General features: G+C 33.7%; 27 protein-coding genes across 39 annotated transcripts; 16 read left to right on the top strand and 11 right to left on the bottom strand.

Annotated features, from left to right (window-relative positions):
• Positions 1 to 34,421: 34,421 nt before the first annotated feature.
• Positions 34,422 to 37,020, bottom strand: LOC144840707 (uncharacterized). The gene is made up of 5 exons (XM_078696674.1): positions 36,726 to 37,020; positions 36,187 to 36,218; positions 35,941 to 36,003; positions 35,277 to 35,437; positions 34,422 to 34,873 (listed from the first exon to the last, which is right to left on the bottom strand). Exons 1-5 carry the CDS (start codon positions 36,789 to 36,791, stop codon positions 34,650 to 34,652), a joined length of 546 nt encoding a protein of 181 aa, XP_078552800.1. The 5' UTR covers positions 36,792 to 37,020; the 3' UTR covers positions 34,422 to 34,649.
• A 1,729-nt stretch (positions 37,021 to 38,749) lies between these two features.
• Positions 38,750 to 41,753, top strand: LOC144840708 (uncharacterized). Its single transcript, XM_078696675.1, has 5 exons — positions 38,750 to 38,976; positions 39,399 to 39,457; positions 39,903 to 39,974; positions 40,440 to 40,570; positions 40,746 to 41,753. The coding sequence occupies exons 1-5, from the start codon at positions 38,917 to 38,919 to the stop codon at positions 40,937 to 40,939; spliced, it is 516 nt and encodes a 171-aa protein (XP_078552801.1). The 5' UTR covers positions 38,750 to 38,916; the 3' UTR covers positions 40,940 to 41,753.
• An 8,886-nt stretch (positions 41,754 to 50,639) lies between these two features.
• Positions 50,640 to 135,724, top strand: LOC144840695 (vasoactive intestinal polypeptide receptor 1-like). Of its 2 annotated transcripts, none has more exons than XM_078696657.1 (13): positions 50,640 to 50,732; positions 72,738 to 73,120; positions 117,373 to 117,442; positions 122,991 to 123,101; positions 126,263 to 126,387; positions 126,904 to 127,001; positions 127,292 to 127,412; positions 130,126 to 130,282; positions 131,218 to 131,296; positions 132,098 to 132,167; positions 132,631 to 132,716; positions 133,129 to 133,270; positions 133,547 to 135,724. In XM_078696657.1, exons 2-13 carry the CDS (start codon positions 73,061 to 73,063, stop codon positions 134,087 to 134,089), a joined length of 1,662 nt encoding a protein of 553 aa, XP_078552783.1. In that variant the 5' UTR covers positions 50,640 to 50,732; positions 72,738 to 73,060; the 3' UTR covers positions 134,090 to 135,724. The 2 variants fall into 2 exon arrangements, with proteins under 2 accessions (XP_078552783.1, XP_078552784.1); XM_078696658.1 differs by having other exon boundaries at positions 50,711 to 50,732; positions 72,741 to 73,120.
• Positions 135,725 to 136,022: 298 nt separating this feature from the next.
• Positions 136,023 to 143,156, top strand: LOC144840687 (ATP-dependent RNA helicase DHX58-like). The gene is made up of 8 exons (XM_078696641.1): positions 136,023 to 136,403; positions 137,869 to 138,181; positions 138,681 to 140,018; positions 140,281 to 140,451; positions 140,751 to 140,916; positions 141,023 to 141,146; positions 141,461 to 141,692; positions 142,133 to 143,156. The coding sequence occupies exons 2-8, from the start codon at positions 137,908 to 137,910 to the stop codon at positions 142,330 to 142,332; spliced, it is 2,505 nt and encodes an 834-aa protein (XP_078552767.1). The 5' UTR covers positions 136,023 to 136,403; positions 137,869 to 137,907; the 3' UTR covers positions 142,333 to 143,156.
• Positions 143,157 to 144,725: 1,569 nt separating this feature from the next.
• On the top strand, positions 144,726 to 150,149 carry LOC144840688 (ATP-dependent RNA helicase DHX58-like). Its single transcript, XM_078696642.1, has 7 exons — positions 144,726 to 145,041; positions 145,265 to 146,545; positions 146,892 to 147,062; positions 147,420 to 147,585; positions 147,882 to 148,005; positions 148,566 to 148,797; positions 149,164 to 150,149. The coding sequence occupies exons 1-7, from the start codon at positions 144,759 to 144,761 to the stop codon at positions 149,361 to 149,363; spliced, it is 2,457 nt and encodes an 818-aa protein (XP_078552768.1). The 5' UTR covers positions 144,726 to 144,758; the 3' UTR covers positions 149,364 to 150,149.
• A 2,491-nt stretch (positions 150,150 to 152,640) lies between these two features.
• LOC144839290 (uncharacterized) lies at positions 152,641 to 182,435 on the top strand. The gene is made up of 46 exons (XM_078694606.1): positions 152,641 to 152,750; positions 155,713 to 155,940; positions 156,257 to 156,391; positions 157,014 to 157,133; positions 157,627 to 157,749; positions 158,489 to 158,614; positions 159,089 to 159,211; positions 159,732 to 159,854; positions 160,056 to 160,178; positions 160,437 to 160,559; positions 161,202 to 161,321; positions 161,640 to 161,768; positions 162,212 to 162,334; positions 162,838 to 162,957; positions 163,473 to 163,598; positions 163,951 to 164,073; positions 164,359 to 164,481; positions 165,144 to 165,266; positions 165,834 to 165,956; positions 166,192 to 166,314; positions 166,705 to 166,821; positions 167,109 to 167,228; positions 167,524 to 167,643; positions 168,071 to 168,193; positions 168,814 to 169,059; positions 169,721 to 169,843; positions 170,249 to 170,371; positions 170,883 to 170,999; positions 171,487 to 171,609; positions 171,985 to 172,107; positions 172,216 to 172,338; positions 172,810 to 172,932; positions 173,250 to 173,372; positions 173,821 to 173,943; positions 174,457 to 174,579; positions 175,127 to 175,249; positions 175,593 to 175,715; positions 176,141 to 176,257; positions 176,775 to 176,897; positions 177,347 to 177,469; positions 177,870 to 177,998; positions 178,113 to 178,271; positions 179,065 to 179,214; positions 180,188 to 180,238; positions 180,715 to 180,816; positions 181,722 to 182,435. The coding sequence occupies exons 1-46, from the start codon at positions 152,681 to 152,683 to the stop codon at positions 181,847 to 181,849; spliced, it is 5,805 nt and encodes a 1,934-aa protein (XP_078550732.1). The 5' UTR covers positions 152,641 to 152,680; the 3' UTR covers positions 181,850 to 182,435.
• A 2,569-nt stretch (positions 182,436 to 185,004) lies between these two features.
• Positions 185,005 to 194,755, top strand: LOC144840690 (uncharacterized). Its single transcript, XM_078696646.1, has 14 exons — positions 185,005 to 185,108; positions 186,867 to 186,905; positions 187,297 to 187,419; positions 187,560 to 187,682; positions 188,013 to 188,126; positions 188,478 to 188,591; positions 189,408 to 189,536; positions 190,078 to 190,191; positions 190,707 to 190,832; positions 191,026 to 191,145; positions 191,437 to 191,760; positions 192,029 to 192,292; positions 192,913 to 193,089; positions 193,479 to 194,755. Exons 1-14 carry the CDS (start codon positions 185,021 to 185,023, stop codon positions 193,598 to 193,600), a joined length of 1,977 nt encoding a protein of 658 aa, XP_078552772.1. The 5' UTR covers positions 185,005 to 185,020; the 3' UTR covers positions 193,601 to 194,755.
• Positions 194,756 to 197,730: 2,975 nt separating this feature from the next.
• On the top strand, positions 197,731 to 200,807 carry LOC144840709 (uncharacterized). Of its 2 annotated transcripts, none has more exons than XM_078696677.1 (5): positions 197,731 to 197,860; positions 198,264 to 198,496; positions 198,820 to 198,874; positions 199,666 to 199,796; positions 200,499 to 200,807. In XM_078696677.1, the coding sequence occupies exons 2-5, from the start codon at positions 198,479 to 198,481 to the stop codon at positions 200,757 to 200,759; spliced, it is 465 nt and encodes a 154-aa protein (XP_078552803.1). In that variant the 5' UTR covers positions 197,731 to 197,860; positions 198,264 to 198,478; the 3' UTR covers positions 200,760 to 200,807. The 2 variants fall into 2 exon arrangements, with proteins under 2 accessions (XP_078552803.1, XP_078552802.1); XM_078696676.1 differs by having other exon boundaries at positions 199,663 to 199,796.
• Positions 200,808 to 201,539: 732 nt separating this feature from the next.
• On the bottom strand, positions 201,540 to 221,634 carry LOC144840682 (scavenger receptor cysteine-rich domain-containing protein DMBT1-like). The gene is made up of 34 exons (XM_078696634.1): positions 221,494 to 221,634; positions 220,110 to 220,270; positions 219,284 to 219,437; positions 217,711 to 218,022; positions 217,113 to 217,424; positions 216,918 to 217,025; positions 216,466 to 216,579; positions 215,818 to 215,931; positions 215,108 to 215,218; positions 214,853 to 214,966; positions 214,627 to 214,740; positions 214,148 to 214,372; positions 213,564 to 213,674; positions 213,167 to 213,280; positions 212,907 to 213,020; positions 212,289 to 212,402; positions 211,403 to 211,516; positions 211,168 to 211,281; positions 210,532 to 210,849; positions 209,797 to 210,108; positions 209,214 to 209,528; positions 208,787 to 209,095; positions 208,562 to 208,698; positions 208,095 to 208,266; positions 207,470 to 207,784; positions 206,949 to 207,260; positions 206,429 to 206,737; positions 205,938 to 206,246; positions 205,260 to 205,574; positions 204,727 to 205,041; positions 203,762 to 204,073; positions 203,256 to 203,443; positions 202,825 to 202,954; positions 201,540 to 202,512 (listed from the first exon to the last, which is right to left on the bottom strand). The coding sequence occupies exons 1-34, from the start codon at positions 221,588 to 221,590 to the stop codon at positions 202,205 to 202,207; spliced, it is 6,993 nt and encodes a 2,330-aa protein (XP_078552760.1). The 5' UTR covers positions 221,591 to 221,634; the 3' UTR covers positions 201,540 to 202,204.
• A 21,701-nt stretch (positions 221,635 to 243,335) lies between these two features.
• Positions 243,336 to 253,422, bottom strand: LOC144840713 (elongator complex protein 6-like). Its single transcript, XM_078696685.1, has 8 exons — positions 253,407 to 253,422; positions 246,812 to 246,857; positions 246,204 to 246,282; positions 245,471 to 245,541; positions 245,036 to 245,160; positions 244,541 to 244,724; positions 243,960 to 244,109; positions 243,336 to 243,581 (listed from the first exon to the last, which is right to left on the bottom strand). The coding sequence occupies exons 5-8, from the start codon at positions 245,146 to 245,148 to the stop codon at positions 243,453 to 243,455; spliced, it is 576 nt and encodes a 191-aa protein (XP_078552811.1). The 5' UTR covers positions 245,149 to 245,160; positions 245,471 to 245,541; positions 246,204 to 246,282; positions 246,812 to 246,857; positions 253,407 to 253,422; the 3' UTR covers positions 243,336 to 243,452.
• On the top strand, positions 246,999 to 252,338 carry LOC144840702 (FAS-associated factor 2-like). Its single transcript, XM_078696667.1, has 10 exons — positions 246,999 to 247,061; positions 247,471 to 247,539; positions 247,703 to 247,821; positions 248,147 to 248,396; positions 248,606 to 248,691; positions 248,802 to 248,893; positions 249,038 to 249,297; positions 249,469 to 249,558; positions 249,802 to 249,945; positions 250,414 to 252,338. The coding sequence occupies exons 1-10, from the start codon at positions 247,005 to 247,007 to the stop codon at positions 250,591 to 250,593; spliced, it is 1,347 nt and encodes a 448-aa protein (XP_078552793.1). The 5' UTR covers positions 246,999 to 247,004; the 3' UTR covers positions 250,594 to 252,338.
• Positions 253,423 to 254,831: 1,409 nt separating the features above from the next.
• On the bottom strand, positions 254,832 to 261,581 carry LOC144840685 (short transient receptor potential channel 7-like). The gene is made up of 11 exons (XM_078696639.1): positions 260,777 to 261,581; positions 260,055 to 260,225; positions 259,471 to 259,638; positions 258,659 to 258,971; positions 258,058 to 258,294; positions 257,033 to 257,324; positions 256,720 to 256,921; positions 256,192 to 256,443; positions 255,877 to 255,948; positions 255,588 to 255,663; positions 254,832 to 255,270 (listed from the first exon to the last, which is right to left on the bottom strand). The coding sequence occupies exons 1-11, from the start codon at positions 261,530 to 261,532 to the stop codon at positions 255,032 to 255,034; spliced, it is 2,778 nt and encodes a 925-aa protein (XP_078552765.1). The 5' UTR covers positions 261,533 to 261,581; the 3' UTR covers positions 254,832 to 255,031.
• Positions 261,582 to 269,578: 7,997 nt separating this feature from the next.
• Positions 269,579 to 315,274, bottom strand: LOC144840458 (short transient receptor potential channel 7-like). Of its 2 annotated transcripts, none has more exons than XM_078696277.1 (12): positions 315,034 to 315,274; positions 280,063 to 280,828; positions 277,708 to 277,914; positions 276,217 to 276,381; positions 275,361 to 275,640; positions 274,606 to 274,857; positions 273,759 to 274,038; positions 273,264 to 273,474; positions 272,494 to 272,706; positions 271,980 to 272,042; positions 271,198 to 271,273; positions 269,579 to 271,086 (listed from the first exon to the last, which is right to left on the bottom strand). In XM_078696277.1, exons 1-12 carry the CDS (start codon positions 315,066 to 315,068, stop codon positions 270,749 to 270,751), a joined length of 2,886 nt encoding a protein of 961 aa, XP_078552403.1. In that variant the 5' UTR covers positions 315,069 to 315,274; the 3' UTR covers positions 269,579 to 270,748. The 2 variants fall into 2 exon arrangements, with proteins under 2 accessions (XP_078552403.1, XP_078552402.1); XM_078696276.1 differs by lacking the exon at positions 315,034 to 315,274 and adding an exon at positions 296,870 to 297,040.
• A 1,986-nt stretch (positions 315,275 to 317,260) lies between these two features.
• LOC144839808 (mRNA turnover protein 4 homolog) lies at positions 317,261 to 328,075 on the bottom strand. Its single transcript, XM_078695307.1, has 7 exons — positions 327,988 to 328,075; positions 327,478 to 327,536; positions 327,042 to 327,145; positions 325,997 to 326,146; positions 324,140 to 324,291; positions 319,555 to 319,631; positions 317,261 to 319,031 (listed from the first exon to the last, which is right to left on the bottom strand). Exons 1-7 carry the CDS (start codon positions 328,013 to 328,015, stop codon positions 318,894 to 318,896), a joined length of 708 nt encoding a protein of 235 aa, XP_078551433.1. The 5' UTR covers positions 328,016 to 328,075; the 3' UTR covers positions 317,261 to 318,893.
• Positions 328,076 to 328,088: 13 nt separating this feature from the next.
• LOC144839807 (epidermal retinol dehydrogenase 2-like) lies at positions 328,089 to 331,301 on the top strand. The gene is made up of 4 exons (XM_078695306.1): positions 328,089 to 328,694; positions 328,955 to 329,199; positions 329,588 to 329,704; positions 330,087 to 331,301. Exons 1-4 carry the CDS (start codon positions 328,149 to 328,151, stop codon positions 330,172 to 330,174), a joined length of 996 nt encoding a protein of 331 aa, XP_078551432.1. The 5' UTR covers positions 328,089 to 328,148; the 3' UTR covers positions 330,175 to 331,301.
• Positions 331,302 to 331,527: 226 nt separating this feature from the next.
• On the top strand, positions 331,528 to 343,646 carry LOC144840694 (myotubularin-related protein 9-like). 2 transcript variants are annotated; one of them, XM_078696656.1, is made up of 15 exons: positions 331,528 to 331,604; positions 336,353 to 336,516; positions 336,627 to 336,786; positions 337,183 to 337,331; positions 337,863 to 337,991; positions 338,202 to 338,358; positions 338,537 to 338,641; positions 339,250 to 339,375; positions 339,860 to 339,962; positions 340,584 to 340,722; positions 340,995 to 341,079; positions 341,238 to 341,307; positions 342,013 to 342,112; positions 342,395 to 342,522; positions 342,767 to 343,646. In XM_078696656.1, the coding sequence occupies exons 2-15, from the start codon at positions 336,370 to 336,372 to the stop codon at positions 342,819 to 342,821; spliced, it is 1,653 nt and encodes a 550-aa protein (XP_078552782.1). In that variant the 5' UTR covers positions 331,528 to 331,604; positions 336,353 to 336,369; the 3' UTR covers positions 342,822 to 343,646. The 2 variants fall into 2 exon arrangements, with proteins under 2 accessions (XP_078552782.1, XP_078552780.1); XM_078696654.1 differs by lacking the exon at positions 331,528 to 331,604 and adding an exon at positions 333,564 to 333,685.
• A 709-nt stretch (positions 343,647 to 344,355) lies between these two features.
• On the bottom strand, positions 344,356 to 350,332 carry LOC144840693 (uncharacterized). Of its 4 annotated transcripts, none has more exons than XM_078696650.1 (5): positions 350,259 to 350,332; positions 349,520 to 349,679; positions 345,296 to 346,577; positions 344,847 to 345,143; positions 344,356 to 344,604 (listed from the first exon to the last, which is right to left on the bottom strand). In XM_078696650.1, the coding sequence occupies exons 2-5, from the start codon at positions 349,600 to 349,602 to the stop codon at positions 344,569 to 344,571; spliced, it is 1,698 nt and encodes a 565-aa protein (XP_078552776.1). In that variant the 5' UTR covers positions 349,603 to 349,679; positions 350,259 to 350,332; the 3' UTR covers positions 344,356 to 344,568. The 4 variants fall into 4 exon arrangements, with proteins under 4 accessions (XP_078552776.1, XP_078552777.1, XP_078552778.1 ...); XM_078696651.1 differs by having other exon boundaries at positions 349,538 to 349,679; XM_078696652.1 differs by lacking the exons at positions 349,520 to 349,679; positions 350,259 to 350,332 and adding an exon at positions 346,669 to 347,532.
• Positions 350,333 to 351,067: 735 nt separating this feature from the next.
• On the top strand, positions 351,068 to 378,321 carry LOC144840696 (uncharacterized). 2 transcript variants are annotated; one of them, XR_013611946.1, is made up of 15 exons: positions 351,068 to 351,110; positions 359,686 to 359,850; positions 367,343 to 367,465; positions 368,010 to 368,129; positions 370,031 to 370,153; positions 371,759 to 371,881; positions 372,568 to 372,776; positions 373,047 to 373,092; positions 373,541 to 373,674; positions 373,806 to 373,931; positions 374,137 to 374,251; positions 374,660 to 374,794; positions 374,930 to 375,055; positions 375,415 to 377,031; positions 377,065 to 378,321. XR_013611946.1 is itself a non-coding variant. In XM_078696659.1 (14 exons), the coding sequence occupies exons 2-14, from the start codon at positions 359,703 to 359,705 to the stop codon at positions 375,540 to 375,542; spliced, it is 1,656 nt and encodes a 551-aa protein (XP_078552785.1). In that variant the 5' UTR covers positions 351,068 to 351,110; positions 359,686 to 359,702; the 3' UTR covers positions 375,543 to 378,321. The 2 variants fall into 2 exon arrangements, 1 of the variants encoding a protein (XP_078552785.1); XM_078696659.1 differs by having other exon boundaries at positions 375,415 to 378,321.
• Positions 378,322 to 381,527: 3,206 nt separating this feature from the next.
• LOC144840686 (uncharacterized) lies at positions 381,528 to 387,270 on the bottom strand. Its single transcript, XM_078696640.1, has 2 exons — positions 387,158 to 387,270; positions 381,528 to 385,620 (listed from the first exon to the last, which is right to left on the bottom strand). Exon 2 carries the CDS (start codon positions 385,610 to 385,612, stop codon positions 382,982 to 382,984), a length of 2,631 nt encoding a protein of 876 aa, XP_078552766.1. The 5' UTR covers positions 385,613 to 385,620; positions 387,158 to 387,270; the 3' UTR covers positions 381,528 to 382,981.
• A 2,125-nt stretch (positions 387,271 to 389,395) lies between these two features.
• Positions 389,396 to 399,618, top strand: LOC144840697 (uncharacterized). The gene is made up of 6 exons (XM_078696660.1): positions 389,396 to 389,497; positions 394,424 to 395,879; positions 396,072 to 396,095; positions 397,302 to 397,346; positions 397,639 to 397,750; positions 398,165 to 399,618. Exons 1-5 carry the CDS (start codon positions 389,483 to 389,485, stop codon positions 397,740 to 397,742), a joined length of 1,644 nt encoding a protein of 547 aa, XP_078552786.1. The 5' UTR covers positions 389,396 to 389,482; the 3' UTR covers positions 397,743 to 397,750; positions 398,165 to 399,618.
• Positions 399,619 to 400,015: 397 nt separating this feature from the next.
• On the top strand, positions 400,016 to 409,792 carry LOC144841471 (glutaminase kidney isoform, mitochondrial-like). Of its 2 annotated transcripts, XM_078697805.1 has the most exons (15): positions 400,016 to 400,377; positions 400,617 to 400,695; positions 401,152 to 401,282; positions 401,900 to 402,029; positions 402,696 to 402,939; positions 403,672 to 403,730; positions 404,320 to 404,411; positions 404,728 to 404,845; positions 405,005 to 405,181; positions 405,588 to 405,719; positions 405,980 to 406,072; positions 406,458 to 406,493; positions 407,972 to 408,110; positions 408,831 to 408,894; positions 409,559 to 409,792. In XM_078697805.1, the coding sequence occupies exons 1-15, from the start codon at positions 400,178 to 400,180 to the stop codon at positions 409,641 to 409,643; spliced, it is 1,779 nt and encodes a 592-aa protein (XP_078553931.1). In that variant the 5' UTR covers positions 400,016 to 400,177; the 3' UTR covers positions 409,644 to 409,792. The 2 variants fall into 2 exon arrangements, with proteins under 2 accessions (XP_078553931.1, XP_078553932.1); XM_078697806.1 differs by lacking the exon at positions 406,458 to 406,493.
• Positions 409,793 to 415,293: 5,501 nt separating this feature from the next.
• Positions 415,294 to 420,098, bottom strand: LOC144839784 (collagen alpha-1(X) chain-like). The gene is made up of 4 exons (XM_078695275.1): positions 419,994 to 420,098; positions 419,325 to 419,547; positions 417,031 to 417,129; positions 415,294 to 416,461 (listed from the first exon to the last, which is right to left on the bottom strand). The coding sequence occupies exons 2-4, from the start codon at positions 419,536 to 419,538 to the stop codon at positions 415,920 to 415,922; spliced, it is 855 nt and encodes a 284-aa protein (XP_078551401.1). The 5' UTR covers positions 419,539 to 419,547; positions 419,994 to 420,098; the 3' UTR covers positions 415,294 to 415,919.
• An 8,371-nt stretch (positions 420,099 to 428,469) lies between these two features.
• Positions 428,470 to 435,207, bottom strand: LOC144840123 (patched domain-containing protein 3-like). Of its 2 annotated transcripts, none has more exons than XM_078695793.1 (3): positions 435,032 to 435,207; positions 431,519 to 432,512; positions 428,470 to 431,238 (listed from the first exon to the last, which is right to left on the bottom strand). In XM_078695793.1, exons 2-3 carry the CDS (start codon positions 432,489 to 432,491, stop codon positions 429,512 to 429,514), a joined length of 2,700 nt encoding a protein of 899 aa, XP_078551919.1. In that variant the 5' UTR covers positions 432,492 to 432,512; positions 435,032 to 435,207; the 3' UTR covers positions 428,470 to 429,511. The 2 variants fall into 2 exon arrangements, with proteins under 2 accessions (XP_078551919.1, XP_078551920.1); XM_078695794.1 differs by having other exon boundaries at positions 435,036 to 435,207.
• A 3,333-nt stretch (positions 435,208 to 438,540) lies between these two features.
• Positions 438,541 to 444,835, bottom strand: LOC144839726 (bystin-like). The gene is made up of 10 exons (XM_078695197.1): positions 444,637 to 444,835; positions 444,237 to 444,328; positions 443,885 to 443,975; positions 443,395 to 443,527; positions 443,113 to 443,252; positions 442,729 to 442,826; positions 442,126 to 442,204; positions 440,704 to 440,769; positions 439,284 to 439,492; positions 438,541 to 438,950 (listed from the first exon to the last, which is right to left on the bottom strand). Exons 1-10 carry the CDS (start codon positions 444,784 to 444,786, stop codon positions 438,737 to 438,739), a joined length of 1,272 nt encoding a protein of 423 aa, XP_078551323.1. The 5' UTR covers positions 444,787 to 444,835; the 3' UTR covers positions 438,541 to 438,736.
• A 963-nt stretch (positions 444,836 to 445,798) lies between these two features.
• LOC144839763 (sphingomyelin phosphodiesterase-like) lies at positions 445,799 to 459,521 on the top strand. 2 transcript variants are annotated; one of them, XM_078695239.1, is made up of 14 exons: positions 445,799 to 445,929; positions 449,841 to 450,154; positions 450,518 to 450,682; positions 451,140 to 451,263; positions 451,477 to 451,580; positions 451,906 to 452,075; positions 452,518 to 452,637; positions 453,248 to 453,328; positions 453,619 to 453,789; positions 454,195 to 454,387; positions 454,752 to 454,841; positions 457,159 to 457,253; positions 457,472 to 457,729; positions 458,091 to 459,521. In XM_078695239.1, the coding sequence occupies exons 2-13, from the start codon at positions 449,873 to 449,875 to the stop codon at positions 457,617 to 457,619; spliced, it is 1,743 nt and encodes a 580-aa protein (XP_078551365.1). In that variant the 5' UTR covers positions 445,799 to 445,929; positions 449,841 to 449,872; the 3' UTR covers positions 457,620 to 457,729; positions 458,091 to 459,521. The 2 variants fall into 2 exon arrangements, with proteins under 2 accessions (XP_078551365.1, XP_078551364.1); XM_078695238.1 differs by lacking the exon at positions 458,091 to 459,521 and adding an exon at positions 457,768 to 457,802.
• Positions 459,522 to 460,192: 671 nt separating this feature from the next.
• Positions 460,193 to 477,680, top strand: LOC144841401 (DNA mismatch repair protein Msh6-like). 2 transcript variants are annotated; one of them, XR_013612025.1, is made up of 30 exons: positions 460,193 to 460,461; positions 460,865 to 461,033; positions 461,149 to 461,351; positions 461,556 to 461,717; positions 462,010 to 462,122; positions 462,342 to 462,575; positions 462,848 to 462,936; positions 463,292 to 463,379; positions 463,668 to 463,727; positions 463,997 to 464,071; positions 464,210 to 464,345; positions 464,600 to 464,665; positions 465,042 to 465,193; positions 465,728 to 465,799; positions 465,901 to 466,132; positions 466,739 to 466,808; positions 466,959 to 467,094; positions 467,219 to 467,391; positions 467,768 to 467,866; positions 468,488 to 468,658; positions 471,636 to 471,726; positions 472,023 to 472,178; positions 472,761 to 472,993; positions 473,220 to 473,346; positions 473,723 to 473,821; positions 474,103 to 474,307; positions 474,439 to 474,683; positions 474,964 to 475,098; positions 476,431 to 477,013; positions 477,074 to 477,680. XR_013612025.1 is itself a non-coding variant. In XM_078697726.1 (29 exons), exons 1-29 carry the CDS (start codon positions 460,293 to 460,295, stop codon positions 476,575 to 476,577), a joined length of 4,107 nt encoding a protein of 1,368 aa, XP_078553852.1. In that variant the 5' UTR covers positions 460,193 to 460,292; the 3' UTR covers positions 476,578 to 477,679. The 2 variants fall into 2 exon arrangements, 1 of the variants encoding a protein (XP_078553852.1); XM_078697726.1 differs by having other exon boundaries at positions 476,431 to 477,679.
• Positions 477,681 to 478,918: 1,238 nt separating this feature from the next.
• LOC144839759 (cytochrome P450 2U1-like) lies at positions 478,919 to 485,856 on the top strand. The gene is made up of 4 exons (XM_078695235.1): positions 478,919 to 479,281; positions 481,912 to 482,537; positions 483,170 to 483,494; positions 484,121 to 485,856. Exons 1-4 carry the CDS (start codon positions 478,936 to 478,938, stop codon positions 484,300 to 484,302), a joined length of 1,479 nt encoding a protein of 492 aa, XP_078551361.1. The 5' UTR covers positions 478,919 to 478,935; the 3' UTR covers positions 484,303 to 485,856.
• Positions 485,857 to 486,115: the final 259 nt, after the last annotated feature.

Raw genomic sequence — 486,115 nt, 5'->3', positions numbered from 1 at the left:
CTAATCTTTTTCATTAGGCGAATATAATAATTTGATAATAATTCCGAAGCTTGTTTAATATTTGCGCGAATAACAATCATACTTGGATATATCACTACCATATTTGGGCACCTCGCACATCTTTGTCAAACTAGTTTGATAGTGTAGACAGAGCTTTACACACAGGGTGACGTAACGTCAACGAACTCCTAAAAAATACGTAGCATTTATATCTGAATTATGGATCGTACACAATTATTATTACGCATGGATGTATACATTAATACACATGCTATTAAGCTATGTGCTGCTTGACCTTGTTAATGTTATTAAAATGCTATCGATCAGATAGTGTGAAACGGAATTAAGATCTGTCATCATAATTGTTATTTTGCTTCAAGAACTTTCCAGCTCTGTCTACGATCTAACGTAATATTTGAAAAATTAGATGTGCCAATATGGACACGATGACGTCATACCACTACCATATTTGGTTGGGCACATCACACTTTTTTTTGTCAAACTAGTTTGACAATGTAGACAGAACTTAACACAATATTATATTATATATGTTTTAATGATCATTGTGTGCAATTCATTTTATTCTAATAATAGCATGCTGTATGGAAATTCGTTTTATTAATGGTAATGTAAAGTTGTATCAGATAATAAAAGTTTTCCTAAATCAATAAATCTTTACTCTATGCTGTAACTGACAGTTAACACTGTTTTATAGTCGCATGTAGAGCGTGTCGATATTTTGTTCGCGTGTAAACTTCTCTATCTAACAAACAAATAATGCTCCTCAAATGAGAATATACCTTCTGGGAAGAATGTATCCATCAAATTTATTCGACGATAGAATCCGATTCTATAGGTATCTATATGACTCTTAGGCATTTATTAAGTATACCGTATTCTGAGATAGACGGACATAATACAAATAGATTTGTGGGAATAATCTTATTGGATAGGCCTACCGACCATCAGTTGTATCATAAAATTAAATTTGATAATATTATAACCATTACACATGGCAGTGTTTTAGCTAAGTTTACAAGGAAATGGAAATTGTCTAATGTTCTAGACTGTATTTAAACCTAACATTGGTAAATATTACAAGTAGGCCTATTTGGCACAATTGTGGCTTCTACGTATATTGATCTCGAAATTCCAGACAAAAATCGAAACGTCGCTGGTGGACTAACAAAAAAAAGATAGACTTGGGGAAAGTATACCGCGTGTATTCACATTTCTTGTTAAAAAAGTTTTAAAATAACATCATGCTTTAATTGCTTAGGCCGAATATTAAATCGATCAAACGCATGCGTCGATTGGCATGTATAAATTACCGTCTCCTTTTATATACCCTATCGATACGAACGTTCACAATTGTGGGGCTAGAACGGGCTTAAACACAAATGTTCACTTCCGGATTTGCAGTTGTCACTTTCGGATGCATGAGCGTCTTCTCACGATTTGCGCCCTCTAGGAAAGTTAAAAGTAAATTTATAATAACCCTGAATTAACTATATCATTTTATTCGTTCACAGGCCATACTCATTCAAAATGCAATTCCTTTTTTGACAAGCTGTATTATTTTGGAAGTTATCATAGCTTTTTTGAACACAATATAGTTTAAATCATTTAACATTCATATTCAATTATTCCACCTATGGATTACTGCTGCAGGCATGGTGTGGGAGAATTGAACATGCAAACTGCAACCTAGATTACTGTATTCGGTCAACTACATCCTTGAGACACTATTATGTTGGAAACAATACAGTATGCTAATGTTGAATTATTATATTGTAAGATCATCATGCCTCTTCAAATGGCGTGATTTTGTGTATTATAAGTTGTATATTTTGGCACTTTCACAAAAATGTTAAAACTTAAAACTAGAGGTTCCCTTTAAAGGCAAACTCAGACAGCATCGTATGACGAAGCCCGACGGGTCTTCTCGTCGGGAGAAAGTTAAACATGTTTAAGTTTTCTCGACGATCTAAACACTTGTGCGCCCGACTCTATGTCAAAACGACACGTCTCGTCGGGATTCAACACAGACAGCAACGACGAGTCAAGAAGTTTTTTTTCGTCGGGCTTCGTCGTACGTTGTTTTTTTAAAAGAAATTATTATTATGTTTTCATTTGTACCAACCCTACTATGGTTTTAAAACACTTAAAGACATTAGTTGGTTAATGATATTTTAATTCATTATAATAATTGTAATTTGAATGTTACGCTTAATGTTAGGTCAAGCATACTTGAATTAAATTTATTATCTATACGTAAATCGTATCTTCCTTAGTGAATACGGTAGGAAAATCATTATTCTAGATTCAATTTATCGGCCAGCTTAAATTTCCCATTCATTTTGATTACACATTACAATATCAAACTAGTTCACAGAAATTGTATCCTAGCCTAAATTGCTGACTGCAAAACATAAATGTATTTTTAGGAAATCATAACGTAATTTATTATGTCTATTATTTGACAAGATTCTGATTATATTTGTCATATTTGAATAATTGGAGTAGTTTTCGGTAGATTACTCGTGGTTGCTTTAAACGCCGTGCACACTGAGGCGTTAAAACGAAGCGTTCCTTCGCGCGTCCCGAATTCACCGCATTAAAAGTTGAGAATCGACTTCTCGATCGTGTCGCGTTACGTTCACACTGACATTGTTCGCAGTATCATAAAATGCAGTTGGTTTTTACGCTTGACGTGTGTCGTCTCACGTATAGATCCTCAATGTGAACTGGACTCTAATGTGCTTATCTGGTTAGCTGCTAGCTTAATGCTAAGCCTGGTGGGATTTGTGTTAATGGTAACAATGATATGGACAATTTCAGTGGAATCATTCTTGTATGGCTGTGTCCCCACTGACGAGCAATTTCAGTAAGGCATTCTGCATGCATGATTTATAGTTAACTGGAAATATTATAATAATAATAATTATTAATTGAATGGTGAACTACTAATTGAATTGACAATTGATAGTACAGAAACATATAATATGATCGCGAGCCAAACTAATCACACGCCTATACCTTGCTGAGATTATATATAATGTACGGTACATTTCCTAACATGTTTCTAAAATGTTTTGACGCATAGTACAGTAGAATTTCTATCAAAGGGACATCTTTGGGACCCAACAGACACCTCAATGCGGCATGTATTGATATGAACATAATTCAGTAGAACCCCTTATTTATGACACGCCTCGGGGGCATGGGACACTTTCGCAGTACATTGACAATGGGAAATATGTTTAACATTACATGTAACAACCCCTAGTTCTATATCAAGGAACATTTGGGTATCATAGAAGTCCACTTATTAGTTGTGATACTTAAAAAAATAGATATTCACCTGCTCATGATAATGATTCATCGTACACAATTAAGTATATTCCGCGAGATAAACAATTTAAGAAATAGTCAACCTAATCAATTACTGTAATCAACATTCCTTACCTGTATTTGTAAACAACCGTATTTAAAGAATTGCCTCAGAAATCGTTTATACTATACATTTCTCCTAAAGTTTGTTTCCATTGAAAATGCACAATTCTATTCGTCCGGGCCGTTTTTATGACTAATTGAAGTAAAATATGTCCTTATAGTATCATCGCATTGTGATACACACACATCTAGTTGATTCTTTTAAGCCATCAACAAGATTCAAATGTAATTCATTTCGGTAAATAGCATTTTAAACTTTGATTATCCTGTTAGTTAATTAGATAACGGGAGTAAATTAGCATTAAATGCAGCCAACTGGGCCGAAGCCAGGCCCTCGAGTCACAGTAATAGAATCGCCAGCTGTTGTAATTGATCGATTTATGCATCTTAACTACAATTATTCATCCCGATTTAATTAGTATGGATAAATATTAAAAAAGAATCATATATGATTACAATATGATAATTAGGAAATCACATCTAATTTATTTAAATGAATCTATATAAATGAAAAGTATCGGCTTACGTAGTCTTAAGACAAGGTGGATTTAAATTGTATTTTGACCACACAGCAAAAAAGGAATATTTATATGATTCGAACCATTCCCCAACCTCTTCAGAACAAATTTTTGCGGCACAAGTTAGATATGTCAGTTATTATCAAGCTGAGCTTTGACCCGGTTTGATAACCCGCAGGACGAATTTTTCTCAGTTCTCACTAGTAGAGACGTAACGAAGCGCAACATAAGTGAATTAACCAATCACGTCACGATGAATTATTCGAACTTTCGCTTATCATTGGTCAACTCGCTTGCGTTACGTCTACGTGTTTGCATTCAAGTAAGAACAAAGTTAGGCGATGTATTTTCAAATGTACAATGAGACAGGCTTATGTATAACTTATCTTTAAAGTTAAGTTCACGCTCGACAAATCTAATCATTTCTATTTTCACCTCATGCAATTATTTGTACCATCGCACTCATAAAAACATTCATTCTTTTGCGTAATATTGCAAAGACGTAATATCATAAAGCCCGCAACAATAAATAATATGTATAATTGAACGCTTCCATTTCGATATCTTTCAATTTATTTGGGTTATTGAGAAGGTAGGTATACTTATTCACTTATAACGAAAGGCTGTACCTTTTAGTGACAAATGAACCGCATTCTATTTATTATCTTTAAGTGCGAATTATGAAGAAACATATTATTTTTTACGTAATTTAACTCGCCGAATGTTTTTATAGACCTTATATAAATGTGTTATTGTCGGAACAGTAGCAATTTACAGTTCTACTAAAAACATAACATTTGAACTGTATTAATAAAACAAAAATATAAATGTTTTCTTTAAAAATATACAGAATGTATGTAATGATTATAATAATTTGTAAAATGTAATTTAAGGTAAAGGAGGTAGACGGTGTAAATTTATGTTCATTGTGGTAGATTTTATGATAAATTAAGGTAGGCTATAGCTTCACATTACTACCGGATATTTATATATATTTAGGCCTATCCGATCCCGGGCTTGACTCTACTCGTTTCGTTTAATGTTAGAATAGTTAACCCTTAATATGCCCACCCAAGGGTATTAGTCTACGCCGTTCAATTCCATAGCCCAGATGATAGTCCACGACTACTGTAGGCTCGTCTTTATGGATAAACCTATTCGGGTGAAAATTCGTCTCTGCCTATATTGTAAGTGAAAACATGAGGTAGTTCCTCAGTCACACTTATAACTTATTCATGAGTAAAAACTCGTGCATTTAATTATATAAAAAAACATCGCTAGCTCTTTTGAATTTTGTATTAACACGCTTGCCTGGGAATTCGTGCATCGATAACTCCAGCACAGCGAGCCATGACGACGTGCACCAGGCCCAAAATATTGCGTGTATCGCGTTTGATAAAACGATACCGTGTTAATTTCCGGACTTTTTTTAACCATTCATTTATCTGCTGTAAATTAAAGAGTCGAATAGCTTGAACATTATGTAGTCATAACCGTAGGTGATAATTTAACAGTCTCCAGATATGATCAAAATACTTAATTGGCACATTGTTGACAGAATTACAATTGTGTTTGGTAAGAATACGCCACGTATTTTGACGGATGTATGTTGTGTAATAATGAACACCTTTGCACCATCGGCGTCTATAATTAACCCAATTCGATTTAAGAACAGGTAGTGGCAAATCGAAAACATCATTATATTGAACGTATCATTTATAAATAATAAGCACATACTTATGATGTTGGAAATGCACTTAAGCTGTGATGTGCTGTTTAACATTTAAAACAATACTATATGCTTATGTTCAAGTACAAGCAATGGCAAAATGTACTCTTTATAAGGGGAAACTGAATAGGCATGTCCCCTAAACATGGCGCATAGATAGTCATATAATCATATAACACACATATTTCCCTTATTAATTTCACGAGAAATTTACCAACAAAGGGGGAATCACACGGTTGTGTGACAGTAGTGGTAATGTTATACCGTCACAAAATATAATAGAAATACAATAGTTAATATATCTCTCTACAATATATATAAAAGTGCGGAATATACACGATAACGTAACATCATAACTATTTTATTTAGGTAATTGTTCTATTACTTATTTTATTTCGGAAGCCTGTTTTTTATTCTTATTTTCAATTATAATTGGTTCCACGATAATATATATTTTTTAAATCGCTCTAAGGGAGACACATAGAGTACACAATTCCTTTAATAAGATACACGGTAGATTAATGAATACAGTATATTAATAATATTGGAAATTTGATATGATCGATTGTTTAATAGTTAAACACACTAATCAAAACCACGTACACATCTCCCGTAACGTTAGAAAAAAAGTCTCCCTTTTTTATATTTTTATATCGTAAAAATGTTTTTTTTTTGTTATAAATAATATTGTTTTTGTATAAACATCTTGTTACATAACACTCAGTAATGAACGGTTTTTAAAAATAAAATGACACAAAGGATTACGGTTTATACCATGACTAATTTGAATTACACGAATGGTTTGTGTGACCGGCTGTTTATTTTTAAATCCGTAAAATTATATTTATTTTTCTGTTTGGTTTGCTTGGATGTCATGGACAGGACATTGTGTAAGACTGTTGTACTGGGACACAAACAGGGAATTCCCTACACGAGTATGGGGATGGGGCGAGGGTCAATAACATTAACTTTTAGGAGGTATTTCCGGCATCAAGTTTATTATAAACTTAATATAAATCGTTCGCGAATTTAGTAGAACAGAGGACAATCTCACCCGATTCTTTACACGATATTATCTGCCTGTATCAAGGTAACTTTTGTAGTTATAGTGTCACATGTATTCTTGTGTATTATAATAATATAGTTACTGTTAGGTTAAGCTGGCCTATGATACAAAAATCACATGTGATACAGTGCGGTGCTGTATCACGTGATTTGCTGATAATGCATATGTTGAGAATCGGCTACCCCTTCTATCCAAACGCATAATTTGAATCCTAGACGGATCGGTATGCGCGAGTTATAATCGTCATTTTTTACAAATATCAAAGTGCATTTTAATGAGTTTAATATAATCTCACCGCGATGGGATTATGCGACGCACATTAATATCACATAATGTGTACGTGATTCAATCAATATCGGTGAGGTTATTGTATTGGAACAATTACCACATCATGTGGCACAACAACATTTAATTTTTTTTTTTCGATGCTGGGGTGTGAAATTTAAGGAAGCACATTTAGACCTATACAACCATGAGGTAATAAATATACATTTGAAAAATATTAATCACTGACATTAGGCCTATAGACAGTAAAACACAAATGGTAAGGTTACTTCAAAGTGTCACTCTATTAAATGTCACATGTGTCATGTGTTAATGTGTGTTAAATTCTAAAATGTGTGCATGGTGGAGTAGGGCCTACAGTCGATTGTCAACCAATAAGTCGAACAGATAGCTCGTTGAACGTTTTGAAAATAAATGGGGCGAATGTGTATTATCAGTAGTAGTCAGGTGGCTTAGCGACTAAAACGTTACACGGTGGACAAAAGCACCAAATTTGGCATGAGGCTTCTTTTAGGCGTACTAATTGATTTTTGCCTAGGAGCCACCCGATCAGCTTCCGATTTTCCAAGATGGCGGCCAAAATCCAAAATGGCTGCCAGTAAATTGGTATATCATATATCTCTGGCTGTAAAAGTTACAAATAGACAAATAATGTACTGAATCGAGAATTTCTGAGGTCAGTAAAACCGATTCAGGAAATATTATATAAAGTGAGTTCCAAGATGGCGCCCAAAAATAAAAATGGTAGCCATTGAAATTGAAATACATATAATCGTATACAAAGTCACAAATAGCCCATTCCTAATGTATTTTAGTCTGCAAATCAGAAGGAAAGTGCAAGCATTGCATTTTATGAATTTTTTAACCATGCTAGTTATAAAAACCCATGTTATCAAATTTCTAAAGTTTTTCCTTGACCTTTGACCTCAATTTGAATATTTTAATCCAATTTAAAACAAAATAACCATATCTCCGCAACGCTTTCATTAAATTAAATAATTTTAGTGTCAAATTATTTGGAAGATGCATATTAATATTCGTCCTAATGGAAACATTTGTCAAAAAATGGCCGGAAGTATGATTTTTGGTATTTTTGACCTTTGACCTACATGTCATATAACTTGGTAACTAACAGTTGGACAAACTTTAAATAGGTCTCAAATTAATCAGAAGATGGATGTTTCTATTCAGTCTAATACAAACTTTTCCAAGAAAATGACCCAGATTCTTGTTATTGACCTTTGACCTGTACTGGTAGTACACATTTCTATATCTCGAAAACTAGTGGTCGTAAAAGTTTTTTTATAAGAAATTGTTAGAAAAATATATGTTTATATGTTTTATAATAAAACAGTTTCTATGAAAATGTAAAAGAATCCTATTTATGATAACTAAATTTGTAATTTGTTAACATCCAATAGTATTTGTTATGTATTAAAATGTGTTATATTTGCTGATTTTAGGCACTTAACGTAAATTTATCTGAACTATGGATATTTAATGTAAAATTTGTTTTCTTTAATATAAAGAAAATGTAATTATCTATCAAATAAGACCATTTAAAAAATATTCCGACAAAAACTTAATTAGTTACAGGTAAAAAAGTGTACTTTTACTTATGTGAACAGCGCCCTCAATCTTTATTTTCCCAAAAATACCACATTTTCAGAAACTGAACTGGTTATAACTTTTTTTTTTTACAGTTACTTGTAATTTACATACCACCTCTACCATTTACTACAGCTACTTCATTTACATATTACGTCTGCCGTCCACAGATACTGTATGTAATTTACTAGTTTACTGGCAGCCATTTTGGATTTTTCCACCATCTTTGCAACGAGTGACCTATAGGCCTATTATGTACCATGTCTAAAATATGTTTTAATGACCATGATTAGGCCTACTCCATGTTTTCCAACTTCGTTTGATACCTATATGCGATTTCTGCAACCAGAATGATATTCCAGTTTAGGCTACTGGCAGCCATGTTTGATTTTGGCCACCATCTTAACAACGAATGACCCATGTCATGCAACATGTCTAAAATATGTTTCAATGACCATGAATACTTATGTTTTGATAGTTCATTTGCCTATATGTGACTTCTGCAACAAATGAAATGTGATTTTCCAATTTATTGGCGGCCATTTTGGATTTTGGCCGCCATCTTGAAAAATAAATTACGACCAGAGTGGCTCCTAGGCAAAAATCAATTGGTAGGTCCCAACGAAGCTCCATGCCAAATTTGGCGCTTTTGTCCACCGTGTAACGATTTCCTCATTTTTTGTTGTTAAGCCACCTGACTATAGCCGACAGGGTAGCCCGTGGCATGAAGGACCCGGCAGCGATATGACATGCTTGGTGTCAACGTGATCCCTTACGTGTTTCGGGTGCAGTGCCGAGTGGAGAAGAACACCATGAGTGACTATGATACCACTAAAATTGATAGCAATTACATATTATTCTATTACCAACATTTTTTCAGAATTTAATAAATTGTGTGAACAGATTGTTGTGGAACGTTCGGAGGAACGGCTATGTAAACCTGATCATCTCGTGTCTAATAAAATATAATATAATATATAATAAAAATGTTGCTCCTAAAAGACCTACAAAGGCAGTACTTTGAGTGGACGTTGATGGAAAAATAAATCGGCCTACATTAAAGTACATATTATTGTAGCCTTTACCCCTACGTACGAAACTTAATATAGGACCTTACATATGTGAGTACCCTTATGGACACCCTCTTGATGTACAGACTAGGGTAATGTCAAACAAGAATCATGGACAAATTAAATGTTTTCACTTGTCAAGTTTATCTAAATACTTACTTTGTACTGAGATACGCAAAGTGATCAGTATTGTATTTAATAAAAACTGGCATTCATTCGTATCAAAACTTCTGTTATCCACAGTCAGTCAGTCTGTTTGATTACCAGAACACGAATATACACAAACCTCTATAAATACGATAACTGCTCGAATACACGGAATATAAACATTGCTTGAATTTTACGTAATTAATCTTGATTAGCCCAGCATTACACAGTTAAACAACATGTACGCTAGAATCGACGGATCAATCTCCTACATCAGTGTTCTTTTAATAAGCCGGCATTTGTATCGCTAGCGATTTGGCCTCAATTCGATTTGATTATTTTCGTTGATAGTTACTGACGTTCTGTTTATGACAAAAATTTTCTGGATTGAGGATAGGTAGTTCGTTCTTTATAAACACGAATATTAACGACGCGAGGTTGTTTTTCACCTATATGAAATAATTCAGCATCCGCCTACCTTGGTGTTACATCTGAACCCAGATAGGAAAGTATTGTGTTTCCGTGTTTTTGGAGGCGTGCGTACAAATGCACACTGGTTTTTTACACACGCGCATCAGTCTCGAGATATTAAGTGACGTATTATTGAATCGTAAGAAATGTTCGTATTCAAATACAACATTCTTTTAGAATAACATTCGTTAATGTTATCATCACATAATAAACGGATGTTCATGTAAACACAAGTAGCTACAACTTACTTAATCTTGACTGTTTGATTTATATTTCTGTTTACGTTAGGTGCATAAAATCGTTTGTATCAATTTATCTATACTCACATACCTACTTCTGTACACATTGGCATAAGGAGAACATTCCCAATACAAGTCTCTCCTCTGATTATTTTGTCTGTGACCCGGATGCTGCAATTTATTTCAATTGAGACTTTTAAGCCACCCATGGCACCCATTGATACTTGGCTGGTTCCAACTAGTGACGCGGCACAAGGATGTAATGCAACGTGAGTGATTTCACCAATCATAAGCGATGTATTATTTTAACTGACGCTCGTCATTGGTTACCTTTCATACGAGTTGCGTTTCTATTGGAAACCAATCTTTAAAATGTAGCCTACCGGACGCAGTGGCGTAACGGATATGGGCGCTCACTAGCTAAACCCAAGGACGCCCCGCCCCGGAGCTTACGGGGACTACTGAGCAGTGTCAAGAGGTGAAAACAGGTATTAACAAAAATATGTCGAAAAGGGTAAAAACGCCCGAAGCCTCTAGCGTTGGAGGGCCACTTGTGTTGATGCATTATTTATTTTAGGCCTCCCGGTTGTGTTAATTTTCTTCTTAGTTAAATAGGGTTGCTATCTAGTCTACACCATGGTAAATGGGCGTGGTATCAGCACCTTGTATGTATCGTCTGACGGGTGTAGGTCCCATAAGTTACTATTATAAACTCAATATCAGCACCCAGATTCTGCAATTGTCCTTATGCAGATGTTAAATGACGATTGACAGTCATTAAGACATGCGTCTAGGTAACTGTCAATGTAGTCGGTCACCATCTACATAGAGACAGTGGCAGAATATGATGGATTTCAGCAAGCCTGATGTGCTTGATCGTCTGATGATCATATTGGCATAAGATTATGCCAACCTAGACTGATAAGCTTAACATTTAAGTCACACACTTTATATTCTAAACCTTCGCTATGGATTAGATCTCACCTCTCCTGTGTACATCTTGTGGCGACTTGATTTGTGGAATGTTTTAATAAAATAAGTTATAGGCCAACATCGGTTATAATGTATATGCACAAACAACCCGAATTTAAATCAATATTACAAGCCGTTAACATTCAACACACACTTATACATCCTTATAGCCTCAGCCGCACACTACGCGAATAACATTCGTGTAAAACTTAACTCACGTGAGATTTGGTCTTCCGAAAGCCATACACAACTATTTTACAACTTTTACATACCACCCACACTCGCTCACATTAGTTATTAATAACAATTATTGGAAACTGTCTTGTCAAGAAGTCTCTCGCCTGAAACAGGCACAATTGCGTGATACCTCAATAGGTGGTTGATTTTATCAGACGATTAAAACGTGCCTTTAGAATAAAACGCTACATTAAAGATGGGTTATGTCCACGACTGCTTCAGATAACAAAACTATCGAAGTGGGAACGTTGTAATTAACAACCTCCCAAACATTCCGTGGTAGTCGTAATTCTTTCAAATGTTTTACACGTACAAGCGGCTTCGAAACCTTTAAAGGGAGATGACACATTGGTATTTTTAAGTGAGGATTAGAGCTGGAATAAGTTGGAAACATGTAATTTTTTTAAAGTAGGCCTATAAGATAAGATAAGATAAGATAACTTTTATTGATCCTCAAAAAGGAAATTCAGTCATTTAGTTAGGTAAATACAGTTTCAAGATTCATTTAACATTTTTTTGTTAAAAGAAAGTTAGGCCTATTGAAATTCATTCGCTCGAGCAGTACCGTAGCAGTCCTGGTCATCCCAGCCACCGGTGCCACAGGTAGGCCTTTGTCCATTCGCCTGTAACCCGTATGTCTACATCCTTGTTTAATTATCTATATTGATTTTTTCAATCAATAATTATAACTACATCAAGGGTATACTATTGTGAACATGTACACTACACATGTCAATAATAAATATATTTGTAAGTATATAGGCCTAGATAAACTAATGTTTGCATAATTTCCCGCACAAAATTCAAAGAATATTACCAAAAGTGACATATGCCTTTTCTAGTGATGTTTCATTAACATGGCTTTTCCTCCTAAGCTTGGGCTAAGATTATTAATATTAATATAATGCGTTATTATTAAAGTAGTACTTTATTTTACATCGTAGAAATAATAATATATATGTACATTGAAATTATAAACGAAATCAGTATAGCAATGTAATAGTAGGCCTAATTAGGCCTATAGTGACATAATGTGTAAAAACTAATTACAATCATTACTACTTAGAAAATAATGACACGGCTGGTTGGATTTTAAATCCGAACATTCTTGGAAGAATTTGTTTAAAAATCAAAAGCTATAAAAAATAGTGATATTTTTATAATGGAACATTGATCCGTCGTTATTTTTAAATAAAAAAGGTACAGTTAATCTTTCCATTGAGCTAATTTTTAGCTCCATGATCTACTATCCAAATATGTCAATATTTGATATGAATCGAAAAGTGCAACTTGTGAACGACCTTGTTAAACCGCATGAAAATAACATTACAACAGACATTGTAAAGTACGTTCATTTTGTAAATAGCGTTTAAGCGTCTATTAATTTTGGCTTACGGAATGATTATAAAACGGCTTACGTGACGTATGTTGTGTTTGCATAGGTATAGACAATTCATTCCGACGCATTTCTACACCATTAAGATAAAGCCAAGATAATTATCACTCAAGACGTTTATTTAAACGAAATAAGTTTTGATAGATCAGTTAATTACACAATTAACTTCCGAAATGTCGAAAAATACATTGTATGAGGAAATATTCAGTTTACCTTGATGACTGTGTGTGGTGGTGGAGAAGAGGGTTATAGCCTAAAGGGCGTATTAGTGTACAGTTAAACAACAAAATGTGTATATCACGTCGTATAGGCCCTATGACAAAATATAATGTCTAGCTGATTTGTAAAATGATTATTATCAAATGAAAATATATATATATATATATTATATAAAACTTTCCAAATGTAGAATTCTCTCTTTGACGGAAATATATCTCCACTAATTTGTTCCAAATTAGATTTCGCGTATAATTAGTAGGCTACATATTTAGACATATAACATTTAGATTCGTTACTGTTTGAGAAATGTGCCCTTGGATTCATGTGTGGGGTGAATCTACCCAAAGTAAACGTACTGTAAACTAAATTGCAAATTGTTTTCGGTCTTCACAAGCTCATTAATTTATAAACTACTAAACATGCGCACAATTGTATTACTAATTCTTTGCTACTGCTTACATCTAATTGGTTAACACAAACCGTTAGCCTAAATGTGTTCTCTTCAGTTCTACATTCAATTCTCGCGGCGGGAATCTGCTCGTCTGTTTTTTCTCATCATCGACGATCCACACAACATCGACGATCGCGATGATGATGGCAGCGACAATAAACAGGTTCGACGTGTCTCTTCTTAATGAAGTCAGAGAATTTCGTTGTCTCTACGACAAAGGTTTGAAGGAATTTAAAGATATGCGAAAAAAACAAAAAGGTTGCGGCAAAACTAGGATATACTGTTGAAAAATGCATCCAACGGTACCAAAGTGTCCGGACAAAATTTACCAGGTAGGGGACTAGGCCTGGCCCTAGGCACATCTAGCCTAGGCCCTACTAACTAGCTAGGCCAAGTTCGCTAGCGTTCTCACCTCCTAGGTAGGCTAGATTATATTCTCATCGGCCAGGCTGATGTCGACAGAAGTGAGGAACTTTTGGAGTAGAAAGATTCACTCAATCTTGCATTAATATCTCCGTTTATGTTCAATGAATAGGCCTAGGCTAGCCAAGGACAGGCCTAAGATAGGCCTAATATTAAAATGTACGTACATCAACATGCATGAGTTGGTCATCATATGACATTGATATGTCATTATCACCATCACCACACCATCAAAGAAATTACATTAGGTAGATTTCATAATCATGATGTAGCCTAGCCTAGGCCTACTGATATTTATTTTTTTGTGTTCAGAATTACATGATTACAATTATTATCGTACAGTATGTAAACTTAAGATTGTCAAAGTATATTCAGAAGAGGGCGGTGTACTGAACAGCACATACTATTTTAATATCATGGAGATTGTGCTAATGAATATCGTACTAATGAATATCGTCCGTTCGTGCTTTGGATATCGTACTACCTTTAAACAAGGCCAACAGCCATAAGTCGCGTGCTAAAACGCATAGTGATACCGGACCGACAGACAGACCGACAGACCGACAGACAGACATAGTGAACTATAGAGTAAAAAATGGACACGTTTAACAAGGTTAAAACGCGAATTCAGGTGGCCCCATCGTTGTCCGCTTCTAAAGCTAAAATTAAGACAAGGGCGTATTACTACTGCCATTGATTAGTTAGAGATACGTCTTCTCTAAAAAGAAATGCTTAAGAACTTGTCTACTGTTTTATTAACTCTAAATGACATGAAAGAGGATCATCATGCACATTACCAATAATTCGTCATATGATGAATATACCATATTAATCATATTCGTTATATGTCCTGCAGCTGTGTTTGTTTCTGTTCATCATTTTTACTTTACTTTATACTGGTATTACATTCATTTGTTGATTTCATTATTTTTAAATTAAAATTTTTTAAACTTTATTTGTATTTATTTTTGTCAATATTTTCTTTTTTTTAATTGATTTGTAAAGGCAATCCCGTCAAAAGATTTACATCTTTCTGTGATCTGCCTTCGTCCATTTTCTTGCCATTGTTGTTTTTTGTTACTTTTTGTCTTTTAGACGTTAATAAATGTTCTTTAAATTGAATTGAAATGAATTATCCTGATGATTTCCACTAGGTATATGCCTAACTATCAGGTGAATCTCATTCCACTACGCGGAACATCTGGTGGCATCCACCTTCGCATAAGTATGATGTTCTTTATATAATAACAAACAGGAACACTAGACATTTCAAGAAAGAGCTTGCTGACCAAAGGACACTAAATCAGGATCTTTGCTCTGCTCTTCCACACTAACCTAGACCGTCTTCCACAGGACTCTTGCACAGTTACTGTCTTCTACTCATTCCCCAAAAAGAGTTTCACACCTCATACTGGAAGACTCGGAACGACACTGACAAAAAACAAAATCTCCGCTAAAAATATCCGTTTCAATCCGAATTACATGAAGTGGGACTTCCTTATAATCCCCTTCAACACCTTGAATGAGCACATTTGCTCCAGCAGAAGACTCATTTTAAAATGTCAATGCCGATTCTAATATCAGGGATTGTGACGCCCTGTGTCTAACTTTACTACTCAGATTCACATTGGTTTTCAATGCTATACAGAACCAGTCGAGAGGAAAGGCTTAAATAGCTTTCGCACTGAAGGCTGGATCAACTTTGCACTTTCATCAACGTCATGACTCTCTGTCTATTTCAATTATCAACTGTACAAACGTCGGTAGGGGAACAAGATTTAAACTCCTCAACTAACATACATCTCGCGCGAAGCTTTCCAAACCATCCACCAACTACACCATCTATCAAAGCAAATCTGCTTCTTACGTGCACATTCAGTAAAAGGTTGATCATAATGTTTACCTAGGTTCCTAAATTCCTGGCGATCCTCTGGAAATAACTCATAAGCATGTTTTATTTTTTGCATTTCCTTTTTGAATTTCAAAAATTAGTTGTTCACGTTTCAACTTGATTCTAGCCAACTCGACCACATTCCCTGCAGTTTTTACAGATTTATGAATAATTAAACCAAAATGATTTTCGATCACATTTATCAAATCATATTTACTTTTATTCGAAACAAACAAACGAATATAAACAATAACAATTGTAACAAAACACGTTGTAGTTGTCGTCCATCTTTCTTCCGTCTTTCTTTCTCTCTTTACCTACAGAGGGATCACTGCTGTGTGACAAACCCATCACACTTAAAAACTCATAAAGCTGAAATTTACATTAGGCCTAATCTATAACCTCCACATGCCTTTGTCATGCGCAATGGTGTGCAATGCAACACACTTGGATTTAATAATGATACGGTTTTAGTCTGCATTGTAATGAATCTCTGGCCTAAATTTATAGATTTTTTTAATATGACTAGTTTTCATGTCATCTAATCTGACCCTAAACAGTTTATTTTGAAACATTTTGGGAGAAGAGTGATAGTGGCCTGAAACATAGTACATGATCATTGACCATAAATTAATAAATTATACAAGTACCATAAAAAAATGTTGTTTCCAAGTTATAGGCTAGGTCCATTAAGTTTTGTGTCTTTTATTTCATCGTGCATAAAAAGACTAAATATAACTTATAGATCTGTTTAATCAGCGCGGAATCAATATTGATTTGTTATAAACAAACAATATAAATATATTTATTTCAAATATATAAATTTTCAAGGGCCTTTTCAAGGAACGAACCCTGTAAAGTTAATACTATTACTACTAACAATTTTAGGACTGCATTTGCTGACCACTCCTGAAACATTCCCCTCGTATAATTTGAACTCGCGTTTTGTAGCCATGTTCTCGTATACGATATATGTTGTGTTGGCAATTGCTGGAATTATCGGTTATGTCGAAGTAAGTCAATTTCATATTATTATCATTTTTTTCACTGATCATTATTGTTACGGTGCTGGAAAAAATACCCAGGCACACCATACACGACGCTAGTATGTTGCTAGGCTGTGTGAGAGGGCACATATAAAGTTATGCAATTGTGTTTGTTATAACAGAAGCAAGGGAGTTTTTCTTGATTAGGCCTATACTATACAATGTTCAACATTTATATATTTTAAAAGAAATCACAGTAGAGGAATTATTATGTCCACCACCATTGGTGGCAGTAACGCTAACAGTACAAATTCTTTAATATCGTAAGTTATACTGATCTGTTGTATGAATATCAGATAAGTAAAATGTTCATTTTTTTTCAAATATAATGAGAACATGCACGCAAATGTTGATAATATGCAGACTTTGATTTCCGAAACCTTATTATTTGTAATAATTACATTGTTAAAATGAATAATTATATTGTTTGTAAAATAGGGAGCGCCGTCATCGAACGTGACTTGTTATTCTAACTCACGCTATGAGTATTATACGTAAGTTAAAGATAAAACTGTTCAGAACGCCAGATACGTACATTCAATATAATATCTATCAATTAAACATTTTCTGCGGTGAGCTTATTGCAGTGATCAAAATAGAATGACATTTAGTAATTAAGGTAAACAAAATAAAACTAAAATCAATTATAATTATCATTACTATTTCCTTGGACCTATAATCCAATTTAGATCCATACTATTTATTATCACGTTATTAGCGTACTACGTTTTTTATTTTTTTTTACAAACAGCTGTTTGTACGATCAGTATTGTTGTTCTAATTCGTGTTGTAATAATGGTAATGATAACAGTAGTTTTATTTGGTAAGTCAATTTTTTATTTATAAAAACAGCAACAGAACAGTTTTAAACCGCCCGGGGATATACTGAAAAGTAATTACTTAATTTGAAACGATAAGGATGAGAACATATATGAGAATGTAAAAAAAATGGCCTAAACTGAGATTCGAACCCGGAACCTTCAACTTGATATAAATATTTCCTAATCATTATTGTCTATCAAGTGTTGTACACACCCGAACCAGAGATTAATTTGATAAATATACAAACAAAATATGTAGTTGTATCGATTCAAATGTCAATAATAATTAATACAAAAATAATAATATAATTGTGCCGTAGGTGGCCAATACTTGTATTCATTATCTTCTGTTGTTTTTGTGGCGGCTGCTTCCATAAGCACAAGAGGGTTACACGAATTACGCAGATTGAAATCATTGATTAGTTGATGTTTTACCAATAGTATCAAGATAAGTAAGTATTATTATATTTGAAATGTCGACAAGTATGACGAAGTCAATAAAAATAATGAATATAAAGACGACATTAGTTACAAGATGATGAACACACTTATGGTGATGATGATAATGATAAACGGTGACTACGACAATTATGATACGAACGACAAGGTTATTATTTCGAATATAGATGTTGGCGGCAACACAAGCATGTGTTCCACGTCCCATCATATACCATGGTCGTTCTATAAAGAATTTAAACGGACTGACGACGTTAATGCTGAAGACAAAGTTACCTAGACTTACAAACAAGTTGCTAAGACCGATGGAGAAGTTGAGAAGACTGACTAAGACGTTACTAAGAATAATTAAGAAGTTACTAAGACTTAATTTACTGAAACTAAGGAACAGTAAAATTACGGAACTTTTCCCTTCTAAAACTGACAAAGACTGACGAAGAAGTTACAAAGAATAACGAAAAAGTTATTAGAAAAATAACAAAATAATACCACAGGCACAAGACATAGGCCCGAAAAACTCCATCGTTCTACCAAGAAATATATTATAGACACATACCAGTGAATACCAATAGGACTTCCCCTAAACACGCCATTGATATGTTTTTCTGCATAATACATGTGTGTATTTTCTTTTTGTCTAGATTGCAAATAACAAACAAGTATGGCGGAACAAGTATTTGTTTTGCCGCCCTCATAGGACATACACAGGCTATAAAAGTACAATTGGCTTTATATATTTGTTTTATTCAAATACTTCAAATATTTGTTTTGTTTATAGGCCATAATCAGTAGCTCAGAAAAGGTCTGTAAAATGGATTTAGTATTGTAACTGAACATTGCTTTTTTTGTTTAGTAATTTGGTGTACATTTAAAAACATAATAATTGGATATACTGTTATCATAATGTTTACCGTCATTATAAACATTGTATTTAAATTAAAGATGTATTGTCCCTTGAAACACAAAAAAATGAAGGTCAAAATATTTTAAATTTAAGTTGGCCATATCAAAGTAATATTAAAGTTATTCACTTTAAGTCGAAAATTCAAGCCAAAAAACAACAAGTTTACGTAATTAACAGGTAAATTAATTTGATTACATTTCGTCTGGAAAATCGTCGCTAGCGAAAGTAAACATAGATTTCAAACCACGAGTATGCATTATGCATGATGCTAATTAGGATTGTTTACAACTCGTCACGGTTGAGATGTTTTCACACATATCGCGAGGAAGTTTTATGATATCCATACAGAGTAGCCAAACAAGCGCGTTGCATTATGAGATATGTTTTGATCGAAAACTTTGACTGGAAGTTAGTCAAAGTTATTTTTTGAACAAAAAAACGTCTGTATTTCAGTTAAATGATTTTTTTTCGACTTATTTTTTGTGAAAGTTAATAACTATTATGATACTTCAAAATGACCCACTTTTTTTCGAAATCTTTTACTTTATATTTTTTTGGAATTATCCAAAGGGACAATACATCTTTAAGAATGGTAGTGAGCAACAGGATGGACGCTTGTCAAATATACACAGTAATATATAAATAATTATATATCAAATAATAGAATACAACTTTATAGTTATACCAGGGAAGAATTAAACTGTAATGTAACTCTTCCTTGGTTGTACAATAAATGTACACACATATAAATAACAGCATGGAAATTATAAACTTACTTTATTATACTACTTAACATGTTGAATTGATTTTAATTCTTTTTAAACTTTCTATATATTTTTATAAAATGAGTGAAATAGTCGTAACGCGAAAATGCCTGCCTCTAGGAGACGTGGGCATAGGCATACTACTATCTCTATACTGATGGTTCTTCGTTATCAGTAGGACTAGGCTGAAGACTTAGACCTACCTAATATCCCCACGCCTACTTTCTGGAACATCATTTTATAGTCACTTTGGCAAGGCTATAGGCCAAGCTTTGGCCGCATAATTTTCCATCAATTATTTAACGTTTTAGCGTTGCGATATCGCTAAAGTTGAACTGGATTCAACTCTTGCGATTGTCAACGATCGCGACTTGTAGCATCGATTAACGTCAATTATTACACCTTTCCTTGTAACCTTGTAAATCGCCGAAGTTTTGTGTTACCGTCGTTAATTAAAAAAGTACGTTTTCCTGTAAATCGTTTTCTTAATTAATTCTATGTCGCCTGTGTCAAAAGCGGAATTCAGTTTATTAATTAATTGACTGTACAATTAAACCATGTGGTTTTATTTGGGTACACCCTAACCTTCCAGTGGTTATACACAGATCCTCACAAAATATTATATATGACACTACAGTCTCTGTACAAACCTTAATGTCCCGCATTAACATGGATCACCAGTCTGTAGATTCCAAGCACCCTTGTAATCTTTCCGTGATTATAGAACAGATTACGTGACGTATGCTGTGTTTGCATAGGTTAGGTGTAGACTTTTATATTTTAATTATAGTCCTACTGAACAATTCATTCCGACACATTTCTACACCATTAAGATAAAGCGAAGATAATTAATCACTTAAGACGTTTAATTTAAACGAAATAATTTTTGATAGATCAGTTAATTACACAATTAACTTCCGAACTGACGAAAAATTAAATAACGTTACATCGTAATAAGTATATGTTCCTAGAAATGCGTGTGAAGACTTTAAAATAACCTGTATGTTGTGTTGAAGTAACACATACACGTTATTGCCAAGTGGAAGGGGGAGGGTGATGCTGGAGTTATAATAGGTGGCATACGTTGTATATCGTCATCTTATCCCCATTCACACATAAATTGACAAACGTAATCAAAAACGAAAGGACTAACTGCTTGTTTGGCCAAATGATTTACGTTGCGTATACGACGTAGTTGCGTCTCGTCCTAGTGGGAAACTTCCACTTACGATGTTAAAACATAGTGCATAATGCCTATTTCTTGTTTTGACTGACACAACTAATAACAAATAACACAAGTAGGCATAGTTTGCCTATAGTCACGACGAAAATGTAGTTTTGTGAATGTTGCCTACATTGTGTGAAAAGGGAAAATAATGGCCACCAATTTAAAATAATTTTAAACTCTTAACTATGACTCTTTACTTTACCATTTCCTAATGAAATAAATGTGTATTCTATAACTGATTAGTTCTGATTTAGACTTTTGCTTACTAGTTACCTGTACAAATATGCCTATGGCAAAACACTCAATATACAGAGCTACTGTCCTGTTTGAAAAATTTTCCGTTGGTCTTCATCGTTAGATCATTTCTAGACTACTGAGCATGCGCACAATGTTAACAACATTATTTAACAACATCTTTAAGGGTCTTTCTCACCTGTTTCCGGCACGGTTTCGGTCCGGCGCCGGCGGAAAATCCAATCGAACGTCAATGTTTCTTTTTCACGCGGTTACGCGCATATCGACTGGCGCATACCCGTACCGTCGTGAAAACGAAACACTGATTTTTCGATTCGCCGGACCGGAACCGTGCCGGAACAGGTGTGGAAGACAGGATAACAGAATCAGGTAAGAAAACCTGTTTTGCATTGTGGCCCTGTCTTAAATACAAAACAAATCTGGGAAAAAATTAGATTTGATATCATTCTTTTCTACTGTGTTTAGTTCTGCTATCACTGAAATGAAAATTATCGAAGTAAAAATTAAGAAACGTATTGTCCAAGAGGGCGCTTTTCTAGACTTCTAAGCATGCGCACAATTGTTACCGACATTCTGTGCTCTAATGTCTAAATTAATTGTTTATTGCAGCCACAGCTCTTAAAATGCTTTACATTCATTATTATCATTTTTAATAATAATAATAATAATAATATTTATTTTCTTTGTTTACATGTCACCATATTTTTACCACATACAAACTCCTTATAACAATAATTGTCGTACAGAAAGTAAACCTAAGATCGTCGACGTGTTTCAGAAGAGGGCGGTATACTGCAAGTAATAGCAGGGGCGGATTGCTATAAGCGGTCTATAACCGGTCTTAGCGCTTAGCCGGCTATAATTCGTGACGTAGCAAGTAGTCTTATATTATAGACCATTGCTATACCGCGGTCTAACCTGTAAACGGTCTTTAAAATTAAAGCCTACTCGAAGGAGTCTTAAAACAGTCTTAAACCTCTCTTTTTGTTGCTTTTACGTATTATTTATCGTCAAAGAAAACCAATTGAACGAGTTTTAAGTGTTAAATCAAATAATAACGGTGATTTTATTGTTATATAGGCCTAGAATGGATTTTCTCGCGTAGAAATGTACGTACTGTTATGATTGTGAATTGAACAAGCGTGACGAACATTACCTTATTTGGTATTTTACGCGCAAAGTACGCCCTCAATTTGTTACTTTACGCGGTCTTATCTAAGACTGGTTTATAGCAATGGTCTATCAGGAGTGGCTTTAATAAGACCGTCTATCTGATAAAGCCGGCTTTAATCGGGGAGTTAAGACCATCAGTTAAGACTGTTTTATAGCAATCCACCCCAGAGCCATATATATAAAGAGTTACGACATTGGATTATAGTCACGTGATATGCAGATCAATTTGTGTCAAACTTGTCTCCGTTAATGCATGTAAAGTATAGGAGCAAGAAAATACTTTAAACTTTTTCTTATATTTAAAAAAATGTAATTGCACATTTTACGGTGAAATATCGATGTGCACAGCGTACAGAAGTACTTGCGGCAAAGAATATTGCGCGCGCGTGCGCTAGTACATGATAAAGTTCGATTGATTGATTTTGGAACGAAACATCCCATAACTACGTCCTATTAATAACAATTATGTAATATTTTCAATTCATAATGCATGCTTTGATGACTAAATAAAATAATAAAGTGTCGTGGATATATTTGTTAATATTTGAATAAGGTATGAACAATATTAAAATAATAAAGGCAAATTATTACAAATGAAATGATGAACGAGTCTCTGAAAGTTTGTGTCAAAAACACACAGAGAGCCATATACTGTATAAAAAGAGGGGTGAATTTGTGTGTTTTTTGTATTGGTTCATGCTTTGATGTATCCTGACTTGCATGTAGGCCCTAGCATTTATTCTTTTGTTATTATAGACACAATATATATATGTTACCAAATTAATACCATTAATAAAATTAATTACTAAAATAAAAACGGAATATAAGCGTTATTTCATAGACAAAAAAATCTAAAAATAATGCATGAACTATAGGAAAACGCTATACAAAAGAGACGCGCGCGCCCTCAGCGCGCGAATTCTTTGACACAAAAATGGCTTCTAATTTTCAATGTCGTAACTCTTTATATATATGGCTCTGAGTAATAGAACATCATAATCATTCTTTGTACTGTGCTGTATACCATGAGTATCGTACGGTAAGTTATTCTTCCTCGGTCACATTTGCCTCATTTGAATACACGGTCACACTAGACTGAACAACCATGCCATCATAGTCAATTGCCGTGGTAAAGGGTTTACTCTATGACACTGGAACCCTGGGTTCGAGGTCTATCAATAGTTTTTTTTTAATAGTTGAGAGAGATTATTTAGAGGGTTAGGTTAAGTACATTTAGGAAGGTAATCTCTTCTTCTGTCTAGGCAAATGTGACCGAGGAAGAAGAGATTACCGTATCGTACTTGTCGTAACAAATAGGCACTTTTAGCAAATAACAATCAAACAATGTCGTAAAGATTACATTATTATTATTCTAATTTATTGAATCAGAAAACTGATAGTTTGCATTTCATTTCTCTAAAAAAACATAACTTCAAATCTTACCTTGCAATTCGATGACTTTGTATATTTTATACTATCTATATGACATCTAAACAGTTTTATCGTCTCATAAAATCAGGTTGAATGTTAACACAATATAAGATGTGTATTTCTTGTAGCGCGAAATAGTTTGAAAGCATTGCCGATGGCCGCGTCGTAAACAATTAGCTTTACAGGCCTACACGTTGATTCATAAAATAACAAATCGGTAAATAAAATAAATAATCACTGGTGGTAAAATAGTAAATAGAAACTGAGAGAAGCAAATTGATTTAATTTTCTTTGCAGTTCACATTGCTTTCATCATTACTCTTTACAGTCATGCGATTTCCTGGTCAGGGGAAGAAAACTCGAGTCTTAGCCTACCAGTTGTCGACCAAACCTGGAAACATGCCACTGTATTCAAATGAGCTCGCATTCTTGCCTCTGCTGAAATAGAGGGCGCGTTGTTTAAAGTTGGAATTTTTACGTTATCATTCTGAATGTTTCAGTGTAGTATAGTTATAGTACTTACAGACCCATGCCTTATTGAAATTCAAGCTTCAACCTGGTTTTTATTAATGTAATTCAATTGATACTATTGATAACGTTAATAGGCCTATTATTAGTAATACAAATTGATATTAAAAATTAATATGTAGTTATCTACATTGCTTTCTAGATAAAAATGGAATGCTTTCTGTCAGTAAGAACTTTAACACATAACACGATTAGCATCAACAAAAGTTGGTTCATGTTTTTGTACTTTGTACTACTTACATTTATTTTAATCACACAATGATTACATAAATCAGTAATTCAATAACAAATATGACCCATGTGTTTTCAATGTTATAGATACAATGTTGTAATCTATTCAATAGTCATGTTACCATGGTATAACCAATAACATGTTACCAGGGTATAATTTAGTAGACCGATATTTAATCAAATCTTAACACTGTATTTTCATTCGCCTGACAACTTCTGACCAATCCCCTCGTAAAATGGAATGATCATTCATATACTGCTAGAATTTATCCTCCGGTACCCTAGATTTATCATCAACGATTTTGAAAATTGTGCAAACTTCCGTCATGTCATCATTTTCGATTTGTTGTGTTTTTGGAATAATCTGTTTCTTAACAGTAAGTATTATCGTTTCATGATTTAATAACTATCCATATCGGTTTCTTCAGAAGTAACACATCTTTGCTGAAAAGGAAAAACCCAAAAAAGTTATAAATTAGTAATACTTTACTGATTTAATTAGAATAATGGGTGGATCATAATAATATGATAGAATAAAAATGGATGCATTTTTAGGTAAGTTCTCTATTATTGAACACTACCAGAAATAATATGATGCAAGTTTTCAGCTTATATTTTATTTATTATGGACTGGAAAGCCTATCATCATCTATGCCTTCATAGAATTAAATTAAAATGTGATTATGTCTATATCAATATTGTCAGTAGCAACATCGCATAATTTGGATCACTAAATAGAAGATTCACAACATAGTGGACATTTTTTAATAAAAGGGGTTGCTCAAAAACTACATTTATGTTAAGTTCCAGTTTGTCAGTGAATGAATTTAAGAAAGTGAAACATTCACATGTTTGTCACAGTTATATTTCCATTTTACTATGTTTTGTTTATCACCCTAACATATAAGTTTAATCACGACATTAAAACATGATACGGCATCTTCAATTTATTGTTGAACATTTTCTAGATTAAATAGGACCTATTATTAATTAAACATGAATGTTGATTTGTCGGCGACGGTATGCCTTTGCTGGAGTTTTACTGTATAGATAGGCCTATAATAAAATACCAACAATGTTGGTATTGTAAGTAACAAATACAATAGGTCAGTAACAAGGTTTCCTTTGACAGTACGCCTACATAACATAGCCCACAAAGATGAAATATCCGGGATGCATGTAGAAAAGGACTTACGATAACAACAGGCAGAACATTGTTAGGGTTAGGGTCATTTGTGTTTTTTTTTTCAAATTACATTCTTTGACATGACAACAATTTTTCACAGGGTGCAAATTCATATACGGGGTGTACTGACTCAAGAAATCGGTACTATACGTAAGTTATGTTTATAATAGATACGTACCCATGAAATATATTTATTTGAATACAACATATATGAACGCACAAGCACTGTACAGCATCCGACAGGCAGTAACATATATTATCAATTCTTCTCAATACCATGTTTTTCAGATGTGCAGATGATCAATATTGTTGCTATGATTCATGTTGCAACAATAGCATAGACAATGGTCCGAAACTCGAGTGGTACATATGGTATGTCAATACTTCCATTAAAGTGGAGCTACACTCAGACTTTCTCAGCTTATATTATGTTTAAGTATGTTTAATTGAAAGTGATTACATACAAAAAACAGGGAAGATATGGCAATATTTTCCAAAAACTAATTTCTAAAAAATCGGTCAGAAAATAGTGTTTTTTACTACATTACACTTTTTCAGTAACTTAGGGGTTATTAGTTTACAATACGTCGCAAAACGCGTTACACTTAGCGCCGGTGAACGCGTTGGTGAAATGTCTCCCCTTTGGTAAATTATGTGTTGGAAAATGGCGAATCAATTTTATACCAGGGAGTTGTAAAATAATTTTTACAACCCTGTTTATACACACAATTAATACGATTTGTTTAGGCCCAAGTAATATTTCCGATAAAAATGTCAGCATAATTTACATGTAACATCATGATTTGCACTGTACAACAGCAGCATTATCTTAATCAAATTGCTTATTAATTTTAAGCTAGGCCTAGCTAAATCGTCTGCTCAGCCTAGCTAGCTAGGCTTGAATTCATGTCTAGGTAGGACTGTAGTCATGGGTTCAAAAATGCTTGGTCGTTTCGTCCCATTTATCGTTCCTGGGTTTTCTCGTACATTAAGAATTGTGAAACACAAAATTCTCTACAAAACAAGACTGGTATTGCTCAGAATCGTAAAGAATAGTAACGGATGTGGAAGCTTATGTCTGACTGAAAAGCAACTATTCAGGCACCCTATCATGGCCCATGGGTAGGCCGAGATTGGGTGCCAGAACAAACTTCACTGCTGTAAGGATCAGCCAGCCAGCTAGAGGCCAAGCAGCATCGTTATACCTAGACTCTAGTAGGCTATATGCCTAGCTTTATTGAATATATAGCCACGTCTTTCTCAAATCTCGTTAAATTTGACATTTTAGTAATAATCTCATAATCACTTATTACACTGTGAAACATGATAGGGTCACATCCAGAATGTTTTAATATACTTTTCGCCCGTCAAAAATAACATCGCGACAATAACAGATCGCCAGCTGCAGTGTGAAAAATGTCGTGAGAAATGTCACGTGATCATACTCCCTAGCAAAGTAAAAAACCAAATTGGACCCAACGGGGGAAAGTGTCTATTTACGCGAAATTGCGAAATGTATACGCAATAACAATACCAGAAATAAAAAGATCTGGAAAAATTACATATAAAAACATTTTACATTTTTTTTTTAGTGAAGAAATTAATTTTTTTAGGAATATTCAAATATACCCCCTTTTGCATGTAAAAGAATAGGAAATTACAAGGTATCCCCCCAAAACGCAAAAAGGCGTGATTTTCAAGAAAATCATACTCATTGAAAAAATTTTCAAAAAAATATGAAGTATGAGGGATGATATTTTTAAAGAATAGTTGAAATGTATGAAAAATAGCAATTTTCTGGGTGGAGCTCCACTTTAAAAAATGAATGAAATTAAGGAACAAATATGCTTCAATGCGAACGGTTTTATAGAAGTTAACATTTTTTAAAAATAATAAATGTTAATAGATGTATTGTCTGTTCAATTTTAACTTTTACTTTCGTTTTAGGCTTATTATTGCAATCGGTTTTTTTGTAAGCGGAGGCATCGTCGTCACCTGTTACTGTTGTAATCAAAACAGTGTCGAACCCGTAAGTATTGCCGTTGATAATGACGACAATATTTCAAACGGTGTCAATTGTGATAACGCTAATGATTATGAACAAACCCATTAAACGATATATGATGATAACGATAAAAAAAACGACGAATAATTATGATGATGACGATTGTAAACTAAATACATTTTCAAGTAGTAGGCCTAGGCCTACAGCTTTCCACAAAGACATGTTCTTCTTCCTCAATACAACAATTTGCTCTATTTCCTTCTCACATACCAATGTCATTATACAGATAAATTAACTAATTATTAACTGATGTAAATAAGACTGAACGAATATACACTTTTCAGATAGCGGTACCGCACTAAAACGGGAAAGTCCCGGAAAACTCCATAGATAGTCAAGAAGGTATTGAAACACCGAAATAGATTATAAAATGGTTACATACAGCATACATGGACAAACTAGCAGAAAGACTTGCATCAGTGGTGTGATCAGACTGTCAAGTTAACAAACAAGCTCTTTTTGAGCACCAAGCATGCAGCCCTCTCTAGAGCCCCTTTCTCACAGAGCTGTGTGCCAGGAATATTGCGGGAATATACCATTACCATGCCGGTATGGTTTTCTGTGAGAACGGGTCGTCTTGGCATCATGCCGGCATCATGCCGGCATCGACATGACCTGCTTTAGACCATGATTAATCGTATACCTACTGTAGTCCTAGTATTATTCATGATTGTTTGCCATGTGAATGCATTGTAACCCAGCATTATGAGTATTATATGAATGAATATTGTTTAAATAACACGTTATAGATATTTCAAAATAGAATGTAGACCCATTTAAACACATGTTATGCTACTGTTTACAGGAAAATACTGTGTATCATTGTATGTTTGTTTTGTATTGCCGAACAAAGTACCTTATGTATTTCCATTGATAAAGCTCACTTATTGTATGGCTATTATGAAAATTATGTTGATCTTTCAAAGTTTGAACAATTATTCCACTGTTTGATTCATCTTTAATAAAGTTTTTTACACTTTCTAAACTGAATAACAATAATTAAATTTGATTTCTATCTCCATTGAGATTCAGTCACTAATACCCACGACATTGTCATGTTTCAGTAATTTGCCGTTTGAGTAATATAAAATTATCTACGCAAAGCATACATTTTGTTGTTGTTTTTCTTTAGACAGTGTCAAGTGCAATAGTATCTTCTTGCTTATCATTGTCATGTAGGCGCGTCGTGAATAGGTGCACCGGGAAATTTAAACACAGTTGGTCTCGCTGGACACGTATTTCGTTGTCTGACCCCCTCGTTCCTGCACTCACGTCTATCGATTCTCTGACTATTGACAACCGCCATACAGTAATAGTAATAGTAGGAGAATAATCATATCAGTTATGACATTATGAATGATTAAATAATAATCGCACTTAATAATAACAACGGTTATCAAATAACAGCAAAATTGATGTTATTTATTTCATATTATGTTTTATACCCATGGCGTTTAATAGCCTTAATTTGTCGAGTAAAAAGTTACAACCTGGCTTGTATCAGTGTCATTCAATCTTTACTATCGATAAAGTTAATATGCTTATTATTAGTAATACAAATTGATATTAGATATTAATATATAGTTATCTACATTGCTTTCTAGATAAAAAAAGGAATTATTTCCGTCAATTTGTCAATTTTCAACTTAGATTAATCATAGCAGTTGGTTCATGTTTTGTACTTTGTAGTGCTTGCATTCATTTTAATTACACAATGATTAAATAAATAAGTAGTATAATAATAATAACCCATGTGTTCTCAATGTTATAGATACACTATTGTAATCTCTTCAATGTTCATGTTACCATGGTATAATTCAAAACAGATTAATATATTTAATCACATTAAACACAGTATCTTCACGTACGTGACCACTTCATAAATGGAATGATCAAACCCTAGATTTACCTCCGGTACCCTTTAGATTTCTCACCAACGATTGATGAGCGCATTGTTGTTTCATCATTTTGAAAATCGCGCGCACTGTCGGCATGTCATCATTTACGATTTGCTTTGTATTTGGAATAATCAGTTTCTTAACAGTAAGTATAATATTCCATGGTTTAGTAACTTTCTATATCGGTTTTATGTATAGGAATAATTAAATTATTTTATTTAGAATAATCATTGTAACGATATAAATTAATACTTGTTTTATATGGAAGGGAAAGTAGGCCTATATTATTTTTATTCGTTGCTATATGTTCTCATGATATAATTAAACTGATGTGTGAGTCTATCTAATTATAGGCCTATGATTTGGATCAAATAATAATAATAATCAAATTATCAGAAACAAATATTTCTTTTTTATTATTTAACTTTTACTTTTACAATTTGGTTGTAGACTTCTAATTGCTTTCTTCTTCATTGTTGTTGCAATCATAGGTACCATTGCCTGTGCTAAAAAAGGGATTTGTTGTTATAATTGCAAAATTTTCTGTAATGTTGAAGTAGTAGTAGCACCGGCGAACATTAGTGATGCGGTATGAGTAAGTAACGTTTGGTAATTTGGCAATTTTACGTTACTATGTACAATGTAATGTCTTTTGGAAACTCAGCCTTAAATCCCTTTTTGGCTTAGGTCTATTTGAGATTCCACGCATAAACAAAGACGTTTTTTTTTGTCTTGATCTTTTATTTATTTTATGTGGAACAATAAAAATGACAAATGAATGAAAATGTTAATGACGACAGTTACAATGTATTGTATGAAGCTGACATTGGAATGGTGACAATGCATAAACAAAAGTATTGAACAAATGATACTGACAAATGACAAATTGTAAAACTAAAAACATGTTCAATTTTAGGTTTCCACAAATACACTTGTTGTCAATATACAAATATTTTGTTTTATTTCCTTCTCACATACTACATCAGTCGTTCTGCAGATAAGTTACTAGGGGCATATATATATATATAGAAAGGCCCCACAGCATTCGATGTGACTATGGGTAGTTATGATGGCGCAGAGACATGTGAACTTGTTGGAAGCTTCCTGTTACACCAATTACAACATAAACTAGGAATCAACATAGGACTTTACAGAGATGACGGCCTTGCCGTTACAGACACCACACCTAAAAGCACAGAAAATATTAAAAAAGGCATATGCCAAATATTCAAAGATAACGGCCTACGCATTACCATAGAAGCAAACAAACAAGTCATCAACTTCTTAGACGTCACACTCAACCTAGCGAAGAACACATACCAGCCCTACACCAAACCAAACGCCACGTTACAGTATATCCATCAACAAAGTAACCACCCACCGATCATCCTAAAGAATATACCCGCCGGAATAAACAAACGACTCTCGTCCTTGTCATCCGACAAGAATTCATTCAACCAAGCCGCCCCTGTATACCAGAAAACTCTCAACGACAGTGGATACCAGTACACACTAAAATACGAGCCAGTAACCCAGACAAGACGAAAAAACAGACAACGAAACGACATTCTGTGGTACAACCCACCGTTCAGCAAAAACGTCAGCACAAACATTGGACAGAAATTCCTATCCATAGTAGACAAACATTTTCCAAAAGATAACAAACTAAGAAAAATCTTCAACCGAAACACTATCAAGATTAGCTACAGTTGTATGAACAATATGAAACAGATAATAGCCAGCCATAACAAGAGAATACTCAACCAGCCCGAAACAACATCCGTGGAAAACACGCAAGAAAACAAAACATGCAACTGCCGACAGAAAAACACATGCCCGCTAAACGGAAATTGCCTACAATCATCTGTAATATACCAAGCCACAGTTACACGCAAAGACAAATCCACCTCGGAAACTTATATCGGACTCACTGAAAATGATTTTAAAACACGATACAGAAACCACACCTCATCATTCCGTAATACACGTTCTAGAAACTCAACCGAACTCAGTAAACATATTTGGACACTCAAGGACAACAACACAGACTATTCAATCTCATGGCGCATCTTGACATCTACTAAAGCATATAGTAGCGCAAACAAAAAATGCAACCTCTGCCTCAAAGAGAAATTATTTATCATCCGCCACCCTGAATTATCGACATTAAACAAACGTAACGAACTTGTGTCCGCCTGCCGGCACAGAAAGAAAGCATTGTTACATAATAGCTGACATTCCAAAACATATATTACCTGTAAATGCTAATTCTACAAGTAAATGTACTTATAAGTAACGTTGTAATTGATTCTTCTCATTATAGTCTCCTGATGAGTGAGTTGCACGACTCACGAAACAAGCCTGTAGAGACCAAACTGTAGTTTTTACTTCTTTTCCAGACTTAACGTATATATATATATATATATATATAACATTAACTTATTAAGATAAGACTGAAAAGTATTGTAGATACAACACTAAAACGAGGAAGGGAAGGCCTGGGAAAATCCATCGTTCTTTAGTTAAGAAGTTGAAATGGAGTACACATACAGTGAATTACTGGTACTATACCAATGGGATAGCCACCCCAAATATTCTATTAATGTTTTCGGCATACTACTCTGTATATTTTTTTTTTTTCGCGCCGCTTCTTTAGCCAGCAATGTCCCAAGAGGACATACTCATTAAGAAGCTTTATCATCGCGGTAGCTATAGTTCTAAGGCCGACAGTTTTGGAAATTTGTAAACTTGACTATAATTTATAGGTCCCAGCTGCTGGACCCAAAAAACATCTGGGAAAAGAGAGTCTATGAGGGCTCACGGTTGAACGATTTTGGATTCTCGCCCTTTAATTGGTTGAGATCGAATCAACAGACTGCGGAGGAATTTTCTCACTTGTACTCACTTGAGGGTATTCAGTTGCATGCCTACAGAGGTCACACACACATACAGCACATTAACCTTCAAAATTGACCATTTTGAAATGCGATTTTTTAATTAGTAGATTAATATTTGTTGGTGAATAATACATTGTTGGAAAGGCACACATGTCTTCCTTCAAATGCTGTTGAAAATTAGCAGAAATATCAATTATTCAATGAAATACAACCAGATTACTAACACCCACCAAAATGGGCATGATGTGATTTATAATTAAATAGCTATGTTAGATTTTGTGTATTTTTGCGATTAACCAACATATTTTTATTTTGTTACACGTTTCCATGGTAACAAAACATATTTTCTATAAATTATTAATATATCTGAAGAAAGAACAATGATTAATTTTAAAATGTCGAGCGGCGTTTTGTAAGAAATATTTCTTGTTTAAGCTTGCAACCGAAAAACAAGCATGACAGCACAAGTATCTGTTCTGCCGCCCTCACATGGTATTATCGTCTTACCAAATAAGGCTGAGTGACATTTAACATAATAATGAAACAGCGATATCTTTTCTAAAACAAAATTATAGACACTTTGTAAATTTAGTAAATTAGATTGTTTGTTGCGTGACGTTTGCGGTTATAAATGCCCTGAATAAAATAATTTTCTGAAGTAGGGCTATAAGTAAAGTAAAGCATTTTTCTGGTTAGGATCATATTGGCTGACAGTGTGTGAAAACAATTATACAGGTCTTGTTGGACGTTTCGAAATAAACACATTAGAAATAGTTATGATTGTTTGCCGTGTAAATGCATTGTAACCCAGAATTTTTAGTGTCATTATGAATGACCATTGTCTAAATAACAGGTTAGGCCTATAGATATTTTAAAATAAAATGTGGATAATTATGCTACTGTTTTACAGGAAAATATGCCTACTGTGTATTGATATGTGTGTTTGGTTGATAATTAGAGAAGAAAGTACCTTATGTATTAAATCAAAAAAGCTTTTTTCATTGAAAAAGCTCACACATTGTACGAATTATTATACAATGTTTCTGAGTTGGTATTTCAAAGTTAATCTTTCAAAGACTGACTACTTATTATAAAGTAGGCCTAAATAAGTAAATAAAGTAAATGGCTCCGCAGTGTGATCCATCTTTAACCGAATGTCGAAAGCAAGGACATTCAAAAACTGCGGGCTAGTTCTCGTTTGCCACTGAGTAGTAGAAAGTGAGAATGAAGAATCGACAATATAGGATTGAGTTTCGATCGCGCACTATAATTGTGTTTAAAGATGTGACCATTGAAATCGAAGAAAATAACAACCATTATTATATTTAGTTAGAAATAGAAATAAACAGAAATATTAAATATTTTATTTGAATATTGACGACAATCTATGAAAATATATTATTTATAATAAAATGTATTACACTTAAAATAACTAAATGTTACCATAATTAAATTTGATTTGTATTGATTCAGTCATTTTCCCTTTGATTGATAAGTATTGATATAATAATTATATATATATAAAGAATTAGCATTTTTCTGGTTAGACATGGTCAAGTAATATAGGATCTTCATGGTTATACCATTGTCATGTTTCGGCGTCCTGGATAGGTGCACCAGGTAATGTGAACACAATTGGCCTCGCTGGACACGTATTTTGTCGTCTGATCCTTCTCCCACTCAAGTCTTCTGTATCGAATCTCTGTGAATTTGTTGTTTCGCTTGGAGACATTGATATAATTATATCCCTTCTAACCTCTTGTAAAACGTCCCAGTAAGAGGGCGGGGGTGAGTTTGGCGGACGAAATGCATCTTTGAATATAAAGGAAAAATACAATATAATAATAGGCCTATCAATAATTAAGTATATTAATATCAATAATTAAGTATATTAATATCAATAAACATGATGAATACAAAATCATGTTTGAATATTAGATATATAATAATCGAATTAAGTGACTATGTCTATAACGCCTTAAAAGAAGTCAATTATACAAATGATAATAATAATAATAAACTCAATACAGCTGGAATACCGTCGACGCAAATTTAAAAATCCTTCGACACATATTGGTTTGATACATAAAGTTACAGCGCGTTCAAAACATGTTGGTCAAGAAATGATTAAAAACTGATCACGTTCGATCACGTTTCCGTTTAATAGAAACGATAATTAAACTATAATGAAAAGAAGAAGCTGATCTAGGCCTACCCGAACCACCTGGGTTAAGCGGTGGTGGAAATCGTCGATTCTCGTGCATTCTGTTTGGTATGTTGACAGACAGCACACGTCCTGAACGTTTTTCGGCATGAAACCGGTAGGCTGATACGCATACAATGATCAACATTAGGCCGAGAAACGTAAACACAACCCTATTATAAGTGTGTAAGTAAATTTGTTTATTATTGTATATGAATGAATGTTTCTGAAATTTCTTCTTTCCTACCTTCCTATAACCTGGTTATACTAGAATGACTTTCACTCTTTAAGAGTGGTCCTTAAGCACATTGCTCAATGGAGTAACCATTCACTCCAAAAGAATGTACATTTTCAATATTTTACAGCAGGAGAGTACCATATTATACTGGCATAAGTAATGTGTAATAATCTGAGGGCCTCCTATAATTGGCTCCAAAAGCGGGTTCGGAAAAACGGAAAGCGGTAACAGTCTGTTCAATGTATATCAAAACGTAGTTCATAATTTAATTTTAGTAAGGGAGGGGTGGGAGTGCGTTACGTGGATCCGCCCCTGGGCCCGACAACAAACACATATAGATTCACTATTAGCGCCAATCACCTACGCGGCAGTCTTAAGTATTGTGTTTAGTTTGTTCAATGGGCGTGTTACTAAATAGGCATTCAAAATAAAACTTACCAGAAATACCACTGATTTGATGCATTATTATTTGAGCAACAGGAATCATCACCTTCTTCACATCTTAAATAATAGAAATAATAATATCATTGTTTTATATCGGCCTGTGTACTTGTAATGAAATAATATGAACACCATTGTCCACACAATTTATAATCGTATGTGTATGAAAAAAAGGTGTAGATAAAAAATCGATTACTGCGCAGATTGTAAAAGTAAAAATTCAAAAGAAGAGCAAAAACTTACCCCTCGCATTTTGCTTTCACTTCAACTATTATCTAAAAAGATAGCAAAATACTGTATTCGATAATTTCAGATGTATTGTTTTCATTGCTATTATTCATCATAGCTCTTTTAAAGAATAAAATTGATAATAATGGTTCTTCTCTTTAGTATGTAAGAATGTACACACCACTGGTAACATACATCAGATACAGGATCCCGAAATGCCGCAGTTTATCAAAGAAAGGCTCAATTAAAATCAAATCATTTCACAATTTGGTATTTCATCAATGTACCCGAAACTGTGAATAATAATCTACCCTTTAAATTCACATAGGCCTATATTCACTGTAATTCAGGCCCTTACTCAACTTTCCACTCGATTCTCACCCTTATATAAAAACGTTTTAGGCCTACAAACCATCCCAAATAATAGGCCTAGATACCAGTCCTTGCGTCAGTGTATTTTAATTTAAAGCATTTTGATCGACCGATTTAATGTCTAGACGAATTAATTCAAGTATAAAATGAAAACATTATGTTTAACATTTTACAAAACTTACCTCAATAAACGATGCTACGAAGTAAAACGCTATAAACTGCAAGAAAGTGGTCCTAAATAGGACCATACCTGTCAGCCAAATCACACGTCGAAAATAAGGCTTGATACAAGTAATTTGTTGAATTTAATATCCAAGTTAACCAACCAACAAGTCAATAAAGACTTCATCCGATAGCCGATCCATAGTGAGTGAGTGTCAGCAATTATCGGTATTGTAATATTGGAAATAGATCGTGCAGGGCATGTTAGGATATTATGCATTGACTATTCATAACACACGGCACCTGATCAATGTAAACTAAACGTCAACAGAGTCGTATATGCTTATAATGAAATACAAACAGTTGATCCGTTGCCTTTGAGAACAATATTGAGCGTTCTGTTATTATATGTAAATCGAGACACATGATTATCAAAATAAATTATAATGTAATAAGAATTATATGAATACATAAGAAAAATGACATGTCTTTCGAATACTCTGGAGTAAGTGACGGGTATTAAACGTACATTAATATATCCTATATATCAATGGTAGGCCTAAATAATTTATACCAATCAACCTACTTTTGGTAAAGCTCTGTCTACACTATCAAACTTTATGTGATGTGCCCATATATGGACATGATGATGTCACATTACTACCACATTTGGACATATTACTACCATATTTGGGCACGACATCACACTTTTTTGTCAAACTAGTTTGATAGTGTAGACATAGCTTAAAACAAGTAAGATTACTTTGCGACGTGCGATGCACATTAATATGTGCGGCCGAAAATCAATCAATGTGCCGATTTTAACTGTATCTGCTCCACCGGCAAACCGCCGACTTGTTGCAAAGCCTCTAACGTTCGATTTAAGATATTAAATAATAGGCGGCGTATACATATCAACTCATATCAAACATACTTGGTAGGCCTATTTGTATAACATTCGCACTGTCATTTTCAGATGTATTTTGTAATGTATTTCGCTATGTTTCATACAGCTGAAGCTATCACGCGGCGATTCACATAGACGAGTATCCGAGCAGTTTACCGAAAATTAATTCGGAAAACAGGCTTCCGAAATCTGGCCTTAATAATATTAAATAAATATAAATGATATGTAGTTCTACAATAACGGGACTCATAGCACTGATAGACAGTACACAGTTAATTTTAGCAGAATGTAATATACAATTAGTAGCCTGGTTAATAGCCATATAAAACAACAGTATTGCAGTAACCAAAGCTACTACCTAATTGATACTATCTAGCCTATAAATAACATTCAAATGATTAAATTAATTGTGTTTAAAGTGTAATTCAAGAGGCTTGCTATTTATAAAGATATTAATATTGATAATACATTCATATAATTATTTCATTTAATAATAATTAATAATTTAATTTATTCATCATTCATTCATCAGTGAAACATGACTTTCATTTATTGTCATTTGGATATAAAATATACATGAAGTTATGATAAATCGTATTGTTTTTGGGATAATAAAGGAATTAAACGTATACAGTGACGTAATTAATAATCTAAATAACATTTTTATGATTAAATTAATTGTGTTTAAGGTGTAATTCAAGAGGCTTGCTATTTATAAAGATATTAATACTGATAATACATTCATATAATTATTTCATTTAATAATTAACAATTTAATTCATTCATCATTCATTAGTGAAAATGACCATTTATTGCAATTTGCATATAAAATATACATAGAAGTTATGTTAAATCGTATTGCTTTGTGATAATAAAGGAATTAAACATATGCAGTGACGTCACGAAAGGAAGGTAATAAAACATGCAAATGTATTACTGCTATAATTATGTGTAATATAATACATTCGTTATAATTACACAATAATGTGATGATTAAATAAATAAGTAGTTCAATAGTGCGACCCTTGCGCTAGTTTTCAATGCTACACGTTCTATTGTAATCTCTTCAAATGTTTACGACTGTTACCATGGTATAATTCAATAGGCTATTGTTTGATCAAATCTTAACACTGTATTTACACTTGCAAGACTAAACTATCGCCATTTTTGTTGATATAAATTCGTACATTAATCAAACGTCGTTAGAGGTACATACCCGGTACCTTTTCTGGTATTATCAATATTTGATGATTATCAATGATTAGTGGGCTTATTATTCAGTCATTAGAAATCGCGTTTTAGCCATGTCACCGTGTATGTCGAGTTGTTTGTTGGGACTTGTTGGAATTGTCAGTTTAGTCAAAGTAAGTAACGTATTTATTAGCTATTCAGCCATTATACATCTTCAATGAAGATATTATGTTAGCAAATTGTTCCTTTTTTATTGTTATTATAATATTGTTTATATATTTAAATAATAACCATTGTCTGGTGATTAATTAGCAAAAAATGAAACCAAATATTTACATTATCTAGGCTCATGATAATTCTTCGTCTTCATGGACGTAACGCCGACATTTCACGTGACGTACGTAGGACCTATGTACTGCCACAGGGCCGAAATGGTATAAACATTCCTCTGTGATGTTTCTGACCAAGGTTTTAGTGGGGTAGGATCATATATTGACCCATCGTCCACTGGACATGTTCTGTGCTCTGAAAGGAACACTATTCTAGTATTATTGTATTGATTATAATCACGTAGTATGTATTTCTTTTTCTTCAGGGAGCCACTGCATTGAGGTCCTGTAAATATTCCTCTTATTCGCAATATTATTATTATACGTAAGTTAATTTCTTTGTATCTAATTTGAAAAGTAGCCCCGGGTTTAAAATCCTATTCCTATAATAAAATAATATATACCTTTGAATTGTAAATTTTACATTTTAAATAACCTATTGTGACGCAGAACGAGTGACGTGAACCAAACGTCCCTTTAACAAAAGGTTTGATGACTATTTTTGTTAAAATAGGATTTCATATGTAAATTAAAAAGGTATAGAACGAACAAACGATGTATGATACATAGAAAATACTGTTTTCATTACAAATCTTAACGATTACAACGATCAGTAACCATTCTATCTTAATTACGAAACGGTTTCATCCGGAGCTACCCTTTAAATGTTAAATTTGATACGAGTAGTGGGATTACATTTTTATCGCATTCATTCTATTTTCTGCCGACTGAGTGCTTTTATGAACCATTATGTATCTTATTATCAATAGGTGTTTTGATAATCAATACTGTTGCCATTATGATTCATGTTGCACCCATGGTTACAGCCTTTGGTATGTTTGGTAAGTTTGTTTTAATTTATTATGAAGAAGCTTTCATTTTTTTTTTGGAAACTATATGACTTCATAAGTCTTATGCCGTCATATAGTGTAGGCTTATTACACGGAATGAAACGGCCTCCAATATATTTTTTTTATGGGACGCCAATACCGCCGAAGCTATAATATACAAAATGTATTTACCATTGTTTTTTAAGTTTCACACTACTGTATTCGCAAATTTAATGTAGCTATAGCAATTTCTGTCATGTCGCAGGTCGAACCCATTTGGTCGATTCGTGGATTTTTTTGTTTTAGTTTGGACAAATGACGTAATGTATAATACATAACAGCTAGGAATCGTCGCAAATCAAAAGTTCCCTGTTATCACCCGGTATATTCATAATTGTTTTTTTTTATTATTTCACATGCACAAACACGTTTAAGGTTATTAATTAAATAAACTATATAATTTTATTTTTGTTGCAGGTTTCTAGTGTCAATATTTATTGTAATAATCGTCAGCATTGCATTAGCCTATAAAAAGAAGAAACTTGCTCAAAGGAGGCGGGTAAACGTTGTGACGCAACAAGTTCAAAGGTCACATACCATGGCTTTGAGTAAGTATCGTTAGTAAATAATATTATTAGCAGTGGATATGATTACGATACATAATCCCGACGATGATGATGAATGCTGATGTTAATGAACAGACTTTTTAGATCATTTTTCATACATAGATATATTTTTAGATGTTTTCTAGCTTCATTCTCATTTGTATGTTTTCCTTTATAGGTCTTAACAAGCAAACAACCGTGACAACACAGGGATGTGTTCTACCGCCCCCATATACTCCACCGTCTTACCAAGAAGTCATGAATGACAGAAACTATACACAGACAACTACAGTGAATACAGTATCGTCTGGAATGCCTCTCCAAGTGCATCATCCGATGCCTATCCACAATTCAAACGAGTACAGAATGTGATCTTCTTTACCATATCGCATTCTGTTTAAAAATGTAAATTTTGATTTTGATTTTGAACTACCTGGAAACTGAAGAAATTAGGATTAGGCCCTCTATTGTCTGACGTCATATGTCATTCCCAGATCAGCACGCCAGAAGATTGTTTCGAATAGTTTACATTACTATTGCTTATATTTAAATACAAATATCTTTCATTAGTACGTCACTAACAATAAACTGGTGACGAACATTGAACGTCTGCTGCGGAAGTTTTGAAAGAGATGAAGAATGTTTGAAACGACAAATTAAAATATGTCAAATAGCAAATACAGCAATAACAGGCCTACCATGCTTTATCAAATTTTAATGATTAATAAGCGTGATTATCATTGAACATGCAATGTTATTATTACGAAAGTTAAATGGTTAGTTAAATTTGAACTGTGATTTATAAATTATATATATATTTTCTATTAGTATAATATACGTATAAACTGTACAGAAAATACATAATTGCATGATAATGTAATATTTAAAGATATGATCAGGACATCACAGTTTGTACCTCTTCAAAAACAACGAACAAAAGCATTAATTAATGTACATTAATTCCTAAAAGAAAACATTGTGAATCGGATAGTTTAGTGTCATTGAAAGTAAATTAATATGTAAACAATTCTTCATTTATTAAAGTTATTAAAAATACATACATTAATATATTCAAGCGGAAGATTTCACTATTATTATTTTATATTAATTTATTATCTGATTGAGGTGTTGATGGTTGCCGTGGCAATGTCATTGTGGATTTTATTTTAATAAATAAATATTTTAATATAAACATTGAATTTTGTTAAATTAAGTGTGATTTTGATTCCAACAGAACCTATACAACACACAACAAAGTAATTCTTTCACAAGGAAAAAAATGGAGTAAACGAAATGATTGTATATATAGCCTACAGATGACCCGATTCTGCTACTGTCAATAGGTATGTATCTGTATAACTATATAAAGTGTATGCTTACTGCATAAATGCTGTACATGTACTTTTAACATATATATAGAGGGCGCTATATAGAGTAAATACAACGACTTTTAAAACGAGTACAGTATACGGGAATGTCAGTAATACAATACAGGAAATAACAATAGGTGGGCAAGCAGTATCTTGATAATAATAGTAAAATATATTTGTACCGGAATTAGTTTGTTATTTATGATTTTTTAAAACGAATGAAAATGTGTTTTTTTGTATAAATTAGTATACCACAGTAGACAGTTCCGACCCACCATTTGTAATAGTCTACGGATGTTTATACGTCCCACATTACCATCACCCACCCCTTCTAGAATTGTTAGTTGGGTCCTAAAGAAGGTTTCTGCGAAGTTTGGTGCTTTGGTCACAAAGTGCACACAAAAGTGCTAAGCGACCTGACTACAAGTCGAAGTGTGCACAAGAACAGGTCATCTCAGCTCTGAAACAATTAGTGAATGTGCAGTTAGTTTACATTACTGTAGAGACGCAACGCAAATGAGTTGACCATTCATAATCGATAGTTTGGATGAACCATAACTTGTGATTGGTCAAAGCACTTTGGCGCTTACGTTGTTGCGTTGAGTTTCTACTGGGAATCAAGCATTAATCTTGGTTCCCACCAGGTCGTGGAGAAAGGACGTAAGCGCAACGCAAGTGATTTGACAAATCACAAGCGATGAATTATTCAAACTGTTGTAATTGGACAACTCGCTTGCGTTGCGTCTACATCTTTCAGTGAGTATGGCGTCGTGAAAACGAAATGTCATTAATATAAATTCTCTGTTTAACTTGAGCGTCAAAACGATATCGTGTTCTTCTTTTTTTGCTTCGAATGGCGATTAGAATAAACGCAATAATAGTCAAAACCAGACATGATTTATATAGAACGTGGGTTTACTTAAGTATTTTCTAAGTAAATAAATCAAATTACAGTAGTATATAATTATCTAATTTTGTTCTACCTACGTCTTCTGAAATATAGAAGTTTATTTACGTTTTAATCTATTTAAGAACGTCTGTGACGTCATATTCGTCTATACATAACAATGGCGTACCCTTTTTATAGAATAAATATTATGCATACCTTTCAAAATGTTACCCTACAGCGTTATTTGTATTCTGTAATTTTGCTACGGAAAACGGCGATAAATAATAAGCTTTAGATGATTATTCAAAATTAATAAAATATAATACCATGTTATTAATTCCAAATAAGGGTTCGGTGTAAATATTGGTGACGTCATTACAGACACAAACGGCGATGGTCAAGATGAAGCTGCAACAAACAAGTCTATACGTATTGTATTGTGGGACTACAAGTTGGCTTTCTAGGGAACCAATTTTATATTAAAGCTCAGGTACAGGCATGCATTTTAAATATAATATCTGGTTAATTGTAGATAAATCAAATATTTGTAACAGAAATCAAGACGAAAAAACATGAACTTCCCTTAATATGGTCAAATACAAAATTTGGCAAATTTCTTCTATAAAAACCAGGAAGACTTTTTTCAGTAGTTAGGTAGTTTAACCTAATGTAATAACATGTCTGGTGACTCCCTAGAAGGTGAAAAAAGATATTTATTCATTGTAGTAATTTCGATCCTTTCTAAACACTAGTCCGTATATGGGCGGTACAATTTTGGAATAAGATGCGCTCAAACGGTTATTTGAACGGTCGTTTTTTTTTTTGCATATTGTGATGAAAATAGATTTACCTTTTGGCTAACATTCTACAGGTAAAGACATAAAACAATCGTCAAACAATAAGAGTCCTTCATAATAATTAATGCTAAAAGTCAAGCAGATAGATGGGTCTAATAAAACACAAAACGACAGATAACCTTTCTGATTTATAACAGGTCTTATTGAATTATATGCCAACTTTTAAGGCACGATGGAGATGTTTTAATCAATCTCTTATAGTAGTCTACTGTGTAATTGATTTTTTTCCCTACGTCATATTGGACGTCATGGATATTGCTACTTCGTATTCGGAATGCTATGTGTGTTGCATTGCAGCCAATCATGTTCTATGACAACTCGCAGACATATCAGCCACTTGTGAGAGCGTTGTCCCTACCTCATATTGAGATTAACTCATTGATGTATCCTCACTTAATGTATTAACTTCTAGTATGAACGCAAGAGTACTTCGTTATACTGTGCAGTGTGGTACTTTAAAATGACCTCTCACCTGCAATCTAAAGACAAACATTTCATTTTTTTCATAAACATTTCTTTACTTAATAATGACATATTTTATATGGGGTGCAAGGCCTCTTCAATAATCTCTATATGAATTAACTATTTTTATTAAAGGTCTGGTTTATTTAATATGTCAACATTTCAAATATAAAATACACAAAATGTATAAGACATGACTAAACAATTACTTTAATAAATGGTGGTTTACTTATTACAGCCAACTTAGCAACATTTAATTCTACGACTTTTCCAGTTACGCCTTTCTGCCTTACTTGAATAGGCCGTGTTTCCACAGCCAAAAAAAACAATCATGTAATTATTAGAAAAATTAGAAAGTACGAACAACCAGGTGCCCAATCACAACGCAATAATTTGCTCTTTAGGTCAAGGTTAAACATAATCGCATTTATCCGATAATTATCCGATTTAATAAGATAATTATCGGCTAATTTTTCTCGAATAGAATTGGTTAAACCCCGTTTCCACAGGCAGTTTATTGTTTCTTATCGGTTAATTTTATCGATTAATTATACTGTTTTTGGCTGCGGAAACACGGCGTAATAGAAAAAATCGAATGTTTTTCGCGCGCCACATCATGAATATTTCACGCATGTCATGCGAAAATGACAATTTGTATTTGTATATACGGGGCGCTGTTTGGGACAAAGATAAGTAAAGTCCACCAGTCGACGTTTCGATTTTTGTCTGGAATATTTCGAGCTTAAGTAATGAAACGAAATATGTGCCAAGACTATATCAGTCTAGAACCTAAACTAAAGATTTGATTTGAATGGCGTTGGATAAATTAACTATGCATGAAATAAAATAATCTGCTATCAAATTGATAGATAATGTTGTATTCAATTTCAGTTCATTTAAAATCAGAATGGATTAAAGACATTTTTTTAACTATGCAACTATAAAAAAGGTTCATTGGAATTCAAAAGATTGCTTGATTTAGAATATAATATTACCTGTATTTAGATGGCTAGATGTAATTAGAGACGACAAAGCATTACAGAGATTATACATTTTTCATAATAGGTGTGCTGGCAGCTCGAACGAAAATCGTTTTAATCTTTTCGAAAAACATTTATTTTAATTCTAAAAGCTGGCATCTAAGCGGTGGGTGATGTGTCATTTGGTGACATTAAACGTGTCATTGACACCCTGAAATCGTATCAATACTTACTTTCTCTCCGTGAATGTCCTGTTAATGTTTTACACTTAAACTATCATTCCTAATTGGCTTACAAAACTCGTTTCAGTGGACGCTTGATACATAATACAAACATAACATCACATTAATATTCGCACGTGACCAATATTTTATTATTTCGTCGGTGTTATAGATGTAAACGTATTTAGGTTCCGTGATTTGTTTTGATGGATGGTTTTGTTGAAATAAAACACAGAGATTGCTTTATATTATTGAATCTTTTCTAAACTGCCTGGATGCAATTATCGAGTTTTAAAGAGCCGTTGTGTGTGATTTGTGTTGCTAATGTAGCTATAAATGTCAATCGTATACCCACAGCCATTAAACAAGTAAAGTTGTATTATATATTATACATTCAACTTCAAAAACAAACTTATTTGGCCTGCTTATCATTGTACCAGTTGAAAACAGTTATAAAGTTATGTGAAGGTAAATCTGGCAGAATTTGAATAGTGTATTCATAAACCACCGAAAAAGAATAACGATCATTCCCATAAAAAAAGGAAAAAAAAAGAAACAGGGACATTTTGTAAAACTTTATGACAATCGTTAACCGGTTAAAAATATTTGATTAATATACTTATTATATATAGGCCTATTATGTAAATTTAAATGATATTTCATTCTTTTTTACCGGAGTTAAATACGATCATGTTTAATTGTTCTACGCTCAAGCGCAGAGCGTGGTCTAACGTGATCTGATAACGCTGGTACGTCGGTATACACCTCATATTAGATTTATTTCGGATTTAACGCTACAGAATATTTTGAGTTAAGTTAACTGACCCTCGGTCGCTTCGGTCAGTTGTATACGAACGATTTGGAACAGATGATTCTATTCACGCTTAAAACTACATTGTGTAAGTGTAAATGTAGTTTAACTTTAGTTGCATGTGAATACGGCTTATTTAATGCGATACAAATTAGGCGTCATAATTCCATTACACCTAGATTATTTTACCATTAAATGTAATAAAATTGTAAAGTTTATTGGAAAACGAAGCAACTGAAGTCGCGAAAGAGTTGTTACCAATAACTTTCCAAATTCATAGAAAAGTCTCAGATTTCACAACGTAGATGTGATTCATGTAATATTAATCAGGAGCTAACGAAGAATAATAAGCAGCATGCGTTAAAATAGAAGAATGTCAGTGATTCGTAAAAAAAATGAAAGATATCAATATTGTCAGATTTAGAGACCTTTCCAATTATTATTGTGTATACTGCTTTGAATTATCTGCTCCCGATATGTATTTTTAATGTCTATTATAAAAAAAAGATCTAAAAATAGAGTTCAAGTAAAGGTAACACGATAAAAACTGTTGCGTGCGTCACTGTTATGTATTATTTTTAATAATAGTTCGTGAAAACTCTTTTTTTTATGACTTTGATGAACTATTTCTTTATTGATCTTACTTTGTATAATTCGACGCATTCAATTTCTAACAGATGTCGCTATTGGTTAAGCTTCGCGTACTTTCGCGTGAGGTGGGTGGGGTGGTGGTCTGATGTTTACACGAGAAAGGCGTTTTCTTACTTTCTTTCAACTTTATTCACATCATACAAACCGTACAGTATGTGAAAAGGAGTAACAAAATAGCTTTCGCTAATCGAGGTTTGGCTCCTGTCCAGGGAGTCCCTTATTTTTTTGGGTATAATTAATATGGTAACATATATAATCAAATACCCCCTTAATACAACACAATTTATTATTAAGAAGTGATGACATAAAAAAAATTGTACCAACATGCTTGGTAAATTGTAAATCATTTCAATCAATGAATTCTACTACAAAAGAAGTGCGTTGTAATATAATACTTATTATTGTGTGTATATGCGTATGGAGGAGCGTTTATTCCTGGAAATAAATTAACGCCCGCGGCGTTTATTCCATGTTTATTCCAAATGATGTTCTATGGGGAAAGAGGAGGGTTTATTCGAGGGGGAGAGAGGGGGAGAGAGAGAGAGAGAGACGGGTCGTTTATTCGGATAAATAGGGTAATTAAAATGTTTCCCCATCTTAAATATTTTAAAGCAAACGAAGAAAGATTTTGCTTGAAACTAGATGTTGTTTTCCTAAAACGATGTTTGATGTGTACTGTTTAAATGTGTTTATATATGCATCAACTTCATGTTTAGACAATATTAATTAGATTCCCACACTAACTGATTAATTTGAAGAAATAAGGCTTATTATTTTATAGAATACATTTTTTAAAAACAAATCTAAGCTAAGAAGATTTATTCGATAAACATCTGCTGTGTTTAAGTTTCATAGCCGGGCAGTTCTAAGGTCAGTGAGAAGGCGATTTATAAGAGGTACATTTTGCATATTGATTACGCATGTGTATATTTTTCAAGCCGTGTATAGAATAACAAATTGTTAAGTATATTGACCAGTTGTACGAATACTTACATGTAAATTATACGTATAACGCCGATGGATGGCCACAATCGATTATTGCGGAAAAGTAAACATAGCAATGAGAGTTGACAAATACTGTTGAGTCCACCTACAAGCAATACCGACGTGCTGTGTTAATCATTACGTTAGGTTAGCTTTGGAGCTGTGATGTTAAGACGCTCTTCTCGGTAACTTGGTAAGTACCTTGGACATTGTTCTTTGATATTTATTTATTCTTTATTTACGTGATTAGGCATGCCGGCGGTATTTATTTAAAACGGACTTTTTTTGGCGCATATTTGATAATTGTTGATACAATTTGTTAATTGCATGAAGTATGCCGGAAGTCTAGGATATAATATTTCTTATAATATTCTGGGACTATCCCTTCACAGTACCATAAAATAAGAAGGTGAGTAGGCTACATTATACCATGGGATCAATATGTTTGATTGTATCTTTATTGTAGGCTACCTGTTGGACCAGCAGTACTATGCCACATTATTTTGATTCACTTATATCGTGGTGGTAGAGAGAGGTTTTCTAAACTCTAAATTGGCTGTGCATATGCTAACAAATATGAGCTTGAAATACTTTGTTTTAAGTCAATTCTTAATCTGATTAAGTCGGTTTTCAATATAGGCCTATAAGCAAAATTGTGTATGACGAATTCCATTCCAATATACTTGATTGATTAATACATCTAGCTCAGTATTATTTTTATAAAAATGTATTTATCAAGCAGAAGGTTCCTAGTTCGAGTCTCAATTGAGGCGGCTTTTTCTCCTTCTCACAGATTTCCTCATCTCTATCTAAATTAAGTGTCGAGTCGAGTTGCCGAGTGGTTAAGGCAGGGGCGCCTCAAGCATAGCTATACACTCGACACATGTCCAAGGCACTTGTGGTGGTAGAATAAGTCTTCTCGGTTAAAGATTATACTGGAGGTTCAGTGTACACATCTAGCTCATGTGCACTTTAAAGGACCCAGTACTTCTTTTGGAATAGTGGGGGTTACCATGCGGTACTGGTACATACAGCCCATGTCGTTGTGGACAGACCGATGTGCCGTTTGGTAGTGTAATTGTCTATGTTTTATATTGTTGTTACAGCAATGACTATAACATGTAATTTGTTGCCTTTAAATACATTTCTCAGTATCTAATGTTAACCAATATATAGGCTATATATAAACAAATCAGGCAAAGAACAGTAATTCTAAACCGCCCGGTGATATACTGAAATGTAATTAATTTTAAACGATAAAGATGAGGAAATCCGTGAGAATGAGAAAAAGTCGCCCCAACCGAGACTCGAACTCGGACCGCCTGCTTGATATGCAGATGTCCTAACCATTATATATATATAAATCCAAGGGCAAATTACTGAAAAAAATGACAATGCTGTGGGTATCAGTGGCTGGATCTCAATGGAGATACAAAAAAAAAGCGAGAAGCTAAATAAAAACGATAAGTAAAACAGCCAGAAAAGTATATATATATATATCGTTTGCCTTTGAACTACTCACTTATTCGTTTGAACTGCATGTCTTTTGAAAGTCATTCTTGTCATTTGTGGCAATATATTCTCAAATGAACATTTTATAGTTTAATGTTCAACAGAATAAAACGATCAGTGTACATTTACCTTTAAATATATTGCAGTTACCATTATGCATACGTCAGTCAAAGTCAACACGAATGATATAAGTGTTTCAATACAAGTACATAGTGTAATGTAATATTTTCACTACAATTTTTTGGGCATGCATGACCTAATGCATAATAACGGTAATAAAAAAAAACCTATATATTAATAAGGAAAAACCTTTGGTGAACTATGTTCTATTATTCACAGATGGGGATGCGTTGAATTGAACCGTCTTCAAGGGTTGTCGGGGTCACTTCACATGAACTATTTTAAGGCCTCCTACCGATAGTATTTTGGAATTTTGAGTAACAAAAATAAAAGAGACATCCTCTCATGAACCTGATTTGTGTAGGCCTACTCAGTCAGTATGATACTGCATACGCATCTATATTGCTAGGCATTACTGAACCATCCAATGCAATCATCTTAATTGAACCTCTTTCGCATCACATGCAAAACTCCGCTCTGCACACCGGTGCGACAACCCCGGAGTTTAAAAACACCGAATTTAAACTACCCTCGGTCGAAAATGTATATACATACTTGTTGTTATCATCCAGCGACATATTATAAGGGAAGTATTTCAATTGTTGTGTTGTCGGATTTAGGTGAATGGGGTTATAGTCTATTCGAGGTTTCTATTCATGAGTGGTATACTCAAAGGCGTCTCGCCAGACCTCTCTCTGGAACCGCTACTTTCATAACTGGTGATCCAGACACTTAATTTATTCCTCCAGGAGTTTAATTAATTTTTTAATGTGATACAATATTCTAAAGCTATTCCTAACATTTCTCCTCAATCCAAATTAGTATAAGACTACGTTTGATCGAACAATTTACACCGTCTGTTCATAATCCAAAAATGTCGCGATCAAAATTAATTTACTATACACGCCAGAACATCTACTTGCAAACAAATAGTTATATTTCAATTATTTATACTTTTATGTTGCCATTTGCTGACGTGACCTGGCATATCGTTTGTATTTTATGTTTCTATTTTTACCTTTTCAATTACTTACTGTATACGTTTCAAAATATGTTTCTATGTTTAATACTCTCTTACATTTGAACTACAACCTGAATATGTACGGTATATCACTTCATTATAACACATGGTGACAGTAGTTTCAGCTGAACATCCTTTTTCCCAGGGTCAACTTCCGTTTCTGTGACTGTATTTGTCCATTGGTTTAGATCATCCATTGTTGATTCAACAACCAGTTAAGCAACTTACACGTATACCTCTAAAACCGGTTTATTATGAGATGATTTTTATACTCTAAAATTATACATGTAAGTATACTTGTTTTTCATATTTTGTTATTTTCTCCTTTGGCAGCACCATCAATTTAAAAATAGGCATCGTCAATACTGATGGTACCAATCTCATCCTCTTATCAATTCGATCCAAATCGTCATCACTATCATTATCAGCAATGTCATCACCAGCAGTGATTGCGTACCGTATCACTCTATTGAGATAGTTTTACCATAATTACCGTTGCATTTGATGCTCACTTTCGAAAATTCCAGGGCACTTTAGAAATAAATGGAAATCAAACAATTCGGTAATTTGACCCTTGATATTATAACACAATGCTAATTTTAGAATGAATTCTTTGTCGACATCTGTCAGATAGTACAACTAGAGTAAATCTGTGTATACGTCCTTGCGAAGTGTTTTGGAGTCCATTAAATTGGTAAAGAGTAATGAAACAAAACGGAATAGGCTAGATTCCTGCAAAGCAAAGGCATCATTGACATAGCTACAAAAAATCAAAATGTTGACAAAGATTGTGTTCGTTTAAAACAATAAAAACAGAGATGGTTGGCCATTTTCGCGAGATAATTTAACGCTACTGCAGCTGTCAAGCCGATTTTCTACTAGGCAAATTTGTTCGCGCAAATCGAAAGCCTCGGCTATACGCACGCATAGAGATTTTTCGCGGGCCGCTTAATACATAATATTTTAACGATTAAAATATTAAGTGGACGTGTTAATTTGTTGATGTATTGTTGCCGATTTACCATACACTTTACTTAGTTGCAGGTCAATTTTTGTCACAAGTTTAAGAACTTACGCTGAATTTAAAATAAATGTAGAACCTGATAAGAACACTAACTTAGACTTTACTAAAGTCTTAGAATTAACTATTCTAGATTTACCGAAATTACCCACGCGTTCTGAAACATACTTGTGTAGTATAATACAATAATTGTCTTGCTATAGCTGTGTTAGAAGTTATCACTCATCACCCATTTTACTTACGCTTGTTTTCATTGAAACTCGAAACTACACTATAATTTTATTAATATTTGATATTCTATTATCAGCTATAAAATCTGATGGAACGAAAGTAATTAATATGAGCAAGAAAACAGTTTAACTTTGCTGGAGCCGAGTTAATTTGATTACCGCTCGTTAGCGTTGAAATTATCGTCGAAACTTTCCTCCATTAGGCTATAAGACATATGGCAATCATTGTAACAAGTTTGTTTAATACTATTTTTAGATATTTTGTCAAACATTAAAACTATAAACAGCCTTGAAATGCATAGATCAAGTACAGAACGACTTCCTTAATTGTGGGAAGTCTCTCATTTGCTAACTTTGGCATGGTTCCTACTGCATGCCTACGTCTTTAGGTTCAATAGTTAGAGTTTGTGGCTGTATTCATCATTCACCCTTAAGCTAAGGGAACACCCTACGATTTAGATAAAACTTCTATCAAAGTGAATAAAATTCCTAAATATTTATTGAGTTAAGTGAATTACTATATTTAAGGAAAATATCTCACTTAATTGTGATTGGTGAATACGGCCATTGGTTACCACTAGACACAGCGCACGGACGTAAGCGCAACGCGAGTAATTTTACCAATCACGACGCGATGATGCGTAATTGTTGTTTGTGATTGGTTAACTCACTTTCGTTAGACTCAGTCGTTGGGATCCAACGTACAATGGGTTAAGCTTGATTCTCACTATATAATATGATGCAACACAAAATTATCCTAACTATACCAACACAAACATCACAAATAATCTAAGCCTATGCTACCATCATGTGTCTTTTATCATATTCTTTTCAAGACATTTGTATTGGTATTGATGCCCACTTGACAATAACATACTAGTCTTGCATTTTTTGTTTACTTAAAATTGTGCCAGAATGAAAATATGTGCCGAAAATCCTGGTATCTTTCATAGAGAAATATTCTGACGTTTCATGTTACGAAACGTGTTCTGAAATGCTCTTTGGAGCTGGAATACGACTTTGTGGTACACTTTCTTCTGATCCTTAAAAAAAGGAAGAGTACGGAATGACACTAAAGGCTATGAAAATGTCCCAAGATACTCGAGCACGGATGTGAAGTTGTTAAAAACCGTCCTGAGATGTATTCATATCGCAATTATAACGAATATAGAGCTTAACGCTTAAAACATTTGCTGACATGTTTGTGGAAGTTTCTTCATAGAGCAAGAGCAAAAACAGCTTCAACGGCAGCTTATGAAACCTCTTCTGATTTGTATGCATAAATATAACGTTGTGCATAATGCCCTCGGACTAAGAGGTTGATCTTCACATCTTAGTAATTATATGATGAATACACCTAACAAGTTAAAGTTGTTTAACATAACATACTGAATTATGCAGCAAAAACGCGTCGAATGAAATGTAATCTCTCATTCCTAACTTGCAACATATTGGACAGTGTTGTCGAGAGGTTTCAGGCAATGGGATGTTACAAACCTTAAAAGAGAGATTTTGATGAAGCAGACAAGAATTGTATTCAGCCGGTAGGAATTGCATGCATGTGTGGTACATGGTTTATACAAATAAGTTATGTTTTAGTTGTTTGTTAAGTATAATGTTGTCTCATTAAAAGGTTATTATACTATCTTGTTATATGTTGACAGGTTCTGCACTTACCACAGCAGTGAGCTGTAGTTTGTAAATGTTTGCAAATATACTATCGTAAATCTTCACAAGTTCACGAGCCGCAAAAATAACCAATCCCCGACGCTACTTTATGAGAATTCATCACGTTTACACTCCAATAATGTAAATTATAAATACATCTAATTGTAAATTACACATGTACATATTACGTCTACTTGAATGTAATGAAATCGAACATATTATATTGTTAAGAGTTGTTGTTTCCTTCTATGTTGAATGTACCAACTAGAGGATATTAATTGAAATTGTTGTAACATTTTATATTGCAATGATTTATGGTTCTATATGTTTATACAATGCTACACGACAACCTCCTTATATAATTCATTTACTGAGAAATTTGCACTTTCACTTGGAAGTGTTCGAAATAATTAGAATAAATGGCACATTTGTAATATATCGCCTCATCTATATACGGTCGTTTAAACTGAGACAGTAATCTCTTAATTGTTTAAATTCTACTAATTGTTGTGGCTTTCGCCCTTTCCGTTTGATTACACGATCATGCTGTAAATTGATTACAGTAAATTATATCCCAGTTTAACGTCTCTGTAAGACAAATTGGTCTTGTCTTTCTTCAATTCAAAGGACGAGCCAATACAGTGCACACTATACAAAACTCCGATTTTTTCGTAAGCGATAGGATGAAAGGGTATGCATGGTCACGTTTTAAATTGGTGTTGGACTGTTCAGTTCGTCATGGAATTGTTATAACATTTATAAAAATGACCAACGGCTCAAAGTTCCATTCAAAGAACGAGCCAATACAGGTAATGTAGCTTTTCTAAACGGAAGTAGAAAATAAGATACACATAGAAAAAAAAGATGAGATTGTATTGACTCGGATGATATTGAGTCCATTCACCATGAAAATTAATATGAAGTGTCAACTTCAGACGCTAATATTAGATTTAATCTATATGAAAATGTTCTACGTATATTTATAAAGATTTAGTTCGTTGTATAGTATTTCATGATTGATTGAGTATTTGACCAAAATACAACAAATGGATAAAGTTGTAATTCAATTAAGATAACTATAGATAAAAATAAAATATTATACATGTATATCAGAAATATCGAGAAATTGTTTTCAGGACGCACAACGTGATAACGAAGCTCTCTTGTCGGAAAGTCATTCTGCGAACATTGTTTTTTTTTAATGAGGCAGTTTCGTTGCTTAATTTAAGATTTCCAAGCACCAACTAAGCCTGACGTCACGCTAGTGAGATAAATATTCTAAATAAACGTGTGTATACATTAATGTGCTGTCATAAATATGGGAATGAAAATGTATACATTACATTTGATCTCTTTGGCTGCCTACGGGATAATACAGATAGACATAATACCACCCTTACAATAAGTCAGTGCATTATCACTACCATTATGTATTAATGTATTCAAAAGAAAACATTAAATGAGAAAGGGCTAGACATTTAGTTTCAATGGCGACCTATATAAGCCTTTTAAAATATCAATGGCGGATGAAAACACATTACGTGAATCTAAAGATTTAAATTGTGTAAAATTCCATTAAATAACATAATTATTATCAAAATGTAACATGATTTAAAATATATTCTGAACTGGAAAAAGTAAGCGTATTGTTAAGAGATTAAGCGTAAACTAGTCAGTGAAAACAACAACAAAATATATAAAAACAACAGTGACGCACGTACTGTACATTTAATAATTAATGTTGATGAAACTGACGCATCTTTCATACGCAGGCGTTCAAACTGATACGGGTTTTGAGTATGCGCGTTGTTTTAAACGTCGACCTACCGTACGTTGATTGAACTAGCATGGCCTTCGTAGCCGCGTGATTAAGTGTTGATAAAACTGATACGGAGTTTGTTTATGCGCGTTCAGACGTTGATAAACGGCTTTCAGACAGTGCGTATTATATTATTATGTATGTGCGCCAACTTTGTATCGATATTAGTGTTTCTTTTTTTTTTATTTCGTTAAATAAAACCATTTTGCACATTCTTTTTTTAGTAACCTTTCAAGTAAACGAGACATGCGCCTGCGACAATGTAGTTATTGTACATGTTCACTTATTTATGCGCGTACGCAAAAATATTTTCTTGTTGATTATTCATGTGAATTATGGATGACAGCCAATTAACAGAAGAAGTTGAAAGAAATAAGTATGGAGGGCAGAAGTATTGAAGGCATAAGTATGGAAGACGGAAACATTGAAAATAAGTACGGAAGACAGAAATATGGAGTACCGGTATAGACGTATAAAGATAGAAGTATTGGAAAACAGAATTGTATAGAAGTATGGAAGGCAGAAGTATGGAGAACAGAATTAGATGTAGTAGTGTATGGAGATAGAAGTATGGACGACAGAAGATGGCGAACATAAGTAGATATAGAAGTATATGGAAGGCAGAATTATGGATGACAGAAGTATGGAGAACAGAAGTAGATGTAGAAGTATGAAAGGCAGAAGTATAGAAGACAGAAGTATGGAGAACAGAAGTAGATATAGAAGTATGGAAGGCAGAATTATGGATGACAGAAGTATGGAGAACAGAAGTAGATATAGAAGTATGGAAAGCAGAAGTAGATATAGAAGTATGGAAAGCAGAAGTATAGAAGACAGAAGTATGGAGAACAGAAGTAGATATAGAAGTATGGAAGGCAGTAGAATAGATGACAGAAGTATGGAGAACAGAAGTAGATATAGAAGTATGGAAGGCAGAATTATGGATGACAGAAGTATGGAAAACAGAAATAGATATAGAAGTATGGAAGGCAGAAGTATAGATGACAGAAGTATGGAGAACAGAAGTAGATATAGAAGTATGGAAGGCAGAAGTATATATGACAGACGTATGGAGAACAGAAGTAGATATATAAGTATGTGAAGTATGGAAGGAAGAAGTATGGATGAAAGACGCATGGAGAACAGAAGTATTAGTCAGAAGTATGTATGACAGACATAATTATGGAGAACAGATGTATAGAGATAGAAGTATGGATGACATGGAGAACAGAAGTATATAGAAGTATGGATGACATGGAGAACAGAAGTATAGATAAAAGTATTGATTCAGACGTATGGAGAACTGAAGTATAAGGATAGAAGTATTGATGACAGAGGTGGACCTATGGAGAATGTTAAGGAAGGCATACCAACAGTATGAAAGTCATTAAGTATGAGACCAGAAGTAAAGAAAAACAAATGTACGGACGGGAACAAAAGTATGTATTCCAAATGTATGGAAAACACAATTATTGCAGCCACGAAGGAATGCATGTCCTTATATCCTTGAAAATGGATCAATCTATTTCCATATTGACTATAACAAGTTAACTATATTCATTTGATAGATATTATCGAAATAGAAATAACCATTAAACCACAACATGATGTAACGTTGTCTTACGTGTTTGAATAATTACAAAAAAAAACCGTTTGTTCAAGTTTTACTGTGCAATCATGGGTTAACAACTTGTGGCAGTGTTACATTGATAATTTGATTTTCTTTGATCTTTCGCTTGTTTTTATCATTGTTATTACCTAGGGATATATTAGTTAAACATTCAATTACATAACAACGTGTATTCAATCACGTTTCAAGTTATGGCAAAATAATCGCTATCGAAACTCATACGTTAATTTGATTTTATATATAAGGCAAATATAATTTTGTTAGTAGTAATGTTGTTTTGTGTTTTGTAAGCGCGTCGTCAACCTCCTCTTCAACATTACATGCATGATGAAAGCAACATTACGTGTAAAAAAATAAACATAGATATGAAGGTTTAAGATAAAAGTGAAATAAGGTTTTTGGCAAAATAAAGAATATAACCGTTGCTGAAATTTCCTTAAAAAGCTAAAAATTCAGAATGATAATTTACGGTTTTTGAAGATATTTGTCATGAAATTAAGACGTTCTGTTTAACATTCTTAACTTTCAAGATACGATCGATGCGTGAAAGGTGACATCGATGAATTGTGTTATTCTTTTTACTAAGATCTAATTCCGTGAGTGATCTTTGAAATTAAAAGAAAACAATTAACCTTACTGATGATATTACATTTTACAAACACGTCACTTTAAGAACGCAATTATTCAATCACTTCTGACTTTCTAATAGACCAAAAGCATACACACACCAGTTGTTGTTAGACTGTACATTAACTATGAAATGAAAACATTATATACCGTAAAGTAAAGCTTGGATATATCGGACAATTTTAGTAAATGTTACTAATTCAATTCAAGTATACCTACAGTAGTATAAATACTTTAAACACTTTATTCTGCAACTGTCTCTAGGTAGATTCTAACTGTCTGTTGACAGTCATCCAGTGACGAGTCCAGGTTAAAATACACTGTTCAACTAGCTTTAAAGATGGTCTACTTCTCTTCCTTCATTCAATCATTTAGATGTTAAGGTCCACACATTCATTTCTTTTTCATCAATTTCCTATAAATAGTTTTTAATCAACAATAGCTTGTACAGCCGCGTTAATGATTATGACGACATAATCCTAATAATTACTTTGCTTCTTCCATGTGTTCTACTTATTTTTCTTCATATTTGTATTCATTTTCTTTTTGTTTTCTTATCTTTCTGTTCTGTTTTTGTTTTCTTTTTCTACTCTTCTTCTATCTGCCTCCTTGTTTTTCTTTGTCTTCCCTTCTTTTCTTTTGCCATTTTTTTTCTCAGTTTTTATTTTCTTTTTTTTTACCTTTTTATTTTTTTAATCTTCTTACTTTTTTCCTTCTTCTGTTCTTCTTTGACTTTTTTTTTATATTTATTCCTGTTTCTTATTATTTTTAAACAAGCACAATCTAACAACTGGCGAATTGTTATTTTTTTTTAAAATTCTGCTCGGCTGCTATCTTTTTAAAAATTGACTGACTGTAAAAATTGAATTAAAATTGTGTAAGTAAAAGTTAATTTATAATATGAATGCATCGTTTATGTCTAGTTTGAAATGTGGTTTACTTTTGTGTTTTTACTGCGTAATTAATTTATCTGCTCTTAAAAATACACTCAAGACAAACGGGAAAGAATGCATTCAATTACTGATTGGTCTCAGGCTAAATCATTCTGGTTTGCTTTGTCCTAAGCTTTTTTATAAGTAAATACATGATTGCCACACTCGTTCAAGAACATGCGGAATACACTCTTAAAACAGGTCAAAATTAACTCAAAACTTCTTGTATACTGTATAATGTATTTACTCGAGGGGCGTTTATTGGTCAAGAGGGTTTTTAGGGGAAATTTATGCGCGGGAGGCGTTTATTGAGGGGAGGCGTTTACTTATATTATTATTATAGCGACTCATGTTTCATTAAGAAAATTATACTTACGACATTAAAAACAGAAATTGAACAAATGTAGCTTTAATTATTACACTGCGAGTGAAAATAGTCGTATAGACTGCGCATGGGCAGTAGATTTATTTCAAATGCTCTATCAATAGACTAAATTGATTTATGTTTTCTTTTACCTTCACCTCCATTAGTTTTTATAATTTGATACATTTAATTTACAAAAAATAATCAGACTGTACAAATAATTATTATTGTTAAATATCATTTTGCACAGGCGCATCTAAGCGTAACGTGAGAAAACGGCTTTCACACACACTTGATTATGTATTTCGTCGACCCTATCGTTTAAGTTATGTTTTGTGAACATTTTTAATGGCATGATAATAACTACAGTAGTATATGATTATGACAGATAATGATAATAATTTTTTTTTGCGCAGCTGTTACATCTACCGGCATGCGATTGCTACTTTGATGTAATAGTTGCTAACATTAACAGTGGCGTTGCTATATTGGCTAGTCTAAGTGTTATTGAGGTAATTATCTGAAGAAACCGACAGAAAATGAACTCATCACAAGTCGCGGTACTCAGAATACAGTTCCAACGTCCACTTTGCGTTGTTATACAATTCAAATCAACAATCATGTTTACCCCAGATGTGTATATATGAAATATATAAACAAAATGCATCCACGATATAGCGTTACAAGTACGTCATATTTTATGTGAATTCTTCATTGTGAAATTTGTTATATTATACTACATCATTGTTCCTTGCCTGTGATAGTTCACTATTAAATGTAACAATTAGCACAGATAACCATGATTTAATGTAGGTCTATTCTGGTGCACAACAAATAGGCGTATTCGGAATGATGTTGGAAGGAATGAAAAAGAAAGTGTGTGATTTTCACATAAGCGCGTATATAGCGATAAAGGCCGCCGGGGGTGCACATTGATAATGTACACGCGAAGCGACACGCGGCAAGCTTCACATCGAAGAAGCGAGTCGCGCGAAGCTTGAAACAGTTGCCTAATGAGCAACTCAAGCGAATTCACACGCGCTAATTCCTTCGAATTCACCGCATTGAAGTTAAACATAATATATTAAGACACCTACACGTCTCATCCGACGTTATGTCCCCACTGAAATGGTTCGTCGCCGAAAAAATAGGTTCAGTTTGACGCTTGACGCGTAGCGCTTCGCGTGTAAATTGTTCACTGGCCTTTATCTAAGATAAACATGTAATCTGGAACAACATTTCAGGTAGGACTATACCTTGACATACCGGAAACACTGTTTTCCCTGGATTAGGATATGATCAACCACCATATCGATGCTTCATCGGTTGATCTTTGTATAATATCCCTTATTTACATGACTTGTGTATACCACCTACTTATTCGAATATTGGTTGCTTAAGCGGGACATATATTGACGTAGACCAACCAAACCATAACAACACCGGTTTATGAATGTAGAGAGAAACAGCAGCATGATTGAAGTACAGTATTGCGAATATTATTGAGATTCAACGTTGATGCCGTCAACAAATTAGTAAAACTTCGTGTAATCGGAAGGAATTTAACTTCATTTAATACATGTATCGGTACTTACATCGCTTTCAGTTTTGTAATTAACAAGATTTGTCGATAATTGGCAATTAATGTACAACTTCATAAAAAGCCAGCTAAATTAAATTCTTACCGGTACAGTATTCGCGGCTTACCGTTTACCGATGCCTACTGTTATTTAAAAATAGTCAATGAACCACAGAGAACTTGATGCCTGCGATTGCAAATTAATCAGAAGTTGGTGGGAGATATGTTCGCACTTTAGCCTTTCATAACCAAAATAAAAAGTATGACTAATTATCACTTCATTGTTGATAATAGAAAATAATGTAAGCGCATCTTAAAAATGGTAAAATCAACGCTGCGCGCACTTTTTTCTATAAAGATTGGTAACTAGCGACGCAACGTAACGCAACCTACGCAACGTAAGAACATGCCCTTACAATAATTGTGTTTGCCTCCGCCTGCGTGAAATCAAACCTGCGATTTTGCAGCACTGTTGCGTCGTCGGTTCCCACTTGTGATTACGCAATACATCACTTTGCGTCAATATGTCACTGCGTTGCGTTCTAGTGGGAACCACGCTTTACATTAAGGCGACCCGATCCCTCTCATCATTAGCGCACCTCCGGTTCTCAGAAGTCCTGGATTGGTCTAATCCATGCAATATGTTTTGCGTTTTGACACGAACAAAACATAGTTAAGTGTTTATTGGATTATTATTATTATTATTAGACTTGTGTCTTCCTTCGTGGTGCCATCCCTCAAGATGTCATAAAAACATATTCTGTAGTTAAAGCATAGTGGACTGTAATGTCTCTAAAACAAACACAGTTAGAAACATAAGCCTGTTTTCGTTAGTTATTTTTGTAATGGTGAGTTTGTGAGACACTTTGACCAATGTACCACTTGCAAATAAATCAAATATAACATCGGATATACAAAGCAGGCCAATGTTTATTCAAAGCCACCGAGCACCTCCGAGTATTCGTCATCTATCGTAATCCACCGCAGTAATTGCAGTTGCGATCCTCATTTATACGTGTTTATAAGCCTCTACTTTAGTCAATCTACATTAATAAGGCTCCAGATTTTCTAGTCTCATCTTTAAATATTTGCTTTTGAAAATCTTAATTGCTAATTGTAACCAATGATTGTGAACATTTAATTTCTATATTGTGTCCTAGTATTATAATGCTGTATATTCTGGTACGTTTATCTAATCTAAAACACTATAGCCGCTTGCATAATTATAGCCGCTTATAAACTAAACAGTACCCGATTATTAAAAAATAAAACGCACAACAAACATACATTATTTTGAAAATAACTTTATGTAGAGAGAATTTGGTGTAAGTTGGCAGTACAGAAGTATATTACATCCACTTACATAAAGATGTATAGCAATACCGTTTATACAATGAGTAAACAACAACAACAGGTTAACTTCAGAATTTAATTACAAGAACATACACATATCCCCCGGTAGTATGCAATAACATTAGATACCGTGAACGTGTAAAGTTTTTTTTATCTGTGTATGACGTAACCTTGTTATTAATTAATCACATGCAACTAAGACTAACACTTTGCTCAGCGTCATCATAACTAATTTTATTTATGCAATGTTCACACTTTTACTATAGAAAAATAGATAAAATTAAGAGTAAGGCCAACTTTCACTCTTTATTTCATGTATTAGTTCGTCTTATCATTATCAGTTGTTGCATGTTCGTGTTTAAAATGTATCATTATGGATTAGAACGCATTAAGAGCACGCTTCCTTTCAAATCCTAATTTTCAAATGTAGGCCGTTTCATTTCACAGATTTGCCATCGTGTAAGGCTGCAAACCATAAGGCATACCAATATTTTAGTAACGAATGGAAATGATTATTTTTCTCGATCTGTCATGCCTTGCGTTTAATGGATGAATACTTATAATGTTCATACTAACTCACACGTAGTACTGTAATTAAATACAAATACGTATACGGTACCTAAATAATCAAGGTTACACGTAATGCAGTTACATTGTGTCCAATAAAAATGGAGAATACAATATGTAGGCCTACGTTACATAGTACTGATTATTAAATTTGAATTGGAAAACCAACTTCATCCTAGTTATTTATATTACGGTACGTTCTAATATTGTACAAATAATAAATGTTTGAGTGAAATTGTATACAAATAATTTAATGATGGGATTATTAATTTTCTACCATTTTAAAAACATATATATTGTTATAACACACATACTTTTAACCAGAGGCTATAGACCAAGTCCCATTGAACGCGGAATAGAACAATAGCAGACGGCCCACGCTGCAGGTTGATCGAACGTGATCAGCCGCGCCTATGTTTTCCTCTCTCACGGCTGGGTGTAAAACAAAAGAACGCGTAGAACGAAATTTATTGCAGTGCTGCAGTACTCGATTTGCATAACGACAACGCACGCTCGAGTGTGCTACATCACGTTTATTTTTATACCATGTGACCCAATATCGTCCAATAAAATCACAAGAATTTACTTATTCGTGTATAATACGTCATAAGCAGCATGCATCTTTGCGTCTTGCTGCCCTCTATAGTGAAATTCTGCTGAACTTTGCAATGTTTATGTAAAGCATCAAGTGTCCATTCATCTACCTGAACATTGTGTTTTTTCTTAACTGGTTTAATTTATAATGTCATGTACATTATTTAGCTTATGAAAGTCAATAAATGATGCATTCATAAATCTCAAGTATTATTATAATAGTTCACGTCTGGGTAGTGAGCTATTGTTAGAATTCTCCATCCACAAGTAGCATATAATTAATGTAATGTGTTATAGGGTTCGCAATACATTATACATTGATATAGTGTTTGTACTACCTTTATCTTATCAAAGAGAACATAATGTTGACATATACTTTTGTTATATTCCCATAATGGTGTTATATAAACACAATTAACATAACTGTTGTCAATATTATGTATTGTAAGTGTTATCACAGCACTTACTATCGACTCAGATTGTTGGATTTGTTACTTTATTGTATTTCAATTGTGTTGACAATGATAAATCGATAATATTATATTTTAGATAAATGTACATTAATGTTTCATTGTATTCCGGGTTAAGGGAGATAAGAAAGACTGTGACTAACACCTTATTGCAAAATATAAACATTAAAATAAGCCTATGGAACTTTTAAACAGCAGTGAAACAGAAGGGCGTCCTTTAAACTTTAAAAACAAAATAATGCTGCTAATGGAATTTGTTTTAAAGGCTGCTTTCACATCCACCCGGAGGTGAATATTGTGAGCGTTGAGCGCGCTTTCGAGCACGAATTCGGTCATTCATTCTCACTGTTGATTGATCAAAAGAAACAAAATCGTACAATTTCAGCAACAACCAAAATGGCACCGAATTCGGAGTCCGAATCAGGTACGAATTCTTGGAATCAAATTTGGTGTGAACGATCTTATGTTACCACTGATCTCATTCATTTAAATATTAAAGCGTGGTTCCCACTAGAACGCAACGCAGCGACGTATTGACGCAAATTGATGTATTGCGTAATCACAAGTGGGAACCGACGACGCAGGTTTGATTTCACGCAGGCGGGAGCAAACACAATTATTTGAAGGGCATTTTCTTACGTTGCGTAGGTTGCGTCGCTAGTGGGAACCAAACTTCAGTGAACTGCTGACCAATAACATACGGCAGCTCGATGATCCACACGTCGTGACTGGTAAATAATGCTAACGGTGCGCTTACGACTTTAGGTCTCCAATGGGAACCATATAGATACTCAGTGGTTCGGTATTGCGCTTAGACAGCAGCAGTAACGTACCAAATGTTAAAACTCGGTTGCCCACTGGGACGCCGCAACGCAAGGGCATAGATGCAACGCACGCGAGCTGTAACCAATGGTTAACGACAGTTCGAATAATCCATCGCTTCGTGATTGGTCAAATCACACTTGGGTTGCTCTTACGTCTTTGCATTGCGTTCTAGTGAGAACCAAGCTTAATATGTTATCAATATTCTGTCAGATAATAATAATGTTCTTTTAAGCTATACACAATATTGTTCAAAAGTTCATGTTTTCATGAAGTATAACGATTTATAGATTGTCTTCGTCAAGATGAATGAGAAATTTACGAGTTCATTCTGCTGTTTATGTTGTGAGAGAGGACATAACACGTAGTTACAAATCAACTTTAAGGGTGGACATCTAAGTAACCTTAACATAATACAGGCACCACATGTGATACATGTGAAACTGTATTACGTAGTTGCCTTAATGATACAGGCAAGTTACGTAATTATTAGTGTACAGCGTTTCTAGGACACGAATTTGCAAACAATATTATAGGACATCTAAATACAAATTTGGGAACAACCCGTTTGGGACATTGATTTATTGACCATGAGTGACAGGTGTAATGTTTGATGTATTTTACTATTAAACCAGGGAAGAGTGACACGCTGATAAAACAAACATGTCACTTAACGTTAAGCCCCGACTACTTATGAAATATAATAACAAAACAATATTGACCCCACTTGTTGAGCAAGGAGTTTTTCAATATTCTTTTCAGGTTATGTGTTGTCATGCTATGGCGCATCAAGTAGTCATTTCCTCCGAAATAATATATCAATTTTGATGTAATATGTATTGCTATTTTAAAGATTACATTTTTAAAAATACAATTTTTCACATTTTTTGCAATTTTGCGCACCATAGATAACAGCTGGTAGCATTGATTGGTATTTATAATTATATAATGCACGTCACGTGCGTTATAGAACATGTGACACAGTTATGAATAGGCCTAATGCTTCAGATTTTGTCAGTAAAAACATCTTACTCCCGTAAGTTGGAGTACATCGATCGATGAGACAGTCGCCATCCTTTGGTAAATGTATGCATGCGGGTTAAAGGCGTAAAGTCATAAATGCAAACTAAACACAAAGTTCAGCTTTTATTTTAATACATATTCTATCATTTCAGATGTCTCAAAGTGTGAAGAGGCATTTATTATTATCCAAATGATAATATGATAAATTACGTCGCAGGTTAGGGCCTGTGCCGGACCGGTACAGAAAGTAGAGCACGTAATATACACTCTTATACTATTTATCGATACATTTTATGTAGAACACAGATTAGATGGTAGCTTATGTGTTGATACGATCCATGCGTGTGATTGCTACCTATTTCAGAACATTATTTCCAAATTACGGACATTACCAACGAATACATAAGAGGTGTTAACCTGATTTGTATGACCAAAACATCATTAGATGAAGTTGTAAGTATGTCAAGACATGTGAAACATCACGGTTACGACATTTCAATATCAATATCACGATAATTAAGCAATACTATCGTATTAAAAACAGCTGATAACTTATTTCCTAACAACTCACAATGATGCTGCAGTGCTAGGCGTTAACTAAAATCTAGCCTGGCTAACACAGAAACTAAAATACGCTCACAAAGCCCGTGTGAAAGATCACTGTTTACCCGGGTTATTTCCTGCCCCTCAAAGGTAGCGATAACTTGTACACGGAACCAACTTGCCATTGTAATAACCATACTATTAGAAATCTTGTAACGTAACGGATATACAGTAGTATGTTTCACTGATCCATACATCGTGCGAACAGTAACGCGGTAGGCTTTGAGGCCTACATAAGTTATAATTCATTTACACCCGATCCTGTGGCTGTCAGCAGACTCTATGTGGAAGACTGTTGCCAGTCTACCAAATACCTATCTAACTAATAGGAACCTAATGGCAGAGATATCGTGTATTAAAAGTACGTAATACAGTTAGATAGGTATCTGGTAGACTGGCAACAGTCTTCCACTTTTCAGGTGGCCATTCATTAGAGGGAGTATTCTTAAATCAGTGTGTTGACCTTTAATTCTTTGCAGTTCGACCAACTTTTATATGATTAATGTAGTATACTTAAACGAATAAATGAGAAATAAATGTAAGTTAGTGAATTGAAGATAGAAAATCCATATACTTTATCACTCGTTAACATGTCTTATATTTGTTAAAAAAGAACGTAAATTAAGCCTGTATTTCCATTATGCAGAACAAACATTTTTCATTAAGGGGTTCAAGTAAAGCCTTAATTGAAAACATATGCCATCTTTATTCACAGATTTCATATTCGGTCCGATGGCCGTAGAAAACTCCGGACTACAGTACGTTTTTCGATCACACGTCACGTACGTTTGGTACGTTCTATCCATAAACACGATTTGTTTGTATACGGCAACTGGACCTGAATCCAAAACGAAATAAATGCGTAGGCCTACATGAACAAATATGATTTCATAATAACTTGGTTCATTGACGCAAAAGGTACTTAAGGTACTCGAATATAACTCAGCCATCAGAGCAAGCTCGATAGAGGTTTGAATACCAGGCTAGTTGAGGCCCCTGTAGGTTCGAGTCATATCTCCCCACCCCCACACTCATCTCAAGAATTATGTACAATTATATCGAGTAGGGATAACATCTGACCAATGCATAGTTATCTTTATTGTAGATTATAATATAGTACCCAGAATAACTGAATCCAATAGTGTAATATAGGATATTTTTCCGCCGATGTTTACTGGGGCTGATATACTTATGCGCGTGGGATTGAGATGACGTATCGACAGATTAATATAACACAACGATGCATCAAGTTAAAAATACAAAATGATAAATCAACACTTTAAAAGAGATTACAAAAAGCGTACGATAAAAACCCTATTCTTTCTACATTAAGGTTTTATAGATATTATAATAAATCATACAAGGGTCAATATCACCATCATGTTGATTAATTATGTAGATGATAATAGCTTTCAATTCAATTCAATTCAATTCAACTTTATTTCAGACAAACTGTCCATATGAAACATATAAATACAATAAAAAATAATACAAAGCATTATGTGACAACCGTCATGGAGAGAGGACTAATACTTATTTGTTGACATATAGTGCCTCTTAAAATATGTGGATTATGTTTTGAGTCTAGAGACTTTAATAATTAATCAATTTATGTATAGTTAATAGACATTGTCTAGATATATGTCTATTAAACTAAATCTTGGTTCCCACTTGGACGCAACACAGCGACAGTTGAAATGGTCCATCGCTTCGTGATATTGTAAAATTACTCTGCGGTGCGGTTACGTCCTTGCGTTGCAAAAAACTGTAGAAGAACCGAACCGGTCCAACTCAAACAAAACAACCAGTAATTTAATCACAAGCTACAATTCGTCCATATTATAACTTAAGCTTGGTTCCCACTAGCGACGCAACGTAACGCAATCTACGCAACGTAAGCAAATGCCCTTCTAATAATTGTGTTTGCCCCCGCCTGTGTGAAATCAAACCTGCGATGTTTTCAGCACTATTGCTTCGTCGGTTCCCACTTGTGATTATGCAATACAACACTTTGCATCGATACGTCGCTGCGTTGCGTTCTAGTGGGAACCACGCTTTAATTTAGCCGTGCGTACGTCGCGATGCGTCCCAGCGGGAAAACAAGCCTTCATCATCTAAAACGTGATGTTTATTATAATGTTCTATCATTATTAAAGTATCCACGGTAGAATGATTGTCTTTCCAGTTAAATTTCTAATTGAAACGTTTGTATTTTCTGACTTGACCTATATTTAGTATTCTTTATGAAAGTATTTATATCTCTAATCACCAACCTCAATGATGTACTAAGTTTGGATTTTTTGTTGCATTAAAGTCCAGATTTACGATCTATAAAAATACCCAAAATGGTTTTTGTATAAGCATAAGTATAAGTATACTTTTCATTACAATGATGAAATCCATGATTGTAATTCTTTGATAGAATGTAGGTCTGGAGTCACGCTAACGCTGTAATTACAAAAAACGTTTCCTTGTAGGCTTATGATCCAATAATAAATTATCTAAACTTTCTAATTAATTCCATGCAAATGAGATTTATTTACCCACCCTTTATTGATCATTTATATGTTTTGGTTAAAAATGCTGTTTATGTATTTTCGTAAAAATATTAGAAATTAAAAATAGTATGTCATTCATTATCAGTAGTAACAAAACACTGTAGATAATATAGTACCAATCTCTTAAAACTGGTTCCAAGACTCGCCTTTGCTCTTTAAGTATAGGAACTTAAAAACATACTTTAGTTCACTGATGATTTAGTTTAATGTATTTGGCAGTTCTAGTACGTATGCCTTGTTTTAAAATTGTCCAACTCAAAGCAAAGGTGTATACAGGGTAATCAATGATTTGTGGCTTGCGATTGGTCAAATTACTTGCGTGTTGCGTATATATATGTAATTGCGTTCCGAACAATGTTTACAAACGGCAGGCGATGGCCCGTATATGTCATTTTTCACGTTTATATATATTATTTATTCTGTAATTTTATATATCATACATAATAAAATGAACTAAATTATGAATGAACAAAGGCATGTATAGTTCAGACTTGCCACACGTCACTGGTTAGGGTTTCATTTACGTAGCGCGATTAGATGGTGATTCCCAGCTTATATTTTAGTTATGACACGCCATGTGTGCCAAAGTTTTTCTGTTTATGAATAGTAAACCCGTCTAGAACAAACTGATTTCATTGTATAATATAATTGGGAGAATACCATTTCCGATGACCAGTCTAATTTTATAACCCCCTGTTTAAAACGTCCCTCGATTCAATGTTGTTGACATAGTGAATATCTATCATTTGTTACTAATGATAATACTGAGAAAATAATCTGCTGGTTGTATTATTATTATTATATATTATAATTAATTTATATTGATATAATCTATACTAATACTGTGGACTGAGATTATAGAAAGGAAATGTAATGTGCATTCATTGTTAAGTAGTATGTGTTAATTCACTACCAAACCTAAAATATCATAGGCTAATGCTAATGTATTCATTTCATAAATTATCATACATTAATATTTACAACGTTTTTAATATCTAAGTTCAAGGATATATTAAAATGTATGGGTGTAACAGTGTTGCGGAAATATTGTTTATTATAAAATATAAACCTTTTAACAGCATTGGTAATGACCCTCTTATAAGGAGCGTCCTGAAATAAAGTTCAATAATAAAAGGTGGTGCTATGAGATACAGTACTCATTTACTTATTATACGTAACCATAGGCCTACTACGTTATGTAAAACGTCATTGGCCAAAACATTCTTTATCTTACGCTTACCAGCCCAAAGAGTTTGTCTAGAACCTTGTCAATATCCACCTGGCATGATAACAGTGGGAAAGCCAGTCGACAAATCGTGTCAAATTTCGACTCGGAGAGGGCGCCCTACTTTTCTAATTTAGTTCAAAATTGCTAAATTTTAGGGTGTTGGAAAAACACAATATTTGTAAATTTAGCTGATTATCGGAAAAATATTGTTAGTGAAATAAATTCATAAATGGTTTTAATATATTGTCATGTAAAATTAAATGTATTTGAAGAAAACGATAATCTGTAATTTAACGGCAAAATCAACCAATGTCTATTTTCCGAAATTGTACCCTAGAAAATCGTTAAAATAAAATATTTAGAAAAATTGAACAGTCCTGAATTTAAAATCCCTGTTAGAAAAATTAATAATCTACAGAATACGATATTAAGATACAAAATTCGGTGGTTGGGATGCAGCTCCGACTATTCAAACTAAAGGTACCTCTATTTGTTCCATCGAAAACTAGCGAAACCGCCATTTTGTAAACACATCGTCATCGTATTTATGAATTTATTTATAGCGAACGATATACGCGATGTTTATAATTGTCCGCGTATAAGAATTCATATAAATAAATACATTCCAATACAACGTATATTATTACTTGTTTATTTATCACAATATACATTTTATTTGAGGAATATTTATCATAACTATTATAATAGCTTTTATACGAGTCCGAGGCCTAGCCCTATTTAGCGAGCGATTGTTCCAGGGGCGGAAAGTCACTTAGTGACGTTGTGATCGGGCGCGTCGAGCCTAGCTAATATTAATAATATGACCTGAAATAAGCGGCTAACAAGAACTGTTATATACTTGCTTACAATTGTTTTGTTATTGATGAACAAACAAGCAATTAGATTGAATAACAAATTATTTATTCATTTTTTTTGGTAAAAACATGTACAAACTAGCCTAGTACTAGACTGTATAATACAAACTAATAGTAATACAGTATTAATAAAATATAATATAGGCCTAACATACAATAAATATTTAATTTTTAAGGTCTACCACATGACAATAATAACATAATTTACAGAGTATAGTGTAGTAGGTTTGCATTCAACATAAAACATTTGTATTGTAATTCATCTAAATCCTCTGCAACATACATATATTTGTAATTCAACATTTTGTTTTAAATTATTAAATTATAGTTTGGGTAACTATGAGTGACAATGTCGGTAGGTACCGGTGTCATCTTTTTATCCACTTCACTCTCAATTTGAAGTCACAAAGACGAAGAACTCTGCATCATCAACGATTCCTGAAAGTGTCAGAAAAAATAATAAATATTATTAAATAAAAATGTTAATGTCTGGTTGTATATATAATTATTATATGATGGCCTAAAAAGTAAAATGGGGGCTGTATTTTATTATATTATTTAAATTACAGTATTTACTATTATTATTTATATAAATCTAGGCCTAGGCCTACTAGTAGCCTAGCTAGGCATCTATTGAGCCTAATAAATCAAATAATAAATGAAAAATAAAATAATAATATTAATACTGATTGAAAAAAAGTATTTTTGGTGGGGATCAGATCACCAGGCTAGGCCGGCCAGGACCAATGATACTCGTAATCAGTACAACTTAACGACTATAGAATCAGTATCAACACAGTACAACACACATCTCGCTATCGCCTATACTGACACACGTGTCTCGCGTTGCCGGAACCACGCTCACAGCTAGAAAATGTACCTACCTTTCGAGGCCTGAGAATACACCAACAAATTTTGAACAGGATAGAAATATATCATACTCGATTAAACTAATATTATTCTTGATAAAACAATTGATTATAATTTTTTTAATTTGTTGGGACGCACCTCCGACTATTCAGAAAATGAACAACAAAACAGTAGTCAAATCGTACCACATTTATAAATTTCACGAGTCCCGACTTCAGTCGCCGAATGTATTGTATTAGCTTCGGTTTTTTTAAAGGAAACCGATTGGTTATCCAATTATACTTATTAGGAAATGCTTTTACCATAATAGGTAATGTTGGGCGGTTCTTAAATATTCATGAGAGCTTAAAATAAAACAGCACTTATTTGCTAGGCGACGAAAAATCGTGGTTTCAGTTTTCAACGATAGGTGGCGCTTCAAAATCGTCAATGCGGAAGTAAGTCGATTTTACACGATTTAACGGTCAAAACGCGAAGTGGCTTTCCCACTGATAATAGGCATATTCATTTACGCATTCTGTAAAATGTCATTGGTGAACACATTCTTTATCTAATCCGCTAACCAGTCTACAGAGTTTAACACTAGAACCTGGTCAATATTCACCTGACATGATAATAGAATAGGCACATTTATTTACGTATTTTGTAAAACGTCATTTATTGGTGAACACATTCTTTATCTAATCCGCTAACCAGTCTACAGAGTTTAACCCTATAACCTGGTCAATATCCACCTGACATGATAATATGCATATTCATTTACGCATTCTGTGAAACGTCATTGGTGGACGAATTGATCATACGCTAACTAACCTGGGTTGGTGCAATTACATAATTGTCACAGGCATGTTCTACATTCATTTTACGTATTTCGTAAATCGTTTTTGGTGAATATCTTGATTATCTTACGCTTACTATCTTAACGGGTTACGTGTTTGTACTAACCCTGATTACATGATATGTAATACAATACTATAAAGCCGTGTCGTATTTCTTATAGCAAATACGACTAGCGCATGCGTGGTATTGTTTTTATTCTATCTTGTCATTGGAACGAAACTAAGTCAATATTATTGTACATTTTACGTACTACAGTCCTATTAAAAAAATCAATTTCAAATCACACGTCGATGATGTGACTGTAATCACACAAAAATGATGCATTCGTATTCTGTCAGGTAGTATTGAACAACATTGTATATCTGTAAGAAATAATGACAAGTTCACACTCTGAATGGTATTTGTACCGTATCCTGCCTATGCGTTGAATCAGTTAAATCAATAATAATAATAATACTGCAATATTGAATAAAACGTGTGTGAAATCTATACTTATAAGAATTAATGTTAGGCCTATATTGATTTGTTTGCCCGTGTTGGGCTATTCTTGATGATTGAGCCCCCTGTAGGCCTTTACAAGAAACAAGAAAACACACTAATATGATTTTTTTTCTTATAGCAGCCGACCGCAAAAATGCTTGATTATCCAGGCTGTAAATGTGGATTGGACAGAATAGATTCTATTCAGTGTTAATTCCAAGCAGACGATTACTATTACTGTGATAGAATGTTCACCGGACTTGGAAATCATCTCAGCGTTTGACACACGTCAAATGATCAGCCGACGAACTAAAATACTAGGTCATTACGAAAATAACAGAAACGTGGGAGAAGTGAGGTATAACATAAGGAAGTGTGTTAAGCGCGTATCAGTCAGCAGATATTATACTATTACGTAAGTATTACGTAAGTGGATCTTCAGACATTTTTAATTTGGGAAACATGGAGAATTTGAAAATTATTGTAACTGTTATCCTGATGGCATACCTGACCAACATACGGGTAAGTTGTTTTTGTTTTATTTCACCAATAATTGCGTATTTAGTAAAACTTCGATGATTGGATTTGTATAATGGAAAATGTACCGAAAAACAATGGAAACAAAGGAACTTATTTTTTGCACCGTATTATAATTTCTCATTGAATTTCAAAATCGCTTTTTTCCGTGGAAAGATTTGTCTACACTATCAAACTTTAGACATGATGATGTCATATCACTACCATATTTTGGCATTACACTACCATATTTTGGGCACATCCACAGTCCAATGGCCGAGTCAAATGGCCGAGCGGTTAAGGCAGGGGCGCCGTTTACCGTACCTAAAGAGCCAACAACATCGGCAAGAGTTCTAGGCCGACTCGCTCCTAGTTCTGGTGGTGGAACAAGTCTTCTCGGACAAGGACTATAAACCGTACGTCCAGTGTACACAGTTATAACCTGTGTGCACTTTAAAGAACCCAGTTCATTATTCGAAAAGAGTAGGGGGTTACCCCGGTGAACTGGTTCACAAAATAGCCCTTGTATAAGGGGGATTACCACCTATCTGATAGGACAGTGATTCATTCACTATTGGTAATCCTTGGCCACATTGCCTAAAGACATAAAATAGAGCTTAAGGCATATTTTGTTGTATTCAGTAAAATACAAAGTTGATCGTTGACGAATCATATAATAATAAATACAATAATTATAGAATAAAAGTAAATATTACTCTATTAGTAGTAGTGTAATGTTGTAATGGTGCCTATATCTCATCCCGGAGAGGAGATAGGCTTATGCCTGTGTATCGTATCATACTTGTTCGTACCGATCTTAATTTGTTCATGTAGGCCTACTATTTCGAAAATATAGAAAAACATAGACGTGTGCAAACGATTATTCTTTAATAATGAAGTCACTCTTCTCCATGCTATATCTTAATTAATTATTGTTCAGATCATGAATAGGAAAACATTCGGTAGTACATCATTAGTATAACATCAGTAGGCCTAATTTATTATAACAATTACCAATTAAAAAGCCGCACCAGATCTGATTATTATAACATTTAATTATTATTATTATTATAATTATATATGACGGTAATTTGTTGGAAAGTTGGTCAGTTCATATAGTTGTACGTGTTCTGTTTCATCGCTCAACGCTGTGCTATATCTGGGTTCGTTTTATTTCAGTAAGGAAGTTGCGTGTATAAACAGCGCCACGCCCAACTCTAGGATATAGATTGATCGCCTATTTAAAAACAATATCATTGTACGTAATGACAATGGTTCTTTATTAATGTGTTTGTATCGATTTCGGTTCGATCATGAATTGTTAAAAACACTCTTTAATGTATCGTCCCCAAAGACAAATTATGATGAATAAAATCAAACTTTGAATAGGCTAAATTGAAGTTTTAATAAAAACATTCACGTTTGCTTTCCCATTCTCTTTAATACATGTGGAATTTATAAATCGACCCGCGCGTTAACTCTCGACTGTAGCTGTCTGAGATCACTCGCATTTTACTCGAGCGTGTTATGTGATTTCTTAAAAGATTTTGTTTTAAACAATGCGCAATGACCAAAGCACCGGAGACCAAAGAATCGGCGGACGAGAGAATTGTGAATTGTTTAAAAAGAAACACTGGTACAAAATACGATTGACATTTTAAGCCAGTCCCTTGTGCATGCTTCAACAAATGTGATAAAACTCGGCTTTCTTACAAGACTATCACTAGTACATGATTTATTGCCGTACAGGTTCACATTCAGAAATATAAGAATAATTCATGATTTTTAAAGAAAATTAGTTTGTTTTATTTGGAAATTGATGTTATTTTTTCATCGGTTTTAATTAAATAGTAGGGTATTCGTTCATGGTCGAGCATCAATCTCTGACAATCATGTGATCTACTGTTGATTGGATACGCTTGCTCGACCATACCTATTTTATCAATAATTATATTGTTTTTTCCCCAACAAGTGGAACTAGTAGACCGAAGCTTAAAGACAAATAATATTAGCAATATCAGTCTGTTGTCTTCTGGCGAATTTATTGAATACATCTTTAGTCGTAGCAAAATTATTATTTCTTCCTTATTCAGAATTTACTTTTATTGTGAAATTATGTAATAATGCTACAGAATGATGGGCCATGCTTGTTGGTTGAATGCTCAGTATGTCTGTTGCCGTACTAGTAAACGTTATGATAGGTAAGGAATTAATGAATATGTATTAATCTGTGTAAGAATCACAAATGATTAAGTAGAGCTATGTATTTATCATCTCTTGGTCTCATTAGAGTCATAATATATTATGGATGGATTCCACTGTGTAACCAATAATCCGCATTACATAGTTCTTAGATCATCTAGCGTAATTACTTTGCTTACATAATTATTAATACCAGTAGTACCCATTTTATCTTATTGATGATGTATCATGTTTGTAGTTATATTAGCTAAAGATAAATAGATTATTTCTCAATCAATGTTGTTCTCGTTTGAACATGTTATTATAGATAACGAAGTATTAATCAGATTAACGCGCCTCATTCTGTACGCTTTTTAGTAAACACCTCATAAGCTCTGTCTACACTATCAAACTTTATGTGACAACAAAATGCGATGTGCCCATATTATGGACATGATGATGTCACTACCATGTTTTTGCATAGCACTACCATGTTGGACACGTTGGTTCACACTAGCTGAAGACGCAACGCAAGAAGGTAGACGCAACGCAAGCTAGTTCACCAATGACAAGCGGCAGTTTGAATATTTCATCGCTTGTGATTGGTCAAATCACTTACGTTGCGTTACGTCCTTGTGTTGCGTTTCGAGTGAGAACCAAGCTTTCGATTATAAATTAAATAAGGTTGTAAAAGCACAATCGTGCCTGATGATGGAATGTGTCCTTTTCGCAAGTTTCTTCTTCAACTTAATTTGAATAAGCATCCGTTCACACGTCATTTGTTTATCTCTAACTCTTTCCTCATCACACTGTATCAGTTTTGAGGATTATGAAAGAATTATAAAACGATCGCCCTGCTTCCAATATCCCGTTATTGTAATCTTTATACATTAAAGAAAACTATATATAAATAAAGGAAAGTAGGTAAGTATCTTATTTATTTCTGAATTTGTATTACGTCACAGTTCGTGATGTGCGACCTTGATATTGAATATTTTATAAACCATCCCATTAAACATTTGCGTGAAGAATAATACATATATATAACTGAGCAAAACTTGTTTTGGTTAAAATACATTATTGTGGAAATTGAATAAATAAGGATGTATTCTGATTAAAAATCCGTTCTTTTTTTTCTTCGATAAGTATTCTAGATTGTGATCGTATCTGCAAGTTCCTTTCGCAGTCTAATCGAATGATTAATCACCTTTCGATATTTAACAAAAATGATGATATATTTGCTTTATAAGATTTCCCGGGTTGGAGACCAAGATGAGTCTCGTAGTCAACGGAATGAATCACATATTATGATACACAGCCGATTCTCTAACTGTCACTAGACACATCTTAACTGGCTATCGCAAGTCATTGAGATACAAATCTATGTGCATTTCCATGGCTATATATTTGTTGTATACATAATCAGTATAATGTATTTTTATTGATTTTAGTATCGGCCTATAATGTAAACTATCAATATTAAACAGTAATAGTTCAATCATAAAACCTAAATTATAGATTGATAAAAATAATCTTAAGGAGTTCGTTCGATGATTTGTTCGTCAATGAACTGTTTGCACTTTTTCATTTAACAAGTCAATACACATAAAGTACAAATTATTATACAGTGACATATGATATAAATATATATATAATGTTTTCTTGCTGTTTAAATGTATTTGTTTAAGTATACAATGAAAACGTGAATTGCTATATTAATACTAGTTTAAGTCAAACACACTGAATAAACAATTACATTTAATTGACCCAGCAGTTCAATTTATGGAATAATTAAATATGTATGTATTGTAATACACGCACCGCGGCGTTTAATGCTCGGGTGTATTAAAAAAATACTCCCTGAGGCGGTTAATCGATGGTGTGGGGAGGGGGGTGGGCGTATTGGGCGTGGCGTTTATTTCGAATTAAAACTTTTTTCTAATTTATTGAAGTTTGCATCAGTGTGCACATAATTGAACATTTGTCACGAATACAAAACACGTGTCTAGCTATGTTTTTTGAGTGCCTACCGTAATATCAATAGTAAATGCGCCGAAGAAACACAATTTGTGTTAGAAACAAATGTTTTAATAACTATCACAATTATTACATTCGTATGTGTATGCACACTAACATACATGCTATCCATTGGGATGTATCTGTTCATAATCATTTGACGTGCAATTTGTTATAATAAAGGATTTTTCACAATACATTCATTATGCAAACAATGTTTACCCATGAGAACATGTAGTTTATATTATACTACTAAAGCAAGTCACGTAGGCCTATGATTGTTAATTCAAACACATGTATATAGGCACATATGTACTAATATAGAATAAAACATTATAGGTAGTGGATTGAGATTTTTAAAAATTTGGGCATTCCATTTTTAAAATTTTTTTCCGGATTTTTCAAAAAATATTAGTCGATGTTTGGTCTGACAACACGATGAAAAGCTTGTGACGTCATTTTGAAACTTCTCCAAATCAAATGTATTATCATTTTGTTACAATTTGATAAATGATGATGAAAGAGAAACATAGCGAGTCATGACTTCTCTATACATAATTAACGTTTAAAGGGTCTGGAATTCCAGGTACAGAAATAATAAATGTGAAAATACACGCGAGTATCCCGCATGTTATGTCATCATTTTCCACATTGTTGCACTTATTTTGATATATTATTACGGTAGGGAATATATAGATATGCCAATATTTTTTTTACGAGTGAAGTTTTGATTTAGGCGTTACTAATTGTCATACGTCAGAATAATGGAGGTCAACACATTCAAGTAATTTCTTTTCACACTGTACTACTATATTTTAGAGGGCGCTTCAAATTGCAGCGCTTAAAGAATTTTTATAGCCACATGGACAATCAAGCCGTTTAATCCATTTGAAAAACAATTCAACTTAAAAATCAGAGCAAGGAATTCATAAATATCTAAGAGATTTATGGCTCAAATGGAAGTGTGCAAACTGTATATAAAGTATGTTAAACGCACACTAGATAACGATGTACGATTTACATTCATTAACGTTGAAGCATAATGTGCTATATAGATTTAATTTTGCTAGAAGCAACCGACGCACATGACGTAGGCTACGTACCGTCGGCGGAGTGACGTGACGTGCGTATTGATGCACAGGTCGACGTCACGTATCGTGCAAGGGATGTACGAACATTTTCTCCAGAGCATAGGCCTAACTCTAACGACTACTCCGGTAGTCTACGATATATTAAATTTGCTGTCGACTTTCTCATTAACTTTAGAATGTCATTCTACCTCAGAATTAATGTGTATTTTATTTTTAGTTTTGGTTGTTGACTGTTGTTATTAATTGTGTTTAAACATCTGCCTTCATATAATATAATATATTACATATCCATTAAGGTGGTTGTGTTTAATCAATTGTCCGTATAGCACAAAATGATACAAATCATTAATATCAATCACCCGTCTCTATTTTCTTTTAAAGTGCCTTTTCAAAGTTAGGTTGTTTTTTTTTCAACGTACGTCAAAACAGATCGATTCACTGTCAATTTACCAATTAGTTTCAAATTACCATGAGACCCGTGGCAATATTGAATCCGTAATATAAATGATCTTTTGATATTTTATTTATATTTTTCAATTATTTTCTGCAGAAGGATAATAATTACGATGGTACTTTCATTATCATCATGAAAGATATTTATTACGGTTGCTAACTTCCTTGTTACAGCTGCTGATGATGTCAATTGTTGCAGATTTTCTTCTTTACTATGCTGATGTTGTTACTGCTGCAAATTTTCATGTTACTGTTGCTAGTGTGATATTGTTTGTTGATGTTTTTCTGTTAGTAGTTGAAGATATTGTGTTTGTTGCTGATTTTTCTGTTACTTTTGCTGATTATGCTATTCTGTTGTTGTGGATTTTCCACGCACGTCGTAATTGTTGTTGATGATGTTATTATCGTTACAAATTGTCCACGTTAACTGTTGACGATGTTGTTTTTGTTGATGTTTGTCCATGTTCATTTTGCTTATGATGTTATTACTGTTGCTAATTTTTCTGCTAAATTTGCTGATAGTATTGATTTTATTGCTGATTCTTATGTTACTATTGCTGATTCTCTGTTCCTGATAATGATGTCCTCAATAATAGCTTTTAATTGTTACTGCTGCTTATTCCCGGGTTACTGTTGCTGATTCTCCTGTCACTGTTGCTGGTTTTCCTGTTACTGTTGCTGATTTTCTTGTTACTGTTGCCGATTTTCCTGTTATTGTTGCTGATTTTCTTGTTACTGTTGCTGATTTTCTTGTTACTTTGGCTGATTTCCTTGTTACTGTTGCTGATTTTCCTCTTACTGTTGCTGATTTTCTTGTTCTGTTGCTGATTTTCCTCTTACTGTTGCTGATTTTTAAGATTATTGTTGCTGATTATCATGTTACTGGTGATTCTGTTTCTGCTTCATATCAAAATAAGGATAAAGAAAATGTTGATGTTACTACATCATGCTCATGTTATTTTCGTTATTTATAGCAAATTGTGTATGGCGTTTCGCTGTTCATTTCGATGTTTTATTTAAGTTATAATGTTTTGTGCTGTTATTGTTTTATTAGATCAATGAATCATGCTGATAATTATACTATTTATTTTAATTTAGCAATCATTACATCTGTATTGGTAATAATAGCATTGACAATACTTGTGTGCAAATAATAAACACGGGAAGCCAATTATCCACTAGTATGTTAATAAAGTTGCGAATCTTTTTAGATACAAACGAACAAAGTTCAATCTCCAATATGTAAAAATACATTTTAGAAAAATATTTGTTAGAAGCAGTAAAATTATTCTATAAAAATAATCCCTTGCTTTGTTTATTATCCAAGACGTGCCTACTGCTAAAGGCCATTAGCCCTAATGGCATGACTCGCAATCATACCGTATTTTTACTTTAAGCTAAGTTTCATATCAATTTTAATTCGATTTTATTGTAACCCACGGCAAAAGTAATTCTTAATATATATGAGTCTGTGTAAACACCTTTTATAGTGCCAAAACAACAGTGTTTGTTGACAAAGGTAATTTTGTTATTTGTTGACTTTGATTCGTGACATCGCCTAACTACTCCGCGGTGTTTTAAGCACACCGTCAATAACAATGTTTTGACTAGGTGTAGGCGTGCTAAAAAAAAGATCAACTTTTAATCGATTAAATGCTTTTAATCAATCAAATACAAGTTTGTGGTGATATGTTAAAAGCAACATTATCGATTTTTATTAAATTAATTGAAATTTCTTTTTAATTGGAAGTTTTTTAATTGAGATCTTAAACGTCAAACGTTTCTATAACATTTTACCTGATTTAAATATGTGTTCCTTCGTGAACTGTGATTGAATTTCTTATATCAATTAACTGTTTATTGATCAATTGACTCAGATGTGCATTCATTGCGTTGATTGCCTGCGATACATTGCCACTTATACACAAGTTAAAAAACAAGAAACACTTAGCGTTGATCCATTAACCTACTTGTTATGAAATTATATTATATTACCTGCTGTACTTAAGTTTCGTAAGTTTGATAAACTTATTGTAGGATGTAATAATACTGTCAATTCTTAATAATTCTGTCAATTCTTAATAATACTGTCAATTCTTAATAATACTGTCAATTCTTAATAATTCTGTCAATTCTTAATAATACTGTCAATTCTTAATAATACTGTCAATTCTTAATAATTCTGTCAATTCTTAATAATTATGCATTATGAATAATCTGGACATTGTATTGGTAATGCAAACAAGGCCATATACATGGCTGCAGTCGCGTGCTCAAGTTAGTGTTTACCGACCGACAGACCGACCGACAGACCGACCGACCGACATAGTGAGCTATAGAGTCGCGTTGCACGCACGCGACTAAAAACGTCCTGTAGCAGCATTTAACCTAGTTAATATGATCGTTCTGTTTCGCTGAACATTGATGATTGTTCTTATTGTTTTTATTGTTCTGTAAAATGGAATATAATTCTATTTTTATTCTATCATTCGGCTCAATTTTGGACGTAGGCGTACAGTAGAACTCCTCCTGTGGGACAACCTTATTAGATGACAGTTTTATTAGATGTCCACTTAATATGGTTCTACACAGTAATTAACTATGTTTTACTTTAAACATGTATTTTACCTCTTGAATATTTACTGAGAAGTAGATATACCGTCTTAAATAGAATAAACACTATAATTCAATTTGAACATAAAAAACATGTTAAGAACATTTGCTAAACATACGAGTAATGTCGTCACGCCATTTAAAGTTAAACTAACATTTATCGTCTATAATATCTGTGAATTAAACATTTTATATCTGATGTTAGAATCAATAATATCTCATCAAAAATTGCTATTAATTCGTCAGAAGTCTAATTAGGGAAATTATACCGCCTGTGAATGTATTTATTTAGCCTAACAACATCAACATTACGACTGCTTACCCAAAGATGCCGCGGTTGCGAAAGCTTCTGGAAATAAAATATGTGATTAGTCTAAAAGTGCTCTTTCTAAATAATCTGTTATTGCTACTTATCTCAGTATGTATTGGATTTATTGAAAGCAAATAAGAGATCCATCTATCAGATTATCATCAGACGTGTTGTGCACACATTTTCTACTTCTAACATTACTCATGTGTCGGAATGTTTATTACATACATACATAGTTTGCTTAATCGTGTTTGTAATTTAAAAACTTGTGATGGTTAATTGTATTACTTTATGTTCTTTCCTGTGATCTTTTCTTAGTAATTGATACCTAAACAGTTGATATATCGTTGGTTCTAATGTAATGTTTTTGTTGATTTTAGTGAGTGTAAATATAAAATTGAGAAAGTGCGATGATAACGCATGACACGTTGGGTAAGTTTCAACGTAACCTTTTCCTTCACCATAAAAGAAAATTATTATAAAAAAATAAATAAAAAGGGTAAATATAGTTGTTAGACCTATACCTCGAAAATGTCTTTGTATTCAATATTTCATACTCTCATTAGCTAGGAGGAGGGGATAGAGATAGTTTACGGTTTTAATATAATACAACTTATAATGAATTGAATTCATACATATCATTGTATGCCAAAATGTATGTTTCGAAACGTAACTTCCGCTATTGTGAATAAACCGAAGTCTGATCACTTCATTATAATATTATTAATTAACATGTTTTTTTTATTTTATAAAAAAACATATGTCGAATGATTAATTATTTATATTTATAGCCACCGATGAGAATTAAGGACAGCACATTTCCTACCTTCATGTATTTAAACAATAATAATATGCCTAATGCATGTAATATGCACCCTGGACAGTGACGGATCTAATAAATTTCACAAAACAACCGTTAGTAGAGACATTGGAACTCGTTAACCCACTTTGTCAAGACGGGTAATGTAATATTATATATTTGTTACGACGTTATTGTTTTACTCGAACAGAACAGCTCGCAGAAGCGTGTTCATACAGCAAAATAATGGTTAATTATATCATTGTACTACAATGGCCGATTTGTCGACGTCTCTACGTTCCCCCTACAGCAAATAATGGTCATAACTGTATCATAAAATGTGTTGTTGTTAAAGTATTTTGGTTAAAAGTGCATTCATTTCCATATGTAATTGAGTTTAAACGATTTTCTTCTCAAACTAGCCGCAGTGTACAACATGTATGAAATAAGCTTTGAATGTTTGTTCAACTCACGTATACATTAATGCCATCATTTAGTTGATTGATTTTTACACGTTTTAAACTATTTATAATTTGAACTTTCAGCAAATAAAAAGCAGTTGCCAATCCGTTGGATTGAAATAGATTACTTAGATTTTTTAATGAAAGCATCTGCCCTGGTACCTAATAATCCTCACGTACAATGTATTGTATTTAATTCCAAAATATTGGCTAACCCGTCTTAGGTATGTATGATATAAAATATAAAGAAAACGGAGTGGGTTTCGCAGCCCCACTGGGTGTAACTAACAGGTAAGTAACCGTACTTTACTGTACGGTTTCTGTAGTCATTTATGGCTTAAAATACATAAACTCATCCTTTCTAACAAATCAAGCTACATTAAGCTACTTTTGGTGTAATAGAGTCGATCATCGTGAAGCAAAAATGAAACTTTTCGGTTAGAATATCGGGTCTTCCTTGATTTGTATTAACATATTCTACCAAAAATAACAATAAATTCAGCAACAAAACAACGCGAAGTAAGGCCAATTAGAGGGATAATGCCTAATAGCCTAGGCCTAGGCGAGCGTAATTAGAAAATGTTGTACGCCGCAAACAATGTTAGGGTACATTGTTTTCTCTTTTAACCATAATTAACCATTACTACAAAACAAAGTAAGATCCAAGGAAAGTTTCTTACCATTATACAGTAGATATCAGATTAAACAAGAAATATTTCTTTTAAAAAAACGCCGCTCATCTGACGATAACTACCCGGTCTACATGCATGTTAATATTTGTCAGAAAATATTTTCATAAACTCTTTTTTTCCAGACGTGCTTTGTGGTGTGCGCATGCCCAGTTGTTGTTTCCAAATACCCAATTTTTTTAGCAGTGGTAAACTATAAGTTACGCATGGTAACTGTTTCATAATGCTTCTGTTCTCTTGAATATAACTGCTTAAAGGAACGGCGCGAAAAAAAAATGAATATTAGTACCATTAATGACGGACAGGTATCTCATAACAGACGAAAGTAACTTAATATGCATACACTTTCCATCGGAAGTAATTGCCCAAGGACTGTCAGCACAAGATTTGTCGTTTTCTGTTTAATGCGTACATTACACTGAAACGTAGATTACTATACAAATTTTGAAGTAAGATTTGTACAGTGTGTGATTTACAAAACCAATTTCGTATAATTTAAACTGTCGATGACCCTTTTCAAGCAATGTTAAATTACATGGAACTCTTGATCTCTTATTAACAGCAGGGAGTGTCGGATTGCATTACGCGATATCAAATACCGTGACGCACTAGAGACCGTATCATTACGCGCCTGAGTGTATCTTTGTCATTTGATTGGTTAATTTCGCATTACGTGCCGTTCAGATAGCAAAATCCAAGCGCTGCCTATTTTAAATCGCCCTTCGTCTGCTTTTAATAGATAGAACAGTTTATTAGTTCCATGTAGGCCTACAAAAAGAGCACGACTAATACCATATTAAACTAAAATATATATAAATTAAGCCTCTAATTAAACTTTATTAAAAGATGGTTTCGTATTCATAATTTTAGCCAATACCAAGCTACGTTATCCAATTCAGATTATGCCTCTATAGATATATAGGTTAATTAGACGTACCCCATCTATTTATTACTGAGTAAGTATTTAATTTCGGTTTCAGTTGATGTACAGTATACATAGTATTATATATCCTTTCCTTGGTTTTCTCAAATTAATTGCACTTTCACACACGGTTGATACTTTAATACGTATACAGTTGTATTCATTTGTAAAGTACACGCACTGATTAAAACCTATACCCATTATAATTCTGATATTTCTTTACGGTGATTTTACGTAATTTAGAAGAGGTACCGTACTCAACATGCGTAATTAAATTATACTGATACATAATAACTTAATACAATACGTAACTCGAATTCAAGTCGGATATTTATCTATTATGTAAAGAACAGCAGTATAGCTTCATTAAAAAGGCCCTCATACCGTTTATTTATTTTTTTTAAAGAAATCAGTTTCTGCTAATTAAACCTACTTTAAATAAGAAGCTCATAATTCCGAACAAAACTCATTGTGTAATGCATGTTTGTTTTTGAAAAACGGACAGTACATTAACCCAACAATTCTAGGATCTTTTATCTATGATTATGAAAATTAAAGCAAATTATATATTTATAGAATAAACAAGGACTTGTATATTATTGCCAATCATTTATATTGATCTTTTATTATCTCTCAAATATTAACCTTAATGTACATTATTGCTGTAGGCCTAATTATCAAACGGTATGCTACTCAAGCAAATTGGGTTAAGAAAATAATTTGTATTATTACCACACAATTAAAAAAACCTTGCAACCCCATGTGTTTTTTCAATTAATAATTTTAATTCTAATGATAGATTTTTTTGTAGAAAATTATATAAATAATGCAGATTGTAGAAATCCGTTATGGAACAAAATCGTGGTCTCTACAAATAACTTAAACATATACAATGCCTCAAAAGATCGAAATATATACTTAAGCCTTTTACTGACACACCCACACAACTCGTTCCTCTACCGTACTTTTCCAAAGTGTTTTCGTTAGGTCTTCACATATTTCTCTTGCCTTTATGTGCCCATGTTGGTATTAATCCGATTCCGAATCCTGTCCGATCCATTTCAGTCACTACACAAAAAAAAAACAGTTTACCCTTACACAGAAAATAAACCTTTGACTAATGGCTTTATGATGTTTTCCTTGTATGTTTTTTTGAGTAATTCAAATCTTTACAGCTTAGTGTATTAGCAAATGCAACCGGTGATGATGGCGTTGATATAGGCCTACTGGATTCACCCAATTCATGGAAATCATTTCTTAAATAGCGTAAGTGAAAATAATACTTAAAGGGAAATATCTAACTTAAGTGTGTTTGGTGAATCAACCAATAGAGTACCCGAGACTCGATCTCCTCGGTCACTGGAGTGGAAAGCCTTCAATTTCATTTGTCACGATCAGGTATTTTGCTCTTGAACGAACAAACGAACGTTAGCTGGTGGGATGAAGATGATATTATACCAGTTTAAACGATAGACATTATTAATCAATGCAGATATTGAAGGTAATGTTGTTTTAATTGGATATAGTTCTATTTACTTATAAACGTCTTGCTTTTGTAATAATGTATGTCCTTTGTGGTTCCGTCTAGAGTGTAAAAACATGTGGTCACGATTGCTTACTCTAATACTTAGGACAGTGTATTTTGTTCTTATAAACATTCTATTTTTAGCCGTCATTTTTGCATAGATTGGTTTTATTGCTTTCCTGATTGCGTCTGCATTTTCATCTAAGCGTTCATATTAAGTCTCCATAAATTAGGAGTAGACATTATAAAGCTTGTCTTGTGGTTTATTACGGGGCAGAATTTTGGAACGACCCGTGACATACCACCCGAGACATGCCAACAGTACTAGCAGAATATCATACATTGCACACAAGTCCTTTAATAAATGTGTACATTTACGTAATATCGCCCTCTGTGATTTGTTTCTTTGATAAAAAAAAACACCCTTACATTATTTGTTTTTTTAGTCAAATGTATACTGAAACTGTATTCTCGTATAAATTGACCCGGGTCTATCTCTCTATTAAGTAAATGTATCAATAATTGAGATTGAATAGAAAATGTAAACATATCCTGGTTCTCAATTTCTGATTTTACAGCCTGGGGTCCTCATACTGTGTGGTTCTTTCAAACTTCTAGAAATTTTCAGCAATGTAAAAATAACCATTATTGTTCTTCTAGTTGAGCAACATAGCAATTAATCGCCCCCGAAACCGCATGCCCAGTGGGCAATGCTGTAGGCATATGTGTATATTTCTGCATATTAGTAATTGTCCATAGGGAATTCTTACACGTATTCGATGTCAAAAATATGTCTGATCATGCTATACATTTCAAATACTTAATAATCTTGATTAAGACATAATGTAAAAAAACAAAAAAGAAGTCTTTGTTATTAGAGTCTTGCATGCTGAACAACTAAACTTACTTCACCTATGATCAGTTACAGCCAGGTTGTATTGCCTAAGTACACCGACAGACATACCCTGAGGAAACCACGAGAGGTGGTTAACTTTATTTTAGCTAGGCTATTCTACATTCAGTAAGGGCATAATTGAACGTTAATACAGGCAACCAGTGCGTAAGCCTGTGTTGGACATTGCTGTAGGCCCTACCAACATAACAAACATATCGTGTGACTATAACATTAACATGTTATTGCCTTCCGAATGTTACCTACGTGTCACTATAGCAAGTTCTCAATTAAACAATTACAAAGCAATGTTGTGAATCGTTAGTTTGCAGTGATGATAACAATAACACTCCTCTGTCAAGTTATATTTTAGAAAATAATACTAAAAGAGTATACACTAATTGAGTAATAATCTTCGTTTTTAATTATTTAAATTATTATCTTTAGTCTGCGAGTCTGTCTCGTGACAGGTATCCGACATAAGTCAACCTCCTTGTTGATCTTGTATGAATGTATGATTGTGTATTATTGCTGTTCTTCGGGATTGGTTATTGCACACAAAACATAATGTATTGGGTGTTCTACTCGGTATTGTTTATTTCAGCAGAATTTTATTAGGACTTGTGTATTACTTGGCAAAATAGAATGTACTACTTGCTTTGTTTGTTCGCACGAATAGCGTGTACAATAATTATGTCATCGTCGTGAATAGGTAAATACCTATACAGAACATGCCTATTGATTGAACCTGATTGAGAAAAATCGATTTATTGGTGACTTCAAAAAAGCTTATTACATTTGAATCTCGAGTTATCTTTATCTCCTACATTGGCATAAATGATCAATAGCACGCCCTCTGTTGCTTTCTATATTTTCTCAAGTACTTCACGCAGTTTCTGAGTGATTTTATTGTGTTCGTTTATTGTTTATTTTCTATTTGAATTGTTTATTTCAGTAGTAGGCTACGCTGTGATCTTCGTAGTATTGTTTATTTTTAATTTTTACTCTTTATTTCAGCAGAAAGTTACTTTAAATTATTATTGTTTATTATTGTTTAAGTAGTTTATTAGCTGCTGTTTTACGGATTTTTCATTTCGCTAAAGAAAGTTATTATAGGATCTAAACTTAATTAGGATTGTTTATTGTTTAGTGTTGCTTGTTGTTCATGTAACTTGACATAAAAGCTTGTTTATTAGGCCTGGTTTGTTTCATTGAGAGAAAATCTTCAGGAATTGTTAGATAACTAATCTCATTTCAACTGAAACATGACTATATTCACTTTCTGAACATCAACATTTCTTCTTATATTAAACATACTTATAGATAACAAAGAACATGGAGTAATATTGAAATACATGGACAAGAAATATTTAGCTTGAAACAATTTTTTCTTTTCTCTAAATGAGAATCGGAATTTTGCTGTGTATAGATACTGTCATTAAGAACATTGAATAATCGAAACTGGACGATCTAATAACTTTGCTTAGTTTCAGTGAGAGTTTTTTTAACCGTGAGACTTGTGTGTAACTATTTTATGCGTTTTTTTCTCTTATTTATTTGATAGAATCATTTTCTTTTGTAAGATAATCAGTGGTTTTTTTAAATAAACTTTTCTTTGAATTACCTTTTACGCACTTTATTTATTGGTACGGTAACACCGTGTCGAGTCGTTAACCCAATTCAAGGACGTTAACATAACTATCAACATTAAACATTATGTGTTTATTTATAGCAGGTGTGTTATGGTATGTCCAATGTTTCCGATATCTTGTTGTCTCTATGTTTTATGATCTGAAGAAATGAAATTTATAATACCTTCGTCTCGACAATAAACCACTTTTTTACGTTTGTCCAAAGAAAACGAATTTTTACGATATAATTAATCACATTCTCACCTAAATTTGGTAATGCGAATGTTCGTGGTTGACTTGTTAGACTACAGGTTATTCACATCCAGATTCATCTGTGTAACTCCGTGGCAATTCACGGTATGATAAACATAACAGAAACGTCATCTTTCATAGTATTATTGAGTTTCCTAAGTGATATACTGTAAACATCACTGCCTAGAAATTGAGGGGCGAGAGTTTAAAGAATAAACACATTTATTGAATTTAACTGTGAGTTTAATGTAACAAAATATCTATCACCGTGATTTTTAAAAATCTGTACAGTACAAATCTTCTTAACAAACATTTTTCAATCTACTATCAACTCAAAGTCGTGGTTAATCATGTCTAGGGTCACATTCTATGGTCGTTGTACAGATAGGATGCTACATCAGTACTTCTATGAATACATGGCTAGTTGGTGACAAGAACGCTAGTTGGTCCTACCCAGTACCGTTTTGATTCATTCATCATTCGAGAAACCACCACACGACAATATATATCGCCTTGTGTTGCAAAATGTGTTCCATTTGATGTGTTTATAAACCAAAGAAAATTTTTTTAAATCTGTAACAGGAATTGTTGTGGTAAACATGCACAGTTGTCATGTTCTATTAGTAGTGTTTGGTTCAACAAAAGGTACATTTCCTGTCGTCTGCAGTGCCGATTTTAAGCTACTGGCGTTATTGGTCGAGCACGCCTTACGTCACTGATGTCCTTGGTATTTCATATCGGCTCATTTTAACGCCAAATACGCTGATATTGTCTTACAATCTATCATAATTACTCCGTTTCTAGTATCTACAATGAGAATATAACACTACTAGATCAAATAAAGTACAATTAATGATTACTTTCGTGATCGCAATAAAAAAAATAGACGGTAAACAGTCGAAAAAAAATAACATCTTTGTTTCAAGATTTTGAAAAAAATGCAAAACAGCATATGCACAATGAAATTGTTTTTTTAATAACATAAATAGTAACCAGGTATAATTATTATAGTAATAACTTAACTATACTTTAGTCTACATACACTAATTTATTTTTATCAAAACGATTTGAGTAAAATATTATTCGTATTGATTTGAAACGTTGAAAAAAGTGAAAATAACCTTAGTGTTATACCAGATAGTGTTAACATTGGTTTAATCTTTGCTCTACAGTAAGCGAGAGGTCCAACTTTGCTCAATCTATGAGAGTAACACATTGCATCGGAAAATCGTGAAATTGAATAGTAGGCCTAATGTACATGCATATTTCAGGTTGTCAGCTGACTGGTCCATTGGGTCATCGAGAGCGACGACCAACGCAATTACGTGCTCAATCATGTTGATGTAAATTATCTAAATTGATTTTAATTAAATAAGTCCATCTAAATTTCTTCGGCCGTATTTTCTTTATCAATTTTCATTTCATTTGCATTAGTTTTACTACCGTTTATTCGTGTAGTAACTAAAGTAAATAAAGATTTGGAAGCGAGATCAAATGTAAAATTGATTTTTACTAACAACAATATTGGCCTGCCTTAAACAAGGATGGTACGCAATAAGCTGCCATAGTTTAATGGAATGAACATCCATATTGGGGTTGGGATAAAGTTCACATTGAACGTTTGTAAGTGGGTTTACCGCGGTGACAAGTCGACAATATGTCGGCATTACAAGTAGTTTGATAAGGTAATTATAAACACATTGTGTGACATTTTGAATAGAAAGGTATCTTGCACAAACGAACATGTTTAAAAGCATTGTCTACACTATCAACCTTTATGTGACAACAAATGTGATGTGCCCATATAATGGACATGATGATGTCATATTACTACCATATTTTGGTGGTATATCGTCACAAACTAGTTTGATAGTGTAGACATAAGTAGAGGGGTATACGGTATAGTCAGTCGTGATTATAACAATGGTTAACAATGGGGATGGTATAAGACAATAGAGTATATCATTTGATGAATTAGTTGCTTGTGAACAATTGGTTTACAATGGTTGAAGTCAATAGGTGTTATGTTTGGGATATAATAATACAATGGTTAACATTGGGTAAGGATGTAAAGGATTGTTGGCGGTATTTTTAAAAAGGGTACAATAAAGATGCACCTGGTTAATTAAAACTAATTAATTGAGGTATTTGCTTGATGTATGCCGACATAATCCAAAGACATAAGTTATTTGATCCGGATATTATAACAATGACTAAAACAAAAAGAATGAATGAAGTTATTTAATAAGTATGTCTTGATTGAACTATACCGACAGGTAATTAACCATCTTCCGGATTTGATAACAAAGGGGAGAAATGACACGGGGTGTTTGACATAGTAAAATTTACAATGGTTGAAGTCAATAGGTGTTATGTTTCGAATATAATAATACAATGGTTAACATTGGGTAAGGATGTAAAGGATTGTTGGCGGTAATTAATTGAGGTATTTGCTTGATGTATGCCGACATAATCCAAAGACATAAGTTATTTGATCCGGATATTATAACAATGACTAAAACAAAAAGATAACAATGAATGAAGTTAAATAATAAGTATGTCTTGATTGAACTAAACCGACAGGTAATTAACCATCTTCCGGAGCTTCGCAATGAATGATTGGTGTAACGTGAAGCAAGATGTTAAGTTTCACTATTTTTCAAAAAATACAACAATAATAGTAATAATAATAATAATAATAATAATAAGCTCAATGGAGCTTCGCAATGAATGATTGGTGTAACGTGAAGCAAGATGTTAAGTTTCACTATTTTTCAAAAAATACAACAATAATAATAATAATAATAATAATAATATGCTTTATTTAATCACGGATACTTAACTCAACTAAAAGTTGTTTTTCAGTAAGACCGTGCTCAAAGGAAAACACCAATAATAATAAATGTAAAAAGCAGATATCAAATCAAATAATAAAACAATTACAGAAGCAAAAAACAAGCATATTCAACCAAAAACCAACAACTAGTTACTATGGGTTCCGTGATTGAACTTACTACGGACTGTGTGGGAAGCTACTTAATGAAACAAAAGATACACGGCGCTTCGACACAATGTTCCGACAGGAAATACAACAATGACAATTGGCTGAAACAAATTCAGTAAATGCCGAATGTAATCCTTTGAATGTATATAACTCTAGAATATTTTGTCATCTTTACCTCATTCTACAACGCTACAGCCTGACAGACTTAGCATATTCAACCAAAAACCAACAACTAGTTACTATGGGTTCCGTGATTGAAATAATTGATCTTACTATGGACTCTGATGTCGAAGAAGATGTTATATAATATAAGCAGTGATTCAGAATTTGAAGACAAAGACATACTAGCTATGACTGGTGCCTATTTTACAGCAAAGGAGGAGGAAGAGATGAGGGAAGAGATGGGGGATATGACGTGTTTAATGGCGATTCAACCCCCACCTCCAATGAACGTTGATTTCATTAATAATGTATCTAATACTGAAGAAGACGAACTTTATAGATCGAGAATAATTTCTGAAGAGGAGAGGATTGTATACGACGACACGTCATCGGTAGTTGACTACCACCTATTTCTGGCAAGAAAAGCCGATGTAGAAGATGAGGTAGAAGATGGGGTGTTTGCGGAAGAGTACCTGAACCCTGTGCTGGAGGCGGAGATTAAGAAAGAAACTACCGAACTTGAGTACAAAGAGATAATGAGAACAATTGAGAAGGTTTTCATAGAAGAATTTATATTCATTCTGAAGGACATGGTTGAACGTTATAACTTTCACGGCTCAAGATATGAACAACTCCTAACATTTTTCGACCAATTCTGGCATTGAAACTTGTGGACAATAGCGCTACCCATTTTGAATGGGCGCTAAACTACTTTCATTTACGTTGTATAAATGTTGATGCGTTTGCTAAAGCCATAAAGTTGATTACAAATGATTCAGAACTTTTTAATAAGATTCTTTACCAATTGTAATTTGTACAAATTTAAAATAATATCTTAACACTTTTTTTAATTAATGTTACATTATATTTTTATATTTCTTATTTCTTTTCGGTAAATTTATTATTATTATGGTTGTAAATTATATTGAAATAGAATATGTGTTAAAATAAAGGTCGTGTTTTTTCTTTTAAAAGCAACAACAACGAAAATGAATTTGATCTTTGCGTGTTATTTAAGTATTTTATTTATTTTTTTAATTTTCATTTGGGTGAATGAGGGTAATGAGTATGGATGAGTACTTAAGAAAAGTATATTATTACGATCCTAAGCATCCTGATAGTTTTGGTGGTGTGGACCGACTTTATCAAAATGTAAAATACGATTTAAATATTACCAAGAGACAAGTTCAAGACTGACTGAGCAAGCAAGATACATATACATTACACAAATCCATTCAACGTAAATTCAAACGAAACTGGGTACTTGTAAGTGTTATTGATGAACAATGGGGAATGGATTTGGAAAAATAACGTGTATAAAATTTGATTCAGACAAACTGTTTGACTTTAAATTTCCAAAAATCAAAGGAAGTCAATTTTGAAATAGTTGGTAGCATGGTACAAGGAATCGGACTGGAAAAAATAACAACAACTAATCCTAACAAAATAACCCGTAAACCAAAATCTCACTCTCTACCATTCAAAAACAACATTTTTGATGTAGCGATTTTTTCAAGCGGTATTGTCATGAACGTATTGAAAAGAAAATAGTTTTATTGTCAATGATTTGTCAAGTGTTTTATTTTAATTTCAATTACTGTTGTATTGTATTTAGTTTTACCCGTTCATGTTGGCATGATCAATATTTGCTCAAACTCCATTTTATCGTTATGTTTGTAGTATTTTAGAGCTTCCCGATCATCGTAATAATGATATAACTAGAATTCGTAACCGTGTGTTAGATTCCACGCGTATTATATACATATTGTCTTACTTTAATTCCTTCTCTCGTTATTCACCCGATGTAGTTTGATCAAACAATTGTACCTGAGCCTGAAAGGTTAGTTGTTATGGTACAAGGAATCGGCCCGGAAAATAATTTGTTTTCTTTTCTGTTAAATTATTATTATGTTTGTGAATTGTGTATTGCAATAGATTTGTTTAATGAAATTAAATTAATTAGGCCTATGTTTTGACTTAATTTACTGTCAGTGTAAATTTGTAAAAGTAGTTTTCCTACTTTAATTCACGGTAAATTTATTTATCGACTTAATTTAATTTGTTTTCTTTTCTGTTGTTGTTAAATGTAATTGCAAACACACATAATAAATGATTGTGATTATAAATATTCTGTTTACTTCTTTTAATTTTAAACAGTACAATAGATCTGTAATGTAAAGTTATATTTTATATATAATAAGTAATATTACAAAAATAAACATACAAAATGTATAAAGCATAGATTAATTAAATTTAAATACAATTTCTTTATTTCAAAATGAATTTCATTTTCTACGTGTTTTCAATTTTAAATCTTTTAAGAAAGACACAATAGGTACTGCTAAAAAAATAAAACGCACACAAAAGAAAACAAATTTGAGACGCACGATATGTAACGACGGTTTCAATAAAAAGGCATATTATAAATGTATTTTTACCAAATTTATAAAGTAAAGTGTTATTATTGAGAAATATACATTTTAGATAAATGATAACACATCTAAAATTAAGTAGAGAGATCAATACAATATGGTGTTCATAATAATGTTTTGATGACTAGAGGAAACATCTGAAGACATTCAACAAAAAACAAGCGTTAACACCATACCAGTCACTAAGAATGCTACTACTCTGAAAAAACATCTCCCTTCAAGCACAGAAACAAATTCTGAACGAAAATAAAAAATAAAAATAATTAGTAAACGAAACACGCGCATTATAAATAAAATGAATAATTTAAGAATATTTGTTAAAATACCCACGAACAAAACAAAAAAAAAAGAAACATACTAACCGATTTATCGTCATTACGAAGTTCAAATAACGAAAACTTTTCCTTGAAAAATCCACAAGAGACACGTTTTACATTTTCTAACTGCATTTCAGTGTCACATTGTTTCGCAACACATGTACATAAAACGAGTCCTGTCACAAATCTGCCGACATTTATTTTTTTATCGCTCATCATTTGTTCTAATACATAATACAGCGCTTCCGAAGAAATATCTTTACACAATTCTAACACATTAAAATTGTTTTCCAACTCTTTACAAGTACGAATAGTACTCTGGAGGATGGGTGAATCCAAAACAATTAACCCCGTCAATTTATATTCAATGTATACTAAAACTACTTCCTCTAAATCAACCATAACGCTCGACAAAACAAATGATAATGGATGTAATTACCAAGAAAGTTACAACTTAAAACATTTATTTTGGTTTTTAAAAAGAAGTTGTAACATAGAAACTAATTTTGTCAGGAAATGTGTTTTTATTATTTATGTGATTTATTTGTGTTTAGAAAGTTACAACATTAACATTTAATTTTGTCAAAAAAAAATGTGAATATACGGAGCCGAATGTAATTTTTAATCCTTAGTATAGTGAGAGATTTTATATAAGAAAAAAAAAAAAAAGAGCGAACGGAAACTAATGATTGCAGATTAGCCATATAGAAATGGATTGAAATTGGAAATCCACATGATCAAAGAAAAGAAACCATCGTTCCGACAGAAGCTAATGACAATTACAAAGGATGACACAGTTTGAATATAGTAATTACCATAAAACATAATTAAATGTTGTCAAGATAGTTGTCAAAAATAAATAAAATATATTATACTGAATTTACTTTGTACATTTATTTAATTTAGGCCGTAATTAGGGTTGTTGTTCATTTATGATTGTGAAAAATATACATACGAATAAAACAGCTATATATATATATATATATAAAAAAAAAAAATGATTCAGTGTTATAATTTTATTTACCTGTCATTATGTTAAATAAAACATATTCTAAATTAAATTTATATCATGTTAGATATATTTTCAAGAACATTTGTTACATAAAAATAAATTTGTAAAGAAATTTGTTACATAAGATAAATTTGTTAAGAAGTTTGTTTCATAAAAATATTTGTGTAGATAAATTTGTTACATGAAAATAAATTTTTCAAAATATTTGTTACATAAAAATAAATTTGTAAAGAAATTCGTTACATAAATTTATTTTTTACAAGAAGTTTGTAACAGAAAATTATTTTGCTAAGAATTAGTTGCATCAATTGATTTTATCAACCGTATGTAACATAAAGAATTATTTTGTTGAAAAAAATATTTAGTTATTCAGTCCATTTGTTCAATAGGCCTAGTTCGTTTAAGTTTTTAAGAATTATTTGTGTAATATTCTTGTATATAAGAGAATTTATTTTTAACCTTTGTAATTATTTTGTAAATATCATTTATGCAATATTTTTGTGTGTAAATATTTGAATTTATTTATACTTTTTGTATGGAAATAATTATACTAATATTAAATATCATTATTTGTTTATAAATTTATTTGTGATTATAGATTTATTCTTTATAAGTATGTCGATTAATTTCAGAATCAAAAACTTGTTACATAAGAAAAAAAAAATGGTCATGAAATTCGTTAAATAAAAAATAATTTATCAAGAATCTTTTTACATAAATTTTATTTTATCATTAAATTTGTTACATAAAAATAATTTGTCAAGAATCTTTTTGCATAAAATTTATTTTGTCATTAAGTTTGTTACATAAAAAAAAAAATTGTTTCATGAATCTTGTTACATTTTTTAAATTTTTGTTTTCAACTACTTATATGAAAATTCAAGTTAAGAACGCAGTATAATGACAATGACTGGGCGTTTAGTAACACCTTTCACCGCGGTGATTAGCGGACAGACTTCCTCCGGTAACTCGGTATTTGTTAACAATCTTTTAGAAAATAATTACTTTAAAAAAATAAAACAAGTCGTTTGATGATATGACAAAGTGTTATGGCGAATATCAAACTTAGTTTGAGAAGTAAATACTGTTTGTGTTTACATGCGTGTCATAGTAGAGTCCGCAGAGACCTACAGATTTAAATTTAGAAATTCAATCAGAGTTAAAGATATGTCCATCAGGGAATGGCTGAATGAGCTCTCCCATTATTTAAAATGTTGGATGAAATGGGCTAATGTAAAAGAAGATGATGCTGCAGGCATTTTATCAAGTTATAAATAATGAATTTTAAACTACTGAACTAATTTACTTGAATTTAAAATCCTAAGAATAAGTAACAAAAAAAAAAAAATTAACATCTAACGACAGAATTCATTTTTTAAAAACATGCACAGGTGTTTTCAGTTGTAAATTTGTTTAATTATGAACAGAGAAAAATAAATTTATTTATATCACCGCGATAACCACTTCTGTATTTATTTTATTTTATTGTCGCGGTGATATAAATAAATTTATTTTTCTCTGTTCATAATTAAACAAATTTACAACTGAAAACACCTGTGCATGTTTTTAAAAAATGAATTCTGTCGTTAGATGTTAATTTTTTTTTTTTTGTTACTTATTCTTAGGATTTTAAATTCAAGTAAATTAGTTCAGTAGTTTAAAATTCATTATTTATAACTTGATAAAATGCCTGCAGCATCATCTTCTTTTACATTAGCCCATTTCATCCAACATTTTAAATAATGGGAGAGCTCATTCAGCCATTCCCTGATGGACATATCTTTAACTCTGATTGAATTTCTAAATTTAAATCTGTAGGTCTCTGCGGACTCTACTATGACACGCATGTAAACACAAACAGTATTTACTTCTCAAACTAAGTTTGATATTCGCCATAACACTTTGTCATATCATCAAACGACTTGTTTTATTTTTTTAAAGTAATTATTTTCTAAAAGATTGTTAACAAATACCGAGTTACCGGAGGAAGTCTGTCCGCTAATCACCGCGGTGAAAGGTGTTACTAAACGCCCAGTCATTGTCATTATACTGCGTTCTTAACTTGAATTTTCATATAAGTAGTTGAAAACAAAAATTTAAAAAATGTAACAAGATTCATGAAACAATTTTTTTTTTTATGTAACAAACTTAATGACAAAATAAATTTTATGCAAAAAGATTCTTGACAAATTATTTTTATGTAACAAATTTAATGATAAAATAAAATTTATGTAAAAAGATTCTTGATAAATTATTTTTTATTTAACGAATTTCATGACCATTTTTTTTTTCTTATGTAACAAGTTTTTGATTCTGAAATTAATCGACATACTTATAAAGAATAAATCTATAATCACAAATAAATTTATAAACAAATAATGATATTTAATATTAGTATAATTATTTCCATACAAAAAGTATAAATAAATTCAAATATTTACACACAAAAATATTGCATAAATGATATTTACAAAATAATTACAAAGGTTAAAAATAAATTCTCTTATATACAAGAATATTACACAAATAATTCTTAAAAACTTAAACGAACTAGGCCTATTGAACAAATGGACTGAATAACTAAATATTTTTTTCAACAAAATAATTCTTTATGTTACATACGGTTGATAAAATCAATTGATGCAACTAATTCTTAGCAAAATAATTTTCTGTTACAAACTTCTTGTAAAAAATAAATTTATGTAACGAATTTCTTTACAAATTTATTTTTATGTAACAAATATTTTGAAAAATTTATTTTCATGTAACAAATTTATCTACACAAATATTTTTATGAAACAAACTTCTTAACAAATTTATCTTATGTAACAAATTTCTTTACAAATTTATTTTTATGTAACAAATGTTCTTGAAAATATATCTAACATGATATAAATTTAATTTAGAATATGTTTTATTTAACATAATGACAGGTAAATAAAATTATAACACTGAATCATTTTTTTTTTTTATATATATATATATATATAGCTGTTTTATTCGTATGTATATTTTTCACAATCATAAATGAACAACAACCCTAATTACGGCCTAAATTAAATAAATGTACAAAGTAAATTCAGTATAATATATTTTATTTATTTTTGACAACTATCTTGACAACATTTAATTATGTTTTATGGTAATTACTATATTCAAACTGTGTCATCCTTTGTAATTGTCATTAGCTTCTGTCGGAACGATGGTTTCTTTTCTTTGATCATGTGGATTTCCAATTTCAATCCATTTCTATGTGGCTAATCTGCAATCATTAGTTTCCGTTCGCTCTTTTTTTTTTTTTTCTTATATAAAATCTCTCACTATACTAAGGATTAAAAATTACATTCGGCTCCGTATATTCACATTTTTTTTTGACAAAATTAAATGTTAATGTTGTAACTTTCTAAACACAAATAAATCACATAAATAATAAAAACACATTTCCTGACAAAATTAGTTTCTATGTTACAACTTCTTTTTAAAAACCAAAATAAATGTTTTAAGTTGTAACTTTCTTGGTAATTACATCCATTATCATTTGTTTTGTCGAGCGTTATGGTTGATTTAGAGGAAGTAGTTTTAGTATACATTGAATATAAATTGACGGGGTTAATTGTTTTGGATTCACCCATCCTCCAGAGTACTATTCGTACTTGTAAAGAGTTGGAAAACAATTTTAATGTGTTAGAATTGTGTAAAGATATTTCTTCGGAAGCGCTGTATTATGTATTAGAACAAATGATGAGCGATAAAAAAATAAATGTCGGCAGATTTGTGACAGGACTCGTTTTATGTACATGTGTTGCGAAACAATGTGACACTGAAATGCAGTTAGAAAATGTAAAACGTGTCTCTTGTGGATTTTTCAAGGAAAAGTTTTCGTTATTTGAACTTCGTAATGACGATAAATCGGTTAGTATGTTTCTTTTTTTTTTGTTTTGTTCGTGGGTATTTTAACAAATATTCTTAAATTATTCATTTTATTTATAATGCGCGTGTTTCGTTTACTAATTATTTTTATTTTTTATTTTCGTTCAGAATTTGTTTCTGTGCTTGAAGGGAGATGTTTTTTCAGAGTAGTAGCATTCTTAGTGACTGGTATGGTGTTAACGCTTGTTTTTTGTTGAATGTCTTCAGATGTTTCCTCTAGTCATCAAAACATTATTATGAACACCATATTGTATTGATCTCTCTACTTAATTTTAGATGTGTTATCATTTATCTAAAATGTATATTTCTCAATAATAACACTTTACTTTATAAATTTGGTAAAAATACATTTATAATATGCCTTTTTATTGAAACCGTCGTTACATATCGTGCGTCTCAAATTTGTTTTCTTTTGTGTGCGTTTTATTTTTTTAGCAGTACCTATTGTGTCTTTCTTAAAAGATTTAAAATTGAAAACACGTAGAAAATGAAATTCATTTTGAAATAAAGAAATTGTATTTAAATTTAATTAATCTATGCTTTATACATTTTGTATGTTTATTTTTGTAATATTACTTATTATATATAAAATATAACTTTACATTACAGATCTATTGTACTGTTTAAAATTAAAAGAAGTAAACAGAATATTTATAATCACAATCATTTATTATGTGTGTTTGCAATTACATTTAACAACAACAGAAAAGAAAACAAATTAAATTAAGTCGATAAATAAATTTACCGTGAATTAAAGTAGGAAAACTACTTTTACAAATTTACACTGACAGTAAATTAAGTCAAAACATAGGCCTAATTAATTTAATTTCATTAAACAAATCTATTGCAATACACAATTCACAAACATAATAATAATTTAACAGAAAAGAAAACAAATTATTTTCCGGGCCGATTCCTTGTACCATAACAACTAACCTTTCAGGCTCAGGTACAATTGTTTGATCAAACTACATCGGGTGAATAACGAGAGAAGGAATTAAAGTAAGACAATATGTATATAATACGCGTGGAATCTAACACACGGTTACGAATTCTAGTTATATCATTATTACGATGATCGGGAAGCTCTAAAATACTACAAACATAACGATAAAATGGAGTTTGAGCAAATATTGATCATGCCAACATGAACGGGTAAAACTAAATACAATACAACAGTAATTGAAATTAAAATAAAACACTTGACAAATCATTGACAATAAAACTATTTTCTTTTCAATACGTTCATGACAATACCGCTTGAAAAAATCGCTACATCAAAAATGTTGTTTTTGAATGGTAGAGAGTGAGATTTTGGTTTACGGGTTATTTTGTTAGGATTAGTTGTTGTTATTTTTTCCAGTCCGATTCCTTGTACCATGCTACCAACTATTTCAAAATTGACTTCCTTTGATTTTTGGAAATTTAAAGTCAAACAGTTTGTCTGAATCAAATTTTATACACGTTATTTTTCCAAATCCATTCCCCATTGTTCATCAATAACACTTACAAGTACCCAGTTTCGTTTGAATTTACGTTGAATGGATTTGTGTAATGTATATGTATCTTGCTTGCTCAGTCAGTCTTGAACTTGTCTCTTGGTAATATTTAAATCGTATTTTACATTTTGATAAAGTCGGTCCACACCACCAAAACTATCAGGATGCTTAGGATCGTAATAATATACTTTTCTTAAGTACTCATCCATACTCATTACCCTCATTCACCCAAATGAAAATTAAAAAAATAAATAAAATACTTAAATAACACGCAAAGATCAAATTCATTTTCGTTGTTGTTGCTTTTAAAAGAAAAAACACGACCTTTATTTTAACACATATTCTATTTCAATATAATTTACAACCATAATAATAATAAATTTACCGAAAAGAAATAAGAAATATAAAAATATAATGTAACATTAATTAAAAAAAGTGTTAAGATATTATTTTAAATTTGTACAAATTACAATTGGTAAAGAATCTTATTAAAAAGTTCTGAATCATTTGTAATCAACTTTATGGCTTTAGCAAACGCATCAACATTTATACAACGTAAATGAAAGTAGTTTAGCGCCCATTCAAAATGGGTAGCGCTATTGTCCACAAGTTTCAATGCCAGAATTGGTCGAAAAATGTTAGGAGTTGTTCATATCTTGAGCCGTGAAAGTTATAACGTTCAACCATGTCCTTCAGAATGAATATAAATTCTTCTATGAAAACCTTCTCAATTGTTCTCATTATCTCTTTGTACTCAAGTTCGGTAGTTTCTTTCTTAATCTCCGCCTCCAGCACAGGGTTCAGGTACTCTTCCGCAAACACCCCATCTTCTACCTCATCTTCTACATCGGCTTTTCTTGCCAGAAATAGGTGGTAGTCAACTACCGATGACGTGTCGTCGTATACAATCCTCTCCTCTTCAGAAATTATTCTCGATCTATAAAGTTCGTCTTCTTCAGTATTAGATACATTATTAATGAAATCAACGTTCATTGGAGGTGGGGGTTGAATCGCCATTAAACACGTCATATCCCCCATCTCTTCCCTCATCTCTTCCTCCTCCTTTGCTGTAAAATAGGCACCAGTCATAGCTAGTATGTCTTTGTCTTCAAATTCTGAATCACTGCTTATATTATATAACATCTTCTTCGACATCAGAGTCCATAGTAAGATCAATTATTTCAATCACGGAACCCATAGTAACTAGTTGTTGGTTTTTGGTTGAATATGCTAAGTCTGTCAGGCTGTAGCGTTGTAGAATGAGGTAAAGATGACAAAATATTCTAGAGTTATATACATTCAAAGGATTACATTCGGCATTTACTGAATTTGTTTCAGCCAATTGTCATTGTTGTATTTCCTGTCGGAACATTGTGTCGAAGCGCCGTGTATCTTTTGTTTCATTAAGTAGCTTCCCACACAGTCCGTAGTAAGTTCAATCACGGAACCCATAGTAACTAGTTGTTGGTTTTTGGTTGAATATGCTTGTTTTTTGCTTCTGTAATTGTTTTATTATTTGATTTGATATCTGCTTTTTACATTTATTATTATTGGTGTTTTCCTTTGAGCACGGTCTTACTGAAAAACAACTTTTAGTTGAGTTAAGTATCCGTGATTAAATAAAGCATATTATTATTTATTATTATTATTATTATTATTATTGTTGTATTTTTTGAAAAATAGTGAAACTTAACATCTTGCTTCACGTTACACCAATCATTCATTGCGAAGCTCCATTGAGCTTATTATTATTATTATTATTATTATTATTATTATTATTGTTGTATTTTTTGAAAAATAGTGAAACTTAACATCTTGCTTCACGTTACACCAATCATTCATTGCGAAGCTCCGGAAGATGGTTAATTACCTGTCGGTTTAGTTCAATCAAGACATACTTATTATTTAACTTCATTCATTGTTATCTTTTTGTTTTAGTCATTGTTATAATATCCGGATCAAATAACTTATGTCTTTGGATTATGTCGGCATACATCAAGCAAATACCTCAATTAATTACCGCCAACAATCCTTTACATCCTTACCCAATGTTAACCATTGTATTATTATATTCGAAACATAACACCTATTGACTTCAACCATTGTAAATTTTACTATGTCAAACACCCCGTGTCATTTCTCCCCTTTGTTATCAAATCCGGAAGATGGTTAATTACCTGTCGGTATAGTTCAATCAAGACATACTTATTAAATAACTTCATTCATTCTTTTTGTTTTAGTCATTGTTATAATATCCGGATCAAATAACTTATGTCTTTGGATTATGTCGGCATACATCAAGCAAATACCTCAATTAATTAGTTTTAATTAACCAGGTGCATCTTTATTGTACCCTTTTTAAAAATACCGCCAACAATCCTTTACATCCTTACCCAATGTTAACCATTGTATTATTATATCCCAAACATAACACCTATTGACTTCAACCATTGTAAACCAATTGTTCACAAGCAACTAATTCATCAAATGATATACTCTATTGTCTTATACCATCCCCATTGTTAACCATTGTTATAATCACGACTGACTATACCGTATACCCCTCTACTGACATAGCTTAATGATTGTTGCATTATAGTCGAAATCGTTAACAAAATATATAAATACATAGTTAATCTAATGGAATGGAATCAAAGAACTGCTGGTATATACGAATAACGTGTATTTATCATTTAGCATAAAAAGGATTAAAATGTTCACATAGACTAAGACAAAAACGTTTTCGATTTATTTTGTTTTATGTAAAAAAAAGCATAATCGATGCTACGGTAATCGTCATAGTATAAATGGGCCCTAATGCGTAAAATGCGTAAAAAGCGTAAAAATAAAAAAGGTAGGGCCAGGACCCTGTGGTCAAATCTCAATAATTTCATTCGATGCCAATAACTACTCATTGTGAAAATAAATAAAATAAATAGTTTATGTTCAACCTCAAGATACGATAAAGTTGATATTGCCAAACAGGTGGCATACATTCATGATTTACTCACCAATTAACATTGCCAGAATTTATAATTAAACAACTGAAAAAGAGAAATATTGTGCGGTGGTACGGTGTTTTTGATATCTACCTAACTTGATAGAAAAATATCAGAAACAAATATTCTAGATAGTTTCACGCATAAACAGATGTTGTTTATCCACCAGCCAACGGCTGTTTTACATGCAGACGCTATTGACAACAAAACTTGCTTAGAACAAGTTTCCTTTGCCAGTACTAAATTTGACATGTATTCGGACCAAAAAAAATGAAGACAGGGGTACGCTTAAGGAAATAACTAAAGCTCTGTCTACACTATCAAACTAGTTTGACAAAAAACTGTGATGTACCCTAATATGGTAGTGGTATTTCCAAATATGGTAGTGATATGACATCATCATGTCCAATGGGGACATCACATTTTTTTTGTCACATAAAGTTTGATAGTGTAAAATCCTAACACTAATCCTAAAATTATTGCTAAATATAAATCTTAATAAGTACTTCTCTATTAATTCTGACGGTCCAATTAAATATATTTTTTTATTTTGATTAAGCTTTCACATGTTAATAGTATAAGTAATATTTATTTCATTTTTAATATAGGGCCTAATGCAAAACCGTATTCTATCCGTTAGGACCATGTCTAAAAGTTCAAGTGACTCGGGCACAGATACAATATGAATAATTGATGTTACCCTAATGGAATTAAAGAACTGCTGCTGGTATACGATAATATGTATTAGAGACTATTACTCAGCCAATAAATGCATAACATTTTCACAGAGACTAAGACATAAAAACATATTATACACATAGCTAATAAGAACACCGATGGTCATGGTAGAAACATGACAGCTGGCCCTGGTGTGTTTTACAATTCCCAAAATGCTTTTCAAATTCGTTCTTTATGGAACAAATACTGTTCATTTTTATCTAAATTCATTTGTCAAATTTGATTGCGTGTTGAAGAACCTGTTCAATATGCACTACTATGAACTTACAGCTCGAGGCACCGCAGTCTTGACGCATGTTCGACAATGCTGACTACGTACTAAACCGCAATTTCGACAAGGAAGACAACGAGTGCACGTCATTTTTTAGTGCTATTACTATACTATACATTTTCATTTATATACCGTCTGTTTTTGTGTGGACATGTAACGAAGGTTACATATAAAAAAAAAGAAGACGGAGACATAGGCATTCGACACTTTGACATTCTTTATAAAAATGAAAGCAGAAATCGATCAAACTGAATGAATGTTTATAAGATGTTAAATCGACACTCGCTAAACATAGTATCGGTTAGATTTCAATAAAATGAGCAACATTGACATTATTTTGAAAGGAAAACAAGAACACCTGTTTTTCAAAAGCTATAAAGAACGCTTCATTCTTCTTTTCTACATTAACGAATGTAAACAAAACATGATCGATTAAGGACGAAATATATCTCAGCATTTCATTTTTAGAATCCCACGTAGACAGGTGATTTGACTTCTTTACTCTTTGAGATGAGTTGACATTACACCTGCAACGTGCATCCCTGTTGACACGTCTTTCTTTATCGATGCTAATTTAATCAATACATAGATACTAATCAGATCAATGGCATGTGTCAATGTGTTCACCCTACTCCATAAAATATATAGTAGTGTATCTAGGCATATAGCATGGAAGTAATGTGTAACGTAAGTTCGATATTTTTGATATAGGCCTACCCGATGCATACTACCTCAGCGTACCTTCCTTTGGTTCACTTGCAATCTAAGCTTATTTCAGGAAACGCCTATAAACTGTATATCCCCATGTGCTCTTACATAATTGACTAATTCGAATCCTCGATATATTGAAGAAAATGTGAATAGGGGTTGTCTTTTACAGTGTTGTTTTTGGGTTACGATAAACGTCAAAACTCAGAATTAAAAGTGCAATACAGCGCGACCCATCATTTTGGACTTTTCTATTAAGAGGACACCTCCCTTTCTAGCGAGGCACTTTATCAACACACACTTTAGGGTATACTTTGTTTGGATCAGAAGGTGACGGTCCCCTTAATAGGGGTTGTACTGTAGCTTAATGTTATTCTTGCTTTGTTTTGCCTTATACCTGATGTGGAAGCGTGCTCTTTATAGACAAAATCACATGACACAATTCATGCATGTCGTTATTGCCATTGGAAATGGCATGTTCTAAAATTCTAATGAATAATATAAGAGAATATTCTTCAGAAAGCATTGTCTATCAATAGAATATCGTGATTTCCACAATATTAATAGTCATATTGTCATTATAATTACTCAATAATTATTATCATTATTATAATTTTACATAATGTATACTATTCAGTATACCAGTAAACATCACAATGCGTCGTAATTTTATTATTAAACGAGTTTAAAATTAACAACATAATACGTTGTAAGAGATTGATTTAATATTTGAAAATAATCTGGCAACGATTAAACCTAACACGGTAAGATGTGATGTTTGATATTAACAGCACTCTGATCGATATTATGATAGGTTCATACGTCCAGCTTCCGCCTGATGATGAATTTTGATGGTAAATTAAATGCGCACGCGCGTAGTTTGTCTGTTTTAGTACGGTTTGGTTTAATATAAATTCAGTATTGACAGATAGTCAGAAAAAATGTATTGAAATTACTTATTTTAAGGATATTCTAAATATACCATCATGACTTTTGACCTTTGATTACGACTGGACTCAAACGTCATTACCATGTCATCATGTACATGAGTATTACGGAATGTGTCATATATTGTGAACATTTGTATGATCAGTATTGATATGAATTCGTATCCATAATATTCTACGCCATTATCTGATTTTTCAATTTTACTGGTTTTTTTTTAAATATATTTTTAGACCCCTATTTATTTATTATTATATTTTTTTTTGTAGCCTAACCACCAGATATTATTCCAAACAACGGTTCGCTCATCAATATTATCTGAACTTTACAAACATATCCAAAATATAACAAATAGTTGTGTTAACATTATAATATAAATAGATAAATCCGTGTTATTATTTAGCCGATAATCTAGAATACACACTTTTGCGCCATATTGACGTCACACCGTAACGTTTATCAGAACAACAATGGAACCATTGGTAATTTCGTTGTACTGTTTTACGCAGTGTGCATCACACACGGATAAAATGTTTACACCACGAAGATAACATCTTTATTAAAAAAAAAAAACACAAAACATAAACATAATAATTCTCAATACCCTTGAGAACGTACAGACTGGAAAAAAAATACGAAATCAATCAAAAATCATGTTGGAAATGCTTTTTGTGAAATGCCAACTTCGATGACAACAGCAATTGCGAAGATGATTGTAATGTTTGTGTTTTAGGATCAATTAGTCTGTGATGTCATGCGGAAGACCACAGTCACAGCTATATATTTCACACATTTTTATTAAGTTTTAATTGTTCTATTTTGACGTTATTACTTATTTTTATATATTTGTATTTTACTTAAGGGAAGAGTGATATTTAAGTACAATATATAAATTTAGAAATATATCATACACTTGTTCTTTATTTCTACATGATTCGGCGGACGTTACGGTATTAGTTCAATTAAAATCCAAATTAAACAATTTATTTATAATTTGATATTTGTCCAGCCTCAAGATGAGACAACTCCAGTATTAAAAAAAAATTATGATTATAATGATCGTGTTTTATATATATATTTTTTAGTTGCTTTTCGGTCTATAATTAAATCAACTAAATACAATGCAGAGTTCCACGATAACATCCCATAATAGTTCAGTAAGAAAAATGGAAGAAAAAACCTGAAGACAATGTTCTGTTTGCATAGTCTTGATGGCTTAATTCGTGTGGTAATGTTTTTAGCTATTCGAAAATATTACGCCCACGAATTTACCATTGGGACTGTTTTAATAGGAACATCGTCAATTAGCTTTGAAAGGCAAAACAGTTTTTTTTTGATAAATAGAAAGGAAATACATTTCAGTTGAACCTGTAGTTAATTCATGATATTAATTTTTTGGAAATTTTGGAAAAAAGTGTGTGTACAATAATTAGATTTTTCGTCTGTAATCATGGAGTTTTAGAAGAAACTTTCTAGGCCAAAACATCTCTGGGACTTAAGTTTACATGTGAGACTTAAGTTTACATGAGGCATTCAGTTTCCATGAATCACCGTGTACTCAGGTAAGAGTTAAATTACAATTATGTAACTCTTCCCTGGTGTACTCAAGCCCTAAAGAGGGTGCGCCAGCTGAGTAGAAGCATTATAAGGGAATAATAGCCGCGCACGTAGTGTAATAAATACCGTTTTTCCTATCTCTGACCGACACTTGAACCACCACTTTTAAAACACTTGCAGAAACGTTTTATTTTATTGCTTTAAAATGCACTAAAATAGTTGAAACACCTTACATGTTTTACGCCCTCTATGTATTTTTTTTTTTCATTTCATTTATTTCACTATCATCATCGCAGCCTTAGCTGAATTACAAAGATATTTACATTTTCTCAATATTAAAATTTGTATAAAAGTATAAAACCAATGATAATTATATATAAAAAAGGAGGCAATTTACACAAGAAATACAATACAGGAACATTCAACAAGTTTAGCATTAAAATATTAAAATAGAAAAAAAAAAAAAAAAACACCAAAGAGGACCAATAAGAATTGCATAGCTGTACTGGGTGATATATAATGATTATTCATTTAGAAGCGAGATAAGGTATGGTATTGCACTTTTTCTATATCTTTCAACTCTGCATTTGGGTTGTTGATACTTTACACGTCTTAGTTTCTATCTATCTCTATATCTATCTATCTATAATGATTATCATCGTCACCTGCATCATCATGGTATTTTTTGACATCCATTATACAGTTATGTATACCACGATTGGAAAACCATTTAAACCTAAATTTCTTTTTAATTATCAATAACTAGAATTATCTAACTCAACTTAATTAGGTTGTTAAAATCAGTACCGATAAGTATGAAGCAACTTCATATACCAAAGTAAACAATCTAGGAAGAAACACACGATTTATCGAATTTTGCCCTGACGTAAAATGTTTATAGAGATTTATTTTAACTTAACACTGGAGTAAATTTAGTAGGTTCCATGTAAAAATATCATATATATTCGAAAGGTATAGATGAGAGTTAATTACCGTAATAGTATTTGAGTTACCTTGCCGGCGGACGTCCGTTGAAATAAATGTCGTATTTAATATACAGTACAAAGTGTAAATAATAAATGTATAAATAAATCACTTATATTTGATACATTACCAAAGAACAGGTCAGTGACTTACTAAAACACAGCAGTGTAACATAGAGATGATTTTCCCGCTGTTAAACTCACACATCTCTATGGGTAAGTATTGCATTTTTCAGAACGATTTTAAATCATGTGTAGGGTATTATAGTTCGGTAGAACGTTATGCTACGTTATTAGGGAGCTTTCGCACGATCACGTGAATGTTGCCTTTAACGGATGACGTCAACATTCTCTACATTTGCATAATAAAAGCATAGTTCAGAGAACAGCATGCGATAAAGCTATTTTTCAGAAATAAGGTTCTCGATTTGTGGGCTTTACGTGTACGTGCACATGCTCGAGCTCCCTAATGTTTGATTACGGAATGGGCATTATGTAAACGTACTGAAACAGGTATTCCGTAAACCTACTTGGGTATGTATTCCGTAAACGTATTGGGCTGGTATTCTGTAAACTTACTGAGTTAGGTATTCTGTAAACTTAGGTGGGAGGTAGTCCAAAAACGGTATCCGTAAAGGTATTTCATAAACTTACTGGGGTAGGTAACGTACACGGGTAGGTATTCCGTAAACTTACTTGGGTATAGTACTCCGTAAACGTACTGGGGTAGGCATTCCGCAAACGTACTGGGGTTAGGCATTCCGCAAACGTACTGGGGTAAAGGCATTCCGTAAATGTACAGGAGGCACTCCGTAAACGTAATGGAATAAGTATTCTGTAACGTACTGGTGTAGGTAGGCCTACTCTTAAAACGTACTGGAGTAGGTAAACTTACTGACGGTATTCCGCAAAAAGGGTAGGTATTCCGTAAACGGTATTTCGTAAACTGTATTCCATAAACGTACTGGGGTAGGTATTCTGTAACGTACTGGGGTGGTATTCTGTAACGTACTGGGGTGGTATTCTGTAACGTACTGGGGTGGGCACTCCGTAAAATGCTGTGGTTTATTTCGTAAAAATAACAGGAATGTATAGAAAACATTCCACATGCACTTAATTATATTCCTTAGTAAGTGCATGGAGAAATAAGGTAAGTGGAAATAAGGTGGAAAATTGTGTCAAAAAAAGCAGGGAGATTTAAAATAAGTTACCCTATACTGGTCCTCGTGGTATAGTTTACAATCAATGGATAGCTATAAAGCTTGACTATAATTTTGTATCACTTTTAGTGTGATTTCGTTTAGAAACATTTGTTATTAATATAGAACGTGCAGACATACAGCAAACCAGTTTCTATTGCAAACTGAAATGCACGTTGTTTAATTTGCACTGGTTAGGCATATATTGATTTGTTTTATAAATTAAAATGTAAAGCATTCTCCAGACAGTTAGTCTGTTGTAAAATCAAAACTTGTAACTTTTAATTTACGTACATGTAAAACGGTTCGGTCTATAGATTTATCGATTTAAAAATGGATATATTATTATTAATGAATGTGAGAGAACGAGACCCGTGTTTGACAATAGACATTGAAATGACAAGATTGAATGAAATAAAGTGACGCCTTTGTCTATTATTATTCTCTATTGACAACCAGAGATATCACACTAGTCGGCCTAGACAAATGAATATTATAATAAAATCATAATTCTGTAAATAATTTTCTCATTGAAGGCATCCAACACAGTCATGAGAAAACTTAACTTCCACGGATTCATGATTGGAACACTAAATACTACTTGGTCAATTCTTGAGTATTTTGTAACTTATACGAATTAATTAAACACAAATGAGCAGGATTTAATTTCGAATTGGCATTTCAGAAGATGTCAAAGAAAGAGCATACCTTTAATAAATGAATATCAAATATCAATGCATATTGTATTTCTTCAGCTGTAACCCTTTTTGCAGTTATTTATGCAATTATAAAATGTCATGTTTTTACCCCATTTACTAATGTTTGCCTCTAGTTATCCAATGGTATGTTTTAAATGCGAGTTGTATAATGTTAAACATAAACAAAAATTTAAAAAATGTCTCCGTTGAAAAGGTTGATGCATTACGCCTTTCGTTATTCTCATGTACGACGTAAGTATAAACGACATTAAATCCAGTCGTACTTCATTTACTGCAACAATGATGGCCTTAAAATTCACTGATTGAAATCAGTAGGCCTATCAGCAATGAGTAATGGGTACCCAAAGACGTATTATACGTAATTCTATAATGTAAACAATAAATAAAAATTTATATTTTTAGAGTGATTTTCATTACATAGTTGTTTTTATTTACAATTACGTGAATTCAATTTTTTTTATATGTGGGGTATTTGTCGCTATTTTCAGACCTTACCGCGTTCTACGACAATTTCAAATCGTTTACAATGTTAGATGCAAATGACAGTGGTCAAACACCACGAAATCGAACAAGGATATCAATACACTAAAGACATTATTATGTCATTATTATTCCTTTGTAAAGCTTCTCACTAGGACGCATGCACGATGAACGTTGTATTGTATTGTTGACAGCTCCGCGTATAATTCAGCGTCGGTTTTTCCAACTGATATAACGCTTTATATTCCAGGTTTGTTTGTTGCAACACTTAAAATTCTTCCCACCATTCCTCCATGGCTCAATATTTTCATAAACTGTCATTTTTTATTAAATGCATTTTATTTTGTCATGATTTTGAAAAACTAAAGAAGAATATCAATGTGACTATGATTGAATGTAATTTCTAGCAATGTGTACGTGTAGATGAACTCTGCTCATCGTGTTATAAGAATTTGATTACTTTTTAATTCGTTCTAATATTGTAAAACCTGTTTTGTCCGCTGGGTATCAGCTAATCTATTCCTCTTGTGGCTAATGAATTACGCCTATGTGATGGGATGCTGTACCATGATAACAGTACAGTATTATGTTCGAATGCTTTAATATTTTCCAATTTAATACATTAATTTAGTCAATGCCTAATATTTTCAGAGGATGTAAAGCTCGGGTACAGGCATGAATTTCAGATTACATCAATCGAAAAATCTGTAAACAGAAATCACTTCTCACAGTGATTGGTACGTACAGTAGGACATTTTTCCTCCCCGCAGTTGAATATATGTCTGCGCATGCGCAAATATACTAAGGCTTTATATTATTCGTAGTAGAAAATAGGTAAAGATCAAGCCCAATACTGTCACAGTTAATTCATTCTGCATAACATAATAGCTACCTTTTGATTTCACGGCGCATCACCACTGACCGTGTGACTATCATTCTGCACATGGTTACTGAGCGTGCGCAGAATGATTTTGTTACCTATCAATGTGCCTTGTCTGGTGGCGCGTAGAGAAAACGAAATGACACTACGCAGTGTAATAGCAAACTGGAGCTTCGCACTCACCAAATTTATAGTCTAATAGCAAAATCTTTGTATCAATTACAATGTCATTTATTTACGTTCATTCCATTGATGAAATTTGAACCATATTCTCATTAAAGTACGATGAATTGATCTCTGCAACTAATTCCTCATGTTAATTATTAGATTTTCTTGAAGAAATATTACATTATAGGCCTACTAATTAAGCATTTTCTGAGAAACCAATCGTCGAACTGTAGTCAAATAACTGCAGACTATTTTCCATTGTAGCTTTTGAAAAAAACAACATAGTATTTAACTCAATTGCAATGTCCAGTGTAATGCAATATAGCATACAGTGTCAGATCGCCAATAACTAGTATGATATAAGGTTGTGTTCAGCCTGTCGGGATACAGGCGTCACATGTTATGCAATCATGTAATATGTTTTATTGAATGTACCTACTATATACAGAAAACATATATGATATAACTAATAAAAACAGATCATGGTACAATGTATGATTAATATGTATCCATTATATACAGATCTCGTGAGATAGCCGACTTACAAAGCTTGTCTATTAGTATGCAACAATGTTACATAGTTTAATTCGTTTCAAGGCCTATATAAAAGTGCGTACGTGTTTCCACAATAGAACAATCCCATTCTATTAATATACATTTTTCAATATATTTGTATTCATATTCCTTATACGGTACACCTTTAGGGTATAATTACATCAATATTTCGATTAATCGATGGTGGCCACCTCCGGAATAAAAGTATTTATAACGGTATAATTGGATACTATAACAATGTTGTTGAAATCCAGGTCTAAATATTGATTATAATAGTATAGCTGTTGTTAAACTAACGTTATGTATTTATAATACATGCATCGATTAAAACAATCAATACATACTTATTAATGCTATATTTTAACCACTATGTTCCTACCGCATTGCCACGTATGAAAACAAAAAAATCAATTTATGACGAGACACTTATTCAATAAAATTAATTGGCATAAATGTCATTCAGAGTACCAAATGACAGCTGTATAGAGTTATTATTTACACATTTTGCAGGAATATATACAATCCCGTTCCATCGCTAGATATATGCCTAACCATAATCTCACCAGCATCATCATCATAATCATCATCATCATCATCATCACCAGCATCATTATCATCATCATCAGCATCATCATCATAATCATCATAATCATCATCATCATCATCATCAGCATCACCAGCATCATTATCATCATCATCACCATCATTATCATCATCATCACCTTCATTATCATCATCATCACCCTCATCAGCATAATCATCATCATTATCATCACCATCATCAGCATTATCATTATCATCACATCATAATCATCATCATCACCAGCATTATTATAAGTATTATTATAAGTATTATTAATATTTCATTATCATAGTAATAATAACTTATAAATAAAATTGATGAGTCTGCCTTTGCAAAATCTTACTAAATCTTAGTTCACTTCTGGACGCAGTGCGATGACGTAAGCGCACAACGAGCTTGACCTATTACGACGCGACGGATCATCCAAACGGTAGATTGTGTGATTGATCAAATCACTAGCGTTGCTTTTACGTCAAGTGGAAATCGTTCATACTACGTCTAATAATGTATCACTGCGTTCCACCAGGACGCAACGTAAAGCAATTATATTGCAACGCAAGTAATTCAACCAATCATCAAGCAATGAATTATTCGAACTGTCGCTTGTTATTGGTCAACTCGCTTTCGTTGCCCTTAGGTCCTTCTAGCCTTCCGTCATTGGTAAAAATGATTATGAAACAGTTTAAATAGCATTTTGATAACTGTACGTAGTTATTATTAATGCTAGTCCTCAATATGATGACAAAGGCAATGTATCAATACAGTGTCTTAGCAAGGCCTTGCTCTTATAACCTGAACCATTGTATCTATTTTGAAACATTTGAACACATTACTTCTAATAACTGTATGCAACATATATCTTCATTTGTTATTATATATCATTAATTTTTGCCCATGAGATTAAACTGTGTTTATTGCGTGTCACTATCGTCCCGCATCACAAGAAACGGAACGTAGTTCGTCAACAGTTGTAATTTCGTCACAAAAGCCCGCAGATTATTTCTATTCCGAGAACAGGTTTTCTATCAATAATTAATTTATAGCGTAATCTTTTCTTGTATGCTGTTAATTAAATTGATTTTGATCAAATATGAATTAATAATTTCATTCTGTAACCTTTTTATTATTATGATCATATAAACCCGGTGACCTAATCGGTCTATTTTGTTATTTTCTGTCAAAATCAGATTCGTTACGTTTCATTTATTTATTTATTCGACCAGCATAATGACAATAACATAGGCCTATACAATGCATGAAAAAATGCGAGAATGGGGAAACTTACTTAAAGTAAATTGCTGTAACTTAAATATATCAGCTGACCATCATGTTACTTTTCAAATATACCATTCGATATCAACATTTATAATCTTACTGCAATTACTGCATCAATAACTACCTATTTTTAATGCATTAACGTTTGATTTTAGGCATTCATTATATAACAAAATAATAGTAATACACACAGTTTTCTAAACAATTTATAAACAGGTCAACTAGTAAAATGTTGTAGTTACTGCGTTAACTGTGCAATGGAATATTTGCATTCCTTGCGATAGAGATTTCCACCCTGATGAACGCGAGCGTGTTATTCGTGTTTAAAGCAGAGCCATATATATATGGCTCTGGTTTAAAGGTGTGTATAATGCGTCTCTTTAGGCTCGCTGATGCATTATATAATGTAATTATTTAGATAATAAAAATACATAAATATATAGGCCTAACCTACAACATTGCACCGTAACCTTGATCTGTGTAATTCAGAAATAGTATCACTTCTACATTATTAGTAGTACTTAGTTACATTAAAACGACCAAAATGTTATTTTTAAATTGTTTTGCAATTTCTCTAACGAAGGGTATAGTTTAAGCACCGATTTAGCCTACTTAATGTGACCCCGACGCATTAATTTCAATCTAAACCTAGAATAAAAATGTGACCAATATTAATCACGTCACGTTTAATACATCCAGTCACGGCTTCCGAACAACATAATTAAGTTTGCGGCATAATGGTTATAATTATTATTTAAACATTATATGTTCTTGTTCGTAAACAATCCATTTACTTACGTACCGTTTAAATTACTAATGGCAACGATAAATAAAGTAATCAAACTGTTATGATAATTATAACTAAATGATTTAAAATAATTTCGTAAAAATAGGATAAGTCATCCAATATCATGTTCGATTATGTGATAGTGCCAGATCGCATTTGACGCCATATACCGTAAACCCGAAAAGAAGGTTTGCAAAAGTATACCATATTCTCTGGGAAAAAAGCCTATTTCGAAATATAGCAATAGGGCTTATTTTCGAAATAGTATGGGTTTTTTTCGAGATAATATGGGCTTATTTTCGAGAAAGTGAACGTGAAAGAAATAGAAATGTGTATGACACTGACTTTCAGAAATGTATAACTTGACAAATTATGCTATAATGATAAATGACAGTTGGCCATCTATCCGTTAATAAGTATCTTGGACAGTTCCATGATACAGCGTGTAGTAATGTTTGCCACATCGTATCAGGTATTACATTTAAGTCTGTGTTATGGTTAGGGTAAAAATGATGTAGGAATTTGGCATGATGGCGTATATACACATGAAGAGAGTCGCCTATGTCAGCAATATTACTGGTTTACCTTTAAAACATAAACTTACCCTATTGAGTTGACTTGAATAACATATTTTCAATATAAAGGAAAAATAAACTAAATATACTAAGTAGACATTTTAATTTAATAATGCGCACCAGGAATTGAAACCAACCATCTTAGTTCTTGAGGTAAAATATTGTTATTATCTAAGAGGAAAAAACCCAATAAATCTTTATAAATGTGTGTTGAATAACTACGTTATCATATCCATCTACTTTGTATGACATAATCCTAGTACTATTTTTAAGAGGAATAGAAGTGTGGGGGAGAGGCTGAAGATGAATTAAAAAAGCTCCCACATATCATTGTTGACACTATTGATTATTGTCTATTTTGGTTGCCGTCATTGGCTAGATGTTGAATTCTCGATCGTGATTGGCTACAGTGGATAGTCGTCTGCAAATCGACTAACGGAATATGATGAGATTGCTATTATTAGTTACAGCATTCTGGAAATCTACAGCACGTCGCGTGGACGTACATGAGATCAACTCTAGTTACTCTAATATTTTAGTGAATGATATATCCTGCACTGCGATGTTTTTCATTATGTTTAAGCCCGTGTTTGGTCAAATGTATTATTCGTAATAAGGATATGTTATATTATATTATTTCTGCAGGCTTTGGAAAACAATATTACAGTGTCTCTGGATAATGAAACGAACATTATGCCGGTCAACACATCTGTCGGTGAGTTTTATATTTTGTATTTTTTACTATTCTTTCGCTGAGGCAAGTATAAACAGTATGTCTGAGATTTTATTTTTGAAACTGGGATTTGAATCTTGTCCGTGTTTTGTTTATAGCAATTTGTGAATCAAACATTTTCTGCAACAATAGCCGATGATTGCTAAACCCGTAAATCTCGTATACCAGACGACTACATGATTTATACTATTGACATATTTTGTAATGGCGTATAGAACTTTTAAGTTGGTCTCGACCGTATTTTGAGTATCACGTGACTTTGTTTATTGTAACAGCGGACACATTCTGCTAAATTGTTTCACGAATCACAATGGATTCACTTTCATTACATTGAATTGTAATTGAATTTTTATTTTTAGTTTGTAATTATATTTGTTATCTGTTGTTTGGTATGCCTACTTCTCTGTGGAGAATCCTTGCCATTATTGATGTACAATGTGTAGGTCTACTGTACATTTACTATATGCATTATGATAGGAAAAGAAATTTTAATTTAATAAACAAAGGCTGTTATCTATGTAAAAGCAATATATAATTACATTGTAAAGTTGGCGCCGAAGTATTTATTGATATTACGCGCATGTCTAGAGAACATGACAAACCTTGATTAAATTATCTTTCCTATTCGGTGATTTCATTATCATGTGGATACGTCAAATATTAAAAATGTGTAATGCGTTATTATATTTTATTTCGAATGTTGACAATATCCTTTTGTTGGTAAACAACCTCTTCTAATGATTTCTGAAAATCAATACATATTATTAATATAATATTATTAATTATACGTATCGATTGTCAGAAATTATTTGTAGAGGCTGTGAACAGACTAATCAATATTATCAAGATTTGTCATCAATCAATATTATGTAAACTGCATATCTATATACGATTATATCGACAAGTCACTTGTTTAGCCACTGGAAGTTTCAATGATATAATGTATTTCAACAATTGATGTTTAAAGAGCGATTAATGTTTACACACACCTTAAAATGACTGTAGTTCAATACGATTCAATATGTTTAAAGGACAGGCTATTGTAGCAAGATTTTCAACACCTTATTGAATGAGCTTTAATTAAGTTAGTATGTCGACACGGAACTGAAATAAACCGTGTCGACATAATCATGGTACCGGTAAGCGTTCCGAGTAACTGAACGCAACTCAACGGAAAATACGATAAACGCGCAGTTGAGTTGAGTCGTGTTATGTTCGTTGTCGACATGCTGTTAGCTTACCTTACACATACTCATTTTCTATTAAAATGTGTAAAACTTCAGTATAATAATAGTGAAAAGATTATTTTCACCTTATATTATAGGCCTATTACATGAGCTGAATTAAAAACACACAAATCGATTAATTTATTTTTAAACCAGGTAATATTATTCTCAGCAGCTGAAAGGCATTTTGAAATCACGTGCTTATATATTTAATAGAGAAGAACATTCATTCACAATTCAATTCTACGAATTCAATTCAAGGAACGTGTGTTTTGCCATAAACACCTACAAATAGTTTGTCTCAACCGTCGCTTTAGCATGAACAGTTCAAACATAGTTTACAACTAAATATGAGACTAGGAAATGGAATGTAACATGACGGAAATAGTTTGTTTCACGATGTCATACAAACAAACCCATCGATAGACATGACTTGTGTACATTACGTTCTTCTTCGGTATGAACCAAAGTACATGAAAACGCGTAAGTAATGTGTAGGCCCAACGCCAGAATGTTTACAAGGAGTTCTTTTTTTTTCATAAAAAGGGGAAATGCGATAAAAGCAAGCTATGTTAAATAACGATTGTTTTAGGATTTTTTTCAGAAGAAATCTGCTGGTTGGCTTTGGTAAGCTCGGCCATCAAATAATGCAGATTTGTAGAGCTCACTTCGCCACCAAAGGTGCTCAAGGCGCTTTTGAATGATTATAGTATGCAATCACCTCAGATTAAATTGCGAATTTAAAATGGAAAGAGTAGGCCCTTGCCTATGGTTAAGCCTGGGCAAAAAGATGAGTTTTTGATAATTTTTTAAACAAGACTACTTACCGTACTAGCGCTATTTTTGGTGCTGATTTGAAATGACGAAAGCAATAAAGGTGGTTCTGTAAAATCTACGTTAACATGTTGGTAAACCAACTAGAATTAATAATGTCAACCAAATCGTTATCGTCATCCCCACCACCACCGTCATAATGTATATCATCCTTTGTTCAATGTACTATAAGAAAATTATTTTCCAATTCCTCTTCTTTGAAGCTATCGACCAGTTCAAAGTTCAATATATGTCATCTCTCTAGCTTTTGTCTTCCGATCGTCTTAATTGTTGTTATATTTAGTTACATCGGCTAGTGCCAAATATTTATTGGTATGTGCCCTGCCTATCTCTCATTTGTTTTTCTGACATGGGTTATTTTCATTATTGTTTCTCAATTGATTAATGAATTCAAATATATGTTTGATATTAACATGACTCCCAATTAATAAATCATAGCTAATCGGGATAAGAATTACACTTTAATATACGAATGTTCGACAACTATTTTTTTTTTTATGGAAACAGTTTTAAATAGAAAGTTCCAATAAAATAACATACAGTACAGTATATTCAAAATAAATGCCATTACATATTACGTTACACATCTTTGCGATCATTTGATTGAATGTGAAGTGCAAAGGAAGCTTCAGAATAATAAGTTTGTAGAAAATAATCAGCTCATGGTTAAATTAAAAGACGCCTCAGCCTGCAATAGCTCCGATTATAGCTGATTAAATGCAGTAAGATTAATTTTCAAGAGCAGAACACTCCTGTGTGTGGATGGGGGTGGGGCGGGGGGTAACTTATGTATCATGATGACGTTGGTAACAGGGTAATAATGACGGTTACAAATGAAATTTCATGATGAAACCTGTTGATTATGGAGGTGACATAATAATGTTAGCATTAATATCAAGACTCTTCTGCAATGTTTGTTAATGGTAACAACGTCAGCAACATCTGGAGATATATCTACCTTCAAACTTACATGGAGAATGTTAAATGATGAATAATCCTAATGAATATGCAAATGAGACGATGATGACAAATCCCTGCATCCCTATGCATACTAATGATTCAATTTTGTTCATTGTCTCCAAAGGTATTTGATCAAGACATTAAGCAACTGTGCCTATGGAAAGCATAATCATGTAAATAATACATGTCACTTTTATAACATTATTCGTCAGTTTTGTCATTATTCTGTAAGTTTATGCTATATTATTGATGACAATGTTAAATACTGTACATATAAGGATGCGAAATTACAGTGATGTTCGGCCGATGGTAATAATGTATAATTATCATTTTGTACGGGTCTGTAACTCTTCTTGTTGGCTTTACAACCATATCCAATATTAATCAATATCTCGGCGTCGGTATACAAACAACATATCATAACAGATCAATTAATAGAATCAACCTTTCGTTATGTGGAAATATGACCTATGTGTCACAATTACTAACAGATATATGATAGCGGATACAAAAGAACGAAACGAACAATATTGTCAAAGTGCATCATACACTTGACAAGACACATAATACCTTTTTCACTAAACTCTTCCTTTGATGTTGCTCAACATGTTCTATTGATTCATTTTCATTTAAGTTGACACACATTGTATTGTGCGAGTATTGATTGGAAATATTGTACTATCTTGTTTGTATCCTGCCGTATACCCAGTTAAGTGCAAAACTTTAAATGCACAATTACGTTCAGTTTAATTTCAGTTATTCGAGAATATGTAAATATATGCAAATGTATATATATATTATTATGGGGTTTTTTTTAAGCTTTTTCATTTTTTAAGGATGTATGCACTTATAAAATACAAAACATAAATGTTCAATTGCCAATTGAGCTATAATGTATAATTGACGCAGAATCTTTCTGCACCAAACCCAGTAGCATTGTCAATTTAACTATAATTCGCCTTATTCATTATTAATATTAATATTATATTATTTTTTATTTAAAACTTGAGTAATAATATATTATATTTATGCTTAAGACTGAACTCCTCGAATTAATAGAATAATAACCTGTATGATAAACAAAGCAAATAAAATAGTACAAAACAGACAACAACAGATTTACACTACATTTTTTCAAATTAAAAAAACAAACAAATTATTGATGAATAATATTATCTGTGACTACACTTTACGAACCAGTAATTCTGAGACTTAATTTGAGGCATATCCTCTTCGCTATTTCAAATTAAGAAAGACTAACCTTCAAACGAAATAACCATCGTTACCCCATACCGTACCATGTCACGTCAAACATTCGCTCTAAGACACGCTGTTCATGTTTTATTATTATGCACATAAATACATAATTCAATACATTTTCAGCTACTTAAGTGATAAATCAGGACTGTTGTATTGAATTGGTATTGGTGACTTTCATTCATGTGAATACTGTGATAATGATTGTAATGGTGAATAATAATAGTTTGGAAAATCATCTTATAATTGCTTCATGTCTATTAAATGCTTTCTTCTCTATTGAAAAAAAAATGCGGATGATTGATAAAAAGGGAACCATGACAACCTCAAATTAAAGTAAATTGAATTGAATTGAATTCTTTTCAATTAGCCACCACTTTAATCATCTTGCGAATGCTTTGTCCTCGCGTGCCTATTTTTTGTTTAAAATGTTCAATGTCAATAAAATAAATAAATACATGGACATTAGGAGTGATAATTTTAGTATGTTTTATGATTAATTATGTGAACAAAAATATTTATAACTCGTATTTCTTATGGAAATGGCTATTTACTGGGGTAATTTACACGAGAAAGGTGACATTACATGGACATAATAACCGTAAAGAAAGTGCTAAGGTTTTTCTCTTCAATCTTTTAAATTAACATCGTCGTGAAAGGTTGTTCATATCCTGCGGTATATTGATTTTGTTTACTCATGTTAATACAAAATCGTAAATAAAATAATGCTTGATAATTAACATAATTAAGTATAGGCCTACAGACGCTAGGTGTTGTGTAACTTCTATTATCAGTTATAGTTTAATCATTTTGCTTGGTTTATCACTACGTATACATACAATGCTTTTTATTTCAGAATATGTTACAGCACAGAACTTAATGACGACCTCAGTTTTGATTCCCGCGTGAAATTTATTCTTCGAAAGATTTTCTCTTAAAATCCGATAGAGGGCGCCCAGTTTATGAATTATGCTTTATAAAGACAATTCTTTTGCTGAATAGTTTATTTTGAGAGAGGTTATTTAGATTGTTTTCTAGGGTATGTTATTTAGGAAATACAAATGTATATAGCAATCTATCAGCTTTTTTCTAAAAAGAGGAAACATTAAAGATTATTGCACACAATAACCGTGTCCTGTTAGAAACACACCTAGCGTATAACGGTTTTTTTTTGTCATAATAATAATAATATGTAGGCTTGCCTTATGAAGAATAATCTGAAGTACAATGAATATATCGTTTAATTTCCATAGAAATCTTGTGTTCCGCTTATGATGATGGGAACTTATTTTGGGAGTCTGGACCACCAGGAACTTACTCAAAACCATGTCCAGAAAATTTATTCAAAGACTTTCCGGATACAGGTTAGTTTATTAGATTATACTAATGGGGTATTGCTATGTCATAGTACAATACAATCATTAACATATGAGCAAATTATATATTTAGCATTACAATTAACAACATTTAACATAACATAACTAAGATGCTTGTTTGAGAAGGGGTTCTCCTAGTCAAGGTTCCAGACGGAGTTTTGTCTTAATATTAGTAAAAAGATAAATATTTTGGTACATATGGCGTTTCATACGTATACTACTTGAGCTTGGATACTCCGGACAAAAATCGAAATAAAAACAAATAAATAAAAAAAAGACAATGAATACAGACTTGCGGCAAATCTAGGGTCCTCCATGCCAAACGTCTTCCTACAATTGTGAGGAGAAAAATATACATGTCTCAGTCTACCTGATTAAAATTGTACACATGTTTTGTCAATGTAAATGACAATAATAATGTAATGTGGTAATATATTATATCTGATAACGATAGTGACAATATATGCATTACAATGACAGTACTGTATTGATAACAAAGTATTGTTTGTGGCAACTGACAAAGATAAAATATTATTTTTTTTAATGATTGCGATTCCTGCAGTCATTTATAATATTGACAATGGTAATAATTGATACTGCTGATAAATGGTTAATAATATGAACGTGATCAAAATTGTAAACATTATTGATAAAAAAAAGTATAATGTACTCACTGACACTATTTTGACAATGATGATAATTGATAATGATGACAGTATAGTATAGTAATATTATATAATTTACATAGATATAGACTTGCCCCAAGTCTGTAGTTATTGTTTTTCATTATGTTTGTCTACCATTTTGGCGTTTTAACTTTTGTCTGAAAAAAAATCAAGTATTAGGCCTACGATAGGAAATACAACGCCATGCGCCAAAATTATTGATCTTTTTAAATACTATTGGAAACACAGTCTAGAACCTAGACTAAGAGAGAGCCTACAGCATGATTCGTATTTAAATGTATGAATAGATGAAGGAAAATTAAATCATGATTTGTATGTAGATACTGCAGTAATTGTTCCTTAATCCTTCTGTATTAAATCAGAAACCATTTCGTGAATTCACAATGTGGATCACGTTTAAAACCTATAACGTTCAATGGTTTTTATTTATTTTTCTGGTTGAATCATTTGATGTATTTTTAGTTTAAAACATCGATTATTTTCTGGTGAGTTACATGTCCCCGGGGTAGAGAAAGCAATTGCAGTATTAAACGAACTGTAATTCAATTGTAGCTTACTAGAAAACGAGGTCCTGTGGCTATGTTTGTGGACTAATCTTATAACCAATGAAATTCCGTAGGTAATTGAACAATCTCAATGCAGTAATGATGCCTTCATTATCTAAAACCAATAAGAAAATGTGTGGCAATTTAATTTATTTAATTGTTAATTTTCAAATCAAGGTAATTTAGTGGGTGATTGAACTGTATAATTAGTTCATTCCGTTAGTAATTTATCATACTTTCCGAGCGCGTTCAAACGCTAAAATTTCATATACGCGCGTGTCTCCATTTTAAATGCGTCATTTGTGTTTTCTTTGAGAATTAATTTACAACGCTTCTTTGGTTATTTGAACCGATAATTAAAGTATTTTTATGAATGTTTTTGCACGTATCATTGTTTTGCTTCTCACTAAAAGCATACTAAGTACCACCTAGATCCTCTAATTCATTATCATGGTATCAGAGATAAACAATAATAGTGATGCTGCTGTAGTCGGTGAATGCAAAACCTGTCCTACTTTATTTTTTTTTTAAATCCTCAGCAAATATGAAAAATTAAAAGTAATAAATCAAACTTTGAATAGGTCATTTTGTAGTTTTAATTAAATTAATCATTTCCGTAAAAAACAATCAATAATGTGTCCACTTGTAAAAAGACAAAATAAACGGTTACATTCAACCAAAAAATCATTTGATGGCAGCCAATTTGACTATTGTTTTGCTTTGGATTAAAGTTTTTAGTCGCGTGTGCAAACAAGACTCTACAGCTCACTATGTCGGTCGGTCCGGGTCGGTCGGTCGGTTGGTCTGTCGGTCAGTAAACACTAACTAACTAACTCAAATTTGCGCACGCGACTGCAGCCATGTATATGTCCTTGTTTCAGGTAATTTTTTTTTTCGATCCAATTGTTAATAAAAGTAAACAACTATACTATGTGATTGTGACATAAAAATGGCATTTACAAAATAAATAAAACATAAAAAATAAACCATCGTGATAGCTTCACCAAACGCATAGAGCGCGTATAGTTGCAATACATTTACTAGGCGTAGTATAGTTTCATTGGTGGTTATTTGATTGTTCAACGAATTTCAATGTTTCTTATAAAGAGCGACTGTTCAAACCAAGTTGACTGTTCGAACTCGGCGACTCTCAGTTGACTGTTCGGAGACGATTGACTGTTCGAACCCAGTTGCAATTTCAACAGTTTCTTTGCTGGAATCCTTGCTGTTAAAACAGAGATTAATTTATTGAGGAGGAAAAAAAGAAACATTAACACTCGTGTAATGCCTTTATTATATCAAAAATAATGTTGTTAATCTACATGTGCCTTGAAAGTAGGAATCCTAAAACATGTCGACCGAATAACCTTAACTTATATACAGTATTCAATTAACAATATCATCCTAACGCATGCGCGGTTACATAAGAAATTCAATAATAGTAATGACATACAGAAAGAACATACATAATTCATCGTAGCTTACGGTCACATAATTTTGTATTCCGTTGAAAACATTATTTGTTATTTGTAAGTAATGTAAACTATTTTTTTACGTGTGTGTTTTATTTTATTGTTCAAATGAGTACCGATATTGAGTCAATGAGTTGATTATTCGATTTACTTTATTTTAATTGTCAGATATCTAGGAAAGTTCTTTTCCGTTCTTTGACTTTTTCTATAAACTGTAGGAGTTTTTAAAGAAAAAAACTATAGCAATCTGTTTAATGGCCTCAGTTGGCCAAATAGACGTGCCTATAAGCATCGCCTGTAATTGTTTTTTCACAGGCAGATGACAGGCAGTGTCATGACTTATCTATGATAGAATTCAGCTAGGTAAAAAGGGTATCTACAGGTTTACTGTAAAACGGTATCAGACGTACTGATATGTATTATGCTTTTCTTTTTGTTTTGTTTAGTGAGGGCTACTCGAACGTGCCTGGATACTGGTGATTGGTACCCATATGGTGAAAATGGTACCGAGAATGGGAAAACCAATTACGATGACTGCATCGACTTGTATTTTGAACGACAAGACTTACTGGTAAGAGTGTACAGTAGTGTTACCATGGAATAATCTCTACGATTAGCGAAGATATTCGGCGATAGTTTTGTTTTTGTAGATGGCGTGTTATCTATTCGGTATTTAAAGATGACCTGGGCAAACCATTTAGTGCCAACGAATATAATAGCTCTGACCTCAATGAATGGTGTATGGAATCATGTTATGTGTTATGTGTCTTTTTTATTGAGTACGTTATTCAATTTAATATGAAAAAACACAGGATATAAAAACATGATTCGTTTGGTACCATTCAGCAAAATAGAACAGTACGTCAATATCAAAATGGAAATTGTGTATGTATTATTCCTCACCAGATAAGACATAGGTTAAGACGAAGTGGATATGGAAAGACAGTGAGGGATAAAAGTAGTAAATAATGCTAGAGTTATAAATATTAAGACCTTGACGAGAATTTAATTTATAGATAACATAATGAAATTTGATTTCCTGATGCTTAAAAACACAAATAAGTACAATCTTGTTTCTTTTTTAAAGGTTAAACACTTCCAAATAATAAAAACACTGCAGAAGATCGGATGGTCGCTGTCGTTAACAGCTTTAATATTAGGAATCATCATATTTGTTTATTTTAAGTAAGTAACACGACTTTGCAAATTAGTCATGTTTTACCAGGTTAGAAATTATCATGTTGTTGATGTTTAAGTAAGGGGGAAAGCATACTTACGTCACAATCCCAGGTACAACATAAAGCATTCAAAAGTATATTGAAAAAAGTCAACACATGCTCTCCAGAGATATCATTTAATTATTATTCAATCCGGTTGAATATGAATAGTATAGCTCTTTTCGATTGTACTTTTTTCTTTGTTTCGTTGTTGTTAATGTTGGGGCTAATTGTTGTTTATATTTTGTTTCTTTTCAGAAAATTACGTGTAGCAAGAAATTATATACATATTAACTTATTTTTATCGTTTATATTACATCATGTAAGCATTTTGATAACCAACAAGTTAGTTGTTCCGACAGACACTCAGGCAGAAGTGGTGAGTATTAGCTGCAGTAAACAAACGTTGCCTGCAATAAATAAAGTGTACTTATATTATGTAAACTTTATTAAGTCACGAGACTGATGTATACAGCACAACTCGTTCAATCAACATTGATTATTATTTATATTACTATTCTGTTTTTGTTTTGTTTTATTTGTTTTATTGATTTTATTGATCAAATTTTGATTTGTTTAGTCTGTAAATCAACAATGTAAATATTCTTTACTCTAAAAGGGTCTTACGTGACAAGATTTTTTATCTTCTAGTAATGATCTTATTATGGTTTCTTTATTTCAAATCTATTTTATATCTTTTTACTATTTTTGTTAGTTATACTGAACCATTGATGAAATAAATGTTGTTGAATTGAATTGAATTGTTTTTACACAAGTTCGTGATATTAAAAAAAATCGTGATAATTAATAAAACATTATAAAATACAACCAAATGTACAAACGGAGCATGAAACATGCATTGTTTACGGTATGCGTAAGCCAGTATGCGGAAGCATGTATGCGTAAGTCGGTATGCGTAAGCACGTATGCGTAAACCGGTATGCGTAATCCGGTATGCGCAAGCCTGTATGCGGAAACTGGATATGTGAATCGGTATGCGTAAGCCGGTACGAGTAATCCGCCGATATTCGGTATGCGCGCCTGTATGCGTAAACAAATACTACTGTACTATACCAAAAAAAAATGTCGGTATGTGAACACATGACATGATGATGTGATGGTTACTTTTACAGTTCGGTTGGTTTTCAAGATTCCTTCATCATAATTCCATTATGAATGCATTGTTATTTTTAGAATTTAACTTGATTTATTATCTAATTTTCTCGTTTAATTTCTCATTCGATGACTTCTCTTAAGTTACAAATTACCATTGGAAATTGCCACGCATTAAAAAAAATGGAAGCTAGAAGACAGTAAAAAAAACACCAAAATACAGCGCTATAATTATTTAAAATGTACACAGTTTACCCAAGAGTGTCCGAGAAAGACACGAGCTTCTTCCTTAGATGACATTGTCACAATAAATCAATTTATTACAACAAACACTGTTAAAATTGATGCATCGTGGGGGTATAAAGGTAATTCAATTGTAAATACATTCTCATGGGGTATAGACAGGAAATTTAGTAACATTGGTTGTATTAAATGATTGAAGCAACTTATTTTGAGATTGCTTTCTATTCGATTGGGTTGATGATATATACCCTTCGTGTTTGATTATTGCTTCACACAAAACACAATGAACTTAAATAACAATGTGAACAAAATTAAAATATAAGAGTGTTGACAACGACCAAAATGAGTTTGGACAACAAGCATGGTCACCGGTTAAAATAAGTATATGAACAGTTTTACACATGATGAAGTCATCAAAATAAAAATAACGATGGAAACACTTCTAAAAGATAATTTCCTCAGCAAGAACATTATTAATAGGAAGAAAACTCGTGAAAACTAGATGTGCTCATTAGTAAAGTTAAATATTCCGGATTACTGCTCGGTATCAAAATAGCAATTTATTGTCTTTCAAAACCAAGGAAACATTATTGAGATCGGTTCGTCATCTATCTAAGTATTAAGCTTGTTAATTTAAGTAAAATATTAATTAATTTAATATCAATAATCTTCCTATTTAACAATAGTTAATTCTATATTAGTATGAATGCTATGAAATAATTAAATTAGATTAAACCGGTTCTAATCGATTCGTTTTGTTCAGTTGATTTCACTTCAAGAAGCCTGGCCATGAACTTTTAGCATGCAGTCCGTATTGTCAGGAGTTTGTAGTAATTGATTCCAAATTAAGACCCATCCCTTCTGATATTCGCCCAGGAACTGAAGTACCTGGTACTATTGTATATTGAAACTATTTTCACACAATTGGCGTCTAATACATTACAATATAAATTTATCGTCTGCGTTCCTTTGAGCACTGGAGTCAAATAGAAGCACCCGGAGTCTCATGAAACAATGTTTGTTATTCCAAACAGTTCGATCGTTGATACGAACATCTTTGAGAGTATATATTAATATTTTAAATAACAAATCATGAACCGACGCAGACAAACAGAATAAAAAACAACAGATTCTGTAATGAGCACAATATTCTCATACAATGCGGAACAATGAAAACGTTAGTTGACTTTATGGTAAACAACATTTTGAGCGGCTTACGTAACTATCATGAATGTAAACACTATCAAATTTTATGTGACAAAATAATGTGATTTGTCCATATATGGACATGATGATGTCATAGTTAGTAGTGCCATATGTGTGCATATCTCTACCATATTTGTGCACATCACATTGTTGTTGTCAAACTAGTTTGATAGTGTAGACAGAGCTTAATACATCTAATTCAATGAACTGATAAATCGCCATGTTTTATTTAAATACGAAGGAACTATTAATACTAGTTATTATGGATATAATATGTTTGTATTTTTACCCATAAACGTACCATTTACGCATTCAAATATTGTTGCACTTACTGTAATACTATTAATATCATCATCATCACGAACGCTGAACATAGCGCACTTAACCGGATTTCTCCAATCAGAGCGATTATTGGTCAAAGTGTACACCATAGACTTTTAATATACTTATATATATATATATATATATACTTTTTTTATATAATTCCATTCAATAATAAGTATAACTAATTGCACACGTTGTCATTGCAGACTGCATTGTGCAAGACGCTTGCTGTCATTAGCCACTTTGCAATTTTGGCCAACTACCATTGGCTTCTCATGGAAGGTGTGTATCTTTACTCACTTCTCTCTGTGGCTGTTTTATCAGAACGATCAAGACTTGGATGCTATATAGGAGTTGGCTGGGGTGAGTAAGATAATGTTGAAATTGTATAGTTATGATACTGATAAGAATGAGAAATTAAAATAGTTAGAATTATTATGACTTGATGACAATGATGACGATGGTGGTATGAGATAGTTGTGATGCGTATGACAATAAATGGTGTTCGATGCTAGGATGGAGAGAAAGACGATGGTGCTTATTGTACTGATAATGAGGATTCCAACTGTATTGATCGATGATGATGACGTAAATGGATAAGATAAGATAATGAAACGATAAAATACGACGATATTGATCATGGTGCTGGAAATGCTACCATATTATAAATGAATTGTTATAAAAGGCGATGCACGAGGATAATGTTATATTGATGCTGATGACGGCGACGAAGCCACTGACGACGTAGATGATGAACAAGTACTTCCTACTTTCTTATTTTTGGGTGTACTTTTTATGCGGAATCTTGTAGAATACACAAACCTCGCTACGAAAATACATTAATTCAATTGATTAATATTTGTTTCCAAAACAAACAATTGTAACCATTTAGAGAAACAGAGCATGTTTGCTAAACTCGTTTAAAGTTCATGAAATTTGATTGCTTTTTACATTTTTTATGAATTCTGTGTAGGTTGTGTAAAATAAATCATTAATTTACCCTCAGGAATGACATAAATCTACGCAATTAGGCTACTACTTAAATTACAATTTTAGTTAAATCACAATTTGGTTTGTTAAATCTGTACTGTACTGTATTGAACTCAAAATTATACATGTTGACATTTAAAAGTCAGTTGGTTATTTTAACTTAATATGGTTTACGAAAGAAATTACATTATAGATTATTAGTAACATAGTCGAAATCAAATATCAAACTGTACTTACTTACGAGTCGTTATTCACCATGCAAACCTTCAAATAATGTTTAGATAATTATTACTTTTTTACGACTGTAGGAGGACCGCTTATTGTTACTGTGATATGGATTTTGGCTCATCAAAAAATCGACTTAAGTGATTTTAATCCAATGCAAAGGTAAGAACATATTCAATTGTTGTTGTTGTTGCTGTTGCAAAGACAGGCATTGTTCAAAGGTGTGAACGGGTATATGTAGAATTGTGGAATATTGTTGTTGCAAAGATAAAACAAGTATTAGCTAATTGCCTTTGACTGTGTTGTTGCAAACAAGATCCACTGTTTTAGCTTGTTGTTGCAAAGAAATAAAAACAAGTTGTTGTGGCAAAGATAGGAATACTTATTTAAGCATCATGGTGATGTTGACAAGATAGGGAACATGTGTTTGTTGCTGAAAAGATAGTAGCATGTATTGTATCTTGTTGTTGCAAGGATAAGCGCATGTATTGTAGCTTTGTTGTATTGTTTTTGAAAAGATAGGAAAATTGTGTTGGTGTTGTCGTTGCGAGGATAACAACATGTAGTGTAGCTTGTTGCATGGTGTTGTTGTTATTGTTACAAAGGAAATGTATTGTAGCTTTGTTGTTGTATGTTAGCTTGTTGGTGTGGTTGAAAAAATAGGAACAATTGTTATTTGTTGCTGTTGAAAAGAAGGAAAGCGTATTGTAGTTTGTTGGAATTTTGGTATTGCAAGATAGGAAAATGTATTGTAGCATGTTGATCTTACTGTTGAAAATATAAGAACATTGTAGCTTGTTGTTGGTGGTGTTGCTGTTTCGATGATAGGAACATGTATTATAGCTTATTATTGTTGCAAAAGTACGAATACGTAGGTATTGTAGGTTGATGCTGTTGTTGCTGTTGTTGCTGCAATGATAGGAACAGGTCATTGCTTATTTTGTTTTCTATTCATATTATTAGGTGTTGGATGAGCATAACTGAGTTCAAAACTTACTGGATACTGGATGTCCCAATCATGATCACAATCGTAGTAAGAAATTCAAATTGTATTACTACATGATGCTGTGCCAATTCTATCACAAGGGCGAATCTCCAAATAGCGAAATCTCCAATGGATGCGCACTCTCTTAATTTTCCATTTTATCATTGTTAAAACTTGTGATTTGTCAAATACTTCATAAAGGGGTTCAGCTAAAGCTTTGTACTTACGTGCAGCGCAAGTGATTTGAATCACTAGTGACAGACAGTTCGGATGATTTTGATTAGCTTGTGTTGCGCGTACATCCTTGTAATTAGACTTCACGTTTAGGATCCGCGTGATTGAACGCTTTTTGATGTAAACAATTATAAACGTGGTTAAATTAATTTATCTGTATGCGTTTCTTGATGTCTAAACTGTATATCGACATCTGACTGGTTAACTCAAATGCCGGCTAACAACTGAATTTATGTAATGAACTTTTGAGTGTCGACCGTCTCTCTCTTCTTTTCAGGTAAATCTAATATTGTTTCTCTTGATTCTTTGTGTTATACGGGACAAATTGAAAACTTCAACAACTTCTGAATCAAAAAAGGCCATGTAAGTATAAACATAATGTAACGTCTTGTGAAAGGTTATAGTTCAATATCTTAATCTTAATCAATTGTTTTGTTTAAATCAGGATGCTCTCATATATTCAACTATCTACACACGCTTTTGAACACTGTTTTATGTAAACTTTCATTTTCAATGTCTTTTTCACACTTGGCTCAGCTCCAGCTGAGCCACCAAGTTAAACAAAAACTCATAACAGTCAGGGAAAATGGCAAAGGTTTTCTACTTTCTAGGATTTTTATCAGGTAATCTATATTGTTTTGAGAAGTCTTGTAACATGACCACAGTGCCATTTGTCCTTTAACTGATAACTGTTTCATTTTTTTATAATATCGTTGACTGTTAAGAAGCTAAATTACTATTTATTATTGGTACTGTTTGTGTTTCTGATTTGTAGAAAACTGGCAAGATCGACGATGGTACTCATCCCGTTGTTTGGTCTGTACTACGTGGTCTTCTTGGTCATCCGTGACAACATGGGTAGTCATACTCTTGATATGGTCAAGATTTACTTTGAATTGGTGATTGGATCCGTTCAGGTAATGTGCATTGACATCTGTCAACCAAAGAGAAAAATAAAGCGATTTGAACAAAGTCATCAGCCAAATCTGGCTCTTGAAACTCCCGATCTTCGCTGATTATATGCAAACAGTGAGAATAAATTATTGAGAGTCACCTAGAAATCTCCTGTCAGATTACCTAAAATAAAGTTTTATCAATCATATTCTTGATTTTGTAATTACCTTACGTTAGTTAAAATATGTTTATACTGTACGATAATTAAAATTAACAATATTTCACCTTCATTTTGTTAGGGTTTACTAATAGCTGTACTATATTGCTTTATGAACGGAGAGGTGAGACAAGAAATCGGTAGAAAATGGCATCTCCACAAGTTGAATCGAGCACTTTCATCTCATCGAAGTTTAAGAGATGCCAACTCAAGAGTGTCCTACTCAAATCAGGGAGGCACAACAAAAAACGAATCCGTGTGCGAATCGGCTACACAGAATAGCTCAAAGAACGGAACACTACGATCAAAGATTTTGAACTTTAGAATAAGTGCTCTTACATCACGTGATTCGCCGGGAAAAGTTGCATTTGAGATCAACGGTAATCTTCGTAACAAGGATTCGTCCAATGAGAACGAAACACGTATCGTTAACTTAACAGACGATTTTGAGGACAATAATGAAGATGTGCAAATGCTAAAAACCGTAAGCGACCCAGAGGACGTCGAAAAGACAACTAATTCTGACAAAAATGACGAAAATGACGAAAATGAGGAAAATGAGGAAGAGGAGGATGAAACATCAAAATTAAAACCGGACGAGGCTAATGGTGAAACTATTGTATAAACGTAATTAACACAAGTTTTGTATATATTGGTATCAAAATGTAAATAATGTTCCAAACAAAATATAACTTGTAAATTTGTAGTAATTAAATAGATTTAGTTAAAATGTACAGTATATTATTGTTGAATATCGTCAGTGAACACCATAAATAGACACAACAGTGTTTCTGATAATCTAATAGTAAGTACACGAGCTTATAGTCACTGTGGTGTAGGCGATGAGGGTGGGTTTCAAAAAGTGAAATGTTATTGTTTGTATGAAAACGCGGCTGTTGTGCGTCGATTGTTATCTATCATTCCATACATATTCATGAATTCATGGGTCTATAACTATTATTATAATAGGAAGCTTTCGATTTCGGACGATTTTTGGTATCTAGGCTACACACTGTGTATTCAAAATAGGACCGGCCACAGTTCTGTTTATGTATTTATTATACTGTATAATATTCTTCTGTAAAAATTAGGATTTGATCCATTTTTCAGATTTATTTATGTTCTTAATTTCTTTAATTTTGCTTTTATTTATTATGTAGGCCTATATGTTTTTTTTTTGTACTGGTTGATCAGACTGTGCTTAATGACAGTTAAAAAATGCATACACAGTGGTTTTACATTTCTTCGTTAATGTATTTTTACATTCAAAATAATAACACGTTTACCAAATGATATACCTTTTATATAAAAGGAGTTGCCGTTAAATAAAAAATACAACATTCTTATATTCTTATAAAATTCAAATGTATTTACAATTTAATATTTGTTTTTCACAAACATTATTATTGTTTATTGCTGAGAGTGTTTACACAGACTACCAAGGAGATATCTACATTATAATATGTAAGAATACTTTAATTGTTTTATTTTTATTATTTATTTAGGAATATAAAACACATTTACAAATAAGTATAAAAAGTGTGTTAAAAAAGGTCAGTAGTATAAGCCACCAAACTGAAGGTGTGTGTACTTTTCTATTCGAATGGTCTGTTTCCTTTTAAACGGTTTTAAAAAATCGGTTTTTTTTCTGGAACTAACACAGTTTATACCATGTTTATGTTTTAGTGAACGAAAACTATATTTTTGATACACACCTAAGCTGATTTAACACACGGTGTTACTAATAAAACATAAGGCAAAATGTAAGGATTTTTTTATCGAGCGACTCCAATTTTCATTTCGAATTTGATAGCATCACGGCATTAACAAAGAGAAACTTACAGTATTAATATTTAAATATTAAAGATAACGCACACTAAAGATTTTTAAACTTTTAATATTTTTGTTATGAGTTTCGTGAGTTTGAATTTAAAATAATTCCATTTTTGGGTGTGAATTTAAACGTTTTTAGATACAGTAGTTTCGAAGAGGCATTGAATTGAATTAATCATTAATATTTTTAACTGTAACTAATATTTATATTATTTGTAGACGTGTATTATGGTTATTATTTTATATTATGAAAGCATAATGGGCATTATTGAGGAACAAACCACGGTCATATATTTTTAATGGTAACCCACACTAAGATAAAAAAAATTTCTCTAACATTTTTGTTATCAAGTTTGTTATATTTTTCGATTTATAGTCATTTCAAAGGCGTTTAGTTGTATCGTAATAAACAGATATTTTAAACAGTTAAAACAGTTACCGTGTATGACATTTTTATTTTGAGTCTATATGCCCTCTATATGCCTCGACAGATTTCCACAGAGTGGATCAGTTCACTATTTTTACTAAAATATGTACAGTGTTCCAGAACAACCCACTAGACAACCGTGCTTACCGTATTATGTGCGTAAGCCTAAACAAAAAACAGCAATTTATGGGGATTATTTTACATACCGTATACATTTTTTCTTCAAATAAATAATCCTCTCCCCATGATATGCAAATGTTCTATTAAGAGGGCGCTCTGCATTGTCAATGAACTCTGGTCTGGTCTACAAGACAACCTTCACCATCGACAAGCAACCATGTTTGTATTTTGAAAACAGTAGGCCTAAAATGCTGTGTTTGTGAATCTGACGATAATTCACTTATTTATCAGGGTATTTAGTTCTTCATTTTTGTTTTATATTGTGGAGATAATTATTGAATTGTTGGGTCACGGAAACGGGACGAATGCCATACACTATGTTCAAGATAGGAATTTTTATGCATGATGTACCGCCGTAGCATGGCTAACATTCCTAAAATCGACAAGAATACCTGAACGTTATTATAAAATATACAATCATGAGGTCGGATTTAACGAGATTTAAAGTTTACAGCCCGAAGTTTAGGAAATTTGCAATGGACCAACATAACTAACAATGGTAAGTTGAAATAAATTTACATTTATTTTAGTATGAAGGGATTTTATTTTTCAATCTACGTAACTACTTAAATTTGGCGCGTAATCTGTTAGTGGTGTTAAGTCAAGAAAATCGTATTGTCTGTATAAAACATACAGTATACAGAAATGCATGATACTCGTGGTTAAAATGCATGGCACCAAATTACACTATTAAAAATACTACATTAAAGCATCAGAATAATATAGAATAATACATTTCATTTAAAACAATGTAAAAACAAACATATGGACGCTTTTTTGGCATTAAGTTATTGTAAAATAGAACAAAATGTTACCAAAGATGGTGGTTAAATTACAAGTTAGGCCCATCAACACCACCGGGACATCTGTTTCAGAATGACCATCCTATTTTATAACGTTCAACTAATGGTGTTCGTAAAGCATGAAAGTGTAAGATAAAGTATAATACTTTGCACGTAATGTGAGCGAGGAGAGATGTGTTTGTATCGAATTGAATCCGCCACAGTGGAGCTTGACATTACAGGAAGTTTGCTTTTGAATAAATTTGTTTAGCCTTAGAAAACCCACACACCGTACTATACGGTAGTTATTAATCATAACTACTAAAACGTAACATATGTAATCCATGTCACAACATTCATTTACTGTGACCCGATTCTGAAACCGTTACTAAATTTATAGGGATAGACATATATTTCACCGTTGCGCAGTTATGATGTATGTATGTCTATGTGGATACTGTTTATCATTGGTCAACTCAGGGGCACAGTCCCCCTGGTCAACATGAGTGACGAGAGTGATGAATGAGGATGTCACATGTCACACACGGGTCACACACAGTGCAATTCCAAAATGTATATTAACCTTTTACAAGTTTTGTGTTGAAAATGAATATAACTACTAAAATACATATCCGGCCTTCTACATTTACATGATCACAATCTGAAAGCAATGAGATTATATGGCATGATTCATATAATTCGATGTAAAAGTATATTGTAAGTCAAAGCATATTTACAGTACACCTGCATATGTCAGTACAGTACTTTAAATGTATGAACTCTTGATAAGGTTCACTGGATAACATAACAAAGTCGTTCGCTATTTCAATAGGCTATTACGTCATAGTATTATGATGTACACGTTGTAATCTGGAATTTCCCATGTTGGGCGATACCACTATCATTGAATATACGGGGATTAAATTCATATCGTAATGTTCATACATTATAACTGTGTATAAGCCATGGCTGAGCAGTATATAGATTGGTTTATGTTATGTATTTAACATTTGTAAATGAGTTATATACATGATACATTTGTCTTTGTAACGCAACATATGCAAACATAGCTTATATTTACCTGCTGTTAAAATGCATTGTTCCAAAGATATGAATAGATAGTTGGAAATTACAACATAGATTCATATATTGTAGTAACGCGATATCTTTTGACTGTTATAGGCCTATCCAGGTTTGGTATGCTAAAATCTATGTATAATTATGGCAAAATCAACAACAGGAAAGATTTCGGGGTTCACTAAGGCTCTTATTGGAATAAATAAAGAATTAACAGAAGAAGAGGTGCGTTTATTGAAAGATATATGCATTATGAGCGAGCTTCTAGGTGAAGACGAGTTGCAGTCTGTAACTACTGCCATGTCCCTGTTTAGGGCGTTACATGTCTCGCAGGAAAATACAGTAATTCTAGAAGAATTGCTTTTAAATATCGAGCGGGCAGATCTGATTTCCAAGTACCTGATTGCAACTACTACAGGTGGCTATTTTTACATTTATTTTGTCGTCGCATTGCTTTTTAAAATTTGTTTACAATAGATATTCCTAACCCGGCCTAAATTAACAACTAATATAGGCCCTATAATTATTGGTTATTTTCAATTTCTAGATAATTATATTATATAAATATAATAATTATTATCAAGTAGGCATCATATTGCTTTTATATATATATATAGCTTTGCTATATATAGCATATTATAATTAGATTAGATGAAATCAACATTTTATTCATATCATCACAGTCATCGTCGGCACAATTCTAGTTAGGATATCAGTCTCAATTGAAATGAATGAAGGAATATTTATGTGGAATTAAATGCTAATAAACAGTATAAAAGCAAGTGTTGACATAGAAGATTCGAAACTCAGAATCAACATTAAAAGATGTTAATGTATTGCTGTACTTCCATTTTCACTAATATTAGCATATACCGTACCATACTCTATCATATCATCGTTATACATTATTTTTTTAGACAAACTACCGCCAGTGGCTACTAAACAGTTGGAGAGCAGATCAACTGACATTTCTTGTATTGATATGAAAGATGAAGTTTCATCTGGTCTAGGCCTAAGAGAACCTGGCGGTACCGAATCAAGTCGATATCCTGCCGATATAACAGTCGTCGGTAAATCCACGCCTTTCCGAGCTTCACCTACAAGGGAAGATAGGCCTACAGCATCGGATGCTTCACCCGATTTTACTCCAGACGAAGAGAAGCATGAGTTGCGTGATTATCAGAAAGAACTGGCACAACCTGCATTAGAAGGAAATAATACAATAATATGTGCTCCGACTGGATGTGGAAAGACAATAACTGCAGCTGAGATATGCAAACATCATCATGACAATCATCATGATTCAAAGAAATTTAAGGCTCTGTTCATTGTCAATATCCGTCATCTCACAAGTCAGCAGAGAAAAGCCTTTGAAACCCATTTTGACATGAGAGATCTTGGAGCTCTAAAAGAAATGGAGACACTAGATGCTGTTTTACAAATTAAAAAAGTTGTCATGATAACCGCCCAGATATTAGTAAACGCTTTGGAGAGAAATGATGTAGAATTATCATTCTTTGACATGCTTATTTTCGATGAATGCCATCACACAACTCTTAACCATCCATACAATACGATCATGCGCAATTACCTTCTTAAAAAGAAGGAAGGATCAAGCCGTCTGCCGTTTATTCTTGGTCTAAGCGCTTCACTCGGAGTTGGAGAAGACGGTGATGCAGCAAAGCATATCGTCACACTGTGTGCCAACATGAACGTCAATTGTGTTTCCCACGTTCGTGAAAATCTCCAAGACCTTGAAGACCATGTTCGCACACCAGAAGACGACAAAATATGCATAGTTAATCCTCGACCATCTAACGATAAGTTCAGAAACATAATTGTAGATATTATGAATGATCTAGAAGCTATGCATGTTGGAGATTCTCGACATGAAAAGGGAACACAAGAGTACGAAAACTGGATCATCCAGAGAAGAATGGATGCTGAGAAGTTACATGATCGTCAGGAAACCGTTATTGCTGGTTATTTGCTGTCTTTCAATAACGCACTTGTGCTATACGACAACACCAGAGCCATCGATGCCATTGGACTCTTAGACGGATACTTTAATGAGAAACGTTCTATTGCCAAAGAACACATTGCTCCTGAGGCTGATCTAAGAGAAGACTACGAAGTGAACCATGAAAGCAAGTTAAGAGATATTGCTAAAAAAGAAACAACGAATGATTGTCCAATGCTTAAAAAATTAACAGAACTTTTGCAGATGATTTTCAAAAGAAAACATGAATCAAAAGGTATATATTTTTACATTGTATAATATATTGTAAGTTCTATTTATGGTATAACCCGGTGTGATTCTTTTGATAACTGTTGTAAATTACAATTAATTATGCTTTTTTATCCAAAAAAAATGTGTTCTACGCTTTATCCCCATTCATAAAATGAGTGAATACTGGTCAAGAGCGTGTATTGTTTCTAATCAATTCTTATAATTATACTGTAATTATTAAGTTACTGTAGAGTACGGATTAATTAATTGTGTTGTTTATACTTTAGGAATAATTCTATGTCGTACACGACAAATAGTACAGAGTATAACCGATTTCCTGAAGCAAGAAGAAGCACTAAAAAGGTACAACATCAGACCTGATTATCTAGTTGGGCAAGGCAAGGCTGAGAATACGATGAATGAAACCGATCAGGCCAAGGTTTTAAAGCGTTTCAAAGGTAAACGTATAGCAGATTATGTCTGTAAACACGCATTAAACCTTAAACCAGTTACCGTACATATTTACGTGTATCTTACGTCGGCATGGACTTTCCACCATTAGAGGTTTTAACATGTCCACTCAAATCAAAAAGTTCCTACTGTGTCGATAAATTGAAAAGTTCCAATTGTATCGACGTAGTACTGTATTGTGCTTCCTCTAATTATTGTTTTATAAATACTATAAGATATACGGTACCTGCACACACCTTTAAATCTTGCTCGTTTGTATTACTCTGTCTGTGATTTAATATTTCAGATGAAAAAATCAATATCCTTGTTGCCACTGACATCGCACAAGAGGGCCTGGATATGCCAGCGTGCAATGTTGTCATTCGGTACAATTTTGTCAGCAACGAAATTGGAACAGTACAGTCCAGGGGGCGGGCTAGGGCATCTGGCAAGTGCTATCTTATTGTTGAGAGGTCTGTATTGACTTTTTTCGATTTCTCCAATATATTGTTTAATAGTCAATTGCGTTTGTGTTTGTTTGTTTTTTAATTATACTATAAAAATATAATATTGTTACAGAGGATCACGTAATGAAAAACATGAATACGGAAATCGCGAAAAGGTAATAAGAATGAACGAAGCCTTAGTTCAAGTTGATCACAAATCAAACGAGGAGTTTAAAGAGGAAGTCCGTATTAGACAGGTAAATTAAATGTTTAACATCAAGAGAAAACCAAATTTTTAAATTGTTATAAGATTTAATGCCCGACTGTAAAGTGCGCCGTCTATACTCGTTCTGCTCATCGTGGCCACTATAATTGAACGCTTCTTTTTTGCATGACACGCCTTTCCATATTTTGGGAATCGCGGCTTTATTTGATTGACTGTTTTGTTTTTAGGCAGGCTTTTAGACTAAGAACATGAACAGATTTTTCTAACTCAAAAACATTCTTAAACAGTAATTAAATATTCAATGTTTCTGTTCTATTATTATTGTTAATGTCTTGTAAATTTTAGAATGAACTAATAAAGGAATATGAGGATGAATTGTCGAAAAAGAAAGAAACCCAGATGTTAGATCGAGCAAGTGATGTCGAGGTTCTTTGTAAGGAATGTTCGCAATTTTTTTGTTACGCATCAGATCTTCGTGAAAATGGGAGTAATATCACGTGTGTTCTACCAGTATTTAAAGAAAAGATTAGAGAGATTAAACAGGGGAAACAAGTATACAGAACTACGGATACTATAGGTAATTATATTCTTTAAATTATAATTCTTAAAATTGGAGTTATAAAGTCAATTTCGCATTCTCCAGTAGTCTTTGATTATAAGTGGGCCTACAGCATAATTGAATTGTGACGTGAGGGATGAACAACCATGATGCAAAATACCTTTACGCGACTTGATGAGTCTTTCCAAGCTGAATATTCAAATCGTTAATTATGTTTTAGTTCATAGGATCGGGATTGCCATACCTCCATACCAATTTCACAACACAAGCCACAACATTATAGAATGTGCGCTGAAGAATTAGTGGCACAAAGCATTATTGTCATTTTGATTTACCGTACGACTATTTACATAGTACTTTCAACTCCATAACATACTTCTTGTTCTGTTTTAATCAGCACCGTGACGTTAACTAAATAATGTGGTTTACCCCTCTTTTTTTGTTCATAATTATTGCAGGTTACATAAAATGCGCCAAATACAACTGCGGACAGCAGCTTGGCATTCTCATCACTTACAAAGGTATAACTGATGTCAAAGGATACGGTTTGAAAGCCCAAAGTCTTAAATTTCATAATCCTAAGAAGGTTTTGAACTCAACGTGGACTCTAAAAAAATGGAAAAAGAGAACATTTAAAATCGAATTATGGGAACCTTAAGTAAGTAAGATATTTGGTTCCCTCTAATAAGGCGTGCAGCAAGTAATTTTATTAATTACAAACACGTTCGAATGATTCGACTTAAACGTACGTGAATATATAGATATAAACCGATTAATGTGAGGAATAATTTGACGCATTGATTGTGCCTTATTTTACTCGGATGGATTACCGATTTGGTAATGAATATAGTATAGAGAATGTAGTTAAATTTTGTGTGTAAATAATTATAGCTCTATACCACATGTCACACGTGCAAATATAATGTATGCTTGTTATGTTTAGTTAGAATCGAATAATACCATTTGGCCTACTTTAAAACATTAAACTATATAGCTATGTTTTACGATTGGAATTAATTGCTTAAATAATTACAATTGAATATTGAATGTATAAATATAAATATTGTTCCAACATAAACAAAAATGTTAAAATATATTATTATTTATATTATTTATATTTATTATTTATGTGGTCACTTACGATAAATGGTCCTTTAAAAAAAGGTAAATTGTGTGTAACTAATACCACATGTCGCACGTGCAATTATAATTTATGCTTGTTTATGTTGAGGTAGAATCAAATAATACCATTTGGCCTACTTTTTTAAACATTCAACTATAACTATGTTTTACGATTGGAATTAATTGCTTAAATAATTACATTATATTGAATGATTGTATATTTTTTTAAATGAATTAAATTTTTGGAAAAAAAATGTGTTGTATTTGTGTACTCGTCATTGAGTCGACGGGGTGCATCACAAACCGATGATAGAGCTAAAGCAGTACGGCAAAACGGAGAATTCTGAAACATTTAAAATTGAACCAAGTACACCTATGGCGAAACTTTATAGTGTAAATATTGTTCCAACATAAAAAAAAACATGTTAAAATGTATTGTTATTATTTATATTGTTTATATGTATTATGTATGTGGTCACTCATGATGGTTTTAAAAGAGGTAGTCGCTTATTAGTGATGGTCGATTATGAGAGATGATTTTAGGAGACAAAATGTATTATTTATTTATTTATTTTCATTCGTTTTATTTATTTCGGTTAAGCCGACAACCATTAATGCTCAGAATTGATACGGAATGATATTCCGAAGAAACGATTGATTTACTATTCTCCAGATAAAGTAATGTAAATGTGTGATTTGACAATACAAATATTAGATGTTAGTGTCTGTACTCTATTGAATTATTCAACAAGACCCGTGCCCTACTTGCCCTAAATTGATCGGCCCTACTTTTGATATAATACTGTGCTGGGTTGGGATAAGTTTTAAATAAAACTGTGTTAGCCCTAGGACAGACCTCGTCCACTTGTCGCATTCCAAACGTCTATAGAGGGTACGTTTATAGCCACATTAATTAAGTGTAATACACGCTCGACATGTGTTTTGTAGGGTACTTTTATTCAATTGGAGGACATATTGTATTACAGCCTAAGAAATATTTTAGAATGTTTGGGTTATAATAATAATAATAATTTATTTGGATCGACACTTTTTAACAGTGACACACGTCATGCGTAGACGGTGCGTCGCGTCCATATAATTAGTTAACAACAATAGAAACAAAAAATACTTAAAAACTATGCAAAAAAACAATGGAAAATACAATAGACTTCGATCGATCGGTAAGCTGTATAATTATGAATATTTATGACCTACATTACATAATATAGTAGAGTGTACTTAAGATTTGTGTCAACCCCTCAGAAGACGTCGACGACGACGATTTTGCATGGGCCTAAACTATTACCGAACGATTTACTAAACGAATTTCATTATTGTGCATAAATGTTATATTTTATTTTTTGTATTGTTATTTATTTATTTCATGGTATAAAAAACAAACCAAAAACAGGACCGACGCAGCGGTAAGACACATATATATATTTGTTTTCCATAATTTAAGTTCGAAAACTGTATTGTTCTGATGATTTTGTATTATTAAAACATATTCAAACAACGAGTAGGAGGGTTGAACACATTGAACATTGACCTTTATTGTACCATTATTATTCTACTGACTTTTTTTCACTCAATTGCTATTGTTTATAGGATACGTCACCATACACGTAGTCGATCTGGAATTTCCCAAGATGGGTGATACCAATATATTGATGATGGTGGCTAAAATACATGTTGTTTTATACAATATAATACGCTGTTATTTGATAATATACTGTTTCATATCTGTATAATTTGACACTAAATACATAATGATATGTAAATTGATTATTAAACAAACTGCATTATACTATAGTTAGCTCGCAGTTTTACCTGTAGTTTAAATGCATTGTTCCAAAGCTATGAATAGATTGTGGAAAAATACGACGTTTTGTAGGCCTAAATGCAGTGATATTATTGCGTATATATAGGTGTATAGTGTATGACGCTAAAATCAAAATAATTATGGAAAAATCAACAAATAAGAGTGTTCCAGAATTCGTAATGATTCTCGCTAGGATGAGTCGCGATTTGTCAGAAGACGAAGTAAATAATATAAAGGAAATGTGCATTTTAAGTGGGTTTCTATCAGAAAATGAGCAGCGGTCTGTAAATACCGCTCTTTCACTCTTCGGGGCGTTATCGAAAAAGGGTCATATTTCTGAGTCCAACACACGCATTCTAAAAGATTTATTTTCAGGTATTGGGCGGGAAGATCTGTACTCTAAGTATCTGGACTTCACCACAGGTAGGCTCGTTTTGTTATACTCTTCTAAAGCCTAATTACACATAATCCTCGTACGAATTATAAATTAGTTAGGCATAGAGACAATAAACAGCAACCACAGTTTTTTGTCTGCTACGCTGTCTCCTCACCGTAGGCCTACATTACATTGACATATCATTATTACAATGACATATAGTATTTTTATTTATTAACTTCATTCGATTTACGACGTTGTTTTTATCAGACAATCTAGCTAAACAGTTACAGCACCTTCCAACTGAAAGTGACGGCGGTATACAAATCAACCAAGAATTATCTAGGCCTACTAGTATACAAAAGCATGATGATGAATCCATGCCTGATGGAGCCTCTCCGAAAAAGGAGAAAGAATCGGATGCTCCAATCTTAGCTTCCGCCGTCAAACTCACTCCACCGAAATTACGTGATTATCAGAGAGAACTGGCACGACCTGCGTTAGAAGGAAAGAAAACAATAATATGTGCTCCGACAGGATGTGGAAAGACAATAACTGCAGCTGAAATATGCAAACATCACCATGACAACCATCATGATCCAACGAAATTTAAGGCGCTGTTCATTGTCAATATCCGTCATCTCACAAGACAGCAGAGTAAAGCCTTTGAAACCCATTTTGACATGGGAGATCTTGGAGCTCTAAAAGAAACTGAAACATTACCAGCAGTTTTAAAAAATAAAAATGTTGTCATGGTAACTGCCCAGATAGTAGTCAACGCATTAGCAGAAAAGGAGGTTGAACTATCGTCCTTTGACATGCTTATTTTCGACGAATGCCATCACACAACCCTAAATCACCCATATAACACTATCATGCGAAACTATCTCCTAAACAAGAAGGACGGATCAAGCCGTTTGCCGTTTATTCTTGGTCTAAGCGCTTCTCTCGGAGTTGGAAAAGACGGTGATGCAGCGAATCACATAATCACATTGTGTGCCAACATGGACGTCAACTGTGTTTCCCATGTTCGTGAAAATCTCCAGAACCTTGAAGATCATGTCCGCACACCAGAAGACGACAGAATATGCATAGTTAATCCTCGACCTTCTAACGATAAGTTCAGACAGATAATTGTAGATATTATGAATGATCAAGAAGCTATGCATGTTGGAGATTCTCGACATGAAAAAGGAACACAAGAATACGAAAATTGGATCGTTCAGTGTAAAAAAGATGCTGAGAATTCACTTAATCGTCATGAAACCGTTATTGCTGGTTATTTGCTGGCATTTAATAATGCACTTCTGCTATACGACAACACAAGAGCCATCGATGCCATTGGACTCTTAGACGGCTATTTTAATGAAACACGTGCTATTGCCAACGAACACATTGGTCCGGAGGCTAGTATAAGAGAAGACTTCGAAGATAACCATGAAAGCAAGTTAAGAGATATTGCTAAAAAAGAAACAACCAATGATTGTCCACAGCTTAAGAAATTAACAGAACTTTTGCAGGAAATATTCACCGAAAATAATAAATCAAAAGGTATTGTAACATATTTTAAATCCTTTCCTAGTTTGTACCTTTGGCGATTGATTTAATGTATTTGAAACTTAACTTTCTTCTCATAAAAACAAATAGAGTACAACAGAATAAAAAACAGAACTGTTTAGAAGGAAAGGAAATTGTCCGTCTTCTTTATAAGTCAAAACATTATTTTGTCTTCATATTTTCCTGCAGAAATGATTAACTTATTTAAAACTACAAAATGCCTATTCAAAATCTGATTTTCTTATCCTTCATTTTCATCATTTTGGAGGACAAAACATCGTTAATGTCCATAATTATTCATTGCTTGCATCATATTAATTTTATCAATTGCTTTATATAGGAATAATTCTTTGCCGTACACGACGTATAGTAAAAAGTGTAAAGAATTTTCTGAAGCAAGAAGTGGCACTAAAGGAATACAACATTAAACCTGGCTTGCTAGTTGGTCAGGGCACACATGAAGACACAATGACTGAAGCCGAGCAGTTTCTTGTTTTGACGCGTTTCAGGGGTAAACTACATTGTATTTATACATGCAGAATCGTTTGATTTACATACTTTTTACGGGTTCAAAATTAAAAATATCATTGTATCTTTTTAAAAGTTTCTGTACATCATAGTATAAAGATGGGTATATACATATAAATTTGTTCGTTGTAATGAAAGAAATGCATTATCAGCATTATTTAGTAGGTATAAATTTTCAACAAAACGTAAAGTATCCTTTACTTTTTCATAATTTTTTTTTCTGGTTTGGTTTATTGTCCATACTTTATTGTTGAGATAATTCAAACATGTAAGTCTGACAATATAGAGTTCTTCTTTGTCTTTATTGTTTACTTATTCTAGTCAATAAATATATTTACAGACAACAAAATCAATATCCTTGTTGCCACTGACATAGCACAAGAGGGCCTGGATATGCCAGCGTGTAATGTTGTCATTCGGTACAATTTTGTCAGCAACGAAATTGGAACAGTACAGTCCAGAGGGCGGGCTAGGGCATCTGGCAAGTGCTATCTTATTGTTGACAGGTATGTATTGATTTTACCTTTTTAAAATATTAATTTTAGACACAATAATCCCTTAATAGTAATTACGGATTTTGTTAATTATTATTATTATTATATTCCATCTTTATTTAAAATTATACAATTCTTGTGTTTAAGGTTACATCTTAGACTGTTCTATTTAATTCCAATGCCAGAAATTTAAGGAAAATATAAGTTAAAGTTTTAAAAGTTTAGTGAGCTGAATTATCAAGTAAAGTTGCCTGGCGGATAGTAACTTTGTTTTGGTGCTTACCAATAATTATACCTATTTGTTATAGTGGATCACGAAACCAAAAACATGAACACGAAAATCGTGAGAAGGTAACACGAATGAAAGAAGCCTTGATAGATGTTGATGGCAAATCTGAAGAAGAGTTTAAAAAGGAAGTCATTGAAAGACAGGTATGTGGTAGGAACAATATCAATAATCAATGGTGTGAGGAAAAGTTGTTGACGTGATTCCGAGTTCACCGAAGGCCGAGTTTTACTGAGTTTACTGAATTAACTGAAGACCGAGTTGACTGAACAACCACGTTGACTGAAAAACAAAGTTGATTGGAGACCGAGTTGACTGAAAAAGCAAATTGATTGTAGATCGAGTTGACTGAAAAACAAATTGATTGGAGACCGAGTTGACTGAAAAACCAAATTGATTGTAGACCGAGTTGTCTCTGAAACGTGTTGACTGAAGACCAAGTTGACTATGGACCGAGTTGATGTGGGACCGATTTTGTTTAATGGAATGTACATAATTTTATCATAATAAAGATCTTCAATAACTTGTAGTTATAGTTCATTTCAAGTAACTTTTAATAAATTATAACGTGGTTAAAACATACCGTATTAATACAATAATATTTGTATATTTCCTTGCAGTCACTACCGACGCAACGTTATACACTGTGTGTAATTCTATATTAAACGTAGGGCCTAATTGACTTGAAATATCTTTAATATTTCAGAATGAACTGATAAAGAAGTACGAAGATGAGTTATTGAAAAAGAAAGAACATCAGATGTTTGATCGGGCAAGTGATGTCGAGGTGCTTTGTAAGGAATGTTCACAATTCTTATGTCACGCATCAGATCTTCGTGAAAGCGGAAGTAATATCACATGTGTTCTGCCAGAATTTAGGAAGAAAATCAAAGAATTTAGGCAGAGGAAACTAGAATTCAGAACTACGGACACTATAGGTAATGGTTACGAATTTTAAAAAAATAAAAAATATTACATTGTATTGGTAATCTACACTAGAAAGTGTATTCTTGTCTCTTATGGCGGTCGGCAATCGGCAGGAGACATGGTCAAATCACGGTTTGCCAGTCGGTGAACAAGCGTCATGATTCACAATCTCCTTGCACAAAGGGGTCATGTTGGTTTTTCGATCAGTGTAATAAGTTACAAAGTCACATGCGCCGTCTAGAACATGTAGACAACTGTAACATTGACCGTTTTTTAAATATGATTTACACCATTATTTCCAACTTCCGTTCCATGAAACTTGTTAATTCCAACTATTATGTTAAATATAAATGTGTTTATGTTTAATTTTATTGCAGGTTTGATCAAATGCGCTGAAGAGGATTGTGGACAGCAACTCGGCATACTCATAAATTACAAAGGTTCTACTGTCGTCAAGGGATACGGTCTGAAAGCTCAGAGCCTTAAATTTAAGAATCCTAAGAAGGTTTTGAACTCAACATGGCCTTTAAAACAGTGGAAAAAGAGAACATTTGAAATCGACCTGTGGACACCTTAGTACTGTATATTCTTTGTCACTCACTGGCTGCCACCATTGTGCAACGAAATACACCGTCACATCAATATGGAAAAACCAAGACCGTCGTCGAGACATGAAAGGAAAGTTGATAAAAACAAATATTGTATAGAATATACCGTAGGCCTTACAGCAGAAAAAAAATCATAACAAATGTGAATCGAGTTAAGTATTTGATGTTTATGACCCGATTATATTGAATTATAGGCCTATGACGTTTATGTATTAATCCATATTTACGATACGAACGTACACACCTGATTATTGTATATAAGATAGATTTTAAAATACTATAATTTGTAAAAAAAATTGATAAAATAAATAAATTACTGCACTGTAGTGGTACTTTACAATTTAAAGGAATCAATTGTTACGGTTTGATTAAATTTAAATAAATTGTGTAATAAACTAGCAATAAATTAAAATACATATAATTATTCTAATTTTTTTAAGGCATAATGGCCTACATAACGTTGTCAGTGAATCAACGAAGCATAGACATGCAGTACGTCTCTATTAAACACGTAGTACGTCATTTTGTTTAAATGATAGGATTCGGCATAGTGTGTGCACTGTAATATAATACTTTATTTTTAGGCAATATATATATAAAAATGTGCATTTCTTATTGTTATCATCTTGGAAAAGAAACAGTCCACTTCTGTTCTTTTCTATTTTGATGAAATATAAAGTTTATTTAACTTATTTTGGTAACACATTATATTAATATATATTATTTCGACTAATTTTGCATTAAATGAATTACTTAAATTTATATAGGATGGATGTAATCTTTAACATGTCATATAATAATTGTTTGTACATTAGCATCATATTAAATAAAATACTGTAATTTAATTGTAACCGTAAATTAATTTATTATTCAGCAAAAATAACTTGCACATCATACAACAAATAGTTATCTGAACAACTTTACCCTGTGCTAAAAACTGTACTACCGGACAACTACCCTGTACTCCATTTAGGCCAAATGTTTAGTGAGGTACTGTAAATGTTTTGTGTATTGTCGTCGTATTCTTGTCTTGTTAAGGATAGAGCTTTAAACAACATGTCATCAACTATACCTTAATAACAAACTATCGAACGCCATTGGAATATATGCTCAATGCATAAGAAAATTATTATTTTGGATATGCAACATCGCGGAGAAACACGATTCCTTTATTATGTTGGCTAATTCAACAATTTTTTTTTTGCACGCGGTGACGCTCACGATGCAAACTATGGACATTTGTACAAACTTATGACTCGTGTGGCATAAGTCGTAGAATGTCATAGTTGTATACAATTGTGTGTCTATTAGAGGAGTGCCATTCTTTTTTTATGTAACAAGAAAGGTAAAGCTAATTTTTCTATTATAATGGATTAGTGTATTTACAAAAAACCCACCAAGCGAATAGCTTCTCTATTGAACACGACGATTCAAAAATATAAGTAGGGCATACTGTATTTCCTGGAATTGAATAAAGGTTTTTAAACACTGACATTAATTCGATAGCATAAAGAGGAATTTGGAACGTTTTAACCAAACATTAGCCTATTCGTATGTTACACAAAACAATTCACCAAACTGTACTCCAGGTACGCATATGTTTAGTTAGGTACCGTAAATATTTTGTGTATTATCGTCTTATCTTTTTTAAAAAATAGGGCTCTAACAAAAATGTCATCAATACCTCGATGTATACATTTTTAATTGTGTGGAATATCATCATTGTAGACATATACAATTGTCTATTTAAGGAGTGCCATTCTGTTGATGTACCAACCAACAGTAAAGCTACTTTTCTATTATAATGGATTAGTATTTACAAACCCACTAAGCGCGTAGCTTCTCTATTGACGATTCAAAAATATAAGTACCGTGTTTTATCGCCGGAATTGAATGAAAGCTTAACACTGACATTATTTCGATAGCCTAAAGGCAAGATAAAGTAAAATGAACTTGAACTTTAAAATGAACCAAACATTAGCCTATATTCGTATGTTACACACATCATGTTCGTTGTATAATGTAATTATTTGAATTTGATAAATAACAGTGTAAGCCTTAAGTCCAATTTACACAGACGAGCGGAAAACCGAGTAGCTTGTCCCACGTAGATCTAGCCTATATCTATCCTGAGTGGAAACCGACCGCTTTGTGTAAAATGGTCATGCGGAATAGCATAGATTCTATATTTGTATTACCGTTACCGCTCGTCTGTGTAAATTGGCTTTTACTCTTCGGTTATCCTTGCATCTAATCTGTTTTTCTTTAACTTTCTTTACAAATGAGTACTGTACCTAGTTATAGGTCAAAGCACTGATTACTGACTGAAGCATGGCGGAAGTATGTTTCCATGTTTCCATTTCCATTTCCAAATAACTGAGGTGAAAGCATCATTTGAATATATTATATAATATATGGAATTTGAGCTTTATAAATAAATACACTGATGGTAATGGAAACAAACTAAAACTATTTGTTGAATCATCGTAATTATTTTGTCAAATTATTCTGATCCTTGCGCATTCTGTCACTCAACCCGAAGCATTTAATTACCGCTCTCAACCTACACTAGACAATAATAGATAGTTATTTACTGTCTCAAAATAATGTTACAGTACACCGCGTAACCGCTTAATACAGGCTATTGTCGCGATAATTATTGTTACGATCCGGTGATTTATTATTAATCTTTATTTCGATCCGTACAAAAAATACATCTCTTGAATCGTCACCGCGTTGAAACATCATCAGTTGAAACATCGACTTATAGTTGAGTTATTCCATTTACATTAAGGTTCCTGTACTCTTTGATGGCAGACGAGCTGCAGCGAATAACACTCACTCGCGTCAAAATATTAATAATTAATCAATATTCTGCCTAATTTTGTAATATTGTACATTATTTTCAATTCAGTCTTTCGTAATAAATATTACCAACCCTTGTACAAGGTAAATAACGACTCACTGAAAGGTAAAATTAATGATAACAGTAACTTTAGCCGTAGGTTATTAATTACCCGCATTTTACGCGTGAGTTACTCTACGCACTTTCTACATGAAGAACCCTGGATAATTTAGGACATACCTCGCTTATAATACCTATTTAGATTATTCAACCGAACGCAAAAGGGCTTGGCAAATGGCAGATAAAGATACCTTTATGATGCTAATACGCGTTCTATGAATTACTACACAAGTTATAATAAACTCCTTTGAAATATTATGTTATTCCACCTGAAAGCTGCAGTCTTTCGGATGTGGTGCGGAGTTTGTAAAAACTGTTAAAATGGACTCTTTAGTACTTCATGTTGTATTGTTTTGTCTGCTTGCGGGAGTTACATACTCGCAGAATAATAGTAAGATGCATTACGTTGTTTGATTTTAAATAATTAATAATTCTTTCTTAGAGAGTGATTATACATTTTATTCATATTATATACATTTGTAATATTATGTATTTATATTTGTTATATCACGTTACATCGGTGAATGGTAACATTACATTATATATGTAGAAGTTTACGCAACCGGCAAAAACAATGGTTTGCTTATGATTAAAATCCTATTATTTAAGCATATTGAACATGCCATTTGAGCACAAAACAACCTATGTATAGATTGTAATCATCGGGTTAAGATTCCAGATATATAAATTTTTTTTAGATCAATGAAGGAATAACCTCCACATGATAAAATAAAATGACAATTACAAATTCGTTAGATAATTTCCAAGAAACACTTGTCAAGCAATGACCTACTTACCTACTCAGCGAATTGCTAATTAGGTGGTAAGAATCCACATATTAATTTACTGTATTTTCCTTTATAAATAGTATTAAGCCAGTAAAATATCTTGATTATTATTGCTCAACTTTGAAATCACTAATGTAATTATATTCAATTCAATTTCAATTTAATTTTCATAAGATACATCATAACAAATTGAGAGTTAAGTATAAGAATGCACTTTCTCACTGGAGAAACCTAAATAAGCCCAAAGGGATTTAGGGCTAGTTCCACCAAAAGTAAATAAATAAATAAGAGTAGTCAACAAATAAATAAAGTAAACTAGAGGGTACTCCGAGAGTACACACCTCCGCCTACTGTAAAATTCCCCTACATAAAATGTCCCCGGATTATAATATATATATTTTCAATATTAGTTCTTAGTGTAAATAAGCTAACTGCACACTACAAAGTTGTGGATGAGAGTTTGGTGTAATGGTTATGTATCCAGCCTCTCACAGTTGAGATCGCTGGTTCAAGTCCCGCTGATGTTTTTTTTTAGTGGACCTTGATCTTTGACCCTGACCCTTTAAAATTTAACCACAATTATATGATGAGTCATTGATCATTGTGGCCTCCAGGCTGTTCACAGACAGACAGACACACACACACATACACAAACATACAGGGGTGAAAATATAGCCTTGGCGGAGGTTAAAAAACAAGGGAAAAGTATATAGAACCACGTCTCTTTCAATAACCCATCCACAAACAAAGCCAAAACTGGTGAATAATCCAAGTAGGCCTAAATTAACCAGTATTGTAAATTGGATTAGTTCATAGCAATTTCTGCTGCATTATTACTTCCTAAGGTAAGGAGTAAGTCCCCTCCCTCACCCAGCACTCTTCTCTTTACCTGCCCGTCTCCCCCCCCCCCCCCCCGCCTCTAATACAATCTGAAATTTCCACCAATGAATTGTCCAGAATTGACAAAATTGTCAGCAAAAGAATACAAAACCATTCGCGCGTCATTAACCACATTATATAGTTCCTACCCCATTCCGTTCTAATTGATTGACCAGACTGAATCAACTAATCAACCAAAAGTGGGCTTGGAAAAATGTCAGACAATATTATATTGTGTTGACAATTTAATAGAGGCTGACCTTAGTATGTACCTATTCATGAATATGATCTAGGGTAAATTATCCAGGGATGCTGAAAACTGAATTTTGCGATATATACATCCCACTTTACGATGTCGATAAGAAAAATGGCATATGAAATAAACAATTTCACTCGATGCTATGTGAATATGTTAAGTGACTGTACGATGAAGTTGGCGCACGCGTAGAAATCCCACACAATTGCCAAATATGTGTTATTTTTGTTTCATTGTTACATTGCTGCATTAACGTATAAAATCGTGTTCATGGTTAGTCCTGTAAAACATCAACGGCATTGCAATTGAAATCATCGTCGTGGTCGTCGTCGTCGTCGTCAAAGCAAACTATGATCAATATTCTGAAACCATCTCCTGTCTTCTGCCACCCTACTTGCTTGCTTCATAGAGCCAAACACATCTGTTATAGTCTTTTTCCATTTGCATCTTGGTCTTCCTCTTCTTCTCTTCCCTGGAATATAAGCCTAAAATAATTTTGACTTCAAGACCTATCGTGGGATATATTATTAAACAAAATAAATGGAAATTGCTAGATGAACGCAGAGACTATACGCTCTTGCTTGTATTATGTACAAATGTATGGTATTGCACCTCCCCGTCTGTGCAACGATATTGAAATGGTTTACGACCAACATGGATACTCTACGAGATATTCCCAATCTCTGAATGTCATACCACCTATGCCAAATTGCTTATTAATGAACGGATCGCTAAAGATTGCAGGAGCAAAAGCTTGGAATAAGATCCCTGTAAAAATTCGTTTTATTATTAACGTTCTATATTCACTGATTGTTAAAAAAACACTCTCTTCTCCATTCCATCTTGCCGCTTTATGTGTCCATATCAACAACGTTAAAACAAAGTCCTAGTTTGATGGGTTTGTAAGTTGTTTGTTTGTTGATTCGGAAATTCGTAAATTCTCCGTGTATTTGTAACTAACATCTGTCATAATTTATGTTAATATTTCGATGATAGGTATGAGAAGAAACCAAACGAAAAAGTGTACAGGAGAATACATGTGCAGTAAACTGTTTCAAATAGATACAAACAACACGTGGTTCGCAATATTTTGACCAATACCGTGCTAGGACAGACTATTTTAAACTATTTTTAGCGGTAATGGAGTGCGTGCGCGCGTATAAACTATAGTTTGTCTCGTATTAGAGACAAGGGATTGGAATCATTGGTCTATCACTTGTCTATATCCTATAAGTACAATCGGTAACACAAAAGTGAACACAACGTGTTTTCTAAAACCCATGGAGGAAGGAAAATACTAATTTGAAAACAAACAAATTAGTTGGTTGAAGTTTCAAATAATTGGGTGCATAACAGTTGCTGCTGATGATAGATTGTCTGGTGTAACTGTTTTATTATTATTATTATATTTATTTATTACTAAATTTTAGTTTTCTGTGACACCAACCCCTGTCAAAATGGTGGACAGTGTAGGCACTCTGGTACATACTACGAGTGCGATTGTTCGCAAGGCTTTGTTGGATACAACTGTGAAAGTCTATCCGCATCGGGATGCTCTACTAATTTATGTCAAAACGGCGGAATGTGTGTCGACCTGCAATCTGGAAGCTACAGTTGCACATGCACAACTTGCTTTACTGGTACTAATTGTGAAACAGGTAGGCTTATATATATATATATTAAGCATTCCATGGGTTGTTTACTAAATTGCCAAAGTTAAGAAAGATACTAGGCCCGCCTATAACTTAAAATCTAGAAGATTAACAAAACTTTCATTTACAACTTTTGGTTTTTATTAAACTTGAACCATAAAAATGGAAGTTGTTACCTGGTCAAATATTTCTGACCTGAACATTTGACCCAATATATATTTTTCGTTAAAATAATTAAGTAGTTGAATAAAGTAGGCCTTATTTACTAAATAATATACAGCTTACAAAATGTTTTTTTTTCAATTTGTTATGTACCGAATAGCCATACCGAACTGCAACCTTAGCCCGTGCTCTAGTAGTCCATGCCAAAACGGCGGGGCCTGCAGTGTCGACCAGCAATCTGGAAGCTACAGTTGCGTATGCACATCTTGTTATACTGGCACTAATTGTGAAACAGGTAGGCCTATGCTTCCTATATATCGTTTTGCATAAAATTAGTTAAGTAAACTAAATATAATCTGCTAAGCTATGAATTGTAAAAAATGAGAATATGTGATAGTGACCAAAGTCGCCATATTGTGAAGATTCGAACTGTGGTCTTTTGTCTGTTGCACGATATTCTCTAGGATGATTGAGCTGTCATTGAATATATTTTACTAACAATTAATATGTGCTATTCGTTTTTATTTTTGGTTCACCTCAGATTACTAGTATGTGCCGGGATTAGATCAGGATTGTTACTACTTTAAAATGATTAAAACACAATAATCAATGTAAACTTTTATTGATATCCTTTCGTTTTATTAAACTTTAACCTTGTGTTGTGTAACACATAAAAATGGAACATTGTTACCGAAAAGTACCTTGGTCAAATGTTTCGATCTTTAAACTTAACACAAGATATTTTCCCGCCTCTATAAAAACACGTATGCTAGATTATTAACCGAATTAGTACGGAAAAATATAATTGCTGCCCATCGGAAAAACTGTGATAAGAGACAGACTAAATAGTACTGTATAATAATATAGCCTACAAATACAATGTGTTCTAAATACCTATTTTGTTTTGTACTGAATAGACATACAGATATGTAACCCTAACCCGTGCCTAAATGGAGGTGTTTGCCTTAATAGCCAGACATGTACTTCGTTTTTCTGCAGCTGCCTAACTGGTTACAGTGGTTCGTTTTGTGAAGTAGGTAAGTGTCAAAAGGAGTAGTCCTTTTAATGTGCATTGTCCACTCGTTCTGCTATCATTGCGAAATGTTGAGTGGCTGCCCATAGAACGGAACCGAAACAGTATATAATAATTAATAATATTTATATAAATATTAAATTCATCTTTGAGGTTACATATTATACAAAAATGTCAAAAAATATGTAAAACGTCTTCACAATGTTATACTGTTATAGGACCTATATTTAAAGAGTGAGAGACTTAACAATCATTGTAGCCATTATTATTAAAAGAAAAATTGAAACTCGCGAATGTTTTTACCAAAAATATTGCACATGTTACATTTTGTTTGAACTATAAGCATATAATGGTTTAAATAAATTAATGAAACACATCATTTAGTTACTGCACTATGTTGTTACAGCTCTATTTTCCGGATAATTACATTGTATTCATGTCATATATATTTGATGTTCTTCACACGTGTCTGGAAAATAACGTAAACATATTTTTAGGTGGTAACGACGCATGTAGAAATTCACCATGTCAAAATAGCGGAACCTGTATTCCTATGACCGACACAACTTACATGTGTTTGTGTGCGAACGGCTTCATTGGAGAGGATTGTTCATTAAGACGTAAGTTAACCAACAATGTATTATTTATTTATTTTTTTTTTTTGCTTTTTTTTTATTTGTTAAATTTGAAAAATCTAACATTATCCAAAAGCACTTGGTTCAATTACAATATCAAAATATATAATATGCACTGTACATGATACAAGTACAAGATACAAATTTTACAATTTTGAGATGTTTTGTATCAAATTAGATCATTAAATAATACATAAGTGATAAATATTTAAATGAATGCCGGTACAAGTTACTATCTTTTCAAGTTTTGATTAAATAAATTGCATGTCAGATGTAGTGTTGAAAATCTGAAACGGTTTGTGCAAATCGTTTTCTGTGTCAGTCTAGCCCTTCCTGAGCGAGGGGGAACCAGCAATGTAATGTTAAACTACAATACAAAATGTTGCTCAGATTGAAATCCAACTGTGACAAAATGGCACTATTAAAGTATGTAACAAAAAAATATTCCTCGAAAGAAATATCGTGTCTTCACCTTTCTTAGTGCAAGAGAAGTATAATACGGTCCCTATCACTTTCCTTCCTCTATAAATAAAAGAAATAAACAGGGCATTACTGGGCATTCTTAACAAATTTCGCTTACAATTTACCTTCTTTTACTAGAAGTGAGCTTGGTTATTTTGATTCACGTTTTTGTTTTTTTTTAATTGCATTGAATTGTAAAAGTAAACCCTGCTCATTTGTTGATAAAGATGTCGAATAACTAGACCTCCATTTAAATCTCCAGTCATAGACCCTTGCGAGAATCACCTTTGTCAAAATGGAGCTGACTGTGCACCGGTTCCGGGTTCGTGTACTGCATACACGTGTACAGACTGCCCAGCTTGCTTCTCTGGAGAATTCTGCCATGAAGGTAAGTAGGCCTACAGAAACCTTGGGAAAGAGTGAAATGGTTGTAGACCATTGTGGGCAGTTGAGATCGGTTTGCATAGTAGGCCTAATAGTATCTATCCTGCTGGATTTAAAGATCAACGTGTTTTCTAAACACAGAAGATTCTCGTCCGGTGTCGCAAAGATAAAAAATGGAAGACGCTGTTTATTTTTTCTATAAACATAAATTAACACACGATCGTGTTCATACGCAACTTTTGTTTAAAACTAATCCATGTTATTGTACATTTACCGTAACAAAGAATATTATGCGTTGCTATTATTTGCTGAGGTATATTTAACTAATTAAATTACAGAATGTCATCACCCGTCCTATACAACTAATACAATAACTATTTATTTTTACTGCCTACTTGGTGATGACCTGTCACCAGTGTCCTTTTTTCATTTGTAGATTTTATATTATTAAAGTATGCATGTTCTTTTCTTTATTAAGCTGTAGACGCATGTAACAACCATCTTTGTCAGAATGGAGCCCAGTGCATGGCTGTTCCAGGCTCATGTACGCAATATTCTTGCGAATGTAGTGATTGCTTCACTGGTTTTTTATGTGAAACAGGTAAGAAAGAAAGAACTGTAAAGAAAAAAGAATGAACTGTAAAGAAAGAAAGAAATGTAAAGAAAGAAAGAACTGTAAAGAAAGAAAGAATTGTAAAGAAAGAAAGAAAGAAGAAAGAACTGTAAAGAAAAAAATAATTGTAAAGAAAGAAAGAAATGTACAGAAATAAAGAATTGTAAGGAACGAAAGAAATGTACAGAAAGAAAGAACTATAAAGAAAGAAAGAATTGTAAATAAAAAAAAGAATTACTGTAATGAAACAGACTGATTAAGAACTAGAGACTTGTGGCAAGTCTAAATTTTGACATTTGTTAAACCGATTCATTGGTTTTAAAGTTATCGGATTTTAATATTTGATGCTTAGTTGTTCGGTATTTGTATAATACTTATTTCTACAAGTTTTCAATCAAATGAATATAGGACTACATTTGCTATTATTATGGCCTATAATTTAGTCCAAACAAAATGCGTGATGAAATAAAATATAAGCAAATTAAGATTTAATGATATTATATTTCAGAATTTAATGGTTGTGACAACAATATGTGTTCGAATGGTGGTATTTGTAATCTGGTCCCAGGCTCATGTACGTCATACACCTGTATTTGTCCATCATGCTACACTGGAAATGTCTGCCAAACAAGTAAGTTAACGACAAGTTACCAAACGTTTGTTTGCAAATTCTGTAGAAAATAAAAAAGGAAACTTTAAAACTACAGTTCCATGAGCTATTGAAGAGTGCTAACACCGAGAATTGGCTGTAGAGGCGACTGAATTATAACCACTATAATAATTATTATATAATATTATTTAGAAACTTATACATGGTTATTAATGTTTTAAGGTATAAATGCTTGCGACAATAACTTATGTCAGAATGGTGGCATTTGTCTACCCGACGTAGGATCATGTACGTCTTACACGTGTGTTTGTCCATCTTGTTACAACGGTGACTTTTGTACTGATGGTAGGTTTTTTTTTACATATTATTATTTAGGCAAATTTTCAACGATAACCATAACGAATTCATTCACTATCCTTCTTAAAAGTAGCAATCCCGTCCCGACGATTTAAGACGACTCGCCGGGTCTGAGTTGGCCTTTACGCGCCTGACAGTATTCCTATCCAGTTACAATCATACCGTAAACATTTTAATTACCCTTTATTGTTGTATTATTAATGTAGTTTACCAATCACTAAATTTTAATTTTTTCTATGGTTTTAGTTGTTGACGCTTGTTCAAACAATAATTGTCAGAACGGGGCAGCTTGTGTTGCTGCAGCGGGATCGTGTACGTCATACACGTGTCAGTGTACTGGCTGCTTTACAGGCATTTTCTGCGAAACTAGTAAGTGTCAGATAGTGGTAGATCCATGACTTTTGTGTAACAAAAACATGTGATAAACATAATAATGTTCTATCTTTAAAATTGTAATTTCAAAATGTCAAATATTGGGGCGGGACGTATCGGATCAATTAGTTTAATTGGTACATGTTCTTGACGAGAACATTATCAGCAGATTTGAAATGTTGGTTAACAATCATTTTAAAATTAAAATTAAAAATTACAATAACACACTTTCTGAGAGAGAATCATTAACAAAGTACTCCAGAATTTAAAAATACTAAGTTGGTGGGGTGGTTTTTTCAGGTGTAAATTCCTGTGTAGTAAGTCGGTGCTGGCAATATAGCGGTTTCAGGCTGAGTGTGTACTTGTGACGCCAATGAATGTAATATTTAAGTAATAGAGGATTTTAAATCATTGGTTGAATATAAACGACACAAGAGGTGATATGGTCTAAGCACAGTGGTCCCGTTAAACATTCAGCCAGTTCTATACTTTGTGGACAGAATATTCCTACGGACACATCCCAACAGGAGTAATAACAGGAGTAATAATAGCAGTTTGTAATGCTCGTTAAGTTATCTGCATTGGCTTTAACATGACCCCAAACTGAGTTGCAACTCTGTTTTATTTTAACTTTTTTAGGCATAAATGCATGTTCAATGCACCAATGTCAGAATGGAGCTGATTGCGTTACTACTACATCGTGTACTTCTTACGTTTGCTCATGTCCGATTTGTGTTACTGGTCAACTATGTCAAACAGGTAAGTGTATACACATCGAATAAATGGAAAACTATACGAGACGCCAATCCCTCGGTTGGTTGGTTACTATCAGGACGCAACATTCGGACACGAACGCAACAAAAATAAATCGGCCAATAATTACGACCGCTGGATTATCGAGATGGGCGTATGTGTATTTGTCAAATTGCGTTCAATTAAATTAAACATTTAGGATATTTCGACCAAAATCAGGAAACATCAACTATTTATGCAAACAACAAAGTATAATTTGTGTTGCAAACGTTTACTTCGGTTCTTACGGCTTCTGAAAATGTTATATATATTTTGTTATTCCAGTACAAAATGCATGTGATTCTAATTCATGTCAGAATGGAGGCCTATGTATGGCCATGGCAAACGATGCAACGTGTTCGATATACATCTGCGTATGTTCATCTTGCTATACTGGGACATTTTGCGAGATAGGTAAGTGTAAAATAATATTATGTACATAAAGTATGTGAATTTCTTCATGTTATGTGTTGATTTGAAAGATGATTTGTTTCATAGAATCACAACTGATCAAACTACTGTAGTAAGATTGTTTACAAAAATGATTAGAAATATTCACAAGAAAACGATACTTCCTGAGCTGAGTTACCTCAGCTCTTCATTATAACTATCAAATACTGAGCTGTATTCATGTAGAAAATCTATAATTTCTGCCATTATACTTTCTAATATTAAAGCTTTGTAAAAGTTTTTTTTTTTAAACATTCAATTATGTTTTAACTATTTAATGTTGTTTGTATTACGTATTTGAGTCTGCCACGATCCAAAAAAAATGTTATTGGATATTAAAATTGTTTGGATCTTTGAATATTTTATATAAAACATTTTAAAATCCGAAGCTAATTATTATCTTGCAGCTGTCGATGCATGCGCTAACAATAATTGTTTGAATGGTGGAACTTGCGTACCTGTGGTCAACTCTTGCTCTGCGTACACTTGTACATGTCCGTCGTGTTATGCAGGAGATAGATGCGAAACTCGTAAGTACCTTCTCAGATCATATAAATTCTGCCTGACCACCGACGTTGCGAACATTGAATTTTGTTTTCAGATGTTTAACATTAACTCGTTTAAAATTATATGGAGCAGAATATCGTCAATATGTTTATAGTAAATCTTTGTTATATTTATGATCATTTATGTCGAATATCTTAGTTTGTCAAAAGAAGGACTCTCTGCACAAATCAGTTTTAAAAGCAATTGTATGCGTTCTTATTATTCAACATCTTCACGTGACCGTGATGTCATCTCACCGTTTGACAATTACAAAATAAACGAACAAAATTAGATCAATACGTACCTTATTAACAACGACGATTACCTCCTGCAAATGTCATGCCGATCCGCAACCAGCAATGAACGACATCGTATGTTATAATGTATACACTACATACGTAACCATTCTTATAATTAATCATGCATAACGGAGAGTAACTAGCGCCATCGTATGATTTAGATACGGCTAATCACATTATATTTTCAGCTACTGATGTGTGCTTTGGAAACCAATGTCAGAACAACGCACAATGCGTATCATTAACCACCACTTGTAGCTACGTCTGCAGTTGTGCTGGATGTTATACAGGAACGCTTTGTGAAACATGTACGTACAGTTTGATTTTGATTATAAATTAGTGGCCGTACTCACTATTAAAACGTTAAATATTCTTCTATCTAGACAAGTGACATAATTTCATATTTATTGACGTACGTGAAATACGTATTATGTGTTATTGGCAAATACAACGGTAGGCCAGCAAACGAAAGGTGTTTTATTAAAGGGTTTAAATGAGAGAAATTATGTACGAGATGCTAGAACTTCAGAAAACAGTACAAATGCCTATCTACTGTACAGTTTAGATTAAGCCTAGTTTGCACTAACTTTAAAAACTCTATCAAACTCCTAGTTTATCAAGACAAGTTTTTCCAAGTTTCCTAGTCTATCCAAATTTAAAAATTTCGGCAAACTGTAGAAAACTAATCTATACACTAGCAAATATAGTTTGAAAACTCCGAGAGCATTGTTTGTGCAGGCTATGCATTAAAGCCACTCTTGTCCCATACTAAAAAATGGAGAAAACCCTTATTTTCTAAACAGTATCTTGTGTTTTCTTTTAGCAACTGATATTTGCGTAAGCAGTAATCCTTGTAATAATGGTGGAATATGCGTAACAACAACAGGTGCATGCAGTTCTTTCACATGTGTATGTCCAAGTTGCTATACAGGAAGCTTTTGCCAAACACGTAAGTGACAAGTGTTGGAATGTATTGTTTCATGTCTTTGTAATCTTTGTATACATCAGCAACCATCCAAAACATGCATATCCTACAAAAATGAGAAATAAAACAAATAGTGAGTCAAGCAGTCAACTCAAAAATAATTTGATCACTGTTGTCGTTGTCGTTATAAACTATTTATTCTGGTGATTTGGATATAGAGAGTTTAAATCAGTTTGACTACCAATCTGCCGACGTACTTTAGTTTACTCAAACTCTTTTCGCCAGTGAAAAATTTCAGTCTAGTGAGTACCAAAAGTCTACTCATGATTTCATTTTGTATAATGTATAATGCCCGATGATTATTTTATATTTTCAGTGGTAGAAGCTTGTGCTGTTAACCCGTGTATTAACGGTGGACAGTGTCTGCCTGTTGCTAATTCATGTACGGACTATGTCTGCTCATGCCCATCATGTTTTACTGGATCAATGTGTGAACAAGGTAATTTGGTTAATACCCGATTCTCGCACCTAACAAATTAACATCTTGGTACGACCTTTTGAAATCGTTTCCGTGTTGTATTGATGTACAATCTAACATTTAGCTTGTACTGTACGTCTGCAGAAGGAATTTTGGAGAAACATCTTCCCTTAATAGCACAATTCACACATACATATAATTGTTATAACAATGCATTGTTTTATGATATTTGTTTTATATTTTCACAATAATTTTATTTTCATTACATTTTTTATAAATCATAATATACTGGTTTTTTTTCGCAAGCTATCAATGCGTGTGACACTGACTCTTGTTCTACTGGCTCCGTATGTATTCCGACAACTGGAAGTTGTACTGCTTACACGTGTTTCTGTGATACATGTCAAAGTGGTACACTATGTGAAATATGTAAGTTGAATCGTTTCTTCTTGCACCCGAGTATCAGTACTGATTTCCCCAATATCATAGGAATATTGGCAAATACAACATGTATCTCCTAGCATCATATACCATAACTTAACCCTTACCCTAACCTTACATGACACAGGCACCACATGTGATAAAAATGAGATGCTGATACTAAGCAAACAGTGTATAAAACACTGATAATCGGGTACTTCTTGACTACGAAACAATTGTATTGAGAATATCCGCATAACTATCAGAACAAAAATTATCATAAATATAATTAATATATTAATCCAAAGGCAAATTACTGAAAAAATGACAATGCTGTGGGTATCAGTGACTGGATCTCAATGGAGATACAAAAAAAGCGAAAGCTAAATCAAAACGATAAGTAAAACAGCCAGAAAAGTTAGCAGAGCTTTCGGGCAACACTAGCCCTTCATAAAACTAGTGCTACAGTACGGACATTTACATTATATCACCAACAACAAAAGTTCCAATTGTTTGGGTCTTATTGATAAATGTGGCAAAAATCGAGAGCGAGAATCCTGTATTTATTGTTATCGTGCTGTATGTAATAACATACATCATCATAATAACAATACATGGTTAAACATTAAAGATTCGATTAAACATTTGCATTGTTTCTAATTATTGTATAGCTTCAAACCCATGTGATGCTAATGTGTGTCAAAACGGAGCGTTGTGCACAGTTAATCCAGGACAATGCGTAACATACTCTTGCCAATGCCCATCTTGTTTTACTGGCAGTTTCTGTGAAACAGGTAATACACAAACTGTTATTAAGTAACTTTATTGTCAAAATGTGGATTGGAATGATGTAAAGCCATCGTACTTCTGGGCCGTTATACATTATCGTGTATGTTCTCTAACATAACTGTATTCATAATGCTTTCGATAGGTTAGGAATAACTACTCTCACTCGATAATTAGGCCTACACCCTGGCATGTTTGTGATTTCAAAAGTGTAGTTGTCCGGAGTGTAGTTGACCGAAGGGTAGTTACTGAGTGGTTTTTAAGGGTAGTATATTAGTACAGAGGGATTAGTTATCAGATGGGACGATAGTTCTGCGAGGGGTAGGGGTACTAGAAGTATAGTTGTCCTGTTATTATAAGGAATGTCGTTGTATTAATACAGTAGTCGTAAAGTGATGTGCACAGTAATAGATCCAGGGGGATCCGTTGTCCATTGAAGTTATACGGGTGGTAGTTGTCCAGTGTAGTTGTGTGCAATTTTTATTTCAAAAAGCGAATAGTAGGCCTATAGATTTGGCTAAAGTCGTCAAAAAAATTGATTGTTTTAAAAACAATTTCTTTTTACTCTGTTTCAGAGATTGACCCTTGCAACAATAACGTCTGTCAGAATGGAGGTTTTTGTGTGGCATCGGCAAATCAGTGCACGACGTATAGCTGCCTTTGCCAACAATGTTTTACTGGACAATTCTGCGAAATAGGTAACCAAGTTCACCAAATATTTTCAGTTGTATGACAAGTGCCATTATGGGAGGATAAAGTTAGTATGTGTAGTCCACACCTGTGGTTGGTTCTAACGACATACCTGCATTTTGATCAAAACCGTAATAGGTCTACATGTTAAAAATACTATTACAGTAAAACATAAATGTACTGTATTCAACAGCTTAATATTACCTTTCCAATGTATGTTTTTTTTTTATTTACTTCTTCAAGCCGTGACGGCATGTTCGAACAGTCAATGTCAAAACGGTGGAGTGTGTACACCAGTAGCCAACTCTTGTACAGATTACACTTGCACGTGTCCTTCGTGCTATACTGGAGCGTTTTGTGAAACACGTACGTAAACATTTTAATCATGTAATAAGTAATAGGATTGTACTTACTCTAGGCGATTAACCGACTGGGTTCTGTTTTCAGTCCTTTTCTTCTTGCTTTCTTCTTTCTGGTGCCATTTTAAAATGGTACTAATTGCAGACAACTCTGATTTCCTCCAAACTTTTTTTCAGTATGTGAGTGGTACACTCTCCTATTTATGTTGTGTTTATAATTTGTTTGTGTCCATGTAGGCCTACTACGTTCCATCGTAGTTTTTATATCATAGTTGCGATACTGTACTTTGGCCAGGAAAACAAACTTTTTTAGGCCTACGTATTAATGATTTACGCAACGGTGCTAGAATTGTTGGGAATGTTAGCCATTCATGATAATTGTATTTATTCGTTTCAGTGATTGATGGATGTGACAATCACCTTTGTCAAAACGGTGCCATTTGCACTGCATCTTCCTGTTTATCGTATGTATGTGTGTGTAGTTCTTGCTACCAGGGAACATTCTGTACGACAGGTAAGTGTGTTTTAATTTCTTGCGTGTGACACGCGTACAATGCTTGCCAACACGAGAGGTGTAAGGAGGATCAACCCAATTATTCAATTGTTTCAAAACCCCAACGTTTTTTAAAATGTGTGAACGTCATCACGTTCCACGCCAATTTGTGACGTACGGTAAAACGAACATTTTACGCATAGTAACCGGATTCGGAAATTGCCCAAAATCATGCTTTGAATATGTATATGCCTTTGTAAAAAAATATGAGTAGGTTCTATGGGATATATAATTGTTTGTTTTTACAGCGGTTGACGCGTGCAGTAATAATGTATGTCAGAATGGCGGGCTGTGCCTACCGGGTTCAACTTGTACTTCTTACACGTGTGTATGCCCATCTTGTTACACTGGACAGTTTTGTCAAACAGGTAAGCCTCATGAAACATTCTTGTTCTACAGGTTATTCTATCGTATTGAGTGCTTTGTTTGCTACGACCACGACCTATGACAGACGAGGTTATCAGTATTAAACCATAGTGATGTCTTAAGTTATCTATGTCACGCTAGGACGGAAAGCCACGGTGCCCCATACACAATTTGTTTTATTTATGGTTTTTCGACAATCTTTCGTGTTGTTCTTAACATGTACACAAAATAAGAATATGAATCTAAGAATCACTATTTGTTTTATTGACTTTAAGTTACGTATTTCCTTTCTAATAGCTGTTAACCCATGCGAAAACCACATGTGTCAAAATGGCGCGTGTACTGCAGTAGCTGGCCAATGTACTGCTTACATCTGTTCGTGTATTGGCTGTTTTACAGGAGCATTCTGTGAGACCGGTAAGACAATTATCTAATATTCATAGAGTCATTATTTCACTTTAAATTGTGACAGGAGAAACCGATTTCGTTGGTTTGTTGGTTGTCCCATGACCTAGGTGGTCGTAGGGGCGTAGCAGACGAGATACAGTAGTACTCATCATGATACGCCACTCAGGCATACGCAGATTTACAATAGTGTATACGTTTAATGTTCAAATTTGACTTAGGATGCGTAAGGATGCGTAAATGGTAAAGGGTAAAGATAACAAACAAAGAAAAGAAAACTGAACGACCAAGATTCGATCTCTTTGTCCTGATGTGCAATGCGCCCAAGTGCTATTACATCAGGTAATGGTAGGCCTATTCTGTGATTCCACAATGTAGTTCATTTAGTAAAAATATTATTTCACTATTATAATAAACTAATAATTTTTATTGTTGACAGAAATATCTGCATGTGCAGCCAATTCGTGTTTAAACGGAGGAACATGTGTGCAGAATCCCGGATCGTGTACGGCGTTCACGTGCGCATGTCCACTCTGCTACACTGGATCTCTTTGCCAGACAAGTAATGATGGGTTTATATGATTATAATATTTTATTAAGTTACTAGGCTGATATTTTACTATAGTATCCCTTCAAAAGATGTCACAAAATGCTTAATAAAATCATGGATGATAATACAGGTATATGACAATTTGCCGGTTGATTTGAGAAATGAAAATTGTTGTATTTATTAATAATTAAGTCTCTGTTGAGTTTTTAACATTCATTAATTCATTCACAATAACATTTAATTCTTTCTCTTTCAAAGTAAACAAAATAGCAATTTAAATATAAATAATTAAGAGGCAAAAAACTTGTGACGGGTAGCCAGTTAAGAAGTTGTAATCATATATTGAAGTTTTAACAAACAGAAACAATGTATAATAGTGCATGCAGGGCCGCAATGAAAACCAGTTTAAACTGTTTGAGCTACCCTCTGGTTAAAGAAATGTAATAATAAAAATAATATCTCGAATTATATGAATCTAAACATACAGTAGGCCTAATTACTAAACCACGCGTCCTCTGTTGCTCTGTATTTTACAAAGTTTCATTCAGTTTAGTTTATTTTAAAATCGTATTTATTTGTTTTATTTCTATAGGCCATAGGCCTAATTCTTTGGTTTTATATTATTATTTTAGTTAATGATGGTTGCCTAAATAACCCCTGTCAAAATGGAGGAATATGTATGTTGAATCCAGGCCAGTGTTCCCTTTACACATGTACATGCCCTAGTTGCTTCATAGGCTCTATGTGCGAGGCTGCCATTGATCCATGTGCAAATGTGGTGTGTCTTAACGGCGGACTCTGCCTAGCTACTTCAGGAGGATGTTCCGAATATGTGTGTGCTTGCCCATCCTGCTACACAGGAACGTTTTGCGAAAATAGTAAGTTATACTAATATTATTATCTGTGTTCTTGTTTAAACTGTTTATTTGTTGGAATATTATCAACTCGTGAGTAAAGAAGCCCCTTTTTAATTTTGTTAGAGTGCCCCTATTTGATTTCACCCGAATAAGTACTGTATCTAGAGTATCATAGGAATATTTTGGTAATACATCACAATCTTGTGTATCTTCTAGTATCATATGCCATAACTTAGGTTATAGGTAATCCTTAACATAACCTTACATGATACTGGAATCATGTGATACAAATGAGATGCTGTATTAACGAATTTTCCTATGATAGGCCTATTGCAGTATGTTGAGATAGAGTACTGATAGTGATATATTTAATTCATACAATTTTAGATTATGCAATTACGATGGAAATCAATCATACGTATTGTGCTATTGTTGACCCACACTCTCGTATTGAAAGATATCATTCATTTAGTTGGCTTATATGCATGAGGACAAAACATGGATTGGATTATTTCCGACATCTGCTCATTGTGATTTTCACGTTACTACTATAGTAACCGTTTTTAAACAGTTTAAAGTTAACCAGTTTAAAGTTAACCAGTTTAAAGCTAACCATTTTAAAGCGTGATATTTTTTTCCAATGCAGATAATAATCATAAATAAAAATAATTGATTTTCGTAGTTGTAAATGCTTGTAATAACCATGCTTGTCAAAACGGAGGCTTGTGTTCAGCAACGTCTGGTTCATGTACGTCTTACAGCTGTTTGTGTGTGGGATGCTACATTGGTAACTTCTGTGAAACTAGTAAGCTCCACTATTGAGCTCTGTCTACACTATCAAACTTACCATACCATAATATGGACACGATGATGTCATATCACTACCATATCTGGACATATCACTACCATATTTTGGCACATCACACTTTTTTTGTTAATAAAGTAGTTTGATAGTGTAGACAGAACTTTAGTAAAAATATTGAAGCAAATAGTATGATTAATCATCGTTGATCAGATAATTTATTTTCAAACTGTAATCACCAACAGGCTCTTCAACAATATTACGCCAATCGTTCACAACTATCTTACTATGAGATCGGAGGTATCGTACTCCACTGCAGCCATGGCCTAAATTGAGCACAAGAGTGGACGACAATCATCTTAACTTAGTACATATGTGTATACTAATTTCGTGTTTTATGTTTTTAAGGAACCGATTCATGTGTAGCCTCTCCATGTCAGAATGGTGGCATATGCCAACTAGATGCGAACTCATGTACCTCCTATTCGTGTGTGTGTCCTAACTGCTACACAGGAACCTTCTGCCAAACAGGTGGGTCCATATTTTTGGTTCTAGTAATACTAGGCTTAATACAAAGAAATATAATATAGACCAAGCGTAGTAGGAGATTGTTTTCTAGATCTGTAACTGAACTGAACTAAATGTTATAATTCAAAGACCGAATCCACGAGATGTATATTCATTTTCTAGCTGGCAATAGCTGAATTCTTGTTTTGATTAACTCCGAAAGTTGTCTTTATTGAGTGAAATAATATACTATATCTAGAAATAGTATTAGGGATTTTTAACCTGAATTACTATTACTTTTTGCCTATGCTTTATTGTTATCTTAGTTAATGTTTCAACGTAATGAAAAAAGGGTTTACAAATACAGAACAGCACTGTTGTGGTCTGTGTCGTTTTCGTATCTATCCAAGGATATCAATAGAATTTACTTAATTTTCAGTAGTTCTCAGTTTTTAATTTTCACTTTTTATGACAAATAATAGTACTCATTTCAATAATAAAATAGTAAAATTCAATCTGTTTTTTGTGTTTTCAGAGATTGATTATTGTACCGTGAATAACCCATGTGTAAATGGAGCATGTTTCACAACAACGTGTCCAGACGTTGTGTGTGTTTGTGAACAGTGTTTTACTGGCGAATTCTGCACTATTCGTAAGTGTTTTACGCTCACAAATTATTTGACCAATCACAACTGAAGGACCATACGAACCTTCGCTTGTGATTGGTCAAATCGGTTGTTTTGCACGTAGGCCTATGTCGTCGTTTCATTTCTTCCTGATGGAAATCAAGCGTTAGGAAGTCAAAATTTAAGTAACCCTTAACAATTCGATTGTAAGGAAGATTGAAATAATATTCCTCTTCGGGAAAGAAAAATCAGACACAGACTCAGTAAAAAAAATGTCTAATATTATTGTAATTATTCGTATTATCGTTTCTTTTTTCTTCCTTTCTTCTGAGATTTTTTTTTGTACGGCTTTTATTTTCTAAGTTGTTGCTGTTATATTTCTGATTTTTTTTTCTGATTAAATTTTGTTAAAAGTTCTTTGTGTTGTTTTTTGTGAGATTAAAATAAAATAGCAATCACATTCGAATCATTACTAAAATAACTCTTACAAAAACAATTCTTGGTTATTTACAGCGGTAAGTGGGTGTGAAAATAACCTTTGCCAGAATGGCGGTGCATGCATACCTGATGCGAACTCATGCACAAGTTACACTTGCCAATGTCTTTCATGCTATGAAGGTTCCTTATGTGAAACAGGTAAGATAATTCTTCCCAATTTAAATTATTAGAGTTAAGTTATTTAAATTAATTCTTTTTAGCTAAAATTATGAAAATCGGCTTTAAAAATAATTAAACTGACTCGTTTTAGTGTAAACGTGTTGGAATCTGGATATGTTGTGAGGAGTTTGCTTTCATTCTTCCATTCCTTTATTTTACTCAAAATGTATTTCAATAACAATAAAATAAGAAAAAGTACAAGAAAATTACAAGCAATATACTGTAGGAATGGGACTTAAAATGGTATCAAACTTGATTAAATCAACTATTACCAGGTATAGTTAGGCCTAAAATGGTACGTATTTTACTGATAGATTTTAATAATAAGTATGAAAATGTATTGTACTTCTTTAGAGGTGAGTGGATGTACAATCAATGACCCATGCGTCAATGGAGAGTGCCTTGGTGTATTTGGTTCTTGTCCAGCAGTTTTCTGTGCCTGCGACTCCTGTTTTACAGGGGAATTCTGTACCACACGTAAGTTTCAACGATTATTATAGTATTTAAGCTTGTGTCCTCATTAAGATACCGATAAGGCACTTCATCCACGTACGATTTAACTTGTCAGTCTGTCTTATTGTCTAGCTATCAATGTCTGTGACATGAATATGTGTCAGAATGGAGGAATGTGCGCCACAGTTCCAAATGCGTGTTTGTCATTTACATGCCAATGCTCAGCCTGCTTCAGTGGACCATTTTGTGAAGTTGGTAGGTATCACTTTATTTTCTGCATGGCAATAATTGACCGTTTAGATAATAATTATCATCTTTGTTAACATAATTGTTCACACTACGGAAAACGTACACTAATTTCTTCTTTAAAAATTATAATTAATTATAGTTGATATCATTGCTACCGTCTCTTAAGTCGAGTATTGTCTGTCACATCAAAGATAGAGTATAGCATAATAACACCATTTGTCAAAACGGAAATCTAACTTGTTAATGTTATGTGCATTTTACAAAATCTCACATAGATGTAACTGCCCATTGCATATGTAAGGCAAATGCAGTTCTATACAATATATTTCATTTATGTTGCGATGAAAGGAGTTCCTAATTAAAGGTAAAACTGTAGCATTTACTGCGTTCGGATCAATGATATGTAAATTTGCAAAATAATGATTGTGATAACAGTTATTCCCAATAATAATAGTATAAATGGTATCTAATTCTCAGCTCTTGAAGCATGTGACAATGACCTCTGTCTGAACGGAGGTACGTGCGTGGCCATGCCAGGTTCCTGTACATCGTATACATGTACTTGTCCTCTGTGCTTTACTGGTGCACTTTGTCAAACAGGTAAGGAAGAAATACTGGTACTTTACATCTTAGACAGTCATGATGTATTTTATGGATAAAATGTGTTTGTTTATGGATAAATTGTGTATGTTGTCCACCAGTCAGCATTCAGATTTTGTCTGCAAGGTGATTCAACTAAAAGTATTATACAACCTAGGCTGTCGACATCTAGAAAAGCCAAATTGTTCATTAAATAACAGTTACGATTGTATTTAAATGATAGCAAAAGAAGACTGATTATATAATAGGCAATCTTGTAGTATTACGAAAAATTCTGAACTTTGCTGATAATTTCGTTTTTTTGTTTTTATGTACAGCTGTAAATCCATGTACCAGCCATCTTTGTCAGAATGGTGGTATATGTTCAGTGGATCCTAATTCATGTACAAACTATATCTGCACATGCCCACTATGTTATTCTGGAACTTTCTGCACTACAAGTAAGTAAATAGCTCTTCTAACAAGTTTGTCCTCGTTGTCATACGCACAAGCAAGTTCAATACTAAAACAATACTAAAATCAGGTTTTGGTCTTTGGGCAAGAATTGAACTTTTACTCTATTAAACAATTTCCATAAATTAACGAATACATACATATGAATTGAATTGAATCGGAACTACAACTACATTTAATAAACAAACAAAATACAGTTTTAATTAGAACATCTTTAATTTACAATAAACCGTTTTGGAATAAAATCATCATCATCGTCCTTCTGTGCAGAACCTTGTGTATTCACATGACATACCGCTAGACTTGAAAGTCCAGTTCATTTAAAATACTTAAATATATAGTTGTTCTGTTAATGTAAATCCTAATAATGCTCTTTACGGCAATGAGCCTGATTCAAAAAATCAAAAAATACTGATTGTCTAATTTTTGTTGTAGTAATGAGTGCATGCGACAGTAATTCGTGTGCTAATGGAGCGGTTTGTGAACCTGTTCCAGGCTCGTGCACTCTGTACACGTGCGCTTGCACTGGATGTTTCATGGGAACACTCTGTGACACTCGTAAGTAATAATTACACTTAATAAATAGAAAAGAATAAGAACATTTGATTGAACTGTGCCAACTATTATGGTCGTGAAAATGACTTGACTTGCAATATAGTAGTTCCTATTCTGAATTTATACAGCATTTTGACATCTCGTCACACTTCATTGCTTATCAGATCCGAAAGTTCATTGTTTGTCTACAAAACATAGGTCTAAGACGGCCTAGGCGACATTTACGGATTTCGCTCCCTGCGAGTGAAACCATTTATTGTAGGCGACGATTGTACACTGCGTAGTCCATGGGAGGTTGTTATCCAATGAAAGAAGCGTTTTAATATAATGCATCTTTATTAGGGGCCTACTTCATAAAAATTACGTTGCTATAATAGATCTGCTCGCAGTCTTAAACTTTTCAATTTCTAATATATATATAATATTTTTTTCAACATCATCCAGTAGCAATCAATGTTGCCCATAAAACATTATAAAACTACTTCATGTTAACATGTTAGATGTCTTCTTTTTCAGCATTTACCGCATGCACAAACCACCAATGCCAGAATAACGGGTTATGTGTCGAAGTATCAGGTTCATGCACGAATTACAACTGCGCATGCACAGGCTGTTTTACCGGGACATTCTGTCAAACGCGTATGTATTTTAGAGAAGAATTAAATATCACAAATATAAGATAATAATGTGTGGCCTATCACAGGCTGTGTACTCTGTATGCGTGGCATATGCATTTGCTTAGTTCCACGTAAAATATTTTAATTCTTTGTTTAATAAGTTATTGTTTCAAACGTGTCATAACACATTTTAAATTATAACAATTACAGGAGAAAACCGTTTTTATAATTCGAAGTGTTTTGGTATTTTTAATTTCTATGAATTATATATAAAATAATAATAAGATTTTTATAGCGCACATACCACTCAAGAGTGCTCAAGGCGCATTTAAAAAATAAAAAACAAATCATACAAATTCCTGACAAATAAAGTGCAATTTCTTTGGAGAGTCCCCATCCGTTCTCGTTCTGTCGCGGTCCCGGACCCCTACCTAGGTGACCAAACAAAGGAGCAGGATACACATTTGCCTTGCCACAGAGGACCGGGTGCTCAGAGACAACAACCAAGACATATATATAATATATTTATTTGAGTATCATAAAACAATAATGATTTATATTTTGTTCAGAGATGAATCCATGTGCTGATAACCCTTGTGTAAACGGAGGTGTATGTACAGTTGTCACAGGCTCTTGTACTCAGTTCACGTGCGCATGTCCAACCTGTTATACTGGAGATCGTTGTCAAAACTGTAAGTTGATTTATTTTGTCCCCAAAAGAGAAATAATCAATGCGAATTTTTTGGAACTTTGTAGGTAAACATGTTACCTTAGTAGCAGGCTCTTTCAATATGTTATTCCATGTGTATGTTGTTGTTCCAACTCGGACGGAACTTAAAGACGTAAGAGCGCCACAATTTATTTAACCAATCACAAACAATGGATCATTTGAACTGTCGCTTGATATTGGTCAACTCACTTGCGGTGTATTTATTTCGCTACGTTATCGAAATTATGTATTCTTTAAAAGGTGCATATTAAGTGGACTAGATTGTACTGAAAATTGAATTAGTGTTTTACGGATTTTGTTTATAGTGTATGATCCATGCGAATTTTCTTTATGCTCAAATGGAGGAGTGTGCAGACCATCTGCTGGTAATTGTTTGTCGTTTCAATGTGAATGTACCGCATGTTTTACGGGAGCGTTATGTACTACAGGTAAGTTTGACAACAAAACAATGCCATTAGTAGGCTATAGTCTATAGGTCTAACATTGTAATTTATCTTAAAATTTAGCATTCTTTACCATGTAACAGTTATGTTCTAATAATAGGCCAAGTGCAGTCGTATGTTTTAGGTGCGGTGTAGCTACACTTCTTGCTTCCAGTCTTTAATAGTTGTCTTGTTTATGCTGTTAGTATTCCTCGAACGCCACCAGTCGGCGTTGTTATTGTTGTCGATAACTATCTGCAAGTATACATATGACACGCTACGTCTGCCAAATGTTTATATTTTTACCAATACTAAGCCAAATCGCCGCCTATTACCAACTAAGGCCTAAATACCATGTGTGCTTTACTTTTGTATGTATGGCCTACCTTATTATAAATTATATCGCATAACAAATATTGTTGTTTTTAAAGAGAGTAATATTTGTGAGGGGAACGTATGTATGAATGGAGCAACCTGCCTCTCTACGTCATGTACTTCTTATGTGTGCGTATGTCCTGCTTGCTATACTGGAACCCTCTGTCAAACAGGTTAGTTTATTATGTTATAAGCCAAGTAATGCCGAACGCATAATCACACCATTCGTTTTATTGCACCTTCATATTGCCTTACAATGTTTAGACTATGTTAATATTAGAAGGCGATTTGAATTTTTTTTCAGTAATTCTTGACCATTTTGTCGCTCCACATTGACAGCTTGAAATAATTGATGGACTATTTTTAATATTTATGTTTAAAAGACTATTGATATAATGTTAGGTTTCCTTTTTTTTATAAATAAACGTTACAGAGATACTGTAGATAATATTATTCAATCCAGTCTTTTATTCTCTGGTCCACAGAAAATAACTGTACTGAATAAATACATTAAGCCGCGATTTTATCTCGGGGTTATTAGGCCTACTTGAATTGTGTTATTCTGTCGGTTTTTTATGATCTTAATTTTCTTGTTATCTTTGCGTTGTTTTGAAAACTTGATTGAAGCAACCATTACCATATCAAAACTGTTTCGAATAAGACATCATCTGTTGTTTTATTTATTTTTAGGTATGGATCCATGTGCCAGCCACGAATGTAGCAACGGTGGAATATGCTCCCCAGTACCAGACTCTTGTACCGATTACACGTGCATATGCCCTTCGTGTTTCATTGGGAGTCTGTGTCAGACTGGTGAGTGCTCTATAATATAGTTAACCGTAAATCTTATAATTGTAACCCTGGGTTATTATTCTTCGATTTCTTTTTAGGGTGGGTTACTATTAGAAGGGGGGGGGGTTACTATTAGAGTGTGGGTTACTATTCGTGTCGTATACTCCAATAAAATTACAATGTTCCAGGTATGTATCCGATGTAACGTTAGACCACACGTTTGAACGCATACAAGTTAAACCTCTATATTTAAGGTGTTTTAACTCCGATAGGGAATATAGAGCGTCTAAACAGATTCAAACTAAAGACCGCCGATGACGTAAACAATTATTATTATTTGCTTCTTGATTTATAATTAGCTCCTTCAAATGTATTAATCTTGTTTGATTTGTTTTTATGGTTAATGTTTTATTATGAAAGGTTTGCAAAATTCAAACAAGCATTAATTTAAAACTATGTTTTATTCATAGCAATCGATGGATGTTTCCAACGAACCTGTTTCAATGGAGGTACATGTGTACCGGACCAGGCAGTGTGTTCCTTATCCACATGCTCGTGCACCTCCTGCTTCACTGGTACAGACTGTGAACTTGGTAGGTATACGAATTTCATAACGTTTATTTTTCTAATTCAAACCGGGCAATCCCTTCTTATTATGAAAAGGAAATCTGACAATAATAATTAATAGCGACCTTCCGTTTCACGACGCACCACTAGACTACGCACCTATTGAGTACAAAAGTCATTCTTCACGTCTTCATATGACAGCTGCGTAAAATAGAAGCTTTCTATTGTAAAAGACGATAACAGACCCAATGAAACCCCATTGGTGTGTTCAGGTTTAGATTTTATGCGAACGGCTTACGCGCAAAAATATAACCAATCACAAATGATAGTTCAGAAGATCCGTTGGTTTGGTGATTGATCAAACTGCAGTGTGTGAATACCCTGTTATTTGTGTGATAGTAATCGCTCAATTTTCTCTCATTCCAGCTGTAAACCCGTGTGAAAACCACAATTGTATGAACGGCGGAGCTTGTGTTCAGACCCCAGGTGTCTGTGATAGCTACACATGCATGTGCCCTGAATGTTACACTGGTGAATTTTGTCAATACCATTCTTGTAAGTAATTGATCGGCGTATATAATGAAACTTTTAAAATAATAACTTAATAGGACATAGCGTGTTGAAGAAAGTGGCTTCATTTAAATTATATTTTTAAATATCTATTTTTAGCCAATATTCTCCAGTTCAACGTGTGTGGAGCTTCTCCCTGTTTGAATGGGGCTGAATGTTACGCAAGCTACTTCAGTACAAGCACAAATGAAATAAGTTCCGACTATAGCTGCCGCTGCCAGGTTGGATACACAGGACAGAATTGCTTGTTCACAACCGGTAAGATAATCGAATACATTCAGTATAATCATGTGCCTATTTATTGTAATATTAAAAAATATGGGATAATTCTGAATACATTGATTGTTGTGGTGATGTGAGTTTACATTATGTATGTGAATTTTGTATTATGTATAGATGTTATAAGGAATCATGGAAAAATGTGTAATCCAGAGTGAATTAGGCAATCTTGATGCGACCTATAACATACTGTAGGATGTTTTCATTGTGCACAATTGGGGACATTCGGGACGTTTTTTTCTCAGTCGATTTCTTGAGACATTTTTATAGGATGATCACGTCCAAAGTCGTCGCAAATCGCTCTGTTATTCAGCATAATTTACATTTATTGAGATGTCCCTTTATAGTGTAGTTTTGCTCAATCAATCTAATGCATGTTCACACTAATGTTCTTTTTAATCTCCTAATCACTTTTTTCGCACGATGTCCACTTGAGTACTGTCATCACTGTGGGCTATCACATATCATCACTCTTCTTCATAAGGCTCTGTCTACACACTATCAAACTAGTTTGACATAAAAGTATGATGTGCCTAAATATGATATGACATCATCGTGTCTATTATGGGCACATCACATTTTTTTGTTCATATAAAGTTTGATAGTGTAGATCAGACAGAGCTTAAGAGTGTATTTAATTAATCTGCTGCTTTCCTTTCTATTTTTATACATTTCCTTAGCTCAAGTATTAATAAATATTTAAAAAAACTGGAGGTCAATCTGTAAGAATTGTACTGTTCTGTTCAGTAAAAAAGGAAGTTTGTTCTTACAGGTCAACTGCCTACGAGTGATGTATGTGCCACTGCCAATCCATGTTTGAACGGTGGAACTTGTAGGAATCTCTACAATAGCTACGATAGCTCTATCAAATACGTATGCGCATGTCCATTCGGATACAGTGGACAGGATTGTGAGCAACAAGGCAAGTATATATATAGGCTCCATTTTGTTGCATCCTATTTATTTATTTATTTATTTTATTTTATTTCCAAACCCAACCAACAGCAAAATAAATTCGCCAATAACAGGAGAGTAAACACAAAACGGATACAAATACATGAACAATGCCAAAAATAATAAGGAAGCAATTGAAAATTATAAAATACTTAACACTTTGTTCTTAAACTGATTCAATGAATCAGAACAAATATCAAGGCTATCATCTATAACTAAAAGAGAATTATATAATTTACCAAGTCTACAAAACAATCCATTTGACAGACATTCACCCTCCTAAAGGGAACATGAAATGTGAGTTTGGATCTTAATCTACGAGAAGGTACATGGATAAAGAAACAAGAAATAAAATTACAATCAAAATTACTATGAATGGAATTATATAGAAACTTAAGATCGAGGTAAGCTCGACGTAATTTAGGTGATAAATATTTAACCGAATTAATTTGCTCAGTTTCCTATATTAAGAGTACCGAGATAATTACATTTTCAATTGTTTTATTAGTATTAAAGTTTAAACAGTTTAAAATGAATAAGAAAATGCAAAATAAAAACAATACAAGTTTGTTAAATTTAGTTTAACATTGACTTCGAGTTAGGGTTAGATAAAACGAGAAAATACAAGCATTATAAAGTTTCTATGCTGCATCAAAACTACCTTAACTGAGAAGAAAGAAAATCAGATCTTACAACATCTACGAAAAGGGGACTAAACGAAGTGACCATGGATAGCTCAGATGGGTAACAGAAAAAAACATTAGCAACAAAATATCAATATAGTTTAAACAACAGTTAGAATAACTGTTGTTTAAACTATAGTAATGCATATTTTTCTCGGGTTTAATTGCCACAATAATCAAATAATGCTTTTAAAACGTTTTATTCACTTTTTTCCTCACCAATTGACACTTTTTTATTCGATTGATTATATTTTAAAGTAAATACCGTGGGCCGCCGTAGAAGAGATGTCAATCAAGAGAACGCAAAAGGTAAAATAATGTATTTTTCTTCCTCAAGATGTTCCTCAAATGTTTAGTACATAATCAGAAGATTGGAAAAAATTCCTCCAACAATTCGTGTAAAGCTCTGTCTACACTATAACTAGTTTCACAAAAAAAGTGTGATGCGTCTAAATATGGTAGTGATATACCCAAATGTGGTAGTGATAACGCGGACTTTTTCTTATTACTGTCTTACCGATTCAATAGCCTTAATGATACTTGATATTGATAGAAGATAAGGATTGAAGGATACAACATCACTTCCGTCTTTTTTTCAGTTAACATTTATTAATCTAATCTTCAAAAAAAAGTTATCAGCTTATTCAATTCACAGTAATGACTGTATGGATGCAACACGATTATAGTGTGAATTCAGATTACTCTTTATTTTCTCCTGTTTATCCGCCATAGTCGCATTCGGAACACTGTTTGAGTGGTGTTCTTTGCATATTAATTTATTTCAGATGAATGTCATTGTGTACATGGAGCCTGTATTCTCGGTGACATTGGAAATAAGTCGTATTGTTCTTGCAACGAAGGGTATACTGGGAAACACTGTGATACACGTAAGTAACATATCAAAATGTAGGCCTATGTCCCATAATGTCTAGAATGTTTTATGTAAAGAAATGGACAGTCCATTCGAACCACATGATCTACCGTCTCCGATCACGATCGCCTCTCGAAAGGTATAGCTTAAACATAGACTTAGAATCCAAATAATCTTTCCAGAATCAATTTTGATTCAGATTGACTACTACTTATTCTAAACCATTTTAAACACCGTGGCACTGTTGACAATCTCACCATGCAATGAATAACAGCTGCAATCGCAATAACCACTCACACTAATGCTTGGTTCCCACTAGAGACGCAACACAAGGACCAATTGAATTGACCAGTCACAAGCGATGAGTTATTTGAACTGTCGCTTGTCATTGGTTAACACGTTTGCGTCTTTGTGTTGCGTCCTAGTGGGAACCAAGCTTTAAGCTCGGTTCCCATTTGGACGCAAATTGGTCAAAGTTCAGGTTATCCATCGCCACATGATTGGTCATTTTTCTTTAATTGCGTTGCGTCCAAGTGGGAACCCAGTTTACCACCCCATCCATTATTAATACCACACCCACTCTACCAATACCACACCCACTCTAACAATACCACACCCACTCTATCCTAACAATCTAATACTAACAAAGCAGTGTTATAATTTGAATTTTTCCTCCCACAAATTCAAACCACATAAAGTAATTCTGTTTTGTAATAAATTAAGAAGTGTTAATACGTAAAAGAAAAGCAATAAAATAATCTGTAGGCATATTGACAAATAAGTTGAAATATATTACAGTTGCTATACTTTTTCACTTATTATTTGAATTGAATAAAACAGTACTACATTATATTAGTATATTGTTGGCAATAATAAAATTATTACTATCAATAATACGAATAATAATGTTTTGCATTTTAGATATGGTTGTTGACAACATAATAACAGATATGTGGATCGTTGCTCTAGCCATCATGATGTTTGTTATCGGTATTCTTCTCATTGCCCTCTATAGTTTAATTTCGAAGATTGTTGGTCCTACAAAATAAACTAGCTATCTTCCGGTTGCAAACACATGTTAATCAATACATGAAATGTTAATTCTTCTCATTTCAAATTCTGAATTTTAGCCTACTGTGTATTTAATCTGAATCGGACATTTTCAAAAGCCCCTTGAGCACCGTTGGTGAGAATACTAGGCGTAAAAATAAATACATAATGGTAACTATATATTACATACCAAACTTCACATTTGCTTTATAATTAGAAGATTACCATTTTATTGGTCAGAATAAAAGGGAAAATGGTATTTTAGATATACTAATAGTAATTGGTATAATTGTATTATCAATAAGTATATAACATTTAGCTTTTTCCATGCTTATATTTCCTATGCAACTGCAATAGATGGAGATGTAATAACAACTAACTCAAACTCAACTCAAATGTGAACAAAGTATCCATTTTAAAATTTTCATTTTAAATGGTTCTTGTTTTCAGGAAAAGCTGTATATAAATGAAATTTTCTTTTTAGTAGAATGTTTTTTTTAAACAAATAATAAATGATAATGTTCATTTGCACTACCATTTACAACCACCGATTTTAAGATACACAGTGAAATGTACTTTGTTTTTGTACCAATATGAACACTTATTAATAATAGTATGTAGTTTGTAATGACAATAAAGTATATACACAACAAAGAATATTAATGATGATATAGACTTAATACTGAATACCGTATAAATATATTCTATCCAAATAAGTTACGGTTCGGGTGATCTGTCGTTTGTGATTGGTAAAATGGCTTGCGTTGCGTATCTTCCTTGCGTTGCGTATCTTCCTTGCGTTGCGTATCTTCCTTGCGTTGATTCTCAATACAGACGCATTGCAGAGACGTAAGCGCAACGCAAACGTTCAGCAATGACAAGCAACAGTTCAATTCTTCGCTTGGTCAAATCACTTACTTATGTTTTTGCGTTGCGTCTCTAGTGGAAACGCAACGCAACAAATGCACAACGCAAGACGTAATCACAACACATGCCTACTTTTACAAACATCAAAATCAGTCCTGTGTAAATGCAATGACATAATAGTAGTACACCATCATCTTTTAAACAGTCATAATGTTCTTAAGCTATGTCTACAGTATCAAACTAGTTTGACAAAAATAGTATGATGTGCCCAAATATGGCAGTGATATGCCCAAATATGGTAGTGATATGACATCATGTCTATATAATGTTTGTCTGTCACATGTTTTTGTCACATAAAGTTTGATAATGTAAACAGAGCTTCACGAGGATTATCGGTACTTCAATTATTTTCTTTCTTTATGAATTTATTATCCAAAAATATTTAATCATAACGTGATGTCTCTCCCGCACACGAACCAACGAAGCGGAAATTGTTTATCGATTCTAATGAGTATAAGTCTGGGAATACTATACTCATAACCATATTTATACCACGTGGTACTGCTGAAATACACGCGAGGGTTTAGACGACGTCACTGGGGACGACACGTCATTAATAAATAGACGCGTTTCCACGTTTTGCAGTGACAGAACATTCGTCTGTATTAGTTATTTCTGGAAGTTGTGCTGTCTTGTGTTTATGATTTAGTTATTTTTCCTTTTTATATTCTGATTAACTGTTGACCTTAGCTATATCAAATTCATTTTTATAATATTAAGTGATGAGGTGGGGACGGGGGGGGGGGGGGGGGGAGTCATTTTGGAATTTAGTATCGGAACTTGGTTTTGTTCTGCTTCGACATATACTTCAATTTTAAATTTCAACCAGCATAGAAAGAACCACCTAGGATCCAATATTAGCAAAACGATACTGGTGCATTTTTAATGTGTACACTAACAGAGAAGATTCACTAAAGCGCCGAGTTGACCAATGACAAGCGACAGTTCGAATAAGCCATCGCTTGTGATTGGTTAAATTACTTGCGTTGCGCTTACGTCCTTTCGTTGCGTCCTATTGGAAACCAAACAACCCAAGCATCACGTGTATTTTATTTTAATGTTTAAACTATACATAAAAAATCATCACAATAAAAATCTGTGGGTTCAGTGGTTGGATCTCAATGGAGATACAAAATAAGAATAAGCAAAAAGCTAAACAAAAACGATAAAGTAAAACAGTCAGAAAGAATGCGCAGAGATTTCGGGCAATACTAGCCTTTCATCAGTGCTCTTCACCAGTGCCCTTCATCATAATAATATATAAATATAACTCTAAAAAAGCACAATTGCCAAAACATGAATCACTAATAATCCGCTAATACGTTTTATTGTGCCAAGTTTAAATAAAATCACAGATGTACACTGATTCATACTTGTGATTCATCTTTCTAATTCAATACTGTTCTTATTGTTGTCCACAATTTTATACTAACGTTTTTCTTTTCTCATTTTATATTCATTTATGATTTTAATATTCCTACTGAAAATAGATTTTTTTTTTTTTTCAAATATCAATTTGAAAGTCTTATGTTATTGTGGATTGAAACAAAATATTTACCTGAAAAATATGTAATTTAAAGAAAAATTGCAAACCTGTGATGAATTGTTTATTTTTTCTTGTATTACTGTAATATGCATTTATTATAATTTATTTATTATTTAATAGTGTAACTGAATAACGTAATAGACGGATTCAGCCTCCATTATTGCTAAAATTACAATGCAAAAGAGAAAGAAAATCCGTTCGTTTCAGCACTTCATTTTTCAATTTATGTGGGTTGTTTTAGTCCGTCTCTCAACCATCCCTAAATCCTGAATCGGCGACTGAACTTGATTAAAACTAAAAATGGCCTACTAACAAATTGATGATTCATCGTTATATTTGTATGTTTTACCATACGCATAAACGTATCAACGTACAAAAATAGGAAAAATAATGTATGTGGTTTGTTAACCGACGATGCATTGCAATTTAAAAGGCTAAAAAATGACATTGCATTAACTGTGTAATTTTTTACATTAAATTCAATCGCATTAATGGCAATCTTTAGTACACACTTGATAGCACTTGAATGACATCCCCCTTTAAATATAAGTTTTTGGATGCAATGTATAACTGTGACGGAAGTCAGATTATTAGCAGGAAATTTCGTCGAATTGCATACGTTGCTGCTACAATGTTTACCTCTTAACCATTACAGCACTATTCCTCCCCGCGACGATACAAGCTAAAACCTCGCAAAATGCGCCTAATACTAGTTTCCTTAGTTTCTGTTTTAACATGGTCTGCACAAGTTTTGGGATCTACTATAGATAACGGCTACAAACATGGTAAGTAAATTATTTTTAGTTTTTGTCCGTTTTTGTGTGTGTTGCATTAATTCTTGTGCACAAAATAAATCCACGCGCATACATACTGCTGGGAAAACCAATGCAAATGATTGCAATTTGCTATGGATTCTGCAATACGTCTTAAAGTATTCATTTTTTTTTAAATGGCAATTTTTGCCAGGCCATATGCGAAGAACAGTTTAACTAGAGAGACGGATAAAAATAAAGGATCGGCTGTAAAGCTTGGTTCCCACTAGCGACGTAACGTAACGCAAACGACGCAACGTAAGCAAATGCCCTTCTAATAATTGTGTTTGCCTCCGCCTACGCAATACAGCACTTTGCGTCGATACGTTGCTGCGTTGCGTTCTAGTGGGAATCACGCTTAAAGGTTGGTTCCCACTAGAACGCAACGCAAATACGTAACGCAACGCAAAGTGATTTGACCAATCTCCAGCGATGGATTATTCGCGTCGCGTGTGATTGGTAAACTCGCTTGCGTTGCGTCTACATCCTTGAGTTGCGTTCTAGTGGGAACCGGACCAAGTTTAAAGCGAATTTAAACCGTAAGAAAAATGCAACCAATGGATTTTCGCCTTTAGTGCGTAGGCCTATAATTATATAATAGTTTTTATATTTTTAATGTAAATCATATAATTCGCTATGTCATTTTCCCATTGCCTCCCTATTGTGTTACTGAATTATTTGAACTGATTCAATTATTTGGACTGAAGTAATTTCGTATACAATTTGAACCCGGGTGCAAAATATACGTTCGAATCTCCCATTTTCTCTAATAACTTCAATTTCAATAATTACTACGGTACTCAGTATAATTATTATTGAGTATTATTCAGTAATATTAAAGTCTGGATACGTACAAATAAATCCAATTGTTTGTCATCAATTACACAATCTTTCCCAGGGGGTGGTTATTTAAATAGATTTATAAATCATATTCAAACAGATCAAATAACTGTATCCTGATGATGAAAACGGAACAGTTATATTAGGAGTCATCGGCTTATCATCTCACATGTACAGTCTCTCATTCACTAATTTATCCCGTTATTCTGGATATACATATCATCCTATGTCTACAGCAGGACCACTAAGACTAACGGACTAGAGCTATATCGCGGTACAGATTTCGTACGGTTATACGCATGATACAGGTTATACACGCATGATATGGGTTATGAAAGCATTGTACGCGTTATCTACGTTACCGGATTAAGCGCGTTCGGTACGCATAGTGTATACGTTGTACGGATTGTGTACGCGCGGTACCGTAGATGTGAGTGTGGTAGGCCACGGGTTGTGTATGCTAGTGCGCAACAGTGTACAGTATCGGTATGTGGCATTGGTTATGTACGCGTACGTGGTACTGTAGGTTTACGAGTGGTGCTGATTGTTCACTCGTTTCTGGTAGTTCACGCAATGGGGTACTGATTGTGTACGCGTAAAAATGGTTGCGTGCACGCGATATACTCACGGAACGGGAGTATCTATGTACGTAGGTGTGTCAACATTAAGCCTTTATATCATTGGCTTAAACGAAACACTTGAATAAACAAGTTGAAATGAATTATGTTAAGGAAGAATTTAATCTACATTAGCACAGACGAATAGAAGTAAAAATAAAATTATTTTTTTCCGTTTTTCTCACGTATTTTCTCAATTATTACAAGTTATCATTTTGCATTTTAATTTCCTGTGATAGAAAATAATTGAATGATTTTCTCTTACTATCTTCAGACTATTTTAGGCGGCGACAAGCTAGACAGATGGCCACGTGTAAGTATTTTAAATGTTGCTCTTTATTCGACATTAGGTGGCGTGTTTTATTATCAGTCAATGAAGAAAAATAACTTTAGGAAAAAAATAATTTTTTATAAATAATAGTATTACAATATTACTTTATATTGTTAAAATATGTAACACACACCTTCTTTACGCAGAATCATAATCTGCTTCATCGTTTACCATTATGGACGCATTCTTGTCAATTCCAAAAAAATGCCAACATCATATAATCAAGAAAATTCAACATAATAATATTTTCAAGATTATCACGATTGTCAATAATCATCTCACTATTTGTTATATCATCATTATCAAGCAAAGTACCAAACCATATTTATCATATTTTGTATATTAATCATTAAAACCATTGTTGTCGCCTTAGCTCAACCTAGCCCTTCTGCATGTGACAGTTCACCGTGTCTCAATGGTGCTACTTGTGAGTGGATGGATGTACCAATTACTTGCGACTGCGCAGTGGGGTTCATGGGACCGGTTTGCGAAATAGGTAAGTGCACTGATATCTTGAAAATCCTGTCCCGGTTTCAATCCGGTAACCCAGTCCTACACTTTGAAGATCAAGGTACAAAATTAACAAATACTTCTTTTTTATTTATCTTTGTCTTTCTTTTATTTAATTTTATTTAGATATCGATGAATGTGCATCGTCACCGTGCACAAATAATGGCTATATGTCCCGATGTGTTGACTATATCAACGGCTACGAATGCGAGTGCCCGGTTGGTTTTGGTGGAAGCGAATGCTCAGTGGGTAAGATACAGAAATGAAAAATCACTTAGAGACCAACAACATCTGAACAATGTTGTTTATACCAATGATGTCATAGAAACTTCATTGGCATGTACAAGATAGATGCCTAACCATTATAAAATAACTATACGAGGTACCAGTTGCTGCGCATGACCAGAGCATTCCTTTTTTTTTTAAAGAAGAGTTATTTATAACTGTAGTACATTCAATTGTTCTATTGGATGGCACTGACAGGCACGTGTTTTTTAAATATGTGTTTGGCATTAAATGATATTGAATGTACTAGAATATAAACAATGGTTCAGTCTTTGTATTTTTATTTTTTTCTAGAGTTAAATGAGTGTGATTCGGATCCCTGTCAGAATAATGGTCACTGTAGAGATCGATTCAACGGTTTTACATGTTCATGTTATCGTGGCTTTACAGGAACATTATGTGAAATAAGTAATCATTTTTGAAACAATTACCAAGTTTTTTAATGTTTTTCAATAATTTTTTTTATTTCATTTTACCTAATTAAAAAAATGTCATTACTGTTATTTTTTTTTACAATGTAAACATTTTACTAGGCCTAATGTTTATGTAACTGCTTTGTTTAAAGAATCTATAGGCACATATCTCGTCTTTTCTGATTTTAATGTTTAAATTTGTTGAAGTTTTATACCATTAACTTAAGTTTTGTCCGTGCATATGATAAGTATAATGTACTGTAAATCAAAATCAAAACGAAAAAAAATATATTAATGTTGGAGATTGTTAACGTTTGATTAAATGTTAACACATTGCTGTATATAGATATCAATGAGTGTCGATCGTTCCCTTGTCAAAACCAAGGAAGATGCATTGATGGTGCCAACACATTTACGTGTGAATGCGGATTCGCGTTTAACGGACCATTGTGTGAATACGGTAAATCAAATACAACAGCTATATAAAATTATCTGTGCATGGCGGTTGCGCTCGCTATTTTTAAAATGTAGGTCTTTAATGTTAGATGGCTTGATTTTCCTCTGGCAGCAACCGTATCATAGGTAGACAATGTAGTATGCGTGTAGGATGTTAATCACCAATAACACTTAGGCTAGGAAGCACACCATTTAAAAATGTACCTATCTAAGTGAATACCGGTCTACTTAAATAATGAATTAAGTGAAATATTGAGTATTTAAGTGGCGATTGGCGGATAAGGCCATTATCATGATGTAGGCCTATGTACAGTAGACCTATGTATCCATTCTATTCATATAATTATGAATCTGTCCAAATGGCCTTACGTTAGTTCGATCAGAGGAAAGTGTTTCGTATTGTTTCTAATAAACGCCCCGCCCCTAATAAACGCCCCCTCTGAGATATTTCCATATTGTAATGAGTGCTCAAATAGAATTGCATGTATATCCAGTCCATATGAGGAGCCTTTGATTGGTATTAAAGGGAAATATATTTATTTCACCCACTAGCGATGGACTAATTGCTGTTAAAATAACTAGCAAACGGGATATGGCCTAGATATAGCTTGCACATTAACTTATTTTTCAACAAATAACTTTTTAACTGTTTTAAGGCAGCCTGTTTAGGTAATTTTGGGTGTTAACATTTACCTCCAATAAACGCCCCCCCCCCCTTTTTTTTTTAAAATTCAACGCCCCCGGGGCGTTTATTAGAAACAATAGGTAGATGGTTCATCATGGATTCATAAATATTGACCGATTCTTTTCATTTTGACAGCGGTACTGCAGGCCAGCGGGTGTATGTCTATGCCGTGCAGAAACGGAGGTCGATGCATAGATGTACAAGGCGGATTCCGGTGCGCATGTGCAAGGGGTTTTCACGGACGTACCTGTTCCCAGTATTCAGGTACGTGTGATTACGATTGACGTACTTTTAAAACACATTAATATTAAGTGAATATCTAAACATATATAATTTTTTTTAATAATTTAATAATTTTACTCAATAATTATATTAATGTACTTTGATTGTGTGCGCGTAAAAACATGTATTTAGGCGAATCGAAAGTGGTATTTCGAACAGTTTTTGCTATGCGAAAAAAGTGTACCAATTCAGAGCTTATAGGAAATGATTTCTCATGCATTCATGAGCATTCGTCATTCAAATCAAACAATTCAGCTGACACGTGATCAAATTGGAATTAAAGATAATATTAGCTCCTTGTAGTAAAAATAAAGGTCGATTCGCACGAAAATATTCACTTAGGGAAAGCGGTTTTATGTATAATTTAATAGCATGATAACTAACGAATAGAATACAGTTGTTGTTACCACATTGCATATCGATTAGAGATATACGGGAGCTTAAAGTGACCATCCGTACTGAATAAGCTAACTAATACAACAATATATGATATTTATATCAATGCATTTTTTATACATCATAGTGAGATCACAATGTCACAGGTTTCCGTGTATGAACGGCGGAAGGTGCATTGAACAAAGACAAGGATATACGTGTCATTGCCATCATGGGTATACTGGATTTAACTGTGAAACGGGTAAATATAGCCATGGACACGCCTCAACTAATAGGTCTAACATAGCTTACTAATAAACCTAAATTAGCTTACCGATAGGCATTACTTACGTAAAAATGAATATGTTACTGAAGTGAAGTGAGGAGCGACTGTGAGTTTGTAACGAAGAGAATTTAAAAACATAGGGTGATTCTCGTATTCTCTACATACAAACATTTAGAAAGTTAATAAATTCATCTGAATGTGAACTTAAAGCCTGTTTTCCTGTCGACGTTATTCGATGCTATCGTTAACAATAATCGGCAATCTTCTACGTAAACATTGAAATGTTAACGATTTACAGGAAAGGGTACTCGCTATCGTTATCATTTCAACTTGATCGTTTTCAAACGATCGTCGTTGAACTGTTAACGATCAACGACGATAGCGTCGAATAACGTCGACAGGAAAACAGGCTTAAGGTAGAGCAATGATGGAAATTGAGAATAAGTGCCGTGTAAACAGTCACTCTAATAGTGCATTATTTATTTTTACAGCTTCAGGTCTGGTAACAAATGGATGTGCACAGCGTCCATGTAGAAACGGAGGAAGATGTAATAATTTGGTGAACGGTTTCATCTGCACGTGTCCGTCTGGATTTACTGGCAAAAGATGTGAACGAGGTATGGCCTAGCTTAACAAAGATAGGTGGATGTAGGTTGACGCCTCTCCTAATCCACTGTGTGGAAAGAAAGAATCTTGTTTTCCCATCAAATTAAATATACACTTGTTGGCTACCTAGATATGATCGCCTTCTTTAGATTACATTACTGACTAGGGAGGTTTTACTGTTTTTGACTTTTATTTATTTTTCAGAGATAAAGTGCAGCCACTCAAATTGTTTGAACGGTGGAGTATGTGAGAGTGACAGAGAATTTACCTACTGCATATGCCCAGGAGGCTACTCCGGTCGGATTTGTCAGTTTCACGAACAAGGTTTGAATTAAAAGATAGCTTTTACGCTTTAAGCTTACGAACTGTGACGTATAACTCCCTTGCTTGGGAAAGAAACCAAATGTATGTGACTTTACGTTCTGTAAATAGGCCTTTATCACACTATTTACAAAACACCAATATTTTGATCGAGAACTGAACATTGTCCGACTATTAGCGTGATAAGTTTACTGTTACATTTTCTAGAATAACGTTTCTAGCCATGCAGTTTCCTAACTGAAGACATAATAATTGTAATTACAATTAATTTACAAATAATTGTTTTTAATTCAGATTTTTTAGTTAGATTAGTTGGTGGTGAATTGGAAAATGAAGGCCGGGTCGAGGTGTATTACAAAAATAAATGGGGACCTGTTGCAGACGGCGAATGGACATTAGAAGACGCTAGTGCAGTCTGCCATCAGCTAGGCTATCATTCAGCAACTGATGCTTTCTCACATTCAGAATACGGCAACAGCAATGATCCCGCTCAGATCTGTGAAATGATGTGCACAGGAAACGAACACGTCATTAATGATTGTGCACTTGACCAACCTACTGCTGGCGTAGGTTGTAAACACAAGGGACACGTTGGAGTGATTTGTACTGATCTTCAGTGTAAGTTTTAAGTCATTTTATTTCTACAGACTATTTGCACAGTGGTTGTACATACATGCTTTCTGAAAAATATTGACGGCCACTGCGCGCCATAGTTATAATGCATGTATAGAAGGTTTTAACTAACAAAAACGTATTTTAAAATTTAATTTAGAATCACCGTAACACAAAAAAAAGAAATACTTATGAAGAATCAACGAGTGAGTTTTTTACTAGACCTAAAACATTTTGCCAGTATGCTTATATCGAAGCAATATTTTTTTTCCAGCTCCGTGTCCAGTATCATGGCGATTGTTGGGCTCGTCGTGTTATTACGTAGACCCTAAGCCTCGCACATGGGAAGAAGCAAGGAAAACTTGTCAGAAAAAGGGCGCAAGTTTGGCTCAAATCGCATCAGAACATGAAAATGAGTTTCTTAGAGATTATTTGGAAACCAACCATGGTGGATATTCTGCTGCTTGGATTGGACTGAGTGACGTCACAAAAGAAGGCACTTGGTCGTGGTTAGGTTTAAATAACAGCACATTTTACAGCAAGTTTCTTTATTTTATTTTGATATAGAATTAACATAACATCATCATTGTTCAATAACTGCTATCATCGTTAATGATGTGAAAATCTAGCTGATCTATTTCGTATTTCGTCAAGAGTGATATACAGCTTTTCTATTTATTGTGTACTACAATTGTTATTAATATTGCTAGTATAAGAAATAAATATAAATAAATATATTAAGATGATGTTGATGCGTTTTTTGTTGATGATGAAGATGATGTTGATTAAGATGATGTTTTTAAAGATTATACTGATGTAGATGATGCTGATGAAAGGTATGCTGATGTTAGTTACTGTATGTTGGTGAAGATGATGTTGATGAAGATGATGGTGATGAAAATGATGTTTATGAAAATGATGGTGATGAAAAAGATGTTGATGAAGATGATGTTGATGAAGATGATGTTGATGAAGATGGTGGTAATGGAGTTGATGAAGAAGATGTTGATATTATGAAGATGATGTTGATGAAAATTATGTTGATAAAGGTGATGATGTTATTGAAGATGACACCAATATATCGTCAGTCATCTTCATTCACCTTTACCATTTCCAACATTTCATTCACATTTTCCTATTTTATTTATAATCCTAAAGACTGGAACATTGGTGAACCAAACAATGGAGGAATAACGTCAATGATACGAACATCTAACTCAGTGATGATGTCAACTTCAACGAATTATGGTCAAAATTGTGTTGAAATGTTATCAATCAATGGAAAATGGAACGATATTGAATGTTCTCTGAAACGATCGTCTGTTTGTAAAACAGGTCAGTTTTGCTTTGACGTTAAATACATATTTTGCAGTTAAACGCTGATATTGTGTATTATTTATGTACGCCCTCTTGGTCACATTACGGTTGGTACGATCTACATTAACCCTAGACAGTAATGCAATATTTACATAGATGTGTGACTTTTATCATGGATAAAAAGGTAGTTTGATTCGAGTCTTTCAGTCGATGTTTGCGTCTTGCGGCGTCTGCTTTTGTTACGCAAATGAGTTAATCCCAATCTGCCCATGATCAGAAATGATATATGAAAATGACTTTCTGCTTATATAACTGTACTAGAATAGTTATAGTAAATATTACTGCATCATCAAATATTTGAAAGCCTTGGTAATATATTAATGTATTCATAATATTTTTATTTTCAGTTAAAGAAACAAAAATGTCGTCTGTCAAAAAATTGTCTGCCGGTCTTATAGCCGTCATAACAGTGATTGTAATCGTATTCATCGTTGGTGGCGTTGTAACAGCTTGCCTTGTTTTAACATAACACGGAGAAAAAAACAACCTCATACTCATAAAATTAAAAACTCAAATTAATTAAATTAATAGACCATTAGCGTGGCCTTTAAATAGATGGATAGTGCTCTTTAGTGATATGATGACAGGGTGTGCAACAGTTTTTTTGTTTTCTTTTTTTTTTTACTGAGATTGTAAGATGGTATCCGATTGTGTACTTTTTCTATAGTATTATCAGAAGCATGAATCATCCTACACAAATAGTTCGAAATCATAAAATGTATATTTCTTCTTGTGTAAAACACTTTCGAAATTCAATACTAAAAAAACAAAGTATTCCGTTTGAATCCTTACGATATTTAAACATTTTGCAACAACATTGCCAGATAAATGTAATGGCTCTGAAGTTTTCTACATTCTAATTCTTTGGTCTGTTCCACAGAAAGCCCTGGTTTTCTGATGTCATCTATGAGTCCGAGCTTAAATAAGTCGGTGATACCACTATTTTCACTCTTGCATATATGACTACATTTTGTTTGTGTTATTATAATTTCACACTGATTCTATACCAATCTTTGCGGGTCATGTTTGGTCTCACATGTATATATCATGTATAATAAGTTAATTTACAATACCAGTTTGAAATTTATATAATATTATTCTTAAAGTATACAGATTGATTGTTACCATAGTGTTCTTTAGTTAATATTTCTTAAATACTATTCTATTTCCAGGCGCCATTCAACGAATACAAATCTTTCATTATTTTGGTATTATAACACACTTACATTTATTAAATTAATCCTTCTCTTCCATTTTGAATCAAATTTCGAAATCTAGGTCATAGAATGGCGGCGCTCTGATTTTGGCTGCAGAGTAGCAGTTATAGACAGCGCAGAGATCGACTACAGGTTTGTTTTCGATCGTGCAGATCGTTACTTTAAGTTGAAATAAAATATACACAATATTTGTGTTAATAATTTGTATTAAACATTCATTAGTTACCGATAATTGTTACCGTTATTATGTCTCGATAGTTCTCTTCATGGAATTATAATTTCAATTTCACTCTGTGTGTAGGCATGTTATATTTACGCTAACAGTTTCCAATAACAATACATTATTAATTTTTAAATTCATTAAAACTAAATTGCATACATTTTTCAATAAATTGACTTCATTTACAGCAGTCGTGTTATTGTTAATCAATCCATGTCTCCCAAGAGAGAGTCGAAATTACCTCAGTTTAAATAGCAGTACGTTTCTCTGTAGGACCGGCAACCGGACCATGTTCTGTTGATTGTACCTGTTAAGTAGGATTTTAAAATCCCAAATTGAATACAATGAACGATGGTGATCTACGCAAATTAATTAACATAATAGTTTAATTCCCAAATAAGCAGCGCACTATCAGCAAATACAAGATCGCCTAACTAAAATAACAATATTGATGAGGAACCCGCAAGAAGGCTAATGAATAATTAATGAATTGAAATACGATGAAGGTGACAACTTAATGAATATTAAATAAGAATTCACTCTCATTAATGTCTTGTTTGTCTCGCTGCTGTTTTAAAGAAAACTTGGAAAAGTTCAATTTAAATGTAATGTTAGATTGCGTATAAAGTTGACAAAAGTAATATACGTCTATAAGATCATTATAATGCAATATATGCGTATATATAGCAATATTATTGCACAATAACAGCATTTTAAAAAAGTACGTATTTTGGCCGTTTTTGGAAAAAATTCATGGGATTTTTTCGAAATATGGCCAAATTTCGACCTTTTTATTTTTGACATAAATGGTTACTATAATTATGTCTATAAGATGATTATTACGCAATATATGCGCATATATAGCAATATCATTGCATAATAATAGTAAGTTTAAAAAGTGCGTATTTTGGCCTTTTTTTGGGAAAAATCCCTGTACTATAGTACAGGGATTTTTTCAAAAAATGGCCAAATTTCTACCTTTTTATTTTTTGACATACATTAAATGGTTACTATACTGTACGTCTATAAGATGATTATAATACAATATATGCGCATATATGGCAATATTATCGCATAATAACAGTATTTTAAAAAGTGCGTATTTTGGCCCTTTTTTGGAAAAATGGCCAAATTTCTACCTTTTTATTTTTTGACATAAATGGTTACTATACGTCTATAAGATGATTATTATACAAATAATGAATGTTTATGAGTGTAATGGTACAAATAATGGCATGAGGTGAATGATGAAAGGTTATATCAACGAGGCAACGCCGAGTTGATGTAACCTTTCATCATTCACCAAATGCCATTATTTGTACCATTACACGAATATTAAACATTCATTATTTGTTTTATATAACATCTAAATAGATTCCTGTCATTTGAATCAAATATAAGGTAGCCCTAGCCAAGAGGCCTACATTTCATTCAGATTGATTAAAACAGTAATATTATAATATTAAATGTTAATGTTATATTTATATGGATTTTATAAACACACCTACTTTAGTGTTAATTATGTCAACAAACAACCAAATAATCCTATGCTTAGCAAGGCTAAAACGCCTAGGCTAGGCCTAGCCTAATACTAACAGGCCTAGCTAGGCTAGACCTAGTGTAGTAGTACTAGGCTAGATTGGCTGAAAGGCAAAACTTCGACAGACAATTGGAACTTATCTTGACTAATTATGGTTTTTACAACGATTCCACGTCTTGTAGGGATGTCCCCATTAAGTAATCAAAATCCTAAAAACGATCTAAAGCTAATTTAAATGCCTTTTTGAATGAAATTAGTACATATATCTCCAAATCGTACACAAAAATCTGCTGCTTTTGCATATCTCGCGGTGGTGTTTACAAACAGAGGCAGGACGACAGGTGGCGCTGTTGTATTTCAATGTAATTTTTGTATTCTAAATTTTTTTTCATCCGCGAAACGTTTTTTTTTTTCGTACACAAAATGTTTAAAAAAGTACTATTAAACGATCGTTTAATAGTGCGTACTATTGCACGCCATGTGACCCACAATCGTCCAATCAAATGACAGGAATTTATTTAGGTGTTATATAATACGCAATATATACGCATATATAGCAATACTATTGCATAATAATAGTATTTTAAAAAGTGCGTATTTTGGCCCTTTTTTGGAAAAATCCCTGTACTATAGTACAGGGATTTTTTTCGAAAAATGACCAAATTTCTACCTTTTTATTTTTGACATAAATGGTTACTATACGTCTATAAGATGATTATAATGCAATATATGAGCATATATGGCAATATTATCGCATAATAACAGTATGTTAATGGCCAAATTTCGACCTTTTTATTTTTTGACATAAATGGTCTATAGTACAGGGATTTTTTTTCTAAAAAGGGCCAATTATCGACAGTTTAAAATATGTATGGAGGTAACATGCGCAGACCACAACATGTGATTCTGCGCATAATAATAATATCATTTCAAAAATGATTTGGTTGAGGCTTTTCTTCGCAAATTTTACTGTACTTTAGTACAGGGATTTTTCGAAAAATTGCCATATATCGACTGTTTAAAATGTGTATTGAGATATGTGATCCTGCGCATGTCTTTATTTTTTTTTAATAAATGGGTCGATTTTTACTATCATAATTGACATGCTGGGCATGTTACCTCAATACATAATGAGTTTTTAAAAATATGTGCGATAACCACATAATAATAATCACACAACTATGATAATAGTAACCACTTATGCCAAGGGAGAAATGTTGTACCATAAGTACCATAAGTACACCAAAATGCCCAAAATATCAACAAAATGCCCATAATATATACAAAATGCCCAAAATATCAACAAAATGCACAAAATATGTTATATTTAGATATATTATAATATAAATACATTGAAACTTAAAAGAAAAATACATACAGAAATAAATAAAACGTTTATGGGAAGGTAAATTAAGTGTATCTATCAATTTGAAAGTATAGGCAATTACACGTATTATTTATGTATATCAATGGTGTTGAAGATCAATATCAAATGAAGCATGTCACTCAAGATTAAATTTAAATGCGACAGCGTTTTAACCAATTAATTTTTTGAGAGAATTTACGATACAATTCTCGTTAGACATTACCATCTGGCTTTTATAAGAGGCACGTCAAGTCAGAAGAAACCCTGGTCAAACGGATTTGGTACAACACATCCATACAATAATATCATCTCATAGCCGATAACCAATATAGTAGGTTTACATTACCGAGGCTTCAGAAAAAGCTAGATTGTACACAAATTGTGTGGTACGTATACGCATTATACTTATTCTTCTTATTCTTTATATTGCCAATCAACAACAACAAACAAACTACTACAGAGTAAGTGGCAGGAAACACAAAAGGGAACTAAATCCCTACTAAAGCTTGTTTCACACTTTGACGCAACGCCACGACGATGACGCAATGCAAGTGAGTTGACCAATCACGAGCGACAGTTTAGGTGATCCATTGTGTCGTGATTGGTCATAATACTCGCGTTGCGCTCACGTCACGTGCGACACGCGCACCACATCTCTTGCCTTATAAGCTGAAGTTTACGAATTTACAAAACCCAGTCAAGATAAAGTTTGGAGCTTACACGCATTTTGTGCCTGTACGTAGATACATATTTGTGATATAAAGAAAGACCTCGTACATCTCTCGGCAGATAATGGGCGTTGATGATCAAACAAGGGACTTAAAGCAGTTTAAGAAAACCCTGTAGCTGGTGTTCGAACAGATGTGTTGCGCTGCATGATAAAGAAAGTGCGGTACCTTATATACCTATCTTGGATTTTATACTGATTTCGTAGTACGTACGACAAATTCGTGATTAAGACAGAAGAAATGCATTTGACTATTTCCGAACTTACAAAATAGTGTATGCAATTGATTTATAAGGTAGGTCCTGAATCATTCTAATATTGTTTTATAATCTAATCTATACAGTAGCCCATAACATCGTGCAGACATTATGCCTATCTATTTCGAGTAGGTTAATTGTCACTGGAAATCAAATTTAAACTTAAAGGACGGGTTTTCATAATCTGTTTCCCCGCCGAGAAAAAATATACTAATAAATAATGTGCGAATTTATATAGTGTACATTTCCATAATAAAATAAAAATCATCAATGTTTTCAAGTAGTCTTTTAAACTCACTTGTTCTCCAAGTTATGTATATTAATAATATTATATAATATTATAAATTATTATTCATTTCAGTACGTTAATGTTATAAGAGAGAAAAACACGATGGAGTACACCTTATTTTTACTTGGTAAGTAGGCCCGAGATAATCATAACTAATTATTCCTGTTCAACTCATAAACATGCATTATTTTTATAATAATTACGTCAAAGTAATTGTATAGTATCTGTGAATGTTACTGAGAATTAGTAGTTCGCGATTTTACTATTGGTAACAATAATAAGAAAGGTCTTATTTTTTAAGAAAAACATCGTTTAAAACAAAATAAAAATCCCAAAGCTCTGGACTTTAAGTTACAACAAACATGGTCCACTTTTGCCGAACTCATTTTGTGCCTTTATGTCGGAAATAACTAAGTCTCACAGAAAAGTATTCGGGAAGATGTCAGAATAAACTTATGAAAGTCATGATTTAAACAAATAATTCATTAAATTAAAGAGTTGGAATCTTTTGTTTAAATGAATGAACGGGCGTGTCGAGGTTTATGTAATGATGATCTAGCTCCAGCACTTTTTGTTTAATACATTTTCGACGACCACTGGAGTTTTACACCGAATTTTACCAGGAAGTAGCTGCTAAGCGATGTTACGTAATCGACACCTCGCGGAATTGACACGAGCCTTTTTCCGCGGACAGTGCGCGTACACATTTGTTTTCTGGATGATACTGTACCGTGACAATTATGGGTCACCGTAGAATAACTGTTAATATACGTATCGACACCTTACACTCCTTAAGCAATTAAGTTTATAATTACACTCAATAAATCATCATATTGCTATTAAACCAGTCAATTATTTCCCATGTAGTTTATTTTATGATCTCTATCAATACGTGTGATTGATCTTTTAACTTAGTAGCTGTCTGGCTACTGCCGAGTACGTCAGCATTTAAGTGCCTGCAATGTAATGATATTATGATGCAAGATTCTGACTGTAAGCTTATCCCATCAAACGTCAGCATAGAGGTGGAGTGTTCAACGTTTTGCTTTGTACGTATATTATTTGTATCGTTTTAGTGTACCTTTGAAATCGATTAACACATTATTAACCTACGTGCATACTTGTTCCATTTCTATGGAACGGTACGGCCCTATTCGTTACGATGGCCCTATTCAGGATAATTGTTTAACTACTACGAATTAGCTTTGCTTCAGGGAGCGAAGTAAGCCGAATTGGTCAGATGTTAGCCCTACTCTGACGTGATTTTACTTGGCGAAAATGTTTCTCGTGTAGGCCTATTGAACCCCAACCTCCGCACCATAAGCAACTAGCCATCAATCTGCTAGGCCTACCTCTAGACGGTACTAACGTACAACTAACATAAAGTACACTACTTCAGAGTAGGGTAAACATCTGACCAATTACTGCACTATGAAAAAACAACGCCGCCTCATTCCGTTCCTTGAGATGAAGTGACAATCAATTAGGAAAACCGACCAATATTTGGGGGAAAATAAAGGGTCTTTAAAACAAATGCCGAGAAGCGTCTTCGTACTGGCCCTTAAGAATTTATACTTATGGTCACGTGACAATACTCAATCAAAATTCTATGAATAATTATATGAACACAATCTGAATATTTTTGCAAGGAAAAACTTCTCTGACGTCAATTGGACTTGATGTGACAAATTTGCTTTACGTAAGAGACACGTACCGAATTGATTTTTCTTCTTTTTTGTGAATTTGATTAGACAAAAATGCATATAGCAGCTGGAATTGACATAGATGTGGAGCGAGGGTGCACCGAAGATGAGTGCGATGAAGAGGATTCATGTGGAGGTATTACACAAACAGGACTTTGTTCAAATTGCTGTCGAGAGAACAATTGCAATAACGGGTATCCCAAAGGTGTTGTTAATTCTTCAAATAATACTCTTTGTAAATATAAATACATTTTTCTTATATTTGCGCATGCTCAAATGATCATGTTTAGCATATTCCTAGATTCATGAAACTTGGGTGTTAGTCCTACCTACTATATTAAGTGTCGACATTATTAGCACCCGATTCTAGTGAGTAAGTTCTATGTCATAGAGACAATAAACATCACATAAAGTTTGCCTGTTTTTCAATTACGTTATGTTAACGCTTCGGTAAAGCGTGGTTCCCACTAGCGACGCAACCTACGCAACGTAAGAAAATGCCCTTCCGATAATTGTGTTTGCCCCCGCCTGCGTGAAATCAAACCTACGATGTTTGCAGCATTGTTGCGTCGTCGGTTCCCACTTGTGATTACGCAATACACCACTTTGCGTCAATACGTCGTTGCGTTGCGTTCTAGTGGGAACCACGCTTTAGCCAACTGTTTGGCTGAATGGTTTGTATTTCAGCTTCCTTTTCTTAAGCACAAGGGTTGGAATCAGTCTATTTGGAGAGATATTAATTATATGGTTAGGTTCAGTCAATGTTCCTTTTACCGTCGCTTGACATGAAACATCCCCGCAGTTTATTGTATCTAAAGCTTGGTTCCCACTAGCGACGCAACGTAACGTAATCTACGCAAAGTAAGCAAATGCCCTTCTAATAATTGTGTTTGCCTCCAACTGCGTGAAATCAAACCTGCGATGTTTGCAGCAGCACTTGCGTCGTCGGTTCCCACTTGTGATTACGCAATACAACACTTTGCGTCGATACGTCGCTGCGTTGCGTTCTAGAGTGGGAACCACGCTTTATAGTACATTAGATTAGCGATTTTTACAGTGTATAGAGAACAATATTACATTTGCATAATATTAAATTCTTCCTACGTATGTGATATTTATTCAGATAAGTCAAAAACTTAATCAACAGTTTAAACACGCACACAACTTAATTCTTACCAGATAATCAGGTAGTCAATGTTTATGATTTTAATGGGAGAATAGTAATGAGTTGAAGATTGACTGTGAAATGAAACATTCTCTCTATTTAACAAATACATTATACAAACTGTTGAATAGAACCATCCAATATCGTTGGTTGTAACAAATTAACCGACGCCATGCGATACCAACCAACATTAACCACAATTAAATGCAATATATACATTGATTATGTAAATCCACTCGTCAACATCAACAACGCACTGCAATGTATATATATATACTAGAATATGAATTTATAATTTGTACACCGTATTCTTTTATCTTAAGTTCTGTCTACACTTTCAAACGTTATGTGACAAAACATGTGATGTGCCCACATATTGACAGGATGATGTCATCACCACCATATTTTGGGCATATCACTACCATATTTTGGGCATATTATTACCATATTTTGGCACATCACACTAGATTGATAGTGTAGACAGAACTTTATGAATAATCACAGAATGTGCTTACCTGCTAGGCCTAATGAGAATATTACATAACCTCAAAGTCTACAAATCAATGAATCATCAAGTCCACCTTAATTTCTAATTATAACATGACACATATACATCTTCATTGTGCCTGCAATTATGCACTCCCCAGCCTCTATGAGAGCAATCGGCAATATTTAATTCCGTACCCAAACAGTTGACATTATCAAGCCAAATTTGTCCACTACCCGGCGCAATAGGTAGCGTTAGCAACGGATGAGACGCGCGTGAGTAGCCCAGCATCCTGCAAATGACTCGAGCGTTGTCGTGGTCCCATTGGTCATCGCATATTGTACCCCACACTCCGTGACGTAGTATCTCAACACGACCCCATCCAGGTAAAAAGGAACCTGCTAATCTCACTGATCGAAAACGGAGCAAGAATAGTAATTTTTAGTTCAACTTGAATTATGGAAATTGCATGGTTACCGCTGTCGCTATTTATCATTATCAACATTATCATCATCATCTGTCATCATAATCTGGTATCATCATTATCATCATCATCATCATATAATCTGTTCATCACAATTTAGCATCATTATCATCATCATCGTCGTCGTTATGTTCAATCAAAATCTTTCTCATGTTAATAGTCTGTGTATATCAGTATTGTAGGCCTGGTCGTAAACATATAAAATACATATACAGTAAATCACAATGAGTAAGCTTACCATTAACAGTCTGTGAACACACGACACCAGCGTCCTCGGCATGTTGACAGTTGTGACTACCAATTCCTCCGTGCGGACAATCAATTATTGAACTTTCGGTTCCCAAGCAATGTACATCATCTAGATGTATCTGTAAAATCAACGCGTGAACGTCATAACCAGGGGTGCTGGGAAATACATACACATGCACAGTCTTGCCAATCCATCAGGTATATTTGAAAACACATAAGCTTACATAAACGTATTTATAAATAATATTATTATATAATAATAAAGGGCGAACTTAGAAATATAGAAGTCGGAAAAACGTTGGCGTACTTGAAACTATAAAAACGTAGTTGAAAATAATGAATAGCAAAGAAGAATAACAAATTAGAAGCAATGGACCGTTATAAATTACGGTACGAAGAAAGAAAATATCACGAACTTACCTGACCAGTTCCTTGCCCAAAATGTGCATTACAAGGTGCAGAACTAGCTCTCCCAAGACCAAGTTGTCGACAGATTACAGTAGCGTCTTGTAAACCCCATGAATCATCACATATCGTTCCCCATATGCCTTGTATCTGTATTTCAACGCGCCCTTCTCGGTCGTTACTTCCACCGACAAGTCTAACAGCTAACGTAAAAAAACAATACATTATAATGACATGAAATGGTTTACTGCATTTTATTCGTCAATTACTGCAGTAAACAATTCACACAGAAATTCCGATGCACAAACTTTATACTAATATGTATATTTTAATTCACACATTAAAACTATAATCGAAGGATGCTGTGGCTTAGCAATTAGAAATTTGTGGTAATTCGAAAAAAAATAGCACCTGGCTTATAACTAGATAACTACGGTACGTACAAACCGACAAGATACTGTTACTGTTTCCGGATGTTATACCTAGTAAAAATAAAGTGATTATTTGATAATTTAACTTACCGATTGAGTTTGTACAGACGACACCAGCATCTTCATTGTGATCGCAGTTATGTACACGTGATCCCGCGTGGTCACAGTCGAGTAAACTTTGTTCATCACCAGCGCAACAAACCTCGTCCAGATTAATATTTCCTGTTCCGGCTCCAAAAAATGCAGACGTCTTTGCGTCTGACGCCGACTCATACCCGAGCTCTCGGCACACAACGTTAGCATCATTCAAATCCCAGGAGTCGTCACACACGGTTCCCCATGCACCGTCAACAAACACCTCCACCCGTCCCCGGTCAGGAGTGGCTCCACCAGCCAACCTGACTGTATACACAAAAATACATAACTGATTAGACTTTAGGCACTAAAGACAGTAGTATTTAGAGGCAACTTTCTAAACTCACAAAGAACAACATCTCGAGGATTCGAAGGTATGCTAATACGTGGCACCGTTCTAGACACTGCTAATTAGGTCAACATACTTCAGTTACATGTATGCGAAACAGAAGAGTTACTGTATGATATGAATAATTGTGTAAAAACATTATTAACTTAATTTAATCATGTCTGTATATAATTTATTTCGGGAACAAAATATTTCTGTCACATAACAGTATGTAACAACGGCGCCCGGTATAATACTCTGAGCTATATCATCGAATCAAACAATTTATCAAATTAGAAATGTCATAAACGGCGCCCCGTATAATACTCTGAGCTATATCATCGAATCAAACAATTTATTAAATTAGAAATGTCATAAACGGCGCCCCGTATAATACTCTGAGCTATCATCGAATCAAACAATGTATCAAATTAGAAATGTCATAAACGCGCCCCGTATAATACTCTGAGCTATATCATCGAATCAAACAATGTATCAAATTAGAAATGTCATAAACGGCGCCCCGTATAATACTCTGAGCGAATCAAACAATGTATCAATTTAAACGGCTATGTAAACAATTGTAAGTTACCTGATTTAATGCATTCTACTCCCGCGTCTTCATTATGACCACAGTTTTCTATTCCTAAACCAGCATGTGAACAATCTAAAATCGACGTTTCATCTCCATTACACCCAACATCGTCAAGATGTATAGGTCCTGTTCCTTGACCCCAGAATGCATTCGTTCTTACCCTTACCGCGCCTGGATAGCCAAGCTGTTTGCAAACTACTGTACCGTCTGATATGCTCCAGCTATCATCACAGACTGTTCCCCATACGCCGTTGTGGAGTATTTCGACACGTCCTTCATTCGGGGTAGAACCATCTTGAAGCCTAACAGGCTCTAAGGTAAGAAAACAAATGTTATGTTTATATGGCCTGGAAAATAGTGTTAGCTTGGTGGTGATCATATCAACATTACATGGCTCACATAGCTCTCTTGGCTCAAAGCGGACTTCCAAAGCATCAGTAGCATACAGGCCTCTTGAGGTGTCATTTAACAACTCAGTTAACAACTCAGTTTAGTTTGGTAATGTACATAGTTAATAGAAACATACTCACCTCCATCATGACATGTAACTCCAGCATCTTCGCTATGTTGACAGTTGTGGCTTCCAAGTCCGTTGTGATTGCATTCAAGTATGGTGGATTCGGTTCCAATACAAGCAACATTATCTAAATGGATTGGACTTGTTCCTTGTCCAAAGTGCGCTAAACCATGGGAATCAATGGCACTAATGTACCCCAGCTGTCTACAGACAACATTGGCGTCGATAATACCCCAGCCATCATCACAAATTGTTCCCCATCGGCCACCGGCATACACTTCAACTCTGCCTTCGCGTTCATTATTTCCACCAACTAAACGTATACTTGCTATAAACAAAAATAACAATCATGGTAACAACGGATAAGTGTCAAAGAACAGTGCACAAAAGCTTTAGGATGGGGAGATCTAATATTAAAGGTATTTATTCTGGTCCTCCAAGTTTAACTGGAAACTGGGGAAATTCTGATTAGGCCCTTTACGGACTCACCGCAGCCACATCGATGATCATCAACGAGAGACGATCTCCTACTCTTTTTGGTTCAATCTCAAGGACGAGGCTATAAGAGTATAAGTATCGTGCCTAAGCTAAGAACACTGTAGATTTTATGATTTGTTAAATTTGTTTGCGCGTTACGTTGCGTTCAAGTGGAAACCAAGCTTTATTTTAATTAATAAAACAACATTCCTACCAGACGCAGAGCACCGGACACCAGCGTCTTCACTGTGACCACAGTTGTGAATTCCAATACGATTTGACGGACATTGATTCAGACCAGCCTCTGTACCAACACACGCAACATTATCCAACAAAATGGGACCAGATCCCTGTCCGAAATACGCTCGGGAGAACGCTTCACTTGGGCCTGTGTACGACAGAGAATTGCAGACAACGGCTGCGTCTTCAACTCCCCACGAATCATCGCAGACTGTTCCCCATTTACCCTGATAAAATAGTTCAACGCGGCCTTCTAACGCAGTGGCACCTCCAACAAGACGCACTAAAAATGTAAATAAATATGATTACAATTGTGAAAACATTCAAGTTAACAATGAACGCAGGAAGTATGATGTGCTAATAAATGGCAGTGTCCATATATGGGCACATTATATTTTTTTGTCCCATCATAAGTTTGATTGTGTAGACAGATCTTTAGTGCTAGAATTGTTTTTTCCTACATACCTGAAAGTCCACATCGAACACCAGCATCCTCATCATGATTACAATTATGCTGCCCCCACACACTATGGTCACAAGCCGCCAAATTAGTCTCCATGCCACTGCAGTCAACATCATCCAAATGTATTCTTCCACTGCCAGCCCCAAACGTTGCATGCGTCGTAGCCTCTACTGCCGACCCAAAGCCAAGCTCCCTGCAAACGACATCAGCGTCCACGCGTTCCCAGTTATCATCACATACCGTTCCCCAAGCGTGGTTGTAGTAGTATTCAACACGGCCTTCGCCCGAGTTTACACCACCAACTAATTGAACTGTAATAAAGAATGTTATTATTTTACAATGTTGATGCACCCTTTGTTTGGCATTTCTTTATAATCTTTTTCATGTCTATTCTACTGGTAGAAAGATACTAGAGATAAAGATACATTCATGTTATGAAAGTTATGTCCGCTCAGGCTCAATGTTAGTATGCTGCGTCCTTTGACAAGTAACAACTACAAAAAAAAACGAAGCGTGACAAACCTCTTGGCATACAATAAACACCAGCATCATTGTGGTGACCACAAGATGATGTCTGTCCTACATGATCGCATAGATCTAATCTTGTTTCATTTCCAATACATTGAACACGGCTCAAGTGTATCGGACCAATTCCTTCCCCGAATTCAGCTCCTGCGACAGAGGACAAAGCACCCGGGAAGTCCAGCTGACGACAGGCAACTGTTGCTTCGTTTTGGTCCCAGCCGTCATCACAGACTGTTCCCCACTGACCGTTCCTAAGTATCTCAACACGACCCTCATTTTCCAATGTTCCCCCTACCAATCGAATTTTAGCTGGATATAGAATGGAAACATACGGTACACTTGTTTATTATCTTATTACCAAATATATATCATTATAATGAATGTAAATTAATCTAAGTAAAAACTATACCTCAATTTTGGCCTTTTCACCTTTCTGATCAAGTGAGTAGATTTGAGAGCATATACAATCTATTTATGTTTTTGAATAAATATATGAATACATAGAATTGTGATCTTACAATTTCCAATGCAAACTGCGCCAGCATCTTCTCCGTGATTGCAGTTATGGTTTCCTATATCTCTGCTGTTACAATCGAAAATACTGCTTTCTGTACCAGAACAATTTACATCGTCAAGCCAAATGAGGTTACTTCCTGCACCATACGTGGCACGACCTGGGGCTTCAATGGCTTCCGTATAGCCTAGCTGACGGCATACTACTGTCGCGTCCGGTATACCCCAGCCATCGTCACAAACGGTTCCCCACTCCCCGTTATGGTAGATCTCCACACGTCCTTCATTTGGGCCTGATCCACCAACAAGACGAACAACATCTTTGGGAAAAACAATTATTAAAATTGATACAAATACTATTGTACTCTGTGTAAAATAAATGTGGTGTCTATGAAAAGTGTTGCAATACAACCTTACAAGAAATTATGAATTTTGAAATATCAACGTCAATATCAGCCACAATTTACGGAATGTAGGCCTAGTGCATGGCAGAAAAAGAGAGTCAAAAAATGCAATTACCAGACAAGGTGTCAACCATAATAAATCAACGTTTACAAGTGACAAGAAGGGAGAAGTAGGCCTACTCGTTGTATGGTTGAGCGAAATCTGAAGACAATGCGTAAAACTTACCATTAGTAAAACAAATGACACCAGCATCTTCGTAATGTGCACAGTTGTGAACTCCAAGCCCATTGTGGCTACAATTCCCGAGGGAGTGTTCTGCTCCAGTGCAACCAACATTGTCTAGAAGAATATGTCCAGTGCCTTGCCCAAATGATGCAGATAGTGTTACTCGTTCTGCCTACGTACACAATATAATTGTTTCAGTCGTGTTCGTGAACATCAGTTCAAAATACGCAGACGCATTTTGGAAAGAATCACGTATTTTAGATTAGTATAAAGCCCTCAAGCTGACATTTTGGAAAACAAATCTCTGTATTTTGGACTGATGTTCACCAACCCAAATGAATAGTATTGGTAGTTAATTATAAATAAACACACAATGAATATATGTGTATGTTTTACTGTAAATAACATGTAAATCTTGAGAGTATTTTGGTTGTTTCTAGATGTTCTTAAGAACATGTTTATCTTACCCGCTCGTACCCTAGTTCTTTGCAAACCACATCACCGTCATTTCGATCCCAGCTGTCATCGCACACTGTTCCCCACGCACCTTCCGCGTATACCTCAACACGTCCCTCCGATGGTGTAGCTCCGTCTGCTAGGCGAACTAATTAAATAGAGGGAATTCAATATTTAAGTTTCCAACTATGTGAGTGCCTGAATAATTGTTAGGAAATTGTATGATAAACATTTACCTTTAAGATTGCAAACTACACTGACATCTTCTGAGTTCTGACAATTATGAACTCCAATGCCCAAATGTGGGCATTCTGATATTCTTGACTCATTACCGTTGCAGCGTAGATTATCTAAAATAACTGGAATTGAGCCTTCACCAAATCGAGAATTTCGGTAAAATGTCAATGCTTCCAAGAAGCCTAAATGTCTACAGACAACATGAGCGTCATCAATGTCGAAGTCATCGTCACAGACGGTGCCCCATCGTCCATCAAGGAATACCTCAACACGTCCTTCTGTTTCTGTGTTGCCATCAACCAGACGAACTACATGAAACAAGAAACACAATGTGGTATTGTTGCTTAGAATGACGTTAAATAAATGTTGTTCATACGTCTTAAGTGTTAACCAATCAAAAAGATGTCATACACATGAATGACTTACTATTATTTTCACAAACTGCACTAGCGTCTTTATGATGACCACATATATCAAGGTTCAGACTGTTTCGCGGACACTCAACCAATTGTGTCTCCTGACCAGAGCAATCGACGTTGTTCATGACTATGTCACCAGTGCCTTGACCATACATCGCCCGACAAGGAGCTGATACAACGTTCGGGTATCCCAGCTGACGGCAAACCACCTGGGCATCGAGTATGCCCCATAAGTCATCACATACAGTTCCCCATTCCCCTGAAAGGTTAACTTCAACTCTGCCTTCATATGGAACATCGCCGCCAACAAGTCGAACAGAAGCTGGAAATAACATTAGGCACATGGTAATTTATCTATATTCAGTGTCTATAAAACTAAGATATCTTCTTCTCTGTAGACACTCTATAATAGGTTGAGTAACACACATCCAACAAGTGGACGTAAATGATTCGTCAATTACGTAATGGAAAACAAGCACGTATGCATTGCTTTAGCAATGAACAATTGGCAAGTCTTCTATGAGACAGCAATTATAGTTTGAACCAGTCGAGCGAATACTGTTAACCACCAATGTAATTTAATAACGTACAAGAATTTAAGCAGATGACCCCCGCATGATCATTTTGTGTACAGTGATTGACGCCTGGCTGTGTGTGACCACAATTGATCAATCGGCTTTCAGTTCCTAGGCAGGCTACGTTGTCTAGGAGTATATCTCCAGACCCATAACCAAACTGACTTCCACCGTCAACGGCTTGCAGAGCCCCAGTAAAGCCAAGTTCTCGGCACACAACAAGTGCGTCGTCGATTCCCCAGTCGTCATCGCATATGGTTCCCCATTCTCCGTTCCAGAAAACTTCTACAACGCCCTCTAGATCATTCCCACCACCAACAAGACGAACTGCAGAAAAAGAATGAAACATACAGTGATCAAACTTTAAACCAAATGAAAAAAAAAAACAATCTTTGGAATTCCCTGTCAAATATGTAACTTCAAATCGGCGCTCCCTAATGTTGGTCTGACCACTCACTGTATTGGTTGGCTCTAGTACCTGGAATTGTAACGTTTTATTGAGGGGCACATCATTTGTTTAACGTTGCCTCTATTTCTTGGATACAAGTTACACAGTAAAGTAAGTCATCACAGTAAACGCTTCCATAGTAAACACATTGTGCGAATACATGCAAATAGAATACTAAATTCTAGTGACCAGTTTATCAAAACTAGTGGAAAAAACGAGTGGTAGTACGGGGCGCATTTTGAAACATTGTTAATTTAGTTTTTGAACCATGTCCCAAACATCTTACACTGTAGGATACATACCGCCCTTCATACAATGTACACCGACATCTTGCTGATGGTTACAATTATTGATACCAAGTTCTGAATGACCACAATCCCCTAGCGTCTCTTCGTAACCAGTACAATCGACTTGATCAAGAATGATTGGCCCACTTCCTGGTCCGTACGGAGACGAAATCCCGTATGTGCGGATAGCACCGGGTGTGTCAATTTGACGGCACACAACTCGAGCGTCGTTCAGGTCCCAGGATGTACCGCATATTGTTCCCCATTGGTTGTTGTAGGAAACCTCAACTCTACCGTCATATGGGGATGTTCCGTTAACCAATCGTATGCCACCTACAAAATGAATACACTCTATAAGGTAGTATTCGGTTGATAGTAAGCATTACGACGAGGTGATTACCTTAAGTAAACTGCACACTAAGTAGAGCACATGGTTATAAACCTTCTTTTCTGGTGCAAGAAGGATATAGTCGATTCGTCCAAATAATGCTACTGTCATTCTCTTTGGTTAATAATATTTGTAGAAGTCTAGAAGCTTTATTAAATTCAGATTGACCTTGTTTACTGTTCCTACTATGATGGCAACATAGCGAGATTAGTATTATCATAGTTCAAGAAGAAAAAAGACAAGCAAGACAAAAAATGCCTTACCTAACTGACAGGTTTTTCCAAAATAACCGTTTTGACATGCGCATGTGTAAAAGCCATTTCCATCAATGCACTGCCCATCATTCAAACATGGATTTGATAAACACTCGTCCGTATCTTTTAAAATTAAAATAATACAAAATACACTTTAATAATTTAACAGGTAAATATAGACATTATTCAACTAGGAGTTATCTAAAGTAACATTTCCGTCGTGTGAATCAGATATTATGCTCACTTCTTTCACAATATGACCCATCAAAACCATCTGGACAATGACACGTGAATGCATTGACGTCATCAGTACAAGTTCCGCCATTAAAGCACGGTTGACGTTGGCATTCGTCTATATCTGTATTTTTAATAAAGACAAAACAACGATTAATACATACATTTCAATAAAATAAACAATAATCTAATATCTCATTATACTGTTATCACGCTGCTGCTTTAGCCCACTACATCACAAGAGATGACTCATTTATTAACTGAAAGCAAGCAGCAGTTATAGTACTAGACACTGACGTTTTTGCGAAAAAGGATTCTCGACTATAATTTATAGGTAGCAGCTGTTGGACCAAAAAAACGTCTGGGAAAAGAGTCTAACGGTTGAACGACAAATCCCAAAGCATTTCTGGTATTTATGAGTCCCATGATATTATATAATACTGTAATTCGCTGTCAGATAATCATTGAATTATTATCAAAACAGTCGATTGAAGTTTTTGTTTGTAATAGGATACTTCACACTTGAAGTATCTAGGCGTGATGAAGTGACCCCCAGACTTGACCTTAGCAATAAAATAAACTTAAAATTGAGTCTGTGTTTCATATCAAAGTTATTCACTTCTGTAACAAAAAAATAATATTTATTCACATATAAAAAGAGAAAAGAAACGTTTAATTATAACTCAAAAACCATTGTCTGACAGACAATTATGTATTTTTTGCTTTAAGTTACATTTTTCAGGTAAAATAACTATTATGTGACAATAAAATGACACATTCAAAAACAAATTTGAAATAAAAAATATTTTTCAGAGGGACAATATATCTTTTAAACTGTTACGTCAATAAGCGAGCAGCGTTTTTTGTAAGAAATATTTCTTGTTAAAAGTTGTTACTTGTTTCACAAGATTCTCCATCGTAGCCTTGCACACAGTCGCATTTGTAACTGTTGATCCAGTCGTGGCATGTTCCACCATGTTGACATGGATTATTTTCACATTCGTCAATATCTGTAAAATCACATTTTATAACCATTTTACGGAATATGCTTTATGACTCTAATGAAATAGATGAATATAAATGCCTAAAATGCCTTCCATACATACTTTATAGAGATCCAGTAGGCCCTATGGATTCGTTTCCTATTGGTCCCCATCTCCAAATCCCAATAGTGAATGCAAATTGAATTGATTATTGTGAGAATAATAAACCGCAAGACAATCTAATGACATGATAGAGCTCCAGAGATCAAAGTCTTTATCTGAGGCTGCGACACGATAAGTTCCACGTCCCCTAAACAGTTTGGCTGATTTTCTATTGTCCAATTAAATTCCCCAAATGTTTTGTTAACAAACACCGAGCCGCGTAGAACATGTACATAATACTACAGTGGTATTTGTTGCAGCCAGACATAAGATCAAAGGACTGTGACGAGCGAGCTCAGCGTCGTGTTGTTAGATTGCCCTGTTAAAAGTATCTACAAATTTGTGTTGAATAAAAATGTTATTTCATACTTGTATGGCATGTGTCTCCAGTAAACCCTGCTGCGCATGTGCACTGGAAGCTGTTAACAAGGTCCAAACACGTTGCTCCGTTAAAGCATGGGTTATTAGAACAATTATCAATATCTGAAACATATTATATGTATTTAAGCCAACATTAGCCGACTGCAAACAAATTACAGAAAAAACATAGACTGGAATAAAAGGTGCACAAAATGAAATGTTTATATAACTGCATGTAACAAGTACATCTGTAAATGAATGGAGTTTACCGTATTCACACAATCTACCATTGAATCCAAAAACGCAATCACACGTAAAGCGTCCTACTCCATCATTGCATGTACCACCATGTAAACAGGGGTTAGAGAGGCATTCGTCGATTTCTAAACACAAATTAAAGTAAAATGAATGTTCACGGACAGATCAGGCACAGGCACATATAATTAATAGGAAAAAAAACAATTACGGGGCGCCGCTTAAGCCATGTATAAGTATGTCTTCAAAGTGAGCATTGTTAGAATGACGTTCTGTAGATGGTGACATAAAATAGAGGTTTGCCTTGACCACGACGATGCAGACTAATGTTTCTTTAGTGTGTTATTATGTTTATATTCAATACATTTTTTTATTAAGAAATATAGTAATCTAAACTATACTATGCTGTACCTGTATCGCAAAGAATCCCTTCATAACCAATATGACAGGTGCAGTTAAAGCCGTCAACCATGTCAAGACATTCTCCATTCAGACACGGGAAGGAGAGACACTCGTCACGTTCTGTTTAAAAAAAGAAACATAAATGGTTCACTTAAAAAAAGTAAACGTAAAAGCAGTTAGTAGCTTTAATAAATGTCCTTAACGGCGCCCCGTACAATTACTAACACTGTTTGTGTTCAAGGAAAGGGAATCGCGTCACAAACAACTGGTTAAAAATTTGACCGCACTGATATTACTCTAACCAAGGTAATCTAACAACAGAATGCTGGGCTTCGGAGATCAAATGGGTTATATGTGGCTGCGAAACGATCGGTTCCACGCCTCTTAAGAATAATGTACATTATAGTACTGTTTGTATTTGTCGTAGTCAGACAAAAGATCAAAGGAATGTTACAAGTTCCTATCTTGGCAAGGCGAGCTCAGTGTCCTATTGTTAGATTGACTTGATATAACATACCATCTCATGAGAGTGGACTGGAAGGTAAAACCTGACTTATAGTCAAGTAAACAAAAACGATTCAGCGACAACTTACCAACTTCGCAACGGTCGCCAAAATAACCGGGTGGGCAGACACACTCGTACTTGTTGACAAGATCGAGACAGGTTCCTCTGACACAGGGGTTTAAGGAGCATTCATTAAAGTTAGTCTCACATGTTACGTCTATGAAACCTGGACGACAAGTGCAGGAGAAGCTACCAATGTTGTTGACGCAAGTTGCGTTATTCTTACAGGGGTTACTGGAACACTCATCGGTATCTGAAAAATTGATTAAAACAAATATAATCTAATAACAAAAACACATGATGATAATTTGTATTAATGACATGTAACATCCTTTAAAACGATCGCTTTTTGTAAAACAAAAATAAGTGTATCATCACACTTTTTCCTTTTTTACGTACACAAGTCTATTTATTTTGTTTTTAGAACACTATTTCTTTTAATAGTTTTAATATGACATTACTATGTAAAAATAGTTTACTGTGTACTATAAAAGAGTTATTCGTTACCTATTTCACAGAAATCTCCATGAAAACCAGTACTACAGTCACAGGTAAAGCGATTTAGTTCATCATTACAAATTCCATTATGTGTGCATGGGTCTGAGTCGCACTCATTGATATCTGTAATAACGATACATTAATTAAGTATTTGTTATGTGCAAGATGATAAAAATATGCCTCCTCTCGCCATATATATTTGAATGTATACAAAGGAAAACGACACGCAAGTTACCTTCATTACACCTCTCTCCTGTATAGCCTCCGATACAGACACAAGAGTACCTGTTGACCAGATCAACACATTCAGCACCATGGAAACAGGGATTGGACGAGCATTCATTCAATTCTTCAATAACAAGTGTACACATTGAAAATGAGTGTTTTTTAAATGTCTTATCTGTTGGATACAGAATTTGGTAAGCGCCCTTTCCCACATCTCTCCTTCTTCACCTTACCTAGGCCTATAATATTGTCAACTAATTCTTACCTATACCACAGAACAGCCCTGTATACCCCGGGAAACACTGACATTGAAACCCATTAAGTTCATCAATGCAAGAACCATTTTTACAAGGTGATGATGCACACTCGTAAATATCTGAAAAAATAACAATTTCACTTTATTTCGCAATTTGTACCGGTAAGTTGTGAAAGTGATATGGCGTAATGGTAATGGTTATCAAACCAAGGCAACAATAGGACATTTAGCTCGCCTTGTCAAATGAACTCGGAACAGTTCTTTGATCGTATGTAAAGCTGCGAAATATAAAAAAATACCAACAGCACTGTGTACAGATATTACTTTACGTCCCATTGCATGTCATGTGTACGTTAAAAATGGTGACCATGGTACTAAATCTCTCTCAAATACTAAAAAGAAACGGGAAGAAGTCGACGGGTTTCGAAACTGATACCACTGAGCCGACTTGCAGAAAACCATTTATACAACCTATTTTCATGAATAATGATAATCGATAATCGATAATTATAGAATATAGCAGAGGGACGCACAAGCATTGATTTAGATGTCCAAGATCAAGGTAAATAATAATATAATCTGGGCCCTCTGATAGAACAGTCGGCATATCACCCAGTATAAGAGTCGGGTCAACAAACCAAATAATAAATAAATTATAAATACGTCCAAATCACGTCAGTATTTAATATAATAATTGTATACTAAACAAAGTCTCTTACCGTGCTCACAGAAAATGCCGTTATAACCGGGCATGCAATTACAACTGTATCCGTTAATATCGTCGATACAGGTTCCTCCGTTTGTACATGGGAATGATCTACATTCATTGATATCTGTCAAAATCAATAATTATTAAAAAATAATTTACAGAAAGATGTAAACTACCATCCTGCACCGTGCGTTGCTTATACATCAGAATAAACACACAGCGGGAATTGTTATGTCTGGGAAACCAAATGTGTATAAAGGATTGCCTTTTGGCTTTCCCGTACCTCGGTAATTTCTCCTTTTGGAATTACCGGTACCGCTGCTACCATAACAATACAGAGCACTGAACCCCCTTCCCTCACCCAACCATAATATGATAATAATTCGTTTAGAATGCGTACAGAAGGTAGATTTTGATAGTAGTGGAGATTGGTACATCAGCCTCTATGGAACACTAGCTGTTTTGTGGTGAGATACAACTGTTGCAGGAACATTGCTTTCTACTGCCTACACATATAAATTATATAAAATCAAATTGAATCCTTACCATCGCCACATACTGCCTACACATATAAATTATATAAAAGCACATTGATTCCTTACCCTCGCAACATACTGCATACACATATAAATTATATAAAATCACATTGATTCCTTACTAAGTTCACAGATAAGCCCAATGAAACCAGGTGTGCAGTGACAATAGTACCCGTTTATGAAATCTTGACATGTACCTTGGTTTTTGCATGGATTAGAAAAGCATTCATCAATCTCTATAATAAAACAAAAAGATATGTTACCGTGGTATGTACAGCGCATGGTAGTGAATGAATTCGTTTGTTTAATATGTATTAATATTATTAGTTCAAGTTGCTGTCAGGTTAGGTCATGTATTGTGCGAATATAAGGAAAAGTGCTTTCTTCTATTCTAAGGCACAGTTTTGGTGGTTTCTAGGTACAGCCGACGATCGATGAAACGTCCAATGCGTATGCTTCAGATCTTCGCACTTCTCTAATAATAGTGTACTACTAGCCTTTCTTGATATTTACAATGATGAATAAAAGTGGTAATGTGACGTCACAAAAGATGAAAACCCGTGAAAATAGTTACCATCCTCGCAGTTAGTTCCCTCGTAGCCACGCGCACAAATACAGACATACCCAACTACCGTATTGTTGCATGTTGCTCCATTAGCACAGGGCTGAGACACGCATTCATCTAAGATACAAATGAAATCACAGCATGAATTAGATGTTATCAATTTATGACGTCATAAATGATAGATAGAATATAAGCAAGTCTTACCTATATCGTGGCATATGGCGCTAGCATCATGACCATGCGCACACGTGTCGCCGACAGTCGTCTTTCGTCTGCAATTCAATATAGAAGACTCATTTCCATGACAATCCAAATCCTCCAACAATACATTCTCAAGCACGCCTTCTCCGAAATAACTTCCAACTGGAGCTGACATAGCGCCTGGAAAACCGAGGCTATTACATAAAACATTGGCGTCATCTAAGCCCCAGCCATTGTCACAGATCCTACCCCACAACCCATTTAAGAATACCTCAACGCGTCCTTTCCGATCAGTCGTTCCATTAACTAATCGAACTGTTGGGAAGAAAAGAAATCACACAATAAAAGTGTAGATATTATACAAATCAAATATCGTCTATTCATGGGATTACTTATCTCAATGACTTGCGATAGTCAGTTAATGTTATCCAATGACATTTGCAGAATTAGGTGAACAAATCAAGTATAACCAAAGAGAGAAAGTCATAGGTTTGTCATTTAAAAATTCGAACTTTCGGTGATTGAATTATTACGGAGTTTTGCACCCACTTTTTTTTAACCAGTGAATTAAAATGTTGAGGCCTATGCCTACAATACTTACATGGCTTTTTACACACCACACTTGCTATTGTTTTCTCCGGTTCGCAGGTAGATGACATACCAGAAATACTTGGATTACACTCCCTCAGATGCTCCTCTGAACCTGCACAATCAACCTTACTACATTTCACAGGGCCAGAACTTGGTTCGAACTCATCAACGAAGGCCTGTCGTTGAGATCCTGGGTACCCTAGTGTATGGCAGACTATGTCGGCATCGAGCAGCGTCCAATCATCATCGCATATAGTACCCCAGTCTGTCCCGTGGTTTACTTCTACTATCCCACTGTATGCATCGCCATTCACTAAACGAACTACGGGAACAGAGAATATTATTATGACAAGGCAATATTAAAGAAAGAATCATGTGTTGGCAACAAATCGATACCTTGCTCTTAATATTAAACCTTAAACGAAGCGTCTTTAAACACTGGGGCTGGAAGTGTAGAAAATATTTGGTACAAAATAATAATATTTTACAAAAGCAAAGGTAAAAGCGGTTAGAAATATTGTATCTACTACTCTTGCGTAATATCAAATAATAATTTGCAGCTCTATAAGTCTAAATAAAATGAAATGATCGTTGTTGATTAATATTTGCCCAGTATCATATGAATATTTGATACGAAAAACCAGGTGCACTAGAGCACGTACACTAACGGTATGTTCTTTTATATAATTTAGTTTATAAATCAATGTTCCAACACTTGGTACTGGCCGCCATGTCAAGCGTGCAAAAAATAGGCCTACTGTAATTATTTACAACAATATTTATGCAAACTGACAACCACCAACACATTTACTAAATTATATTATGGCTTATCCAAAAAGTTCCAATAACCCATTTTTATTATTGATCAGATTATAAATCAACTAATTTGTAAATCCCCGAAGCAAAGGCCTAGTTAAAAGGCTCAAGTGAGATGTTAGGTGTCATCTAGAACGTATAAATCAATTTCTTTAAAAGAAAACAAACCTATAAACCGCGGTGGTAGGCCTATAATTTAATTGTAGTTAAAAGATTTACAATAGTTATATAGTAACTGTTTGAATTTTCTCACTTATCATTCTCTCATATTTTAAACGACGACATTAAAACATTCTGAAATGCGTATCGTCTAAAATGTATTTGTAATGACCTAGAATTTCCCATACACGCAAGTAATTTTTGCAATCATGACGCGATAGCCGTGTGTTACGTCCTAGGTAGAGTGTTAGCAAGCTTAAACACCAGCGATCATAACATACATGCCTGGCAATCAAATTCAAATGGGATCAAACAAAAATAAAAATGGGTGTCTCGTAAAAAGATGAATATAGGCCTAGCGCCTACATAAGACAAATTATTTTAGTGTGATGCATGACGTGATTAAAGTCTATACCAACAATTGGTTAGTATGCGCATTCGTATAATTCCTTCTTCCTGTACGATCCGAAAAAAAAGAATCGGATAAAGAGCAGGAAAACATGTTTAAAAACGTACACGCAAAATAACTTATTAATTTTGACCATTCAGAAGCGACATATCAGAACTGCCGCTAATTGTAATTGGTCATCAAATCACGTGCGCGTTACCTTCAAGATCTTGACAAATAACGCCAGCATAAGGTTCAATCCCAGAACAGCAGATGTCAGACCGGCATACTTGGAGTTTACAAGTAGCAATCGTATATGAATACGTTCCACACTTAATACTTTCGTAGGAGATATAAGTACTGACACCGTCGCCCTTAAACATAAACAAACGTTTAATTAAACATTACAGTTAGGCTACCACGAATCTGATCACCTCATGGGATTATGTCTGTATCATACATGTAGGCAAATTATGGTATACATGTCGTCTGTATGATATATGTTAGGTTAGGCTTATGGTTGGTAACTGGCGTCACATGTGACATATTTGCCTATGACACTGGATAAAATTATACTGTAGATACAGTACAGAGAATCGACATAATAAAATAATAAACTATTGTGTCTGTGATACCGGATCCCAATCTGGTTACACTTAGGCCTACGTAAAATCTTTCGTAAAAAGTTTTGCTAATTAACGAAAGTTGAGATAGCATAACACATGTATATATAGACAGTTACAGATAATTAATATTCTTGACTTGTTCTTGCTCCTGTAACATGTAAATAGGACTGATCGAAAACAGGGTGTGTGCGGTCTAAACGCAGACCGCCTCTGAATCCCATTTATATTTCCAGGTATTGTATTTTATGTAATAAGATATTTGCACTTTCAATTCTATATAGAAATATGTATAATATATATACAGTATATACAAAAAAACCTTTTGGTGGTCGTTTAACAAATTAAACTCCCATGCATGTGCTCGCTTTACCATAAGTTCTAAATATTCAACCACACAAAAAAAGAATAGTTTGTACATACATTTGAAGACGTCACATCCTTTACCGAAGGAAACCCAAGTTGTTGGCAGACGACACGAGCAGCCTCTAAATCAAAGTTATTGCTACAGATTGCCTTCCATCCATCTACGTACACCTCTACTACACCTTCTGTGTTGGTACTGCCGACCAGTCTGACGTCATCTAAAGTGACGAAAGCGTAATATTTCATATCATCCACGATTAGCAATGTTTGATTAGTTTTCGTGTCGAAAACGTTGCTACCTCATTCCATCTTATATTACAATGAAAACAAGATATATTTTTTACTAAAAACGCCGATCGACTTTTTGACGTAACAGTTTTAATTATTGTTCTTTATTAAATGATTTAATAATTTAGGAAAAAACGATTTAGTATCAATTACTTTTGTTTAACAATTATAGTAGTAAACATGTTGTGCAATGTGAATAATAGTCTACAGCCGCCGAGAAACTCTTCATCCTACACACCATTTGCAAAAAAATGACGATAGATTGTTTTGACCATTAATCAATAATATATATATAATTATATATGACGGTAATTAAACCCGGCCTATGCTGACAGTCAAAACTGTTAGAAATTCATTGTTTATAGAATACAGGTCTATAAGACTACTATACATCGCATAGACTGTCGTTGGCATGCCCAGTTCGAGTTTAAAAATTCCTATTTAGATTCCCTTCCCAGACGTGTTTTGGGTTATGAGCATGCCCAGTCCAAGTTTACTCATTTCTATTGTTAGCCTTACTAGGTAAACTATAAGCTTTCGCGTTCTCTTGAATATATTCTTCCTTAAGGCGCGGAGCGATTACATTTCTCAGAATTATATATAACCAGGGGCCGAAGCAAGAGTTTCAGAACAGACAAGGCCAGGTTTATTCGAATTTTCAAAAAAAAATGTATATCCTATCAGAGTAGCGATTATTATTAAGAGTGTGCTGACATTGTATTATTTTGCATCTTACAATTATTGCAATGAAATTAAATTTGTATATAACTCATCCAGATAGCTTGCAATGGCTTCATATAGACAACAAGTAAGGCCAAGATATAGTCAAATACAATATGTTCACGTCCGGAATGTAATTTTGTACTGATGATATTTAATGAAATGAAGTTTATAAAAAAAATAGTAAAAGAAAGTAATACGCCTTTAAACAATTGTCGAATACCAGAATTCGAATAAGAAATAATAGGCCTACGCATGTTTATGCTTGAACTCCTACATCTTTTTTATACTGAACTTCCTCTCTCGTATCCACACGATTATCTCCCAGAGGACTAGACTATTAGCTATTATTAAAACTGCATGAAAGTTAATCACATAAGTTTAAAAATAAATAAAGCAATATACAACATAAAAAAAGTGTATCATAACTTACTATTGTTCGCTTGGTTTTCATCATCTGCTGGTTGTGTTACAGCGATACCATTTTGTAGAAAATCAGCACTTAGAAAAAGGACCAGTAAATAAAACATATTGTCGGTTTGTAATGTAAGATTCAACTAACCAAAAAACATTTCATTCCTTGGTATTGGTACTGAACTTATTTCCTTGTGTATGCTCGCCTCTGATTGGATATAAATTTCTTACACGTCACTTGGGAATATGACACGACGTTTTTAAAACACCGTAAAAACAATATTTTATGCCGAATTTAACTTGCATGTTCGGTCGGCTACCTGTTATGGGCGGCCATTAGGGCCAAAATAGACAAACGTTGCCGTACGAACAATTCCGCTCCCGTAAGGCAAACTAATGACGTTAAAGACATAATTCCTCGAGTGACAAACAAATATTGCCGTAGTAACGGACACACACAAACACATTGCCATATGAACAAATTGCCGTATGGTTAAATTGGCGTAAGGACAAACATTGGCGTAAGGACAAAAATTGGCGTAAGGACAAAAATTGCCGAAAGGACAAAATTGCCGAAAAGACAAAAATTGGCGTACAGTCTAACTAAATATAAACGTTGAGGGCAGCATAGTAATTTAAAACCACGTGACTGAAACCACTCTGTGTGTCCAGTCCTGATGGGGAATAAAAACATAATCATGGAAGGCCAACAATATAGGCCAGCCGACAATAAGCCTTCCCACTTTTATTTTTTCCAGCCACAACAATAACTATGAAACACCGTTTGTGTATTTTTTACATTTTCAGTGTTACTTATGGTTTTTATGGTATTAGAAATTAAATATTTGTGAGAAAACGGCGGATATTGTTGGCTAGCTTAACACAAGCCTTCCATGATTATGTTTTTATTCCCCATCAGGATCGACTGGACACACAACAGTGGTTTCAGTCACGTGGTTTTAAATTACTATGCTGCCCTCAACGTTTATATTTAGTTAGACCGTACGCCAATTTTTGTCCTTACGCCAATTTTTGTCCTTTCGGCAATTTTGTCCTTTCGGCAATTTTTGTCCTTACGCCAATTTTTGTCCTTACGCCAATGTTTGTCCTTACGCCAATTTAACCATACGGCAATTTGTTCATATGGCAATGTGTTTGTGTGTCCGTACGGCAATATTTGTTTGTCACTCGAGGAATTGTGTCTTTAACGCAATTAGTTTGCCTTACGGGAGCGGAATTGTTCGTACGGCAACGTTTGTCTATTTTGGCCCTAATGGCCGCCCATAACCTGTCACCCAGAGTTAAGTATGAACATAAAACAACACAGTGATGTTTTTTACAGGTCGGTAAGTCATAGCTGTACAGGTGGCTTGGTACCAATCCGTGACCTGTACAGGTGACCCGACAGGTGATGATCATAACACAGTGGGGATCCTGGAAAATGACGGTTTAAATCTTTCGTTTTTGGTAATAAGATACTTAGATAATAAATAAGATATCAGAGGGAATTTCCCTTTCTTTTTTTTAAGCCAAATTATGTAATGCCTCGGATCAAAGAACCTAAACAACTTTATCAGCCTACTTTAAAGTAAAAATACGACCAAAATAGAAAGAAATGTATGTAAACAGGAAATATACATACATTATAAAATATGAAAGTTTACATCTGTACTAATAACAAGGCCAACAGCCATAAGTCGCGTGCTCTAAAAAAAAATGAACTTTCAAAAAGTAATGTACTTTAAAACTTTTTTCTGTACATCAAAACAGTTTAAAAAGTACAGAAAAGCGATAAAACGCATAGTGATACCGGACCGACAGACAGATCGACAGACCGACCGACCGACATAGTGAACTATTGAGTCGCGTCCACGCGACTAAAAACATGGACATACACCCTGGAACTACAATTGGGCCTATATGTATGTACAATATAATAATTAGTATCAGTTTAAAATGATTAATGAATTCAATCAAGGCCTATTCGTATACACAAATGTATATGTATAACTACTAAATGTACATTCATGTAAAACACAAATCCTTGTTTGTTTCGTAAATAAGATTATCTTATAATTACTATATTAAAAAATAAATAAACTGTAGGCCTACATGTTTTTTTTTATTCGTTTATTCGTTTCTTCTTCGTTTGTAAATAATCACCTTGTCTATTTTTTTGGTCTTCTCCCCTTATTATCTTTGTTACTGTATTGTACTCTTATTTTTGTAAACCAATTTTTAAATTGTGTTGTTAAATTAATCGGTGGTCTCTATCTTACAACACTCCTGGTTTCCTGAGACCCAATGCCATCATTTTCTTGAAACATACTATTATTGTATTTATGATTTGATAAATAAATGTATTTTGTATTTGTATCATTGAAATACTGGTTAGCGACGAGGGCGTATCCCCATACTTTGTTTGGGGTTAGCTTTTTCTTTTTTCCCCTCGCATACAGCGCTTAGATGTTTTACGACACTAGGTGATTTTTAAATCCAGGATATTATTGTTGACCTTTATATGTTGGAAACGTAAACCTTAAATATTGTTGGTCCGTAAATTCCACATGGTACCATCTCCCTGTTTATATTAAATATAACAATTTCGGGGAAAAAAACATCTGAAAAATAACTAGCCTGACACAAAGATATTCGTTATCATTATAAAATGTTGCGTCGTGTTCATTACAACAAAATCCAGTTTGTACAATTTCAATCATTTATTCCTTTATTGGACTACAATTGGGTATTAAATTACGGAACAGTTACTCGATTAACATACAAGAAAATATCGCTTATATTGCATGGGCGCTTTCAGTATGCGCATTTGCTTGCGTTCAGTTGAAGTGAGTTGCGCGCTCTAAGCGCATTCAAACAACCTACAGTTCTCAGCTAGAAGTTTCTTTCTGTCCCCTCTCTAGATTAAGTCAACTGACTCATAATTCGTACCGACTTTTTCTTCCCAATAGAAAGTACATTTGATAATAAATAACATAAAGCGTTTTCGATTTATTAAATGATTACAATTTTAGACAACAATATTTACTTAATTTTCAATAATTTCCTTGATGAGCTGATAAATACTACTAGGATAGGCCTACCATTTCCTTATGTTATGTATCAACAAGTTATGTATCATACTCGAGTAATACTCGTATAATACTCGTCTGGTAAATGACGATGTTTCATTTTCATGTTTCATACCATGTGTTCACACACTCAAACTGATATCACTATGGATACAGGCCAATGATTTTCCAATAATGTATTGCAATGCATTTCTCTACTCTGGGATTTTCCACCACCAATAAATCGGTGGATTCGCCACACTATTCATACGTTAATCATGTGTTCACACAGGAGTTGGAAACTGTGCTAAATCACTCAAACTGATATCACTATGGATACAGGCCAATGATTTTCCAATAATGTATTGCAATGCATTTCTCTACTCTGGGATTTTCCACCACCAATAAATCGGTGTATTCGCCACACTATTCATACGTTAATCATGTGTTCACACAGGAGTTGGAAACTGTGCTAAATCACTCAAACTGATATCACTATGGATCCATGCCAATGATTTTCCAATAATGCATTGCAATGCTCTTCTGTACTCTGGGATTTTCCACCAGTAGATCGGTGGATTCGCCATGCTATTCACACGTATCAGGATCCGTACACATAATGATCCATATACCCATACGTCACGTGTCATACCATCTGCGCAAAATCGAATGACTATGAAGATGCACGACGGGAACCAGCACAACCACATAATCCCTGTTATAGCCGCGAATACTTTAAGTATATGTCTGGTACGTTTCACGCGATTAAAGTTTCTACCAAAAGCTCTAAGTTCTCGTTCTTGGTCTTTAACATAGCGATATATCGCAAAATACACACAGGTGTTTAAAAATAGTAAAACGATTACAAATATTCCTATTAAGAAATCCATAATGTTATAATCGTTTAATATTTTAAATATTATAATCCAGACAAAAACCGGCACACTCCATAAAAGTAGCAAAACGAAAAACAAGGTTTTAGTCATAACGCTAGACGCATAAACCAATGGAAACGCTACAATAGCAATGTATCTATCGATGCCAATCGCTGTCAATGATACAACGGACGTTAAAAAGATACAATAATTTACAATTTGTAATTCATCAGATTTCGGTATATCAAAGAATATTAAAAAAGTAAAAAGTGAAGTAAAGAAATCAGCACATGTAAGCGAAACAACGAAGACACTTTTCTTGTGATGTAGCGGTCGAGAGACGATGAATCCGGCCAACACTGTAAAGTTTCCCAACACAGCTAGTATGGTTACAACGAGGTAGATTATGGCGAGAGCAAGTCCAACTGAGGATTGTTTCAATGATTTGAAAGTTAAATCCAGTGCCTTTGTTTCGGCGTTCGTATGTGAGTCGTTGATCGAAAAGTTGTCCATTCTATTTTGAAAAAGAGACAAAAAAAGAAACGACGATACAATCCATAACATACTATAAGGCACTTTTTAACTAAAAATGTGCCCTAAAGGCTATTTTATTAAATACAACGGGAATGATGATCAGGCCTACAGAACCATGAATAACAGAGGCTGAAAATACCAAATATTAATCTAACGGGTTAAAACGCACGGCAGTGAATGTTGACCAATCACAACGTGATGGGTCATCCGAATTATCGCCTGTGGTTGGTCAACTCACTTGTTATGTACATACGTCGTTGCGTCCAAGTGGGATCTAATGTTGTAATTCGTAACAATTGTATTATCTTGTCGCGTTGATTCCAGTTATTTTAAATGCACGATATTCCCAAATCACGATATATGTAAATACTCCTTTTTTTATGCATATTTTTTTCTGTAACGTATAATGATATTCAAATATTATGACAATCATTCATATAAACAATAAACATTGAACTCGTGTTGCATTAATTATTAACAATGATAATATCAATTATGGTACAAAGTGTATCAATTAAATTCCCGTACTCCACCAGTATTATGAATGATATTATAAATACTATAATAGTACATGCACTTAGAAGAGAAGGTGGAAACTGCAAAGGGGAATTTAACTAAAAATACTTTATCTAGGCAAGTGTCGATAGCTTGTATCATAAGTATGTTCTTCTTTGTTTTATATTTGTAAATCACAGGTTTGCCCGCTGGGATTGTTGTGATTTTTTTTATACCGAATAAATAAAAAAAAAATAAGCAAAAGCATAAAGACAGGGTCACATGTGAAATTTGTTATCGTAAAATACCATACCATAATAAACATGTACCAGGATGTATCATGATGTATAACAGCTACGATACTTAACAGCATCATATACAATACGGAGAAGTCAATGGTTAGAGCATGAAGCAAGTATACTTTTATAGCTCCATGGTTAGAGGAAGAAATGGCGAACAGGCGTCTACAATCGAGTTGTGTATAAATTCATAATAAATTGTTGGAGGCGCTAATTTCACTCTTATAGATTTGTTGATAAAATAGAAATAAAGTACTACAGCGGTAAATGAAAAAGAACAATAGTAAACAATTCTAAACTGCAGCAGAAAAAAAGAAAAGTAGGCTTATAGGCCTAGTAGAAGATATTAGAAGATATGGAGTATTGAAAGAGATTAATCGAAACGAATGTTCTCGAAAGCAATTTTAGTAACGTAAGAGACAACAAGAGAATGCCAACATGAAAAAAATAACTTTTGCCAAAGCAAATGGAGAAATTATGTGCTATTGATCCTGTCTGTGGAAATAATTAATATTTCAAATTTAATTCCGCAGTTACCCTTTAAGTTGAGTATATTCAGTCTAAAGTTACAATATTATTATTCTGTATTGTTTGTGCATGCTTAGAAATATGTATACATAATATGATTATTTCTTATCACAGCTGGGACATCTTTTCTCGAGATACCTTTTCACGAATTTGACATTGATTTTACGTATCCAAATGGTTGATGTATGGAATGCCAAAATAGCCAAAAAGATAATAATTCACATGTGTACAAAATTCCAAACATTTAATATCATGCACTTCAATGAAAAGTAACATTATGACTATGTAGCACTAATAGTTCAGACGATAAATCTCTTCGATATGTTTTTCCAATTTGGAAATTTCCAATTTACATTGTAATTTGTTTTGTATTATTTATAAAGATAATTATGAAACTTGATATTGTTGTAAGTATGCGAGTCATGCCGGCTAGCCGCGGTATATTATAACACCAGTAATAAATCATGACTAATACAACGTATAACAATGGGACTACAAGTTCGGCTCTAACGTAGACCTATTGATAAAGGGGGTGATGATATCCCTGATGAGATCGAGGAGGAAGAGGAGCGAGGGCGATTTGATTAAACAAGAGATAAAATCTCAATTTTTCCGCTTTCTCAGATAAGCATTTTATACGACCAATTTATTGCGTTACAAGCGGGGTTACAACATACTGATAGTAGTAATGGGCGTTGAGAATAATAATGTAGTATGACTGTGACAGATTTCATAGCAAATAAGAAGGCATAGAAATGACTCCGACAAATGGTATACAAAAATATGTGCCTAAAAAGAGCAATGTCCATGCTCCGGATATTTTAACCCGGTACTAAACGGTTCCCGGGCACACACACACATGATTCAAATGGACCACGGACAATTAGGCCTGTTGATCATTGTATACCTATGCCCAGTTTCTACAATGAGGGAAACCATACTCGTGAGATATTTAAGGTATAGGCCTAAAGCATACGGTAACAAACAGTTTGGTGCTGGTGGTTCCCAATAACTTAAAGGGATACTCCACTTACTATTATACTCAATATTATTTTAACCTGGGCTTGCTGATAGGCCTTCAGAGAGAAGGGATGACCAAAAACAAAACAAAAACAGATGAGGAACGGGGAATAACTACGTAGTTCCTACACAGAACGTAATTATTCAAAACACATTTCACATTCAGCTGTTGGTAAAAGAAAATACGTTAGAGGAACGAATATCATTAAAGTATTCATTTCTGATGTACATTACGAATTACTTCTAAGTGTACATTGTGCTATGATAGGAGAATGACTTACCTGTCACCATAGTCTCATGTTTGATTCAATCAACAATATATTCTTTCATCCATTCTTTATAAATAAAAATAAGTTCAGGATACGACTGACACAATATACAACACGAAAGCTTTTCTCTTAATCTAAATAATTTTAAGAATTCCGCTCATACAATATACTAGATGGAATTTAAATTATATTATCAATATCAGCTCTTCAAACTGTTAGCAGATAACGCCGCCTAGAGAGAGAGATACATTGACCAGTTGAGTCGCCGCATTACCAGGACAGACTGTCTAATGGCTACTAAAAATGTTTCTTTTGCGTACACTGATAGTCATATTTCATTGAAACAATTATCATATATCGCGAGAATTTGACTCATTGAAAGAAGCTACGTATGAATATTTGACGGTTCATAAAAGGTTGTTACATTTTTAATGTTTTATCAGAAATTTACAGTACATTAAAAAAAATAATTTTATTTATAATTGTATATATCATTATGAACAAAGTTGAATAAATAAATAAATCGTGTGATGAAAAGTTATGTAAAAAAAGTATTGGATAGACCTACTGATAAAATAAATATGTGACGAACCTATAAGCTAAACAAAAAAAGGAGGAAATATTTATGGGTTCACAGAAAAAACAAGACATACTACTTATCAAGTTTAGCATGCAGCAATTGAAAACAATTATCTGTCAAATCAATACTAATTCACTTTAAGCAATTAGTTAACGGAAGAAAATATTATCTACTTACATAGTACTATACTCTCGAAATACTTTAAGCTTATCCACACAAACATGAGACAATATACCAGAATCCATACGGTAAAATGAAATACTTCTCTAATGATGTACAGTACTCACACAATAGAACTTGTAGGCATATCCGCATAAAAAGATAAATAAATAATTAGGCTTATCCATAAGGTAATCAATCTATTCATGAGTTAGAGTTGCGGTTCACTTCCACGTACTTTTCCTGTATTTCGAATGTTATCACTGGGTGTGCATTTCTTTCGTTTGCATTGGTACTATGAAGCAGATTATAATATGGGCGTTTACTTTCTTGTCTGATGTCTATAAACTTATATCGTACATAGTTTGCATTATATTGTCACCGTTGCACAACTAATGTTCTTAACATACCTTACTCCCCGATGACGATTTTCTAATTGAAATTCGTGGGACTGGTTCATCATCATTTTATTTTCACAAATATTTTTTTTTTCGAAATGATCATAGTTATTATACCGTACAAACTTTTTCTCCGCATTGGAAATATCACTTTTGCTAAATTTAACAAAACGTATGAATATTAAAACGCAATAATTAGGACGTATGGAATGCCAACATATATTTTACCGTTTGAGATGGAAACTAAACAAAAACGGATGAATGAATGTTTTGAAATCTTCGGAGCACAACATTGTTGAGAGCTGAGCATTATAGTATCGCGCCAACAACTACAGTTAGCTACAGTAAGTTGTTTATTACGCTTGGTTCCCATTGGGACGCAACGCAAAGACGTATACGGCGCCGTGTGAGCTGACCAGCTTACGTCCTCTGCGTCCGAGTGGGAGCCAAGCTTTATAAGATCAATAAAGCACGATTGGGTGACTAAATCCAACAAAATAAATTAATTTGCAGAATAAGAAAACACTAAAGGTAAACCGAACAAAACAAATTAATCAATTCGAGAAAACTAATCAGTGACTGATTGCAAGAAAAAATAAATGTGTCGGCGCACAACTTAGTTGACATACAGGCTACGAGCCAATATAAGTACGATATTTTACGATAAAACACTAAAGTAATTTGAGAAGATGAAATTTGTCTTGTCATGAATCATTTGTCTGTGGTGTAAAGTGCAATGATGATGAATCTCTCGGAGTCATAGACCTAAAATATGACGTGATACCGCGGGCCAGTGGGCGAAGAGAAATGGGCGGTGAAAACACGTTTGTGAAAAGCGACTGATATCTGATATCTTTTAGTAGGCCTATTCATAAGGTTATAATGTAGGAGGCATACTATATTGCATTCCAATGGGCATTTGAAAAGACTTAACAATGGTTATGAGTGAGTTAGTACGTAATACGTTACGTTGGATTGCGCAAAAAAAGGCAAACAAAAATTATTACTAAGAGTTAAAATGGCGATGAATTTCATACCAACCAGCAAGATGTTTTCATTAGATTTACAATAATCTTGTAACTGGTAATTTAGGAGTTATGATTACGATACGGATCGTTATTAATAAAAACACAGATGTAAGTATGACCATTATTAAAATACATACAAGTTCGTCCGTTCGTTCGTTTTGTTTTACAATGTATAAAACAAATTAATACAGATTATTATTATGTGCAAAGCCTGGAAGAAAATTATTAAGTATGTTTTAGGGCTAATATCGCCGAAACATCCGAATAAAAATATTATTATTTAAAAAAAAAAGAATTATCATTAACTGTAGCAATAAAATTCTAACTGTACGATGTAAACAAAAAGTTTTATTACGACAATGTCCCAAACTGCGCCCCCTATGTATTCGAAGAAAAGTTGTAGCGGCGCCCAGCGGCGCTATAACAAAGTTTTATTGGATTCAGCCAAGAAATATATATATATATATATATTTATTTTATATTTGTTAGTACCTGCGCCCTCTATTTAATTCGTTCTATACTTAATAATGATAGTAGCGTGATCAGGTGCTGCTTATTAAGGAGCTAAAATAAAAATATTGACAGTAGATTTTGTTCGATTATAGAAATATATACTAAAAAGTAAAATAACTTTTAAATATTGATGGTTGTAAGCTCAAAACAGGTACTGTAGGCCTAAGTCACAAAAGTGTCCGATGCAATCAAGGTAGTCTAAATTGTCTTGTTATACTTGAACATTGTAATACACTACAGGTTATTGAATGAGTACCAACCCTCAATTCAGGTGCTTGGTTAGGCATACCATGGAGTAATAAGTTAACTAACTTATTTCTCCATGGGCCTACATAATCAATAATAATAAAGGGCACACAGAAGGACAAGGCAAGCTGTTTATAATATTTGATTAGTAACGTAGCAATATACATCTATTTTTTCCTTTCAATTTCAATTTTTTCTATCTTTTTTGTCGTATTTATATGGTGTTGTTGTTTTTTTTTTGTAATATCACGAACTTGTGTAAAAACAATCAATATTGATTGAACAAGTTGTACTGCACATCAGTCTTGTGAATAAATAAAGTTTATATATATATATATATATTTAAATCACTAATACCTGATATCGTGCACTGTACCAAAGTTGTTTTTAGGCTTGAAAAATGTTGAAGAATAACATTAATTCAAAAATATAGACACATTATAACATTAAAATATAATATGATATGAAATGAGAATAATAAGGACGATGCCACAACATGTTGCATATATGTTTATAGTGTTAATTTTAAAAAAGCGGGACTGTCGAGGGGAAGCACCAATTTCCCACCACATTATAACTTTACAAATATCATGTGGTGTAAAGAGTAATGAAAAATATTCAAAATAATTGGATAACCATGAGCGACCAATTAAACCAAAGAGGTAATTAAAAAATACTAATTAGGAACTGAAGGTTGAGCAGAGTAATATCAATTTATTTTTTTTTGTTTTAAATATTAGGCCTATAAATATATTTATATCGTCTATATATGCAATGTTTCATTTATTTAAGTTAACAAGTCCACAGTAGCACCCATTATTTTAACGCGAATTGTTGTATTCAATTATAATAACTATTTGTTAGCAGATGTTTACTAAAGAAATTGCCTAAAACGAACAATTTGAATTCATCCGAATAATATTAAATATATTAGCATATTTGATATCATTTGATGTAACTAAACCCCGCCGGGCGTAAATTAGTATAGGTCCCATGACTGATATTGTATCATTAAATTCTCAAGCCGGACCGGTCTAAGAATATTCAAATTGTGAGCGCGACAAGGGGTAAACATCTATCCCATTTACAATCTTTTTAAAGCGGTTTTGTGTTATTCATTACACAAGTATTTTTATTTACGCGATCATAAATGATTACATTTAAAATAAACAACTTGTTTAAACCAGGAAGGAGCTACTCTTTAAATTACACGTTTAATCAGTCTCTGTTTGGTATGTTGTGTATTTTCAATGGCACTCCACTTACTTCAAACAACCCTTTTATCTGTTAAGCTATTAAAGCTTTTTAGTGAGCACGTTTGATATTTAACTCAATTAGTACGGAACCACATCGTAAAATCCTAAGGCGTCTATACAGACAGCGACCCTTATCTCGTATGCATGCTATCTACTCTTACGCGATTCTTCTCAAGACGTTAAATAGCTAATCCACTTTTACTACGAGTGACATTTCACAATGTAAATCACCTATCGTGTATTGACTCAGCCTTTTACGGCGTTTGAAATGTATACAGAGAGACGTAATCAAATCGTATCATTATGGGGACGTTTTATAAAACCGCCTGTTATCGTCTGACATTCAAGAAATGATTTTCATCACTTGTAAAAAAAGCGAAAAGGTAATTATTATGAAGGTTAACTCCATTCATAAAACATGAAATTAGGCCCAATAGGCCTAGTGGCACCGTGGAATAATTGCTTGAACTGAGCATGCGTGATGCTGATTAGAACTGCTGCTTGTCATTTTCATGGAAGAACACGGACTGAGATGCAAGCTGGTTACTATCCGTTCTTTAGCTCTAGGCCTACCAGAGGGTGGAGACAGTTAAGGTGTTAAATTGAAAAGGTCACAGTGGAATCAAAATTAGATATTGCACAATCAGCATTTATTGAAGAATAGATGAAAATGTCATTACAAATATCAGGTAAGCTTTTTTTCAGTTCCATACATTTCCTGTGCACTAATTTATACACTACAGTGTAGTACACACATACATAAATCAAATGCCATCCAGTGACCAATTTATTTTACTCAACAACTACTAGTAATTAACGGATAACCATACTATAAAGCTCGCGTTTTCAAAACGACGTCATAAAGGCTTCAAACGGCACGGTGGATTGAACTCACATCCATATAAACGTGTACCGCTATTTTTGCAGTAGTGTATAAGGCATGCACGTTGTAAAGAAACGGGACCGCTGTAAATTTAGTAGGGGAATATACATCTGTACAAATGACATTGTAGTGCAGTGCAGTGGTTTTGAATAGTTATATAGCAATAAGTAGTAGTATACACTATGGGCATTCCTATCCGGAGCCACATGCACCTTCAGTAGCTTCTAGTAGGCCTACTATATTCGTTTCAGTATTTATAAAAAATACTCGATGATGTAGATTACAGTTACCAAAATGGCATATTATTACGCCGAGTTGCCACTTTAATTACGATATTTATCATTTAATTGTTGCTGGAGCCGATACTACGTCATTAAGTAGTAGGCAATGCATCAAGTTATAGTACTATACTGATTATACCCTAACTGACGGTTGTACATGAAACATTAAAACAGTATTTGATATGGCAAATCTAAAGGCAAATTAATTAACGAAAATGTTTTTGGCAATCACAGCTAGAATTTCATTGAGGAGGGAAAAGCGAAATGAAAAGTAACCAAAGCAAAAAGCTAAGCTTTCGTTGGAAGAGACACAAATGACCAAATGATACAGATACAGAAAAACCAAGTTTTTCGGGAAAACACAAAAGTAAGCAAAATGTAAGACATTAAAAAAAAACAAGCAATTCATCGCTGGAACTATAAAATTGAGAAAATAACAAAAGGAAGAGTATAATAAGCCATATAAAACAGCAAGCTTTTGTTAAAACGTAGGCCTACATAAAGCACAATAACACAGAAACATTCAGAGTGAAAAGTAAAGCTTTCGCAAAAACACAAGCACATCGACACAGTAACAATCATGAGAGAAAAGTCTCAAAGATCTCAGTAAGTCTATCTTTTTAATCCATCGTCAGTTTTGGTAAAATGATACTGAGCATCATTCAGGCCTCGGGGGTGGTGGCATTTATACATTATGTGTATGTTCTCTTTAAGATCCGGTAACGGAATATTCAGAGCACGTTTTATGTAAGCTGCTCCTGATATTAACATCAGCAGCCGACAATTTATGTATATCCTTCATTTGATAAGAACTCGACGACCATTTTGACCATTATGAACATTTCATTGGATTAGACTCTTTTTTCAATAAATTCAAACAACTGACAGGTCTAAAACTAAAATGTTATTATAAAATGAATATCTCGCTAAAGGGATAACTAGTTGCTATTGTTGCAGATAATAGAAACTTTATATATTGGAGAAGCATTAGGACTCGCTCTCAAATCTGCACAAAAAACAACTAAAAAAAAACTGTACACTTTAATTGAGTATAATTTTACAGCAGGAAAACATTATTTTGCTATATCCAAACCGATATCATCCAATAATGTTTAGCACATGCGCACACATTTTTTTTCACAGAATATTGAAAATTCACGAAAATCTGCTGGTTCCATTATTTTCGTGCACCATCACGTCAGCATCTTCCACGAGAATACTACATGTTTAATAAAGGAAAATAATTTGTATTATATATAATTTAGTAGTTCTTTGGTAAAGGTTAGAAGTGAGAATCATTCTCTTATCGTGTATGACACGCTTCCACCGCATCTTTAATACTGAATGTGAATATCATATTACTAAACATTAAGACATATTCAATGCAACACTTGCATTATTTATACGTGAAACTTCAGTATCACCTACGTCTCATATAATATTTGATATCGTGTCGACATGTGGCAGGATTCAGTCAATTATATTTAGAGAAAATATCATGATTATTTGAAATTGAATCCTACATGTAGCTTAAGAAATATTGAGAAAATCATAAAATGTTGTATTCAATGCGAAGTTATAAAGATTCATAATTATGCAGATATGGGAATTGATGGAATTATTAAGAAACTTTGTGAATTTTCAACAAGCATTGTATTTATTACAATTCTAACAATAGACGAGACACAACAATTTGAACAATTATTTTTTATTTTATTCAATTAATTTTATTTCAACCATAATAACAAATAAGTTGCTAATAAAAGGTAACCAATTGGAGGTCTAGGTATGCATTAACGGAGTACAATTGAACCAACATCCTGGTCATTTCTCATAAATGTAATACCTTTATAGACACAAAGTCAACTCCGTTTGTTCTTTTCAAATTTTGACAGTGAAATGTCGACAGTTTACAATTTTCCTCCCCCATGATAGAAAATGTCTATACAGGATAAGTCCAACAAGTCGTTTACTGATCTTAATACCACCATTGAATAAAGTATAAATTTACACAGAAAGAGTGAGATATTCTGTATACGCCGCGACTGAGTGTCGGTCACTTGTGCGCTCAGTAAGCGTGGCTCTCTCTCCCCAGAACCTTTCGTAAGCGGTCACCGCCGACCCATAAAGTTTGGTTCCCAGTAGGACGCAACGCAAGAACGTAAGCGAAACAACGCGATGGATCATCTGTCGCTTACCATTGGTCATCTCGCGTTGCGTCTACGTCCTTGCGTTGCGTCCTATAGTAAGAACCAAGCTTTACCTATCGGGTGCAACACGCAACGCAAGTGAGTTAACCACTAGCGATCGGCAGTTCGGATGATCTATCGCGCCGTGACTATTGTGGTGCACTATACGTCATTGTGGTGCACTATACGTCATTGTGGTGCACTATATGTCATTGTGGTGCACTATATGTCATTGTGGTGCACTATACGTCATTGTGGTGCACTATACGTCATTGTGGTGCACTATATGTCATTGTGGTGCACTATATGTCATTGTGGTGCACTATACGTCATTGTGGTGCACTATACGTCATTGTGGTGCACTATACGTCATTGTGGTGCACTATACGTCATCGTGGTGCACTATACGTCATTGTGGTGCACTATATGTCATTGTGGTGCACTATACGTCATTGTGGTGCACTATACGTCATTGTGGTGCACTATACGTCATTGTGGTGCACTATACGTCATTGTGGTGCACTATACGTCATTGTGGTACACTATATGTCATTGTGGTGCACTATACGTCATTGTGTTGCGTCCAAGTGGAACTAAAGCTACAGTAGTACACGCTTTTTTTCCGACACGATGGTATTCGAAATTAAATATACTACTCCTAATGTTGGCATTATGACGATATTTCACCTCTTTTACTGATCCCCTTGTCAATGTCACTTATTGTATAATTGCCTCGTGTGGCTCGGTGGTCCCTTACCAATTTAAACTAAGATTACAATATTCCCTTGCCTCGTAAAACACGTTCTAAATGTGAAACGGATTAGTATAATAGCTCACTGCTCCCAATATATTGTATAAATATGTTCGAAGTTAATAATTTATCACCTTATTCGTTTTCACCAAGTTGACGTTTCTATTGTATGTATTTTAATGTTACTTGGTAAATATAAAAACCGTACTAAAGTGAACTTTTTCCGAGGTCTTGTTAAACTTTGTTCCCGGTTGAACGCAACACAATGACGTAGGCGCGCAATTGATCAATCACCAGTGACAGTTGGGTGATCTATCGTGTCGTGATTGGTAGAATTACTTACGGTGCGCTTACGTATGTGCGACCAAATGATAACAACTTTGTGTCCTGATTTATTATATTTATGTTACATTTATTTTTTGGCAGCTTACTAAAATACAATGATGATAGCAATTATGTTAATTTACAGTACCTAATGTCCTATAATGCTACCGAAGAATAATATTTGGATCTTCTGAAGTTTGCTTGTTTATTTTAATTAATACGTCACAAAATCATTGAGTACGTAATGGAGGTTTTAATATCACTGTGATTAATTTGATATATAATTTAAAAATTGACAGTCACGAAAAACAATAGGCTTCTTTAAATAGTGACCGTCCACCAATCCTACGTTGTCCGGAAGTGCACGCGTGCTATGATGGGCCTCAAAAAACAGATTCATACGCCAAACTGACGACGTATACTCTAATTATATGTCAGTTCGTACAACCTGTATCAATATTTGAAATAATTTAATTGACGTTTTTTAAGGCCCAGAATATGCAGAGAACACCTTCGTATCGTGTCAATACAAAGAATGTGTATAACAAATGGTTTTATATTGATTTTAGGCTGAGCTACAGACAGACGGCACATGACTACAATACCAAATCCACACGTAGAAGAAATGATCATTGACATAAACATATAGCACGTTGGTAATGTTCTGACCTGTGATATTTTACAAGTTTTATTGACGCAAATCACGTGATATCAATCAACCACATCGCAATATTCTAGCAGATTATAACGAAGGATGTAAATGAGGTATTTTAGATTAAATAAAATATTGTTGATATAGGCCGACCACGTCAGTTTTAAGCCTACTGTTTACCACACTGGAACGTTTCGTCGGTGGTATCTAGATACGGCTAACCAAACGTGATTAAATGACGTCTTCCTCGGACGTCACAATACGGCATTTTTAAACTGCTAATGATGTTGCAAAGTTGTGATTGTTTTCAACGAACCTGGCGGTAAAAAGTGTGTATACGGGCATTGCCATAGAGTTATTGATTGGTGACTTACGGTACAATTAGATTGAATTATAATAGCATGCAATTAACTATCTGGACGCTAGATTAATAGCCGATTACTAGCAGTTTACCTAGCTCTTGGGGATATATTTTACCATGGATGCATTTCGATTAAGGACAAATTTACTTTTTTATATATCGTTTTTAATACTGATACTCTTGTGCGTCTATGGGGCAAATGCTGTACCATATAGACGGGATGTACTCCCAGCTACAGACAGTATACGAACCGGTACGGATAACAATTATACAGTTATTTTTAATTATTCATCAACAGAAGATTCTAGCGATGTCAATACAACTGTTACTTCAGTAACTACTAATAATGGTAATGGTAATGATACATCTAGTTCTATGTACGTTATTATAATCATGACAGTTCTTGTAATATCTGCTCTTGTGATGCTTGCTGGGTATTTATGCCATAAAGGAGAAGCTTACCGACAATGGTGATATTTCTGCCATAAAGGAGAAGCTTATCGCCAATAGTGATATTTCTGCCATAAAGGAGAAGCTTATCGCCAATGGTGATATTTTTGCCATAAAGGAGAAGCTTATCGCCAATGATGATATTTCTGCCATAAAGGAGAAGCTTATCGCCAATGGTGGTATTTCTGCCATAAAGGAGAAGCTTATCGCCAATGGTGATATTTCTGCCATAAAGGAGAAGCTTATCGCCAATAGTGATATTTCTGCCATAAAGGAGAAGCTTATCGCCAATGGTGATATTTCTGCCATAAAGGAGAAGCTTATCGCCAATGATGATATTTCTGCCATAAAGAAGAAGCTTATCGCCAATAGTGATATTTCTGCCATAAAGGAGAAACTTATCGACAGTCGTGATATTTCTTTATACATGTACTCTACACGGTCTATTTCCCATCGCTGCTGATATCCATATCACACGGAAAATAAACGCTTGAATCTGAGATAATGTTGTAATAAATGAAAAGAATAATTAAGCCGGAACTGCATGACACACCTGGATGCCAATTAATCATTACAGAACGAGAGTATAATGGATACCAAAGCCGAGTTGTTAATGTTAACATTACAATGTGCATAATAGATTTCTATTTCTCGACTTGTTCATTACCGACCTTAAGAACTCGCATCCCGTTTTGTCACATCAGTAAAACGAGAGAATGCAGAGGTAAATAAAAAGTAGGCAACGGACGAAGATGAATTGTTGATGACATGAAGGGCATACAACGATGTACAAAATAGACAGTGACAGATTGCATTTAAGCTGTAAGAACATAACATATTAGCAATATTTGTTTATCGTAAAAATCTATTTTTGCTAAGACGAATTAAATGGGATGTCTGATGATGCTTTCTTGTTATAAACGATGAAAGTTGTTTGGATTGAAGCTGTTTTCACTCCTAAAGAGTGAGTTTTCACTATTGTAAAGTGATCTCTTTCTAAGGTTATACCGTTCACTCTATTTTTAAAAAACAGCACTTAAGCACACTCCTAAAAAGAGTGACAATTCACTCTATAAGAGTGAATTGAAATGTATGTTAAGCGTGGTTCCCACTAGAACGCAACGCAACGACGTATCGACGCAAAGTGCTGTATTGCGTAATCACGAGTGGGAACCGACGACGCACTAGTGCTGCAAACATCGGAGGTTTGATTTCACGCAGGCGGGGCAAACACAATTATTAGAAGGGCATTTGCTTACATTGCGTAGATTGCGTTACGTTGCGTCGCTAGTGAGGATCAAGCTTTAAGAGTATGGGGACTATGAAACGAACACATTTTAAACACACAGGAGCGGTTGCGGTGGCATAGGCCTATTTGACTTTATTTATTTATATTATTTTGTGTAGCGGTTATTCTGCTGGTTTGTTAGCTAATTTGTTTTTGAATAAATTATGATCTGATCTGTATCCATGTGGTATAATGTATGTTTCAATCAGCACATTTTTACATCAACGTCATCAACGGATTACCTGTACCGTATCTTCACATAGTATAACTTGTCCAGTATTCAAATTCTGAAATTGTCTCATGTATTACATTGGCGACGGTGTGTTATGTCAGATTAGGCTTATGGCCTCATAACAGAGGTACGTCACATGTGATGTGCATCTAATACTGAATGTGCCTAACTGGACAAATTATACATTGAATTGTATTGACGATTATGTCGTATCATAGCTGACGACTGAATAACAGCCCTAACCACAGTGCTTCCTCTTAAAACAAGATTAAATCAATTAATCAAACACTCGTCCACATACAAACGAATGCGAATGCCTTCTTAATGACTAGAGCTAACATTAGGTTCAACTGATGACGACAACTGTAAAAAGAACATTTCGTGCACCAGCCTCCACGATGACTCGCGTTTGGTCTGTTGAATGGAAATAAAGGGAACGATGTTCTTTGTGACAGTTCCTCAATAATTCGGTTCGCCCTAAAAATGTGAGAATATTTTTTTCCATTATATAAACAAATTGGTTTTAACTTTATGCCGTAGAGAATGTTGATCGTATAAGAACACTCTACACCAGCTATTTGAGTGTGAAACTAGTCTATGCTCTAACCCTTCTGCCTAGACCTACTGTTAAAACTTTAAACTGAAATATTTAATTTGGTCCGCACCTAAAATTCATCTACTGAATTCTGTGGTATACTTTGGCAATAAGAGTCAATGAAGAATGTGATGAGTTGACCGGCATACATTGCATTTTCACAAGTCTTTAGTTATTGTCTTTTTTTATGACAGCGATTCCTTTGCTTGATCTCACGAATACGCATGGCACGCCATGTGTGCCAAAAGGTGTCGTGGGAATCTCCCACTTTATTGTAATGTATTCTCTTTTTCATCCATAACATAATATAGGTGTTTTTGTATCTCGATTTTTATTTATTTTATTAATTATATATTTTTTTATTATTAAAATATACAGGATAATTCAGAAATAGGATGGTACAACTGGTATTCAATATACCTGTATGGTCCTGTTTAAAACTATAACACCTTTACTAGAAAGGAGATGCTAAACTACAATCAATGATACTTTTTTAAACCAAGGCATTATGTATATGTATGTTTAAATGTTTTACAAATTTATCGTGTACTTCTAAATATAAGTACATTGTTAAATTGTCACTCCATTTAAAATTGATATTTTTAAAATTGATATTTTTAAAAGGTATATATAATTTCCCTGCACGTATTTCGTTGGCGTAAATCCAATATTAATACACTGTTACATTGAGATGTCAAGAACTTGAATATACTAAATGACAGCATTCGATTGCAATAATGTAAAATAATACACTATAAAATCAAAATGTATGCCGTCTATGATTCCTGTTGAATTAAAGGATTTCTTAGAATTGACTAATAAATACTGGGCTTACACATTCGATTGTAATACATTACATTGTTTTCTAATAGGCCTATATGACTATTAAGTATGTCTATGTTTAAAAAAATGATTCCTGTCCAAAATTAAGGGATTTCTTAGAATAGACTAAAGGCTTACACATTCGATTGAAATAAACATTTGTTCTAAATATGACTATTAAAGTATGCCTATTTTTTTTTTAATGATTCCTGTCCAATTAAAGGGATTTCTTAGAATAGACTAATAATAGTAGGCTTACACATTGCATTGTAATATACATTGTTTTCTAAATTTGATTATAAAAGTATGCTTATGTTTTAAAAAATATTCCTTCCTAAATATATTTCACAATATCATGTTACGCAAACGTGACACATTCGATTGAATTAAACTGTTCAAAGAAGTATCATTGAATGTATCAAAAAATGATTTCGGTCGAATGAAAAGGATCATTTGAGTTTTTAAACATTGTGATGATGTCATATCACTACCATATTTGGGCACATCGCACTTTTTGGTCAAACTAGTTTTATAGTGTAGACAGAGCTTAGGCCTAAAGTCTAAACGAAATGACTAATATAAAATTAATGTGTTAAACTGATTATTTTCTTTATCATGCTTTTCGTAGTAAAACATTACATTACAGGGTCACCATGTTAAATTACATTTTACCAAATGAATATTTTTGCATAAACGATTATTTGATTGTAATACACTTTTTTAAATATTTGTCGAAGTAAACAAATGAATCCTGTCGTATTAAAGAGTTTTGATTTCTTTGTCAAAACGAAATTAATAACATAAATTACCATCTTACTATAAGTACTGTGTTTATCTTACACTTTGATGGTAATATTATAATAACACGCGCTATATCACTTTAATTAAACGATTTAATGGACACAATACAATTGATCGATTGTCCACGTGACAATTACATAAATAAAACAGAGCTTAGAGATTTAGTGATATATCGGTAATTTATGTTGATACGTTATTAAATAATGTATTATAATATCGCGGTCATAATGCGATGTTTATTCACAAGTGTAGTATTAAAATCATGGTATTAAAAGCCCTTTGTATTTCATAATTCCCAAGATGACAAAATAATATGATGAAAATAACATATACAACACATAAACGCAAAAACACATAGATAATTGTGTACGTCCATGTTTTAACCACCACGCATGTTTTAACCACCACGCATGCTTATTAATATACCGTAAAAAAACTCGAAAAAATGTCCATGGGCATTATCTTTTTTAGGACTCTTGGGTGGGCTTCTTTTTGAGATGGGATTATTTTCGAGATTACTGAAGAGTGTGGGAGAGGGGTCTTTTCGAAATGAAAGCTGTAAATTTTGTTAACTGCTACTAAAATAATATGATTGTTTAAGACAGTCCCTGTCAATTTTACATATTTGCCAAGGAAGCAGACAAGAAGATAGAAGATGCATTCAAAGTACTCTTTGGAAAACAATACATTGTAAAATAAATATATGAGGACTTGATTGTTAAGATTATTTAAGGGTTGTTCTGGTTAAACTTTGTATTTATTTTCTCTCCACTCCATATATGAAACCATCGGAAACCAGGTCAGAGTTCAATACGGTTTTTAAAAGATGGAACCATGGCAGGCAATGCGTTTGACAAGTTTCGACATTGAATATAGAAATGGCAACATAGCGTAATAAAATGTATTACAATCTTACCATCGAGCGAAATGGCTAAACAAGGAAAAACAAGATGAAGAAGACAAATTATCTCTCTGTTATATACAATAAATACTTTTATTTCTAGTTAGTATTTTTAATTATTTCATGATAATTTATTATAATGATTTACACACGTAGTACACAAAATAAAAACTGTAAACGTCATAGTACAGCAGATGACGTTCCAACAGCAAATAAACGCATTGTTTTGTCTGTTATTTTATAATGAAACTGACGTGATGCGTTCCTGTTTGGCCTGCCGTCGTCTAGCTCTCTTCTCATGATGTTTATCTGGAATAAAAGAAAAAGGTTTAAATAATTTCGATCGAGGTCTATCATCTGTGTCATAACTTTTGTTTGTGAATTAAAACATAGAAAATAATAAAAGAACAATTTCAGGGGGAAAATTTAATACTAGGCGACTGAAAAAGTAAATGTCCCATAGTCTCTCTGAAAAGAAAGTTTAGGAAAAACGGCTTATTTATTCTTATAAAATACATATCAAAGCCGATAAACATAAATGTGCCAAATAGCCTCAGGGTCGAATTGTCCCATGGCCGAATCATCTCACGGCCGAATCGTCCCGCTACAATAACAATGAATTCATGGGTATAATTCGAGGCTAGAACCTCTTTTCTACAGGTCACAGATAGCCCTAATTGTACATACCTGGCCATGTACATCCTTTGAGTATCCAGTAGGCAGTGGGTGACACTCAATGCTATGTGTGCTTCTGTGTAACATGAGTGTGTGCAGTTGTTGGTTCGATTCATCTAGTGTATCTTTGTCATTATGCAGCAGTAATACAACACACCCATTCTGATAAAAAAAAGCAAAGGTTAAAAGGAGTAAATTATGTAAAGACAGGGAGGATCTAGGATGCTTGTGGAGTTGAAAAATTGTACTATTACATGGTTTTGAAGTTTCATAATTACATTCAATCCTAGACTGGTTAAAGCAGGGCACTGTAAACCATAGCCATAATATCAGCACAGGTTATAATTCTTGTGGTAGAACAAGTCTTCTCGGACAAGGACTTAAAACTGGAAGTCATGTGTACACATCTGCCTTTTGTACACTTTAAAGAACCCAGTGAATATTCCAGAAGTGCAGGGATTTATAGAGCTGTACTGGTACATCTCAGCCCCTATGCTTCATGGTAAGCTCGTCACTGTAGCTGTGGGTCTGTAGAGGATACTAATACTACCAACTGATATAGTTACATCCCTTCGTATGTTTACTGTACTTACCTTCCCACAAAACCAGACTTGACAATAGTGAATAAAGTCCAGAACTGTGTTCACACTCAAGCCCATGCTGATCAAAATGCTGACATCATCAATAATAAGAGTAACAGGAGAATTGTCACATCCAGACTTAGACAAACTTGTTGTTATATGCACTAACAAAGACTGCAGGTCAAGTTTACTATTCCTGGAAAAGCAATAAAAGAAGATAATTACTGTATATCAGGTAAGATTGTATCTTATTCTGCCTACACCACGGCTGATTATCTGTCGATTTCTTTAAAAAAATAAGCCTACATAACTGGCAATTTCTCTAACTAGCTAGTCCCTAATACAGAAGGATCCCTCCTTAGCTACAACCCTATTAAAAGCGATACTTTCTTATAAAATGTAATAAGCAGTAACAGTATTTACTAGATGTTGTATGCTGAGCCTAAATCTAGCTAATGCACAACCCATATTTGTGCCCTAATGGCTAATTGTAAAGTTCTGTCTTACCTTATACAGGCCAGTGGAGACGTTTCCGAGTTTTGATTGGCTGGTTGTGTTGTTTCTTGAGATAATTGAAGGCCATCAATTACTGTCACCTGACCATCATCCCTAGCTTTCATTAAATTTATACCCTGTGATAATGTTCAAACTAATTTAAAATGCGAATCCTATATTGAAACCATGCAAAACAGTTGGACATTAGGTAAGTAACAACATCAAATTAATCCTCTTATATATGGTATATTAATGTCTTAAGCTCTGTCTACACTATCAAACTTTATGTGACAAAACAGGTGATATGGCCATATATGGAAACGATGACATCATATTACTATAGTACCATACATCACACTTTTTTTGTCAAACTAATTTGATAGTGTAGACAGAGCTTTATGAATTGTTACATTGTGAACATTCAACGAAATGTCATCGACAACTTACAAGCTTGTGTGCAACTGAACAATAGTGACTAAATGTTTGTGACAAACAGAGCAGGCACACCTTACTTCTTCCTATGAGAAAAATAATAAAAAAAGGATTTACTACTTCAAAGTAAGAATAGGAATTTGTTTTGGTTTTGCTGTGCAATAAAAATAAATACTAAATTGTAAACATTTGTTTTTATGCCTTTCAAATTTATGCTATTTTTTTTTTTTTTTAGTTATTTATTTTGGCACACATCACGTGCAATATGTTTACACTGGATTCGGCGCTCTCGCGGCCCGGGTTTGATTCCCATTATGGTTTTGATGCTTGGCTACCACTTCAAGGGTCCTGGGTTCAAGTCCCGTCACATGTCAGGATTTTTTCTAAGGACAAATTTACAACTCCAGTGCACTCCCAAAGACTTGTAATAAGACTTTGTTTATGTAGAGCATCTTGTGTATATGTTTGTGAACCTCTGAGGGTCCCTAATGATCAGCAACTGCTGGATGGATAACCCTCATTAAATATGGTAAAAAAAATAAAACTTTTACTCTAAAAAAATATTGACAAGCTTACCAGGAATAAACAAAATTCTATTTATATTAATTTAATTTCATAAACATTTATTGTTGGTGACATCCTCATAATTACTTTATATTCAAGAACGCTGAAGTTCTGTGAACTATTTTATAGTATAGTAGAGGAAAAAAATGTATATTATTATAATTATTTTGAAATAATACTGTACCTTTAACATAGAGACTAATGAAATGATGAATTAGGAAATTTGCATCAATGTTTGAATCTGCGATAGTAATAACTTCACCCTTAAGTTAAAATATAAAATTAAAATAAAATGAGTACTGTATAGAATAGTATAGGCTGATCCCCTGTAAGTATAGTATTCTTATTTTAATAAATCATGCCGCCTAGGGCTAATAGTAGGCCTTACATTTGATGAATTATGCATAAATTAATAATAATAGGTATTCACAATAACGTATATTTTTTAATTAAAGTTGAGCAATAAATGACTTGGATAGTCTCACCTTACTGTTCTAGGCCTAGATTAATGTTAATTAATAAAATATACATATAACAATTAAGGTTCTAGTAAAACTTGGGGCTAAAACTCAATCATATGCTAGGCCAATCTGATCACTTCCTGTAAATTACTAATGCCATATGTGGGTGGACGTGTGCCATGCTAATGTTAACATGTGGTGTGCCAGGCTAACCAGTAGGCGGAGGAGGGACTAGGCCTAGGCCTAGGCTATATCTTCTAACTAAAGGAAAGTTAGGGAATCTAGCAATTTACCTTTAACGTAGTATATAATATAATTTAAATAGAATTACCTGTGGTAGATTATTCACATCAAATTGCAGGACTTCATTCAAATCACTAAACATTTTTGATCAAATTTCCGTCAAAAAAAGCAAAAAGTAAATAATTAAACAGCGCCCGCTATAAACAAGACATTTTTTAAAATTGTATTTCATTTTGGTTGAGGGCAGCATTAATAAAAACAGTCTGTTAAAAATAAGCAAAATGGCGGAGGGTGGTGAAATAACGCCTGAACAAACCGAGCAATTAATTCAGTTCCAGGTAAGTTTTGGTATTTTTTTCACGGTGAAGTTGCTTTTGTTATGTATATTTATTCATTGGTATACCATTTGCGGTAATTGTTAGTGATTTTCAGGTATTTTGAAGACCATATCGTAGGCCTAGCCACCAAGGTTGAATGAATTGAAGTATTTATTCCTCAACCAGCAGAAGAAAGAACCAACCGGGATTACTCAACTCCAAACACGTCAGACCAGGATACTAGGCCTAAGCGATTATGAAACACCGCCGATGACGGTCATAGGATACGAGATCCATGCAATTAAATAAATAACACTAAACTTAAACATGAGGGTGGTTGTATTGTACTTTTGCAAGAGCCCACCGCTACAAAAGACAGACGAAAAAAAACCAAAAAATTAGACTTTTTATCATTCATTTACTATTTTAGGACTTGACTGGAATTGAAGACATGGACAAGTGCAGACAAATACTAGAACGTCATAATTGGAATATAGAGGTTTGTATTGTAGGCCTAATTTAACAACATACAAAGAAATAGTATAAAAATCAAATCAAAATAAATAGATCAATCAATGTAACCTCTGGAGGCTTAAAATGTTTATAAATTAAGTGTTACTTATTTGTAATTTTTTACCATTAAAACCTTTCATTTTAAACAGATTGCTGTGCAAGATACTTTTAATGAATCAGAGGGAAGACCATCAGTATTCGAGGACCAAGTTAGGGAACGTAGACGAGAGGTAGAACCTGTAGTCAATGTAAATCCTGTAGATCAAAGGTGCAGTTAATTTCTTTCAACTAGACAACAAAGAGTAATCAAAGAGAAGCAACCTCCACCAGGAGGAGTAAAAAGATAAAATGGATCAAGAACCGTGATAAAGATCCGTCTTTTAGTTTTGATAAAAAAAATTCAAAGCTTTCAAAACAATTCTCTTTTGAGAATATAACTAATAGAATAGAACTCCTATTAAGGGAACACCTTTGGGACCTAAGTGTTATCTTTAATAGGGGTGTCCCAAAGGACTGCTGTACAGGGAAAAAGTAGATTCTGTAGCTGTACAAAAATCTAATATTACCAAAAACATTTTTCTTTTTATTCACAGAGTTTTTACAATAATTAGACCTCAACCAGTAACCACATGGTCTCAGTGGTTCACCATGCTTGTGATATCCCCCTTTCGTTTCACATTCTCCACATTCTATGGCATATTTAATTGGGTACGACGTCTCGTATGGCCAGATCCGCGCCGCATAGTCGTCGACCCAGTGGCGGATGTCATGTCTTTTATTCATAATTACGAAGAAACATATGGTGCTATTCATCCCACGTTTTATCAAGGAACTTATAGCCAGGTAAAGTGACCTAATGATTTGATGGTCAGTTTGGGGCAGCCCAGTCTACTTGTTTAGTTTAACACCTGTGCTTAAGAAAAACGAAATATGATATACTATTAATAATGTATACTAGTCTAACTTCCACTTGTATCTATACCTAGTTTTATGACTTACATCTTAGTTAAATATTTATTCAGTAACAGTAACTATCATGTATTTCATTTCAGGCAGTCAATGATGCAAAGAAAGAACTCAAATTTCTGTTAGTGTACTTGCACAGTGGAGAGCATCAAGATACACCTTCATTTTGTAGGCAAGTTTGTACTTAGGATCTGTCTACACTATCAAACTTTATGTGAAAATATAATGTGCCTATATATGGATATGATGATTATGCATTATAAATTTTGATTTCTGTTTTAGAGAGACTTTAGGCAACACAGATGTATGTGAATTTATCAATACACGCATGTTATTTTGGGCAGCATCTATAGACACCCCTGAGGGATATAGAGGTAAGATATGTCACTTTCTGGGTAATTTACTAGAATATGGGTACAAGGAAGTACTATAAGAAAAGGGTTAGGGTTAATATAATAATAGCATAATAAATAGCAAAGTAATATGAACCATATCAAAATGCTGTTTCTTTATTTCAGTATCATTAACACTAAGAGAAAACACCTACCCATTCCTAGCAATTATTGTACAAAGAGATAGTAGAATGACAGTTGTTGCTCGTATAGAGGGAGCAATTAAACCGCAAGATTTGATACAGCGGTTAACGCGTGTTATGAACGATATGGAAGGTTACCTGGTAGCTGCACGCCATGACCGTGAAGCACGGCAATTCACGCAGACACTACGTCAACAACAAGATCAGGCCTACGAAGAATCTCTAAAAGCTGATCAGGAAAAAGTATGTCTAAATTATGTAGTACAGTAAAACCTCTATTAATTGAGACTTTGAGACCAATAAAGGAAAATTTCCCCCTTAATAGGGGTCTTATTACCAAATTTGATCATTCTATTTTACATAGACTGATTTTAAAATAAATATTACTGATATAAAACATTTTATTTTTCCCAGGCACGGAAAAGAAAAGAAGAAGATGATAAAAAGAAAATGGAAGAGATTAATGCTCAAAAATTAGCTGATGAAAAAGAACGAAAAATACAGGTACTGCAATATATAATCCTAATAATAAAACAAGATGTTGTTTAAAAAAACAGAAAATATATTTGTAAAAGAACCAAAATACCATACAAAATAACATATTCCTGTTGAAAATCTAGGCTATTCATATTACATATAGTTCATTCTTGCATAGCATATATAAGCAGTCTATGTGCTTATAATGTTTATGAATAATATTGTAATGATGTCTTATAATTCACAAATACTTTTTAATATTTTTTTAAGGAGAGAGACGAACTCAAGCGTCAGAAACTTGAAAGTTTACCAGCAGAGGCAGATGCAAATGATACAGATTCCATCAAAGTAGTGTTTAAGATGCCAAACGGCATAAGGCTGGAAAGGTGCTTTCTCAACTCGCAATCATTACAAGTAAGGATTCTCTTTTATTTTATACACTTTTATACAATTCGCCCTTAAGAGTTTGCGCAGGCAAAGATGTTCTAACCAAAATGTGTTATTTTCGATAATTGTTCTCCTAATTTTGCCAACACATGCTTGTACAATTCGCCCTAAAGAGTTTGAACCTTACAGGGGAAGATGTTCTAAAACGTGTTAGTATACGTGTCAATAATTGTTCTCCTAATTTTGATAACCCATTTTATAGCACGCTTAGAATGAACATGTTAGCTATATTCATTTGTTCATTCACGTCACCATGTTTTTCCTGTAATAAAGAAAATAAATAAATTGGTATGAATAATGAATGTTTTTCATTTATAGAGTGAAGAGAAAATTGTTTGCCCTTTCAAGTCATAATTGTACAGTATACAACACAACTTTCATTGATAATTAAAACCAGTTAATACAGTATTATATTTGTTTGTTTTCGTTTTTAAGGTGGTATACGATTATATATTCGTACAAGATGATGTCCCTAATGAATTCCAAATTGTAACAAATTACCCTCGTCGCGTTCTACAATGTCAATCAACGGACGACGTACCGACAGTTCAGACGTTATCAGAAGCAGGTCTACAGAAAAGGGAGATGCTGTATGTACAAGACATTAGCGACTGAAGAATAACAGTGTCGACCTTTAACCCTATTGAGCAATACCTATTGGCTTATTAGTGTTACAGTACATGCGTGAACATCTGAACAAAATGTGTTCGGCAGAAGATGTAGGAGATTGATGAAAAGTTATGCTGATGTAATTGTAAACATTTTTTAGAAAATAGGTTCCAGATGACATATCGTGATTCATCATAAAACGTATGCAACCAAAATGTGTTCACTTTACTAACTAACGTTAAAGCCATAGCATCTAAATGTATTTTGCAAACATTTTAAAACTGTAGCTGAAAAAAGGCGATAATTTTTGTTTGAAATTAGTGATTTTTTGTTTTAGTTTGTGATGATAGTGATTAATATTGATATATATTTTTTACAATTATTAATATTATGTAGCAATTAATAAAGGCAGCAGCAGTGGTACCATGCAATAATATAAAAATATTATTTTAATATTTTTTCAGAAAAGATGATAACTCAATTTTTTCGCTCTTAGGTCAAAAAATTTAACTAAAAAATACTGCACTTTACTAATTGTTTTTTTTTTATTTTTGGAAGTTTCGCATGTTAAAATGTGTTTAAATTTTTAGCACGGTTTAAAATGTAAAATATGAAAAAAGATACATTTCTCATAAAATCTATTGTCCTATTTAGCATGTATTTATAATATAAAAGATAAACAAAATTGGTGCTTTTTTGCTGACATTTTTGGATAAAACTCGACTTGATGTTTATAATGATAGTTATATAGTTGAGGATTTAGAAATATACAATTCCTTCCTTCAAATTAAAGTATAAAACTGCTTATTTTTTATGTCAAAATTATTTTACTGCAGTAATTATATTTTGTTTTGTACTCCTTAACCTACTATTTATATAATTATTTAGAAAGTTTATCACAGTGACTGCCTCATAAACCTCTACATTGAACATACTAAAGCTCTGTCTACACTATCAAATTGTATGTGACAAAAATATGTGATGTGCCCATACATGGACATGGTGGTCATACCACTACCATATTTAAGCATATCACTACCATATTTAAGCACATCACACTTTTTTGTCAAACTAGTTTGATAGTTTATACAGAGCTTTAAGTTGAAAACTGCAGTAGAATAATTTTGACATGATCAATGTGTTAATCGTTATTTAAACTAAAGTGGATTCCAAGTTCAGAGTACTTTTACTTCCATTATATTTTGTAGTTGTTCATGGATAAGTGTTTTGTATTAGCAACTTAGGTTAGTTTTTTTTGTGCCAGTATCACGTTAATGTTATATATGTGTTACGCAATTACCGCCAATGGTCTATTGAACACCGCGGAAAAAGCGTCGCTGTTGCCCGGTATTCCGACTTTGTAATCATCCACTGTCTCAATTCAGTTTTTGTTTTGGGTTTTTTTTAATACGGGTATGTTAAGCATAAAAACACAAATTCAAATCAATTATCAAATCACAGTCACAATGAAAATACAGTACGACCCCTACCTTTGTGACACCCCGTAAAGGGGACACTTCCCCGTAAAGGGGACACTTCCCCGTAAAGGGGACACTTCCCCGCGAAACGAATCCGGGAAATATTTTAACACTACGACCAATGCCGTTTTCAAGTGACACTGCACACTGTATATGTGTTTTCAATTATTTACGGTAGTAAGAAATGTTTTATCTCAACAAAATGTTTTTTTTTATACCTTGACACTCCAACTCGTTCTATCGGTGTTAATAAATTTAAGAGTTTACCTGAGAGATCGTTTTTTGTCTGTGTTGTTTTTTGTTTTAAGTTTTAAATGCCACAACGTTAGGCTTTAATTTGTGTTGCAGTTGTGTCTCGCATATAATCATACCCCATCCTCACTTTTCACTGTTGGTTTAACAGCTTTGGGCACAAAGGTTGTGAGAAAACCATATCAGGGTCTTTGATTGACTGTATTCAATTGTCGGCATGTTGCTTTCCTGCGTGAATTTCTGACCAACGATAAACTGGCACAAATCATAATGACAATGCGCGCTACAAAAACATAATGTAAACGTTATGGTGTTCTTGTAAATGTAAAACTAATACTGCTATTATTATTATGGCAAATAGTTGTAAAGTAGAATATAAATTCCCATGAATATAGATTTCCCATGAATACGTATGTCCCCTTAATAAGCGTTTCACAAAGGGGGGTTCTACTCTAACAGTATAACATCATATTATCCATATTAAGTGTATTGTTTTAATTACTAAATAAGTATTTAATTTTAAAATGCTGCTTTGGAAAATGCTTTAATATGCAGGTCGTACACGTCACTTTGTTTCTGTATTCCTATGCGTTTTCGTTTTTATGATCGTTATATTTGTCTTAATAATCCTTTCACTATTTTTCTATTTGAGGCAATTTAACATTTCCTTGGTTACATCATAATATAATTAAATTGAATTTAGTTTATTATTTAATTGAAGTACGTTTACGAAATGTGTCGAGTTTATTTTTCACGGTGCTGCACGGCAGAAACATTGTTTTGTGTGACGATAGAGAGGGCGCACTTTACAATTAGGTTCACCGCTGAACAATCTCACTAGAAACACATACAATATTATACTATCGTCAACAATTGCTTGTATGTTTCTTACAAATCGTATGTACAAACAGAGGGGTCGTTGGTTCGACCAATACCCAAGTGGTAAGCGTACTAGCCCTACGGTATGTTCTCATAAACAAACTATAATTTAAAACGTAGGCCTAGCTCTCAAATAGTCGTTCTATGTCAACTTCACAATGTAGAAATCTGAGTTGCTAAAATAACAATTCAAAATGTAGGCCTACTTACCATTTATTTAAATCGAATCTGTAATCGGCTGTAAACGTACGTCTGCACTGCTATCTGCCTATTGAATGTATGTATGCATCTGTTAATCGCTAATGTAAAGTTAAACATTCCAAATACGTTGTCCAGGTGGTGTAATGCATTCAAGTGACTACAATCCGTAAAACGTGTTTAGTTAAAACCTGAATCGTTGTCTTATCTAAAATCGACGAAAGTTATACACTACACCTTATCCCAGAATGATGGTCTCAACATGGATTACCTCTCCCAAGATTAAGTGTTCGATTGCTGTTCCCTAAAATCTAGGCCTAATAGTTTCCCTTGGAGGGTCAGAAAACATTGTTTTAAACACAGGAGAAAATATTCATGACTTACTTAAAGCTGAGCAATGTATTTAAAATAAAGGGAATAGAAAATAAAAAGTATGTTGATATTAAAAAGACAATTAAAACACGAATAAATAAATGATGTAAAAACACAAATTATACTCTGAAAAAAGTTTAATAAAACATTTTAAAACGATCACAACACTCCGTTTGCAAAATCAGTCTAATAATAGTAAATATTAATTGTACCCATATGTATTAATTTATGCCATAACCGTAGTGTACTATAAATACGTGTTGAAAGGTAATTTGAACGTAATATTTTACTTTCGTTTCTCCTCGAAAAGTTCGTGATGAGTTATTTTACACATGTGCAGTTTCAAAATACTAACACCTATAATGTCAACATTATCGAACATAATCAACAACTCTCCGACATATCAGGAAAAACAATAATAGGTTCTAGACTGTTTTTCGAATATATTAGTCAAAATAAATGTTTTTTGGCGTTTCATACGTATAATAACACAACCAAAGAGTAACGCAGGTACCTATGTCACGTGTTTGACACCAATTGATGTATGGTACATACGACTATGTAGTGCAGCTTTCGTTAATCATAGGAACATTTTAAATAATAAATATCTTTTTAATTAGGCAATTAATTATTCACCACAAATACTATTCACACTTTTTCTTATGAACTTTTAAAAAGGAAGATTTTTATTTTCAAGAATAATACTATACTATATAATATATTAATTTACATTTAAAACGATATGCATAGATTAATATAATAAATAAGTTAATTATGTAGTAACTATTAATGTATTGTAACCTTGTTCTTATTCTTATATTATATAGAAATCAAGCTTCCTAACGTCCGAATGATCTGACGTAGATACGCGTAGTCTGTCACGTGATTAAACGTCACAGCAAAATTAATGTATAGGTTATCAAGGATTTGTTTACTAACCTTGCTCTTATTAATATATAAATCAAGCCTTCTAACGTCCGAATGATCATCTGACGTAGATACGCGTAGTCTGTCACGTGCTTAAACGTCACAGCAAAATTAATATAGAGGTTTATCAAGGATTTGTACTACCGATTATATATGTAATAAAATATCAATGATAGAATAGAAATTCTAAGTAGAATGTCTGTTATATAGGATATCTGATAAACAGAAGAGGTCACCAGCCAGATTAATCAAAACCGCTTCGCAAAAAAAAATAAATAAATAAATAACACAATATGACACTATGATGTGTCGTTTTGCGCCCCGTAGTAAAACAAATATTAGTCTTCGTCTGGATTTTCAACGAATCCATTCAGCACTAGTTCCCGTCGTAGTTTCTGTATTTCTCCAACTAGCAGGAAAACGTTATTCTCGATGAGATTCAGTCGGCTGCTGTCGCCTGGTTTGTCGCCTGGTTTGTCGCCTGGTTGGTCGCCCTTTGAGTGTATTGCATCATCAATCTTTTGCATTATCTCATATCGTAAGCTAGATATGTCGTATTTAATTTCGTCAAGTTCGCCTGTGGAAATACAATACGTTTTAATTTGAGTCAATGCATTATTACATCTTTATATGGTATAAAAACCATGTTACTTATCATACTACTAATCATAATACTAATGATGAATATATTAACTACCGCTGTATTATTTCTAACAACAGTTAACATTCCAAATTCAATCAAAATTAAAGATTCTATGGGGCATGTGCACTATAGATCCGCAACGGACCCTCAATTCACACGGCTCGCAATGCACACGGCTCGCAATGCACACGGCCCGCAATACGCCTGACACGAGTAGGCCTATTATTAATTGTTAGTACTGACTGTCTCACCTTCGCCAACTTCATCAGTGTCCTTATCTCGTTGCAATCGGAATAAAAATCGTTTTACAACTCCTTTCAGTATATCCTAGACGAGAATAAAGATAATGGTTTGGTCTCATATTCTGCTGGTACCCAAATAAATCATAAAATTCGTACATAAAAGTATGAACAAGATGGTCACATCAGCATCTTTCAATGTTCTGTATTTTGTTTTGTATTTTGTATTTCATTTTGTTTTTAAAAGTAGTGTCAATTTATACCAGTCATGTCGGCAAGTATATGACTTCAAAAGGCTTACCTCATTCTCTTGTGTCGTGGTAGTTGCGTTTGCGCGTGTTGAAACATTGAATAAACCAAGATTTCCCAACATCTACGCAACAACGAAAAAGCATTACATTTATTTTAACACGAAGCTAATTATACAGCAAATAGGTCCTACAAGGATAAACACTGCATTGTATTTATACATTTTAACTGAAAATTGACAGCCATCTAGACACGATGTATTAAACTGTATGTATTAAAATACTCGTATCTAGATGACTGTCATTAGTCAGTTAAGATCTATCAAATGACAGCTGCGAAAATAGGGTGGTATAATAATTATACTTACCGTGTCACTTCCTGCAATTGAAGCATCCTTGCCTTGAACATTCATTTGCGTCTCGTCTTGTTTTCGTTCCCATCGTTCAAGTCCACGCCTTTTACTCAGCCTGCGTCTACAACGATCCCGTATTGACTTATACGCCAGCCAGATGGTCTTAGGACTCGGAATTAGATTAAATGGTACGGGTAACGTACCAGCTTCGAAGTAAGAAATCCACAATTGTGCCCTTGCAAATTTCCACTCTACATCTTCATCAGCCTATAAGATTGAGATTAATTGTAGTAAAGAATACATATTTTGAAACATTATATTACAAATCAGAAGGCATACATAGTTAGCGCCTATTATCTCTCACATCATCGCAACCATAACCGTAGGCCTACTAATAGGCCTACTTTAGGCAAATAAATAATTAAAATATTCAGCACTCGAGAAGGTGAATGGTGAGTGCCGTCCAGATAAGGAACGCTCGGCACTTTCTCCAGTCGCCACTGTTGATTTCTTAACACTTTGAGAAAGAAGGGTTAGCCATACCTGAATGTCCTCAAATGACGACGCCATCATAGCAATAAGCATGTTCAACATAACCAATATCATACAGAAGTGATACATTAGCAGTAAGAACGTTCCAAATAACTGAGTGACGCCGTGGTTGTATTCAGGAGGGATGTCATAGTCAGAAGAATCTCCAAGACCAAACAGCGCCCATACCAATGACACCAGAGTACTCTCAAACCTTTAAAACAATGCATTATAGAGATTGTCTGTGCAAATTCAATACGAAAAACAACACATAATCTAGATCTACAAGCAAGGTGATACACGCAGAGAATGTAGGCCTACTTACGAACCAAATGCCTTTACTACTCCACTTTCTACATCGTGAATATCTCCTTCATTGACAGCATAATAACCATACAAATTGTAAGTAGCGCAGAAGAATGCCATAAACACCACCATAAAGACAATCAGAAACCTAACCACATCGGTAAGCATTCGGCCTAGAGATATCTGTAGCGGGCCTAGGAATTCACTGGCTGGCAAGATGAACGATACTCGTGCAAAACTTAGCACATTAGCAATTGCAAACATTGCTTCTCCTATCAAAGTAGGATCGGATGCGTCCCATAATCGACGATCTATCAAAATAAGTACATTGTTGCATAATGTTATAATTTATTGTATAAGAAGTACACGTAATTTAATTTTTTTCTGTTTATAGCATATTTTTGAAAACAAATGAACTATTTTCTGAGGTTAATGTGAGGAAGGTAGTAGAAATTTGTTTTTAGAAATTTATCATCGTTTTACAGACTTTCAAACATAGCTCTGTTGGTTATATAGCGTGTTTACTACTGTTTGATTCGTCAGTTATTAAGCTTGGTTCCCACTAGGACGTAACGCAAGTAAATGCAACGCAAGCGTGTTGACCAATAACAAGCGACAGTTCAAATAATCCATCGCTTGTGATTGGTCAACACACTTACGTTGTGTTACGTCGTTGTGTTGCGTCTCTAGTGCGAACCAAGCATCAGTAAAGTAAAACGGTTAGATTGAGATTGTGTCGAACGACTATGTCATGTTGCGCATGGTCAATTGTTTTTAGCGTGTACAGAATGAATTTCTGACACAAAATGCTCGCTAATTACAGCGGTAATAACCTGTGATTATAATTTCATTCTATAGAAAGCGGTCTCGACTAGATAGCTGTCGATAAAAAAAGGAAAGTTAGCGCATGCTCAGAAACATCACCAGAATTTCTTTTACTCAACAAATGAGTCGAGTGGAGCATTGTGAACACGATTAGGGCGCTATTTTGAAGACTGGGCACCGACAGCATCCTACTATCATTAGGACACAGATGACGCTTACCTGATGATAGATAGTAAATGTGCTCCCTGTCGTGATGATCTGGGCCTAACATTTCTGGACAGGTATCGTTCATAAAAAGCTGCTTAGTTCTATTTACTTTAATAAAGACGACCACGTTCAGTAGAAAATAACACATGTATAGGTTCAGCATACAGATATCTAGCCAATTCCAAATGGACGCAAAGTACCGTGTTGAACCCTCTTGGAGTATCTGCTTAACTTCATTCCAGAGGTAACCTGTAAATGTATTTATAAACAAATTATGACGTCAGCAGATACAGTAGCGATAAAAGATGGCTAGAAAAAAATAATGTTTCAGTAGCGTAACAAAATGAGAAAATCAGAATGAGAAAATGAAGAGAAAAAATAAGAAAACAAAGAAGAAAAAACTGTAGACAAAATACAAGGCAAATATAGTATAAAACATGAGTTATAAAATGAAGAAAAAAAACGAAATGAGATGAGGATACCATCAACAAAGTGGCGAAATAATAAAACTGAAAAGAAGAGATCAAGACATTATTAATTGAATAAGATGGAGACTGTATAAGGTAAGTAAGGTAAGTACAAATACTATTTAAATATTTTTAGCACACGTTACCTAACACGTAAACCAATATTATCGCAGACAGTACAGAAACCTGTGGAGTTCGTACGCGCATGCACCCGTGATGGCAGACTTCTCCTGGTGGTGCGCACATGCCCGCGTTTACAGCATGCTCGAACCATTCACAAGTTGAGTTGCATAGGCTTTCACAAAGACCTAATCGATCGTCACTACTGCACGCCGTTTCATCTGATATGAATCTACCACCCAGCATTGTTGAATCAAGGAAGAGGAGAAGTATGAAACAGATGTATGAAACGGTGTGTAGTATGAATTTGACCATCGGTGTTTTCAGGAGCTTGCCAACCTGTAAGAAAGGAATTATGATTGAGAATCTTCTTAAATGTTTCTGAGCATGCGCAAAGTTTCTTTTTTTCTCGACAGCTACGTAGTCGAGACCGCTTTGTATAGAATGAAATCTTAATCATAGATTATTGTCGCTATAATTAGTAGCGAGCATGTCTTGTCAAAAATTCATTCTGCCCACGATATAAGAATACATAAGAGCATGCGCAAATTGACTGTTACTTTACTGAAGCTCTCTGTCTACGCTATCAAACTTTAAATGTGACAAAAAAGGTGATGTGCCCATAATGGACACGATGACATACCACTATTTGGCAAAAATCAGTCAAGCTTTTTTGTTGACTGTGGAAAAATTTTATAGATAGCACGAAGATAAAAATCAAAAGTTGAATCAAAAGCAACGTACCAACAAGTAGGCCTACATTCGACATTTGTCGAAATTTAGGGAGAACAGAGGGCCGAACGTCATAGATATACGTGTTGATGAACATGCTTCTTACCTTACTGTGTGGAAATATCCAGTAGATGGGTATCCAAAATGGAAGTCCAACGGCCAAAGCAAAACTGAACAGAAATCGTATTACTGCATTTGCTTCTTTCCAGATTGACATCAGGTCACCGTAGAAGAGAATTGAAAGTTGATGCTGACAGTGCGCATGTGCAACAAACTGTGAATACAGTTAAAAAACGTAAGAAATCCCAAACTGTATTCATATTTTTAGACGGAATTGAAAAAGAACAAGAAGAAAAGTTGGTTCGATTTTCTCGTCCACTTCAGTTCATGATTAAAGAAATATCAAAAACAGAAATATGGAAAGTTGAGTTGAACTTTCATAAGTATCTATATATAATAAAACAAAAATACCAAAGAGTGTAAACTTAATCCATTGGCCCAGTCAATCGTGTTATTTTTGTCGTTTGCAACTTTACCAATTTAAACTTTTTACTTTCATCTTTTATCCAGCTCAAGTAAGCTCTATTGTTTGAGGGGATGGATTAATTTCTATCGTAGTCGGGTGTTAAGGTTAAAATGCAAGATACAAAATTTACAATGAATTAAGTGGAAATAATCAACACGTTTTACCTGTCTTTGCTCATAGGTTATACCCAGTTTGACTCTACCCAGTCTCTCTCTCTGATCCACTCCATCAGTTCCACCGCTGAGAAGATTGTCAACCTCTCGTGAACTTTGACACATGTCAAGAAGGTCAGATGTGTATGTTTTACATGTTTCTGAGAGTTCTTTGTAATCTTTCTAATTAAAATGAAACCAGTGTAAATACTTAGGGCCTATATCAAGAAAATATTTATTTATTTTATGAAATTTTATTGAAAAATGTTATTAAATTTGATATCACGAAATGTTTCACTTTTACCTTGGATACCAGAAAGAATAGTGGTAATAAAATATCGTACTAGTACATTATAACCAGAGAAGACGTTTTATTCTTCTCTGTTAACAACAAAAAATATGTTTACATAACATAGAAGCTGGAGACGTGAATAGTCAACATTTAAATAGATCAAGCGCTCAGCAAAATACTTGGCAAAATAGAGTAAGCAACAGAGGGCGTGCTATTTATTGTTCCGGCCCGTATTGAAGATAAAAATAACTCGAGTATTTATAGATTTTAAAAACAAAATCAATCGACATGTTCTATAATTATACTAAAATACCTACTAACGCCCAATATATGAACGATAGCTTAAAACTGTAGAAGTAATCGTACAGACAAACAAAGCAAGTCATAGGCCTACTTAGCAAAATTATAGTTTGCTAAGTAAAATTAAATAAAAATAGCCAACCTTGAATTCTTTTTCTTTTGAAGCAAGAATGTCCAGCTCGCGGCATAATTCGAATGCCGTTAGTATAGGATCTGCACTTGTTAACGAAATGTAAGCTGGGCTAGTCAATGCTCTGTAAGTATTGATGCGTGACTTTGAGTGTTTCAATGAATCAAACGTTCTTTTATGTTCGCAAGAAACACAATTACAACTATTCAGATGAGGTGTGTTTATTTTCTCTCCTCTGGCAAGGAACAGGCGAATGATGTCAATGTCATTGCAGTGAGCCGCCAACATCAATGGAGTTATATCCTGATCAAACTTGGAGTTCTTTCTTCCCTGCTCGAAATAATGTGAAATGGACCCGAGTCTGCTCCGATCTTTTCCTCGTTTAAACATCGGGTGTTCTAGAATAACTTGTGTTATTCTCAGGTAGCCTTTACTTATAGCAAGCATTAACGATTCGTAGACCGTTTCCCACGGTATCGTCTGACGTCCAGGGTGTGAAATTATGTAATTTACAATCTCAAAGTGTTCGTTTTCTGTTGCTATCTCCAGAATCGTTCTATCTTTATAATCATACAATTTCAGGATCCATTCGACATTATTGGTTTGATAGTCCATAGCCTCTTTGATGGTCTTAAAGTCTCCCATCTCCGCGGCATGCAGAATATCTTTCTTCCTAGTCAGTTCATCCCCGTCATCTGCCACACTATTATCTGAGCTCTTGTTGGAGGTTAGGGAAGACCCATAGTGAATTCGCCGTTTTTTCGGCATCTTTACGTAATTGCAGCTATAACTATACTAACAGTGCAAATGCGTTTATCTGAAAAAACCAAGATTAATTTAATATTTAAACTTAAATATCGTAAATCGTAAAGTCTTATAATATAAATGTAGAAATTAAAGCTGTTTGAACGAAAGTAGCAAAATCGCCTAACAAAAAATGATTGCATCTAACTTATAGTCTTTTTCATTAATTAATTATTTTTTCAATCGTTTATTTGTTCACAATAATTTCATTAATAATAAAGAAGAAAAAGTACAATTATTTGGCCTTTCGTTAAATTATACTGAACCATTTATTATTTTGAGAGATTTGCATTTCTTTGAACTTATAGAATACCTTGATGAACATGTGTAATCAAATAGTACCGGTATGTCTACCTCATATCTTGCCTGAACTGGCTCCTCCGGGAAGGGCAGTCTCTTACACCATTAGGCCTACCCTCCCATTTCCAAACATAATTATTTTACCCCACTTGGCACAACAATTTAACACGACGTAATATTATCATGAATATTCATTAATAATAATTTAAATTAAACACTATCGTTAAAATGGTCGTTATTAATTTCATATTTACCAAACGAGAAAGTCAAACAAGTTCTGTGCATTTGTTATACCACATGATGAATTAAAAATACACGCGGACCCGTGTTATGGCCTAATTACTCAAGTTACTGGAAACGCGGGCGATATAATTATTGCATCACCAGGGGAAATTTCTTTTGGGTACCGACTATTATTAGTAAAATTATATCTACATATATGATTAATTAAATTCAGATACTATTTTTGTAATGGATGTTGTCACGAAGATGATTCCTAATGAAAATTACATTAATTGACGATGACCATTATATATTACGGAGGTGAATAATTATATTATTATTAGTTCTGCAAAATGACCTAGGCCTAATGGATGTCGTCACTGAGATGATGCCGATGACAATGCAATAATGGCAACGACGTAGACGCCGGCCATAACATTTATTATAAATGTGCAAATTACTATGACTTATTACCAAGGTATAAACCAGAAAGTGTCGTTCGGGAAAAATGTTTTAGATACAGACTTAATGTATTATCAACAGTCCTATCATACTGTAATACGATCTATTATAGGAAAACTGAAATGTTCACATACAAACAAAGTGATGCTCGTATGTTTTAAATTTACTATCAATTTCAATAATACCAGCAAAACACGGCCCCGGTTACTATCAATAAAAGTATCAGTGACCTTGCAGAGATCGATAACAATAATATTAATTGAATGTCCATATGCTGCTTATACATTGAAGCTCGTTAAATAATTGGTTTTAATAAGTGCATGACATTTTATTTGTAAGTAAATCCTTTTATAGATCACGTGACCCACAGTAACTTTCATTACGCGTAATTCTAGTATATACCATTTAAATGGCAGACCAAATTATACACAGTAGGTAGCGAACATTCTTTCGATTTAGCACAGTAATAGAAAAGCGCGCAGCGCATTCAATACGTCATACAGCAGCATAGAAAGGCGTACGTTAAGTGATACATCAAGCAACCTATTCCATTCAAGTAGCAAATAGTATAGCGTTTAGGCCTACCTCATACAAAATACAAAAGGCAATAGAAAGGCGCGCTATATTATTAACTGACTGAAACGAATTTAGTGTTAAACAACCGTAAAGCAGTAATGGAAATGAGCGCTAAGCAAAATTGCATACATCACAATTGTAGCAAAGCGTTTAGTACCACCCCACCAGCATACACCAGCAATAGAAAGGCATGAAGCAACAAGCAGCATATTCATACACTAGAAATTACCTACTAACAGCATACAACAATAAAGGCGAGGATTGACGTGGCAAATGAGTTTAGTGATACCTCCTAACAGAAGTAGGCATACAAGATGCAACCTCCTATCCATAGCCTACACCAGAAGTAGCAAAAACTGTAGTTACCGACCTAACAATCATAATACTAGCATTGAAAAGTCCACTTTGTTGACTCAAAAGTGACACAACAAGCAGATCTGCTTACACGAAAGTACTTGCCTATATTTTAAAAAGGTAATAGAAAAAGGCGTACTGATAACTGATGCATCAACCAATACATACGTCGCAGCAGCAAAGAATTTTAGTGTAAACTTACCTATACAACTGTATAAGCAGCAACGGAAAACGGCGTGCTACTGCTACCAAGACCCGCATTTAAGCGCCTAATACTACCGGTATCAACGGAAGTATTAATTTCAAAAGAAAAACAATTCCATTATATACTGCTGTAAAGATTGGGATTAATTATATTAGTACGACTTGCTAGCCTTATTTCCACTCATGTACAACACATTCGATTTTTAATTGATGCAAATCATATCGCCAATACAAATACTTCAAAGGCCACCTATCTGTCATCAACATAAACGCCATTAATATAATAATTTTAACATATGTTTTGGAATATGAACATTATCCTATTTACGATGTCATCCTCAAACAGCTGTTGCTTGCAACCCATATTTTCAAATAAACAACTCGTATTTTATGTAACATTGTATGACAACTGATTTAATTAGGGAACTATACTACTACACAAATTTCTGTATAAAATATAGGAATAAAAATAGGAATGATATAACTCTTTAATATTCTGCGGCATTTGCGAATCTTGGTGACCAATGGTTCCAGAAAACTCTTAAGGTGGCTTAGTACCAACATATGGTTCCCCTAGTTCGTATCTCCTTAATAGGGATGTCCTAATAGGGGTATCCCTTAAAAAGTGCGTGCCTTATAATGGTGTGTCTTGACAGGGGTAGTCCCTTGAGGGTTGTCCCATGACAGGGGAATACCTTACTAGTGGTCCCACCACCGCCCCACCACCCCCCCCCCCCCCAAAAGTTAGTGTATGTGTATAAACATGAAGAATGTTTCCGATTTTTTTCTTTGAAAATAGTGATTTAAGGTGTAAAAATGTACTTTACCTAAAGTGACCTGATCTACGTCTAATTGTGGATACATAATTCATACTCGTTGCAACTTGTGGTCCTCCAGTGTTGCTCGAGTTTTGAAATTAGCAACAAAAAACAGCGTTGTTTTGAAAACTTAGTGTTATTGTTAAACAACTTGGAAGTTTGTGTCAAGAAATACTATTAATAATGACTTAGCCGGTTAATTTATTGTGTCAACACCAATCCTTCTGTTAATTCGGTCATCATATCATGTCGATGATTTACATGACCCAATTAAAACTATTTGCGAGTTAACTTTGCAAATACCTCAAAAACCCTTATAACTGTAAACATGAAAACATGTTCTAATTTCAGTATCACACTGCAATACAATCTACTAATTCGTGTATTTTATTTATAACGATAAACATTTCCTTTTTCTTGAGCTTCTCTATCTGAACAAGAGTAACCATTCTAGCTTGTAATCACTTTTTAATATAATCTTTGCCATTTTAGCTACAAAATAATGAACAAATATAAAATAAATTATAAATTAATAATATTAATAAAAACTGAAATTTAATGCAAAACAATTGTCAAATTGAATGGAAGTCAATGGACTTTTGGTTGAATTTAACCCTTTATTTGTATTTATTTTTATAAGTGGAAACATTCTTTTTTTTAAACGGAAGTGATTAACTTATATTAAAACTGGTTAGAAATAAATAATAATTGTGGTTTACCACACAAGCTAAAAGGTGTGTTTTTTCTGTAATACAGAAATAAACACAGAAATTACCAGATTTTTTGATTACAAGAAATATAGGCCTACCAGGAAAGAGGAAAATAATAAATAATTACATTTAGGAAAAGCTTGCTGAATATTTGTAGGCCTACTTTAACCAAGTATATTACAAACAAATAGAAATAATATAAAATACAACCCAAAAAGTTATCAACAAGTAAAAGCAAAATATACAGTTATACCTATCGAATGATTAATTGAAGCGGTTCCTCCGTTAACACCACTCCTCCACCACCTCCACTCATCCACCACTCACCCTCTTTACAACCCTTATACGACACTGATGTACAGTACGAGCATGAATACTTACTTCAATACCATGGTCTTGACTTTTTAACTTACGAGTGTCATTAAACATAATATATAAATTCACGTTAGTTATCAAAAGATCGTGAATTAAAAAATAAACTAAGAATGTAAATCCACCATGACAAAGACAAACACAGACCGATTGACAAACTGACAGAAAAAGTAATAAATCAGTAACTCAACATACATTGTGTTCAACATAATTCTATAATTTGAAATCTTCTTTAGAAAATATCCTATTTGATTGACATTGTAACAGATGAGTAAAATAATAAAAGTATATAGCCGTACAACAACCAGGAGAAACGTCTAATTAGCGTATACATCTCAAGGTCCTTATACCTACAGTATAAGATGTGTGTAGAATATTAATATGGCCCAAAATCCTTATCTTTGGGAGAGACTTGGTATGTCCTTATGTGTGCCTCACAAATGTGTCCTATATAATTTTATTGCCTATCTGAAACGTTCATAACATAAACGAAATTCAGTAAAGTGTTTACATTATTATTTACATAATTAGTATAGGCCTAACTGTTATTCCTGTACTATAATTTGTATTGGTATATCGGTAAAAACTATAATAATATATATAATAATTTAAATTGATTAACGTGTTTTACGATATCACAGCCTTCATCATTATTGTTAGCTATTTTCAACCATGCAATGTAAATTAAGGCCTCCGAGTTGAATTAAAGATTATTGTTCTCCCACATGAAAACATGAAGATCAATACATTTTAATTCTTTATTTCTTTGAATAGGCCATTTCGCAGTTTTAAGTAAATCACTAATCAGTAGAAAAACTAATTTTGTTCAACGACAAAAAACGGTTAATTCAACTCTAATTGAGAAATTCAATATATTCAAAACAAATTAATTTTCTTGGTTTTGCTCACTCTGTTATTCAAATTATGATAATTAACTAGTATGTTTATTCTGATGTTGACTAAGCTTTTAATCCAGTTCTTGATTTAAATTGGTGCATAAAGTAGTATTACTATAACAGGTGCGCATAATATCGAATAACTATACTTTTATGTCATCATTTTCCATTTTCATAGAACAGCATTGTTAAGCAATCATATTTTATTTAATCGGCAGCTCTGCTAACCATTTTCATAAATAAACATATAACTTATATTGGGGGGAAAATCATTGACACTGCCCCTTTTTTTTAAAGACACATTAAAAAAAAGTTAGGCCTATGTATCTATAATATCTACAAAACCAAAACAATTATGATGACCAACCGAGAGTCGTAGATCAACGTGTATTAAGGCCAATTTACACAGATGAGCGGTATAAGCGGAAAACGGCTTAGCCTGTCCCACGTAGAATCTATCTATCATTAGCGGAAACCGACCGTCTGCTCCGCGTTGTGTTAATAACATAGATTCTATATTTTTATTATCGTTACCACTCGTCTGTGTGTAAATTGGCCTCTATGTGTAAAACAACACAGAACTACGGTAGTCCATGGGTTATAAAGTAGCTATGTAGGCCTATTTTATGAACAGGTTTATTTGTTCGCATCTTAGCTTACGGTGAGTGTAAGTCCACGGAGTTGTTACAGGTATTGCTTCAAACGTGTATACACACTTGCGTTAATTCATCTTTCGCCACCTTAAGTCCGGCAATGCTTCAGGTGTTTATTAAGGAGGACGTTTTGCCGGTGTGGTTAAAACAATAACAGAATTTGAACATTACTTATTCGTCTTTTTCCACATCATGTTCAGTTAAACAATAAACAATTATTGATTGTTGAATTAGGTTATTTTTCTTAGATCATAAATGCAACTTTATATAATTTCTTTTTTCGGATCAAATGAATTTGAACAGTAAATAAAAACATTGCTTCTGTATAATAAGTTTATTGTTTTCACTACATTCCTATGTCGGTTCTATTGGTAGATAATAAAGATAACATTTCAACAAATTAAAACATACATATTATTAACGTACCGATTAAAAATTGGATATTTGGGATCTTCTCTCTATAATTCACAAAGGAATTTTGTTTAAATATTGGTTGATAGCCTGCGGCGCCGTTCCCAATGCTCGCGCTGTTTGGCAGTGCCATTTCTTATTTGTCTAATATTTAGGTAGCCTATAATTAAGTAATTCGGATGAACTATAATTTAAAATGAAAACTGATTTTCTGGTTTTACATTATTCTTTTCAAAGGGCTAATTAACCAATGGTTTGAGCATGTGCACTGCTGTTAAATACAGTACTTATGACTACGTGACTTTTTCTTTGAAACATGAAAGTTTGGCGAAGACCTATTATGATTAATAGTTTGTGAACATCACAGAATGAAATTGCTGGTACATTATTCGTATTGACTGTACTTATTTTTCAGGTAATTAAATAAATGAAGATTCACGTCACCTCCCCCATTGTGAGGTGCTTCTTTTAAAATAAATTATATGAAAATTAGTGTTAAAATTGTTTTCTGTGATCTTGTTTTAATGTTGTATCATCATTTTAAAATGTTTAAATTATAGGCCTACACATAGTATTGAGCTATAATAATTTGCATTTTCAAAATGAAGACAGGAAAACATTCATTCAGTTTAAGGAAATGTTAACACTAACAGTAATCCTAACACTAACACTAATCTAACACTAATCCTAAGACTAACACTAATCCTAAGACTAACACTAATCCTAACACTAATATAACATAACTAAAACTAATTTTAACACTAACTTGTTCTAACACTACCTACCACTAATAACACTAATCCTAACACTAAAAATAATCCTAACACTAACCTTAAGTCAATAACAACCATAAGCATGTCTTCAATAAAATATATCGAAACGTCAAATTCTCAAATGATCTGTCTCTTTTTTTTTTGGATTATTTTATCTGAAACAACGTAAAGTTTAATTTCACTCTAAACAATAATATGCTAATTAGTTAGAATGCAACATGGCATTGTTCTTACAGTGTTGTAATGGAATAACCTTCATTAACGCCTGCATCTATCTAAACATGTTATAGGCCTAACCATCATTAAACAATATAACATACATTGCTTATATTAGGTTTTAAACATTACAAAATAAATTCAAGTTTAAAATAAAAAGTATAAATTCATAAAAAATATTACTTACAGTGCTTCGTATAATGGTTACTATAATGTAGACTAGGCTTATTAAATCATCGTCGTTCGTGGAGTGAACAGAGAAGAATCTGATTCTTACTGCGCATGTCTGTTACAATTTTCAAAATTTCCTGTCTCAATAATATAATAAGCCTAAGGTGATCAGGATTGTTAGCTGACGATAATATTAGGCTACATGCTAAGGATGCTGAAGACTACCTTGCTATTGACACGTCTCAGTTATTACGTATGGTGTAAATAAGTACTAACAATTTACGAGGGAATATAATAAGCTGATATATAATAAGAGTGGAAATATTGGTCAAAGGTCATGATATAATATAAAATTAAAGGGAAATATGTTTGTAGTTTTTTAGTATATTATATTTAATAATAGTCAAATAAAAAATAAAGGAATAGGCCTATGGCAGATGTCTGTATTGGGTATAAATTCATAATAAACTGTCGAGGGCGCTATTTTGTTATGTTTCTACACGTGATGTTCTCAATGTATGTTGTAAAGTTAATAATCCTTAGAGTCTGTATGATTTTAAACGCAAGTTAAATTTGTGAAAAATGTACTCAACTTGATAATGTAAGGAGTAAAGAAAACAACGAAAAATTAACGAATATGGATACCATTGCTAAGGCCATGAATTCTGTTCTTGTGTGAGAGCAGGGAAGTTAACTCTTCCTTGGTGAGAGTAATTCCAAAAAAGGTTAGGCTTGATGGTGATGATGATGATGATGATGATGCTTATACAACAACAATAACAATAATAATTCCATGTTTTGCAATGTTTATCCTTTTGGCTAAAACATATAGCACATTAAACGCTTTAATGTCTAAAACATATTCGCAAATAATTATACTTCATTTGCATAATTTTCATATAAAAATAATATTGACAGAATCATGCATAAATAACTATTAATTATTAGAACCACACTCCATCGATAGAAATTGTAGTCGGCATTAATATACATTTTAATATGTACATATTACAGAGCATTAATAATTTAATTTAAACATGCTTATATTATTTTATTAAAATGTAAATAGAACATACTTAAATATACATAATACTTAATATAAATATCAAATAGAAATTTGGAAATAATAAATAAAATTGTGCTTTTTTCATTTTTTCCCCTAACATCTGCATCACATGTGTTGTATCTGACAATAGAGGTCAAATACACCCTTCTTCTCTACAGCCGAATAAGGACAACCTAGCGATTTAATTGCACTATTGATCGAATGTGAAAACTAGTTTTTCTAGTTTCTGAGCATGCGCAGACTGTCCCTAACGCATATTAGGCTCGATATCCACTACGCTTGGTTTCCACTTGGACGCAACACAACGGCATACGCAACCTTGCCCCAAGTCTGAAATTATTGTCTTTTTTTAGTTAGTCCGCCGATCGGCGTTTCAATTTTTGTCTGAAAACTACAAATTGTGAGCTAAAGTGTTATACGTATGAAACGCCATATGTGCCAAAATGTTTATATTTTTACTAATTTCGACTACGACATACGTAGTGAGTTCACTCACAGGCGACAGTTTGGATGATCATCGCGTGCTGATTGGTCGTTGCGGCGTCCAAGTGGACAATAATTAATTAGGAAAGTAAAAGAACAATGTAAAATTATTGTTAAAATGCTACGAAACTAATAATTTTGATTCAAAGAAATAATAAAAGATATAGTATTAACAATTTGCATATTTTGCGTATTATAGTTGTAACCTAGTCAATGTTACATTATTAATGTTGAATAACATACAAAGCAAGTAAAAAAAAGTCTGGGCTGCATATTAAAACAGACTATGTCTACATTAATTTGGTCAATAATCTTATTAAATATGCTAAATACATGTAAAACAAAGTTCAGTAAAAAAGATATCAGACAATCATAGTTGAATCAGTATTCTATCTAAAATTCATATTCCGCGCTAAATTCAAATAATGTCAGATGTAATCGTCATGTTCAGTCAGGCGTAATTAACGTTCAATCAGACGTAATCGCAGTTCTGTCAGACATAATCAGGGTTTTCTAATTCAGACGCATGTTCTAAGTATGCCGAATTCACATGCCCTCCGTTCATTTGTGTAGGTGTATAAGTGATTTCTATATCCCTTGAATCGTTAGATGACGTTCGTGAAATTGCCATATCATCACGAAGTTCTTCTATTCGGTTGCTCAAGTTTCCCATTGTCTGGACAATCAAGGCTAGCTTATTTTCAATACCCTGTACGTCATCGTTTGGTAAATCCGGTTGTTTTGCAGACAATGTTTTTGGTTGGCGGGAAAGTTGTTCCATCAACTCGAAGCGAAGACTTGAAATGTCTTTCTTTATCTCGTCAAGTTCACCTACAAAATAATAGCTGATGATTAATTTAAACTAAAATAGAAGCTAAGCCTAAGCCTAAGATCAGTGTCCTTTCGTATACGAGGAAAGACGAGGAGACATGCGCCACCAACCTTCGTTTACTTCATCGTTTGCCTTATCCTGTTGCAGCTTAAACAGATAACGTTTGACAACCGATTTCATTATTGCCTGAAAATAGAGGGGGTTATTAGCAGAAAAATCTTACGGACTGTTAGTACTTTAATAATTATCATAACCTGCGAGATAGGCATATTATATTATAGTGAAATGTGAGTATCTAAGTAAAACATACGCAAGAGTCTCCTTCGAATAATGGGTTTCCCAAGAGGGGTTGTACTGTAAATAATTCATTATAAGTAAATGCTACTTAGTTAAATGTAAATATTAGTTTGTAGAAACCACACACAAAATAATTAGGACAATGGATATTGTCAATCAAGATTTGAAATCTTAATTACGTTCAACTAAATTTTATGGAAACAACAATTGTGAAAAAAACAATATCATTGCTAATATGCTAAAAATAGAATGTACTGCTCAGAAAAAAAGAATGAATTGTGTTAAGTACTGTACTGTAATTGAGTGGCCTATTTTAAATGAAAAACAGAAAAGTGCCGAACATTGTCCTAATAATAATAACAATCAAAATTGATATAGCGCCGATTCCAAAAAGATTAGCAGAAGGCGCATTGTATTCTGAAATTTGCTAAATAAATGAATAATGGTCAGAAATGGCGCGAACGCGACGTGATGGAAATCTAGTGTACAGTGCATCCTATCATTAACCGCTGGTGGACCCCAGAATTAAAATAGAAAGGGGACCAGGGCCTACTAGTGTATTTTAAATGTGTTATTATATTATAAATAAAAATACCTGATGATCGTCTTCAACATTAGGACGAAATCTGGAACCCATGACATTAAAAACTCCGTTTCTCTAAAAATAGAAAAATCGAAGAAACATAATTTGTCGTAACAAAAAATGTTTCCACCTAAAATAATACTTGAGCTCTTGTGGCAGCCCAAATAATAATACTCGTAATGATTATGATACCCGCAACAATAATTCAATTGAATTGGTATCTTAGTTACTAGTGTATTATGCTATACCATGGTGATTTCACTAGGTTTAAGATTCTTACCCATGGCATTCTAAATGATTCCGAAAACCATGTGTACTTACTAGAAGGTAATCGTCAAGCAAGCGTATCTTATAGTTCTACATCTTACATTTTTCACAATTTCATATTATTTTGTTAGGGCACCACTGCTGCTCTGTAAAAGCTTGTTCTGTGATAGCCCTGTCACTTTCCAACCTACTTTATGTTTATACTTTGAATGAATTGAAATAAAATAGATATCAATTGTAACAAATAAGCTCAACTTACTCTGTCAGAAATTGATGATCGGGCTCGTGTTCTCATTGGTATACCATGTGTCGAGTCTTTCCTTTTGAATTGATTTGCAAACCATTTGTAGATGTACAAAAACGATTTTGGGCTTGGAATTAAATTAAATGGAATTGGTAAAGTAGCGTTATGGTCGAAGAAAGAAATCCATAACTGTGCTCGAGCAAACTTCCACTCCACATCCTCATCGTTCTGAGAAATAAATTAAGTTGGATAATTACACCGGAGCATTCTCTAGTGTTATTTATTTAGATGTTCTTCAAACACAAATATTTAGCGGCACGGTACAACTACAACATTTCTAACTAAGAACCAACAATTACTATACAGGTCTCCATCCAATTAAAGACTCCCTCTAATTAAAGACCGATTTAATGCCGCCACAGATGATCGCCTATCCTATAATAATACCATTAGCTGCTCTCTCACTCTCTAATTACAGACAAAGACAATGGTTTATGTGACCCAACCAAACATATTCATTCAAATAAGACCACTTTAAGAGTAATGCATTTTTTTTAAAGTAGCCATTGACAATTGAAGAACTTTCAGACAGTTTTTTAAATACACACAAAATGGACAGGATAAGGAAGCAAGGTAACCATTCTGATATTTAATTTCCCTATAAATATAGTGCAATTTAAAGACCACTTCTGGTGCCAGTCTAGAAGGAACTAATTAAAGGCCAAATAAAAGTGGTCTTTAATTGAAGGGAGACCTGTAACTGATGTGTAGTGCTACAAACTTGCCTCGATCTCTTGATATGAGTTAGACATCATAGCAATTAGCATATTCAGCATAACCAGAACCATCACGACATGATAGACAGCGAATAGGATTGTACCGACTACATTTGTTATGTTGTAATTATCATCATCAGCAGACGGTTGCACTATGGGATCATCTTTACCAACTAACCCGAATAAAGCCCAGAACAATGTTAAAAACGTACTGCTAATTCTGAAGAAAAAAAAGCAGAAAATGATGCTGATTATAAGAATGTTTAAAGATGTATTATTCCCAGAAAAAAAATATTTGTCGAAAACTGTTAACGTCTGACGTGTTATTCACTTAGACCAAAATTGGATAGAAAACAATTAGGTCTACCTAAAAACATTTTTAATTCTCAGACAATGGGGTTTTGCTTTAAATTAAATTTATGTCAGTCTATTCTTCAAAGTTCTAATTATGAGTTATATTAACAAGTACATCATCTGTTTATTACGGACAAAACTTGTACTTACGAACCAAATGCCTTTTCAACGCCATCACTCTTCTCGCTGTCTAACGGATAATACCAATACAAGTTATACATTGCACAGAGAAACGCTACTAAAACAAGACCAAACACAATGCCGAAGCGTAGAATGTCACCAAGCATACGACCTAAAGAGATCTGCAAAGGGCCTAAGAATTCGCTAGCTGCTAGAACTTCGGTTACTCTCGTGAAACTTAGCACATTCGCTAGAGCGTAAAGTCCTTCTGCTAAAAACACTGGATCACACGGGTTCCAACAATTACGGTCTGAAAAGAACAAAAGAAATAATTTAAGTAAGTATGTTGAATATTGATGTTCGATATTTATTAAACTCACATTTTCTGATAATTCTGCAGCGCCATTAGCAATGACTGTTGGAATGGCGCTTTATAAATCGAACAATCGATTGACTGAGTATAATACACCAAAGATGTCACTTCTTTCTATGAATAGGCCTACTGTACATTAGGAAGACTTCTTATAGCCTTATTCATAGATTTCACAAAAGCACAACTTATACTTCATGCCCTCCCAACATCAAGAACTTTTGGTTTTGGTTGAGCAAATTGATTTGAAATCAAATTAAATTGGTTTGTTATTTATTTTCAAAGACATTTATATATTCAGTAATAATTTGTCTTTGAATTTATATAATGTGGTTATTCTTGTTATTGTTGCTGCCATGTACTATGTTATTGTTATTAATAAATGGATGTGAATTTCGAATCAAATACCAATTGAATTGAATTGGATTTATATATATATATAATTCCAGTTATATTTGCTTTATCTCCTCAAAACTAGCCAGTGCAGCATAATGCAAAACATCTTACCTACAGACAGATAATACATATGATCCGTAGCTGGGCCTCCTGTAGTGTTTTCATCTGTTAAGTTTGCGCATGCGTACGGATCATCCTTGTAAAAATCAATTGCCTGTCTCGCTGCGCGATACGAGATGAATTTGAGAATAAAGCTGGTAAAATAGAGGTTTAACATGGCGATATCTAACCAGTTCCAGAACGATGATAAGTATATACGACTACCTTCTAGCCAGACTTGTTTTAATTCGTTCCAAAACATTCCTATAACAAATAAATAGGTTATATAAAAAATAAAGAGTTCGGCCTACTTTTTAATATATTGCAGAAAGTTTGAGGAAGTAATTGTACAATATGGGGCGATTCCACTTCTAATCGGAAATACACATTGTATTATCATTTATTAATCTTTTGCAATCATGTATATTTACCTAGAAGTTTTGGTATAGGAGGACGTGGACACAGCGACTGACAGCCCCAGATGTGAAGAATTGGGGACAGATGTACACTAGGCCGCCAATCTCCATGATGGGGAGAATGGATTAATAAGGCGCACACACAAACAAGAACGTAATCATTGGGTTATTTTAATAAGCACTGGAGAACATCTAAATCTATATTAATTTTGTTGAGTAGAATAGAAATTGTAATTCTCATCACCGGCCACATCCTGAATTTAAGCAGTTGCTTAATTGGTGATAAGATAGATTAGCGTGTTTTTTTTATACTTATGTTAGACATTTCTCCAGAGAATAGGACACACTCACCTACTAAAAATATCATTATAATAATGTCAAAGATATTTGGTCCAGTGTCACGCAGCAATCTCTTTTTACTATCACACACTTCATAAAGATTAATAGCGTCGTCTAGGGCGCTACAACTTTTGTTCATCATTACGTCACAAAATATTTCGGTTGTGCTAAGTGTTTCTGAAAACTGTGTTTCTGCGAACGTTGATTGAAAGAATAGAAGTGATAGGTAGATTAAGTAAGTCCCAGAATGCATTATAAACTTGACTAATGGAGTTCGAACAAATTTTCCAATCTGTCAGAAAAAGTAGAAAATAGTTAGATTAATATTTGGCAAAGTGCAAAGCGACAGAGGGCCTGCTATAAAGTGATAGAGGGCGTGCTAAAAAATGATAGAGGGCATGCTAAAAACTGATAGAGGGCGTGATTATTCGGTCAAGATAATTGAAAAAAACACGAGATTAAGCTTTTTTGACCTCATGTCAACAATATATGTGGCTATTTACAAAAAAAAAGAAATCAGGACGATAATTATCATGCAAGCAAACACATTTGTATTTTTGCAAGTAATGAGAGTAAGTCAGCGAACCGTGAGTAATTTGATTGTCGCTTGTGGTAAACTCTTGCATTACACTACTGATGATGACAATGATGATAATGATGATGGCGATGATTTTCTAATGCTACCTTATTTTTTTGGCATTGTTCATGTATTTGTATCCGTTTTGTGTTTACCCTCCTGTTATTGGCGAATTTATTTTGCTGTTGGTTGAGTTTGGAAATACTAATAAATAAAAAAAAAATAATGATGATAATGATGGAGATGATCAAAAGTGTTTCTAACATTAGATGATGATGTGTAATTACTTACCCTACTCCGTGGAACTAATATATAAATAAATGCTAGTACTGGTATTGTTAGGAACACTAAAAGCGACATAATGGATTTGTACACAATATTTCCTTGTCTCCAACCAGGCATTCCCTTGTACCAAAGTGTTGCCAGCAAATGTTGACAGTGTGGATGGGCGACAAACTATAAATAACAAAATTACAGTATAGTATTATTTGTTGGTTGTTACACAGCGGATATGTATAGGTTACTGTACGACTTAAGCATATTCATACTTGTTCCGTTTTACGGAACGGAAGACGACTCAGTTTGTTAAATAATGGAAAATCATAAACAGAATAGAACATCACCGTTCAAGTATGAAAGTAATACAATAAACGGATGTGCTAATATAAGGCAGTGGTCCAAGTTGATTTCGTTTAATTATTACAAGAAAACAAATACAGTAAGTGACATATATTACGGAAGCAATAATGACCACCACACAACCAAAATGTATGATTATCTATGCGTCTGGGTGGTCAATATAAGCTTCCGTAAGCACTAGTTTTCAATTATAGGCTCAAGAAAATATAAATGGTAAGCAAAAATAAATGGCGCGTATAATGGTTTCACGGACAATATTTCCTCGCCTAATTTTCGAATGAATGCAGGTACTGGTTGTAAATTTAAGAAAAACGTCTAAACGAGAGTTCGTGTTCACAGTATTATCTAAAAATACCCATTATAAGAATCATTTTTTGTTATTAAACTGCAAATGATGAAACCTATTACGTGCTCGACTGGATTATTATTATTTGCTTTCATAATGATACAACTGACACAACGACGCAGAAACATGGGACAATTTTATTATGCGTTCAAAAGCAATATAATTATCATAAATATACTAAAAAGAAACTGGAATCATACACAGTTACATTCGATACGGTGTTTAATATACTCTTTCGAGTTCCAGACAGAAAAGTAATTATATAAATATCTCATGCTTTTTGCATTTTTGTTGAATTTAATAGGTATTGATTTTGGAGTAACAAAAATCAAGACAAATGTCTGTGTTCCTAACAGTGTCTTCGTATATACAATGATTTATTAGAGAAACCCATCCAGTTATAATTATTTGGCGCTAATGCACTTTGTCTCTGACAGACTATCTTTAGCCTGGTCACATTCGCCAACGCTAATCGAACGTGACCCTATAGCCTTAATGGTTTTTTCAGTAGGTGCGAAAGTGCATTAAACTAGACTACAAATTTTGCAAATAATTTTCCACAAAATGAATGATTATCATCTAGTAATGTTTTCATTTATCTGGTCAACATAATTATTTATACATTGTACGCTTATTAAATTATACTTTATAATACTCTGTCTACACTATCAAACTGTTATGTGACAAAGAAATGTGCTGTGCCCATATATGGATATGATGATGTAATATTATTACCATATTTGGTGTACATGACACTTTTTTTTGTCAAACTTTAGGGTATACTACTGTACACTTACTGCTTTCTGTTGGTATATGATAGCCTGTTTCACACGTCCAAGGTCTAGCGTTGCTGCATGTCGCGTAGACTCGCTGTCGTCTGTCACGTTTTCTAATGTTGTTCCCGCCATCTTTAGCAGCGTTTCAACTTCCTCTGTACTTTGGCACATCTCAAGTAGATCAGATGCATATTTCTTGCATTGTTTTGATAGATCTCTATACTGATTCTGTTGGATAATAATGATGTATTTTTTAATACCATGCGTCATTCTCCATTAATAAGAAGGTAAACGATTACTTAGACCATTAAAATTAGATTAAAGAAGGCGCGGAGAGTGGAATGGTAGCGCAAACTTAAGATCAGCATTACCGGAAGATGATTTTCTATTATGTTCTAGACCAGTTTGCGTACATATATCTTGTATGTACACAAAACTGACGTCCAATCTGAAGAACGAGGCAATAAGAACAATACATTTTCTCAAATTGAAATGTTGGGCCAAGTGACAGGCCTTTCAACGCAATTGGTCGATGTAAAAATTACCTGGTATAAATTTTGTCTAGTAATTTTGGTTTTTTTTTACGTGTGGCTACATTTGTTTACCAGAAGTATCACAGACGCCTGATTTTAACAGTATTAACCTGTTAGTGAGCCTATCATAAGTTTCAATATTGCTTACGCTACACTTACACGTATGTTTACTCGAATAATCTGTGCGAGTGGGCCAATTATATTTTACATTATAGATCATGGATTGCATTTTGTTGTTACAATTGTTGGTACATCGGTGCTGTACCGTATACTTTTAATGATTTTCGTATCTCAACTAATGTTATGACGTCAATCCATTGTGTTCAATTTGTGTTCTTATTATGCATAACGACCACTGCCACCTGAACATAGCCCCAAAGGATCAGAAATACATTTTCATCTGCTGGGTCTACAAATTCCACTTTAGTGACACATGGTCTTCGATTATCTATTTTGTTGGTGGAAGAAGACCGCAAGATCGATGTAACTTTATAGTAAATTTTTCTGAAGGGGGGTTGTAAATTACATTGAGATTGACTTTGCGTATCATCAATGTTGCCTACAATATGTAGGAAGGAATGGGACGGAATGGACTTTTATTACCGTGGTTTAATAGTCTAGTAGGTTCTAGACGACGATTCAACTTAATATTGGTAAAAAGTTAAACATTTTGACACACATGACACTACAAGGCAATAACGAGAGATTTGGGACAGGTAAGTATCTATGCTTGTAATGAGCATAAGAACTTGAGGTTAAGCGTATCATGACGAAGAATATCAAATGCGTTCAATTAGAATAAAAATAGATCACAGTAATGAGACACGTTTGCAATTAAATGTTCAGTATGGGATTAACCTTTGACCAACTTGATAATAATCACAACGTTATTATGTGAGTAAAGAAAATAAGGACTTGTCTTCAGTTCTATAATTTTATCATAGTAGTCTCAGATCTTCGAAAATGCTGTTCTCCCAAGAGAATACCTATTGATAACAGATTACCAGATTGTCTGTGACATCCGATTTTAAATTACACGTTTTGTAGTGTAAGTATTCGAGCTCTTAATTTTTGTAATGGCTTGCATTTTTTTTTCACGTCATGAAAAACTATGTCAACAGGCGGCTGTTTGGAAATACTAACGTTAATTTATTTGTTTGCATATCGTAACAGACAGAAAGTTCCTCAACCATTAACAACAACTAAGCCTGGTCGTCGGAAGGATTTTTATGGACCATTCCTTTTTTTCACAGAAGAGCACTCACACAAAGGGCAAACATCGTGAACTATGCTAGTTAAGCATAATTCGTCATAACAGTTTGTTACGGTCTTGATCTATAATTCGAAAGGGCACTTAAAAAAAAACGGGTTTGTTCCAACCTTCGAACCATGGTTACGCACTTGACAGTTTCATCTTAGGCCTATGGCAATTTGTGTTTAATCTTCAGCATAAGCAGAAAACAGAGCATGGCCAATGTACGGGACTTTGAAACCTATATTGAATTTTGGATTTAAGATTAAGGATGCCATTTTCATTTATTTTGTATACCGTGCTAAACTAAATCCATGAAATACAGTATAAATAGTTTATTTGTTAGTATCACACATACCTTATACTACTGTATATCTACTACAAGAGAGTGTCAATATAGCCAAGTCAATTAAAAAAAAAAAAGAAACATTGAAAGAAGTCTGCTGATTTTCATATCAATATTGTGTGTGGACGGTTGATTTTGCAGCTGGTTTTTGGTTTTAAAAAACACTGTAGGCTATGTTGTACTATATATAGATTCACAGCTCAATTTCGAAAACAAAAATCGTAAAACGATTTTGTATTACGTACCTTAAATTCCTTCTCAATGATTGCATACTCCATTAATTCATTACTGAGAACGAATGCTGTTAGTATTGGATCTGAACTAGTAAGTGACATCCAAGCAGGACTGGCAAGTGCTTTGAATGCATGCATCCTGGCTTTTGAGTATTTCAACGGGTCAAAACGTCTCCTGTTTGAACAATTTGTGCAAGCACATAGTATATGGTGCTGTTCTGGTATGCCTTCTCCACGTTGCAGCAATAACCTTATTATATCTGCCTCGTTGCAGTGGGCAGCCAGCATAATCGGTGTGATATCCTGGTCAAACTTAGAATTAGTTGCAGTAGTCCTACAAAAGTAGTTTGTTATTGTTCCCAGACGACTTTTGTCTTTACTTTTTTGTTTAAACATAGGATGCTTCAACAATGCTTTGGTAATGCGTACATATCCTTTACTTATGGCAATCATTAGAGATTCGTTGATTGGTCTCATCTCCAATCTCCTGTCGCCATGTTTGATGAGGTACTCAACTATCTCTAGATGTTCATTTTCCGTGGCGATTTCAAGCGCAGTGCGATCGTTGTAATCTGTACAATTTAGCAGACTATGATATGTGTCTTTTTCCAACATGGCGCGTAATGTAGGCAAATCTCCATATTCGGTACATTGAAGAAACCGTATCTCGTCGTCGTTTGGTTTTCCGATTTCTTTTCCATTAGGCGAGATAAATGAATTGTTGTAAGCCTTTCGTCTAACTGTGGCAGGAACTTCTCTTTTTGCTTGTTTCTTTGCCCTGAAAAAAAAAAACAATTATCAATTAGTAGGCAGTATGAATAGTATCGTAGAATTGCCAGAAGTAGTAACAGCATAACAGTAGCAGAAAAGGTAATTATGTAAGTGCAGCTATTAATATAGCAGCAATAATGGCAGCATGAGTAATAGCACCAGATTCTGCAGCTGTCACTATATAGATACTAACTGACTATCGCAAGTCATCTAGTTATCTCTGTCAATAAGGTTTGTCTGCAGTCAAGGTATAACGTGAATGTGTTTGCTTTATTGTGTACTTGCGATCACGTATTCATTGAACGACTGCTATTCAAGTATATAGTCGTAAGGTTGTTTTTTGTTTTGTTATTTTTTTTTATTTAACCACAGATCTGCCTATTGATTTTCTATATAAAAAAAAATCAATTTGTGACGAGTTATCTGTATCTTTAATATGGGCCGAAATATTAAATAGCACGTCCTCTACCAAGTATTTCAGTTACTGAAAACGAAATCTATTACCATTGCTAACATACAAACATGATTTAAACTGTTTTCATCAGGTAAAACATTAATACTAAATAGGTCAATTAAATATTTATTATCCGCTTTGAGAGGCATAATTAAGTAACTTCGTTTATAAATGCTATAATCCTATTTTGAAAGAAAACACTGAGGTTATTATACATGCAAAATTGTCTAAACACAGACATATCATTACTAATCAAGGACTATTGCAAATAATGATAATTAATCATAATAATAGTAATGCTAATAGCTGGAATCTAAGTGTAGATATATAATGATTGTATTCCTGAGCTTTTTTTAATTTTCTTGATAGCAAAGTAGATGACATAGGCCGAATTAAAAATGGCACTGATCCAATATTAGTGCATCGAAAGTATGAATTTAAATGTTTACTAGAATGTTAAACATTTTTTTTTTATTTTAATATTTTTTAAGTTGGTCAAATGAGTCCAGGTTAACCCAGTGTATTATATGCAGAGCCTTCTTGAATACAATGAAAAATACATACCAAAATTACAACGTGAATATACATAATTTATTTTATATAAATCTATTAGTATAATATAGATAAAACAGTATCAAATTGTTTAATTTTTTTAATAAGAATAGAACTTAAGATCTGTGTAAATATTTTGATTTATATTTTTACATTATACAGGAGTAGAAGAAGTTTCTCACAGAGAGCCCAGTGTACCGACCCATGATCAGCACAACAGAAGATGATCTTTACCAACTTTTTTTAAAATAGTTTACCAAGTTCCTTATTGTGCCTGTGTAATGTATGTAAACTGAACTGAATGAGTTGCGTCTCTAACTCATGCCTCTGACCAAAGGAGTAACTCTAACATGCCAAATTTGATATCCGTAATGATTGATTCTCTCTAGGACGCAATATAGGATGCCGTAAGCGCAACGCAAGTCACAGGCTATGGAATTAACATATTGGTCTCCCGTACTCACAATGAACAATGAACCCCGAGTACCAATCGTTCACGCATAACGGATTGTAACTAGCGCCATCACAAAAGGCAGTGTACCGTTATGTAGTACCGGTAAAAAGTAAACGCTACATGCATAGTCAAATAAATATAACGAGACAATACGACTAGATGTGTTATTGACACACTTGCAAATATGCAATAAATCTACTAGTACAATAATATAAACATAGTTCAATTATCAAGGGATATGATTTAAATTAAATGAAAATACTAAAAATAGCAGCAAATATACATAATTCAGCATTTCTGTTAAATAAAGCAATAAAATGCTTTTGTAGGGCCCCTGAAATAGTAGCATTACCAGATGATTAGTATACCATACCTAGATTTGCCCCAAGTGCCAGTTAATGTTTTTTCACATGCATTTTTCTGGAATTTAATTTTAGTAAGTTTTTAATAAAACGAATAGTTTTCGTTTTATGAATAATTAAGTCAACCGCCGTCAAGAACATAGACTAGCCGTTCATAATAAGTTTTAATGTATAACCTTGTTTATACCTATCATCGTTAGAGGGCTATACTAGGGCCTAGTAGGAGGTAGGCTAGCCAACATTTTTTACTTCTTTGTCGTTTTCTTGACTTCATTCTTATACTAAAACTCTAAATGTTAAAGTTTTGCTGGTAAAATGGGGCGGGTCTGTGCCGCGTTTAACAACTCAATTTTCAAACGAAAAAATCTTAAACGTGTGTGTCACGCTACACAGAATGTGTAACGTAGTACACTAGTTTTATCCATACGTGTACGATGTACTGTCTATTGATAAAACATCACAAACAAAATTATTTACAATACTGAATTTCTTTTGAAAAAAATAGCTATTATTTTATAAACCGATGAATACTAATGAGTCACACAGCAATTTCTTCGTTTTAGTTTGTGAACCAGATAGTCCACGCCCTGTTATGTTCGTGCGCTATTAGTATTAGCAGGTGATTTGCCATAAGAGCGACGTCGTTAATATTAACTCGCATATTAAGCCAAACAAAATGTATCTAGACTGCCGTCATATGATCAACGATCCGTACTTTTTTATGTATAGTAAACAGTTCAAAGCTTTATTAAAGAATGTTATTAGGTATAAATACAGAAAAATAATTCTGATTTTTTTTTATGATATAATATGCTTGCGAGTTATTGATTATTCGATTCACCTATATCAAATTACAAATTGAGTCACTTTTCCAATTTTACTAAGAATTGGATTACGTGTGTTGTAGAGGATGTGAGTGAAAAATGCATAACGTTAATGTCCTTATTATTTACTGTTGTTATTGAGCGAAAATGATATCTACGAATGTATCCACATAAAACACGGATATACCTGACATAGGTAAACAGGCAAAAAATACTAATATCACTAACATACGTCATGTTACTGCAATGTAAAATCAAACCAACCAATAACAAAAGTGTTTTAGTTAACCTTGTTTCCCATAAAGCTTGGTTCCCACGACGCAAGAACAGTCGTTTTTGCATGCGTTACGCGTCCAAGTTGGACATGGCTCCCACCAAGACGTACACATGCAACGCAAACGACGATCGCGTCTTGGTTGGTCGTTCTTACATTGCTAGAACGCAACATATTTACGCTGCGCATCGTAGCACGCATTCGCACACGTGTTTTCCCACACACCACACTTGACTCCTCGACACCAGGCTTACATAACTATCAACAACTTAAGTATTAGATACAATTATGTGTTATTGGTTAATACAAACATCCGTCAGTCAAACATGACGTACTGTATGTCTCTGTAATAGCGTTAACAACCAAGCTAGTGGCAATTGTATATATCTTGGTCGTTGACTCGTATATGAACTTTTACCATTTACAGAAACATAATTGAATTGTATATTCACATCTCCAACATGACATTCGACAAATTATGATGTTTATGTTTTCTGTTAGCATGGTGTTAAGCATTTTCTTAAATTTGAATTACTAAGGGCGCCCGATCATGCTGAGTAATCTCATGAATTTATTATTATTATTAACATGATTTCTGCCTTAACCTCATATGAGAAAAGATAACGCACCAGTGTGAGTTGGTTACCTACCAACTACAGTTCGCGATTTGGTCCCATGACGCGAGTAAACTAAAGTCTGAACGGGTGATAATTATCACATGTGTGACTGTGTGACACACGTACATCACACCAGTTATTTTTAAAATATAAAATCATAACACAGACGGTAGAAATGTCCTCGGGCCGTCAATTTCACTTCAGATCGAAATGTAACATTTTTTCACTGTGCTGTATTAGTTAAAGAATAATATACTGTTACAAATACATGTTTATGCTCTTCGGATGAAGTAGAGCTGAATCATTGAATTACACAAGGGACACACCAGTACGCGGGCTACGGGTGCCTACGCATTTCTTTAATTAATGTATCGATGCTTTATGTTCAAATAGTTCAAATATGAAAGAAAGGTAGGCCAGACGTATACACTCACACACAATTAATGAGAGAAATTGTGCGTTTATAAATACATATTAATAGGCCTAACCTTTCTGTTTCAGCAAAATATAGATGGTACGCGAGCGACGCGATTTATCGAATCTTGCCATTACGTAAATTTACATTATATATTTGTGTAGAAAATGTCATTGCTGTGATTTTATTGCCTTATTTGCGCAATGGTATGTATCGGTATACAAAATATAAGTACAACGTTACACTATGATAGATTAATGTTCCTGTTTTTAAAGACTAATTATTTAATATTGAGTGAATACCATTATTGTTCTGAGTATCTGTACTCACTCTAGACTTGTCTACATTTGGTTTTTTGTTAGTAAGTTCGCAATAAATTATTGAATTTAATCAATAGAAGCGGCCGAATTTATTAGTGACGATAAATTATTGAATTTAATCATGAACAGACTATGTTTATCAATTTTTACGCAATGATAATAAATTATTGTTGGACAATATTAACTATAGAATACTGAATATTTCTATTGATAAACAAGATATATTGTAATTACTAAGTTTCGAGAATAGTGTGTTTTATATTGAGGTAATTTATTGTTGTAATTACGGTTTCTTTTGTATATTAGACGAGGCGCATTAGTCTTCGTTTGCGATTCATTTCCCATGCAGATGTTTCGGTATCAACGCAAATCAGGCCTTTTGATTGTTGTTTCAAATGAAAAGACTATGTCAAAGGTCGAAGTTGGACAATTTAGCCGGAAGGCCAAAGTTCAAAAGATACGGTAAATTACGTACATATGGCGCCTAGATGAAATCATTACGTTACGTTACTGTATTTGCGTATCCAACTGCAACTAGTGTAATCTTTAAGATTCCGTAAAGCTTGGTTCCAACTTGGACACAACAGAGTGATAAAAACGGCGGCAAAACGCAAGCGAAAAGTCAAACAGCGATCTATCGCGTCGTGATTGGTCATTGCGTACCACCACCATTCCACCAATTCAATTACTCAGCGATACGTAAAACAAAATAATGGCTCAGAGGAGGCTATAATTATTGGCAGAGATGTCCCTGATTTATGTAAAAATCATAAGCTCTAATAACATACCAGTCACAAGGTATGCTTAGCTATAGTCTACAATATTACGTACAAACGCGTAGGTTTCCAAGTTTAGATCTTGTTAATCTGTCTTCTGTTTCACAAAACGTCTGGATAAATTGGTTTTACAAGACGTCTGGATGATATTTCTAACCATGATATTATATCGTTTATCTCAAAGGAAACTAATATACAGTATAGGTAAAATATAACCGTGTCACGTGATCTCGTGCATGGGGTTATATTGGAGCTAATTGCCTCAGAAATACAATAACAAGCCACAAGCAGGTAATATTAGTGAGAACACCCCAAAGCCAGAAGTACTGAATAATGGCTTATTCCGCTTAGGGTTGTAACAATTAATTGCAACGTGCGAAAGCTGCAAGACGTAAAATATAGATTTTGTCTTTATATAGAATTATCTACTAAAACAATAATCCTTAGACGTTTGCTATGAAGTTTTCAAAGCAAAATTAATGATATAGAATTATTACTTATGCAGTATAATATCATTATATATTGTTTTTATTTATGCAAATTGTTAAGGACAGTGGGTATACTGTAGGCATAAGCGAATTCATTCACTATCCTTCTCAGAGGCAATCTCTGTAAAATGTTTAAATTTGTTTTAGGACAGCTTGAAAAAAATGTATTTTGGAACCATATTAATGTTAATATTACATAAAAGTCTCCCTGTAAAATGTTATCTAATAATAACAAATGTCATGCATGCATGAATTTCGGTTCTGTATCTATTATGTTTACAGTTTCATAGGTAACTGTGATAGGCATACACTGTCATATATATATATCACATATGACGCCTGTATCATAGGCCATAATAAGCGTTATATAACCTTAACACAATATAGGCGAAACATGTGATACATGTGTACAGTTGCCTATAATACTGAACAGACAGGCTATGCGGAGATACAAAGTGAATTGGGTGGAATAGACATTGCGTAAGTGTTTACACGTTTGAAAATGACAAAACAAATCTTATAGAACCTGATAAATTGATTAACGAATTGCCCTACATCCTCGCAAAATAAGCGGAACTGCATTCTGCGTATAGTAGTTTAATACCACAATTAAATACGGCACTTTTCGCAAAAACTGTCAAAATATTGTATAAAATAAATATAGGCCCTACTGCAAAGGATTATTAAAAATGTTAAAAACTTAATATCAAAACATCCGATTTTAATTAAATGTTACAATCGGATGTGTTGGTCTATTATTATAGAAATCGAGATTATCTTCACGTTAAGATTGTACATTTTTGACAATATTGGCTACCTGGAGATTTCGATTTAAACGATTCCTTCTCTACCACCTGCCTATGGTTTCCTCTAATTAATGCAATAAAAATAATAAGTAATTGAAATAAGGAGAATGAAATAATACGTTTGGTGAGATATTATTAAGGTAAGACTTTTTGGTTAATCTATCTATGTTTGTGTGTGTTTGGGGGGGGGGGGGGGGGGCGGGGGGAGGGGGGTTGTATGTTTTGTAATGCTATTAATAGTTAATGCAGTACGGTAATCGGCACTACAAAGAATACATTTAAATTAAGTGTGTTTGTTTATTAATTATGTGTTTGTTTAGTTTTTCAGAGTTACAGAAGTACTATTATGTCGTTCTGTACATTGAATACAACTTCAGTTCAAAATAACGACAAACAATAACAAGAATGGCCTTAGATCTGGTGAAATCTGTCCATTATAAGGGCTTTATTTGTCCATTATAAGCCCTATGACAGACAGTCCTTATTATGGAAATTCCCTATATTGGCAATAACAGCGCCCTTAACCTCTATAGTGGACAGGAAAAAAAACCATAATGGACACAAAAGCCAATAAATGGACATGTTTCACCAACCCCAGAAAAGTACACCATACACCGATCCATCAGATACTGTGAACAATGAGTGCACGATTCTATAATAAGCATAAAACGGTAGGAGTTCAAATGGTACATACACTATCAGAGATTACGACAATATTTCACTGGAAATTGCTACGAAATAATATCAATGACCAATGTTGATATCATTTTAATCCAAAACAATCACGTAAAAGCATTACTTATGACTTATTAACCAAACAAATGGTTGATTATGAATGATTACTGGATAATCATTCAAATCAGTTAACGAGCTGTCTAGATTTAGATTAATTAATGAGGGGTAAAAGTTAATTAATTTAAAGTCTTGTCTGATGCACATAATACACATTAGCAAAACATAGTTATTAGTACGCCCAATTATGACCAAATATGTTCTACTAATATAATTAGGCTTTGTGTACATTATCATCTTGTGTTACCATTTTAGGTAGCATACTGATTCGTATATTCGTGCGACACGCGAGGACTGACTGGTATGACATAGGCATCGGTTTATTGGAAAAGTGTAGTCCTCGAATGTTATGCAAACAAATGTGTAACATAAAAATAATTATGTTGATATAGTTCGCGTAATAACATGGCATTACTTCACAAGATGTTTCTATTTACCATACTATTGAAGCGCACTACAATAACATCTAATTTGCATTCCCAACGAATTTGAGTGTAAATATTTTACTCTAATTGCAAATATATAAGTCATAAATTATTATTAATAATTTCAACAACAAAAATAAAACAAATAATGCCAATAGTAATGGTATTACCATTTAGCAATTTCATATAATTAAAAATATATTATACCGTCGCCAACAAAACGTGTGCATATTTATGAAATTTAGAAAGAATGCTTATAGCTTATAAATGAGAATTTAATATTTTCGAAACGTCAATTTTAGATAGAATACTCATTGTATTGACTTACAGTAGTAAACACAAATTCTTCACTTATTTTTTGTTGGTGGGGGGAGGGTGGTACGTAATGGACTCTTGTTTAGTCCATGGTTACATTATAGAGTACATTTCTGCTGACCAATATTTAACGTAATGCAAGTTTATGGTCAATAATGTTGTGGTTATCACTACCGGAATTTAAAATATACATTAATGAGTTTGGAAATAACCACATTGAACAATGGAAACGCGGAACTATTATACCCTAGTTGTTTATACTTTGTCTGCTATGACAGTATACATCTATATACATACACCTGCCTAGAAAATTGAGGTAGTGAAAAGGATAGAAGTAAAACTTTAATCATTGCTAGCTAGCTATAATTTAATTATTTTAAATGGTAGGCCTACATTGTATTATTGTAATCTTTGGGGTTGAGTTAGTCAAATAAATATAAAAACATAACCAATATTACTTTTACGATATTGAATTGGTTAGATTTTGTAGACTCTCTGAATTAACTGAAAACATTAACTATTTATGCATGTATGTATATGTAAATAATAATTTAATATCTGCATGTAATGAGTGTCTTCAACAAATCATTAGTAAAGTCTTGATGAGTCTACTCTTAATGGTATCTTGTCTGAGAAATTACCACCGTATGATGTGCGACCATAAAACACGATTGTTAAAAGTGTAAATCCATGGTTTTGACCACTTAATTTTGTAGTCATTTTTTCTTTTTCAATCTATTAGCTTGGAAAATCAACATTATGGATGACCCTCAAATTGTAAGATCCCTTCATTCTTTCTTTCTTTTACCTTTACTTTCTATTTCTTTTCTCTTTCTTTCTTTTTCTTCTTTTCCTCTTCATTTTTTTGTTCTAAACCACAAATACGGTAATTAAGAAAAAATACAAGACACAAAACATTTTTACGACAATCACAATTTGAACTTTGTACTAGAAACACTTAATGTTCCCTTTTTCTTTTCTTTGCTTTCTTTCTTTCGTTCGTTGTCACTTTATCCTTACTAAACTCAAAGCGATTTTACCAAAAACAAATTTGAACTTTGTACTGGAAACACTTAATGTTTCCTTTTTCTTTCTTTCTTTTTTCTTTCCTTTTCACTTTTATCTTTAATAAGCTCAAAGCGATTTTAACACAAACAAATTTGAACTTTGTACTGGAAACATGCAATGTTTCCCTTATCTTTCTTTTTTTTCTTTCATTTTCACTTTATCTTTAATAAGTTCAAAGCGAATTTAACACAAACACATTTCAACTTTGTACTGGAAACATTCAATGTTTCATTTTTCTTTCCTTTTTTCTTTTCTTTTTTTTCTTTCCTTTTCACTTTATCTTTAATAAACTCAAAGCGATTTTAACACAAACAAATTTGAACTTTGTACTGGAAACACTTAATGTTTCCAGCAATAATGTTTTCAGTGTACAGCAATGTAAACACCAAAAGTGTTATTTCATAATGTCTAGTTCCGCGCAGTAATTAAGAACTTAAATGGGTCAAACACTGTTTGTCTTACAATTTGAAGAAATGCAAACAGCATTTGGTAATTGTTTATATTTATTTTTACTTCTGATGATAGAGTAAATCTACCCCAACCGTTTTTAAAAACCTATTGCTCGTCAAGGTTTGTGTACTTGATCAGTAACTATGGGTCATTTGTTTGACCTAAACTTCAGTACTTCCTTTCTTAATTCTGTAATTGCAATATATGTTATTCTGATTTTAAAACCAAGTTAAATTTATATCTCAAAGATAATCAATAAAACAAGCAATATACATATACATCGCATATAGGAAAGGGGAGAAAGGTATTGAGTTCAAGCACAAACATTCTGACCATTTAGGCCTATAAGAACAGCTGCGAATAACAAACTTTCTGTCAATCTGAGCAAAAAATGAAAATAACACTGCAAGATGAATATTATTATGTAGTCTGCTGCGCTATGTATACCAGAAAGTTCTAATAAATGTACCAATTGCATTTCTGAAGGGTTTCTACTGATGTAGGCCTGTAAAGGAACGTATACAGGACATACAACACATGGATATAGGCCTACTCAATATTAGAAATAATTATGCCGATTTCAAACTTGTTATATAAATGGCATTTATAAAATATTAGGCCAGTTGTACCATGTCAGCACACACACTTCCCAACAGCAACAACGGTTATCTATCATTGCTTTTTTGAATACGATAGAACGTCAATGTGTTAATTTCCTACGACAATTAGCATTCTGTCAACGTAATTGATAAAATGAATTACGCATCGGTTTACTTTGACGCGGCTGTATTCGTGCTAATTGACTATACTAATAAAGACAGACGAAAGCATAATTGATTAGAATGTGGCGTTTCATATTATAATAAAAATGTAAATATGCGTATGGTGTTAACCTATCTGACCAAGGCTGTAATCTATTATCATAAGGTGGCGTTTAATATTATGATAAAAATGTAAATATGCGTATGGCGTTAACCTATCACCTGACCAAGGCTGTAATCTATCATAAGGTGGCGTTTCATATTATGATAAAAATGTAAATATGCGTATGGTGTTAACCTATCATCTCTGACCAAGGCTGTAATCTATCATAAGGTGGCGTTTCATATTATGATAAAAATGTAAATATGCGTATGGTGTTAACCTATCATCTCTGATCAAGGCTGTAATCTGTCACAATGTGGCGTTTCATATTATTAACAATTTAAATCTGCGTATGGTGTTAACCTATCATCTGACCGTAATCTATCACAACGTGGCGTTCCATATTTGATAAAGTGTAAATATACAAGTATTGTAATACATTTTTTTGGAGGAGTCAGTATGTCGGCGTTTCATATGATAAATGTAATTATCTTGTGTAAACAGGTAACAGAGTCAGTTATTGTGTAATCGATTACAAATTGTTACATAACTACATGTAAATATATGCATGGTGTTACTCCGTCTTATGACATTTTATGTAATCGAGAAGGTTTAAGTACATGAGCTACTCTTTGGACTCAAACATCACCGCCTTTGTTTATGAATTTAGAATAATCATCAAACAAGATTACTGCGGGATTTGTGGTTCTTATGGATATTGGAGGACTATCTATAGAATAGAAATTAAAACAACTAATTTAATCTTAGGGATTAACTCTGATCCAGTTGCGATCTTTTAATCTACATGGAACTCCTTTGCTAATGTAGCGTAGAAAATAAATATGCTATTCATATTCATAAAATGGTACTGTATAGTAAAACATGCAGTACAAAACTATGTTAATATATATCGAATATCATTATTATCTTAACATTGCTAATGAGCTACCGTGCTATCATTAATAAGGGTTAGCCTAATATTAGAAAAACAAATTTCATAGAGACAATATATATTTTTAAAATGTCTCAATTACAGGTCTGGTCAGTCAGCAGATGTAGATATTTCAAATATAATGACAAATTGTTACATTCAATAATCTTCCAAGTTAAACTCGTTCACACACGCTAATCTCAGAGAGATTTGACATCAATCAACATGGAAACGCTTTCACACGTTCGTACCAATGTGAATCTGCATTAAGTATTGCCAATTTGTTTCATTTTACTGTCTTAAGCTCTGTCTACACTATCACACTAGTTTGACAAAAAAAGTGTGATGTGTCCAAAAATGGTAGTAATAATTTGACATGTCCATATGTTTGTCACATAAAGTTTGATAGTGTAGACTAGACTTTAGGTTAATTATGGTCTTTTTTCTTGAAAGAAAATTATTATAGCGAATTGTTTCAATGCTTTTCTCTAAAAGAAATACCCTATTACAAGTTAACAGGTTGTAGGCCTACTATATTTAAATGTGTTATTTGTAGATTTGTACATGAATGAACTTTTAAATGGAATGTGAAAATATGTTTAGGCCTATATACCTTTATTTTAGAATGTAAAATTTAGCGCAATTCAGATTATTCTGCAATGCCACGCATTTTTAATAAACCAGAATTGAATTGAATAAAATGGTTTTAAAATTAAACACAATCAGTATTTTTTACCAAAACATCTTTAAAGTAACTTGGTGAGATAAATCGTAAACAAATCTAAAAAAATGTGATGTGCCATGGACATGATGATGTCATATCGCTACCATACTTAGACATATCACTACATATTTGGGAACATTGTTTTGGGAATTGTTTTTTGTTAAACTAGTGTAGACAGAGCTTAATTCAATCTTCATCCTTCATCAACTCCCAAACTAAAAACATTTATCGTATTCATTCTTAGAACGTATAAACTCATCTCACTTTATTTGTAATTATTCATGGGTCGATAGACTCACTGTTATCGGTAAGAAGAACTGCGTAGTACCCTTACTGTTATTTATAGTACGTTGTAATTTACTTTTGAAGAGCATTTTTTACTTCCAATTTAACACAGATGTACCTGATAGTTCAGAGTTTTCGGTACAACGTCCATGTTGGAACGCAGCAGAAGAAGTTAAACGGGTTGAAACAGTGTATAGGCCTAGTAGAGCACTATTTCAACTTTCAACAATTTTATTTTTTAACACTAGGCCTACAATCAACCCTAATAAAGGGCGGGGGACACCTCATAACTCCAATTAGAGAAAAGAGAAATTACATTACCCTATGAAAACCTTTTTGATAGAGACTAAGACGATAACGGTTTATTGCGTTTCCAGGAAAATTGCTAATCAAATAATAAAATTACTAGAAAAACCGATTTACAATCATTATAGAAATGTTATAATGGAATATAATTACTATACTGGCTACTAATTTTCCCCCGCAAACCCAACGTTTCAAATTACACATCTGAATTGTATGATTGCTTTCAAAACAAATCTCGTTTGCTGGATGCCTATTTGAATTTATCATTCTGTAGATAGAGGTCGTAACTTTCTATATAATAAATAATAAATAATAATCTGAAGTTGAATGGGAAAGACAACAAAATAAAACATAAAAAAAACGTCAGTTTCTGTTTTCTGAGAAGGATACTATTAAATTGAAATATACGAATTATGATTAGAATGATATTAAATAATAATAAATGTATACATTATGATATTCTGCATGGAGGATGCAAGACGAGTATACTCACACAGAAATATACGAATTAAGATTAGAATATAAATAATAATAAATATATAAATTTAATTTAGATTATGATATTCTGCATTGAGGATACAAGATGAGTAAACTCACACAAAAGACCAAAAAAAAATCTTTTCAAATTTACAAAATTGCACCTCAATTAAAGGTTACAATTTATGCGTGTATTTGGATTTTAGCATTCTTGTAAATAAATCAACCGATCTCTCATCAATCTTTTCTTCGTTGAATGTTTAAAAATATTAATATCTTAATAATAAGCAATTTAGTATTTTCCAGATTAATGTAACAGCGCGTATTTTACCGTAACTACTAGATTATCTTCTTATTCTAATTTCCTCGCGTTTGGTTAAACGACTTAATCTCAACGGTGATTTGCATAATGTAAAATGCGATTCACTCTAATTCTAGTGAGAGAAAAAAATTCGGAGAAGCAGTATTGTTTGCAGACAGAGTAATATAAATTTGATATAATGGCATGATAGGCATAACGTGTCCTGTACTTAAAAGGTTACATGTTCGAATCTCATTAACATATACAAACAAAGTGGTGATTTGCATAATGTAAAATACGAATGTAAAATCTTTTTGAGTGCAGTAAAAATTAAACATGGTATCCGCAATTAGAGAGAGATGGGAGATGGGGTGGAGGGAGAGAGAGAGAGTTTGGAGTTACGACGGTCTCAGAACTACGACCTAGGCCTACTATATTATTATTTTATCGGAAATCGAAAGCTGTATTATTGACAGCATAATATAATATTATACTCGACTTCAAATCAAGGGGTATGCGGTTCGAATCCAACAGTATTTATATCTATCCGTTATTTAATGTTCCACGTATGTTTCATGGGAATTATTTGTTAATTGTCAATGGACATTTCTACATCATAGAATCCTCGCATAAATATTTGAAATTATCATGTCATGTCATGTTATTTATATTTTAACGCATAATACTGTTTTTAATTTATTATTTTTGGGGTTGTGTTTACATTCATCGATAATAGCAATATTAAACAGCTCAGTAAATGTACTTAATATATAAAAGCCGTACTCAACCTATTTAAGGTTTACCGTTTAATTAGGTCTTATTTTTTAACTGCTTATCTCGGCACGCACGCAACTGTTGAAAATCACTAAAATTATTATACAATAATAATGATAATAAAATAGAGATAAATAAATAACATTCTAGGTGGTGGTGGTAGTAGTATCCTTATTGTACATGATGGCTGACACCCCCCCCCCCCCCTTCTCCCCCAACTCTCCTCTCCTTCCTAATAATAATAAAAATAAAACAATAATAATAATACGGTAGTTTACTTGTAATCAGTAATTATCCTTCTCGTCATGAAACTGGCTGTCAAACAGTCAATATTAAAATATTATTAATATTGAAAAATGACGAAATAAAAGGAATCAGGGTGACTAATAATTCGAAGAATCATAATTTCAATTATTAATTACAATGATTAACATAATAGTCTATAATATAATTCTGTACTAACTTATATTAGGTCTATTGTTAATAAACTTTAAAATAACAATTAGGTTTACAATGTGAAGGTAATAATAACAATTTTAACTTGATGCATATAGGCGAAATAGACATGCGCAGTATATATCACAACATCGTTTCTTCTTTTTTTTCTGTCGGTATCATTGTATTGCATAAAAACAAATTCAATATCATTATGCTTATTAGTCAACAGATGCAAGTTCCACAGGTAGGATCATAATTATCATGTGCATATTTGCGGGATGTACTGGTATCCAAATAAATACATTAAAAACAAAATGAATTCCGGGAAATCTTACGATCGAATTTTAAAATATAGGGGGATTTTCCCAGGATGTTTAAAATATAGTTTAATTAATTTATTCTTTGCAAATGATTTAATATTTTTCTATGGTAAAAGGATATGATTATCGTGACTAACACAGCATACGTCATTATTTAAGAATAGCATATTATAAAGTGTAGGCCTATACTATAAACTTTTTTTCTCTATGAAGGTAATATACTGTTATTACTACTCCATGCAATGCCTACTTTTATAGTAGACCTACAGAAGAAGTGCGAAGTGCTGATGGTTTATCTTCCAAAAGCAACCAATCGAATACCAAATAGATAGACAGAAAAGCACTTCATAAGGTATCACTCAAAGACAAAGTCAGATATAGCTATAAAACACGGCTGTTGCGGATATATTGATCAGACACTAAAGCTTGTTTCCCATTTGGACGCAAAGTAAGGACGTAAGCCGTAACGTAAGCGAATTGACTAATCACAAACGACAGTTTGAATAATCCATCGCTTTGATTGGTCAATTCGCATGGGTTGCGGCTCACGTCTTTGCGTTGCGTCCTAGTGGGAACCAAGCTTAAGACACATGATGTTCAATATGAGAGGTAGGAATTTTTAATGGAGCTGTAGCTTGGTGCTTACCTTCCAATCCCAAGGTACATGGTTCAATCTTGATCAGGGTTAGTTGTAAATCTCACGAAACCTTCTACTAAAATCCCAAGCCTCAAATTAAGCCTAATTTATTAACATGTTTATAGTAAGTTTATCCATCATGCATGTAATTGGTGGATTTGTAGCTGTAGGCCTACTCTGGATGCGTAATAATGAATAAAAACGGGGTTAGGGAGGGCTTACAACTAAACATCTTGCGAAGGTGTTGTGTACACAATGGATGGGACACAACCTTTAAACACAGAATCCAACAAATATGAATTGTACAAATCAGTTACATTGTGAAGATAGACCATTTGGCTTTAAAGATCTTCCAAAGGGTCTTATAAAAACCATCAAAACAATGTTTTCCGATGCTTTTTGTTAAAAGTCGATAACTTATGTTCGATTAAATTACGAATTACTCAAATAACAATAAAACACTGTTTTTAAATTTACCAGTTTAGGAGTACAAACGCATTTGCAGCACAACCAAATATTACAGTATTTTCAAACTAATACGTTTGCATGTTTCTAAACATTAATCTACAATTTAATTATAACATCGTTTTCAATCTTACCAGTAAAACTCATGACGCTTTTCATATGTCGCTTGTTGGGTCGACATCGTCGCGGCCGGCTCAATTCCAAAACACGCCTGACATTATTAAATCCTCAGAATAGCGGCATTATTGACGTATTTTGACAATGGGAAGAATCGTGCATATTACATCCTGTCATCTGTTGAGTATCGGTACGACTATTGCACGTCTACTCGTAAGTACGTTCGTCACAGCCATCATCATTAGTAAGAAGAATCGTGAACAATACATGAGGGCGCACTGATACATCATTGGTAAATCAAGGCAACAAACACCAGACAGTATCCCTATGTTAAGTCTAAAAAGGGCCGAGGTGGGAAAAAAGTATTTCTCAACTGATTTGTGTCATTTATGGTCTATATATCCACCAAAAAAAAGTTCCAGCTCATCTTGCCTGGATATACAGACCCCAAATGGCACAAGTCAGTTGTTTCTAATTTGTTCCCAAAGAAAGTGTAAAATGTGGATATTAGCGCCACCAAACGGTTTGTTATGATTTCATACCCAACTAGATGTTTGCATAGTAGGCCTATTGTTCGCCATTCAACTCTATTGGTTCTCTAAAACAAATCATAGTTATGAGATATGTAATTATAATCGTGATGTTCACTAAAATCAGTTTTAAAAACAAAAATTAGAAGATTATTATTTAAAGAGATTTTTGGCGAAATTAAGGTTTTATCGAATGTATAGAATGATGACGTAACGTATATCATAAATACGATGACTATCGATCACCGGTGCTGGTGACGTGTACATGGCATCGGCGTACGCGCAGTTAGTTAAGTTTGGTTCCCGTTAGGACGCAATAATACAGTTCCGAATAACCCATCGCTTGTGATTGGTCAAATTACTTGCGTTGCACGTTACGTCCTTCATTGCGTCTTAGTGGAAACAAATAACGTACGTGCCATCATTTGTAAATAAAGTACGAATGAATTATAATAATTGTTGTTGTTAATTTATTTCGTACGTGGTATTATCGTGAACGGACGTAATTATGCCAACCTCCAAAATGAATGTACACAGGCCTGAGTTGGTTGTTGATAAGGAATTATGACGAAAGATAAAGTCATGTAATTACTGCAGCGTACTAGGCCGTAAAAATGCTGTTTCAATCCCGTAAAAAACAATGATGTTGAGGTGAAAGTGATTTAACTAATTTACGTTGACACAATTTTAAACACGAGGGGCTCATAAAGCATCGCTTGACGAATCTCAACAAGTAACAAGATCGTAACGGTCAACAGCGCCATCTTTGTACGTTCTGTGATCAATTTTGACAAATAAAATACAACTTTGCATAATGATTAAACAATTCCTGTGAATTCATGTGGTAGCACAAAATCAACAAAACATAAATAACTAACATATTCTCTATCAATTTAGTCTAGGTTATAAACTGAATTTCAACTTAAATTGGTAAAAATATACATTTTTGGCACACATGGCGTTTCATACGTAACATATCGGCTGTCATTAATTTCATTTCTTGATTAAAAACACTTTTATTTTGCAGTATAAAGCACTATGTTGTCTCAAAATTAAAAATGTTTTAAAATTAAAATTACCTTCCTTATCTTTTTACTTACCGCGCTTGTTTTCCATCGAATGTGTAATCATATTCCCATCTAAGATTGTGATGCGTAAACTTTGAACAAATATTAACAACTCTTCGATTCTTGCGAATATGTGTGACTACTAGAAAACCGGCTATAACAAACAATATTCTCCAACAATTGCTTCATTTAAAGCTAGATATCGATCTACTTTTTTTCCAAATCATGATTTTGTATTTAAAACAGGACCACAGTGAACAGGTTTGTCTTTCACCTGATTATGTAATCCTAGATAAATATGTTGTTAAATGAATAAATAAAATAACCTTCCCCGATGGGGCTGCCACTACCCATCCCCACAGACACGCTAGATATCGGGAAAACATAATTAATTTAATCACACATCATAAACATAAAATTCATTTGAAAGTCTGCATGCATAAAGTACTATCCCTGAAATAGCGTAGTGTATAATAAACAAAGCATACAATAGTGCTGCTTAAGTCATAAAACATCAGTCATTCAGGAACATACATTAGACAGACGTCAAGATCTAATAAGACTCAAATCATTGAGACAGTTGTGTTTCAAATGTGACTTGCCACAATAAATGTATAAATTGTTGAATATTTTCTACGAATAGACGTAAAAAGCCGAGAAGGCCTAGACGTCTAACCCAGGCAAACAAACACATGAATCAAATGAAATTAAATAAAAATATTAGACTTTAGCGAAGGTGCATTTTTGTGATTGTGATGAGATTATTGTCCGCAGTATAATATACATTCAAAGAAAACATTTAAAGATTCTGGTTGGAGGAAGAATCAATAGTAGGCCCTCCGTAACCTTAATGTTTAATAAGAAGAGACCTCTGTTTTAATTAAATTTGCATGAATTGACTTCAATTTGCATGAATTGAATTCCTGCTCTGTTTTCACAAATCCCAATAATACATGTTTTAGACCGACCAATATACTGTATATGAGCTACAGCCATAACCCACTTAAAACAAGATTTAACGATACCCGAGTGGACTGGCTAATATCCGGGTCCTTGTCTGGGGAGCTGAGAATGCTTGTCTGCAACGCCTTTCCCGTACTCCGGCCTACACTTTTTTTGTATTTAAGCCTAGTGAAAGCCTGCACACGACCAGAATAATCATAGGCCTATAAATGGTGAGGTTTTATATATCTGTTTTTGATTTATTTAATCACACTCTTGTGTAATACAAGACCAGACATTTCTAGCTTATGAGTGAATATAAAATAACAATTATAAATAGACACGGATTAAAAATAGACACGGATAAAAAACATCAAATAAAATAACTACTTTAAACAGACTTACTACACCAAACCTTTTTTTTATGTTTACATTATCAGCATAGAAACATGTTTTTGGTTAACAAACGAAATTACTCTTTTTGACTAGTCCGTTGGAGTTTGGACATTTACTTCTCTGTAATAACCGATAAAATATGTGTATGTGTTAAAATATTAATTACGTATGTAACATTTCCTCTATGTTGAAACCGAATGTACCCTAAGGTCTACTCATGGCTGGAAACAAATGTACCACACTTTAAGTGTATTTCCGAATATTTTAAACATCGTGAAAAATGTAGAAATGTTTTAAAACCTTTCAAATCTCATCTTCTAAATAGGCCTACAATTTTTCACTAAGTGAACATAATTATTGTGCAAATCAAATATCCATGAGCTCTGATTGGTTGGGCAAATGTTCACGTGACAAAATATAGTACACTTAGCTGAATATGAGATAATACATCAACGTTTGTGAATTGCACGAATACATTCGACTAGATGTGAAGACAGGGTTAAGATAACAGTGACGTATACAAATGCTTATGATAAATACTACATTACATAATTTTCGACTTATTATAGTAATAGATATACATACTAATCTGTTTTATTAAAGTTTACATACGTTTATTTTGTCATTAATTTACATTAAATCGATATGGGTTTTAGGAAACACCCGCTAAAAAAAATATAAATTAGCATAAATAGCTTATTCGAGGTGTATTGTAAAAATTATTTTAAAAAATCCTTGGGATACGGTAATTAACCCTTTCATTACATTTTCATCGAGTGCAGTCAGCTCTGATTACGTCATACCAGTCGGTTATCGTTATGTAACGATCGTCTCGGAATGGTCATGTGATGCAATTTCTGCCAATCACGTTCTTTATTTACATAGGCTACGGTTATGTAATAATTATATAATATTATACTATATAATATTTGATGGCTTTGTTGCTTTATTGACCCAGTCTTACGCTTCATAACATTATTATATCAGATTTATGATTTAGGGGCTAAACATACTGCATCAGTTTTGGATATGTGTAAATTTAAAAAATAAAATCCCATTTAATATAGATGTAGGGCCTACATGAATAATATTGAGAGCAATTTGCAAATCAAAGTTTAGTGATTCCGAATCGGTAAAAGTGAGTTGACCAATCACAAGCGACAGTTAAAATAATCCATTGATGGTGATTAGTCAAAACATGCGGTGTGCTTACGTGTACATCCTTGCGTCCAAGAAGAAGTAAGAACCAAGCTTAAGACTCAACTTAAGAACGTAGGCCTACACGCAAAAGGATGTGGAGCAACCGTCAGGTTGAGTAGGCCTAGCTTGTTCCCACGACGTAGGCACAACGCAAGTGAGTAGAGACCAATCACACGCGACAGGACGTCAACATACAGTACCCATGCGGTGCGCTTACGTCCAATACGAACCAATGTTAAAGGGCGAAATCAAATATTTCAACGAGGTCTTTATAACGAACTATAGGCTTGTTGTATTTATGTAAATATAGTTTACAACACAGTTATAAAAGTGAGTATGTTAGCACTAATGAAGTAATACAGTTAGGCGGGTTATATAGACATTGCAGGTTATATAGGCATAAATACATATCATGTCTATATAACCAGCAGCCTTTCCGCTGTCTATGGTTTATCCTATATCGAGATCAATTAAATGATGCAAACGGTTGCCAGGGTGACCACTTAATAAGAAGTGCTCTTTATATAAGCGTCATATTACTTGACATTGTAGTGAAATCATCATTTTCATAATGGTGGGAAATAGTTTTTTTGTGATATACAAAATTGTCAGATGAGGGATATTATAAAAGCATTGTTATTTTTAAAAATGATGATGTCAATTATAATTATAATTATTTTTAATAATATTGTTATGAATGCAACATAACAATATATTATGCTTCCGTCACTCAAAAAAGAAATCGTTTTAAATATGATACTTGTTATATATATATATATCTGAAATTGACTTATCTACCGTACGGTATATAATACTAGTATGTTATATTGTCAGACTATGGACCATTATGCGTGACATACTATTATAATGTAATCTGTTTATATTTAACTAATGAATAGAGATTGATTGATGACAAATTAACACATTAGTAAAGTTATATATCGGAAATTGTAAATAATGCATTCACATGAGTAAAACTCTACCTACACTACTAAACTTTATGTTACAAAAAAAATGTGATGTGCCCATATATGGACATGATGATGGGCATATCAATACCATATTTGGGCACATCACACTTTTTTTGTCAAACTAGTTTGGTATTGTATTGTTTTACACAAGAGATATAGCCTATAATATAAATTTATGACAAAATCTCTGTTTATAATACCGCATTACTATGACAGACATCTACTACATATGGCACCACGCTCTTAACATTAATATCTTACGACTTCAAACGTATTGTACTTTAAGGGCGAGTGTCTAATAAATCGTGTGTGATTATAAAAACGAACGGCATTCGCAATAATTGGAAAGTAAAACTCATTCTTAATATTAGAACGAAACACAATACAAATACGTTTATTCGTATCACAAAAAATAATTATATATGTACAATATTTCAAAAAAAGAAAATGATGAAATGGGGTCTCAGGAAACCAGAAGGTTGGTATGAAAGCGACCTAAGATTGCTCTTAAATAAATACATAAATAATTTTTTTATTTTTTTTTTTTTTATTTTATTTCATCATCACCCTACAGTGACCAAACGTCACCATTAACAGGGCTGATCGTAAAATATAACATATAATATACAAGCAAAAATCAACAGATAACAAGACAACATTTAAATATTACTGACATTAGACAAAACCTTGTGACGGAAACAAGCAAGGGAATCAAAAAAAATATCAACAGATCCATCAATTTTACATAGTGAGTGGTATAACTTAGGCAAACGATTAACAAAACCATTTTTAGTAATATTTACCCTCCCTCTTGATATAGAAAATAAAGCAGGATAACGCAATTGATATTGTGGAACAGAAATAGGAAAGTACACTTCAAAATTACCATGAAAAATTGAGTTCACAGCCTTAAAAAGAAAAATTAAATCAAATAATTTACGCCTATCCGCTAAATTAATAAGAACGTCTTTACTAATAGAACCAAATTTACGCACATAAAATCGACAAAACTTGTTCTGTACACTTTGTAATCTAGAAGACTGGGCAAGAGAAATAGAGTTAAAAATAACACTGCAGAATTCAAGATTCGACCTAACTAAAGATTTGTATAAAATAACTAATGCCTTTTTATCGTTGATATGTCTGCAATGTCTCCAAAGAAAACCCAAAAGCCTATTGCATTTAGAGACTATAAAATCAATATGTTTACAGAAGGTTAATGAACTATCTAAAAAAATACCAAGGTCTTTGTGAACAGAGACTCTTTCAAGTATAATATTCTTAATATAAAAGTCAAAATAGATGGGTTTTTTCTTAAGAGTAAAAGACATTGATTTGCATTTAGAGGCATTGACTGACATATTCCAAGTGTCGCACCAGTGAATGAGTCTGTCAACGTCTTCTTGTAACAACAACATATCATTTAAAGTTTGTATAGACTTAAATAATTTGATATCGTCAGCAAACATAAGAACATTAGAATGACGAGGAACAAAGGAAAAATCGTTAATAAACATAATGAAAAAAAGAGGCCCCAAAATAGACCCCTGAGGCACGCCAGATAAAACTGGAAGCCATTCAGACGCGTTACCATCAAAAGTGACTCTCTGAAACCTGTCCGATAAATAACTTGTAAAAAATAAAATTAAATCGTGATTTAGACCAAATTGTTGAAGTTTAAACAAGAGCAACTTATGGGAGACCCTGTCAAAGGCTTTAGCCATGTCTGTATATACAACTTCGCTTTGTCTTTTACAGTGTAAGCTGACTGATTATTAAAATGTAGTTCCGAAGGAATGTTGTTATTATTTTTTCTTGAGGATTTTATCCAAGACCAAAAACGTTTCGGATTACAACTTAAATTACAACATAATGAATTAACATAGGTTCGATACTTAAATCTACAAAGTCGTTTAAAATTTGACCTAGCAAATCGAAAATTTTCAATATTTAACCTATTTGGATTACGTTTTTTTTCTCTAAAATATGATTCTTTAGATTTCAAAGCAGTGTAGAGCTCATTATCAAACCATGGTGGGAGTTTTCTCTTAGGTCTGAAAACAGGGACGAGATCTTTGATAGTAGCAAAAATAAAATCATAAAATAAATTAACTGCCTCATCAATGTCAACGGCAAGATCAAGTAAATTCCAAGGAATATGAGAAAGTGTTTGTATAAAATCTAATTTGTTAAGTTTCTTAAAATTATATAACAATCGATCGTCATTATTGATAAGGTGTTTGTTAAACTCTATAGGATATTTAAAATTTATTGCACAGTGATCAGAAGTGAAAATATCTTCACCGAATGAAACTTCATGGCATATAGTATTGCACAAGACAAGATCAAGAGTGTGATCGGCACATGTCGGAAAATATACAAATTGATTAAAATTATTACCCTGTAAAATATTATCTATAAAAAATTTGCCATTGGAGTTGTCGGGAGCTTCACATTCTACAATATTGCACTTATTATAACTATTCAAACGCCATTTTATCTCAGGTAGATTAAAATCTCCTAATAACATAACGTCATGATTGAAACCCTGAAATTCATATTGCACATTGTTTATAGATTCACAGAGACGGTCGATTTGAGATTTAGGTGCCGATGGTGGGCGATAATATATACCAATAATTAAACATTTTTTTCTAGACAGTTGAATTTTGACCCACATTAGTTCTTGACTTTCATCTTCAAACTTAATGAGACGACACGACCTGTATTTGTTGTTAATTAAGAGTAAAACTCCACCGCCTCTCTTGTCCTCTTGCCGGTCCCTGCGATATAGATTAAAGCCATCTAAAGACAGTTCACAATCAATTACAGTGTTATTTAACCAGGTTTCAGTTAATGCTACAACGTCTATGTATCTTGTGCACATGTGACTAAACAATTCCGATTTATATGATTCCATTATATTTTTTACACTACGAACGTTTTGGTAGTACACCTTTAAAGAGCTACTTTTGTTGTTCGAATTAGTAGCATTCGGGCCAGGATTGACTTCTATGTCCCCTCCAAGTACAACAGACCAAATACGTAGAGTACTAACCGAATTTGAATAGTATGACACAGCCCTGCCAAGGAATTTAAACTTCGATTTCTTTCGTACTTGTAATGATGTAAGGCCAGTTTTTGTTATTGCACATTTTGAATAATAAATAGGTATCGGATGAAAATCGTCGTCAATGTAAACAGCATCATTAAAATAGTAGAAAAAGTATTGCACAAAGTTGTTCATAGAACGTTGTGTAAGTTCCAATTCGACTTGGTTCCACTTAACATACTGACCTGGACAGCTGGTTATTGCACATTTTGAATAATAAAATGGTATCGGATGAAAATCGTCGTCAAGAATAAATCGAATGTAGACTGCATCAGTAAAATAGTAGAAAAAATATTGCACAAAGTTGTTCATAGAACGCTCTGTATATTCCATTTCAACTAGACTCCATTTAACATTTGCATACTGACCTGGACAGCTGACTACACAGACCCCTTCACACACCGGTAATGCTATTCTTTGAAATTCGCTCTGCCGGTCTAGGCTTATTGTGCTAAAATTCACGTATTTATACAAAGATTGGTGAAAATTGTTGTCACAATTGCATCCATATCCACTCCAAAACACTTCGTGATCATCATTAAAGGGATATTGTGTTGGGGTAAACGAGAAAGTAAATGAAATAAACGAGACACAACAGAGCAAAAATACGGCGGTGTTCATTGTTCAATTTTTTTTTTTGTCTAACTAATTAAGATTAGTTTTCAAAATAATAGTTTAAGAAAGAAAAAGACAATGAGGGAAGAAGACCAAATAAAAATAGACAAGCTAATTATTTTCAAACAAAATAAACGAAGAAAAATTCTTAGATTCTTTGTGGCTGTGTATTCCCAAATATGACAATATTTGTCAGCATTTTATAGGCAAATTCCATGATACAGAAGTGCATGTGTATCACATGTGATGTCTGTATCATTGAACGTCAATGGTTATAGAGTCGTGAAGTAAAGTCAAGTGTAATTTGTTTTATAGGCCTACATCGGACAATAATGGATACAGCACTGAGAAAAGGCTAAATTTAAGATATGGAAATTACTCGTCATTTTATCTTTCTATTGGAACACTCAATGGTAAAGTTTGGTTTGTCTCTGTCTTCTTTCCGAAATCGATTTTTTGGTTTCATAGCACCAGTTTTTATAGCTTTGTCGTAAATTGTTTAATCAAAAAATGTCTCTTTAAATTCGCGTGGCTGTTTCGAACCGATAGCGAATAAAGAACACACACACACACAAAACACTTGAATTTCACGTATTCTGAATCCAATTAAATTTTAACTATCTCGGTAAAGGCTGACAAATTACATTCTGTGTAAATTTAATTCATAATTTCTATAAAATGAATTACAACATTGATTCTGAAACATTATGAGTAGTAAATATTATTCCCAATTACTAGAAACGTGACTTTCAAAAGAATGTATACGATAAGAAATGTAGACCTAGGTGTAAAGAAAACAACTTATATTATTAAATTGATTATATATTATTATATCATATTTCGTCACCATTGCGTCATAAGAAAACACACGACACACCGGATAACTCGAGCGTAGAAAACTGTAACAACCGTATATTTCATCATTAATCGTGATTGAAAATTTGATACGATTTCCACCAACGTTTAAAAACGCGCATTATTTTTAGAACGCGCTCGTTCAAAGTAGATGCGTGCGTTCAAACACGCTTTCTAAAAATAACATTGTCATCGACATTTAAACGCGTGTGTAAAAATCGATACGATTCCCATAAGCATTTAAAACGAGCTCATCTACGTTTGAACGCTCGGATCAACGTTTGGATACGTGTCAAAGTTCATAGTGACAAGAAAATTAATCACATTTTTTTGGTATGGTTATTATTAGATGTTATATTGCCAGATACATCATTATCCCTAGTTATATTCAACAATATTTACATTGTTAACAGTATCATTATTATTATTCAAACAATATTTTAATTAGTGGTAATAATAATATGTATTGCGATGATTGTGGTACTGTTGAGGATGATGACGACGATGTTGATAAGTGAAACGTGAATTTCGTACAATACTCTTTATAACTGATGGTAGTATGGCATTATGTTTGTCATCATAAGAGGCAAATTAAAAACACTACACACGACACTAATCCTTGTAAGAATGAAAATTAAAAACAAATTTCAATTAATTATAATCATGCTTCTGTATGCATAATTTAGCTTACAAATTCCTCATTACTATTTTGTATTTTAAAAGTCAATAACAGTAAAATTAATATATTCGAAAACAAAATAGGTTTTCGATACCATTTTATTTGACTTGATGATTTGAAATGAAATGGTCTAAACAGCTTTAACATCAACTGCATTGGATATTATAATTTCAATATATTAATGAATAATAAAAATTGTATGAATGAATTGAATCACAGTTGAAATTCGTTAATTTAATACAAAAATCTAATCACGGGGTCAGCATCGATCAATTTGGTGGAAATGAACAATATTTTTTCGCAATACAATATAAAATCAGATAAACAGCTAGTTGAGTATTTACTTTAGTACAAACTCTTTGAGTTGAGTAAGTACTCTAATACCTTGAGTTGAGTAAATACTACAATCCTTTAAATTGAGTAAGCACTCCAACATGTAGGCTAAGTACTCCAACTCTTTGAGTTGTCTAAATTCTCCAATATGTTGAGTAAGTACTCAAACACTTTGAGTTTAGTAAGTACTCCAACATGTTGAGTAAGTACTCCAACTCTTATAGTTGAGTAAGTACTCCAACATGTTGAGTAGGTACTCAAAAGTACCCTTTGAGAAGTAAGTACTCTTGAGTAAGTGCTCCAACACTCTGGGTAAGAAATCAAACCTTTTTACTCAAGCATGTGAGACTCATTCTCTTTGAGTAAGTGCTTCAACATTTGAGACTCAACTCATTGTGAGTATTATAAAATGTTGAGTTCTGTACCAAAACCAATTGAGTACGTTCTCCGTTTTAACTTGGTTATACGTATCTAGTTAGACTAGTCTATTAATAGTCTATTCGTTTAGCTTAACTCGAGTAGTTGTACAGTGTTTTGCTAGTTGTTATAATGGTAATCAATTCTACTAAATTAGTAAAATGTATACAGTATGTCACCTAATACGTCGTACACAACAACAGTGATTTGTGTAAAATTGATTTTCTGTGTCAACAGACATTATTACCAAGTTTGGTACGTGGAAATAAACGTAAACATGAAATCTTAGAAAAGCAATATTGTAATTGTAAGAAGTGGATTAAAGCTCAATTAATCTATATTAATAAGAAATCTGAAATGTTGTCAATGTTAATTAAAGTAGGACTGAAGCAGTGATATTAGTTAGTTAGGTTAATTTGAAACAGTACAATATTTACTACGAACATTGCTGAGTTTATTGAACCTTCCAGACGTTTTGGAAAGAGTAAATCCACATTTATCTTGCCTAGGTATGCCAACAACATCAATGTAAAATCATTGTGAACTCGCTCCGATGTGTGATATAGGACTAAATGTGGGAAAAACATGTGTTTCGCACAAAATAATTGCGTACAGGAATAGAAATGCGATGTCGTGCAGCTACCATTAAACGGCGGCGCTAATTCGTTCGTCCACAAACACGACAGGGTTGACACAATATACCCATACTCTTCCGAAATATGCACTGGGCTGGCTCTGAAGAGCCAGATGTGTATACTATTTAAACTTCGAAGAAGACTTGTTCTACAACCAGTTGAACTCGTGCCGATTTCACTATACGGCACCCCCTGCCTCAACCAGTCGGCCACTCGACTCGACTAGTTATATCGCTGCATAAAAAAAACGAAATTTGACGTCATGTGTTAATTCAAAAGGACAGTCAATACAAGTTACCTTAGTATTATTAGTGTTCATTGTAAATGGCAAAGGAGCTTATTGTTAATCTTGTTATTTACTTGAGTTTTATTGCATTTAAAAGTCAAGTCAATAGTATGTATTTTAATGTTTTATAACGGACTTTATAAACTAGTCATTCTGAAATGACGTCATGCTCGATGTTATTAATTTAATTTTGTATAATGTTAAAAAAAATGTTTTCCACAAATATAAAGTCAATGATGTCTATTCAAACCTTGGTCTAGGTGAACTTTAAAGTTTAAATCTTTAAAGGTGGCAATCCTGATAACTCTTTAAAAAAAGTTTTCATCCATCCTGACAAATGATGGGAGTTGAACCCAGAACTCAAATTTTATTGATAGGCGATCATCTTAACCACCAAACTAGAACAAGACGAACCAATAAATGGTAGGCATAACTCTTCCGTGTGTTTGTAATTTAACTCTTCCCTGGTTCAATTTAGCATATCCTAGTTTCCACATAATATAATTAGCTAACCCAAGATCTATCCAACCTAAAACGGCTTTAAACAAATCAAAGACCAAATCGGAGTAGATCAATATAATATTAATGCTAATATTAATTTGACGGATAACAGAAATGTAAATTGCCAGGAGAGGTTCACGTACATTATATGATTAATTTATTCAAAACTATTTTTTAATATTATAAGACAGTACAATAATTATAATTTTTGATATTCTATAGAATATGTAATTTACTCTCTTAGTGTTTTGAGAGACCTATTAGTTGACTATCGGTACTGTATCTATACTGTTACGGTATAATAAGCACATTCCATGATACAATGTCTTATGTATCATCTGGCACTCCTATAAGTGTATAAGCCTAACCTAACTTTAACACTATACTGTGCAACATGTGACAGATATGTGACATTGTATTACCGAATTTGCTTATGATACCTGATACATAATGCTATATGTTGAGATACAGTGGAAATTGGGAGCTCAGCATAGACAGTGAAGAACCTAATTTTCTAACGAGATCTGATTCTTAGAAGAGATCTTGACAAAAATGCTTAAGGGAATAACCTACTCAAAAGGAATAAGTTTCTCAACATGCCTCAGCCAACATTAGAAAAATCTAGTGCTAGTATAATATCTTATGAATATTGACATCGCCTAATTTTCATAATTTGAAATATATAATATTAAATTACATTCTGTGCAGGCTATTATAGATTTGCCTGGGTCGTATTTATTGGTTTCTTGACCATGAGATCTAATTAGTAGGCCTACCTTCAATAATACAACCAATGTAATGGACGAAGCAAAACGTACCATTGTACCATTGTGTTTGATTACATTACACGTTTTGTTATATCGTTGGAAAAAAATGTATATACGCTTACTGAACCCGAATTCTCTAGCTGTCATCAGATTGATTCTAACTGACTGTCGAAAGTCAGAAACTATAGACCGATGTGGTGTATTATACCTTTAATACATGTCATCTCTGGAAGAGGTTCTATCTTAAGGTACAATATGTGAATGTCAGTGATACACAATGTACCGGGAACCAGAGGAGAAGGTTTATCCTAGGACAGGACTGATTTCTAACTGACTGTCGACAGTCGACAGTCGGTTAGAATCTATCTAATGACAGCTGGCCGTGTGATTATAAGTATAGTAATGACAATGACGTTAATAACATACAATTTGTTCAATCCATATATTTTAGAAAATCAATAAGATAATTATATGTGTGTAGGCCTATTATGTATGTATCAATTATGTAATATTATTTCATGTAACATATTATGTTTATAAAAGAAATGACAATAACGATGGGTTTACCACGAAAGATAAAAAAAAAACCTGATCCAATTCTCAGTGTGTATTTAAATTTGCCTCAGTATCATATGCAAATCCATTCCTGATATATAGGATTTATGTGTTTCACCTCTGTATTATAAACCCTCACCTAATCTTCCATGATACACTAACACATGTGATACACACATGAGTTGCTGTATTGCGGGATTTTACAAAATATTGTCATATAATGTGGAGATACACAGCAGAGGGAATAGGGTGGTTATCGTTATATTTTAAATGAAATAATACATTTATAATCGGCTACAACAAGTGTGCGTGAAATTACTTAAGAAAATATCTAGTGATTAAAATTGTAACCTTTTCAAGTTCAACCTTTAGAGCTAGATGTATTGTGCATTTACCACATGCATCATGTCTCTCATTTTGGATGTTTATATAATAATAATGGTAAATCGTATTATTAGTTAGTAAATGTTAATAATATTATTTATTAGTGTAAATCAACAAACTGTTATTCTGGTCTTCAGCTGGATAAAAGGACATCGTTATTAAAAATAATCTTTTTTTTATACAGCAATTCAGTTTGCTTCTGTTTAATCCCGTCACCGTCACGGGTTTTTTTTATGTTTTGTTATGTTTCTGTCTTGACGAAATAAATGAAATGAAATATTTAGGCTTGATTCCCACTAGGACACAATGCGTAAGCGCACTAACCAATCAAAAACGATAGTTTGGATGATCCATCGCGTCGTGATTGGACAACTTAACTCCTGGCGTCACTGCTGGGAAGCAAGCTGACATACACTAACCAATCTTTAGGGATATATTGCGTAATACAGACAAAAAATCATTAGAAACATTTTTTTTCTTATTTTCTTAATAAAAGCAAGGTTTACATAATGTTATAAACATTAAATTTGAAAAATTACAATCACGTTTCAGGGTTATTATAAATTAAATAAATATACACGTACTATGAATTAGATATCGTCAATACAAAAATGAAATTAATAATTTTTGTATATTATTCATAATAACAACTCCCTTCCTCTTCTCTCTCCAGTTTAATAAGTACATTAAAAACATTGTTTTGAAGATGACATCCTATTAATAGCCTATATAGAATACATATAATAATATTATGAAATGAACTAAGATGACTTCATAATTTATTCACCATAAGCACGGACATAAAACTATTTATTGTCCATCATACAAGCTTGTTTTGTGTGGCCAGTAAAGATGCGGTCACAAGAATATCTTGACCTGAAGACTATATGACCACATTTGATGGCCAACGAAACAACATCGTAGTGAATAAAATATGAAGTCATTTTCATGTCGAATAGATTTATTTTATCGAGATCTACCTTTGTGCATCAATCACCGTACTAAATTGATCTGAATTACTACACTTACTTACAAAGATATAACATGAACAATACCCTCTGTTGTACATCATTGCACTAAAGCTTGTTCTCACTAGACGAAACGCAAGGAAGTATATATGCGCAAGGCAAGCGAGTTGACCAATGACAAGCGAACATTTGAATAATCAATTGCTTGTGATTGGTCAAATCACTCACGTTGCGCTTATACGTCCATTGCGTTGCGTCCTATGGAAACAGAGTTAAGGTGCATATCATGTTTGTTTGATTTCCACTCGTAGGCGCAACGAATGTGAGTTGACCAATAATTTCGGATGATCCATCGCGTCGACGCCATTGATCAAATTGCTTGCGATGTGCGTTTACGTATTATACGTTGTGTCCACATGGGAACCAAGCTTTTAAGGAAATCCAAAATTAACATACTAATATTTTATGTATAAACGCATTCAGGTGGAGACAAGAACTGAGACGTTTCAGTCTTCTTCACGAGCATTAAATAAGTAGGCCTAGGTCTCTGCCAGTACTGTATATAAAAAAAAGCATATACAATGTGAGCGTGTACATTTTAAATTCGCAACGATGAAATAAAGACCGTAGGTGTTGCCATAAATGAGGAAACGAGAGACGACGACCTTCTTAGAGTGTATTTTAGTATTAGATATTCTCTATCAGCCTTTATACAGTACTGTGATTCAGATTTGAAAGATACTTGAGAATAATATTGGCAGGAAAATTAATGTTCCTGTACACGGTACATTACCTGTAGCCAAATGACTAACAGTCAGAGTGTATTGCACAGATTGCTTTTATTACAATCTATGATATCCAATCATAACTAAATGCCACATGTAACACTTGTAGAAACGACTTACCGAGACTAAAGTATGGCGGACACAAAAATAATGCTATTAGTTTTATAAATACACTTTATTTTCATTTTTTTTTATCTTGTCTTTTAAAGAGTGAACTCATTATTTTATTCGTGTTTTTTTTCCGTCGGACCATTTTGTGACGTGTCAATATTCTAAGAATACGGTAATTGCTGTTTTATCATGGATTTTGTGACATGTAGTCTGATTTTGTAAGAACTAGGCCTACTACCTCCCTGTTTAGACAGTATTTATAGATTTTAGTTAGGCCTACTACATTTTTAGCATATTACGCTTTCATGTGTTTTGTTTATGACTCTCCGTCGGCAGATTAGTTATGTAATGAATATTAATGAGAAATACTAGTCTTGGTTCTATACAAAGTTTTGACTTAATATTAATAAAAAGATTAATATTTTGGCACATTTGGCGTTTCATACGTATACTAAATCGAAAAGTCGACTGATGGACTAACATAAAAAAGACAATAAATACAGACTTGGGCAAGTCTGTAGTTAAATGCTTAAATTAAAGATGTATGTTGGCCTAGGCTTACGAGTGTTTTTGTAAAGTAGGCCTAAATCATCTAGCCGGATATAATGTAAGAGGCGAAGTCGACTGATAATAATTAAGACTGATAATCTCAACTAATATGTTAGTCGTTTGCATTAAGTGACGACTTAATTGGATGTCACAGTGGTGCGTACTTCAATGGAAGTCATCGCAACGCATTACATTGATGCGCTAATTACTATATATTAATTAATAATTACCAAGATTCACTTAGCGACTGCTACATCGTCTGTAAACAAGGCTGTTTACTCTTGACACATTTTAAAGCCGTAATAAAACAACATGTGGTCTAATATGTTTACGCCAAAAATGTTTAAATTTACATTTATAATAATAATTTTGTAAAAAATGTTACTCAATTTAACACATCGAATTTTGTCAATACGAAGCCGATTCCTGACACTGTACCGGTATCTAAATATGTCCAGTATCAGGCAAATTCCATGATACCGCAACCCATCTGTTTCACAGAACATAATATATCATAACCGTTCATGATACAGGCATCACATGTGAAACACATGAGATGTTGTATCACGGAATGTGCCTAATACTGGATATTTTATATTGTCATATTACAGCACTTGCGTAATAAGCAGGATGTAACAAACTTGCTTAGCAAACAAATTATCTTTAACTTTAGTCAAACTTATTTTGCTTACGTCAGATTATTAATAACCTTAAGCAAACACGTACATATCTTTTTTTTTCGAATCTATTATTGTCGCTGGCTTTGCTTTAAGCTTAGTGTTAAGCTGTGCGCTGCTTAAACCTTTGACCAGGCAAAATTGATGATAAATGTCACCACTAATTTTTCTATTTTTAAATAATTTACAAAAAAAAATTAAAAAAATTAAAGCATAGTCTTAAAACAAACAAAATAGAAAACCCCCAATCAGAAGACACCCCCAATCAAAAGACACCCCCCACTACACCCCCCCCCCCCACCCCCCCACTCACCTATATCTCTTATGAAATGAAAACAAAGGGGGAAATACATGTGCACCTAATCATGGGAACACCTTTATTAAGGGAAATGTACTTTGGTCCCAATGGTGTCACCTGTAGGCGCGCACCTGATATTCATACCAGGAGGTTTAAATGCAATAGATTCTCTGGTATGCTGAGAGCCGAATACAAAAAGCTTATTTAAATGACGAACGAACGAAACATTTTACTTTATACGGTTGGAACAAGGCAATCTAACAACAGGATGCTGAGCTCCGGAGATCAAATGGTTTATTTTAGCGATCAGCCACAGATCAGCGACCAGTTCCAGGCTCACAGTACTGTTGTTATTTGTCGCAGCCAGACATGAGATCAAAGAGTTTCTATCTTGGCAAGGCGAGCTCAGTGTCATGTTAGATTGCCTTGGTGGAATGTTTAACCAGCTGATGTTCGTACGGTGTCTTGTCTAGAGACAATAAACCGTGAGGCTGTCAATTATCTCTAGACATAATACAAGAAACCCGTGTGAAGTAGTAATTACTTACCAAACTGCTAACTGGTTTGGAAGCTCAAACGGCATCGCCAATAACCGTCCTTTTTATCTGAAGTATAGCAAATCCAATTATTAATACCACAAAACTGGTCTACGAATATTCTAACCTTGCCTTAAAACAAAACATGGATTTATCGAATCATCACGAACCAAACCGTTTTGTCTTGAAAATACGCTTAATAGTTTCCAATGGTTTTAAATCAAGAGCAACGCGCGCCGATGATTCTGCTAACCTCCTAATAACCAGACGACTAATATTATGGTTTAGATGGAATGAAGATTCTCAATAAGACAATTAGATGGATTATGCTTACTCTAGGTGGCGTCCTTCTAGTGATATTATTAGACGTCCTACAAAAGCCTAGGTATAATTATTAATCCGGGTAACGTTAGCGATAATTGTGCCCATAAACTGACCCAAGACGTGTGAGCTATGTTATTATTTACAGAAATGATAACAGAGGTCCCAAGTTGGTGAAGTGGAATTTCTGGGTAATTTTTTCGAGAAAAAATTTAAGCGCGCGACGCGTCAATTTTAAGCTTGCGGCACATCAATCTAACTCGTGCTACTCATAAATGAAACTATTTCGGGTAGGCGGGGATAAAAAAATCGGGGAAATCGGGAAAACCCACAAATTTCGGGGAACTTTGGAGCTATTGGAGTATTTAATTTGCAATACTAGCCTATAATGCTACTAAACAGTAGAGTCTAACCTTTCAAACTCATTCAATATTAATTTGTATATATTTTTTGCGAATGAAATTATAATTTCGAGATTTTAACACAACTACCAAATTTCACGATGACGTATTATAGGCTGTTCCGAGGCTACCTTATACTTTTTTTGTTGAGATTGTTATAAATGTTGGAACAGTGAACTTTTGTTTTATGGCTTTTCTTCGTGTATTATTGGAAATATAAAAAAACTTCTTTTATATTAGATTCTCGGATGCCATTAAAAGTTTAATGCTTGTCATATTATGCAAATGAGATGGACTACACTTTAAACGACTGCACTCAGAGATCGCTTAGTAAGCCAATTAAATCAAGCAAAATATAAATAATTAACGTTGATGGACGGACCACTTAAGAACTTAAAGCACTGAACAACTTAAGTATAGGCCAAATAAAAAATGCCTAAAGCAAATGATAAGCTAAATATAGAATAATAATTTTGGCAAATGGGTTATAACGTAATGACATTTTTATAGTGGACAGAAATGTAAGTCAAAATTGCCAATGAATGTGATGATCTGTACTGTGGCCATCTACCAATCAAACTGAAAGTGCGATATTTCCTTTAACATGTCCGTTTCTACTGAGCAAGAGAATACGGATTTAAACACCGTATTTTGAAAAACGGTATTTTCTTGTACTCTTGCCTGTTGTTGTTTTTTTGACTAGGCTAGGAGGCACCGTATCCCTGAAAAGGTCAAGACTTAACCGATGCTAACTGGGGTACTTGCACTGATCTCCAGTTAGCGGTGATGGTGTATCCCCATACTCTTAGGTGCTAGTTTGGTGTTTTTGTCTTTCTGTTTTCTTCCTTTCTCTTTATTGTCGAGCGCATAGAGACATCGTAAATTTGCGCTATATAAACCTATCTATTATTATTAACAGAAACGAGTTCACATAAATTTGTATTTTACGGTTTAAAAAAAAATCAAACAGATTCCGGTCTCGATCGTCAAATACCGGATTTTAAACAAGGTTTTTGTGGGGCCGGCAATCTTTAAAGATGTGTTTTTTAAGTTTCTGAATATGCCATTTTAATGTCACATAATAGTTATTCACTTTGACCAAATATTGGATCGAAAAAAATTAATTTAAGCAACAAGTAGTCAAATTGGCTGCCAGCCAATGTGTTTTTGGTTGAATTTAACCGTTTATTTTGTCATTTTATAAGTGAAAACATTATTTTTTCTCTTTTTTTTTCTACGAAAGTGATTCACTTTGTTAAAACTAGAAAGTGGGCAATTCAAAGTCTGATTTTATTAATCTTCATTAATCTTTATTTTTCATGTTTTAGGGGACAATACATCTTTAACTGAAAAACGATCTTTTTTTTATATATAAAGGGTTTCTTCAGAGAGCGAGAAAATCGGGAAAACCAGAAACCGTAAAATGTTCTCAATGTATCGCCTGGAGATACATTGGAAATAGACATTTATACTCATGTGAAATGTATTCATTACTATAATAAAATCAGATATGTAAATTTGCTATCTCCAATAGTTGTTTCTTTAATTAAAGCCAGTACAACTGTACTAACATGATTATAATTTTACATCTGCATATATAGCCCTACAGTAGTTTCAACTAATCTATACTTTATCGACTTCTAAGAATTATCTTGACAACATGTAATATAATATACTGAAAAAAACGACCGAATGTATTGAAAGAAAACTGTTATGTACAGTTTGTTTTCGTCTTCTTTACGGTCTTTCGTTATTTGTTTGTTTATTATTGATGGTTTTTGGTTTTAAAGCTCAGGTACAGGCATGAATATAATATCTGGTTAATTGTACATAGGCCTAAATCAAATATCTGTAATATTACTACTATATATTATAATAATACAACTACACATGCTGCATTGTATTGTTATTAATTGTTTTATTTTATTACAATGAAGAATATTATCATCATGATAATTATATTATTCGATAGTCATTTTATTTTGAGTAAAAATAGGTAGCTCTGTATTGTTCATCCTACAAATATTATCATGTAATTGGTATACTGTACGACAATAAAATGTTTTATAGTTACTGTTTAGCTAACATACTGAATCTGTAATCAGTATTTTGCTGTACACTTCAGCAGCAGTAAGATATAACAAAATAAATGAAGCATATCTGACATCGCACTCTATTTCCCCAGAACCCTCTTTAAAACCTTTTAGATATTCTTACAAAAACTCAACTTAACATACAAATAAAAATGAAACAAGAATTACTGTATATGCAGAATGCAAGCTGCACATAGTACAGAAGCGAATTTCCAGTTAATTCTAAGCCAAGTACTCATTTACTGAAGACCACTTACTTAAAACTTATCAACAGAGGTAGGCCTATATCCAGGTTGTTAGGAAGTGGTCGAACATGAGGTTCTTCCCTTAAAACAATTTCCTTATTGTTTTTCTTTAGCCTTTACAACTTGCAAAGCAGGGGACTGGGGCTAACTATACCTCCTTACAAATCCACTTATAACATACTTGAGTGTCAAACCCCAATGACTTCGTTTCTCTAAGTAGTCAATTATTTTTATAACATTTATATAAAGTACATAAGAGTCTGTTGTAGTAATAACAAATTGTAGTAAAAAAAATCGCAAAAAAAGACTTTGTTTAAAAAAACCTAAAACCGACGACCTTTATTTTATCATCAATTTTTGGTAAAAGTGAAAAATTACCATTTTAAGTTATTGTAATTAATGTATGCTGTTTTTATTTCATGAACTGTTTTCTAAATAAATGTTGATGTTGACTAAAAAAAATGTTGACTTAAAAAAAAAAAGGTTTTGTTCAAAAAACCTAAAACCGACGACTTTTATTTTATCAACAATCATTTGCAATATAATTTATGCGATAGTTTGTGTTGTTTTTTATCAAATCACCTTTTTATCTTGTTTGTTATGTATATGTTTTGAAATACAAAAAAACCGACAACTGAAGATTCTTGACATTACAGAATTACACATTTTGTTTGCATCATATAATCAAACTAAATCTTCATTTTTTCCGATGAAACTTATCTTAACTATCAAAGAAAAATATGATATCTTATCAGAATAAAATATGTAACAACATACAGTATTTACAAACAATTTCTTTACAAAATTAAAATTTATTTTACATCATCTTCTTCTTCAATAGATTCTGTTACCATATCATCTTTTTGTTTCAGCTCTTCAAAGGCTCCATCGTTGGACCACATACACTTTAGTAAGATTTTAAAGTCGACCATTTGTTGCCCGAAAAGTTTCTACGAAGAAGTAAAATGAATCGTTTTATAAAGCTCAGTCTTCGATCACTTTGTGTGACAAAAAAAATGTTATATGCCTATATATGGACATGATGATGTCATATCACTACCATATTTCAGCATATCTCTATCATATTTAGACATATCACTACCATATTTGGACATATCACTACCATATTTGGGCATATTACTACCATATTTGGGCATATCACTACCATATTTAGGCACTAGTTTGATAGTATACACAGAGCTTATTGTGGCACCAACTACATAACAAAGATCTGAGAACATTGTTACTGTTTTTTTACACTTGTCAGATTTGATAAAACTAAATTATTCCTACTAGGGAAGATTTTCGCAAGTGTATCATTTCCTAAAGTGTAGCATTTACACAAAACTACCTTACTGCTATGCATTCATAAAATGGTGTAGGCCAAATTGCAGTACAAGACTATGTTAGTTGGCATTTTGATTACAGGAAATTCATATAAATTTTCATATAACTATATGTTCAAAAACTCACCAATATCCTTGCTTGCTCCGGGGTCAACGTTTGACCTTCTTTGCATACTGTGTGGTTGTCAATAAGATGAATAACACCTAAACAAATAATAAACAAGTGATTACTTGTGGAAGAAAATTAATCGATAGTAGTGTAAAACATCTAGTATTTCAGCCGGCCATTATTTTTGATGTATTGTCACCCAAAAACATGAAAAATTAAGATTCATAAAATCAGATGTTTTAATAAATTTATTCACTTCTGATTTCACTTATATAAAAAGACAAAAAAAAAAAAAGTTTTTGGTCAAAGTGAATAACTATTATGTGAAATTAAAATGGAATATATCTTTAAATCTAAAAGTAATAACAAAAAATCTTGTTTTTCATTTCAAATTAGTACTAAAAAATAAATTTAAAAAAAATAATCTTCTCAATAACTAATTTGTAATGTTCATAAATGCACTAAAACTGATTGTTTTTATTTTCTGTTTATGGAATAAGCAATTCAAATTTGTTTGATTAATTTAGGTCATTAATATTTTAAATAATATACTAACAATAATAATCAAAAATTGGGTTGGTATAAAAAATTTTATTTTGATGTGCAGTTTTACATGGGTGAATGTTCATTTACTAATTTACTTTTTAAGCCAGAACTTATTATTACTTATTACTCATTGTATGCATATTATTTTTTGTATACTATTAATTGCCACGGTCTCCGAGTAGAAAAAAATAATAACTTGAAAATACAATGATGAAGGACTAAGCCATACATTTTCTTTGCAGCCATTTAGGAATGGTTTAACAATGTGCTGTCATACTAATATGATGGATAATGATAAGGATGGCTTAATTACAAGATAACACAAAACTACGCCAATGTCAATCCTAATGATTGATGACAACAAAACTAATGACTGGTAATCAAGAACATGCTAATTAGTTATGATAGATGATTGATCTTCTGTGTACGGTCACCTCGTTCTTAATTCATTATCATTAAAGCACTACAAATATTGATGCAAGGCCATCTCATGTTTTAAACATTTTTATTTATTTCCAACATTTTGGGGGGTTTTTTTAATGTAAAAGGCGATTGAAAAGAAAATATTAATTAATTAGTTATCCGCTTGGTATACCAAGCGGATAACTCCTTGTTATTGTATGAGATCAATATTTTTTTTCTGTATTATTCTTCTTTCCTTCCTTCCTTTTTGTGAGTCGTGTTTCTCTAAAATATGTAAACATAACATTTCATAACTTTGACAACATATGGGCATTTACGTGAAGTTGTGCACCTCCTATTTTTGAATGACGTCATAGTTGCGCAACGTGACTTACGCGCAATTTTATGAATTTCAATGATTGATTATAGATTAAAAGCCAAAAGTCATTTAGTATTGACACTTTGACAAAATTTAAGTCATATCAGGGGCAAACTTTCTACGGATTAAAAATGGCATGTTTCACAAGAAGTTACGCGCGCACGCGCATTTAAAATTTCAAAATGCGCAAAATTAATTTCTAATCAACTTTTTATGCGTTTCTTGTCATTTTGAGCATGTCAAAAATTCCCACGGGCGCGCAATTTTTTACGCACGTGGTGCGCACGTAGCGTTAAAAACATATTTTTTTCTCTTGAATTATATTTTTCAAGTCTTTCCTAGTAATTTTGAAAACAATTTAGACCTTTTCCAGTTTAAATAACGCCATACGAACACGTTGAATAAGACAATTCGTGCGCGTTTTTTATGAAAAAGCTTAAAAAATCGTCAAAATTATGTCTTTTTTTAAACAGTCATAGTTTCTAAAGTAAACCGTGAACCGTTTATTTTTATTACAAAATCTAGAAGTTGATGAGTTGTAGATATCGGATCATGCATCGATAAGGCTAAAAAAACATTGTGACGTCATCGTATGGCCACACGAATGTAAAATATAGGATTTTTGTCTCTTTCGTTATTGCTCATCACATTCAATAGAGCGCATCACGCTTATCTGTATTCCTTTTTCTCCTAAATTTATATATTGTGTAGGTCAATCAACTTTCTTTAGCATGAGATAAAAATATTTTAATTTTTATGACGTCATCATGCCTAAAAATTTTAATTACGTGGGTCATTAATTTCATCTTTACAGTAAATTTTAATCTGTAATAGCTCGTAAGAATAAAATGTGATAATCACGATTAAAACTTTTTCTGGAAGCTATTGGATTGTAGATACGAATTCATGTAAACATTTTGCCAATCGGATGTTGTGACGTCATCATATGGCCAGTTGAATAAAAAAAGTCGTATTTTCATATTTTGCGTAATAGTTCATCACATTTAAAAGGGTGCGCATCTATATTTTACGTATTCAAATTACTTCTACACGTTAATATGTTGTTCCTGAGATAATTTCCTTCAGAAATTGCTATTTAAGTGTTTCATTTTGATACCGTCGCCATGTTCAAAATTGGAATAAATGGCGGGTCCCGTAATTTCACCTATTCTACACTGTATGTAATATGTATACAGATTATACTGTTTGCATGTATATACTATATGACACAAATTGACAGAATTCAGCACTAACAGCATATCATATTCTTCAGTTCTTGTCATAATGCCATAATCTTTATCTGTGTGCAATATTCCAACGTATGACGTGCACGTGGCGTTTGTCGTTGTGCGGATAACTAACTCGTCAAAGTGACGAGTTTCATGTCTAGTCTGTATTATTCTTGGATCCTTCCTTCCTTTTTGTGAGTCGCGTTTCTCTAAAATGTGTAAACATAACATTTCATAACTTTGACAACATATGGGCATTTACGTGAAGTTGTGCACCTCCTATTTTTGAATGACGTCATAGTTGCGCAACGTGACTTACGCGCAATTTTATGAATTTCAATGATTGATTATAGATTAAAAACCAAAAGTCATTTAGTATTGACACTTTGACAAAATTTAAGTCATATCAGGGGCAAACTTTCTACGGATTAAAAATGGCATGTTTCACAAGAAGTTACGCGCGCACGCGCATTTAAAATTTCAAAATGCGCAAAATTAATTTCTAATCAACTTTTTATGCGTTTCTTGTCATTTTGAGCATGTCAAAAATTCCCACGGGCGCGCAATTTTTTACGCACGCGGTGCGCACGTAGCGTTAAAAACATATTTTTTTCTCTTGAATTATATTTTTCAAGTCTTTCCTAGTAATTTTGAAAACAATTTAGACCTTTTCCAGTTTAAATAACGCCATACGAACACGTTGAATTAGACAATTCGTGCGCGTTTTTTATGAAAAAGCTTAAAAAATCGTCAAAATTATGTCTTTTTTTAAACAGTCATAGTTTCTAAAGTAAACCATGAACCGTTTATTTTTATTACAAAATCTAGAAGTTGATGAGTTGTAGATATCGGATCATGCATCGATAAGGCTAAAAAAACATTGTGACGTCATCGTATGGCCACGCGAATGTAAAATATAGGATTTTTGTCTCTTTCGTTATTGCTCATCACATTCAATGGAGCGCATCACGCTTATCTGTATTCCTTTTTCTCCTAAATTTATATATTGTGTAGGTCAATCAACTTTCTTTAGCATGAGATAAAAATATTTTAATTTTTATGACGTCATCATGCCTAAAAATTTTAATTACGTGGGTCATTAATTTCATCTTTACAGTAAATTTCAATCTGTAATAGCTCGTAAGAATAAAATGTGATAATCACGATTAAAACGTTTTCTGGAAGCTATTGGATTGTAGATACGAATTCATGTAAACATTTTGCCAATCGGATGTTGTGACGTCATCATATGGCCAGTTGAATAAAAAAAGTCGTATTTTCATATTTTGCGTAATAGTTCATCACATTTAAAAGGGTGCGCATCTATATTTTACGTATTCAAATTTCTTCTACACGTTAATATGTTGTTCCTGAGATAATGTCCTCCAGAAATTGCTATTTAAGTGTTTCATTTTGATACCGTCGCCATGTTAAAAATTGGAATAAATGGCGGGTCCCGTAATTTCACCTATTCTACACTGTATGTAATATGTATACAGATTATACTGTTTGCATGTATATACTATATGACACAAATTGACAGAATTCAGCACTAACAGCATATCATATTCTTCAGTTCTTGTCATAATGCCATAATCTTTACCTGTGTGCAATATTCCAACGTATGACGTGCACGTGGCGTTTGTCGTTGTGCGGATAACTAACTCGTCAAAGTGACGAGTTTCATGTCTAGTTAAATTAGTAATTTGTGAATGGGTACGGCAATTAACCTGCAGCATACCACGCTAAATTGCGCACACAGAAAACAACTTTCTTTTTCAGTCCCTATATTTGTACTGTTTGGCCAAATGGCAATTATTTGTCTCAGCATCTGAGATCAACAAAAACTGAGTGGTAACACCCTGCCCTTCCTCAAGACGGATTGAATTCTCATAAATGCACACAAGCCACATATGTACAAGAAGAAACCTAAAGTTCCTACCTAACTAGTTCCACCAGCAGAAACAAGGACAATGGCTATAGGCTAGGATTCTCCTTCCTTAACCAATAGACCACTCGTCTCTGGGTACTTTGTAGATATACCCACCTTTCTTAAGTGTTGTAGGCAGTCCTAACTGCCGCAGCTGAGGTTCTAAAGAATGTGGAAACTGGCTGAGAGGACCCTGGTCGAGTTCATAATTAAACAGTGCTTTGTTGCCGGTCCTTGCATAGTCTGGATCTTGGAAGTCTTCAAACCACCTTTGAAAGAAAAATGAAATGACGAATGTGTACAACAAGCTTACGAAAGTTCTGCAGTGTGCAGTGTAAGCTAGACCAGAGTAGAGTGGACTACAGTAGTTAATTTTACACCTTTTTCCTTGCTAGGCCTAGAGCAAATAAAAGTATTAAACAAGAGCACTCACAGACCATTATTTGGATTGTATTTAGATCAGGTACAACTTATAATTATCACCTATGATTCAGTAGCTCTTAATTATCCTCAATTTATATTGGGAGAACAATTTACATGTCACACAGTTATGGAAATGATCATTCCATAACCATCCTATGTATACAGGTCTGCATGGAGGGTAATTAATAGGGAGCTTTTGATAAATACGACAATGACCAAACTTTGTCATGTTAATTCATTGTGCGCATGCAAAGATATTGGGACGTGTGTTCTCGTTCCCCACCTCAACACAGGTTTATGGCCTCTAGGTCCAGGTGACGACCGGGCGACACATTGATTTACCTGACCAAACTTGGTCGTTGGTCCTCAGTCATGGAAAAGCGAAAGCTACCTAATTAGGAGGGAGGGGTGCCCAGTCCACCTTAGATAGTTCTTTAGAAGCAGTGAAAGGGAGGAGGGTATATTACTGTATAGGCCTCCAATACACACTAATTGAATACAGTACTGACGTACTAAATATTATTGTTTATTTAATCAGTACTGTACTTATCATCAACCTTCTAAAAAAATACATAATTTATGGCAGCAATATAGCAATATAAAATATGTATAAAAGCAAAGTTACTGCATAGAAAGGAGAGAGACAGACTTAAATATAATTTGTCTCGGAAATTTAATATTTATAGCAAATAATATTAATACTTTCTACCATAACATTTGGAATTGACAATACAGGAGGATGAATAGAATACTACAAAACACAGATAAGATACTTGCATTAGCTTATAACTACAGTAGAACTCTCTGAACCTCTCATTTGGACCACCATATCAGGGAAACATCTCTATTAAGGAGACACTTCACCTTTAAATGATCAAGGGTCAACAATGTGTTCACACCGTGGAGACCCATATTTGAAGGCAACACCTCTAATAAGGAGACACTTCACCTTTAAATGATCAAGGGTCAACAATGTGTTAACACCGAGGAGAACCATATTTGAAGGCAACACCTCTAATAAGGAGAAACTTCACCTTTAAATGATCAAGGGTCAACAATGTGTTAACACCGTGGAGACCCATGGACACTTCACCTTTAAATGATCAAGGGTCAACAATGCGTTAACACCGTGGAGACCCATGGACACTTCACCTTTAAATGATCAAGGGTCAACAATATGTTAACACCGAGGAGAACCATATTTGAAGGCAACACCTCTAATAAGGAGACACTTCACCTTTAAATGATCAAGGGTCAACAATGTGTTAACACTGTGGAGACCTATATTTGAAGGCAACACCTCTAATAAGGAGACACTTCACCTTTAAATGATCAAGGGTCAACAATGTGTTAACACTGTGGAGACCCATATTTGAAGGCAACACCTCTAATAAGGAGACACGTCACCTTTAAATGATCAAAGGTCAACAATGTGTTAACACTGTGGAGACCCATAGTTGAAGGAAACACCTCTATTAAGGGGACATTTTGTTGGGGTGTCCCCTTAATAGAGGTTTCGCTGTAATTTGGTAAATTCCTGCAAGTACATACCTAATAACATCATCTTTTTTCTCATTTGTAAACAGTAGTCCCACATTTCCTGTCAACTTCTTGCTAAGCTCATGCAAGTTTTCTCTGTATTCATCTTCTGGTGTTCGACCAAGCGCGACAGACATCACTTTGTTTTTACCGAAGAAGAATCTGAATAAAACATGTTGAATAATATATTACTGACTGAGAGACTTTAATTAATAATTATTGTACTAAAACTTGATTATTTGTTCTGCCTTTGTATATATGAATTATTCAATATTAGTAATTTTCCCTTTTAATAAGCACATCTTGTTAGGTCCACCAATAAAAATAATGAATATCTTATTTATATCTGTTGAATGGGAACAATATTTCCCATGCAATGCCTGACTTAACTTGACCTAGTTTCATTCTATAGAAAGTTATTCTTTGAACTCATAAAATATCCTCTCCATTCAACTCATACACATTCATTATCATTGTATATAACACACCATGTCATTTGATTGGAGGATTGTGAGTCATATTCTATTGAACTCTTTTATTATGTCATTAAAAGTGCAATCGCTGGGCTTGTGCAATGTCGTTAACTGATCATGTTCAATCAACCCGTAGCATGCACCGTCTATAATTGTTGTATTTTCACCTCATTAAATTATTTGTACCATTGCACTCATAAACATTCAATATTTAATAGTATATTTGAATTTAAATAGTGATTCAGCATTGTTAACCTACCTACTATGCCCCCATCTGTCCCATACTTCTTTTAGTTTTACATTTCTCATATTATATTTTCACCTCATTAAATTATTTGTACCATTGCATTCATAAATATTCATTATTTGTATGTTTGTAGTATATTTGAATTTTGGATAGTGATTCAGCATTGTTAACCAACCTACTATGCCTCCATCTGTCCAATACTTCTTTTGCTTTACATTTCTCATATTATATTTTCACCTCATTCAATTATTTGTACCATTGCATTCATAAACATTCATTATTTGTATTTTTGTAGAATATTTGAATTTTGGATAGTGATTCAGCATTGCTAACCTACCTACTATGCCTCCATCTGTCTCGTACTTCTTTTAGTTTTACATTTCTCATATTATCAACAGAAAATAAAAATATTCTTGAGAATTTATCAACAGATTCTTGGATCTGAAAAAGAAATGTTGTTTATGAAAATTTGCTTTCACAAATTATTTTATTATTTTCTTAAATAATTAATTTTTATCATTATTCTTATAGTTCCATCGGTTTTATCACAATATTGATTACTGTCCAACTAACTTTAGATTTTAACTATTAATTAAGAAAATGTGGCTAGGAATGCTAAGCGGTAATAGGCCTACTATTATTAAACACACAAGGCTAGTAGAACTTTTTTTCAGCTTAAAAATTCCATTATTCACTCACTCACAGATGAGAACTGAGAGATAAACAATACAATAATTTGTTTACAGAATTAATCACTCTATTCCATACTTTACCTCTTGGATTAATTTTTGCTTTAGTTCTAGACCTTTCTTTTTTGTATTGGTAAGAGAAACTGAAAATAAATTAATATAAAAACGCATGGTTAATAATGTCAATAATGTTAATTAAAATGAATAATGATTGACATATTATAAATATATGATATTGGATGGTGTTATTTTATTATAATTAATAATAAAAATTATTATAAAATAAATTATTAAATGCATACATAGTGAATCATGAATGACTTTCATCATAAATTTAATTTGCGTAAATGATTTTCATGGTCATGTATAAAGCAGAGATGTAGCTACAAATCTGGGACGAAACGACTCTAGAATAAGTATCCGGTCACCATATTGGTCTAAACCCAACATATGACACAACAGTGTGAATGATTTTGTAGGCTAGCCCTGACTGACTGCTGCCTCATCAACGTAAACATTGACTTATTAGGCCTACACTATCATAGACAGTGATACAACAATTAAAAAAAATACGTAATTGTAAATTTTACTCACTTCGTTTATCACGCTTTGATTTTGGCATTTTGTATTTTAAAGACAGTAAAAACGCACACAAAAACACACACGTGGGTCGAAATTTTGTTTTTTAAAGTAAATTACGCCCTCTGGACCTCTATCAGTATTTGTCGTTGGGGGAGACAAACAATCATAACAAAATGTTACGATTTGTCGCCTCAAAATTGCAAGAATTTTATCATCACAACAAACAATCAAATTCTCAAACATTTGGCTCAATGCCTTTCTTAAAGTGTATTACATTTGTAATTGAATTGTTTGTATTATTTCAACGAATTTGGTTTGCTGTATTTAGGGTTATATGGAGGATGTTTTTCTCAGCCCCATTAAAAAATGTAGACGGTGAAAATGTGTTAGTGACAGGGGCAGCGAATGGTCTTGGCCGGCTACTCTCACTGGCGTTTGCACAACTTGGGGCTAACTTGATACTTGTAGACATTGATGAAGATGGGCTTCGAGATACGGAAAAAGCAGTTAAATATTTTGGGAAAAAAGTTCGTATTTACGTGTGTGATCTTAGTCAGAGAAGTGACATTTATAGAACAGTTTCAGAAATTCAAAACGACTTTGCTGGTGTTGATTTTATTGTAAACAATGCAGGTATTGTGAGTGGAACAAACTTTCTAGAATGCCCAGATGAGAATCTTGCGAAAATATTTGAAGTCAACACATTAGCTTATATGTGGGTAAGAAAAGGAATATGCCTATCAAAAGGCCATGAATAAATTGTTTACAGTTTTGAATGGTGAATAAACACAGTAGACAGTAAAATGTTAGAAGACTGGACATTTCCCCTTATATTCTTTTTACTATACTATGTTATGCCAATTGTTTGTTTCTTTGTTGCTAGTACCACACTATATTCAACACAAAACCTGATTTTTATTTTAAAAGATACATTTTAGTTCTCACTGTATAATATAAATCAATTTTCTTTTAAATACAGATCACAAAGGCATTTCTTCCTAGCATGTTAGCTAGAAATCATGGTCACATTGTCAACATTGCGAGTACGTCCGGCTACATTGGGAGCAACGGATTAATAGACTATTGCACTAGTAAATTTGCAACTGTTGGTTTCTCAGAATCGATACAATGTGAGTTGCGAAAGGTACGGAGAACAGGTGTCAAGGTAACGATTGTTGCTCCATCGTATTTCAAGTCAGGGATGTTTGCTGGTTGCACATCCAGGTATGCACGTGCCTAATTTATAACGTTACTGCTGATCATGCTCCCTAGTTTCCCAAAAATAAATTGACCAAACAACAAATAAGGGCCTGTGGAAAATTATGAAAAAAAAAGTGTATTTGCACATTAATTAATTTTGTGCTTTTTACTGCATTTTGCGCTATATAAATTGAAAATTATTATTATTATTTATATCTCATGAACATTTGCTACTTATAATAAAGTAATTAAATCATTAGTAATGATTAATCATTAGTAAATAAAGATTAAAAAGTTTGCACCATGCATTAAAAATTGTAAAATAAAAATATTTCAATATCACTTTTTTTAACATTTACTCAATATTTACCAACAATCACTTGAAATTCCTCATTCCTTTTTATTTTATCAGATTTCCGAGACCACTTCATCTAGACTCAGCGGTCACTAAAATAATGAAAGGTATCCTGAGAAATGAAGAAGTTATATTTGTACCATGGTACATGCAATATATGCCACTTCTCAAAGCGTAAGTATAATCAATGTACAATAATTCTTAACAAGTAATTCCTGTACACTTGGTTCCCAACACAATTGAGTTGACCAATCAAAAACAACAGTTAGGATGATCCATCGTGTTGTGATTGGTCAAATTATTTGCGTCAAGCATAAACCAAGCTAAATACTTTTTGCATTAAATGGTTTCCCCCTGTATTTCTAAGACCCTACTTAATTATAAAAATATGCAAGTTTTCTACTTTGGCAGATTTGTTATAAGATGTGTTTCTCATCACCCTAGTTGCATAGAATAAAGTTAATCCAGTAGTATGATTGTGTTCTGTACATATACTGAGTAAATTAATTTATAATGAATTACTGTATAATTATTCTTAAATTTAATTTTTCAATAGACTTCTTCCTGTCCGGGCATTATTTGCTATTCTTGATTTCATCGGCACAACAAATTTCATGAGTGGCTACAAGGATAAAGAGCAATGAACAACTCCAACTGCCATTTTAGCTGTTAGTCAATCGTTGCGCTTTCGTAAACAATTTCTTTAGGGTTTTTCATAATGAATGAAAATGGGTAAGAATATCATACTGTCTCAATTATAAGCCATCATGAGCTTATGGTAATGGTGGGCTAAACATGGATAAGAAGAGTCAATAATAATATAGTCTACCTATAAGTTATATACATTCAAGAACAATACAAATACTGGTATTCCAAGGGTGATTTTTTTAAACTGCATCAGGATGTTTCAACACCCTATAGATTATCTTCTCCAAATCAGGTACAGTACCTCATTTTAAAAATGTACAGTATATTCTATGTTTCTTACAGTATCTCAGTTTACCTCATTTTAATGTGTATTCTTTTTGATAGTGGTTTAAGTTAATGTGTAGTTAAATAAAAGTATATTAACTGGGTATATTGTTTAAGGATGAAACGATGTCAATGCAATTGTTAATTCATTTAGTTTAAGCCTCCATTATGTGTCAAAACAGAGTCTACATGACTGATAATTTCCCCCGTAATAACCTTCCTCTCAGGTACCTCATGGAGAGTATGTATGCTTGACTGCAGATATTGGCAGCCTAGCCTATTTAAGCTTGGTTTTTTAATGCAACATGGCTTAAGCACAAAACAAAATGAGTTGACCAATCACAAGCGACAGTTTGGATGATCCATCGCATCGTGATTGGTCAAATTACTTGTGTTGCATCCAACAAGAAACAAGATTTAATGTTGTTCCACCATTAAATGTGCTGCTTACAGTATACTGATATTTATTCTAAGGTAAAACCAAATGTTCAGGGGGAAGGTGGGAGGTAATTAGTTTCCATTTCATATTAGATTATTAGCAAAATGTTATTCATATTTTAGTACAGATTATAGATAGATATTAATAAAAATATAGATATATTAGATTTTTTTTTTCCAATTGAGTGGCACTGATGAATATACCTACTTGTTTGCACATGAATGCCTATTTAGGCCTACTATACTTATTCTGTAGTATCGATATAATTGTTGATAATTATTTTAACAATAAGTATTTATTTTTTTATGATTTTATTTTTAGAACAATTAATAAAAATATATCTTTGAGTGAAAAATAAAATTGTGACAAAAAACTGTTGCTTACTGTATTTGTTGTGAAAATGCATACTTTTATTCTTTCTGTCATGACACAGTATATTCATTCATATTGACTTCCCCAACTTGCAAAACTATAAGTGTTTCCTATATAAAATTTAAACAAACGTTCACATCATAGAAATAGTAGACTAACAAAATTGGGTCATAAACGAACTATATCCTGGCAACACTATTACGTGGTTGTTTTTCTTTTTTTCGCGAAAGATGTCTGCCGTGTAAGAATAATAGAAGAAAAGAGTTGTATATTTTATCATTTAATTCCATGGTACATTGTTTTATTTTTTATTTTGTTAAATTATAAAGCTTAACTATTAATTATGTAATTTGTTATAGAATAAATGGCCTAATATAAGCTCAGTTTGAAGTAAGGGTAGAGGTAGGGGAGGCTAGCCTAGCTAGGCTAACGACGTTGGCCGCAACCCTGGAGCAGACGCGCGGTGATACGTATGATAGGCCTACAAATAGCCATCCTTTTTGTAGGCCTAAACATATAGGGCGTGCCAAGGTATAACAAATTTAAGAAGATAAAGAACAGGTTATTTTTTTTTTAAATAAAGAATAGATTTTAAACATAAATTAATAATACAGTAAAATTTATTCAACCTTTTTTTCACAACTCTCAGTCTCTTCATTCGGACTGCAGAAAATGTGCAATTTTGTATTTTAACTATTTTATTGTATGCACCTTTAATTTTTAAAATCCTGTGTGTGGATTTACAATGAAATCGTTCTTGTTTTATTTTGGTCGCACAGACAAAAACATTTGTATTGAGCGTCACTACAGTAGCTAAAGAAAGTATACTTTTACCCAAAACATTAGGAAGTAATCAAGTCTCTCTGACACTGATAAAAGATGATAAAACTCCTTTTTTGTACTCAATTATATGTCCGTAGCAAGGATGTTTACATGGGAGGGCAGGGGATTCTTTTTTCCACAAAAGATTTGGCTAGTTCCACCTATTTATTTACAACAATTACTTCTAGGCTAGTATAGTTGAAAAGACAAAAGGGCTCTTCAACTCTTCTCGCTACAGGCTTGGGCGTTCATTACCAGGACCGAAATTATCAGACAAAATATATTTTATAAACAATTTTAATTTCTAAGAATGCAGGATAATATTGCATGCTACAGTACAGATAGGTAAAAAAACCTCTTTGATCTTCAATCTATTGAAACATGGTCATCTGCTGGGGGCTCTTTAGTTATACAGTAGGGGTCATCTTTTAAAGGGTTGTAATTAAAAGGATTCTTTGCTGAAGGGTTATTATTTTAAACTGGTCATGTATTCGTCTTTAGACTATATAGTTCTACTGGTCATCTATTAGAGGTCTTTAGTTAGAGTCATTAAATGAAAGAAAGTGGAAGCTACAAAAATGGTAGGGTGAAAGTGGTATTGGTAAAGAAGTACTTACATTAGGAATTGCACATTGTTATTTTCATGGATTCTATGCTGTTAGATTTATTAAACTGGGTTTTAAAAGTTTCAGCTAGTGACATGTGTACCAAATTACATCCTCAGAAAGTGAGGTATAAAATCTAATTTTAATTTGTCATGTTTTTGTTGCAAAATATTAATCTTTAATTGATTAATTAAAATCTGTTTAAAGAAAAAAACTGAATATTAAATGAATTTAAATGCAAACAAAACTGCAAATTCAATTTAATATTTTGTTGAAAAATAATGACCACATGTTGCATTAGAAAGAAATCAATATTTTCAACCATAATAAATTATCTTTATCAAGTACTATATCTTCTTTCATTGTGAAAAACAGAATAACATGTGTGTACTTTAATTGAAGTTTAATTCAGTAGTCTGCCGTTTGAGAAAGTCTTTGAAAAAATATTCAAACTGAGCATTTTATTATAATGTGATTAAATTCTTACTGTATAATAGTAATTTCCACATGTTATTGATTACATAATTAATATTTTAGATCACAAATTATTCTTTTATAGTTTATTTAAATCTCAATGTTGTTTATCAATATGATACAATAAATGAAACACATTTATAAATGTCATTACATATGTTTCTCACCTCATCATGAATGCTGATGAACCGCGATTGGTTAACAGAGATGCAAAAATGTCAACACTGTTCTCTGCATTATTAATTACACGTCGAGCACCGTTAGATAGGTATTCTATTGTGTATAAAGCTGTACAGTTCTCTGTAGGTATTGTGTGGGCTAGCTTTCAGGTATCTATAGCATCATCAAGATTGTAAAACATATGTTGCATTCACGGCCTTGCGCTGGAATACAAACTAAATTTACACTGGATGTTGTCACTGTGTGGATAAACGTGGCGCAATTTAGCAGGCTAGAGGAACATGTTTTGTTGTATGTATAAATTCTGATTTGATTAGTTAAGACATTTTTTTTTCTTACCTGTACTTGATTTAGCTTTCCAGATTAAATTATCTAAATCCTTTTATAAACGCATCAGCGATCTAATTTACTGAACTGCTGTTGCATCTAATATTTAAGACTTAGATTCAGCAAACATATTTCTGATTCAAATATTAATATAGATTTAATAATTAAAAAAAGATTGATATAGCTCGAACAAAACATCAGGGTCTCAATAGCTACATTATTTAATGTAATCTACAGGCAGTAAAGAAAAACCATGCACAAAATGTACTTATATAATACATTCAAATAATAATTTAATAAAATATATCATTTGTGGTTTTATTTACAAAATTGAAAGCATTTGTTTGCATGATACATTACGGCCATACTGCGTTGAAACACCGGTTCTCGTCAGATCACTGACGTTAAGCAACATTGGGCGCGGTTGCTTTCTGGATGGGAGACCGTCTAGAAATAGCGGCGGTGATTGTGTAATGGTAATATCGGACTAGCATGTGATAGGCATGGGTTCAAGGTTATCTGTACCATACTAATTGCATCCATAGGCAAGATGCTTTACTCTCATTGCCTCGTCCTTCGGATGGGATGTAAAGCCGTTGGTCCCGTGTACATATAGTGCACGTTAAAGAACTTGGTACACTATTCAAAAAGAGTATGGGATCATCTCCCGGTGTGCTGATCTGGTAGGCGCTGCACTGCTGGCTGCTGTGGGTCCGTAGAGGGCCTAATCTGAATATCCTCAGTTTCCAGTTAAACTTGAGGACCAGAATAATTTAACATTTTAAAACGCTTGCAAACATTGCGAAATTTTACTTTTATATATTTTTGTAGTTTTTTTTTACTTTATTCTACTAATTTACTTATTTGTATGTATGCAAGCTTGCTCTGTTTTTTTACGATGATATTTATTTATAAGTGTCGTATTGTTCTGTATTTTTGACAAATTTAGATACTGTACTAACATTACCATGACTATTGATTGAAAATCGATATAATTGGTGACATCACAACTTATTTTAAAATCTTTTCATTTTCAAATTTCCACAATGTGTCTTTGTTTATTTTTTATCAATAATCAGCTTCAGTTCATTGTTTGTACTGAATATGAGTCAGAGGTTTATATACAACAGTAGAAGTAGCTTCTTATATTGAAATTAATCATTAATAATTCATAATATAATGCTCATTATACTAAACATTAATATTTTTAACAAATACATAGTATTTTATATGATATTGATACATACATAGATCTGAATTTATAAATTATGTTATTTATAATTAACATAAAAAAACTCTTTGTGAGTAAGAAATTAAGTATTTGAATTATTAATACCGGTATTAGAGATGATCATATCAAAATCGGTCAGGGGAAAAAATAGCAAAAGGTTTCCTACTTCCTAGTATTTTTATCAGACAATCTATATTGTTTTGAAAACTCTTTTAACATGACCACAGTGCTGATTTTGCCATTTTCCTTTAACTGAAATTGTTTTAATGCAGTTACTGCAGTAACACATTTTTCATAATATCTTCAAAACATTGTACTGGGACTAAATAAAAAACAAGAATAACACAGAAAACAGGATAAGAATCTATAAGAAACATTCTCTCATATAGGTATATAGCATAGTAGAAACACAAAGGAATAGAAAATTGGCTAATTGAACATCACAGCTGATAACTACATTTTTATTGCATAATTAGATTAAGTAATACCCCATGCAAATTTTGTAAAACAACTTCATTAGTGATTTTGATCTCTTTCATAAATGAAATTAAAACAATTTGCGTACATAGCTACCGTAAGTTCAGTGAACCGAGTATGTGTAATAGGATGTCTTTAGTCGGACTGCCATGAGTCGTTCTTCCTGCCTCTGTTTCAGCGTTTTCCACCAGCCTCTGTTTCAGCGTTTTCCACCGGCCTCTGTTTCAGCGTTTTCTACCGTACAGTTTTCACTCTTCAGAAACGGCGTAGAAATTGGAAATATCGTTATTTTTCACCTTTTTGTAGCTGTTTTTTTTTTGTCTACTTCTTTGGGAAGTTACTTATTTTTTTTCTCTTGGTGTGATATAAATAAACCATCTATATGCTGTGTTTTCGCCATCCAGTAAGAATAAACATGGCCACTTCTAATTGGTATACTTCATTGGATGGTATAGTATTTGAGTCTATTATTGTTCATATTTTGTCAACTTTTAAAGGGACTTGCAATTTCTTCATCTGACCTGATGATTGTAAAGAATTTGTGGTGTATGTAGTATGTGTACTTGTTAGTCATGTTTCTTTGTTTTGGTTTTTAAATTTACTTAATTTTATTCTTCAGTGAACATGTCGTGTTTTAATATTGTTTATCACATGATTCAGAGTTTGGTAAAACCAAGGTAATCTAACAACAGGACGCTGAGTTTGACTTGCCAAGTTAGGCTATCGTCACAGACTTTGATCTGCGGTTAGGCTTCGACGAATTCATACAAAGCCGTCAAATTCTAGGCTATGTTTACACCATACAGTTATTTTGTTTTTATTGACTATTTAATAAATTTTAATACATATTATATTATTATTGTTTTAACTTTAGTAGCCATTGATTTACTGAATTGTTATTAATTGTTTTGTTCTCCTTTCAGCCAAAGAATTCCATGCCATGGAGTTTGTTGAGTTTATCAAGACGCCAAAAGTCGACAACGTCGTACTACACAAGCGATATCAGCCACGGGTCGAGGGAACGCTATGCCTCACTGGTCACCATCTTATTCTGTCATCAAGAAAAACAAACACTGAGGAACTCTGGGTAAACTTTATTGTATTATTATTATTCCCACAGTACACTTCCAATAATCCATCACTTTCTTCGATAATAAGTTATTGCAAATAACATAAATATTTTGTATTTATCTGCAGCTTCTTCATAGCAATATTGATGCCATAGAAAAGAAGTTAATAGGGTCAATGGGTCAGCTGACCATCAAGTGCAAGAACTTTAAGGTCATTCAATTGGACATTCCAAATGTTGACGACTGTCTCAATGTGGTCAGTTCTATAGAATCACTTTCTAATATTGGTAAGTTTGTTTTTTTCTGGGATAGAAAAGTTTGATAGCTACAGTGGGACACCCTATTCAGGAGACAGACAGCCTACAGTATTCTATTAAGGGGACACTTTCCATTGAAACAATTGAGGCCCAATACAGTTATATGTTTTAACACTACAGCCAATTCCTTTTCAGGGGACATCTTTTTCACTATACAATATTCTGTGTCAAATGTGACGGTCCAGTGATTATTGATTGATATGTTTAAGAAAAATTGAGAGCTCTTTTTTCAGAATCCTGTGAAGAGCATAAGATTGTCTTGTAATACATAGATTACCTGCTGCAGTAAACAAATAGTTTTATGTAAATTACTTCAGTATAAATCATTTTTACCATTCTCGTCAAACATTTTTGTTTAATTTCTAGAAACTATAAGTATGATGTATCCATTCTTCTATCGTCCAATGAGTACAGAGAAAACTGAAAATGGTTGGGAAGCATATTTACCAGAGATTGAATTTAACAAGATGGACAAAGATGTGTGGCGGCTTAGCACTGTTAACCAATCATATCAGGTATACAAAATATTATTGTACTTAAATATGCAAATCAGGCACTATCACCAGAGTTAGGCTCTGCGTAAATATGAATTAATTAATCAGTTTGTTTACCTAATTTTTGTTTATATGCACATAATAGTAGTTTATATAATAAGTAATAATAACACTGTAGTACGAAAGTTGGTAAAGCTCTCTAAAAAATCTGTAAAAGCAGCAGCTGATATAAAGTACTTAAAAATTTCCAAAATGTATAATAGTAGTAATATTGACTTTCACCAAAAATTGAATTGTAAAAAAAAAAAAATAATTGACCCAAAAAATAGTAATTTAAAGCAAAAATAGTCTGATAATTATTTTTGTTGGTTTCTCTTTCTACGGAAACTACAAAACAGTACATATATTAAATAACATCTTTAATTTCAGAAAATAATTATTCAGAAAATGTGGGGAAAAAAATCCCTAATACTTTTTCTTTTATAGAGTAGGTAAGTAGGGGGGGTTTTAGTCTTGCTTGTAACACATTATCTGTATATATATATTTTTTAGGTATGTAAAACATACCCCCATGCAGTAGTTGTACCCAAGACAATCACGGACGATATGTTGAAGCAGTCTGCTAGTTTTAGACATGGAGGGCGCTTTCCTGTGTTAAGTTATTACCACAAGAGCAATAAGGTAAACGCTTAAAAACTGGTTTTGCATTGAAAAATGGTAGCATTTTTAAATTGTTTATAGTAGTATCAAAGTATGATATTGTATTACAAAACTTAATGTTCTGACAAGGCATTTGATAGTCTGGTCATGTATAATTTACAAGTGTTTCAACCTGCTGTAACTTTCCATTTTAAATTTGTTTAAAATATTTATAATTTGTTATTTTTATAGACAAGTTTGTTGAGATCTAGTCAACCATTAACAGGCCAGAGTGATAAAAGGTGTAAAGATGATGAGAAACTGCTAAATGCATGCCTCGATACTAGTCACCGTGGTTACATCATCGATACACGGTCACAAAACGCATCATTAGCATCTAGAACAAAAGGTATGAGTGAAGATCCTAGAATTGGTTTGAGCTTGTCTATTTTTCAAACAAAAGAATAACATTCAAAAATTGATTGTAATTTGTTTCCTATTCTTTAGCATGCACAGAAAGCATGTACAGTACTCTCACCCCTAGTGTGTGTTGTATGCATTGTTACAACAATTTTTTTTTTCATTAGGTGGAGGGTTTGAGTCGGAATCAAATTATTCCCAGTGGAGAAGAATCAATAAACCTCTGGAAAAGTATTCAAATCTACAGGAAAGCTTTGTCAAGCTACTGGAAGGTAACTACAGTTTTTATATTAAAAAGGAAGAATTAATCATTCCCCATTTACAATGACTAGCACAAACTATAGTCTGTGTGAATGAAAAAATTTGGTGTACAATATATGTAATATAATATTGTTATACAGTAATCTAATAATACAGTTGCACAAATTTACTTTAATTTAAATGGGGGAATAACCTATGTCTTGAGGGCTGAACGGTGTACAGGTTTGAACGACATACAACAACTTTAATCTCCCCTTAAGGTCCTTTTGTGTTGCGTAGCTGCCAGTAAATGGCTCTCATTTGCCAGAGTTGGACCTGAAGTAACCTCTATTCTTCCGAGAGATGTACTAGGTTCTTTAAATGTACATAAGCTATATTATAAATCAAAGAGCTGCATAGGCAGGGTAGATAGAAAAAATCAAAATCAAACAAGTTAAAACTGCCTCAATATAAATGTATTATATCATCACCTGATGATGTGCTATGCCCGAAACATTTTGTGTTAATTCTTCCTATTTTTTTAAGCTATATTATATATGCATTGTACAATCTCCTTATTAGAGAATATTTTGCAATGGATTCTTTAACTTGAAATCATAAGAATCTTTATCTTTTTTAGCATGTCGGGATAGGGGTTGTTCAATGGATAAGTGGCTGACAAGATTAGAATCATGTAGTTGGCTAGATCACGTGAAGGAGTTACTGACAACGTCTTGTCTGACTGCACAGTGTGTGGACAAAGAAGGTATATAATAGAATTATTACATTTCATATATGGTTGTGGTGATAATAACAACATTAACAACGCAGTGTGTGGACAAAGAAAATAAATTTTAATATAATTAGTTGATGATGATCATTTTAGTTATATTCATTCTTATACAGCGCTTATTGTGCAATGCTTAAATCGCTTCACATTATTACCCCTGTGATTTTTGGGTTCAAACATGTATGTAAACATACTCCTATTATGCAGCTAGTAATCAGCACAAAGTACTTCTCTTAACCTGCCAGTGCCCAGGATTTTTCATTATTTGTTGTATTAATTTGTATGTTGTATATTGTATTGATATTTTGCTGGTCGAATAAATAAATGATATAGAACAATTCTTTACCTAACAACACGGTGGACTGGATCTAGGGACTAATGCTCAGCTATCAGTCCTGGTCTCATGAAATTGTTTAATCCCACAAAAATGATAATAAACTCTATTCCTGCTATGTTGTAGGTGCTTGTGTGTTAGTGCATGGCTCCGAAGGCCTAGATGGTACCTTACAAATAACGTCACTAGCTCAAGTGATTCTTGACCCAGATTGCCGAACTATGAGAGGGTTAGTATGCCCATGCCTGTTTCATTGTTTCTGTAAATCTCCTATAGAGTAGAGGCATATAAAGTTGAATTGAATTATAAGCCCCTCTTGAAAATAAATTCGCAACAGATACAGATGTAGGGTGGTTGACCAGTGCTTGTGTCATGTTTATTAAAAACAACCCTCATACTGTAACTAGTTTACAAACAACATGTCTAGGGACTGCCCTGGACAGCTTGTTTACCTGCCTACTAAAAGGAGACAGAGCCAGACAGCGACAAGGAATTAATATAGACTTGTTGATTTGCTCTCAGAGAGAGAGGAGAGAACATGTTCTTTGCTTGAATAAAACACTTCTCAATAACTGTGTATGTATTTATTACAATCATAACTCGTCATTAGCCTATGAGTATATAATGTATTCAGATTAATGAATCCCAACACTGTATATAACACTTGCTCGAGTTCTGTTTTAAAATCTGTAAGACAACAACAAAAGAATTACAAATAATATAACAGTAATAGAGTGATGGTAGCCATAGCCACTATTTTACCTACAACTCTTATATGATAGAATGTTGATGATAGAATGTTGGTTTATTAGTACATTAGTCTTAAATTACGTACTATTATCATTTATAGATTCCAGGCTTTGATAGAAAGGGAGTGGATTCAAGCAGGCCATCCCTTCACAAGTCGCTGTTACAAGTCTGCGTTTAACCCAGCTAAGTTTAAGTTTGTTGGGCCTGTCTTCCTACTGTTTCTTGACTGTGTTCATCAGGTAAGTTATTTATATGGGCCATTCTTTTCTAATACATACCACAATTTAAAGAGTTTAGAAACACCAACCAAATCATTGTGACATACAGTGACATGTGCAGACATCATTGGTGGATCCAGAATGGGGGAGGGGGTGCAGGGCCTAAAAATTGCGACATTAATTGCTGAACTTAATTTGATGTCCTATCTTTTGCATTACAATTTGGCTACGGACTTGTTTTAATTAATATTATAAAATATAAATTCTAGTAATCCTTTTTTCTTTATTTGCAGATTCATGAACAATTTCCGTGCTCTTTTGAATTTAGTGATAGATTTTTGATATTTTTGTTTGAACATGCATATGCATCTCAGTATGGTAAGTACTACTGTATTATATAAACACATACAAAATGTATCTAGTCAAAAGAACTGCATACCTAGAAGATTATCTAGAATGCAAATAAAGTTGATGTGAAGTTTTGAAGAATGTGAAACAATTTTTCAGTTACATTAAAAATTATTTTCTTGTTTTAGGTACGTTCTTGTGCAATAACGATGCAGAACGAATGAAAGTAAAGCTTCCAACAAAAACGATGTCATTATGGTAAGAATGATTGAAAGGTCATGTCATGGTTCCTTTCTCCAAAACAGTACTGTACCTTACAATTCTCAGCTCTCTCCTTCCCTCCTTGTGTTTTCTATCCAGGTTCTGACCGCCTCAAATGGTCTTTCTCAGTGCCAGATCCAGGATTTTGAAATAGAATGGGACCCAGGGCCTAAAAATGGTGAAATGAAGTGCTGAGCTTAATTTGATGTTTTATCTTTTGCATTACAATTTGCGGCTGGGATCCGGCACTGTTTCTGTAAAAGTTCCGTCGCAGTAAAACAATAGTGATTTTTTATATTCATGCTATGGTACAAATAATTTCATTTGGTTAATTACTGGACTGGATTATTTTATTTTTAAATATCAAAGCCTCAGAATTATATTCTGTCCATTTGGATTTTCTCACCTTATATTTATTTATAGTATTTAGCTTTGCAAATAGAGAATAATAACACTGTCACAATATATAATAGTTGACAATCCATTCACAGAACATACATATAACATAAATATAAACAAAGTCTTTTGGAGTCGAGTTGGATTTATCTGTAGCTGTGACACGATCAGTTCCACGCCCCTTAACAAACACTGCATGCTGCGGAGAATATGTACATAGTACAGTACTGTTGGTATTTGTCGTTGTTGGTATTTGTCGTAGCCAGACAACTTCTCTCAATCTGACCTTTCTATGTTTTCTTCCAGGTCATATGTAAATAGGCCAAACATACTGGAGCCATTCCTAAATCCACTGTACCAGCCAAACAATGCGGTATTATGGCCAAGTGTAGCTGCTCAGAGTTTGGTAAGATTTAATGTAGGAATTATTGATAGTAGTGGTGATTCCATGCTTGCCTTCCAATCCAAAGTTTATGGGTTCAATCCTGACCTAGTATCAGGGTTTTTCTACTTTACTACCAGCCTCAAATAAGGCAAAACATATACTTGTTAAGCGTCACCACCCTCCCCTGACAAAAAATTGTCTGAAAACTGCCATCCTTCCCCTGAAATTTATTCACTGGTTGACACTTATTTGGCCTAAGTGTGATAAATTATAGTTCATCCATCTTTATTTCTTTTCATTCAGACTTTATGGTCAAGTTTGTTTCAAAGATGGGAACTTGATTCAAGACCATTTGATGATGCTTACATGGAGATAGGAAAAATAAGAGAACAAGACAAGACTTTAAAGTCACAGGTACAATGGTTAAGAAGGTAAGTGTCCATGTTAATTTTGGACGAGTGCAAAAGAGTATGGTAAAACAATGTGATGTGCCCATATATGGACATGGTGATGTCACATCACTACCATATTTTAGCACATCACACATTTGTTTGTCAAATTAGTTTGAAAGTGTAGACAGACCTTTACATTACCACACATCTTTCAAACCAACGTGTGAAGCATATTATATTTAAAATGCGAGAATGAATTTTAATCGGTTATCCTTTTTTTTAGAGAGTTGGCCGAGTTACAAAAAGAGGCATTACACAAGGGACTCATCAGTGAATAGTGGACTGTTTAATAAATTTAGTACAGTAAATATCATACCACCTGCATATATTGTGGTAAAGAAAATTTCAGTATGGGACTTTGGCAGGAAAGCAGAACTCGAGCTGAAAAGTAGAATTCGAGCTGAAAAGCAGAACTCTGACTGAAAATCAGAAATTTGGCTGGACTTTGTACCTATAAATGTTGAAATAATTATATCTATTGGTATATATAATATTGTTTTAAAATTGTAAAAATGTACAGAATATGAACATATATTAGATGATGGGAAAACTAAAAAAAGCCCATGCACTGTTCTTTTGAAAGTCAGTGCAGGTTTGACCTCACGAGGTCATCTATTTATTTCTTATTTGTGGTTGCGACACAACTACTTCGTTTACAAAGGATAGGCAACTCGTGTACATGATGATTATGTGTGTAGCCCGTGGTCTGTAATTCCTCTCGTAAACATAGACAAAATACATCAATACAGATCATCGGGCTACCGAAACAATTAGCGGACGTAATGTCTACCCAAGAAGAATAGCGTAGTACATTATGGCAGTATGACCAATAGTAGCTATACTGAACATGCTGAATTTTAATTGGTGCAAAAAGGCACCAGTTGCCCTTTCACAAGGTCACAAGATAACATTGTAATAAAATAAGATACAGTAATATAATAAATATGAATAAAATTATTGTATACAGTACTGTATGATTTATAATATAATGCAGCTAATAATTCAATGATTTATGTTTTGTGTGTTTGTCTGCAGTATTGTTTGAAGGTATACAAAGAACATCTACATGCATTTTGTAAAGTACACATTTATTTACAGTGGTGTAAAATAGATAGAAAAATTCCATTTTACTAACAAATAAAATATAAAACTTTGCTTCTATTGGCATAACCATTTTCATAGTATGAAAATCACAATCACATCTGAATGTATCCATACATGTATATACTGTAATAGGGATAGGCCCCCTGGGGCCTTTTCAAACTATTGACCAGCTGTAGTAAATGAGCCTAGCTCATGGAACTTTCGCTAATCATACCCAACAGGCAAATTTCATGTGTTAGGCTAGGCCTAAAACAAACTTGGTTCATGTTGCTTGCTTTATAATAGTTGTATTCCACTGTTGGGGGAAGAGACCCCACAGACTTAAGGTGTAGCAAATACACTATACCAACAAACGTGCATATCCGATATCTATGACTGGAATAGTCTCAACTACTATTGCCAATCAAACTGTTTCAGGGAAATTCTTGCGATTTTACCTTTACTTTTTTTTAGAAAGCAAAATGTGTTTGTATGGCTTTGAGAAGACATGTACGTAAATTAAGATATTAAAAAGTTGCAACATACACATTTTTAACTATTTGCTAGGCTCCTTTTGATCCATGGCACAGTCTTTTTAGTTTACCTTATGCCAAGTTGAGTTGCGGTCCGAGTGACATCATCTGATATGCAATAACTTTGATTTATTGTGAAGTTGATATATATACAATATATACTTAGTGTGAACTAAAATTATCACAATATTAAAAATTAAAACTTCATTTTTTAATTACAATACATATCACACAGGTATACTTAAAAGTTAGCTGGCATGATTTTACAATACAATATCACAAAATATGTACATTTCAAAAATTTTAAAAAACAAAAATTTAACACAAATTTGTATAGTAAATATGATGGTTTTTCAAACAAAACAAAAAGGCTTCTTTCCGCTTCAATAACATTGCCGGACAGGTTTCCTTACTTCCTGGACACATTTGATCTTTTTTCATGCTCCTGTTGAGTAAACAAAAACAAACAATTAGACAACACAATGACTGAAATGATTCTCAATGGTATTTGGGTTAATTCAATCAATTGAAATCTGAAGACAAGACTAAAAAAAACCATCCATCCTGAGGAACAATAAAGGAATTATACAAACAAGACACTAATAGGTTTTCTACTAGATACCTATGGACAGACATAACCTGGGATATTTTGGTTTATCTAAGTACAGTATTTGCGGAAACACTAACCTTTCTACTAGTCTTTGTTCGTTTGTCAATAACCTTTGATGTCTTGCTACCTTTCTTGCCGTCATACATATCATGTTTCCAGCTTGGTGAACTTCGTTTAGGACCACGATTAAAGAAAGCCGTTCCTCGACTGCTTCCACGACCAGAAAATCCCTTTCTACCGGCAAACCCACGACCAGCAAAGCTTGAACCTCTACTAAAGCCACGGAAAGTAGAGCTTCCGCGTTTCCTGAATTTAGAAAATTCTGGTTTCGGCTTTGATGAAAGAGATTTATCCGTTCTTTCTCGGTCATCATGCTTTGGGAAAAACACAAAGAAAATGCAATATTGTAAGTTATATGTAACAACTTGTTATTGGTTAATTGTTTTTCAGTCAACTTCCAATAATAATTTTGACATGATACCTTATGCTTAACATCTGGCTCAGAAAAATCATCAAATTAACTCACCTCAAAATACTGATTACTTCTTGGTATACTGGTTGGATCAAACTTCCATTTTTCAATCTCATTCAACTCCTTACGGAAATTTGGTAGTTTATTTTCGGATTGGTCTGCTAACTTCCTCAATCTATCGTTCACAGAATGATCATCTGTCGGAGCACTCATCTTCCTAGAACCTTGCTGAGATTTTGATCGTGATCTCTGGTAACTTCTTTCTTTGCTACTCTCTTTACAAGAGCGGTCTTTATTAGGAGATCTCCGTGACTTAATACAATGTCTCAGATCTCCTGTCGGCAAGCCATACATCTGGTCATCAATTCTCTGAGGCTGAAGGTTTCCCTGGACCACATTGTGTGGTTGATGATCAATCTGGTTATATGTTTGGTGCTGTTGTGGCTGCGGCGGTGGCGCTTGGTAAGGATTTTGGTTGTACTTGGCTCCAGTTATACCAATTTCCTGATTTGACAATGAGCTATACTGAAACATTGTATTGTTACTCTGATAATGACCAACGTTACTAACTTGTTCCATATGGTGTTGTTTCTGCTGTGGCATACTCGGCATGTAACCAGTGGTGTCTTTAGTGTTTTTCACCGAAACTACTCGACGTTCTTCATCCACATTATCTTGAGTATCATAGTACGATCTCTGCCGTAATTCTGGACGATCAAAAATTGGCTTGGTACCTTCATCCTTCCTGCGAGGAATCACCAGTGCCTCCACGTTAAATATGTTACGTGGTGGAGATGGCTTCGCAGTATTAATGTTGATTCGTATTTCAGAAGGATCTATGTCATGGTGTTTCTTCCTGCTGCCTGTTCTTTGTGGTGGTTGTGGTGATGGAGATGAAGATCTGCTTTCATTTCTTTCTTTATATCTTTTTCCTTCTTTTCTTCTTTTTGACTGCTTATATTCATCTGAACCTCTTCTATTTGCATCTTTTCCTCGACTTCTGTTGTCATACTGATCAGGTGAGGAACGCGATTTCCTCTGAGCTTTTGCATCAGACTGTTCATTCCTGCTGCGTTTCTTTGGAGTAACAGATCTGTTTCTTTTATTTTCAGGGGAGTAAGATTCACGCCTATAACCATCTCTTTTGAGTTTTCTCTGATTTTCCTCTGGTGAATATGATCGGTTGCGCTGTGTTTTCTTTGGTACTGGTGACACTTTTCGTTGTGGCTGGTCATATTTTGATCTATTCTGAGGTCTATATCTTGGAGACAAATTTTTATTATATTGTGCTGATCTCTTCCTATCCATAGACCTTGATCTTGACCTGGACGCAAACCTGAAAAATAAATGTAACATACATAAAAGTACTATACACAAAATTAATTAACCAAAGCACTTCAAGCAATTGAACAAAATGTTAACAAAACCTTACTAGTATGTTTCAACATCTCAGCGCTGTTGGAAGTCTACAGTTTTTACTGCTTTATACTACCATCCAGCAAAATAGCATCTTCTACAGTATAAGTGGTACTGTATATTACACATATACAGGTACTAAGTGCAAACTTTAATACCCTCCACAAACTCTAGGATTAAGTGCCTTTTGTGTTAAAAGCATAGCATATGCATCTTTACCATTTCCTTATTATTGTTAAAATACTCTAAAGAGTAAAACAATTAGTTCTGCATTTAGTACCCTATTCTTTAATGCATCTTGCATGAAATACTCTTTTCCATTAAGTAAATAATGAAGTCTTGCATGAAATATCTTTTCCATTACAGTAAATGATGAGTCTTGCATGAATTACTCTTTTCCATTAGAATATATGATGGAGTCTTGCATGAATTACTCTTTTCCATTAGAATAAATGATGGAGTCTTGCATGAAGTACTCTCATCCATTAGAGTAAACAATGGAGTCTTGCATGAAAGTACTCTTATCCATTAGAGTAAACGATGGAGTCTTGCATGAAAGTACTCTTTTCCATTAGAGTAAACGATGGAGTCGTGCATGAATTACTCTTATCCATTAGAGTAAACGATTGAGTCTTGCATGAAGTACTCTTTCCATTAGAGTAAATGATGGAGTCTAGCATGAAAGTACTCTTTTCCATTAGAGTAAATGATGGAGTCTAGCATGAATTACTCTTTCCATTAGAGTAAATGATGGAGTCTTGCATGAAAGTACTCTTTTCCATTAGAGTAAATGATGGAGTCTTGCATGAAAGTACTCTTTTCCATTAGAGTGAATGATGGAGTCTAGCATGAATTACTCTTTCCATTAGAGTAAACGATGAAGTCTTGCATGAAGTACTATTATCCGTTAGAGTAAATGATGGAGTCTAGCATGAATTACTCTTTCCATTAGAGTAAACGATGGAGTCTTGCATGAAGTACTATTATCCATTAGAGTAAATGACTGAGTCTTGCAAAAAGATTGAGTTTTGCATGACTACTCTTTTTTGTTTCAGTAAAAGATTTAATTTTAAATCATGAAGTACTCTTTTTCATAAAGAGTACAGATTGAGTCTTGCATAAATACAGTACTCTTCGCTGTAAAGAGTAAACGATTGAGTTTTGCATAAACTACTCTTTTCCGTGAAGATGCATAACCAATTTTCTCGCCCATTGTACCATCTATTGACAATTTCCTGCGTCCAATTGAAGTTCACTGCTGGTTTTAAGTGACTAAATCTTTCATAATGTATACTGTCGAGTTTAGTTTAAATTCAAAACTCTCTGGTTGCATTCAACATCCTCCATAGCTCTTACATCCATTCATGTTTACCACAAAGTGATAATAATACTTACCATCTTGTATGGCATCTGCATAGAACTACTCTTAATCCCACCTTTTTGTGCTATCAATAATGATAACAGTATGTACTGTAAAATACTGCATTTCTTCTCTACCCCTCAGGTGTCAGGAATTTATTATTTATCGAAAGCTCCTAATATCAAAATTGTCTACACCGTTGTTCTTTGTTTCTTCTATCATCATGTCTTATGCACCTCAAGAACTGTGAAATGATCTCCTTTTTCTGCTTGAAACAAATTGCTCTGCTCTGGGCTTATTTTGCATATGATCTGTTTATTTTCTCAATGTGACATTGGTACTCAAACAGTACATCCTTCAATTTAGAAAGTTGAGTGTTGAATAGCACCCTTTCTTCCTATTTTCAAATGTTTCCATATGAAAACATCACTGTTCCTGTACTTTTGCAGTGGCTTCTTTAACTTGGCCTCTGTAATTTAATTGCCATGTCTGTTTTCTTCCGCGAATGCATATTCTGTTATCTTGATTGATAAACAACACTGCTCTTTGCAGGTGATGTCCAGCTTCTTACATATTTCAGCCTCACCTTACTTGTTCCTTATCTAAATTATCACCTCAATTTTTTGCTGTTCTTGGTAGCAAGAATACTTTACTGGTGGTACAGTACATTCCTTAACATACTGCTCTCTGCTAGTATGTTGTGGAATGACTACTAGACTGATTCAATAAATCAATCTAGACACCAAAAAACACAGCATGGTGACTGAGGAAAACTGAAGCATCATGGTCAGCATAAGATATCTGTTGATCTATTACAACACCATTGTTGTGTTATATTTTGTTTCCCCGATACATCTAAAAACCGTTTTTAGGTTATAGAGATTAGCTAGCTAGGTCTAACACCTCCTTGCTGACTAGACTCTAGTAGGTCTAACCACATGTAGTTAGTTGTTACTTCAATTAGAAATGAAACTTTCATTCTGGCTCTGTTTTGACCTGATATTTAGTGAGAAGCGGATATATGCCCAACTTGATTGAACATCAGCACTCCATTTAAATTAATGAACCATGGCTGACATTGAAACATATTTTCATTGCCTGCTCTATGGTTTCTTTCCAGATCCTACCATGTCACATCATTGACAATGGTATGGATGTCAGAAGAGACATCTCTTCAACCATTGGTGTAGTAATCACACAATATGCTTTTTTTTCTTTCAAATTTATTCTCAAAAACATTATCTTCACACTTGCTGCCATGACAACCACAGTACAGTATTTCTTTAAGCACTGCGGTTAAGTCTACATTTAATCCATCAACTTATTCTGAATGAAATAAAAGAACATCATAAGTGTAAAGTCAATGATTCTGTAATCAATTCCATACCTTCTCAGAAATGTATATTTTATTACAATTTGTAAGTTTCTATGGAATTTTGATTCTGGAATCTGATTGTTGTTGGAAATCAATTACATTATTTCTACTTGTTTATACTAGTTACCTTTTCTTTGTACCATACCTATCACCTTGTGGGGATCCTGAACTTGAATTCCTGCGCCGTTTAGGAGAGTTCCAGCGTGGCATTGTTACTTTAAACTTTGAAGGTTAGTTCTGAACAAAAATTAGGCCTTGGCCTTGTACAGAGAGGTGTTTTTTTTTACCTGCATAAAGTAATGATACAAAAACAACAAAATAATTTCATTTACAACATGTGTTACAATCTTGCTGGTGCAAGGTGCAGTTAGGACCCAGGCCTAATTATAATTCAAAATAGTGAATTTCAATTGAAACAAACATCATGCCTACTTTGGTTTACTTAGTAGAAGGGCCCTCAATTTTTCTTTATTTAGTTTTAGCCGGACTTTATATGCGCCATCAAGACTACGACTACCTACTAGGCCTTAAAATAGCGTTCTTCTTTTGGCCCTCCCTCCTCCTAGTCCTAGCTGGGAGGCTAGGCCTAGCCGAGACAAGATTAGTTAGGCTAGCTAGGTAGGCCAGGCTGAAACTGCAGTAGCGCCGGCTCTAGCTATGCCCTCCTATCCTAGGCCTGGCCCTAGCTAGGCCTAGTAGAGATAGCTAGCTCTTTCTAAGCTTGCTTGGCCCTATTTATTTATGTGGTATTCAAAAAAACGTCCTACTCTAGCCTAGCTTAGCTATGCCTATAAACTTATATTATGGTACATTACTTATAACTAGGCCTAGGTATTTATTTAAGTTTTTTAGTATTAGTTTATTACCACAAAATAAAAACAGAAACCGGAGCACACGCACGTCCGTCGTACGCGTCTTCGTCCTTTTTCGTTGCGTGTCACCAGCGGCTGGAGATGAAGTCTAAGCACGTTATTGTAATTCAGGTTAGAGAGGGGGCTATGTCGTTTTTGTTAATCATCACATTTTGGAGGTATTTTCAGAGCGTCATTCTGACATTTTGAGTAGGCGGCTTTGTATATAAAAAATATAAAAAGAGTAAAAAATATATTACTCAACAATTTTACATTGTTGTCTTTATTTCTTTTTTTAAAGTGTATACAAAATAAAAGTTTCTTCAATAACTTACATACTAAACATAAAAATTATAATCGATCTCGATGGAAGTGTTTTACCTGTTTGGGATATATCCTTGCTCTATCCAGAGTTTAATTTTTTATTATTGTACTACCTTTATAAATCTTTTTATTTTGTAATAATAATTATTGTTTGCCTTTATGTGTGTGTAACCATGGAATCCTAACTTATTTCTCCATGGTGTAACTGATAGCTAAATAAAGTCAAATCAAATATTTAAAAAAAAATCTAATCTATTTCCTTCTTCACAAGCCCAAAAGTGGAAACAAATATTAAATTGTTTATAAACTGTGACGGACTTTTTATCAGAGAGCAATAAAAGTCAGAGCCATTATATAATATAAATGGTTGTGATATAAAATGTTGCATAGCCCCCTCTCTACATGTCGTCGCGTTTGACGCAAACCTGGATGGACAGTACCATTATATGTGGAGGGGAAAACATTTATAAAAATAACAAAAATATGTAGACCAACAAAAGGTGATTCGAAACAAAGGTGGTTCGTGTCGAAATTAACAAAAAGGTTTGTACAGTTAGTTTGTATTTGTTTGGTATCAAATATTTAAGGACGTTTTTGAACGAAAAACTGGAATTATATCTGTAAAATGTAAACAATAACCGTGAGTATTAGGCCTCCTTGATACCAAAAACTCACCGTCTTTCCTCCTATCTGCTACTGAGACGACTGCAGTGTAGTGTACATTCCTCCAGCCTGTAGTCTTTACTAAAATAAACTAAGTACAGTATAGCTAAGTCACAGTGTATGGTCTAACTTTCCGTTGCTGCTGTATTTGATCTAGCTAGCTAATCTTTTATCATGAGTTTGTGTCTTAATTTATTGTGTTTATTTGACTTGTTCTAACCTCTACTAACAAAAGAAAATCTTTTATTTTAATTGAAATAACATTTTGTTAAAAGTTGAACTTGAGATTCAGAAATACTGGTCCTACAGTGCATTTATTTTCAGCTGACTTCAGACCCGGGGGGAGGGGGATAGTCACTCTTAAATATTTCCCTACGGGGAGGAGCCGCATTTACGGGGTATATTTTCGTGGGCCTGGTAGCACAAGTGTGGGAAAATAATGGGTGTAGCACATTTATGGGATATATTTCCAAGGATTTGGCAGCATAAGCCTGGAAAATGAAGGGAGTGCAATTAGTAACTTAAGTCCCTGGCCTGTCCAGTGTCAAAATGTCACGATTTATCGCACAATTTTAGCTCTACAGGATGCATAAGCCCTTTACTAAATGGATCCTACCTTTGAATCAATGTAAAATAGCTGCCTATGTTATCACAAACCCTGTTACGAACGAACGCATGTCTCGAAGTGGCTGTTTCACCCCCTTGTTTGGTTTGTATACAGACGTTCCAACTCTCCCGATTTATCTGAGAGTGCCTCCCGAATGTTCATCCAATTTCCCGAACTATCTGAATTCTGTATTGAAATGAGCATGGACTGTGTTTAATTTATTCGCGCAGTAAGAAATAAATTTATAAACTCTTACCGGTGTCCGGTATCAGTAAGATTTGTTACAGCAGCCAAGCTCCAAAACCTTACCATTAAATAAATCATTGAACCCCAAGATAAAGCTGCTCTGGGTAATTGACCGATATACACAGTCACTCTTAATCTCTATGGCACAGTAAAGGCTAGTCTAGCAGGATAAATGTTAAAGTTTTTTAGTTGCGTGCAAACACGACTCTACAGCTCACTATGTCGGTCGTTTGGTGGGTCAGTCGGTTGGTCGGTCGGTTGGTCAGTAAACACTAACTCAAATTTGCGCACACGACTGCAGCCATGTATCATGGCCTTGTTAATAACTGCAACTCTATATACAGAGTAATCACCAATTCGTAACACCATCACCATCAAACAGCCATCCCATCCCATTAAAACTAAACCCAGGTGATGGATACCAATTACATCGATATTTTTTAAATTGGAGCTGTTCCGTTACGACGCACTTGGTATTTTTTGGTTATCCGCACTTGGCGGATAACCCCTTGTTATTGTCAGGATCTTTTTTTTTTTTTTTTGGTTATCCGCACTTGGCGGATAACCCCTTGTTATTGTCAGGATCTTTTTTTTTTTTTTTTTTTTTTTTTTTGGTTATCCGCAACCGTAAGGTTTTGCGGATAACCCTTGTTATTGTAAATATCTTTTTTTTTTTTCATCTTCTTTGTTCTTCTTTCTTTCCCGGAATTTTGTTGCACGCATATCTGTCATCCTTGTCAACATAAGATTGTATAACTTTGTCATAAGATTGACCTGTAGCTGTAGATGTGCAGGAAACTTTGTTATATGACGTTAGAGTCGCGTAGCGCAAGTTACGCGCGATTTTATGAATTTCAATGATTGGTCATAGATTATAAACCAAAAGTCATTTTGTATTGACACTTGGTGAAAATTTAAGTCATGTCAAGGGCAAACTTTCTATGGATTAAAAATGGCATGTTTCACAAGAAGTTACGCGCGCACGCGCATTTAAAATTTCAAAATGCGCAAAAATAATTTCTAATCAACTTTCTACGCTGATCATGACATTTTGAGCATGTCAAAAATTCCCACGCGCGCGAAAAAATTTACGCGTAAGGTGCGCACGGAGCATGAAAATCATTTGTTTTTTTCTTGAATTATGATTTTACAGCCTTTCTTAGTCATTTTAAAAAAGATTTACATCATTTCAAATTAAAATGACGTCATACGAACACGTTGATTTAGACCATTTGCGCGCGTTTTAGTTGCAAAAGTGACAACATATTGTCAAAATTAAGCCTATTTTTAATCTATTATAGCTCCTCAGGATCATCCACGACCCCCAATTTTTTTTATTTAATATGTAAGCAGATATGTTGTAGATATGAATTCATGCAGAACCTTTACCACTCGGATGTTATGACGTCATCGTATGGCCACACGAATGTAAAATATAGGATTTTTTACTCTTTCGTTATTGATCATCACATTCAACAAAGCGCGTCTCGCTTATACGTATTCCATTTCCCCCGAAATTTTAATATTGTCTATGTCAATCAACTATCTTTCGCATGAATTAAAAATATTTTAATTTTTATAACGTCATCATGTCTAAAAACGTAAATAACGTGGGTCACTTATTTTCATCTTTACAGTAAATTTCAATCTGTTATAGCTCGTCAGAATAAAAAGTGATAATCATGATTTAAATGTTTTCTGGAAGCTATTGGATTGTAGATACGAATTGATGTGAATATTTTGCCAATCAGATGTTGTGACGTCATCATATGGCCAGTTGAATTCAAAAAGTCATATTTTCATCTCTTGCATAAAAGTTCACTGCGTTTAAACGAGAGCGCATCTCACTTTTACGTGCCTAAAATTCTTCAAATTTGTTTTAATGTAATTATTTAGATAATTATCTTCTAAAATTGTTATCTTTATTTGTCAATTTGATGATGTCATCGTGTTAATAATTGGATTTAAAAGATGAGTCTCGTAATTTTGTCTATGCTACACTGTATATAACATATACAGTTTATTCTGTAAAATACTGTAATATGGTGTATGCTAGTGCTACATAATAGGTACAATTAAGCACTGTAAACATATTTATTTTATGTCATAGAATGGCATAATAATTTTCGAGGTTCATATAGTTAAGTATGTGCATGTTGCGTTTGCGCGGATAACCCGAACTCGTCAAAGTGACGAGTTCAAATCTAGTTGGTTATCCGCAACCGTAAGGTTTTGCGGATAACCCTTGTTATTGTAAATATCTTTTTTTTTTTTCATCTTTATTCTTCTTTCTTTCCCGGATTTTTGTTGCAGCTATATCTCAAAATTTTGTAGACATAACTTTGTATAACTTTGTCATAAGATTGACCTGTAGCTGTAGATGTGCAGGAAACTTCGTTATATGACGTTAGAGTCGCGCAGCGTAAGTTACGCGCGATTTTACGAATTTCAATGATTGATCATAGATTATAAACCAAAAGTCATTTTTTATTGACACTTGGTGAAAATTTAAGTCATATTACTGGCGAACTTTCTATGGATTAAAAATGGCATGTTTCACAAGAAGTTACGCGCGCACACGCATTTAAAATTTCAAAATGCGCAAAATTAATTTCTAATCAACTTTCTACGCTGATCATGACATTTTAAACATGTCAAAAATTCCCACGCGCGCGAAAAAAATTACGCGTAAGGTGCGCACGGAGAATGAAAATCATGTGTTTTTTTCTTGAATTATGATTTTACAGCCTTTCTTAGTCATTTTAAAAAAGATTGACATCATTTCAAATTAAAATGACGTCATACGAACACGTTGATTTAGACCATTTGCGCGCGTTTTAGTTGAAAAAGTGACAAAATATTGTCAAAATTATGTCTATTTTGAATCTATTATAGCTCTTCAGGATCATCCATGACCCCCAATTTTTTTAATTTAATATGTAAGCAGATATGTTGTAGATATGAATTCATGCAGAATCTTAACCCCTCGGATGTTATGACGTCATCGTATGGCCACACAAATGTAAAATATAGGATTTTTTACTCTTTCGTTATTGCTCATCACATTAAATAGAGCGCATCTCGCTTATACGTATTCCATTTCCTCCGATATTTTAATACTGGCTAGGTCAATCAACTATCTTTTGTATGAGTTAAAAATATTTTAATTTTTATAACGTCATCATGTCTAAAAATGTAAATAGCATGGTCACTTAATTTCATCTTTACAGTAAATTTCAATCTGTTATAGCTCGTCAGAATAAAAAGTGATAATCATGATTAAAACGTTTTCTGAAAGCTATTGGATTGTAGATACGAATTCATGTGAATATTTTACCAATCAGATGTCATGACGACGTCATATGGCCAGTTGAATTCAAAAAGTCATATTTTCATCTCTTGCGTAAAAGTTCATTGCGTTTAAACGAGAGCGCATCTCACTTTTACGTGCCCAAAATTCTTCAAATTTGTATTAATGTAATTAATTAGATAATTATCTTCTAAAATTGTTATTTTATATGTTAATTTGATGATGTCATCGTGTTAATAATTGGATTTAAAAGATGGGTCTCGTAATTTCGTCTACGCTACACTGTATATAACATATACAGTGTATTCTGTAAATACTGTAATATGATGTATGCTACAAAATAGGTACAATTCAGCACTGTAAACATATTTATTTCATGTCATAGGATGGCATAATAATTGTCGAGGTTCATATAGTTTAAAGTATGTGCATGTTGCGTTTGCGCGGATAACCCGAACTCGTCAAAGTGACGAGTTCAAATCTAGTTTTCTATGTTATTCTTCTTTCTTTCCCTGAATTTTGTTGGCAGCGTATCTCTAATTCTGGCCAATATAAGATTGTGTAACTTTGTCATAAGATTGACCTGTAGCTGTAGATGTGCAGGACGTTTCGTTTTTTGACTATAGAGTTGCGCCGCGTAAGTTACGCGTGATTTTGTGAATTTCGCGTATTTACCATAGATTGCAAACCAAAAAACAATTTAAATTGAAACTTGGCAAAAGTGTAATTTATATCATGCGCTAACTTTCTATGGATTAAAAATGGCACTTTTTACAGAAAGTTACGGGCGCACGCGCGTTTAAAATTTAAAAATGCGAAAAATCAATTTCTAATCAATTTTCTACGCGTTTCATGTCATTTTGAGCATTTCAAAAATTCCCACGCGTGCGCAATTTTTTACGCGCGCGTGCGCACGTAGCGCAAAAACAATTTTTTTTTGCTTGATTTTTGTTTTTCCAGCCTTTTCTAGTAATTTTACCAATTTTTATACAATTTCGACTTAATATCACGTCACACGAGCACGTAGAATTTGACAATTTGAGCGCGTTTTTGAAAAAAACGTTCAGAAATTCGTCAAAATTATGCCTTTTTTTAAACAGTCATAAATTCTAAACTACGTGGTGAACTTTTTTTAAATTACATATTCTTGAAGTAATATAGTTGTATTTATCGAATCATGCATGAATATGGCTAACCGGACATTGTGACGTCATCGTATGGCCACTCGAATATAAAATATAGGATTTTTGTCTCTTTTGTCATAGCGCATCACATTTAGTAGAGCTCATCTCTACTTATCCGTATTCTATTTCCTCCTATTTTTATATAATGTCTAGGTCAATCAATTATCTTTCGCATGATTTACCATTTTTAAATTTGTGATGACGTCATCATGTTCAAAAGCGTCAATAACTTTGGTCACTTATTTTCACCTATTCTGAACTGTATATAGTACGTATAAAGATTATACTGTATATACTGTAACGGCATTTGGTATAGCCCAAATCATTTATTTCCTACCTACTGCTATAATGTAGCAGGCCAAATAAGACTAAGTACTGATTGGCTATTTGTGATAAACAAATTGGTCCAGGGACCTATAGTATAGTATAGTAGTCATAATAATCTTTTTCTGTGTGCAATATTCTGACGTATGACGTGCGCGTGGCTTTTGGGCTGCGGATAACCTAACTCGTCCGTAGTGACGAGTTCAAATCTAGTTTCTATGTTATTCTTCTTTCTTTCCCTGAATTTTGTTGGCAGCGTATCTCTAATTCTGGCCAACATAAGATTGTGTAACTTTGTCATAAGATTGACCTGTAGCTGTAGATGTGCAGGACGTTTCGTTTTTTGACTATAGAGTTGCGCCGCGTAAGTTACGCGTGATTTTGTGAATTTCGCGTATTTACCATAGATTGAAAACCAAAAAAACAATGTAAATTGAAACTTGGCAAAAGTGTAATTTATATCATGCGCTAACTTTCTATGGATTAAAAATGGCACTTTTTACAGAAAGTTACGCGCGCACGCGCGTTTAAAATTTCAAAATGCGTAAAATCAATTTCTAATCAACTTTCTACGCGTTTCAGGTCATTTTGAGCATTTCAAAAATTCCCACGCGTGCGCAATATTTTTACGCGCGCGTGCTCACGTAGGGCAAAAACATGTTTTTTTTGCTTGATTTTTGTTTTTTCAGCCTTTTCTAGTAATTTTACCAACTTTCAAACAATTTCGACTTAAAATCACGTCATACGAGCACGTAGAATTGAACAATTTGCGCGCGTTTTTGATAAACAATTTCAAAAATTGGTCAAAATTATACCTTTTTTTAAACAGTCATAGATTCTAAACTACATGGTCAATTTTATTTTTTTTTACATATTCTGAAAGTAGATGAGTTGTAGATATAGAATCATGCATCCATTTGGCTAACCGGACATTGTGACGTCAACGTATGGCCACTCCAATATCAAATATAGGATTTTTGTCTCTTTCGTCATAGCTCATCACATTTAATAGAGCGCATCTCTACTTATCCATATTCCATTTTCCTCAATTTTGTAATATTGTCTAGGTCAATCAATTATCTTTTACATGATTTACCATTTTTAAAATTGTGATGACGTCATCATGTTCAAAAGCGTCAATAACTTTGGTCACTTATTTTCACCTATTCTGCACTGTATGTAGTACGTATACAGTATATAGTGTATACCGTATATACTTAGACGTGAAGCAAAATAGAGGGCACACTAACACTTTTTCAATGGCATAATCGTTTTTCTGCGCGCAATATTCTAACTTATGTCGTGCGCGTGGCTTTTGCGCTGCGGATAACCTAACTCGTCCGTAGTGACGAGTTCAAATCTAGTTATTTGTAGTGTTTGTGCAATTTGATTTTATTTTCTTAATAATTACTGTATGCCAAACAAAATGATTTTCCATTTTAAGTGAACCAATAAAATTTACTTGGCTTAAATGTTTATCGCAATTTGTTATGTTATCATATTTTAAAATTATGTACTAAACTGTACTTAATTAATGAGTACAGTATATGTTTAATATAAATATATTAATAATTATGCATATTTGTTTTCTCGAAGTTGATAAAGAATTACTGGTGCTGCTATTTTATTGCTGTAGCATCCTTTGCTTAAAGATGTATTGTCCCTTTGACCAATTCAAAAAACAATTTTTTTTTTTAATTTCGAAAAAAATGGGTCATTTTGAAGTATCATAATAGTTATTAACTTTCACCAAAAATTTGTAAAAAAAAAAATTATTTAACCGAAATACAGACATTTTTTTGTTCAAAAAATAACTTTGACTTCCAGTCAAAGTTTTCCATCAAAACATATCTCATAATGCAACGCGCTTATTTGGCTACTCTGTATGCATACTCATAAAACTTCCTCGCGATCTGTGTGAAAAAACACCTTCTCAACCGCGACGAGTTGTAAACAATCCTAATTAGCATCATGTATAATGCATACTCGTGGTTTGAAATCTTTGTTTACTTTCACTTGTGATGATTTTCCAGACGAAATGTAATCAAATTAATTTACCTGTTAATTACGTAAACTTGTTGTTTTTGGCTCGAATTTTCGACTTAAAGTGAATACCTTTAATATTACTTTGATATGGCCAATTTAAATTTAGAATATTTTTTTTTTCATTTTTTGTGTTTCAAGGGACAATACATCTTTAACAAATCATACGTTGTATTTACTTAATGATTTTATGTAATAAATGGCTGTTTTTCTTAATACCATACATGCCAACACACCGGTTTTGGCCGGGAGACTCCCGTCTTTTAGACTCGTCTCCTGGCCAGATACTGTGCTCCCGTTTTTCCACATTTTCTCCCGTATTACAAAGAACTGAATTTTGATGTTTATTGTGGTTTTCTGTATTAAAATATAACAAATATGCTTACACACAAGCAAATTTACGATATTTAAAATAAACCATGTACGACCATCTGCGGTCAACTTCAGATGTTGGCATGTATGTAATACAATTATAAATATCATTTTCCCCTGAATAGAGATGTCTCTTGGTGTAACGAAAATGATCTAACTGTTAGTCTTGGTTTAACCTTTCTTAAATAAAGTCTCATATAATAATACAGTAATGAATACAGTAATTAATGAAACACAATATATGATGCCTTTTGAGACTACTGCCTTTGCAACATGTTATTTTTAACCTCTGTGTAGGTTTTGTTATTAAAAAAGAAATATTTTTTTTTAAAGAGAACATTATTTTTAGCTATTCTTATATATTGACAGATTTAAAAACTGGAATTATGGACACTATTTTAGAGAGCTGCTTATCATATTGTTGCTACTGCTGCAGTTGCTATGGCGACCCACGTCATGCCAATTTATATGAGCCGCTACTGATGGAGGAGGAAAAAGACGCAGCAAATGATTTACTCTCCTACCTCAATACAGGTATGTAACTTGCTTATTAATATTCATGATTTAACTACGCATATCATTACAGAGGAATTTTTGTATATATTTTTATTTTAGAGCTTTTGATAACCACATCACGAACTAGCCTGGATCTACAGTATTATAATACAAAATACAACACTATGTAATTTATACAAAAACTGTGTACAAAATGGAAAACAAATTTTAAATGTTGCGCATTATGATTAAGACAGACAAAAATCGATCACAGTAGAAAACCCCTATTCAGAGAACTCCCATTCCTGTGAAAAATACTATCAGTATTTCCAGAGAAAGTTGCATGGTAAACGATGGGAACAACCAGTCGAGAAACAGCAGGCTACAGTGTCATACTCTATGTTTGATTCAACTTGGGTTAATTAAGCCTAAAATAGTCATTGACTTGCTGTTAACGTTAGTAGACCCTATTTATTTGTATTTACTACCATCAAAATGGTAACCAAACACATGTAATTTTTCTATATTTTTTTTTCCCATACGCATTCAATTAGTGACATTGACAAACTTACCAATTAAACCTTGAGATAAAGGATAAGTTACATTACAATACTGGCACTACGCCTAGGTCAAGAATGAACCCTGAACCTTGTAATTGGAAGGCAACAGCATGTTAACTACCAAGCCACAACTCCAATACTTTTTTTATTTATTTAGATATACAGTAAAGTCTGATATCAAATTAGATAAAATGACATATTATGATGACGTCCATCAGTCACAGATGCTCAAATTCAATTTTCTAAATAATTTTAATATTTATGGGTCTGTAAAACTCATTAGTAGTCTGACACAACTCATCAGTATAGCTCAAGTAGAATTCTAAATAACACACAGTTGTACACTATTCAGAATTTAAAATTGTATTCATTCGTAATTTTTCCCCAGGGTTGAAAAAATTGCGTGATTATGGTTTGTATGTAATGTGCCATTAGGTTGGCTATTTTGAATTCAATAAGCCTTGTAAGTAGGATGTTTACTGTCATTATTTCACTTGTTTAAAGGGTACCTCCATGTTTCAAATTGATTTATTAAAAACCAATGCAGCAACATTGAAGATTTCATACTTATTTTCAATGCTTTATTAACTAGGTTTGTGTTGTAAGTATTACTATTTTCTTATGTAAATTTATTGTTGTTTGCATTTTATACTTTTTCCTCAATGCCTCAAATCTACATAGAAAATTCAATTCAAATCCTATCTTATAACATGTTTACCACTATTTTAAAAGGGGGCTTATTTCGCGATCTGCTTCATTGCTGTTGAAAAATAAGTGAGATTAATATCAATATTGTTGCATTAGAAAAAACAAACATTAGAAATTTTAGACCTGGAGTTTACTGTACCCATTAAAGCTCAGGTACAGGCATGAATTTTAAATATAATATCTGGTTAATTGTACATAAATCAAATATTTGTAACAGAAATCAAGACGAAAAAACATGAATTTCCCTTAATATGGTAAAATACAAAATTTGGCAAAATTCTGCCATAAAAACAAGGAAGACTTTTTTTCAGTAGTTAGGTAGTTTAATGTAATGACATGTCTGGTGACTCCCTAGAAGGTGAAAAAGATGGTGGATATACGGTGGATAATTTTTGCTATAGAATGAAAATAAAAATCTGAAGTTGAATAAAAATACCAGAAATGTAAAATTCAAGTTATATTACCTATATTTAGTCATCTGATAACATTTTTTACCACACCGTTTATTTTTCATAGCTTTTTAAAATGCCTCTCTATTTACAAAATTTGTGTACAAAAGAATAGAGATTTTACTGTGTAATTTGAACTATCCCCCCACTGATAAAAGAAAGTGCTTATTTTCAACAAGCTCGTGTAAGACAAATAAAATACCAACAATTATGGGTTTTATTACATGTTACCGTATGTAGTTTTTAAAGTAAGATTACCTATGTTTGTTTGTCTATTTTGTGCTTTCTTCTTATATATTTTTTGTTGGACGCACTTTCAAAATGTGAAGTGTGCCACTGTTACAAAAGTGAAGTTCCGAAATAAATTATAAATTATTATGAAACATAGGGGAAACTATAGATCGATAATTATTGGAATGTATTATCAATAGAATTTTTTTGCCCGCACCTGGCCATTAAGGCAATGATAGCTATACCTACAACACGTGCACAATGGCCTTAGTGTAGTAGTGCAGGTTTCATTTGAATAAAAACAATTTAAGTAATTAAATGTTGTCATTAAATAATCAATATTTTGCAACGCATGACTGATGTCTGGAAAAAATGTCATAATTTCAAGCTATTCAAATTTCAATCATATATTATGTTAATTAATTTTCATGTCCATACATCACAAACCAATCAGAAAATGTCATTATGAGGATGTTTCAGCTAAAGATGAACTTTGCTTGACCGTTGAATTGCTAAGAAATCCGTAATTAGGTTAAACCAACAGCCATTGCGATAGAAACATGTTATTGGATAATGCATGTATCTCCTCGCTATTCTAATTTTCTTCTGCAAGCGATAATTAAAGTTAAATTTGTTATGATCAGTCCTAACGAATGCAATTGTTCTATTCAGTTTTCAGTGCAAAAATAATTTAAGGTGGAGTTTTACTGTAGAATGAATTCAAAGTCTAGCAATAACATCAAAATTACATCCTCTAAAAGCATTTTTTTGTTTACTATGGGAAAACAATTTAGCAAATTATTATTACCGTAGTATTAAAATAGAATTACAGTAGTATTAAATCTAACACACCTACAGTAAGTAGATTCTTGTCATTTAAATTGGTTGATTGTGGGTCACATGATATAAAATAAATGTTATATACAAGTAGCACTCGCTCTTGATGTACTGATAGTAGTCTCTTCTTTGATCGATTCAAAACAAATACAAATAAGGGATTTATGAATACTGTGTACTAATTTTAAAATATGGTATTAGACCACTAACTGTAATTTTATGAAATGACTACTTGCTTATTATAAGATTTTCTTAATCATGCTATAAAGCCTACAATAATTTGTAAGTGTACCGGAGCCCTGAATGTAGTGGCGTGATTACTTTCTTGCTAACGGTCAACTCTCCCAATCTGGACATCAGTGACCTGGTTTTCATTGTATCTAAATGGTTGAATGTGAGACCATTCAGACCCACCCGGAGAGTTTCCCGTTGTCTTCAGATAGCTACAGTAGTTTGACCGTGTTCAACCATGGAGAAATAACCAACTAAACCTATCTCATCTACCCCAAACCGTTGCTTGTTATAGAGATTTTGTCATTAAGTCTACCCAGGCTGCAATCAATACACCTTTAATGACTCTACCATCATGATGTGTATAAAATTGATCGTCAGTTCGAAAGAAGTTCAGTAGTTTCATTAAATAGTACCCTGGTTGCTTCTAGCGTATTGATTTTACGATTTGCAAACTAAGTCAAATGTAAAAAACAAATACCAAAGGTCAGTACAGTAGTTTCTCTGGAATTCTTATATTTAACATTCAGTATTCAAATTATTATCAAGATAAGGATAGGAAATATCCATACTCCTGAAAGTCTACAGCATTTTTTTCATTTTTTTTATATTACTTTTATTACTAAAATACATACAGTACATACATGACGTCAAGTCCCACACTGACACTTTTTGGCCCAACCTCAAGCTCTCACGCCATGCACCAAACATTTCATGCTTTCACCAATCTCAATCTCAAAATTCTGTTTATCATACCTAGAATCACCGATCAACATAAAAATCTATTTTTTGAGTATGTTTATTGTTATTTAATGAACTTAAATGATTCATGTAAGGAACATTTCGAAACGTCCCAGTCCACTGCATTAAAAAAGTGCGGGCGGAAATGTTCCTTACATTAAACATTGGTAAAGTAGCCTATTCCCCACTTAAAAAATGGTGTGCTAATAGGCGTGATCCAAGGGAAATCCAGTTGTCCTTAGCTTCGCCTAAATTTTGTAAAATGCAGTGAAAAGGATAGGACATTATAGTTAGCTGTTCATTATTTTCACAATCTTTTACGTGCTCTACCGAATCTTGCCTCCCCTCTATTATTTCAAAATCATCCTCGATCTGCCTCGTGTGCTTATGCTAGCAGACTATGTAGAAAGATTGATGCATTATATCAGTATCTCTCCACAGATATTTATTTTTTGGGCTTATTATCCATACATTTAAAATTGTAGTATTGTACTGTATTCAATTTATTATTTCAGTTTAGATGTTGAGTCAATCAGGTTTCCTCTTTCTAGGTTTCATGATGTATTTTAATCAATGATTCTTTGTCGATAATTGTTGGGATTGTATAATGTTTGCATTTCTTTTGTTCCAACGGTGACGTGATGCTTACTTGATTCAATTTAGTTGTACTAGACACATGCTCAGCGCTATGTTTTTGTCTGGAATGGAGACATAGTTTTCTATCTCTTTCAAATAGTGTACACCAAAGTTTATAGTAAATCAAGTTTATTAATAGAACAATAGAAGGCTCGACCTTATCTTATTCTTTTATTTTTATCAAATCCAACACTGATTTAGAGTATACTCACTAATTACAGGAAAGAAACTACAGTAATGATGCTTATCAAGGGAGTGGAATTGTTTATACAGCTATGGCACTAATTAGACTATTCAGAGTTTAACACTGGCTTCACTACACTATTAATTATGGTATTTTTTTAAAAATTATTTCTAGTTTAAAGAGCTGAATTTGATTAGTTTTTGCTAGTTTATAGCCTTTCCCATGGTTCAATATTTGTTTTTATTTTTAATATGTAACAAAAAGAAAGAAAACCCTCAACACAAATCCTCAACATGTACTTGATAGAAAGACAAAACAAACTTTTAGACAGTTTTGTTTTTTCAGGAAAGAAATGTAGACTTGCTAATGAACCAAATTTGCAATATTTTAGTTTTTATTTTAATATTTAATAAAAAAAAAGAAGAAAACCCTCAACATGTACTTGATAGAAAGACAAGAACACAATTTTAGACAGTATTTTTTTTTCCAGTAATGAAATGTAGACTTGCTATTGAACCAAAATTGCAATATTTGAATTTTTAATATTTAACAAAAAGAAAGAAAACCCTCAACACAAATCCTCAACATGTACTTGATAGAAAGACAAACACTATATTTTCAGACAGTTTTGTTTCCAGTAATGAAATGTAGACTTACTAATGAACCAAATTTGCAACTTTTATTGTAAATCCACATGTGGACTAATTGAATGAACGTGTTTGTTACAAATCCACCAACCATGAAATATACTCATTTACGATCGATTTTAAGCCAGAGGGAAGCATGATCAATAATCTGCACGCCGTAAAAACCAACGCTGGATTTCCTAATGCACTTTGGATGCTTCAGATTCCTGTGAGAATTTCGCCAGTTGTTGGGATTTTTTTTTACAATCAATTTTATGAAAACAAAGATGAAGTGATTTCCATTTTTAATATTTTCAAATTCACAGCAGAGATTTACAATTTTAGTATTATTATTTAGTATCTGCCTAACACCGAATTGATCGTGTGTTTTTAACCGTTAAGGCCTACTGTATTTTCAGGCTGCCTGCCATTTAAGCAGTTACTGAGAAAATTTGTCCTGTTTTGCTGCCAAAATATTGTGTTAATAATTGTTATTCACACGGTTAAGTTTTAGTTTTGCAGCAGAAACAGGACCTTAAGATACAATTAGACTTTTACTGTACCGGGAATTGACTCTGTCTACAGTACACTATCAAACTTTATGTGACAAAAAAATGTGATGTGCCTATATATGGACATATCACTACCATATTTAAGCATTCACTAGCATATTTGGGCACGTCACACTTTTTTGTCAAACTAGTTTTCAGATAGTGTAGACAGAGCTTAAGGCAGGTTTTGACTTATCATTCTTATTCACACTATGGTCCACTAGTTAGTATTATCTCATAGTCTTTGTTAAACTTCTATTGTCGATGTCAAGGCTTAGCATGGCTTAAGTCTATTTAAAACTGACTTTTATAGTCTACTCTGTTTAACTTGATAACAAATAAAATATTCCTACTGTATCTGAACCATAACATTAAAATCAATTAAGAGATAATTTAATAATTTAAAGTGTGTTTTCATGGGGGTCACTAATTGTCAGATAGGTGATACCTTGCTTAAAATAGTAAGTTTATTCATGATGATTAGTTTTTACCTTTCAAGGCCAATTTTATAACAACAGACATAAAGAATCAATAATTCTAGGTGCCAATCATCAGTGAAAACATTATACACTATGTTTGAAATAGACTGTTGTTTTACAGGTGCGATCAAGGATTTTTTAAATGGGGAAGCACTTTAGTGCTAATGATAGTTTGTCAAAAATACATCAAAATTAGTCCATAATTTCATTTTAGCTGGACCCACCCCTGTTTGTGGGTATGGATAGGGAGGTGCCAAGAAATGGTGATGGTGGTTTGCAAGGATGCTCCCACTTGAAGGCATAGTTCATGGACTATACCATTTGTGGATAGGGGTGTCCAGTGAGATATCTATTTGTTTTATACAGTAGGTTTATCCAGGTAAGCGGCACTCATAGACTACTGTACCACCACTACTGTTGGAGATTGGCTATTTAATAGTTCAATATGCCATCATATTTTCTTTCCGTTGGTAGAATGCGCAGGTGGTAAGATATACAGTGATAATTTCCTTTTAGAAGAAGAATCATATACAGTGTGTCTATTGTTAGTTTTTGTTCAATCAGAAAGCAGGTGGCAATCAGATGTAATCTATTTTTATAATAGCCATTGCACTCTATTGTTAAATACCTTTTAGGGCCATTTCAAAATTATTCTACTGCATTTACTGCAGTAAACTATACTTTGTTTACTCTTTTAACCTGATTATGCTTATTTAATTAGCATGTTTTTTTTTGTGGATACACACTGTTTATTGCGACACCTCAAAAGTCTATATTGAGCAAACTAAAATCATTGGTTATTTCAGTAAAAAAATACAGTTACTGCAGTAACTGCAGTAGAATAATTTTGACATGATCCCTTATATTAATATATTTACTGGTCAACTACTGTACTACTTTTTCTTTACCGTATCAAAGCTTTTGAATGCTAAAATACTGTATGTTAAAGACGGAAAGTTCATGTGCATAAAATTATTTTCTGTATATAATAATTTCAATAGCTGACCAATTTCTTAATAATATAACTGAACCTTATCTTCTAAATAATCTCGCTCAAATATGAAAAAAGAAACCCATGATATTGATGGTTTTCCAAGTCAGGTCTTCAGATCCAATGAATTTGTAGACATATGAAATGTTTGATCTATTCCCGTGTTGTGTATATAGGTTTTAATTTTAGCCGCCAGAAGCTTGGATGTGTTCCGTATCCCTAGACACAACTTTAATTTTCACCATATTTTTTTAATCTAAATTATCAAAAGCAGAAAAAAATGTATCTTTGTTTTTTTATTTTCCAGATAGTGGAGAAAAACCAACAATTAATGAAAGGCGTTTTCGTGCATTGTGTGTTTTAACATATTCTGAAAATGTGGATTTACAAAGATCAGCTGCTCTATGGCTTGCAGAAATTAGCGAAAAATGTAAGTCTTGTAAAAGTGTGTCTTCATCTAATCATTTTTGTCATCATCATCATCATCATCATCATCATCATCATCATCATCATCATCATCATCATCATCATCATCATCATCATCATCATCATCATCTAATGATACTTTACTCCTAACCTTGCAAACTATAAGAAGCTTCTTTGTAACTGAGGGTGACCTCTTCAGTACTGGTCACCAAAGGCCCAGTATGGTCAACACACTGTGCCATGTATGTACATTGGACCAACAGCTTTACATCCCATCCAATGGGAGTTAAGTATCATTGCCTAAGGATTCAATACAAGCAATATGTCACAGACAAATCTTGAACCCATGTCTTTGACATGCCATAGTAGTAATCAAGTGTAATTTTTGTCCTGAGGAATATTTTACAATGTCAGAGCCGGTATTGAACTAAAAACCCTTGAATAAAAAATACTTATTTGCACTTAGCTATGTGCATTGTGCCATAATTATTTCTCTTTCACCAATGATTATGGTTAATAATAATTATCTTCCACTTTTTTTTCTCCAGTGTTACAGCCAATAACTATACGTTTGATGAAGCTGGTGATAGCCCTACTAGAATCTGGTGATATAGAGACACAAAAGGCAGCCTCACTTGCTCTGAATAACCTTGCTGTGCATGGCCCAGGTAAACATTCTTGACAACTCATTCCTTCCTCAACAGGAGCATGAAAAAAGATCAAATGTGTTCAGGAAGTAAAGAAGACGATGTTATTAAAGAAGCATTAATTATACCATCAATTAAACTGGATCACACAAGCAAAAAATGCCATGTACCTGAGTGAAATTTTCAAACCTCATCCGAGGATTCTTCATCAGCACTAACTAGTCAGGCTGCCAAACGGTTTAGTGATGTGTATTGAGTCACATGACTGAGATGTAATGGGAAAGTCACATGATTCAATTAATTTCTTGTACTGTAGGTCTTGGGTAAGCCCAAAGTCATTGTTTACTGTGGATCCGGTTTTAGAGCAGCGATGTAGAGGGCTTCCTTCACTCCTCTGGAAGAAGCCTTTTTAAAAGAACCATCATATTTTCTATAGAAATTTGTGAATGTTAAATTGTGTTTCTAAAAATACATATGTTTAATGAATAAACGTGAGCTACATTATTTTTTACATTACCCCTACAGATGGACAAAATGACTATGCGAGTCCGTGTACTGTAGACAGGCACCACAAACTTCTCCAAAACAGTGATGTTTAGTTTGCAAACATTTATAGTTTTCTTGTGTAGGCTAGCCTTTTATTGTGTGATACATGATGCATGTGCTGTCAATGACAGCATCATTGTTATCAACTACTTTTAAAATAATATTGATATGCAGTGACAGTTTTCGTAGAATCTCATGAATAAAGATTGACAAGACATCCGAAAGTGGTAATTGAAATTCTCGATTTATAGGCTGTATATTTTCATATTAATAACCTTCAGCAGCCATGCTCGGCAGCGAGTCGTTGTTTATATTATTCATTAGTGTCTGTAATATAACATAATGTCTGTGTATGTGTTTAAGTTGTACACTATTGTTACATTACCTACAGTGCGTATATTACGCAAAGCAAAAATCGTGGCCAGTTGGTCACAAAAATCAACTATCATTTTGACAATAAGCTGATTTTACCATCAGAGATGGTGTTTAAAACATACAGTATATCACATTCAATATTATTCACAGTTTTAGATCACGATATATTAAAGCAACTAAACTGTTTTATTTTGTGCGTGTGTTGCGTTTTACATCCTAGGATGCGTTCAAGCGACACTCCGTGCTAATAAACATGTAGTGTAACTACTACTAACTCCCGCTCGAGAGACAAATCTCAGATTTTACAATTGGGTATTTTTAATTACTTTAAGTATTCCATAAGGTCATCCATGCTTGAGTAACCATTGTATCCCATAATTCCATTTGTTGTTTACATACATTTTTGTTAAGTAATATTTAATAATGTAGCTCACGGTATTCATAACATTAAAACGGCTGACCAAGCCATTTCAGGTTTTAAAAGTTCATTCCCTTCATTTCCAATATACGCATAACCTTTTAAGAAATTTCTTTTAACATATCCTACAGCATACCTGTAAATGTAGTGCATGTTTGTTTAATGGTATTTCTAAAATATGCAACATTTTTGCAACATAAATCTTCAATCAACTGCCAATTAGCAATAATGAGAGTTTAGTTAGGCCTAATAGACCCCAAGGGAGTCGTTGGTTTGATTAATTTTATAATGCACTTTATCCAGCTAGCTATTGAAATGGATTTTGTACTCTGCACAAGAAAAGTACAATTACCAATTAACAAACATCTTAATACCTCTGCTGCTTGTATGAATTTTGTGAGCGAACATATCAGCTCTTAAAGATGTATTTCTTTTTATATTTTTTGTATTATGTTTTCAGGGTACAAAAAGAAAGAACATTGAAAAAAAAAAAATAATTAATATATATATAATGTATTGGTTATGAATGCTTCCTTAGTGTTTATTTTAAGAATTTACTGTGTAACTTTTCTTCTTATTCCAGATTGTAATAAGGACATTATCATAAAAAGCGGCGGATTACGTGTTTTAATCCGATTGCTGCGCTCCTCCAGCCTGGAGGTGAAATGCAACGTATGTGGCTGTATAACATCACTGGCTACCTCAGGTAAGCAACCCATGTGCACATTTCAAATTAATCTCATGAATAATATGCTGAGATACTGTTAATTGGGAGCCTTCGATTTGCAACGACCTAACTAGGTCAGGTCAATCAATGTGTGGCCGGTTGTTGCCTGTACCTAAATCATCAAAACTGTGTCGAGGTGTGGAGTGAGAAATCACGTCCCAATATCCCCGAATGACATACTTGGGTCATTGGTCGTCGCAAATTTTTACCTATTACTCTCTTACTTTCAAGAATAAACTATACACTTGATTTGCAGTTATTACCCCACCCTAAGGTATTATATAATCCCACCCCTTGTCAGATTTCCCCTCCCCTTCTATTTGGCTATTTGGACTTACAACATATTGTATGCACAACATTTGCTATAGAATGTCCATAGATACAAATGCATATATTTTTATAAAATTCACTTTCAAAATCACGGTCTTTATTACAGTCCAGAGCACATACATAAAAGATACCTTCAACAATTGAAAATAAACACAATTCATGTCTGTAGCAGAAAAAAGAATGAGTGAGTCAATGTCATGATTGAGTGGAGTTCAATACTTCGTTCAAGGTCGTCTACATGTTATGTAGCATTTAAAATTTAAATTACATTTGATATAAATTACATTGGTCTTGTATTTATTAAATTATTATTTGTTTGTTATTTATTTATTCAACTTTATTTCATTGGTATCTACAATACAGCTGACTTGAAGAGGTCCTCTACACAAAATAAATGTACAATACCTAAAAACATCAAATTCATAACATTTTCATAGAAATTTAAATTCATGACTGTAATACAACATATAAAATATGTAAATTATTCCATTTTAAGTCGTGAGGTGGTTTCCCGAATGATCGTAAAATCAAAACGGTACTGGTTTTTTTTCCAACTAAAATACTTTCACTACAATACAGTGTTCTGCACTTTTTTACAAGAAGTAAAAAAAAGAATACATTAAAAATGATACGAAAAGGAGTTCAAAGGTGATTTAATTCCAAACAACTTTCAGAATTTATTCTTCCATATTTATATAAACACAGAGAAAGCACAGAAGATGAAATGTCGTTCATCACTATAGATCATTTATTCTACTGCAGTTACTGCAGTAATTTATATTCTGTTTACTCATTATACTGATTAAATGCTAATATTTACCGAGCTATTCATACACTAGGCTGTTTATTACAATGAATTCCTAATAAACTTCTACTAGGGAGTTGTAATTAATTACATTGAACAAACTAAAATCATATGTAATTATTTCAGTTTAATTACTGTACTTACTGCAGTAACTGAATAATTTTCACATGATCCCTAAAATGTATTATACAGGCTTAAATACATTAACATGTGTTGTACAGGGAACCGCATAAATTCATTTTACATATACTATTCTAAATCTGTAATGCATTTATTGACTTTACCTGCTAACACAGAATACCAGTTACTGACTTTATCAACAAACCAAGTAAAGTGTAACAAAACTAATATGACACACCCCTGCAACACAGCCTATATCCTGTAGAATTAATTTCTTTAACAGTATTCTACAAAAACAATTAAATTTACCAATGTAATTTTTTTTTCAGACCTCAACAAACGAGAGATAGTTGTGAAAGGTGGCATTAAACCGTTGTTGTCATTAGCAAAATCGCAAGACATTCGTGTTCGTCGAAATGCTGCTGGGGCACTTCTCAATCTGACCCACATTGGTATGTACTAAAAGCGAAGAGTGTAGAATCATGGGCGAATCCAGGATTTTTAAATATTGTAAAATGAGGTGCTGAATGTAATCAGAATGTCCTATATTTTGCATTGCACTGTTCAATATTGGCCAACTGCACACACACCCCACTACCAAACCTTGGATCCGCCTATGGGAATTAGAGTGTGATCTTTTTGATAACAAAAATAAAATTTCAACTTATACCTAGTTCACACGTACATTACATCATCAATTACTATACTAGCATGTGAAAGCATTTTTAACTTTTAGAAGATATCCCTAATAACATTGTTAGATTTTGTTAAACATCTGTGTTTGTGAATCCACTATTAATAGTGGTCTGTGTGGTTAACATGCTTGCTTACTCAGAATCCAGGGTTCAATCGTTTGCTCGACCAAAGATTTTTTTTGTCATGGCCCCTATTAAGTGAAACAAGCAAGTGAAAATACATGTTTAAAGCTCTATCTACACTATCAAACTTGATGTGACAAAATATATGGACACGAGGACATCATATCACTACCATATTTAGGCATATCACTACCATATTTGGGCTTTCACTACCATATTGGGCGCATCACATTTTTTGTCACATTATGTTTGATAGTGTAGACAGAGCTTAATAGGTGTTCTACTCTAAAATAATCACATGTTGAATTGGTATTTTGCAGATGCTAATAGGCAAGCACTGGTGTCAGATGGCGCTATACCTGTGTTTGTATCCTTGCTCAGTTCTGAGGACACTGATGTACAATATTACAGCTCTGCTGCCCTCAGTAATCTAGCAGTCGATGAATCTCATCGTAAACATGTCAGCAAAGAAGGAAACCACAGAGTGTTACGTTCTCTTATTTATCTTCTTGACTCACCGATTGATAAGGTTCGAATTTTGTTATTGTTCAGAAAAATATTAGAATGTATCAAAACATGAAAACTTGTGTAAATTGAATATTCATTCATTCATCTTTTTATTTCGGAATACCATGATGACATAATATATCCATAGCAAAAAAAATTAAGCCTAATCTAAGAAATCATTGTACAGATAATAAAATATATTCATATATATATATAGTCAATAAATAAGTCAATGCAAGAAGGCATTCCACTGTATAATTGTATTCTATAAAAAATTATATTGTTTTTTTAGGTCAAATGTCAAGCCTGCTTTGCTTTACGGAATTTGGCCTCAGATGGTATGTATATTACACAATAATAATAATTATAGTAATAATAATCTTAAGCTCTGTCTACACTATCAAACTTTATGTGACAACAAATTGTGATGTGACCATATATAGACATTATGATGTCATATCACTACCATATTTAAGCATATTACTACTATATTTGGGCACATCACTTTTTTCACATAAAATTTGATAGTGTAGACAGAGCTTTATGTAGTGCTTATTGCACAATGTTTCTTAAAGCACTCCACATTATTACCCCAGTCATTTTGTTGTATCAAACATGTATGAAAAAATACTCCCATAATGCAGCTAGTAATTGGCGCAAAGTTGTGTCTTGATCTAATTTATACACCTGGGTGTATTATACATAATAGTATTTGGTAGTATTTTTTTATCTTTTTGAACAATGTGTGAATGACTGTCCTTGACTGATTTTTGTTTTATTTTTCAGAATCTAATCAAGTAGCTATTGTAGATTTAGGATCACTTCCTCCATTACTTAGGATTATCAAGACCAGCAAAAAGGACACTTTGTCTGCTGCTGTAGCAGCTGTTCGTAACCTTTCAATACACAGACAAAATGAGGTACAAAACTAATCCTCTAAATGTAACTTTACTGGACTGTTCCATTTTCTTATGGGGTGGTTTGCTTTTGCCTTTCTTGTCTGTGATGGTTTACAAAGTCCTATATATATATATATTTTGTTTTCCTACAGACACCAATTGTACAAGAAGGATTTTTACCGGAACTTTGTAGGTTGCTATATGAGCCTATGATTTGGGAAGTGCACTGCCATGCTGCTGGTACATTAAGGAATTTAGCTGCAGGAGACCATGTAACGGTAATTGGTGTTCCTAAAAAACTTCATCCTCTATAAACATACATTGTGTCTTTGCCCAAAACTGTGTCAAATTGAGCAATGTCAATCCATGCATACAGTATAGTGTGACATGATGTAAACTGTAGGTCTTCACAAATCAAAAGCTACCTACTAACTGTTAATGTTCTCCAATCACTCTAAAGTTTTTAATGCCTCCTCTTCACAGACAATCTTAAGCTCTGGCGGTTTAGAGAGTCTAGTAAGTACTTTCATGGAGAGTACCTCACCGGCGTCAGTCCAGACTGAAGTGACAGCGGCTCTTGCTGTCATGTCAAGTGATGGTAGGTGTATTATTCAATTCCATTTATTATATGCATAACATTAAAAAAAAAGTTGTTTTGCTCTATACAATACAAAAATAGTATAAAAACCATGGCACATCATTCTCTAACATTCAGTGCTGTAATGGCAGATTGGTAATATTACGGAATTTATTTGTACAAGAGGTGATGGGCCGGAATGACCTGCCGCTCCTAAGAACTTCAAAAACATAGTGCATGGGATGAGTTGAGTCTTGTAAAGTTGAATGAATTTTCTTATTCTCTTATCAAAAATAGATTTGATTGAGCTCTTCTCAATTCCACTGATATGTTAAGCATAATTGACAATATGTTGGAGTTCAAATTATTATATAAAAAGTGTTTGATTTTACAAATAAACAGAAACTCAATTTCTTTTTCTTTCAACAGATGATGCCAAGCAAAAGTTATTAGAAAGTAATTCAGGGCGCTTCTTTAGTCGACTTGTTAACTTAGCTGTCAGCTCACCACACTCTGAAGTGCAATACAACAGTGCTGGCATTATCGGGCAAGTAGCGTTGCTAAGTAAGTATCTCAACAGTGCTCAAATGTTTCAAACAAAATAGAAGATATTTTTATTGTTTTTTTTCATGATGCTAAAATATTTTCCAACTGTATTTTACTTGGTTAAACTTCATTTGACACATTTCTTCTCTTCAGCTATTCCGTCAGAACTTCTGAAAAATAATGTTGGTGGAATTCTCAAGTATTTGGAAAGGTTTCTTCGCAGCAAAGATACAAACTTCATCCACATTGCTCTATGGACTTGCGTTCAGTTATTGAAGGGTAATTATTGTACTGTCATTTCTTTCAAAGCCCGAAAAAAAAAAAATAGGCAAAGACTTGTAATAAGACTTTGTTTATGTAGAGCATCTTGTGTATATGTTTGTCTTGTGAACCCCTGAGGGTCCCTAATGATCAGCAATTGCTGGATGGATCACCCTCTTTAAATATGGTAAAAAAAAAAAATGTATGGTTCCGAGTTCCAGTATCCAGGGAGTCTAGTTTCAGTATCCAGGGAGTCTAGTTTCAGGCTGGGTGTATACATAAGAGTTTAAAATGGATGATTGTCCTCGTCACAGAGAAAAAAACTGATATGATGATGATGATGATGATATTTTCTAATAATTATTTTCATTTTGTAGATGAATCATTTCTCATTTCCTTCCGTGAAAGTAACATACCAGCCCAAGTTAAAACACTGCAAATGATATCATCACTTCCTCTGCACATTAAGGAGCTTGCAGGCACTGTGCTAGAAGAGCATTGTTGATGTGTTGTTTTAGGCTAGAAATGGTAGGCCTAGGCACAGGATTCTAGCCGACAGGACAACGGTCTACCATAGCCAACAGGACAGGAGTCTACCACCATAGCCAACAGGGCAGGAGTCTACCATAGTCAACAGGATAAGAGTCTACCATAGTCAACAGGACAAGAGTCTACCATAGTCAACAGGTCAGGATGCTACCAGTAACCAACAGGTCAAGAGTCTACCATTGCCAACAGGATGGCAGTGTACCTTACCCTATCAGGACGGGAGTCTACCATAGTTAACAGGACAAAGATCTGTAGCCGTCCGGACAGTCTCTATGCATCATATGTGACATTGATATGGGCCTGTTCTATGAATTTAATAATGCGGAGAAAACTCTTAAACTCAAAACCAACCATGATAATGTTAAACAAATAAGATACATACCTTTTTACATGTCCTGTACTTGAAACCCTTTTTACCAAAGTGTTCACTGGCACCGCCCAGAATAAAACCTTCCAGTAGAAATAGTAATGTATTAGTGTTTTGTATCGTAATACTGGTGTTGTGTAACCTAGTGTTTTATATATTGTTTATGGTTGTAAATAGTTCTGTATTGTGAATATACCAGCATGTAACAAAATAGTATTAGGCATTTTAGTACAGTAAGAGTTCACATAGAGTGGGTTGTAAAAAGATGTAAATAAGGAACTCGTTTTATTGCTGTTGTATGTTTTATTATAAAAGAATGTAAATCCTTGTTGAAATAAACACTTTGGATTTGTGCAGGTGCAGAATCCTATGGACATTTCGTACTTATTTCATATTACTGTTCATAGAATAGGAGGGAATACAGACACTCCCTCTTTGTTTTAAGTAAATTTAAACCTCCTTCAATAATTATTAAACTTTGATGATGCTTTTTCAAATGAAATACAACCTAAAACTTACAGTATATTATAAATGGTACTATTTTATAATTCAGAGTTATTTATTATTTTTATGTAAAATAAATAAGCACCAACACTTATTGAAATACTTATATAAATATACAATCATCATTATTGTTCACTAATACAGCGAGTATACTTTTATGTAAATAGTGCATTTTTAATGTTATTATTATACAATATTTATTACATATTTAAGTAGCGGGAAAGTGGCATTACAATATACTGTAGTTGTTAGCAATAAACTAGAGTGATAAATGGAGTTAATCTTTCAACTAGTATAGTACTGTAGATTATAAAATGATAATGGATTGATTTTACTTTGTATAGTAAGCTCATGTTGTCCTTTGCGATAATAGCGAGTTTTTGTTTGGGGGAGGTATCCAAATGAGTAATCTACACATGCACATAGTGTCCAGTATACATAGTTTTGTCCAATTATTGGGTCTGTATTTGGTTGATCTAACGTTTACCATCCTGGAAACTAAATCATGTAACTATTTTTTCGAGACTCAACAATAGCACTCAATAACTACAGTATCATAAGCCTCAACATGGCAGTCTAATATTCCACTGTAGTTACAACATGGCAGTCTAATATTCCACTGTGGTTACAACATGGCAGTCTAATATTCCACTGTGGTTACAACATGGCAGTCTAATATTTCATTGTGGTTACAACATGGCACCCATAAACAAAGTTGTCTGAACTCTATTTCCACAGTAACTGATTGGCCATTTACCTGAGACAGCCTCCAAATAATTACCTTAATTCTAGTACTGTATTTTAATAAGATTGCAGTGACAGGTTCAACTTGGTACACCTTTTGATTAATGGTTGAATTTCCATTTCATTTTGAATGCACTGTGTATCAGTTACATTGAAGTCGGGTCGCAACCTTTAAGATTTGGTGTAACTCCAGTAATGGTAGTGCATTTCATAAACTAATTATTAGTAAAGTGTATAACTGTATAATAAAAACATATTGTACTGTATTTAAGATGTCCAGGGAATTACGTAAATAGCAATAACTAAGTATTGTTAGTTGGTTTTTAAAGTAGAAATTTAGAAGCATGTGTATATTCTTCAAGGCCAAGAAGGATTTTTACCAACGGTGTATGTGGTTAGTTTTAATCAGGTTTTAATATTGGAGTGTTGAAGTGATGTGACAATGTGTGTTATGTTTTACTGTACCTCAAATTTTATCTAAATTTTGCACTTTTTTTATATAAAATTTATTTTAACTTATTATGTAAATGTGTGTCTTATAGTACCTGTACCCAGAACTATGTTTGATTTTTTCCTGCATTATTTTTTAACCAAATAATGCCTGATGAGGTCTTGTATATCATTTATAGCATTCACATTCTGTATACTGTATTATTACATTATATATTGGTTTTTTTTAACAATATTTACTACTGCCAATTTTATTAATTTATACTTTCAGTATTTAATTTTAGGTTTTTATTACATTTTTAATAAAGCAAATATTCCACCTTGAGTGAAATTTTAAACATTTTTCTTTTATTATTATATAAATAAAACATAATGTATTAATTTTCTACCTTAAGCAATAATATCATTATTATATAATTGAAAAAAAAAATAAACTGGGCACCCATTAAAAGTTGTATTCCGTCTTACATACTTACTCCCTTACTTATTTTGGTACATAGGCCCTACTTTACTTACATTTTAGCTATATTACTGAGATTTTTCAGTCTAATTATTTTATAAACTATGTTGAACTCACTCCATCAATATCTGATATAGATTAGATTTTTTAATTTTTTTTATTTACATTTTAATTTATAGAAGTTTCTGTCTTTTGTACTTACTCCCTCACATGGCATTAATTCTCAGTAACGCAGCTAAAAATAAGTTTGTACCAAAATATGTTATACATATTTTGGTACATACTTATTTTTAGCTGCGTTACTGAGAATTTCCAATCTAATTATTTTATGAACTATGTTGTACTTACTCCCACAAACTGTAATTCACAGAAAAATTGAAAGAGCAGATAGTACTTGTAATTAATTATGTATATTATTAATAACTAAAGGAAGTTTGTAACTATATGGTATATCCTGCCAATGTATATATACTCCATCCAGCAGTAATTTGATACCAACATGTTATTTATACTGTATTTATGGCACTTCTGAAGTAGTAGTACTGTAGTAAAGAATAGTAAGCTTTTAGGAGTTTGTTTATAATGTACAGTACTTAATATCTGGTTGCTTATCTTTACATCTCGTACTATAATCATAACATTTGATGTTTCATACAAGCATTGTATCATACACGATTTGAGTTGATTAGATAAGAATATTTGTAATATTTGGTCTAGTATATTCTCATGGATTCTGGTCTCAAAATTCACTACAAAAATGGTGGAATAATATCTAGCCTAATACAGTTGTGTTACGTTGTCATATTAGATTATGCTGGATCAAATAATAGTTTATACTGTAATAATTAATAATAATAGTAATTTACTAAAAGTCATAAATTAAGATTCAAATCTCTGTACCATAATGATTGCATCTGTTGCCAATAAGGCGGCCAATAAGGAAATAAAGACCGTAGAGTTTTATGCACATCCTATCATCTGTATACTCTAAAAAATACCTTTTGTACAATAATAGGCCTATTATATATATACATATATTATATAAGATATTTAAAGGTAACGGCATCACAGAAACCAGCTCTGCACATTAAGCTTATAACATATTTTGTGAAGGTTCATGCTCAACAATACATTATGTCCAAGGTCTATTCTGTGCAATTATTGCATATTATTTTAATGTATAATATATTGTCATACTATTATTATGTCCTAACTTTACCTCTAAGGTTTTTAGTTCATCAATTATTGCATTGTCATCATTATTGAGCAATTAATTGCAAATTGTCTTCACATAGCATTGTCCGAATAATACCTCCAAGGTCCACGCTGAACTGGCAGCCAATTATTCTATCTCGTTCTAACATCACATATTTACCTCTTATTGAGTACACTAATTCACATGTCCAACTTTTACCTCTAATTTAGGTCCATTTTATGCAATTATTGATGTAATGTCCAATCAACTAGTAGCACGTACACATAATTTATTCTCATAATAATTTATTTTTAATGTACAGTATAAGGTGGCCGAGATTCTGTACATTCTGTTCCTTGATAGTAGCCTACTGAAGAGGGAGGGGGCTGGTATTTGGTCCTAAAGTGGAAAGCAGTATCAGTACTTATTAAATTGGGGTTTTTTTTCAGATACATTAGGCCTAGATACATGGCATTAGATACATGGCATTATTTTCCGTGTAATTTTTTGTACTTAATAATAATATTATATTATTTATCCTAAGGTGTGTTTGATGCAATGTTATGTAGGCATATGTACACATGAGCTGTATAAGAAAACAATGTGTGTCATGGTTTTGTTATTATATATTGATTGTAATAAAAAAAAAAGTTGTGAATAAAAAGGTTTTTAACCATTAATTTTTTTGTAATGTGTAGCATTTTGCAGTGAATACAATATTTGATTTAAAATGAGATTGAAGAGAAGAGCACTTATTCAATATTTTTGTGTGGATGTAGACATTGTTTGTCACTCGGTAAATACTCAACATTTTATCTTTAGGTCGAGCCAATAATTTTAGGCGTTTCGCAAATGGAAAGCAAAGAATTTAACTTGGGCTTAATCACATCAAATGTAGAAGAAACCAATAGAGCATTTGTTGACATTAATCAATAATTTTTGTGTTTGATTTATAGAATCAATATTCCCACTGCAGCAGTGTATGTAATTCAGCATTAAGACAAACAAGTTTGTTATTGTAAGCCCTAATCATTAGCAACATTTCCATGACCTGCCACTAGACTATATGTAGCTGTTGAGTCAAAAAGTCTCAAAAATATATGAGTCGAAATGACTGCTAGATTGAATATTTGCATTAACTTAAGATGCATTGTCCCCCAAAAACATGAAAAATGAAGATTAATAAAATAGAATAGGCCATTTTTCAGTTTTAATAAAGTTATTCACTTCCATATAAAAAAAATGAAAAAAAAATTAATTTTTCAATCGAACACCCACTGGCTGCTTTACATTTTTCAGGTAAATAATTTTGTTTCAATCCAAATTTTGGTCAAAGTGAATGACTAAATTAGATGACATAAAATGGCATATTCTATTGGGGGGGGGGGGGGGGTGGAACAATATATCTCTAATTAATGTATTTACTTTTAAAAACATTGCTGACTTATATCACAGTTTATTTCCAAATAAACACAGTTTACTCAAAACTTATCAAAAGTACATCTGGATATTATGATAAAAAATAAATTGGATATGTTCAAGAATTGTGGAATATCACAATTTTCTCAATACCAGGGTTTGTTGGTCGGTCACAAATTAAAACCACTCACATTGTTAGGTATCAACACATATTTTTCTGTCTATGGACATACAGTATGGACAACATTATATAATGTATATATTGGAATTTCCCAAAACATTGGGTTTTCCAAAATGTAAAGTTTTCCAAAATCATATTGAATATAATAAAAGGTTAAACCAATTTGATTTAAACTTCAAATCTAAACGTAACAATTGAGAATTTAAACTATATGACTACTTTAAATTGAACGTAACTACTATAATAATTGAGCAACAAATAATTCAAATTATTGGGGTTCGACATGCATTGCAATTAAATAAATTTTAACATTTTAATATGAACTTCATACCAAGTTCCAAAATACACTAATATCATTGAATCTACCTACAATTTTTAATTAAAATCAATTTATAATGGGCCTTAATTAATGTCGCAAACAATGTGATAAGGTAAACCTGTGAACATATGACATTATTTATTTATAATATTACGATAAAATATTTAGCATGATAGGCAATTATATGGCATTGTGTACCCATCCATGTTGAGCCGAAATATGATGATTTAAAACCACTTCTTCCTCAACATGGAAAACAACTGCTGTGCCTTTGTTTAATTATGTATTTATAAATATGTGAATAATCAATATCATAATCTTTATTTGTTCAAGTTATTGTAAATGGCAAGATAAACTACAGTACGTGGTATAAGTAGATAATAATCTATTCACAAGACAATGCAAATGTTTTGGACTATTTGATGATGTGGCACACACAGAATACAAAAAAACGTGTTGTGATAGTTCCTGCGACTACCTCAATTTGCCACCACCACCACACAATCAACATTATGCATTATTTCCTGGTTCAGACAAGATTTGAAACCAGAACTTAAGATTTACAAGCTACTAATAATAACCTAATATAACCAGTATTAGCAGAACACTATACAATTGGCATATTCTATTTCACCTATTTTTTTTATCCAATATTCTTTCTTTAACAATCACAAAAGATAAGTGAATTTTCTGATCAAACCAGGATTCTAATCCAAATTCAAACTGTGGGCATTGGTATCCATTTTAACAACATACATTATCGGCTGCTACAATGCTTTAGATATAAATATTTATAACATAAGTAATAAGATTATGTTTGTCTTAAAAATATAGTGCATAGTATAAAATAAGAAACTTGTGTTATAAAGCAAGTAGTCCCATTTGACCAGACTTGATGGCAAAGAGATAGTCCTTGTCTTACAACCAAAGTCTATCAAAGACATGGACTACCTTATACATGAACATAATATATAGTTAATACATGAACAGTGTTCACTTCATGGAAGATCTATTCTCTAGATAATATTCATAAAAATAAAAGCACAATTTTTACATACATTGAGGTTTACTATTAAAACATATCAACGTTATACAGTACCATGTTTAATAATAATATAACGTTAACAATTTACATAAATCACCATATCTATTATGACAATGATATTTGCTTTCTTTTTTAATAAACTTTAATTAAGTAACCAATTCCTGTAACATGGCTGGATCCAGGACTTTTTAGAAAGGGGGAGCCCTAGCACTACCCACTTTTTATCAGTTAATGACCAATATTATTATTATTTGGATAGATATACAATTTGTAAAACATTTTTATTTTCTTTAAAAAGTACAATACAATAATAGCACACATAAATTTCGATTTCAAAGATCTTCGCCGATTCATTAAATTACCATTTTCTCCTCTTTATTTTCTGATAAAAAAATAATCGCTTTTATTGATTGATTGAATAATACATGCATGCAAAACGTACACATTTTTATTAAAAGCAATGAAGCTAAAACATAAGTAGGTCAACATTTTTTTTTAATGCAAAACAGCATGACACTGTAAATACTCTTACTACAGTGTCATTTTTAATTCAAATTCATAATTTCTATGACAAAATTTAAATAGAGCCTTGGTGTTTATTTAGTTACAGCAGTAGATGCAGTACTACTAGGTTTTGCTGAATTTTATATAACATAATGAAGATGATTGTTCTGATGTAAAATACCATGAATGTTAAGAGGAACCCAGTTTTTATTTGGTTGCTTTCATTTGTCCAATCAACTGGATTAGATGCTTTTCATCTTTAATATGATGCGAATGCTTCAACACTAGATGTCGTTTGAACCATGTGAAGTTATGCGAAATGTAACCACAGAATTGACAATTATACGAGTGCAATCCAAGATGGCGTTCAACGTGGCGTTTTACGGACGACAAATCGTTGAATCTTTTAAAACACTTCAGGCAACGCATATCCTGCATGTTAATCAATTTATATATGGACGCCTTCGAGCAGTCTTGAGTTTTTTCTACCACGGTGTTTGTACTTTTTTCTGGCTCAAAGTGCTTATGAATGTGTCGTCGCAATGTGCTTAGATATTGGAATTGTTTACTGCACTTTAAACACTTCAAATTTTTTCTATCCATAAGCGAATCTTTCGAATCCTTGTCCTCTTCGAGTTTCTCCTTCTTGATCGCTACATCTTGCTTTTCCTTAGCAGTACGAAGTGGAGTGATACGTACATACGATGGTGTCATGTTTATCCGCGGTGATGATCGAACCGGTGACGGGGAATCTTTAGAAGGACTGCTGTGTGTGCTGCTAGAACTTTCTTTTTCTTTCGTCTTTTTTACTTCAGATCTCTTTTCTACACCATTGTTTTCCTGGTCTGAATTAAGACTCTCTGTCAACTTCTTTGGTACGGCACAAGATGTTTTTGGATCTGGTTTTGGATCAGAAGATGGCAATTTCTTCTGTTCTGGAGACTTTTTTTCGTCAGATTTCTTCGTTTCTGTGGAAAGCTTTTTTGGAACCAAATTCTTCTTTTGCGATAGCTTTGATTCATTTTTCTTCACCTTTTTGTTATCAATATTAAAGTTTGATTCATTGGTTTCATTTCTTTCTGACCTTAGGCTAAAGTTGACCCAGATGCCAACTTTCATTGACCGAATCGCTTCCGATATCTGTTGTATACTCCTAAACTGTCGGCCATGTTTACACATCATGTGACGTCTCATCTGCGTGTAGTCTCCGTTTTCATAACTACATCCTTTGCATTTATAGCGATTATATCCAAAATGGTTACAACAATGTTGCACCAATCGCCGCCATGCTGACAAAGACTTCTTACATTTTCGACACTGCAGATTTTTTTCATCAACAATTGAGAAAACATTCCTTCGGGCCATTTCAACTTCTTCCGGATTCGTATTCCTTTTCTCGTTTTTTGTTTTCTTATCAGATTTTTGCATCACTCCTCCAGCAGGTCGTTTACCTTTGCGATTGTGAATTTCTCTATGCCTGACTAGGTTACGTTTGGAAGAGAACACTTTGCTACAGATCTCGCAGGTCGGTTCATTTTCATTTACGGATGTCTCCGTGCTATAATTGTTGTTGTTTTGGTGAGTTTTCTGGACGACTAGTTTGACTACTTCATCAACTTCTTTAACACCCTTATTGTGAACGTGCAAAAGGTGGCGTTTCATACGATATAACGCCGGCGTCTCGTAATGACACGTTGGACATTTATATTTCGGCCTTTTATGAATTCTCATATGCCACGCTAAAGCTGTCCAATTTTTACATATTTTCTTACAGAATTTGCATTTATTAGGAACGCTTCTTGATGTTTCATTATCATTATTCTGTGTTTTTGTTAAACTAACAAATGGGATTTTTTCCTTTTTCTTAAGGGGTGAATTCTCCTTCTCTTTTTGACAGCTACCACTTTTTTCAGACACTACGCCTTGTGGATCACAGTCAATGTAAAAGTCAATATTTGAATTTTGCAGCTTGTTGTGAAGAGCATCTCGTTTCTCAATGTTCCTCATGGTTGCTTTGCGTACTTGTCGCATTGTGATTTCGCCAATCAATCTAGTCGTGTCTAAATCGTTGTGCAGCAGCTGTACGTGCTGAAAAGCACTGCTCCTGTCTAATTCATCGTAATACATAATATTGCGTGGGATAATCACTTGCTGTTCAATGGCTTCAGATGTGGCAGGGATGTCGCGAAGTAAAAGATGGGGTTCACTTGAATCTCCTATAAGGTTAACTTGGGTACCTTTACTCTCGTTATTTGCCCGTTTACGTTTTTTCATATTTTGCGAAGCATCATCAGTAGGATTTACCACAACAGTCCTTTCATGGTTTTCCCACAATGCTTTGGATTTTTGCATACACATCTTCTCGTTCGTTGTGCAGCTGGAACGGACGTGATCCTTACAGTACAACTGTTTATGATCTAGAAAGTTGTTGACATTACGAAAAAGATTACGACACGATTTACACTCAAGAATAACATCGGACTCGAAAAGAACCATTTGTCGTAAAAGTGGTGTACCGGATAAGAATGCATCAAATAGATTTTGCGGGCTGGCCTTTTTCCGTTCAATGCTAGATTTCATAACAACGGTAGGGTCAGCCGGGTCAAGTTCGGATACATTCTTGGATAAACAGTCATCATTGTTGTTATCAACCGGAACCATTGCACTTTCCGACAACGTCTGTTGGTCATTTTCATCCTTCTTACTCTCAACTTCATCATCCGATGAAGTTAGGAGAATATAGTCGTCAAACGTTGGGTCACTCTGTTTCATTAGTTGACATGTTTTAGATGAAATACTAATAGTTGCAGTTTGGTTTTTGACATTTTCATCTGCCATACTCCAACCTATAAAAATAAACAAAAAAATAACAAATGAGGATGGTTGTAAAAAGTTTGTTAAATATTTTAGGATTTTACATTCATTTTCTTCCAGATTTTAATTGAGTTTAAATATTTTTTTTATAGTTTATACACTCACAAACAATCACCAAATAATTGTTCTCTGCATCAGAACACTTTTTGGAGGTTCGTCAACTAACCTTCTCACAACCCCTACCCTCCTCATTTTTTAATACAGATATTAATTAAATATTCAAATACAAATGCGAAGCACATTTAAGTTCATTAGGGCCCGTTCGCATTTTACAATTTACATCATTTGTAATGTTCATGTGGTGCTGATTCCTTTAGGTATAAAATTTAAGAGAAACCAGCTGTTTCAAAAACCTACTTCAGTTGCTGGATTTTTCAATTAGTGTACACCTTTAACTTAAACAGCAAGTTGATTAACCACAAGGAGCAGTTTTGACCTTACTAAGTGTAAAAAGATGCATGCAAAATGACCTTGCTCGGTAATTTTTGTCAGTTTATGTAAATCTTTTGTTGTAGTCTGAAAAGTTTGACTGGTTAATCCTAAGAGTAATTTTAGGTTTAAAGTCCGAACACAGCCTAAGTTCATCTCATCATCGGGTCTTACCGGATGTACCAGGCATAGATACATTTTGCTTGCTTTTTTGTCACCCTTTATATTTGTATTCAGAACGGCATATAAAGCCTGACGGTCAAGCAGCCTATCCTTATGTCAAATGTTGTATGGTGCAATGACAGCGTATTAAATTGTAATTAAGTTTAAAAAATATAAAGGGCCTACTCTACTACTACTGCTGTAATAACCAACAGTTGGCACTGATCAAAAAAAGTACGTTTATCTAAATGATAAAAGAGGTTTTGACCAAGAACAGGCTGCAAAAGTGTTTTCAGAACAAAAACATACTGTGAGAATGTTTGTGAACATTACATGGTGATATAGAAAATGTCAAATGTACAGTACTGTAGAAACCCAGAAATTCACAGAAATATAAATAAATATATAATACAAAATAAAGTTAAGGTTATCAACTTTATTCTTATTTAAGCCTAGCCTAGTCTAGCCTCTAAAAAGTGGTATCAATAAATTGAATTCGAAACTTTTGATTTCGAAAGAAAAGATTAAGAATTTCTGTTAAAAATGTCTCTAAAACTTTACTCTCTCTCATTTAATTAGAGCTTGTCAAATAAATATAGGCTTTGGCAAATATGACGCCCTATTATTACACATTCGAAGATGTGAGAAAGAAGTTGATAAAAAACAACTTCATCAGGGTACAAAATTGAAACTTGGAGCGACTGTTCTGATCAAAATCAAAACTACGACAGGAACAGATCAGATCGACAATTGGGTGGCTAGTATGACGCACAGCGTCCGAAACTCGACGAGTGTGCCGAACAACCGGTGATGAAAATCATTAAAATTTCTTTTAATAGACATAGATCCGACGAACAGACACAATTACTCAGTTCACTATACACATCTAAGTATTAAAACACTAGCTGATTTACTTACTAAGCGTTAATTATCAACAAATTTATGATTTTTCTTCTCCACTGTGTGGCGATTCAGCAGCTGCAACTCGCTTTTCTTTCATGGCGGGTATTGTTCCGTTTTGTAAATTACCCATCATGCACTGCGCGCAAGCTGATCGACACACACTTTTATAGGCCGAAACTGTTGTCGGTGTTGGAGCGAGCGTCTGGTCATAGTGCAGGACTGATTTAATCAGCAAACTGAAATACTAAGTCACTGCTCAATTAGCTAATAATTTCACGTAATTACTACTTGTTTATGAACTTTCTGTTCTGATTTCTAAGCTTAGATCTTTGTAGTTTAAGTCTACAAAATACATTTATTTTAAATCAGCTCTGCAATACCTCGTCTTTTACCAATTTGTCGGTGTGACCAAACAAGTCACATTACTAAACTAAATGTCCAGGTCAATTCATTAAGTCACTCTGACCGAACATTTTTTTTATAATTATTTTAGGCCTATATTCTATATTCTATATGCCTATATTAATATTTTAAACAGAACATCCATTGTATATTTTATTAATGTTGGCCAAGTAGCTATGTTTGTCGAATTAATTAAATTACGAAAACGTGCAATTTCCGGTTTTGTGTGTTAAGCAATACGTATTGGCCATTCGATTTTTAGGTCATCATATACTAATGCACGATTTAAAATATTTGTTCCCAAATGTTTTAAAATAGCATGAATTTATACTTTGCTTTTGTTGTTTTATCACTTTTACACGCACAGTGTTGTGTTAAATGAAATGTGCGGCACATTCCGGTTTAATTCCAATTTTCCTACATAATCATAATTTTAATTATTATAAAATTCAGTGTAATCCTGTAAGTAAGTACCAACATGTTTAAAGTTATGTTCTCTATATTTCATTTTGGTCGGTAGTTTAAAGATGTTGTTCTCCAAAAACATGAATGACGATTAATAAAATCGGACAGAAATAATGTTTTCATAATACAATTTTTAATAAAAAAAAGTAATAAAAATAAGACAAAATAAACGGTTAAATTTAACAAACAACCATTGCCTGTCAGACAATTTGACTATTTTTTCAGGTAAATAGTTTCCAGTTGAGTATTTACTCGTGATGTGATACCTAACAATTACATTTCTAGCGCCCTCTCTATAACGTGTGGCAAGGAATCTTGATTTGACTGTGTGTGGATGATCCGAAGTCCATTTCCAAGACTCAAAGTAACATGCTTCTTTTTCAATAGTAACAAGATTTTTTTTTCTGTTTATTGATTGACGTTTTCAAACACTCTCCACAAAAATCACGGGATTGCGATTGTGGTGTTTCTTCAGCAACGAATGTCACTGACTTAAAATGCCAGTCGAGAAATTGAAAATAGGCCTCAGTACAATGTTGAAGCATGGTCTGTAATGTGTTAACGTTTATTAAAAACACAAAGTGAAGTTTATTCCGTACTCAAGTTCAAGTTTATTTACCTTGATTTTTTTTTAAAAAAGAAAGTAGAGTTTTAACTCATTTATTCCACAAAATAATTATCTCCATTCAACTTCTTCTGATGGGTTGTACTTTAATTGTGGTATTGTGTCACTCTTGAGCGACGATTTGGCAAAGCGTTCCAATTATGTAGCCTACGACTTCGAATCTGCACTTTACCGTACTTAGCTAGAACTTTGAACATGTCCCGTTTAGTTTGTTAGTTCAGGCCATTAAGAGCTTATAATCTTCATAATTTTATCCGTCTTATAGAACATCTTATAAGGCCGGCTATTCTCTGGACAATTAGGCCAACTCTACTAACTAAACGAACTTATGGCCGTTAATATTTATATCTTTAGTCATTACAAATGCTTAAATTATGTAGCTTATTGTCCCTTAAATTGAAACTAGTCACGATTAGATGGAATCCATGAAAGACTAGGAAATTCACGCTTCATTCGGCCAAATTGTATCCTGTGGCAACAGTTCTCGCTTCAGTAACACTGTCACAATAGGTGCCATTTCAATATCCAGAAATGAATTAACCTTTTCAACTATAAATAGTGATATTCTATTCTATACACAGGAGAATGAATGAGTGTGACAAGCTAGGGACTATCTTTATTATGTAAAAACCTGACGGAAAGAACTATTCGAATTGTTGTTCGTAAGAACAATGTTACTGTAAAAGTGCCAATAAGTTGATGTGCACTGATCCATGACGGACACTCTTATTTTGGACTTCTAATCGTTTATAGTAATAATATGGACTGTGTGTAGGTTTATGTGGTTTATACTTTGTAACACAGGTGTAATGTTATAGGATAATTAGAATTAAGGACCCTCAGACGAGATGTCGTACCGACAGGTAAGTGGTTTTAATAAACACAAATATTAATTGAGAGTTATTTTATGTAAACGGTTGGATATGGACTCTCCATGGATAGAGTCAACTTCCCAGTAAAGAGTTCGAATCATCATTTTTCTTCAATATTTCATAGGGAAACGAAACCAAAACGAGTAACTGTGGCCCTTTAACCGCCACGACACAAAAAGTGTCCCCTTAATAGAGGTATCCTCTGATTAGCTGTTTTAAACATAACATTTAATACATAATATTCCCTTGAGAGTGGTGTCCCCTGAATAGAGGTGTCACAATTGGGAGAGGTTTGAATGTATGAATTGAAACTAGTATTTCTGTATTAGTTAGAAGGTCTCGAACATAATGTTGAGTAACGGAGTGGTGTTCATGGTTATAAAATATACAGTAGTTAATTCAAATTATTGTGTGTAGTCACGGCCGAACAGAATGAGTCAACTGTACCCCTATTGTTATTATTAGCAGCACAAACCTTCCGCCCTTCGCACTATGAAATGCCTGATCGATGCTGAGCTTGTTGTCATTTTTACCTTCAAAGGCCTGGTCGATATTATAAAAGTAATACCACGAGTATCATTTGGAAATGTCAAAACAAAAATATAATATGCGGTGACTGTAAATCAATACCCATGCTTGGCATACGGTAATACAGAGAATTAAATTATACATTTTGATTGCATAAACAGTGTTGAGTTTTAGATTAATTTCGCTGACGGCAAAATTAGAATTAGATTTATTTTAGTTATATTGAGTGTGAAGTGAGAGTAGCTAAGACAGGGGAACCGCAACCAGTCATTGCAGCACACGTTCTCGATATCATTCTCATGTCCACAAAGAACCCAGTGTATATTAATCTTTCGGAAAGAGATGTTTTTTCCGTTGTTTTTGTAGCCCCTATTGTTAATCGATCTTGAGATATACTATTTTAATATAATCATCATCATCGTCGTCGTATTATGCTGTGCAGAACCTCATTTGAGCATATAGTCTGCGATGTCTGTGATAATCTACGATGGGGAACGATCAGAGAGCCTAACACAATCAACAATTTGATTACTGAAACCAACGAAAACGGTCCCAATAAGACGAAAGAACATGTCACCCGCACGATTTTAATCCACCATCTCTAATCGTAAACATTTTAAAAATTCAATCTAAAAGATTGATATTTTAATCTTTTGATATAATGTTAAATCAAGACCCGTACATGACTTTGGATTTATAATCGAAAAAAGGCAATGATATCACAGTACTGTAATACACCGTGAGTGATACCATTCATTTTAGTGTACTAGTTTTAGTCCGGTTTGTTATTTCCTTGTCAATGTTATTGTTCATGAATTCTGTCAAAAATTATTATTATTTTGTATTTCAAAATAACAATAAATGATAATAGGCCCTATACATGTAAAATGTAATGGTTCGCTAATTTGTCGATCGATGGTTTCACATAAGTTTCCCTTTGGAAACCCTCCGTGTTACTTTTCTAAATGTTAAACAACAGAATGATTTAGATTTTGATCACTGCAGTTGCCATGTAGGCTACGTATTTCCTTAAAAACAATGTTGACAGAGCATTAACGAATTTGCGATAGAATAGAAACATCATTATGTTCATTCCTTTTAGTTATAAAGGGTTATTGTACTTGTGAGTAACAGTACCAGGATTTAGCATTCAATCAATAGGTTTAAATTCAATCGAAAGAAACTGTAGGAAAACTAAAAATAACTTTTATAGACTTTTAACGTAATACACAACTTCTTTCATATCTGCGGTAAAAACAATATGCAGAAGAAAAATTGATGATCTCAGAATACAGTATAGGCCTTATCGTATGTAATCCATATTAAAGCTCAGGTACAGGCATGAATTTTAAATATAATATTTGGTTAATTGTACATAAATCAAATATTTGTAACAGAAATCAAGATGAAAAAACATGAATTTCCTTAGTATGGTCAAATACAAAATTTGGTAAAATTCTTCCATAAAAACCAGGAAGAGCTTTTTTTCAGTAGTTAGGTAGTTAACCTAATGTAATAACATGTCTGGTGACTCCCTAGAAGGTGAAAAAAGATGGTGGATATAAGGTGGATAATTTTTGCTGTAGCATGAAAATAAAAATCTGAAGTTGAATAAAAATACCAGAAATGTAATATTCAAGTTATATTACCTATATTTAGTCATCTGATAACATTTTTTACCACACCGTTTATTTTTCATAGCTTTTTAAAATGCCTCTCTATTTACAAAATTTGTGTACAAAAGAATAGAGATTTTACTGTGTAATTTGAACTATCCCCCCACTGATAAGAAAGTGCTTATTTTCAACAAGCTTGTGTAACAAAAATAAAATCCCAAAAATTATGAAACATAGGGGAAACTATAAATCGATAATTATTGGAATGTATGATCAATAGAAATTTTTTGCCCGCACCTGGCCTTTAAGGAGATACTTTCGGGATCCTACAAAGTGCCCCCCGTAATGTTTCATGATAGTCTTAGTGTAAAAACATGTATTCCTCCTTTGATTTGATTAAAACTGTCGCCTTTAATAGGAGTGTGCCCTGAATAGGGATTGGTCGTGTTAAAATATGTATTCCTCGTTTCACACAGGGAAGTGTCGCCTTCAGGTGTGCCCTGAATGGGGATTGCCCGTGTTAAAACATTAATAAAAAGATAATTGTGTGCCATAAATAATTCTCTTTTACTGATAATGCATGATCCATTATGATTGGATAGATAAATACAAATACAATAATACAAATTACGACACTAAAGCTAATTCTATTGAAATTTGTAATAATATTATAATTTGTATTTTTTATGACCATATATGGAACAATAATTGTGTCTCGCTTTCTATAACCTTAGCATTTGTAGTCATGCGGCAATTTTAATTGTTAAAAGATGACAATTGACGATTTTTGAAAAAATAAGAGTTTGTTGTTGTTGTTCAGAGTTGTTAGGCCTATTAGTGTTAATACTGTTGTCATTGCTTCCACGGAACATGTCACGCCTGCGAAGTAGATCAAAAATATCAATGTAAAATAAGTAATCAATCAATTTTAGCCTAATAACTGTTTTAAAATGTCGGTATAGATCATCATATTTTGGTAGAAATGAAATTGAACACGTACGGATACCCTTTGTTAAAGCCTAAATGAAGAACATGTATAGGGGTCTAATCACGGAGGTATACAATTAGATCCCTCCATGGTCTAACAGTAATTATACCTGTACTACTAAACTCATACGTGCCTTAAGTTTGTCCACTATGACAAAACACACTTTGACCAATCACAAGCGAAAGATCATCCGAACTTTCACTTGAGTTGTGCCTAACGTTAAAATCTCGTGAGAGAATTTTTCAAAAAAAATACATCTGATATATATTTCCAAAATGCTATAATAGGTCTAAGGAATAATGGAATACTGATCATGTAATGGCTCCTCGTTAAACCTACACAATTATAAGTGTATCGTTCTTGCATAATAACCACCATATCACATAATAACAAATTACACAATTATCATAAAGGGTAAATTATGAACACAAATGGACACAACTATAACGGTGTTGTATAACAGTACAGACAATTGCTCGCTTTCATTTTCAGACAGTATTAATATTTACCGTAGCTGATCGTAAATCGTGACGTTTCATTTGAATGCTTTATACTAACTCGTAGTTAATTGCTTAATGTCATTTTGAAAAGGTAAAAGGCTAAACTGAACCGAAGATAAAAGCAGTCATTCCGTGTGATTCAGATCCAAGATTTTGAAAAGGGGCCTAAAAACATGTGGTGATGCTGACCTAATGTGTTATTCTTTTTAGGAGGCCAGGACGCGACATTGTCCCCCAACGACTTTCAATGAAAACATACATCATGTATGGTATAGGCCTAGATCAACTATGTTTAGCAAGTCAGATATTGGCTGAATTGTATAAACGTTTGAAACAGAAGCCCTCGGTTCAAAACCCATCGATTTTTAAAGCATTAATATTGGAGTTACCATGCAAATATTAATTACAACGTAATATTACCATATCCATTAGTTTTATATATTGTGTCAATATGGATGCACCAATGTGTGTGCAAACGATGAAGGTGTGGTTTTGATTGAATTAATTGATTGATTGATTCAATTATATGATTGATATATTGTGATTTTTTGTTAGCTACTTTGGGACTATCATGATACACCTTAAGTTTATACTTTCGCTTTTTTGTATTGGGTGCATTTTGTATTATATTGAGTGAACGAACAATGTAGTGCTCTCAAACTCTGTGCTTTTAAAAATACTGTTTGCTTGGAATGTTTAACTTGTGATGTTGGCCTATTCTTTAGAATTGTCAATTGTACTTTGTTGATTCACTCATGAAGTGAGGGCGAGCACTCACTGGCTTTTCAATGCTGTTGTTTATTCGATCTTTTCAACAGTATAACAAATAAGATTGTCTGCACTGGTTGCCACACTGTCAAGTCGTGTGAATTGAACATATTATAATATAATTCGGTATTGCGAGAACGTGGAACCTTACTAGGTCTACTCATCATTGACATTTTTATTTATTATCAAGACATATAGGCCTATGATACAGTAGGATATAATAAGTAGCTGATCTGCAGTTATTGATTAATTACACGGATTGTTATCGTACTTGTTGGTGATTACGCATACTATTTTTAGGTCTCGATATTTCTATTTATTCATGTAAAATCGTATAAAGCGAACGGCGCCGTTACGTGAAACGAACAAGCGTGTGCATTTATGCCTACTGTTAATTTTGAATTTTACGTATATATATATATATATGTAAGTTGCTGAAATGGTCGATGAAAATCACAACGCTTAATTTGTATCATTAATATTTGTTCGTTAAATTATTCTAATTTACTTTTTGCAGGTTTATAATCCAGGTTATGCAATGAACGGACATGCTAGAGGATTAATGGATTCCCGTGGCTTTGCAATTCCTTATGTGGACAATGGCGGCCCAGCAGTATTTTCATCAAACTCAAGTCACGTACAACGTAACAGTTATCGACAGCCACTTAGATCATCTTATACACGTTCATATCAACTACATCCTACCATCCCAGAGGTGCAACCCCCCTCAACACCACCGCCACCACCACCCCTTCCACCACTGAGATCAAATTTCCATCCAACAAGAAACCTTTACAAACCAGTATCAATAAAAAGACCATCAGTGAAACAGCAACGACAACCACCAGCGCCGCCTCCACCACCACCTCCGCCTACAACAATGGCTTACATCCATCCGTTACCATCCCCTCGGTCAATATCACACCCAACCCAACCGCCACCTCCACCACCTCCGGAATCATCATCATTATCATCATCATCCTCGACGACTAACGAAGACCAACATAGGAGTATGGAAGACATGATTGACGCGGCTGGACCACCTGATTACGACTCCGATAGTGATAATGCTGAGGAATTAGACGAAGGAGACGATAACAATGAAAGTTCAACCAATCGGGATAGTGAAGTTGAAGATACTCCGTCTGAACGCGTAGAACAAGAAACTGAAACTCAGACACAGAATTTTGGCGATGATGAAAACGATGACGGGAATGATGACAGTGGCAATGATCAAAATGATTTTGACAATGACGAACACGATGACAGGAATGAAGAAGAAGGCAGTGGAATAGACCAAAATGAAGGAGAACAGACGGTAATCACCCATGATGCTGGAGTTGGTACTGACGATATTGACAGGCCGCCATCCCGCCATGTAACCATTCACGAGAATCATAATGATCTTGGCTGGCAGCGAAGAAGCCAACGCAGTCAGATGGAATGGGATGAAGTCGAAGCTCCTTGGGCAAGACTTTCAGGTAGACAACTTTCTGGCAGGAGGTTTCGAGAAGATAGGCAGCACCCTCGACACTCACCACCACCAAGAAAGGAACCTAGGGTTGAAGATAGATCTAAACACCGACGTGAGAACCATTACCATGTACACGAAAGTGACCGCAATGGTAACATCGTTGACCCACGGCTACCGATTATAAATTCAGTTTATTCAAGGCCTTATCCCGACAACAACGGCGTTCATCAAAAAAGGAACAAGCCACGAGCTATGTATTACGATAACCCTCAATTCATCAATGAACGTACTATTCGCTATGAACCTCGACAAACGTACATTCCACCACGAAACGAGATGATGTACCAGCAGCAAAGACGCCTCGTGGACACCAGACGTAAACCAAGGAAAGAGAAGTCATCGTTAGCGGCTTGTACCGGATGTTGCGTCATTATGCTCTTGACGTTTGCCTTTCTGGTTCTGGTTGCTCTTTGTGCCGTTCTTGCGTACTATTATGTGGGTAAGTAAAATAAGAATTGAAGATATTTTTAAAGAAAATTTGGTATCCCATTGTTTTGTGTGACGAGTGTGTATACAAGGAGTATCATACACGGTTTATCGGACATACACCCAAGCCTATGTCACATTCTACTACATTGTCTACATGATGATAATAGTTATCTAACTTCAATTTTACTGTTTTCTTTTCCAGTTTTTGATGAAAACACAACGGACCGTAAGTATACTAAATAATACCTCATTCTACAGTTATTAAGTTCTGTCTACACTATCAAACTTTGTGTGAAAAAAAAAATGTGATCATCGCACTTTTTTTTGTCAAACTAATTTGATCGATAGTGTAGACAGAGATTTAGTGACAATAGTTTTATATATATTGTGTGCGGTTTCCATAAAAAATGTGGGCATTCCTTGAATGGGATTATTGACAATATTTTGATGGTTATCGTATCCTCAAGAAAACAGTGTTTAGTATCTTTTGTCTTTGGTACGGAAATTATATATAGGCCTACTTCTACGACAACGACACGGCAACGAAACGTAAATCGGAGAAAGCAGTTTGCGTTGTGTCTGCTGTATATTCTTTGAGACCGGTTTAAAATGATTTAAAAATCAAAATACATTATAATTATATCAAACAATAAATTTTGATCAAATACGGGAGTGGCAAGTAAAGAAAATACTTTACTTTTATTGTTAATTGTTGAGTTATTTGATATTTATTATATCATTGGTGTTATATTTCGTAAAGCATACAAATGACGCACGGTGCGATATTTACATAGTATGAAAGTGTATTCGTACCCATTTGAATGTCTTTAAGTTCTAATTCAGACTAGGGTTAGGCCTATATTATTAATCGATATTTTTATGCCACCAAGCTCTTTTATTACGATATTAAATTTTGTAAATTCAATATTGTAAAATAAGATCACTGATTCTGATTTTGCTCTGTACCGATCAGCATAGATGTGTGTGTCGACGAGCTGCTTGCAAACGCCCCTTTCCTATGGGGAGCCATAAGCAGCAAACGGCATTTTTTATATGAAACATCGGATCGGATAGCTATTACTAAATAGACGCCGAATTTGAAACATAATGCAATCGATATATGATATGATAAATGTTGATATCAGTATATATGGAAGACCTGTACGTTACTGAAGCAGTAGGCTTTACTAATAGTAAAGTTGGCCTACAGTTATATTATGGTGTGTCTTGATAATGGTGCCTTAAAGAACGTCGGGAACTTGGTACATCCAGAAAGATTCCATTGTACTGTAGGCCTAACATAAGTTACCAAGTGTTAAGTATAAGGTAGAAATCATGAATGATGGATCACATGGCATGGCATCTTGGCTTATACTCAAGCTTTCAGAATTATTAGTTTCATTTTTATTTTACATTTATTTATCTTTTTTAGTACCGAATGATGACTTATCGAATGAAGAAATAGGACTTCTAGCAGGTGAGAATCATTCTACGGCAAATTCCTTCATTGTTCTACAGTGGCAGATTTAGAGGTTCAAACTACCATTCCTTCCCTGTGTGTAGTTTCTGGATCTGATTTGTCACTACTTATATTTAGGCCTAGCTCTGTCTAGACTATCACACTTTATGTGCCAGTATTACTATGTATAGACCAAGCGCCATCGCCATATCTTCGTTATTTGATGCCTTTCCAGTGAAATATTCGTCTTGAATAGAATGTGTATACACAGTGCATTAAACTGTAATAAATACTTTCTTCTTTTATATAGGTGCAATTGGAGCTGGTGTTCTCGCACTCTTATTTTTAATCATTATGATACTCATGGCTTGCGTGAATCTATTTTCTTCCCGGAATGATCTGTACAAAATTTAATTCAAATGGTAAGAGAATAATCATTTTATCAACCTAATTTAAACCAATTTCGCTAAAGCAAAAGATTGCTTAACTACTGAGAATATAGCTTTGCATCAGGTGTGTGCCCATACTGACGTATTGAGAAAAAAAGCAAATGATTCTCGGGTGGGAATCGAAACCAACACCACCAGATTACTATCCTGAACTTTAGACTACTTTGATCCCATTAACACATATCGGTTTAGGGCGGGCCAGGGTCGGCCCAGGACCCAAACGTAAGTGTAAATGGGGTCTAAGACCGCTAATGGAGGGTGTGATTCGAGCCCAAGGAGAAGGAAGCAGCGGGTGATGATAATTTTACTGGAGTTTCAAACTTTAAAATTGCACAGCATTTTGTTTAACTATTATCTCTGCATTATTGATGTCGTTTTTGTTCACAGGAGTGACGTATACAGTATGCTGTTTCAACTCTGAAGATGCAACTCAAAATCTGAATACAGCTGAGGAGAAGAAGACAAACTGTTGAATTTTAAATTTGAGTACTAAAAACGAAAGACTTGAACAAACTGCACTATACGCACAACAACAATTGATCGTTGAAGATTATGAAGTCTATCTACTATTGTCTTGATACCTTGAAGGTACCGATGTAATTTTATACGTTTGACGGCAAAAATAACACTGGTTTTGTTTGTTATATACAGGAGTCTTCCAGAATAGTAATTAGACCTTTTCAATTCAAGAAATATTTATAGATTGAGAATATATAATAGTTTTATATTGTGACGTCATTTTGATACTATTCAGCATTCGGTACAATTACGTCATCAAAGGCCAATGACTTGTTTTCATATTGTACTAATGTTTGTATAGAGACATAATTTTAATAATGAAATGTTTATTTGAATGTATACCTCTCGTACGTATGTTCATTGTGTTTAAGTTGAATCATAAATAGTATCTTTTGTCATACTTTTAGCTATATCTAGATATTTAATCAAAGCAAAATGTCATTATCGGTTAGTAAAGAATTCTTAATTTACTACTTTGATTCGGGCTTTTTGGAGGATTGTGGTTTAGTGTGCAGGCCACACAATAGCCTATAAAACCCTGCAAAGGGACATTAACCTATCTATATTAAATTGAAGGTGTGTGTCTTTTAATTAATTATAGGCCTACTCTTTTGGCTAAAAGCCAAACTCATCAGACAGCACCAACGAGTCAAGAAGACGTTTCGTCGGGCCTCATCATACGGAGGCTGTCTGAGTTTGCCTTAAATGAGAACTTACTATAGGGCCTAAATCAAATATAATAGTCCCTTTTCATAAAATAGAAACTCCCTCCACCTATGTTACCCAATGTTTCTTCATTTGTTTTCTTTATGTATGATATTATGTTAAATTTAAAGTTTATAACATAGAATTTAAAACGATAGCTATAATATAAAATTTTTTTTATATCATAAATTTATGTACATTTTTTATGACTTTTTACATAGTTTAATCAATTGTTTATGAGATTTAGATAATATAATTCATGGCAGCTATAGGTTAATTATTACGGTCATTATTGTATGAGAATGTATGGTATTAAAGATGTATTGTCCCCCTGAAAAAATAATTCTTAAACATTTTTTTTTTGAATATTCCATTTTAATGTAACATAGCCTAATAGTTATCCACTTTGACAACAAATTGGATCGAAAAAAAAATGTATTTACCTGAAAAAATGTAATTTAAAGCAAACAATTGTCAAATTGGCTGCCAGCCAATGGATTTTTGGTTGAATTTACCATTTATTTTGTCATTTTATAAGTGAAAACATGATTTTTTTTCTATTGAAGTGATTAACTTGATTAAAACTACAAAATAATATTAAAAGTCTGAAATTAATTAATCTTCGTTTTTCATGTTTTTGGTAGACAATACATCTTTAAACCAATATGTTGTATTTATATCATTTATGAGTGAACTATAAGAAATATTGAAAGTTTTATAATATGTAGTATTTTTTAAATAAATCAATTTTGTACAAAAGTTGGGAGACGTTCATTGCGCTTTTTTTAAAACGAAAGTCCTACGGTAAAATAATATAAGAATTATTTTTCATTCACATTATTGCGAAATAATCCATATGACGAAACAATCTACAATTTGTTAGTTAGTGGCAGAGCCATATATATAATTATGGCTCTGGTTAGTGGAATGTAACACTGCCACCTCGCAGCCGGGGGAGAGATGAGCTGAGATTTCTCTCCCCAGAGGGAGTCATCGAAAAACGTGCGAGTTGTCGCGAGAAAGAAAGCTGGGCAGATTTTCGCGTGCAATATGTGTATAAAACAGTCAATTTAAAAGCCTCCATACAATAAATATACTATATTTAATTAGAGTAGCTCAAGAAAGGCTTGTTTGTTAAAATCTATTTCAGGTGCATAGTCAAACAGCACTGGTGCCATGAATTTGCAACATATGTGTAGGCCCGTGGGGGCTAGAGTGATGTCTGCAATGTTTAGGAAACTCACAGCAGCAAGAGGGCCCCGCAGCCGCCGTTGTTATTTAGAAAGCAACCTGATATCACGGCCTAGCTGCTATCTTCGATTTATATCCTCTTCATCATCGGCGATGACAAATATACCAAGCCAGCCTCCGGTTCTGTAAGTAATTTTATTTATGCTGTGTTTTCTAAGAAGGTGCGTGTACAAAAACAATATTTATGATTATTTTAAAAGTTGTTTAATACTAAATAGGCCTAGCCTAGCTAGGCCTATCAACTGCAGGCTCAGGCCTAATAATAATATTAATAATTTTATAAATGACAACTTAAATCTCAAACATATTCAATCCAAATAATTAGAATAAAAGATTAACTAATAACTAATTTCTTCTTCTGCAGATTGGAATGTCTTGAAGATAAGATATTTGACATTTGTTCAGATGCCAACAATACTCTTTTGATTGGTGATTTCTTTAAGGTATTTAATTTTAATTGCCAAGCCTAAATATATATAATTGTTTTATTCCATAAAAAAGTAAATAAATGTAAGTAGGTACTATAGATAGAAGATAGAAATAATATCTTCAACATCATTCATTGTCTTCCAAAATAACCATCTTCAATAGTCATCATTGATTTTACAAAAAGCAGCAAGGTCCCAAATTCATTTTAACCATTAAAACACATTCAGAAAACCAGACCTATTAGGAAAGCCCAAGGGGTGTCTTGTATTAGGAGAGTTGACTGTAAATATATTTATTTACTTAAATTATAAACCATGTCTTCATTGCCCATGTAACAAGTTAACTTGTATGAGCAACTCTGCCAAACTTAAGTTTTATATTAAATTTAAGTGAATATTTAGTCACTGCTTTCCACTTTTGTTTAGTCCAAATATATACTGTATATTCACATTTAGTTTCGTTTGTTACAGTTATTAAAAGAAAAAGGATTACACTTGGAAGATCCGCGCCTTCAAGAATCGATCACCAAATTCAACAAAGTTGCCAAAGATCAAAACCTTCATCACAACACCTGTTACATTGATAAAGACGAATTTAAAAAGTATAGCTACAGTATCTTGTTTTGTTTTTTACAGTAAAACACTAATATTAATAATAAATGTCCCTTGAATTAGGTGTCCCCTGAATAGAATTATCCCCTGAATAGGGTTGTCCCCATAATAGGGCTGTCCTCATAATAGGGTTGTCCCTTTAGCAGGGGTGTGTCCCCTGAATAGGGTTGTCCCCTAATAGAATTGTCCCCTTAATAGGGTTGTCCCTTGAATAGGTGTTTACCAAAGGAAGTGTTCCGCTTTATTACATTGTGATGTAATATACAGTCCATTTTTATTCAAAATTGAATGCATTACAGTATATATTTCATGTAATGTTCAGGAAATGGTAAATACTACTTATTCATCATATCCTTTTTTGATATTTTCCAAATTAGTCACCTATCAATATTACCATAAGGCCTAAATTGTACACACTCAATTCGGTTGACCAGTGTAACAGTTGAAAATTATGTATGATATATACGAGGAGGCTCTGCATCCTTTTATACATTATTCAGTACTACTACTACAGTATACAAGTCCCATAACAGTAGCTTACCTATGTAACTATTTTTTTTTAAGGGAAGCTGTTAAATAAATAAAAGTATGTGTGTTTTGTTTCTAGCTGTATTACAGACAATATAGTGTTGATTGGGAAAGCTCTCACAAATAAATTTATTATCCCGGAATTCAAAGATTTTAGTGAGCATCTTTCAACGATATATGAAGATGCAAACGGCAACTCGTCTGGGAAAGTAAGTTTCTACAGTATAACTGAAACTTTATTTTTACCCAGGCTATTACTATTATTAGTATAGTTATTTATTCATGAACAAGAAAAAAACACATTATAGAATACTAAAAATGAATTGAGAAGAAAGTAAAAACATAACTTAAACTCATAAAATAATATATAAATAGACAAATTAATATTGAAAATGTGGAAGTTTTTTAAGTACTCATACTAAAGCTATTTGTGGGTAAATTAAACCCAGTTACAGTTACCCATTGAACACCCTTCCAACCCAAGCGCCTGTCCCTATTATTTTCTATTTTGGTCAGCGATGGTTGAATACTGTATGACATACTTAATCCCTCTGACTGGCATGAAACTTCCAAGTAGTAGCATATGGTGTATTCATAGTTTTAAATTAATGTTTGACATGATGGAGTTTAAATTTCTTTATAACAAAAGAGATTATCTCAATAAGTTATTACTTTTTCATTCACTGCAGTGGCAATATTTCACAGCAGGGGGTAACTTGGAACAGCCATAACTGATCAGAACGTCATTCTATGACAGAATTACTTAAATTATGTAATATCACCATATATTTGTTCTATTTTAAACAAATTCTATAAAAATATACATTGGTTAAATGTTTTCCATTATTAAAATCATTTTAATTCAATATTTCTAGGTCGCTACATATATTCCACAGTTATCTCGGCAAGACCCCGCCCACTGGGGTGTGTCTGTTTGTACCATTGATGGGCAGCGTCACAACATTGGCAATACCAGTCTGCCCTTCTGTCTACAGTCTTGTTGCAAGGCACCGGCTTATGCATTGACTGTCACAGAAAAGGGATCAGATTACGTACACCAACATGTGGGATTTGAACCTAGTGGCAAGCCATTTAATGAACTTGTTTTAAATACACAAAGTAAGTATGGAGTATTGGTGTCATCTCCATGAAGCTTCGATGTCTACACTATCAAACTATATGACAAAAAAATGTGCCCATATATAAACATGATGATGTCATACTGTATTAGGGCACATCACACTTTATTTGTCAAACTAGTTTGATAGTGTTGACAGAGCTTAAAGGATGGAATGTATATAATTATTATATTATTTCCAAAGGCAAAATACTGAAAAAATGCCAATGCTGTGGGTATCAGTGGGTGGATCTCAATGGAGATACAAAAAAAAAAGTGAAAAGCTAAATCAAAACGATAAAGTTAAACAGCTATATATATTAAAATAAAACATATTATCATGCATCATTCACTTGAATTACAGAAGTAATGAATAAAACTAGATTTGATGTTCCATATTTGCACAATAACACTTATAGAATACACACGTATATGATTTGTATTTCCTTAAATGACAAGAAGCTTATTTTTTTATTTAATCAAAATTAAACATGAATTTTGAATTCACAAAGCTCTACATTTTCAATTGATAATGCTTGGGTAGCATCCCCATATTTGTTTATGCCGATACTGATCAATCAATATAACCAAACATGAGCATAGGACATACCACTTATCTATTAATATGAAGTGTCTCTTATGGGACTACCAGTCATAAGCTGTGTAAACATTAAACTTTTTTTACTGTCTATCTTCAAGTACATCATTCATAATTATTTGTTGTATCATTTCAGATAAGCCTCACAATCCATTACTGAATTCAGGAGGTATTTTAATATCAGCCATCATGAAGGTAAATGCGAAATTGGTTTGAATTATATATTACAATCTGCTATCATGTTTTGTGTTATATACTGGAATAAATGTTTTTAGCAGAAACACAGTGAAAATTAAGGATGCTTTGAATAGGCCATTTTTCAGTTTTAATAATGTTATTGAATTTCAAAGGAAAAAAAACGGAAAAAAATAAAAATTTAATGATGATGATTTCACTTATAAAAAGACAAAATAAACGATAAAATTTAGCCAAAAACCTGGAAAAAGTCCTTTAAATTACAGGTAAATATTTTTTTTATATATATTATGTGACATTAAAATGGCGTATTAAAAAAAATTGTATTTTTTTTTTTAGGATAGTAAACATAATAGTATAAAAATTGTGGTTTGTTTATTTTGTGACATTTATTTGAACATTGTACATGACTAATAAAACAAATATTGATCAGAGTTTTATTGTTTATACAACATTATTAAATATAGTGTAGATTCCATCTCACTTTGTAAATACTGTTTTTCATATTTTATTGGGAACCGTATCCGCCTTATAATTTTTTTATAACTTTCCTTATCTTGTATACTAATAAATGTTATTTGTTCTATAGTCTAATTGGAGTCCTGCTGACACGTTTGACTTTACTTCTAAGCAATTCAGTCGTTTAACAGGAGGAGAATTTATAGGATTTAGTAATGCAGTGTAAGCTTAGTATTTATATTATTTATTAAAGCACTTTTCGAACAATATTATTAATAATTAAAGATACTGTAGAATCCCTATAAAGGCCAAAGTACACAGACGATTGGTAACAGTAAGCGCAAAACCGTTTGTACCACATAGAATCTGTACCTTTCTATTTATAAGAAATAACATAGATTCTATATTTTTGCTTACCACTACCGCACGTCTGTGTAAATTTGCCTTTAATTTCATAGATTTCATCCGAGTAATAAAAGAGTAATAAATCATATTATATATTATATTAAAGAGAACTTTTCAATTCTATTTATTTTAGATTTTTATCTGAGAAGGAGACGGCATTCCGTAATCGAGCTATCGCCTACCTCATGAAAGAGTACAATGCCCTACCTGATGATTCCAGTGTAGATGAGATCCTAGATTTTTATTTTCAAGTAAGCAACTTTTAAAATGACTTCTCCTTATAAGCAGAGCACCCAGCTAACAATGCCACTACTTTTTTTTCAGCATATACAACAGTACTCTAGTATATCCGTAATATGTAAACAACTAGTAATTTAATGTTTTAATGAATTTGTTTTTACACGTTCTAGTTATGTAGCATTGAAGTGACTTGCGAATCTGGAAGCGTAATTGCAGCTACGTTAGCCAATGGCGGTGTCTGTCCTACAACAGGTGAACGTGTTCTTGATCCAGCAGCCGTACGCGATACACTAACTATCATGTCATCATGTGGGATGTATGATTATTCAGGTCAATTTGCATTCCAGGTGAGTGGGTACCAAAAAAGGTTCTCTATTGACCCATGCTTTCCAAACATTGACAAAATCATTGGGTTTGGTATCTTCCATATGCCCCTCCCGCATCCCTATTTATAATTTGTTAATATAATATAATCATGTTTCTATAAACTTTCTACCTGGTCAATTTGCCAATGTTATACCGCCTAACCCCTAACCACCCTTGTCCAACCCCAAACCCCCACCACCCTTGTCCAACCCCCAACCCCCACCACCCTTGACCAACCCCCACCACCCTTGTCCAACCCCCACCACCCTTGTCCAACCCCCCAACCCCCACCACCCTTGTCCAACCCCCATCCCATGCACATTTTCTGCTCAAATTGCAACCAAAAATGTGCTTGTTCTGAAAACATTTTTAATTTCTTCTTTACAGATTGGGCTTCCTGCTAAATCTGGGGTTTCAGGTGGTATACTGGTGGTAGTGCCAAACGTGATGGGTATGATGCTTTGGTCCCCACCATTAGACAGTTATGGAAACAGTGTTCGTGGAATTCATTTTCTGAAGGTACAGTATTCATTATTTTCTCAGCAATAAAGTACTACAGTACTGTGTTGTGTTCCTGAAGTTTAAATTGTTCATTCATTGAGATAATGAAAAATTTCTTTTTCAAAGTATACATAGTGAACTCAGAATCTATTCTCAAAATAATAATATTGCTGCTGTAAATCAAATGGCAGTTTAAAAGGTTTCTTTTTATCATCTCACTTCGACATCGTGCTCCCTCTAGTTTTATATTAAATAAAATATAATTAATTTTTTTAAAGGACCTTGTCCGCATCAACAGTTTCCACAATTTTGACAACTTGCGACACACAACTAAAAAAATAGATCCAAGAAAATCTGGAGTTGGAAGCAAGGTAACTACTATACACTATTTCATTTCACTTATTGTTTTAACTAACAGTCAGCTCTCCCAAATCTCGAAAATAATGTTGCAACTTAATCCCAATTCATAAAGCCTTGTACGACCATGCGTGTTGTCGGACATATTATACAACCCCCGATGCTATCTCAAAACGATTCATCTCGTCGGGAGACTCAGACAACCCAATGAGTCTGACTTGACAGGAAGTATCGCTGGTCCTCATCGCATGACTCTGTCTGTCTTGCCATATTAAGTTGTCTTGGTATTTGGCTTTTAGTGTGTGTTGGCTATATATTTAATATATAGCCAATATTTAATTTGTATGATTGGCTGATTTATTCCATTGGCAAGTTTGTTCTTTGTGTATTTTTTCTCAGCTTTGGTCAACTAGAAAAGATCCGCAAACTTCAGCAGTAAGATGTTTAAAATGCTTTTATTTAATGTTTGTGGCCTGAGTGTATTGTTTGTGGCCTGAGTGTATTGTTTGTACTTGGGCTAACAAGTCTTTCCCTTTAAGAATTCTGGCATGTTAAAATAATTACATTTTTCTGATTAGTTGGTCAGATGTTTTGCCCTACCTTGATTTCATTGTACTGTGTATACACAACAATTGTGGTGATAACTAGCTGCATAATTATGGGAGCTGCCCATATTGTTATAATAATAATCAAATGACTGGGGTAATAATGTGAAAATAATGTGAATGAGTTAAAAGCTTTCAACATATTGAAAGCTTTTATGCTTAATATTTACATTGAGAAAAATGTAACCTCCAGATCACTACCTCTACTGTAGACCACCAATCTTGTGCGCAGGTGGCTTAGGGTTCGATTCAAGGCCAAGAAAGCAGTTACCAACATGATGATAATTCAAACAGTACAATTACATCAGGGTAGGGCAAACAACTGACCAATTACTTTGAGAGCACAAAGAATTTAGTAACTGCAGCTACGGTACTTGCGTGCATGTACACAATGAAAATGATGTTGTTCTAACCATAAAATAATAATTGTTACTCTTTTTTCGAACACTTTTATTTGATTAAGTAATATCACTCTCTAAACATTAACATTTTAACAGTAGACTGGTTCTTCCCCCATCACTTCAATGTTTAAACACCTTGGTTGTAGTTCAGGGATTTTAACTTTATAAATATTGCATGAGTGGGTTTGTTTGTACTAATATTTATGTTGTGTGCTCTTCAGGTTATAAAAATATAGGATATTTTATTAATGTTTTTAAATGTTGGTACACCCACCTACGCTATATTGTACTAACCATGGTAACTAATAATGCATGTTAGCACTCTTGGGCCAGGTGTGTTGAGGTTCTGTTGAAGTGAAATGAGTTCAACATGTTTATGTTAATACATAACTCCTTCTGTGAGACACCCCTATACTGAATTATAATTCATATTTTAACACTATGACCAACCCCTATTGAGGAGAAACCTCCGCCCTCCCCCCTCCCATTAATGGGACACTTTTTGTAGACCAACAAGTGTACCATTAATCTAATCTAACAACAGGATGCTGAGTTCCGGAGATTAAAGGGTTTATCTGTGGCTGTGACACGATCAGTTCCACATTCCTTAACAGACACAGCACGCCGCATAGAATATTTACATAGTACAGTACTGTTGGTCTTTGTTGCAGCCAGACATAAGATCAAAGGACTGTATACAAGTTCCTATCTTGGCAATGCGAGCTCAGTGTCCTGTTGTTAGATTGCCTTGGTTGTATTTTATACTTTCCTCCTTGCTTCGTTTTAAAACTAATTACAGCTTGGTAGCCTAGTATGTTACTTATTAAATTAGCTTGAGTATGTGATATTTTGTACTCTCTGGGTCTTTCTTTCACTTTTTAAGAGTGTCAATGCTTTTCATTTTCAGGGTAGTCGCATCGTAAACCTGTTATTTGGTGCATACAATAATGATCTGAGTGCAATGAGACAGTATGCCTTGCAAGGCATGAATATGGATCAAGCTGATTATGACTTGCGTACAGCTTTACACATAGCAGCTGCTGAAGGTTAGTTGTCTGTGATGGTTGTGGTCACCATGGGCAGATCCAGGGGGTGGGGGAAAATGTATTTGACATCTATTTTTGACTGTTAATATTAAATGTTAGCGCTCCCCACCTGATCATTATGATTTTAATGATATTGTTTGTGATCATGTTGATAACTGATTTTTAGTGAGTTTGAATGAGCTGATGACTATGGTGGCATTTATTCATTTCACTTTATTTTATACTTCATCTCCATCAACAATACATGTAACAGTAATAACAAAAGGTAGTCCAAACTAAGCATGAGTTACGAACTTGATTTTTTGTATGAACTGATTGTATAAACCGATTTTCTCATGTTCTTGAAATTTATTGGCATCTGGAGCTTTTTGTGACATTAAGGCTTGATCATTCTTAATATTGATGGTTGCAATGTTGATGGTTGTTGTGATGAAAGCTGATGATAATGTTTATAGTGTTATCATTGTTATGGCATTGTTGTGTCTTGTGTTATTGTTTTATGTTTTGTTTTTTATGTTTGTTGTTTCTGTGGTTGTAATAGTGTTTGATAATTATATACTTAAATATATTAGACTATGTTATGATATTGACAGATTTACTACTACAGAACAATCTATCCATGATATTTTTATATTAAAAATATGAACATAAATATTCTAGGTATTAATAATTGTCATTTTTACATTAATATTATTGATTCTTGTTTTACACCATAATTAGGTCACAAAGACATCGTGCAATTTCTTCTTGAAAAATGCAATGTTGACCCATGTCCCAAAGACAGGTAAGCAATTTAATATGCCTTTATCGTTAGACACATACCTGTAGGTAGAATTTATTTTGATAGAACATGAGCCATCAGGATTGTATATGCCAAAGGCCTATAGCAATAAATGATGATGTTAGATAACACAGATGTGTTGTTTATTTAACGCCGATGTGTTTATATTCCGTATTCTTGAAGATGTGCAGGGCGGCTGCTGTGTAGACTTTAAACTATTTTAACTGCCTGTGGTTTCTAAAAATATTAAATATGTTGAAAGCTGTATCTAAAGTTTATCAACACACTATATTTTATACAACTTGTAAATTTTCGATCGATCTTTTTTTTTTATAAGCAAGGCTAGAAGTTTTTCATTTTTAACGTCACTTAAGGCTCTGTCTACAAACTAGTTTTACAAAAAATGTGTATTGTGCCTAAATATGGTAGTGTTATGCCAAAATATGGCTGTGATATGATAACATCATGTCCATATATAGGCACATCACATTTTGTTGTCACATGTTCTCCTTTTGGACACTTCTCTTTAGGGGACACTTTCCAGTAAAATAAACTCTAATCCAACCCCTATTCATAGGACAACCAGATAACGGGGCCAATTTGTTGGGTCCCGATGGTGGTCCCTTAATAGACGTTCTATCGTAACATACAACAATTTTATTTTTAGATGGGGATTTACACCGCTTCATGAAGCAAAGCAGTGTGGACATGATCATGTTGTTACAATTCTTGAAAAATACACAACAAAATAAAAAGCATTTAATACAGTACAACCCCTCCTTTTGGACACCCCTATTCAGGGGACAATTCCCTGTGAAACGAACAAGGGGAAGTATACTGTACATTTCAACCCTATGGCTAACAACAGCTATTCAGAGGACATTGTTAGGTCCTGAAGATGTCCTCTTAATAGGGGTGCTACTGTATCCAAATCTTGCAGTTATAATAACTGTAATTAACTACAGACCACACCTTGCATTCTACTGTATTCCATACATGTTATAATATTATATTAGTAGCTTTCTCAAAAAGCTTTAAAAAACACCATTGAATATACATACATACATACGTTAATAATTTTAATGGTTTTTAAACCTTATTTGAACTTATTTAAATCTCTTCTTTTGGACATCCCTATAGTATTCATAAGACATCCCTATTAAGGGAATGCTTATAAAATAAATGTTTTAACACTATGGCCAACCCCTATTCAATTAAAGGGACACCCCTATTAAAAAAGGGATATACTTTATCGGGTCCCAGTAATACAATACACATCAATTATTCCATATTCCATCAAGTTATCATATATATATATATATTATATCAATAATATTGATTTGCAAACTACCAACTACCTCAGGGGTTTTATAGTGTATAACTATAAAAAATAATAATTTGCAAAATATGTGAACTTTGACCAATTTTAGCGTGTTGTGATTTGTCGGACACAGTGATTCAAACTACATTAGTTTGTTCAATAAAGACGTTAAAGCTTGGTTCCCACTAGAATAGACATAAGCCGTAACGCAAGCGAATTGACCAATCACAAGGAACGGTTCGAATAATCCATCGCATGGATTGGTCAATTTGCTTGCGTTGCGGCTTGCTTTGCGTTCTAGTGGGAACCAAGCTTTATTATTAATTGTGTTTGATTAGCCAAAAATAATATTGCACTAATTTCACAAAACAAACCAAACTATGTTTTTTGTGTGGTTTTAAATGTGTGTTATGTTTGATGTGCTAAAATAGTGCCCTGAAAATAAAGTAAATTAATAAACAAAACAAAACACTTTTATTCGTTTAAACGTATTCACTAATTATTAATACTATTTTATAATATAACTATTTTTAATTTTAAACTAATAATTATAATATACAGATATACGTTTTTAGTATATTTTATTATCATTTTATATATAACATTTTTTGAACTATTTATAACTAAAATATTATTTGTAAAGTCACAATTGTAATATTTCGAATTTATGTAAAAACACAACATTAAATATTTTTAAGGTACTTTTGCAATAACGATTTAAGAATAAGAATTGTGTTATTATTCCATTGTAGTATCCATTATTATTAACATTATAGATTAGTATAGGCATATGTGATATTTTAATTGATTATCGATTATCCCACCTAGTTTCCCTACAGTAATTTAACGTACATACAGTGACGATACTTCAGTTGCGCTACGTGGTATTAAAGCTCGGTTTATACTAGGACGCAACGCAAGGATTTCTTTGTGTAGATTCTTGTATGACGTGTTTTGTAATAAATGTTTTAGAATATAATGTTAAATTGTTGTTTCTATTTATGTTTTTGATTTAATAAACAAAACATAAAACGTACATAATGTAGGCCTACTAATGTCTTTGTAAATAGGCCTATGGAAAATATTACATTACGTTAATGTTTTGCGTTGAATGGTCGAGCGGCAGTGACCCGTAAACCCGACCAATTCTGGTGGTAGAACAAGTCTTTTCAGATTGTACGCAACCCATGTGCACATTAAACAGAACCTAGTGCATCTTTCGGAAGAGTAGATAGTACCCAAGTGTACTGGCCCTCAGCTTTCAGGGCCTAATCCGAATTTTACATTTTTGAGGAAGGAGGGTTGCGACATAAATTAGGTCGCTCCAGCTGAGGGAAATTCAGTAACCTCAAAAATGAAACGGACGGAAAATATAAAAGTACTTGGCTGTACCCATTTGGTATTCCAATTTCAAAACGGATGCTATTAATTTTACACTTTATACACTGTTTTGCCATTAATGCCGCATTATCAAACTCAATTTCTGTTATAAAAAGACGGTGTTCATATGGTCTCTAATATGTTGACATTTACATTTAAGTTGTGATTGGTCAAATTACCAAGTGGCACGTAGTCCTAGTGATAACCAAACTTTACCAAACATGAGAGCAATTACAGTAATCTAAAAAGTCGTCTTTTCCATACTTTTGAAACGCGCGTGATTTCTATGTAATATTGAATGAATTTCAAATTTGTTTTTTTTTCTAAATACGACTATTTAAAAAAAATGTTATATATTTTTGTTTAGTCACGCGACTTAACAAATTAAAGGCAAATAATACACAAGGGCAAATAAAACATTGTTTCACGTCCCATTATAATTGCGTTTGAAGTGCGTTTAGAAATGCGTTTGCTTTGGTTGAAATTGTAACATCGGTTTTGTAATTTCAGAAACCTATAATAATAGTCTCTTCTGTTTCTCTGTATATACAATGGTCTGGCTGAATACCAAGAAGGGTATAGATAAGTTACTGCGCCGCCAGTCAATCACCCCTTAAGTCTAAAATAGCAGCTGCTAAGGTTGCGAAAAAGTCATTGATAAAAATAAGATAGACAAATCATACCAAAAAAAATAATTTATAAAATTTGTTTAGTTATACGAACTATTCTAAAACTAAAATCTTTCCAATCTTGTTACATTTGTTTGTCAACCGTCCTCGTTATTGAGTAGGCCTACATCAGGGCGTCATCGTCCTCGTTATTGAGTAGGCCTACATCAGGGCGTCATTGACTGATTTCAGTTGACATACATTGTCTTTTCGTGAGAGACCAGCAATTGATGTGCTTCATATAGGCCTAGGCCCTATATATTTTTCAATGTTTCAACATTTAAATATACAAAACAATAAAGTAATATAGTAAACTAAGTTGAAGCCCTTATCAGGTACCGTACTCTCCTCCCGAGCTAGCTCATCATAGGCATGGGGTCGCTCTTGTCCCTGGTCGGATACTGCACCTAATGTACCGCATATCCGATTACCCTTTCTCATACTTAGCTGGGAACGACAGAAAAACATGTTCGAATAAGTCTTAGTTTACTTATTTATATTGATTCGTTGAACATATCACGGCTGCAATGAGGGTATTGTAGAGCAGCCATTGTACATTAAAAGTTGACGATCAACGAATTAAGAACGTAATATCCACAGGGCTGAAAAGTAGGCTACATCACCAGGGAAGGGTACGGTAGGGATGTGGTCTTGCTACGGTAGGGATGTGGTCTTGCTACGGTAGGGATGTGGTCTTGCTACGGTAGGGATGTGGTCTTGCTACGGTAGGGATGTGGTCTTGCTACGGTAGGGATGTGGTCTTGCTACGGTAGAGATGTGGTCTTGCTACGGTAGAGATGTGGTCTTGATACGTTAGGGATGTGGTCTTGATACGTTAGGGATGTGGTCTTGCTACGGTAGGGATGTGGTCTTGCTACGGTAGGGATGTGGTCTTGCTACGGTAGGGATGTGGTCTTGCTACGGTAGGGATGTGGTCTTGCTACGGTAGGGATGTGGTCTTGCTACGGTAGGAATGTGGTCTTGCTACGGTAGGGATGTGGTCTTGCTACGGTAGGGATGTGGTCTTACTACGGTAGGGATGTGGTCTTGCTACGGTAGGTAAGTGGTCTCGGTAGGGATGTGGTCTTGCTACGGTAGAGATGTGGTCTTGCTACGGTAGGGATGTGGTCTTGCTACGGTAGGGATGTGGTCTTGCTACGGTAGGGATGTGGTCTTGCTACGGTACGTATATAGGATAGTGGTAAGAGTGGGGCGGGGGAAGGATCATTTCTTAAGAAACAGCCTGGGTCGGTCATCGTACCAGAACCCGTTGCATTGATAGTTCTGTAGGTCTTATGGTGCACGTAGGTGTATGATTGGTGGTAATTCTTTTAATATCTTAAATGATTGATGATGTGCTGAGTGGATGTGAATGTTGTTTATGTATTGCACCAAAGTTTGCTAAACATTGAGATCAATCATGTTTGTAAACCATATGTTACAAAAAAAACCCCTTATCATTGATTACTAAAGTCCTCACCATTGCCTTGCGCGTGGCACGCGTAGGTCTATGTAATTGTTCATGGTATCATCATTTGCAATCCCCTTGGTTGATTTTGCATATGCTATTAGGCCTATGTGTATTTCGCTATGGCAGAAAGGTTCCAACCCTAGAAAAAACATTGCTTCAAGCAGTGTGACATATGAACTCATCGTCTTGGCCCTGGTGTAGTGCCCTGACAGCTCTCCTCTCCCTCAAAGTTAATTTCGTTGTAGGCATATCTCAATACATGCTCGACTCTCTCTCTCTCTCTCCCCCCCTCTCTCTCTCTCCAATTGTGTCTGCTTATGGCACTGGTTTAATTCGTATAGTTTAAAAATGCATCACATTTATTGTAATATGCTGTTCGAATTAAAAATGTTACATAAGAAAAACAACCCCTGAATTCTTATTTTTGCAGAATGTAGGTGTTATTATTCAGAAAAGTTGTAAAGCTCGTAGAAACAATCTATCAGTAAGCCGCAGTTAAGTGTCCCCCGAGGTAGTTCACGAAATATTTCATTTTTTAACGATCACGTACAGATAGATGAATTCAATATGGTGGAATCATGTTTTTTTGGCAAAGAAAATACACATGGTTTTGATTTACTATATTAGGCTATATTGTTTTCAAGGTTGTGTTAATATTTATTAATCGTTTTACGGCTGCCATTTTCCTGGCTGATGCTTTTTATACTTATCAGCCGTGTGTACGGGGCGCCATTCGGGACATTGCAAATAAACAGAATTTTCCACCTACATACTTATGATTATTCTACAGTATCGTTCGTCGTAATATTTGTCATTCTGGTTATGTAATGTCTTAGCCGTCGCCCTATGATCGCGCCGCTATTCGTTGACCGCTTTCATCTTATATCGTCGCAGTTGAGAATGAATCGTGGCTCTCTCTTTCTCTCTCTGTCAACATCGTTTCACAATGAATTGTAAGGAAACAGATTGCGGAAATGTAGAGGGTAATTTGATTTAAAACCTTGTACTTTAATAAGATAATTGATGCAACTGTAAACAGATATATTATTGTTGGTGAACTTTGGTTTCAGTGTAGTATACGCAAGGACGTAGGCCCCAACGCAAGCGATTTGACCAATCATAAGAGACATTTCGAATAATCCATCGCGTGTGATTGGTCAATTCGCTTGCATGCGGCTTCTTACGTCCTTACATTGCGTCCTAGTGAGAACCAAGCTTAATCAGCAATAAACCAATATTCTATAACCGATTCTCTATACTCTATCAATAATTTGTAGTATAGGCATATTCTATGATACATAATAAAAGAATGATGAAAAAGTATGACGCCTGTGTCATAGACCATGACCAACCTTTAATATAATGCAGGCTACTGATGCGACACTAATGACAAAATGTGCCTATGATACTGGCCATTTAATGTCATAGGAGATACCGAGAATTGGTTCGATTGAGCTGATCAGTAAATTCGTTCACTGTGCGTTTGTATGCATACTCGACGCGTTTTAACAGTACTCATTATAGGCAAACAAGAGTAAGTTTCTTTAAATTAAGCTCACTCATTCAGTTTTCAACGTATGTATATTTAATTCATAAACAATATCTAAGCTGTACATATTTTTATTTACAAAGCATTGCAGTTTCTTATATCTCCTTATCAACATAATACTAGAAACAGCCTAATCAAAAAAATTGATATAAAACTTTTCCAAATGTTATATATAGGTCTACTTGCATAGATCTTATTTAGTCCGATTGTTGTTTTTAATTATTTGTGGTCCTTCAGTAAATAAAAATTCCTAATAATCACTACAATTTAGTGGCCGTATTCACCAATCACATATAATTTTTCTTAAGGATTTCCAAAAATGACTTTTACTAGTCTGTAGTGATTGGCGTCGGAACCAACATAAATCCGGAAAGAAGTGTTCTTTCAGACTACGGGTCTGTGGTGATTGGCGTCGAAGCCAACATAAATCCTGCGAGAAGTGTTCTTTCAAACTACGGGTCTGTGGTGATTGGCGCCGGAGCCAACATAAATCCTGCGAGAAGTGTTCTTTCAAACTACGGGTCTGTGGTGATTGGCGTCGAAGCCAACATATATCCGGTAAAAAGTGTTTTTTCAAACTACGGGTCTGCGGTGATTGGCATCGGAGCCAACATATTATGCAAGAAGTGTTCTTTCAAACTACGGGTCTGCAGTGATTGGCGTCGGAGCCAACAGAAACCCTGTAAATAATGTTCTTCTCCACTTGTTATGATGCAACTTTACCTTAGGATTCAGATGTAGCCATATTCTATCCCCTTTTACAAGAGTCAGTATAATACTACTCGCTGTTGAAGTGCGCGTGTTCGGTTGCGCAAAATCGTCAATCGCCATTATGAACTCATCGTTTTTTTGTAGGCGCACTGATGGATTCTTCACGACTTTATTTTTATACACATGCGTACTGAAGTAGTAGGTTCCATTCAGCGGACATGTATACGTTCCGGTATTATTATCAAAGTCGTTTCCTACATTTGCGTAGACAATATTGAAAGTTATTGCCGTGTTGTTTCTTGTTGAATCCGGTAAGACGGGAGTACCGCGTGCCGCTGAGAAAGCAGACGTACGGCCGCCGTGTAATGATGGTAGAGCATATGTCTCCACGTACGACGCTGGATTTCTTTTGCCTGCCAGTTCAACTTCACACGTGCATGTACCTTTTTCACCTTTGAATCCCTGAAAACCTGAAAAATAACGCGAGAAAGCATAATTATTGTGTAGATCCCCTTGGCGAGGGTAGGTGGAAGGGTGAGGGTAACTAGTTGTGTGCTGAAACCGTGGTGGAGTTGTAGCTGATGGTTAACGTGCTTACCGTCCAATCCCTAGATCCAGGGTTCAATCCTGACCTAGTGTCAGGGTTGTAGACTGACTCAACTCTTCTACACTCCACTCTCAGCCCGTAGTTTATAATCACGATAATTAAAGTTTATCCTCCTAATTGGCGAGTTTCTCTCCGTTGGATAAGTATTTGATATTTTAAAGTTTCTTCGGATATACTTAATTGGCCTTTACAGAGATAAAACTATAATAATAATGTTACATACACGTCGTTACATTAATGTTAGGCGTACTGATTGACAACGGCGCCAAAGATGACAAAAATGTATCATGTTTATTGAATATGACATCCACTGTCCATGCCAAGATATGGGGGAAGCAAATATAATATTAATTGTCGGTCTAGCACCCCGAATATTGGCTTATAAAACCAATGAAATATTACAGGACGAAAACAATTTCAGCATCATCTTACCAACAGGTCCAATTGCACCTTTTTGTCCAGGCAACCCATTTTTACCCGGTATTCCTTCAGGTCCTGGGCGACCGGGTGATCCTCTGCAACCTTCTATACCTATGTTGAAAAGACAGATAGATAATTTCAAAGTGAAATTTAAGCTTGTTTCCACTACAACGTGATGGAAGGAAATATGAGTACAACGACCGTTCGAATGATGCGTTGCTTACAATTTTAAAATCGCGCTGTGTCCATAATACTTGCATGGTTCCCACTATGCAGCGCAATGGTATAAAGCGCACAATAAGTAATTTGATCATCCGAGCTGTCGCTATTCTTTCACTTGCGTCGTCCGTTAACGTTGCGTCCTAGTGGGAACTTTAGGACAGCCAATACGCAAGGACATTTTGCCGAAATACTTCAAATTGAAGGCGCTATTCTTTGAAAATAATATTATGATGCCGAAATACGCGCCGCTCGGCGAATCCCCGTGTAGCACAATGTTTGAGTTTTACGTCACTTCCAGATGGCTTGTTATTTTACTCGGTAAAAAAAATCCAGGTATAAAGTACCGATAACAATTATTACAGGTGTTTAACCATGGATTTCACCATTTGCAATTATGACCTAATTCTATATGTAGGGCGGCAAGGAGAACTCTTTATCCATAGGCTACTTGAGTGTAGGCCGTTGACGCTGGCATAACTGGTATATATTGGTATGTATACCGACTAGCCTACCTGTATATGCAAATAAGCTAGTTTATTTATAGTAACTATATTGTTCAATGATCGTTGGGTGGTTAAAACGAATGTTCGAGCAGCGCGAGTTTAAATCTGTCTACACTTATCAAACTAGTTTGACAAAAACAGTGTGATGTGCCCAAATATGGTAGTGATACGCTCAAATAATATGGTAGTGGTAGGACATCATCATGTCACATATTTTGTCACATAAAGTTCAATAATGTAGACAGAGCTTAAACCTACCCTTTTTAAAGGTGGTCTTATTTTTGGAACTTACGCCAATGGATAGAGCAAGTGTTTCAGCTTAAAGTTTATGAAAAAGTGTTTAGGCCTATATGTGAAGAATGGAAGTATCGAGCTTACAACTAAGAATGTGTTCTTCAGTAACTACTAGATGAAAACAATGAAAAGATTGAACCAAGTAAAAAATCAATGAGGTACGTCAGTGAATGAATTCCAGATACGTCAAATTATTCCAAGGCAAGTCCTAATTAACCTTTTATTCAAATACAACGATCATTGTACTAAATTGTTTCCGATTCGGGTAAGCAATTAGCATGTATTACATTACTTTCCTAACCATCATAAAAGTAGGCTACGGGGATTCACATCATTAAGCGATTCTTATCTTTAAAAGCAAGCCTTCCTAAAAAAATATTAACATATCTGTTTTCCTCATTCAGTTGTAATATAATGGGGGTATTGTTCGTATATAAGTGCGTTAATGTCCTGTGTTACTGAGGTATTAATATTACCTCAGTAATACCTCAGTCTTATATAATATAAAACCATGGATGTACAACCATCTAAAACTGACACACCCCACCAATGCATTGTATTGGTGGGACCATGAAGAAATAAGTTAAGATTATTTAAATCCAATAAAAAAGATGGCGCGCCGATATGGTATTCCAAAAAAAAACAAAAAACTTGATAGTGAGTAACAATTCTATACTTCAATTAAAATTCATTAATGACTGGATAATCGTTTTTTATATGGTAAATCAGACTATTTTAGAGTAAGTTTGTTTCTTTGGCACCCCTACGGTACTTGGGTAAATAACGAAGCTTCGACGGGCCTATAGGCACAGACAAGAAAAATGCTGACTGACAGTTGTTGTCAGTAGTTTACGGGTCTAACATTTTTCAAACTACTTTCTTAATCAATAAAAACGAATGGAATTGAAATGGAAATTAAATGTCTCAATTCATGTCTTTCTTGTCGGATGTTTTGTTATGGTCTTCGCTTATACCACCGCGAGAGTAGGCCTACATTTATTGGAGACTTGCAATAGTTAGGTTAACATAATCATTCCCATAGTAAAGCTGTTTTATATTTCACCCTCCGCTAAAATACCCGTAACGGTCATTAACTGTGAAATCAGTCGCATGGTTGCCCCTGCCTTGTGGTTTCTTTGCAATAAACAGATAACATATCATATGATTTATCTTCTATAATATCCATTTTGAATATAGCACTCTAAATGAACTTACGGATGTCAAAGTTGGTTACATAAAAAAACAGCGGACGTTCCCTTCTCCCTTGACTCGTCAAAAGATACTTACCTGGTGACCCTCGTGGTCCTTGTATTCCCTGAACCCCTGGTATGCCCTGCGGTCCCTGTGTCCCGTCATAACCTCGCCGACAAACATTTGAGCCACATGATGACGTTGTTGGCGATACAGTAGACACGGTGTTTTGTAGGTTTACAAGTGAGGCTGTTACGCCGTGATTCCATTTGTGACATGACAATAGACATATCAGTATCAATGCAAACATATTTTATTTCTGAAAAAAATGTTTATTATATTTAAATAATGCGCCTAGAAATATTGTTAGTTCCACCAGCATTGGCTAAGATTTTAACTAACCAAATACTGTATGTAATAACGCAAATTATGTTATATTTTAGTAATGGTATTTATAAGAGTAATATTCCGCATAAATGCAATTACGAACCAGTATTAAAATAACCAAATAATGATAATAATATTAATACCTGAGAAAGATCATTATTTTAAATAATATTTTAGCATTTATGTAATATATCGCATCAATCCTCTCGGTTTGTAAACTCGTCATTCAAAATTAAAATCTAACAACTATACTATGGAACGCCATAAATAATTCACTAGTATTCAGTTTGATAACTTTGGTTGCGGCAGTATCCGCTATACTGATGCCTAGATTCAGATATCGCATTAATTACGGTCTCTCTATAATGATATTCCTACCTGATGCGTCTTCCAATTATTGTTGTAATTCCTAAACGTACCTTTATCCTCGAAGGAGCAAAACTTTTGATATGATGAGTTGAACATCTCGCAGCTTTAAATAAGCCAACCAAAAGTTTGTGAAAATATTTCAGAGTAATCACGTGACATGCGCTTAGGACTGAACCATTGTTGGAGTAGGTGTGCCCTGAAGTATTTGAGTTACGATGAGGGTGTTGTTGCGTTCTCTGATTATGGGCACTGACTTGATAATGAGAGCTCTAATCAAATCATACCCTGAAATTCTCGTTATTGTTTACAAGTAGGCCTAATAAGAGTTCAAGTAGGCTTAAGTATTCATTTTTGTAATTTGATATACATTCATATTCATAGAAAGTAGGTTTACATTCTTATATGTTTGATTCTTTTCTGACAAATGTCACCTGTTTTCCGAAAATGTCACGAAATATTTCCTTTTCTCTTTAAAAATGATGTGGCCTTTCTTTTTAAATTTCGATTTTTTTAATGCATAGGCCTAGTTCCCTGGAAATCTTCAGTGGACACTGGTGATTTAGTGCATGTTCTATCGGACCCTTAGTGGGAGTTGGCCATGTACTAATGACGTTGTAATATAGGTCTATAACATTGTATAGGTTGTAAACTGGAAAAGCCAATCCGACACTACGCCACTCTATTCATAGAACACAGGCTGGGGTACTCAAATTCCGATGGAAAATATTATATAATGTAATAAAACTAGTTTACATTATTGATTAAACTTTTTAACAACATTTGTTAAATGTTTTATGTTTAATAGATATTAAAACAATTTAAATAACTTAGTAGCCTTTTATTTCTGGAAAACAAATGTGTTTTTTTAACTGTTAAAAGACGAAATAAAATGAATCTGAATTTTTTTTTTAAACAATGTATACGCCGCCCCTATGGGCCGGTTCGTCATTCCTATATGCATGGCCTACACAAATATTTTGCAACCACAAACATAGGCCTAGAGTCAGTTATATCAAGGTGCCTTGGTTATAAAACATTAAATATGAGCTATCAAGAGTGTAACGTCCTGTCTCATATTTGTTATTGGTATCGACATTAAATACCTTTTTATAGACGTTGACCCAGACATTCATCACCTCGTAATATTTATATCATGCAAGGTATTCGAATATGTTTGACATGAATTAAATACACATTTATTTGTATTTCATTTGGAGAGAATGTTTCACGCACGAATACCTTTTTTCTCAGCGGATGTATTCAATTTCTTTCCCTTGATCCGTTATAGTTGCTTTTTTTAACGGTATACTATGTAAAACTATATGCAGATAATTCTGTTTGATGGGCCTAAATAGAATGTGTGACTTTGAGTTGCGTTCAGGCGACGCGCGTATGCTTGGGTTGGGTTGACTCCGTGTCGACATCAGCCCCCCTTTACATAGTTCACAGTTGACAAAATAGAACTATATGCCTATCTGCTTCCTAAATTTCAGTTTAAGCACATTGACTTAACCTACATATGTAATAAGCTAAACCAATTTCGAATCGCATTAGGCTTATCTATGACGGTACGTTGTCATTCTAGGTAGACGAAGAAAAGATAAGACATATGGATTAAAGAATATTTAATATTACAATTTAGGCCTAATGCTTGCTTCCCATTACAGACGCAACACAGGGCCGTAACGCAACGTAAGTGATTCCACCCGATTCTGTGATTCGACTAATCACAAGCGATGGATCATATTCGAACTGTTGCATGTCGTTGGTCAATACGCGTTGCATCTATCTACGTTCGTGCGTTGCGTCTAGTGAGAACCAAGCTTTAGGCGCGTATAGGAATTGTTTACTTATATTATGTTGTTTTTCTATATATAGGCCTACTACGGTGGCCTATAAGTGTCACGGCAACTTTCAAAAAATATCACGGCAACTTTCAAAAAAAGCCACGGCAATTTGAAAAAAGCCACGGCAATTTGAAAAAAGCCACGGCAAATTAAAAATAAAACATCACGGCAAATTAAAAATAAAACATCGCGGCAATTTAACAAAAATACCACGGCAACTTAAAAATAAAACACCACGGCAAATTAGTATTGAAACACCACGGCAAATTAGTAATGAAACACCACGGCAAATTACAGAATGCCACGGCGGAAGTGAGTTACCACGGCGGAAGTGAAACCTTTGGAATCTTCGATTTTTTCTGAGGTAAGTAATTATTTGTGCATTGAAGTAAATATTATTATATTAATTTATTTAACTGCAGCATTTACGTGTTTATTGCACTAGGCCTAGCTATGCCCACTACTAGCCTAAGGCCTAAGCCTTAGGCCTACAGTAGTAGCTAGGTCTACTGTAAAAAAAACTTGTTATATAAAAAACAGATTACTGTAAATATATTAAAACATTGTAGAATGTTAATAGGGCCTAGGCCTACCTTGTAATAAGGCCTATGGTCTAGCCCGCTAGAAAGTTCAAGAAGAGTGCAATAAACACGTAAACTGCTGCAGTTAAATAAATAAATATAATATTTACATCAATGCACAAATAATTACTTACCTCAGAAAAAATCGAAGATTCCAAAGGTTTCACTTCCGCCGTGGTAACTCACTTCCGCCGTGGCATTCTGTAATTTGCCGTGGTGTTCCATTATTAATTTGCCGTGGTGTTTCAATACTAATTTGCCGTGGTGTTTCATTTTTAAGTTGCCGTGGTATTTTTGTTAAATTGCCGCGATGTTTTATTTTTAATTTGCCGTGATGTTTTATTTTTAATTTGCCGTGGCTTTTTTCAAATTGCCGTGGCTTTTTTCAAATTGCCGTGGCTTTTTTCAAATTGCCGTGGCTTTTTTTGAAAAAATTGCCGTGATATTTTTTGAAAGTTGCCGTGACACTTATAGGCCACCGTAGCCTACTGATCCGAGCGGGTATGTCCATGCGTTTCGACGATCATGTTTTATCCCGTTCATCCAGACCCCTGCAGTGGCCGCGAGGTTCATACTTAAACTTGTTTAGGTGCGTTAACCGGCACGTGTCCTCTCGTTCAAGCATGTATCTGTCTCTTGCGTACCCATCAGTTTCGTTCAATATTTTCTACCACACAAATACATTTTCCATTAATTTGGGTCAATTTTTGTAGGGCGACTTTTTCCGTTTTAATAATGAGTCGTTTGTTTGCTCAACCAAGTCATTATTATTCTAAGTATAATAACAATATTATTTTTGATAGTTCCAAGTAGCCAATTTATATGTATTTGTAACCTATATCCACGATAGAGTAACTGAGTTGGACGGTGATTAAAGTCGCACCTCCACCACAATTTCCTTAAATATGTTCCTTATATCTATCTCCAGGAAGGTCATTAACATTGTAAATTAACTTAAGTACAATAGTAATGTTATTGATGATCATACAAAATGTCCGAAGTAAGTTATAATAACATACTTCTAAACATTATGGCATCTTGCCATAAAAATATAAGAAAAGACAAACAAACCCAAGAAAATCCCCAACTTGGCCATCATAGTTTTATCAAGTAATTTCGTATATACGAATTAAGAATGCATCGATACAAGGAAATAGTCTTTAAATGTAATTTAAGTTATGAGGGAATTTGTTTAACTTTCTCGGTTAATCTGCTTTCGCACGGAGATATGTTGACATTTTGTTAAATAATTATAGAATTGGACGTGGGATTTAAGAGAGAAAAATTATAGATGCCTTTTTCACTCGAGCTCCCGTGATACTGTTCCGGCGAGATCTCATATGGGAGCTTAAAACTTGGTTCCCACTAGGACGAAACGCAAGCGTTGACCAATGTCAAGCGGCGGTTCAAATAATCCATCGTTTGTGATTGGTCAACTCATTTACATTTCGTTACGTCTTTGTATTGCGTCTCTAGTGGGAACCAAGCATAAGAGTTCTGGAGAACGAAGCGGTGTATGGTTTCTCTGCTTTTCTACTGTTATTTTTGGTCATCTTAGACTATTTTATGGATCATTTTGTGCGTAAAGCGCTTAGAAACATTGTATTAGGCTCTATATTAGACTACAATTATTAATGAAAATTTAAAAAAAAAAAATTTTTTTTCATACACCCAAAGTGATAATTTTCTTCTTATATAGAACTCCAAACGAGTATACGTCCTGTTATAGGCCTATCAATCAACAAAATCATCAATCTATATGTTGATAGATGGGAATTGTTCAATTGAATCATGTCAATGGTGCTCTAGTTCTGTGTTTATTTAGATTTTTGTATTATCCCGTGAGGCAATGTCGTTAAAAATTGTGATAAAATTTAACAACAACGCTTAATGTCAACATATATTAGGCATGCGTGATGGTATGTGACGTCATGGCGATTGAAACAACAGTTGGTTGGGATTTATCATGTAGATATTGACATTTGAGTGGAAAAATAAAAATGAATGAAATGTATGACCTGTTCCGTTTTTTTTAATAAAAAATCATAAACGCGAACGGTCCCATTTTCCGTGATCCTGTCAAACAGATCATGGATTAATGAACAGATTAAGTGCGCGCGAATAGAGGCAGTGCCTGTTTTATATTCTGCATGGATAGGCTTCGTTTCAAACAACAGTATAAATAAAAATACGATATAAAAATATTTAGTCATAGTCTACACACAATTGTAGCTCTTTATTAGACTAGACAAAATGTCAAAATTCGCCTTACGATTAAATAAACGGGCCAAGGATGTGTCTTTTGTCTTAAAAATCGAATTCATCAGGAATTAAATTTATAAAACGTTCGGACGTAGGCGGAAGAGTGTGTTCACATCAACATATTCCCATGTTGACCCCTTCCTAGCGACATGCCACGGTTGTATAGTGTTAATGTCAATTTGGTTTTTAATATATCAAGGGTTACATAACATATCGTCGTATGCGTATACCATAACAAGTCATGGAACACTTAACTTATTAACCGATATTTTGAGCTTGAAGTGGCACAGTTTAGCTGCTCAGGTTGGGAATCGTGAAGCTCATAAGGGGGCCCCACAGAAGCTCTAAGTATTTTTGGGCTAAACCTGGAAAATCTTCCATAAAATGTTTTTCAGTTTTTCATGTTATCATTTGTATATATTTTTTATAATTATTTTCAATTAAACTCAAATCAAATAAAAAAGAAATAAACATTAAAAGCAGAAAAACATAATTATTGAAACAATATGCAGAACCTCAGCAAATAAAACTGTTGGAAGAGTGGCCCAGCGTGTATTTCAACTACATCAGTAGGCCTACAATATTTTGTATTATTGGTTACTCTTTTACCAATCAGCACGTATGTGTCGGTACCATATTAATTAGTAATCTTATAGACTTCCTTTATCTTTAATTTTCTAAACATCATAATTGATGCGTCGTCCGTGAACCGACTTCTTGTTTACACAAAATTAGTGTAGGCAACGTACTGCTTCATGAAAAAATGGACTTGTTTCTAAGAACGGCAGAATGTAAGGGGAAAAAAGTAATGAAGGTCAGTCGGATACATTAATGATGTGCATCGATAGTGCATTTGAGGCTTCCTGAATCGGAAGAGTTTTTTTCTGAAAAATTAGTTGTCAATCATGTAAAAACAAATAAAAATCTTTACACCAGTAGGCCTAGATGTGATCACTTGATTACCCATAATTCTTGCTGCTAGTCGGTGGACAGTAGACTTTCCCCAAATCTGTAGTCATTGTCTTTTTTTATGTTAGTCCACACTCCATAGTCCACCAGATTTTTTTCTGACCCACTAGAAAGACTATGTTAAATAGAACATGAATCCAGACAGTGGAATGTTCTGACCTTTGGCACTCAAATAATGTTTAATGTGTTGACGGAAGGAAAGAAAGAAACTGCTGAAAAACAGAACCCGTTTGCAGCTTCAGCTGACTGGGTAATACTTGCTTTGTTAATGGGTCGGTTAACAAGCAAATAGCTTATATGATTCCTTTTCTTTCTTCTTTTTCACTACTATAATTATTGCATAGACGTTTGGAGGATCCAGCTACGAAGAATGATTGTTTATAGTATATTACAAAGATAACTGTAATGACAATATTTGAGTTTGGGTGTTAGAGATGATGTGTGAAAAAGTAAACTTGCAGTCAATAATAATACAAATGTTTCAAAATCAACTTGTATTATGAATTTAGGCCTACGGGATTTTGCGTGACGGTTTCTGTGATTATAATTTTCAATGTCACTTAGGGCCTATAATATGCGATTATGTCATAAGATGTTATAGATAATAGGCCTACTCTCTGTCTGATGTCAACAGAGGTTGAACAGACTTCGTCAGGCGGATTTGCTCAGATGTATCGAGACCGTCAAAACGAAAGTCGAACATGCTCTCGCTGGTTATATTAAGAGTTAGAATCATGGTTAAAATGGTTAGCATTTGTGTTAGTGTTAGGATTAGTGTTAGGATATGTTAGAATTGGTGTTTAGTGTCTTTCTCGGGTCTTTCTATTGGCATGCTCGTCTTCATTCGTTTTTTGTTTGTATTCTTCAATAGCCTTCTCTATATATGCATCACTCACTTTTAAACATGTATGCCTATCTTAGGTCATAAAACTGTTTAATCTAAACCTTCACATTTATCTGCACCGGTATTAATTCTTAAAAGCTGTACGTCTAATAATACAATATTTGTAGATACGTTCAAAGTGTATTGGTCACACACGTTGCGAAAGCTCATAGTTGATTCGTAGGCTTAAGATAGTAATATCCCTTGCTTGGGGTATAGGCTAATTCCGGGGCTAATTCTTCACCTGACGTGTTGTATTGTGTTTGCTAATTATTTAAGGGTGACTGAGACCATGTTGTCGTTGGCGGTAACAGTTAACAATTATGTTCTATACTAATACGTTCCTGGTGACACATTGGGTAAACGCCTTTAGAATTTTGAACCAATTCCAATATAACCCAACTGGTTGACACAGAATTGGCTATTGACAATTATGCCCACTTCAATGTGGAATTTCCCCCAATTATATGACGATTTTCATAGCTTCTTATTCAAGGCAAATTTTACTAGTTAAAAACACCAGTGTGTTATACTAAAATCAGCTAAAGATGTAATCAAATAACGTTCAGTCAAATGTACTTATACAATATCCTGTTCGGAGTTCATTCAAACGCCCATATTATTTCATCGACCTTCAGAAATTATCTAATTTTGATGTTAAAATAAATGGAAAGGAATCTAGCACATGTTGTTAATTTCATTTGGGCGATTCGGTTGAGTTCGATGAAGGCTAATAGGTCGTTGGCTTGCGTCCTAGACAAGCATCAGCAACAAAAATACATATAAAATATAGCATCTTCCGCTGTAATCAATTACATATGTTTTTATAGACAAGATGTTAAAAAAGGCAAAAACTGAAAAAGGTCAAATTATTATATTCAACAGCACAATCTCTAAACTAAAGCTTTGTTTCCACTACGACGCAACGCAAGGACCTAAGCGCAACGTAATTTGACCAATCACAAACAGGATCATCCAAACTGTCGCTTATTCATTGGTCAACTCGCTTGAATTGCGTTGCGCGTACGTTGTGTTGGTCACCATGCTTTTAAACTGTTTTACCCGTAATGTTGTGGCAGACAAAATTCGTTAGTTTAAAACCAAGCAAGCGTGTTCAACCAAAAATGAGCACCGACATGCCACTAACACTTTGTGGACTCTTGCAGTAAAGATTATTGTAACTTATACATCATTGTACTATATCTAACGCAACTTGCATATGCCAATATTTTGTATTTCTTTTAGCTTATATTGAAGTGTAGAGTGGGTTTTGAAGAGATAAAAAAGAACCTTAAAATACAGGCCTATACTTCATCACTTCGAAACTACTGTGGCAGAGTATATGTATCTCCACACGGTCCGTTTAACTACAAACTTTAAATTAAGACCACATGGTTTATGAACGGGTTTATGAACTAATAATTCTAATATCTGCAAATTCATCATTCAGGCGAATGGTGGCGACATTTCGTTCAAATATATTTTTCTTGTTGCATATAATAATAAATAATACTAGTATAGTAATAAAGTGTTCAGCATTTAGTCGATTCTGACGTACAAAATTACGACAATCAGCTTAATTCATTCGTATTCCACATCTCTGGCTTACATGGTGTAATATGATAACGCCTTAAGGCCAACGTTAAACATGTTCTCGCGACGACCTACTACACCCGACGCTATCTCAAGACGACTCGTCTCGTCGGGATTCAACTCAGACAGCACCGACGAATCAACCGTTTCGTCTGGCCTCGTCGTACAAGCTGTCTGAGTTGGCCTTTACTCATGCACTTTATTGTATTCACAGTGGACGATGGGTAAAGATCTATTTATGCCCGTTTATGCACAATGTTAAGTGATTACTCACGCATAACGAATTGTAACTAGCGCCATCACAATTTACGAACTGGTGGGTATCGTGGTTAAACCGCTCTACCAGGATTTAAATAATTGAATATAAACAAATAACATACTATCACACTCACACACAAAATAATCCCAAATTATTTTATTAAAATTCCTAACCTTATATAATTTCCGTTTAATTAATTTAAGTATGTGAGTTATTAATTTTGAAAATGTATTATATAATAGATAAACTGTTTATAAAATTATAATTTTAAAACTGCATAATTATTAGAAAGTATTTTAAATAGGCCTATGGTTAAAATATTACTCGAAAAAATAGGTATATTTCAGTGACTTAAAATAGAGTAAGCTGCGTTCCCCATGTCTCACTATTTCTGAAAGCCAAAATGTGTCAATACTGCACAACAATTTAATACAAAATTTAGTGTGCGTTTTGTGTTTTAAGTCTTTTTTAAAGCTATGTTTTTATGGAAGGAAAAATGTCTCTCTTTCCTTACATGTACTGTAAGGATCGAACAATACTAGCTAGGTATTTTGGCAAGGAGTTCGACAACATAAAACCCTTCGCGCCGCAGAAGTTAAATTAAGTAATTATGAATGAATTTATGAGAGACGACATGGAAAGGATAGGCTAAGCGTATGAGAATCCACCAGAAGTGACGTCAATATAAAATGAGGCGGGTCCAGCGTTCTCTCCTTTGGTCACAATCCTCATGACGGGACGTGAAGTTAAGGACAATGTCAACCAATATCCTACTGCAGTTACTACCACTTATTTTAACAGTGGCCTATGCTTTATGCAATTATTTAGCAAGCTATATATTGGCTAATCACACACTGGTTATTGCAATGGCTGCCTTCTACTTTAAGATAAATTAAAATCACATTTTATTGCAGTTGAAAAATTAGTTACTCCAGTACCTGCAGTAGAATAATTTTGACATGATTCTTTACGTGTAACCTTGTTTATTGCACAGTGCAACGCCAAAATACTACGATGCGTACGCATCAGTAGATTGTAAATGTTATTTGAGCGTGCGCAGAACACATGGCATGTTCAAGTAGTAGTTGCATCTGACACCAACTGTTTACACAGTATTATTCATTATTTAAATACTATAAACACGTTTCGTCTTCAAATATAGCAAAATTATCATCTATTTCTACTTTCCCATTAATATTAATATCATAAGTACTTCCATTATCAGTTGCATTTTTTGAATTATTATCAACAACGTATACATCTCGTGCTGATGAATTTAACTGTTCAAGTTCAATCGGTTCGTGACGTAAAATAACCTGACGAATTTTCTTCCACGACCCAAGAACCGATAAAAACACAGGCAAGAAAATGAGTCCGTGTATCACACCTATAACAGTCACTAAGAATATGATTTTGAACACTGCACTTAAAATGTACGTGCTAGCGTTGCTGAGGGCTAGAAGTCCTAAAACGGTTGAAAGACCTGCCTGTAGCATTGGCATTCCAACCGAGTACAACGCATATATCGTTCGCTTGTTGCCCAGTTTGTATGGGGCTACAGAGTACGTGTACGCTATATGAGCGGAGAAATCAACACTAAAGCCCGTGCTAAGTGTCACAAAAATACTAGATTGAAAATCTAAGTTAATGTTCCATGCCGTCATAAAGCCCAACACTCCAAGCTCGATAGAAATGATGGTGAGAACGACCCAAAGCGAAACAAGTGGTCTTGGAATTAGAAGTAATGAAATAAATAACATGGCGACTGCGGCGTATATCATATTCTTAATCGTGTTGGGTAATATAAAGAAGTATTGATCATAGTAAATGAATTCTGGATTGAAGACATGCATTGGAAGAGTTGATTGTTCAGCTAGATCTCGAGATGTCCTCGCGAGGTCCTGTTCACGACTAGAAGTATCGATGTCTTTTGATAAAACGTACGCTCGAGATGCGAGTATACCGTCATTTCTTTCGTTAAAAACTATATCTAGGTTATACTGTAAATATCTAGGATCTGCCAAGAATCTGCTTAAATTACGCATGAAATCCTGCTTTGCGATCGCTTGAGGATTATTCAAATACGCTAAATAATCCTTCAGCCAAAACGTGGTGAACCGGTGAGGGTGATATAAACCACTTGTTTCAAATTGAACAATATCATTGTTTATTTGGTCTTGAACAGATTTATTCCAATACTCGAGCTCTTCGTCAAAGAATATGCAAATCTGCGCACCAAACAGTTTGAATGTGTCTGCTTCTTGTGTGTAATAGCGTTCGATGGCAGTATCTTTCGGGGCTAATAGTCGTCGCTCAATTCCTATTTTCATTTGAGTTATAAATAATATTGAAATCGACAGATATGCTAAGTAGATGAACAGTACAAATAATTTTGTCCATCCATTCATTAAAAACTCGCCATATACGTCTCTGAAAAATTTCATGATGACATGGGGATGTTTTTCTTGGCCTCCAATGTCTAATTTATCAGAGCCGCCAGAACAGCAGATCTGATATGCGGTTGATGTCGATTTGTTTTTGGGAAGTATTGTCAAGCACGTGACCGCGTGCCGGTTAGCTCGTTCACGCTTTCCGGTAAGAACCATGAAAGCTGAGAAAAATGTCACCTGGTATGCAAAATCAAACATAACAGCTACACCAGTGTATAAACAAAATGCTTGCACGGCAGGGAATGGCGATATTCCGCCGAAGGCAAATGCCAGAGTGTTGGTTAGACTCGTTATTGTGATTGAGAGGGCTGCTTCTTGCATCGCTTCTCCCATTCTGTGTTCAATCTTTGCTCGAATGCTGGTCTTTCTCCATGCCGCAAGAAGGATGAACATGTCGTCAACACCAACGCCTAAAACGTGGAAAGATAAGGAAAGAAAGAAAGCATGAAAATATGTTTGGATGACGCCAAGGAAGAATACCAGCGAGTGTATTAGTCTACCCATTGGAAGAGTGAGAACACGGACTTTCATGATGATGATGTCAAATTACAGTACTTATAATATATTATTACTCAACTTTGATTTGCAGCCTCGAACATAGGCCTACTCGAGAGCTTGCAAACAAACATTTTGCAACGTTTATTTAGTGGCTTCTTATTACCAGAAATGATGGCCTACACGCATACTTACTTATAACAAGCACTGGGGTTGCAGTAATCAGTACATTGAATTTCACTCCAAAGTAGCTCATTAGCCCGATTGTAGAAAAAGTGGCTAGGCCGGCTGACACCACACCTAGCAGCGCCAATATCGGTTTATTCTGTGCACAGTCAGATTTCGTGCTACTCAACACAGAAAACGTCACTAGGATTAATATACATAAAACAATTTGTGGGTTGGTATCCTCTCTAGCCTGATCAAGAGCTTTAGAAAGTGACGATGATACCGCGCCATATGCCTCAACTTCTGTTGATTTCAGTTCGTCTATATACTTGATAAAATCATCCTCCCATTCGTAACTGCTAGGCATTGAAGACAATGCATAATATAGTCTAACAGCCGTGCCGTTGACTAGTTGGTTTCCATTTACAATATACACGCCTCCAATGGATGAACCGATAAAATATGGTTTATTGGCAAGTACGCCATCAGGGTACGTTAGAGTCATGTACTGATCTTCACTGTCGATGTACTGAAACACGTCAATGATATCGTTTGAAGGACATCTTCCAAAGTACATCAGGCACAGAGACGAATAAGTTCTTTCGTCAATACTTTTAATTTTAGTTTTAATATCTTGGTCTATTCTTAAAATATCCCGAATCGCATCTATGCCAATGATGCTCTTACGCGGGTCTTTGATAACTAGTATGACGCTTGCAGTTGCCGTGGGTCTTGTTAAGCGATTGGCTAAAGTGCCATTCACAGTCATTGTGTCGTTAAAGAACGTTTCTTCAAGCTCTCGTTCAAGTTTACCATCGCTTTGATCAGGCGTAAATAGTGTTTCTGCGTCCGTTTCTATTTCTAGAAGTGCGATTCCAGCTCCCAATATTCCAGTCACCACTATGGAGACGATCAGGACTAGCAGAGGGTGTTTAGCAAGCCAACAACCATAAGCATAATACATTCGGGCCAGCGGCCTTTCTATACAATCTGCCTTCATGATGAATCAAAACTTTCAAACCTATAAGAACAAAAAACAAGGGTTATTTTACCCGATTCTCGGTACTGTATCTAGACGTCTCCAGTATCATAGGAATATTTGGTAATAAAACATCACATGTGTTCACCTATACTGTATCTCCCAGTACCATTATAACCTAACATCAACCTAACCGTTCATGATACAGGTACCACATGTGATACAAAAGAGATACTGTAATAAATGTGTTTCTTGATGTGCAATGACGTCATTGATTGAATGTACGTAATAGAGCATTTAAACACACAGGTTTTCTTTCAGAAAAATATAAATTAGCTTTAAGGCTTCCGTTGCTGTATGTAAAATACGCATAATAATCAGTAGGCTACAGTAACACGAATGATAATCCAACACGCATTTATTTCTCGAGTACACGTCTGCTGCTCCTATCATATCAGTATAACGGTTTGTTTGGTCCTCGCGTGTGCACAGATTACACGATTTTGATTAGTATTTATTCACAGTACGTTGATAATTCCCCAATCCTCACCCACGACACTGTAAACATTAGGCCTACTGTTGTTTGTAACAATGCTTTCTGATTGACGTTTAACGCCTACATCGTAGGCCTATAGCAACAAGCTTTAAGAGATTCCATGCTTTCGTACATTCATTAATGATAGCCTAATTATAATGTGTAAATTATGAATATTTACCAAATTGATCTACCATATTGTATACAGTTATTTACTTTACAATAAAAACACTAACATGAAACTGATTCTTACCGGTATAGGCCTAGGTATAATTTATACAGTCACATCGATTTATTATAATGGTAGGTTTAACTACGCACTAATTGTCAACATTTCATTATAATGATGCTAGTGCTTATGACAGAAAAAAATCTTCCACGAAGCCCTTGTGTGTGTACGTCCTCGTACATATGGTTTGGTGTCGACTGGATTTAATATTTATTGCATACATTAGTAGCATGCATTGGTTTCTTGAAATATAGGAAGGGTGTTTTTAAAGGCCGCTTATGGTGGTGCGAACACATCCCCATCCCTCTCCTTGGCTCGCACTAGACGCAACGCACACGGACGTCCAGTAGACGTAACAGTGAGATGACCAATAACAAGTCATGTTCGTCCTCGTGTTGCGTTTCAAGCATTAGCACCCTTTTCTAGACCTGATCAAATACACATTTTTATTAAATTCCATAAAACATTGTAAAAACACAAACGGCGTCGAGACTTTTTGGATAAAACCATCTCACATGTCACATATACTATCTTCATTTTTGGTACCATACCAACAAATTGGCATCCATCCATTTCCAATCCCAATTCTACTGAAGTAATGTCATTCCTGGAATTCACGAACCATTATTGTTAAATACCGGTCATTCGAATTCGATTTTTTCCAAATGTAGAGGGGATTTTGACCATGAATGTAGGCTATAATGCTAGCTAAAAATTACACTTTTGGCTATAAAATCTTAAAATGGCTGAGCTTTTTCTGGTACAATAGGGTACCTGCCGGTACATCTGTGCTAATGATCTATTGTAGCTCTAGGCCTACTAATGTTCTAGCTTGCTTGGGATGATGGAGGGTATATACCGTGGTTGAAACGACTGTAAAAATCACCTTGCCGATTACATCAAGAGATCCATTACAAAGTAAGTTTGACTACCAATATATGACGTAAAAGGAAAGAATGGTGTGAACTTTTGTGACCCCCTGTTGGTTTAATTCATTCATACATACATTTTTAATGTACCTGTTGTTGATGTGTGGATATAATAGGAAATTAAAGTCTGTCGGGAATCATGTTTCTTATGTATAGTTTCATGTAGACTTGCCCCAAGTCTGTATTTATTGTCTCTTTTTATATGTTAATCCACCATGTCAGCGTTTCGATTTTTGTCAAAATACGAGCTCATGTATTATATTATGTATATAACGTCATATGTTCCAACATATTTATCGTTTTACTAATTTCGGTCTAGAACCTAAACTAAGTTTCATGATATAGAACCTCCATGTCAACAGGTAGTTGTTTTATATGATCTGAGATATCTGGATATATTAGCTAGGCCTATTGACGTAGTATATAATAATTATAAAAGGAGATCGGGCGGATCCGGGGAGTTGGGGGTGGCGAGGTAGAAAACATAGGTGTACGTTTCAGTGACTCCTTACATTCCGCGGGGTGGGGGGAGGACACTATTCCAATCGTGGATTCACCAACTAAGTGGTGATAGGGAGTTGAACAACTCCCTTGCGTTGGTGACTCATTTTATATAAACCAACCATGAACTAACAATTACTATATTAATTTTTCAGTGAAAATTAAAATGAAATCACTTGAATTTACATTGAAGCTTCGTTACGCATGGCTGAAGAATAATAGATATTTTAAACGAGACCCACCTATACCAGAGAGATTTTTATATCAAAAATATAGTTAACATATCCCACCGTTATATAGAACAGTAGGCCTAGTCTTATGTTATCAATGATAAATGTTCAAAATTGACGAATATAAGCTTGCTTACTTACCGATATCTGTAGAATCCGGCATTGATGATTCCAATCGTCAAATACAGTATATTAAACCTTTGTATATAAAATTCTACGTATTATGACAATAATAGATCCAATACTGCCTTTATTATTGAGCGTCACGGGTCAGCACGTAACAATACTATATGTATGCTGTATGGTTAAATTACTATATAGATGAATGAACACTGACAAAAAAACATACAATAAACAAAACAGGATAAGTACCCGGCTGCGATTGCACCATTTTAGCCGAATCATCTAATTACCGGATCCCGAAACGAAAACGGATTCGAAGGATCTAGCCTACTAAATTATCTGTATAATTATAATTTTAAAAAAATTAAAATTACAATAGACTCTTTCATACAAATCTTGCTGGTTTCCTGAGACCCCATTTCATCATTTTCATTTCTAAACCATTGTACATCATTATTTTCGCAATATGATTTGATAAAGCTGTTTGTAGACCTACTATTGTATGTATCAAAAAATGACATACAATTACATAGGCCTAATAACGTACGTGAAAAGAAGGCCCCTCGAGATTGGCCCCGTGGCCTAACACTCTCTGATTTAATAACTAAAAGTTTGTTTCCCTCTTGACCCGACACCAGCGGACAGATAATCCGAACTCAAACTTGCGTTGCGCGTACGTCGTAGTGACCAACCTAATAGTCTGACCAATTGTAACTCTTTCAAAAGACCACACTGTGTTTCTATGCAATACATTAGCCTAACCAAGGAAGAGTTAAACTCTTCCCTGGCCTAACTTATTTCGCCATTGCCTAAACCAACATCCAAATCAATAATTATTTCCGTTCGATATCACTTGTAGTTCAGGACACATCAGGTGATACAGTACATTAAAATTACTGTGTCAAATATTAGATTGAGGCTTAAAGCATTTGAAACAAGGAAATATTGTTTCAAAATGCCATTTTTAATCTGGGCCTACCGTCTAAAATAATAAATAAGATTTTTACATGCTATGCCATTTTAAATATAACGTTTAGATGTTAATAATTAACACGGTTTAATTGCCTGTCTTTGGTTCAACAATATTCATTTGGTTGGTAATACAGGCCTAAGGGATCATGTCAAAAGTGTACTGCAGTTACTGCAGTGACTTTACTGAAGTTGTCAAACTGTTATGAGGCGTTATCTCATTACATCAAACACAGAGACAATATATGAATTGTTAGGCATACTCGTGGTGTTAGACGGAGTTTCGCTGGATTGGTGCTGTACATGTTGGTTTCTAGTTCATGGTAGAATGCAGGGTTGTCAAGGCACAAATTATAAAACGCGCCGAGAGGCTCAATCTCACTCTTTTTTTTCTGAGACAGAAATCATTAATAACGAATTATTTTCTAGTTAAAGAATTACCAAGATAGCTGAAATATTTCTTAAAAATGCAAATGAACATAATCCTTTAAACTATCTCTTCATATGTCTTTGAAGATTGAAGATGTTTGAGGAAGTCGTGAAGCTGGCAAAAGAAATAAAAGGAATCAGAATTGTGGTTTAGAATCGAATACCCACTCTGGCTAAAAAGCAAACATAACGACAGAACGGCAAGTTTGCTTAGTGTTCACGTCTGAAGAAATCTTCTGTACAACTATTTATTTTTGTCGGCAGCAGTGAAATTAACACACTCTTCTTTGAGTTTGGTTGATATTTACAAAACAATCATGGGTATGGAGAAGGGTGGAAAATGTAAATACGTTATAATCTGTAGGCCTATAAATAGATCGGAGCCATTTAAAAAAGTTATACAATCAATTAATAATCAATCTGGGAGTAGGCCTATATATTTTTTTGGAACATCAATTTGGAATTTTAAGTATACGGTGTCCCGTGATAATGCCCAAGTCTGTATTTAATTAGGCCTAGTCATTTTTATGTTTGTCCATCAGTCGGCATTTCAGTTTTCGTCTGGAAAAGTTTCTGAGCTCACGTGCTATAATAGGCCTACGTATCATATGGAACCATGTGTTAACAAATTTTATCTTTATGTTAAGTAGAAACACAGTCTAGAACCTAGTGTTCCGAAACACTGTAGATCCGTTACCTTTTGTTTCTATAAGATCGGTAGATATACTTGAGTGTGTAATGTGGTTATTTCAATAGACAGACTGATATCCTTCTTCATACCATCCAGTGAGCGGAACTTCTTTACTTTTCCTTCCGTCATCTAAGCCACTGTGTACTACACCGATTCAGAGTCTCAGACGTTCTGTTTGTGAATCAAAGTATGTTGTCTGCAACCACTACGGCATATCACTGTTTTATTAGTTCCTGTTACTTACCAAAGTTTGGTTAATATTATGCAAGTATTTGAAAGTATTTAGGGTTACTGTTCATGAGAGTTATTACACATGACACGCTCATGAGTTTCGGTCGTTTTTTTGTAGAATATAAATTAGCACCTACTTAGCATTACGTTGCGCCATACCCCTTTCACATCAAACTCCGCGGTGATCTCAGGAGACATCCCTTGGTATGTGACCATTCAAACCGTCGAAAAACTCCGTTATGAGGGTTATTATAATCGTTAATCATGACGAATGCCTCAGAACAGTTTAGGCTACATCATAAGTTTCGGGGTTTTTTTGGGGTAGAATATAAAATAGCACGTCATTAGCATTACGTTGCGTCCAAGTCGGAACTAAGTTTGATTGATTGATACAGTATTTAGTTTTATCGTATATGATCGCTATTGTGCAAGTTTTAAACTTTATAGGAACGCATTTCCATTCTAACACTGTATCATACGTTAGGAACAAGCGAAAGTTATTGCAATACCAGGCCTATACTTTCGCTTTACTAGTTGCAATTCATCAGGTTTCAGTTTTAGATTTTATAAATATTTAATATCAAGGAAATAGCAATCCAACGTTTGTAACGGCAGAGAAAATAATGGTAAATAGTGCTGTAACCTTTAAACAAATGTAGAATATTTCTTTAAAAAAGATGGAAATTCACGCATGAATAAATTGTAACATAGATCCATACGCACAAAAGGTATTAAGTGCATTTAACAGGGACACTGTGTGCAGATAAAATCGCGATGAGCTCGAGTCTTTCAATCTACTATTTCGCGGCAAAACAAAAACCCAACAACCAATCAAAGCTTAGAAATTAGACAGTTCAAATAATCCCATCGCTTGTGATTGGTCAAATCACTTACGATGCGCTTACTTCCTTGCGTTGCCAGGGAAAGCTTTAGAAATAATGTACAACAAAACACCATAAACCTTATATCTATGTTTTTATAATGGTTATCGCACAAGTTTTTATATAATAGATTTGGTGGTTCTATCTTACAGTATGAACCCATGCCATTTCTTGTGATGACCATCATATTTGAATCTCAGATATGAGTATTAGACCCGCTAAAGGTATACACATATCACAAATATTAAAATTAAAAGACATTAACACTTTCCTTATACTGCCCCCCAAAAAACATGCAAAATGAAGATGAATAAAAACAGAATTTGAATAGGCCATTTTTAAGTTTTAATAAAGTTATTCACTTCCATAGAATAGAAAAAAAAATGATGATGATATTTAAAAATAGAATAACTATTATGTGACATTAAAACAAATTAGTTTTTATGAGGACAATAATTTATCTTTTCGTCTTCTCAGTCTGTTTTCTTTTTGTTTTCTTCTTTGTTTTCATTTAAATATTATGCTTCTGTTACCATGTCTTCTGCATCTCTACATTTTGAGTGCATTAATTCTCTCCTAACCTCCGGCGTGATAGTTTCGTGAGGGTGCGCCCTCAAAAGTTCCATCAGAGCTTCCTTTTGTTCGCTTGATATATCCTCTTTGTATCGTTGAACGAAGGTTAGCAAACTCTGATGCCATAAAACTGGTAACACTCTTTTATCATTCACAAACCTTAAAAAAAAGAAAGTAATTGTTTGAATTTCTCAGATTTATATTGAATATCGGACAAAAACGACACTCCGAAAAGAATACCATATGACAATGGAAAAAAGCATTAAAGAAATGGGGGTTAGTATCGATCAAGTACATTTCTTTATTGTTTTATGTATGTTTTTTTTTTCCAGTTTATAGTTTCCTACTGTTTTTATACTGTTTTAATTATTTGGCTCTTTTCTATGAAATGTTTAAAAACCCTATTTGGCCTTCATTTGGGTTTTTTCTTTTAGATAAATGAAAATTCTTTGTATTGTATTGATAAAGTACTCTATACAGTCTATGGATTACCTGAGAAAATGGTAAACAACGGCATCAATGACTCGGTACGGTAAAGCATATTTTTTATCTAGTAATAATTTGAGGAATATACTGTTGGCACCGGTGTAGTCCATTTCTGAGATCTTGAGCAGAGCAGCGCTTGAATGTAAAACAGGGATAGAACACTTGCTTACAATGCTACCCACGACAGTAGCCTCTCTCAGCGTACACGTCCCGCACTAGAAAGGAATAAAAGCAAATATATTTTAATTTACGGAAATATACATTATTATTAATTAATCCTTGATAGTTTCAAGCTCGGTTCCCATTAGGTCGTATCAAGACAGGATGCTGAGCTCCAGAGATCAAAGGGTTTATCTGTGGATGCGACACGATCAGTTCCACACCTTTTAACAGACAGAATATGTACATACTATAGTATAGTAGTAAGATCAAAGGACTGTTACGGGTTCCTATCTTTGCAAGGCAAGCTCAGTGTCCTGTTGTGAGATTGCATTGGTCGTACACACAACCATTTTTTGCCAAACCGTTTATTTTTCATATTTTTGTTTAATAATAGCCACTCTATTTACAACATGTACACAAAAGAGTAGGTATTTCACTGTGTAATTTGAACTATCCCCTCACTTATATAAGAAAGTGTATAATATTACATAAAAAAAATTTTAAAAAAACATAGATCGATAATTATTATATAATTTGTTTTTGTTGGCTGGCCTTTGAAATAGATACCAGGAACTAGTTGTTACTTTTGACTCTGTATGTGGAAAGTCATTTCAATCGTTTGTGTGGTTTCTAAACCATGTATTATATCTTGTTATGACTGGGTCACATAATACTAAAATCATGGTGGAAATTTGTATAGGAAAGGAGTCTTTTTGGATGTGGTTGTTTTGCCTTGCATGAGTTTGCCATCATTTACAATTTGATGCCTTTTGGGCACAAATTTAATGAGAAGAGTGGATGCATTGTATAGCATGGTAATTTTCATATTTTTGACATTTTTAACTTAAACTATAAAAAAATAACTGTCTAAAATATGTAAATAATTAATTTTAAATATCATTTTTATGCTATGTATAAGGTTATATGGTAAAATATAATCTTGCACTGTAATCCCCACCCCTAATTTTAGACAAAATGTGGACACAAGAATTTGGTCAATCCAATTGTTAATGCAATCTCAGTATAATCCCACCTCCTAATGTTCGTCAAATTTTGTACTCAGACCCCATGGGACTATATTCGAAACATGAAATAATTTAAATAATTCTTCCATGGTTATAAAGTATATATTTTACACTGTAATTGGTGTACATGTACACTGTCAAATAGGAATTATATAAATGGATGCCATACAAATAATGTCTATTCTATAAAAGGGATTCATGAATAATACAGAGAACAATATGATGTCATTGTCACTAACCTCACACAATGGTAGCAGAATCCCTTTGAAAAATGCAGCAGGCTTGAATAGAGATTTCTTTAAAGCCTAAAATCCCGGAAAAACATAAATACGTTCAATGAAATCATGAAAACTACCACTAATATAGTTGGTGAACTTTAAGCTCTGTCTACACCGTCAAACTTTATGTGTCAAAAAAATGTGATGTGCCCATATATGGACATGATATCATATCACTACCATATTTATCACTACTACTATACCATATTTGGGCACATCACACTTTTTTAGCCAAACTAGTTTGATAGTAGACAGAGCTTCAGATTCTTCTTAAATTTGCTAAAATTCATTTTTAGGAAAAAACATTCAATAAAATCAAGCATGAAGAACTATTGCTAATAATTAAACTTAAAAATGTTTCTTTAAAGGGTAAAGTCTAGAAAAACATAATACATTCATTAAAAAAAAAGTATAAAACACCTCTAAGAACTTTACTTTAGAATCTGCAAGAGTTGAATACAGATTCCAATCATAGTAGAATATCTATTCATTACAATATTTATGAGGAAGTGCTGGTGTTGCCCGAAAGCTCTGCAATTTCTTTCTGGCTGTTTTACTTTATCATTTTGATTTTAGTTTTTGCTTATTTTTTTTGTTGTGTCTCATTGAGATCCAGCATTGTCATATTTTTAGTAATGTGCCTTTGAGATTATTATAAAGCAATAAAATAGACCTGTTAATACTGAAAAATCAATTTTAGTTGTTCACACAAAATTATGTTAATGTATTTTCAACAAATATATTCTTATGCATAACACAATGTTTAAATAAACCGAAAAACTAATCACACACACACATGGAAACATGAATAATGTCAACATTAGTGTATTTTGTTGTATTCTGTTGTTTAATTAAATTCAAAATCATTTTTAAGCAACTTGTTCAAGCAGATGTTGATTAATGTTATTTATTATTAGTTTGTCCATTTACTATTCACCTAATTAATGTTAATTTCACCATATGGATTAATAAATAAAATGTTATAATATTCAATTACCTTGAAATTTGATTAATTTTGCTAAAATTGATTTACTAAAAATTTTAAAACCAGAATCTGGTTCTGAAGATTGTAGCACCCTCTATTGTTTGGCTATGCTGTTTCATTTTGTCAAGTTAGTACATAATTGGTCCTAATTCTTTCTTACAAAGTTCTACATTCTGAAAACCCATTGAAGCTTTGAGATAATAAAGGGTGTTGATGTCTTTTAAATTTTACTATAGGTATGTTGTACATTGACTAATTTTGTTTTTAATGTTTTTCGACAATTGTCTAGCATTCAGTCTTTACTTTTCAGTTAGTTTGAATTAATTTCAATTTTACTTTGCTGTACTGTTATTATTATATTCAATTAAAATGTTAAAATTTAAAAAAAAATGAAATACCATATATAGATGAAAGTTCAGTCTCTTGTACTCTGCAATATCGTCTCTTACTCGAGGCAGCAGAACTAAATTAAAAAACCTAATAAAAAAACAATAAAATAATTTAAAGTAAAAAAAGAATGCTCAAAATATTTAAGATCTGAACCGCATTTGTCATATCATATTCATAACTGTGACATAAACTTTTTTGTTAAATTTGTTAAAAATGTATTTAGGCACATATGGCCAAGGATTACCAATAGTAAATTAATCACTGTCTAAGGTGGTAATCCCCCTGATACAGAGGCTATTTTGTGAACCAGTTTGTCAGAGTAAACCCTACTCGTCTCGAATAACTGGGTGCTTTAAACATGGTTTTTTACACACGGACAAACTATGTACACTGGACCTACGGTGTATAGTCCTTATCCGAGAAGACTTGTTCCACCACCAGAACTAGGAGCGATTCGGCCTTAAACCCATGCCGATATTGTTGGCTCTTTAGGTATAGTAAACGTTGTCACTGCCTTAACATGCACAGCTCAGAATTCAACTCAGCTAAAAAAACTAGCATTTGGAACATTTTTAAAGGTTTATATCATTTTAGGTAAATATTATTATTACCGTTGTGCCATCTTCGCATTTAGGTTACTACTGAAGATTCTTGTAGCTTGGTACATAGCAGCTGCAGTCCATCTCTCCGGTTCAGTCAAGTATAACACCTACCAAATGCAAAGGTCAAAGTTTATATAGTACAGTAGTATTGCGAATCAGAATCATTATTGACTGTGTAATTCTATACTGAATGTTGGCGCACTATGTGTTTATCATTGTATTGTGTTCTTTTTCAGCCAGGAGAAAAATGGGTACCAGCAACTGTTGAAATAGCCTGCAATATGGGGTATTTCAGACTACACTCCATTCCCCAACACGTGTAGGTAAACTGAATTACATATAAAATGTTAAATTATAGTAAGTGATTAATTGGTATCGGTTTTCTTTACCCACCTGTTCCCATGATTGTAAACTTGGTACAATTTTAAAGGCTTTTGGAAGTTTGCCACTTCTATATCGGCTGAGAATCTGACCAACACCTTTGTACACCTCAATGACTCTAGGATCCAAGTCGATGACACCTGCAGTCATATCTGTATGGAGAACAATATGGCGACATCATTACAATGGAACTATGAAGACAGTTCTTTGGTCCTGAAGGTGTCCCCTTAAACAGGGTTCTACTGTAACTCAATGTCAAAATATCAACAACAAAAAACACCATGTAAGACTAACCTGACATTTGAGATGCAACTTCCGTCTTTTTTTCCGTCAGTTTTTCCATTATAATATCAGCTAGTGTCCTTGTCGCTGGTGCGGACTTGTTCATAAAGTTTTCCAAGGCTTTCTCATCATCCTCGTCAATTTCCTTATCGAAATAAAAATACGTAATTCACATCCTTAAATCCCAATGCAGTTTTTTATAATGTAATAGTTAGGAGCTTTCAAAGACCGCCGACCTACCTAGGTCAGGTCAATCGATGTGTTATTGGCTGTTGCTAGAAACCATCAAACTGTGTTGAGGTGGGGAGCAGGGAAATAACCCAATATTCCTGCATAGGCACAGTGAACAAACATGACATACTTTGGTAATTGCATATCTGAAATATGGTGACCGACAGACAGGACTGAAATTAAACTTTCCACACGGATCCACCGAGGAATTAATTAATTACATTGACTGTATTAGTGTCTCTGACTGTATTTTCGTACTGTAAATACTTACAACCACCTCTTCATAATATTCATCATCATCTTCGTTAAACTCCTCTTCTTCATCTGAGCCTGTTGATTGCCCCAAACTTGTTGTTTTTTTCCTGATAAAATAGAAAGTGATCAAAATTAAAGAAATAGGTGTTTTTTTTTTTCAATCTATTGTTGCATATGATACATGGTATGCATCTTTTACATCAAACAAACAAAATCGGCCGCACAGTTGTTTATGAGTCAGAGATTATTTAGAGTGTAATAGGTTCGGAAGATATATTTACAGTGTCTTTTAATTGTGTATAACTTAGAAATAAATTAAAAGTAGTGTTTTTAATTCAAGTTAATTAAGTTCAAAGGTGATTAAATACCTAGATGTAGTAATCCCACAGTCAACCTCTAATTCCTCCTGCTGCTGTCTGGCTTGATCAAGGATTTTTCGAGAAAGCTTTTCATCCACATACTACTTTGAAAAAAAAATCCAGGTAACATACAAAGAAAATCATAATAACATAAATTAATAAATAATGTCTTATTATTATAATTTTATAGATATTAATTTGCAAACAAAGTGACCTTTTAATTATTTGATAAAATACAGTACTGTACTAATAAATTCAATGTATGTTTATGTATTATTTTCAAAAATAAGGTTAGGCCAGCACATTGGATTTCCCAGATCGGACTGGTCTGGTCCGGCGGTGCTGGATGTACACAGACAGGCAGATCGACAGCTGCTGCCCACACACATTTCATTATTGATTGGCCTACCGTTTCATCATCATCTTGTCGCTTTCTTATCTTATTTCTCTGACTTTCTCGAACAGATTTATTTTCAAGAATCTGTTCTGACAATGAGGTAGTTTGGTAGACAGGATCCCCAGCTCCTTTTCTTGTTTTTCCTTTTTTAGATTTACCCATTTCTTAACTTTTTAACAACTCCATACACAGAATCGACACAACAAAAACACATGTGGACACTTTGCGCTGAGTTGTTAAAGGCGTCAACAAACAAACAAATGTGTTAACTATTCGTTTTACCTTCTGCTGAATCAATGTTTATCGTGCTCTAGTGCTTTCAAAGTGTTCAAAATATTAATTCAAAACATTAAATACTCATAAGCATTAATATTAAAAACATAAAAGATAATTTTCGGGATAAAAACTTAGTGAAAAACGCTTATCTGTCAGATGTTAACGAACTGTGATACAGTAATTGTCCAGCAGAACTGTCTAAATTTAGAGGGCGGCAAACTGATAATTACTATCGTCATCCATAATCATCAAAGAAATAAGTTTCTCTTCAGTAGTGCGGACGGGATTTGAAACAATAATAATAAAAAAATCTTTATTTTAAAACGGAGGCTCGTTCACAACAAAATGTGTTCTTCCACGAGGCCGTATGAAAGAAATAAAACTACAATATCACAATTATCAAACAATTGAAATAATATAACACATGAAATAAATCGTCATATAATGAAAATGAAGAATCCGGATATATAACCAGATTTCACAATCAGAACTAATATTTAATAAATGATTATAAGAAAATAATCGGTCATTGACATTTAGGATATTCACGTAACTATTTGACGGAAATATAGACATCTGGTTTTCTACTTGTATTGTTGACAACTTGTGGTCAACACAATGCTCAGTAATTTTTAATGATTATAATATTTAAATTATATTTCTTTATTAATAATTGAACATATTTTATTTCAATTCATAAACATAATAATTATTAATAATTTTAAAATATTGTTTTTTTAAATGTTTATATCTTATTATATTGATAAAGACCATACATTTTAATAGGCGTTTTACATGGGCATTCATGGTGGTTAGGTACATATCTTTAAAAAGTGGGCGTGTATTAGTCACATGATGTTTTGTGTGCGTCACATGTTTTGTTATCAAAAATCACCTGATCCAATCGCCTTGTCGATCGTAAAAAGGTTTTCACGTTCATTGATGATACGATATTTTTGTGTTGATATTATGAAACGATATTGTCACATCGAAACTTGAAGTACTGTACTTGCTTGAAGTATTTGATTTGTAAGTAAAGATATCAGATATTTATGTGCTATAAACTTTACAGGTTACTTACATTACAACCTAACTAATTAGCCGGAATGTAGTTTGCAAGCGGCAGGCCAGCAGCAGTGTGAAAAGCCACTCCTGCCTGGTACGGTGGCTTGACTGTACTGACTGCTGTACTCTGTATGTGAGAGTTAGGGTTGTGTCTATGGGATGGATGTGTCCAGAATAACCCGAATATTGAATGTGCCTTTATTTTTATTTTAGTATGTACAGGGCGGGCTAGACTGGTTGGTCATGGACAGGCTTATAAGTTATATTTATATAGACCTACAATAATATAATAGGGGATCAGGTGCCGTTTTCGAGGTGGCCGAAAACGGCACCTGATCCAAAGATATTTTAAAGCCCCCTTCCCTACGTTTTTTAGATCTAATTTAAGATCACAAACTATATTTAATGTAAAAATAATACTATATGGTCCTATTGCGATAACTTTTTTCGTCTTTAAACGGTTAAAAATGTGAAAAATAAGTCGATTCTAATAATTATAGCGGCCCGCTATAAATCCCAAAATGCATTGCGCGCGGATTGATATTTTTGTTTTTCACCTGTAATTCGCCCACTTTTCGATCGATCGTGAGGCCAAAACAAATGGAAGACTCCTAACTTTTCAGCGAAAATACCGGGTTTTCCCCAATTTGTATCAACAGAGTGTAGCAAAAATAGAAAGACAATTAATGCAGCAACTATACAACGTCAGGCTAGGTATATAGCTAGCGTACGATGTTCGTACGTTACCGATGTTTACCAGCTAGGCCTACAAAACTAAGCCTAGCTAGGCTAGGCCTAAGACCGTCCACGAGAGGTCGATCGCCGCGAGCTACTTAGGTAGTGCATTGTTTCTCACTTTTTATCATAATTTACCATAAAACGTACATTTAAGACAAGGAATGACATGGTTTAATGTTTTTAAAGTGATATATATGTATTATTTTCCAAAAAACGTCCAAAATTGCAGGGAAGGGGTCTTTAAATAAAACAAATTTTATAGACAAATTTAATCAAGAACCATCTACTAACTGGATAAAGCCATTTAGGAAAAATAATAAACAAGTTGATCATAACGAGTGGTTTTCAAAGGCCCAATGCAAAACAACGTTGATCCTAAGAACAACCTCATAGACAATAATTTAAGTATGTACTGGGATAATTTTAATTGTGGATCTAAGGAATTAAAACACCACTTTATGCTAGACAATTTATTCACTGAAAATGAAACATTAGGAGAAATCTTTGATTTTTATTGTAAAAAATATTTCATGAAAGCATGGGTTACTCTCAACTAATTGATTAATAATTATAGTAAACAAGCTACAGACATCTCTATGAGGATGTATCTGTAAGTTTTATTTATTTATTAGGCCTATTCTGTATTTTTGTTGTTCTGTTTTTATTTTTGTAGTTATATATATTGTACAATTTACGTATTATGTATTTTCATACAGATCTAATTAATTAATTTGTTCACATTTTTTTTTTATGTTATGTATTAGTATTTAGAACTTTGTGGCTTATGTTATTTGTAATTTTGTCTGTAAATTGGATGCACCATTAACTGATAAATGTGTGACACTGATATAAAGGTGATTCCTATGAATAAATAAATAAATAAAAACTATATAAGTAGGTATACTTACTTATTATATATAAAAACTAAACTAAACACTACAGTATAATCAAAATTAAAGCATATTAATTAAATACTAAGCCTATGTTTTCCTATCTGGATTTAAACACTTTAAATTTTAGTACAGTCGGATTCGAAATTAGAAAATCTTAAATACTACAATACAATCGGAATTAAAACATGTTACTACAGTACTGTACAATCGGAATTAAAACATCCTAAATACTACAGTACAATCGATATTAAAATATCCTAAATACTACATTACAATTGGTTAAATTACCTACACTCTATAATGTTGTAAAATATGTAAAAGAATGTTGGCAAATGCATTCTAATCGGCCCAATCCTATCGGTAGATAAATCATATTTTTTATTTGCAAGGGATAAATCCCAACAACATGGATTTAAACCCAAGAACCTGGAATCTACTGCTTGAGGAAACTCGGTTCTTTGGGGTAAAGCAGGATATTTGTACTATAGAATGTTTATGTTTTACTAATCAGTGATGTTCTATTTGGGCATATTGTATATTGGGCTAGGAATATCAGTAAGGGAGATAAAGACCGAATTGAGAAGGTGCTGAGTAAAGCGGGGAAAGTAATTGGTTTGTCTATGCAAATGCTTGACTCGTTCTGACAGCGAACAGCTTGCCGATGTATTCCATGCTATATTGGAAGACACCAATCATCCTCTTCATGGCGACATTATCAGCTCCGTTTGCTTTCGCTATTATAACGTTTTGATGCAAACGTTGTTCAATTAGAACATGTATTTCTACACAGAAACGTTTAAAAACCAAACCTAAAAACATGCAATGTCAAACGCTGTGTTTTCTGGGAACAAAATGGTACAGATTTATTGACAAAATTATAATGTTTATTTGTTTTACTGATTACCTAATAATCAGTATGTGATAGATCTTATTAAATGTACTACTGTTAGGTAAATTATATTTTTTATTTGTAACTGGAATAAAAACTTTCTTTATATATTTTCTGTATCTATAAATCCGTAAAAATTATTCAATATACACCTTAGGGAATCCACCTAATATATTAGGGGAAGGATACCTAAAAATTATATAGAAATAAAGAGCCATAATATACTGTATTAACTTGAAAACTTGAATTTAATTCTACACCATGCAGGGCGTAGTTGTTTTCCCTTTGTTGCTGAAACATAATGCACTAAACAAAAGAACAAAAGTAGCAGTATTTTAACACATTAACACACTCAATTAATAAATGGGACACCCCTATTTTCCCATCTTTTTATAATGGTATAGTCCATACAAGTCGAGGTGGCCGAAAACGGCACCTGATCCTATAATAGGCCTTAGTTAAGTTTTTAGGTAGGCCTAATGTTTAAAAAAAATATATTATTATACTTAGGCCTACTCTAGGTACTCTATAGCTAGGCTATACGTACTGTATTAAAATTATTAATATTATGTAGGCCTATATAGTATTTTACTCATGGTATTATTACCAGAGCAATCTCGAAGAAACAAATTAATACTGAAAATACAAACAATTCAAAATCATTTTATACTGGCATTTATTTATGTCACTCAGTAATTTGTGCCGAGACATTCCGTAACCCTCAATAGAATATGGAGCTTTCGATTTTCAAATGACCGACGACCTACCTAGGTCAGGTCAATCGATGTATTGCCATGTGTCAAATGTCATTTTATTCAATAATGACGCAAAATAGGGAAGCACCCAATTCTAAATTACATCTGTTGTCGCCTGGACCTAGAAACCATCAAAACTGTGTCGGGGTGGGGATTAAGGAAACGATCCCTGTTGGGGTGGGGATTAAGGAAACGATCCCTGTTGGGGTGGGGATTAAGGAAACGATCCCAATATTCCTGGATGCGCGCAGTAAATTGACATGACATAGTTTGGTTGTCGGTCGGTCGCAAATTGAACTAACAATGTCTTACAAGAATCAAACTTGCACTACATGTTAGCGTTCACAGCAACCAATATAATGATCACATTCGCAAGTTTTTCTATTGAGCTACGTATAAGAACTTCCACTGGTCAATAGCATTGTCGTAGACAAGTACTTGATTTAATACAGGTAACTCAAATAACTTAAGCAATCATAGTCTTAAAATATGCTCTTTACAGCACCAAGGGAAACACGAGAGCCAGAGATTAGCTACAGGTCTATAAAATGCCTAGAATCATCACACATTTACCAATTCCCATCCATTTTATACTTTCAGAAAATAAAGAATATTTCTACAGACCTGAAGTCATGAAAACCTGTATTCTTTTACTGATTTTATCTACGTATTCTGTAGTAGGAAAACCATTAAATTTCAACTCATATGATTTATCAGCTGGAAAATTTAAATCATGGGGACTTAGTCTGAAAACGCTGGACTGTTTTGCGTGCAGGGTTGCCGTGAAGGAGATCGACGACCTCATCAAAACAAATGCTACTAAAGACGATGTTGCAAAGTTGGCAACAGATATTTGTGATTTACTTCAAATCGAGACTGATCGCGTGTGCGAGTACGTGGTTAGAGAATTTGAGGTACGGTATACGTCTTGTTCTTTTAATTCGTGGACACCCTTGGGGTGGCCCAAAATGTTATGGTATTTTTAGAAAATTATTATTATTAAACTATTATTAGACTTGCCCTAAGAGTGTAGTTCTTTTTTATGTTAGTAATCCTTTATGAGCACCCTCAATGGTTATTTTCAAGTATAGGTATTATATGACATGCCATGTGTCTAAAAATATTTTCTTTTACCAATCGCTGTCTACAACCTAAACCACTGTATATACTTCTTAGCATACACTTTTCTATTCTTGAACCTCATAGACACATAAACACCAACTATTTACCAGAACCATTTGAATATAATATAATAAAACTCATTTATTTAATTTCAGCCCGAAATATTTGGAGTGGCCGTAGGTGCTGTTATTTCACCAGATGAGTTGTGTACGCGGTTGCTGGGAGTGACCTGTGGTGACCCTTCAGATCCTGGTAGTCCTTGGAACGTGACGTTTCCCAATATTCCCAAACCTACGCCAACCCCTCCAAAACCACCAAAGGTAAATATACTGTTTAAAATTAGATTGATTGATTTCTGCATTAAAATCACAGAACATGAAACAATGAAAAAATTTGAGAATGAACATAATATTTTAAAAATAAAATGTGAAAAATTGGGAGAATGCAAACACAACAAAAGATGCTAATGATAAAAGTCCTCAAAGCAGATCAAATAAATAATAAAATTATTAAAAGTCAGTTTGACAGTTACTGTTGATGGTACTACTATAATACTGTGTTACAGTTACTGCAGTATCGATATAGTTTCTGTAGTACTGTAGAGTATTATTGCAGTTTCTATGGAAAATTAATTTCAAAAACCTTTTCCTTTCAATTCATAGATTATTTTCATTTTTTATATCCAATTGAACTCTGATCTAATTACTTAATTATTATTTAATTACGAGATAAAACTGGAATGTGATATATAATTCTATTATTATTTCCTGTTTCTAGGCTGGCTCTCCTACGCTGCGTATTTTGCATCTGACAGATCTGCACTATGATCGACGCTATAAGGTTGGGTCAAATGCAGAGTGCGGAGAACCTTTGTGTTGCCGTGACAATGACGGGCCACCAGGTACAGCTTGTTTGATGCATGATTTAAAAAAAAAAAAAAACATTTTAATGTACATTATTTATCAAATTAAATCTTATCATGTTCATGAATTTATGTTTGAATAAAATGTAGTCAATTTTTTTCTAAGCAGATACATAGCTGTACATAGTATAGAGAAAACTTCTTTGACCTTATTTTACATTATAAATGGGAATTGTATTATTTCATTTTCAGCTAAGGGCGTGGCTGGAGCAGGAGCATGGGGTGATTATCGGTATTGTGACAGCCCTAAGTGGCTCATCGTCAACTTGCTTGAGCATCTATCATCCACTGAAAAGGTAATTTATCTTCCTTCTATTTATCCTCTTGCACAAGCTGAATTACACACAAATTCAAAGATGATATTTGAAGGCATATTTCCAAAGAAAGGCAACTGCTCATTTGACCACTAATAAGTGGCATGTGCTTACAATGATGTACCCATATGGACATGATGATGTCGTATCACTACGTAACCATATTTGAGAACATCACTCTTTTTTTGTCAAACAGGTTTGATAGTGTAGACAGAGCTTTAAACAGGATTTGAATCTAGGACTGGCTGTCAAAATACAGTATATCTCCATTTCAATTAATTCATTTTCTCCTCTCTTTTTTTTTTAGTTTGATGCAATTTACATGACAGGTGATCTTCCAGCCCATAATGTTTGGAATCAAACTAAAGACGATGAATTAGAAATCCTCAATGAAGTGACGGACATGCTCCTCAAGTATTTCCCAAATACCAAGATCTTCCCAGCTATTGGCAACCATGAAAGTGCCCCAGTTAATAGGTATACATTTAGTAACAACACAAGAATATGTTGAGTTATTCAAAATTGCAAGCAAAGTTGGATTTTTGGCCACCAAACAATCTCATTATTAATTGCCAAGCCTACAAAATCTGTTGGTATACAAATGTTGACTTGGCTGAGTGGCATATAATGTACTCGATTCTCAGTGCCGTATCTCCACACACAAGACAATAATTATAGTGTCATAGAAAAATTAAAATTCCATAATGTGATACCTTTATCATGTAATGTTAGATTAAGGGTTAGGTTATAGTCTATAATATTGATACTAGACAATACATGTGATGCTGTATTACAGAGTTTTCCTATAATACTGGGAAAATCTAGATTCAGTAAATCGTGTGTAATGTGACACTATTCTACATTAAATCCACCGTATAAAATAAAGGCTCAGCTAATTTTTTACATCTTCTTTTTCCAGCTTCCCTCCTCCGTATGTGAAGGGTAAAAATTCTATCGACTGGCTGTATACTGCATTTGGTAAAGCCTGGATTGATACTGCCCATTGGCTTCCTGAAGACACTAGGGCTACAATAAAACAGTAAGGCTCCTACAACTTGCTATATATTAATTGCTACAACATTCACCAGACTTTTGCATGCTCATAGTGTCATACCTCTTCTGATTACAATGTGTCAACCTCAGTGTAGAGTATGCCAACATGTTGATCAAAAACATGCTATTTAATAATTCCTAGCACATTCGTGTCATACTTCATAGTTTATATATATCTCACTCACCATAACGTAAGGTATCCTTATGTTAACCTCATTGTTACTTGATGGGTGACAAAGAGTACACCAACATAGTTAATCAAATATTTATTCAGCATGTTGGCTTACTATTGACTAAATTCTAAGTATTACAATGTTGTGACATCAATACAGTGGCGTAACGTAGAGACCTGAGGCCCCTGGTTTAGGAACCCTAAGTGGCCTTGGGCATTTTTAGCCTTTTTTCGACATATTTTAATGCCTGTTTTTTCTCTGGGCACTGCTCAGGGGCCCCATAAGCTCAGGGGCCCCCGGGTTTAGCCAGGAAGCGCTCATAGCCGTTACGCCACTGCATCAATACCCTATCATTGCCAATGTACTGGGCCATCATAGATTATTCAACACATGATGCCAATGTCTCTAATACTTTTTTTGTAGGGGAGGATATTATGCAACAGAATTTTTCCCAGATCTTCTAGTTGTTTCTCTAAACATGAATATGTGCAACAACCAAAACTGGTTAGTATACTAACAAATTCTTTTTCATTTGATTTTATTTTGTATATGTAGTTTTAAATTCTTTATTAATTAGTGCAGGTGACATTAAAGATCTTTTTATTAATTTTTATATTTAATTTCAGGTGGCTGTTTAGAACTTCTAATTTTTATTTTCAATATATTTTTGTTAAGAACTTCCGTATATTAATTTCAATGCAGGTGGCTTTTAAGAATGTCCTTATGTCTTCCGGTAATTTAAATGCAGGTGGCTTTTAAGAACTTCCTTATGTTTTCCATTAATTTAAATACAGGTGGTTGTTAATAAATGAGACTGACCCAGCAGGTGAATTGCAATGGTTGATATCAACACTACAGAAGGCTGAAGATAAGAATCAAAAGGTGCACATTCTAGGGCATATTGCTCCAGGTAGCGGAGATTGCTTGAAATGGTGGAGCTGGAACTATTATCAGATTGTCAACAGGTATGTATTAGGCCTAGCTTATTCAAGTGACCATGGCCAAGTGGATAGACTCTACATCCAAACCATGCATGCAAAATGTACACAAATTTCTAGCACACTATTGTTTAGTATCCTTTTCTAAAGCTCTGTCTACACTATTAATCTTTATGTGACAAACAAATGTGACGTTCCCATATGGACACAATGATGTCATATCACTACCACATTTGGGTACATCACACTTTTTTGTCAAAATAGTTTGATAGTGTAGTCAGAGGTTAAGAACAGTTTCAACATCAGTTCTGAACAATTTCTAGCACACCATTGTTTAGTATCCTTTTCTAAGAATAATGTGATGGCACAATGAGATGATTATGTCAGAGTTCAAAACTCTGACCTCTGACCTTTTTATTTTTTTCCCTTAAGATATGAAAGCACTATTACGGGTCAGTACTTTGGACACACTCACATCCAGAGTCTGGAGGTGATGTACGATTTAAAAAACAAATCACGACCAATCAATGTTGTACATATGCCTGGCAGTGTCACCACATACAAACATCTAAATCCGGGCTACAGGATATGTGAGATGGATGGACACTACAATGGTTCATCCTATGTAAGTAACTCTCCCAAAACCATGTTTTGGCTGGCCCGAAATTTCAAATTTATACCATAAAAACTTTTTGGAGGGGTTTCTAGTTTTGGGTGTCTGTGCCCATATTTTACTTTGGATTTCACTTGAGTTGTATTCACTTATATAAAGGAATCTTTTTGTGTTTCCCTTGGCATTTATGAATATGCCCATTAGTCTGCTTTTGTGACAGGTATTTATATACAATATGTCTTGAGGATTTTTAAAACCCATGTGGTCTAATGGCAGGGCATCTTTACGTCAAACAGAGTCCGAGTTCAAATCTGAGCAACTCTCTATTACAACTGTGTCCATACCCATTACAAATTGTGGTTTATGTTTCTTTTAGATGATGTTGGACTATAACAACACTATTCTAAACCTCACAGAAGCAAATCTCACAAACAAGCCAGTTTGGCAATTTGCATATAATCCAAAGGTATGTCACATGCATTTCATTGTTCATCTAAGTTCAAAGGTCGGATAAATGAACATCTGGTCACATGATATTTCTGATGATACATTTCTTTTTGCATGGAATCAAAATGTATTAAAGGCCAAAGGCCAGATTTACGATCCAAATACATGACCATTTCGGTAAGATCACATAATTACTATTGCGAGGTTAAATTTGCATACAATATGAAGTAAAGTCACATGATCCATAAAACAAAATAACAAATAAAAATGTCTTATTTTAGCATGTTTACAATATTGAATATTAGCTACAAGAAACAATAATACCTCTGGATATTGTCGTCATCAGACATGTTTATTGCAAATCAAAGATGCAATATGCAAACAATATCAAGTAGGCTAATTCATATAAATGACATATATAAAGTTCTGTCTACACTATCAAACTAGTTTAACCAAAAAAAGTGTGATGTGCCTAAATATGGTATTGATATGTCATCGTGTCCATACAATGGAGTGCACATTTAATATTCATGATATAACAGATCTAAATATTATGTATATTGACATAGCGGCAATAAAGACTAATCACTTTCACGTAGATATGAACACTTTTAATAAACCAAAATAATATCAATCGACACTAAGCCTACTAGGACCAACTAACCCATAATATATATATATGTATGGCGACCACGAGGTCGCTCGATAGGGCGCAAGGTGGCGCACTGCAACAACAACACACGAGGGCGTGCGAGTGTGATGGCGCAACCGCCACTTCCTTCCACCTTTCTTTCAAAAATTGAAAAAATAAAAAACACAGTAAAAGCAAAATAAAAGAATATGGACAAGTAACTGGAATACAGAAATAATAGTCCAATGGTATACAGAATTGGGCAATCTGAGTTGCTAGTGTCATAGGCAAATCAAAAAAACTAAGTGATGCTGGAATGAAATTGGTAGTGGCATCAATGTCAAGTGTCGCCTTCACTGGGAAATGATGAAAAGATGTGTTCAAAGATGGTGCTTGAATAACATTGACTTGGCTGGTTGAAGCTGGTTTGTCGATTAGGCCGGTGGGCAGATCATGTTGTGGACCTTGAGTGAGGTCTTCGATACAAAGTTCTTCGTCAGGGAGTGCAGTATATTCGTTCTCTGCGTCGTCAGGGAGTTTGATATAGTCGTTCCCTGCGAGTACGAAATGTGAATTGCCGAGACTATTTCTATCAGCTGCTGGAAGAAATCTGTACTGACTTGTTGAGTGTGAAGTGTGTGGTCGTTGAGAAGATTGGCACATAATGCACGATTTACAAAAGGCTTGGTTAGGAGCCATTTGTTTGGAAAAATTGTTATACTGTGGCCAGTGTGCTTTGTTGACAATAGCTGTGGGACATGCTTTGGAGTCGGCCTGAGGTTTTTTGGCTGGTAGCGTAGTGATGTTTGGGAGATCCAAGTTGTGCGCTCCCAAAGACTGGAAACCAAAATGCTGGCAAATTTTTTGCCAAATATCAGAAAGAGATGTCGATCGCTTTATAATAGTATTCCTGGATATAACTGGGCAAAAGTAGGCGATTTGGCTCAACATATATTCCAGTTGAATATTTTTTTGGTGCGAGGTTTTTCTCCATGTGGCTGAGACAGTGTCCTCATCGTCAAGTATTCCCCTTGTGGGGTTTCCTGCGGTTTTCATTTTCCAAGTGAATGCGTCAGCAAGGAATGGTGAAAGATTGGCGTCAAGAGAAAAAATATATAATAAATTCTGTCGCCAGTTTTCAAAGGAGTAGACTGTTTCATTGTTGGTAAGTTGCCATTGTTCTGGGGCTCTCGCAGTAGCCATGTTGTGAGCGGATGACGGTAATGTAACAAGGCTAGGCTTTACTCACGTGTCGGCTGAGGACAGAGGGCGATCGATTTATCGGATTATCTAGCCTATGCGAGCTAGACTTCGGGATCGAGTCCGGGAGCCTAGAAAAATGTTCAGTGATTTGTAAAGGTATGAAAAGTCTCTGTCTTCTTTTTGTTGAAGCGATTTCGCGGTAGTGGGTAATGCGCTGCCACCACGGCAATAAAGACTAATCACTTTCACGTAGATATGAACACTTTTAATAAACCAAAATAATATCAATCGACACTAAGCCTACTAGGACCAACTAACCCATAATATATATATATGTATGGCGACCACGAGGTCGCTCGATAGGGCGCAAGGTGGCGCACTGCAACAACAACACACGAGGGCGTGCGAGTGTGATGGCGTAGTGTATGTCTATATTTGCTATGTTAACAGGAATCTTGAATAATATATTTTTTTGTATGTAATTTGTTTTACTTTTTTTTAGACTGAGTATGGAATGAAAAACTTGTTTCCAGAAGACTGGAATGATTTTGTCCAAAGAATGAAGACTGACCGTCCTTTATTTGACAAATTTATAAAGTATGTTATCATATTATTAATGGAGTGAAGTGGCAGAGTACATTGTGTGGGTGGAATTGAAACTACTGTACACTTCACTTATGCATTTTGTTTACACTTCATTACATTCAATCAATATCACCCCCTCCCACCCAACCTGAAATCATTTCCACAATTAACAATAGCAATGTTACGTCTTAGCTGAGGCAGTAATTCAAATTTGATTTTGTGTTTTGCAGAAATATGTACAAATCACATGTGACAGGTACATGTGACGAATCCTGCAGAAAAGGTCAGATATGTTCACTGGAATCGGGTCGTTCAAATGACGATACATTTTGTAAAGATGCCGACGTTGAATTATATAAAGCAGTCACCTTATGTTAATAAATTTACTGTATAAATACATTTTATTAAGACAGATGATAAAATTGGCCACAAAACTACTGCCATCGTTCTGTTGCAGTTACTGCAGTGAATTTGTTGCAGTTACTGCAGTGAATCTGTTGCAGTTACTGCAGTGAATCTGTTTCAGTTACTGCAGTGAATCTGTTTCAGTTACTGCAGTGAATCTCTTGCAGTTACTGCAGTGAATCTCTTGCAGTTACTGCAGTGAAACTGTTACAGTTACTGCAGTGAATCTGTTGCAGTTACTGCAGTGAATTTGTTGCAGTTACTGCAGTGAACCTGTTACAGTTTACTGCAGTGAATCTCTTGCAGTTACTGCAGTGAATCTGTTGCAGTTACTGCAGTGAATCTGTTGCAGTTACTGCAGTGAATTTGTTTCAGTTACTGCAGTGAATCTGTTTCAGTTACTGCAGTGAATCTGTTTCAGTTACTGCAGTGAATCTTTTACAGTTACTGCAGTGAAACTGTTACATTTACTGCAGTGAATCTGTACAGTTACTTCAGCTACTGAAGTAAATCTGCTTCAGTGATTCTGTTTATTCCTGATACTGTATATAGTGTAAAAATACTTCAATGGATTACTGCAATACAATGGATTTCACAAAAACCAAATTAATTTTTAAACCAACCATGATCACAAATTTATTTTTTTTAAATAGCACTATCAGTTTCTTGTCTAATGGACAGGCACCATGGATTAGTGAATATGATAACCTCTCTGCCACCTGAAGTTTAAAAATAATAAATACACTAATTTTCCCTCCTAACATAACATAGCCGAATGACTAAAGGGGAATTAAAAGGTGCTCTATCTAAAAAGGGGCGTGTTGTTGTCATGCGGTCTGGGAGGAGTTATAGTAACACATTTTGGGTTAGTGCTATTATAATATATAGTGTATATTTTCAATATTATTTTTATTTTCAAATATTTTGCTAGCTTCAGGGATAATTTTTAATTTGAGGAATTTTTTTTATTTGTCAAACATTGATAATTTTGATTGGGTAAAATTTATGTGTACATATTTCAATAGGTATGCTAATTTGAAAAAGATTAATAGAATATATGAAATAAATATGCAAGGACCACAATTTAATTACGTTTCACTTATGTAGTGAAAGTACATACAGTATCATGACAATGTTAATTTTCACAAAGATAGGTAGTGTCACAAAAGATACCTAAGTTACTAATTTTTACATGATATGAACATTTAATTTACCTGAATAAAGGTATAGTTTTATGTGACGTACATGAAAGTACTTTAATAAATTAATGACATATACGGTAATGATATGGTATGGCGATCATGTATGTAAAACTATAGGTCTCAATTAACAATGCACAGTACGGTCCTTTGTTTGCGTACACACCCCTCCCCTTTTTTTGTTTATCAACTCACATTAGATCATTGGTCTCAGAGAGTTGTTAAAATATGACGAACTGTATATGTAATTTGTTGCAAATTTCAACCGCTGAACGCACAAAAAATGATATCCAATAATGTAAACATTTTAAGAGTTGTGTATGTTATATTTTAATGAATATTAAGAGTTTAATTGCCGCCAGTTTTGTGATGTGTATGTATGTGTATATTCTCTTAAAAATTTTATTCATGAAAATATGCAATATTTTATGTTGGAAAATTTATGTTACATTTTGATGTTTTGATTCATCTGCCAGAGTTGATTGGTATACTTGTAACATATACTTTATTCAATTTATGTAATAAATCTATTATATAGTGGTTATAAATAGGTTTTCCTAACATATATATGATCATGGAAAATGGAGAAATATAAATTTCCCATGATATATGAATGTTCAATATATTTATCAGCAAACTTCAATGCAGTTGAAATAAATCTTTATTTGGATTTGAATTTAAATAATTTGTTTTTTGTTCACTTGCCATCGGACTGTACCATTTTCAACTCGATGTAGTGAATTTTCGTAGGCACAAAAAGTTCATGTTAAAAGAAAGAGTGCCATTTCCAGGTGGCACCTAGAGTAGAGTCTTATGATTGTTGTTTATTTTACATGTAGCAGTACAATTTTGTATCAACTAGGTCTAGCTAGAAATGTTTTTTTTTGTGATATCCTGCATTATTCTGTTCCAGACTAACAACCAAAAAAAAATAACATTGCACTCCCAAAAAAAGATAGCCCTCTAGAAAAGTACCATTTTCAAATTCAAACAGGAGCCACAAACAATATAAGGTAAGAATAAACTTAACTATTTCCGACAAATGAACAGAAAACCTGAAAACTAAACTTGCAGCCAATCAAAAAAGCATTTTTCAATGGACAATTCAAAAGGACACACTGATCACATTGTGATTATGCTAATACCAGGCCTATTAATAATTGTTATTATTAGATAGATACAGATTAGATTATATTAGATAGTACTTTTTATAATAAATATTTATTATTAATGAGGTCATTGACACGAAATATGTATGATGTCATAACGTGCGCTGTAATGACGTCATTAATTCGTGTCATTGACCTTCAGCCCCTGAGAATTGATTTTCGCGCGAACTTAATAATAAACAACATGTGTTTTGAATTCTGATCCGAGTGCGGTGGTTGTCTTTCATGCTTTTAATAGAAATATTTCCACATCTAAATGCTACCAGGGTATTTTCAAAATGCCCGTAAACACTCTATTCAGCTATTTTAACAAGACACCTAAAGCATCAACTCCAGAAAACAATTCAAAAAGTGGCAACTCAACATCGCCGAAAGAGCAAGCTAAGCAAAAGCTTTTCAGCGAAAAGGATGCGTCCTCACCGGGAGTGACAGCTATCGAAACGAAGAGTAAGCTCGCTAGCTAGGCTCAGGCTTAGAATTTAACGGCCTGAATGTTTGTTTCTATATTATCATTATAGCCTAGGCCAGATCATATAATAATAGATTCTATTCGTAGGATATTATTAACTCACTCAGGAGCACAACAAACATAGTTAATAATAAATATATTAGATTAGGCTAGGCCTAATTTAATTATAATCATGGCATAAAGAATAAGTTACTCCATGTTATAATTTATCATCAAAAAGTAGGATAGGCCTAAAATTAGTAATGTCAAGGAAGAGGTCTGGGGTTGAGTGTGCACACTACTCCTGCTCCTAATCCACCCCTGTAATTAGTCAGATTTATTTTATTAATCTTTATTTTTCATGTTTTTGGCCGACAATACATATTTAAACTTTTTGTACAGGTAGTTGCAAGTTTTCAGAAGGCGATGTCGTCTGGGCAAAGCTTGAAGGATTTCCCTGGTGGCCTAGTCTAGTGTGTAAACACCCCACAGAAGCAACTTTCTTCAGGGCAAAGAAAATTCATGTTCAGTTCTTTGATGAGACTAAAAGCAGAGCATGGATAAACAGCAAGTTAGTAGTATTATTATAAAATCTTTCAGACGTTTTTTCAATGAAGTTGTGCTGAAGTTATGAATACAAAATATAAAAATGTTTACTACCAAAAATCAAATTTTCTTTTGTCTAGGTTTGTTGAAACATTTGAAGGTTTAAACGAGAAAGGTTTCCAAAGGGGTGGACGCTTTTTCTCTTGTCAGCCAGAAATTCGCAAAGGAGTACAAGCAGCTGCTGAAATTGCTGGAAAGGGACTTGATGAACGTTTAAAAATTATTGTTTGTTGTCCATCAGACAATGAAGAAGAAGACGAAGAGGATATGGATGTAGAATCCGGTAATTTAAATTAAAAAATAGTCCAGAACCAAGTTAAAAATCTTGGACATATATGTTTATCCCCAAAATTTTGAAAAATACAATACAAAAGATAGAACATAGGGCCCACTTGTTATGCCCTGCCCTCCCCCTCCCCTATTCAAAATCTTGCCAATGAAAGCATCCTATTAATGATCAAATGAATATCTTATCTTGTCAATGTAGAAGAAATCAATACAAGTAACAAAGAGAATGATTCAGAAGAGAATGTAGAGGAAGCTGTCAAGGAAGATACAAAGGACAATAAGAGGCCAAGGAGATCTGCAGTTGTCCAGTCAAAAAAGCGACGCAGAATTGTAGTGGAATCTGGCAGTGAAGAATCTGATGGTAGGTGATTCTCTCAATCACATTCTACCTACCATTTCCAATTCCTTACTATAGACACAGTTTGAAATGCTAAAAGAATATCCTCACGCACATACCTTTCACTGTTGTGAGAGCTTCTGCAATGACTCCAATTATTACAATATTGCATCATCGCAGAAGCTATTACAGCATAGTGTGGTATGTGAACATGTAAAGATGTTAGTTAATCTGTATTAGTTCGGTGCCAGTTACCAGAAACCTTTGAATTACTACCGATAATTCGCTAAAATGTTGGGATTTTTTTCAAAAACAGGAGATGAATTTAAACCGGGAGAAGAAGATGAAGAAGAATCAGATAATGAGAGTAGTGGCGTGGAAGAAGAGGAGGAAGACAGTTCAGTCAATTCAGATCCTGAAACTCCACAGGTAAATGATGCACTAAACTAAATATTAAAGGCAAAAGGTCAAGGTTGATGGTTTAATTTATTCTATCATTACAGTATAAACTGACAAGCTTGCATACTATTTTCTGGTTTAACCTAGAATTATAATTTTTAAATACAATAGGAGTTTGGACACCCAAATTCATAAAATCACTTCCAGTAATCGCATTTAAATATAATTTTTTAACTGTTTTAATTTCAGAAATCTAGAAAACGTAAACGAAGCACAAAACCAAGTGTTTCTTCGGCTCCAGGTAACAGAGCGGTTAAGAGAAGCATCACAGAGGTCATTGCAACACCAAAGACACCTGTGACACTCGCACCAAAAACACCTACAACACTCACACCAAGGGCAACTTTCACACCTTCTGCAGTTAAAAGCTCCCCTTCAGTCAGCCTAGCAACAAAGTCAAAGCTGTCATCATTCAAAGCTGAGGTTTGAATTGTTTTGTTTTTCGCTGTAAATACTACACTACACAGTATTAACCATTTAATTGTAATGCATGGTTTGCATAGGCTTTGAAACTGACACTTTTGAGTTTAGATCCTCTCTAGGAATAAGTTTGTCTTTCTTTCAATTTCCAACCAATTTTTTAAATCTAATATTTGTTTTCCTCCATTAATGCATCACCAACTATATCCAAGTAATATATGATTCTGTTTTCTATCCTTTAATAAAACCTAAAAAGCTATTTTTGTCATCTTTAGGTTTCTTCCCCATCTGGTCCTCCCACAGAAGATGGAGAAGCCAAATATCCCCATCAGACGTATGATTGGTTGAAAGATGGGAAGCGAAAGTAAACATTTTTGTTATTTAAAAACTATAGTAAAATTTACTATAAGGGTTGTAAGGAAACTTTAAAGATCCAGGAGGTTAATAATGCATTGTGGTATGCAAATTAAAGTACTGTTCTCTGTGCTGTAAAGAGGTTTCTTGGAGTGGATAAGTCTATAAATTAGTTTAGACAGTAAAGGTACATTCTTTTTCAGGAGGACAACATTGTCATATGTTCTGTGATATAGGTGTGAAATTATTTTTGATGTAGACTTTATGAAAGTTAGGCTAGTTATGATGCATGTCACATTTTAGTCTGAATATAGCAAAGATTTGAAATGAAAAAAACAATCTTTTTGACTGTATGTATCTTACAGAGACCTGAAAGGACTGGTGCATGGTGACCCAGATTATGACACTTCAACTCTCTACGTTCCTAAATCATTCCTCGACAAGTGCACACCGGTAAGTAATGTAATGCAGTGAGAAGCAATAATATGTTTTAACACTACATCTGACTTTTTTTCACTGGATTAAGGAGACACTTTCATAAAACAAATAAAGAGCAATATATGTTTCAACACTACATCCTATCTTTTTTTCAGTGAATTAAGGGGGCACTTTTTTGAGTCCCAAAGATAAGGATTCTAATAGGAATTCTACTGTATATATAAACTAAATAAGTGACATTTGCCAATGTTATTATAGTGGACACCCATGTAGATTTATATGTTATATTTTTTTTCTTTTTAGGCTATGAGACAATGGTGGGAAATGAAGTCTAAGTATTATGATTCAGTAATGTTCTTTAAGGTAGAGTCCTAAAATTGTATTTATTTGAACAACTGCTTTAGGCACCATGTCAAAAGTATTCTACTGCAGTGACTAAATTATGTGTGCCCTTTAAACTCTGTATACAATTGTTTAGCAAGTTTCTTTTGGGTAATCTACATCTACAATTTCCATGTGGTATGAACCTGGGTCAGGTCATAGGTTGAGGTCAGCAATTTTTTTCTTGATGCACATGGCCTATATGTTTGTTAATTTGTTATAATTGTTAATGAATTTTTGTTTATTCATAGATGGGAAAGTTTTATGAGTTATACCACCTAGATGCTGATATTGGAGTCAAAGAATTAGGAATAATATATATGAAGGTATTGAAACTTAGACTTGTTAAATAGCTGTATCTGGGCCTTGCTGTATGGTTGCATTTTGTATTGTACATGCCGTGTGTAATACTAATATCTCTATCTTTGTGTACATTATTTGAACAATATGACCATTTGTTGTAGGGTGGAATAGCCCATTGCGGTTTTCCAGAGATTGCCTTCGGCCGCTACAGTGAAACATTGGTTCAGAAAGGATACCGTGTACTGCGTGTTGAGCAAACTGAAACGCCAAACGATATGCAAGAGCGTTGTCGAAAAAGTGAGATGTGTTCCAATATTTGTTACTATTAAAGACTGCGAAGCAACAGCATTATATATTTGTGTGTTTCTGCAAACCAGTCCATGTTTTTAAAACAAGCTAATATGTGAAATTGGAATAGTGTTATATTAATTATGGTTAGAATCTGTCCTAATTTGTGATGTTGTATTATTGAATATCGGATCATAATGGTTTATTATTGTTACAGTCTTTTTCATATATAAATATTAAAGAAACTTTTTGTTTTGTTTTAGTGGGTGGTGGCGCAACAAAGTTTGACAAGGTAGTGAAGCGAGAGGCTTGCAGGGTTACTACATTAGGTAATTAAATGATTCATTTTAATCAAGGTCTCTAATTTGAGAGTTTTACATGCTAAATATGATTAACTCCTGTAAAGTTACACTGTGTAACTGTAAAATGTAAAGATGCCTCTCCACTCCCCCAAACCTCTGCATGACAGTTTGTTAAAAAGCATCATTAAGGTCGGCTAGGCACTGGACTACAGCTAAATCAGGCCAATAGGACCCAGCCCATATCTCCATTTGTAGTGTATACCTTGGACAATAAAGATATTATTAAGATGTAACTTGGTGATTAATGATTCTTACTTACCAAATACATTGTCTGTTATTTTTAAAACAACAAAGCATTCACTTACCAAAAATTGATTTCATTTCTATCTAAATATCCATTTAGGAACAAGAACATTTAGTTTCATTGACGGGGTCTCGTGCGATGCGAAGAACAACTATTTACTATCAATTGCTGAAAGACCATCTAACGACACAGCATCAGGTGGAACAAATTACGGTGTTTGTTTTATAGACACATCAATCGGGAAATTTCATGTAAATCGCATTTTATTGTTGAATTTTAAACACATACCCTCTTTCATCTTGAGTCTGTTTGTTATATAGTGGCTTTGTTAGGTCAGTTTCAGAGCCTAGTCTTTCTTTCGAACCCAACCTTTAGCCTAGAAATAATTGTTTCTCTGTTAATAGTATTGTATTTGTGTCTCTATTAATGATAATGTTTCATTTTATATTTTATTTTTGTATTGTTTATCTATGTACCTTTGATAGAAACCAATGAATGTTGATTGGTTGTTTTTGACTGATTACAAAAAAAAAGAAGAAAAAATGCAAATACTACTTTAGGCATCCAAAGGTACCTTCGAAGGGTTTGGTTATGGTGCTGTATTGAAATTAGTCTTGTTAGAAGGCTGTAAAATAAGCATTAAGGCTGTTTAGAAGATTTTAAAGGTGAGATTCCAGGCTAACCTGCCCGTCGCAATGCATTACGATATTTCTTCCCACAGCTCCTTAACCACACAGGTTGTAATGTTTCAGACAATTTGAAAGTGTTTCGATTCAATCTTGCAGATTGGTCAGTTTCAAGATGACCGGCACTGCTCTCGTATTCGGACATTACTTGCTCACTATACACCAGCTCAGGTGAGCATTCAAGCTTTTTTAGAACACTCCTGTACTGAAGAGGTCACACCCAATATAAAGAAGTATTTAAAAATAAATAATAATTCAAAATCTTTTTGTAGGTTTTGTTCGAAAGAGGAAAACAACAGTCGCAAACACAACAGATTCTTAACAACAACTTACTATCAGTATTAAAAGAGCCACTGGCACCGGGGAGCCAGTTCTGGTCTGCTGAAAAAACATTGAAACATTTTGTAGAAGAGAACTATATGATGGGTAATGAGGAGGGTAATAGTGATGGTGGACAAAACGTAACAAAATGGCCAGAAACTCTACAAGGATTGGTAGCAGAGGGTAAGCAACATTAGGAATTTCTTGTAAGAGGTTTAACTTCACAACATTAGTAACTACATTTATAGTTATATGTGTTATACCACTAGAGTACAAAACTAGGTAATAAGTGGGGATGTAGTGTATTGGTACTCGGGTAAAGGAGATCTAGGCAAATAGACAAGACCGTTTTATACACATGATTTAAAGTAGCCCTAGCCTATGTATAGACACACAAAAATAGCAGCATCTCAGTAATACATTGCAATGTAATGTAAATATGTAGTTATATATATGCGAGTATACGCTCTACCATTTTAAGGATCTTACACCATTTTAAGGATCTTACAGTAAGATCCTTAAAATGGTAGAGCGTATACTCGCACAACCGTCTCATCCCTTATTTTTAGAATACGAATTTCTCCCATCATTAGTCCGTATTAGATCTCTTTATACTCGAACTGGTAGATATAGAAAGTCATTTATTCCCAACTCCACAACTCAATATAACAGCAAAACATCAAGATTAGTATAACTATAAACTGTGTCTCATTTTAGTCTTCAATCCTGAATATGTAATACATATTGGCATATCATGTTTAATGACATTTAATGTTCATTTATTTATAGGAGACTCTCTTGGTTTGACACCAAGGGAAGGAAAGGAACTTGCTCTCAGTGCTTTTGGGGCTTGTATTTGGTAAGAATTAAAGTTAATCGTAACATTTCTTTCTTTTATATTTTCATCTGGCCATAATTTTCAATTAACTAGAATAATAACATCAATAATGAATACATTGTAATTTAGTCAGAAGCCATTGTATTTATATAAATTTATTTAATTTTGTAGGTATTTAAAGAAATGTTACCTACACCAGGAACTGTTGTCCATGAAGAATTTTACCACATATGTACCAGTAGATGACAAAGATAGTATTGAAATTAAAAACATTCCAACTGACTTCACAACTAGAAATAGACACATGGTAAGTAATATTTTTAAAACACTAGTAAAGTTGGGTTTTCCAGGGAATAGAGTCCAGAAGAGTTGGCTGTGATCTGCAATACCTTTTCAACCAATCGTGTACAATATTTAATGTGTTCTTGCAGGTTTTAGATGGCGTGACACTGGCCAATCTGGATATTTTAGAGAATAAGCTCACAGGAACCACTGAAGGAACGTTACTTGGCACAATGGAACAATGTTCAACGCCATTCGGCAAGCGTTTGTTCAAGCAGTGGCTCTGTGCCCCTCTATGCAATCCAGACGCAATAAATGACAGGTGAAGAGAAAATGGGTTTAAAGCTCTGTATATACTTTCAAACTTTTTGTGTCAAAAAATGTGATGTGCCCATATATGGACATGATGACGTCATATCACTACCATATTTGGGCATATCACTACCATATATGGACACATCACACTATTTTTGCCAAACTAGTTTAATAGTGTAGACAGAGCTTTAAAAATATTCTTAGCAAAACAATGGTTTCATTCCAACTGAATTATCTATTATGTGACATTAAATGGCCTATTTAATAGAACATATTTTTATTCAGGGGGATGATATATCTTAGATAGAAATAAACGTGCAGTTTAAAATCCACAGAAACGTTTTTTTCACCGATGATATATTTCCAAATATTATATTTTACAGATTAAATAGTATTGAAGATCTGTTGTCTGCCCCTGAAATTGTAGGAGAAGTAAAAGAGATCCTCATTAAACTACCAGACCTTGATAGACTCTTAAGCAAGTATGTTTTAGAGCAGGTTTTTAAAATAAAGGCTGTCATCATATTCATCTTCCATGAATAAAAGAGCAACACAGCCTGGAGTACCTACTGTATATTCATTTATTTTTTCAATTATGTAGTTGATAATATATCATCTAAATGCCGACTAGTTTCTTTTTTTACCTTACTAAGGTAGGAGAATCTCGAGTCGGTGATGATCAAGACAAAACTGGTGCTGACCAGGGATGAATTTGACTGAATTCCTGGTTAGCAATGAGGGTATATCCCCATACTTAGATTTAGGGGTTTTTTTTGGCATGGATAGTTTTTCAGTTTGTATGTACAGCATTTTGATGTCTCACAATATTAAAGCCCTATAGCGCTTAGAGTTCCAGTGGCCGCATTCACACTTAGGCTAAGGGAAACACTTAAAATAAACAAATAAATGAATCTATCTATCTAAGTAAATACAATTTAAGACTTAAATATATATTGAGTTAAGTGAAATAACTTAATATTGAACTTAAAGGGAAATATCTCATTTAAGTATGAACGGTCAATACGGCCACAGAATATTATGTATTATTGTATCCATCTACATATTCTAAATCAATTATTGCTTTTAATTTTTTTTAAAACCAGAATCCACTCACTTGGTTTAAAAAGAAAAGGAAACAATCACCCTGATAGTCGTGCCATCTTTTTTGAAGATGTCACCTACAGTAAAAAGAAAATTGAGGACTTTTTGGTGACATTGGAAGGGTTTAAAAGTGCGATGAGAATCACTAAACTATTTGAGAACAAAGAATTTAAGTGAGTACTGTATGTATAACATTAGTGCCTAAACTAAAATTATGTTTTTATTTCTGGCCTTTATTTTGTTTTTAGGAAGTTTATTTAACCTTTATTAACACTTAATATTTACAATGTACAGTTCTTTTCAGGACTAATGTGTATGCTGTAATTATTTCTGGCCTTTATTTCATTTTTAGGAAGTTTATTTAAATTTTATTTACACTTAATATTTACAATGTACAGTTCTTAGGTATAATATGTATAAGTGTTGTACTGTACCACAACACAAATGTAATGTCCTTAGAGCCCTCTTTTGACTTTATTTGAGTATCCACACAGAGAACTTGTCAAATAATAATGATTAATTTTTTATGTGAAACAATAACATTGAAAAATGAATAATTTTAACCACAGTCATAATATTGGCACAGCTTCAAAGCAATTCTCAGATAAGGACATCTGACTATACATTCCCAGTGCATCTTTCGAAAAGACTAAGGGTGATCTGATCCATTTAGAGAGAACATTTTGATTTAAACATATAACTGCTGATCAATCTGAATATGGAGTAGGAGACATAGTTTTGTGTTGTGTTTTTGGCTATATACCATTTGATAAATGCGTATATATAATAATATTTGTGTAGAAATTAACATAATTTCTCTTTATTCATCTCATAAACAATTTGCCTATGCTACACTGACTAAAATATTTCCTGCATTCTCACTGTATTGGGTTATGACTTTACCAGTCAATAGGGACTTTACGAAACACGACGGTTAGGGGAGGACGACGAATATCCTGTGTTCGCTAGAGCGTAAAATCATATACAGTCTAAGTCAACATAGCCGTTTTATTAGTTGCGAACCGTTGCGCGAAGACGATGACCGGTAGTCTCTCCCTCCCCTGTCTCGCAGCGCAGGGCCCTTTTGAATTGCTTGGTTCTGGTGATACAGCATAGGCCTAGCCTTCCAAGCTAGGGCCTCGTATTCAAACGCCGCTTTTAACACAGCCATTTTAACCCAATAAAAATGTTATTTCATTAAACAATTAAATTAGAAGTTCAAATATTATTTAGAGTTTTGAAAATTCCACGTTTAAGTGTAATTTGAACTGTATATTTAAGGTTATATGTACATTATTTGTAGTCGTTCTCCGTAAACGGGAAAATGGCAACTTTATCGTTCTCAAAAAGTTAAGACGACGGAATTTCACGCTAAGCTCCGCCCACTTTGTTAAAGCTCTTGCATAAATTATTCATGATCACCGTCCTGTGGCTTCCTGCCATGTTTCATAAAGTCCCTAATCACTTTGTTATGGAAGCCGCATACATGACCCTATGCCCCAATAGTACAAAAGGGAATTAAGTAATAATATTAGCCAAAATGGTATTTATATTAAACTGACTCATTCAACATAGAATGTGTTTATTGGGTTTTATCAATTGCTCAATTGCGTGAATCACTGAAGAGTAAGTGCATTGTTCATATCGCCTTTGTTGTGTCCAAAAATATGTAAACGGTAGGGTTGTCTGTCATAACGGATGATTGATAAAAAAGAATCAATGTCTAATGTTATGTACTTGTCTTCTCTAGTTTCTGTATACATATGGTACACTGCGGTAATTCATGCTTAAATTTTTGTTCAAATTAAATATGTAAACATGTGACTTCATAGAATTATGAACAATTACAAAAATATTTAATTCACTCTGTAATTTGAATTGAACTCTATTAGAACTGGTACATCAAGGCCAATGATACAATGCAGCTAAGCGTGTGTTCAGACCTACAGAGTTATGGTTTTAGGTTGGTGGTTTAGTAAACGATTAGTGGAAGCCATCTCTTACGAAACTAAATCGCTTACAAAACTGAAATTTTGTTCGTTATGAAAGCTCAAATTATTTCAGTTATGATGAGAAAGTCACACATTAATAATTTTGACCTCAAATTCATTCTGAATTGCAGTTTTTAATAAAAACGTCTAGTAAATCAAGTCAGAAAAATTTGCTGTTACGACGCTAATTATAATGTGACCTTGATTAACAAAAGAAAGCACCCACTTAGATGTGAACATACCCTAAAGGCGTATGGAATAACCTTTATAAACTTTTTTTTTAAAAGCAAGTAAATACTATTTTTAAACTCCAGAGGCAAATTTTCTCTGTTGTCCCCAGAATTTTATTCATTTGTCCTGTTTTTATCTTTTACTGATCTTTCTGTCTTTTATTTTCTCCCATAAACTTGTTTATTGGAGTGTTTACTTTATTGCATCTAATTTTATTTACTTATTTATTTATTTATTTCCTGGTGTACATGGTGTACCATAAACATTTTTTATGGCAAATTAATTTACTTAAATAAATGATATTAATTATTTATGATATAAATGTAAATTGTTTGTTAACATTGCGGTAGATTTTCTACCCCTGAATAAGGGGTTGGCCATAGTGTACATGTGTATACATTCCCCTTTGTTTGTTTCACACTGGAAAGTATCACCTTAATAAACAGTGTTTCCTGAACAGGCATGTCCCAAAGGGGAGATTTCTACTGATATAAATCTATTAGTTAAAGATTGTCCCTCTGAAAAATAATTTTTCAAATGTTTTTGATGTTCCATAATAATTATTTGACGAAAATTTTGATTGGAAAAAAATTATTTAAGTGAAAAAGCTGTAGTTTAAAGCATTAATATGCCATTTTAATGTCACATAATAGTTATTCACTGGATCGAAAAAAAGAATGATGAATGAATGAAAACATTTTAAAGCAAAAAATACTTAAATTGTAATGGTGTTTGGTTAAAATTAAACGTTTCTTTTGTCTTTTTATCAGTGAAATCATTTTTGGGTGTTTTTTTTACAGAAGTGAATAACTTTATTAAAGCTGCAAAATGGCCTATTTAAAGTCTGGTTTTATTAACATTAATTTTTCATGTTTTTGGGGACAATACATCTTTAACCAAATACTTAAATATTATTAATCAATTTTAGATCAACACTTTTAAACAAAAGCGTTACTTTATCGGGTCCAGAATCTCAAGGAAATTTTCCAGACCTTGCGAAGCTACTTCGTTTCTTTGAAGTAAGTTGATAACGTATTTTAAACTTTATTTCTTTTTGTTAATTATGAATCATATTTATCAATTTTTATTTTCCTTGTGTGCGATTAATTTCCTCTGTTTATAATTGTTTTATCTGTCTTCAACAATTTCAAACAACTTCGAACAATTTGATTTGTATTCATTTAAAGAAAATTGCAATAAGGTGGAAGAAATCCAACCAACAGAGATAAAACAAAAAACTAACAGACTTAGATAAAACAAAAAAACAAAGATATTCTAATACAATTTAACACATTTACTTTTCCTTCTTGCTTAGCATGCATTTGATCACAAAAAAGCTAAGCAACAGGGAGCTATTGTTCCAAGTCCAGGAGTCAACCAAGACTATGACACAGCCATTGCTGACATCAAGGGGTTAAACCGTGAGCTAAATGCTGTGTTGGAACGTCAAAAGAAACGTCTTGGCTGTAGCGTAAGTTCGTACCTAGTAAAAACTTATTTTGTCCAGTATCGGGCAATTTCCATAAATGTCAAGGTTAGGTGAAGAGTAGGGTTTCAGTTTTAGGTTTTAGTTTCATTTATTTATTCATCCAAATTTGTAAAAAAATTTTTAAAAAATACATTAAAAGTTGAAAATTCCATTAACAGAAAGGTGGTTAGGGTCTATTATTCTGTCTATACTATTAAACTAGTTTGACAAAAATAGTATGATGTGCCCAGATATGGTAGTGCTATGCTTAAATATGGTAGTGCTATGCTTAAATATGGTAGTGATATGACATCATCATGTCCATATACATCATATTTTTTTATCCCATAAAGTTTGATAGTGTAGACAGAGCTTTATACAGTCATCACATGTGTTGAACACATGAGATTCTGTTTCACATTTTCCTGTTACAATTTACAGTAAACAAGAATTAATAATTTATTGCGAATATTCATGTGTTATTCCATTATGTACAAACTTTGGTCCAAACATAGTAATTATTTTTAACCCTATTACCATGGATTACCATGGAACCTTCAATTTCTAATAATTTCTTGTTTACAGAAAATTACATATTGGGGAACCGGAAAGAACCGCTTTCAGCTTGAAATTCCTGAAAGCGCCCTCTCTCGGCACACTCCAGACGAGTATGATCTACAATCTCAGAAGAAAGGCTTCAAAAGGTATTGGACTAATGAAATCAAAGAACTGCTGGAAAATACGATGGCTGCGGAAGATCGGAGAGACAGTGCCCTAAAAGACTCCATGAGGGCGGTATTCCACCAGTTTGATGAAAAGTAAGTTTCGATTGTGTTTTTAAGTTTGTATACTGAGAGAGTGGGGTGAGGATGAAATTCAAATTCTGAAAAATGCGATAATGCCTTTTTTTTTTCATTGCAAACCAGTGTAAAAACCTGTAAATACATACTGTAATAAATAAAGTAAAGACCGTTTGACTGGACTGGCCACACTTGCTTGTACGTTTTTTTGCTGTTAATTAATAACATTTTCTTTTGTCCATAGTTATGAAGAGTGGCAGGCATGTGTTCAGTGCCTTTCTGTGCTAGATGTCTTGCTTAGCCTAACGTCTTATAGCCAGGCACCAGGCATGTGCAGACCAAAGCTTGTTCTACCTGGAAATGATGAGAAGGTATGACAAAAAAAATGTTTATTCTGTAACAATTTTAATAAATCAACATAGGCCAGTCAGTAATACTAATAGTAGTGGCACTTGCTAAATCCCATTACAAATTCTCCGACTCTGCAACTGCACCACTGACTTTTCAATGTTGTGTCATGGCCATGGAAAATAGATTATATGGTTCTCATCAGCTGCATAAAAAAGTTCTGCTTTTTTCTGTTTTTGTCTTTGTTTTTAATTAAAATTAAAATCTGGAGATATTTTCATCCTCTTCTGTCTTATATAGTATTTTTTGATTTCATTTATTTTTTGTAAAAAAACTAAGGTTAATTAATCGTTACTAATAAAATATGTGTACATGGTTTGATTTTTCTCCATTTTTCAGCCGTTCATATCAATCAGAGAAGCCCGACATGCCTGTATCGCACACACTGCAAGTGGAGATGACTTCATTCCTAACGATACATACATTGGTATTGCAAACGTACGTCTCTTTCAATTGAATATATTTTGAATTCTACACATTTTGTAACAAAAATGTATATTTAACGTTCCCTATTTTAAGGGAAAGTTATTTCGGATCTTCATCGTTATTAGTTCCCACAATTATCATGTTAATTATCACGGAACTAGTTTTGATCACGGATTGGGCCCCTCTACAAAGCTGCGACTGCCAACGTCCACAAATTATACTCATTCAGAATAGCTTATTGAATTCATTAAATCATTTATGTATAACTATGTAAATAAAACAATTTTTAACAGGAAAATGATTCCGATAGTTCAGCATCTGGATCTTGTGTTCTGGTTACCGGTCCAAATATGGGTGGCAAGTCAACATTGATGCGACAAGTTGGGCTAGTGGTGGTTATTGCGCAACTTGGATGCTACGTACCAGCTGAAGCATGTACTTTGACCCCAGTAGATCGCATCTTCACTCGACTTGGGGCTAGTGACAATATTATGGCAGGTAAATGTTTTATTTGTCTATGGTTTTTACTGTGCAAACACATTTAGTTTCTCCCTAATATTCTTTGATTATACAATAACAGTTTAAATACATTTATATTAAAACTGTTCTTTCTTATTCATATTTCGTAGGTGAAAGTACATTTTTTGTTGAGCTGAGCGAAACATCTTCCATCCTACAACACGCAACAACCCATTCGTTAGTGCTACTAGACGAACTCGGCAGAGGGACAGCGACGTATGATGGAACAGCTATTGCTAGTGCCGTTGTCAAAGAGTTAACAGAAAACGTCAAATGCAGAACACTTTTCTCAACTCATTATCACTCGCTCGTTGAGGATTTTGCACATGATCCAAATATACAATTAGGCCATATGGTAATTGTGTTTTTATGTACCCTTGATTTCATCAGTTCTCCTTTAAATTGTACATAATTTTTTTAATTTGTTATGAACTACAAAGGGATCAACGCACCAAGTACCAACAAATCAACTCGATACAATACCTTCGAAATGTGTTGATAATGAAAAACTGGCTGCTGAAAGACTAACTTGAAAAAAAAACTATTTGTGCAAATTTTGAGTTTTGTTTTTAGGTAAATAGGTGGTATAATAGTCTTTTGTTATTCTTAGTATTATTTTTTCCACTTTTTTTCAGGCTTGTATGGTTGAAAACGAAAATGATGACGATCCAAGTCAAGAGACAATCACATTCCTGTACAAGTTTGTGAAGGGAGCATGTCCAAAGAGTTATGGGTTTAATGCAGCTAGGCTAGCTAACATCCCAGATGAAGTAAGTACTACGTCTAACCATTTTATCACTGGCGGAGAGGGGTGCGATGGGGTTTGGAAGAGTGTTTTTTTATCCCATTTCTCAAGTGAGAAATATATATGACGCATATTTTAGATTTTTATATATTCATAATCTATATTTAATAAGCTTTAAAATGAGCCCTTGTTTATTAAAATTGGTTTATTATATGAAGAGTTATTAATGAAAACATACGAGTCACTTTCTAGCTCAGGAAATCTTCATTTTGAGAAAATAAACAATGAAGTAGCGACGCCGATTAACTGGGCTAGCCAGCCGATCAACGCGACAAGACTCTCTGCAAAACTCGCTATTTTCTTCTCAATACTAATCGCTGTATGGTACATAATATTATGTTTTTTGTTATTTTTTAAAAATATATAGATAAAAATAACGATTAAATTCCTAAATATACACCTTAATAAAACCAATTTCCATTGGCTAGATAGGTACCAAACATTACATGATTTGGGTTAGCGGTTTGTTTACAGAAGCACAGTAAAGAAAGTTGATTTTTGAGTGAACAAAAATACAATTTCCTAATGATTTTCCATGGAAACGACTTAAATAATTGCAAAATACACATACTTGTGATATTTTTTCATGAATAAGAGTTTGATATGTTAAAGTGTTTATATTATCGTTTTTAATTGAAATTTTAAAATGGATAGGTTAGGCCGTTTTTCACATTCTGAACTTTAAGGCTAAATATCTCAAAAGTTCAGGTTGCGACTCTGCGCCGTTTTTTGATGCCAGGCCTCATATGACTACTGACAGGCTATTGTATGCATACAACAGAGAATTGAACATTTAACGCTTGAATGAATCAAATATTTATCATCTGAGGTTTAGATCAACACATGATTGTTGTTCCCTGGACATGCACAAAAGTACAAGTTTCCCAGTGAAGCACACAATTTAGCATAAAAATGATATTTAAGTACAAAGAAAAGAGAAAGCACTTGTATAATTTATTAGAAATTATTGTGTGATTTTAGCTTAAAAGTACTGTGCACCATGCAGCTAAATTAATAGTACAAGTCCTAGGTTATTTTGTAAAAAAACATTTTGCCACACATGGCGTGCCATACAGATACTTGAGCTGGAATCACCGTCTAGGCAATGTCACATCCTTTGCTACTTCAATTTCAAGGTACAAAAAACAAAATGTTTGCAGATGACAACAATTTAAAAAGAAATAACTAGAGAGATGGTGGAAAGCCTGTGGCGCAGTGTGTTGGACGCTGGATAACTGATCGTAAATTACCTCTTTATACTTTAATGAGTGTCAACAAAACAAAATCTTTCTTGCAGATTATTAAGGTTGCCAAGAAGAAAGCTGCAGATTTTGAAGCGTCATCTGAACGACTTAAACTATTGAGGGCGCTGAACAGAATCTCAAGGTCATGCAAAATAGAAGATTTGATATCAATGAGAAATTCCATCAAACTAACATATTAGTTATTTCTTTCATAGAACCCGATTCTAAAGCTCTGTCTACACTATCAAACTAGTTTGACAAAAAAAGTGTGATGTGCCCAAATATGGTAGTGCTATGACATCATCATATATATACATCAGTATATATATGGGCACATAAACTTTGATAGTGTAGACAGAACGTCAGTGCTGACAATATTTGTCCAGTATCATAGGCAAATTCCTTAGTACAGCATCTTATTGTGTAAAGTTAGTTTAGGGTGAATACAGGGTGTGATACAGGCATGTCGGACACATCACAGGATTTGCCTATGATGCTGTACATTACTGAGAATCTACTTACCTAGAGAGGTTTTTTTTTCGACCAGGAACATCAGTCCCTGAATTAACTTAGGTTGTTTTTGATAATGAACACATGAAAGTAGGGTGTTTTTGATAATGAACACATAGAAGTAGGGTTTTTGATAATGAACACATGAAAGTAGGGTGTTTTTGATAATGAACACATGGAAGTAAGGCGTTTTTGATAATGAACACATGGAAATATGGTGTTTTTGATAATTAACACATGAAAGTAGGGCGTTTTTGATAATGAACACATGAAAGTAGGGTGTTTTTGATAATGAACACATGAAAGTATGGTGTTTTTGATAATGAACACATGGAAGTAAGGCGTTTTTGATAATGAACACATAGAAATATGGTGTTTTTGATAATGAACAAATGAAAGTAGGGCGGTTTTGATAACGAACAAAACGGTAAAAGCAATCAGTGGGCGCTACTTTTGTAATGTATTTGTTGTTGACATGTTATTTCGTCAATTTGTTTACACATAGAGATATTGTGCTACTATTGTACTTAAAATATGTGTCAATCCTCACTGCATTCTTTTCAAAAATTCATTACCTCTTCTCAATGGGGTCACCAGTTCACAATGTGAGAGTTTCATTATGAAACATGAAAATACTCAATCACGCATGCAGCTAATACTAATAGATGTGTAACAATAAATGGTATGCTTTTTACATAAAAATTGACTTTTTTGTTGAAATATTGTATATGGATTGTCAAGCACAACAAATACTACAAAGTTAACGACAAGTCAAATTCATTACTTTATTATCAACAATGGCCTGTGTTACAAATGCATACAATGACCCCATATGTATCAGCAGTATACAATGGATCAAAGCTTTTATATCGGTATACACTGTATAAGTAATTCTTATGTATTGTTCACACAGACGCGAATAATAATAGTACCAACATAGTGTTTTTAACAAAATAAACTGTTTGTATTCGTTCAATCACCAGAGAGAATATTTTTATGAGGTATGAAAGTTCTGAATTTGTGTAGTACAGTATATCTCTTTTTTATATTTGATGCCAGTTTCAAATGTATTTCCATTTTATTACTATGGACAAGTAAATAATATCAGTATCAGATCAGCGCTCCCCATCGCCCTACATTCACATTTGTATTTACTGTCGCACTTTGTAATACGCACTTTGTAATACATGTCGCACTTTATAATAACCTATCGCACTTTGCAATAACCTGTCGCACTTTGTAATAACCTTAAACACTTTGTAATAACCTATAGCACTTTGTAATTATCCTTTCGCACTTTGTAATAACTTATAGCACTTTGTAATAACCTATAGCACTTTGTAATAACCTATAGCACTTTGTAATACCTGTTGCACTTTTTAATACTTGTCGCACTTTTTAATACCTGTCGCACTTTGTAATAAATTGTCGCACTTTGTAATAAATTGTCGCACTTTGTAATACCTATCGCACATTGAAATAACCGGTCGCAATTTGTAATAACATGTCGCAATTTGCAATTACCTGCCAACCTGTCGCACTTTGTAATACCTGTCGCACTTTGTAATAGCATGTCGCAATTTGTAATAGCATGTCGCACTTTGTAATATCTCTCTCTTTGTGTAATACCTGTCGCACTTTGTAATAACCTGTCCCATTTTTTAATAAAATGTCGCATTTGTAATATCTGTCGCATTTTGTAATAAATTGTCGCATTATGTAATACCTATCGCACATTGAAATAACCGGTCGCAATTTGTAATAACCTGTCGCAATTTGCAATAACCTGCCAACCTGTCGCAATTTGTAATACATGTCGCACTTAGTTTTCCTAAGTACACTGCCTGTCGACATAATTTTTAATGGCCATATGTTATTTCACTTTTCAGTCACGGAAATCCATTCACGTGATTAAAAGATATAATACAGTTTTATATTACCGTTTGGTTTCAATGTGTGTAGGTTTACTACCTTGTTATGTTTCAAAACTCGAACTTCTGTGGTACCGATACCGTTATCCTCCTAGAGACGTGTCCACACTGTACACCATGAGTATTTTAACTGACTGCATTGAAAATTACAGCACATTTCTTGTATTTAGCGTGATTTTTCTAGCGTTATACCTTCGACAGCGTTCAATAAACGCGTTTCCACCAGGACCAACTCCATTGCCTTTAGTCGGTAATGTGCTATCGTACGGAAAGAAGCCTTTTAAGACGATAACCAAATGGGTTGAAAAATACGGCGATATTATTACACTGTATCAAGGACCTTTTAGGAAAGTGATTTGGATCAACGATGCTAAACTCGCCATTGATTTGTTTCAGAAACAACCAGACATTTTTTCAGAACGCCGCCCTGTTCCGTTTATGGTAGCATTGATAAACCCTGAGGGTGAGTAGGCCCATTTTGTTCCATTCGACCGTCAGTTGTAAATCTTATTTATAAATGCATATCAATTTAATAAATGACATCCAATGAGCATGGCTTGTTTCGAATGTAATAATAAATTCAATTTGATAGTGCACAATGCAGGACGCCTCAAGCGCTGAACAATCAAAGAACATATTTTTGTGCAAACAAATGAATATATAGGCCTAGATTTACTTTATGCAAAAAACACATTTCATGCTTTGTAGATATAGCCGTTTTAACGTATTAGGGGCCTATATATAAATGTATTGAAAAAGTAGGCCTAAGACTAGATAGGTCACGTTCGATCAGTGATTTTTGATAAAAGAAAAATCCTTAAAAGATCACGCTACACTAACCATATAAAATACGATTACTGCTTTCAAAAATTGAGATTTTGAGAAAGATATTTGAAGGTTTTAATATTTATATTATTATAATATATAAAAACGACTAGATTTTGCGAAAGACCATCTACCCATCCATGCGCATTTTAAAATATCATTTAATCAGGTTAAGAGAGTACAGTACTTGAATATTTTGACGCTATGGAACATTTTGTTTGTAAAGATGGCCCTATCCACACACTTAAATTTTACTATACGGGTTATCCAGTATCTCGAGTGTGTGTTGTGTAGGCCTACACATGCATTCAATTCAACATTTATTTCGACCAAAATCAAACATCAACGGTGTGTATATTGACTAAACAAATACAGCAACAAAAAAAGTATCATTTGGTCTAGGGACGACATAGAGACCCAAGTCCATAACTGTCGCCCCTCTTCATAGACACAATCCATACATCATTTGAGCTGTTATTTTCCTTCTTAACTGTTTCAATAACGTCTTTGATTAGAGTACGTTTACACAGCAAGTTTTAGTCTTTGTTTTAGGGTACATTCACACAGTATTACTATTATTGTACGCCTATACTCTTGAGTGAATAACGCTTGTTCCCAATAGAGACGCAATGCAAAGACGTAAGCGCAACGTGTTTTTAACCTGTAATTTATGTTGTAATACAATTTGTATACGTTTTCGTAAAGAATACGAACATTTCAGTAGGTGGTATTGTTGCTGTTTCTGTATATTGTGTTCGAATAAGTAAAATGGTGACAAAGTCAAGTCAAGTCAAAGATAATCCCATACTCACGTGGCAGGATTAGGCTTTCTTACATTTTACAGAAACTATAAAACAAATATTTGAAAACAAATAAAACTAGAGAGGTAACTGACATATAACTAAATATCACTTCCGATTCTTCGAAAGTAAATGGTTATTCGTCTTTTTGTTCTAATATAATTTCTTGTTGCTTTCTTCCAAAATTGATTTCTCCAAATATCAATTCATAGTCAATATCAAGTTGAGTTCTTGGATGTGTTAGAATCCTTAGGACTAGTAGAATTCATTGCAACTATTTGGCCGCCATCTTGGATTTCAAAATGGCCCCCATTTTTTAATCAAAACTGATAGTAGCTCCTATTTTAAACCACGTACGAACGTAATTTGTGTGACCAATCTTACAATATTATGATAAATCAGTCCAATGGTACAATTTATAATAATAGCATATGGCAGCCATAATTTTTGATGATTAAATACATAAATGCATACATTATATGCGTTTTTAATGGCGGCAATCTTGGAATCCAATATGGTTGCATTTATATAAATATAATATAAAATTATATGTTTTATACAAACATGGTAATGTTATTGACACCTAATCAGACCTTCTGTTCTTTCAGACCATCAAGCTATTGTTGAAAATTATAAATAGTCATGAAAAAAAGGACCTTGAAATTGGAAATTCAACAATAGTTTTTTGGAGAATAAAGATTTTATACAAAACATTTTAAATATTATTGAAAATATTAAAAAAAAATGGAAACAAGCTTAATCCAAGTCTCTTATGGGAATACCTGAAAATTAAAATAAAGGAATTCTCATGTAAATACGGAGTAAATAAGAAAATCCAAAAACTATAAGAAAAAATACATTAATTAAAGAAGTGTATGAGTTAGATGTATAAGTCAGATACAATAACACTGTTATTTTGACTCGGCTTTAGAATTTCATAACGGAAATGAATGCATAACAAATAATAACAACAACCAATATACAAACACGTATTTTTTTTATTAGGGCCCAGGTTGAAGATGTCATGGAGAAACCGACGGTGGTGTTTTGTTATACTCGTGATGGTGGCATTTACAGTAGGCCTATTTATGCGCGCTCCTCTAAATTGTTATGTAGTTGCGCACGTCGTCCTACTTGGACACAACGTAAGGACAACGTAAACGTACTGCAATTAATTTGACGCCATGGATCACCCGCTAACTGACGCGTGGAATTTTTCAACTCACTTGCGTTGCGCCCAAGCAGTTGCGTTACGTCCAAGTGGGAACCGAGCTTAAAACTGCAATTCATTATAGGCCTACACTGCCACACTACTGCTATCACTACTTCACCATTCGATGCAGAGGAGTTGCCAAAAACGAAAGATATTATTTGGAGGTGAATTGCCTTCTTCTGAGGCCTACATTTTTATGCTGGGTCTGCCTGTTTCTGTTCTGTTTCTAATTATTTATTCTTTCTTTAAACACAGGAAGTATTGTTTGGGAAAATGGTCCTGCCTGGAAAGCTAGAAGACGATGGATTATCAGTGCATTGCGCCATTTTGGAATGGGAAAACGAAGCATGGAAGTTCAGATAAATAGAGAGGCAACTACGTTTTGCCAAGAAGCCGCTGAGTACAAGTCGAAACCATTTGATCCTGATCATATTGTCAACTGTGCTGTCACCAATATAATATGCTCTATTGCGTTTGGAAGACGTTATGAATACCAAGACCCTGAATTTGTCGAGTTATTGAACAATTTACTTGCTTTCTTCCGACAATGCAATATAAAGAGCATCGAAATGCACCTCCCATCCATAATGTCATTTCCTATGTTTAAATACAAGACCCTTTCAGCCAAACATATCGTTGAGTTTACCAAGAAGCAGGTAAAACAACATGTAGAAACATTTGATCCTGGAAACATAAGGGACATCATAGACAGGCTCTTAGCGGAGCGAGAGACCTGTAGTGATGACGAAAAGGCGTTCTTTGACCCAGACGTTATGTGGTCATCCATAACGACGATATTTTTAGCAGGAGCTGAGACGACTTCCAACACACTGAAATGGTTCATTTTATTCATGGCTGCTTATCAGAATGTACAATCTAAAGTATGTATCAACTTGATGTACAATAAACCAACGTCCTTGTGTACTTACTTTAGTGTGTAATTCTAAAATAATCCTCTCGGAAAGTTGTAGGCCTAGACCTACTGTCCACAGTTAACCAAAGGTTTCGGAGTATACTGGTGAATAAAGACTAGTAAAGTTAAGCTTGCGGCCCACCATGTGTTTTTTCTTTTCCTCCAGTAAGACGATTTTAACATAAAAGACCGAAACGTCGAGATATTCTAAGCCATACTTTTTTGAAAACACAACAGAAAACCTAACTACCATTGATTTGACATTTGATATCTGCGTGCATGCGTGTCTACCACATTACAAATTAAATAAAATACAGTATTCTTTCATTTCTAACATACTATATGTAGTTTGCAAACAATGCAGTAAAGTGGTACTATATTTACAACATCGTGGCCTGGCATAACAGCAGCACTGAACAATTGGGATCCCGTCTGGCATAGTATTAATTTGAATGTATACATTACATGACCATTCTTATAATTCAATATCCATACTGGCGCCTTAAATACAAAAAAAGTGAGCTAAATAAAAGCTTGTAACATGTGTTCCTAAACAAATTCCATGTGGAAAATAATAATGTTAGATATGATCGCTTTTAGGTGCATGAGGAAATTGATCGTGTGTTAGAGGGTAGAAGGCCAACGATGGCAGATCGAGACCTCTTGCCATATTTCGAAGCTACCACGTATGAGGTGCAAAGATTTGGCAACATAGCAGGCACTACAATCCCTCATGGCACAGCAGAAGAGTGTACTATAAAGGGATACAAAATTCCAAAAGGAACCATCATACTCTTGAATCTTTATAGAATTCACAGAGATCCAAAATATTGGGATGAGCCTTTGTTGTTTAACCCTTCACGGTTTCTGAAAGAGGATGGTCAGACAGTACAGAAGCCAGAGTCGTTCATGCCGTTTGGAATAGGTTTGTATATAGCTGTTTGCTTTATTGTACACTTTTAAGATAGTTGTCTAGTATAAATGTACAGGACCTAACATAAATATGGTTCTTTCTTTTGAATAACTTTGCTTCATTGTGTGCAAATTAAAATGTTTACCTTTTTAACTCAGTTTTATATTTTTATGTGAATTTTATCTTTGAACAAACGAAGGTAATTTCAAACCATGTACATATTTTACTGACCACGAATAAATGAATACTGGAAACCAAAAATTAAAAATGACAAAAACCGGCATTTTTTGGTTATAACCAAAATCTGCTTTTACTACAATAACAACTATTGTCATGTCCATGCGCACGTTCGTCATACGTCTCTAAAGCCTATTTCCACTAGGCGAATGTGTTCGGCACGAACCATAGAGATATTATAGCGAACAAAATCGCTTAGTGGAAAATCGGCTTAATAACTAGAGATGTATGACAAACCCAACGAACTGACAATGACGCCTTTCAGTTATTGACAATTTGCATCTTTCATTGATTTCTGCATTAAACACTTTTGGAGAAAACAACATACATATACCTACATTAATTCTATTTCGTTGAACAGAACATTATTGATACATATTTGCTTATCTATCATATCATAGGAAGAAGAGCCTGTCTTGGTGAAAATTTGGCTAAAATGGAGATGTTTATTTTCATGGTGAACTTCTTTCAAAAGTTTAAAGTTGAAATACCAGAAGGCCATCCACAGCCTGACGTTGAACCTGAGATTGGACTTACATTGAGTCCAAAACCATTTCAAGTATGCGTCAATGCACGTGGATAGAAAAGAACAAACGGATTTGCAATAACTTTCATTCATTCATTCATTCATTCATAATGGTATATTTATTAAAATCATCTTACTTAAAATATTTAAAATGTTTTAAAAAGATAGCATAAGATAACATAAAAAATTGAGAACCACACAATACATCATATAAAAACATTAAAATAAACGAGCACAACATCAAAACTAGTAAAAATCTAAATGACTGGCCAAGTGAATGGAAAAAAAATTACCTAACATATTATATTTGATTCTTATTACTTCAACATTATATTATACAGAGGGATAAAATTATTTTCAATACAGAAGTAAAATCAGTTGCGGTTCCACTGCCTAATCATGTATGGAATGGAGCTGACAGTCCGGCAAACAGGGACAGTAAGTTTGTTTGCGCTTCGTAGGTCTCTGTCATGAGACTCAAACCTACTGAGTGGAATACTCTAACGTTGAAAGACAGATTATAATAGCATTCCTTTATTGCACAAATACAATTTTGTCTATGAAATTATGTATAGTTTAATATAGCAGAGCCGAGTGGCTTTTTGTGTGGTTCCTGTAGCGAGTAAAAGTACGACAATGCCGCCATTTCGGTTTGTTTAGCTTTAGTTTGTAAATTACAATGGTGTCCAAATAGATGAAATTTGCATATGTTTTTTATAGGCTACTGACATTTGTTTAAAAAAACAGCAGGGAGACAGCGAGGATAAATTGTATTTTACATTGTAGGCCTAATAAATAGTCAATTCATTGCACTTATCTAAAAAAAATCCCACCCCTCCACCATTTTATACCTTATTTGGGCGATCGGTTTCTCCCCGGATTTCAACTTCAACTTCAACTTTATTTTCCAAATAATATTTTGTTTTACAATGATAAATAATATTAAATTTTAAAACATAAGGAAGGAGCTAGAAAATAGTGTAAACACTAATCAAGTCCAGCCCCTTTTACATAAATTATGCTTAACTAAATGTTTACAACTATGGGCAATAATTTCTTTAACACAGGCCTAAAAATAAAAACTTAAAACAATCCCATTTATATATTTTAAAATTTAAATATTACTACACTTTTTCATAAATAAGATACACATCCAATACATTTTTAGAACATAGTAAAATAATTAATTACAGTACTTTAAAATTCACCTGTTTGATTATGGACCTATATGTCCACATGGTTTAATTATGTAAATAGTAGTATAAAAGTCAGATTTTAATATGTTAATCTGCATAGAGTAAGCCGAGGCACAGCCAGGACAACACACAACGTTAGAATAAAGAGTTATTTTACTCTTCCATCGCTCTTCCCTGGCATTATAGGTTACGATAATGTAGGCATGAACAGTATGTAAGTATCCGGCATAATTGATGTAATTTACATTTGTTTTCTAATTATTATTTCTCCTTTTTTACAATTGTAATAGTTGTTATGGAGTTTGAATTGTAAATATTTCTTATATTTTATAATTCTTTGTTTTGTTTGTCTGATAGGCACCATAAAATCAGCTTACGCTGGCTGGGTAACCCTCTTGAAATAATGGTGAAATAAACAAATAATTGTCCTTAAGGTACCGTAGTTATGTATGTCTTTGTTGCACCATATTTGAACCGTGTCTGTCATCTAAGCGGCACCTCAATGGTTTTTATTGAGCACCACCAGTACATAATCCATTTGATATGTGTACAGTACTTTGTAAATCGTTTATTTAGTATCTAGTTACAAAACATGTCTTGTGGTAAATACCTATTGAAATGGGTGTAACACTAGTACAATTAAAGCTGTCGACCCCTTTGTTATCTAAATAAAT

The sequence above is a fragment of the Antedon bifida genome, chromosome 4 (genome assembly GCF_963402885.1).
Source record: "Antedon bifida chromosome 4, ecAntBifi1.1, whole genome shotgun sequence".
NCBI lineage: Eukaryota > Metazoa > Echinodermata > Crinoidea > Comatulida > Antedonidae > Antedon > Antedon bifida.
The sequence above is the reverse complement of the archived record's forward strand: the minus strand, read 5'-3'. Positions and strand labels throughout refer to the sequence as shown.

Bases quoted from the DNA above. Each gene is read 5' to 3' on its own strand.
- LOC144840707 (XM_078696674.1), bottom strand. From the start codon at position 36,791: ATGGTCCTATTTAGGACCACTTTCTTGCAGTTTATAGCGTTTTACTTC. The intron at 36,004-36,186 runs GTAAGTTTTTGC...CTATTATTTAAG, and splicing joins GTGAAAGCAAAATGCGAGGG to ATGTGAAGAAGGTGATGATT. The intron at 34,874-35,276 runs GTAGGCCTAGAT...TTATATTCAAAG, and splicing joins GCTTAACCCAGGTGGTTCGG to ATGCATTTCGTCCGCCAAAC.
- LOC144840708 (XM_078696675.1), top strand. From the start codon at position 38,917: ATGTCACCGTGTATGTCGAGTTGTTTGTTGGGACTTGTTGGAATTGTC. The intron at 39,458-39,902 runs GTAAGTTAATTT...TATTATCAATAG, and splicing joins TCGCAATATTATTATTATAC to GTGTTTTGATAATCAATACT. The intron at 40,571-40,745 runs GTAAGTATCGTT...TTTCCTTTATAG, and splicing joins GTCACATACCATGGCTTTGA to GTCTTAACAAGCAAACAACC.
- LOC144840695 (XM_078696657.1), top strand. From the start codon at position 73,061: ATGGAGAATTTGAAAATTATTGTAACTGTTATCCTGATGGCATACCTG. The intron at 127,002-127,291 runs GTAAGTAACACG...GTTTCTTTTCAG, and splicing joins ATCATATTTGTTTATTTTAA to AAAATTACGTGTAGCAAGAA. The intron at 132,717-133,128 runs GTAAGTATAAAC...TCTGATTTGTAG, and splicing joins TCTGAATCAAAAAAGGCCAT to AAAACTGGCAAGATCGACGA.
- LOC144840687 (XM_078696641.1), top strand. From the start codon at position 137,908: ATGGCAAAATCAACAACAGGAAAGATTTCGGGGTTCACTAAGGCTCTT. The intron at 140,917-141,022 runs GTCTGTATTGAC...ATATTGTTACAG, and splicing joins TGCTATCTTATTGTTGAGAG to AGGATCACGTAATGAAAAAC. The intron at 141,147-141,460 runs GTAAATTAAATG...TGTAAATTTTAG, and splicing joins AGGAAGTCCGTATTAGACAG to AATGAACTAATAAAGGAATA.
- LOC144840688 (XM_078696642.1), top strand. From the start codon at position 144,759: ATGGAAAAATCAACAAATAAGAGTGTTCCAGAATTCGTAATGATTCTC. The intron at 145,042-145,264 runs GTAGGCTCGTTT...TGTTTTTATCAG, and splicing joins GTATCTGGACTTCACCACAG to ACAATCTAGCTAAACAGTTA. The intron at 147,063-147,419 runs GTAAACTACATT...ATATATTTACAG, and splicing joins TGTTTTGACGCGTTTCAGGG to ACAACAAAATCAATATCCTT.
- LOC144839290 (XM_078694606.1), top strand. From the start codon at position 152,681: ATGGACTCTTTAGTACTTCATGTTGTATTGTTTTGTCTGCTTGCGGGA. The intron at 155,941-156,256 runs GTAGGCTTATAT...TGTACCGAATAG, and splicing joins TGGTACTAATTGTGAAACAG to CCATACCGAACTGCAACCTT. The intron at 162,335-162,837 runs GTAAGTACCTTC...TTATATTTTCAG, and splicing joins AGGAGATAGATGCGAAACTC to CTACTGATGTGTGCTTTGGA.
- LOC144840690 (XM_078696646.1), top strand. From the start codon at position 185,021: ATGCGCCTAATACTAGTTTCCTTAGTTTCTGTTTTAACATGGTCTGCA. The intron at 190,833-191,025 runs GTATGGCCTAGC...TTTATTTTTCAG, and splicing joins TGGCAAAAGATGTGAACGAG to AGATAAAGTGCAGCCACTCA. The intron at 193,090-193,478 runs GTCAGTTTTGCT...TTTTATTTTCAG, and splicing joins ATCGTCTGTTTGTAAAACAG to TTAAAGAAACAAAAATGTCG.
- LOC144840709 (XM_078696676.1), top strand. The intron at 198,875-199,662 runs GTAAGTAGGCCC...CTTTTAACTTAG, and splicing joins GTACACCTTATTTTTACTTG to TAGCTGTCTGGCTACTGCCG. The intron at 199,797-200,498 runs GTACGTATATTA...GAATTTGATTAG, and splicing joins AGTGTTCAACGTTTTGCTTT to ACAAAAATGCATATAGCAGC.
- LOC144840682 (XM_078696634.1), bottom strand. From the start codon at position 221,590: ATGTTTTATTTACTGGTCCTTTTTCTAAGTGCTGATTTTCTACAAAAT. The intron at 210,850-211,167 runs GTAAGGCATTTT...TTCATTTTGTAG, and splicing joins TGGAAAAACCTGTCAGTTAG to GTGGCATACGATTGGTTAAC. The intron at 202,513-202,824 runs GTAAGCTTACTC...GTTTTCGATCAG, and splicing joins GTGTTCACAGACTGTTAATG to TGAGATTAGCAGGTTCCTTT.
- LOC144840713 (XM_078696685.1), bottom strand. From the start codon at position 245,148: ATGAAAGCTAGGGATGATGGTCAGGTGACAGTAATTGATGGCCTTCAA. The intron at 244,725-245,035 runs GTAAGACAGAAC...TTGCTTTTCCAG, and splicing joins TCTCCACTGGCCTGTATAAG to GAATAGTAAACTTGACCTGC. The intron at 243,582-243,959 runs GTATGTACAATT...CTTTTATTCCAG, and splicing joins CAAAGGATGTACATGGCCAG to ATAAACATCATGAGAAGAGA.
- LOC144840702 (XM_078696667.1), top strand. From the start codon at position 247,005: ATGGCGGAGGGTGGTGAAATAACGCCTGAACAAACCGAGCAATTAATT. The intron at 248,692-248,801 runs GCAAGTTTGTAC...TTTCTGTTTTAG, and splicing joins GATACACCTTCATTTTGTAG to AGAGACTTTAGGCAACACAG. The intron at 248,894-249,037 runs GTAAGATATGTC...TCTTTATTTCAG, and splicing joins CACCCCTGAGGGATATAGAG to TATCATTAACACTAAGAGAA.
- LOC144840685 (XM_078696639.1), bottom strand. From the start codon at position 261,532: ATGCCGAAAAAACGGCGAATTCACTATGGGTCTTCCCTAACCTCCAAC. The intron at 259,639-260,054 runs GTAAAACGTGTT...CTGTATTCACAG, and splicing joins TAACCTATGAGCAAAGACAG to TTTGTTGCACATGCGCACTG. The intron at 258,972-259,470 runs GTAAGAAGCATG...CCTTTCTTACAG, and splicing joins GGATATTTCCACACAGTAAG to GTTGGCAAGCTCCTGAAAAC.
- LOC144840458 (XM_078696276.1), bottom strand. From the start codon at position 296,916: ATGTCGACCCAACAAGCGACATATGAAAAGCGTCATGAGTTTTACTG. The intron at 275,641-276,216 runs GTAAGTAATTAC...TTTTTCTGACAG, and splicing joins TATTAGTTCCACGGAGTAGG to ATTGGAAAATTTGTTCGAAC. The intron at 274,858-275,360 runs GTGAGTGTGTCC...TATTTGTTATAG, and splicing joins TATAATGATATTTTTAGTAG to GAATGTTTTGGAACGAATTA.
- LOC144839808 (XM_078695307.1), bottom strand. From the start codon at position 328,015: ATGCCAAAATCAAAGCGTGATAAACGAA. The intron at 327,537-327,987 runs GTGAGTAAAATT...ATTTATTTTCAG, and splicing joins ATCAAAGCGTGATAAACGAA to TTTCTCTTACCAATACAAAA. The intron at 319,632-324,139 runs GTGGGTATATCT...TTATTTGTTTAG, and splicing joins GCCTACAACACTTAAGAAAG to GTGTTATTCATCTTATTGAC.
- LOC144839807 (XM_078695306.1), top strand. From the start codon at position 328,149: ATGTTACGATTTGTCGCCTCAAAATTGCAAGAATTTTATCATCACAAC. The intron at 328,695-328,954 runs GTAAGAAAAGGA...TTTTAAATACAG, and splicing joins ACACATTAGCTTATATGTGG to ATCACAAAGGCATTTCTTCC. The intron at 329,200-329,587 runs GTATGCACGTGC...TTATTTTATCAG, and splicing joins TTTGCTGGTTGCACATCCAG to ATTTCCGAGACCACTTCATC.
- LOC144840694 (XM_078696654.1), top strand. The intron at 339,963-340,583 runs GTTAGTATGCCC...TATCATTTATAG, and splicing joins GATTGCCGAACTATGAGAGG to ATTCCAGGCTTTGATAGAAA. The intron at 340,723-340,994 runs GTAAGTTATTTA...CTTTATTTGCAG, and splicing joins TTCTTGACTGTGTTCATCAG to ATTCATGAACAATTTCCGTG.
- LOC144840693 (XM_078696650.1), bottom strand. From the start codon at position 349,602: ATGCCACGCTGGAACTCTCCTAAACGGCGCAGGAATTCAAGTTCAGGA. The intron at 346,578-349,519 runs GTAACTAGTATA...TTTATTTTTCAG, and splicing joins AGGTATGGTACAAAGAAAAG to GTTTGCGTCCAGGTCAAGAT. The intron at 345,144-345,295 runs GTGAGTTAATTT...TTTTTCCCAAAG, and splicing joins GAAGTAATCAGTATTTTGAG to CATGATGACCGAGAAAGAAC.
- LOC144840696 (XM_078696659.1), top strand. From the start codon at position 359,703: ATGGACACTATTTTAGAGAGCTGCTTATCATATTGTTGCTACTGCTGC. The intron at 359,851-367,342 runs GTATGTAACTTG...TTTATTTTCCAG, and splicing joins ACTCTCCTACCTCAATACAG to ATAGTGGAGAAAAACCAACA. The intron at 367,466-368,009 runs GTAAGTCTTGTA...TTTTTTCTCCAG, and splicing joins TGCAGAAATTAGCGAAAAAT to TGTTACAGCCAATAACTATA.
- LOC144840686 (XM_078696640.1), bottom strand. From the start codon at position 385,612: ATGGCAGATGAAAATGTCAAAAACCAAACTGCAACTATTAGTATTTCA.
- LOC144840697 (XM_078696660.1), top strand. The intron at 395,880-396,071 runs GTAAGTAAAATA...TTTCTTTTCCAG, and splicing joins TCTTGCGTACTATTATGTGG to TTTTTGATGAAAACACAACG. The intron at 397,347-397,638 runs GTGAGAATCATT...TCTTTTATATAG, and splicing joins AGAAATAGGACTTCTAGCAG to GTGCAATTGGAGCTGGTGTT.
- LOC144841471 (XM_078697805.1), top strand. From the start codon at position 400,178: ATGAATTTGCAACATATGTGTAGGCCCGTGGGGGCTAGAGTGATGTCT. The intron at 405,720-405,979 runs GTACAGTATTCA...ATTTTTTTAAAG, and splicing joins GTGGAATTCATTTTCTGAAG to GACCTTGTCCGCATCAACAG. The intron at 406,073-406,457 runs GTAACTACTATA...ATTTTTTCTCAG, and splicing joins AATCTGGAGTTGGAAGCAAG to CTTTGGTCAACTAGAAAAGA.
- LOC144839784 (XM_078695275.1), bottom strand. From the start codon at position 419,538: ATGTTTGCATTGATACTGATATGTCTATTGTCATGTCACAAATGGAAT. The intron at 417,130-419,324 runs GTAAGTATCTTT...TTTTCAACATAG, and splicing joins AGGACCACGAGGGTCACCAG to GTATAGAAGGTTGCAGAGGA. The intron at 416,462-417,030 runs GTAAGATGATGC...GTTATTTTTCAG, and splicing joins AGGTGCAATTGGACCTGTTG to GTTTTCAGGGATTCAAAGGT.
- LOC144840123 (XM_078695793.1), bottom strand. From the start codon at position 432,491: ATGAAGGCAGATTGTATAGAAAGGCCGCTGGCCCGAATGTATTATGCT. The intron at 431,239-431,518 runs GTAAGTATGCGT...TCCACGTTTTAG, and splicing joins AACCCCAGTGCTTGTTATAA to GCGTTGGTGTTGACGACATG.
- LOC144839726 (XM_078695197.1), bottom strand. From the start codon at position 444,786: ATGGGTAAATCTAAAAAAGGAAAAACAAGAAAAGGAGCTGGGGATCCT. The intron at 443,976-444,236 runs GTATTTAATCAC...CTATTTTATCAG, and splicing joins TGTGGGATTACTACATCTAG to GAAAAAAACAACAAGTTTGG. The intron at 443,528-443,884 runs GTAAGTATTTAC...TATTTCGATAAG, and splicing joins AATATTATGAAGAGGTGGTT to GAAATTGACGAGGATGATGA.
- LOC144839763 (XM_078695239.1), top strand. From the start codon at position 449,873: ATGAAAACCTGTATTCTTTTACTGATTTTATCTACGTATTCTGTAGTA. The intron at 451,581-451,905 runs GTAATTTATCTT...TTTTTTTTTTAG, and splicing joins ATCTATCATCCACTGAAAAG to TTTGATGCAATTTACATGAC. The intron at 457,254-457,471 runs GTATGTTATCAT...TGTGTTTTGCAG, and splicing joins TTATTTGACAAATTTATAAA to AAATATGTACAAATCACATG.
- LOC144841401 (XM_078697726.1), top strand. From the start codon at position 460,293: ATGCCCGTAAACACTCTATTCAGCTATTTTAACAAGACACCTAAAGCA. The intron at 465,800-465,900 runs GTGAGCATTCAA...ATCTTTTTGTAG, and splicing joins CTCACTATACACCAGCTCAG to GTTTTGTTCGAAAGAGGAAA. The intron at 472,179-472,760 runs GTAAGTTCGTAC...TCTTGTTTACAG, and splicing joins AGAAACGTCTTGGCTGTAGC to AAAATTACATATTGGGGAAC.
- LOC144839759 (XM_078695235.1), top strand. From the start codon at position 478,936: ATGAGTATTTTAACTGACTGCATTGAAAATTACAGCACATTTCTTGTA. The intron at 479,282-481,911 runs GTGAGTAGGCCC...CTTTAAACACAG, and splicing joins AGCATTGATAAACCCTGAGG to GAAGTATTGTTTGGGAAAAT. The intron at 483,495-484,120 runs GTTTGTATATAG...ATCATATCATAG, and splicing joins GTTCATGCCGTTTGGAATAG to GAAGAAGAGCCTGTCTTGGT.